The sequence below is a fragment of the Grus americana genome, chromosome 8 (assembly GCF_028858705.1).
Source record: "Grus americana isolate bGruAme1 chromosome 8, bGruAme1.mat, whole genome shotgun sequence".
NCBI lineage: Eukaryota > Metazoa > Chordata > Aves > Gruiformes > Gruidae > Grus > Grus americana.
This window is the reverse complement of record NC_072859.1, coordinates 23,708,178-24,186,723: the sequence shown is the minus strand read 5'-3', so window position 1 is coordinate 24,186,723 and position 478,546 is coordinate 23,708,178. Positions and strand designations below refer to the sequence as shown.

Below are 478,546 nucleotides of genomic sequence, written 5' to 3'. Positions count from 1 at the left end.
TCACAACCCACGGCACAGTAACGGGCTGCAAAGGAAGGTACGTGGGTACAGAGAGGACAGACTCTGCTGCAGGGTGGGGGATCTCCTGGGAAGCAGGGTGAGGGGGAGAATTAAGGAAAAAAGCCAAAAAAAAAAAAAGAGCTGTCCCCACATGCAACTGCTGCTGTGAGCTTGCTCTCTCTCATCTTCTCCTATCTCTCATCCGAGAGCCATGAGCCAGAGGGGCACAGAGGGGATTTCCAAGCAGGTGCATGGCAGTGCTTGAGCCTCTACAGCATCGGCAAAGCCATCTTGACAGCCAGGCCAGCTCTCCAAACTTCAAACCAGACACAGAAATCCTGAGGACCAGCAACACCACTGTGGTGCGGAGTTGAAGGTGGAAAAACTCAAGCCTGAAATTAAGTACATTTCTTTGCAGCGTGATTGCTGAAGGCTGCAGGGGCAGCCATGCTCAGTGTGCAGCAGCTTGCAAATAAGATTAGATGGGCTCGAGTTTTAATTTTTTTATATCCATAGCTTGGGCACAAGAAGGGCTGCCACATGGTCATGCTTGTTTCACCCTGATCCATACACAACCCTTGGTTCACCCCTCTTTCCCAGCTGCATGTGGAGAAGCACTTTGTCTCCTGTCCAACCAGCTCCGGCAGCAAAGAGGAGGCCAGGAGTGATTCCCGTGTGCCAGAGAAGGCAGTGGGGAGGGTGCAGAGGGGCTCAGCCTGAGGACAGGCTTCTTGAACCACTCTTCCAGCTCATGGCTATGTTTTTGTAAAACCAGGCATGACGCAGCCTGCCCTGGCTCCTGGGCATCACACTGCTCTCAAGCGCAGGCAGGCTGCCTGCAGCAGCGCGCGTTGCCAGCCCTGTACCCAGGGAATGCCACGTTTCCAGCCTGGAGTTTTGGTACTTAAATTAATTGCACTGGAACAAGCAAACCCTTGTGCACCTTCAGCCGGTTGGTTGTGGTGATGGAGCCACGTGGCCACCGGTTCCTCTTTTCAGGCTTTTCAACCTGAACCCTATATCTCCACTGCTCCCTGATGCCTGGCGAACTGAAGCCTCTGAACCCGAGTAACACGCCAGCGATCTTTACGCAACCAGCTCTGTTGCTCATGCTGCTCTCTCCCACACGTACGCAAGCGAGTCGGTGCCAACACCCACAGCATAAGCACAGCAGCCCACAGCTCTGCTGGGTCAGTCCCCACTTTAGATTTACAAACCTCCCCCACTTGCGTCGCTCTGATCTCTTCCCCACATGCTCAGGAAATGGCTGCGAGCCAGCGTTGGTCCCACTCCCGCAGCAGCCAAGTCATGCCCTGTTTGAAATTTCATGATGTCATTTGTCATGATTTCAGACCTGAATCATGGCTATGTGTACTTTTCCTGCCAGGCTGGGTCAGAACTGATAGCATGGGTACGAGTGCATTTCTTTGGAACAAGCCATTTCAAATCTTGCGTGATTTGTTATAAAAAGCATAGATTTTGCAACACGGCCTGCGCAGGTTGTACTGCAGGATGGTGGGCCACGCTGCCATGATAAGCAGCTCCCAGGGCACGTCTTGTCTGCAGAGCCACAGGCTGCACTCCCTGTTGAAACACTCTGCTACGCACCGAGGGCCATCAAAACCTCCCAGGGTGCGTGGCCACGTGCCCAGAGTGAAGATGCTCTTTGCAGCATCCCACCGCCTGCTCACCCAAGACCGGGGCAAGCACAATGCTGGGGAAAGAGACCAAGGAGAGGGGAGGCAGCAAGGGCAGGGGGTGAGGAACGGCAGTGGAAGGAAAGGGATGCGCCAGATGACTTGATGGCTTTGCGTGAATCCTGCCAGTCCCCGGGAAGGCGGTGGGAGGAGGTGCCAGAGCTGCCGGTGCTTCACCCATAGGTGCGAGAGCGGCTGCCTGGCTCAGGGTGCTGGGCTAGCAGAGTCCAGCTGAGGCAGCCCTGCCGTGCCCCGGTGCCTGTCCCGCTCCTGGGTGCTGAGACTTACCTGCTCCCTTGGGAAAGGGAAGGAAGGAGAGGGGTGGGATGTAGGTGTAGGAGCTGGGCTTGTGGGTTTGCACACCTCCTTTGTAGGAGGATGGGGCCAAGGTTTTGTTCTCTGCTGGGGGGCACGATATGTTTTGGAGATTCAGCAGTTGTGGCAACCTGTGTATTCCTGCAGCCACTTTGCATAACAAGGAGTTAGCACAACCAGGAGGAAGTGCCTGTGGGTGCTGTGTTTGCTGGAGGCCATGGGCTAACAGGAGCCATTGTTGTCTCAAATATGAAAGGACTTAACATTTAGCCTGTGTATTCATTATTGTTTATTGCTTGAGAATAAGGTAACTAGGGATTTAAGAAAAGGAGGACCATCCTTGGAACCTTCAAATGTATTTAATTAGAATGAGGTGTACTTATCTAAGATGTAGAAAAGGAATCTTGAATGGACGAACACTTGTTAAAGACAAGATGTACATCCTTGAGAGCCAAAAGTCTTCTAATTGGTGTCCTTAGAATTAACTGTCTCATTACAATATGAAAACCACACCTCCAGAGCTAAAAACACCCCCTCCCCAGATAAAGACCCCTGCTCACTGAACATGCGTAGTGAATGTAGAAGGTACTCTGTCCTTAAATCGAGGTGAGCAAAGAGTTAACCAATTGTAGTGTAGCAGGTGTAAATAATGAGCAGAACTAACACCCCGGACTGTATAAATACATGATGTAACTGTAACCTGTGTGCTAGCTTTGTGGAAAACTACCTAGCACCCATCTTTACGCAAATATGGAATAAACAATATGTTGTCTCTATGTATTAGATTGGCTCATTGCACACCAGGGTAACGAACTCGACTTAAAGGGACAACACCTTGAGGAGGCAGCTGCCAGCTACAGGCAGGGGACAGGGACAGCCAACCTTTCCACCAGCAGTGGCAAGAGGGGTCCTAAACAGGGTGTGTGCAGAGTTGCCAGCCACGGAGGGCTCTGCCCCCAGCCCAGCAGCCACGGGGGAAGAGCCAGGCCAGCAGGTCCCTCATTTCCCCACACACCGCAGCTCAGGGGCAGCTGCAGCCCACCCAACTCAGCCTCTGCAGCAAAGCTTCCGCACCCTGCTCCCCCAGGAACCAACTCCCTGTGCCAGAGCAGAGGGAGTATGAACTTGCTGCAACCATCACCTGAACCACTGCTGTCCTGGGGGAGGCTGGCAGGTCCACAGGGCCAGGCAGAGGTGGCAGCTCGGGGCTGGAGCTTTCCAGGGCTCAGCACCCAGTCAAGGGAGGTTTGCATCTGCAGCAGGACTGGTCCTTCCAACGCAGGGACAGGGGAAGTTAACTACAGCGAGGTGCTGGTACCAATGACATCCTCCCTGGCAGACCGGTTCCTGGTGGATGAGATAGATTAGCATCTCTGATTCGCACAGCCACCCAGGAAGGTCCCGCATTCAGAGTCCAGCGCCTACAACCCATCCGGATGGTGCGTGAGCCCCGGTGTGAAGCTGGGCAGAGCAGCCTGCCCCAGCCCAGCTCCCCTGCAACTCAGCCATAGACCCTCACACTGCTGGGAGCGTTGGGCTCTTGTTCCCTCTGCCAACACTTAGGACACAGCTGTGGCTTGGCGCTGCCACCTCCTAGCAGTGATGCGTCACTGCATGTGCCCAGAGCATCAGGCACCCGCTTCATGCCAGGCATGCCCAGCAGTGCTGGGGGACCAGCTGCAGACAAGGCTGGCCTCAGGGGACAGCCTCCTGCCCCAGCCCTCCTGTCCCCCAGCATCTCACCCCAGCATCACCTCTGACTCACCGCTTTCTGTCCTCACCCAGGGCTCTGCCCAAAGGGGAGTTTTTGATCCCTTCCTCCATAATGCTTTCCTGAGCCTCAGGCCCCACAGAAAAGTCCTCAGCTGAAGGGGCTCTCCAGTTCTGCCACAGCAAGGGACCACATGCAAGTGTGATGCTGTGGGACTCAAGCATGAGCAGTGACATCTGCTCAGATACCTCTCTCCTTTTCCTTCACAAGCCAGGAACCACCCTCGAGCTCAACAGCCAGTGAGATCTGGGGGATTCATTAACCTGCTCTCTCAAGAGCAGGGAAGCTATGCAAGTCCAGAGGGAGAAGGATGGAGGTATCCTGCACCAGCAGCTGCTCCCAGCAAGCCCACAACCACAGCACCCGGGTGGTGCTGCCTTTCCTGGGGGGATGGTTGTGGCTTCAACCCCCAGCACACCATGGCCCTGCGCAGCCTTGCCAGAGGCCCACGCTCCTCTCATCACCCCAGGCAGCTGCAGCTGGGAGAAGCATCTCGTGGTCTGGATGCGGAGCGAGCCTGTCATCTCTCCCTCATCGGCATAGCCAGGCCTAAAAATATCCCAGGAGTGGGCCGATGGTGGTTGTGCTACAGTCTCCATTACACAGATGGAAATGGCTGGTCCCTGCCAGAGCACCCGGGGCAGCGCCAGCTCCTCCACCCTGCACCAGCACAGGATTTTGGGATCCTGTACCGTGCCTCGGTAATCCCCGTAGTGGAGGCATGCCAGGGACAGCACTTGGCGCAGAGCATCCCGGCCAGGCGCAGCATCACAGCTGGGGCTGTCCGGGCCAGGGGAGACAGCCAGCTCCACAGGGATCATCCCTCCTGGGTGCACAGGACCAAGCAGGGCAGGGAAAAGGGGAACAGGGGGTTTCACAGCCCACTGCCATGAACCCCTAACAATGATGAAATGGGGTGCTGTTCAGACAGCCAAAACAAGTCAAAAGTGCACCCAGGCAGCCAAACTGACAGCACGGCGAGTGCAAGCACAGCAGGTCAGGGAGCTGGAGGGCAAGGCGGTGGAGCAGCAGCAGCACAAGGCTCAGCCCTCAGCCCACAGGAAAAGCCGGAGAAGCAGAAGAGCATGGCTCAGTTTGCAGCACATCCGGGAAGAGGGCTGGCCTTGTGCCCTGCAACACGCAGGCAAAGGGTAAAGTAGTCAGCTCCTCCCCTCCCTCCCTGTAGCTCCTAAATCCACAGGGCCTGATAGCAAGCAGAGCTGCTGACGCTGAACCTCAGGCAATCATCCACCCGATAAACCTGACTGAGTGGGAAAAGGAGCAGAGATGCTGCTGGAAGAGCCAGGAAGGATGTGCCAGCTCTTGTAGGAATGGCTTACAGGATAAGAGCACAACTCCAGCCCCAAGCAGAGGCTCTGACACAGACTCATGGCTGGAAGACAGAGCCCATGCCTTGCCCTGGAGGTGGTAGCGGGTCAGGGCAGCGGGAGAGCTGCTTCGGGAAGGCAAGCACAGCCCCATCAGAGCTGCCCGACACATGGGGACAGGTTCACCAACCCATGCCCAGGCTGGCCTCCTGCCACCCCAGCATTCCCAGGAGTGCTGCTGCCCAGAAGGAGCCCACGCTCAGGCAGAGCACACCGTGGCAGGGTAAACACCAGCCCCACAGCACTGTCTTTGCAACAGCCAAGAGGCTTCTTCAGGGTCCAGCCCTATGCATGGACTAGGAGCCCAGGATCACGCAGGGGCTGACGATCTCTCACCTGCACTGTCCTTGCACCCCAATCCCACTGGCAGCCGTGTCGTTCCTCTGTAGCCATCTCCTCTCTCTTGCTCCAGAGCTGGTCAGCAAGATACCTGTCCGTGCTCCTCCCAAAGCAACAGCACATGGGGCACAAGGTCTTACCACCCAGCCCAGCATCCCACAGCCCTCTCAACTGCATGAGCTGCTACTCACTCACCTTCAAGATGCATTTCACGTACTTTCAGCCACTAGACCTGAAGCACCCTCTGCATTTGCTGCCACTGTGCATGACTGTGCTGGGGTGCACGGAGCACATCGGCACCCACGTGGGCCCTCTGCCAGCTCGTGAGCAGCTGCAGGGTCTGTGGAAGCAGAGGGCTAAGGGCAGCCCTGCCAGCACACAGACACATCTCCAGGAAGCCCCTCTGGCCTCCAGGGTATCAGCCCCAGGGTCCACTGCAGCCACCACCACCACTGCTGGCTGGGCACTGGGAGACCCACACGTGCACCCAGCCTAGCCCACGGGCAGCATGACTGCTCCCTGCCCTAAGCCACAAGCCCTGCCCCTTCCATTGGGATGTCCCCTGGTGCTGTGTTATCTGAGAGGAACCACCTGCTGCTCCAGTCCGCAGCCAACCCACACCGATTTCATCCCAGCCCAGCTGGTGTCCCCAGGATGTCACAAGCATCCTGACCCCAAACCTGAAGTGCCACCAAACCCTCCCCATCCCATGCTGCACTTCCACCACAGCCCAGGCCAGCATGGTTACCCTCTCCCCAGCACAGCTGAACTCCTGGACTGGTGACCCAGGACAAAGGCCACACTGCCGGGGCAGCACCTCCCAGAGGGCCACGCACCAGGCACAGACCTGTCTCACCTCTTCCTGCAGCTCCCAGAGCCCACACAGAGCCATCCCCAGGGAGCAAAGCCCTGAGCCATCTCACCTGCTTCTTCTAGGGTGGTGGGACAGGTTGTGCTGGGAGACCGGTCAGACCAAAACACTTCTGGGCAGGACCCAGCTGTGGCCAGCCATCCTTCGCTGGGAAGGGGAAAAGTCTCCCCCAGCAGGTACCAGGCACCTCCCCAAAGGGCTGCACAAGGGCTCTTCTGTCCAGCAGCTCCTGGAGAAGGACCGAGGTGCCCCAGCCTGCCTGGAGAAGGGGTGGGAACCAGCTGTGGGAGGCCAGGACAGCTCAGCCCCCAGGGATTGTCCCCGCAGCCTGGCCCTGCACCTCTCGCTGGGAACCATCGCTGCAGCCTCAGCTTGGCCAGCGCAGGACCGGAGGCTGCTTGTTTGCAGAGTGCACAGCTGGGCAAGGGACTGATCCAGGTCCCCCAGGGCTGCCCCCCCAAACTGACAGAGGCTGGGGGACACAGGCAGGATGGAGGGACCCTGGGCATCTGCCTCAGGCAGCGTGGTCCAGGGCAGAGTGCAGGAGCCAGGCTCCTGGGGAAAGACGACTCAGCTCGCTGGTGCCAAAGCGATGCCCCACACAGGTGACAGCCCAGCCCAGAAAAGGCAACGCAGTGGGGCAGGAAAGACCTCGCTACCCTGGGACCCCTTAAGCACAGCTTGTCTGGAGAAGTCCTGAGCTCAGCTGGAGATGGCAAGGAGTGAGAAGCGCTTCCTCAAGCTGGCTCATCAGGTGCTGACGTGCCTGGCTCCCAGCCCGGCAGCTTGGAGCCACGCAGATCCCATGAACGCCGTCTTTCTTCTCCCTGCCGTGCAGCCCTTGGCAGCCCTTCGGCTGCTCCGGCTGGAGAGGGAGAAAAGCCAAGGTCTGTTTTTCTGTCCCTTTCCCCTTGCCAGGCTCTGCACAGCACTGAGAGCCTATGTTGGGGCCTCCCCACTGGGGACAGACCCTCTGCTCCCAGAGAGATCCAAGAGGAACCTTCACCTCCAACCAGTGAGATCGAGCAGGGCTGGCCCCAGCCTCCCTGCAAGGACGGCCGAGGGTCCAAGCAGGACGTCCTGTGTTACCTCCCCACATGCAAGGGAGAGAGGCAGAGTCAGAGCATTTCCAGTCCCCGAAGACACCAGCTGTTAAATGGTGTTTGGAACATCTATCCAGCTGGAAACAGGAAAGCCAGAGAGGACTTGGGACAGACCCTTCCCTGGCTGCCAGCACAACTGCTCTCTTCATCCTGCCCTGGCTCTGCCGGGCCTGCACAAGCAAAATCTGCGTCCCTGCTGCAGAGCCAAGCAGCCTGGGCAGCCGCAGCTCTAACCGGACAGGCTGCTAAGCCCTTCAGTGTAGCTGCTCCTCATCGCCAATTTCCTTGCTCTCAGCAGAACGGTCCTGTATCCTCATCAGCAGCTCACCAGCACCACGCACCACTCCTACGTTCCACAGAACAGGCTGCAAGTAATAGCTCCTCTGCACATGCAACCTGCAGCCAGTCAGCACCCACCACCCACACTAAAGGCACCCAAGACCTACATCCAGTATCCTGGATGCACTTTGTGGTTTTTTTTTTTAATTGCTTGTGGCTATCAGGAATGAAGTTTGAGTTAATCCCTGTTGTGAAGATAGACACAGAAATTAACCCAAAAGGTGTCGAGACACTGTATTCAAGAAAGGCAGCAGCAGCACCTAAGGAAATGAGTGTGTCCAAGCGTTTTAACTAACATCAACTCACATTCACAACCATCTGATCCCCATGTCTGCGGCTTCTCTGGAGGTCCATGGGTATAACACCACCCCACCTCCCTAAATTCAGCAAGACTGTGGACTCAGAAGTAGTTTGCTCTGGTCTATAGCATACTGGTATGTAACGCATCACAGTGCAGTCACAGGTACTGCTTGGACACGAGCCTGGCTGGTACAAATTCTTGAGCTGCAGAGAGGTTTCTCCTACCTCTACATGGAGAACTGCAGCCTGGGTATGAAAACATCTCACCCAGCTGTGAGGAGGCAGCCATCCCTTCAGCCAGCAGTGTGGATAAGATGGAGCATCCCAATTCCTGGGGTGTTGGCTCCTCTTGCAACTTGAGGGGCCTTTGCTGGGTACACCAGGCAGCGACTGACACGGAACTCACTTCCCCAGCCAAGGTGGCAGAGCCCAGACAGCTGGCCTGTTTCATTTCTCTCTTGCATCATGTACCGAAGGCGTTCACAGCCCACTAGAACCATTCATAAAAAGTGAGAACTTTTCTTAAAATGCAGAATTCCAGGCCAAGGACACTTCTTTTCAGGCTCTCCTACCTTCACTCAGTTTTGTCTAGAAATTAACACACATACTATACCATTTTAATCTTCTTCCAGTACCGTCCCACACATTTCCTGTGTCAGGTGCTGTCAGAACACTTTTGACTTCAGCACTGTCACATTACTCATGATGCAGCAAGGAGGCTGTGGCAACATTTCTGCGTGGATCTGTCACAGGTTCCTCAAAAGATAGCAATCAGATCAACGTTTCCCATTCCTCTGTAGACAATTCTAGCGCGGTCAAAGGAAACTCCCGATACGCACTCTCAGCTATGCTCATTACTGGAGCCAAGCAACAACACGCTCACCCCACCTGAAGTGCTGCATTCTTCACTCATCTGAGGGAGAAACCTAGAGCTGCTGAACAGCTCTAACAGCAACGCAAAGAAATGAAAAATGATTATGGGAAAAGAGGAAAAAGGCTTATTTTGACCTTTAGCAATACCTTACGTTGATCATGTTGAACCTAAAATACTGCACACTTTACACTAACCTAAGTGCACAGACTTCAAGGTTTGTGCAATGTCTACAAATTTGTCAGGGAAAAGGAGACATTAACATTTTCCCCAACTACAAAAGCTGGCCCCAGGAATACCTGGCAATTTAGGCTCCAAAGATATGGGCTGAAGTAATAATACAACGAATAAGCAATTTACTCAAGGTCACTCGGGGTATCAGCAACAAAAATCCCTGAGCTAAGGTAGAAGAATCTCCTCTCCCTGACTGCCAGTTCAGCAAGTCTTAACCAGCACTGTGAAATTCAAGAGTCAACACCGAAGTAAAGAACAGAGTTGTCCGACTCTGCAGGCAGGTTAAGATTTTCTGATGACTCCTCTTCTGGCACTGCCACTCTCAGCTACTGAGGGAACCTAAGGCAACTTGGCTCTTACTGCAGATGTCTTGGGTCTGTACTTCAATGAGGAAAGACAAATCTGTGGCTCTGCCCCTGTTCTAATTGAACAGCCATGCTGGACCGAGTCCTTAAATAACAGAACTCCGCTTAGTGTCTCTGAAAGACACATTAAGGAGATGGGTATCAGAAAGGAATAACGCTAATAGAAGAGTTAGAAGCATGATGAGAATTTCCAAGTTATATTTCTTTAGTTCTTAAATTAGTCTACAGATTGTCCATTTTGAAATTAGATTTATTACTTGATCAAATTGAAAACAATATACAGGCTACCAGAGTCTTGATTTCATCCCATGTTTGCATTTAAAAAAAAAAAAAACAACCAAAAAAACAACCAACCAAGCACAACTGCAGACATGTCAGACAACAGGAGCCCAGTTACAGAACGGAAGAACAGAGATGCATGGGAAGCCTTGGGATATGTGGCTATGCTCCTCAAACAGTGCAGAATCAATTCAACCCAGCTCAAAACACTGGGAAGAGAGAGAAGGAGCAAGGAGAATGGGTCCTCCTACTGACGGTACTGTCTCTGGTCATCTGAGGGGTCTGTTGATGGAGAAAAGAGGTCTCCCAGAAGTCCAGCCACAGGCAGAAACACTACTGCAATCAGGTGCTTTACAAAGAATAGAGTCACCTTTTTAAACCTTATAAAAAGTAATCACTGGCTTGCCAAGCTCATCCTGAATCAAGAGCAAGCCACTATTTGTTTATACTAAAAATGCTTTTTATGGGTCCAACCTGAACCAGTCACAGATGGAAGCTTCATGAAAAGTGAAGTGAGGAGGTCAACTGCCTGCAGCATCACATGCAATGGACCTAACGAAGGGCCATCAGAGCTCCCGTGGGGCGTATTGAGCGTGATCTCCTACTGAACACATTCAAGAAGCACCTGCCTAGCTGATATGCTGACAGCACCTTGTCCTCACTGGAATGATGCTGTAACAGGGATAGATACACTTCCAAAAACAAACCACTGGAGAAAATTATTATCATTCAAGATCAAAGTACAGGTAATGGAAAGCATATGTACCTTCGAGACAGCTACTCTGTAAAGAGCTTTTATTGCTGCCTGTTATACTTCAAGCCATAAACCCAATTGTTGTTGCAAAGTCAAATAATACAGACCCTTCAAACATCAGGGTCACCAATTTTAAGTTCACGGGGAGAGGCTAAAATGCAGTTCAATCACTGCTCACATTTGAGCCATGCAGCACAAGAACTGACAGGAAAAATGGGAAGGCCCTTTGTCTCAAGAGTGCAGGATGGCAGCGGTTTCTAACACAGTGCAGCCAACTGACAAGAGCAAATCTGGAGCCCGCAGAAAACGCAGCAAAATAAAGCTCCTCTTCCAGAACAAATACTAGGCACAGGAACTCCTGAAAGTCACTCAATACTGTTAGCGGTGGATGGCAAAACCTGCTGCAGTTGAACAACAGCACTCCAAATCCAGCTGTTTCATACTAGGTCATCATTTTAGAACGAAGCTGTTGAGCCAGGTGTTTTGCAGCACAGGTAGCTCATGGCACCTAAAAGGTGCGTTTAAGTTACATGGCAGTTTGGGAAGAAAGCCTGAACACAGGCACATTTTCTCTGGAGGGAGAATGGCCGATGATACGAAGAGTATGTTTTTCAGTAATGTACAGGTAGTGTTCAGCCTACAAGAAGCTAATACCAAATCTTAAGATACGCTGACAGAACAGAGGCAAGTTTGTTAAAGCCCTGCCAGCTCTTCTCCACGTTTGCTCACAGCACATCACTTCAGAGAGGCTTACGTACAAGCTAAGATGTCAAAGTGCGATTTCATTCCCGTTGCCTAGACCAGAGTAACTGCAGCTACTAGACTTCAGTCTTAGCAGATCCTAGTTTTATCAAGCCAACTATCCCATTCATCAGAAAGCGATTTAATACCCTGAGACCAGGAGTTTTGGACATGCGGAAAAGAAAAAAAAAAAAAAAAACAACCAACCAAACAAACCCAAACAAATAAAAACCCAAAAACACCACCACAAAGGAAAGCCACTATTTCCTTTCAAAATCTGTTTAAGCCTTCCAATACTGATGAATGAGGTATCCCACCACAAAAATGGGACAGAATACCTCTATGCAAAATAGTGCTTGTGCAAATCTTTGCTATTCATATCAGCCTCCTGACCCTATAAAAATGTAGGGCTAAGTAAGATTTTCTTTATAAAAGTTGTAGTTTATTTCTTTTCTGATCAAGAGTTGTATCACTACACAATACTACATTTTATTGCTAATCACAAATCGATGCACTGGGGTTTCAGAAGAGTTTGGTTTATAGCGTTCCTATGTAACAAAAGGGAAAAAAGAGTTACAAATCCAGACTTTGCAGACACATTGCCATGTCCCTATAGAAGCAGGGATGCATTAGGTCTGTTTCACTAGAAAATTCTCTTTAACTGTTCTGGAGAACATGGAACCATAATTTTCTCCAGCAGGAAAAGTCACCCCATCATTCCATGCAAAAAGAAGGTGGCCAATCTGCTCCACATCCTAAAATCCCTTTCCTACAGAATGGGAAAGGAACATGTATTTACACGACTCCTACTGTGGTGTGTTAATGCTTAAATTACTAGGAGCAAGTTGGCACATCTTCCAGGTACACCTACTCCCCAGCTTAACTCAACTTCCTATTGCTGGGGTAGCAAGTTCTCTCCAACACAACTGAGATGTGCCCTACTAATACTCTATAAAAAACGCTGCGGTAACCTTTGCCAGACAGCAACACAGCAGCACTCCTGCTTCAGAAGAGCATTGCACAGCCTTTCAGTAATACATACAGTTCAGTGCATGCTTTATCTGTCTCAGACCCAATATTAGCTGTTGTAAGCAAAAGCCTGCGGCCACATGACAGACAGCGCTGCCACAGAAGACGTACTGCACTGCTTCAGATACCCCTGCCCTGTCATCCCCAATACTGTGATGCTTGGATTTCACGAAGGGAGAGTTAGGACTCTGTCCCTTTGGTTATTATTGCCTTAAAGAGGGCTGGGAGAACCTCAAAAGAAACTCTTTGGGAGCTGAATGTCTGTTGGGAGCTGAATGCTTATTCTTGTTAGAAGGCTGCACTGCGCAGGGCTCCAGACAGATTTCATTGATTCTGAGGCACATACTATTACAGTTAAACTTAGGATTAGAGTAAGTCAAAACAAGTATCAGAACAAAAATATTAAATGGAGGGTTAAATAATTTGTCCTATAGGATTCAATTTCACATTTCACCTGTTCACACAAGCACCTCCTGTCTGCTTGGATCTGAACAGCCTACAGCTCAACCCTCAGAAAGGAGGTGCTGAGAAACAAGAGACTGAAGCTGCTTGTGACAAAAAGATGGATATAAATATAAAAAGAGGTTCAAATTCAAGCACCGGTAATACTGCCTGCTCAAGCCCAGGTGTGGTCACCAGGGAGACTCCCAAAATCAGGAACATTATTCAATTAAAACAATAGACCATACTATTCTGCAGCTGCCAAGATTCCTGGCTACAACTCCCATAAGAGTTTGCCACCTGTCAAAATTGTCTCTAATAGAAAAAGCAAGACTGCTTGACGAGATGAAAGCGGACACCCCCAAGCTGGCTTATTCAGTAAGGACCCAACTTCAGACCAGGAGTCTGCAGGCATCAGCTTCAGCAAATGGGATCTCTTTCACTATCCAACAGCTGCCTTTCAGCTACTGCAGAGCATCAGCTTTTTAGCTTCCTTAAAAAAACAAAACAAAAAAACCCTGGATTCGAAGCATCCAAATATGGCCTGTTGTACTGGAGCATTTAAATCCTTGGGGGAGGTGGGCATCTTCTTCCTCTGCCACAGGCAGCGCTTACTCCATGATGGCCCGGTACAATGCAGGTTCAATGTAATCTTCACGGTAGCGTGAATTGATCACTCTTTGTCTCTTCCTCTCTTGTCTGACCTCCTTCTCTGCGAAGATCTCTGTGAAGCGCATATCTGAAGCTATCGACTAAGAAAAAACCCAGAATTAGTTACCAGAACACAGATCAAATCCCTGCCTCCACATCCTCCTACTGCATGTAGGAAAGAACCAAGCCAGGACACTTGGGAACATTCAGCCTTCTTCAAAAACTGACCAAACACAAGAAGAAAAATATTTAAGAAACTAGATTTAAAAGCGTGGGGATAAGTTTAAGTGAACCATAATCAGAGATCTAAAGAATCACAGGTTTCAAATTCAACTGTTTAGCTAATTTAAGTTCACAATCACTTTCTTAAAGGAATAAACACCCTCATCTGTTCCAACTTTCAAGCAGTCTAGTACATTTTGTGCCTTATGGTATGTTTAAACACCTGGTCACAGGATTCAGCTATGATACATTCTTTCATAAACCTCCAACATCCTGTGTGCTTGCCAACACCATAGCATGCTGTCCATAGTTACGGTTTTTATAGTGGAAGGCATAAAGCAACACAACAGGGAGCCAAAGGGGCTGTGCGATATCCATCCCTGGAGATAATCAAAACTTGACTGGAAAGAGCCCTGAGCAACCCTGCCTGCCTTCAAAGTTACCCCCGCTTTGAACAGGTGACTGGAGCACAGACCTGCAGAGCTCCTTTCCCACCTGAATTATCTTACAATTTTAAAAAATGGCTAGTTCTCTTGAACTACTAAGGGCTTTTCAGAACAAAGGGTAAGTGTAGAACTTGCCCGTTCTTTGCGATGGGAACAGACAACGAAACCTACGAATACAGGGAGGAAAGGGAATTAACAGGCTGTCTCAAACAGCGACTCTATGCTATAAACTCCCATCTCTGCAGAAGAATTAAAGTCTTTCCAGAGAGAGACAGAATTTTGCTTTTGTAGCCTGATCAACTACCCAGATTCACAATGATGGAGGAGAGCATCAGATTGTAATCTGCTGCTGCCATGCACTCAGCTTGCAGGACAAATTAAGTTAAATGAGTTTCTTTAGTAGAAGTTTGCACCCTGTTTACCTACCAGCCTTGACTTCACTCTCTTAGGAAGCTCCTCTTCAAGAGTATACACATCATCCCTTTTCACCATCAGCTGCGAGCCATCCTCAAATTCCACCTAGAAGAAAACCCAAGGTTGTTCTGCCAGAAGTCTCAGAAGTTAGAACCCTCCCACAGCTACCCAGAACTTGCCTCCTCCTCCCCACAGAGGCCTCTCATGAAATAATCTTCTACCACTTGCATTTTAAAAGATACACATGCAGGTATGCACACTGCGACAGACTTTGACCAAAACCTCACCAATCCCAGGACATTAAAAGTAGCCCAGCAAGTTTTGGGATATTCTTGTAACACCTGACAAGACAGTCTGGCTGGTCACTTTAAAGTGGCCTGGACATTCATCCTTTTGGAAGTGTGCAAGGCATGATGCACTCTGACTAAACAGAGAAAAGCAAAACCAAACTTATTTTAAGTAGTTCAGGCTACAGGAACAGAGTCTGCTGAAGAACTGCAGACCAACATTTTTCAGAAGCTGACACTTTGAAGTAGGAGGCCAGATATAAGTAGAGCTGCAAGCAATCACTTTGCTCTTAACTCCACCAACTGTTACCAGCATCTGGCATTGCTGACAACACTGAGTAACTTCCGCTGAAGTGTTTAAACATGAGTCCTCTATAGCTCTGCTGGCTTTAAGAACAGCTCTGTTAACATAATCAGTTTGTTATGAATGATGAATTTTCAGACGACAGTTCTGTACCTGGTACATCTGGATGGCATGTGATGCAACAAACTTGGCTCCATAAACTTGTCCATCCGTCCATCTCACCTGCACAACTTCATCTTCAGCAGGGGGACCTAACTGAAGACAGTCTCGACTCTACAGCATGAAGGAGGAAGGTGGGAGAGACACGGAGAAGGGTATAAGCAGCCTCCTTTTGTGAAGATTCAGCGAACGACTGGGGCGTCCATCCTAGTCACACTGCACACCACCCCAACAATTACTCCATTTTAGGGATGGAGAGGTAGGCTGAGTGACATCCATCTATGTCATCTGTATTTAAATCCCAACAGTGGGCCCAACTTCAAAGTACTTCATGCAGGAATGGTATGCAAGTATCAGCAAATTTTCCTTCAGACCTACCACTGCTAAGCAGCCAAAGAGCTGCTGCACTCCCTGCTACACCTGTTCCTATGTGCCCTCAGTTAAGTGAGTCTCATGTAACACCCCTGAGGCATCTTGCAGCACATCTCAGCCACAATGTGACCTAGGGTTGGAACAATTACCGAATCCCCTGGTGTGTCTGCTCTGCAGCACCAAGAATTGACTCGCACCATGTGCCCTCTACCGGAGCCAGACCCCCACTGCAGAACGTACCACAATGTCTTCTGGATACAGGTTATCACTGAAGGAACCATCATCGAAGTTGACCTCGTAGAAAGTCTCCTTTGCAAGGCTGACCACTTCACATTGATAGAAGCGGCCATTCTTGTGCTTGCTGATGACTATCTGTCCAGGTGACAGATCCTGGAGTGCAGCCTTAGCTCGCTGAGAAGGGAAAAAAAAAATAATCACTTTTTACACAATGACTCAATAAAGAACGTGTTGAGGACCGTAGCTGCGGTGCTGACAGACAAAGCAGCAAAATGAGGTAAGTAACTCTACTCAAGACACCATCAGCTGCATTTTCAGAAAACTTCTGTCTTTGATATTTCAAATGCTTAAAGCCTGATCTATTAGATGCAGCTGTTGTTAATTTGCTTAGTAAATTAAACTCTCATTCTTCAGAGCAATGCAAGGCCTTTACAGTAAATATTGTCTAATAGACTGTTGTGGTTTTGATGGCTAAAAGGGTTACATGGGAGCTTTATAAATTAATCAATCAATCAATCACTTAAACATTAAATTCTATGACCACTCATGCAGCCTGCTAGAGTCCCAGCACTAACTCCTGAATATTAAATATCACAGCATAAAATCCACTGTTATTCCTTATTACAACAGCCACAGGAAGGATGCAATACTCTCAGTCCTTCTGGGCTGCAAACCAAAATACAATGAAGGATCTGACTAAGATCACTCAGAACAGGAGCAAGGTTGAGATCAGAGTCCAAGATCAACACCGTTAGATTATATTGAACATTCTGAAAGAGACAAACTTTTCAGTCACTCCGAGAATCTGCAGTTCAAATCCTGGAAGTCACACACCTACTCACCTCTGCCTGAGACGGAATCTTATGCCTGAAGCAGGTAATGAAGACAACAAATGGCCAGTCATCAGGCTGCATCATGACTCCTGCTGCTTGGGCACAGCTGACGTGAAAGGATGTGGGACATCGACCATGTGAGCACTGCACACAGCAACCTGCAATTCTCTTTCTTCTTTTCTTGCAGAAGATGCATTTCTGTGGACAGGAAACTAAAGGTTATTGGTTGGCACTAGCTTTTACCCCACACAAAGGGCTAGCACTAAGTGCCTGATACTGTGCTATTTACTCTCTGTGAGAGCACTGCTACTTTCTGATTAAAAAGAAGCAAAAGGCTACCAGTTCTAGTTTATGACAAGGCAATAATTCATAAATTTAGAGTAATCCCACAGATGAAACATGTACATTAAATATCTACCAGCTCAACATGCACAAAGCATACCACCCAAGGATGCTAGCAAGAGGAGACCTTGGATTAAATCAGTCTACAATGCTCAGAAGTCAACCAGGCCTTTCAGCACTTGGTTATTAAGTTACACAGAGCAACAAGGTTAGAATAATGGGCAAAGACCAGAGACCAAAAAAAAAACCACCCCAACAAACCAAACCACAGAAGTAACAGTTAAAATTCTATCACTACTATGAGTGACCTAATTACACTTTGGTCAGACCTAACGGGGGTTGTGAGAAAATAATGTTATCTGTAATGCATTAGCACTTGGAAAGCAGTTAAAATCATTTTCGCCTCAACACTGAGCTGTTAGAAGAGTTAAGTACAGTTGCTTTCTTGCTGAAGACATTCACTCATTATACAAATGTCTTGCATATCCTGAAGCATCTCGGTGCTCAACAGCAGTCAATAAAGCAAGTCAAATATTAGGGATTAGAAAAACAAACAAATCAAATATCACCATTACACCACTGCATAAATGTCATTTGCTACATATGTAAAATTGTGCCCCCCTTGCTCGCCCCTCATCTGAATAAGCTTGTATTAGAAAGGTTCAAAAAATGGCAACAGGGACAAATGCCATTTCCCGTACAAAGAAAAGAGCAGATTAAATTCTTCAGTCCAGGGAGAAGATGACTTGGGGTTAGAGGGATAAGCAAAGTCTTCCAGATTCTGAACAGACTGGCGAGACACTTTAAAACCTCACCAGTGAGGCACAGGTGATTCTTACCAGTCTGAAACGCTGCAGGGGGATTTTGCCAACATCTACAGGACTCCGCTCTGCAATGTTCACAAATTTTGCCTCCAGTACAGCTACAGCACACATCACATGAACCCACCTGTCAGGACAGAAGAGGGGAAAAATAAATTAATATGCATTAGGCTGACAGAGGACACTCTGGAGTTTAAGTAAATACAGTTCTGTTGAAGTTTGCCATATAAATCACAATAAATAGTCTCTGAGAACTATCAGTATAATCTTCCTACTGCTAGTAACACCGCACATATGGGGTAAAACCAAGACTTCTTCATACTTCCAATCTACTCCTAACAGGCTTAACAGGAGAGCTATTTAGCATGCCTTGTGCTGGCTGCAATACGTGCATTAAAAGCCCGCCAAATTAGTTTATTCCTTCACAAACCTGTCCAATAGCAACTGCTCAGTCCCTACTGAATTACTTTTGAGACTGTGAACAAGAGGTTGAGGCTCCACATGGCATCCACAAAATTTTGAGGCCAAGTTTCAGTTACTCCATGGTGCTACAAGTCTGTCCCACTGCTATTTTGCATGAAATAACTTCAGATGATCCACCACACTAAAGGACACAAGACAGGCAGTTGTATGCAGTATACTTGCTGCAGAGGTATCCTGAATTTCAATAAATTCAAAAAATTTCAATTTTGCTACTTAAAGCTACAGTTGTCCTTTGTCTCCATCGCCACCACACATTACATGGAGAAATCAAAATCCTCTGTGAGATGGTACTGAGAGATGTTATCTCATCAGGAATCTTATTTTTATGTGGTACGTTATACTTCTGCACATTACACCTCTGCAGTATAAAATGCAAAGCAATTAACAGCTACTGTCAACAGAATGAGTGAGGTATTACCTGAAGGGATGATGACTGCTGCATGTGAAGACAACGAACACACTTTATCATAGCCCCCCAGTAACACAAGGTGTGAAAGGTGTTGTTGGTCACTCCCTTACACCAAACATGGACATTGGCTTTACTAGCTTATGCTCAGCTACTTAAGGGAGAAGCTCAGTTCCCAAGACCAAAAAAGCTGGAACACTCACTTGTCATCATTGGCTCTCTGCAGTGCTCCTCCACGTAATGAACACAAACAGCAGTCCTGGCACAAGGAAGAAAGCATTAGCTGAAGGAGTGAAGTCCAGAGCAGTACACTTATTTCAGGACTTCCTCCTCAAAATGCACGTCCAGAGGAAGAAAATGGTTTCACTGTCAGAAGAGAGCTAACCGCCTTGTACAGATCAGCCCTTTAGCTCTCAAAAGCTGCTGCCCTTAAGGCAACAAATACAGACTCCAAGTCTGCTGAAGGCAAGCAGACCTTCCACCGAAGACTTGTTCAACTCGCTCTTTACAGGTTCCTTTTACAACCACAATACCCTCTATCAATTGAGAATGTGTAAAAGGATCTGGAACAAACACAAACAAATACAATTTGAAAGGTTGACCCGTTCTGCTGATCTAGAGCCTATTTAGCTTTCTAAGGGAATCCCGTCCTTCTTGCCATCTTCACATGTGCACATCTCCCTAGTTACTAACAGAAGTTACTTTCTGGTTTAGAAATAGTAGCTACCATAAATTAAAACAGACAATGAACCTATTCCCACATTCATGCAGAACACCTCTATGACTCAAGTGAGCTCAGCATCTTTGCACTAGGTAAAAGGATTATATCACTATGGCTTAAAAAGTGCCAAAATACAACAGACCGGCTCCTAGGCATTCTCTAAATTGCCTTCTTTTCACAGGAGGGAATAATAAAAAAACCCCCACTATGGAAATTAACTTTGCAGCAAGTTCCCAGATGTACCAGATTCCAGCTGTGAGAATCTTAAGAGAAACTTTACCTCTTCTAAGGCATTTTCTGTACACCTGGAGCACATCCAGTCTTCAGTGGCCTTGTCAGGGGATACACCATAACAACCTAGAACAGACGCATCTCACTTAAACTCAGACCCATTCCCCTAGGGCCCAGAAGCAAAGCAGAAATTGAAATCCATGAGCCTAAGGATGATGCTGTATATTTCAAGTTATCCATGCAGCAAAGTCTCTATTTCAATGGCCAGCACTCACGTATAAACCATTCAGACAAGGGCTGAACTTGGTCTATTTGTACATTAATCAGACTGATAGAGGCTTGCTACAATGTACAGACTTACTACAGACAACGTCAGAGTTTACAGTTAAGTCTAGATGCACTCACTTGCATGAACACAGACATGGCAGTTCTTGCAGGTGATGAGGATGCTGGTTCCATCTTCCTCTAAGTAGGGGGTTGAAAGATTGAGGTCAGTGCTGCAGCCAGTTGTAGTAAAGCACATTTCAGGAATCAGGGGTTTGGTTCGGATCTTCCCATCCACAGCAGCTGGAGTTACTCCGGAGTTTTGACTGTTGCCTCCACACTCTGCCTGTGAGGGATGGACAGGGAATTTAAGTTTTACAAGTAAAACTGTTTCACATCATCTTTTCTCACCCATTATTCCATACATAAATCCAGTTTAAAGAAATTAAGGTGCTGAAAGATTAAGAGTTAGTAGGTTAGGTGAAAATACAGTTAGTTTATAAAATCCTCAGCTGCTGCAGTGAAGGTCTGAACTGCATCCTTCTAATGAGCAACAAGGTACACAAACTGCATCTCTTCTGACAAGAGATGGAATCATCAAGCCCACCTCATGCTCAATAGGCAACACCTCTGCTGCACCCTCCCACCCCTTAATACAGAGGATCATAATACTGCTGTCTAACATTGTACTTTTATCTTACCTCAATATGGGAGGATTATCATCACGCAAATAGATAGTACTGCAATCCTCCCTTTCCCCCCCCCCCCAGTGTAATGCTGAACAAGTCTAATGGGCTTTGAAACAAATTTGTTCCTTGGAAATAAGCAGACTAAAAATGCAGTTTCCCAGTTATAGCTCAGGAGAATTTCAGGCTAATCTTTTGTAATTTATTCATCTAAATCAACGTCACACCAAACAGCAATTACATGTAAAGTTTACAGAGATATGCTTCCATTCAAGTTACTCTTCTTAACAACTAAATAGAAATCAATCTTTCTCTCTGAAGAAACGTTTCAAATCATCTTTTGAACCTCATAGGCCACCACAAAAGTAGCCTGTCTAATCTTTTAAAAATATTATTAGCAGAAATTGCAGTAGCAGAATGAAGCTGCACTGTCGCTCCTACAGTGCATCAAAACATAGGGGGGGAAAAAAATAGTCCAGGTAAGGATCACAGTTGGAAGGGAACTGATGTGTTTTCAACAAGTCTTGTTTATTCAGATTCTGTAAAACTTACTGATTTACACCGAACATTGCATGTCAAACAAAAGACTAAATGATCGAGGCAAATCTATATCAAAGTTGAAGAAAGGACTTTTTTCCAAGCAGCTAGACACTTTTCATATTCACAAAGGAAAAGTGAACATTTGTCTGGCATTTTGTGCCAATTTTTTATTTGAATGGGTAACTGAAGTGAGTTACCAGACTTGCTACAGACTTTCTGAAGTTGGAACAAAGACCCTAACCACAGCTCAAATCTTGGAGGAGTTTCTGCCTCACTGCCTGGTGTAGACTGACATTTGAAAACCTGAAGCTAGAATTTTCTGCTTAATAGCATTTAGAACTAAAGAAGAAGCTAAAGAACTTAAACTGTCCTCAAACTGTTTATATACTGTCAGCACCAGAGAAATCCATGTACTATGCAGCTCTATATAGAATTTCCAATCCTCACAAGAACCTGCTCTCAGAAATAGCAAGATTGAACAGAAACTATCATCTATGGTTTTCATAGAAATTAGGAATTATATACAATATAAACCCTCACAAAAATTTGAGGTCTTTATTTCCAAAACAGTTGTGAACATGTTTCTAGTGCCATCATAATAATACAGTGATCTCAAATGAATCAAAAACGTTTAGCATATGGGAAGGGACAAACTACCTCCAGGTCGAACATGCAATCAGACAACTATTCAAGCTACCTTGGAATTACTTAGCTTAGGTACAACAAAAAAATTCAGCGTGGGACTCCTGCCTAAGCATTTAGTCACCATGTCAGAGGGGTTCTGCAGCCCATCCCAAGCTATGCATTGCTACAGCCACACTTTGTTAAAGCATGTTTTCACATGCCATAGCTTTTGTCAATATGGATATACTCCAAGAAAACAGCTTTCCATTTATGCCATCCACAAACACAACCCTAAAGTTTTTTGAAAAAGTGTAGAAGTGAAGGTGTCAGTCCGGAAAAGAGAAATGGGATTTTTATAGTCAGCTCCAGCAACATTCAAGCTCCATTCCGTGGTCTGAGCAAAAGCTACAGAACACATAAGCTTCTGCTGAACAGCTGAGTGAGCCCCTGGGAACCCACGGGCGGGCCGTCACCAGTGTGGTGAGGTTCGCTGGAACAACTGGTGCTCTCCTGGAACAATTCCTTGGGAAGACTGCAACACCAATACAGCTTTTGTTAACTGGCAACATACAAAACGACATTTTTAAAACCATGCATCCCAGTGGCAAGCTATTCAGTTATCTCTATGACAACATTAACAGACTTGGTCTATGTACCTGGTACGTCTGGAAGAGCATACAAACAGCACAGTAAGGAGACTGCTGAGCCATGGTCCGATTGTATTCCTTTTCAGCCTCAAAATTTGGTGGCCGATTCTGCCACAGCTGGCTAAGTGGCTTGGCCCATGCTTCTGTCTCCTCAGCCTCTTCTTCAGGAGTTAGTTGCTCTGATGCCTCTGCAGTAAGAGATCATTAACTTAGTGATTATGTGTCCTTTTATAGATACTTAGTTTCATTTGCAAGAAGGGGTAAGGCAAGAAGTTATGAATGGAGATGAAAGAAACAGTGCCAGAAATAAAGTTGACAGAAGGGTGATGGGAACCAGTAACTTGGTGTCCTTTTTAAGGGGCTTCTATTAATCAAGCATCCGTGCAGACACAAGATATTGGGTGAGAACAGCACCAGCTCCAAATTACATCAAGACTAAGGCTGTCAGCCAAAGAATCTGGTGTTTTGTTTGGTTTTTTTTTTTTAAAAAATCATGAATATTTACATCAATTACCGGAATGCTCCAAGGCAGAAACAATTATGCAACAGTCTCTGGTACTGGTTTAATTTTCCTTCCAGAGCTGTGACTTTCCAAAGAATGGAACAGGAAAGAAGAGATTCAAGAGAGAAGTTTAATGATGCAAGCACACACACACACACACACACACACACAAAAAAAAAAAAGCACCTTGTCTAGAATGCAGAGGTGTCACTTGCTGACTCCTGTTTATCACCACTTACTTAATGCAATACCCCACACTGCCCACAGAAGCTGAGACCCTCCCTACAGTTTCCCAAAGAGCACAAGGCTTACATACCATCATCACTAGTGCAGTCTTTAACCAAGAGTGGGTGATGGCGCGGGAGCTTGCTCAATGGCTGGCGACGACCCTTGGACTTCTTACTCTCCTTCATTGATCTTATGTACTCCTTTGCTACCTGAACAAGGAGAAGCAATTCAGCAGTCAATTAGCACATGTCCTTTTGACATTATTTTTAAAGGAACTTATTTTTAAAGAAGCCTCCACAAAATGCACGTGCTTATGTGATTTTATTTCTAATCTAACAAACTAACTTCAGCTCTAAACTAGCTGAGTTTTTGAAAGAAAAGCTTGCAGCACTTTTGCTAGGGAAAATGAGATAGAGCTGCACTAGCTCTGTTGACCTGTTAGAATAGAGTCTTTTGACAGGTCCCAGCATAGCTTTTCATGCAAGTCTGTTTATATAAGAATCGTGTAAAAGACAGAAACAAAGAAAGGCAAGTTGAATGGTTCAACGTAGAAAAGCCATAAGATGTCTCATGCATTCTGGAGAAATCCCCAGTTTCTAATTCAACTTAAAAATTCAAAATTTAAAAAATAATAACTAATAATAATAAATATTATTATTAATAATAATAATTTAAAAAGTTTACAGATTTCATTGGCATCTCAAACTAACAGGCTTATTTTAAATTAAGGAAACTTTCCCCCCCTCTCCTTACCACGTGCATTGACGTCTTTCCAGACAGACTGGAAGAAGGAGACTACAACAGTAGTTATTTCCTCCTCCTTATGTAAAAACCAAGTGTCACACTGACAAAACTACTGCTAACCTGACAAGCAAGGCAATAAAGGCAATGATTTTAACAGCCCAGGAAGTCTCTCAGTAGATAAGAACCCTTTTTTTTAATCTGTTTTTCCTCTAAGAGCAGAAGTAAATCTTAGATTAAATGCATCTCACATCTTTTTAAATCTCTTCTTTTCATAACAGAAGCCAGAAGAGAGCGTAACAATCATTATCTCTGATCTCCTATACAGAGTTGGATATAAGACTTCTAAGAAACAGAAAGGCTTTTATTCAAATGGAAATTAACATTCCCAGTTACCATCTGATGGAAAAATTGTTTCAAAATACACCATATGGGGAAAGTGATCTACACCCATTCAAAATTTCACCTTTTCCATGTATGGAGTATGTAGCAGAGACATTAGTATCAGCAACACAATTTCTTTAGTTTAAATATCCATGAGAACTCTTTCTCAGTTTCAGCTTAATTATCAACAGATTTGCACATTTGCTGTTCGAACTTCAAAGACATAATCATTATCAGCCTCTCACTCTCTAAACACAGATTTAAAGAGGGAAACAAAATAATTTGAAAAGACACCACCAGGTAAGATTTTAACTATTACAACCTTCTCTTGGGTTATCTAATAAAACACTCACTGGCAATGTTTAAACACTAGGATTTATATTCTCCCAAAAATTTTTGTTCTACTATTACTTTATTTTTAAAGGGGAAACGCACAGATGTACACGTATATGTGATTTTATATTAAAAAAAATCCCTCGTATTAATGTGCTCGTAATAAAGACTGGATTGAACTAGATTCATTTTAGGTACAAGTAGGTGTCTACAACTATAAAAGGACCTGAGTCAGCCTGTAACACTATCATGTCAAAACCACCAAACTACCTTCTCCCTTAAAGCAGTTAAATTGTTTAAAGAAGCTCTCAAAACAAGCGATCTCCTTGTTTTCTAGAAGAGGGAAGAGTATGAGACTTTCATCTTAATTCTCATTTGTTTAGCAAAACCCACAGGTAGTAAAAAACACATTAACAACTAAGCAACCTGCTATGCAAACAGCAATGGAACAAAAACGTAATCTGCACAGATAGGATGTTTTGTCACAGGAAATCCATGACCATGTAATACAGCCCTTAAGCTTTCAGTACTCTTGCCATTCATACCTCTGCTAGTTCTTGTTCATTCACACTGGCGGTGGCACTGGCTTTCTTTCCTGAAGTCTGTTCGTTGTCAGATCCGCTGGCATCCCCTTTAGCATAGCTATGGACTGTAAGCACCCCAGCTGGCCCAGGAAGAGTTCGTTTTGCCAACAAATCAGTCGATTCAGAGTCTGAAGAACCAGAATACACAGGCGAGCTAGGCTGCATGCTGGAAGTTGTGCCCTGCTTCGAAGTCGTCAAAACTGAAGTGGAATTTGAAGCATGTGAAATGGAGAGATCCAATGCAGCTGCTTCTTGCTCTTCCTCTTCTTCCTCCTCAAGCTTCACTGTTTTCAGTTCTTCAAATCTGGCCGAGTCCACACGATCTAGAAGAAAGGATATACTGACTTTTTCTAAAGCCTGGGCAGCAGAGAGAATACTTGTGCAGCCACCTGCACAAAGCCAAACAGGAAAGCAAACTACTACACACAAAAAAGTGACATTAAGTCATGTAAAGAGCAGATCATCAATTCGAATACCTATAAACTCATGGGTGGCTGAGAGAGAGAGGAAGAAAGAGAATAAAAGCATCTATCTGCTCATTACCTCTTCCAGTACAAGAACTAGGGTATATCAAACAAAACTAGCATACTGTGAGTTCAAAATAAAGAGAGATGATCCTTTATACAGCGTAGCTGAACAGCCCAACTCCTGGCCACACGATGCTGTGGGTAAGAGGTTACAAGCGTTCATGGAAGACTTAATATAAGAAAAATAAAAACCCGCAAACCAATAAAAGATTATTAAATACAAGCTGCAAAGGGCTGGAAAGCAGAATAGTAGAGAGAGGCATCACAAATGTTTGCCTTGTTCTTATATTGTTGCATAGGCCCCTTGCTCCTCCCCTAAGAGCAAGGGTAACTGACCCATGACAAACCACATTAATTTTCCTCCAGCCTAGATCACAAAATTATAAATAAAACATCTATACAGCATACCAAACCCACACTACTAGGAAGCGTGCATGTTTTTACTAAGCAATTTCTATAAACAGGTCACACTACACAACAGGGATACAGAGGACCTTAGACTACTGAGACATCCAATACACTTCTGTATGCAGGCAGGCAAAATAAAAAGAGCAAAAATCAGAAGCTAGAAACACCCACTTCTTAAGCAAGTCTCATGCAATACTACCTGTTCCTTTCAATTCAGCTGAAAGGCAACATCCCCGTGACCTACCTGGTCAGTCAGTCATTGAAGCAACTACAGGATGAACTGCTAGATCTCTGCTCTGCCCCAATGCTTTTTTTTATATAATTCTCTCTAGGGAGTTATCCAAAGATAGGCCACAAAAGCTAACAATTTCAGCTGTAGCTATTTCATTTACTCAAACTAATGGCACAAACATCAGACAAAACTAACTAAAGGGCACAACGTAAAATTGTTCTAGGTGCGCTCTCTGGCCTTGAAAAAAAGTCAAAGGGTAATATCTCAAGTCTCATCACAGGAAATTTCTGAAGTGCTTACCATGGCTCTGACAAACTATTGTCTGCTTTTTTGGCCATGATAACATTCTACTGACTAGCATCATATGAGAGACTGCTCCAGAATCAGCTCTAGCAGCTTCTCTCCCTGAAGAATAATACCCTGTGGCCTTGTACCAGGATAAAGCTTGACACGCAGTTACCTGGAAGCTTGAGCCCTTGTTCACCTTGCTGTGGAAGTTCACTTGCAGGTCCCTCACGAGGCTCTGCCATGTCCGCTTCATACTGTGCGGAGCTCAGCTCCTCCTTGGGAAAGGCCTCGCTCTCACTCACCTCCTGAGGCACTTCCAGGCAGACCCTGTGCCTTTTTGTTCCTATGCGATGCCTGGGGATGCTGCAGAAGACAAATCCGTATGTCAGGTTACCAAACACGTAAGCTTGTTGAATTTGTGCCTGGAGGCACAAAATACAGCCTGGTTTGGATCAGTGTTTTATGAGAGAGCATCTGGCAAGCCAAATAGTTTCCAAATTATTCTGAAGTGTTTTCATTGCCTTTAGGGAAGCAGAGTCAGCCATCCTCAGGGATGACTCCTCAGCATCTGTTAATCATGTATTAGGCAGCTATGTTCTAGTGGGGCATTCTTTACCTTAAAGAACAACAAAAAACCCAAACAAAACCCAAAACAAACAAACAAAACCCAACAAGAAAACCACCACAAAATCCAGCTTTAGGAATAGTAGCTGACACTGGCTGAAAGATCACTGAACTGCAAAATATAAGATGATTAACCTGTCCATCTTCAGCAGCTAGGAACTGCACACTGATGCTGCAGCTTGCAGCACTGATAGTACTGGAATTTGCTAGCAAGTACTGTCCCATGATCCCAACACACCCCCTTTTTCTTCTGGCCTCCGAGCATATGGTGCACATTTCCAATCCAGGCTTTGGACACCTGCCCAAAGTTGAAGAACTACCTTCCAAGCTAGTGCATTTCCTAACTACCACAGACCATCATCAATGTGGATTCAAATAGTAAATACAATTAAGAGTAAACCCTATTTCTAAGAAAACAGACTACTGCCAACGCTGACTGCTGTTGTTCTATCAGAATGGCAAACATTCAATGGCAGCTGGGTCCAATTCCTAATAATCCAACAGAAAAGCAGAGGACTATATAAAGCACTACCTTTTTGTCTCATCCCCGTCCACCTCCTCTTTACATGTCTCTCCTGTTTCCATTTCCTCAGCACACTGTTTCCCATTCTTGACTTTTTGCATGAGATCCCCTTTAAGGAACTCTGCTGCCTCTGGGGTTGGAAGAGCATGGTCAATGACAGTCACGTCCTTCCCGGCTTTCCAAAGCTTGTAACGATCCGGCTGGTACTTCCTCACAAACACATCCATGGAGATCTTCACCATATCCTTCCGACACGAGCACTAAAGTCACAAAAATATTCAAGTAAGGCCACATACTCAAAAATTCTACTCTGCATTCCTATATAACTTGGCTTTCAGGAGCTTAACTGAAGAAAACATTCCCACAGTTACACATAATTGAGCCTCAGAACTCTCAAGACTCTTTCCCAGGAAGTCAAAAGGGCGTATATTAAGTTACTAAAAACTGGGCAGAAAAGCCAGCAAAAACGACGAAACAGAAAACCAGATGTTATCACAATAACTAAGAAAGAAAGCTCACCAGCCTAATTACAGAGCTGCTGGTAGAAGCTGACTGTTTTAAAATGAGGTCACAGACAAACAGTCAGCAAAACCAGAGACTAAAACGAAGAAGTTGGAGCCATACGGACTTTAGGCCTACCCAGCGCAGTAGAGAGTCCCCTCATTTGGACATAGTTACAACTAGTGCTTCAAAGCATTCACTTCAATGTTAACTTTTCAAACATAATCCATGTTCGTAAGGCATCTCTACAGGGGTATAACACTATCCAGTCTAAAGGTTCAGCCAAGATACTTATTTTGATAAGTGACTTAAGTTACCAAAGTCATACTTCTAGGCTAAATGGTCAATAAATAATGGTTAAAATATCAGACAAAATACCGTTGAGTCCTGACCACCAAGCACACCCTTATATCTTTCGAAAGACAACCAGTCCTCTGCTTTTCTTTGAAGCCTCACTTGATCTACGCAAAGCTAAAAAACATGTTATGTGCTATCCATAGTTGAAACAAGAACGTGAAACAGGAGGCTGACTGGAGATTGCTACCATATCGGAAAGCAAGGATCACATCTTAAATGGACAAAGCACTGAATTCACTCCCTCAGAACAAACATTGGGGCCTTAATGAGCAGCAGAGCATTAGGCACTGCGTTCAGGTTATTTGTACGCAATTGGATGGCAACAGACCACTTACCAGTACAGACTGCTTTCCGTACTCAATCCACCGAAGAGTAGCAAAGTTGGTAGATTCGGCACAGTTAAAGCCATGATTAAAGCCAGCATGATAGCTATAAGGAAAGGTTATCATGAACTCTCCAGCCTCCTGTGTCACCTAGAAGACAAATGAGACATCATATTGTTATTCACAACCTACGAGTCTACTTGGCAGGTCTGAATAAAAGGAGGTCCTGGAGCCCTCATGCAGTGTATCTGAAACCCCCAACCACAGATGGTGGTTGGAGTGACTTGCTGCCAACGGATAGACTTGATATTTATCTTCACTGTTCTCCTACTTACGTTAAGTATCTTTCACTGGAAAGCAATGCTCAGTTTTTACTAAAACACAACTGGTCAAAATAGCACAGAAGCGGTTATACATATGCAATACTCTGTGACACACTATCTGAAGGCCATATAGATACTCATCTGTATCAGCTACAGGTTTGGCTGAAGAGCATCTAAGGCCAAGTAAAACTTCTATCCACACATGACTTGGAAATTCACTACTGTTTTCTTTTGCTGTTCATATTCAAGTACAGCTCTCTGTCAGCCTTCCACTGCTGCCCTTCAACATTTCCCCACTGTCTAACAAAGATTCATGACAACAAAATCCTTCAGCCACCCGTGCAGATGTGACAGTACTTCTGAATAAGGACTCAAAAAACTAGATCATCAGTGTGTGCATGGCAGGTTATCACCTGAGAAAGTAAGGACATCTATAAAGTTATTAATGTAATGAAAAAGAATTAATAGGAAACAAGTCATATTTTCTATTGAGGAAGCAGATCACAACAAAATTAGCAGGGAACAAGTCTGGAAAAGAAAAAAAAGGAACAATCTCTCTTCACTGAATACACAGCTAAGCAGTGAAGTTAATCTAACATAGAATGTTGTGTATAGTTTTAAGTTAAAAAAGTTACATATATCACAGAATACAGAGTCTTTGTTTAAATAGTCCCTGACAGATTTTTCTGTCTCAAACTCTTTCAGACCCCAACTGCGGGATAAATGGAGGGGCAGTGAGAAAGGATTGCCTTATACCCTCCCTGTTCCTGTTTTCCTCTCTAAGCATCTGCTATTGGTTGTTGTTGGAGATGAGACAGGGCTGCATGAATCTCCTGACTGAGCTGGTATAGCTGTGATTACTTTTACACACCTTATCAAATGGGATGCCGTATTTCTTTAGAATTGATGGAGAGATGAGGGTCATCTTGTGACGAAGAAACGCTTCACAGCTTTGGGCACTTCCTGGAAAGAAACCTGTTTAAAATAAAGGCAAGGAGAGATGTTACCGTTCTGCTGTGAATTAAATTAATTTTTCAGTAATTTTCCCTAGGCCTACAAGTATGGACCACCTTATCTGAAGTGTGCTAGCTTGCATTACGAAGAAAAAGGAAAACTCCTGGAGATTTCTCTTTAACATATCTCCGTTTGAAAGAGCTTAAGAAAGACCGTACTTAGAAGGATCTTCCCTCAGCTATAATCTTCCAGTTCTAATAATCAGTAGTTAAGGATTTTCTCATTAAAAGTTAGACAGACCACAACTGCATTATTCCTAATACAATATTTCTCTTGTGTGTATACTATAAAAAAACAAACAGAAGTAACATAATCTATATTCTAAAAGGCAAACTATCAGTTCAGTCGTGCCAGCCTGAACGTTGCAGGCATGTTGTACTCTAAAAGTTACTGCAGTCCATCCCACCTTCCACAAAAGGCAAGACATGAATTGCCTGATTACCTTTTGCGAGTCTCTCCAGTCGCTTCCCATGCTCTGGAGGGATAGAGTACCTACAGTCACAACAAGAAGTCTGTTAAGTTCAAGTGACATGACAAAATCTCAAAGTTTGACTGAAAATCATCAACGGGCATCAGGGTATGAATTACTTAAAAAAAAAAAAATCCTCCATCTCTACACTGTCTCTTTCCAAGTTTGATGATATAAAGCTAAAAATCTTTATCAAGGACTTTTAACCGCTCTATCCTAAGAAAAAAAAAAAAAATCAAGAGCCAAAAGCTGACCATCTCCTCCGCTGACTTTTGCTTAAGTAGTCAAGGAACTAAAAAGTATGATGCATTTCATTCACAGATCTGTGCAGGAAAACACGAATTGCAAGAAAGCAAAGAGCACTTCCCAACCTGACTCAGGTCACAGCCATGTAATTGCTAGTATACTCAGTGCAAGGAAGAACACAGAGCAAGAGGGAAAATGGAATCAGTCTCATCTTAGTCTGAGCATCTGAGAAAGGTAAGTCAGATGCAATGTCACATCCTTAACATGTGCACAACTTCCTGTGTGATCTTTAGGGCTACGGTTCTCTCTCTCTGGACACACCTTTTTATAGGCACCACAAAACTCCTGGTTGGTTTGACTACAGTAAATAAAACCACCTGCTTAGTTTGCTTTCGCTCTGGAATAGTGTGCTATATTCTTGATAGAGTTCCTTGTTAAATAAATCAGACTAAGGTATCAGCAAAGTTAACTTCTTCCATATACTACTGTAAAAGAAGAAATGGCCAAATGGTTTATCTGACTGAACTATTCTGTTTCATGTTCCCATGCTGTTGCCACTGCATGGGGTTGTTCACTGGTCACATGGTGCTAGCTATTATTTTTGACTTCAAAGTTGTATTAAAAGGCAGCCAAAAATACTAGTTTCCAACAAAACTGCCATGGAAACAATTGTTGAAGTTGCTGGAGAAATTTATTTGTGAACAGAAGGGAATGATTCACTCTTAAAATGCAACCCATGCTACAGAAAAATTCGGGAGCCTCCCTTAAAAACAATCATGAAAGCTCAGGCACTGGATGAACCACTTGGCAAGATCCACTAGCCTGCTTCTGGATCTATGATAAATAGCTACATTTCAAAGTCTGTTAAAAATTGCCCCTTCCCCTAGTGCCTGCGTGTCAACAGACATATTACCTCTGTACGGTCATTTTAGAGCCTCAGAAAATCATAAGCAAGTTTTCCAAGCTCTAGCCCTATCGCAGCAGAGACCGTCCACCTTATATTGTAACTCTGAAGAACTCTTTACATCAGGACAGCAAATGGACTTTCTAGAAGGTGATCAAACAAATGCTACTGAGGACATGCACTGCTTTGCAGCTCCTTACAGGTTTCTAGTGTTCTTGTCATCAGATGCTACTGCAGTGAAAGATCAGAGGGATGGTAATTCCCTTAGTCAACTCTCTTAATTTCACAACTGTGACTCCAATATTTTATGGTATTGTTTTTCTGCATCTAGAAGCTTCCCTAGAAAAATCTTACCATGACTTGGGTTCCCCAAAATGCAAGTAATTAATACTGTAGAGATCCATGTCCTCGGTATGCCAAGCAAAGGACGTTTTCCACATGCCAAAATATAGGTAAGGAGTATTCACTCCTTCAATGGTTATGCCGCTTTCATTCTCCACGATATCCAGGATCGTGTTCAATCTGCCAATATTCCACGCGTCCACATGCTGCAAAACACAAGCCTCGTGTTAAACAAGTATTACGAAGAACAGAACCGCACAACTAAGACGACAGTTGCAAAAGCTACCAGACACTTGTGAAACAGCACATCAAGACAAATCATCTACTGGCACAGCTCAAACCATTAGCTAATTCACCCAAAACAAAGTTTTGGATGGTGTTAGCTTACATACAGCCATCTTTATGAGAAAAGAAAAAAAGTTATCAGCCAAGATCATGATTAGGAAGGAGAAATAATCATGAAGCTACAGACTTTACAGAGCAGAGAACAATAGTGTGAGCCTGAGCTGATGTGCTATTTAAAAGATGGCAGACTGAACCCTCTTGAACAAAACCACTTTTCTTTCCAAACATCTTTTAAAAGATGAGTAAATCATCACAATTTAGGAGACTAGCAAGCAGAACGCATACCCTTTTCTAATGTTTATCATCCTAACACATAATGGCTACAGAGCTGTCCCACAAAAATACATGCACTAGTGTGTACCAAAGCAGTACGCGTTCACTGATCAACACCTGAACTCTCATACACCTTTCAGGACAAAGCACCATAAAAGCAACACTTATGCAACAGCGGTTTTTGCCTTCTTGAACTAATCTGTAGTGCACTGAGGCACTAACAGAGGTCCCTTAAAACGTTACCTCTATTAGCCTTCCTTAACTATCTGGCTTAAACGGAGAGTATGTTATAAACGTACCGTTTATGGTGTTCCTGCCTACTCCAGAAGCTGGAACTCTGCTAAGTCTATCATTAACTCTTTCTGGAAGAGTCAAATGCTACATTAGTATTTATGGAATGCAATATACAAGGACAACCATTACTTGAAAACCAAAACAGTTTTCTTACCTTGTCATAAAGCGTGCCATTAACATCAGCACCATAGATAGGGGCATTGAATGTAAGGTTCTTCCAGTATTTTCGTTCAAGGTCTTCAAAGTCCGTGTAGCGGGGTGTGCAGTACCTGAACAAACAAAGATACTAAAGACGTCGCAGTCTGATACTTGACAAGTCTAAACCAACGCTCTCTGCCACTGAAAGAACTGAAAGCTATGACAAAAATACCAAATACATGTTATCAGCCAGACCCGTCTCCCAGAACAGCAGTCGGAAAGCCACAGCTCTGTTCCTGTGAGACTTGGGAACAAAGGATCAGGAAGAAAATTAGTTTCTCCATTTCTCAGTTTACTTTCATTTTTGCTTTGTGCACTTCTCTTGGGTCAGAACAATCTCACTTTCTAGTTGTAGTCAAAACCAGAAGTGATACAAAGAACGACTTGAAGAAAACCCAACCAAACCAAACCCAAAGTTTTCCGCCACTGTAAAAGTAACAAACATCTCCAGACTCACCTGCTAGCAAACTGGTGAAGCACACTCAGTTTACCAAAAAAATATCTGCTCCTGATGTCCATTCCCTGCTAACTATATACTGGCCTCTTTGTGCAGCACTGAGGAGTCAAAACTCTAACATCTATTTAACATGTGTGTGCACATGTATATTGCAGACAATTACATATGCAGCATTACAGAGTAATTTTCAGTAAATTATTGTATTTGAGAAACAGAATCCTACGATATCTGACACGTACTGCTCTCGCAAGACAAAATAAGCTTTAGTGGGCAGAGTGCTGGCAATTCCAATGCCATTTCCAAACAGTGATTTCTAGGGCTGTTTTGCTTACTCCTTTTAAAGTGATCTTTTCTCTGTCCTTTTTCATGTCAAGAACATTCTTTTTCTCTACTACTCAGTAAAAATTTTAATGGTCCAGCCAGTGGGGACAAACAGACAAGAGTCCACAGCAGAAATAAAAAGTTCTGCTGGCATTATGTATCCTCTTGCCAAATGACACAAGTGACAAACGTCCCTGTCCCCACAGCCAGTTTTACAGGCACACCTCATCACCCAGGGCGTTACGTGCACGCCTCTGACCAGCACCGGTCTGTGGCGAGGACCTGGCCCCGGGGAAGTCGGGCAACAGGAACTCCCGCGGTAACTATTTGCACGGAGACGCGGGCGCAGACGTACTTGTCGCTGTTGGCGATTCTTCTGAACTCACGGACTGTCATGGCCTTCTTCTGGATGTTGTACTGCGTGAAGAGGCCGGACTGCCCTGTCACCACCTGCTGGATGGGCGCTGGGATGACGAGCTCGTCGATGTCATCGTAGCACCGCCGCGGCTTCCACTCCTTCGGAGGAACTATCTGCAGGAAGCAAAACACACCCGTTAATCGCCGAGCACACCGGCCCGGCCGCTGCCGGGGAAAGCATCAAAGTTGGGGAAGTCGGGCTGAACCCCCCGGCCGGGGCACGCCCGCCCCACCGGCGCGGCGGGGTAAACAAAGGGCGGAGGCGGCCGGGCTCCGCTGGGCGGACGAAGGCCGAGCCCGGTGCGCGGCCTCTGCCCGGGAGGAGGGTGGGGGTGTCGCACCTTGGCCAGCCCGGCGCGGTGGGCGCCCTGCGACTCCACGTAGGCGATGTACCGGCTGAAGTCCCGGAACTGCTCCATGGTGGGGCGGAAGGTCATGATCCGCGCGCTGGGGTTGAGGCTCTCCAGCTCCGAGGCCATGTTGCCGGGGCGGCCCTGCACGGAGGCGGGGGGGGTATGGAGGGGGGGGGCGGGTCACCCCGCGCACCCCTCCCCCACGCCGCCCCGCCCCGCCGCTCCGGGCGGAGCCGCCGCGCGCGCACGCCCCTCCCTCTCCGCCCGCCGGCCAATCTCCGCGGGGTCCGCACCAGCCCTGCCTCCCCATTGGCGAAGGGGGCCTGCCCGTCAGGACCACGGCTCTCTTTCCTCCTCACGGCGGAGAACGCCACCGATTCACGCCCCTCCCCCCCCCCCCCCAGCCGGGGCGAGCCCGTTCCGACGCGGAGGGGTTCGAGTCCCCGCCCGGCGTGCTCACGTCAGCAGGGCGTCCCTCTTCTTCGCCGCTTCAGCCCTCCCCCCGCTCCAACGCCCGGCCGCCGTATCCCTCCGCACCACGCGCCCAATGAGTCCGGCAGGCAGCCGACGCCACCGCGGCCGTTCCCCACCGCCCGAGCCCCGCCCTGCCGCCCCGGCCCGCCCCCTTCCCCTCCACCGCCCGCCCCGCCTCCGCCGCCGCAGCCAATCGCTGCTCGCTTCCGCTTCACAGCCAATAGGAATTCGACGGCCGGCCGGGGAGAGCCAGCGAATCAGGAGGCCGGGAGCGGGGCGGTTGCTAGGCGGACGGGCCGAGGGACGGGCCGGCGGCTGTCGCTAGGGGGCGGTTGCTAGGGAGGCCCAGGCCTACTCGAGGCGCCCGGGGAGGCCGGACCAGGCCGGGGGCAGCCGGGGCCTCCATGGCAGTCGCGGCGGGCGGGCCGGCCCAGCCGTGCCCCGCCCACACCCCGCTTCCTGGTCCCCAGGGACATCCACCAGGGGTGGGTGCAGAGCCTAGGCCCGATGGCAGGCAGCGCGACTGTTAAGTCTCGCAGCGACCCAGGGCAGGCCCGGCCTCCGCGGGGCTCCCCGGTCCTGCCCTCAGGGGAGAGGCCGGGCTGGACCAGCCGAGCGGGGACAGGAGCCTCGCCCGCTCGCGCAGCGGCCGTTCGCTGTCAGATGTGCGAGGCTGCAGCGTGCAGTCCCGGTGCAGGGGCCCTGGGCCCGCCCCGAGCGGCCGGTGAGGGCGGCAGGGCCCGGGGCCGGCAGCACAGGACACCCGGGGGCCTTCACGGCGCTGCGGAGCACGCAGCCGGTGCAGCCGGTCGTGCAGGCACGGTTAGCGCTGTCGGAAGTGCTGGGCATTAATCCTGTATAAATGGGTGCTGCAGTGAGCTAATGGTTTTTGGGCGCTGAGTGGTGACACACAATAGACATGTGCCAACTGAATGTATTAACCGAGCTAATTGCACTCCTACGATTGCTGTCTGTAAGCAAAGCCACACTACAGTTCGATACTACGCAAACTTCCGGCAGCAACGCAACCTGGGGCTGGACCGGCGCCAGGCGCGGCCCACGTGAGGGAGTTTCGCCAGCGCAGGTCGGTCAGATGATAGAAACGTGGAAAAGTCCCCTGTGGCCAGCATATGTCGTCGATAATGTGCCGCCGTTGTGCTGAGGATTGGGAGCTGATGGTATGGCTTTAGCAGCAAATGCTTTCAAGTGCGGACAAGGCTGAATGCTTGACAGAGCCTGCCAAGGGATACTGACTGCCCTTGGCCGGGACTGGCTGCTACTTTCACAGTTCATGTTGTACTAAATGCTTTTTGAATGTGTAACTGCCAATAGGCAACCCTGAGAGTAAGCACAACCCACCAGAAAGAGCTCATAACCATCTTCAGAGACCACCCTCGGTCCCTCATGCCTGTCCTACCTAAACAAAACCCTAATTTCCCTGTATGTTTCTCCCAATATGTGTTTCCAGCAGTGTCATGCTCTGGCATGAAGCAGCCCTGAAAGCCAACCCAATACAGTGAACTTTCCTGTGGTCTGCTGCCTCTCTGACCCACTCAGATGCTGCACTGCCAGGCGTACGGACCAGAACCCCAAGGTGGATTAAAAAAAAAAAAAAAATAAAATCACAGCAGGCACAATGCTCAGGCTCCTACAGCTGGAGGGGAAATTTTACAACTGAAAATGGCAATGTTGCTGAGAGCAGGACTGTGGGGGAAGGAGTTGCCAAGCTACTGTGCAGAGTAAGCTCAGATTTGTTCAGTGGTGCAGCTGTTTCTTTTCCTTATTTAACAACTATTTTGCCCTTGAAAAAAACAAAATTTAAAGTAATAGAAGCCCAAAGGGCAAGTGCTTGGGCAGGATGTTGTTTGGACTAGACGATCTTTAAAGGTCCCTTCCAATCCAAACCATCCTATGATCCTATGATTTAGCATCACTAGGAGGCAAGCCAAGCCTAGGCAGGGTCTATGCAGCTCTCTTGCTACAGGTATCGACGGAATGAATACAAAAAATGAAAACAGAAAGAGCAGAAGAGCACCTCAGTGCCCAGGAATTCACCTTTGACTAGCTGCCATTTAGCTGCTGTCCCACCTGCCAAACTGTGCCCTTTACAGAGCTGCTTATCTGAGGCTGCATTAGGGCTACCTGCTACAATTACGGAATGGAAAATTTTTGCTGGGGGGAAAAAAAAAAGCCAGCAGTAACTGCCCAGCTCCATCCTTTCTGGGCAGGGAAAGCTGAGCACCGCAGCCCAGGCTCGGAGTCCAGGCCCTGGGAAGGGGCAGCGTGGCTCTGCCTGGAGCACGGCACAAGCCACAGCGCTGGCTCTGAGGGCAGACTGGGTTAGCCTCCCTGTCTGTCCACTGTACCTGGTTAATCTTTTTTTTTTTTTTTCTTCCCCTTTTATTTTGTGAGATATGCAGAGATAAATGGAAATAAAGAAACAGGCACTTTTAAACTCCTAGGACTCCATCCCCTTTGGGGTGAGCTGGCTTTAGGGGAGCAGTTTGGGCTTTTTGTGAGGAGGACGAGTAAGTGGGACTTCCCCCCACAGGCAGCAGTTGCCTTTGCTTCACACTTTGGGGGCCTCCTGGCCCCCTGCATGCCAAGCCTTTCTTGGCCCTGCAAGCCCAGCACAAGGCTTTGGCCGCGTGGCTTCACCTCTGCAGTGTAAGTACCTAGACAGTGCCTACCAGCAATAGCCTCGCTGCAGTGGCCCGGGCTTGGTCATGTTATTCCCAGCGTGGTCTGTGCTGAGATGCTTGTTCTCTGTCTCTCCCTTCTCCTGTCTCTACTCAGCCCACAGGTAAGCTCGTTGACCACCTGAAAAGGTCACTGTGCCTTACACATGGCAGAGAAGTGGAGCCAGCAGGAGTGTTTGTTCCCTCATGTTTTCCCTGGGTTGGCTGTAAAGGGTTTGGGCTAAGAACATGGCATCAAACAGGGAGGGAAACCCCAAGTGTTCTTGGACAACGGGAAAGAAGGTACATGTGCATATATACAAGTGTTCTGCCAACTGCCATTTTTTGGTGAAAGCAAATCACTGCGTTTGAAGCAGAGGTTTGTGCTGTGCATGTGGCAGTGCCCGGTCAGTGCTCGGTGAGTGGCACATCCACGTGGCGAAAGCATCATCACCAGCTGTGGTTTACCGGCACAGCCAAAGCATTCTTGCTGCTCGCTGCCTGCTTCCCAGCTGGCTGGCTTCCTAAAGCGCGATGCTTATCATGGTGTCCTTCCTCCCCAAACACACCCGCGTATGAGTAGGTGCATGCATGGCCGCGTAGCCTTGCCATCCTGGGCCCTGGTGGCGGTGCAAAGCAAAGCGTCCCGATGCCAGTGGCGCTGGGACGTGGCATGCATGCACACGCCCGTGCATGCGTGCTGCCTTGCAAGGGTAGGAGCTTGCTTTGCCCTCGGGTTTGCATCCTCGAGTGGGGCTGCCCAACAGCAGAGCCAGGGAAAGGCTCCATCAGCCTCAGGTCATCCCAGGGGTGAAGCACCGGGGTAGGAACCAGCTGGGTGAGGGGGAAACAACATTTTGCACCTGGCACCTGCTCAGGCACCGGTCTGGCCGGGCAGGAAGCACCACGTGTCACAGCTCCAGCAAAGTCAGCAAGGAGTCAGTAAGAAGGCGCCCACAGTCACGTCAGGGAAAAGCTCATTGGTCTGTCTGCCACACGCTTCCACCCATCGTGCACATGCTGGTCAGGGCAGATTTGGCTTCCTCAGGCCCTGGCCTGTGGTGCTGCCCCTTGCACTGGCCCTCCCTTGCACGCTGGTGCTGTTTGCAGGTGCTGCTCTCTCTAGGAGCCGGAACTGACCAGAACTTTGCAGTTCACGTGTAGGCAGGGCTGGGGCTGGCCGGCCCGCACACTGTGGGCACAGCCACATGCCTCAGCAGGGGGTTCACACCTGAATGTTCTCGAGTGCTGCTCTGCAGGAAGGGGCCAGGCGGTGGTTTTACTGCTGGGCACTAAATGCATTCACAACTGCTCAGCACTGCAGAACAGTGTTACTGCAGCATCCCAAGAGGCTGGCAACGTCTCAGCCTCATCCAGGACTGACGTTGCCACCAAACCCACCACCACCAACCCCTCTCTTTCCTGCAAACCCACAAGCAATGTCCAGCCTGGTCCTGCAGCCAGCATGCTGGCCGGCAAGGGGGTGCAGGTAAATGTGCTTCCAGCAAAGCTCAGCATCACCCCAGGGCCGTATCCTGGTACATCCTGGGGTCCTCTGAGGATTAGTAACTGGCAGTAGAGCAGCTCTCAGGCCCTAGCCACCATTGGGACAGCTTATGCAGAGCATGGCCTGGGCAGAAAGCGGCTACTGGCTTCCTCCTGGTGGGAATGATCCATCCTTTGGGAAGTGGAGGGGACCCAGAGAGGGCCATGGCTGCAGAGAGGCTTGGCAGGAGTCATTCCTGCAGGTGCCAAGAACTGAGGGCTCTTGGTGCACCTCGGTACAGCTGCAGGTGGGCAGGAGGTGAGCACACACACAAACAAAGGGGGGTGGCACAGAGGGTCTCCAAGCTCCCTGCTGGCACAGCGTCCCTGCGGGAAATGTGGAGCACTCATGGCTGCGATGTGCCTGTGGGAAAGGACTTCTCTGGCAACAGGCCGGGGAGCATGCCCATCTCCAGGGGACTCTATGGCCTCTGATTATTGCTGAAGAAACAGACAGCAAAGCCAGCTTGTATGAAACCCGATTATTCAAATTTATTAACATCAAGAATTATGCAATGATGCTGTAGATTTTTTTTTTTATTAACAAATAGAAAACAGACTGTATACAACAGTGACCCCTACAGCACTATGCATCCACAAGGTAAAAATGAATGTGTCCTCCAACATTACCAACCCTGGATTGCTGATTTCAACGTAGTTTGGATTCTTAACATTCGGAATACATGTGATAATACAATTAGATACCCTTCCACCACCTTTATTCATAACTCAATGCACTCGAAAGAGGGCTGCTCACTCCCTGTCTTTAGTGCAAGCGTGATATAATAAGGAGTATTAATATATAGTACCATTAAATTAAGTCCAGTAGTCTTGCCACATTGGTTCATTAGAACGTCCTGAAGTAGCGGAAAGTACAATATTCTAGTGACTTTTAACATTTGCAGGATAGCAGAAATTATAGATACACCCAACCTCTGAAGCCATGTGTACTCCCCTCCCCTTCCCTGCAGTACCCTGCTTTCCAAAGAGAGCCTGCCTGGCTCTGCTCTGGGGGTGGCTGGGCTTGTGCTCCTTGCCTTTGTAAATGCTCCGATGCACTTCACTGGTGAGAGGTGACAGAATGGCGCTTGCACGCATAGAACCGTGGGATTAACAAAAAAGGCCGTATCTCACTCTTTCCATCCCCTCCCTGGGGAAGCGTGAGACCCACTCACTTCTCCTGCCCCCTTCCCCGTGAGACACACAAAAAGAGGCTCTGAAGCCCGGAGCCTGGGATTTCGGGTCTCTTACAAACAAGGCGATGACAACTCACGTCATATCGGGATCTGCCAATACACATGGTCACTGGATTGGTTTTAACACGCATCGTAATAGGACTGAACAGTTTCCAGCTGACAAAGGGGACCGCCTCTCCGGTGACCCCACATGCCCTCCCAAACCCAAACCTACTCAGGAAATAATGGGGGGGAGGGAAAGGCTAAAAAAAATAATTGGTAGCTTAGGTCCAGTTCCATGAAATTTCATATTCTACAGAGGATTAAAAAGCAGCCTACGGGGAATGGAGCCGGGCAGGAACCACAAGCCAGCTGCTGCAAATTACCAAGGAAGCTGCACTAAAATGGGCAGAACCAGCAGTGACTGGGCTGAAATAAACACAGGGCAGTAAAAAATATAAAAGCGAAAGGAAATGAAAAAAAAAACCAACAACCAACTCCCAAAGGTTTGGTGGGTCCAGTTCTGCCTGGGCAAAACATTAAGACTTGCAAAAAATAAAAAATAAAGAGAGAGGAGATTATAAAAACCACTAGTAACTATTTTACATGTTTAAAAAAAAGATCCCATTCCACCCACCTAAAGCCTCGCTGTGAAATGCAGTCGCATGAGAGAGGGTGAGAGATGCACATGAGCAGAAATTCAGCCAGAGACTGGAAATGATTTTGGAGTCGGATTCCCTCATTTGGCGCTGGGGCGAAGTTCCTAAATGCCGTGGTCAGAACTGGTTGGCGTGGAGGTCTGCTGCCTGGGCAGCACCTCCGTCTGTACAGAAGGACTGAGGAATGGGCGGCTCTGGCTCAGAGGGACCCATCTCCACTCCTAGGCATCCCCACCGCGACTGGAGGAAAGCACTAGTTACGTTGCATAGTGGTCGAAGCTGCCGAGATACTCCAGTGCCGCTCTATAGCACAGCTGGTACTGGTCCTGCAAGGCAACAAGGGAGGAAGTGTGAGAAGCGGCGACCCAAGGACATCGAGCAGCGGGGTTTAACGTCCGGAGATGCTGGCTCCCCTCCCTTCGCCCACAGATCTCCCACCATCCTGGGGAGGAAGGGTCACTCACCTCTGTCTGCACCATGGCTGGCCGCTGCGTTCGCAAGGTCTTCACCGTCTGGAACATGTCCACCACCCCCTCGTAGCGCATCCTCTCCAGCACGATGCTGAGCGTGATGAACACACCTGTGCGCCCGACCCCAGCGCTGCGCAGAGCAAGAGGTGCCGTTAGAGACCTGCCAGCCCCAGCGAGGCTCCGCAGAACTCCAAGTGGTGCAAGCTCATGGAGCAAGGGGACCTGCACAGTGGGGCCAGGTGAGGCCACAGGGACATTGCCAGACAAAGGCACCCCCCAGCCCCATGGGGCCCACCGATTCTGCCTCACCTCTGGGCCAAGCTGCCGTGGCATCCTGCCCTGCCCTAGGACTCCTCCAAGGGGCTACAAATCAGTACCACCAGGGCACAGGGTTAGTCTAGTCACCTGGCAGAAAGGCTGCCAGTAGCACCCATGGATGTTGTCACCTCTTTGTCCCCTGCCTGCCTCTTGCCAGCAGCATGCAGGAGGGGCACCATGTGCAGGGGAGCTGGCAGCAGCCAGGGTGAGCGAGGTAGGGGACATCTCCGAAGGCAGAGGTGGGCACTGACCTGTCCCCACTCACCTGCAGTGCACCGTGATGGGCCCGTCCTGCCCAAACTGCTCCTTGGTCTTGTGCACCTGCCCAATGAAGTCGATGAAGCCCTCTCCCGTCTTTGGCACTCCCTGCTCAGGCCAGTCTGTGAACTGGAACTGGCGGATGGTCCGTGACTGGCCGTCCTGCGGGGACAGGGGCGTCAGATGTGAACCGTGGGTGAGGAGACAGCAAGAGGGGCTGATCTCGCTCCCCTCAGCACTGATGCTGCTGACTTGCTCTCAGACCCCCTTGCCCAGGCCAGGTGAGAGGGTGCACAGGCCACGGATGAGCCCAGGCAGATTTTGCACTGAGTGTTCAGGGCCTGCCTCTGCTCTCTCACGTTCACCCCAGGGCAGCCGAGCGAAGCAGAACTTTGGGCTCCTGCAAGGTCTGTTGTGTCAGTGCCCTGGTCCTCTTTGGGGTCCAGCTCCACCCCAGCACCACATTTGCTGTCACACAGGGGTCCTGCGCCCAGTCAGATGCTGCACATGGAGACACCAGGCGCAGGGGAGCCCGTGTTAAATGCTTGCCCACGTGCACAGCACAGGCAAGGCAGGGTCTGGTGCTGATAGGGATCAGTGAGCTGCTCACTGGGGCTGACACAGCTGGCAAGGAAGGAACTTGCTGTGAGAGAAGCAGCAGGTGAGGGGCAGCAGCCCCTTCTGTCTGCAGCGCAAGGCAGCACCTTGCTTTCTGGTCCCTCCAGGAGCTGTTGCAGGCACGGGGCAGAGCAGAGGTGGGGCAGAGGCACAGGGGGCAGGGGAGCTGGGGAGCCAGCAGTTGCACTCACCCTGGCATCCGTCACCTTGAACTCCCGGAGGATGTACTGTGGCATGTTGTACTCTGCCATGGGGTCCACCACGAAGTACTGGTACCGGGCAGAGCGCTCCGCAGGCCAGTACTGATGGCATTTCTCCTGTGGATGAGGAGCATGGTAAGACATGAGCACCGACAAGCTGCCACTCCTCCCTCCCACTCCTTGGGAGCATATGTGGCTGTGGGGCCACAGGGTCAGCCATGGGATACGCCAGCAGGAGGCTGGCCCAGAGCGGCTGGTGCTGGGAACAGACTGGGGTGAGCTGAGAGGTTGTGCCCACAGACAGCAGCCACACAGCCCCCTTCTCCCCCGAGCAGGATTCGTACCCGGCCCATCTCGCGCAGCTTTGTCAACATCACCACGATGGTGGAGTTGTGCTCCCAGAGCATCCGCCAGAAATCCTCTGTGGTCTCGGCCAGCGGTCCCTGCGTGGCGATGTAGGCCTTCTGCTGCCTGTGACAAACAGAACAGTGCTCAGACCAGCGCCTGGGAAGTGGGCAGCAGCTGCTCCCGGGGGCTGGTGGGCTGGGAGGGCTGGAGGCAGGGGCTCTGTGCAACTGGGAGCAGGGCTGGCAATGCAGGTGCAGGAGGCAGGTCTCTAGGACCAGCCATGGACTCTGGGGGAGGGATGAGCCTGCCCAGCACGTCTTCCAAGTGCTCCCCATGGATGCAGTGGGCACCAGTGGGTGCAGGATCCAGAAAGGCTGCTAGTCCTTCCTGGGGTGAGCGTCCCAGCCCAGCCTCTTGCGGCTGCTTGTCCCCAGCACCACTGCACTGAGAGCTTTCTCAGCACCCAGGCCCATGTGAATGGGCTGCCAGCACCCATCCGGGCTGAAAGGAGAGGCTTGGGGGATGATCCCAGCAGCACCCCTGGGTTCCTGCACGTTTACTCTCAGCAGCACCCACTGTCCCCCCCGTTGCATGGGAAGACACAGAGCAACTCAATCAGGTCACCTGGATCACGCACACCAGCTAATAACTAGAGCAGTGTGGAAACCACAAATATAATTTTGCCAGCTTCTCTGAAGCTTTCAAATTTGTCCTCTGTGAACCAGAGCATCTCTCAAAATGTCCTGTGTGAAAGCAGAGCTTGATCTGACCCAGCCCAGCACCCCCCACTGAAGAAAGCACCCTCGGTGCTTTGGGCTCTGAGAAGGGCCAGCTCGGGCGTGCTGGTTCTTTGGCTTTGCCGAGCATCCAGTCCGACACACTGGGCACGCCTGCTTCACCACTGCGGGGCGCCGGAGCCCGCAGGATGGGGGGCGGCATCCTCCCATCCAGCATTTCATCTCTCTGCTGGTGCTAAAAATTAATGAACGTGCTGCAGGACAGCTGTAATGTGCAGGATGAAGACAGGGGCTGCTTCAAGGTGGATTTATAAGACATCATAAAAAGCAGGGAGTAGGGGTGCAGAATGAAACAAGAGAGCTAATAAAGATGCAGTATCAGTGATATCTGCAGGACCTTGGGCCAACTGATCTCTTTAGATAATACAGAGAAGATTGCTCGGTTCAAAGGAAAGGACGGGAAGAGATAACAGTGCTCTTCAGGGATGGGGTAGGTAGCACATGAAATGGTACCACCTGCTGTGCTGGCAGCCCTCCCTCCGTAGCGTCACCAAGGGGCAAAACCAGCATCGCTCTTAATCAGCTCTGGAGCCAGGACGCAGTGTCTGCAGCCCGCCTGCCAGACCCCAGGCTGCTGGGGCGGGTGCACCGGCAGGCAGCCGCAGTAATGACATGGCGCTGGCCAGCTTGGAGCCACACAGGCAGGAGGGAGCGGAGGCTGCTCTGTGACAGCTTTTCTCCAGCAACTTCATCCTCCCCCCTTACTCTGTCCCACCCTGAGGGAGCCTGGCTTGCTGCGGCTTTGCTGTGTTGGGATGCTCCCAGGGTTGCTCCCCTTCTGCTCCTTGCCCACTCTTGTCTCCTTGTAGCCCTTCCCTCTGGGAACCCTTTCTGGGCTCAGCTGCTGGAGCAGGGACGGAGGCACAGAGCCGCTGGCCTGGCTGCACCAACATCTGTTCCCTTTGGCAGTGGCTGTTGCTCCCGCGAGGCCACCAGCCCATAAGAAGCATTTGGGCAGAGCCAAGCTGGAGAGGCACCGTGCCACATCCATCGTTGTATCCCCCACTCCTGCGCTGGGTGACCCTACTGCGATGGCGCACAAAGCGATGACAGGAATGATCCTTGTATGTTCATCGTTGGGATTTGGTCTGGATTAGCGTCCGGGGATTGGCTGGGAAGGCGATGTGGCCACTGAGCTGTTTCCCTGCATTCTCTTCTCCTGGCACTTAGCATCTGAGAATGCGATGCCAGCAGTTGGATAGAGAAACTGTAAGTATTATTGCCACACTAGATCTTAATTTGCGCTTTCTAAAAGGTATCCTGGGGAGCAGAACCCAGTGATGGGCTCCCCAGTGTCCAGCCTGAGTGCCCTGCCTGAGGATCCAGACTCCCCCCAAAATCAAGACATGGGACAATGAGCCTTGGGGTCCTGTCTGGATCAGCCATGCAGTGCAAGCACGCTTCTGCCTCTGGGTGCTACAGCTGAGGGGGGGCAGGTTTGCATTAGATGCTGCAGATATACAACACATGCCAAAGGATGCCTACCAGAAGATACTATAAACCTCCACAGAAGCCAGCACAGCCTCCCACCCCAGCCATGTGGGCATCTGTCTACAGCAATACAAGCCAGGCTGGCAGTGCTCACTCACTAGCAGTCTTCACATATTGTAACTATACGCACTGGAGCGTCTGAGAAGATGGAAATAGATTAAATGCAACAAAGTAATCCCCAGCCCACCTCCAGGACCAGTCCTTGGGAAAGAGAAGGCTGCTCTGCCCAGCTTCCCAAGCAGAGCTTCCACGCAGTTCCTAAGGTGGTCCTTACCTGTACCCATCTATGAAGCTGGCGTTGATGTAATCGGAGCCCTCGACACCCCGAATGGGCTGCAGACAGACTCTCGTCAGCTCATATGGCATGATGTTCACGAGGCGGTTCTTGAATTTGTTGCATGGGAGGTTGGCACTGATGAAACGTGAGGTATGTGCTTTAGAGTTGGCCAGCAGCTGAAAGAGGAGGAGACATGTCAGACCCCTGCTGTGGATGCATCAGTCTGGGGGCAAAATGGCAGCAGGCAGGGCAGGCAGGAGTCCCTCTGGGCATGCAGCCACGCTCCCTCCTCTGATCAAGGGACAGCCACTGGGGACTAGGCCTTTCTGGACCACATGAAGGGCTCTGCCACCACGTTACGAGGAGGCTGCACCCAGCTGCTCCATTTCACACTAGATCAGTCTGTTTTTCAGTACTGTGACACTGCACACCTCGGTATGGCTTGGCCTCGCTGCTGGCTTTCGGTGCATGGCTCTAGGCTCTGCATTGACCCATTGGTGCAGCCCCAAAGCCACCCATAGAGGAGTGGAGACCCACAGCAGCTCTCTGACCCACAAAGGGCCAGGCCATGACGCTGTGTACCTCGCTGAACCAGGGACACACGCCTGGTGGTGTCAGGGAAGGAAAGCTTTCCATCTTCCAACAATGTCTTGCTATTTACTTCTCACCCCAGAAGAACCCAAGAAAAATGTGAGAATTGTGACAGTTTTAGGTAAAGAAGATCTATTTTGAGTTACAGTGAGGCATTTTATGGTTCTCTTTGAGCCCTGTAAACTGGAGCCATGGTAAATGTGTTACTTAGATCTGCTGGCAGAGACATTCAAACAGAAGTTCCTCTTATTTTTTTTTCCCCTTTTTCTTTTATTTTTTTTTTCCCCTTCCCCAAAAGACTCTCTCCAGCATCTCCAGAACTACCCTTCTCTCTGTGCGTGGCAGCTGGTCCCTGGCAGAGGCTCCCTGCAGAAGGACAGGGTTGCTCTTTGGGGAGTGATGCAGCCATGTGAGGCCCTCCTGCATCCTGCTCCGCAGGGTTTCCCATGCAGCGGTCACTTACTGTTCTAAAGAGACCCTTGTTGTTCTTAGAACAGAGTTGCTCGAGTCGAGTCTAATTCTGTGGCTGTCTGGAGGGGTTCCTCAGGGCAGGTGTCACCATGAGATACTAATGCAGCATGTTCTACTCTGCCAAGCCCAGGACACCAGCAGCTCTGGTGACCACGGGACGGAGCTGCTCAGCTTTCCCCAGGTTAAGCAGAAAGTCAGTATTTTGCCTCTCCTGCTCCTTTGTCATCTGGAGGGAATCCCCATGGTGAAGCCGTACTGCTGCAGTTCATTTCACAGCCTGCATGGTCTGCTGCGTCCCTGCATGAGCTATATTCCCCTGCACGACTTCACTGGACTAATCCACCTCATCTGAGAATATGGGTGCTTACCAGAGCTCACTTCCATCTCCAAGGCTGTAATAAATATCTGCAGTAGGCATTCACAGATACAGAGAGCAAAACGTGGGCTTGGCTTCTTAAAAACAGTGTGCCTTAAAACACTGCCTTCACCAATTTTAGACACTGAGGCTTGGTGTCGAGGTGGTTAAAAGATAACAGAGCTCAGCATTGAAGAAATGAGACTATAAATGTCTCACATATTTAAATTGGAGCTGTTTCCAGACAAGTTGTTCACAGTAACATCAATTATCACTAACACGATCTGCATCTGATTTCAGATGCAGCTCCCGCCGCACAGTGAACCTAGAGCAGAACGTGCTGCTGAGAACTGCGCATCCATCTGCCTTTTATATCCTCCCCAGAAGCTGCCAATCCAGGGGGGACCGTGGCCGACACAGGCTTTACAATTCAAATGTATTTTAAATCACTGCCTACCTGGTTTAGAAGCACACAAAAGAATAGCTGTCTGTAATGATCCATGGCTCTCCTCTCCCAGCTCCTGGACAAGCAGCTTGGTGGGGCTGTGTGAGCAGAGATAGGGCACCAGGGAAGGGGGGTTCCGGGGCTCTGTCACCTACCTTGAATTCCAGCTCCATTGCAGTAACGCTCTCGCCTGGTGGCACCTGGGTCAGCTTCTGGATGTGAGCAAAGAGGTTGCGTGCAGGCACCTCGGTATTGCCACACGTGGCTGCCTCCAGCAAGGCCTCGTGGATGAAGATGTACTGGTCCTCTGTCTGCACCATGTAGTTGCGCTGAGAGCGCATGCACGTCACGTGGCCATAGATGTCCACGGTCTTCTCATGCTTCATCCGCTCCAGCATGGCGTCAATGACAATGAAGCAACCAGTTCGGCCCACGCCGGCACTGCGGGAACAAAGCAGGTGGCCTGAGATGACACCGTCTCCTATAGACACCACACAAGCTCTACTCTTGCTTAAGAGAGCACCTGGAGCTAGAGCGCACAAAGGGGAGTAAAGGCTGCTCCCACACTGAAGGCTGATGAGCTGAGCCCCAAACAAGAGGTGACAGGAGGAGTGAGGGAGAGAGGCACAGGAGAATGTGGGGGCTACTCAGTCCTTCTGCTGTCCCCCTTTCTTTGATGGAGCGGAAAGGACATGGTGTCACCCTGCTGGTCCCTGCAGTGGCTGGCAGCACCTCCATGGGGGAAGGAGAAATGTGTTTAACAGCCAGGAGAGTGACAGTGTACGTGTGCATGGAGTCAGAAGACCTGAAGTCCAGGCTGGGCCTTGGCATCAGTGAAGCCCATAATTTCAAGCCTGCTTGTCCCCTAACCTGGGTCACTGTTTCCTAACCCATAAAATGAGGACAGCCAGCTCAAGAGGGGAAAGCAGAACGGCGAGGTCACACCTCTCTATGCTGAGCCCTTTGCTCGAGTGGTGGATGCCTCTCCATGTCTGTTAGAAAGGCAGTAGCAATCCCCAAACTGCTCACCCTGAGAACACCCTGAAAACAACAGACATGCTGTTATGACATGTAAACACAGGCAGAGATACGGAGCTAGACATTTCCTCATTTATGGTGCAAGTCAGATCCTTAACAGGGCTTTAATACAGCTTGTTTGTGTGTTAATTATACCCCACTCCTATCTGAAACAGAGCATGAAAGAAGAGCATTAAACACTGCTGGTAAGGCGTATGCTGGAAGAGCAATGATGGAGTGGTTTGTTCAGTAATAGTCCCCACTCGGCTGGTATAGATAAATCTTGCCTGGATAAGATGCTGAGCCTTAGTGGACTAATATTTTGCTTAAAGAGCTGCCTTTCTACCCTGCGAAAGAGTTCTACTGTAAATACTGTGTATGAATGTTTGTAGAGGTCACTGCATGTGTGTCTGTCAATGATGTGCCTCTCAAAGGGACCACGTACTTACGCTGGGCACAGATCTCTTCATTTTTAAATGGTACTTGCAGTTTTGTAAAAGTGTTTTCTGAGGCTCTCCATAGAGCAGTGCTGTTTAATCTGACAGGGCAGCAGCAACACAAATGTCACCACTGCATTACCACTCCTGGTTGCTGACCTGTAGCCAGCTCAAGCACGCAGTGCAGGTTATGGTACCCTGAAACCTTCCCTGCAGGAACAGGAGACCCCACTTTTATCAGGGCGAGCCAAAGCTCCTGCAGCCAAGAAGCACGTTTCCAGGTGCAGCTTCACAAACACGTAGTCCTACCTGCAATGGACAACCATGGGCCCAGCATCCGGTGGGTTACAAGCCTTGACCCGTCGCAGGAAAGCTAAGATCGGGGTTGGGTATTCTGGTACCCCATGATCAGGCCAAGCCATGAACTGGAACTGTCGCAGCTCTCGCTTCTCGCTGGAGCCATTCTGTTGAAGACAAAAAGGAGTTGTTTTGCGTGAGAACTGTCTCATCGTAGGATGGGAACCCACTGATGAGGTAACAAGGTACCCAGGGGCTGGGTAGCAACAGGTGTGTAATGCTGTGTGATCATGCATCTATCGGGCTTTTGCCACTGAAAATTTGGAGGCAAAATACAGGCTTCTTGCAAGGTTTCTGTACACATGGATGCTGTGTGGAAAGCCAACTGATACAGAAAGCAGAGCAGCTCTGTGGGAGTGGAGCAGACCGACAGAAAGGTGAAAGACTCCCTTCTGCACAGCACAGGGTCACTACCCGCATACTCACTGCTCATTCAGGGAAAAACGGGCACTAGGCGTGGAAGGGCCACAGCAGCCAGTTCCCTCCCTGCTCCTCTGCACACAGGTCTCTGTGGGATGGCTGATCAGCCCCGTGCCTGCACAGGCTGCCCTGCTCCTGTCAGGTGTGGCCGAGTGATCTATGCAGCAATGCAGTAGGACTGGCTGGGTGACTGCTGGGGGCCAGGTGCCTTCCTGGGGTGTGAGCCTGTCCCCATGGCACACTGCTGTGCTCCCTGCCAGCACGGCCCCGACTCAGTCACGCACGGAGGCAGCCCGCTGCAAAGCCTGTTTGCATTGCCATGACACGCTGCTGCTAGCACTGCCCCAAGGGATTTTCAAACACTAATGAGGTACGCAGCAGGCAGGAGAGAAGGGCATGCGCACACGTCAGCAAGGCCACTACATTTGCATTATTAGTGACAGGAGCGCTAAAAACTCACTGCTTCCCGTGTTGTCCTTCTAATGGGAGGACAACTGTTACATGTACACTCGCCAGAGGCGAGCACGGCCCCGCTCTGGGGCCCATCACAGGGTCTGTACGCATACAGGAGAGCAGCAGGTGTCCTGGCCAAAATCCAGTGGTGGCCAGATGCACAACCTGCAGCTGGTCTCCCACTGCAGCCCAGCTGTGAGAAACGGCCCATGTGTGGACTAGCCACAGGCTTGGCCAAGCCAGGCATGGTTGGTGGCCTCTACCTGTGGGCTTGGCAGCATCCCACAGCATCGGGCAGCGGTGGAAGTGCCCCACCATGGCACATACCTTGTACAATGCAAAGGTGCGGACAGTGTAGGTTGCCAGCTCAACTGTGTCCAGCAGTGTCACCTGGATCATCCCATAGGTTTCCGTACCCCGGCTCGGCCAGTACTGGTCACACTTTACCTATGGGGAAGAGAGGAGAAAGGGCCAGTGCTTGGCTGCTCACTGGGGCATTCGGGATGAGGAATAGGGCTGTGCCCTCCAAAGGGTAAAGACAGAAAAGAGTCACTGTGGGGGGGTCCCAAACACCCAGATTTCCTTCTCTCCGAGTGTCCCAATCCCCAGCAGAGAGGCAGCACACTCTAGGCTCCTTTTCACAAGATTCACATTCAAAGAGGGGATTTTTTTTGTGCCTGCCATAATTTTTCTTCTCTACCTCCTGTTTGGGAAGATGGGGGTCTTTGGGGCTGTGCTTGCAGCATCCCCCTGCCTGAGCAACGCCTGGATGGAGAGAAGGTTGGCAGCTGTGGGTTGGTGGGAGGAGAGCTGGTGGACCAGGACAGGGGAAGCGGTGGTTTCTCTGGGGAAGGCTTTGCACGAAAGGCAGCCAAGGTGAGGAAGACGCAGCCTGTATCCCCACCAGCTCCCTGCTCTTCCAGCCCAAGGTCCTCAACCCACAGCACTGAGTTGAGACAGGACACAGCTCTGGGTCCATTATAGTGGAGGACACAACAGGTGCTACTTTCCTCCTGTAGCATCCCTAGTCCCCGGGGTATTCCTGCCACCATGAGCCCCAAACAGCAAGCCACTCTGGTGAAAGACAGGACACAGCCCATGCCAGGGCTCCAGCCCGGATGCCATGTCCATGGGGCTGACCCTGCCACCCTTTCTGCATTGCCGCGGGCTGGAGCGTATTGAGCATCTGCGAGACGCCAGCCTGCCCTTCTGGCAGGTGGTGCCTCCCTGGAAATCTACATCTCCCAGGTGTTTCAAGAACTGCTCCGCAGCAAGGCACAGATGCCAGCTCAGACACAAACACAACTTGTTCTCCATCTGCAAGAAGACACAGACTGTGGCCAAACCATCCCTTCAACCCCTTCCTGCAGGCAGCACTGTTGCATCACTAAAACACCACTACTCCCTAGAGACCCCTGCCTGCAGCATCCTTTTCTCTGCCTCCCAACCCCACAGTCAGAACACTCTGAGCTACTGGTCACGGCTCCTGCTGCAAGCCCACTTGGCAGAAAGCCCTAACACATCCCCAGGGCCCCATCCCTCTGCCCCCTTGTCTCCCTGTGCATCCCTCCCTGCTCACCTGATGATGTCCTCCTCCTCCTCCTATTCACATCTCAGCATTTGCAAACTACTCCTCCAGTTTTGTTCTCTCCAGCCCTGAGCTCTGTATTTAATTTGGCGCCCTGAGCATCCCTATTTCATCTGGCACCTGGCTCCCCCGCCCCGCAGAGCCTGGCTGACAGGAGGAAGACTTCATTCCCACCCATGTGCACTGCACCGAAAATGGTTTCCCGCCCTAGGAGAGAGGAGTGAATGGAAGATCATCTGTGCTTGTCAAGGAATAGTAAACTTAATTATTAGCCGAGCGTGTTTACAGGGGAATGTGTGGGAAGGGAAACAACAGGCTTAATTAGAAATCAATGAAGTTCTGCCTTTTAATTGAAGGCACTTTAAGCAGGGTGGGACTTGTAGAGAGCTAAGAGCCCTCATCCTGTACTCTGGCTGCTGGAGTGCGGCAACCTGGGGTCAGAGGGATGGATCTCTCCCCGCTTTTTTTGGCGTCTTCCCTCAGTAAGTCCTGGCACAAGTGCCTCGAGCAAGGCTGCCTGATGGGGTACTGCGGGCACCTGCACACCCAGAGCAGCTCCGCTGCCTCCTGGCCAGGGTCTCTGGCCCTTCAGGCTGCTGTGCTGCCTTGGATCTGTGCTTGCAGCATGGCAGGGCCTGCACAAATCTTAGAATATTTCTCTTCCTTCCTTGGCACAGAGCAGCCCGTTATTTTACACTGACTAGCTGCAGAGCGAACGACTCAAAGGTCACAAACCTTATTTCACAGCTAAACCGATCCCATCCTCACAAGCGGGTGGCAGCTGCATCTCTGGCCACCCGAGTCTGTCTCACCTGGCTTGGGGATGATGTGACCCCTCTCTAAAGGAGGAGAGGGGAGGGCAGAATGGCATCCTGCAAACGCTGGGGACAGCCACTTGCCCTGTTTGCAGGGGAGCAGCACAGCATGGCCTGGGCCTGGGCCCGCACCTTGGGGACAGCGGTCCCCTCCTGCCACCCACGTGCTACGGGGCCGTGTGTGCTTGAGCACAAAACAAACTTCAGAGGAGTTCCCTGTGCAGGATAATAGCAGCGCCTGGGCTGGTAATTGAAAATTATTTATTCATGACCAGATAAGAGTCAGTCACATTTTCTGCCAAATTTACCCATAATGTTTATGCCCCATTTTCAAGCTCTGTAAATTTTATGCTGAAGCCGATGCACTGTGGCACTAAAGCAGATAAGAGATGTTTTCTTCTGGCAGTGCTTGCTTCTGATTAACTTAAGGAGCACAGTAATGTCCTGAACAGCCATTTACTGCAGCTTTGCTGAGTGGTTCCTGTCCCTCCCCTTTGATGCCCTGTGCCCAAGAGCAGCCGGGCACCTCTCCTCAGCTCGAGAGCTGTGCTCTCTTCCCAGCCCTGCTTGCAAGCTCCAGATGGCATCGCTGCCAGCGAGAGGGCTGGAGAAGGACATGGCTGCCAGGCCCCTCTTCCCCAGAGCCCTTAAGCACCGGCCTCTTCGCACCCCTGCCCGGGGACATGAAGTGCCAGGGGAGATCACGCCCCAGGGATGGCTGCTTGGTGCTCCAGGCTGGGACAGAACGAGCCACAGTGCTGCTCTGGGAGACCTCACTCTGCCGGGCTCTTGGGGATAGCCCAGGGTAGGAGAAATCCTGCTTTAATATCTCTCTCGTGCAACACAGCCCGGCTGGGACACGCCACACTTGCAGCTTTGGGAAAGCTAATCTACAATGTGTGTTTCTGAACTGCCACCAAATGATTCTAAAACTGATTGTAAAGCTTTGAAGGCAGCTAAATTGCACAATCCAGCCATTTCTATCCTTTATGTGCCTCTCGCTTTGTGAAAACATGAAAAAGGGAGGATGATTTGGACCATCAAGCCAGCTGAAATTGCAGACCATAAAAGCTGATGCTCTTTAAAGATTTTTTTCCCCCTGCAGCTCAGGAGCCCTTTAAAGCAGTGTCACCCCTACAGGGCTGCAAAGCTGCTGCTGGTCCCGGTCGGCTTATCTACACACAGCACTGCTGAGGGGGACTTGGGGAAATCGCTTGGGAAGGTGGCAGAGCCTGCTCTGTGCTGGGCATCTGCCCACCCCAGGCTCTGCCGCGAGAGAGACGGTCCTGTGCCTGTGCCGAGGCCCCTGGGCAAGGGGACTTTCAAGCAAGGTTGCCCGTGGGTAACAGTGTGACACCATGTGACTGCCTGGAGCAGTGTTGTCCCACAGCAGTGTGAACATCAGCAGGCAGCAATGCTGCAGGGACCCAAGGGGTTGCTTCAGATGAGGTCTGAAGGCTCTGGAGTGAAGTCAACTGTAAAACAGTGACTCATGCTGAAAGCTGGGAGCAATGGGCAGTGACCGGGATCTTCTTTGGTGCCAAAAAGGTGTGCTCCTGAGTGAACTTTAGCCATCACCAAAGGGGCATGAGGAAAGGCAGAGCAGGAAGGTGGCTGAAGGCCATCCTGCCTTGGAAGATGCTGGAGAAGCCAACAAAAAACTCACGAGAAAATCATTTCCTGCAAGTTCATATCCCAGCTCCCCGCCAAGGCCCTCCTGTGAGTGGGTGCCCTGAGGCACCTACAGGGTCCAGCAAACACATCCAGGGAAGCTCTTGCTGTGCAGGGCTGGTTCAACTGGTGGCTGGGCTTCCCTGCTGCCTCCCCTGGCAACCTGCCCCTCCAGCAGTGCCTGAGAAAACTGCTTGTGGCTCATTAGTGCTGAGGACATGCCAAAAAGCCACCAGGGCATGGGCAGGCGGTGTTGGGGAGCAAATGCTGGGGTCTGGGTCCAGTCGGGTCAGCCTAGAGCCCCTGGGCAGCGCGCCTGGTCAGGCAGGCTGCCTGCAGCTTCTGCGAGGGCTCTGGTCACCCCCTGCCCATGACCGGGATTCACAGTGCCTGTCCCGTCACCAAAAGCCTGACCACATGCACTGTGTTTTGGACAGAAACCAACACTGCAGAAGGTAATTGTAGGATGAGATGACAGGGAGCGTGGTCGGGGGAGATAACGCACAGCCCAGCAGCACAGGCATCTCAGGCAAAGACAAGTGCCTTTAGGGTTAAAGGAAACCCGTTATCTTTGAGAAACACGCATCTTGGAGTGCCTTCCCACAACTAAGCAGCCCAGAAGTTGAGAGAGTGAGGACTCTGGGCACAGATTTACTTGGCAACCTAAAAGGGCTTTTCCTTGTACTTCAAATATACGCTCCATCACCTAAATGTGAAGGCACAAACCAGACCCCACATAACCCCCAGCTGCAGAGAGCAGCTGGTCAGCAGTTTCTGATCTTATTTAGCCCAGATGCCCAGCCCTGAGCCGCAGGATGGGTCAGGTTAATTTACCCCGTTGGGGCTGGGGTGGGCGATGGCGGCCATTGGGCAGAGGCAGGGCTGTGCAGTGGGGAGCACAGTGCAAAGCTGGGGTTGGATCTCTAGAGGCAGCTCGTCTCCAAGGAACACTATTTTTCCCTGCAGGCTGTAGGGCATTTGTAGAGCCGGGGAAGCCCATGAACAAAGCCTATTTTTGTACATGCAGGAAAAGCAGATCTGTTTTGCTATGGTGATCGGTTGTTCCAGCTGCTTCCTCCCAGCCAGCGTGGGCTAGGACACCCCTGTGAGCATTTCGGTGCTAAAGCTTTGAAACAGAGGGAGAGCATGTGGGCAAAAGTTTTAACTAAACCCAAACTTGACAGTTTTTGCTTCTCAAGAATAAGCTTATTGGGCTAAAAATAACCAGTGCTTCACAGCTTGAGAATACAGCCCCTTCTCCTGCCGTTGGCATGGCAACACTAAAATATTCCGCAAGCACAAATGCTCACCACTAAAATTTTACTTTTAGGAACAAACTGAAGCATGAGAGGCAGAAGCTGCCTCCTGCTTGGGTAGGCTTTGCCCAACGGGTGTGTCTGGGTACAGGAGTGCTTTGGTCACAGCTTACAAACTCCTGCTTCAGGGGCTGAGTAAGAACCTCTGTCATGAGACACCATAGCATCATCCGCAGCGAGGGCTCCTGCTCCTTCCTCTCCACCTTGCGCCTTCCCCACGGTTTGCAGGCAGATTTGCATTTATTACATCAGAATATCTAATCTTGGCAGTATGAGCCGATCGTTTATACTTGTTGTCATTGGACAAGGCAAAAATTAGTCTTGTTATTGCAATGAGACCCTGTCAGCCATTCTCCTGCATTGCCAGAGATGCCAGAGCCCTGTCAGGCTGCAGGATGCTGCTGATACCACCTACCCACTGCAGCTTCTCAGCTTCTGGGACGCAGCCCCCAGGCTTTCAGGGACTGTCAACACTCCCCATCTCAGAGCTTTCCTTTCTCCCTTTGTCTTGAGTGATATGGGCAGGGAAAGGACGGGTGTGCACGCAGACACGCAGGCAAGGCAGAGGCTAACCAGTAGCACAGTGACAGGAGGTTTTGCCACCCCACAGGGATGAGCTTACAAGGCACTTGCTGCTGGGGTGCCTGCAGCAGTGAGACACACCACTGGACCAGCCTCTCCCTGGATGCCCTTATGCTGAGAAGCGTTCCCATCCCTCTCTCATGCCCTGCCATCAGCTCCAGAAAAAAGAAAGCACACACTGTACCCTGGACTTCTCCTCCAGCCTGGTCATCATGACTATAGTTGCTGTTCTCTGTTCCCACACCATCCTCCAGAAGTCGCTGAGGGTTTCTGGCAGAGGTCCTTGTGTGGCAATGTAGGCGTTCTGCTTCCGATACCCATCAATGTAATTGGCATTGATGTAATCACTGCCTGGGACCCCTGCAGAGAAAGAGGGTGAAGCGTTAATGCAGGGGCAGCCCACGGCCCTATGCCTATCGCTCTGCAGGGCCTCGCAGGCAGGGGAAGAGGCTGGCATGTTCACAAGGCTCTTGACAAGTCTCCTTTACAGGGTGATGCCAGAATCTCTCCTAGGGATCCTGCAAAGGACAGGGATGGTGCCTGAACAAAGAAGAACCCTTTGTAACTCCCACATTAATGCAACAAGCAGGCAGCACCAAAGCAGAGAGACAGCTGCCACCCGCACACAAAGGGAAATTCATAGGCAGGAATATTAAGGAGCTCCATTTGGCCCCAAGCAACTGATTGAAATAATTGTCATAAATTCACCAGCTATTTGTTATGGTCCTACAGCACCTTTTTAAAATGAGGCTGCTTCATTAGCTTGTCTCTGTAAGCAGCAGATGTCAGGCAAGGATGTCCTCCCATCCCTCCTGCAGGGACAAGTACCCCAGAGGAGCCAGAGACCTTCCTCCCGCCACCACTGAAACCCTCCTCAGTGTAATTCCCCCTCTGCTGCCTACTGGCAGAGGCTGCTCCAGCTCCCACTCTGCCTCCACCCCAGTAAGGAAAGGACTTTCTTGTAAAGGCTTTTAAAATGCAAACACACAGTTACTAAAATAAATGTGGCAAAGCAGAGGCCTGGGGCTGTGTTTCCAAACCCTGCTCAGCATGGGCTGCCCAGGCTGCAGGGAGGGAAAGCAGCAGGAATCTCCTCATCTCCCAAGGACAGTGCATCTGCATTTCATTAGAGGAAGGCAATAAAGCTGGAGGTCTCCCCCTCACCCTTTTGTCCTGGGGAATTTTCTACAGGTCCCAGCAGCCTCCAGCAGAAACAAAGTGCTGGCAGCTCTGGGGAAGCAGCAGCAGCTGGAGTGCAGCGCCCGGCTCCCTTGGCATGGGCGGCAGGGACCTGGCAGAGTGCTTCGGAACGGTTCCCAGGAAGACACAGACACTACTTAACAGCAACTGAGTCAGGCTGGAAAGCAGGGATTCCCCCATGTGCTCACCTCACAGCTGTCTAACAGGGTTTGCCCATGATCAGGGATGCCAGGGCTTCACAAAGCTGCTGCTGCTAACAGGCCTTGCTGTGAGGGACCATTGGATCCCCCTCCTTCTCCCCCAGAGGATGAGTGGTGCATTAGCATTAGAAAAGACTCCTCCATCCCAAGAAAAAGGACCTAGTGACTGCAGGGCCGCCTGGAAGCAAAGCCAGGCCCCAGTCTCTTCCCCAAGCAGGGGTGCATTGAATTAGCTGCATCTTCCTCATCCCCCATGAGTGGGCTCCGTTCTGGTGTGCAGAAGTGGGTGCTGATTTATAGACCAGTGGGAATGGGTGAGCCTGGGCTTCGGTACCTGGGCTCCAGCTTCTATGCATGCAAGAAGACTGCAGAGCAGGCACTAAACCCACATATTAGCCTAGCCTCCAGAGATGTGGAGCTGGTTCTTGGAGCTATAGGGGTCAGTGCTATGAACACTAGGGCCCAATGCTTCTCCCATGGAGTGCAGGGATGTGTGGAGTCTGATGTCCCATCCATGGAGTGCAGGGATGTGTGGAGTCTGATGTCCCATCTCTGCTGGCACCAGCAGTCGCAAGCAGCAACCAGATGGGGCACACTGCTCTGAGGTCACTGGGAAAGCAGGGGTGGCTCTGCAGAGCCCTTCCTCTCTTCTTGCCAGCCAGAACACACCTTTGCTCATGCCGACGCTAGACGTGTTTCTTGCTGTTTGCCCCTGCTTGACTAAGAACAGGGAGAGAGATGGTCTCCTGCTACAGCCAGGTTCAGCTGTTTGCTGGGGTGCCCACTCTGAGCTCACTCTTACCATCGATGGAGGTCAGGATGACACGTGAGTGGTCATAGGCGATCACATTTGCATAGCGGTTTTTCGGTTTATTCACTTCCAGGTTGGAGTTCTCCCAGGTGAACTGCTGCCCTGGATCAATGGACTGTGGAGAGAAAGAGACGGAGGGAGTCAGGAGCGGTTACAGCACAGCGGGACGCTGCAGCACACGTGTGTTTCAGTCAGGAAATCAGCATCTCCCCACACACCTCTCCCCAGGCCAGACGCAGCTTCCCTGGGTATCCCTAGCAGCAGTGTCAAGCCAGACCACACCGAAACCCAGTCCCCAGTGGGACCTGCCTCCTGTGACCTGCAGGCAAAGCAGCCCCTCGCTAGGGCAGCCTGCTGCAGATGAGCCTTCACCTCCACTCTCACTGTGCGCTCATCCTTTCCTCTGGAGCAACCCATCAGCACAAATTTGGTCTTATGCCAGGACTCCACAGAGACCTGACTGCGCAGTTCTTGACCTAGTGGTTTTATTAGCTGTTGAACTGCAATCTCCTGAAATATAGCAAGCCCTGGGTGTCTTGTGCCCCAGGAGCTTTGGGTATTAGTGTCCTGCAAGACAGCCTAGGAGCTTTTGCCAAGGAAAAGTCATGAAAATTGATAGGTTACTATCCACTGCTCCAGCTACTTATGCAATGTAAACATCTCTCGTTTGAGTTAATAGAGTGACAAGGAACTATAAACCTGGAGAAGAGACGTGGTTATAAATCTTGGCCAAAGGCCCACATGCTAAGCAACTGCCTGAAAAGGACACGTCCTGATCCCACCTGCGTCCTGGCCGCGCACACCCAATGCCTCTCCCATGAGCCATGTGCTCACGCACGTGGTGCAGGGCTCCTCCGTGGCCAGGCAGCCCCTTCCCAAAGCCGTTCCTGTTGTCTTTGTCCATGCACAAAACAAGGGGGAAAAGGACCATCCCCAAAGCACCCGTCTGAGATGGGATGGCTTCTTTGGCTGAGAGACATGTGAGGCACCTAGATAAGACAGCTGCCTCGTGCAGGGACTTGGTCTGCACATGCAGCCCTGGGCAAGCCCGGGGCAGGCAGCTACAGCAGAAATCAGTCATCCCAGGAAACCCCCTCCCCCCGAAGTTACCAGCACAGTCAAAGAATTCTTAAAATCATGCTCCAGCTCAGGGTTCCTGAAGCTTCACTGGCCCACAGGCAAAAGTATTGAGCAAACAGGCCAGGGGAAGCACCACATGTCATTCTCTCTGCAGGCATCTGCATTCATCGCTTGGCGGAGAGCCATGTCAGAAGGTTTCTCAGGCAGTAAAATGCCCGTTAGTCTGTCAGCTCTAGCTCAGCTGTGAGCAAAAGACTTAGCCAGGAAGCACCACTCCCTCACCGGGCTGACCTGGACAGCCCTCATGGTCCCCCTGCTCAGCCCCATCAACCACTGTTTGTGCACAAGGTGACGCCCATCGCTGTCCCCTACTCCCCTGCGCCGCTGAGCAGGCACTGCCCAAGCAGCCAGCAGCGGGTGCAGGTACCCAGCTCGGGTATGGCCTAAGGGCTTTGCGGCGCACGCAGGGCACGAGCCAGCGCTGTGCCAGGCGGCGGTTGCCCGTCCCCACGTGTGGCCCACGCCACCAGCCCTCCCTGCAGCAGTAGGCTGCCTGCAGGCAGAGGGGCCAGCGCTGACGAAAACGCGCAGGAGGATGTGACATCACAGCGATGCTAATAGGTAGTTTGGGAAATGTAGGATGTAAATAGACATTTCCTACAGAAAACCTGTAATTTTCTATTATCAGTGTAATAAGCAGGCAGCAGCAGTGCTCAGAAGCGCTGCAGCAGGGAGTGGAGACCGCAAGCACCGCTTCTGGCTGGAAACCCGCAGGCCTGGCTGCCACAGTCCCTGCACACTCTGTCTGGGTACAGAGATGTCCCAGTGCGGGTCACGGCTCTCTGGGGCACTTGGTTTTGTTCATGCACCTATATTTTGTTTTCAGGATAGGCTGCTCACTGAATTGGCTCTTTGGATGCTCCCCTCCCTCAGCTGTGTGGCAGGGATGACTGCTGCCCACCTAATGATGGGGCTGAACTGGAGAAGGGCAATAGAAATAAATGATCAAAGGCATGAAAAAGAGGAACAAAATGTGCAAGGACTTTTATGTTTGGAGTAGAGATGAGTGAGAGGGTTTTTGATACCAGTCTAGTCAACTCGGAGCACACTGAAGGAGAAGTACAAAGACAAACTAAGGAGGAACATCCACCAATGCCTATTAAAGACATAAATAACACTTCTTTTTGAAAAAGGTGGCCTTAGTCTGCACAGACAGCCCAGGCAGAGAGCGGGCTAGCTAGCAGTGGAGCTGAGACCAGCCCTGAAGATATGAGTGAGCATTTTCTTGCTGCTGAGGAGCGTCACAAGAAAACATCAGCTCTGCTTGCACCCTGTGAACACTTGCTCAGCGCTAGGCACAGGTGGGTGCTGGAGCAAGTCCCCCCTCTGCAGAGGAGGCAGGGAGAGCTCAGTGCAGTTATTCATGCTCGATCTATGCTGCAAATCACTGCCAAAAGGCTGCAGCGCTGCTCAAGTTGTGGGGTGCAGCGTGCTTTGCACAGCAAGTCTGTGTCCTGCAGCAGTGGTGGAAAGGGTTATTTCCTGGGGGAGACAAGGCTGCCAAGAGCCCCCAGAACCGAGGAGGAGCATCAAGGTGTTGCCATTAGGGTTAATTGCTTTGATGTGCAACGAGGATGTGCAGAAATGGTCTAATCATCATCAGCCTCTTAAGAGGGCAAACAGGTGAGAAAGTCAGAAGTAATACAGCACCTGAGTGCAAAGAGGCTCTAATTAAATACTCCTGCAAATTAGTGACTCATTTAGAAGTAAAATGATTTAATTTAAACTCTGGTGATGAATTAATGTACACCTGTTCCCCCCTTTAAGGCAAACAAATGAGTAAATAAACGGGATGATGATGGGCTGCTTGGAGAGCAGTTGAAGCCCTTACATGGAGTGGTGGTTGGCAGGTCTTGCCCCATCTCCGAATGATGCTCTGCAGCCCCTGACTACGGCAGCATTGCCTTGTCTCCCCACCTTGTTTTACAACTGCCTGGCCCTGGGACTCTGCTCTTGTTCCTTTCTGGGGCTCATGGGAATCACTGCTTCGTCCCAAAACTTGATCAGAGTAACACTTTCAATTCATTTTTCCTAGAAAGCAGAAGGGCTGGGAAATTGGAAGGAAATGAGCCAGGAACAAACTTAAAAGCACCATGACTTTTAGTTTTGCTTTGCTTTAAAGTGACAGGGGAGATGTTGTAAGACAGCAAGTGCAAATTAAGAAAAAGCCCAATTAGTAAAACTCCTCCTTCCCAGCATGGAAGTGTAAGAGGCAATCTCTCCAAAGTAGCTCAGGGATCCCTGCTGCTACTGCCATCAACATAAAGACAGAGCCAGACCATTGAAACGGGATTGGAAAAAGGCTCTTTCCTCGACAGACTTGAGAGCACTTTACAAATGCCTTGAAAACATCCCTGGGTGTCAGTCTGTCTCTCAGATATGGTCCACCTTGGGCTTGCTGCTCCCCTTCCTCTGCAGCTCCAAAATCCCCCCGCAGGCAGAGTCCCTGCTGCTGCCTCCGCTGCTGGTAGGCACGGGCAGCCCTGGCAGGCAGATCTCTGGGGCAGTACGGCAGCTCGGCTGGCCCTGGCTGAGGCAGCCAAGAACTGGGTGGCCACGGCCCTGTGTTGCTCAGCAGCCCAGGCGGCTGCACAAGGGCATGGGGAGGGGAAGGTGCTCGGGCTGCAAGTGCTTCCCGGCCTCCTGTGAAATCAACCACATTAGTGCAGGCATTGACCACTGTCAATCTGCGCTGCGTCTCAAATGAGGACATAATGCGCTCCTGAATCAATCGCTGGCAGTGCTTCAGCCTTATTATTCTTATTACCGGAACGTGAGTGCTGCATTCCTGCCAGGCAACTTCCCGATTAGCCCACTAAACCCACAAGACGCGGCTCCCTGGGTGCTATCCGCACCCCGGGTCCAGCACCTCCTGGGCCCCAGGGACCCAAGCACCTCTTCTGCTGCCTAAGCTGCCTTGCCAGGGGTGCAGGCACGGGAGATGCAACCTCCTTGGTGGCTTTAAGGGAAATGCAAGTGAACACAGGGTTTGGGCAGGCCAGCAGTATTTCTCTCCATACAAAACTGTGCGGAAGGGGCTGCAGCCTCCCCACAGCGCTGGGAAGCAGGAGCATAATCAAATCTCATGCCTAACCTAAAGATTATCAAGGACTAACGTGCCGGGCAGAGGAACACTGCCTGGCTCTCATCACCTCCAGCCTGCTCTGCTCCCAGGGGCTGTTCACTGGAGGGACATGCCGAAGGGACTGGGCATGAGAGGCAATGGCCACAGGTTGCAGTTTGGAAATAAGGAAAAAATTTTCCGCGGGGAACGTGGTGCAGGATCTAGCCCAGAAATGGCAGCGGAAACCAGCTCTGGTTGGAGCCAGTCTGTCTCGTGTTTGCCAACAGCAACAAAGGGGACAGCGGCGCCTGGCTTACTGGATCCCACAGCGAAAGTGCGAGATGCGGTGTGGGTGTGTGCACGCTTGTTTGTACCAGTGCGGGTACCCCCCATCCGAGGGCAGGATCCTGCCCCATGTCCACAGCCTGCAGCATGGGAAGATGGCCCACAGGAGGAGCTCCAACACAGCTGCAGCACCCACCACAGCCCGCAGATAAATAATTAAGGGGCTCAGCCTCCATTCTACTTATTTAATTCCATTAATCCCACACTGTAAATTCACTGTAGCTCTCACTGTACACTAAAAATGAAATACTCTCCTGGTGTGGCCGGGCCAGGAGCTGCTGCCAGACCCCTGCATTCCGCTCCCCCCAGCTCTGCCGCATCCCCGGCAGAGCATGGGGGGGCTGTGCTGCACCCCACGCCAGAGCAGCAGGCAGCAGAGCTAACTGTGCCTGCAGCCGGCTCAGCTCCCAGCAGTCTCCTGTCACACCAGGGGTACCAGCATGTCCAGCTGGGATTGCTCCCTGCCCGTCGGGGGTGAGGGCTAACCCGCAGCTCGGAAACCTGCTATTGCTGCAGCCAGCACACAGCTCACTCCATGCTGACTTCGTTGCACAGGCTACTCAGCCATGTGGGCTGGCAAACTGGTGTAAGCAATAGTATTTGTTCTCTGACCTGCGGGAATGAAGGCCAGATGGCTCGGAGAAATCTCTGCCACCCTCCTTGCTCTATTCCCAGGTGTGTGGGGAGGTGCTGACAGGTCTTGTTTTGTGTCACCTAGGTCTAGGTTACCATGCTATCACTTGCACAACCAAGGCAAGCACCAGACTGATGGCTCTGGGCAGCTGGCCTCAGTGAATAAAGGTGTCATTAAATATTCACTCTCTGCCTGGGGTGCCACTGCTCCTGGAACGTGAGCCATCTATAAACAGTCCTGCACCCCACGGAGATGTGAGGCTGCTAGGCTGCTCTGCAAAAACACTTAAAATGCAACAATTCCAAAGCACAACCAAACAGCAAATGGGCCTTGGGGGTTCATCTGTGATGCCTTTGTCCCCCAGCTCTCCCTGCTCAGCTGTGATATGCCCAGCCTGGCAGCACTATCGTGCCATAGGGACACAGGGTCAGGGCCTCCATCTTTCCAAGTGCTGGGTCACCACTCAGCTCTGCATAGGTGTGGGGCTCACACAGTCCCAGGGTGAGAGCTGGGACTGTATCATCACTTAATGACTGCAATTGCACAGAATTTGGTGAGCTGTGGTTCCTGTGACAAGAAGCTCAAGCTCCCGCAGGGGCTGCACAGCCTGCTCCTCTCCCACCTCCGCTGCTTCCACACCCACTCTGCAGATTCCCTTACTCAGCAGCACATGCCGTGCCCATCCTGCCCTCCAGCCCTCCCACCACAGGCCCAAAGGGAGCTGTTGCTGTGCCAAACCAGGACAAGAGCAGACCCATCGCCACAGCAAACCTGCACAGGCAGCTGCCGTTCTCTGCAAACTCAGTCCAGGATTTTTCTCATTGGCATCTCAAATGGGAAATGACTGTACTGATCCCCATACGCCAACAAAGGGCAACCACTTCTGCTTTGGGGTCTATCCTAATATCAAACACCGTATGAGCCTGTCATGTTCAGTAATTTCTAGCTGATGAGCAGTAAAACACAGCAGAATCCAAGGGAAAAAAAATTACATGCAACAATCAGCTACTTAATAGCTGCTTCAACATGAAAAGTACAACTGATTGGTGCTCTCAACCAGCCATGATATTCTAAAGAAAGAGAAATGAGAAGAGAGAGGCTCGTGAAAACAGCTAAGAGAATTTACTTAATGCTCATTTTTTCTGAAACAGTTCCCACAGCTCAGTATTACGCTGCAGGCTCCAACCGGCGCAGGCCTAGTGCGGGGACGGGAGTGCAGATGCTGGATCCTGCTGAATCCCCACCACACAGCAGAGGCACAGGCTGCCTGCAGCGCAGTGGACAGCTCTGCTTAACATTTCAGCTGGACTTATATCAAAAAGCCCAAGGCACACAGATATGACTGCATACCTTGGCATCACTGGCAGGACATACATGAACACACAGGTAATTGCAAGGGAAGCACATTATTTCTCCAAACATCTCCCAAGTTGCGATGTAATGCTGTAGCTGGTGAAAGCTCAGCTTCTTTCTGGTCCAGAGAGCAGTATGCAGAGGGACAGCAAAGCCCTCCACTTGGCATCCTGAAGCAAAAAGGAGCTCTGCGCCTTCCTCAGATGCACACAGCACACCCTTTGAACTAGCTGGAATTCGTCCCTTACCTTCTCAGCACAGAGATCTGCTTTCCCTTTCCTGGCATATATAATCCTACCTCGTGGGCAAATGTTCTGATCTCATCTCATAAATCAGTGTAGGTATGCTGCAGGAAGGGGAGGCCACAGGCACAGGCAGATAACAATTCAAACAGAAGTGATAACACATGCAAAGGACACTTTCCAAATTTATTCCCTCTTTAATACCAGCGGGGGGTTTATTTACAAGTCCCCTGCAGCTCAAGAGGGTCCTGCATGTAAGCACAGGAAAACATATATCCTGCCACTGCTGATCTCATGGCTGCAAAGGAACTTTCCCCGACTTTTACAAGTTTTCAACCTAATCATCCAGCCTAGAGAGTGGAGAGAAAGGCAAGGCAGTCCTTGTGCAGGTCTGCCCCTTCCCCTCCACATGTGCACCCCCTCGGCAAGTTGTCCTCAGAGGAGGATGGGGATAGAGGGGGTCAGGCTGCGAGAGGCGCAGCGCAGGATGGGGGCAGTTCACCAAACGCCCAGCACCTGCCTCAGTGTGAGCAAAGGCAGCATCGGCAGAGGGTGCAGACAGTACCTATCCAGGGGCTCCACAAGAGATGTGGAGGAGCACGGGAGTGTGATTTGGCAGTGCTGGGGAGTTTGCAGCTCAGGATTGCAGGGCACAGGCAGAGAGCTCCATTCAGGGAGGGGAGCTGGGACTGCTCCAGGGCAGAGGGACATTAGCGGAGTTTCTGGTAGCAGAGGTGCTGAATGGCACAGGCTAAAGCCACCACAGTTCAGCAGTGTGCAGGGGAGACTAGGTTGGGAAGGCAGGAATGAAAATCCAAATGCCTGTTCACCAGCAGCGGAGGATGGCGCAGAAAGCAAAGCTTTGAATGCAGATGGAAGTGAAGGGCCACGGGATGCTGCGGACTCAAAATACCTCAGCCAACCTGCATGGAGGGCAGCCCTCGTGGAGCAAAGCAACAAAGTAAACAGTGACAGCCCAGGCGGGTAGACACGAGCTTCCATTCACTCCTAAGACCATAATCACGGTGGGAGCGTGGTGGGCTGCTGTGCCTTCAGCTGCAAGGCCTTTTCCCTGCACAAGCCATGCTTCAATTGCTCAAGGCGAGTTCCCACCGCTCTGGGGCTGGCAGGGAGAGCTGGCAAGTTCCCAAGCCTGGCTCGGGGCCCGTGCAGGCAATGCCAGTGCGGGGGAGGCACGGCTCAGCTTTCAAGCCCTCTCTGCTGGGGGTCCTGGCCAGCATCGCTCTGCCCCCTCTGCCTGGCATGCTCTCACGCTCACCTCGTACTCCTGGGAGAACTTCAGCCCGTCGTTGGCTTTCAGCCTGTCGATGTTGTCGGCGAGGTCCGTCACGGGGATGGGGGGGTGGTCACGCATGCCTGAGAGCAAGACAAGGAGGGAGGAGGGAGAAGAAACGGTTACGGCACAGCTGAGGAAGGCTCGACAACAGCATGTGCACAGCAAACCCAAAAGGTGGGTGCAAGGCGGACATGTGTGACTATGTGAAGCGCTGGGCGGGATGGATGGGAAGTCAGTGAGATCACACGGCATGCTGCACGCACTCTCAGAGCACACGGTTCGGTGAAACAAAAAAGAAAGGTGATGTGCAGAATGTGCATGACCGGGTGAGCATGCTCGGACAGTACAGCCACTGGGCACACAGAGCAGGCCACGCAGCGGGCAGGGGCTTGGGCAAGCCCCGGCAGGAACGGGTCGAGGAGACGCTGTCAATGCGCTTCCTGGGCTCCCGTGCGGGCTGGAGTTGAACACACTGATTCTCTGGTGCTCTCACCACCAAGGGCTGAGGCTGATCCTCTCGCTTACCCCTAGCAATGGCATTAGCCAACAAGAAACTCGCCCAGACCTGCACCATGGAAAACCTCTGCGGTGTATGTGCACAGCTTTTTGGGTAGGCAGGTGTTGCCCCAGCCTCTGGGGAGCTGCAGAAAGATGGGAAGGGTCCCATGGAAGGATGGCTGCTCCCCTGGTTGGAGATCGCACAGCTTTCCGAGAGCCGAGGAGCAGCTCTGCCCACAGCTGCGTAACTCAAGTGCTTTTCAGTGGTGCTCCAGTGGCAGAGCCAGCTCCAGGGCCCAAAATCCAGCTCCACTGGGCTGGCTTGTGCAAGGCACCATGTGCAGTGATGTGCCCTACAGCAGCTTCTGGGAAGCTGCTGCGAGCTGGGATGCAGCTCAAGCCACGGCAGAAGTCTTGCCCTGTCCAAAGCAGGGATGCACAGTATGGCTCACTCTGGGCACAGGGGAGAGGCCTGGGGATCCCACAAGGGACGGGTACTGTGGGGGTACACACGTGGGATTGGGAGGAGCCCTACTGGGGGCCTGCAATTCAGGACTCAAGCATCACAACCTCTTACTCTGAAGCCGAGATGGTGAACTGGCAGAAACGTGGCTGTGAAACATCTCATCCAAAGCCTGGCTCATCCATATCCTAGGGCTCCTGACTCCATTGGCTGCTCTGTGGGTTTCCCAGAAACCCCACGTGGGTAATAAAGATTATTAATAGGCTGAAGCTGTTGATTCACACCCAGGGAGACAGGCTGGAGCATGGCCAGGAGCTTCTCAATTGCTCAGAAGCCTGAACACTGCCACAGATGGCAGTGATGGGCCGCTGAGGTGATGGAGCAGTCCCCAGGCTGGGTACGTGCATTTTACACAGTGGTGACAAGTCACTAGGTGATAACGTGGAAGTGTTACACCACAGCCGCTGCACAGCAGGGCTCCTCACACCTCTGCCAAAAGCATCTGACATCGCTGTGTATAGGCAAGACCCGATCCAACACACACTCGTCCTTCTATCATTTGACAGCGCAGAGCTATCCATGGTTGGCCTGAGAATACATGGACAGATGGAGGAGAGATCCCTCTTCTGCCTTGTGCTGAGGTCCTCCTGCAAATGGTCCTCTGTTGCCCACTTCACCCATCAGGATCCCCAAGGTGGTTGAGCAGGCCCACAAAGACGATGCTCTAATTTCTGCACAATTTGCTCATTGGTGCCAGAGCCAGAGCTCCAGAGGCTGTAGCTCAGCAGCAGCCTTTGCAGTGCAGGGCTGGTAGAAATGAACAATTGAATGAGGAGAACAGTGTGGGACCAAGGCAGAAGTGTGGGGCTGGAAGAAGAAAGAGGCTGGAACATAGCCACAGTATGTGCTTATCCCAACGTGGTTATGTATGAAGTACAGCAGAGCCATGGACCACAGCAGAGCTGCAGACACTCATCTCTGCTGAGAAATACAAGAGGGTGTCCCCAAAGGGGTCTCACTGGGACTCTGGTGCCAACGCTGCCAAGCAGACCAACTGCACGACAGTTCAGAGAAGATCAGCATCCTTTGGGAATCCGCTCTGCCTAACTCTGGGCACAGGCAACTCAGCCTAGGGAAGCCTGAGGAGAGTGTGTTCAACCATTGGGCTGCGGAGCACCCTTCAATTTGTCCATTAGAGGTTTTTAGCTGGCCGGTCTCTCCAGAATGGCCAAGGTTATCCGTCCCCATGCAGGGCCAGCTGCAGGCCTGGTATACCACTGTGAGGGGCAGGAGGTCTGGGAGCAGGCAAAGGGCTGCCACTGGAGCGTCCTGGTAGCCCAGCACCCAGGGCCTTCCCTTCTGCACGGTGCTGTGGTGAGCTGCTGTAGTGCCGTGCAAACAGTACCCGAGCTTGGCCCCACACATCATGTCAGAAAGTGAAATCACTGCCGTTCTACAGTCTGCTGTGAGTGAGGGTGACCTTCATGACATTGAAACAAAAATTACAGAGACAAGAGAGAAAGGGAAAGAAAAAGCAAAAGGTGTCAAAAGATAAATACAGGAGTTAAAACTAACTTGAGATATTCGGGCAACTGGGGACACTGGCACCTGCAAAGAAAAGAAACGGGGCAAGAACAGAAATCCCATTAGCCTTTAGTCATCATCGCAGAGGTTCAGAAATGGAAAGACAAAGAGATGAAGATGCAAAGGAAAGCACCATCTGCCACAGCACCAGGAGCCTCCCTCCTGCACAGGACCGGCTGCCTGGCTCTGGTGGCTGCTCTGCAGCTGGCCATCACACACCGGGCTTCTGGCTCCAGCCAGCACCATCCCCTGATGCTGACAAACACGTGGAGCTGGAGGTACTGGCAGGGGAGTGAGCACACAGGTCATCTAACGCCAAGAGCTACACTTCTTACTGCACACCGCTGTCCACGGCCCGGCGCCTAAGGGGAGCCAGCAAGGGCAGGTGGATGGCAGGTACAGGGGACATCCATGCTGCTCGGTGGCCAGGAGGACTGCACTCAGCCCCTGCAACCTCTACTCAGTGTCCCTGAGCCTCCAGCTCGCTTGCAGCTCATCAGCAGTGCAACTCAGCCTCATTTCGTGGCGTACTGGGACACTGCCTGGTCCCGGATCCTTTCAGTGACTTGGCACAGTGGTATGTTAGTACAGGGAGGCCAACAATAGGGGAAATAACCCTTGTCTGAAGTAAAAACCACAAAAATGAGAAAGCTTAATATTTAATAACAGCAGCCTAATTAATGATGCATTAAACAAGTTTTCTCTGCCCAGCACACTCCAGCAGGGAGACCAGCTACCGAAGCGTGCAGGGCCGGTGGCCAGCACCTCTTGTCAATGCATCCAACGCAGCACCGCCTCAACCTCGGGTGGGTGACAGGGGCAACAGCATGGGCCCACTGGGCTCAGTGGTTTTCATGCCTCCTCATTAATGAGGACGAGCTCATCAGGAGCTGGAACAGTCATTTCTAGCCGCACAGCACCCGCTTCCGCCCCGCAGAGCCTCACAAGTGATGTGAGGGGGAGGAAGGGAGAAGAACACAGTGCTGTCACCTGGTGGGAGAGCGTTGGCTAGCAGCATCCCAGGGCACCACTGCTGTCTCTAGTGAACTGGGCACTTTGGGTTGTTTTCATCTCTCCAGAGAGCTCTGCAAGGTTTCTGAATGGCCTATCCTTAGGCACAGGTGGGAAGACAAAATTTCCTGGATCCCTCTTCTCTCTGATGGCAGCTCTTGAACCTTTCTACAGCTCTAGCAAGGGATGCTCTCGTTGCAAACACGCCGATCTCTTGCTGGACATGGGAACAGATGCAAGCCTGACCTGTCAAACTCCTTCATGCAATGTAAAGCATGAGCACGCAGCAAAGATGGCTCTTGTGTCCCTGGGCAGTGGAGACATGTCACAGAGGCCTGTCCCCATGCACAGGTGTCCTGGAGTAGCCCTGTTCAACACCTTGTGCCTCCTCAAAGTGGAGTGCTGTTGCTGACTGTGTCTGGCCCCCCACCTAGTGCTGCTCCCAGTGATCTGCCTGTTTGGATGTTCTTCCTCTAGCGCAAGTGCCTCCCTGCTTGCTCCCCACAGCGTTCCTCCCACACTGCAATACCACGCTGCTGTGTTGTGGCCAATTAATGGGTCAGGTCTGCTGGTAACCACCAGGTGGTCGCTCGATCCTACCTGTGAGGTCTGCTATTGGTCCTGTCTGGGACATGCATTACCTACGGATCTCTGACAGCTGCTCTGGCACAGAGGGAGATGTGCTCGTGAAGCCCGCCCCAGGTCTGAGCCAGACCGCTGCGAGCGGCAACAGGAAAGGCTTCTCTTACCCTCCCTCCCAGACACTGCAGGTTTACATCAGGAAATGGTCCCTTCAAAACTCTCCTGTTAGATGAAAGCTCTTAGATGAATGAGCAGCAGGAGGAAAAGGAAAGTAGGTTACAGACTAGGAGGAGCTGCAAGTTAGAAGAGAGCCGTATGTGCCTCATTTATTGCTGAGTTGCTCCCTCCATCACAAATGCCCAAGCACTCCCCCACTTCATCTAGGACTTGAACTCTCTGAAAGGCTCTGAGCAAGTTGGGGTAAGCCTGTCTCTGATCACTACAGTGACAGGTATTGTGCTTTTGGTGCCATCAGAGACATACAGACAAAAAGCAGCAGCACGAGACCTTTCTGCAGTGTGAAGTACAACTGCCTCCATGGGCTGCAAACTAGCTACACCCCACGGCACCACAGGCCAGTGCGGGCATGACGAGATGCTCTGCAGCGAACAGTTGCATGCAGAAAGCAACAGCTGTTACTGAACTATCATCCTCTGCGCTGAGACCACCGTGTCCAGCAGCGCACTTCACAGGGCCGCAGCACTGACCGGGGAGCAATGTAGGCTGCAGGTAGCTCTTCACCCTTAGCTGAGCAGAGCAGGAGAGTCAGCACACCAAAGATCCTGGGACAAAGCTGCTGGGACGCCCTCAACAGTACAAGGGCTCTCTGTACCTCCTGATCCTCCCAGATGCAGCCCCTGTGGCCAGCACTGCACCAGTGGTGCTCAGCGCTAAATCTCAGCCTGAACCAAGCCAGTGCAGCAGCCAGGACCAATGCAGGTGTGTGCACTTGTGAGCTCTCCCAAGTCTACGTGGAGGCTCCTCCCAGCTCAGGACAACCGCAGCGAGCTTCACATAATGTCTGACACACACCACATGCTAGGCTGTCCCTGTCCAGGTTCCCCAGCCTTGCGTGCCTGCAGTGACAGGGCCAGGGAGAAGGATTTGCAGATCAGAGAGCGGACACCTGGATATCCTCAGTCTAAGCCCCCTCTGTGCCATTGTGACTGAGAATGTGCAGAGCTCCTGGGGGGGAGGACTGCAACTCCTTCTCTGGCATGGGGACCTGGCGAAGGGGAACCGGGGGAGGTGGGGCGCAAGGGGGTTAAGTTGCTCCTTACCTGGAGTCTGGTAGTTGAGCCGCCTCATCTCAACCGGGTCAGAGGAGTGGGCCAAGAGTGAGTCCTTCAGGCCGATGGAGTGCTCATCCTTGGAAGAGGGGGAGTGTGCCCTTTTCCTGTGGACAGAGACAAGCAGGTGAGCTCTGGCAAAGACCGGCATAAACCACCCTGGGAAGGAGTCTGGGTCCCTGCAACCCAGATACCCAGCTCCCTTGGGCTCTGAGCAAGTCACATCCTCTTCCATGCCTCCAATTTCCCATCTATGAAACAGGAAGGATCATATTTAACTGATGGCAGAGGTTTGATTAGTGAGGCACTTTGAAATGTGATAGTCTGCATAATATTTATTAGAGAAAAAACAGATAAATGCAAGATGTTGTTTCCTCTTACCCTCTCTAGGAACTATTTCCTGTAGTGGAAGGATATAATAAAATTTTTTTCAAATATCAGAAATATTTAAATATAGAATGCTGTAATATAATAGTATAAAGGCTCTTCAGGGTGTGTTTTATTGGGCCATTAATACATGTCTTGAATGGTTGAAGGCACCCAAGGCGTATATTAATGGAACAATAAAATATACTGTTGTCTCTTCATGCTATATTTATGCCTAGAGCAATGCCACCACCTCAGGCTCTTGCTGGAATTCACAGGCAAAGCAGGGACAGATCCAATCAAAAAGCGGACAAGTGAATATTAAGGAAAATCTAATACTGCAAGAAGGGTTTCTAGCGATTCTCTAAGTCCCACTTGTTGCTCTATATTACAAGTACAGTGGATATACCCATGCAGTAGAGAGGAGTGTTGGGCAGGAGCAGGACAGCAGTACTCTGCTCTGAGCCTGTGCTGACCCTGATGCTTTGCCAACATGCTGACCATGCAGCAATACGCAAAGACTTTGTCTTTTGGCTACAGCCCCAAAATGGATTTTGCCTGATGGTGAACCCCTCTGCTGACCTGATGTTTCTGGAAGAGAGGGAGCTGCATCACTGCTAGTCTGCACAAATGTTAGCACATTTACCATCCTGCAAATTGCAACAGCCAGTCTCTGCTTTCTATCCTCTTGTGAGGCATTTCAAAGCACCCTGAAGGGTTGCCAGGTTCTGCACAGAGGCAGCCGCATCTCTGGATGGTGGCGATCCTGAGCCACACATGATCAGAAATACTCTGTCAGGGTGCTATCACTTCCACGGGGAGCTGTGCATGCTGCGCTGGCACTAGTGAGAAGCAATTAGGGAAAATTCCATGCATAAATCACGAGTGAAACCTGAATTCCCTCTGTGACCCAGACTGTGAGCAAGCTCCATCTGCAGCCCCTGGCTGCATCAAACACTGGAGTTGTTCAATGGGGAGGACCAGCTTGTGAGTCTTAGGCTACTCTGAGTCATCTCAACATCTCAGAAGCCTTCTAGCTGCCTGGACTGAGACAAAAGAGCTGAAGGACTGAGAGCATTGATAGAGAGAAAGGAAAATACATGGCAAACAAATAAAGCAGTGTTTCTCCTATCAGGAGCACAGCAGGATGTGCCATGTGCTACTGTGTGCCAGTCCCTGAGCCCTTGAGCAAAGTGGCCCAGCTTTTCTGGGGAATGGGCACAGCACGTAATTAATGTTTGTCTCTCTCATTAGCCTAGTCAGGACAACTGCTAAACAAACCTCCAGATCCCAAGCTACCCACTGCTACTCAGCTTCACTTCATTCCCATTGTAGGTGTGACACTGTGGATATGCTGCACAGATACCTTTGGGAGAAGATGCCTCCGAAGAGATGCTGGACAGCAAAAAACTGTAGGATAACACAGCATCACTCTGTGTGGTGCTGGAAGGGAATATGCTGCTGCTGCATGGGCTAGGACACAGCAGGGACATGAATGTCAAGTCTGAGCACAGCGGGCTGGTGCTGCTTCCTGGTGCTCCATCCACACCAGACTCTGGGACAAAGCAAGGCTAAGCCAAACTGGGGACAGGTATAGAAATTCCCCCTGGGGCTATCTTCTCTCCTTAAAGACCAGCAAACACTTTGCTTCTTACAATTGCCTGGTATTCCCTCAAAGCTTCCTCATGATAAATTGCAAGAATGCACCTGCATTCTTGACTGAACAGCTCTTAGTCTGAAGTGACTGAGAAAACAAAGAAATACCTATAACTGCTGGTGTTGTCATTTTTTTGATTTTTAATTTAATTGCAAAAACAATCTGGGAAGTCTTTATGTTGGAACTGTTTCCCTAAGAGCTGTGAGAGGCTGACAATTGCTAGAAGGCTGATACCTTTGAGGAAACAAAGTCTTTGTAAACCCCCAGGGCTGGTATGCCCTGCGCTCCCAAAAACAAAGATGCTCCTTACTAGCTTCAGACTTGATTTTTAAAAAGGGAAATAGACTTGAAATTTTAGCAGCAGAAGAAGATAAAATGGATTCCTACCTTTCTTGTTTACTAGATCCAGGGAAAAGCAGAAACAGAAGAAAGGAGATGATCACTGACACAGAAAGGCACTGACTGCACATGCACAGCAGAGCTCCGTTTAATCAGACAACAAAGCCAGCTCCCTTCCCCGAGCTACAGATACATATGTAAATAGAGAGTCCAGGAGGAGCAGAACCTTGGAGCTGAGCTGATACAGAATGACCTACTGTAATTGAACAGGCTACCCGAACACATGCAAATGCAACCTGTGGCTCCTCGGGAGGACTAACAATCATTTCACACTACAGTTACAGCTCTAGCAGGACTGCTCTGCTACGCAAAAGCAGGTGGTTGCTTCAGCAGGGAGCACAAGAGCGTGGATGGTCCTGATCTGGTAGCCTCAAAAAGAGAGTTCCTACTCTGGTTTCAGCCTGTCACATCCATGCCCTGTACTCACCACCAAGACTGTGTTCCCCATTCAAAATTCACAGCAGTGGGGGCACCTGCCAGAAATCAAGCAGGCAATTTCCACAGAAAATCAGTGCTACAGATGTCCCCTAGGCTGCAAATCCAAGCTGTGAGACCAGAGAGCGGTCAAACTGGCTTTAGGGACAAAGCTGCTCTCCTCTGTCCCACTGCTCACACGTTTCCAGAATCCACAGCAGTTCTGTGTCCTGGGGCTGATATTAATTACCTTCTGCATACCCAGCCCTTCTGCTTTCTTTATAAAGCAGCCTTCTGCTGTGCCAGGTGAAGACCTTCCTCCTCCCCATGACCACAAAGGACTGTCTATCAGAGTACCCCATATCTGAAGGCTACAAGGAGGGTCTTGAAGGTGCCACCACCTGTAGTGCTCATGCCATAACTGGATCTCACCTTTTGAAGAGGAGTATAGCAATGACAATGATGATGATTAATATCACAGCCAGGACGGGTCCCATCACCCACAGCATCTCTGGTTCATCCTGCTGCTTTGCTGAAGCCACTTCCATCACGATCTCATCCGAGTAGGGGCTGGCTGCATATCTCTTCTGAACAGCATCGGCAGGAGAGGGAGAGAAAAGGAAATGTCCGTTATGCTAAAGCAACAGCTACATCCCTGAAATGCCGAGGTTTCCCCTTGCCTCTGGCTAGCAGGGAATGGTCATGCTTCTCAAGCCCCAACAGCACACCACGGGATCCTCCCTCCCTTGGCATCAGTGGAGGTCACGCTGTGGAAACAGTCTCTTCCTGGTGTGAAACATTCCCAGTGCCAGCAACCTTCTGGCTAGCAGACCTGGCCTTGAGGTGCCAAACTAGAGCAGCCCAGCTAAGAGCCACTTGCCAGCCCTGGATTCTCTCGGAGCCAAATCACAAGCTTTTGAATCCCAACCAATTGCACAGTGGGGCTGGCTGATGATTCCCAAGTGGTTTATAATACCTGCTGTGCCGATATCAACACATCTCTCCGGGACAGAGCTATATTAGGAAAACCCCTGCTGGGCTAGGCAGTTTTCCTAAAGCAACGAAATGACAGGAACATTTTCTACCTGATGTCTCAGCCCTGATAAACAGACCTTGGAAAGGGGCTCATGCTCACAGGATCCTTTCCAGAGACTTCTGCAGTCTGGCAGCCCAGTGATTTATGACCCAGAGGGACAGCTTTCTAGTCCCACCAGCAAGACAGAATTAGCAGAGACCCAAACCCTTCCTGCAGAAAAATGACACTGCACCTGGCTTGTTCTGCTGCTGTTGCTAAGGCTGATGGAGCTGTGTCGTCCCTCAGCCTTGCTGGGTCAGAAGGGTTAAATGCTGCAAAAAGAAATCCTTTCCCCCTATTACAGAGGGCCAGAGCTGTATCAGTTCAGTGCCTGTGGCTTTCGAGCAGCTCCTGCTGCCCTGCATTAGGGAGCCAGAAACGCTCTGCTCCTGCCACAGAAAGTTTCGGTCACTGAAGAGGTGCCTGTGGATCTATAAATTGCCTGCTTTACGGTCGAAGTTTAAACACGCACTTCATGTCCATGTGCACAGGAGAAGAAAGGGAAAAATCAAGCATGCTGGTGTCACACAAATGCACATCTTGATCTCCTCTCACAGGTGCCCTTGATCCCAGCCGGCCTGGTTTCAAACATGCATGGAGTACAGAAAATGCTCTTATCTGTAACATCCTTCTGGCAGCACGCACAGGTGCAGCATCCTAGCTGCTCTCCTCAGATTTATCAGCGGTCAGAGATACCGCTGGCTGCACTGGGAGCATTGGGGGTGGTTGCTGCTTTGTCTGTGAAACCTTTCAGCCCTGTGAGACCCTGTTTCAACGACCCTGAAATAACTGCTGGCTCCCGGTTCAGCTCTGTTCCCAGAGAAAGTCTGCACAGGATCACCGTAACCCATTGGCCTGTTCCTACGCCTCTTCATCCAATTCAAACAACAGGGCAGGGAGTCAGCAACAGCTCTGAGCATGGCAGAGACAAGAAGATGCTACATCGGTGGTGAGAGGATGGGGCAGAAGGCCTGGGGCTTCCCTTTGTATGGGCAAGTGGCTACTCTGTGAGGAAGGCACAAAGGCTCTGCCTGTGACTACCCAGAAAGGTCAAGCTGCATTAGGTGGGGGGGGAAGGAGCATGCAGCAAGGTAATACGTGTGTCCATCTCCAAAGTTTTGTGCAAGGGGCAAAGATTCATATTTTTGCAGACACACTTTGGAGATTCCTCCTTCCAAGAGAAGACAGAAGCAAAAGAGATCAGAAGGACTGTTATCTCGGCGGCATTTCCAAAGGCAGACTGCGAGGTGCAGGTGCCCCTGCTCTCAGAGATGGCGTTTCAACCACAGTCCCCTCTGCCTTTGAAGAATGGCAATGTTACGCTTGCCTGCTGACACTAGAGACACAGCAAGTGATTTAAGAGGAGCTGAGTGGGGGAGATAGTGCACAGCCTTGGACAGAGTGCCTCATACTTCAAATGAAAATGGGTGCGATGCAGCGGGGGATGCAGAAAGGTGGTCTCTAGGAGCAGAGTGTAGTAACTCTGCTGGCTGGTGGTTCACTGGAGGGCTGTGGCAGATCTATGCGAGGGAGAAGATGATGATAGTCTGGGATCAACTAGTTAACGTCATCTCTTCTTGACAGGGACTGCCAGGATAGCACATCCCGAGGCCTCTGCCTTACCTTGCAGTTAATCTGTGAGTCTCCTTCCCTCACCAGTGGGCACATCTTGCCAACAAGAACATGTGAGCTGGATGAGTAATGAAGAACTTGATCAGCCCTAATGAGCCATTACAAGCAAACAAGGCTGAGGAAGGAAGCCGCAGCTTGGAAGCCGACCAAAGGATTCTGTGCATCTCTATTATTTCCATTATTTACACACTGGCCGCTGCCACCGCCGCCACCACCATTCCTGCCCTCTGTGTTTACAGCTGGACACTGATGCACAGGTCTCGCCGTGCTGCTCCCTGCTTATTGCATCAGCTACTTCCTTCCTCCTCACGTGCCCAGGCCCCGTGTGCTTGGCAGCACAATGCCGACAAAGGCATGGCCCGTTTGCCTCTAGCAAGGAGAGACACAGGAGCAAGAATCCCTTCGCAGCAGGCAAGTGTGCAGCTTTGCCCTGCTGACAACCCACTGCGATGGGAGGCAGGTTTGCTTCTCCAGATGTCACCTGAAAGTAAGATTCTGGCCAGAGAAGAGCCTATGAAGGCAGGTTTGCAGGGGAAGCATCCTGTTCACCGCAGAGCCTCAGCAGCCATTGTGCAGGGTAGGATTTCAAGGGGCTATTTTCCACAGTCACATACTTGAACCAAAACAAAATGAGAACCTACCCCATCCCAACCACGTGTCAAGCTCTGCTCTGGGCACAGCCCGGCAAGCCACAACCGAGCTGGTGTAGAACGCATGTGTTGACACTGCCCTCCACTCTCATCTGTTATGTCAAACATACGTGCCATTTCCCTCCAAAAATACCATCTATCAAGTCAACTCCCATGGCTGCCTCAGCTAGTTGAGACCAGCCATTTCTTCAGAGAAAACTCCATCATCCCAGCTTGCAGTAATTGTTCACCCTGCCTGCACTGAGCCCACCTCAGCTCTGCTAGGAAAAGCTCTGCTCCCCCAGCAGAAAGTCCTTACCGTGTCTCCATCCTCCAGTGAAGCCAGCACAAAGCAGCGATAGCTCAGGTCTTGAGACAGGGGCTTGTTGTAGAAACCTTTGTAGTTCTTCTCGTCGCCCAGGGTGAAGGTCTCAGGCAGCACATCCACTTGAGCAGCAATGTAGGGCTTGAGTCTGTCTGCTTGGCGTCGCTGGCGCCTGCTCTGACTCCCTTGGCTTATGGCCTCCAGCAGCTGGGGACAAACAAGGTGCATCACTATTGCTTCGCCCAGTGTGACACCGCCTCACGCTGTCACCTCACCGGTTGTAGGACTCAGCAGGGTGGAAGGGAAGGGAGGAGAAGATACTGGGTTTGATTTGGACGTGGTGGTACAAAGAAACCAGAGGGATGCCTTATCTGTTTAGGCATTGCTGGGGCACCCGCCTGCAGACCCTCAATGCAAGCACCTCTGCCAGGAACTCAGCTTTGGGAGAGTCCTGAGCCCTGGGATGCTGATGTGGTGAATGTTGGGGCTAAGACTGCCTGGCTGTGCCTGTCATCCCGAGTTAACGCATCCCAGCGGGCTGCGAGGGAACCAGGCAAGGGAATCTGTGGTCCAGATATTGGTATGGGCAGCAGCTCGGGCTCTCTATGGACATTGGACGTGAATTACAGCTGACACTGATGTATAGGGAAAAAGTGACATTTGCTGTGTCTTTCCCTTCTGTCAGTGCCTTGATATTTCACCTGCTGCTGGGTTGCAGGCAGAGCTTTGTGTAAATCACACAGAATGATAACAGATTTCATGGGATGTTCAGAGTAAAAATGGCAAATTTCATAGTCAGCCACAAATTCATGCAAAAGGATATAAACACACAAAAATTCAATTACACTGCTAAGAAAGACTCTCAGATGTTTAAAGATGTTTTTCTAATGAATAAAAACGAGTATCAGGCTTGGAACAGAAATTCTAATTTAAAATGAAGGAGGAGGCATGAAATAAATTTCACACACGAATGTATCAGTGCAGCATTGTCAGGGCAGACAGGGAACATCAGTGGGGCTGGGGACAGTGATGTGCACACAAAGCCATACTGCTGAGCTGAGCTCACTCCCTCTGAGGAAGAAAAGCTGGGTAAGGCACCCCCCACTCTCTCCTCTCAACAGCCTGTCCCTGCCCTCTTATGAATACTCACATTGGAGCAATTTAGGAAAGCTATAGCTTGTCATTGCAATACCACCAAGAAAAAAAAAAAAAAGAAAGAAGAAATGAAGAAATAAAAGGGATGGTGAAATCTCAGTTTCACAGATATCCTTGTAACCGCAGGGGGAAAAGGCAGAAAGATAGTCTGTGGAGTTTGCTCCTCACACACCTCTCTTGTACTTTGGCTGAAATTACACCTAGGCTCTTTGGGGCAGAAAGCACAGCTGTATGTGCATGAAACCATGTCCAGTTGTGATTGAGGTTGCAGGGTGCTACTGCCACCTACATATGGAACACACACCCTAAAAGACTGCACCAAAAGAAATGCTAGGCTTGCAAAGTTCAGATTCGGAAAAATTAGAAAATTAATATTGCCTGTGCAAAATTAATTCAGCTGTCTTACGTATGTGCATTGTGTTACAATCCTTGACTGCACGGTCACATACTATCTTTTCTGTAACTCCTTTGCTTTGTTCAATACACAGGACAGACAGTGCTTAATCAAAGAGCAGCTATTCCATATTTTGTTTTCTTCTTTGCATTATGCAGCCCAAGGCCTTGTTTATTGCTTACTATTCAAATCCAGCTCTGAAGACAAAATTAATAATTTCCTCGCGGGCTTTTCTATGGTGCTGATCACTACAATATTACAAGTGCTTCACAAACATCGACAATCTTATCTTCCAAACACCCATATGAGGTGAGATGAAAGCGATTATCCTAATTTTACAGATGGAGAACAGAGACGCAGGGACATTAATGTAAAAAATGCCCACTAATTTTGAATGTCAAATTGAAAAGACATCAGCTTGTTTCGTTTTTAAGGAAAACTTAATATTTTTTTTATAGCACTGACTATATCCAGTGGAGCTCCAATTGCCTTTCTCTGCAGCTGGGGATGCTTAGACTTTGCAAATGAGGCTCCAGAATCTCAAACTGAGCACTCCAAAAAACCAGGACATACAAGACAGTGGCTGCTAACAAAAACTTTGTTGTAAATCATTTGCCCAGGACTGGGCGAAACAGAGATAGAAACTAGTTCTCTCAATAGCTTTCAACCACCTAAAGCTCAAAACCAAATCATCCTTTCTCATCCTACTCTTCTATTTCTTGTGATATCTTCCAACTTCTGCAATGAAACAGGTGATGGTTCTCCAGCGCACAATTGTGCTTCATGTGCAGAACAGATCCACTCATACACAGCACGAGCTGGGACCCCATGGAAAAGACTGTGGAATCATGTAATTAAAGATTAATGATAAGCAAGGGCTGACTTACAGCTTCTAATGCTGTAATTTCTGAGTGCTTCAAGGTTGCACCTTTGTTCTCTTAATGGACCCTTCTGTGTGTGATTTCTTGGAATTTTTCCTTATTACTTTGGGGGTTGGTGGTGTGTGGGGAAGAAAGAGCCCACAAATTCCTTCTGTGGGGCCCTTCTGACACCTGCACATGTACCACGCTACTGGTGTTGGAGACTCCTGCACAGAATAAGCTGCATCTTGGGGTGAACGGGCTGGTGAATGCTGAAAGTCTTTAACAAGCAAGTGTGACGGGAGCTTTGCAGGGTTTGTTAGATACTTGAGTAAACTCTTTATCCAAACTGCAGGCTTACGTCCTATCCAGAAAAGGAAATGCCTCCTAACAGAACTGTTTATTAAACTGAAAACAATAGATTTCTCTCTTAGCTTGTTTTCAAAATCAGCATGGTTGCTTCAGCTGAAAAAGGCTGCACAGAGTGTACAACCTGAGACAGGATCTGTCCTGGTCACAACTCTGAGACACTCAGGTGTGGTCTCCCGATGGAGCACTTTCTGGGAGGTGTCTCCTTCTTTGCTTGACTCCAGCCTCCTTCCTACATGCTGTCACCAGCCAAGAAAGGCTTAGTGGACACCGCACGTCCCACAGCCGCCCATCTCTGATGTACAGCCTGCACCTATGTTGCTGCACCCGTGCTGTTGCCAGGAGGCCTGGGCAAAACGCGCCGGGCCACCTGGGAGCAACTTCCATTACAGCAGCTGCTACAGACTCCTACCTGGTCCAGCTCCATCTCATCAGGTGTCCGCCACCGAGCAGTCGGGCTGCTGGTGCTCTGATCCGCTGGCACAACCACGATATAGTACCACCTGGGAAGGAAGGAAAGCATAAGCACTGGACCTTAAGTCATCTCTCTGGCAGGTCACTGAATAACACATGCCATATGCCTCCCAAGGATGACCCGCTTCTCTCCGTGGCCTCTAAGCAGCAAAAGGGTTCAGTAAGGAAGAGGCTGGTTTTCCAGCTGCACCGGAAAAGAGAATACTCCAGTTAGCGCTCATTAGGTTAATGAAGATCTACAGACTGTGCTCCAGAGGGTGGTGTAGGAGCTGTGAGAAGGACATTTATATAATCGGATTGTAGCAAGAACCCTGGGGGAATTGTGCTTCAGCACAAGGATACCACAGTAACAAATAAGACTTCCACAAACTCGCTTTTTTAATCTCCTTGAGGCTTTAGGCATTATTTATTTAAAGGATATTATACAGTGTCAGAGAAAGTCCCTCCTGATCCTCAACTGTGTTTTTGCTGGTAGCATCTGGAGTATACCCACCAGGGTGAGGGCAAACTGTCAGAGAATTGTCTTAATTTTATTGCACATAAATATTTGCTCAGAAAGAGCCAGCAGCGTGATCCCATGTTACGGGTGAATACCTGGCTCTGTACCACAGCCAGCTTGGAAATTCACTCCCAGGTTACAAAATCCACAGGTTGGCAGAGGTCTGCCCTGCCCTTTTTTCCATCTCTAGCCTCCCACCCTGCCTTTTCTACCCAGGCACAGCACCTACCTAACCGGCACAGTGGTCTGGACTTTGGGAAGGGTGAGCGTGAATTTTCCTTCCTGTATGTACTTGTTTGTGGCGATGGGTTTGCTTTGCAAGACATCAGGAGCGGTGCGGATTGAGACGAGGTGCTGGAGCCCCCCAGCACTGCTCCCACGATTCATTAGCACAAAAGAATAGTCCGTGTCTGGCTGGAGGTCACTTATGAGTTTCTTCATCGAGTGGCCGTCCACCTCCACACTCTGGCTATTGTACAGAATCTGAAACGGGAAAAGGACACGCTCATGCAGCCGACAGCTGCTGATGAAAACTCACACTCAAAATAGCAGCGCTAGAGACGACAATTTGGCTCTGGGCCCTCCCTCAGGTGGTTCAGCTACTGTGCGCTTCGTAAACAGCCATAAATCTTTAGTTAAAGAAGAGCAACCCCCAGCAGAGGGTTGAGCTGTGTTCCCTGCGCCTTGCAGCGACGGAGCAGAGAGGGTCACCTCAGCAAAGCCCGGGTGGCCGATGCCAGTGGTGAGGCTGGCGGTGCCACACGCGCTGCTTTTCAGCGCCGGTTCGGGGGAGGAATCCAGACGGCCGTGCTTTGCCCTCGTGCGGAGATGAATGGGTCTTTGTTCCTTGTCTCACAAGGCCACAATGCACAAATGCTTTTGGTGTAAAATCCCGTCTGCTTTGAATTGGTGTCACTCCCATGTCTACCAGCTGATGCCTGATCGACTGGTAAATGCAGAGTATTCCCCTCCCAGCAAGGTGACTGGAGGGGGGTTACACGCCTCACCAGTGATCTGACAAATCCTGCACAGGGCTCACAAATTGGTACCCGAAACAGCGGCTCTGCAGGTGTGACACCCTGTTGCCATGACAACAGATGCTGGTGCTGCGCCAGCTGTGGGCAGGAGATCAGCGCTGCTTTTCGCTGCTGTGCTTGCAGCGAGGGGCTGCTAGGCAGCCGTTGGTGGCGCGAGGCAGCCCCCACCCCCCCAGCTTCCCCCCTTGGGCCTGCTGGCCCACAGCTCATGACATTTTCTCAGCTCCCTCTTGCAGATATGTAGGACCTCCATCTCCCCCAGGGCACAGCAGCCATGGCACTGCTGTATCAGCCGCGCCAAACAGCCTGTCTGCCCTGGGAACCTCGATCCCACTCCTGCTGGAGCAACTCCTGCACCCTGAAACCCTGGGTGCTGCCTCTGCAAAGCCGGAAACTCAAACAGTTCCCAGAGACAGAGACAAATGGGGTACAGAGAACCAGAGAGACCAGAGGTTGTGCCCCAGCTGTGATAAACCAGCATCTTTCCTTCCACCGGGCGACCGTCCAGCATGGCAGGGGAGTGCTGAATTCCTGGTAGTGGTGCAGAGACACAGCATTCCAAAAACTGGCAATGGCAGAGCTGCAGCATGTTAAACCATGGCAGCTATTACATGCCACTGGCAAAAACCACAGAGTAAAACGTGCTCTTTCCAACAGCAGCCTTCAGAGAGAGAAGACAGTTTTGTGGAAGAAAAATTACTTGAAGTAAAACAGATTTTTTCACCAGCTGAGCCCACTGTTCGGGCTGAGACAGGCAGCAAGGGAGGACCAAACTTTCCTTCCAAGTCACCTTTTTAGCAGGTGGCAGAAATCTGCAGAATGCTGCCGGCTCGCTGGGACAAGGGCAGCTGATGAGCACTGCTCTAATATTTAGTGCTGGAGCTGGGAGAAGGAGGGAAGCTCTGGAAAGAGATCTGAAGGACAGCGGAGCACAGGGACCAGACTAGGCCTGGAATTTGCAGCTCTGCTTTTGTGTTATCCAAACAGTGATACCCACAGCATGCTAGAAATCCTCGTCAGGTCACTTTGCATGGAGGTTGGGACAGGAATAAGAGCCCCAGCTTTTTTGCTGCTGAGGAAAGACTCCCAACAGGTAACAGAGTAGCAGTGAGGAGCCAGGAATGAAGAAGAGATGCAATGAGTCTTGTTTGTTGACATGCTCCAATCTTCAAGGATGAACTGCAGAAATAAGTACCAAGTACCAAAATAACAGAGGTTTGCAGGGACAAAGCCCCTGCTGGCTGCCCCATGTGCAGGAAAGGCTGTCAAAAGTAGGATGGCTGGAGGGAGTTCTCTGCTCTGACTCCTCATAAGATATTTTCTCCTATGCTTTAATCAATTTCTCCAAAGACAGACACATCAGATGGGTGCTAAAGTGAGTGCAAAAAGCTAAAATGAGGAAATGCTTCTCATAGTTCTGGAGTATCACATACTCAGTTTGCAGGTTTCACCCTGCTCTGCCACAGAATTAGGCACGACAAAGACAGGAGCACCAGACTTCCAAGTCATCCTAGTAGCTTTGCTGTCTGTCCCAGCACCACCCCTTGCAATGATATTGCAATAGCACAGGTCCAGATATTCCCGATGAAAGCAAGTCAGGCCTGTCCTGAGGGAGCAGCAGGACCTCGCTTCATGTGCTCCAACACATACTTGAACAAAATCAAACTTCCATCATTAAGAGCTATGCTGGAAAGATGCAAAGCCCTGAGTTCTGTTGCCTCTCAACTGAGATTTCTCATGATGAAGTCTTCCCTAACAGAGGTATCACCAACAGCTGCTGCGTGTGCTCTAGGGAAGACACTCACCCACCAACTGCCTGCACATGGGGCACCTGCTGGGGACAGAGCTGTTCTTCTGTGGCAGGAGGAGGCGGAAGAGACAGCCAGGCACTTCAATTCAGAGTTTCCCTGATAGCTCTGCATTGGAAAAGGCCAGGACACAGTCCTCGATTCAGTCCTGACACCTGTTGATGATGTTTACTGCCATGCACAGAAATTTGTGTCCAAAGACAGTGAAACTGGCATATGCAATGTTCTCCTGAGGCATTCTCCACCATCCCCCCTTTTCACAGTTGCTGTAGCAGTTCTACGTTCCTTTACCTGCCATAACACATTGTCTTCTCAAATGTTATGCACCATTAGTTAAGACCTCTACACAAACCTTACAATAATGTAAGGGCTCAGAAACAGTCATTCATGTGCAGCTGCAGATGCCCGGGAGCTCAAGCAGGAATGCTATTTAGAGATTGCATCATGGCCCAGTGGTAACTACTTAAGTCAGCAGCAAATTTGGCCCAAGGGCTCTAAGCTGCCAAACATTGCTGACTAGCCCATGGATTGCTGTAAAATGTCATTTGTGCTGCTCTTACTCACAAGAGAAGATTTGCAAGGCTAGGTGGGTCCAAATGTCGCTGCTAAAGGTCTACTGCTTGATTTCAAGGCAGTAAAGAATGTATTGAACTAAAAGATGAAAAGACACGTAGTGTGCAACACTGGAGAAGATAATTGCTTGATAGAGAAGTAGATAGGGTTGCCTTTTTTTGGGGCAGAAATAATTACTAATTTCTGTGGGACGCACTGTGAGAAAGCTCTGCCCAGCATTCTCAGGGGTAATTTCTGAACCTGTATCATAATCATTTTCAAAAGGTGCTGTTTCTTCTCCCCATTTGTAAAATACCTTGTGATGCTGCCTTCTGTCCTGCTCTTAAGTTGAAGAATGCGTCTCAGAAAAGTGCAGTTTCCCCAAGGAGAAGGTTGCATCTATCTTGCACTTTCCATGAAAGCTCCAGAACAGCTTTCTGCAAGCACACTGGAATAGAAAAGGAACAGTGCCTCTGGTCCACCACAACTGCTGGGCAACATTTTACAAGAATTTATCTCCTGGACCAGAAGAAGCTGTGAAAATTCCCCAAAGAGAAGTCAAACCTTCATTATTGATTTGGTAGCAATGAAAATACCTAAGGTCTCAGTTCATCCCCTATAAAAAAAAATAGCACCAGTCCTGCCTGTGCCTCACTATTCAGTCAGAACAATATCTACTTTAATTAAATCTGTTAAAGTAGAATATGACACCCTTTGGGACATAGAATTAGCATGAGACTGTTTATCAAGTGTAGATAATACTAATTGTTCCCATGGAGATTTATCTGCTATGCTAGTTACAGTATTAGGCTTTGGCCTCAGCATCCCATGTTCCTGAATTAGAGGAGAGAGGTGAAACTTGTTTATAAAAATACAGCATCCTGAAGGTTAAGGATTTCTTTCGAGTGGCACAGTCAGTGACCTGGAGCTGACCCTCTTAGCTCCTGGCCTTGACTCGTGTGGGTCTGCAAGTCTGGGAATATTAATAGAAAGAGGACACTATTAGAGAAATATCCTCGTAACACTCTCGTTTGCATGACTGCTCTTCCGTTAGCAAGTGGCTAATGCCATCTGCTCCTGTGTCATCTGAGGGTTAACCCGCAGCAGGGGCAGACCCTGAGTCACCGTCTGTGTAAGCAATGCAGTTAGGAGGCTGAGACAGGCATCAGCATTACGCCGTTGGCTCCCGGCTACCTCCAACCACTCCACCATCCTTACGTGGTAGTAATGCTCCAAAGGTCACACTGTCCCTTTCTAGCACTGCGCTGTCAGACAGAGACGCGGGCTTTGTGCCACAAGAATAAGGCAAGACGAAGCAGACTGGTTCTTCAGCAGAGTGCAAAGTAACAGGGATCTGTGAAGTTCCTTGCGGCCAGATATCTCAACGCTGATCCTAACGCACCCTACATCTGGGAGAGCTTTGAATATCACAAACTCTTCACAAAAGCCTTGTCTGCTTCAGCTAAACTCTGCATGTTAACAAGTGTCTGCTATTGATCATGGTAATTCAGCTTCAGGATTTAGACAAGGAGAGTTAGCAACAAGGAAGGGGAGGTGCTCACACACTTTGATGTGGATGCAGTTCAAGACCATCCCCTCATTCTCCTGGCCATGGTCTGCCCCCCAGCTCATGCAGAACTTGCATTTGCTCTTTTGGCACAGCACAGTGGGGTGCATGTGAAAGGAGGAATGGAAGTCACGCTGCTCCCATCCCTGGCCACCTTTGCAAGGGCAGCAGATAGCCACTGAGACTAGGTGAAAGATTATCCTTGGCGCTGTGACATGTTGGTCTTGTTTCTTAACCGAGAGAAGTTGCACTGAGATATGCAGAAATTTCCACCACACTTTAGTCCTTTACCCATACCAGTGATCCATACTGGAGGACAGACAAGAGCAGGAAGACATTGGGTCATCAGTGCTGTCTGTGGCCTGGTGGATGATACCACATCCAGAACTGTGCTGAAGAAAAGTGAGCAGCAGCCATTCCTGCAGAGTTCCCTCTGCACTGACACATCTTGTGCTGCTCACACCTGTAACATCTTCTGGAAGGGTGATGATGCTTCTCTCCTTCACTCCCAGAGATTACGCATCTGCCCTGATGCTCCGAAGTAACTCATAAAGGCAATCCAGATGTTTGAGACAGGATGTGTTACAGAAGGAGTCATTCTCAGTTTGACTCACTGGCTGGTTTTCAGATCACTTTGTCTTGGTGATCTCTTGCAATTAAATCACATTTATAACTTTTCACACTTCAACTCAGAGTCAAGCATCAGGACAAGCTTGTGTAACCACTGTCACGGAGCTGCAATGGCCAGCCTGACCAGCAGGCCTCAGCTGAGTGATGTCAGGTAACAAGATACTTGAGAAAGCTCATGGAAGAGTGAAGCACTGATTGGGACTGTGTGGACAACCACCGCAACTGCTCATGGGAAAAGTGTCAGTAATTTGGGGTGCCGGACCAGTTTCCATTTCCCTTTGAAAAGGGGTGCTATCGAGGGAGGAGTGGGCACTTAGCAAAAGTTGCTATAGCCAAGATGGGTGTCTAGCTGGATGGTGAGAAGCCAGAAATACGTATTACAATCCCTGAGACATCTCCATTCTCAGACTGCCTCTGTCCAGTGCAAGCCTTCACTACTTGGCCTTTCCTGTTGGCGTGCTTCAGCCAACATTACTCACTCCTGTTTTCTTACCATGAGCCAAATGCTTACTGGATATTCCACAACTGATCAAAACAGAAAGAAATCAACAAAACTACAACACCTTCTGGCCTAAGAGTGAGAGGACGGAAAGCAAGCAGCAGCGTGCTCTACTGTGTGCCATGGTTCATGTGTGGGTGCCCAAAAGCAAGAGTGGCTCCCTAACCTGGGCTTGGAGATCTGAACTCCAGAAGACCCCAGGCCAGTGAGCAAAGTGACCCTGCTTTGCTGGTCTCTTGTCTGATGGCCTGAAAACATCATGTGGCAGGTCAAGATGCTCTTTCCACCGTCCTGCTCACTGCCACAGGTGGAGCTCCCTGTCCTCTCCCTCCCACCCTTACCTTAAAAGGCACTGCAGATTTATACGAGTCAGGCACTTCCCAGCTCAGCAACACAGACGTTTTCATGACGGCATTGACGCGGAAGTTCTTAGCAAACACTGAAATGAAAAACAAGATATTTGAGCACTGTAAGGCCAAGTCAGGAGGGAGCCAGGCAGCAGCTCTACTCCAAGTCTCTCTTTGTCTAACTCAGCAGCAGAGGTCAAAGAGTTCAGCTACAGCAGAGAAGCGAGAGATGAGGAGAAAAGAGCAGCAGCCTTTTACCACGTCTCCAGTCTCCAGTGGAGTTTTGCTTTTTGACTATACTTTCCAGCATCACAGAATGGAAGTTGTAGGCTGAACTGTAGCCTTCCTCTCTCCCCCCTCCACTCACACTCTCTTGGCCCTTTGCCATGATCAAAGAACAGTGGTGCTCAGGTACTGGATCTGCAGATGATCCTACCCAGCTGTCTGCTCCAGTTCAAGCAAGAACCTTTCATGTACAGATAAAACAGCAAAGCGTGCCTGTGGAGCGACAAAGGCAATTAAACTACCATCAACGCCCCTCTCCCCCAAACGCCAACTTTAAGGAAACCTTCGTTGAGCCTCCCCTTGCTGAGGTGGTTTTAGACTAGGGAGCCACACAGTACCTGATCTCATTAGTCAGAGCAAAGGGGAGCGCAGCCTCATGAACCGAAGCAAAGGTCCCTGTCCTGGAGGCAGAGCTTGCTGTTAGGGCTTGTTAGAGAAGCACTTACCTTGCTCAACAGGCATGGTCCGGGACTGGATGCTGGGGCTGAGCGGCCCAACCCCCTTATTGGTGCGGGCCCGCACTTTGATGTCGTAAGTGGTATCGGGCTTCAAATTCATCAAAGTGATACTCGTGTCCTTGGTGATGTTAACCAGGTCCTGCTGGCTATTTATGTCCCTGTATACCACTGTGTAGTTAACGATCTTGCCGTTTCTTTCTGCCAAGACTGGGGGGTCCCATGCAACTTCTGTGGTGGAAGTGGTGAGACCCACCACGCGCAGGTTCTGTGGAAAGCCGCTTGGCACGTCTTCCGCAGTAGTGATCTCCTTCTCAAACTCCTCTCCTGGACCAGCTCTGTTCTTGGCAGACAATTTGAAGAGGTACGTGGCCCCCTTGTGCAGGTTGGTCACAGTGTAGTGATGGTCTCTCTTCCCGAAGTCTATCGTGTTCATCTTTTCCTCATCAAGACGTCTGTACTGCAGCCGGTAACCCAGCAGCTCCCCTACCATCTCCTTGGGTGGGTGCCACTGGATGAGGGCTGTGTTCATGGCTGTCGTGCTAATCATCATGGTGGGCTTCCCCGGGACTGCAACATAAACACACAATGACCATCTATAGCCTGGGAGGAGGGGAAGGAAGAACCGCTTCTGTGCTGCTCGCTCCATGAGGATTGAGGAAAGTGGGAAAGTTCAGACAACAGGGTGAAGAGGACGACAGACAATTCACATGGATAGAGGCAGACCGACCCTAATCCGGTGGCGAGGGAAGCTGGAGCCAGCCAGCTCTTGGCTGCCATTTCCCATGTGCTGCCATCTAAACAGGCAATAAATTCAGCCATATCCAGCCCCCAAATTCATCCCCTTTTACAGGAAAGGTTTAAGGTACCTCAAAGCATCATATTTATCTCAGAGAAGATCTGAATCCTGTCCTCCCAATCAGTGGTCTTCAGACACTCCAGCTAGCGCACAGCACCAGGCCATGCTGGCCCTAGTGCACTGTAGCACAACAGACACAGAAGCCCGAGTCCAGCGCCCTGATCTGTCTGGAGGCAGACAAATTTCATCCTGAAACCTTGCAGTTTTACCATCTGCAGAGGCAGCGAGCAGAGCTGGGCGGGCTGTTTGCCATCAGAATACATTTTGGTTTGGCTGATGAGCAGATTCGTGATGTCAGTGTCGATGTGAGAGGTGAACACAAGCGTTCCACAGGATTTTTGCTTATGCTGCACAAGTCAAGGGGTGTTGCCGTCACTGGTTAGGAACTGATGGCTTTAAATTGATGGTTTAATACCTTGATATCCTTCAGTTAAAAAAAGGATGCGTCTTCACTTCACATCAGCTCAGATTTGTAAACAAATCAACTGATAGGGAAGAATCAAAGGGATGGGGCCATTGATACGAAAATGAAAATGAGATTGCAGCCAAACCTAGTCAAATATCCTTGCACGGTTTTGAAATCTATGAGCCCACAGATGAGCACAAGAGAAAAACGTTTTTGACAGAATTATGCCCCGATTTTGCCATCAGAGGGCGATACCAACACTCCCCTTTGAGGTCAAGCCTGCAGACGCGCCTGTACAAAGGCAGCTCTGGGGGTGGTTTTGTAGGTATTTAAGACATACAATTACATTTCCACTGCCAGTGCCATCCTCCTTGCACTCATAATACAATGTCTAGCAGCAGCTAGTATTAAGGGACACATTATTTTCAAAGCTGATTCCGAATATTAACTTTAAATGTGCATCATAACATGGGAAGACCCACTGTGGTTTACAGTGCAACACCGGGATGTTTAGGAAGGCTTTCCTGTTTATAGGACAGCTGTAGCAATTTGATGAACAGAGCATACATCATGGCGAGGCACAAGGGAGACAGCATTTGAGATTGTGACAGTGGAAACTACCTCTGGAGCTCCCCATATGCAGCGCGGAGGAGATGGCAAGCTGTTCCTTGTTTAAAAGCACCAGGAACAAACGCTCTTAGTTTGCACGAGCTCCATTCCCATAATAACAAGTGGTAAATACTGTTCCTGCGGCTGGTGTGAGGAAGCAGCAAGACTATTGGTTGTAGGACAGGTCTAGTGAGTGGAAATCGAGGACAAGACAATGTCAACTAGTTGGTGCCATTGCCAAAGGCAAGCTTGACCGCATCCGGAGGACAGCACCTGATGAGCTCCTGGGTGCCCCCGCTCCAGGCCGAGGCTCCTGTGTTGCACTAGGCACAGGGTACGAGTCTCTACTGAGACAGCAGAACTGAACTGGCTGGGATCACCAGGACCTAGAAGTTGTGTCCACAGCACTCCTATGGCAGGATTTGTTGTATTCCAGATTTTACCACGGCTCTAGGAGCAGCTGGGCTCAGCTATGTAAGCCTGGGGAGGCAGGAGTAGCGGCTATGTAAGCCCCGGGGAGAGCTGAGAAGCACCTCTGAGAAGCCAGGGGCCATCCCAGGCGGCACGGCAGTCACCGCAGGAAGCAAGAAATGGCACTTGCCTAGGGAACAAGGTGAGGACAGGCCATGACTCCAAAGCCGAGGGAGGGCCTGGACTTTCAGGCTTTCTCTTCCCAGGTCTCTGGACTACGCAGATGAGCTCAGACCCATGAGTTTCATTGCTCTCTCACAGGCCCTGGCAGTGTCTGTCCATCTGTTTGCTGCACTTTGCTCAGATGATCCAGCGGCAAAGCCTGTAATTAAGGGCTGGAGAGTATGTACCTCTGCAGCATCTCCAGCCCTCTCGCCTCCTTCTGTACAGGTACCTTGGCCATACTCCCCATACACCTCTTGGGATGTTTTACCACCACCCCTACAAGGCTGCGGCATCTGCTGCCCACACTCACCTGCCCCTGTGGTGGTGATGACTTTTGGCTTGCTGCGGGCACCATCTCCTTTGGTGGTGTAGGCAGCGACCGTGACGGAGTAGGTGGTTTCCGGCAGCAGGCCTCCAATGACTGTCTCCTGGGAGTGCATCCATGAGGCAGAGAAAGAGGCAAACGAGAAGAGCAAACAGTTGTTACTGGAGTGAGCAAAAGGAGGGCACTGGGGTCGGCGTCTCCAACAGCAACACACCGACACACTCGCTGGCTCACACTCATGCATTGCACTCCAGCACAGACATCTCGCACAGAGACAGCAAACAACAATCGCTGTCACTCCAACACTCACCTGCCTAATTTCAACCCCTGCCTCTAACATTTGGCCTTTCCAGGGACCCACCAGCAACCTGTGTCAGCAGCTGTGCTCTCCCACAGCTTCTGCCAAGAGGGAGATCTGCTGCAGAGATGGTCCTGGGTGAAGCCAGAGCCACCCTGCCGCAGCAAGCCTGAGAGTAAGAGGACTGTGGAGCTGTGAACCAGAGCAAAAGTCAGTTCAGCTAGCTGCGGAAACCTCTTGGGGGCTAATTTGGGGATTTTAAAAGTTGCTTCTTGCAACAGAGCCGCAGGGAGCACAGAGAGGCAACGCAGGGGCGGGGGGCCCCGGGCAGGGAGCACCTGCAGCGCTACAGCACGGTGTTCATCCTCCTTGCCAGGCACAGCGTTGCGGGGATGGGACGAGGTCAGTGCAAGGCGTTGGCAAGACCTGGAGGGAAAACCCTGTGCCGTGGGAGGTCTGGGAGAAGGGCGGACTCGGCAGGGTGCTAGCACCCTTGCAAGTTCTGGCTTCCTCTGGGCAGGAGGAGGGCATGGCTCTGCACTTCAATTTGAGATCAAAGAGGGGAGCACCGCTCCTCCCTCCTGGCCTCCAGCAGCAACGTGACTCGTGCCAAGCCCAGCTGGCCAGGCCTGCAAATGAGCAAGCACAGTGAGCTCAGCCGCTCCCAGCAGCTCTCTGTGAGCTCAGGGCAGGTACCCCTGAACTGTGTTCATCTGTGGGATCTGCTATGAAAGGGACCAGGGCCATTGGCACTAATAACCCATCAGGTGAGGGAACAAGAGACAACCAGGCTGGAGAAGGGGCTGGGAAGCTTTTGGAAAGGAGGCAGAGGCTCTGGGTTGGTTATTTACTCTTTCAGACAAGGAGAAGAGCAGAGACGGAGAGGGTTAACCTCGAGTCGCTGAGGACAGGCAGCACAGGCACTGTTAGATGCTGCTCCAAGGGTCTGATCTCTGCCCAGGGGATCCCTGCCAGCTTCAGGGGTACGAGGGGCGCTGGTGGTTGAGCACAGTCAGTCTCCCATCACTCACACAAACACCCACGCTATTAAACCTGCTGATTTCCAGTCAGTGCTGCTGGTTCAGGTTACCTGCCCAGGCTTACTCATCAAAATCACCGTGTTACCATCGCGGAACCAGCCAGCCCAGAGAAAAATCAACAAGCACCAACAAGAACCCCGCCAAAATCACCGTGTGAACCAGAGTCCAATCCCAACTCCGCCCCTGCAGCAGATCGTGTGTGCGGGTGAGTGGACGCGCAGTCCGATCGGTGCCAATGGACCCGCAGGGGAAGCACTCACACAAAACCTGCAGACTCTGAACATCCCAAGAGAATTCACTCCTCCCAAATCCATGCAAAGAGAAATTCTCACGCAATAGCATGCCACCGGGAGCAAAGCAAGCGAGCTGGGAGGAGGGGAGAGACGAGGGATGGATGAAAGAAGGTCTGATTGCATAATGTAAACACAGTGCTGTCATGACAAAGCCACTCCGAGCGAGAATCCTCCATATAAAGCAGGAGGAGAAATGCATCGTGCCAGGGAAGCTCACAGTAGGGCACGTAATTGAATTGCTGACTCTAAAAAGGTCATTTTCTAGTTTGTTCCTCCAAATTTATATTTCAAAATTATGTGGGAAAAATTGAATTTAACTGTTTAAATGTGATTGTTTTCTTATTACTATCTGTGTTTCAGCCAAAGGTCACGGTTGAGAGTGTAGGTTATTTTTCATGACTACGATCAATGTGGTTTAAAGATTATATATCTAATTTTACCGTGTAACTCGGTAGGCCAACTACTGCAGAAAGTAGGATGCACCTCCTGAGTCGATCACTTGAGCCTGCCTAAAACTGCACTGCAACAAGCTGGAAATACAGATTATAGGAAATGTCAATTGCTTTTCTGCATTTAGTAGCAATCTAAATGCCAATTTTCTCTGGATTTGCTGCTTGTGGAAGGTTTCACAATGTAACTCTCCAGCCTCATTAAGGGAGTGAAAGGGATGTTTTGACAGCACTGTGTCTACAAAATTCACAAATCGATTTACCAAACCCCTCTTTTCCAACCTGGAATACACACAAGTGGTACTTACATGGTCGACGGAGTCCTCAGCTCTCCACTGACGGGGGAGAAAGGAAGGAGGAGAGAAAAATGGAGACACAGAATTTTAAGGGGCAACGTGTAGGAAAGGGATGACGATGACAACAGCAGGGGTTAGCAGGACTGGGTTGGGGGGATTACAACACTTATACACAGAGGGTAACTTGGCACAGGCTGTACCAAGGGAAGAAATGGCACAGAGCAATTTTCTACATGCTGCTAGCCTGAGCAGAAGGTCTGAGATCATTCACACAAACAGGGGCAAAGAGCTTCCTTCTCACATGGATGGAGAGGTCACCACTTCCTAACTTTGCAGTCCTCTCCCCTTCTGGCTTTGTTTGCACTTTTCTGCCTCTTCCACAAGCAGAAGCGAGAGGAAACATTTTGTATCAACAAGGCTCTGGGGCTGACTGCTGCCCCACAAGTCACTCACAACAGCTTTGTGGCCTTATCTCCAGTTTCTGTCCTAGTGATTCTCCAGCCATCATCTCTTGCTGAGAACCAAAGACTTCAACACACAAAACTCAGAGGACACTCTTTGCAGGGGAGCACCAGTGCAACATTCACAGAGCTACTCTTTCCTGTATCATTTGCAAGAAAATGCTCTTGGGATCTCAGAAAACTGAGAGATGCCATCTCTTGTAAACAGTGCCAAAGAGGCTGAGATCTTACCCACAACTCCATACTAAGCTGCTCCTCTCCAATGGCGCTGCGTGGCTTGGAGCAAGGCTCAAAACTGGTGCGTGTACTGAGGAAACAGCTTCTTGCTCCCAATTACACAACACCAAGTGGCAAACACTCATTTGGCAAGAGCAGCCCTGCAGGTAAGACTTCTACACAAACCATTTCCCAGCAAAAGCTCACGTGGATTCCCAGCCATGGTAGCTCAATTAGGGCTCTGAAGAGGGAACACACAGGCTTCTGGTTGGATTTGGGGTTCTAAGGCATCAAAGCTGCATTGGGGTGGTGAGACTTAGCAGACCTTGGCTGCTGCCACGCATGCCCGTAGCAGTGTTCTTTGTGGTTGATGCACCAAAGGAAGGTTTGCAGAGATCACAGTGAGCTCTCTCAGCCAAGGTGATGCATTACATCTCAGGTTACTAAAGCTGCCTGGAGGAAGCACTGGTCGATGGGTTCAAGCACAGAGATGAAAGTGCAAGATAGGCATTATTGCCCCTGACTCACAGTGTGAGCCTTGGCAAGCCTTGCTTCTGAGCCTGAGCTGCCAGCTGTGAAATGGCGCTCAGATACTGACTTCCTCAGCTAACGCTGCTTTAGTGCCTGGGAACCTTCAAGTGCGGCAGAAGTACTAAATGGTATTAAAGCTACAGGTTGCCTTTTATACTCAGGCTATTTGAGGTGGCTTTCACAGGCTGCAGCCTATCACAGTGGCAGAGTACTCTCCTCAGCAGTAAAATACATGGCATACCTTCAAAATATTTGTTATTTTATTCTCTAAATTCAGAAAGAAGCAGCTATTGGAGAAATGTTCCTCTAAGCTTTTATTATAGTTCACTTATTTGATGCCATGAGACTGCTGTAGCATTATACCCCTAAACCATCTTAAAATTTAATTTCAGCGAAGAGGTCAAGCTGTCCCTAAAGACTTCCTATAAATCCAAGGCCCTCGCTAAGTATTATGGTCACTAAAGGCCCTCTTTTCCACACACATCTTGGTGTTATTTCCAGTGTTGCATGCTTAGCTCAACCCAAGTCATTGCTGTTGATGTCCTACCTGCGCCAGCCAGCCCACACCATGGTCAACAGCCACACACTCTGCCCTGCTGATCTAAAACCTGGCAAAAGTCTTGCTACAGGAAGGATACGAGGCCTGGTAGCTCTTTCTCCCAGAAGTATACTTCTGCTCTAACACCATGTCCCTGATGGACGGGGGCCACATGGACAGTAACACCCCAACCTGCCGCCACAAGGCTGCAGGAGCAAAGGTGACACCCCACTGCAATGAACAGCAGAGTAGAGCCGGGCTCAGAGGGCTACTGCAGCTCACACCACAGCAGGGAGTTTATCACCCACTAGGATTTTAGACCAAGTGTTTAATGTTCAAACTCTGTTTGCTCTTAAGTTTCAGTGGACTTTAATCTTGCATCAGATCAGAGTGCAAAGAAACACCTTGAGATCTGTGCTGGAGGAATAACAGTGAAAAGCCAGGTCCACATAAATACCCTGGTATAAATTCAGTTTCATTATGAAAATATCGTCTGCAGATCAAAACGTTTCCTTCCTTAAACTAGCTCAATTGCTTCTTAACTGTTTAAGGTTGGTCAGTAAGACAAATTGATCTGAAAAGCCCAGGAGCTGTCATAAAAAGAACTCAGACAGAGCTGTGTGCATGAGGCAGGGTGGCTCAGGGAAGTGCTAAAGCTAACAGTGTGTATTTATGGCAGCTGCAATGCCTTAACGTTTCATTTTACACTTCAACACTGCACAGCGTAGTCATGTCTCACCAGGGAATGGCTGTTTTCCCTGACCATGGCTCTTGCAAAAGACAGACTCAAGCCCTCCTAAACAGCACCAGCTATGGGAAGTGGATATTGTGGCCTTCCTACAGATCCTTCTCCGCTTCAGTGACCGTGGTGCAACAGTGAAACTCCAGATGTAAACCTGGGTGCTCAGCTTGTGGGATGCGGAGGGGTCTGAGGGCTCCTGAACCTCACCTCTGTTCTTTACTGAAATGCCTCTTGGATGATGCCTTTCAGTTTTGTTCCACTTATGAAGCAGAGTACATCTCACCTCCACGGCAAACTCTTACCTAGACAAGTACACATGCATGAGGAGATGTTCCAAATAGATTTAGATAAAGATCCTTGACTATCACCCAGCAAAAGAGGGAGGCTGTAAATTCCTCTGTGTTATGCCTGGGGTGGGCACTGCCCAGGGAGAATAGGAGTCTCTGCTTCCCCTTTCTCCTTTGATCTCAGTCCAACAGCTTCAGGTGCTTGCTGTTACCTCTTCCTGCTCTTCTGGAGCAAGCTCGGTCTGCATGCTGGATGGAGAAGTGCCGCCTGCAAAGACCACACAATCCTCCTGTGAGCCTGCAGCCCTTCTCATGGGCAGCACATCTCTCCCCTGCCATGACTCTGTTCGCAGAGCAGGAGGAGGCAGTGGCAGGAGTCTCCCCTGCACAAAACCTGACCTCCTTGTACCCAGCCAGCTCCCAGCAGCAGAAGTACTGCAAAGCTCTCTGGGCAGGCTGGATCTGCAGAGGGCTGTAAGCAGCGAGGCTGATGTGCACGCTGCATCCCCAGAGTGATGCAGGCAGCAGGTGCCCCGGCAAATATGCTGCACAGTCGAGGGCAGCAGCAGTTGTTGAGGCCACACTGCAGCATGGGGAGAAAGTCCTGTCTGGGCTGAGGACAAGCAGGCTGGGAGCAGGACACAATGGGTCAACAGCTAGATTCACACAAGGACTTGCTGCCTTGTCTTGGGAAGAGCAAACGAGTCACACTTTCCCGGGAACCCAAAAGGGAAGGCCTGTCCTCCCCTGGACCTGCCGCCTCCTTTGCGCCTGGTGCTCCAGACCGAGCATTGCCGCCTGGCACTGCTCAGCGCTGTACTCTGCAGGGCACGTAGGACTGGGACTTGGGAAGGGATGGAGGGGATCAAACCTACTGCTCCTCTTAGCACGCTGCACCTGCCTAGGGATTGGAGACCAAGGAAAACATGTGGGGCCCTGCCCGCCTCTGAAGAACCTAATGCTTGTGCCCTATGGCCCTGCTATCTCCTACTCCCTCAAGCCAGCAAGGACTTGTATGAGAGTGGTGGAGAGCAGCTGAGACCCTGCACTGGTGCCCCTGCTCCTTTCAAAGGTGCTCTCTTGGTGCTCAGATGCATTGTGCACAAGACCCAGGGCACAGAAATGAATCTTCTACCATTGCCCACCATAGGATCTGGCCGAGCTGTGATGGGCAGTGCCTGTGCAGGAGGTGGTGTGGGTATCCGACCCAGCTCTGCAGCCACACACGCTCTCCCTGGGCGCTCCCTCACAGTGTATGGTCACATTTGCTTGTCCGTCAGTCTGTCAGTAGGAGGTGAGAGCTCAGACTAGAAGGCACAGAGAAGTCTGACGGAGGTAATCAGTCACAGGCGCAGCCACAGAGGGGAGGGAGAGGCCTCAGCTCCATTGCAGGACCTTCCTAACAACTGATTACTCTCCCTATGCAGGAGGCTGTAAAATAAAATGTGATCTCTCCAGGAACAGGGCCCCCACTTCTCTGCTGATGTTTTACTCCTTTCTGCTCAAACAGTTTTGAAAACTCAGAATCTCTATTATCTGCATAGCTAACATCTCTGTTCCCTTTTCTTTTTCCTTTCATCTTCGTTTACTCTCTCTACATTTCTCATCTTCAATCAGGAAAAATCATGAGTCAGCTTTAATACCAGTGTCTTCATACCATCTGCAGGAAGCAGATTATGTGGTACATACCTACTCAAAATCAGCAGACAGCCTGGCTAGGCAGGAGAGCTCTGCCTGCATGTCCAAAGAATTTCTTCTCTGACCTCAGATTTTCAATCAGTTTAATTCTCTCTTTGTGCACTGGTATAAATGTTTATGAATGTTTATGAGTACTGAACTGTGGCTATATTCTGGCCATCTTCATCCTGCGACCTTCAGGGACAGGTGTTCCAGTGAATCTTTTTGTTTCCTTCCATAGAAGATAACTCTTCCAAGACTACTCATTAAAGTTTGATATGGCTGTTTGCAAAGACATGCACTGCTGTACTGAAAGATGGCAGCTCTTACAGGATTCCTCAGCTTCTGGAGCAGATGTATTTCATCACAAGCACAGGTCATGCCTGGCTTCTCACTCTTTTGGGAAATAGAGATTTCTGCCAAGTCAGCGAAACCTCTCCCCTGCGGGGTCATCATTAGTTTATGCCAAGAGTGACATGAATCCTCCAGAGTAGTCACTTCCCCGCAACTATCTTTTGGCCTTCACTTCCATCCAAAAACTACAGCAGATGAGTGCAGCACCATACACACCCGAAAAAAAATAAAATCACAGCAATCCAGAACTTTCCCACACCAAATATGAAAAGACTGGTAAGTGGTCCAACAGGCCAGGAAGCTTCAAGCAACTTGCCTCCTTGATGCACACATTCAAAATAATGCAAAATCCAGCACTCCTTGGAAGGTTTCTGGCTCTGGCATCCTCACTCCTGCACATTAGCATGGGGTTTCTCTCTCTGAAATGTATGAGTAAGGATTGAAAGCAAAACTGGCTGGGCAAGCATAAAATATTTGAAAACACCAACAAGAACAACATTGCCAACTTCGCCCACCTACGCTTGGGACCAACCCATTAACTCCAAACTCCAGCTGAACAACACAGCATCAATTGTTCAAACAACACAGAAGATTATATCCTCCTGGAATAAGTAAAGGGCAGCAAGCAGCTTTTCTAATGATTAAAACAAAGCAACATCTGAAACGTAAACAGACATGTGCCCCAGACAGCACTGCAAGGACCCTCAAAGCATTTTCTCTCTTTAAAGTTTTCCCCTTCCACATTATTACTGAGTTTTATCCTTCAGAATATGAATGGGGAGTAAAGCCGCCTCTGTGCACTCCACTCCCCACTGACAAACGTATAAATGATTCACAGCTGCGTTCAGGAGACAGATCAATTAATCGTTGCAGCTCTCCAGTATTTATATTGGGCATCATTCAAGCAAGCCAGCTCTGAATCGATTACTCGTTGCTTCCAACAGCAGCAGATCCTGTACTTCATTTATACGATTATCTTTGTTGAGAACAGCATGGGTCATCTAGGACGAAGGACCGTTGCTCCAAAGAGGAGTTGTATTTCATCACAGACAGGACACCAAAAACTTCCCTGGACCCTGGGAAAGAGGCAACTGCACATTGCTGGGCTGAGCAGAGTTCATAACCATGTCTGGAGCACTGTGTGGGAACAGGGCCTCAGCTCACGGCCAGTGAGGTATCCAGGAGATCACATAAATAGAATGGGGATTGCAGAGGGCAAAGTCATTTACAGGTGATGGGGGCCTGCACCTCACTCTTCCCCCCACCGCCGCCCCAGCCTTTCCCAGACTCAGTTGACTTCACCTGCAGTTTGGTTTCAAGAGGCAATGCAAGGTCAAGTCCCTGCCTTGCACAAGCAGGAGGGAAGGGAGGCTTTGCTGAGCCAGAGTAGGGCTGCCCTGCCTGGCATGCTGTGCCTACCCAACGGTGCAGAGCCACCCTCCGTGCCCCACAAGCAGGCAAGCACCCTGGTGGACTCTGTCGAGAGAGAAGCTTTGCCCTGAACATAGAAAGCAGCACGAAAGAATCAGACTCAAGGCTTATTTAAAACTCTCCAAAGGTTTATAACCTGACTGGCAAACACAATTTGCTCCAGCTGGAGTCTGCACAGGACGTGGCGGGCAGAGAGAGGTATGTATCGGAGAAGGGGTAAGAAAGGAGCATTGTCCAATACATCATCTTTCCTACAGCAATCCTTTCCCAATTAAACTTTTTACCCATTTGTAAACCACAGTTTAGGGATAAACTGTTCGCCTTGCTCAGGCAGGGCTGAGTCCCACACTCCGGAGCCGCAAGAGGAGGCCAAGAAACACTTGGATCCAGCCAGCCTGGCCCTCTGCGGAGAGGGAAGGTGCCATGCCCGCCAGCCCATGGTCCCCACACTGTACCTGTGCTTCCGACAGCATGACGTCCTTGATCACTGGCTGCCCTCGGGGCTCGTTGTTTTCCAGCTTCACGTATGTAACCTGGTACCCACGGATCTGCCCATGCTGCTTGTTAGAGATGGGCAGCTTCCAGCTCACCCGGATGGCAGTTGAATTCACAGACTCTACCTCCACCTTTCGCGGTGGGGCGCTGGGCACTGTAACACACAGGATGGACAGTTAGCAGGGACCACACAACCGCTGTCAGCTACCTCTTCTTTGTTATCTCCCCTCCACCTCACTGCAAAGATGGCCCTGCTGGCACCAGTTCCCTGTACCTGCCCCGGAGGTCATACTGCAGTTTTCCAGAGCGACCGTATCCCCAACCCTTTCCCAGCATCCAAGCGCTTTTGCTACTCTCAGTAGGAAAGAGCGCGACTGTGATGTGCAGGAGCACCCCTAATAAAAGCCACTGTGCTGGATCAGACCCAAGGTCCATCTATCCCTCTTGTCTCCAGTGGTAGGGGAGCAAGGAAGAACACAAGAATATAGCAGAATATAAAGAATATGGTAACCACCTGCAGCTCAGGGTGCCCTGCGGCAGAGGCAGGGGTTTTGAAGTCGCCTTTGCATCCTGCCTGTCACAACAACTCTGCTCAGATCCCTCTGTGTACATCTAAATGCAGTCCAACAGCCGCAGGTAGCGCAACTGGGCGCCGAACCGGCCTTGCAGGGAGCCCTGGTACCCGTCATCAGCCAGAGCGCACACACGCTCTTCCCCTGTGACAGCAAGAGGTTAATGAGGGGGAAAAGCACCATCCTAAAACAATAACCCAGAGCTCAGAGACAGCAGTCACTGAACTCAGCCAGATAAAGGGGCCCGTGGGGATTGTGACAGCTCTGGGGACTGTATTTCATGCACGGCTAGCTGAATGCTTTTTGATAATAAAATGAAAAATTACACTGCCCAGAAAATATCAATTTTCTTGCAAGGTGAGGCCCGTTTAAAAATGTATTTATACCCTATTTACCATTTGGAAAAATTACCTCTTTATTACTTTTTGCTCCTGCATTGACTGTGACAAAAATGTCAATGCTAAAAAATTAGCTTCTCAGTTGCTCCTGGAGAGCTCCTTCCGGCTGAATCAGCTGGGAGCAGAGGTGTGCTCTCCCTACAGAGGATACCGCTGCCATGCGAGTGCCCAGTACCCAAATGAAGGACTCCATCCTAGCACCTCTACTGCAGGACCCCTTCCACCCTCCACTGTCCGGGAGAATCCAGGGGCCTGGAACCCTGTATGCCCCAATTCTCAACACAGCAAGAAATAATCAGTATTAGATAATTAGGGATGGATAGCTGACAAGCAGACATAATGAGTATTGCTATTTCAACCAACTAGATGGGAAGAAACAGCTACCCAGCAGGTAAGCGCAGTTTTTAAGCCGCAGGGCAATTCATTATTTTCCCCAGATGTCCTTCTTAATTGTAGATAATTAAATAAAACAGAGAAAGGAGGAATGGAGCATGTTAGCACCATGAGGCCAGCTCAAGGTATGGGAACGGAGGGGGCTGTGCTTGAATAGTTACCACCTCCTGGCTGGAGCCGCCTACGCTGTAATCCACAATTTACTTAGTGCAGTGACCTTGCACAAGCCACAGGGCTCTCCTGCCCTAGCAAGACACCTGCCCACACACACACAGTTGGGAGTCCAAGCGAAAAACCACATCCTCCCCGAGAATCAGACAGAAGCTGTGTGTCAAGCTCTGCTGGCAAGAGAAGGCAGGGGACCTCGGCAGGACATGATACGGGGATGTCGTGGGGACACGAAAAGATGTGAATGTGAACAGACGACAGCGTTTCGAGGAACACTCTCCTACCCCATTACAGGAGGTATGTGCTGCGCCTGAGACCCAAACAGGGAAAGTTCAATTTGTTTTCAGATCACAGTTTAGCATTTCTCATTCCTTCATCATGGGTATCTACTGAGCATCAGCATGTCAGAGGGATATGAAATCACTCCTGACAGCTAAGCTGGAATGTCCAACCACGGTGCCCAAAAACTGAGTGGGCTTGTTGCGACATTTCTGGGGTAGCAGCTTCCCCTGGGCTACAACTCTGCTGAATGAGAACTGAAGCAAACAATACAGGCAGCAGGAGATGCACAGATGTGTTTGCCAGCCCAGGAACGCAGTCAGCAAGCATTCCCAGACGCCACTTCCAGAGCCACGGAGACGTGGGGGACAGTGGCAGCCCATTTAGGGAAACTGTAACATGTCTGGTTTCAATTTGCTACGCTGACTGGGCAATGCAGAGATCATCCTTTCTTTGCCTGGATGCTGCACCTCCTTCTTCTCCCATTAAATCTGCAGCTTCTGGGGTCAGCATGAAACCATGGAAGCTCCTACTGTCACCCTGAGCTCTGGCACTTTCAAAGGAAATGGCTTAAGTCATGATGACATAACTGACAGCCCTGCTAATACAAAGCAATTTCTCTTTAAAGCTGTCGTATCCAGTAAAGTGTTCTGTACATGCGATATTCTGACTCTTGAATGGAAGAGCAGATTTATATAAGCTGTGGCTTGCCTGGAAGCTGGGGCAGGAAGCAGCTTTCCTGCGATATCTACAAGTTTCAAATGGATTTATTTTCCCCTCTTTAGTTTGCTGGATTTCAGCTCAACAAGTAAACTTTAAGTCCTGGTCTCACAATGTGAGAGAAGTCTTTAGCTGGGAGATCTCACGTTACCTTCAGTAAAATGGAAGCCACCACCACCAAACACTAGCAAGCCAAAATGACAAAGCAGTGTAATGGCTCCTCACGCACACGGGAAGCACTGCTAACACACACAGGACCCTTGTGGGACCACGCCAGGACATCTGACCCACAGCCTGGAGGCAACCATCGTATCAGAGCGAGGGCCAGCAGAGCAATTCCCCTACCCCACCTGCAGCAGTTGACCCAAAGCACTGCTCCTGACAGCCTCTGGTCCTGCTTAAAAAGCACTCCCAGGCCAATATCCCCACTCCCTTGCCCCCCTTTTCCAGCAACTCAGCTAGGAGACTCCTGGTTACCCCAAGACGGTAGCTGAAGGAGCTGTTCCATAACACCTACCATCCTCATCAGTGCGCACATGCACAGGGATGCTCTCCGGTCCTGGCCCCACATCGGTGTGAGCCCTTACCCACACCTTGTACTCGGTCCATTTCTCCAGGTCCTTGATCTCCCAGCTGGAGTGCTCCCGTCCAATGCCATCCACCACATGCTTGGTGTTGTCATCTCCTTCCACTGCCTGGTACGCAATGGAGTACTGGGTGATGACCCCATTGCGGCTCTGGGCAGGCGGTGGCACCCAACTTACCCGGATGGTAGTGGAGCTGGTGCTTACACACTCGACTTCTTGGGGTGGGGCGGAGGGGGCTGGGGATAAATAAATGAAGTGGGGAAATGAAGGGAAATGAGTGGAAGAACAAACCAAAACGCACAGGGAACTTTTACCCAGCCAACTGAGCACTGAACATACACATGGAAATTCAGCCAGCAGCCTCCTGGACAACCGCCTGCCTTCCTCACAGATCATCAAAGATGGCACTAGGGGCAATTTGTATTTGAAAGCCTGATGAACAGCATGGAGACAGAAGTGCTGTTCTGCATCAGAGAACACCTCTTCCCAAAGCAGTTTTGGACGCTCACTTTACCAAACACAACAAATGGCAGTAAGGGGAGGAGGGAGGTGTGTGAGAGAGAGACTGGTAGGGAGAAGAAAGATGCTTTCAGTGAAGATCTGAAGCAGATGGAAACCAGAAGAGGTAGGAAGCTACAGAAGGCAAGAGTGGCAGAAGGGGAAGCTCACACACCAGATTGTACGAAGGCTTGCAAAAACTCACTCCTAGACAAGTGGAGGAAACAAAAGAGGGTGGGGAAAGCAGGTGACTGAGGTTGGCTGGAGTGCATCCAGGCGGGGTTTGAAATCACGACCATCAGCTGTGAGCTGCACCCTGACCCAGGTGGGAGCCAGGCACCATGTGGAAACAGGAGATAACGTGGTTGTGCTGCTTTGCACGTGTGCCTAATATCTGGGACTGACTGCTTCATGCCTGCCAAGCTGGTTACCTGCCTCATTTGCTTCCTGGCCTATGGAGCTGTACAAGGGAAGGCAGGCAGGTCTTGTCCCCTTCCAGGCAAAAAACCACCTGCAGTTTGCATTAACTTCTGAGCCCCAGCAATGTTAACTGGCCACAGGGGGAACAACGGGATCTGGGCAGCAGACGCTTCTCACTGGGATGAGGAGTGGTCCCCTCCACACAGCATTGCTGGGGAAGAGCAGTGAAACAAATCTGGGGGGTGAAGAGAGGGATTGGGAAAGGAGAGATGACCTGGACAAAGCAGAGGATCTCTAGGACACCAGCCTGGTTCATTCCCTTCTCCAGCCTTGCAGAACTGCTGACCTGTTGCATCAGGGCCCCGGCAGCATGGGAGCCCTCTCATGGCAGCAGCAGCTCCTTCTCATTTGCCCTCGCTGCCCAGGGATGCTGCAGACAGCATACTTGCACAGAAAGCAAGGGTGGAAGCCTGGAGAAGGAAGGGAGCCCACCTGGTGGGGGAAGGCACAAGGGAGATAGGTGCATCCCTGAGTGCTTGCACTGAAGGCAAGAGCCCTAAGCAGAGAGGGCAGGGCACCATCACCAAATAAGTGCAGTTACTCTAAGGCTAGGAAGCTGTTTGGCCAAGCAATAAGGGAATTTAAGGTATCTTGCTTTGCCACAGCAGGTGAGAGGCCGCTTCCATTCTTCACTGCACCCAGAAATGCCTGAAAGAAGACTGGCGCCCTTCCCCTTGCTGCAGTCTTTGAAGCCATCAGTGCACCAGAGCCAGTTGTCCCAGGGCACAAGGACAAGCCTGCCTGCTCGCCACCTGCACAAAGGCGAACACAACCTATGTTACTCCAGATGGCGGCAGGGACCTCAGATAATTAAAGCACCCAACAATTGTGCCTTGGCTTTGCTGGGCACAGGTTGGCAGTGCGAGATCTGAGAAAGCTGGGGACAGCAGGACCTCCTAAATGCCACTGGTGACCTCTGCTTGCTGGGAATAAGGCCCACCTGCTTGCAGAGGCAGTTGCAGGCTGCATGGAACTCTTAGTGCCCATCTCTGGTGCCTGGGCTGGGGTACCTGCAGAGACGAAAGATGGAGGGACAGCGGGCAGTGACAGAGCTGGAAGAGATGTTGCCTGAGCAGAGTCAGGCTGCTGCTACGGGAGCTACAGTGGAGGAAAGAGAAGTCAAAGCAATGCGTGGAAGCAAACAGTTGCCTACGTGAGGGAGGCAGAGCAGGATCGGCCCTGCCATCTGGTATATCGGAAGGAAGCAGTGGTAGAAAATGAATCCTCACGCTCTTTTGGTTAATCAGCAGAGAAGTGGCAGTGAAGAGAGTAGGAAGATACAGCACCAAAGCAACACCAAGAGTGACTCAGGGAGGGCATAAGGTAGACACAGCGCCTGGTGGCATCCCTCAGAGGAGACAGGTGAGACATAAGGAGCCTGGCAAGCCCTTCCTTTGCCGCTATCTGCAAAGTGGCCCTTCAAGGAAGAGACTTGCTCTGTCTTTGGGCCTCCACAGCGTCCCTTGGGATGCAGCGGTGAGCTCTTTCTACAAAGGCAGCTTTGGCTGGCAGTGTGGGCAGGTCAAACGTTGGCTGTTGACTGGGTAAGAGTCATATATGTGATGTACAAGACAAAAACTCAGATTAACACTTAAAGAAAGCAAAATAAAATTTGGTAACATGAGCAGGATCAACTTAAAATGCACAAAGAGTGGAAGTGTCCCTCCTGGGGCCAGCAAAGAGCAGACTGGGTGGCCAGCATGCACCTACACATGCAGCTATACCCACACACACACGCTGCAAACCTCTGCTGCCTCCAGGCTACTCACACTGGCCTCCCCCATCGGCCCACAGCAGCCCTGTGCACCCATCCAGCCTGCCTACTCCTTAAGCTAGGGAAAAGGCAGCCTCAAGACCCACCTTCGTATTTCAATCGAGAACAGCATTTTAATGCTGAGGCCTGATGGGCACAGAGCTGACGCTCCTCTCCTGCATCATACTGCTTGCCTGAGGCACAGCAGACTCCTGGAAAACTCCCCCGTGCCCCTCAGGCCCTCAAAGCAGCATTGCTTGTACTTTTTGCAGGGCACCCAGCAACTAAGCAAGCAGCTTAGCAGGAAAGGCAGCTGTCTTCTCAGGAGATGGTGTCCGAGCTGTGCTGCTGGAAGGGTGCAAAGGGGCACTGCATCCCTCTGGCCTTCCCAGACAAGCATCCCTACCACTCCTGAACTGGGATGCCACAAGAAAAGCCTAGCAGCAGCAATACAGACATCCTTCTCCAGCCCATTAGTGACTCATTAGTGATGATGTGCCTCCTACCTTGCCTTTGACCATTTTGTCAGGGCCAGGAATAGAGCCCGAAGATAGGCTCTTTGGAAAGCATGAGTCTGACTGCTCCTGCACTTTGTGTCCCACCTGAACATGTCAACCTCCAAGACCTGACAGCCTTTCTCAGGGCAACCAGATGGAAGAGTGCAGGAAGGAGACCAGTTTGAAGCTGAGAGCAACACTCTTTCTAGATTAGTAAATTCTAAGGCCACAGAGGACTGATCGTACCATCTAATGTGAGGTGTTGCTAAGTGCAGAACAAAGAATTTCTGCCTGGAAGTTGTGCATTGTACACACAACTTGTGCCAAGCTAAAGCAGAGCTTTCTGAAAGACCTACTTGACCCTGAGACCCCCAGTACCCAAGAATGCACTCTGCTCTGGGACTGTTCAGCCAGTGGTTTGTCACCCTCACTGAATAGCCCAGTAGAAACTGCCAAGGACTTTTCTCATAGAATAGAGTGCCATCAGAAATCTTCTCAACCAGGACCCAGTCACTTCTTAGATAAATCGAAGAACTCTTAGGTCCCTCAATGTAAGGAGGGTTTCACTGGTCAAACTAAGGTATTCCTGTGGCTTTTGGCCAAATCTCTTCCAACCTGTGCACATCTCTCGCTAAACAGATGTCTGAACCAGTCAGCTACTGCTCCACCGGCCAGTGAAGGGACAACCTTAAAAACAGACCGGTATGAGATCCCCTGTGAGCAGACAGCATGTAGTGTAGGTCATGGGAAGATGCCTGCCTTGAAGAGTCCATGAAGCAAAGGTTTCTCTTACTTAGCCTGTTATGAGACTCTGAAGGACTCATTTATGCATGGAGCTGTCTCCGATTAAGTGCGTTCAAGGATAAGAGCATCCACTGATGGAATTAATTTAAGTTGCAGGAGAGTTGCTTCAACCTTTGCCTATCAATGCAAAAGCTATCTGAAATAGGTATACAAATCCCCACACTCAGAATTTGTTCTCAATGTTCAAATATTTATAACTGCATGATCTGAACCTCTCTCCATTTTCATACCTGTCTATCGTTCAGCACTAAGACACCATTAGCTCACTTAACGAGGTGGAGGAATCCCTGTGACTGATATGTTAATGAAGCTGAGTTTTCCTCAAAGAGAAGGTCGTTCCAATAGTGAACAGAGCTGCTCTTCCCTGCCTGAGCTCCCTTTCTAATGGCCATCTCAGGCACTCTGGCTGCTATGCATGCTGGCGCCCTCCCTGCAGGGAAGGCTGGCTGTCTTTGCCAACTGCTCACCCCACATAGCTAGTAAATCCCAGACAGACGGTGCTAACGGAAATGTCTTTTTTCCCCCTTTTAATGCTCTTTGCATAATGGCAAGCCCAAAAATCGTTAGTGAAAACGAGCTTATCGCAGGGCCCTTTGATAGCTCTAATCTGCTTATGCGCAGCACTTTGAGCTGCCAATCAGAGCAATGCGAACTCCTGCTCTGTGATCACACGGGGCAGAGCGAGGATGAAAGTGATATTGCCTGGGTCACCTCATTATCTAGCCTCTCTATTAACTCGGCAGCAGCTTGTTCTGGTTTCCCCTAGTGCTGCAGTCCCAGAAGCAGCAGCCTCACTTGCTCACACAACCCAGGCACACAGCCGCTTTCCCAAACTGACTTCTCCAGCTACCTGACAGCCACATCTGGCCTCAAAAGATGCCTCACCTTGCAATCAAGTGTATGGACCAGGGATGGACTCCTGCGGAAGCAAGGCAGTTGGAATGGGGAGTGAAGGGGTGAAAATCCAATGGTTTTGGAGACAGTCACATTCAGAACCAAACACCCATATGCTGCCTGTCCAGAGAGCTTCTCTGCATGGGAGTGAATTCATAGAGATGCACAAACCTACTCAAATCAATCTCTTCAAAGCAATTTCCCAGCCTGTTTCACTCCTCCATCAGTTTTTATGAATCTACCCTTAGGGACAGACAGCATGTTCAAAAGGACACGAAGAAAGAACTTACCACTTGGGTGCACCCCCTCTGCCAAAGAGCCCTGATCCAAAACCCCAGCTGGCTTTCCCCATTACAACCGTTAGCAAACTGTACGCTGGCACGACCCACAGGGGCAGAGGCACCAAGCTACTCCGTGCCCAGGTGATGGAAACTGGACTGCTTTTGCTTTGTCTTCAGTAGTGCAGAGTGTCAGACACTTACTGGATTGGGCAGTTCTGGCTTCGATTGTGGGGGTGTAGACTCCTACTCCCAGCTCCGAGCGGGCACCCAGACGGAACTTATACAGCGTGTCTGGTTTGAGACCTTCCACAGCATACGAGGAGGTTGGGTCAAACTCCACTTTTTGCTGGCAAATAAAGGGAACCACAATTATTTGGTGTAGTTGGAGAATACAGAAAAGCCGTCGCTCGGCTCCCAGCACCAAGGGAACAGGCAGCCCCATCACCCATTCTGGCCCCACAGAAAGTCACAGCCGTGCTGCCAAACAGGCTGCAGTCCTGCAGGACTCCAAGGCATGGAGCTTCCTGGGTGAAATACAAGGACTCTGGTTGGAAGCAGACCTCTCTGAAAGCCTGGCTACACTGCCTGGTGTCCAGACTGCACTCACTGCCTGACAGCTTTGTGGGAATGCTGGGTCTAGCTATACAGTTCAGACGAGGGGCACAGGACACGAGTTTGTTTCCTCCCAACAGTGTCTGCTTGTGAAACAGAGCAAAGCTCTTGCCCTGGAGTAGTTGTCATCTCTAATGCACCTGAACAGTGCTGGTAAAGGACTTGTTTTGCTCCCACTTCACCTGGAGGGTACTTATTTCTGGCAGCTCTCATGCCGCTATAAACACAGGAGGAGGAGAGAACCAGGGGACACTGTGCTGCTGCGATGGCACAGTCCTCATTGTGCTGCCATGCAGCCAGCACTACATTTGATATATTTAGAGCTGGACTTCGTTTAGGAACCTGACAGTAAACGTGGAAGGGCTTTCTCTAGGCCACCCTCAATCTGCTCCATAAGTGTAACCAGTCCTGGAGCTGCAGTCACATTTTGGAGGCCATTTCAGACCCACCTGGAAGCCCTACTGGCCTGCATGACTGTTTAAAGGCATCAACAGTAAGGATGCCTCAGGGATGGTGTCGTGGTATTCTGGAGCCTTTCCAGTCCCAAACCAGTCACTAGCTACTTTGCTGGGCATCAACAAGCACTGCTGGGGTCACTTACACAGAAGCCAGACAGAGATTGCCATACTCCTATCACACACCCATGAGACAGAAGAAACACGGAGATGAAACAGTCCCTTTGCCACCCCAGCTCAAGCAGACACCCTTCCCAAGCTGCTGAATTGTAATGTCTGGCCCCAAGTGCTGCTGACGCACAGGCAGGATCCTCACCTGAGTGCCATCCTCCCCTTCCCAGTACAGCAGCTCGTATTTGGTAATGCGTTCCTGAGAGGCAGGCAGCCATGTCAAAAGGATGCGGGTATCAGACTCTGCTTCTGCCTGGAAGTCAGCTGGCTGGGCGGGAACTGGGGACCAAACACATGGTTAGTGCCAGGAGGCAGATGCAGCGAAAGGAGCCGTATGCCTTTGCAGAGTCTGTGTTTCACCTTGCAAGGATCCTCTTTCATTCCTTCTGCACCCTCCCTTCTTCCCTCTCCCCTGTACTGTGCTCTTGGAACACCACAGGCAACAAGCAAGCACCTCTGGGACCCAGGCAGGTAACTGTGGGAATTGTGCTTGCTTCCAGCCCCTGGCTGCATTCCAGCTCCTTCCTTACACACGTGTACTCACACCCCAGAAGGCCCCGGCACAGTTGCATAGGTTCATGCCCAGGACCTCATGTCACACTTTTAGCCATCATATCCCAGACAAAACTGGGGGGCGTGTTACTTGTACAGAGATTGATACCAACTCCCCAGGTCAAGCTGACAGCTTAAATCCGATGGCTGTGGGGTGGGGATGCCACTCTGACGTACCCATTTGAGCACCAAGTACAGTTGCGATGCCTGGTGCAGATCAGACATGCAGCTGAGCCGCACATTACTGGGGTGGACACAGAGCTGCAGCGCTTCATTCCATACGTACCCCCTTGCTGTGTTTTGACCTGGATGATGTCCGAGGGGGGCCCGTCACCCACCGAAGTAAAGGCCAGGACGCGGATGCTGTATGTGGTCCCTGTGATGAGGCTCCCCACAGTGGTGAGGTGGCTGTCGTCGGTGTTGTGTTTCTGCCACATGCTCAAAGGCAGATGCGAGTCAGTGGTATAGTAAACGCGGTACCCTCTGATCTGTCCATTTGGCTCCTCTGGCTGCTCCCACTGGACCAGCATGGTGCTGGCGCTCAGCATCCGTGCCTGGACTTTGAGGGGTGGACTTGAAGGAGCTTGTTCTCCTGTCCGGGCCTCGACCAGCTCACTGGGGGGACCCCTGCCAATGTTATTGACCGCGATGACCCGGAACTCATACTCTGAGAAGGGGCTGAGCCCACCTATGCTATAGCGGGTTGTTGCCACACCATCCACCTCCTGGAACTGACCCTCCAAGGATTTGGGCTTGTACTGGATGACGTAATATGAAATGGGGTCAGAGTTGCCTGAATCCCAGGTGAGGGTCACGCTGGTAGCTGTCGTTTCAGTCACTAATGGCTCTGTTGGAGGTTTTGGCAGTGCTGCAATTGGAAGGCAGAGAGGTGTGATTTAAATAATTCAGTCAGCTCAAACCCTGCAATGTGCACGGGGATAAAAATGGAGCTGCCACCTCCCATTAACATTCTTCTTTAAAAGGCAGAAATCATTTCATACTCTAGAACATGCATTTTTATATTACCATATATTGCTTGAAGTGGTTCTTAATGGAAGGATAAACAGAGCAATCATGTTATTAGACGTGCTTGACGCACTTACCAGCAGCAGGCTAAATAAAGGTAATTCAACAGGGATGCAGGAATGTTTCTGTCATGGGGGTTCAGCTGGCAGTGGGAAGGTGCTTGCTGGGCTGGGCTGGCTCCAGAAGCCAGGTGTACAGCTGATTTACAAAGGGATACAGTAAAGCAATCAGAGCACCACAAGTAATCTGGAGCTATGCTCCTGCTTCCAGAGACAGCATCTTAGGCCATAGGGAGTTCATGGACGGTGCTGTTAGATGGGTTGATGGGGGAATGCCTTGTAAGTGTTACAGTGCATGCAGGAGGGATACAGCCAGAGAAATTACCAACTTTCACATCCACTATTTCACTGGGTGGTGTGTCAAACTGCAACCAGACAATAAACTGTTACACAAGAACTCTGTGACACTGACATCTCTGAAGTGTTAATGAGAATGCGACTACTGCAAGCAAACATTTCCAGATTTGCCATTTTACCAAAAGAACAAACAAAGAGAATGAATGTGAGAGAGATTTGCAGAGTACACAAAACCTTTAAGACAATGACTGACTTAAAGTCTACAGTAAGTTTAAACCTGCTATGAACCACTCTAGTTAAAAGTCATTAGTGACTTGTAATGCAGCTATGCTTGACGAGGAACTAGGAAAAGTGCTCAGCCCCAATTAAGATACTCAAGCACTTCAGTCTTTGGCAAAGCCATCGGGTTTCCAGTTTCCACATGGTTCAGCTGAGGAGGGCAGGCTCTTTAGCACAGGAGCGTGCCTGCTCCGAGTGCCAGGGAGGATGCCTCTTCCAGTGCAACATGAATACTGCAACATAAATACTGAGAAAATTTATGAGGGCTGAACTGGTGTGGGATGGAAGGGCATGCAACCCACACCCAGACACCACACCACTACCCATGGAGGACTCAGGGAGGGCAAACACATCCTGCCCAATAGTACGGCCTGAAGCAACACAGTTCCTAGAGCATCCAAGAAATTGGCAGCCTCCCTGAGGCTTTCAAGGACAGATAACACTCATCCACACTTTCCTTTGGAGAGCCGCAAGCTTGACTTTTGCCAGCCCTTGGGTGTGCAGCCTCCGTGTGAGCAAGAAGCAGGTCTGGTACCTTCACTGCACTTACTGCAGTCAGCTCTGTGTCATCTTGCTTCTCCTGTCTGCCCTGCAAATGGTCTACTTTCCAGCAAGCACAGGAGAAGCCGCACTGGGTGAAGGAGTTAGGGACAGAGGCAGTACAACATCCAGAGTGAAGGTGCAGAACTGACAGAGAAACAAGGAGGAAGGCAAAGGGCTAAAGGAGCTGAGCAGACCGCTCCCTGTCCTGGGGGCCTCTGCAGTCCTGGGGTGTCAGCCAAAGAGGGAGTGAAGCAAAGCCGTCTCAGGTACAAAGAGGTAAATACTGGGAACCATCAGTGCAATGGTGCAGTTCCTACCTCCTGCCTCCATGTCCACATCCAAACCACCTCCCCAACATGCCCCTTTTCCACACACTCTTGGGTATGCACTATATAACCAAGGCAAACACTGTGCTCTGTAAGAAAACGGGCTGGAAAAGATACTGACTAGCAGGGACTGTGAGTGAAGGGAGCAATGTGCGGCCAAGGTTAAAAGTATTCTCTGACTAGCACCAGGGAAAAGAGAATCTGCTGTTAATCTCCAGGTCAGAGAGGGCTAACACTCAATTCTGTGATTTGTTCAAGCAGGAACTTGGTACTAAAGGTGGCCATAGTGCAGGAGGGGGCCTGAAAGAACAGATGGACTCAAAAGATGACATATCTGTGGAAATGTGAGCTACAAATCAACTGCAAGGACAGGAGGAAAGGGATAGTGTGATCTGTTCAGCCCCAGATGGGAAAGGCAGGACACATCCTTCAGCCTCCTGCTAGGGAGCTGCCTGGGTGGGCTGCCCTGTAGCCAGTGGTCAGCAATCAGCAATAACGTCCTCTCTGGGGCAAAGCTACCTGTGAAACGGCAGCAGGAAGCATGCCCTAAGGACAGCAACAAAAGAAAAAGAAAGGAAAAGAGACAGAGCAGTTAGGGAAAAAGGAAAATTGACAGAGGAATATGCAACAATTTTAAAATGAATGTGTATAGCTCCTCCCTGCAGGGTGGGGGGATGCTCATTCTGGTGAGGCCCATAGACACTACACTTTGCTGGGATTAACCTTCTTCTCCTGCCCTTACTGTAAGAGGACATCTCTGTGCAAACAGCTCTCTGACTGCAGACATCCACAAACCCCTGCCCCAGGACCTCTGCTGCTGTACTGAGCTGATCCTGCTGATGCATGGAACAAGCCAGAAATTGCTGAGATGAGCACCGACTCAGTGAGGTTCCTTCGTGGCATAACAGGGACCCAGCCTGACACGAGCCTGTCTGCCATCATGACACGTGTAGGGAGAGAGGAAATGACCTTCAAAGCAAATATTATACTGTGAGCAGGAAAAAACAAAGTTGTGCGTTTGGGAACCTCCCTTGCAAGGTGTAAAAGCCACTGCGGTCAGTTGGCTGCACCCAAAAACACTTTGGCAAAGGGCTCTACCATTGAAACTCAAGTAGGAGCACGGCGAGGAATAATTCCTTACCTTTGACAGTGATCTGGGCTGTGGCTTCGATCATGCCGAGGGAGGAGATGGCCACGCAGGTGTAGTTGGCAGACTGCACGATGTTATTCAGCTCCAGGACGTTCCTACCGACGGGCATCTCATCCTCTTTGGTCAGTTCCTCCACACCGGCCATCCACTTCACATAGGGCATTGGAGCACCTACTGCCACGCACGTGAGGTTCACGCTCCCCCCAGGCATCACCTCATGGTTGCTCGGAGGGATAGAGAATCGAGGAGCAACACGCCGCACTGCAACAAGGAGGAGACAGCTAGTAGGGTCACAGAACCAGCAGAGAGCACTCAGTTGCATTGCGGGGGTACATGAGGGGGGTTCAACGTTTTTGCCTGTCTATCCCTCGGGACAGATAAAATGAAGTGCAAAAGCTGTTCACTGCTTTGCCAAATTGCACACACTTTGCTCTCCTTCCTTAGCCACTGGCATCTTATTAGAAGAACTCATTAAGGGATGGCTCAATCCATTCCCTCCAAACATAGCCTTTTGAAATCATATTACTAACATGAAACATTCCTCCATTTAAATTACATCCCTTTAATTAGAGAGCATGCACAAATGCCAGTCACACACTCTCTCTGTGCAGGGCCCACTGAAGCTCTGCAAAACGGAATTACCTGCTCAATTTATTAGCTCTAGAGTAAAGCAACTCGTCCCCTAAACCTCGCAGGGTTTGGGCAGGAGCAGCAGAAGGGTTTCTTTCTGAATTAGCACACGTGTGCTGCTAAATAAAATATAATTCCTTTCAAAATGTAACTCAGGTTCTACCTTGGCTCGGAAAAAATAGTCACCAGAGCTGCATGACATTGTCAGGGCCTGAACAGATCACCTTGCTGGGCAGGAGAGAACTAATCCTGACAGATGTGAGATCATATTCATTTTGACAGAAGAGAGCTGGGCTGGCAGAACCCTTCCCACCTTTGTGGCAGCACTTCGGGAGATGTATTCCTCCTTATTTCATTGCACAGCTTCTCTTCATATCAATCCCTTGCTGGGTATTTCATTCAAGACTTATTTGTAAGCAACTCTCAGCTACAATAAAGCTCTAAAGCTGCCTGCCATATGCATTCCCGTCAGGAAAATGACACTGAGAAACGAGGCCCCTTCTTCAGGGTTAGTGTTATGGGCCTATTTAAGCAAGGGTAGAGAAACAACTGTGCTCAGTAAATCTTTGTCTCCTCTGGGCAAGCTCATTTTAGTCTGTAGTTAAAAAGGGAAACTGCTTGAACATGTCTCGCCCAGCAGCCCTGCTCTCCTCTAGCCTCCTCCACTGGAAAGGCAGCCCCAGAGCATCGGCTAGGTTCCCAACTGACCAGCTTCCGAGGACCCTCTCCCTGCCGATTACACTCCTCCATCAGTGCATCGGGCTGGCGGAGCAGCAAACAGCCACAGCGCTGGGGGAAGGTGGAAATCGAGCAGGAGCCTGAGCGGTGCCAGCTCACAACACGCCGCAGGCACGGCCCCGGCCCCATGGGTGCTGAAGGTCCGGGGGGACACGGCTCTGCTGGCTTGGCTCCTGCCAGCTTGGCTCCTGCCACCATAGCGTCTGCGCAGACGATGAGGCTGCTGACAGCCTGGCGAGCCGCAGAGGTGTCAGCTCTGCTTGCCAAACTGACTCTCCCCAAATGAAATTTCACTAGTGCTCTCTTTGATGATTCATCCCCAAACCAACAGGCTTGCAGAAATAGACTGAACACGGAAGCCCCCACGCTAGCATGTACAACAGAGCTGAGACTTCGTGATAAATTAGACAATACTGTCAACATTGTGTGTGTACTACACATCGTCTCGGTGACAAAACAGGGCTAATTAGCTCCTTACCAGCCAGGGGGAAGGATAACTTGCTTTGCTTTTTTTTTTCTTTTGAATGTCTAAATCCAAAGTCTTGCTGGTTGTTTCTTTTAATCAATTATTAAATCTCCAATCAATAGCTACATGAATGATCGCCAGTGAGGTGTTACCTGACTGATGGGGCAGCGCTCCCCAAACGAGACAGAACTGAAAGTGTACTCAAGTGCTACGCAGTCATGAAAATACAGAGTTAACCTGATGGACATGGCAATGGTTTAACATGATGGCGTGTATTTCCAATCAAAGCATCCCAGCACCATTCGTTAAGTCAGGTTTCATTTTCCAATGAGCATGGCGTCGAATTATTTCAGGTAGGCTGTTCAAATTCCATCCCCATCCAAGGACCAAACCCACCCACCCACACTGTACTAAAATAAAAAAAGAGCAAACTTTGAGGATAAAGCCATAGATGTGCACAGATCACTCACGCACATGCACCAGGCAAACAGGCTGGCAGGCACTGGAGGTCACTACAGAGTCGGAGAGAAAGCGGTGTGAGGGCAGGACAGGGAGAGGGAAGGTGCACAGGAACTCACCTACAGGGACAGGGGAAAACAAGAGACTGGAGGATAAGAGGCCATGCAGGAAGGTCAGAGCCCAGCATGCACAAACAGATTTTGACTCCCAGCCCTGTGAGACCAGAGGCAGCAGAGCCCACTGCAGACCCCCCCTGCATCCCGTACTGTGACCCCGTGTCAAGCACTGCTTTCAGGGTGCTCCTGGGGCCATGCTGAGCCCCATCAGTGCCATGTCCCCCCTGTTGTGTCCTGCAGAGGCAGCACCTGTGGGCACTGCAGCCCGCCCTCCCCAGGGAAGCCAGATGCCAACCGCCCCTTGCTCCCCTCTGGACAGCACAGGGCAGATGCACTTCAAAGGGGCTCAGGGCTCTCTCAACAGTGCTTTGCAGGGTGAAGGGAAGGGCTGAGCCCCTCCAGAAGTGGCTCTACCCTGTCCTACCCACAGAGAAGCAGCAGAGGTGGCTACTGCATCCATGTGCCTAGAGAAGGGATGACTGGCAAGGAAAACTCTCCTGTGGATCAAAACGTACAAGAGGGTGGGCAGGCTGCAGCGTTGCTGACCTCAACACGGGCCATGCCCCCTGCACGCTGCAGCCTGCGGCATGCCAGGAAGCTGTGCAGGGTCTCAAGTCTCAAGCCTGGCAACAGATGATCGGTCAAACAGGCCTCTGTGGTGTATCTGTGCAACCCAGAACAGTTGAGCCGGCCTCCCCTCGTTAGCACACTGGCAGAGCTGCTAAGATGGGTTTGTTGCTCCGCACCAGAGAGCAGTGGTGCCCAAGGCACCGCAGCTGCTAAAAATGGATGCCACGTGTAGGGGTCAGCTCTCAACACGGGAGGCGGGAGGGGGTCAGGGCAATGCCTTCGGTGAGAGATCTGGCCCAGACGATACTCTGGCAGGAGCACGTGCAAAGGAAGGGACAGGCTCCATCAGCCTCCCATCCTCTTGGGGGATAATTGGCAGCTTCTCGTCACAGTCAGTATGGAGGGAGAAGGGGAGATGCTGTCAGTCAGCATTAGTGAGAGCTGGCAGAGCTCTCACAGCAGCTTGCAGAGCACCATCAACACATTCCTCAGGCTCAAGCCAGCGATTTAAGTCGCTTGCTTCTCTAGCATAGGAGTCTGGTAATAATTTAAATCAGTACAACTCTTCAAAAAGCAGCATTCATAGAATTTCTGTCCAATTTACAAGTCAAATCACATGGGCTAGCACAGCCCATGATGCTACCTTAAGTGCTCCAAAAAATTTTGTTGTTCTTCATTTATTGCAGCAATGAAATTTCCCTTTTTATTATGATTTTCTTGACAAGAATTTGCAAATTTTTTTTTAAATCTTCTTTTTGGATAAGTATCAGAGAAGGTGGTTAGGAGGTTTTGCAAGAACAGCACAAGGAAAATTGCTGTGAATATTAAAATGATTTCAATGGACAATAGTATAATTCAGAGGTTTAGTTAAACCAGCAGACTGTCAAAAATGAGATTCATTGTCATTCATCCCAAGAACAGGCATCGTAAGGGCTCTGTGCTGCTCCACTATTCAGCATGCCTCCCTGTAGAGAGTGTTCCCTGGGAAGTGAAGTGAAACCCCAGACGGTGAGCAGTGCAGCACAACCTGAGCTGGTGCCCTGGATCCCACAGGACAGGGAGAAAGGACAGCGTGGAGACTGGTTCCCCACTCACTGGGGGGACCATGGGGAGGAAGGAGGGGAGCAAGCAACGCAACAGCCACAAAGGTTGAGATTGAGAAATGTTAATAATTCAGCATGCATTAACATGCACATTCCTTGCCTTGAGAGCAAAGAGCATGAATCGATTGCCTGGCTCCTTTCACCACAGGAGTGGCTGTTTCCTAACGTCTCAGGTTCCCTCTGAGGGTGACGTTACCCCCTTGGAGAACCAGGGACCCTCCCCTCCCTGCTGCTGTCTCCAAGAGTTGTAAGCTCTGAGCAAGGGCACGAGTGCTCAGGGCTCGCAGGCCGGTGCTGTCAGCCCCTCTTTCATGTGCTGAGACACTGCTGGCACACAGCAAGGATCTGCTGGAAACACAACAGTGCCAGGAGGACTGCCCATACTTCTAAAACTGTGTGGTGCTGCTAGGGAAGGGGACACCAAATTGCTTTTCCCTGCTGGCTGTCTTGGCCACAGCACAGCTGACCAAACGACAATGCTAACACCCCTCCCTCAAGTTTGCAGAGATGCAGGGACCTCTATTTGCCTGCTTTTGGGTTTCCTTGGCATCTGCTTAACTCTGGGCTCCATCCTCCCCATCCCAACACCCCCATCGTAGGCTCACTGGGCGCTGCCCCACGGCGATGGAGAGCTGTGCCCGTGATCTGCACACTTCTCTGCTCCTCTCTGAGGCAATCCCAGCTGCTCTGCTCCTGCACTACTGTCCTGACATGCTCTCCCCTTTGCTCTTCCTCTGCACAAAGGAAGAGCAGTCTGAAGTCCCCTCCGCTCTGAAGGAGGACCAGTGCTGCCTGTGCTGTGCTGCTCCTCCCCAGCCCCCAGCACATCAAAGGCAAATTTGGAGGGCTGTGCTCTAATCTCCCAACTAAGATGAGTAGCAGAGAGTGAAGCAGAGGCACCTCTTTGAGAAGGTGAGGCTGCCCAATTTCACTACTACAGCCAGGCAAGCTGGAGGATCTGCAGTGCCCGGGGTGTGCTCATGCCCTTGCCACACTGCTACCCTGCCCCAAACTCCTGCTTTTCTCAGGAACCACCTGCTCAGAGTCTGGAAGGAGTGAATTTAGGAGATATGCTCAAACATGATCATCGGTCTGCATGGTTTACTCATCTGTAGACACCTTTCATCTCTCCCTAGTGCTATCATTTTAAGAAAGGACTTCAAATGGAAAGGCAGTTGCTGGAGTCTCACAATCTATTGACAGAATCAACAGCAGGAGAGGAAAAATTGGAACCAGAAAAAATGCATTTACAGTCTAATCTTGTGCTCAAACAATGCTGTACTATTTATGCTCCCAATGCATCCTTGAGTGCTGACATTTTATAGACAATTTCCAAAACAGGGCCTTGCCATTTTTGGATTATATTTCAGCTATAACTTTTAGGTCTAATTATTTGCGCTGACAACCACATATAAAAGAGGATATATCATTACAGTGGTGCAGCACTGGAGACACATCAGCATTCAGCATACTGACATACTAATAGCAAAGTAAGGGAGAGCAAGATTGTGGAGCTATGCAATTTGCATTCACTCTCTGAAATTTCTCTGATGAAAATAACACAACATTAAGGAGGGGAATAAGCAAAAAGATCCACTGTATCAAGATAAAATAACTCGTTAATAAATAACCTTGTAGCAGTCACAGAGCAATAATTAAATGCATGGGTGAGCAGTACACAGTTTTAAGTAAAGCTGGAAAAATGTAAGATGTAATTATCAGTGCCAAACAAATTATAAGCACGGCAAATCCCAATGGAATATTTAGAAACTAATTTCTGGCTTCACATTAAATATTTGTGTACGTGGGTATTTTTGGTGGGGTGGGAAGGAGGGGTCGACACAAAGAATGAGAAATTATCCGCTCCTGCTGGCTTATATCCATTCTCGGCTGCCTCCCCTCAGCTAAACCATGCGGCTAAAACGTTTAAGTGCCCTGTCAAAGGTTTATTCTCCAGAGGTGCCTGAGCCATCACAGCGGTGCTCCAAATTCACTGAAATCTGGGAGGCTTTGGGCCTTGGCTTTAATTTCTTCTCTTTTCTTCCTTGTTCTCATTTTTCATTATTGTCTTGGGCTCAGGTAATTTTATCCTCTACGAAATCTATTTTTAGAGGGTAAACAACAAGGGCCCCGTGCCTCAGTACAATTGAAACGAGAGCACGTTCCAGGGAGAGAAATGGGAGCGAAGTCAGTGTACTGGAACAACTGCTATGACAACTTGTTAAAACTTGTTCCAGTGATGATTATAAGATCAACTCATGCAGCTGTCTGATGGCGTGTGTGAGAGGAGCCAGGGTCTCTTCCCCGTGCCACCCAGGAGTAGCGTCGGGTTGGAGAGCCGCTGCAAGCATCGCTCTCCTCCAACGTGTGCAGAGGGATGGACCCCCACAGTACCTGTTCGGTGAAGGAGTCATCTCCGGAAACTAGCTCAGGACTTCTGCCAAAAACACCAGCTTTACTCAGCATGAAATCATGAATGCCTCAAGCTAGGTCTGGAGCTAGATTTAATTTAAAAGCTGGAGTTGCCTTTCACTGTTGTCCTTTATTCACCCCTGGCTCTCTGAGGGCAGCAGGACAGATCAGGGCAAAGCACAAATCAGGTTTTGCTGAGTGGCTATGAGCTCCTGCGCACGTCGCCACGGGCCTCCCTGAGCCACCCTAGGTAAGGCTGGGGCCACTGCCAGAGCCCCCTGCTCTCCCGCCAGCAAGAGAAAGCCCCAGCCCCAGCGAAGACAGGAGAGGCAGACCTGCTCATGCAAAGGGCCCTTGTCCGAGCACGGAGAATTGGCCACCCCCAGAGCGGAGACTGCTGAGGAGCAGGAGGCTGCCTCAGCGCAAGGGTCTTGCATCTCCCAGCCAGCTGCCCCTGCTGCCCTGTGGCAAGGGAGGGCAGCATGCTGGGTTCTTCTCCAGCTGCGATCAAAAGTAAGCTGTTTGCCTCCAGAGAAAATTAAAACTTTTAAAGCCACAGGAGGAATTGAGGAACCCGCTCTCCCTAGCAGCTCGCGAGGGGACTGGAGATCATTCTGATCTCTGCTTCCAAAGACTGCTCTTGATCTCTGGCCAGAAAGCAGCAGCAGTTTAGAGGTATTACACCGGCATCTAGCACAGGTAATGGGTTAGAGAAGGACCCCACATACAGGAGCATGCACTTCTTCCCACCCTACCTTTGAACAAAACTGCCCTGGCTGGTATTTGCATGCAAAATATATTCTGTGCATTTTAAATCTCAAGCAACAAAGGCATGCAAGCAAAGTATCAATGCCATCACCAGAGTCACAGCAAACAGTAAGCAGATTTCATCAGGCACACTGTGGCCGTGCCTGGAAGGGAGCCAGAGTCTGTAGGGCCCCCTCCCCTTTTGGGGATGGCTCTCCTCTCCCTACTGGAAAAGTCCCATCTGACGTGGCGTACTGTAGATGGATAAGAAGTGAAAAGGACCAACCTTCTCGCTGATCTGAGAGATGAAAGTTTGTTTTGTTTGATGGCAGAGTGCGATGAAGATGAGGAGGGAATAAAAAAAGACAAGGAAAAACACAGAGAGTAAAAACAGGCCAAGCTTCATCTGTCCGCACACCACTGAAACGACAAGACAAGACTACAGAGGTCAGCCATGACTTCCCACCGTGCACACACACCACTCCATGTCATGGACAAGAGTGCGCTGCACTCGCACCGCTCTGGCCCGGAGGAGGGCTGGCCCCTCTGCCTCCCTGACCCGCTCACTGCTCGTCAAGGCAGGGCAGAGGGGACTACACGTCCCACAGATACTCACATGGAGGGTGCTTCAAGGGCAGCCCGGCGCTGGGCCAGATGCTGGAAGCACAGACACATTTACATGTGCAAAACACTCACACACACGCACAGAGCAAGGGACTCCAGCCATCACACAGACTGATGCGCTCCCACACACTCACTCCAGCTATAAAGATGATGGCAAAGGCACTTTAAACCCATTGACCACGCACTGGGAAGAGCATATATGTAGATCCGAATTTTATCAAGTATGAAAGAAATGTTCCAAGTGGTGAATGGAAAATCTTCTACCATGAAGAGCTGCTTCCCCTCTCCAAACAAAGAGCTAATTGCAGCAGAGAGGTATTAGGCAAGTGACAGACATGCGCAGTCTCAGCTGGGCTCAGTTTCGGGAGAGCCTTATTGGTACACTGTGCTGCGATTGAGAGATGGACAAGAAATCAGAAGGACAAAAACACCCAGAGAGAATTGAGCAGGTCCCAGTTTTTGTTCCTGCGGGAGAGACAGTAGAAGGTTAGTTGCATTTTCCTTACAGACAAAGGAGATCTTATTTCTCTAGCAGGAGTGACCTCACTCCAGCTACAGATCTGTGGCATATCAGCTGTAATCGAACCCTCGCTGAGAGAATACAGAAGTGGATTGATAGTTAAAGACTGCTTATGAGTCACATTTTTGATGGGGAAAGGAGAAGGTGGGGGGAGGAATTTGCTTTCCAGCAGAAACACTGCAAATTAGAGAACAGCATGTGGCATTATACAGTGCAACAGTACAGTCAGCCATTTCCAGTGATTAGAGGACAGGATTTTAACCAACACTGACATGGTACAGATCAGGCAACAAACTGCCAATAACAGCTACAACAGTGGCTTACGAAGTGTAATGGAGCTTGCAGGAGAACAGCAAAACAGTTGTTTACGTTTCCTCAATTGATCTGATACCAGGGGACCAGAACCAGCCAACTCAGAGCTTAACTGGCCCGTAGGTGAGGGCCACATCCAGCGAGGACCCCCACAAAGACATCCTCAAAGCAAACAGTCCCAGCTTGAAGTCCAGGTTTCCTCTGGCTTGCTTCAGACACCAGATTTACCTCTTGGTCCACAAAACATTAACATAAGGCTCATTTAATCCTGTGAGACCCTGTGATGGGAGGGAACCTCTTTATTGCTGCTCCCAAGTCACCACTTTATTTCCTAATCTAATGGAGCGTATCACATCTGCATGGCCACAGCAGACAGCGAGGGGCTTCTGCCTTCTGCTCAGCTCTTCCCAACAGGAAGGATTTGTTTCCTGCCCTTGCCCAGGAAGGACAGCGTTTCTGGCAAACCAAGCGTACCTGTGAACAGCCGCATTTCTGGAAAGCAGCACTAACATCGCAATAGGGCAACACAAACTCCAAGTGCTGCAAGCGCAGACCAACCTGCTGCACCCCTTGGGACCGTGCGACTGAACAGCAAGAGGCCGGTGTAAGACTGGGGGATGATGCTGAAACAGCTATGGGAACACCCATCCCTGCTGCAGAAGCACAGCAGCTGCAAAGCCTCCCCCTGCCCGTTGGAAGGGCTGACGGACCCCAGCCATACCAAGGGGACTTGCTGTGGTGCGACATGGCCTGCCCAGGGGCAAGGTGAGGGGTGCTGCTGCAGCTGGGGGATGGCCAGGAGCTTTGTTTTGGGATCATGCTGCATCAGTGTACATGGACGGGAGTAGGCTCCGGCAGTGGCTTTCCCCACGTGTTGACACTTCAGATTAGAGTTAGAAAGGTGAGGAGACACATGTGAAACACACTAATTCAAACAGATTACTTTCTGGTCTGTCAAACAGGAACAAGTTTTGGGCCTGCTATTTGTCACTAATTGCTGGATTATCTCTTAATCTCTTATAATATTAGTGGCTTATGGGGAATAAAAACCAGTAGCAGGCTATTTTGGAACAGCTGTAAGGCAAGAGGGAACACCTGGGCAGAAAGTTCTCTCTCCTTTCCCTTTACTTGCTGCTTAAACAGCTGCTGCTTTATCTGAGATACACCTGATAGATGGTAAATTGAAAGTTTCATCTCCTTACAGATCCCATTCACATTCTCTCTTATCTCCAGTTCTCTATCCATGTCACTCCTAAGCTAAAAAGCAGGTTTTACCAACAGGTTTTCTGCTTTTTCACAAACCAAATGACTATGAGCAGTAACAGCAAATAACATCTGCCCCATACGTAGGGACAGAAGACTTAAGGCTGGGGCTACCCAGAGTATCCCCTGTGCAGAATACCATGGCTCACTAGGCACGCCACCGTGTTCCCATGAACCTGAGCTGCCTGGCAGCTAACTTGAACATGCCAGTCTATGTGCGAGACAAAGCAAGTCAAGTCACAGCAGAAATGCTGCCAGATAGCAAACTCCAGAAGGCAAAAACGGGGCTCCTTTTGAGATCCAAGTTGAAACAGCAAAGAAGCAAAGAGCGAGGCTGCATCAGAGATGCATCTGCCAGGCCTGACTGTCAGATGGCTACAGCTCTCTGTAGGCAGAAATTCCCATGCCGATTGCATTTGGCTTTTACCCTGCCACAGACATACTTGTCTTATGCAGCAGCAGCAACACTAACCACAGCAGCTTGTTGCAGAAAGAGTGAGTTTGGGCTTATGGGAGGCTCTGCTTTTGTGTATTCTTGGGCATTGGCTCCCTGAAACAAGGCAGGGGGCTGTGGCCAGGATACAAATGCACAGGTCTGAGAGTTTAGATCACTAGCTGAAACAAAGGAACACATTTCTAAAGCTTTTCAGAGCGGGAAGCTAATACTGTCCTAAAAGCAACAAGAAAGTTCATTATCCCAATTGGCTCTGCAATTCTGCTGGGAACTGCCAGCATCTGTCCTGAGCTGAAAACCCTCTGGTGCTATGCAAGGCATTAATATAATGGCAAATCCAGACACTTCGGAATCCAAAAGACACAGAGGGTAACAAAAACCCAGAGGGGGATGAACCTTTTCCTGCTTATCTCCAAAAGCACATCTTGTGTCTCAAGGACTCCATATAAATCAAATTTCATCCTTTACAGCTTTTAGAGGTATAGAGGAACAAAAGGACAGATTGTATTTTTTACGCCAGATTACATGAGAATAAGACAACCTCCCATTATATGCGCTGAACAATGTTCTCATGCCACAGTGATGAGTATATTCCATCCTAGAGAGACAGACAGGATGCTCAGGGTACCCAACCGTCCTTTCCCATTCATAATGCACACACATGCATGCATGAATTCAATTAAGAGCAGAAAATCTCAGAGAACCAGAGATGGATTTCCTAACCCTTTGTGCAAGTGGATATGGAAGGGGAGGGAACGGACATTTAGTCGGCACAGATACGCAGGCCTAATTGTTCCACAGACGTCTATGCAGGTCATGTGGGAAGGAGGGGGAAATGGGTTTCCAAGTCCATTTCTGTGTTGCATTATCATGCACTGAGCCACCAGCCACTCTCCTTCTATTTTCCATAAAGGCCATTTTACAAATAATCGGACTTGAGCCTTGCGTTGCATTTTTAACCATCGAAGGACTTTGCAAGGAGTAAAACTGTTAAGCTTATTTAGTTGAGTTCTACAAAGCACACTGAAATCTTTAGATGAAATGTGCTAGCAGAAGGACAAAGAAAAATTATTATTAAACCGTGATCATTATAATCATTACAGCATAGCAAAATGCTCAGAGAAACACTGACAGTGAACACACTTCACCCCAGGAGAAAACATGACAAAAATATTCATAGTAGTATATGGGGAAGATAAAACTTGGCAGAAGCCTCTATATGCCTCTCCATCTCTGAAGCCAGCCAGCTCCAGTACAAGGATACACGGTCGGAACAGCAGGAGCCACGGTGCTGACTGAGCAGCAAATGTCTGCTGGTGCCGAGTGCTGTGCAGCTCTGGCCACGCCGCTGGCTGCGTTCACCCCGAGTCTGCTTACAACTAGCCGAGGTGCACCTGCCCAAACTACAGCTGCTCTGACTCTGGCTTGTAGCAGTGGCTTCAGCATGCAGCAGCACCCAGGGGCAGAGGTAATGAAGTTAAAAATACTGAAATCCCATAAAAAGGAGTGCACTTTCTTCATCAAAGGGTCATTGCACTCTGTTGCATTGCTCTACTGCAGCATTATCTTGAGGTCAGGGCCGCACAGAGTGTACACAAGGAGATCATAGCCCTTCAGACTCGCAGCCCTCCTCCATCATGTACCAGCTGCTGAGGGGTAGTTACTCTGTGGCCTCTATCACAGCCTGGTTTTGCTTCTTCTGATGGTCCAGGGCAGACGTCTGTCCGAAGCAGCAGTCTGGGTCATCCAGTCTGATTCAACTGCCTGTTTGTGTTTCATATCATCCAGACACCTCCCTCACAAGTCCCTCAGGTCTCCGCTTTCTGTGATGGCTGCCAGGCCCTCGGGCACCGGCAGTGCCCCTCTCTGGTCAAGTAATGTCACCCCCACCAACCCTCACGAGAGGCAGGTTTAACGGAGCACATTGCCAGAAGTGTGCATACAGCTGGGTTGTAAACAAACGTATTCCCTGTTATTTAGCCATTTTTGAGACATCCCCAGTTTTGGTCGCTGACTGTTTGACCACTGGCCTCAGCTTTAACTCTTCTGGCAATACCCTCAAGCTTTGACTGCTGTTGCTATTTTAGCTGTTTTAATATTACATAAGCAGAAAATGTCCTTTTTAAAGGCTTCAAGTTTTGTTGCTCCAGGCCCATGTCAGTCATTCAGGATTATTATTATTTACACAAGGTCCCCACTGCAGTAAGCATCATATAGCCGCAAGTAGCCATTTCAGCGAGCTCCCTCCGTGTCTGAGCCTAAGCTACCGCCAAGTCCCCAAGTGTAAAACCCTGCAGAAGCCAGAGAATCACTGCGAGGGACAGAGCCACAGTCCTAATTTCATTTTGGGTGATAGCTCCTTAGTGAAACTTGGCAAATAAAACTTCAGACTCCAAGCATGTTTCCCTGCTGCCAAATGAAATACTAGCCTGGCCTTTCAAAAAGCAGACCAAGAAAGCACAGATTTTTGCAGTAATATCATTTCTATTTATCGCAGTCTGATTTACTAGTTTGCAATTTGGGGACAGAGGGGACAATTCAGTTTTAAATGGTCTTTTTTTAAAAGCAGCTGTGCAGCTGCTTCTCTATAGTACGTGTAGCATTTTGGGCCAGGGAACTTGCTGCACTTGCCCCGTTGGACTGTGCCTTGAAGGCCTGAAAAGCAGCACTTAAGAAGTGAAAACTGGGCAGCAGATTTCTCATTTGATGGGAAGCATGCAGCCGAGGCTCCAATAAGTACTAACCGAATAGCATCTGCATTGCTCACCACTGTAAGCAGCACTGGGGAACACACCTAGGGAACTCCATAGTGTATTAATAAGGATATTCTTATACACAGTCTTCCTGCTCATCTGCTTCAGTGAAGTAGGAAAAAATAATGCCATGTGTAGAGAAAGAGCAGGGCAGAAAAAACCTTTAAGGCAGGGAAAGAGTCAAACAACAGTGCCTCTATTGAGGGGAGCACCACACAGGCCACCACTTTCACGGGCATTTCATTGGACAAGACTTTTGGCTGAAAATGCTCCTCTTTGTGTAGACATCCCTGAAGCTGTAGGCAAATGAAGAGTAAAATGTGTTCATAAAAAACCCAATAGCGTAGGTGAATCAGTGCAATTACACTATACTCCCAGTGAGCATGACGAAATGACACCACCTTTTTTTTTCCACACTAGGTCCAATCTGCCTTCTACTCTTAAATCAATTTCTTGTGTGTCTTGAATCAACTTCTTGGATTTTTGCTGCTAAATTAGACAGTAAGCTCTCTGGATTAGAGGAATCACATCTTCCATACGTTTCTATTCCCTGCCCTTCTCCCTGCAGCACCAAGTCCCAAATCTAATCATTGTTACGATGTACCGTAGTACATGTAACCATGCACCACAAATGGATAAGTGTTCCTTCGTGGTGGTAACGACAACATCCAGACCAGCACTGGCAAGCATGCTGGTGCTGAAAGGGCAGGACAGGAATATGCCACTGTGCCACATTTGAAGTCCCTGCTAGGCCCCAGATAGCCACCTTGCCCTGGCATGCTCCCCGCTCTTGCTTTCACTCTGTTCTTGCTCCTCTAATGGTCTGGACGTTTTCTGCAACCCTCCATGCATGGAGAGCTGAGGAGCAGCAGTGGGAGGCAGTCAGCTCCCAGCGCTGGTCCCCAGCCCCATCCTGGGTCTGCAGCAGCAGCCAGATAGACCTGTCAGTCCGCAAGCAGAAGGCTTACAAGGGTTGCTTTCCAGCACACTTAGCAAGATGAAAATAATAGCTTCAAGGAAAAGGCATCCTTTTTCCTTTACAAATCCCTGGTGTGGAAATGTTTTAACTTTTAATGAAGTCCATCTGTGCAGAAGTGCTGGCTCTAACAGATTCACAGAGACAAGACACTGGCATAGCCTGCTCCTTCCTCCTCCTGCTCTTTCATTGATACAGGAAGCCCTGAGCAGTGCCTGGATACTCCTCAGCACCCAATATCTTGCTTTCTTACCATGGAAGTCTGATAAAGATGCTAATGAGCCTGTGCCTTCTAACACAGCACACTCACAAAGGATTACCTAGGAGGCTAGGAAAGGGGAGGACATGATCAAAAACATAAACCCCAAGAGTTAAGAGACAAACAAACATTTGAACTATTGAAAATACGATAGGCTGTAAATGAGAGCAGGCACAAGCAGCCCTGAGACCTACACAGGGTGGAATTAGTACTGCTGCTCAGCCAGGCTTTCTGAGAAAGTGGCCAACTTCTTGGGTATTCAACACAATGAGGTCAATCATTATGAAACCACCATGCAGTGGTGGTGCAGCCAACACAATTAATTTCCACTGTAATTTAGCATTAATTAATGTCTTCTCTAGTAAAGATGCAAGCACTTTCTGAAGACCCTACTGGAAGTCGCTGATCTGTCTAATGACAACACTGTAGGACTATCACAAGAAGTAAAAACTTCTTTTATTCTGCATCCCAGACCTGACAAAGTAAGATTTTTCATTTTTTTCCTTGCTTGTTAAAGAAATAAAATATTGTCCTGGGTTTGACTAACTTTTTAAAGTCATTAACTAATATAGTAACAATATGTTGGGGTTTTTTTGTAGAACATTTGCTATCAGAAGCTGTAAGCACGAATACCATCTAGGACCTAGTATGCACAGTGAATTTAATCTGATAATAATTTATGGGGTATCCTGTCTTAAATATACAGCAGGGCTTTATCAGGATCACACAGGTTGGAGACTGACATTGTAAAGATTATGTGCAATAAAAAAGGCTTGTTCCAAAAATTTGTGTGTAAGAAAATGACAGTGAACAGCAAAGCATATGTCTACGAACATGCTTCCTTCAGTGAACATCAGGATCCTCTCACGTGTGCAGACCATCCACGACCCATATCTAGCCCAAACAGGACAGATGAACCTTGCTGAGCAGCAAGCTAAATGTAAAATTCAGTACACTCCTCAGTCCTACAGGATTCACTTGCTAAATAAAGAGTGTTTGTTAGTAAGAAATCGGAAAGTTGTTAAGAGATTTTTCAACCTCCTGAAGCTCCTGTGCCTTTTTTCAGCCACACCTCTATAGAAAACAGAACATTGAGAATCTGAGCATGTCACAGGAAGCAAAAGCACCCCAAATACTGCAGCAAAATGGTTGGGTATCCACACACACCTATGCAACAACAGCCAATCTGGTAACTAGGATCCTTTCCCTCAGAGTGCAAATTGACAATCTGAGATGAGTTTTAGTACAGCTTGCCTGAAAAATGAACTTGCAAGAATACAGGGAGTTTAAAATCATCCATAATTACATTGTGACAGTGATATGAGTGATTCCACTGCATAGATACAGCTTCAAATTCTGAATACGCTTAATTGGATACTTCAGTCTTCCAAAGACTTATAATCCAAATCACGCTGCAAAATAAGAAAGCGGTCCCCCAGAATAAGCAAAGAAAACAATGCCAGAAGGCACCCCTAGAAGCAAACACACAACATGCGAAGACTTAATCATTCTCGAGTCCTCTTTCCATACTAACCAATGCATATGCAGCTTTAAGATTGTATTTTCTTTCTTCAAAACAGAGGAAGGAAGAAATGAAGATGAGATTTTATTATTAGACAGTTGATTTACTATGTGGAAATAAAATCTGGTTCTAACTTCCTAACAAACAATGGGTTGCACCAGCACAAGAATCTTTCTCTTCTTGGGAAAATCCGTAACTACATTTCCCAGGGGTTCCTGACCAGTGGCTCTGGTGATACAGAGTTTCATATGAAGCAGCACATTTTTTCTTGCTGAAATGAACAGAAAGTGCACAGGGAATTTCACCCTTGCTTCTCTCCAAGCTAACTCAAACATCTTTAATGTAGAGAAAGAAAACTGGCAGGAGACTGTCCTAATGTAACACCTAGTTCTTCTGGTATGTTGAAAACAGTTTTAAATCAGCAACATAGCATAACCATTAGAAAAATCACTTTACATGAATTGCGGCTAATTTCCAGCAGGTTCCCAGTGTGAGCCTTTAATACCCAGAAGCTCAATCATTGATGCATATAAGATGGATTAGGACAACTCCAAAAAGCTGTTCAGTTTTTAAAGATACACATTCCAAAGCAGAGGCCTGAATATTGGCTCACCTATAGCTGAGTACCTCTGGCTCATCAGAGCATGACCAGTTTTACGCTACTCCACCAAAGGTTAGTTTATACTAAGAGGATTAAGCACCCCTCAATCCCAATTAAAATAACCATGACACAAAGTTAAGGAGTTCAAGGGAGAAAGGAATTCCAATTCCGCCCATATTTCAGCATTTTACATAACACCATATAAACAGCAAAAACAGAATTCCAGAAATGTGAGTCAAACCCAATGCAGATCAAAGATATCCTGGAACTTAACTTCTTGTTTTTTGAGCAAATGGCCAAACCACACAATCCACAGAGTGTGATCAGGGCACTGAGACAGGGAACACACTCCTTCACTGAAAGCCATGGAGCCTTTTGGGCAGGAAGAGAGTGACCTCCTTGGGTGGAAGCTGCTCTTACCTCGAACGTAAAGGTTGGCTGGGGCAGAGTAGCGGGTTCCCGCGCTGTTGGTTGCAACACATTCGTATTTGCCTTGGTCTGACTCCTCACTGTTCTCTATTTGCAGGGCTCCTGTACACAAACAAGATGACACAGACAATTCAGGTTATAGCAACTCTGGTAATCAAACAGCCAGCCTCAGAAAAGGAAGGCCGTGCCCCACGCTTTTAAAGTATCTTCCTGGACCCACAGGGTACCAGCATGCAGCCAAAAGGTACCCAGTCTGCTGTTAGAAGCTTGTGAAATTGATTATTGTTATTTTTTTAATGCACAGGGAACCAGTTACTGATGTATTTCTAACTGCCCCAACCACTTATATTCATTGCTTCAATAAAGGAAAAAACCATACACATACACACATATTAATTACACCTTCATATAGGACTCCTGTCTAATAAAAGGACCTTTAATAAGCCTTTAATCAAAACAGCCAAGCGCAAAGCACACTAACTGTAGCTGTTTGTTTCTTATCTGATGCACACAAAGCCTAACAAACACTCAACAAATTGCGGTCTTCCTGCAGAAACTGGCAGAGTCCCATCTCTCCCACCTCACCACCCCTCCTTCCAACAGACACCCCTTTTAAGAAAACACTTTGCCTTTTGTTAGCTTTCTCCACGTCAGTGACCTCCTTGCTCTTTCTGATTTCATTATATGTGACATAAAAAGATTAGAGACTCAGTCTGAGACGTCAAAGATATAGACCAGTGCAATACACCCATTTCGCCGTGCGGCGCTGGCATGCAAACCACCCTCCCTTTGTCCCAGCAGTGCCAGTGTTCGGTCAGGAATAGTTGCTTAGCCCAGACTGCAAGTCCCTTGGGACACGATCTGATCCCATCCCCAAAGTGGCAGATGCACGAAGGGCGCATCCAAATAATTGCAATAATTGTCAGAGTGCACAGAGTAGCAATTTACATGGGGAGCCTGTAGAATACCCGTGACGTGGAAGTGAGTGCTGGTCTAAGGTGGTTTTCCCTCATCTGCTCAGCCTATTCCACTGGTGTCCAGCACCGCTCGGCCCAGGATGCTGGTCTTTCATCCAACTTCTTGCCTAGCACAGATGACTGCAAAACTGGTCACATCTAAACTCCCCAAAACAGGCTCCATATGCAGACACAGAGAAAGAAAGAAGCAGGATGCATATGACAGCAAGCTGGCACTGCAGGAGCGAACGGCCGTTGGCCAGACACTGAAGCAACTGGTGCTCAGCCTGCTTCCCCCAGGCAATGTGGGAATAATTTCTAAAGTGCCTCCAAGTGCTCAGATTCTGCCTGTTAGGATTGCCTGTAAGAAGGGAAATCTGCTCACGAACCATATACTGAACTAAAAGAAAACATTAACCCCTTTGCTTGTAAGGATTTGAACTCATTTCTGACTGCCACGGTTCAAAATGACCACTGAGAGCAGCACTGAGAATAGCTGGTGAAATTGCCTTCTCCCTTCTTGCTGGTTCAATCTGCAGAGGTCAAACTCAGTTTTTCATATCATCAGAACAGAAGAAAAACTAATGTGAATCAACCACTGCCACCTACATTATTTAGAAGGATAAATTGAGACTGTAGCATAAGTCTATATGTCATGGGGAAAAATGAACTTCCCTGGGTTCTGCCATATAATAAAAATGATGTACAGAGCCCTCCCTATTGTTGCATTAGTGCTAGAAATGAGGCTTCAGCTAGACAGAGAAAGCTTGTTTGCAGAAGTCTTTCCATCTACTAACAAAAGGACCTGCCAGCTTTCCCTAGCCACGGCGGTCTCCGGACACCCACAGGCCAAAGCCTACAGAGCGCTGCTGCGTAATTCAGGGAGAACATTGAATTTCTACATGCTGTCTGGGAAAAACATCTTCAAGCAGACAGCAGCATGACAGGCAGTGGAGCAGGACGAAGCTTCCCAGCATTGACAAGACACAGAGAATCAGAGAATCTAGAAATGGAAAAGACCTATTACGTTATCTTGTGCATCCTCTGGGGGCCAGGGCAGGATTGCTCCCTGTTGTAAATGTACTTGTGTTCTGTCCAATCCCATTTTAAATGTGCCGAGTGATAGGTCTTTCACCACTTCCTCAAGGAATCGATGCCACAGCCTGGTTATGCTCTCTGTCAGGAAGATTTTCCTGGAACTCACCATATATTATCCCCTTCTTAATTTCTACTCGTGACTCTGTGGGTACCATGTGCTGCAGAGTTCATTCTGAGTGCCTGCATCAGGTTTGGCTGGGAAAAGCTGTTTGCTGTAAAACTTGCCCAAACTTTAAGAAAAAAAAAACAAACAAAAATGAATGGATGTCATCACCCTGAGGAAGACCCTAACTCTGATTTAGCCTGTAGCCCTCATCAGCTGGCTGGGCTGAAAGCTGAGCCAGCTTCAGGTGACAGGCAGCGGTATCTGCCTAGAAAAAAGTAAGACCCCTAGATAATTCTGCCACGAACACATGCCTTTTTATATGCCCCTTTCAGCCATTTCATACCTATCACTGGTATTTATACCCTTTATACTTGCGATCACCATGCCTCTTAAATGTCGGTTAGTCAAACTATTTTTTATCTCTAGGGACCTCAACATCAGTGCTGGAGAGAGAAAACATAAGAGGATGAAGAAAACAAAGGCAGAGGGGAGTTTCAGATTACACGCTGTAATTGCCTGTCAGTTCTGCAGCCAGCACAGACTGATTTCTAGAATCATACTACGAACATGTAAACTGTGTCAGCAACTGCTCAGGGACACTGGACAAGGGATTCTGGTTTTGTCTGGGTTGGCATGACTATTCAAACTGTGGCATGTCAGGAGCGAAAGAGAACCCAGAAAGCAGAAGGAAGTTAACATAAACCTCTCAACTGAACCGGAAAGAAATCAGTTACTGCAATAAATCATCATTAGACAAACATACAGATCCCGCAGTATAGCTGACAGCTAGCAGAAAGTGGAAGGATCATAGTAAACTGATGGCAGTCAGTGGGACTACAGGGGTTTTCCTGAAGGACAACCTACAACTATGTGATGGATACGGAAAAGCATAGGGTATCTCAGGGTACAGAGGTTTATGAATAATGTTAAGAAGCTCAGACATTGCTGGGATCCGATAGCTGGAGACATATATGCATCTGATCCTTGGGAAAAACTCCCTAAGTGTAAAATGCTCCAGGCCCTAGTTCAGTCATCCCAGAGAAAGACAACAGCTTCATCTCTTGGAGGGTTCAAGTCTAAGCTGGACAGGACACAAGCAGCTACAGGAAAGGAAGAATCGAGTCCTGAGTAGCTCCTTTCCCTCAAGTTCATGGAAGCTGCATCCAAAGACCCTCAAAAGCGCAGTGAATTCTTTGTTTTGACAAGTGCAAAGGACCTGATTTCTATTCCTAGCCGTGTCAACATCTCATCTTATAATCTTCTGCACCTCTGCAAACCAAGGCTAGGGAGGCTGATTTACTCTTATTCATTACTTTGGGATTTATGTTGTGCAAGTTGCTGAGTAAGGTCTTGTTCACACAGGATGTTACTGCAGACTTCTCATACGGACTCCTTGAGCGCTCTCATCCCAGGTGCCTTGTTCTTGTTTGCATGGCCGAGTCCTGCTGTGCAATCAGATAGCACAGCTTCAGTGGATGCACGAGGACCATCTACCATCGGGACATGCACATGTGTACAGAGAGGAGCAGTGAACAGCTTGTTTGGGAGTTCGTGGGGCTCTGCAGTGGTGCGTGTGCATCAGAGCGAAACCCCTCCCTGCTGAGCACCACTCGACCTCCGCTGCCTCCTAAGCACCCTGAACCAGAGCGGGGCTCCAGCAGAAGAGGGGCAACCACACTGTGATGTCATGTCAATCTCGCTTGTGGCTCAGATCTGTTCCCGAAAACACATCTGAGCTTATCAGAGAGCTGACAGCTCCTGAGAAAAACCCCTGGCAGCTCTCCAGCACCCAGGAGAATGGTGACAAGGGAGAGCTTTGTGGGGCTGAGGGCAGAAGACGGCCCTGCTGACTGACAAGCATCCCTTATAGGTTCTTTACTCCGTGCTGGTATCTCCTTGACGGTCCCTTCCCTCCTCTCCCAGCTTTTTCTTTTGCTCTTTAAACTCGGGCACAGACAGCAGTCCCGTTAGCAGCTCTCCAAGATACTTATCTATTCAAATACACTTGTGCTCAGGCAGAAACATTAGCTGCAGTGACAGTGGTTAAAAGAAGCATTTAAAAAGTGCACTGCACAGAGCATGGGGAAGGCAGACCCTGATAAGGGCCGCTTCTTGGCAGCACTGGGCGCTGTTATGCCACGGAGGGCTTGTCACTCTCTCCTCTAGGTGACAAAATAAATGTAAAATGCTCCAAGCTGCCATAAAAATTGATCTCTCTGAAATCCTGCTCCGTAGCTCGTTGGGTGCTTGTGCTCTCTTCTCCCAGAGAGCACCGCCCAGAGCTCAACACAACAGCTCTTGGGACGACACTCTTCCGTATCTATTCAGGTCAGAGTTCCATCCCCAGCAGTGGGAGCAGCTCCATTTCTCTAGCAGGGCATTCACACTCTCAGCCCCCCGGTTCAGAGTGGGGGGACTGACCATTTGCCCTGCTTATAAAATTAGATATGGAATGAAATGCTTCCATAAGTACCCAGGAGTCAGGGGAACCAGGCTGCAGTCACAGCACTCATCTAAGGAAAGGACTTGCAGTGCAGATGTTAATGAACCCAGCTACCTGAGCAGGGCCCCTACTCTCAGGGAAGAGGTAAATTTTGCCCACCCTGCACACTAGAGCATGGCTACCCCAAACCCCTCCCTTCTCTTTCCCCCGCCTCCCACGAGCTTCCTCCACAGAAACACCGCCTGACTTTTCCTGAAACAGTATTCTTAGCCATCCCTTCAGCCCGTGCTCAGGTGTGGGTCCTGATCCCCTTTCTGCTAAAAATTCCCTCCCAGAGAAGAAGAATCCTCCTAATAAAATCCAGGGAGCTGTGGAGCAGGGCCAGAGGCAAGTCCAGACCAAACAAGGACCCATAAATGTGAATATGATGGAGAAAGAGACACTATGAAGCCCTGACAATGAGGGAGTTGGACTTTGACACCCTGGCTGCTGCCCGACATAACCAACACTTGCCGTGGGAGCTGTAAAAAACTGAAAGACACCAAAACCACACGAGAGTCACTAATAATGAAAATAAGCATCTCCAATATTCACTATTTTCTGTAATTTATAACAGCAGCATCTCCCAGCTGTTACAGAGGATTGCACCTAGCCTCCACCAGCCATCAGCACTGCCAATTATGCAAACCAAGATAACTACAAATATATTTTCATTGTTAGTGTTCATTATGGTCATTATGCCTGAGAGGCCACTGATTGGCATGCAAGGGGTCTGCTCTGGACGGCAGCGCTGCTGAGAAATCACTCTGCTGTGCACCAGAGAGAGCTGCTGATAGCACCTGACTGCCGCCACTGAGCTAGACTCGGGCAGAGAGGGAGCAGAGGAGACCCAACGTGCTTGGCAGCACAAGGTCTCCTCCTAGACAGCGGAGTTTCAGGATGCTCTGATCTCTCATCAGCAGGTACAGGAAATCTCAGGGGACTCTGCGTCAGAAGCAAAACGACAGCATTGTCAAATGCACAGTAATGCTTCTGTGTGCTCCTGAAGGGACACGACTCAATCTGAATCCCGACAGTAAGAAACATGGCATTACAAGCATTTCCAGGCACTACCCCACCCAACCTCCTCCCGACACTGTCTGCTCCTGCAAGCACGTCTTCTCATTTTAAAATTGTTCTCCTTTTGCTTTTTTTTTGTGAATAAAAAAGCTCAAGAAACAGGAAAAAAATCCTTCCGTATACAAAGTGCAATCAAATGTACAAACACATGCTCAAAAAGAGACAGCAAAATTCTTTTAGCTTCCTCTAATCTCTTTGGATAGCTTTACGCTCCAGCTCACAGGATAGCGTTGAAATACTGGAGCTATATTTAAACCAGTTTGCTTGGGACTGGAAAAGGTTTAGCTGCAGCTATACAGAAGTTGGTGCGGGTGTTTACCTGGCTTCTCAGAGAGACAGCTTCTGACACCCAAGTGAGCTGATCTAAAGTTAATTCAGACAGACCTCTGCTACGCTGACGTCTGCAGGGAAGAAATACTCTTATGTATAGGAACCTCAGATATTTCCTGTGGTGACAGAAAAGTAACAAATAAATCTGACTGGAGAGGGAAAATGCCTGGGATGATATTTCTTTACCTCCTCATGTGCATCCAATCTAATGCCTGTTCAGTCCAGCACCCACCAGAAACACAACAGTGCTCCGCTCTCTCTTACAGCCTGGGGCAGGAAAACACAGCCACGTTTCACAAAAGGTTGTGCGAGTTCCATTCCAGAGAAATGCTGGAAATTAACATCTTATATTCCACTTTGAAAATAAGAATAGGGCAGAACTTGCTAAAACATGGATTTGCTGATACTATCTGTGGGTCACCTTAAGAAGCTAGCTGATGCCTAATCTGGTGGGCATCAGCCAGCTCCATGTCTTTCTGATGAACAGAGGCATTTCAAGATTAAATTACTATCTGGGGCAGTCCCGGAGGGGTAAAGAGTGAACCTACAAACTGAGATTCTGAATTATAGATGGAAGCTCCTCCCATTTCAGGGAAGCCAGAGATGTCTTGGACAGAAAGGATCAAATATGTGGGGGTAAGGTCAAACAAAGTGTTTAGTGAGAAAAATCTCCTCCTCTTTGGAGGGGTGCATGGTAGAATTTCTCAAGTTGTCGTCTCACTAACCACATGCTGCTCCCTGTGAGTGGGTTCTCCGCTGCTCCAGCACAAAGGCTTTGGGTAACACTCGAACCTCCTGAGTACTCCAGACACGCAACTCCTAGCGACAGTCACAGCAGCAATTACATCAACCCAAAACCTCCCCTTCCTCCCCCAAACATTATTACCAAAAGGGTTCGTTAAGAGTCATTAGTTCACCCTTCCTTTCAGACCAAATGAATGGATTCCAAAGCATCAAACTTACCTTAATGAGGAACAAGAGTGCAGCTGGGTATAGAACATGGCAGAACAGTCACTTCTACATGGACACAACCTCACCATCATAAAAGCACTTTCATCTAATCTGTCGTTATCTTTAGAAATTCAGTGACCTCCGTTTTAAATAAAAGGCATTAGGCTGACATAAATCCTCTGGGAGAAGCCAGAGAGCAGCACGTGGCTTCTGTTTGCTCTCACAGAAATGTCATTTTTGACATTCAAACAGGACACATATATTTTAAATAATGTCAAGAACATTCTTAAAATACCTCATCAGGACTCAAACGGGGGTGGGGAGGGGGGTGCAGGGAACTTATGTTTTATGAGATGGATGGTTCTTTTCACAGAGATGCGTTCCGTTCCCAAGCAGGACGTATGGAGCATCCACACGGTTCTGGTGCTGAGTCACTAATGTCATCAGACAGGGCGGGCACGCAGCGAGTGTGCAGGGAGGCCCCGGGATGGCTGCGTGCTCGGCATGCACGGCTGGGAGCTCAGAGCGCTCGGCTAGTTAGCATTCAATCTGTCATTTCATTTTAGGATTTGCAGTAGAAATAGGAGATGAAGAAATAGTTTAAGGAGCTTGTAACATCACAGCTGTCAATCTCCAGCGTTCCAAAGGGAGGAATGACAGATATATAAGCCCATTCATATCAAAATAAGGTTTGCAGTCTTTTTCCCTGACCCGGATTTGCTACAGAGGCAACTTAATGCAAATACGCATCAAATGGCAATTCACATTTACTCTAAAATCACTTAACAGGAGCTGAAAACATTAACCCCAGCAACAGAACCAGTTCCAAAGAGTCAGATTATTAACTTCCAGCAGTGATTCAGGGAAAAGGGGGAGGAAAGGGGAGAAGGGGGAAAACTGAACGAATGAGGTCATGTTGATTTGTAGGTGGTAGTCATTCTGTCGAGAAATCCAGGGGTCAGTCAACAGGGGTAACCAAAATCACAAGAGAATTCAGAAGGGCCACGTAACCCTGATTAACACGCTAATGTTAATCTAAAGGGACAGCTTTGAGTGTTTAGGCTAGAAAAGACAACACTCCAATTGGAAAGTCATTACTGGTGCATACAGGCTGTGAAAACTAGCTAGGGACTGCACACACTGGGCTGTCAAAGCAGGGGTGGGCTTAATTAATGAAGGCTTAAAGCAGCCAGATGTGCTTCTGATTCATCTATTCAAAACAGATCTTTGTGCTGCAAAGAAACATCAGCATGTCCAGCTCAGAAAGGGGGGGGTCTGGGGCAGCGGTTCTCCGCTCTGCCACCACAGTAGAGGGTTAGCACATTTGAAAGGCAAACATGAGGAACACAAACAAAGGTGCTCCTTATCCCAGAGCCAGGTTTGCTCAAACTTTCAAGAATTTATCTCCTTCTGAATAGAGTTTTATGCCTGTCAGCAGCAGCAGAGAAGAATTTGACTGTTCTCTTGTGAAAATGTTACCTCCTTACACCAAAGCAATCCATCTAAAACCCCCTAGACACAAAACCTCAGAGGCCACAACTGCGCGAGAAGTTCAGAGACTTGCAGGAGCTGCAGGAGATGTCAACCTTCCCATGGTGGAGGCCAGGGACCATTTTCCAGTTTGCAAACTTTCCGTTGAATAACCCCCTTTCAACAGTGCAAAATCGCAATGGATGAGTCTACAAGAAATCACGCTAAAAACCAACCAAAATAAACACACTAGTGGGAGAGTGCAGATGAGCAAGAGCGCTGGCAGAGTTAGGGCCGAGAGTAAAAGCTGAAGATGAGAAACACCGGTGGCGAAGGGACAAGGCAGACAGGAGATGGAGTGACGTGACAACTGGAGGCACATTTCAGCATTCTTACCTCTGATCGGTGTACCACCTGGTGAGGTAATTTGAATGCAAATAAGATTAGAGAGAAGCATTAGTACAAAGAGGAAAGGAAGAAAACTGTAACTAAAAAGCAGAAAGTTTTTTTAAAGCTAGAATTTGTATTAGCGCGACAGGAATAAACAAAAAGAAACTGATGTGCAATAAAAGTCAGAGTGACACTCTCAGGAGGTTAGTAAAGCTCATCGCTTCCAGGAGTGCAGCATCCAGCCCTGCATCTTGCCATTAAAGCCACCACCCTCCTGAACGGGGGCCGAACTAAGCTGCTGAGGTGGTGGTGCTGGCTGACCTCACCACTTGCATTCACCCACACCACTGTTCAAGCAGTTGAGATGGAGGACACGTTGGGAAGATGGTGCGGTGCCCCTTCATTCCTCATACAGAACAAGGAGGGGGTGTCCTGGGGGCCGTGTGAGCGTGAGTGTGCTGGGCAGGAGGGGTGGAAAGCGCATGGTTGCGGGCACTAGGTGCAGTTTTGCTTTGAGGTTAGAATGACCAGTGGGACAAAATCTGCTCACTTAAAGAAATTAAACTAAGGGGAGAGGGTAACAAATCAGTTTTGAGCCATTCTCTGCATTTGCATAACCCCTGCATCAGGTTCCTTCTGGCAAAGAAATTGGTGTCATGCAGAATCAACTTTACATACAGAAATATTTTGAAACAAAGTAGTTTCTGGTAATGTAACAATGGCACACTAGCCAGACCTCTGTCGTTCCTGCCTAATTTGGTTGTTAGCTGGAGAAAGGAATCCCTACCCTCTTTATAAGGCACTGGAGATAATTTTACATGCTATAATGAGGAGTATCTTATAAGGAGGGCTTCTCTGGGAGTGAGGTTAAGTTATCCTGTTGCAACAATCTATAAAGGTTTGTTTTATGAGGTCAATGTGTTTAGCAAGTGGAGGATCCACTGGTCAGTGTCTTGAGTTCAGCGCACAATCAATAACAAAGCATGATCGGAGGGGAGATGCTCCAGCTGGGCAAATTGGCAGGGAACCTTTCTAATCCCCACTTTTGTCCCCTTGGTCTTATTTTGCACATATGAAGGCTGTTAGTATAAGGGAGAGATTCATGCAGATCGTATCTGTAGGCAGTTCATGGTATGTGTTGGTTTTATGCAGATTTGTAGGATCTGAATACCAAGCACTTACCAAAGAAAACTGAGGAGTTTAAACAGACAGAAAAACAGGGTTAAACAGGACACAGTGTGTCAAATCATGTTCAGTGTATTGATTAATAAATACCAGTATGCATACAAGAGTGTCGTGTATCTCAGATTTACAGCTCATTCCATTATCCACAACAATGATCACCCAATGGGAAAGAAAGACAGAAAAGAATTTCTGTAAATACAAAGAAGGCATATTTTAAGCATGTTTAACTTGCCTCTTAAAAAGTAATTACAATATTTGTACTTATTCTTTTCCTTTCCTAACTACCCTTTCCTTTAGGCAGAGTCCTTTCTCCAAGCAGGAGCAGCAATTCAAACTACTCATTTTAGCATTTTCCTCTGCCAAGATGACATTACCCCATTCTAACTTTATGTCTGGTTATATTTTCTGATGCTTTCTATCCACAGATGACTGAAGCATCAGGAAAGATCTTGCAGTGACTGAAGTTGTAGGCAATCTCTCTCTCGCAATAATAAATCTGCTGCTTATTTATCTGTCTTAGTAACTACCGCTACCCTTGACAGAACAGTTATACCCAGAGATACTTGCATGGAATAGCACAGCCATGGAAAACAGGGTTATTTTTCTTTGCCTGTTTGGAAAGTTTGCCAAGTGATATTTTTGTTCTGTTTGGTCTAAGGCCTTCCCCCTCCCATCCGCCCCATTCCCCGTCCCTTTCCACATTCTCAGAGTTAAGAAAAGCATCACCACAGCGTGTCACTTCCCATGGGAATGGTGCAATGACTTTGAGCACAAGCCCAAGGGGCAGAAAACAGGACTTCCTTCTCTCTCATCTGGCTGAAACAGGGTTTGTTGTTCTGCCCTAGAACTGAAAAGATTTGCAGCAAATCTTTAAATCTACTCCCTGTAGAGGCTAAACCCTTTCTCTAATATGCAATTGTCTACACAGAGCTCTAAAAGCAAGTGCATACTTGAAGCAGATTCCCTAAAATGTGTGACCAGCTCATTTTTTCCTGCATTAAATCCCAATCCTCCTGGCCTCCAAATGTAAGCCAACCCTTGTGGGAGCAGCACAGAGGCTTGCTGCATTTAGTACAGTGTTTGTTCTGGGTCTCTCTCACCTTTGCAAAGTTAAGGCATTCACTCTTCACTCAGAGGACACCATTATGGAGAGTGCACAAGGCTTTTCTGTTGGACCCCATATTTCCTTATCCAGAAGGACTAAAAGTTCCCATTCGCCCTTCACATCATACGGCAATGCATCGCTGGCTGTTGTCCTTTCAGGGTGTCCCTCAAAGGGGCTCAATCACAACACAAAGACCACAGATATGAGAGTCCATCAAGTGATAGAGGTGCCATCACTCAAATGGTCACTGAGGCCAACTTGTGCCCTGTGATCACTGGGACACTTTATGGAAAGGGCACCCCAAGATCAAACTTCAAAACCAGTTTGTTGTGTTGGAAAGGTGTGAAACGCTCGTAAGGAAGGAGAGTTTATTTCCCCTTCACGATAACAGAAACTGAATAACACCTGCACATTCACTTCAGTCAGGAATGAATGCTGACCTTGACCGTGACATCCCCTGTGTATTGGAAGTGCACAGCCAAGCACCCAAAGCAAGGCAAAACATGGGATGATACACTGGAAAACCCCATGGGATTATTTGCATCAGTATTTCCCAGTGTGGAGGAGAGGCTCTGTTGGAGAAGGGACTTCACTCTGCTGACACAAGCTCACCCCAGACTTATTAACACACCACTTCCTTGTAGGAACCTAAACCACCAAAAAATCACTCCAAAGCAACATCAAACAGGGAAACCAAAGCTCTTGCTGGCAACACCTGGGCACTAGGGCAGCGCAACACTGAATCCCAGAGAAGTCTGACAGTGCTTTTGGCTACTTCCCAACGTAGTTTTAGGGGAAACTATTTTCAGAAGTGAAAGTACTACAGAAAAGACTGGCTATTTGCCACCAGCTGCAACAGGGAGTGTGTATGGATCCCATCACTGCTGTGTGCACCTCACACAGCAAGACCCAGATGTGCAGTACAGGTTCTTCCAGGACATAAAACTTGAGCTGTCAACTGGCTGGCCATGACAGTGCTTCAACTCTCATCTAGTCAGTCCTTCCTGAGAGAGCATCCATCCTTGGATGTGTTTCCTGATCCTTTTGGATAATACTCCCCAATCCCCATTCTTTGGGGCTGTCCTTACACACCTTGTCCCATGTTGATGCCCATCTGATGTCTGGACTCAAAGCTGTTTCTTGCCAGGAGCTGAATGTCTTCTGCTGGGTACTGACTGCTGGCTGTTACCAGTGAAGTGGGATATGGTCACCGCCATTTCACTGGGACCGGCACCACCTCTTCTTGCAAGTTTGTCCTGTGTATGCTGGGTATTCCTTTTGTTTCCAAATAAGTAGTGCTGCTACCTATAGGATCAAGACTAAAATGAAAATGCTTGCTGGTATCTCAGAGAGCATAAACGCAGTGAGATGATCTGGTGTGCTGGCTCCCACTGCTTCTTTGTTAGAGGCACCTACGCTTTTCCAGAGAGTGACTGAAGTCACCTGCAGTGCCCTCTCTGATACTTTATTTGCAGTTAATTGCCTGAAAGCCACACTAGGGTCTAGGACACGGTTCCACAACTCAGTTAATTGATGATGATTAAAAGAGAATGATACTTGTTGTAAGACCAAGTTCTTTACTAGATGAAAGATGACAATGCTCCCTGAATTTCTGGAGTTCCCTTACATGGCAAAAATATCTGTATGTTAACATTCAGAATAGTTAGTTATTCTAATTTGACATTTTGTTTGTAAGTTTTCTGAAGAGCAAGGTGGAAAAGCAATTCTTCATCTATGAAACTCACTGGTAGAGTTCAAGAACTTTGAGAGTACGAATACCATCAGAGTTGCTTTGAAGTCTTCAGGAGCTTGTGATCCAAGAGTCTTTACAGAAGATCTGTGAAGCTTCAGTACAATCTGACCTATATTAAGAGAGTTTCCGCCACATCATTAACTAATTTTAAAACACGGTTAGAGGTGTAGCACTGGCCCTTGCTGCCAGAACTCATATGTACATCACCTGCCATACTACAATGTCCAGACAGTTTTCAAATCAGTTCAGCCAAACAGGTTCTAAATGAGTTAGCATGCTGGGGAGGTTTCCCAGCCCAGAGCTGGCCTTAGATCCTGTGTCAATGACTGAGAGGCAATGACTGAAGCTATGCGCCCTGGAGGAGAACAGGGAGTTGTCCTGAGTCATTGCACTTGCAGAAAAGCAGCCTCTCCACAAGAGGTGGGAAGCATTAGCAAGATGAGCAAGGGAGAATTTTGCTACAACCAGCATGAGTCAGAGACCTTGCTTTTGCCTTGATCTGTGATAATGGAGATGAAAACCTACATTTATTTGTGTTCTCATCTTGAGAGCAATTAGCCCAACACGTACTGGCAAAACTACCCAAGAGCTGGACTTAAAAAAAAAAAAGGAATTAAGCATTACTTGAGAGGAAAGATCTATGTATTTGGGAGAAAGGGGAAAAAAAGCCCTCTAAATGTAAAGAGTTATGCTGTCAGAAGGTTTAATGAGAAAAATGCATATACACACATAGAGATGTAATTAGTAAATGAGGGATGGTAGGATACAGGGCCGATTTATAAACTGTGTATTTGCTCCTGACAAAGACACCAGTCCTCTGGGGTTAAAATAGCCTAAGATGATGGCTTGGTTGTCGTAAACCACAAACTCTCTAGTACCTTGACAGAAGATGAACAGACCTCTAGAAATTGATGTTCAGAGCCCCCTCAGGCACATGATCTGACTGCATGCAAGTTCAAAGGCCTGCCTGAAGCCCCCAGAGCACTGCCAGCCCACATAACTGTGAGTGTCAGAAGAGAGCACCTTTCCCAAGCATGCTGCTGCTTTACCTCTAGCTATTTATTCCACGCTAGGACCCTGAAGAAATGAAATCATCCCTCAACCCCCTCTCTAAGTCAGACTCCAAAGCTGCTTTGACCTTTATCACCTATATTTAGTACATCTGAATAATAATATATTATGTTCTCATTGAAGGTCGGACACTCTATATATGCAATATTGGGCTCACACCGTGCTGTAACTATTTTAACTATATTACATCTGTCTAGCTTTTATTGGGTTTTAATTAAATGAAATTAAATGAGCGTATATTTAGATTGAGATAGTATAAACTGACATTCATGCAGATATGCCAGGCTGGCTGTAAGATATGATCTTAATGGAGCAGAGACTTTGCAAACTATTAAACTCTCCCATATAATGAGGTATCTATTTAAATACTCTTTTCTTTGAAAAACAACTCTGCCCCACTACAGTGTAGTGCTGGAGAGCTCAATTAGCACCTTGCAGAACGGATCAGAGACTGCCCAGCCCATCATGTTGCTCACACAGGGTGACTGTGGTCAGGTAAGTAGGACTCAGGCACTTGAAAGTGTAGGCCCTACTTTATATCAACCACAAATATAGGGTGAAGCCACAAATGTGAGCACGAGTTAAATCTCTGGCCCAAAGAAGATGTAAACTTCTTGCTCCCCACTCCTTCCAGGATGGAGCAGAGCCTTGGTGAATCTTGGCATTGTATCACCAGGTCCCTGAAAATAAACCTTCACTCATATTTGCAAGTTTCTTGCATTGAACTGTGGAAACCTCCCTTACTACATTAGAGAGCTAATCAATTTCTTTCGCGAGTCTGAGGATGTGTGCTGCTCATTGATTTCTAAAAGGTTCCCTTGACACCTCCCTTGGTAATTACTGTGTCTTCAGCAAGCAGCTAGCTCTAGAGTTTGAATCCCAGGTGAAATATTCAATTGAGATGTTGCTCAAGAACAGCAAATAGGAAGCAGAACTTGGACACACTGACAGGGTTTACTAGTTTGTTTTTAAACTTTCTATCTCGCTAAACTTGTGAAGCAGCTGGTAGAGAGGCAGCCAAGTGCCTGCGAAAAGGAGGCTGGAGAACGCACAGCAAGTGCATCAGGAGCTGCCTTGCTGCTCATTTATGGTAATTTCTGATGCTGATTTAGTCAGCTATGAAGTGAAACACATCCATGTGCACTTTCCTGTTACTGCTTCCTAAAGCTTCTCAGAATAATTAACAAGTGTGATATTTTCTTTCAGCACAAACAGATCAAGATTAAACCATGTTGTGGGGGAGATAAGCTAAAGGTCACCGGGAAATTTCATAAGCTATAAATGCATTAGTATAATTAGCGCTCACTGGTACATCAAGGTGGGATCAGGAGTGTCAGGCTGGGTTCTATTTTTGATGAGAGTGATGTCTCATTACCCACTCCCCCAAGTGCAAGCCTACTTCTTATCATCCAAGCATCATCAGATTTATGGAGAGGGCTCCTGCTATAAGGAAATGTGTCAAGATGTTCACCTTGCTAGGAGGAAGATGGTGTTGCTCTGGCAGCAGCACTCATAACAAATGGCTTTTGAGTGCCCAGAGATACATCGTGGCCAGGCAAGGCAGTCTGCCTCTTTTTTTAAGCGTGAGACCTTTCTAGACCAAAGTTGTTCCCACTCTGTTCCTTTCTGTACTTCCTGTAGGGTACTGTGGGCTTTTTTTCCTCCGACGAAAGCTGCTGTGTAGTGGTCCTGTGCATTGTTCAATAGCCACTGCAATTCACACTGGGGAGCTGCACTTCATCAGTGAATAAAGCAATGTTTTATTTTCCCTAATTCTCTAATGGTCCTTACAGTCCTAGGAGACCGAACAGTGCAGCAGAAAAACAAGAGTTCCTTGCTAAAATGAGTGCATTCTCAGCCACCCACAAGAACTAACCGTCTGTATTTCAAAAGCTAGTGTTTGGCTTATCAAACAAAAAGATCAGAAATAAATGGTATATTTCAAAACTGTGTCCACCTTCCTTTGAAATCCATAGGATCGCTGCTGCTTGGATTTCTCTTTATTCTTGTGGTGTCACATAGCAAGAATGATAAAGACCTCAACAGAAAGCAGAGCACTGTCTTGCAGAGTCCATGTAAGGAATGAAATAGTACGTGACCACTGATTGTAAAATCTGAACCAGTATCTCATTGTCCTGATTTGCACTGTGCTCCTATTAAAAATATCTGAGACCTGTTGAGTTGGTAGTGAAATGTCTGAGCCTACCAAGGATTTGGGGCAATGTCAAGACGGTCTACCGAAGAAGGAATCCAGGTGATGTTCCAAAAGGCATGTCCGCTCTAATGTCTCCTTTTAACAAGCCACGATATCCTGCCAGAGAGGATCAGCTCCAAAAACTGTTTTTATGTTGTAAAAGAAACAAGCTCAAATCAAACTGACATTTGCGTTTAGAATTGCATTTCAGGGAAAAAATAATAGCAGCAAGTACAGAGAAAAGGGAGGAAGAGTGAGAAGGCAGGGAAGGCTTACTTGCTCTGCTACCTTACCCGAGCGGAGCTGCTTGATTCGCCCATTGCTAGTCGCAGTGTCAACAGGCAGGAAGTCCTTGAACCAGGAGATTTCAGGATCAGGGTTTCCGCTGGCGGCACAGAGCATTGTGGCTGTGCGGGCCTTTTCCACCACCTTCAGCTGCGGGCCCATGTCAATGGTTGGGAAGCCAGCTGGGAGGTGGTCTTCTGCAAGAGGGAAAAAATACACAAGGTTAAAGAGAAACATTCCGGAGTAGCCATGGGATATGGTTGTAGTGACAGCAGTGCCATGGTACAGCATCTGTGCCTCTGCTGGAAAACAGCAGCCTGACTTCCCTACTGAGAAGGTTTTCAAACCCTTAAAGCACATTAGGCTCTATAATGAGCATTCATTACACCAATAGAAGCTTCCACTAAATTTAACTCTGTTTAAATCAATTGCCTTGGGAAACGTCCATAATTTTCATTGATACGTAAGCTCCATCTATTGTTGTTAATAATTCAGTAAAAGCAGGTATTTGCCTTTTTGTGGGAGGGCTGAGTTGAAGATAACAGACAAACACAAAGCCAAATAGTTTGAGGCATCTTGAAAAACAACAGCTAAACAATAAAACCTCTTAGAATGGTCCAGAGAGGCCCATTTTCTCTTTTTTTGACTAGGAACATTCTGTCACACTGGTAGGATAGACTGTAAATCTCTTCCTCATGCCCCCAAATCTGATTCAGAAGGCTTTTAGAAAATAATGAATGTAAAGCTAATGAGCACACTCTGCTCATGAGCCGCCTCACCAGACTGTGCTGTGGCAAGTTCCTGGTGCATTTTCTGGGCTGCAGAGAGCAACAGAGGTATGTGAGAAATGGCCAGTGCACATTCTGGCATGTCTTACTGAAAGACTATAAAATGAGGCACCCCCATAACTGCTAAAACCATTCATGCAGCAGGTATGAAAACAGTTAACTGGGTTTGCTGCTGTGGAGCACGCTCAGGTAGGCTGGGTGGAATACACTAGGCAGCCTTCACTGATAAGCCAAGGCATGCTCCAACGTCGTCATTCAATAGCAGCTGCAGAACAGAGCTCATTTACTCATTCTGTGGCAAGATGTACTGTACTCTGCTAAGCCTGAACTGCAATCAAAAGGACATACTTTCTCAGAAAAAAAGAACTTGAAGAACATTAAGAAGCTTTTAAAGTACCAGAAACTCAATTATTTTCAGCATGTTTCTTTCTTCCCTGTTTTAAGGAAACTTAAGAAAACCTCCTCCTTTGGCAAATCCAATTCTGCAAGGCTCCCAGCTCACTGCAGTGTTTAAACAAATAAGACCTCAGCATCTTCTCAAGTCCCAAAGGAGTCTAAACTTGCTGCAATTTGAGTTTTCCTGCTGTCGTCACATATCTGGAACCGTACCCCTCACTCTGACAAGGAAGGTACTAGCAATAGGCCACCTCAGGTGGTTCCTTCTACCTGTATTGCCACTCCTGCAGCACACACAGCCTGTGGTGGCGAATCTTACATATCTGTCCCTAAGATCTCAGGAGAATTCCCAAGGCCTTTAACTTGTTTGCAAATCAAGACTCTGTAGCACAAGGCAACATCTGCTATAAACAAAACAATGCCCTGGAATATTGTTTTTCTGTTTAGATGAGAGTGGCTATGAAGCATCCAAGGTTTTCTAAAGGAAAAAAAAAACGGTTCCTGGTGCTTGTTAAAAGCACAAACCATATTTTGTCTTCCAGACCATCCTCCCTAGAAACCTCTCTCATCATAAGCAAACATAAATGGAATTATTTTTTTTTTAAATGAAAGGTACCATGAAAACTAGTTCTTTTTAATTTGCTCTCCATTGATTTTCAAAGACAAAAGGTACATAGAGCTTAACTGGAATGACACCAGAGCTAGCATTCAATAACAAGCAACAGAAGCACTCAATACTGAGCAACCACAATGCATACTCCTACATGGCTGAAAAGAAACAAAAGAAGGGTACACACAGAAGTACAGCATGGTATACACTGAAAAGCAAAGGAAGATACATAGGAAAAGCAGTAAACAATGACATTCCCTTGGATTGAGGCCAAGTTTGCCTAAAGTGCAGCACCTTGCTATTTACAGTATTGAAAGCAGATGTTTACTCTGGGGAGGCTGAAACCCTGAAGTGATCTAATCTAATCACCATGATTACCATTGACAATCCTTTCTGGTTTGTTCAAGATTTTACAAAGAATGCACTGAGCTAAGTATCACCCAGTTAACTTCATCCAAAGTCTGTGTGGAGGCTTAGCACATAGCTAAAAGCAAATCTGAAACCAACGTTTGTGCAAGAAATCTCTTCCCATCTGCAATGTTCCTTTGCCCACAGAAACAACAGAGATCAGAAAATCCTTCACGGTGTCTGATCTGCAGGTACACAACCAGCCTGCTGCACTGGAGATGCCTGTTCAATCAAAATTAGCAGTTTGTGATGAGCCACAGACCAGCAGAAATTATATGATCTAACCTTGACTTCACCAGGTACAACAGAGAGATGCTGATTACAAAGACCCGGCAGCAAAGCTACCTCTGCCATACTAGAAAGCTTAGATCAAGCCTTTTCTGGACTCCAAAGAGATGTACACTGCTGCTCCCATACTCTGCACCCTCTGCAAGCCCAAGCCATTACGGAGCCCAGATGGCAATGCTGGGCACTCATCACCTGGACAGAGGGTGACCACCAGGTGACCACCAGGCGATGACCCTCAGCCCCCAGACCCTGTGCTGAGCTGGACACAGACAGGCACAGGCAGGCATGCAAGGCTCATGCGACGCACAGTCTTTTCCCTCTTAAATGCACACAAGCCCCAACACTACAGCAACACATGACAGTAGTAGAGAACCAGTGTATCCTGTGCAGTCAGAGCCACAGCAGACTCCCTGGGCTAGCACTGGTACAGCCCAGCTCCCATGCGTGCCTGGAGATTGAAACCTGTCTATCTTCTGTGGCCACACCACCACCAAAACTCAAGCAAGCTGTGCTGGCATGTCTGCATCTACAAAAATGCACAGGCAGCAAGGATTTGTTTGATCCCTTGTCAATCAAACATAGAGGCAACTCTGGCCTTTAAGAGTAGCAGCGTGCTTCCAGGAGGCTGCAGTCCCAGGTCGCATCACTGTGTGACAAGACACCAGGGGAAATCTGACAGCTGGTCTCTGACAGCTCCTCAGACACCCAGAGGCTGGGGTTCTCCTGCTATTACTTCTGGGGTAGTTCCAGGGGACCTGCACCGGGCCAAGGTCACAGTGTCTGGAGCTCAAGTAGAAGGATCACCTCCTCCAGAGGTGATCTAAGGACTTCAGGTGCCTGTGCCATCATGAAATGGGGGACCTCAACTACTCCAGGTCTCCCCCATAATGGGTGGCTCTGGCAGCCCCCTGAACTCTCCTAGAGAAGAGTGGCTGTGGAGAAAACCTGAGCTGGTCACACCACAGAGCACAGCCTGGCACAGGCCCACACCTGCCCTGACAGCAATGCTCCTGCAGAGATAATGGGGCTTCGTTCCAGCCTGGCTTGGTGTTGCTGACTTCACTGGGACAGTGAGGGATGTCTCTGTGTTCAAACACTACAGGCGACGATAGGAGTTCAGAGCTGTTCTTACCTTGCCTTCCCCTCTGGCAAAAGTCTAATCTAGGTCTAATTATGAGGTTCAGTCATGCCTTGGCTCCTTTCAGCCCTCGCTAGCTGTACTAACTTGTCCGCACACGGAGCTCATCAGTAATAGCTATCCTCCTATTCATGCCAATACGTGGATACCCTTATTCTAGAAAGTGAGTTTGTCAGCACTTGGTTTTAATCAAGGATAGCTAGTGTGCTTTTAATACACATTAAACCAGGCTATGAATCTGCTTTCAAGTGCAGACTATCTAAACCAGTTTTTCTTTCTGGGTTTCAGATACTTTCAGAAGGGGTGTACCTCAGGTAAGCATTAGGTTAGAGCTAGCAAAATCTAGGCACAAGCAGGATTTCTTCAGGTACTGCAAGCTCTAATTCCCTCCATGGACTGTAGTAGCAGAAGCAGGAATGAGAGAGAAAAGCAGAAAGAGAAGAGAGAAGCAGGAAGAAAGGAGAGGGAAACAGCAAGAGAGAAAAAACCGAGTGGGTTTTGCAATTACAAACAGAAACTTGGAAAATCCATGACCAGGCTGAGGTCTTGCTAGCAGCAGTCACCAAGGAGCCAGGAATGTCCCTCTGGCTTCTAGCATGACAGCATGTGCAAAGGATATCTCATGCTCACTTGACAGCTCCCTTTGCTAATCTCCTTTCTGAGGTGACAGAAATCTAACCCTCCTTCCCTTACAGCTCTTTTGTGCCACGCATTTCCCATCTTTAAGGGAAAAGCTAAGTTAAGAAACATATCCCGCAGTCCCAAACCAGAGCCGAGACCTCCTTTAGAGCAGCTGCAATTACGCAGCTCATTCACTAGCTCCCCAGAAACCTGCCTTTCTTGAGGATGCTGCCATGAGACACATACCCCTTGGGGTGTCCTTATTTTCTGCATCACTCCAAATACCAAGTGATGATAAGGGACACGGAGGCAATTGCAATTTATGTCTTATGAGAAGCACAGATCAGCCCCAGCATGGAACGGTATGTGGATAACAGCTGCTTACAGAAAAGGCCTGCAGAGGAGTCCGTGGTGAGCACAGCTGTTGATGGCTGAATCCTATGGGATTATGCCCAGGATTTTGCTCAAAACTTGTAATCTCACACAGAACAGAAAAGCTGGAGAGGTTGGATATCGGGTTCCTACTAGCACAAACCCCGTACAGCACTCACTGGTCTTGCAGCCACACAACTGTGTTTTGGGGGGAGTCACACCATGACTTGGCACCTGTAAAACCTTCCCCCTACCACTGTGAACTTCCTCTGTGTCAACATAGGAAATGATATTTTAGAAATGACAGTGTGAACTGTAAACACATTTATGGGAGTTATTTGTTATATTCCTCTTCCTATAAAAGCCAGGCCCACTTAGTATCATGAGTCCAATTGATCAGACTGCTGAGGGAGAGAAAAAAAAAAGATACCCAATATAATTTGGAAATAGCAAAAAGTAGCTTTTCTATATGTTACAGCTATAGCTGTGAGGTTAAATCTCTTACAATCTATCAAAAGGGTGTCCTCAACTCATTTCAAGTGAGATATTGGGCCTTATCCCCACACAGGGCTGGAAACAGCTTATCTGGGCCACTGGCCTGCATCAGCTGAGGAACTTCCAGCCCAACATCAATTTTAGGGGCTTGGTAGGGATGATTAAAACACAAAGCTGCTTTGTTTTCAGTTCTGCCAGCTATCTGAAGCCGCTCAGGAGTGTGCGCTGCTAGGGACAAACCAGGAAATGGATTGAGGGCAGAGATCTGTCTGATAAATGCATCTGACTGTCGTCAGCATTGCACAGGACAGGACACACGTACCAAACGCTATTTCACATTCCCTACCCATTCGGTGGGGCAGGCTGGGATCTCACCCAGTTCAAGTCACCAGGGCTGAACCCATCCCAGCAAGAGGTAGCTTTTTGATGCAATATAACATAGGATGTTGCAAGGGTAACCCTTGTCTACTGACAGACCCATACTTGATGGATCAATGGAATTGCTTTACAAATTTTACAAGCTTCCAAATCTCCCTTTCAGACACCGAAACACATTAGTAAATGCAAAATTATCAGTGCAAGGAAGATAGCCTGGGTAGTCGGCAATATTAACCAATGAAAGATGCAAGCCGGTAAGATCGTAAGCACACCAAAATCCAGGACATCTGTTTGCTGAATAAACAGCCCTAATTCCTTCAGCACAGGTTACACATCGCGGCTATTCAATTACTGCAAGACAATCAAAAGCAGTCGAGCAATCCAGCGGCCCAGAAGAACGGCATCATTTTACATGATAAGAAAACCCTGACACTGCTCTGTTCAGGTTCAACTGAAGCTGCACAAAGAGCGTTTTATCAGCCATTTTGAGGTGATGCTCTCTTCCTGCATCCTCCTTCTTACAAAAGCCCCCTAAGAGGTGCACCAAAAATATTATCCAAATTCGTGGTCTCCAAAGGCTGCCTAGGGTTGGGCTACCGCCCATGCGGGGAGTGGTGGGAGAAGGAGCACGTTTGTGTGTGCTTGCTGCTGGAGCCAAGTCTCATGCAGGTTAATGAATGCCCCCTCGACTTTGGCACTGCCTTGTAATCGCCTAAGGAAAAGGTGGGGCAGTGAAACCAACCTGTTTCAAAGGCAGCTAAGTCTTAATTACTGGGTTAGTAAGTATAAAACAGTTTCAGGCAGGCAGAAAATACAAACAGTCATCTATTGATGACAAGGCTTTTAATGACAAACTGCTGGTTTTGTATGACATCACGCCAACGTGACATGCTGAAGCCGCCTGCCGAAAATGGGGAGAAGGGCGCAGATGAATGGGTGGGTGTGGAAATGAGCTCCAGAAGGACTTCTCGGTGTCACCATGTAACCACATGAATTACTGCACAAGAGCTTACAGTAAACAAAGTATTCGCTATCTCTTAGAAAGATCACAGCAGCAGCAGCAGCAAAACAGTTCACAAAAGAAAGAATCTGAGTCAGTTCAAAACAAAGAAAAGCACTGTAAGGAAAATTCAAAGAAATACGAGACTAGACACGGCAGAAAAGAATAAACTCTCAGGCACATTCCCACCCTGGGGGCTCATGGCATGGGAACTCATGGGACCTGCTCATTCTACACATTATGAGTCCATAAAACACCCGATAGAGACAGGGCTACCCTTCAAGTGCCAGAAGAGTGCTGCTAACATTGTCATTTCATAGCTGGACAGCAATTATCTCCATTTACAAGCCACCAATACCTTCTCGGTAGCACGGCTGGCCATTCCCAAGCACCTGTTTATCTCAGAGGGGAGCAGGACAGCTTTGCAGAGAGGTGGGTGCTCCCAGGAGCAAGACATGGCAGCGCCTCCCAACTGGCTCCGACGCGGATTCAGCCCGTGCTCCTGCCAAGTCCCAGCTCTGCTTCTCCCCATGCTCCCATGTGTGTGGTAGTAAGGTAATGCACGGTCGCTGCAGCAACATGTTCCCTCCCCAGGGCTGAGCATCCTGTGTTTGCTGTGCTCTGGCCCCCAGTGCTCCCTCCCACCCAGGGCGCAATCTTGGTTCTCTGGGCCTGAGGGGGCACTGCATCCCAATGGGATGAAACAAATTGTTTCTCCCAGCCCTTGGAGATGCTGTTGCCATCGAAACAACCTTCCTTGGTGCCTCTCGACCTGCCACAAGGAACTGGCCAGGACAAAAGCTGCTGCCACAGATGCAGGGCCAGCCCTCCTTTAGGCAGTATGTCCTTCCCTTTGAGAAGCACTGTAGCAAGCCACTACCAAAGCCCTCCAGGATATACCAGTTACAGCGACACATCAGCCATGGCTACCTCTAAGCTTCTCACGGGGTAGCTAATCCACTGTAGATTCAGGCTGGGACACAGAAAAGAGCCAAGGCTCTAGAGGCACTGATGGAGGCAACAGCTGTCACTCTCCAGCATGGCTGTACCCTAAGCACAGCCCAAGGGAAGGTGTGAGAAAGGTCCCTCTGGGGAGAAAGTGCACTTCCACTACCGTGGCCTTGCACTCCTCTGATCCAGGGTCCTCATAAACGTTGCAAGATGTGCTGAGATGACCGAGTCTAGCCCCAGCTTCAATTGCAAACAAGCAATTCCTCTCTCTCCTTCACAGATAACAGCTTGTGACCTCTGCTTGACAGAGGGCAACACAAAGATGATTAACAGCTGCTGAAGCTGACTCAGAGCAGACCAGAAGTAAGTATTTAGTCACAAACTCGAGCAAATTAAAGGTTTGCACCTACAACCCACTGTTTCAGTTCTTAGTTTAGGGATCTTCCTAAGTAATAACAACTTCTGCTCAGTATGTGTCAGCTGTGGAGTCTGCTGTCAGCTAGGAGACCTCAACCCATCCTGGAAGAAAACAATTATTTACATCTTTATCGGATTAGATTGCAACAGTCAGAGATGGCATTTACAAAATCCCTACTACCACATCATCCTTCAGTCACCCTGTCTACCTCTTCTTGCTTTCCATCCTGGCTTCCTCACAATGACAGTCACGTTTGCAGTCTTGGTCCTAAACTCAAGCTTTTCCAAGACTTACGCCCACTATGTCTAAAAGAGCTAAAAAACTTGAGAAAGAAGATTATAGCAGAAGCTTATGTGGTCAGGCTAAGGAAGCTCTGTGCCATAGGGTAGAGCCTCTCCACACTGATAACAGTCTCGTAGAGTGGTGCGAAGTGTGACGCAAAGCCCCTTAAGAGGTGAGGACCACCCTAGACCTTCTGCTCCAAATCCAAGCCCATTATTTTGCCATGAATGTAGAGCAATATCCACAGACAACTCAAAGCCAAAGACACATCAAAACAAGCATTTTCCTGAGAGACCAGAGAAACTAGTTGTTCATATTAATGAAATACTAAAAAGGGCTTAGACTGTATGGTACTGAAGTCATTTAAGGGTTCAGAGTGTAGCACAGGAGAAACTACAGCCAGAAATGTCAATATTGTAGGTGAGGAAGAGCTTATACACAAGTAAAACAGATCATATCTGCAAGATTCCCTGCCTGAGCAAGCGTCCCATTTTTAACCCGTTTGGTGAGAAGAAAAAAAGGGTTTTTTATTTCCTCCCCAAAAATTACAGCACAATTTCAAGTAGGTAAAAATAGAGTTTTGTGGGTCATATCCAACAGCTGATAAATAAGCCTAGACTCTTTCAACAACTATTACTTACAAAAAACCTCACCAGCTGGAAGTATGCATTGAAAAAACTCACAAAAGTTCTTTAAACACAATGAATTCAGAAAGGTTTTTCAGCCAGCTATTAAGGCTCCATAGTAAAGGAACAGTAAAAGACGACCATGCTGTGCTTACAGGCAGGACTGTGCCATTTGTTGGTACCAACTGTTGAATGTAACTGCCTGTAGAACTGTTTTCAAATCATTGTTACTTTTTAATATTTTATACTGAGAAATACAACATAACTATTGCCACTGCACGTTTCCTCGTGACAGAATATATAAACACACTCCCACTAAAACATACCCAAAACTTCAATCTTTTCAGAGAAAAGCATGCAAATAGCTCTTACTTGTATTTTAAGTCATTTAATAATCCTTTCCATTTTCCATACTACTTCACCTGCACTGATGTGATCTGCTATTAGCATAGAGATTTTCATTTTATGATGTGCAATCAATAACGCATTTCTATATGCCATTAAATACAACACGTGGTTAAATTAATGGAGCATCTGACTTTTGATCCATTTATGTTTGGTTGCAGTTCAGTGCAGGAAAAAATGCACGAGAACTGAGTTAATCTGACAGCAGAGCTCTCCCACGCTTTCTAACATCAAGTTTCAGATTAAAGTGAAGTATTCCTGCTGCCACTCAGCTGGAATACTAAATCTGTTCATTTCCACTTCACAGGCCAGAATGCAAGATTTTCGGTCACTTAAACTCCTACTGAAAGGGCTAGACCGTGCTAAAATCTGATTTCTATTTAGCTCCTGCAGCCTGTCTGCACCATTGCCAAACCAGTGGCTTCTCCTCTGGGGGAACATCACAGCCTGTCAAAGCAACAGTGGCCAGCAAGTCTCAAGCAAAAACTTTAAGATTAGGGATAGGAAAAAGTTGTATGTTTTGACAAAATACTCTGCTGAAAAAGTCTTCTTTTCTAGGAATTGTTCCAATGTGGGAAAGAAAAAGCACTGCCTTTCCTTGCATCTAAGCTACTGAAAAAAGAAGGTATTCAAAAAACATGGAAGAGCAATGACTGTTGACTTTTTAAGGATAATAACTGTGATATTACTTGAGAGAGAAAAAGAACTCTCTCTTGTCTTTCACCTTCCCCAAAAGCCCCAAACAAAAACTCTTGAGAACATTCTAAATATTATGGAAATATTAGCTTGGAAATTGAAATTTAAGATTGTACTGGGGAGGAGCTAGAGAATCATTAGAGAAAGCACAAATATGCTCCAGTTCTGTGTTCACAAACTGCCAGTGCTTCAAAAGGAAAACAAAGAATCCCCCCCTGGAAGAACACCCTCCCAAAACACCTCTTTGCTCTCTGATCTCAAAGACTAAACGGAAACTGGAAGGCAACCTCCAATATCGCCAAGCCATGGGATGGAGTGGCTCTGTGATGCCGTGAGAGTTTGAATCCCAAAGCTAGCAATCAAGGCGTGTGGGTGTGGGAAAGGAGGACAAACACAATTCTTACAAAAACAAGGCTCCTCTGCAGCAAACAAGCTGAATAGCACCAGTCCGGGTCCTCAACAGCCTGCTCTGCTCTCTACCTCCCATACTGCCTCTTCCCTCACCCTATGCCTTTTCTCCAGCACTATCCTTTCCTGTCAATAAATTCTCATGCATGTGGCTGCATCTGCCATTTCCTTAATTGTAGCAACCGGTGTTTTGAGCAAATGCTCAGAAATTATATCAAAAATATTTTTAACGAGTTAGCAAGACACATACATAGAATCAGTCCCAGTAAAGGCCAATACAGTAAAACACAAATTAAGTTTATAGTCCAAGGCATTATATCTTTATAGTATTCAAAAAGAAATTAACCTTTAAGAAAATATTCACATATTGACATCAAGTACCTCTGTGACTCTGTGACAGTTTCTCATGTACCTTTTCTCAGAGAAATTCTATTTTCAAATGAAACAATAAATGTAAAGTTTCAATGCACTTGTTCTATTGCAGCCAGCTCAGGCATAGAGGGTCAGCAGGCATGGAAATCACTTGAGAATTGTAAGAATGGTTTTAATTTAATCTGAACTCCAGACAGATCAGTGATATGGCAAATTACTGCTTTCCATTCATAAGTTTTAAAATACTCTATCACAAAAACCATCATGAGATACTGGGTAACTAGCGTTATTTACTTGGTGGGGAAGTGACTTTTTATAAAGGGGAGAAACACAGCAAGACTTGACCAGAGTCAGGGACAGAAATATTCTCTTACTATGAGCTTTATGTATTATACTAAGCCATCACTTTCTAGAAGATCCATTTATTGCACTGGCTCCAACATCACTTTAGATGGAGACTCTGGTTACCTTAACAGTCTTTCAGAGACCATATGAAGTAGAAAAGCCCCCAGTGAAAGACCCATAGCAAGCCAATGGAGATATGCAAACACAAATAAGACATTGTTGCCAGACAAGTGATGGTTTTTAATGCTAGGATGATGTAATTGATCAGAGTTTAACAGAGGACATACTCTTCTTTTTACAGATAGCAAGTGTTGCAGAGGCTCAATATCCTATTTACTGCTTTGCCACAACACCCATCTTTTCAGAAAGATGTGCAATAAAAGGAGTGGCTGACAATTTCAGCCAAGGCTTTAAACAAATCCCCAGTGCAGGCCCTCATGAATTAAAGAGCACGCAACAGATAAATGGAAAGCTGGCAGTGAAACCACATCAAGGCCAAGTGGATAAAAAAAAATGGCACCTCTTGGCTCCTGTGGTACTCATCTTAATATAAACCAAATGCAGGAGATCAGCTGAAATTCCTTTGCTGTTCAAGAAAAATGCATTCCCTAACATTAGACTTATTTGCTGTTAGTCAAAGGTTCATTTTATCGAATGACCACTACGGAAATTGTGAGTTTCTCCACCCCTCTTCCCTGGCACGCGAGGAGGGCTGCAGAGCTCAGTGGCATGGCACTCCTCCTTCCCAGATGGAAGGTTGTGTTTTCCTGAAATAGGGTCCCTACCTCTCCCCCCCAAAAATTAGATCTTCCAGATACAGACCAAGAAAGCTAAACAGACACCTGGATCTGGCAAGCTTCGGCTTCACTATGCTGCAAAATTAACTTAAAGAAAACTTTAAAAGGATTTTTCCCCTCTTGAAAATGGAGAATAATTGGCCTTGAAGCTTTAAAGACAATCTGCAACTTCTCCCACTGCAATGTAATTCCAGGTTTCTTTAGGAAGATCCCTGCACTAGCTCCACACACTAGTGGTTAGGAGGAGCGGTCTCCACAGTAGCTGTTGAGGTTTCCTTATTTCTGTTTCAAATGGGAAATCACAGAAAAGGGGGGGAGGAAGATAGTCACTGTGGACTTCCCAAGACCTTCTCATGCAATAAAGTCAAGGTTCAGGATAAACAGAATTGAGAACAGCTACGAGGGGACATCATGCTCTTGCCCTGTGTGAGTTTTGTTTCATTCCTGACTGACTGGCAGGCAGCATTCGACAGACAGGGGCTAAAGCACCATGAGGTTGCAGGTATCGGAAAACAATTACAGGGGAACTGAGTGCATGAATTGGTTTGTCTTCCTCGCTCTTTTTTGCTCTGAACCATCCTTCCTTCTGCCCCCCACACATACAGACGGCTACACGTGTTACCACCAGCCCTGTTTTGGTGTTTCGATGCAAGATACACATGGCTTGGCTTGCAAGAGGAGGTTGTTCCTACAGGGCTCTCAAGGCCCACCTTTCCCTAAAACCCTCAGATGTTTACACAGAGAGCTTTACAACCAGGGTGATGTTACTGTGTTCTCCATTTCCTGGTGCGTGAAAAGTAGCCAGCCCTGCTGCGGGATGCGGCACCTCCACCCTGCTCTGTCAGTACGTGCAGGGGTGGCTGGCTGGCTGTGGCCAAGCAGTCCCGCATACTTTCCCACGTTGTCAGCACGGAAGCGTTGCATTTCCAGTCTCGTGGTCACAGTATGCGCTTTCACTGCTGCTGCCAACTCAGGAAACCACTGCCGCCTCTTTCTTTAACCCAGCTCAGGTTAAACCAGATTTTCTGGTATAGATAACAATTGCACTACTTACATTTCATACACCTAAAGGGAAGACACCCTGGCTTTGCTGGATGCCTCAGAAGGAAGCTCAAATACTAAAAAGCATGTAAAAGTCACAGCGGCCTCTGACCTGCTCCAGCACAGTCCAGGTGATTTTGCCTGCACAGACTGCCCGAGCAGCTGACACGCACTGAGCTGCTCACTGCAAGGTGTCAGAAACAATAAAGCAATACCATGGTTTGATTTACTGCCAGGCAAACACCGGCTGGCAGCGACCACACACAGAGAGGTCAGGCAGCACTGTCCTTTATTAGCATGTCAACGATTGCTGCGCTAACATGCTCACAGCTTAGACTCCCGAAGTTGGAAATGCGAACATGCTTGGGTATAACTAATTGGAAACAGGCCCTGAATTCCTAATAACCAAAGTTATAGTCCCTGGGATTTATGCCAAATTAAAGACAATTAATTTTCCTCTCTTGATTATTACACACCTTAATAGCTCTGTCCTTGAGTCAGTTCCATCCTTAATGTGCAGAGCCCTTTAGCTCAGTCTCTAAATTTTGATGTGCATGAAGAACGGTTAATAAGAAAGTTCTGAATCAAATCCGAGCTACCGTATCAAAATCTCTCATGTTCTACAACAGTGAAAAAAACAATTGGATTCAAAGTCTACTTTAGATCCTAGCTTATAAAGGCATTTGCTGCATAGCCTCTGCACTCTAGTCTTTAGAGGCCTTAAACAATTCCACGTTTCCCTTTAAGATGTTCTTTTAAAATATCACATAGCAGTATATACAGATAATCAGGACTGTTTTCATTAAATGATTTCAGTGAAGTTCACTGGCTTTATTTGATATACAAAAGACTATTTAACCTTCTCCCAAGATACTCTACTGATGTAATTACAAGCAAGAGATGAGGCACGGCTCTCCCAGCTGCGACCACTAACAGGAAAGAAAACTTTCTGCTAAGCAGAGGCTGCCTAAGTCTTTCCTAGGGGATGTAAGAGGCAGGTATCTCCTTGCAGATAAGAATACTGTGAATCTTCATTTCCTCAGCTCAGTACACCATGTACAGGCCACTGGTATTGGGACTATTCAGCTAGAGGAGAAGTTGAGAGGGAGTGTGTGTTTAAGGTAAAATAACTGCTGGCACTCCTGTCAGAGGCATCCCTCATGCACAAAGTAACCAAGACCACATGGTCCTTTTCAGAATGTCAACAGCAAACCCTGCAGCAGGGCTTACTCCATGGAGGCCCTGAAGACATAGCTGTGATTTTCAGAGCTGATGAAGGCTCAGAGTACATGCTCGCCTGGGAAGCAAGAGGACACACTTGCCAAGGACAGAAGTGGAATTGGCTGAACCTCAGTGGCTCACTTTGCTGACCTGATAACCAACACAAAATGCCAGACGGAGACACCCTGCACAATGAGTCTCTGATATCGGAGATGATCACGGGGGTCTCAGGCTCCTTGGGAAAATATCTTCTTTCCTTCCAGAGAGGGGTTTTTAGACCCATGATCTGCCTGAGGGAAGACAAAGTAGGTCCCTATCCTGTCTGTGAAAACCAACATAGTCCCAGTCTTCTCCAGACGGCGCTCAGTCTCCTCTTGACTGGCCTCGTGTCTCAGCAGCTGGAGGAAGATCTTAGGGGTTTCTCTAGGAGACAGAAATGGCAGGAAAACCACAGCCCAATGCAATCTGAGCTGCCTGCTCCCGAGGCTTGCACACCGCAGACGAGGTTCTCCGGCAGACAGTCAGCTGTTGGGATTTTCACCACGTCTCCTCCACAGCAGACCTGAGGCAGATCTCTGCAGAGCCCATACAGAGGAAATCATTCCCTGTGACAAAGCAGGAGAGGAATGTCCCAAACAAAGCCATGAATGTTGCCATGTGAGCTGAAAATCCAAGTTTCATACTGTCTGTTGAGTCCTTGATCTAAGGCTAATATGGCTCTCCAAAGCATTTCACTCCCTAGGTTTCTTCTCCTCTCTTTCTGCTGAAGCCTGGTCAGGACATACATTTGGTTTGCACCTGCCTAAAGATTCATCCTAAAAGAATTAAAATACTGGAAAAAGTTGGGGAGAGGAAATCTCTAAGGTAATGCGAGCCAGGGAGAGCATGAAAGCCTCCCCTCAGCTTGTGGCTCATGAACAACCCTGGCCTGCTACAGAACAGCAAATAAACAAAGGTTCACCTTCCCACACATGCAGGCAGCAAGCAAAACAGCAAAATAAATGAGGCAAGTGAAAATACAATTTTTATTTGGTACCATGAGACAACATTACACTGGATAGTCTATATATTTTTTCAGAGAGAACAGAAAGCCCTTGGATTAAAACACCTGAGAAACCCTGGTTTGGGAAACAGGGCCCTGCCAGCTTGGGAAGCTGGGCTGCCACATGCACAAGCTCTGAGTGCAGACCTTGACACACTGAGAACAAAGGCAAAAGGTTGATTCTTCCCAGCAAACCACTTGCAACAGAATAAACAGCATCATCTTACATTTACACTGAGAATAGAAATTAAATTAGCAAGTAGATTTTGATCATGAAATGACCTTTAAAAATCATTGAGAGAAGAAAACATTAGCCACCGTTATTTGCTCTGATACAGATCCCTCCTGAAGGCAGCTTTGTGTGCAAAATATTACTGCCAATTTTATTTCACATTTTCAAACTGCTTTTAAGAATTTAAGGTGACTCTTATTTTCTCATTTTTTCATAGACAAGCTTTGCTGTCTTCTTTCTTCATATAAGCACAAATTGGGAAAAGTACTGTAGCTGAACTTAAAAGAACTGGACAATTTTATGACGTTTAATAACATTTGTAGCTATAAAGGCTAAAAACACTAAGGGTAATGAAATCCCATGCTCTGGCGCTTAAGGTATTCTCTTCCTCTTGTCCCACATGCTGAACTGTGGAAACAGTTCATGTCAGTATGGGAAGGAGAAAGCCTGTTTTCCTTGGAGACACCCAGAGGGGCTGGATACGGCTGGAGGTCAGAGCGACAGCCAGTCAGGCTCAAGCAAACTGCTATGCCCTGCAATCTCTTCTCGCTCAACTGTATTTATGACCGCCATCAACATACTAACAATTGCAGCATCCGTTGCACAAATCTTTATGAGTTTTCCAAGTGAAAGTGGGCTTTTCTTTCTTCCTGGCTTAAGTAGGGTTATGGAAAGATTACCAAAAATTACACCTGGTTTATGGCTTCAGCAACCACATTTTCCTTCAGTGCTCTCATCGTACCTTGCTGCTTCCTTACTTACATGAAACTACAGCGATTATGCAGAATTCATGTCTGCCTTGTGACAAGCTCTTTTAAAAGTCAATACCATTTAGAATCTGCTTTGACCTTGCATTTTGAGAGACATAATACCATGTACGACTCCATCCTGCACACAAACTCCCTTATTCAAGCATCAAGAAAGACAAGGGTTTTGACTGCTAATACTTTCTCTTTGCATATGATGCTGGATTTGCCTAAAGCTCAAATTAGGCCAGGCTTGCATTTTCAAAATTTGGTAACCTCTTATCGTAGCCACCTTTATTTATTTATTTATTTAAAAAAACCCCAAGCATTGATACAGCTTAATCATTGAACTGTAGATCATGAACCATCTGTTAAAATTATCTCTAAGCCATTTCACCCTTGCAAAGGTTTCAGACATTGGACAGCCCTTGGTCACTTATTCTTTTGCCTTTCACATCTGATATTCTAATTAGCTAAGCCTGAACAATCTACCATGTCATAAGGGATGCCACAGAAAACAAAGTGGCAGTCGGGTTGTACCAGATGATCCAGTAGTCCTTTATGATGCTCAGAACATCACAGCACAGAAGATCTGAAATTCCAGTAGTTTTTCCACTTCCCATACACCCAGTTTCAATTCTCTGTTGGCTGCACTTTTGTTCCACTGCCTAAATGCACCTAGCCCAAACCTCTTCACTCCATTGGCCCTATGTCTCTCTCCACAATCCAGTTTTGTTGGGAATGGTGGCCTGGTCCACCTTTGCCAGCTTGTTCCTCAGGAACACACTCTTGCTTTCTGAAAGTCTCCTGCTCTGAAGGACAGCGTTTCATCTGGCTTTGTCCCTTTTCAGACTGGTCTTTCTAGAGTCTTTATCCACTTATGTGACACCAGCTACATCAAATACCAGCAGCATGTAACTGAAAAAAGCATAAAAAATATTGTCCAGTCCCAACCATCTGCCTGTAAAACTCAGTATTCCTACAACTGGCTGTCTCGTTACTGTTTGTATCTTAGTCAACAAAAGAAGACTGAAATTTCATATATCATTACTACCTCAACTGGCAGGAAACACAAAGTTCCCACATCTGTGCACAGGAGGCAGGGAGCAGCCCACAGGGATGTGGGAGTCTCCTTCCCTTGAGCCGCTCAACTGGCCCCACGGCTACAGGGATGGAGAGCTGCCCTGTCCCTGCCTGCCAGTTTCAGGAGGGAATGGAGCCCTTTGGTGTAGCATAGGAGAACACAATTTTTTATAGCACCTGGAACTAAGCAGAGGTGTAAAGAAAAGTAGAAGCAGGCAGAGAGAAATTAATTGCATTTGAGGGCTTGGGGACATCCTGGGAGCAGAGAGTGCCCTCCATTGCTCACGGGGGACATGCATGTCCCTGTGCATCTCCCAGCTGTGAAAAAATTTGCTCTTCCTAGTGCGGAGCAGAGAGATGGTGAACGCTACTTTGAGTGTTTCGAGCAGGTTGCAACAGGCTGGTGCTCTGGTGAGACAGGTTTGTCAAGCACTGCCTGACCTGCCTTTGCTGACAGCTACCCACAGGCTGATCTGCTGAACAGGAGGAGGTGCAGAGGTCTGGGCAAGTGAGCTGGTCCCCCGCATGCCCGGGGGCTGAGGAGATCAAGCAAGCAAAGCACACGGGCTGCAGCGCATCACGACCAGGGGACTGCCAGCACTGTCTTGCCTGGGTTTGGATTAGGATTGAACTAAGTGAGCTGATCAGTTGAATGAAGAGCACAATTTGTCAAGCTGACCGTCCCCCTTGCCGTGGTATGGACATGCCAGAACCTCTCTTTGCAAGGAGTGTGCTGCAATCCCGTCTGCTGCCGCTTTATGAAGAGCTTTTCATAAACTTGCCCATTTGCAAGCTGCATGCAGCACAAGGCATCGCTGCAAACTCATAATTAAATTCATTACTCCATACAATTTTAAGCCATTCTTCAAATAATTACAGTAATTTGATAAGCAGAAATCACATAAACCTGCTGCAGTTTTATCTCTCCCATTTGCTGTCTGAAGGAAAATGTGTGAGTAATTAGTCAGATGATAACAGTCTGGGTTATGCAAGCAAAACAAAATTAATATGATCCCTACTAAAAAAGAAAATTTAAAATAAAATGAAACCAATGACACCTTAGGCAGCATGGGGTGGGAGCGAGGGAAACGGCAGCAGCCAAAGGGAGTGAAAAGAAGGCGACGCTGCGCTGGCCACGCTCCCCACGCCTGCTGCGGAGGCAGAATGCTCCCGGGAGCAGCCGACCTGCAGCTATTGCTCCTCTCTCCCAGGAAAGTCACGTCGGGTAACCTTGGTAACTCCGAGGCCCGGTGAAGGCAGGGGAGGCGGGAGGCGAAAGCTTCCTGCAATATTCACGGGACCATGACAGAACATTCATTAGCGCTCTAATGTCAGGAGGAATCAGCAGCCCGGGCGGCCGCGCCGCCCCACTCTGCTTCTCACCTTGTTTATGAGGTTCCTGACCTTTCCTGCTACGAAGCGGGCAAGTCAGCAAACTGCAGCTTGCGGTGCGCTGAGGCACGGGGAGGAAATAGCAATGAAAAATTCACACTGCCGGCTTCTCCGGTGAGCTCAAACTCAGGAATTGAGAACTGGGGAATGAACAACATGCACTGTCTCTTGCAGGCCCTGGCTGTCCTTTGGGCTCACCTGCCTCCCAGGCTGCCGAGGTGCCTCCAAGAAAATGCAAATCCCCCACAGGCATGAACACTGCAAATGCCAGGGGACCCACCACGATGCGGTGGGACAAGGACTGTGTCAGCACCCCGCTTTGCAGAAGGGGCAAATGGAGATAAAGAGGTCGGACTGCAGACTGTGAACATGTCGTGATCAGCACAGATCCCAACTCCCTGAGTGCCTCGAGTCCCGTTCCGTCCACACGACCACAAATTCGGAGCTGGAGCTGGCAGGAGTCCTCTCTGCACAGCCACACAATCTCTGAACCCTACTGAAAAACATTAGGTGACTGAAGAGTTAATAAACCCAAAAAGGCCAGGGATGAGTTTTGCTAGAGATAAGGAAACATGGAGTATGCTAGGCTGAAATAGAAATGTGGCCCGGCCACAAGATCAATAAAGAGGAGAAGGCCAGAGCTGTGGTTACTCTGGTGCTTGGATTAAGAGCTTCATCGGGTTTCTGCAATCAGAGCTGATGATCCCACCAAAGGAACAAAGGGAAGGCTCCAGGCCCTCATTTCACAGAGGAGTGAACGAAGAGTCATCAATTTTCTGAAAGTGACTTTATGCCTCGTTAAGACCCATCTAAATTATATACAAGATGACTTCCAAGTAATGAAAAAATGAATCTGCAGACAGTCCTTTTCTTTTTTCTTTTTTCATTTTCTTTCCTTAAGGATGTGTCTCCAACCAGCCTGAAACCAAACACTTGTTTTGGGGAGAAAAATTCCCATCGCTACAGGGAGATATTTCAAAATTAGCACTTCAGTTTTAACTGCAGCTGCACCTTTCACGCTCCTCTTCTTCCCCTGGAGCTTGGAGCACCCTGGCCAAGAAAAGCGATTCAAGTCCTAAGCACCACACATAATAAGCAATTTATGAACTCAAGCAAGATTAGCTTTAAATACCACACTTTCCAGAGGAATCAATCTCAATGTGGCAGCTCCACAGATATTTGCTTTTTTAAAAAAAAAGATCTTAAAATGAAAGAAATTTCACATCCTTAATTTGGAAATAAAAAGAGAGTGCTGAGTAAGCAAGTTCAATGCAACATAAAAGGGGGAGGAACAATACACTGGGACAAAACCCCACAGATTCTTTTAGTGTGTATTTTACCAGCTGCTAAAATCAGAGTCAATTATGAGGGCATGAAAGAAAATCACAGAGGCTGCACCTCCTTCCACCACACAGCCACAGCCTGTGACCCTCGACGAGGTGCTGGGGCTGACCCGATGGCTGCCCACGTGCTGGTGTGGCTCTGCTGCTGCCCTCCATCCCCAGAGCCACATGCCGTGCTGGGGACAGGCATCATCACTTCATTGTGAAGCTGATTCAAAACTGGGGCATGTCACCAGGAAGGATGATGGATTCACTGCTGCTTGGGATCTTTCAGAGGAGATGAAAAAAATTATAAAAAGCCTTCCTCCAATCTACTGGAGAAGCTGCATCACTGATGCATGTGTGTAGAAAAGGGAGTTTGGGCTCATGGCCTTGAGGGTGCTGCCTGGTTTGGGAAGCCAAACTGCTGAGCCCCGGCACCCGCCTCACCGAGCGGGCCAGAGGCAGGAGTGTAAGCCTGGGTTACCCCCAGCACACATGTAACAGCTGCAACAGGACAACTTCTAATCAATTGCCATAGCCCGGGGCTTCAGACAACTGTCTGCTTTGCTCAGGTAGGAATTTTATTTGCAGTGTGTCCATGGTGTTGCTTCCTTCCCAGCTTTCCTTGAAGCAGCAGAGAGCAGTTATAGGTATACCATGGGCTGGAGAGAGCAATGGTTGAGGGTTGCACCAGGAATGATCCCACGAAATCTGCACAAAGCTAGGGGATCGGAAATACTAATGGACCTCTGGAGAGAGAAAGCAGACAAGGACCGTGGGAGAGGGAGCAAGGGCTGCTTCCCCACCCGAGCAGCCCAGTGCAGCTTGCAGGGATGGCACGAGCCCTTTTGCAAACACGCCCCTTGCTTTGTGGGTGCTTTGTCATGAGTGGCTCCCCTGAGGCTCCCACTCTTCAGCCATGCCTGGGGCGGGTTTCCTGTGCAATGAGATGCCCGGGTGTATCGCAGGAATATCTGGTGACTGCCCAAGATGTGAGGACATTAGGACAGATAACCTAATCTCCCTTCTGATCTCACACTACAGATACCTCAGGATTCTGCTGACACAGCAAAACTGGGAGCAAACTCTGCTATTTCAGCTGTGGGTTTCCACTAGGGTCTGTAATCAATAAGAACAAATCAGGCAGCAGGAAACCACCACTGCCATTTTTGCTGCTTTAACCAGATCTGATCGTGTCTCCCTGCCAGAAAACAGTTAAAAGCCCCAGCTCGGGTGACAGCAGCGAGTCCCCGGTAGCCCTGGGACAGTGCCATGCCACCATGCTGCTGCAGCCTCGCAAGGTGCTGGCCCTGCCGCCGTGGCTGCCACTGGGCTGGCAGGGCAGCTGGCAGAGCGCTGCGAGCCTGCGGTGCTCCAGACATTTGTCACAATTATTGGGGATTTATGAGGACAGGGATCCTGTCAGTTGTCTGTAATTTCACTCTGAATGATACCCCCTCTCTGTAGGTGGTAGTCTATGAATTAAGCCACCCTGGAGGGAGAAAGGGAGATGTCCCCACTGAATGCCTCTTTGACAGACATGTCACCTAAACAAGCTCTTCTGCCCAGCTCCCCAACACCTGCTGGGGCCCTGGAGTAAGTCAGTGTCCACAACACTCAGCCCAGCAGCACGTCTCACAGCGCTGTGAGGGGATGGCTGCTGGGCACCAAAGACGGACCCCAGCCTTCTGCAAGCTGGCACATGCCCTGTCTTGGCTACGCTGGAGACGTGCATGGGTACTAAAACCAGAGAGCGCAGGAATCTGCATTAGCTGATTGTCTTCATACAGGATTGGCAGCTGCAACTACTATAAGCAGTTGTCCGTACAAATCTCTGAGCCAGCAAAAGCAACACCCCCAAAAGCATAGCACAAAACACTTTAAAAGAGGAGGGATACCAGGTGGTAACAGAAACATTTAATCGAGATGCTACCTGCAGCTGTCCCACACATACACATCCAAAACCCACACTGCCCTGCTTCAATTTGCCTAATACCGGTTTTGCACTACGGTAACACAGCAAGCACTTTGCTCCCTTTGCTAATTATGAAGACTTGGCTCTTGGAATGAGACCTGATTGCAGGCAATGATTTTTGCTAATGTAATAGCTCATCTTTTCCATACCTGAAACTCTGGAAGAAGCAAATACTCCAGGGGGGAATACATAATGTAGTAGGAGGCATGCCATGCACCTCTTTCTATGAAACTATAATCCTAAGGCTTCACAGCTCACACAGTTCCACTTATTGTACTACAGAGGCACTTTTCACACTAGCAGAAATGTTGTAGAATTCATTTCATAATCATCAAAAATCTTTTTAAATAGGTTTTTTTAACAGTTGCACTAGATTTTCTAACATTTTTGTTGTACAGCATCATGGTAATTCTTTTTGTGGGGCTATGTAGTGAAGAAAAGAACGGTACCATTATTGATGTTGTTTAGATCATTAAATTTCTATCTTTTAAAGCAACCGATTCTTGCTAATTAATGCTTAACTTTTCATAGATAATTACATGAATTCTTATACCCGTTATTTCATGTGTGTTTTCAACAGTCCTGAGTTTCAAGAGGACATCAGTATCACCACAACCTCCCGCGGGATACTCATTTGGGGACATTAATTTTGAATGTCCTACAGCACCTACAGCAAAACCAAATTCCACAAATCGCATTTCAGTGGTATGTATCTACCCAGGGAGACTGGCCAGTGACTGCATATTTATAACTGTAATTAACTGCCCTGTTTTCAAGAACCACCTTGTACAGGGTACTGACTAAGGAGAAATTTTGAAGGGAATCTGAAGTCAAATAAATATGTATTTTGGAGATAGTGAGAGAAGGTTGTACGCTCTCACAGCCTTCCTAGAAAACTGTATCTCAAAGCATTCTGGCTGAATTCTCCATTTAGTAATCTGTATTTGAGTACTTCTTAGAGATTGGCTGACTATATTTAAAAATATTCATGACAACCATTTTTCTGAAGCTGAAGGAGCTCCAGAGCATCCCTGGCAGTCAGAGCTTATAAACTGCAGCAGGGACACAGAGAAAGCTTGCAGAGTTCATAGGGCGGGAGAGGGAAAGCTGCTATGCCAAGGCAGCACACGCAGCTTATTAAACACTGTAGGTCCAAAGAGAGTGGGCAGGACTGCCAGTCCTGAGTAATGCACAGCTCCATACGAACAGGATTTTAGTACGTGCTACTGCCTAGCGCAGCTTCCACCCATCAGTGTTGGGCATCTACATCAAAGCTGCTGCCTACTCCCCATGCAGCACATCTTCAAATGCCCAGGGAAAACTACTGCCCACTATGTGTGCTCATAAAGAAGCTCAGGCTGTGGTTACAGTAGATATTTGCAAGTGTTATGAGGTGCTCTATATAAAAAAATGTCAGTCAAGCGCCCGTTGTCTTTACAGACAGCTTTTCTTTTTCAAATTTCGCTTGAGCTGCATATGGCTCTTTACAGAGCCATTCTTTCCTAAGCATCCGGTCTGTGACAACCATAGTCCAGATTTTAACATTTCAAACAATTCAACCACCACAGAAATTTCTGCTAATGAGGAAATGTGCCAGTGTACTGTATCATTTTGCAAGGAAGCAGGAGGGAGAGGAGAAAAGAAGGTCTAGGCAAGGCAGCGATTGAAGGAAGAACTCATAAGGACGGGCAGGCTGGGCCAGGTGGGCTCCTGCAGGCTTTAAGCCCAGAAGAGTCTCAAAAATGCTATTCAGCTCAGAAGGTGGAAATGGTCATAGCTGCCACTTTGCTCCACAGGCTCTTTAGAATGGGACTGGGCTGGATGGGAGAATTTACTGGACCGGTTTGGTAAATCTCTCTGGAGAGAAAGAGCCTAACTAGGCACAAAGCTCAAGTAACACAGCAGCCACACCATCCCAATGACTGCACACAGATAAGCTATGGGATGCAGCGATGCCAGGAACCAGGCAGGAGGTCTTAATACAAATGCAACCATCCCTACCCCCCTCAACAATCATCCACATCATATATGAATACCAGAAAGCATTAAGCCAGTAAGGAAATGTAGACAGAGGCAAAAAGTAATAGGGTCCCCACCACTAGTTTGTTTTGTTTTGCTTTTAACCTTGGGGAAAAAGGGCAAAGACTTATGGTCAGGCAACTTTACAAAGATAGATAGTATAAGGAAGAAAGGAATTTCATTTGTTTCATCTAAACCCCCCTGGGCAGAGCTAGCATTAGACTTAAGTGAAGTATGCCACATGCCTCAATGGGAAAAAAGCAGATGGCGATGATAAGAGGACGAATATTTCTCCTTCCCATCTCCAAGTGCTTCATTTATTCCTAACTAGCTGTTTCCTGCTCAGTGCAGCAGATACTGTTCTTTGCTGAGCACGGCCAATCCTGAATGCTGTGCCAATTCAGATTCTGGGACCACTGCGGTCTGGGTCTTGGTTCCACCAAGTGTGAAAGACCCTAACATCTTTCTGCGTTTTCTAGCTATAGCTACCAGTTATAGGAGACCTACAATAACTTAATGAAAATAGCTTGCTAATGAATAATGAGCATAGGAAAAAGGGTGAACTTTGTGTGTTCTTACCTAAAAATAGAACAGAGACATGATTAGTTATGAGCCATTTCCAGAGGAAAAAGGGAGATACCAAAATCCACATGAGACAATTGTGGTTACTGACACGTCAAACGAGGCAGTGTCAAATAACCTGAGAACAACTCTGCTGGCACAGGCCAAGCTTAGTCCACAGCAGTGCTCCTAGAGACCACCCAACTCAGGTGAGAAGAAGTCCTTCTGCTAATGGAGTATGACTGGCAGCAGGAGCTGATGAACAAAGTTATGTTGCTTGCACCATCTGTTACCTGTCAGCTTTTCCACAGAGTTTGTTCTTGGGTAGTGTGTAACTGGCCAAGCTGGAGGATGGATGCTTTAGTTTAGTCAAACCTTTAGTTTATGCCAGATGTGCTGGCAGCTCTGTGCTACATTTTCTTTTTCTCCTAACTGACAGTTGAGGAAACCTGACAGCATCTTCTATCAGCTGCTGTGTTGCAGCTACATCCTTTCCCGCTCTCAGGGCTGCCAATTTCTCTCCAGTAACCTTGAGATTAATTTTCTGAGAAGTTGATGACATGCAAGCCCTGCATCCATGTACTCCATCCATCCCTGCTCTTGTTTCCTGAAAGAGCTGTTTTCAGTTCTGCACTGTGTCAATGGGCTGAGAATCAGGGTTTGCTGTTAGAGGTCAATCACTAGCAGACCACAGTCTCAAAACTCAGCCCTTCCCTTTACGTTGACTCTACTGGAAAGTCCCAAACCAGCACTGCACAAAAAAGCTCAGCCTTGGTTTCTGAGTCTGTTTTTACAGTGACCTCCCAGGACCACCACTGAGCCAGTTCCATGGCTGGCTCTCACCTGAAAGAGAAACATCCACTTTGGATGTGCTGGTAGGACTCATGGCACGTTGATCCAGCAGCGTGAGTTTTAGTACAGCTACCATCTGTCTGAGACCGTAGAGCAGGGAATTTCCTGTAAAGGAACTTAAGTTGCCATCTGATGCAGAGATGAAATTGCAAGGCAGAAGGACCTAGTTAACCTTGTGATGGAAGCCATGTGCCTGCAAAGATGGAGAGGAAGATTTGCTGCTAATTCATATGATTGCTTTCTGGGTTTTTCTCCATGCCACCCCATCGGACATTACTTGCTGATAAGCACAAATTTCATTTCATTCACACTTCAAAATAACCCGAGTGAAAATCAGCTCTCCGCTGTTTTCAAGGAAAAGATCTAACCAGAACCACAAAGCTGAGTTAATCCAGAAATTACCTGCTATATTTCCAGGTAAAAATTATAAGACCAGAAAGAGCATTTGATCACCTCGCCTGACCCACGGTATCAGACAAATTCCATGCAGCAGTCCTTCACACTCACCTTGTGCTCTGTTTCCACCTACACTAGGCTGAAAGGTCTTGCAGAAAGGTGTCCAGCATCAGATAACATCAAGAGAGAGAAGCCAACACTTCCAGTGGCAAATCAGCCCCACTGTTGGAGATCTGAGCCTTATTTCTGCTTGAATTTCTCTGGTTTCAGCTTCCAGTTATTGATTCTTGTTCTGGCTCTGTCTGATGGATTAAACAGTCATTCTTTGCAGCCAGCGTCTTCTCTCACTTTAAGTACTCATACTCCACAAACATTTCACCTCTTGCTCTTCTTTCTGGTAAGTGCAGCACACAGAGCTTCAAGTCTTTTGCTGCATGGAATATTTTTCCATTTGTAGATTACTTCTTGTGGCCTTTTACGTACCCCCTATTGTAGTTAGGGCCTGCATTCCTTGTTGTCGGAAAAAATATAGGCATGTAAATCCTTTGTTACTGTACTGCACTTGTCCTCAGGGTAACTTTGGGCAGAGCAACAAAAGACAAGAACCACCTCTCAAAAAAAAATCTGTATTCCTAGGAAGAATGGCTGACCTCTCTCCCTCCCTCTCTCTCTCTCATTTGTACTTCCTTCCTTCCTTCCCAGCAACAACTTAGTTCTTCTGTCCCTGTCTTCTACAGCTCCTACACTTACTTGACATGCACTTCACATATAAATGAAGCTCACTCAAAGGCTGGGATAGAGAGCAGTCCACATAGGAAAAAATCAATTATAAATCTAGGTCTATTTCTGACAGTTCGGTCTTTCACAGAAAATGTTTAGTGAGGGTATTTTTATGAAATATAATAAATGTAATTCTTACTACAGCAATTTTGGTTTGTATATTATCAGTCCTGGCAAGATTTCAGGAGTTGCTAGCCATGGTCATGGTGCCAGCTCTTTGTCCTTGAGGTAAGGAATGGCTTGTTCTCGCTTTTCATTCTAAGAGCATAATGTGACATTTGTATAAGCAGCATGAGAGGGGATCAGTGTTTATCATTAGTGCCCATTAGACCTCTGCAACTCCTGCGATGACTCAGGTGAGAGGACAGTCTGCCTGTCACCCAGGCTGGAAACCAACAAAGCACCCATGCAAGAAACCCTCCTGGGATGCCAAGTGCAGTTGTGAGGTCACACAGCTTGAGGCACACTGGACCATGCTGGTGAGAGGGGACATCCAAGCAAATGGCATGTTTGAAACACCTGCTTTACCTGCAGCGTGTCACACTGCTGGAAACCAGCTGCAGCCTCTGAAGATATTAATCTTGTTCTGAAATCTACTCCCTGTGGAACAGGATGCACCCCAAGAACTCACCCCATGTGACAGTAACACAGTGCACATGGGGGAAGGAGGGATCATGCTAAAATAGCAGGCTTTGTATTTGTGTTTACAGGCTTTGGAGAGAGATGGGAAGAGCACTCTAGGTGTGCAGGTCTAGGGACAACAGGCAAGCTGTGTGCCTGAGGCAGTACAGCTGAAGGCAAGATCTCCACCAGGGAACAAGGCAAAGGCTGATGGTACTGGCACAGCCAAAGAACTAAGAAAGTAAAAGGAACAAACTCCCTGAGAGGAGAAGCTGTGTGAGACCTCTGAGTGCAAGGCCCAACAGAGCAAACTGGATGAGAAAAGTGAAAGACAACCAGAGCAGGATCTGAAGAGGCACCAATGACCTCCTGACAGCAGGGGAACAAGCCTCTGCTCCGGTGATATCTTGATTATAATGGTAACTTTGACCACGACAGACTGAGACACTTTCACACGCATTTAGCATCTGAAGGAAACACTGATTGCAGAAAGACTTAAACCGTCCATCCCCTCTCCAACTTCTTCTGTTGAAAAGTAGCCCTGGGTTCAACAGAGACAACAGTGGAGCCAACATGCAAAGAGAAGGGAGGAAAACTTTGAGCAGAGATCTAGCAATCAGGATTATCATGACAATTTTAGCCAGTATTTAGTAAATGGAAAGTTAATTATTGCTACTCCCCCCCTTCCTTTCACCATGGCTCACCCAGCTGTTTATAAATTGATAACCATAGAAATGAGCGTGAGCAGAGCCTGGATAGTTGGTATTCACGCAATATCAAAGGAACACATTTGCATTCTTTGCCAGAAGAATCAATTTACCTTGATTGATGATTGAACTTCAATAAGTTCTTTAATATTTTGGTCATTAACCGTGATGCCGTAACAGTGTCACCAGAGTGCTATTGTATTTCACACCATGGCTCTTATTAGCTGCACTATGTAACAAGCCTGAACTTCTAATTGAGCCCTTTTAAATATTGATAATCAACATATTTCAAAGATGATCCTTCGAAATAAAGCTCGGCCTGCCCAGAACGCTTTATGAAGGCAGTGATTCCTGTCACTGGAGAGGCTGGGCAGTTCTGGTAGATGGCACAGGGTGCTGCTCAAAGCAGCAAAGGCCTCCCCTTCTTCTCACTGTTTGTTTTGCCATCAGTTCACTTTTTCCTTCCCAATAACACTGAAACATTGCTTCCAACTACAAACTCTTCTCCTGCTTCAAAATGACCTGCAGTAATTTCATTTTCCCTCTTAGTAACATTTCAAAATGAGATCAGCAGTAATACTTCTCTTTATGCATTGGGCTAAATGTAGGCAGATCTAAACCAACCTTCCCGATGATAGATATATGACTAAAGTCAAAGAGCTAGAGGCACTTAAAGTGCTATAAAAGGAAATAAAAGAAAAAAAAGACATTGTTGGTATTTTGCAGTTGAAAAATAATTGAAGAAAATCAAGAAATAGTAGTTAATGCAAGCAGCAAAAAGAAGCTTCAGGGCACCGAGTAGGTGGTCTTCAGTTACAACCGCAACCATAGCATTGCACTCCTGTCCTTGCTTTTATTCTCCTAAGCAGTGACACATGGACTATTTACTGCCAGGAGAAAGCGTCAAGCTGTTCCTGCTACAGACATGAACACCAGCAATGCAAAATTGGTCCCTGCGCAACAACTCCCATTTGTACCAAAACAGCATACCCCAAGCCTATCAAAGTTGAACCCCTGGCCTAAAGAGATGGCAGATAGCTCAGGTACGCATCTGCTGAACTGAGTTAACTCACAAGCAAGGTAAATTAGCCCATGCTTATCTCCATGCGATCAAAACAAGATCCTTTTTGAGAGCTAACGTGAGCACCTGTATACTGAATCGCATCTTGTGGTGTAGGTGTATCCTCAGCTTTACAAGGATATGGGCAGCTTGCTTCCAGTCACACATGAGCATGGCAAGAATATGAAAGACCAAGGGAGAAGCTGATAACATTTCAATACTGTGTGCAGAGGTGACACGATTAATGAAACGGAGATAGCAGTGCATCTATTAAAACGAGGGCACAGTGGGAACCTGCACTCTCTTCCTGCTGCACCAATTGTCTGTTGAGTGGCTGGTAAGAATTAAAATTGTGCTGTCAACAGCCTAAGTCTCGCATGATTACACACCTTTAAAGCCAATCAGGAAGAAAATAAATTCAGATGCGTGTGGCAGGACTTGAATAGGGAAGGTACTACAACAAGCCTCCATTACCTCCTAAGAGCTGGGCAAATACTAATCACTACAAAATCTCTTGACAAAACTAGTGGCACAGTTCAGCCTTTCCAGACACACAGAAATACAGAACATGTGTGGAAGGATCATGGGATCTTCCCATTCGTGCTAGACAGCATACCAAAGCATGCCTCACTTCTGCACTGGCACTATCACACAGATGATGCACCGTCCACAGCTGAAATCCACCGAATGTGGACCAAGGACCTTTCCTGGCCTCATGACCTGCTCCTGAGGCTGCTCTCACGGGAGGGGGTACCCTCTGTAGTGCAGCTGACTTCCTCAGTCCTGGCAGCCTGCGAAGAGTAGTCAATGCCAATTACTATGAGCAAAAAAAAGAAATTTCTGTTTTATCTAAATGTTCTTTTCCCCCTCTGGAACAGTTCTAATTCCTCCCTTATCCAAACCTGCAAGAGGTGGTTAGAATTTTTTTTGTAAATTTGTTGTTTGTCTTTGGTATTCTCTGATGAGAAAGTACAGATGCAAAGGAATTCTTACCTTTGCATCTTTTGTTTTTGCATCTCTGCATATTAACAGAATATTCAATGAACTCATTTAACACTTCCCAGTGATCTACAAATAATCCTTTGTGTTTTTGAAATGTGGCTATAGGCAGAAAAAATGACTGCATCATTTTTTTAATGTAACTGTTCTGTTCCTTGTGTGTGATCAGTCATGTCTGCTCACTACATTAACAAAAATGAAGCTAAACATCTTCTTATCCTATTGTTTTGCAAAATACATGTAGCTCTAGGAGAGGAAGCTGGCATCTATTCTGGCTCATACATCATTAATAGAATTATATGCAAAATTTTGAATTACTGTATCGCTGAACTAATATCCCAGTTTTACTCCCTGTTTTCCGCTGAGCCTGTAGTGGTGGTAGCAGAGAGACCATCACCAGCGAATTCTCATTCTGGAGTCAAAAGACTTTCTTCTTCACTATCTGGAGTAAAAGATGGAAATAACAAAACACACACACACATCTCCTTCCAAATAAGATGAGCTCTGTAGAAATACAGCAGTAAAAAAGCAAGCTTTTCTAAATAGTCGGCATGTATGTTCGAGCAAAATGCTTTAAACAGAGACAATGGATTTAGGGAGATGCACTCCGAATCCAGACACATCTCCAAGCACGCTGACGTGACAGTTTCTCTGAAGCAGCTTCCTATCGAGGTGTTCACACACTGAGGCAGCTGCCAGGGGTGACAGCAAGATGGTTCTTGATTCAGCTTATTTTGCCTGAGCCTATGGGTGACTTCGACCATGTTTTCTCCCAGGTGCTGCTGCATTAACTGTATGAGGAATGCACCAGGCACTGAAGCTGACAGAGACTTATAGCCCTGAAACAGAGATAGTTACAGCTGCACATACATGCTTCCTTTCTTATTAAGGAAGAAAAAAGTGCTGCTATTTACCCTGTTAAGATGTCTAAAGCAATCTCTCAGTCAGCCTCAAATAGGCAGCATGCCTCTACTGTGTCCTGCCTGGCCCTCTGAGCTGCAGCATACCCAAGCAGCCCATGGGCTCCCTTCCCCCAGGGAGTGCATCCTGCCATTGGGCTAGGAGTTAACTTGGAAAGGTCACCGCCGAGTCCCATCTCTTATTTTCCTGTGAAACCCTTTGGACTACCTCCCCCTCTTGTGTCAAGTTCTCCTGCAGCTGATCACTGGAGCAAATGAGCCTTTCAGTGCTAGGAGGAGGCTCAGCATCACATGCAAAACCACAGGAGGAGATGAACTCTGCAGGGCTGTGGTCTAACTACACAGGGAGGGCAGTCCAACTTGAACAGACCATCCCGGTGAGGTAGATTAGCCTCAGTAAGCAAGACAAGACAAAACTTGAGGAGAAGAAGATGCAGTGCCAAGAAGTGAGTTTTTAGATGTGCTAACAGCAGCAACTTGTTGCCAAACAGAACTGTGATTTATCCAGCAAGTCTGCTTTCACACAGGCAGACTCAACTATCTAGACAGACTTTGGCTGAGGATATGGGAAAAAAAAAAAAGACCCTTTGGCTCCAGCATGAGTACGAGCAGACACATGTGCGCGCATGTGTGTGTGGCAGTGAGAAAACAGTCATACTCACAGTGAAGATTTTATCCCTGATTTCTTCAGCTGTAAACCACCACCACTTATTTTCTCCTTTGGTTACATCAAACTTGGCATTTTAAAAGCTTGAGGGTTTTTTGTTGGGTTTGTTTTTGGTTTTTTTCTTCTTTAAACTGAGTGCTGTTTTGAATTTGTTTTAAGATGAATGTTGCTTTCATTCCCATCACTGGTTCCGAGCCTGCATTTCTGAGCCTTTGCTGCATTTTCACTACGTTTAGCACTTACTAGGCAATTATGACTGAGTCAGGTAGAATGACGGCATTTTTACAGTTCAAGCACACAGTTCTGTATTTCAGGGAGCTGATTTTTAAACTACTTAAATGTTAATAGCATCCACCTAATTGTACAGATCAGAATGTCACCAGCTAATCCTTGTGCTTTCCAGCTGATTTCTGTCAGCTGCTCTTTTGCTTTAGTTATCAATGTCAGGATATATTTTTGATCACAATTATTAAGGTGAGATCAGAAATACTTTTATTTGTATTCCTAGGTGCTTGCATCTTTCTGGTTTTAAACCTCACCAGCCCATCATTTGTTACACAAGCAGAATCTCAAAGCACTGTTAAAGCATCACAGGGTGGAATTCGTTTTTACTGCAATCCTCCATTTTCAAAACAACCAGTACATGATTGCTACCATTCTCAGGGGAAACCAGCTTAAATATGTGTCCATATTCCCCCTGCATTTCAACTCAAAACATTTTATAGCATCCAAAATATTGGTGTGTGAAAGAATGGAGGAATGTCCATTTGGGATCACAGGAAATAAACCACCTTCCTCTGCCTCCTCCCAGGTTCTCCTTTACGTTTGTTAAAATGGAATTTAGACTGAAAAAAAAAACCGCTCAGACAGTTTCAAGGCAACCATAGCTCTATTACACCACTTTTGCTGTACAAGAAACTATTTCAGCAGAAGGGTACGAGGAGATCCTTACAAGCCAAAGTATACTGCTGTAATGGGAAATGATGAGGGGAAAATGGTTTCAAAGAAAATCTATTACTATTCCCTTGTGATGGCCAAATAAAAGAGCAAATGCTATTGCCATTGAGTCACAAGGAAAGTGAAATTAAAGAGACTTCTGTTAATGTGCAGATTTTGACATGCAGCTCCCCAAAAGGAAGGGGTACAGAAATAGTAACTGTCATACAGTCATTTATTAATAGCTAAATTCGTTATACATCTGCTCTGTGTAGACAGACTCTCCCACCAACTCAGCCAGCCTGGTCTGTGGGAACAGGGAGGGCAGCGTGGTTCCACTATGAAACAAGCAGTTTAAAAAAAACAACAAAAAACCAAACAAAGCTGGTATGCAAAAGTAGAAAGGCATGACAGAAACAACACAGGACCAAAACCAGAAAAAGCAGCACAGAAGAATCAAGAAAGTAGAAAATCCAGAATGACTTAATGCTGCCATGAAAGTTCTAAGAAATAAGGAGAGAGCAGAAGTAAATAACAGAAAAGTAGGTCTGATAAATAAGGGAGAATGGAGCACCGTTTAGGATTCAAGTGCTTGAGCTGCTCAGCACTTTTCCAAAAAAGTACAGGAAAGAAAACTCAGCTTTTAGTTTTAATGCCCACGTGTTATGGGAATTAGCTAACAAATTTACTATATCAATTGCCATTATTTTAAAGTCTGTAGAGAGCTAAGCCATCCGAGAATCAGAAAAGCAGCAGAACCTACTGCAAGAAGAGGCAAAAAGGGTGATCCGGGAATCGCTGCCCTGTAATGCCAAAATCGTAACGGAACAAATGCAAGTGACAAACCTGCCTATGTTGAAGCACCAGCAGGAACCCAGGACTCACCAGGGATGCAAAAACAGCAGGTAAGAAGAAATAAACCCAAGGTTTTCCTGCTGGCTGGATTACAGAGTCAACAGAAAAGTGTGCTATGACACTTCATAAAAGCCCATCCCCAAAACTGAAGCTGACTGGGATTAAATCCTGGTGGAGATGTCTGAAAACTTACTAAATGTCCATAACTAAAGGGTATGGATAAATGATAACATGCTACCCCTGAGACTGGTGTTAGGGACAGATCTTATTTAACATTTTAATTAATCTAGGAATAGGGAAATCATTGCTAGTCACATGGGGAAAACCCAAGTGGCAGGTTATAATTAACCACTAACCCACCCACAGACTGATGGGAGGAGGAAGCATCCAGAGTCTTCTATCCTGGTAACCTACACATCACTTACATTGTCCTTAAGATTATAAAATGCTTCAGAATATATCATATTTTTCACCCTGCTTGTTCTGACCACGGCTCTGACTTCTACTGTCAAAATATACTGCAATGAGAAATGAAACAGCTTATATATTTCACTTTGTGTCTTTAGCTGGCACGTAGCATTGATACAAGCTCTTAAAGAATTCACTGAATTGGTCAAACGTTAGGATGCAGCAACATTTGTATCTTGAATTTGCAAAGATGCAGGGCTTCTTTTTTTGATGAAAAGCACCTGTAAAGTGCGGGGTTATTGTGCTCCCTTTTGCCACTTCTTGGATAAATGTCATCATTTTTAATGCTACCAATCTTCTTCTATAGCCTGTGGGGGAGATTTTCTAAGGCGAAAAAATGGCTTGTAGGTGCTTAATTCCCATTAAAAGCTACTGGGGAGATAAGTACCAAACTGCTACTGGAGCCTTCAGGAAAGAAGTCTTCCTCTAAACCATTGTTACCCACCCTTTCAACACCTGAAATATTATTAAAACAAGAGATGTTTGAATCTGCAGTCAAATTGCTTTGTGGCCCGAGAAGTAGCATTTTGACATCCCTATGCAAGTATGCAGAATGAAGTGTGACAAGATGCACTCTAATTCTGCTTTTAAAAAGATCTCTATTTTAGGCAATGTAACATGAGAAGGTGGATGTGTCATCTATCTGACTCAGCAGAAGAGTCTCATTTAAAAACTCCACGGCAAGTCTTGACTGGTATTAATGAATACTTGCATTCGGTTTAAAGGTGAAATATTGTGTACTTAAAATTCAAGAGCACAGAGGCCATCAAAGAATAAAAGAGCTCTGGCCAAGAGATCTACCATTGCCAATATTATTCCTTCTTTCTGTGCTGCTGGTCGCCACTCTTGTGTTGACGTTTCCAAGGGACCCCCTGCTCTGGATGCACAGGCTCTGCTCTTCTTTTGACGGCTTCAATAGAAGTTATTAGCCCTCATTCCCCATCTGCGGGGAAGATGATCTTTGTCAGGGCATTTTACAAGCGACTGGCGCTGGGGACCAGATATAAAAAACTGGTGGAAAATACACAAAAAGGACAGGTCATATGGTCTGGTGAACTGTCTCTGCACCCCAGGAAACCCTCACCACTACCTTCAAGTTTCTCCTGTGGTACTATTCATCAACAAATCTCAATGGTTTTACAAAGAGGGTATACCACCATCCCCTTTGACAGACAGACTTGGAGCCCTGTGAAAGAAAGTAATTTTGTACAGTCACCCAAGAGATCTCTTGGGGAGCCACAAATACCCTTAATGGTTTCTGGGGACCCAACCTGAGCCTTGGGAAGAAACAAACAGCATTTTGTGTCTCTAGCTCTCTGCTGGGAAGAGGGCCGCTGTGATGGCAACTCCTATGATGCAAAAGGCAGCACTTGCTGGAGCAATACTGAGGTAACAAATTCATTTCAGAGAGCTAATGCATTGAGATTCGCTGGTAACTTTTAATCAGTAGCAAGTTAAGACAAATTGGAAGCCATGACCTACAAAGAAAGGCTCTGCAAATCCCCCTGCCAGCCTCCCGCAATGGCTGCTCCCCTGGTACACAGCCTTGATAAACGGATCCTTTTGCAAGGTCTAACTCATTTAATCATCCCCTCTGCTTGCATTAACCACTTCTGCAAGGGTGTATTTCCTGTGCACGTTGCTTGAGTTAGGCCAAAAACCCGGTCTTGTTTTCAAATCGACATTCACAATGAACGTCACTAGTCTAAGACTTCTATTCTTCCGAGACCTTTTCAGTTATAAGCACTGTGAATAATTCTTTCCTTTTTCTCCCTGCCTGCTATAGGGCTTCCTCCTTAAAGCACAAAACATTTTTCCTTGCTGAATTCTCCCCACGCATTTCCTCCGTACACAGTGAAACAGCCCGACACGATGGGCTGTGTTGAGGCGCACAATGACCAGTCTCCCTTTGAGCAAGAAGCCTCTGTTCTCAGCAGAAGGGCCAAACCCCAGGTAATCTATTCACTCCCTACCTGGCAAGGGAAGCAGCAAAAGAATAATTCACTGCACTTCTAACTGAAAAGCTGTCACAGAAGTACAGAACTCAGCCTTGAGCCTTCAACAATGAACTTTAATTTGAAAATGGCACCAAGTTTTGACCTAGAGTGAACAGCTTCCCTTGACGAGGCAGACAATTAGAAGAGGAAGGAGCAACCTCCGAGCCTTCGAGTTGCAACCAGCCCGAGCTGCTCCCCAGTGGTGGCAAAGACTAAGCCGAGGCATTCCCCTCCCTGGGATGTCCAGCTCTGGGGCAGTCACAGGGCACAGCCCAGTGAGGGTGACAGCTTTTGGGTGGCCTGAAAGGCACGGCTAGGATGACTGTGCACAGCGGTCCTGGGCAGACAGGAGCCTGTTTGCCAGGATGCCTTGCAAGAGCACCGCTGGCACAGCTGCGGTGCTGCTTTGTGCCTACACTTGCTGTGCTCCCCTTTGATTACAAATACCCGTGATTTTGGCAGCATGTCTTCTAACCCTAACGGCCTTTCCTGAATGTAATTTTCAAATGTTTACGTTTCCTTCTTTTCCCCACAGTAATTTTTGGTGCTTTGAACATTTCAGGGATTCAGCTACATAAATAGATACCCTAATCTTGTAACAACATACTAGATTACATAATTGCGATTAGGATGGGTAATTACACAGTGCCCATGTGAGACAGACAGCTTCGACACTCCACATCACAACTGTGTCAAAATATTTTATTTACAGAATATCAGAAGTAGTAACTCCACAGGCTACACTGTATTTTACTGTAAAACATTTTTTTTTTATATGGCTATACAAAAATAATAATTAGGAAAGTCCTTCAAGTGCTTGTATTCTATTTTGTTAAGAAAAAACACACTGTTGGGGTCCTCCCTACTACAGAACATTTCAGCAGCAAGCTAGTTTTCACAGCCCTGTTAAAAGTGCTCTTGTTTATTATAGAAATGTTACTAGACTATTATAATGCTTTCCTGAAGTAAAGCTCACAGATGAAGTAAAAAAAAAAATTAGCCATGGTAGATATTTTTGTCAAGGTATTTAGCTCTCATTTTGATCTGCTGATGACCTTTTAATTGAGTGAATCACAACTACATCCTAATGCCAGCGCTTATTCAACAGCTATGAAAACAACCTAGAATTGCATGCAAATTTTATTTTTGTTTTCCCTCATGATCTCAAATTTATCCTACTTAGTGCTCCATCATAGAAATGTCAAAAATCACAAAGACCCCCTGTAAGACAGTGAAGAGTGCAGAAAAAGCTCTCCAGAATTTGGTGGGGGCAGGAGATGCACAAATTACATTAGGTGTTTTTTAAACAGCCTGCCTTGCAAGGAAGGAGATAAGCTTAAATAACACTATGAACAGGAGTTACCCTGCCTGCTGACATGAGCTTTGCAAAGACTTGACTCAGGAAGCCTATGTAAGGGTTTAGGCACCGCAGCCCAGTATCATAAATGTCACATTACACTGCTCTGCGGAAAAAAATGGAGCAACTGCTTGCTGACCCCAACTGATCCGACATGGGCTTAATTGTATATTTACTTCACATACAAAATAGCCTGGATTAGTATTTTCCATGCAGCTAACCTGGAACTTTGTCAAATAATGATGGAGCTGCATGAATACTGAAATGATGATCCTCTAATCACTGTCACACTCAGTGCATCACATGAATTTTTGAATCGACCGTGACAAACACACAATAGAGGTTCTCACACTGAACTGCTACTTATGTTAAAATACATTTTTCAGAGCTTTTACAAAGTTTAATTGCACAGGATGAAACATGACACCTAGGCATTTGATTTATTACTAAGCATGGCTCTATATTAGTGAGACTGCAGAGCGTACAGTGTTGTGGAATTATTTTTACTCTGTCATGACAGATGGACCCAGGCAGCGTTTGGTAAAGACCGCGTGCAAGTGTGCAGACACATGCTGCAGGTGGGATCCTCTCTGCTGCCTCCTCCAAGCCAAGCTGTTATACTTGAAAACAGCACATTTCAGATGACGAAGAAATCATCACCATCTACGTTTTCGAAATGGCAACATAGATTTCAATCTTCTCCATATGAAAAAAGTCCATCCTGACTAGAAAGCAATGTAAGCCTTCCAAATTTGAGGGGATCTACAGCACAATAATCCTTGGGCATTGATTATAATCCTGCCGTATGACAGGTGTACATAGCTCGTGCTGCAGTGGTGTACACAACTACTCTGTGGAGGTAGCAGTAGCTGTAGCAAGGTGACAGGCTGCGATCTCAGCTTTCTAACCTATACCTATGTTTTGGTTGGGTTTCCTCTCACCCCATACAGCTGGGTACCCCATTTTGTGCTTTCCTCTCTACCACCCAGGACAGCACCACATGGTGCTTCCACTTCTGGAAGATGCACACATTGAAAAAGGTAAGTCTGCGCAAGCCGGACAACAGGATGCAGGATGTCACAGCACCTGAACGACAAAGCGAGCAGCTGGTAATGGCAGCCCCCATGCTGCTGGCTGCAATCAGACAGGAGTGAGAGATTCCTCCTGTGCCTCTGAAATGCAGGTTTTCCACTTAGAAACCAGCTAACAAACTACTGTGTTGGGACTTGGAGTAATGAGAAAGTTGTCCTTGCCCCAGCACCACCCGAGCCTTGCAAGGACCAACTAACACCCCCCTAGTCTCCTCTAAGGAATGGCATGTGGGATCATTAAAGGAAACTCCATGACATTGGCACAGCAGGCAGTGTTCATTGCAGCTTTACCTGTGCTGTCCATTGCCCTCCCCCTGCAAGAACTTCATATTTCATTTTACCCTAACCTGTGCACAGCAGGGCTGCATTGGTTCCCCTTGCATCAACTCACAGCATGTCCAACCTCTGTGACCAGCTGGATGTCCAGATTAGGATCCCAGCTTCCCTAGCGACAGTAGCGTGCAAGGCAAGTGGGGTTTTGTTCCATACCAAGGCAGGACTGTGCACCAATTTCCACTTCATACCTATGAGGTTGCCATGCTCATAGCTCAGTTGAAATGCCAGAGTAGCACCCTGTCTGCAAGGGCCCTAAGGAAGAGCCTGGATGTGGCCACGCTGGCACAGGTCTCCAGAGGGCTCCTGTTCCAAGAGGACACTCGAGCACAGACCACCCTGCCTTCTGCTAAGCAAAGGTGGTATTTGGCAGCTGCATTTCTGAATGTCAACCAATTTCTGTCTGTCCTACTTATTTCACCCTTGTGAAAAATCTTCCATAACATGCTCTGCCATGCTCTTGGATGTATTGGTCACAGAGTCCCTCCAACTGGGACAAACCTTGAGTCACCATTTCACGTAAGCTTTCAGATAATGAAGATTTCTTCAGCACAGCCTGTATAGGATAATTTTGAAACTGTTATTCCATGATTTATGAGAACTGTGGTTAATACTTGAGAAAATGCTTTTAAAGCTGAATTCTCACATAACACTTTAACGTATTGTTGACAGCCAGCAATACCCTCTCTCCCCATTTGTTTTCTGAGCTGACACTAAACCTTCCTACAAAGCTAATTAAATCAACAGGAAAGGCATCTGACAATGTCCAACAGGCTTAGAAACGGTCTTAATCAAGGCCTTTGGCACCAAGTTCACATTCTTCTGAGGAGAAACTTTATATTAAATCTCCTTGAAATCAAGTGCTTTGGACTGGCCCCTTTCCAGTAGCTCAAGATATCACTGCCCAAACTTAAGGAGTGCTTTGTTCCAGCTGGAAGCAAGCTTAAAGCTAGATGAAATGGAGGTGGGAGTAAATCTCTGTATTTCAACCAAACAAAATGACATCCACTCTATCCTCTACTTTTAACAGAGGCCAGAAAAGGGCATCAACTCAACAGGATCAGAATCAATCGCTCTATCGGCAAAACTACCGTTAGCTGAGATAGTTCAGCCTTGTATTCAGCAGTGTTTTACTGTTTCAGTGTATTCTTGTCTGACTAGAAAAAGCTGCAGCCCCCCAGCAACACGTTTCTGGGCTACACTGACAGAGGGGCACTGGCTTTCTGCCTAGAAGCAAAGGTGCAAGCTCCACCAAGAGCCAGGAAAAATCACTGAAACGAATGCCCATGGTAATCTCTGGAGCTCAAGTAATCTCTCAAGCTCTCAAGCCAATTCAGATGCTTACTGCTCTTTGTTTAAATGTTGAGTTCTTTATGGTTTGGCTTTGTGCACGTTTTATAAAAACGTTGACAAATTCAAAAACATTGTAACATTTCAAGGCTGATTCACTGATAAAATGCTCATTCATGGGACTCTAAGAGGGGACTGGATGTCATGTTCCCTTTCAAAAATACAGCTGAAGTGAGTATTCTGTAAAGATTCAAAGCAGATCTCAGATACAAAGAGCAACAGAAGATAGGCAGTGCATAAGAGGACACTGAACAGGTCATAGAGTCTTACAATAAATATTACTGAAAGTCAAACTGAGGTTTGATTCATAACATCTCTAAGGACATTTATCATTATTACCAGCAGATTACGTGCCTTGTTTTAGGGGAAGCTGACTAAAGATAGCTGTTAAAACTATTCCTAATAGCTGATTACACATTTTTACTGATACTTCAGCTTTAATTCTGATCAACTTTTGTTGATTTATAAACACTGTTGCCTACGTTAAAGCCTGTAATCAACCACGTTATGCGCTAGATAATGAATACACTCCCTAACTTCAGGTAATACACAGAAACTCCATTAGACAACAGCTGAATGAAGAGAGCTCGCTCTCTCTATATATCTGTCTTCCAAGTGCTCTGATGTGACATTCCTACAGTATTTCTAAGAATGAGGCTCCCTGCCAATCACTCTGAATACAAGCACAAGTCCTCGTTCCTCCCCTGAGATACAGTCTGCTCTGCTTGCAGATGCTCCACAGGTGGACAAAAGAGGGCTATTGGAAAGCCTCGGAGAACAGCTTCCAAGTTCTCTGCACGAATAGGTGCTGGGGCAGAGCCATACATACACAACACTAGGATGAATCAGAAAAAGCTACAGAAATGCAGCACAAAACCCTCTTCCACCTCAGTTTACCTTAATTTAAAAAACAGAACAGAATGAAAACAAAGTAATTGGATGGACAGATAAGAAAAGGCAATGCACGTCCTCAAACCTCACTCGGAACGCTCAGAAGTGAGCCAATAGTAACAATTACATATAAAACTAAAACCCTCCACATTTCATCCTCCTCTGAGGTTTTCCAGGACATCCCTAGTCTATTAGTTCATCTTTCCAGCAGTCATTCTCATTTTGTGCCATGTACAAGGCCAAGCACATTACCAGTGCGTAACAAGCTATAATAATGATTGACGATTGCATATGGACAAGGCAAAGTTGAGATTAAGAGCCACATTAAAACAGCATCAGAATTTCAGAAAACTTTATCAGATAAGAGCTCAGGAGTAAGAATGGTAGAGAAGAGTAGCTACAGAAACCACCCAGGAAACCCTTGTTGAAAGGGTCAGCATCTATTAAAGACAAACAGGGATATACGCCAAGAGAGTTAATCAAAAATGGATAAGAACAAGCACTGTATATCCTCCTGAATCTCTCCTGCAATCAGGTTAGATGCAAATTTGTACAAGCATAATGCATACCGAAAGCCTCAAACCACTGTTCCAAGCAAAACACTGTTTAGTCTTAAAATATTGTTTCTATTTTAGGTAACTACTTCTCAGAGGTTACACTCTTCTCTGTTCAGACTTCTGCATTAAGAAACAATGAAATGACAGAGTTCCTAGTGCTTCTGCCGCTCTATGGCGTACATGCTGCATGCAACGCACCTGCGACTCACTCAGCAGAATTCCCTCAGAAGGAAGAGAGAACCCATTTGAACTTGACTACTTGGGTTTTTATACTATAGCTTTCTGGCTGTTCGGGATGATATTAAAAGGTGACCCTTTTGGTCAAGGACTTTTTTTGAAAGCTACAAAGCAGCAAGTCTTACTACACATAATTACAGGTCTTCTTACGTTAACAATTATTTGATACAAACTGAATTCCTAAAGATGAAAATCTGTTTCGGAGATGTTTTCTCCTTCAGTGAGCTTCATGCAGGTAAGAACAAGTACTGACGATAACTCTGGACGTAGGATTTTAGTGTCTGTAGAAAGTACACACCTTGCAAAAGATCAGAGCTCCACTCTGTTGAGTTCTGTGTGCATGAAGGGATGACAGCCCCTTCTTCAAAAGATGTTAAGGTCCCACAATTCAACAATTTTCTCTTTTCTGTCCTCCCTTCCACTCCTCCAGTGTTTAACATAAGAAGAGTTGTTTAAATCATAGCAGCATTGTCAGAAAGTCAAAGAGTTAAAGGTTTCATCATACCATTTATGGACTGCCAGATGCTACAAGCTTGTTATATCCAACTTTGATTAGCTGTAAAATGAATCTACAGACATATTACTGCTGTTTGCCCAGATTGCTTTTCCTTTTTTGGGTTCAGGATTTGTATCTGTCATTCAGCTGAAGTAGCAGCCAAGATCACTGGCACAGCACTCTCTTCATCCCTGGCCATTTAGTTTCCGATAACTGTGCTGTAAACACACTACAATAGCGCAAGATCCCTATTGACTGACAGCCACCATTAGGGGCATATATATATCCCATACATCTTCTGCAATAACATCCCCAGGCACTCCCTGCAGAAGAGACATACAACGTAGCAGGGAAGGCAGAGGGTCTGCAGAAATCTCCAACTTCTCCCTGCATCACAACAGGGCCAGACTCCCTTCAAAGCATTTCTTTACAACATTCTGCCTTGCTGTGACTCAGCTTCACCATGATGAAGGCTGAGCGACCCATCTCCCCCAGCTCTCCTTTTTCTCCTTTCAGTTTCCTTGGCTGTTGCCAGTATTACTGCCGACCCTGTTGCCCAGCCTGAGGCCCCCCTTCCTTGCCCCTCCAGGCTGCTATGCATTTCCCATCCTATATTATATTAAAATCCCTCCATCTTTCTCTCACCTTCACGCTGTGAAGTTACTGCACTGTTTGTCTCCTGATTAGTACAGGAGCTCCCCACTTGCTCTTTGAGCTTCTAAGTCCACCCAGGAAACCAGCAACTAATCATCTTCCTTACCTACTGCTCAGCTGATGCCACATGAGCTCTGCTCCAGCTCCTTCTCACAGGAACCACTCCACCATCTTCTGCTTTTTCCACCCTCACATCTTTAAGATTTCCATACTTTCCTGCAAAGCTCTGCCTAAGGCTGTCTCCTGCATATTTCTGCATGCTGGTCTTGCTGAACCTCCTTGAATTGGAACCCGTGCCATTGCTTTTTCCCCCCAGTTTGTTCAATATACCAGCCAAGGAATACAAAGAAAAGCTGTGTACCCAGATACACAGAAAGAGATTTTAAGTTCTTGACAGAACATGAGATCATCAGTCTGACACCTTGTTTCATCACGGACTGTAAAGCAGAACTGTCTTGCTATTCACAAAGAAAATGTATGTTTTAAACGATCTCTGAGAATATCACCCAGGTGTCATTGAAGTCACCTGAAGATGGAGAATTTGTCACTTCCAGTGGTGGATTGTTCCAACAGTTGTCCCCCTTCTCTCCTAAAAACCTGTGGCTTGCTTCCATTTGAATTCACCACAATTTAAAGTTGCCAGCTAATAAGCCCTTCTAATATGTTTTTTCACTTGATTAAGAAGCCCTTAAAAAGTCTTTCTTCTCCCTATGAAATGATTTATATACCATAATCAAATTCCTCCCCATCTTCATGTTAATAAGGAAAGCAAATTGATCTCATCCAGTCTACCATTATATCACATTTTTCTCAACCCCAGATTACGTTTGCATTTCTCTTATCTTCAATTTAATGCCCCTCTTGAAACACAAGTGAAGTGGATGCTCTTTTGCTCTTACCAGCATCAAAGTGGGGGACTTTCCCTTACTGTATGTTTCCCGTCTAGGTCCAAGGACCACCATAGTCCATTCCACCCGGCTGAAAGGCTGGGCAAGTCACAAGAAACCCCCAGCTGCCTGTGCCACATCAAAAAGGGCTGGTTCTGTATAAGGAAAAGCTGGATTACCCTGCCCAAAGACTGTGCAACCTTGTGCATGGCTCTGGAAAAACTCTTAGTTTATATAGTTGTGTAAAAACCTCACCCTCTGCACCAATCACCTTCTTACATTTGTCATCCACGAATATTAATTTCCCATCTCTCTGATGGAGGTGTTGACTAGCACTAGAGCCTGCGCCAGTCCCTGCTAAGTCCTGCTGGAAACACCCCTGTTTGATGACTGTCCAACAAGAACTGCTTTTGAGTTCTGGTTTGACACCCTACCGTCAGCACTGTGGATTTCAATCAGATGCATTAAGTCAAACGCCTTACAAAAGTTAGTATATCACTACTACACAATTATCTTTATTAATTAAACTTGCAATGTCAAACGATGGAAGCATTTTCCATAAAACCACACTAACTGGGATTGGCTTAGTAAGACCCTAAGTCTTTACTGACAAAATCCTGTCACAATTTATAAAATAATTTTTTTAACATAAATAGCAGGCTTAATTAATTGGGTCAACCACTTTTTTAAAATATTAGCAAGACAGTAGAGTATCTAGGAGTTCCCTGGTATTTCAAGTTTTATTAAACAGAAGCATCCAATTTTTAGAGGTTATGATTTAAAAATGCACAGCCTTTGCATGTGACGTCTAGCATCCTTAATTTTAAGAAACCAGCACACACCAACATTTTCACAAAACACAAAACCAGGTCATCTTGTACCTCTATCAACAGCAACCGAAACAGTGACTGAACATGTTGCAGGCTTTTTCTGCATCACCACTTTGTACTGCAGTGGGCCTTTCCCATCAGGGGACTCGGTGGTATTGCAGGCAGGCTATTCCAGCCTCACGATTACTGTGAGTGATATGAAAAAGGTGAAGTCGTGGGTGAAAAAACACAACAAAGGCAGCTTTAAGGAGACAGGAGGCGGCAATGACAGACAGACAAAAGCACCAAGATGCAAGCATGAAAGCCTTGAAGGGAAGGATAAGGAGTGTAAGCTTGCTAGGCAAAGTCAGTAACGTATGAAATTCAGGAACTGGCATACAGTGACAACTGGCTCAGCATGCTGGAAAAAGATGTTGTTATCAATACTCTGTGCGTGAGCTAACACACGCACATACTTTTCCCAATCCATTTGGGCTTGGCAATTTCTATCTTCTTCACTTCTGCACTTTCCAGAAGTTTGCCATGCTGCCATGCCAACAAAGTGTGCAGAAAGCATCACTCGGCAGTGCTTTGCACAATAAGCTCTCCTGGCCTGGGGGCTATCAAGACTTCCTTGGCTCCTCAAACGAAGTAAACTATCATAGCAGTATCACTTTAGCTCTGCAGAAGTGCATCACTTGAACATTCTGATGATATCATCAGCAAGCTACTCTGCCACCATTCCACATTCACCTGCCTTGACATCTGCACCCCATCATACGAGCAGACAGGAAAATGTAGTCATGGGGAAAAACCCCCAAACAAACACTGAATCATAGACTGAAGAGCCAAGAGCTGTAGAACTTAACAAAAGGTTTGCTTCTGTGTTAGTATTTGGTTTATTTCTTCATGTTCTTGTTGCCTGCCACAAGTCACTCCAAAGCCAAGGCAACTCAAGCCCAGCAGTGCCACTGCACAGTCATCACAAGCTCATCTCATCCTAAACAGGGTACACTTCCCAACTCCTGTTGTCACTTCTCCTGCAACACTCTTAAAAGATATTTTTCCTTTAAGCATCCAAGATCCAATTATTAATTGTTTTAATGCAGGTTATCCCTTGAACCGCAGGCAGAGCTTTATAATGAACAGCACACACAGGGAAAGCTGTTCTTCCTGGCAACACAAAGGGGTTGCAATTGCGTAGCTTTTCACCAACAATCTTGTGCTTTTTGCTAACCTCCGAGTGTGAGGGAGAACCTCTGTCATCTTTGTTTTCAGGACAGGATTAGTGCTCTGGTCCAGTTTTCGGCGGTTTGGTGTCTGTCAGATTTGAGAGTATGGGCTATTGACATGTAAATCTCCTAGGATATTTGAAAGAAAATTATCATTCTTTAGCTTTTAAATAGGAACTTCTATCCCCTGAGAGCTGCTATTCCTCATGGAGTTAAGCATGCAGAGACGAGCTGCCTTCCCTTCTGCCTTCATAACATATTTCTGACAGGTGATGATAATGCTCCCTTCTGAATCACTAAAATATAATGTTCTCAAGGTACAGGGGTTCCCAAGTTCTCTAGGACGCAAGTGCACATAGACCATATCATGAATTCACAGAGGGAGATGACAGGACAACACTAGAGTCTCTTAGGACTCTCTGTCAGCAGAAGCACTGCTGTAGCACAGCTCCTCATGTCCAGCTCCTGCTGAAGGGTAAGTGCTTTGAGGCACAAGCAGAAGCCAGGAGATAGGAAGGGAAAGACAGGACAAGTTCGTCTTCCTTGCGTGTGTTTGGTGTTACATAGCTAAGTGCAGGAGTGGGTATGTGTGAGGTCTCAAACATGAGCAGGCACAGACCTGGAGAAGATGGACCAATGGCCTGATCTGACACAGCAGCTGAGAACAGAGAGTAATGAGAGCAGCATGGTCCTACAGTGAGCAGCCAAGGGAGAGGAGCAGCTGCTACAGCTCTTCTCAGGAAAGGCCGAGGAGCAGAAGCCTTTGTGAACACCATTCTACCCTCACTCTGTGCACTGCTCCTTCAAAGGGTGAGTTTTGATGAAATAGGATATTAAGACCAGGCTAAAAATGTTCCTGTATAAAACTATATGATCTGTAATACACAGATCACATAGCTGCTGACCAGGGGCATAAGCCCCAGGCCTTCAGTTACCTCCTCCATGCATGAGTGTGGTTAATCATTGTTGCAAAATGTTGGGGTTTTTTTTAACTACAAGCTTAATATAATCAGCAAAATAGGATCACTTTGCTTTGCCCTACTTCAGCCAAACACACACATACAATGTCAACATACTCACACACTTACCAAACAATTTGTCTTGCGTGGGACCACATTTGTTGCAGGGAGGGATCATAGCCCAACCTGGCCTGCTAGCACATCCATGCACTACTGAAAAGCCCTTGCAAACTCTCTCGCTGTGCGCAGCATGGAAATGTGATCATGCAGCACATTGCTCATTGACTTTCCAGTGCCAACTTCACAGACAAACTTCTGTGAGCATCACCGTTAATTCCACATAAGTCAATGGGGTAAAAATTGCTGAGGGAACAGCACCACCAGTCCTTGCAGAGAAATCTTAACTGATACAGAGCAACGCACGTACCTGAACCCCCAGTCTGGCACCCCAAAAGTATCAGTGAAGCTGATCCTTCACCTGGAACACTTCCTTTGCAAGCAAAGGAACTGCTCACTGAGCAACCCACAACAGAGTTCCAGCAGTTTGTGAGCCTGGGCTCCACAGCAAGGGAGTTGGTCTGGTTACTGCAATGAAACAACAAGGTTTTCTGCCTTCGGGCCTGAGTTCTGACAGTGTCCCTTCATGGACCTCAAATAAAGCAACATTCCCATTGCATTAGCGGTAGAACACAGTGACATCCACCTCACAGCTGTTACACGGGTACAACATATGTACTATTCTGTCAACGTGCTAGGAATCTCCAGGGGGGAAAAAAGCATATAAGCTATCTATGCAGCCAATCTCTAACCCATCCTCCTAGTTCATTTGGGCAGTTGTGGCACATCATAAAGCCATGGAGGATGTTGCTAATACAGCAGAAGTCCAGGCAGAAGCTCAGGGCTTACCTCCTCCCATGGGTAACTTATATTCTCCAAAAGAAGATGGTGAACATGAGCCTAAAAATTCCTTTACCTTCCCTCTTTTTTATTTTTTTAAATCTAAACACATGGCTACTCCAAAGAATTACCCCAGGCTGAGTACCCTTTCTCTTTGAGAGGTAGCAAGTATGTTGTAGGATGGCACAGCTATTCCACAGCCTGAGCTAATGCATCCCATAATACCAATGCCAAATTCACAAAAAGGCACTTTCTGTCAGCACTACCATGTTGGGGTATCTCATGGCTTTCTGCACCAGAAAAGCTGCTGTTTCTTAGTGGGGATGCAAGCAGACCAGAGCAAAACATGAAACTCACAATCACTCAATTCATATAATTAAAAATTAAACAGCAGACAGGAAAGCAGGCGCATCTCCTCCATGTGCCTGTGTGTGTATTCTGTTTTCAATAGAAACATCTGGTCCCTGACCAAGATATTTCATTCAACAAAATATGTTGGGTAAAAGTCGCTGCTAAACTATCTGGGTGCCTTGAAAAGCTCTAAAGACCTGCCAAGGAAGAGTTGGGGTGACTGATGCATGCATGGCACCCTGATCTCCCCAACAGCCCTGGATTATTGATATCCTCTGCAGAAATACTGGCTGGAGAGAGCTGTTCTGGCAGTTATGTGCCTTTAATGCATCTTTGTATTTAAAGGATGAAACCCTGTAAGGCAGGCACATAAAGTAGAAGTATGGAAGAGCAATAGCACAGAAGAATCATTGCTATTTACTTTTTTTTTCCCTTTTAAACAAAGTCAGGCTTCAGCTGATCGTTTTGTTTACAGTAGAAGTAACAGAAAAGAGTTTTACTCCTTACAGCCCATTAAACCTGTTTTTCTCCTACTCCCATTCTCCTCCCCCTCTTCAAGCCTTTAACAAGCCACAGGAATACAAATCAGAAAAAAACCCCCAAAATCTCTCTGCTGATGAACTGCTGAGAAAAGGTTTCAACACGGCTGGTATTAGCAGTGCAAATTTCCAACCTATTTATATCATGGATAATTGGTGACTTAGAAATATTTGCATTGCTAATTTCCCTCCATTAAGAACAAACCCTGGGTCCCAATAATACTGCTTAATAGTTGCTTTTAAGTTACTGCCCCTTCCCTTTTTTTTTTTAAGAGGAGTTTTTCCCCTCTCCACACTTAAGTGAGTTCCTAAACAAAGAGTTCATTCTTTCCTTGCTCCCATTACTACCAAGTTCGCTGTTCTAACAACAAACTTGACTTTCACCAACCTCAGTAGAAAACAGAAGACACAGAGGGTGGCTAGGAAGAATGGTAATTAAAAATCTGTTACTCTGTGTCTGACTATTTCCTTATTATGAATTTAAAAAATAAAAAAACCCCAACCCAGCACACTTTTCCAACACAGACAGCACCTTACAAAGCTGAGTTCTTGTGTTAGGCGCTTCAATTTTAAAACTGACGCCCTAGAAATACCTCAGAAAGATTTGAACAGAATGGTTAAACCATGCTTTCATTTCCATGAACAAGGGCCAGTATAACTCTTTAACTGGAGCTCCCCGAGGCAGGAATCCTCCTACAGACTGCCACTTGTGGGTGATGGTCCTGCACCTAGAGGGCTCTAGGAGCTGATTAGGAGGCTGATGCGGTGGGAGTTTGGAGTCTTACAGAAAGGCAATCAGCCCAAGTGCCCCCAGGGAGGGGGAGAGCATGGACCAGAGTGCCTCTGACTTCAACCAGCAGCTCTGTTTCACATAAAGGGATGCTGTCAGGTCCCTTTAGAATCACTTTAAAATAGATGAGGCAGATTTGAGGGCTAAAAAGAAACTTTTCTTACGGTCCACTGGATCTGCATGCAAAGCTCATTGAAAACATTTGAGATGCATACCAAATTAACTGTACTGCGCAACCAGAATTAATTGTGTCCTTGACAGCATGGCAGCCGATAACATTTGTTATCCCGTGAAGTCACTCAACCCACAAACAAATCCCTTCACTGCCATTTATGCACTGTGCTCCCATAAAGCATCCAGAACAGGTACCTACACCTACTAATAACCCTGTCACCGCTGTCACATTACAGGGGAATGTGAGCTATCGTGATATGGTGACATTTAGCTGATCTCTGGTGCTGCAAATTCAGCTGACCAATACCACATTTCAGGAATGAGTTTTGCATCGGTGAAAAGAGTTACAGACTGAGTAAGACGGCAACCCAGCAAGCACCGGCTGTGCTGATTTACTGGTGCTGGCGACTGTATTGTACGGTATTGTAACTACGCTGTGACAGCCAACTCTCACGCCATCGTGGTGGAAATAAAGGCTGCTGCCCCCCACCGAAGCACAGAACAGCGGAGATGTAACACTTCAGAGCAGCGGCAATTCAGTTCTTTGTGAAAAACAGAGGCCTTTTCAAAGGAGGCACCTGGAGGCTGTACAGTGCACCCGTATTAACGGCTAATCATCACTAGTACAAAAGGGGAACAGACTCTTGCAACTCAGCCAGCCAGCAGCATAATCCAGAGCTCAGAGAGATAGGTGGCAAACATCTAACAGTAATGCCAAAATCCAGAAGACTGTGAATCCTTTGAGAAAATCAAGAGGAATCCATGCAGGTAACTCCTGCTGAGCTGGAGATTGTAGGATGACTGTCAGCCGAAAACCAAAATCTAGCTAAAGTCTCAAAGCCTGCAAGAAGAAACCAGTATGAGAGGAAGAATGCAGATTTTTTTTGTGTGTGTGTGTGTAACTGCCATTACCACAATGTTCCCTGCCACATTTATGGAAATATTGTAATCTCCTGAGGAAATCAGTTCTCTCTACAGATCCTCTAAGCCCTGAAATCATATCTTTTCTCTGCTACAGTCAATAGCAGGCGCCATGAAGCATCTGCATTCTCAAGAGATTAATGTGTTTTTCTGGTTTAGTACTCTGATAAAACCTTAACAGTGTAAGAAAATAACATTAAGATATATTATCATTTGAATTCGAAGTCCCCTGAACTCAGAAACTACCTTGCTAAAAAGTGATTCCCATGACCTTTTAGGCCTGCACTGATGTCACACTTTTCTAAATAGAAAAAGCGACCTCATAACTGGAAAGACACAATTTCCAAAAACATCACACCAGAAAACATCACCTTTGCCTGCAAACCACACCACCTAACCAGTAGAGGTAGTAGGGCTGGTGGTAGTATAGCTGCACTGCTCCTGGTGCCACAGGTACTAAGCAGAAGGATCCACTGAGGAGAGGCACCTCCGTGGGGAAAGGGAAACCTATCAGGAGCAAGACACCATGATAGCATGATGACACTGTTCATGATACTTGAGTTGGCTCCTCTCTCTCTCTGTGCTGTCCCAGAAGAGCTGCTGTTTCTTCCAGTGAGGCCCCATGAGTAGTACTGGGGGAAGCAGAGACCATGAACACCAGCCCCTTAAATTGATTATAGATGGCTTTGTTAGTAATAGAAAACATATAGCTGAGCCCTTCTAAGTGATATAGTGCCAAATACATAGAAGACTTTGTCTTGATAAAGTCAGACATCTTGAGTACATAATAAATATGATACTCACCCTCTGTCTAATGTAGGTTATGTGAAGCTGCTAAGACTGCAATTTTTAGGCTATCACTGTCCTTAAATTATTAAGCAATATAGCATTAGAAAGCTAGACTGAAGGCTATGCATTGCAGTTTTGTTTTCTCTCTTTTTTTTTTTTAAAAAATGTGTGCCTGAATAGAAAATGTGACTTTGGAGAAGGTATTGCAGTGCTAGCATGCACCAGGAGGATGCTTGGAGACTGACACTGTGTCAGGTGTCACAGTTGCTTACATTTATATCTTCCTTCCTTTTTAGTGCTTGTGTGGTGAAGAAAAGCACTTACTAACCTACGCTGTAAGAAAGCAGAAATTCTCTGTCTCGGCAATATATTGTATTAACTGTTTACACATGTTTTAGCTGGTTTGAAGCCAGCTTGGTAAACACGTCAGGTTATTTTAAAGTCAACTAAAAATAGGTTTGTACTTTGGCTCTAGCTTATTTAAAGCCTGAACTAGAGATCTCTGTGATATCAATATCTTTCTTATGGGAATAAAGAAAACAATATCTAAGAATGCCTCAGCACGCCCTATGTCACCTCCTCATTTTATTCAGTAGCCCCAGGAGCTAGCAGGTGTAGTTTGAATGCATTTCTGTCAAGAGACATATGCAAATCCAGAAGTTGATAGTGCGTGTGTGCAGGAGGGAAGTCCACTCCTTGATCTATCTGCTCGTCTCCCTGTCCTCTCAATGCAAAGGGCTCTGGAAGAAGTTTCATTTGAATGTATCCCATTCATAATCTCAAGTACTCCTGGGGTACCCCATTCCTCCTGGAAGACACAGTCTGCAATTGAGTAATGCTCCTTTTCAGCAAGGAATACCTGTCTACAGAAGAACTTTCCCAATAGTGATAGTAAATTCATTCAGAGCAACTTCACCTTCCAGGAGATGTGGCTGTCTTTCCCATATACATCAACCTACCAGGCAGAGACTGTAAAACTCAGGTGCTTAATCCATACCAAGCCTCTTAATTTTTTGCCTAATGAAAACATAGTATCAGCTGCTTTTAAGGGAGCAAATGACTCATATTGCTACCACCTGTATATTATTCATCCTCCAAGACAAAGAGATCTAGAGCAACCTAGTTAAGTCTGTTCACAGAGAGACAGCATTAATCTGGAAATTACCTCACTCTCCAAAGAAAAAAAATAAGGCAAAGCTGAAGCAAAAGGAAATGTGGGGGTGATGAAGATTTCTTCTGTGCAGTAATGGGATGCTTGTCTCAAAAGCCTGTTATGGACATGATATTTTATATGCATTTTGAGACAGGGAAATGCTGTAGGACAACCTGTCACTACTGCAGAAAGAGGGTACCTTCATTTTTCCTTTTATTGTTTTTACCATGTTTGGAATTCCAAGTAATCTTTGCTAGACAGTGTATTTTAAAACCTAATTTAACCATGAAAGGCAGAATCATGGTTGCTTTGTGTGGGGGTGGCCAGGCCTGGAATGGGGCTTTCATAGTAGCTGGCTTTTTAATGCCAGGAGCTGTCTGCCGCTTTTCTCTGGGGTCATTCTGAGCCACCAGTAACTGAGGGAGACTGCACACACTCAGCCTTTCAGACCGTCAGCTCCTATGACCCCTACTTTCAATCATGCTTTAGGGGCTAGCTGAGAAATTTTACCATTTCTCATGCTGGCTTCTGTTTATAGGCAGCAGTAAGTGCACACTCATCTGACACGCAGTCAGAAATGACCTAGAAATCCTCTGGGAACGAAAGGGGAAAATTCTAGAGATTTTGCAACACTTACTTCGGGAACAGCTGTCTGCAGAGATGTCCCTGATGAAGTACACAGTACCCTTAGCCAAAGACTGGCAATAACCAGGCTCCTTGTTTTCAAGGGGCTTCTCCATCAAATCATGAAGATCCCCATGAGTCCTCTTCCCACTACAGACATATACCACAAAGATAAAATAAACAGTGGTGCCTGCATTTGTGTGCGCACGTGCGCATGTATATACTACCCATGCAAGCCGCTTCTGACAAAGGAAAAACTGGATAGAAAGCAAAACATCAAAACAGACAAGGGGAGAAAAAAGAAAAGGGATCTTTCCCACCCACAGCTCTGGCAGCTCCGCTTCCCTGCAGGCCACAGAGGGAAGGAAGTGTGTATTCTGAGAGCTGAGTGGTGTGCAAAGCCCTCCAGGCACGGGTTTATCTGAGCTTCTCCTAAACGTTACTAAATAAGCCTATTACTTTCTGAAATCTGGCAAGCGAGGGAACAAGGCCCAGGAGTATGACCTGAGACAGGACGTACTATTTCAAGTGCATTTACATGCAGTACTGACTTCTCCGTTGACTGCCCAAAGGTCATCTGACAAACAGTGGCGAGTTTTTTTACACCATGTCAATTTTTGATCCAATAGCACTTGCATACCAGATGGCTTAAAAATATGTATTCACTGCCACTGTTTCTGCTCTGTTCAGTGGTGCCTGCCAATGTCTCGAGTTTATGATGTCTGTAGCAAATGTTTTAGTGTTGACATCTTCTGCAATTTGAGCGAAGATAAATTGCATTAAACACTAAAACATTACTTACAGATGGAAAATAGACTGACTTCACAGACATTTGCAAGCAGGGCATCTCCAGTTACCCAGTGGCAGAGGCTGCAGCAGACAGAACTCAGTTTAATAAGGAAAAATCAATTGGCATTAACTGGGGGGGGGGGAGCCACCTTTACCTTCATTCCTGCTTTGAGGAGTGCTGCTCTACCAACACAGGGTGCTAGAGAGAGCCTGCTCTCTTTGCGTACACACATAAAGCTACACAGGAGCTGTACTGTATTGTGTCAGAATATGCAGCTTTAACATATTCCACATCAGAGTGATACTGGAAAACACCCTCCTGCTCATCCCTGCATTTGTGAGCAAACATATTTAAGAAAAATACTGATAATTTTCTCCTGCCCCAGTTTTAAGCCCAGCTATTTAGTCTGGAGCACAGAATGAGAACTCTGTGTCCTGTTCCCTCCACTGCATTCCCTACTCCCCTTCCCTGTTCCCTTTGGTACAGAGGTTCACAATACAAATGTAATTGCTCTAATTTTTTCCACATCCTTTTGGGAGAGAGAATATTTCTTCTTTTAAAGGGTATTAGTAACCCTCTGGCAATTCCATTTATCTCTTCAGCACAGTGAACCTGAAAGTATCAGCCCGCACTTGTTCTTCCTTTCACCCACTGCCACCACAGAGCCCACAGAGCATCTCCGGAGAGGATGGGAGCTTCACGCGTGTGCTACACATACATGCTGTCACAGCATGGAGATGAGGCCAACTCACAACAACAGATGACAGTTTCATAAATATTGAAGGGCAGCTACTCTGTAATAATGTGGAGTTAACACGCATATTTTATTTATAGAACAGACAGCAAGAGATGTGCTTGTTTATTTGCCAAAGCTAAAAGATTTTGGATATTCCTGGTGCAGCTGAGCAAGGAAGGGTTAAAGCCAGGGTTTCCAATGTAAAACAAACAAGGCTTAAGCCCCAGTGTTTCTCCAAGGCCTCCCTCCTTCCTTGCCCTCTGCAGAGGCTATAAATAGATAGCAGAAGAATAAAGGACAGGTGGGACCAAAGTAGCCAGGTCCCTTCTATTTTCCCTAGGGAAGAAAAAAACAAAACAAAACAAAAATTTCATTCAATTATTTCAGATTATGAAGAAATTAACAATCCATGAAAAATCAAGAAATGCTACTCCTAATTACAATATGCGGCCTTCTGATTTATCATCATACTGAATATTTGTCTTTGAATTCTCCTTTCCTTCCTTTGCATCATATTCAGCCATATTCCCAAAGCAATGTACATTTACTGAATTTTGCAGTCAGGTTTCCTATAGCCTACAGACTGCGTGTAAGGGAGAGGTGTGCACAGACAAGGGACTGCAGGTGGACAGCAACATCTTTCCTATGCTCTTTGTTAATTCTGTAAAAAAACCCCACCACCCTACCCCTAAATAAATCTGAAGTTTAAGAAAAACACATTTTGCCCATCACCCCAAAGCTGAAGACTCTTTACCCCAGAATCCTGTGGAGCAACACATGTAAAAGCAAAAGATTCAAATGGGAATGCTTCATCTATAATCCTGTATGTGTCAAGGTAATCAGTCCTGACTTATCTTCCCAAGCTAGTTGTTACAGCATCACCAATTAGCAGAAAAGTTTAAGAAATTAGGTATTATTTGTTTATATTTGAACACAAGGTAATTCAAAAGGGACCCAACAACTCTTGCCTGCCACCTGAAACCTCTCAAAGCGCAAGCTGCTCTTAATAGCTGGTGAAGATATCGCAGGCGCCAATACCACCTTTTCCAACTAAACTGCAGGGCGGACTGGCTCCATCTCTCTGAAATCAGAGTATGCCTACCTGCAGCTTCCTCAGAGTGGGAAGCATGAGAAAAAGATACCAAGGAATAATGTGCAGTTGTTAAAGCTCAGGCTTCAGACAGTGCACCTGGGGATACACCCTACAATGAATATTAGGGAAAAATTCCTAATTAGTACCAAATACAACCATGGCGAGGGTCAGAGTTTCTGGAAGATTTTTACCTACTGAATTCAAAAAGTGATTTGAAACAGAGGATGAGTGGGGGTCATCCTTTTTCTTATACTCTTACACAAGCACCCTGCAGATTGTTTTCCCTAAGCAGCATCAGGCCAGCTGGCTCAGGCCTTTCAGCTTAGCCAGAAGGTCTGTCTTTGTGGTTTGCAGGCATGCCTTCCTTGGGAGGGAAAAACAAAATGCTCCAGGCAGCCAGCACCTGCACAAGCACTCTTCACCTGCAGCCCTGGAAATATAAAGAGCTGACTTGCACCTCACACATATGAAGAATGCTTAAATCCTAACTTACTGCACTCTTTTCCTAAAAAATTTTGGGGAAAAAACCACAAAACCAAACCATTCTTACGCTCTCAGGCTTCCTTTCTTTAGTATTTGTCTCCTTAACCCAGTCACCTCTCGAGATCTCTATTTAGAGTCTGCACGGATAGAGCAGGCATGAGCACTAAATTGCAAAAAGGCAAATGATTCATTAAGCATCCATAGGGGAACTCGCATCACCCCTTCCTGGCAGATGTCTGTGCTCTAGGACACTGCACGCACCACACGGTTTGCAGTAGTTCTTGTCACAGACCAACTGAAGCTGGTCCTGGTTTGAGCAGGGGGCTGGGCTAGGCGACCTCTAAAGGTCCCTTCTAACCTGCTTCCCCAGGCCCTGGTTCTGTGACAACAAGGCAGTAATCAGGAGAGCAGACCTGACACCTTCCTCCCAGGAAAGGATCTCTGTATGGCAGAAGTAGTCCTCTTACGGGATCCAGCTGCCATCCACAGGCTGTCCTGTTAGAGCAGAGAACCCTCATCACACAGAGGCACCAAGAGCCTGGTTAACCTTCTACTGCAAAGGCTTATCTTGACTCTCCCAGCTGAGCTTGCATCAGGTTTTCATTGTCCAGTCTCTCTGGAACTAAAGGACAGGTTAAACACTATTTGGCTTATGTGAAGCATGAATATTGTTAACATAATGCTTTTATATTCCTTCAATAACAACTTGTTTAACTGCAGAGGGGGCTATATAAAATGAAGGCCACAGAAGCATTTCTCCATAAATGTGTCAATTTTATAAGCACTCCAATTTATAAGAGTTCATTTTTGTTCAGCCGCATCATATTCCACCAATGACATCTTTCAAAGACAAAGATCAAACCAATGAGCATGAACTTGAGTCTTCCACCTGTGGGGCAAGTGTGCACACACGCATTCCCCACGTGCACTGCTCTCCCTGCATGCTGGCAGGAAGCCTAGCCACAGCATGCACATTTTGCATTTCAATCTCTTATCCACATATTAGAAGCAGACAGGAAAAGCAATGGGCACCCATGCAAACACCCAGACAGGCGTTACTGCCATAGGCCTGTTCAGGATGAGATGTGCATATGGCTCTGCACATCTCATTTTGTTCAGAGGCCCTGAGAGGGAGTGAGCCAACATCCTAGATAAGCAGGGCAACATGAAAAAGAAGAGAGGGTATTACTATTTTTAAGGTAATATAAATTCCAGTTCCTTCCTCCAGTTCCTTTTTACCATGGTTGTCATGTTTTTCCCACAGGCCGCTGACAGAAAGAATGCAACAGACTCTCACAATATAAAGCCCTGAAGGGATGTAGAGAGCAGAAAGCACACCTGGTCCCATCTACCCAATGACACAAAAATTCAGGGAGGCCTGGAAAAGGTGGGATTCCTGTTTCTCACAGGTGACACTCCCACCTTCTCCCTCTCCTCCCCAGAAGATCTCCTACCTACGTGCCCTGGAGCTCTAAACTTACAAACTGCCTCTTCAAGACAGCAGGGAGAATGCTGCAGAAGCCAAAATCCCCTGAAAACAGAGGTGGGTACCGGTCTGCCCAGCAAATGACACTGTGTACTAGTATCCAGTACTCAGCTGGGGATAGCAGGTGCCTTTAATTCAAATAACGCTTCTGTCTGGTTGTGGCAGGCTTCTCCTCTGCTTTTGTTTCCAGTCCAGGAACAATTTCCTGTAGGTCTGGCATTTGCTGCTCCCAGCCTTGTTTTAAGGAAAAGCAGGTGCCGGTCTTGCCAAAAGTGCCTGCGAGATGGGAGTGATGTGACTGTGCATCACAACTCACAGTACTGCCAGGCTTGGACAGGATTGAGAGGACTGTAAGAGGGACAATATCCAGAGCAAGCAGCAGCATCTCCACCTCACCCACGGAGCACAATGGGTACTGAAAGAAAGGCCAACTGAGTGACCAAAATAAGGAGAGATTGTTGTGCCAAGTGCCTGCTTTGTCTGATTATCAGAGTTCAGCAACAGAACTGTTGCTGTGTCTATAATCAAATGGAAAGCCACTTTCTTGGGCCAGGGACAGAGGAAAACAAGCACACAGAAAGCTGAGAAGAGTCTCAACTTTGTTCCTCCTACGTTCCTGCAGCTTCTGCTTGTGAAAGACACCTCAAGCAGTTTTGATTTCTGGAAATTCTTTCCCCCCCATATATATTTAGGAAGTTTTGAGAATCTGCAGGATGCAGAACCGTGCAGTTACAAAGGAAGTGGAGCAGAGAAAGGAGGTTGGTGTGAGATGCTTGAGGGAGAACAGAAAGATTATGAGACACAACAAGTAGTAAAGAGACCAGCTTCAAAGCATCACTTTCATATGACGTGAAAGTCATCCCAGGAGATAGCACAGGAATAACACAACCCTAGCTCTTATAACATTTAGATCTCGAAAGGATAGGATTTTAAAAAAATAAGTTATCAAGATGTTAAACACCTTTACACAGATTTTTCTGGCATGTACATCAGAGAGACTGGCAGTTTGGGATCTTGTCCAGAAGGCACCTCACTGTGCCAGGAGTGCAAGCACAGCCTTCCCAGTCTCCAAGATCTCTAGTGAGTGCTGTCTGTTTGCACAAGCAACTGCTCCCTGGGTAGAGCACGGCTACTTGAGAGAGCTGGGGTTGTTCAGCCTGGAGAAGAGAAGGCTCTGGGGAGACCTTTTTGCAGCTTTCCAGTACCTAAAGGGGGTCTATAAGAAATATGGGGACAAACATTTTAGCAGGGCCTGTTGCGATAGGATAAGGGGTAATTGTTTTAAACTAAAAAAGGGTAGATTTAGACTACATATAAGGAAGAATTTTTTTTTTTTCAACAAAGGTGGTGAAACATTAGAACAGGTTGCCCAGAGAGGTGGTAGATGCCCCATCCCTGGAAACATTCAAGGTCAGGTTGGACGAGGCTCTGAGCAACCTGATCTAGTTGAAGATGTCCCTGCTTATTGCAGCGGTGTTGGACTAGATGAGCTTTAAAGGTCCCTTCCAATCCCAAACTATTCTATGATTCTACCTCACTATGTAGCCATGAACTTTTGCCTTATAACAGCACCAGAAACTTTGCTACAGGTCCATGAAGAGTCTGCTCCAAAGGTGTGAGTGTGTGTGTGTCCTATGTCACTGAGACCTCTTTCTTAACTCTGTCTTAGGAAGCCGTATGAGGCCAATTTAACTGCATTGCTAATACAATAGGTGAGTATTTTTCTTTGCAAATTACAGTCTCTCAACTTGCTGCTAGCCAGTAATAACCAGCCCTAACTTGTCTGTTCTTATTGTCTCACCGGGAAAACAGAACATTTAGCAAGAATCTTCACTTCCATTTACAGGTAGAAAACCCAGGTACAAAGAGATTAAGGAACACAAAAGCAGGGAAGTGGAGGCAGAATAGTAAAATGTACTGGAAAACCTCTCTTCTGTCCTTTGCCATCTTAATGCCTGGAGTTAATACCACAGCCTTAAACACCTGCAGTTCCTTCTGATAAATAGTATTTCCTACCTCTTGGTCTTCGATCAAAAATATAAACACAAATAGAAGAGGTTGTAGACTTCTGTATAATGATGTTTTAAACTCAAACTTCAGATAAACACTCCCCAAAACAGTAGTAAGTGTATTTCTCTCGCTTAGAGCCCTTAATATCCTCACCACTAACACAATGAAAAAAGCTAAAACTACTCATTTCATTACCTACTGCTCTCCAGATTAATCTCCATTCTGTGCTGCACAATGACAGGGTCACCATGGGGTTTCCATGCCACTGGGGCTGTGTAAGGAAGTACGCGGCCTGTACAAATAAAAGCAGGGGAATTCTTTATTCTCACTCTTCCTAACCTGGGGTTTAATTCCCTTTCTTTTGTAGAATGAAAACCAGTCTTTTCTCAGAACATAAATGATCAGTGCCAACTTTCCCAAAGGAAAAATACTACAACTGTGTACAGCTTCTGCCAGAGTTAAAAATCTTTCTTAGAAGGATCTTGGCTTAAAAGTAAGCTCCGAGTGCTCTAAAATAGTCGCAGATAGTCTAAAAACGAGCAGGTGCCTCATGAAATGAAGATTAAGATTTAGAATCCAAATCTGGTGCCCTTCAGGCAAAGGATTCCCAAGGCAGAAGCTCCTAAAGCGGCTTTTGTTAAGGTTTCATAAAAGTACTGGGAGATTGTCAAAGACTAGGGAATGCGATTGCAGCTCTTATTACGCCTCAAACAGCACCTGTTACTCTGAGTTTATCCCATCTATTTCGTGAACCTACCACTCCTTCAGGCAAACACTTAGGAAGAAGCCAACACCCCTTCACTCATGGGGTATTTATTCAGAACCGTGAACAGGGAAATCAGGCTGGCTCTGGGTACAGAACAGCTAAGCAGCTTGGGGCAGCACAGGAGCACGGCTTTCCTCTGTGGGGTCCTGCCAGAGCTGGGCAGCAGTCAGCCATGCATCCTCAAGTGCCAAAGGGATTGCACCACACAGGCATATGCCAGAGATGGTCCTCTCCTTGGCCTCTTCCCACCTGAACGGGGTGACACACATGTCCATGATGAGAACAAGCCCACTTCCCTCTACCTGCATGCTGGTCAAGGCAGAATTTGAGCATAAACAAACAAGCAGAGTTCAGCACAGCCACATTTGCCCCTCTCCCACATCTGTGTGCACACCATTCCCATCCAAATGAGGATCCCTCATGGTCCTACCACCTCCTGCTCCAGGGATTTGGGGATGAGAGTACGGTTCATCTCCCCTGGGGTGCTGAATCCCCCAGAATCCCTATTCTTCAGGGAAAGACAGACTTCCCTGCCCCATAGCGTGGGCTGAGTCCCTCCCTCCTGCCTCCCACAGAAATGGAGGGGAGCAAACCCAACCTCCATTCCTGCTATGGGAAGTATGAAATACAGCTGCACACGAGTGTCCTCCAGGCTGGGCCCATGAAAGGCACACAGCACTGGGGCTTCTGGGCAACTCTTCCTCCCCCTGCTCTCCAAAAGCTCAGCACTTAACAGACCGAGAAGGGCAGTGAGCTACCCAAAAGACACCAACGTGGAATAGAGGGAATAGACATGTCATTTTTTCCTCTCCTCCTTGAAATTTATTGTAGCTAGAACTGAATAAAACAACTGAGTTTCGGGAATACAGATAGTATCTGTGATTTCTCGCTGTCTCTGTCAACAACTTTCAGACATTTGAAAGCACAGCCATAATCCCCCTTTCACTGCAGCAGAGAATATGAGAGTGAAACACGCAACAGCCTTCATTTTTACTCAGAGATCAAACCGTTCCCTCCCAAACCCTCCCTAACCCACAGAGCAATGCTGCACGAAGCCTCAAGAGCTCACTGAGCCCATGAGTCCTGTTCCAAGGAACTGATGACACTTTCTGGGAACAGCTTTCTGTGTAAAATGCCAGGCCGATCAGTGATAAAGCTGCATTAATATATAGTTAACAGACTGGCTGGTGGACACTGGGTCCTTTCCAGAATATCTAGTTCAGAGCGACTCAAGCTTGCAAATGAACAAAAAGTTAATAAACTTAGGCAGACAACTTTACTTCTGCCCTCATTAAGTATCTTAATAAGATACTCATAAGTTTCTTAAATAAACACACATTCTTGTGTCAGCCTTTAGGTAGCAATCAAAAGAAGGGGATGGGCAAGCAGTACCGCCATGGCAAGGGCAGTTTCTGGAGAAAAGACTACACGCCTGCACGCACGTTCTCCCATCCTTCCTCCCAAGGAGGGAAGGCTTACAACAACCCCACTCATCACAGAGAAACTGCCTCCAAGGGAAAATAAAATCATGTCAACTGAGACCTGTTCAAGTACACAGCTACTGTGAAAAGACTGTCCTGACCTGGCCCCTGGTAAAAATATTCCATCTGCTCAGGCTCTCACCTATTATAGAAGGAAGTCATGGATGTTTTCACTTCAATATCTCTATACTTATCACCATTGGGAGAGAAGGGACAGAGGACTCAACAACATCTCAAGTGTGAGGTAGCTATATTTTGATTTTCCAGGACAGCAGCAAAGTGGCTGAAATAGGCACATCTCCATAGGCAATCAGTGACCCAATGATCATCATGCCTTTTGAATATGTTGTGGCATTTACAGCTGTGTAGAGGTTAAAATCAGAGGCTGTCAGCTTCTGTAGACTGTAAAGAAAATATGATATAAAACACTTCCATAGGCTTCCTTTCAGAAATAGAAGAACTCTCATTCCTAGGTCCCTCTTATTTATTTTCACTGTCAAACCAAGCACATGCTGAGAAGCAAGAATTGCCCCAATCTCTTGCTAGATAACCCAGGGGAGTTTGCTCTCATCACCCACAAACTCTTCCACACGATCCCTGCTATTCACGCACTGAAAACAACTAACAGGAAGCTTCATCTGAGAATTCTTGGCTTTTTCACTCCTGCAAAAAAAGCTAGTATGAAGCAAACTAGTTCATCACCTTTTCCCTACAGTATATAAATATTCAACACCCACTGACAGCCCTGGATAACGTGAAAACCAGTCACATTTTCAGTGCAAGCATCTGTTCTTCCCTACAGTAAATCTGCTTTTTTTATATTATCTAGACTTTCCCTTCAACCATTTGAAAAACAGATACTGGTGTTCCTGAAGCAGACCAGAAACTGAAGGCCTGGATCCTTCTCTCATTACATTTGCTGGAACACCACATGGTTTTTTTCTTGCCTTTTCTGTAAATAAGTAAGCAATATCAAGATTTTTCAAGTATGTATGTTTCAGTATCAAAGTCAGAGGCGAGTCTCCAGGGTGTGGTGGAGGGGTGTTTGGGCTATAGCCCTTCATTTCAGCCCTCCATTCCAAAACCAGTTTCAGTGATGAATGGATCTGAAATACCTGTGCAAGCTGGCCTCTCTTCTGTACATCTACTAAGTACTGAACAAAACCACAAACTAAAGTCACAGCCCAAATACTGGTATTCCTGGCAAAAGAACAGCCAGCATGGAGTGGAGTTCATTACATCATTTCATTGCATCACGATTGTGGCCCAAGGACAGCTAAGGAGTTACCACCAGCATCCCAAGACTGCCTAAAAGAATAAATACTGGAGCATGTCTTTTTGGAAAATAAATAAATAAATAAATAGACAAACAAACAAATAAATAAATCCCAGAATGCCATGCACCTATTATTACAAATATTTTATTTCCTTCTTCATTAATATATGCAAAGCAATCAGATTAGAGCCACAGGAGGTAATGAAAAACCAACGAAGAGATAAGGGTCTTTTTGTGTGGTTGTGCTATGCATGTTTAGTTCCTAGTTTAAAAGGAGACCTTGAGTCTACTTTTGCGGTGCTTGGGGTAAATGTCAACTATAAAATTTTCAAGGCAGGGAGAACCGCCATCTTGCAGAAGGAATATTGTGATCCCTTAAATAAAGCAGAACCCTGACATGATGAGCCTCATTGTCAGGCTAAAGGTGAGGCCAGAAGAATCCTACAGAGAAAGGAGAGGATAAAGACTGAAAATGAAGGTCAACGTATTTGGCAACAGTCTTGCTATGACCAGGCAGCTCAAAAGATGCAAGGAAAGCTAAGTTTGTGGGGGTGGAGGAGGATCTTCTTTGATGAAGGGCTTCTCATTCATTTCTTCCATATGTGTTATCTAGCCTAATAAAAACGTTATCTCTTCCTACAGACCTTGTGTCTGAACAGCCTCTCTGTGCAAGGGAGCTACGTCCTTAACACAGCGCATGATGCTGTAACCAGGTCTGTAAGAAAGAAAACCATAGGACACAGCCCTGGGCTGCACAGAGACACTGGCGAGGAGTGAGCAGACCGCACTACCTCCACCTTTGATACTCGTCCAGGAAAGATACCGATAACACTGAATCTGTCTGGAGCTGTAGGAATGGTTTAAGCATGGAGAAACATAACATTTTAGAGAGAGGTTCCGGGGTCTCAATCTGTTCACCTTATCAAAGAGAAGACTGAAAGGTAACTGGATCAAAGTAACTAAATGCCATCACAGAAATAGAAATTTGATAAAGAGTCTAGAGAATCTTAATAGACAAAAGGAGAAGGCTGAAAGGCAGAGCTTTTAACAGAGAGGTTAATTAACAACTGAAACAATATACCATGAACTGCAGAGGACTGCACATTGCTGACAATTGTCAAGTTAAGATGGGATGCTTTTCTAAAACATCTTTTCAAGTTCAAACAGGAATTAATCCAGAGAAAGCCTGTATGAGAGATCACAGCTTTCTGATTTTTATAATCTCTAAATGCAGCAGAGCAGCAGTACTGGATTTCAGGAAAGCAAAGCTAAGTCAGTTCAGAAAGGAGCACAGGAATAGCTCACTAATATCAACTGGAATATTTGCATGAGCAGGACTCCACTCACATTGAGCAACATGCAACCAAGGGGCTTAATAAAAGTGACAAGCATAGAAAATAAGACTGAAGGAACCTACTACCTAATAAAATTAAGGTAAAGTAGGTTGATATTTAGGAAAAAATCTGACATGTCTGAAGCAAGTCATCGCTAATGGAGCTTTTATATAGACCAAGTGTAACAGGAGGGAATAAAGAGGTTGTAGCGTATTAGTTTTGTTCTGAGGTAAAAAACAAAGCTCACTGTGCTGACTGGCTCCTGCTGCAGGCCCTGATAGGAGAGACTGAATCCAGGTGGAGAGCCTGTACAGTATGGGATCATTGCTTTGGAGACTGATACTGTGATGCACATTATTTATTTTAAATAGTCTTTATTTAGCACTGTGACAGTTTCCCAGTTTGATTTATGAATCAATGGATCTGAAAAATGTTGAGTACTCAGATTTATGCATAGGAAAAGTTTAGGCTGATCCTGAAAGAAAATTCCAGGCACTGGGCTCTGTTTGCTTTGAAACCTGCCAGAAAAGCTGCTTACCAAGCATCCCCTAGGGAACAGTCTGGACTCCAGAGACAAAGAGCCTAGGAGACCCACGATTGTAGGTATTCCCCACTCTCCCACGTACCAGATGTTTGGCAAAACGGCATTTCCTTCTGGGTCCTCAAATGGTTCTGAAAGCAACTCTGGCTTTTTCAGTTATCTGGAAGTTGATTTGTTGCTTTAAAAGAAGCACCTGCCCCATAAGTCTCTTTTTTACTGTGCTGCAAACATATGCAAGATGTTTATGATAGCAAACAGCAGGAGCGTTGAGGAGTCTCACCAGCCCTAATTAAAGCAGGCTCATCCTACAATTTTACCCATGTAGAACTGAGCTTGCTTATTTAAGTGCACAGGCTTAGCTTGCAAATACCAAAATACAGGTGTCAGTATACGACAATCGTAAGCTGCTGAGAAGGGAGTTTTCTGCTAATCCTTTTGAGCAGATGTGTTGCAGCAGATCAAAGAACACACGCTCCTACGGGTTGGACTAGCACACATCCTGGGGACACGGCAGGGAAATGCTCATCGCTTCCCTTAACAGGGACAACACCATTAGGATGAGCACTGTGATGGCACTCTCAGTCTCTATCCCACCAGTCAGCAAATCCATGCTAATCGCCTTGTTACAGGCACTATCCTAGTGCCCCAGAACACAGCCAGTGCCCCACGAGACTCCTCTCTTTTTCAAGGGAGCAGAAGCTACCATGACTGTTATGAAAGATGCTCCTGTGGGATGCAGTGCAAAGGAGGGAGAGAAATTCAGTCAGGCAATGGACAAACCCTCCCTTGCTACTTGGTGCTGGGAAGGGAGCAACGACGTCTCTTCACATAAGCCCCAAAGGTGCATGGATGAGACAGCTCTGCAGGGACATGGCAGGGATTATAAACACAATTTCACTTTGTTGCTACAGGTGAACAAACATCTCTCTGGTAGGAGTCCAGCTGCACTGCAGTCTACAACCCAAGCCTGCGGCATGCCGACTGCTTCAGCCAATGGCTGTGTTGTCAGCACAAATAATTACCAAAGATAGACCACCAAGCAAAAAAGCCTTTCAAATGAACCACTCACTTCTTGTGTTTCCCAGAAAAAAATGCTCCAACAGTGAGATCTCCAAGCCATACCAAAGGCATCTTCAGGACAGGGGCTCCTTCTGAAACCCAAATGCAAAGACAGAGAGCTCAGGGTAACGAATCTCTGTCCCATACAAAATAAGAAACAAGAAGCAACAAAGGTGAGTGCTAATACCAGCCTGTGCCTCATCTGTCCTTTCCTTTCTCAATCACTGAAATAAATACTCTGCAGCGCCTCAAAGATTTGAGCATTCTCTTGAATTTTACAGATGGGGATGGTGTTTGACAGAGCAATCTTCCTCTGTATTAGCACAGTAGTTTAAATTGAATTTTAAACAAACTCTCTCTGGAGTCTCCTGAAGGTTCACAGGATGGCAGGGGAAGACTTCCAAAGATATGGCCAGTTGTCTCAAATTTTGCCTTTAAAATTCTGTAATGGACAAATCAAATATTTGCGGGAACAACGACGACTGTGTCCTGACTTCTTGGCTTTCTAGAAAGGACAGAGTCTGCAACTAAAGCTACACATCCTCCTTTCATTCCACACTAAAATCAAGGCCCAGATGAAAGTGTTAGCTGTGAAGAAATACAGAAAGGACAATGTTTGTGTATTCCAGTTCAGCTTTTTCAGGTTCATGTGTAGTTCAATGACTGCCTGAGCTGAAATATTCAGTTTTCCAGGGACTTCTCCATCTACTGCAAACACATTGCATGGGGTTTTTTTCTCTTCCACAGCCAATATGACCTCTGCTATTTAAGGCCCTCTAAATCCTTCTTAAGCCAACAGCCTCTCTCAGTAGATTGCCAATCTTTAACATTTTCCCAACAATGTTTAGACCCAACAATCTTTTTTTATTACCCCTTGAGAGTTACTGCCGGGAGAGTTTAAGGAATGTAAGCAAATGAGACACAGTGTGTGGCAGTCAAAATGACAGATGAATGACATTTGGGAAGGTCTGACAGTTAGGTGGAGATATATGTAAACATCCATACTCCCGCTCACTGACCTCAGACAGCACAAGGGGCTTGCCAGTGCTGGACAGACAGGCTGCCTTGGCTGTACTAACCAGCTGTGGGAACACAATACTTGCTCGACAGGGTAGCAAAACTTCTGCGAGATGATATAAATCTCCAGAAAGCTATGACACTCATCCTTGGAGAAAAGGTAAGAGTTAGTACAAGCGTTGTTTTGCTCTAAGCAAGCATTTCTGCACAGATGTGCTACTCCAGAGCGACAGCCGTGCTGTTAGACCCCTTACCAGCAGCTTGCACAGGGTTTTACAGAGTTAAACATGAAGCATTCCTCCTCCTCCGGGTGCTTGCAGCCCAAAGCCAGCACACAGATCATGCAGAGAAATTAAAAAAAGAATTTGGGGAAAGGAGGGGTGTGAGATAATGTATCATTTTATATGGCCAGTTAAGCATCAGCGTTCTGCTATCAGTACAGCACAAGAGGGGACGGGAAGGAACAGCGCACTCGGGAATAAGGACCAAGTGATGAATGCACGAAGCCCATTTCCAAGGCAGTGAAGCTGCAAGCAAGGAGTCAGTACACGGCAAGAATGTGGCTGAAAGAACAACATGGAGAGAAAAAAAAAAAGCCAGAGGACTTACAGAAAACTCACAATGGCAGTAAAACATCCAGTATTATACAGAAGAGACAGAGATTGTTGGGGGAGGGCGTTTGGCAGGCACAGAGATAAGTGAGGATGGGCCAGTGTCACACTACTGTTGCACACGTGAAACCAATCCTTGTGGTAGCAAAGAATAAATCTCCTGTTTTGCAGAAAGATGGCATGCATGGGCAATGAATGTTGCTGATGGTTCCTCTAGTCTTGGGACAGCATATCCTGAAGGACCTCACTTCCTGCAAGAAATGGCAGTAAGATCTGCAAGCTGCTATTAGGGTTCTGTCAAATTAACGAGTCTTAAGGGTACGGAGTTCTTCTCATGAATACAATAAACTGCTGCTATACTGATGTAAGTTCTTTCCAGTTCAAATATTGATAGAGGAGTTATGATCTACACTTGCATGACAATTTATGTCCAGTCTGGAGTCATCCCTTGTTTTATAGACATAAGGCTAACAGGTTGGTTAGAGGTCAAAAATGAAGAAACAATTTTCATCATTCTTGATTATCTTTGAGAGATCCTGAAACAAATGGAAGCTGCTCAGCCATTCAGCCAGTGTTACATATTTCACTCTGACAAGGCTCTGGCATCATGAGCAGAGGGAAACCTGAGCAAGAGTATTTCCTCCCATTAAACCTTCTTTATTATTAAATCTTTCAGTCATCAGCCATGCATTTCTTTGGTGAGTTGTGTGTGGGGGGTTTTAAGCAAAATACAAAGTTTAAGGTACTTCCTTTTTACGTACTCAGATCAGAGTCTTGTGACATGTTCTGGTTTTAATTAACAAAGCTGCCAGATGCTGTGGATCACTGACTGTAAGACAAAACTAATACCTCTTCAGCCAGGCACTGCTAGTACATAGCTCCATATATCCCCAGGTATTTGCCAGTGGAATGAAAGCTGGTTCCAGCTATCTGGCTCAAAATTAACTGACAGCATCAGCGCAGATGCAATTCAGGACCAGCTCCGTATCTCAAGTCAATAGTAACTGTTTACTGGATTGCCTGATTTGCAAGGTAGCCCACCCTGAGCTACTGCCTCATGTCACATCAGACATTTAAATAATAAATGGTAGCTCTGTTTTATTCAGTGAGGCACAGTTGAGGCTTTGCTAAATTTAACCATCCAATTAACCTAGCAACATTCATGATTTGAGAGTTTTCAGAGTTCACTACTTTTGAGGAGGAAAGCTCAGTTACACCAATTAACATTCTCTCTCTAAACTGCACAAGCAGCTACTTCCCAGGTCTTTCTGTGGTTTGAGAGGCAATGAGAACAACTGGGAGTCTAGCAGCGTCTTTTTAAGATTCCCATATGAAGACGACATTCTTCCAGGTAATGCCAACCCCCTGGCTTGCTCTGGGCTCACATAAAAATAGACATACTCTGCTGCTTTACCAGTGGTGAGAAACTGTTGCTGGCAAAAAATAAAACAAAACAATTTTCAAAGACAAGTTAATTTTGTACAAAATTAACTATGATGCCCAAACCTTTTCATTAGCTGCTGCACACAAAACAGTCACCATTTCTTTTTAACCTTAGGCTAAAACAAAACACACATATCTCCTGCTGGCACGATTGCACACATTTCTTCTGCAAGCTCAGTGCAAGAGACAGTATGCCCAGAGATGGGCAATGGAAATTCTTCAGGTCACTTCAACCCAACATATATACACGTCTACAGTATCTGAGCAGCAATCACAGTGAATCCTGTTACATCCAGCTGGCTTTCCCTCTCTATCACACACAAAGCTGTCTTTATAGAAAGAGCTAGCTTGTAGCATCTCTCCTTCAGTTTATGCAGATCACACTGCAGAGCACAAGAGTGCTCTGAATATTAAGCTACTGCATCTAACTTTTTAAAAAATAAATATATATGCTGAAGAGGAAAAACAGGGGAGACTTGGCAGATGCTATCTGGCTATTTTATTCCAAACCTCTGGTGTATCCTCACATGTCTTTGCAAGTAGGACAAGAACAAGGCACCTGCCCCGAAGCAGTGGGGTCTGAGCAGTTGCTTCTCAGCCAACACAGCTGCTACAAATTCAGAGCTTTTGCCTTCCAATTACCTGCCCCCAAGAACAAAAATACAAAGTGTATCATACCCTTGAGGCAGCACAGGGAATACAACTTTCCCAAACCCTGCTCTAAAATTCTGGGAATTTGTAATGGGTTTTAAAGCACTCATCCCTGGATTTCACAAGGATGGATTCTTTCCTGGACCTCTTCAGTTTAATCTCCTTAAGCCTGGAAGTTAAATCTTCATCTAGAGTGAAAATATTTTACCACTATAATCTAGTTACGAATATTTACACAATTTGCCCGAAATTCTCTCATTACAGCTGCCATTCTCAATTATTCACAGGTAGCGGTACATGCAGTTTCCGTGGAAACCTGCAGCTCATGACCAACTGATGCGCAGCCAATTGCCGGCGATGGGCACTCGAGCAGAACTGGTCAGCTGCGTAATTATGCTGATATTTGACCATCTTGAACATACATGTAGCAAAGGACTAGTGTACATTTCGGTGTCTAAATTTCAAACTTCTTAACTATTCCAGGAAGCAACCAAGACCCTGTATCTCCCAAAGCATAATAAACTTGATGAGGAGGCTGTAACTTTTATGACACATCGCATTTTCAACATTTCACTATCATTTTCTTTATTTACCATTGAAAGTAAATGTCGGATTACACCACCATAAAGCTGGTCATAAGTGATTCACTCCATTATGCCTCAGGACCTTCCCTACTTTTAACTAGGGAATCTGTGCCAGTAATTTGCTTGAAAATGTGCTGCCTTTTTTTTCCCCCTCTTTCTTTCCTTCCAGTAGTAGCTATTTTATTAAAAAAGTGAGTATTCACATGATAAAACTCCTTGTTCCTTAAGCTTCTTTCAGCATTTAACACTCTGAATGTTATGGAGCATCAGAAGCAGGTATCTTAAAAAGATGTGAGAAGCTCCTTGGAAATGCTGTTTGGGTTATACTAATGCAGAAGAGAATAGGAGTATATCCTTGTCAGGCAGAGCTGTGAAGACACGCAATATTAAATTGCTGAAGCCTGGCCATACAGCAAGGGCTGCCCAGCTATTATCCTGTGCTCTCTAAGACAACAGACTGCACTATTTTTCTGTTTGAAAGACTCACACTTCTCCCTGATATATAACGTTCTTCTGAGGTGCTGACTCTCTCCAGGCATCAGCAATGCTTCATCACCTACACATCATATTTTCACACAAGCTCCTTCACATTTTTTCCCCATGCAGTGCCCCAGGCTAGGGCAGAGGCTCTTCCATAGCGCATTCAGCAAGACACAGGCCTCCAAATCCTTCTTTTCCAATCTGGTCTTCTCAGGAGTCAAGCAACGATTATGCTGTAACCAATGATAGTCCTCGTGATCACTTTGTCTCTGTGTTACCTTGTGCCATAGATACAGGTTTGTCTGTATCCACCTACTGTCCTGTCTCCTACCTAGACTTTCAGACCCCTGAGGCAGAGCTCACTGTAGCACAGCATGTGCCTGCACGGCACGTTGTTTCATGGGGTTTTCTACGAGGCTCCACAATCAGAGCCTTCATTACTCTAATGATGCAGTTAATGGCCCACAAGGTTGCTGTGCCCTCCCTGCGAGCTGAACCTTCCTCCTCTGCTGCCATCCAGGAAACCAACTCAAATTTCACCACAAGTAAGACATCACAAGACTTACTTTTTTTATCCAGGACTTTTCCACTTAGCATAGTCTCAGGATTGGAGTAACAGATTATGTTTCTGGTGTAAAAACACTATTGAGTTAATCCCACATGAAGAAGAGCCACCTCGGGTACAGTTACAGAAGTAGCATCACGCAATCACAGCTAGATACTAGAGCAAGGAGCACTGCTCTGACTGGTGGAAATACTCAGCACTAAGAAATAAAACTCTAACTAAAGGCAACATTAAAAATGTTTGTTGCACCTGCTTTGTTCAGAATTTAGAGTCTGCCAAATGTAATTTCCAAACTATTCAGTTTGGAAAATCCTCAGAGCTCATAGAGGGAACCCTCTACACATTACTTAATAAAGCTAGACCAGTAAGGCATTTGCAAAATATCTTTATGAAAATCAACAGCTCTGTTGGGGGCACAGCAAGTGGAATGTCTACCCTGCACTGCTGCTCAGAGGACCTGACATGATAACATACAAACACATCCTGAAAAATGGCACTATGCTCCACTTCCCTGAAAACCATCAGCAGATCATAGGCAGACTTCTTTTATAAAAATATTGTGGTATATGAATAAACAAAAGGCTGCTATGGATTCTATTGTTGAAGTAGAAGGTCGTCATCTAAGATAGCTGACCAGTGGACTGAAGATAAGCACCATCAACCTAAGGAGCTGTACTTGTAGTTCAAACAAACTTTGGACTTCTGCATATTTGCTCCCTTAAATGGTACCCAGTGGAAAGGCAGTAGCATTTCAATTAGAAACAACGTTCACCTCCCCTTCCTGCACGGGACTGAAAAATAGCCTGGGAGACATGCTGGTGATGGGGAGAAACAGCAACAAGACTTCCTATGGTTTAGCCATAACTCTACTGAAAATTCTATTTAACTACAAAGCCTCAACTCTAAAGATCACAGTCTTTAATGACTATCTGTCAGGAGTGTCTTGAAGACAGAATGGTCTACTACAAGAAATGCCAAAATAACTTTAAAAATCCTGAAAGGGTCACGCTAACAGTAGTGCTACAGAGTCATTGTTAACTGCGTAACTATGGAGTCTGGGCAATTTCTGATGGTGAATCTTGTGCCTGCACCACTCTACCTGCTCTTCCATAGTAGCTGTAAATTAGCAATTAATGTCACAAGGAGATCAAGTTCAAACTTTGTTATTTGGCAGTGAGGTCCAGTTACCATGAAATCCAGCACTTCGTGTCTCAATAAACTGAAAAGTACATAAAGTAATGAATCACTAGGTTATATTCCAATTCTGCAGATTCATTTTTCAGCCACAGAAAAACAACACTTGCCAGGCTTAGAATAGCAGCACAGATCTAAAGGACAACAGTGCTGCAATTTTTTTAAAAAATGTATACCATAAAAGAACAGGTTAAGTGATAAGAGAAGGCATTTCAATTCTATGCTTCAATGAATATTAGTGACACAGTTGTTAGGAAGGTAGAGAAGATGAGCTGTCAAGTTTTGTGACTTAACTTATGTTTCAGGCAGTTTCGTTAAACACACCGATTTTTTTTTTATAGACACCTTTTATGTATTTGCCATTGGTCAGATGAAGAGACCATATGGCAGCACAGGACTAGACAGGACACCCCTGAAGTCTCTTGCCTTTCTGTATATAAAAGAGCAACAAAAGATCAAAAGGACCAGCTCTGTCTGGCTCAGCTCCACTCACTTCTCAATTTACTCCAGCATTGGTTATGACTTGCATAACTGACAAATAACATCTCGCTTCTGTTAGGACTAAACGTTCTAAGAAAAAAATGGGAAGCTGGCTTCAATCAAGTCTCAGTGGGTTCCTATCACTTACTGTCCTTCATTTGCACCAAGTAGCTCAAAATCTTGAACTGGGGAGCCTGAATATGAGGGCAGGTCCACTGATCCAGGGCTGAATTTTAGCGAGGTGCCATTGTAGCGAGTGGAAAATTGCCTTGGTGCTCAGCAGCTTTTCAGATTTCCCTTTGCTGGGCAAAAGCTCTTAGTCAAGTCTGGACATGAGGGCTGTGCATGCTCCTGCTGCCAAAATCAATGTAAGGAAGACCTGGGTGCAGCCTTCCACAGTTGCACAAAAAGGCCTTGGAGCTTTTCCCCTCATCATAGGTATTGAGGCAAGCTGCAAAGCACATCCCGCTTCAGGCCTGCTTCACAAACATGAAAGATCTTAGAAGGATTATAAATAACGAAGACAGGCTATTGCTACAAACTGCACAGAATTAAAGAGGCAACATCCAAAAGATTATATATGAATACAAAAGAGTACAAAGTAATCTGAACACAAGGATTTTGAAAAAACCCACCTTCTGAGTCACTGAGGCCAGTTCCCTCCTAGTGCACATCACAGCCTCCCCCCTGAAGTTTCATTTTTATCTAGTTTGACCCTGTGCACTGACTCACCTGGACAAACAGAGATTCTAGAGTTTTCCAGATGTGTTCTTGTTTGCCACAGGAACAAGCAAAAACATATGCTCGACCCACAAGACAGGAGACAGTCCTGGAAGACGGCAACTCAAGGGACTCACAATACTCATATAATACTGTGACAGAGAAGGCAAAGCAACTCCAGGGTGCTGCCCAGCCCTGTTTCTACTGGGTGAGGATGCATGATTTTGCTGTTGCAAACAACATGTGTTAGATCACAACTAAATAGACCAGCACTTTTTAGTAGGGAAGACACAAACAAGAATGGGTGCAATAAAGAGCTATTAAATCTAGGGTCCCTTCTAACACAAAGACTACATCAAAGGGCATCAAATGATATTAGAAATTAACAGGTATTTTTTCACAGACCACATAGTTAAGCTGGGAAATGTCTTGCTATGGGATATTATGCACACTAGAAGTTAAAGTTCAAAGAATAACTAGATTCTTCTTTCATTAGTTTGACTAGAACCACTATCTCTAGCTCAAAAATGCCAGAGGTACACACCAGTAGAGGCTAGAGAAGCATGTATTTGGAGGAATCATTGCTATAAGCATGCTTTGTCCTTACACCCTTCCCTGGCATCCAGCACTGGCTCCTGGAAAAGACAGTGGGATAGACTGACCTTCAGTTTGAATCATTGCTGCTGTTTCTTAAGGCAGTAAAATACAGTGTGACTTGCAATGCATGCATTTCCAGAAGAGCATGAAAATAGCATGGAGAATTTCAAGATGAGCTACAAAAGTAAGCCAGAAGCTAGAAAACTGGCCATACAACAGGGGCTTATGAAGCTCAAGCTATTCAGCATATTGAGAATTTACAGAAGCTTACATGAAAGAAGGGATCTCAGAGAGACAGGGAAGAAAAGAGCATTTACAGTCTCAGAAAGAACCAAATGGCTTGGATTAAAGTTGAGATTATACAGTTTCAACCCTTGAATTAAATATTAATCATTGGAATAAACTGACCAGTTAGTGCTGAACTCACAGTGGCTTTGCACTTTTTTCGATTACATAGTATTTAATTTCTTAAAGACATCTTTTAACATAGCTTTCAAAAATATCTGTATGGCTGAAACAAAGAAGATCCAAGTGAGAGGTGCTAGACATGGACCCTCTTACCACTGAGCCTATGGTCAAATTGGAAATGGATACAGAGCCAGGTACGTTGGCTGGTACATGCTTGAACTGATGCAGCCTGCTCTCCCTGGGTACTCCCTGAAAGGCCTGAAGCAAGAGGAGTCTTATGGGTTTGTCTGCACTAGAACATGGTATTAGAGACAGATCGTAAACACAAGGAAATGCGTTAACTGCACAACATGGACATAACCTTACCGTGATTTAATAGCAGGCATAGCTTGCCTCATCAATGCAAAGCCATGCCCCATCAGACAGACAACTCATCAGATACATATTTTGATCAAATACAAGTCTCTAGTAAGGACCAGTCTGAATAGAGGTTTGAATTAGCAGAAGAGGCTAGAGATAGGTTTAACAAGTTGTTTTACAGTGTGCTGCCACACATTGTTGAATTGCTGGTGCCAATCAGCCTGTAAGTCAATACACTGAAAGTTTTTGAGGTCTTCTGGGACCTGCTAGGACGAGATGCTTTAGATAAACTGAGCTGCTAGCAGTAAGCTAGGAGCCAAGTCAACGGCATCTCAGTGAAACTTCAAAAATTAAAATTCAGACTCCTGAGCAAGTCAGGAAAACAGTAAATCCTGCTTTTGAGCCTGACATGTTCCTCATGACTCAGTGCAGGAAATAACCCCATTTGCTGTAAGCAAACACCAGGAGAAAGCACGTGACATTGAAAAAGGTGGCAGCCTGCAGAAAGAGACAGACATCACAACGCGCATTTTGCAAGGCCAAGGTTGCTGGGAAAATCACATCCAGCTATCTGAAATATGGATAAAAGTAACAAAATAAGTACAAGGAGAACCAAAAGACTTTCCCTCTGCCAACCACAACAAATGTCTCAGTAACACAAAATGTCAGTTGGCACTTGAAGCACAGCGGATGGCCAGACAGAAAGCGCATTTTTAAATCATTAACACATTGGGAACACACAGATGTGCAGTACAACTACATCTGTGCATTGTAATTTCTACAGTAGTCACAACTTAATGAATCATCAATTGTGACAAGATCAATGAACCGAACTGAACAACAAACTAAAGCTAGTAAATTCATGCCCGGGGCAAGAGCTAAGGGTTTATTTTATTTTTTTTTTTAGCACTTCTTTCATTTTTAGTGTCTAATTACTAAAAACATGGATCCTCCAGAATCCTTCCCCCCCCCCCCTTCTGAAAGTCCTACTGCAAAAGATAAAGATTTTATTCGTGTTTGCTAAATTCAAGTATAGATACTACTTATCTGATCAGCAATTTCTTCCTCAGGACTATGAGCACATGGTAGGCAGAAGTTTTAATGTTAGGACATGTGCTACATGCCAATCAGGTGGACTCTGATTAAGCCTACCACCTCTAGGCAAAACAACTGCTATTTTTTCCATGAGGCCACAATATTCCTGCAGGCAAAGCGTCAGCTAAGGCTCTTTGCGATGCTACTTTTTGAAGGTACAAATTCACATCCAAATCAAGCAACCAAATCATTTATCTGCAAAGAACGCACATTGAGTTTCCCCCTGGCCTCAACCCATTCAACAACCTCAATGCTGGGTTTGTTGATGACACGTCTACATGCATAATCTAGCTAGGTTTCATGTCAGTGATATTCTTACAGAAAAAATAAAGCTGTCCTAACTAACTTCCTGGCAGGAGGCAGAAGACAACACCTAATCTTCTTACAGAGAATGGTCCATGCAAGGAGGAACACTCCCCGCTGACCTCTTTGCTCTGCCAGGTGAGCCATTTTGATCTCTAGCGTATGTAGGCTTTCAGTGGATTGCTACTTGCCAGGGCTTCAGCCTGGGCTCTTGTCTCCCTTCCTGACAGGCTCCAATGGACAGCAAGCTCTCTGCTTTGCCTGGCTTTTTTGTGGCACGTTAGGCATGGAACTCTATCTGGAAGGCACTTCCTCAAATTGCAGTGCTGCTGGCATGCACTGCTCTTCCCTGCTGGGATGAAGTGAAGGAGATGCAGGCTCACTTCAAAAGGCGTATTCCATTCCTCCTCCTGACCTCCTTTGTCTGCCCTTCTTTATACCGGATATCCTGTCAGCTTGGACTATGCATTCCCCAATTCATTACCTTCCCCTGCCACAGCTTTTGTTAATACCACCCTGTGGGCAGTTCCTGCATTTTTCATCAATATGTTTATGATTTCTGTTCTCTCTCCAAGGACTTTCTCCTCACTGGGACGTACTGTGGCATTGTCTAAATCAAAGAGATATAGAAAAATAAATTTCAATAGTGCCTTGCTTATAATAAAAGTACCATTTTGGAGCTGTAATACCAAAAAGAAAGACTTTGAGTTTTTAAGGTCTCCAACAGGTTAATGTTTCCAGTGCCTTTCCAGTGGTCCCAAAGTAGCTAAGAGGTCATAATGCCAGTTCTGTTGCATGTAGTGCTTTGTGCAGCTAGTTTTATTTAAAGCATTCTGCATCCTGTGCTGACAGGCACTCTTATCGCAAGGAAATTCCTCCCAGTCCCAGCTTGGAACAGCAACACAACAGTGAACATTTGTACACTACAGCTGGATAAAGTTATAGCTCTGATTGCTATTTAAACATCTCCACTCAACTCATACACCAAGAACTTGGAAAGGTTTCATCTAAGCTGGACCCTTGTGATAAAAGGATTGAAGGAACAGAGCACAGGATTAGCACGACAGATGAATACATTGTAGTGTTCTCCCATGGCATCATCCAACCTGCCTCATCAAGGCACTAGATGATCTTGAAAAGACAGATCTTATTATACCTCACACCCGCTGGTTTTCCTTAGGATAAAGGATTTGAAAGAGCTATTCTGGAGCTTTGTGCAGAAAGAATCTGAGCAGGTGAAAGTGCCAGAAGGAGTCACTACTTTATTATCCAACTGAAACATCCACAAGAATAAACAGCTGTTAGAAAACTCTATGGGGAAGGTGTTGTTTTACTACTACAAGATTAATACTTTCATAAAGATTCTCTGGGCTTCTAAGACAGCAAGTGGAATGTATGTATTTTAGATCATCTTTATACCAAACATTTTAGTCACTAACAGCTCAAATAACAAATTAACAATGAACGGTCACAATAATTACTTCCTTGCATCCAAAATTAGGGCCAATTATTCCTTTTGCTCATTATCTGGGCACTGCATTTTAATAAGCATCACAAACATAGAGCCTTCCTGACACCAGACTGTATAAAAACAAAACAAGATCAACAAGAGATCTGTAAGGACAACTAGATGTGGGACTTGTGAATAGGCATGACGCACAGAAACCGGCTGTCAGAATGATCAATACTACAGGTCTTTAATGCAAAGCCAGCTTTGTTTTGTACAGTCAACATCTCAGACCAAGACCAAAAGGTGGCTCATCGGTAGCAATTATGTGATTTTCCTTTTTCTGCAGGAGAGGAAGTTAAAGTACTTTGAAATGTTCTTTTCCACAGGTACAGTAGGTGACACATGAAGTATATGATTTCCTACATGGACATCCTCTCTTCTGGACAGCTGCTGTGGCTACAGATTTATTAGCATACATTGATATTCCAGTTTCATGGTTTTTTGGCTTTCATTTTAAAATAGTGATTTCTCCAAGAATGATTTAATTGGGGCTGTGATTGATTTTTTTAGTGAGAGCAAGAAGATAAGGCACAGAACATAAGCCCAAGATGACCGTATAGAAACTTTCTTGCATGCAGAGATTTATGCTTTTGTAGCTGTAAGCACTGCATTCCCTATGGTCGTGGTTATCACATTCTGTTCTCTCCATGCTCTATTTTCCATTTAAGAACTTACTCTCCAGTTCTATTAAGTGGATATATTCTCCCACTTCTGCAGAAGAAGTTATAGAAGATCACTGTGGTGCTATATCTTCTTAAGTGCCTGTGTAAGTCGTGGCATACCAGTAAATGACAACAGGTCACTAAGCTTTGAGCAAAGAGTCTCTCAGTTATGAGCAGATACAGAAGATAATTTTACCAAAGTAGTTAAGGACTCAGAAAGGCTTTTCAGGACATCTTGCTCTTGCCCTTCATTTTTTCCTTGGAACCATAGCAGATAATCCATATGGCATTATCAAGCAGTGTTTCCCATTAATTTCCAATAGTTCCAACAATGAGCTACTAACTCTTTCAGAAGGCTATTCCACAACCTAACAGACTTCAAAGACTCTACAAATACATACCAGCAACTAACTTTATTAGTCAGCAGGAGATATCAGCAGGACTGACATACAAGCTACAGCGAGCACATCTGTGAATAACAGGTTGCTACAGACTCTCTCAGAACGAGGCATCTTGAAAGAGATCCAGCAATAAGAAAGGTCTTTTGAAACATCTGATGATAAAGATCTATTATTTTAGCTTCTGATGGTCACCAGTAGATGTTAAATCTGACAAGAAATGGGATTTTTGATTCTTACAAGGTTTACAATTACAGTTACTCAAGTTATTTAAAGGAACTAACTGTTTGCCTGTTCCAGATGAATTAAATACATTTCCATTAAAGTTCCTTTTACAATAAGAAACCCATTAAAAGTTATAATTGTGGGGTTTCATATGTGTGGTTTTTTCTTCTCTGAAAGACTTCTAGATCCACATATACACAATTCATTAATAAAAGTATTTTCTTATGGCTGCCAGACCTCTAAACTCAATTTATTATCTGAAAGTCACCGGGTCCAGCCTCAGCCTAGTTATTACCAGATAAACATTTTAAGAGCCAAATCAGGACTCGCTGACACCTAATCAACTCCACTCTCTTGTTCACTTTTTTTTTTATTAGTAGTGCAACAATGATCTCTATCAACAAGTTCCTCAAATATCAGTTTTGAAATGACTAGATGCATTAACAACCTCTGCACAAAAGGCGGGTTTTAAATTGACAGTGTTGTAGAGATGCTGTAAAGAGGACAGTCAAAAAAATCAAGCAAGAGCTGCCAAATCACCTTAAGTGACAGGGATAATAGCAACAAACATAAGAAATACTAAGAATTTTTGCTATAAGCCTGGCACATACTGCTTGGAAACAAGAGGAAACAAGACAAATACAGGTGCATTAGTGAAACAGAGAGAAGCTATGCTAGCCAGTGACCAACTGAATGAAAAAAGCAACTATGATCCCAGCATACATCTGACAGTGTATCTCCAAAATCCATGGATCCCTCAGTACTTTTGAAAAGAAACTTGCAACATTCCTTGTGTGGACACCTTTAGTTGGGCATTCAAAAAAAAAAGTACTTGAAATCAAACAGGAAGAGGTGCAGAAGAGGACCACTAAGACCAGGAAAATTGAAAAGATTGGCAGATAGTCTATGAAATGATGTGGGGATTTTACTGCCAGGAGAGGCTAACTTGGCCATTTTCTGATACCAATTAGAACATTGGCTAGCACGTATCTCAACCTAAATACTTACATTTTCCCAGCAAACGTATTTACTCCAATCTGTTACATTACACCTATGTTATTCTTGCCTTTTCTTCCTTTGTAGTATCTAGTCCAAAAAGCTTATGGGACATCTCCCCCTTGGCAGCATTCACTTTGTTGGTCCACTCTCTTTAGTCTAGGCCTGAGTCAAGGTTTCCACCTTCATTTACTGTCTACCAACACCATGAGAATCCCATCCCTGCCTAAGCTTTCAGATGTTGTTGTGGCCACAGGGGTCAGGGCACGTGGGAATGCCAGCCTTTCTGCAGTGATGTGAAAGGCTGCGCTGGTGGTTGCTGCCTCCCAGCTGGGACCGATGATCTGTTCCAACGGAGAGTCAAAACAGATTAGTTTAAACCACAGATGATTTAATCTAACCTGTCTGATTTCAAACTGGAACAGAGACACAGAAACAGTCATCTGGCCATCCCTAGTCTCAGCTGGGAGACGGTAACCCACAGGGACACCTCCCCAACAAGACAGGAATCTGCCTGTGTGAGCGTATCTCTGTCAGAGAGTTAAACTAATCTGTTTGTGCCTCATTTACCTATTGGAATAGGCCGCACGTTTTGATAGCAGAGCAGCAGTAGAACAGCCTGACATACTTTCCATGACAATCTCTCAGGAAGCTGTAAGATAGCATAGAGTGAAAAGCAACCTGTGTCTACACCCTGAGCCCAGGAAAAGAGAGAAAATAATGCCCAGGGCTCAATTATCAATTTTCATAACAGACAGAAGTTACCAGTTGGTTGCCATGAGGCTCTGAAGGAGCATCCATGTTTTTGAATTACCTTCACAAGGGACTTGAGAAATGGAGTAAGTAGAAAGGAGACAACTGTTATTGGCAACAAAAAGCCTTGGCTGAACATGATTTCCAGTACCAAAGTCAGCGCTTATAAACTGCTGAATAAACTTGGAATAAATCAATTGTGTGAGACAAGAAGCTCTGAGAAGTCTTTTTACAGGATATAACTGCACACCTACAACTTCAAGTTAGCTAGTATTTGGCAATATGAACCCTGCATTAGAGCTTTTGTAGAATTCTGTAGAATATACTTCCTTCTCGTTTGTTTGACACTTAAAGCTCACTTGTTTTTAACTGGGAAGTCCTTCCCGAATTGCAGGTGCTGCTTTTGGGTGTTGCAGTATCATTGATGCCATTAGCTTGCTGGTAGGAATGTGACAACATCCCATCCTGTTACAGATGTAATCTCACAGGACCTTATTTGAGAGGCAATATGCAGAAACAGCCATTTGCTGTAAAAGAAAAACGTTCTCAAGATTAAGAGGTCAATACCTTTTCAGACACAAGGTTTTATGGGAGTGCACAGCTCCAAAGGGTTCAGCTTGGCATTAACTATGTGATATTTCATATAAAACTTTTCAAAGGTTTTATTTCTTGCTTCATAAACTTGTGGAATGAACCTGGGTGTTAACCTTAGTGCATGGTAGTCTTCTGATGGAACTTGCTATCATGGATACATTATATGGTTATGTGCCATTAGTTAATCATTTGAACAGAGATAAGAAATGGAAATTACGGCATTTGGGTCTGATACATTCTAAAGATCTGCTGACTCTCCTGTTTGGAGGAGAGACCAACAACACTTAAAACTTTTCTTCAGCTGAGAAAATTATTTCTTTGTCTCTCGCTCACAGCCAAGAAGGTCTTTCTTGTTAAATTTACCAAAAAGAAACTGTAAGAGACTAACGTTCTTACTGAATCCAATCTTTGAAAGTAAATAAATAAAATGAAGAGAACCAGGAGTTTCACACCTGGATTGAGATGATAGGTGCTCTATATACACCATAAATTAAATAGCTGAAACAGTTCTTCAGATACTGTGACAGTCTAGGTATTGACAGCATGGGACATAATGGTGATAAAAGTAAAACAGTCTGTAAATTTTCTTAGTCTAATTGAAACAGATCACCAATTCTGCTCAGTCTTCTTTGTGTAATGGGACGAAGAGGCCATCTCTTTCCCCTTGAACTTTTAGGATTCTTCTAGTCACTGTTCAGTACTTGAGAAATGACTAGAGTTCTTAGCAAGGACGACAAGGATCCTAAATTGACTTAGCAGACCAATACTATGCAATCTGCTGTCGAGCAGCACAATACACTCTTTCATTGTGAACAGTGTTTATACCTTAATAGCATAAGTCCACGTGAGCTGGGATTTACGTTCTTCTAGGTGACAGCCTGAACTTCTCAATGAGGCCATCATGAGTAATTGGCTTAATGTTTCCCTTTTTAACAAGCATGGGACATGCCATGATCTAACACAAAGCAAACATGTTTGGGCTTCTTCACGTCTTTGTGCATCACTGTATTTCAGGATATGTCCCTAAGCAGTGAAGCAGGTGGAGGCTCACTGTGCTGCAGCTCTTGGAAATGTAGTAGTTAGAGGTCCATTAACTGCCTGCCTCACAAAGAAAGAATTATTTGGATTGCCTGTGTAGATAGAGAGCAAAGAACAGGAGTAGGATCTCTGCCATCACAGCAGTCTTTCTTCCCAGGGAGAGACCAAATGAAGTTGGAACAGTTAATGAACATGAACCGTGTAGAGGAAAGACCTGTCCTCCTCTGACCAGAGACATGAAGAGAATACTACCAATCCCAGGAGCAGCAGGGTATGGGGAGCCTTAATTCATTTACACAATCAGAATGAGCGCATCCAAATGGATTCAATTTCCCTTCTGTAATTGTTTCAATTTTACAACACATTGCTAGAAATTCTTCTTGGCAAAAAGATGCAAAAGCAATGAAGACAAACATGAGCCCAAGTACAATGATCCGCCTGATCCTTTTGTAACTAACCAAACATAAACAAGGATTAAACATAGCTAACTTCTGTTTACTATTCCAATGACAAAATCACTTTTAGAAGAGTGTTTACAAAAGGGGCATATTGTTTCAGGCCTTCTGAGATCTAGCTCTCTACAGAAATCATTTGCAACAGTCAAATGTTTATCATTTACAGCATTTCAAACAGGGTAACCCCAGGAACTGGAATGCAGCTGGCAGATGGTAAAAGAAATTAAGCTCGTGACATGGTTCAGTAAACAGCAAGTTATGATAAGGTGGAGGTGCTTCCCACCCCGGGACAACTGCTGCACTCGGGAACTTCCTAGGGCTCCAGTGAAACACACCAAAACTTCCCCGACTTCTGACAGTGCAAAACCAGCCAGGAAAACAACTTGCCAGCTTACCTTGAGACTGAAAGCCAGTGTGCAAGCTACCCTTTCCCAGCTCTTCTGTCTGTCCTCTTTACCAGGAGCTGCTCTCCTGTGGAGCCTGGCAGCGCTCTCCAGGCACATAACTACACACCACATGATTAGGAGTCTGGGATAGGGGCACAGGGGATTTGTATAGATCTGTGCTGGAAATGGAAATTGGAGATGGTATTTTCATTTTCATTTAACCTACTTAAAAACAAAGGGAAATGAAATTGAATATATTCAGTGTCACTTGGATATGACTGCATGCTCTGGGTTACAGAAAAGTGAAAAAAACCTGCTTGCAGAGCATTAAAGGACCAGTTACAATTAAATAGTTTCCCAATTCTGGAAATCAAAACCTGTAACCAAATGTCCAAGTTGGAAAGTCCTGGGGGAAGGGACTGATAATATACTTTGTATTTGAGCCTCCTTCCTTTTCCAAAGAATCAATATGCTCCTCCCTGCCCCTTGAAGATTTTTTTATTTTTGCACTGCTTTTCCCTATCTTCCTGTTGGGTGGAGACTGCTAGAAACCACAGACTGAAGTTACACTTCGGTGTACAAACACTGTTATCATCACGTTTCCTAATGCAGCCGCAATGCTGAACACACAAGTCTTGTGGAAGGACACCGTGTAGACACTCCTGCAATCAGCCTGCTGCCACATTCTTCCACGCTGGCATCCTTCCTACTCACAGTTCATATAATCTTCCTATTTAAAAAGCTCTGTAATTCTCAACATTACCACTGAATAATATATTTATTAATTTGTTAGTGCCACTAACTGTCCCCGAGGCTTTTCTTGGGAATGTGTGTCAGCTTATTGATTCTAGCCCTCCCCTCCCTGCACTGCTTTCCTCCTCTGCCAGGCAGGCAGGAACGTACTTCTGTGCTGCTTCAGGTCATAATTGGAAAAAAGACAGAAATGTTCAATATGACTCATACATAATTCAGCTTATCAGCTACCCAGGAGAAATGAGAAGAGAAGGTATATGCACGTCTATTTCTCCTACTATCAACAGGAGAAATAATTTCCAGTTACACTAAGTATACGTAGTTTGGTCACAACCGGATTTGCAGTTAGAAGGGAAAAATGAGAGACATGGGAGCAGAGAATGAAAGGGTAGTAGGGAACCGAACTGTTAAAAGAGATTCACTTATGTGAGATTTCCCGATTCCTCCAGGAGACTAGACTCATGCTTCTCTCTTAATATTCAGAACGGAATAAGTTGGCAATTAGAAAGGATTACCTGCCTCTGATCTGTAAAACATCGCAGAAATCTAAATAAAATAAAGCTCCAGATTAGTTAGCTACAAAGACATCTAATAACAGCCTGCTAAACCCTGACTGTGACTTCTGGATTTAATGTTAAGGCCTATGTTCTAAAGAGCAAATTGTGAAGAAGCATTAAAACTTATTGTTATAAAGGATTTTTAATGTAAAAATCAATATGTGCTGCGTATTTAGCAGCATGTAACCATGAGGACGTCTATGATAGAGCTTTGTCATGCACCAGGGACTACTGCATTAGTCAAATTCTTGAAAGGAAGTGCAGAATCTCTGCATCATTCAAACTGCCACCTGAGAGCAATTACCGAAATTATTTTAACCCCAGAAGCAGAGGGAAAATCCAATCCTAGTTGATAGTCTTGAGAGTATCAAGGGTTCCACATGAAATGTGTCATTTTCAAATACCTCTACAAAATTCTTGTTAGGAAAGCGATGGCATAACAGAGAGGTGGGGCACTTACCACTATTTTTTGGAGGCCATTGAGACTAAACACAATCACAAACAGGGCACTGAATTGCAATATCCACTTTGCCAACATGTAAGCAAACAAAGGGATATTAACAATAAAAAAAAATTTTCACACTCCCAAAATAATCTAAAGCAGGTAAAACAGAACAATAAGATATCATGACTGAAAAAAATACAGACCTGTCCATAGAACATCTCGGAAAAAAGAAATATAAACCATTTTTTAAAAATACGGATACATCACAACAGAAGTCGTCGTCTTTGTCAGTTAAGCCAACATAAGAGGCACAAGTAGCTCTTCATCCTCTGTAATCAAGGTCACAACTCTATATGCATAAGCACATACAAACTGTTATACAGCAAATGTTTCTTAATTTTGCCCATTATCAGAGTGCCTAGCAAGGGGTCGATACTCTTCAATTAGAGAGGAAAACAGCCCCTCAGCCTGTGGATCATTTTTGACCTTATGGGATCATGTTGAACTAGCGTTACTCCCAATTAAAGGAAGTTTCCAAACAAAAAAGCAGGTCCTGTGCCTGACTGGTAGTGACTTTTGCTTCTGTGGCTCTTTGTGTGCACGCGTGTCTTTTCCTGTCTCTGGTGTTTCCTAACATTCCCTATTTATGTGGTGGTCTGCAAGTTTTAGCTCATCAGGAAATCAGCGGGAGCACCACGGAGCTGAGAAATGTTGTTGTGCTCCTTTATGCAATGCATGTCTCTGTAGGCCTTTGAACATTTAACACAGAGCAAATAAATTATTAGTGCGTGTGTGCATGTGCATACATATCGAAGATACATAAAGGCAACTGCAACCAAAGGAAACAGGAATGTGTTTGGAACAGTTGGGTATTCGAGTATGTAGTATCACAAAAATCCAGTTGCAAGAACCATTTAAATGCAGATCTGCACATAAACTGCTGAAAGAGCTCCACTGAGCTTTATGCACTCACATATGCGGCTGCAAAGACAAGAAGTAACAAAAAAGATCTGCTTTTTTCCCCAATAATTTTCAAGTCTATAGCACCTGTTATCCTATTCTTAATAATACTACTACTGAAGAGCAAGCTGATCCTTTAAGATGCCCCACCTCCAGAAACAAGATACACAATCACATCAAGTATTGAATGATTTCTATGATTCCCATCACCACAGTGTCTGAGCACATTACAGTTGTTTACTGTATTCTTTGTCACAGAGCAGAGAGGAAAATATGATTACCTCTATGCTATAAATGGGGATGGGAGAACAAGGGACATCAGGTAACTTGTCATGTACAGCTGGCACACTCACTATTGGGATAACCAGTCTCCTCTGGTTCAAAACCATACAACAATAAATGCTTTCCAGTCTAGTTTTTTCATTACTATCCAATTCATATTGGATGGTATATTCAATACATCCATATACACCAAGCAATTTGCCTAATCCTTTTCCTGCTTGTCTTAGTAAATGCAAGTAAAAAAAAAATCCATTCAGCCAAATGCCCTGGATTTGTAACATCTCAGTACATTTACAAAATCCTATATATGTAAACAAATATTACAACACATCGATGTGCTGAAAAAACCCGTATTTCCTTAAAAAGACAGTAATGCTGACAATCTAATATAAAAACATCATCAACTGATCACAAGCCTTTTATATCTAATACACTGTTCTTCCACAATACATGCCATTTAGAAGAAACAACATAGCAAGCAAAATAAAACCTGCTCATACAGTCTTTAATGGGAGAAACAGAATAACAAGTTCTGACTACAGTGAAGAGTAAACCCAGCTAAATTCCACATCAAACTCAAAATCTGAAGAATAACCTGAAAATCTATTCAAGAACTGTGCCAATTTAATCCAGAAGGTGCAGCAACATAGATTAAGTTTCTGGCTGTCAGATACAATTCTTAGATACCCTGAAGACTGGTATTATATCAAAGCAGACATGAGAAAAGTATACAAACGTCTCTTTAGCGAGCTCTCCAAGTTAGAAATGACACACCTCAGACAATAAAACTGGAATACTTTAAAGAAAGTTCAGAATCTGCAATCCTTTCATGATTATCTGAAAAATACTAACTTCTGTGACTAAGAGAAATTACAGCAAACGATACAGGATGAAAACAGCTTTTCCAAACCAAGCTAGAATATAACAATGTCATTTAAAACCACCACACCAACATGTAGCTGCCAAAGCCATGCCTTCTGCCACCTAAGGCATGAAAAAACTTCCCACTTACCTTCTAACACTGTTAATTTGGCACTCGTGTTTATCTCCCCAACACTATTGGTTGCTGTGCACTCATAGATAGCTTCATCTCGATGAACACGCAGGGGCTGTATCCGCAGAACTGATCCTGATCCATCATCAAACTCAATAACCTTTAGCAATGAAAAGAAAGCACTTTACTGATATCTTCCGCAACAAAACCAAAAAGTCAAAACAATCCAATGGTTAAAAACCAAAGGCCAAAACAAGCCCTGTAGCTATAAAGTACCATGCAATTAGTCAAGCATTCCAAGTCCAGAAATGCAAAAACTTCAGAGTCAAGAACATATTTGCCCTCTGAGGAGGCCAGAACAAATGAAGATCCAACGAGGTTCTTTATGAATCAATTAAGGTTGACAAATTATCAACCTGGTAATAAAGATGTGGATCTGATGATTTAAAACATCTGAGCCATATTTGCACTAATGGTTTTACTAATCACACTGATAGCAATTTAGTGCCAACTTTCACCTTGATGGAAGAGCAGAATGATATACTCCTGTGGGATTACCATGAAAATAGTAACAAAACTAGAATAAAACCTTGAGCACCTACAGTGCATGCTAACTCCAGCAGAAAGTGAGGAGTTTTAATGTCCTTCAGCATTGGGTACTTTGCAACTCTGGCATAATCAACAATGATGTAATTACGATCCCTTCCCCAGCATAATAAATTAAGTCCTTAATAAATCATTGCCTTTCCATCCATCCTGCTAAGCTGTAACATGCATTACTCTAACTTCTACATGGAAGAAAGAGGTATTTGTTAGTTTGCAGCTGGATCAGTATAAGCTATTCCTTAATGGCAACGCTGTGAAGGCACAGCCTCAGGCCACTGTTAATGCCAAACTCATCCTTCTCCTATTACTGAGCACAGCAAAAGTTGGAAATATTAACTCTACTGCAGATGGTGACAGCATGAGGGAAAGGCACAAGCCCCCCTCCTGTCACTTGGGAACTGCAGAGGAGACAAAAAGACTACGCTATACTTGGTTCCAGGCGCATGTAATTCAGTTTAGGACCTATAGTACCCCCATGCAAACCCTTTACCGTATTTTCAAGAGCCCTGTTTAGGAGTGCTTCTCACAGCATAAAGACCAAATGAGGGAAAACAGGAAGGAGCAAAATAACATGCACCACAGGACTCTGCAGTGACAGAAGAATAGAAAGAAACCAAAAGGTAACCAGGACCACCAAAAATCCTTTATTCCTCATGCTGGAAGGAATAGGCCTTCTGTTCTAAGTAATAAAAACAGCTTGCAAAAAAACCTAATTTGGGATCAAGTAGCAGCAGACAGGATAGAGAAATGTGACCATCACTGTAGTACATTTTAAGGCATTATTTTTTTCTTTTGAATACCCAGTTTTAAATTACACATGAAAACTGTGACAAAATGCTAAACTTTCTATAACCTTTACACAAGATAGGGCTACTGCCAAATTTTACAACAGGACAGAGTCAGATGCAGAGATTAATTCACTTCAGTGATAAGGACTAAAATCTAAGAGATGAAACAGCAGAAAAGCTCTTTTGGCCTTACTATCCTTTGAACAAACACTATGTGAGAGGAAGAGAGCTACAGCTACTAAGGACCTGACAGACACTGACCAGAAATGCTGTTCATTTGCTAACGATGGGTAACTCTTTTGTGTAGTAACTCAGCATGTGTACATCAGATTTGTTTATTCATTTTTTCATTTACACTGAATTCCAATTTTCCTCCAAATAAAGATTAGCTTAGTAATGAGCTAAAATTAATAGCTATACAGCAAAAAAAAAAAAAAAAAAAGATATTATTCACTATCTCCTAACACAATAAAAATGCCACAACTATGTATCAAATCTGATGTGAATAAAGGTATGAAATTGCTCGTACAAATGCATATAACATGGCATAGCCCTCTGGTCAGCCACAATAAGCACCAAATTCACTACGAAGGTTATATCTACTTACAAATTAGAATGTTTAAATGGTTACTATACAACAAAACTTAACCTTTATTAGGGAAAAATAACAATGTAAAACAAGATTAAAATTGATTACTTTGATCAAGGTTTTCTGCTCACATACAAAATCATGATTAAAATTGGTGACTTGAATCAATCCATTCTGGGCAAAGTCATCTTGTGCTCCAGTCAGAAAAGCAAAAACATCAAAGACGGGATTAGAGAAAGGCAGCAGAATGGTAGAAAGGTCACATTTCCAAGGGCAGTTTTAGAGAAAAGAGCCCAACTCCGAAAAGAGAAAGTGGAGAAAAAGGTGGAGAAAGTCAGTGAAAAGGCTATTTAAGAATACTATTTAAAATACAAACCAAATTGGACCCTTTTTCAAAAGCATTTCTGATACCTGCTTTTCCCTATTCCTTTCTCTCAGACTTTAGTTCACAGGGCAGTCAATTCACCCTTCAGGATGATTTCGCCATTCCCCTTCCAAAGGCATTTGTGGGAGCGGTGGCAGTAGCCATCACTTAGAAAGCCTTCCTATAGCATTTTGGCATCCCGCTTTTGTATATCATTGGGGATGGCACACCAAGGAGGTGCCTTATCAATTTTTACAATGAAAACAGAAAATTACTGCCAGATCCAACTCTTATCTGCCATCCAATTCAGTGTAAGCCCCAGTCTCCCATCTGAAGAACGATGCCTTATGTGTGTGCTTCCAGCATCATGCTCAAAGGACAACGCCTGCTCTACAGATTGCATTGCTGCAGGGAAGGATTTTACTCTAGAGCTCTAGACTCTGTATTGTAGTGATACAGAGATACCCGGGTTGCAGTGATGATTATTATGTAATTAAGACCTGCAAGCATTAGACTGATTACTCAATTTTTAAAAAAATTTTTTTTTTTTTTTGTAATTACCTCAAACCGCTGAGAACTGACTTTCTTCCCCTTCTTCATCCATGTGATACGAGGTTTGGGCTCTCCTGTTGCCTGACACACAAAAGAGGCCACTCCTCCAGAAATCCCAATCTGATCTTCAGGAGCTTTCATAAACGTTGGCTTGCCTGGAAAAATAACCAAATCACCCCCATGAGGACACAACATCAGATAAGCAAGGAATGTGTCATGTTAATCTAAATTATAAGATAATTGGTGCTCTTACTACAAATCCAGGTTGAACGGCCTCAGCCACACAAATTCAGTGCAGACTGCAACATGATAAGCACAGTTTCTGCTTCAGTACCTTTTTTTCCTGAAATGAATAAAGTCCATCTGGCTTGCCAGTAAATGAGGGCAATAGAGGGCTCCCCTGGTCCCCTGGGCATTCATTCAGGTATATGACAATTTGGAACCATTTTTATGGTTTATTTTTTTCATAAATGGATTTTTGCAGATTTATAACATGGTCATAGCACTAAAAATTACAGAACAGCTGACACACCAAAACTACAAAATGTACCATACGTTGACATTAGTTTTCCTGAAAGCTGTTAAGACACACGTCAGAATTAACAGATACAGTTTTAAGTACACAAATAAAAACGTTTAATTTTGTTTTAGATGTGGATTGACATAGAAATCCTACAGTCTATAAGCATCTGGAAGCCTGCACAGGCTGGCCTATGCTTGGTAAGAAAATAATCACTAAAAATGAAAGTCAGCAAAGAAACCAAAGTGACATTCAGGCCTGAAAGACTCAGCAAAAATGAAAAAAAAAAAAAGTCACGTAACATTTTAATAATCAATAAAAGAAGTTCCATGAAAATACAGTTGTGTCATCTGGATTTACGTGACAAACTTGGATGGATAAAACTAGGCATCCAGGTTGAACATTTATATTCTTCTTCTGTACACAAGAGAATTTTGCAATACGTATTCAAAAGGTCATTTTGAAACACTGCTTTTTCCAAGTGAAAAGTGTCTGATGATCCTGTATCCCTATAAAGCACTAAAACATTTAACTCCACAGAGGGAGAACAGAGTCCACCCATGATGTCATTCAGCACACAGGCTGCACGAAGGCCACGTTTCAAATACATAAACCACCTCAAAGATTAACCTGACCCATAAATGGGGCAGAGAAAGCTGCTGGGATGTGAAAATGAGTGAGAGGAGAAACCTGTTCAATCCCAAGACACTGAACTAACATCCCCAGTGGAGCTGATGGTGGTTCCGCATCTTCACATTCTGGATGTGTCTGCAAGTATGTGCTTGAGGGAGAGGGGAACCAGAGCCTCTGTGGAGCAGATTCAGGCCTCTAACCTGGCAGAAAACCAATTTTTTTATTCTTTTCCAAGCAGGGTAGGGAGCACAGTGGCTCAGGGCAGGATCAGATGGGGCTGGGGGGGGGGGCGGCAATGGAAGATGGCACCTCCCCCTCAGCAGCTGCATGCTGGCACCTGCCACCTGAAGCTGCGGAGTGCAACTTCACCCTTAAACAGTAATCTGTGAAGACTTTGCTAAAACTGCAGGACTCTCCTTAATCCCAGTTTCACCTTCTGGTTTAGCCCACACTAACTACTTACGCAGACACCCACAGTCCCTACAGCGTGGCACGAGGTGACTCAGCATGCACAGCAGCTCGACCAAGTGACGTACTCCACTTGCTGCTTCTGACAAAGCCCAGAGGCCAGGCTCTGCCCTACTCCAATGTGTGGGGACCAGACCAGGGAGACTGCTGAGGGCCCAGGATGCATCTTGCTCCACACACACACCATCGTCACTGTCTGTATGGGGTGTAGGTGTGAAGGTGGTGGCAGGAGGGAGATGCGGGGGGGTCTCTGTGAGGAGACATCAGGGCTGCCCCATCCACAGCGAGTTCCACAATGACGCCACAGCAGGGCACAGTCAAGCTCACCACAGAGGCACCGCCACAACAACAGGTTTAAGAAGGGGCAAAACACCTCACAGCTGTGAGGTAAAAAGTGTGAGGAACAGCCCTGTGAGCACTCACGTCAGAGGGGGAGAAGGAGCTCTGAGTGCTGGAGAAGAGACTCCCCTGCAGCCTGTGACAATGCCACAGTGGAGCAGGTATGGCCCTGCAACCCTCAGCTGGGTGGGCATCTGCAGCCGGCCGAGGTCAACTCACCGCAGCTTCAGAGTGAAGGACAAGGTCAGACCAGTTGGTACCACGTGGAGAAGCAACCGCCGGCTGAGGACACGCTTAGCAGAGAGGGGCTGGTGGCATGCCACTCCCGAGGCAGCAGGACAGCAGATCCCTTCAAAACTTGCACCATCAGATGCTCAACACAGACTGTGGTTGTGTGTGAGGGAGCCCACCAACCACCTACACAGACCACAGGCACCAGGGGACACACTAACCCTGAACCCAGGTGATCTGCAGGTCACAGATGAGACAGTGAGCTGCAGGTGAGACCTCTCTGATTGCTGCTTGCTTGGCTTTATTTCCAAAAGGCCTTTGCAGATGGTGGATCCACGTGCTCTGTCCTTGACAAGCTTCTGTGAAGGAATATCACCGATGTGACCACAGAAATTCACCACACAGGTGTACTGAATTTTGCCATCCTTGGTGAAGGGAGTGCCGGGACTGCACAAAGAAAATAGCTCAAAACTCAAAAAATGTCTTTTAAGACATGCGCACAATGGCTGCTGTCTGCAGTCTTTGGCACATTGTCCTGACATGAGCAACAAGCAATTATTAATTGTGCTTGCTTAACTGATGCTGATTTCACATATTTACTCATCTATAATCATGTCTATTTCTACTTAGTTTGTATTTACATATATCTGTGTTTATTCACCTCTCATCTATCCTAGTGAAATGTTAATTTACTGTTCAGGCTGGTAGTGATTGCAGTGTGATTGACTGTTTTGCTATGCAGTGTGCTGAGCTGATGTCTTGTATTGCATTTCAGCAGTTGATTTGTTCTTTTGATTTTCTGTTATTTACTCTATGATCTTAGTAAAATAGTGTAAATTTTTCAAATGACAAATACAACAGAATTAAAAAAACTTCTGTCCTTGAAAAATACAATGCAATTATATCTCTGACTGTACACCTACTCCCCAGCTCGTACACTGAGGACTTACTTTACTTTTGTACATTTTAAAAAAATCAATACTATTAAAAACCAGAACAAAAGGAAACTGAATGTTCACTAGCAGTAAAACCTAAAAAACCTGCTGCCTTGTTCGGCTTGAATTTACATTGCTGTAATGAATCTTTTTCTTCTGCACATTTAATTGAGCAACACTGATTTTTGGAAAACATCTAAATCCACTGAGACTGGTGACAGAAGTATACCTGTATATAAAACAAATTCTTACACAGTCTGGGAAAGGGTATTACTATAAAGCCATTTTAAACATTTGTATGCCCTAAAGTTTTGAAATGGAAGGAAAGTACCAATTAAGCAAACCTAAAATCCCTGAGTCCTGGCCCCAGGACAAGAGAGTCGGGCATGGGCATACATATTTTTATACTGATTGGTAACTGTTACAGCAAATCCCAAAACTTATCTCAGTGAGAGCTAACAGAAGTGCAACAGATCATCCATTAAAATCTTTATGTCTGTGGAAAATGCAAATTAAGTGGACTAGACTACCTCCTCCCCTCCAAACACCACCTCTGTAACCCTACTGGAGGAAGCTGCTGTGGAACACACAGAATCACAGAATGGTTTGGGTTGGAACAGACCTTAAAGATCACTAGTTCCAACCCCCTTGCCATGGGCAGGGACACCCTCCACTAGACCAGGGTGCCCAAAGCCCCATCCAACCTGGCTTTGAACATCACTAGTTACCTCCAAAGTGCAGCAGTAACAACCACTAGGGACAGGGCCAGGTGATGGTCCAAGGAGTCTTTTTTTAACCTGTTTTGAGTATTTGCACTCTTAGGGTAGCCCTAGAAACGCAACCAGAAAAAAATAAGGATGCACTGAAAATACAGTATTTAACCTGTAGCCTCATCCTTCTCTTTTTCCCCCTCAAATTCAAAATGACCAGAGTCTCCACAGAAGACTATGCACATGCCAAGCTTGAAGTTAACTGTTTGTTGTTCAAACAATCTACAAATAAATACAAGAAACTGAAATGTTTTTCACAGTGAAATCATGTCTTTTCCCTGATCACATAAGAAGCTGGAAAAGTTGAAGATTTTTTTTATTGAAAGTCTAAAAAAAAGAGAGATCAGATTCCAGACAGCTCTCTGAAATATCAGCCTGGGAGAGAGCCTCTCAAACAAGTCTTGGATGACAGCAGGGAGAGGTGCTGGATGGCTGGGTGCCCATCACACCCACCTTCGCTTACTCCACCGTGTGGAGTAACAACTCCAGACCAGTGTATTTGTCATGTGGTAATTCCAAGTCCAAACAACTCCAGCCTCCCTCTCCCTCGCCTCTCTGCTCAGTGTCAGATCCCTGGAGCACGTTCAGTCCTCATCCTCTAAACTAATTCTTGTTTCTCATTTCATAACCAAGTTCCCACTACACCGGGAGTAGAAATTACTGCTGTCATCATTTCTATTCACTCAAAAGCTTCAGGCAGGAGAACGGGAAAACTTTCACCTTCTTGGCTGAAATTTTCCCTGTTTGGTCTTTGCTCAAAACTAAATTATTCTAGAGAGCTTATGGGAACAACACAGTTCTGAGGAGGAGGACCGTGAAAAACAGAGTATTTTCTTACAAGAGAAAGAAAGAGGCTTCATCTTTTTTGGCTGGGGGCTGAAAAATAACAACTTGCTCAGACATGCTCTCCATTGATAAACTTTTTTTTTTTTTTAAACATTTCAGAAGAAAATGTTCCTCATGGTGTGGAAGAGATGCTAGCAGAGATTCAGGCATGCATGTGTCTACTTCTCTATGCTGGAAAACAGCAGCAATCTCATGCAGAGTCCTGGGCTGAGCTAGGGTGTGTGATGCTTTCAAAAGAAATGCTCCCTTGAATTACATTTTAAGAGGTGCACAAGAACACAGGTACAGAAAGCCAGAGAAGTACAAGCAGACAAGTTAGGCATGCACTCATCAGTAAGGCCGCTGTCTGCCCTCCCCAGCAAAAGCAAACACGATGGGTTTGGGAGGGGAACCTGAAGCCTCAAAGGCAGAATCTCTCTGGTCTACTGGAGAGTCACTGACACAGCCTTCCTGCAGGGCAACTTGGAGTGAGACACAGCCAACCATGAAGATGCATTTCTCTCACCCATATTTTATATATGAAATCACTGTTGTTCTCTGCTATTCTAGACAATTTGCTTGTTGTGGAACAATTGTTATAAATCAGAAAACCATCTCAGCAGCTATTTCAAAATTTGCCCTACCAAACATTTGTAGCAGCACAGTAACATTTCAGTTCTCTTTATCAGGTTTTCCTTTCTTCACCAGAGCAGTTCAGAGTCGCTTTATCACGTGTTGTTTTTAGGCTGTGCAGCTTCTCAGTGAACCCAAAGGACCCTCCTAGGGAGAAAAATCTCTTTTGCCAGATTTCCTTCAAGGCTGAGGCACAGAGGTGTAACCTCCCTCTAACTTGGCAAGGTGTCTTTTATGTGAACCATGGCCTCTGAGAAGTAACGTATGATCTGCATTACCTGACTTGAATGCCAGCCAGAGCCTTGAAAAATGATGCTGGGTCATGTATATTTAGCACAGACCCTTGTATTTTGCTACATATTAAGCATACATCAGTCACATAAAAGATGCTTCCTTGTAATTTTTTAAGAGCCAAGAAATTTCAAGTGGCTGAAACATAATATATGCCAACATAAATATGCTTCATATACCCAAATATTAACTTGTTTTATTTCAAAGACCCATCATTAAATGGTTTCTTAAAATAAATGGGAAAATTAAATTGAATCCTGATGCTTTTTCAGTATTTAGCACCCACATCAAATATACTTCATCCAAAAATTTTAATTCAGAAACTGGCAATCATACCTCCTGTTCTTGTGGATGCTATTTTTCCAAAGAGTTGCACACAGGTTTGAGAAAAATGAAATATTAAACACGTCTGCAATTAAGCGTTCTATGAACTCTCACCTGCTGTGAGAGATTTTGAAGAAAAATATCTCTGTTCTCATGCTACAAGCGTCCACTGTTCTAAATAGAAGGGCAGCCAAAAATAAGACCGGCGTTGTAGGAGAGGGGAGCTTGTATTTTTATCTGAAAGCTTTTATGACTTGGGCTAAATTAAGATTGAAAGTAGTCTCCTTTGTGAAGGAAAAAATTACAGTTGTGATATGAGATGAACTAGATAAGCACGTACAATAGGCATACATAGGTAACCTTATTTAGGTGCCTGGGCTAAATGAATTAAAGGAAGTTATTGACCCAAGCAGGAAAAGATCATAATGGGAATAGTTCTTGAGTCTGGAAATTGTGAAATTCAGATTTAAATCCCTGCCTTTAACCTTCTCTGTCACATATGCCAAGGCACAACTGTGCCTCAGCTTCCACTGTAGAACCTGCCTGCTGTTCTCCCATGGCTGCTGTCAGGACAAATACATGAAAAATGATGATGTGGCTCAGTTGTTATAACACTGGGAAGAAACCAAGAATGACACAGACTTTCTCATGTTCATGACTGACTTTGAAGTGGAAATAAAGTGGTCTAGAAGACGGAGGTGGCCCATTCTTATATATATACAGCCAGGGCATTTCTCTTTCTCTGTTTCCTTTATGATCCTGGATGATTGATATCTGTGCACGGATGGATGCCTGCTGGAAGGATACTCTGGTGAAACCTACTTTATGATTTCTCTCCTAAGCATCTGCTGCAGGGCAGGAGGCAAGCCAGTGGGCTCTCCGACTATCCTTATGTTTAATATCCTTATGTTTTCCTTTTAATATACCCACCATCATTTAAATGTGGTTCCTGTCCCTCTGTGACCATTAGGAATATTGTTTGGCAAAATACAATTTTTCAAACTTGCAGTTTTTAATTCTTGTGTAATTTACAAGTAGAAAGAGCCTGTTTGAGCCCTGTAATAACATTTCTTTAACAACAGCTTACTAAAGCATCAGTGGGTCTCAGCGATCACAATGATAATTCATTCTTTATTTCTCCTATTTCCATTTTATTTCACTAAGATGACAACACATTGTAAAGGAAACTTTTGTCCTTTATTGCTTAGTGCAAGGTAGTTATTAAATAAATGCAAATATATATAGTGGTATGTTGCATGCTCAGATACACACACAATTTTCTTTTTATCCAGTGAACGGATCATAACCCTTTCTCCCATCCACTTTAAAAAACACTTAACTGCATCCCAATCACAGAAAATGGCATTCCAAATTCACCATATTCCTCAAATCATTCTGAATTGGAGGTTACCTAATGTTACCTGCACATCCTCCTCTCTTGTTTTATCATCTTACTGTTACTAGGTTTTAATGCTTAAGAGATTCCCAACAGCTAGGACAAATGATTCAGCTATTTCAATCCGATTTTAGCGGTTGAGTTTTCCAGCTTCAAGCGTTGTCGTCCCTGATAATCAAATTTACAAACATTATCTCAAAGCAAGTTGCATTTCTCCCCACCTTCATCTCCTGACTTCCATAAAGTTACTCATAGATACCTTTTGAGTTCACACAAAATGAAACCAAATAAAGTGAATGATTAATATACAAATCTCTAAGAAGCAGATCTTTTAACATGTTCAATGACATGTAACTTTCAGTAGAAAAATTACATTATAAAAATAATAAAACCAGTCATCCAGGAGAGGCTGTGATTGTCCCTACACCCTAGCAGGAGATAGGATGAGCTAAGATGCAAGGTACTCATTTCAGCAGGCGAGACCCACTGTGCTTTGTTTATATGCAGAAAGTTTAATTGAGGAGAATGCAAGGGTACATGTTAGGTCAAATGTATAAATTTATCAGTATTTATAATGACTTAAGCTCAGAAACTCATAATTTTCGATTCCTGCTGCTTCACCATCTCAGCAAGTGGGTGCTGCCCACAATTTCTAAAGGCTCTTTCCTTACCATAAACCCAGTGTAAAGGTGAAGCCTTGGATGGGACTGAGGTGTCTGCAGACACAGGTGGGAATCTTCACACCTAGACTGGCATTTTCAAGCCCTCTTTTCCCTTTTCCTAATACAGGATTTATACTTATTAAATCTGATATAAAACATTAAATACTATTTAAGTCAAACTGAATATTTTAAAATTTCTTCTTAAAGTAATATCCTAAAACCTCATGTGTTCTGTGTACTTCTGGTCAGTTATATGTAAGCCAACACTGCACCAGTAGAAACTGGGTGTCCACTGTTAAATGCTGATGTTTGGAGAAACCTGCTTATTCCACAAAAATACGGGTTAAAAGCCGTTAGTTCACTCAAGCAGTAGGGCCACAATTACTGGATATTAATAAACTACAGCAACAGCCTGTCATCATAGTATTGCACTTCAGTAAATTTCTAATTCTGTCTCTTTATGAATCATGGAAATTATTGAAAGAGTTTAAACGCCTAAAATTAACTGACACGATACTGAAACAGAATTGTCTCCGGCAACCATTGCACAAGGATGCTGTGCAAGTCACTCAGCAGCGCTCGACATTTTGGGTGCTGATTTATTTGTGGAGTGTTTCAGGCAGGCAACTTAGACCTTGACGCATCGGGGAGGTGGCTTCTCTTCATATCATATCCACAGGGTGCCTACAGATTTTGCACACTGGGTGGCAAATTTTCTCCATTATTTTTCAAGGCTCTTGTAATTGCAATGTCTTTCTCAAAGTGCCTGGTTGGCTATCAGTGTGAGCTGCGTTACATCTTAGTAAGAAAATCCCTAACTGGGGCTAATCCCTGTGCTGTGATTGACTCTTGTCCATGGGTTTTTAAAAGTTCTTTGTGTGCCAGAAAGGGGGGAAAAAATAAATCAACCTCTCTACTATGACACCATTCTTACAATTGCTTCCCATAACTGAAATAACACAAAACAACTAGAAAAAGAAAAATACGCCAAGAAGCACAAAGCAGTCCTGCATACGACTGAAGAATACTGATTAAAAACAAAGCAGAAAAACAGCCCAGAAAAACATGTCTCTAGAACCTGAGGTCATCTTCATTTCCCCTCCTCTGCTTTTACGTTTCCCTAGAGCACCCGCAGCCTGTGTGTGCAGCTTACCACATATTTTGGGGAAAAGCCAGACCCCTATATATGGGTTTAGCTTTTGATTCTAACTCACCAGCATTTATACCAAGTATTATAGAGTAGAAGAATAAGGGAGAGCAGAGAAGCACTGCTCTAACTGCAGACCTTCCCACAGCCTCACAGAATGGTTTTCTGCTTCGCTTTAATTTAAAATTGAAACCTGAAGTCAAATTTCCACCTGGTAATAGCTTAAAGGCACTTCCAATTAACTTGGTAATATACACTTTCTGAGTTAATAAATTTTTCAGCCTCTATGTTTAATACAATTAAACATTTGGGCCTTTGGCCTTAGACCTTATTTAGCTTGAGAAAGGATTGCAAGGAGACTGCCTCCAATTATCACCATTTACACAACAGTCACTTAAGGGCTTTCAAATGCCTACGTACAGAACGTTAATTTAATCATACACAAAATTCAGTACCCGAATTCAGGTCTCTGCTCTCTTGCACAGAACACACACAATGGACAAGAGAATAATAACGCCAGAGCTACTGGGCTCTGAAATCCGTCATCACAACACTGCCCGAGGCAGTACGTAACAGCTGTGCCTGCTCCTAGGAACGAACTTTTCCTTCCAAATCTGCATTTTGTTAACTGCAAATTTCTTCAAAACTTCAAAGTTGGTAAAGTGTCTTGCATAGTATAAAGAACCCATAAGATATGCAGGACCAGGAAACAAAGACAGAACTGAAATCTTGTGCTTGAAAAAACATGAAAATTAATTTTGCCAGCATGCCTACCACATTAAACACCATATTCTTTTACACAAAAGGATTAAAAGGTTTTAATCCCTCTTTGCAAGCAGCTAGTTCTTGATTCAGCAGTTCAAAAGGCTTTGCCAAGCTCAGGTTTTTCCTCTGCTTTTAAGAATTAAAAGTGAGTGTAAACCTTATTTTGTAAACAGAGAGCATAGTACAATGATTTTAATAGAACTGGGAGCCAGAGTAAGCGACCTCTTCAGAATATCTGTTACTAAAGCAAAGGCATCCCAGGCTCTCAGGAAGGGACCTGCATTTCATTTTAATGCCACTGTACACTGTTCTGTTCTCCTCCTAGTAATGAACCACATTTCTGCCTCATCTACCTGGTGAGGAGGAAAACTTGCTGCTTAATGATAATGAGTACACTCTGGCATTTCTGTTACACCAGTGATTTTTTTTTTTCCTATTTGTATCAACTGTTTTATCATGCAGCATCTGTAGTACAGTCTGCAGAAAACCAAGAGATGTAATTTCACCATTTAAATGATTACCAGAGTGTAAAAAATTTCAGCAGGTAGCTAGGCACCTGAGCAATATACTGTGAAGTGTAAAGAAAAAAAAAGAAAAATGAAAAAAAGTTACTAGTTTTTGCTCAATCTGACTTGAAATTCTCCAAGAAACAGGAATATTTCCCCATTAAGTCTTCCTCCAAGTCAGACTTCCTTGATAAGCCTGGATGGAGAGGTTCAACACTTCTGGGAGACATAAAGCAGCATTTTTTACCCGTAACGATGTATTTTAGCAATGGCTAAATGAAGGCACAGAGTCACACACAGCTCAAAAGCCATTTGAGCTGAGTTTCGATGCCAGGGCTACCACTTCTGCCTGGCAGCAGGACTGCGCTGGCAGAGGGCTGCTGAGCAATTCTGATCCTCCACAGCAGAAAGAGAGGAACCAAAAGGGAGTGCCGAGGCCATGCTGCACAGTGCCCAGCTGCACGCTGACCTTGATGTGATCTGCGGTGGAGCCGGGGAAGCTCCAGGAGCCGCTGTCTCCTGACCACGACCTGCCCCCAAGTTTCCCCAAAATGGCTCTGTATGCATGTGGAAAACATCTGACTCCATCCAACACGAATATTGGGTGTCCGAACCCCACAGTACAGAGAATGATTGACACATGCCAGGGGTGTGCAGTTTTACAGTCGCTGCAATCCAGCCCTGCTCCATGCATAAAGCAGGGCAAGTGCTTCATCCCAGGAGGTGCCCAGTCCCCTCCTCCACCCAGGGCTTTCTGGTTCAGCAAGGGCTGACTTTTAGAAAGGCATCGAAATTAATCACCTTCATGGTTGCTGCATTCTTGATTTAATTTTTCTAGCATCCATTCCTTGCTGTGTTATGAATTTAAGAGATAAAATGAAAAGCTCTTTTCACTTTAATAACTTTTCTCTGTGTAGATGATCAGGTCAGCCTCTAACTGTTTCCAAATCGAACTCCTTAAATCTCCAGCTACCAGGCATGGTTCCAGATTTGATTTTTTGTGGCCTTTTACTCGCACAAACTTTTACCTGATTTCACCTGATTACACATAGAATTGCAAGAAATGCAGGAAGCTGAGGTCCATGTGGAGAAGTTACTGTTCGCCACGCTGTGAAAAGTTGCTGTGGCCACCAGCTCTGTCCTGAAGCCCAGAACATAAAGCACTGGGACCACGAGGTGCTTAATTTGAATTTCCAGAGCTGGCCTGGGACTTGTGTGCAGGCTGGAGTATGCACTGAATAGGAAAGGCTGCGCACAGGACCTGCAGGACTGGGGAGCCAGCCCCGCGGGTGCTTTATGCACAGGGGCCACTGGAAACCCAGCATCCTAGTTACTCTATGCACTGCGTGGCAGTGTGCAGCTCTGAAGGGACCAAATATGTCTAAAGGAAATATTTCTTCTGTGTCACGAATTGTTTCTTTCTTCAGCACCTCTTACAATATCTGTCTCTCTGTGAAAAGGGAAAACCAGTTAACATCACCACTGCAGTAGGTATCTGGGCAAAGCAGCACATATATCCCACCAAGGAGGTGGTATTTGAGAGAGTGTATTTTATCCTCTCAGTCAGAAACACTGCCTGCTACCCAGAAACAAAATTTCCTTGTTAAAAGCACCAAAAGGATAACCCACATTGGTTTAGGAGGACACGTTCCTCGCTCACTGCAAGGAACCTGCTGCAGGTCACGGACCTTACTGCAACATCAACTCCTGCAGTACCTGGGACACGAGCAGACCAAAATCCAACAGAAAGTAGCGGCAGGGAGTTACAGCACACAACCAAAACCAAAGGGCATGCCTGACATGGGCTTTTCAGGCCAGGTACCGGTCAGCCGCTGCCTTCCCTTACTGCTCAGATCACACTCGGATTCACGAGCCACACAGGCTGGCATAGCGCCTAAGGAGTAATGTTTACCGGGGTGGCATTAAGCAGGAGCTCAGTGCAAAGACTAGGAATGTCTATGAACAATGAAAAGCATCCAGTAGCTCCTGTAATTTTTCTTTTTGTATTCTCATGCATCTTAACTCAAATATGTTTATATTTTAGCCATGACCTGCTCACAAATACTTCTGGATTGTTCCTCAACCCAGACCTCCAGCACCTTCTTCCACATTTCTCCTCATGTCAGCAGCAAGTCCCGATGTATTGCAAGATTCACACAATCGCAGAGGGTAGCAAGGAACTGAGAGTAGCTGTTCCACTGTCGACTCCTTGCCGTACATGCACCAGAGATAAGCCCATCAGGAGGAGAACCCAGAACTGGTAATGCCAGCCCTCACACTGACTTTTGCAGCCTGGAAAGATGTTTATCCCCAAATCTGAGACTCGCAAATCACAGATGGCGGATGGCTGCAGGTGCCATGAGACAGCTGTAAGCAAGCATGCCGTACTTAGTGTTTGCCTGCATCGCTTATTTTCATTCTCACTGCAAGACAAAATTATCACATTCTACAAGCTTAAGGGACATGCACCATACACACAGACGTCAAACCTGCAAGGTTCAGCCTGCTTTTAAGTTCTTTGTGGAGACTACACAGGATATACTTATAATGGAAAACAGATTTGTCTGAGTGCTGTGTCTAAGTCTCCCTCACCCATCCCCAGTCTGTTGACCAAGTCCCAAGGTTCCTGACTTCACAGTCGATCTGCTGAACTAAAATCCATACCAGCAAAGAGAATAACAAGCTACTTCAGTGCGAGCTAACTGTACTTCTCGGCTTTTACATGCATGAGAAAGACGGCACTGTTTCTACCTTGGGGATCTGACATCCCAGTATATTTTGTGAAGGACGTACATCAGGGTAAAACACAAATCTGTACGTGAATCCACAGCTTGAAAGAACAGCAGCCTTCCTTAGCTACTGCAAGTCAGCACGTCACTAAATCCTAACACAGCCTAGAAAGAACAGGAAGATGAGACAAAAGAGCCTGTCCAATTATGCCTGCCTCAAGTGAATTTTATTAGTCTCTCAGCTCTGTTAATGGTGAGGAATGCATACCTGTAGATAGGCAAATGGATCTTCCTTAAGAATTACCCATGCAAGAATAATCCCCTGCCTATCACCAATCTTTGATTTTCATGTTGTGTTTTAAAGACTGACTTGAAGGTGGGTGCCTGCCAACTCCGCTTGTGTTCTCCAAGAATAAATGTTTATCAAAGGGGGGTTCCCCATTTGCTGAGTTGGAATTAGTTACAGCAACAGGGTATCAAACAGGTTGCTGCCTGTCACCGGCATCAAAGAGGAATTTGAAACAGAAACATGAAGCAGCAGCAACCGAGCACTGGAGCCTGTCAGAGCAAGCATGACACGGGACAGCCAAAACGTACGTGCAGAGAGGGCAGGAAGGGGCTCTCCGAGGTGAGTCCTGTCCCTCAGCTCGCAAGGGCTACGCTGCACAACCGCTTCTGTAAATGGATCACACATCATCTTAAAATAGGTTTGAATTTCAGCCACGCTCCTCTTACTGGAAAACTGTTCTAAAATGACGGTTATGGAAACAACAGTAGGAAAACAGATCAGGGGTTTAAAAGTTATTTGTTGTCAGTTATACCCACTTGTTTGTATGCTAACAGGATCCTTCATCTGAAAAGGGTTCTGTTCCACCTCTGTCCCTTTTCTCTCTTTCCCCCAATGTATACCTCAGATCATTTTTACCCCCTTCTTAATAACAGTAAAATGTTTTCTGTCTTATATACCCCCTGTGAGACTTCACAGGCTAAAGATTTCCTTTTAAATTAAAAAAAAAAAAAGAAGAAAAAAAGAAAGAGATATTGCATGTTAATTCTTATGAGGTTTCTTTGAATTCTGCTTCATACTCTTATATGCTTTTCTGGTAGAATCCATAATACTTTATCACCATCTTCTTATTGAAAACCCAGAAAAAGCATAATTTAAACTGAACCAAGAAACCGTTCAGTCTTAGTTTAATCTGTAAGATCACATCTACCACGGCCTCACAACATACCATTTCCAAGTTTCAAGAAAACTTGCAGTTCTGTTGATCACATGCAGAAAGTGTTTGTTAACGAGGTTGCGTAGAAAGTGCACTTGCACTTTCAAATGCAAGTGTACGTCCAGATCTCCACTTTAACCATGATTATGGGGTGAACAAAATTTTATTTGTAACTAGGCAGAAGCCTCAAAGCCATGTTTATTGTGCAAATTAGGAACTATGCTGCACAATCATACAAAACATGTAATTCAGCTGTTGTTGTATAATATAACCTCAGATAATTAAAAGTGAGCTAAAGGTAGAAAAGCAGAAGATGAACTGTAAACTGGGAGAACTAGCCCACCAGCACAACAGCAGCTGCCCACATTCTCAGTGCTTAGACCATAAAACCGAGGCTGACAACACGATTTGCAAAATGCTGAAACCACCCAACAGCACCAGTCATAATCTTAGATGCACATTTCCTTCAGCCAAGCATTTTCTCACTATTACTGGTGATAAAGCTGGCATATGAATTAAAGGTTTGAGAAAGGATGATGACAGTACGGAAATTAATCACACATTAATTTAAAACTTCCAACTGTCTTGGCATTGTGAAGCCATCACACTGCCACATCCTGGAGAGGAGTGACACACCAGTCCACCACCATAAGGAAATACAGCCTCCTGTTCCAGGTGACTGTGTCTTAAAAGCTATTAAACGTTTTCATTGAGATGCATCAAATCACATTTCAGAGGTCAGTGTTTAAGATCCCAGGTATTAGAAAGCCCCATTCAAAGAATTATAAATTCAGCAGTGGCACTGCAGCAGACAGGGATTTATCTTTCAGACTGCTGTGATCGTTATTAATAATATTACCAGCCACTTTTGTTTTGCTAATTTGGTGCTTCACCTATGAATAAATGAACTTCATGAAATAAATTACATAGAACAATATTAGTGTTGTTCTTACTGTATTAACAGGCATCCATGTATGTAATTCATCCACAGCGGTTTCTGAGTATATCCACGCTGCACATAATACCATTAGACACTGATGGGCTGGCTGGCAACCAAGCACACACTTTATGGACTCCTGTCGTGGTTTAGCCCCAGCCGGCAGCCGAGCACCATGCAGCCACCCACTCACTCCCCCCCCCCCCCCCCGCCCTCAGTGGGATGGGGAGGAGAATGGGAAGGAAAAGGCAAGACCTGGTGGGTTGGTATAAGGACAGTTTACTGGGATAGCAAAGGGAGAAGGGAAGACAAAACAGAACAAAACAAAACGGTACTTAACAGAGTATACGAAACTGGTAATACACAATGCAGTTTCTCACCCAAGGACCATACAACTCAGACATGTCCCAAAACCGGACTGTCCCCAAGCCACGCGTCCTGGAGCTGCTACCCCCCTCCCCGGCTAGCCCCCCTTTTATGCTGAGCATGATGTCATATGGTATGGAATACCCTCTTTGGCTAGTTTGGGTCACCTGTCCTGTCTATGTCCCCTCCCAACTCCTTGTGCACCCCCAGCCATGCCACTGGCAAGGCGGTGTGAGAAGCAGAAAAGGCCTTGGCTCTGTGTAAGCACTGCTCAGCAACAGGTCCACATAACAAAAACATCTCTATATTATCAACGCTGTTTCCAGCACAAATCCAAAACATAGCCCCATACTAGCTACTGTGAAGAAAATGAACCCTCTCAGCTGAAACCAGGACAACTCCCTTCTGGGTGGCAGCGCAGCTGAACTGGCTAGGAAAGCCAGCGCAGAAGGACAGCGGTTCTCTAACACAGACCTCGGAACTCCAGAAAAACTCCAGAGATGCCTTTCTGACTCTTATCTCCTTCTGGGATGCAGGGATGTGGGGTCTTTTTTTCTTTCTTGGAATAATGATTCTTTAACAGATCAGTCAGAACACGGATTGCTAAAATTAAAATAGCTTAAATTAAATGCAGGACTCTGTCACACGTTGTCAAATGTGCTACAGAAAGGAAGGAGGACAGAAACAACTTCATTGCTGCTCCAGTGTGAGTTTGCAGTTGCACAGGAAGGAGAAGCCTGAATTTAAGAGTTGAGAGGCAGGATTAAGGAGTAATATATATATTTTTAGACCCTTTCTCACTTGCAATTCTTTGCTCATCATTTTATTGAGCAAACAGATCTCAGCTGCTTGGGACATCTGCTCTGTAATTCCTTTTTCAGAATTCTGAAGTTTCCTTAAAATCCAGGTTTGTTGCCATCTTGGCATGATTTAAAGAGACTGACTGCATCTAAATGACTCAGAAGTACTGCAAATCCTCTTTCTTTTTTTTTTTCTTTTTGCATTGAGAAGCCCATTCCATTTATGAAAGAAACAAGGAAAACACTGCATTAGGACTTTTAAAAGGGCCATTATCTGCAGGAAGCTGTAGCAAAGCAGCAATAGTGTCACTCACTTCCTAGAACTTGCTTTTTCTATCCTTCTATTAACTTTCAATATAAAATCAGAGAAAATTGTATTAACTTCTTTACCAGTATATTCTAAGTAAATACTCAATGCTTACAATAGGATTTTCAAGTTCTTTAGGAATTTAAGAGGAGATAACAAGTGGTTTTGTTTCCATGGTCTTTCATTAAGCATTGGTGACAAACAGCCAAGACCATGCAGCTGAGATAACTGCTCTCTGAAAGGACGAGAATCCACTGCTCCAAAGGCAGCGCAGTTCTTCCCACCTACCACCGAGTGTCCGGAATGTGCTCTGCTTACCAGATGTGACACACTGAACCCTGATTTCCAGTGGCACAGGCCAGGCTGAAAGCCTGAGCAAACCTTGCAACAAGCTTGATTGTATCTCCTCTGAGCTAAACAAGTAACAGCTTGCTGAAAATATTCTTGTCCTATTTATTTGAGAACAGTGAGGGTTTTCAGATGTCTTCCGACTAATACACCTGCAAAGGATGGAAAAAGGCAATACAAATGAAAGCTGGAGTGGACATAGCTGTCTTCATGGAGCCTGGCACCACTTCTGCAACAAAACAGGTAAGGAAAGGAGGGAAAAGGAAACAATTTTCTTCAACTGTTTATGGAAAAGAGTCCATTGAATCACAAAAGCCTAGTCAGGAAGGGACCTCAAGAGGTCTCCAGTCCAACCTCCTGCTTGAAGCGGGACCCTCACCAACACTAGATCATTTGAGCAGTCGTGCTGTCTAGCTGAGTATCAGGAAGCTCCAAGGATGGAGAACCGACCACCTTGCTGAGCAGCCTGCTCCCGTGATGCTCTACCCTCCAAGAGGAAAAGCTGTTCCTAACACCATCTGATCCTCTATTTCAATTATTAATAGTGAACTTTAACACAGTTTCTTCTATCTCTGAATCTCATCTCTGCTAAACGTCTTTATCTATTATGACAGCTATTGAGCAACAGGATGACTAAAGATGGCAGATACTAGGACTGTATGCATGCATCGCAGCCCATGTTTAAATAAACAAAAACACTATTTTCAAACATGGCTAATCACCACATCAATAGACTTATTAATGGGATTCCAGGACATGGTTGAATGCATGTTGCAGCAGCAGGGACTGGCTTCAACAAACACAGAGCTCCATTCCAACCGTATGTCTCAAAGATAAAAGAAAAATTGGAGTGCAATCAAATGCAGTGGATTAAATAACAAAAGAAATTAAACAAATGGACAGCGTTTCATTGTATACATTCTGTGCACACACACACCCTTCCGCAGTTTTGAGCACATCAAGAGTTTATGAATCATAGAATAATTTAGGTTGGAAGGGACTTTTGGAGGTCACGCTTTCCAAACACCCACTTAAAGTACAGCCAACTTCAAAGTTGGGTCCAACTCCGAAGCTGGCTCAGATTGCCTGGGTCCCCGTCCACTCAAGCTTTGAGTATTTTCAAGGATGGACATCCAATCCCACAACCACCCTGGAGGTCTGCTACAATGTTAGACCATCTTCATGGCAGGGAAATTAGTTACTTCTTTTTAAACCATTATATTTTATCACTGTTCTCCATGTTCTAGCTTACGTCTGTTGGCTCTCATCCTCCAACCTGCCAGAAGATCCTGACTACTCCTGCTCTACACCCTCCCATTGAGCAGTTGAAGACAGCAGCAAGGTCCCCCTTTATGCCATCTCATCCTACGGCCGAAGAAACCCAGGTCCCCCAGCCCCTCCTGGCACAGCCGGTGCTCCAGAGCCCCCTCACCAGCTCAGTACCCATGTATTGCGTGCCTGTACACCAGTCCATAATGCTGCAAATCCTTTCCTCGCTGCCTCATCAGAAAAGGGTACTCTTTGCTACCTGCCTTAAACAGGAGGAGCTACATTTAGGAGTTAGTCTCCCTCTCCTGTCTTTCGGTTCATGGCTCTGTGTTCATAAGCACCTACAAGCTATCTGCTGTAAGCATAAAGTATGACCATTGTTAATGAAAGATGACTTCTTACAATACCTCCAAGACCATATGAACTGTGCAGGGTATCAACTGGCAAATTTATCTCCCTTACACAGAAATATTACTTGACTAGCAGCCACAGCCCTTCCAAATTAACTTCACTTACAATTATTTCAAATGTTTTCACATCTTGCAGCACTAGCATAGGGAAAGGCAAGCCCCTGAACACTGTTATTCCCAGGTACCTGGAGCTTGTCATATTCCTCACACCCGTGGCTAGACAGCCCATCTTCAATTAATTTTTTAATCAGACTTCCAACTATTTACTTCCCCCCCTCCGTTGGTTGCGAGAGACAAACAGTTCTTCTGCTGTGCTTACTGATGCTTAGGAAGCGCACCACGAAATCTGGAGGTATCGTTATCATTTCTGAATCATCGTATGCCGGCACTCTAGAAAGAAAAGCAGTTCAATGGAGCTCCTGCTACACAGGACTGCTACGCACACTACTAACATTAAAACACTTTCAAAGACACTTCCCACTTCGTTTCAACACATCACCTCTGTTTACATTCAGTTATTATGTCAGTCTACGCACCAAATGAATCCCAGTTGCAGCTTCCACTAAGTAATTAAGTAACTGAGCATTTTAGAGCCACAAACAAAAGATGTTGCCTTTTTTGGATATTCTAACACAGCCCTTTGTCACTGCAAAAAGAGAGCTTGACATCTGAGATATAAAATGCTCAAAAGAAGGCTGTATCAGTTAATCAAAAGAGAGTGATGACTGCAACAAACTTTATTGGTTCTGACATGGCAAAATGAGAGCAGGAGACCACTATCCCAGACTGGCGATTCCATTAACTCTTTGCATTACCATATTTCTATTTATTTTTGACTGTTCACAGACTATCAATAGCCATGCGGTGAATAACAAGAGCAGCAGCAGCACGTAGAGCCGACTGTTATCAAGCCTTGGTTTTCAGGAAACCACCGTTAGCAACTCCCCAGTCCACTGCACGCGACCGTGAAGGAAGGAAAAGAGCAGGCTCTGCTGCCAGCAGCAAATCACAGCAGACAAGGTTTTTTTCTCTAATCCCAGAATTACTTTAACTTTGTCCATGAGAAACTAAACTATTTAGACTCTGGCATTATCACAAGAACTTAATGCCATGGGAAATATATATTTTATATTTATTTTATATAAACAGATCTTTCTTCTTGATTCCTCAAGTGCTCTTTCACTTTCCATCGTATCGAGCTCTTAGAGACATTCGTAATTCCCACTTACACACAGGTTCAAGAGCTAATTCATGGACACCGAGGAGTAAACTTTCAAAACCACATTTGTTACCATCAGATCTCTTGGTCTCAACAAAGCAGGTGAGCAATGCGCAGCAGTTACTGGTTTCTCACTCTTTACGTACAAGGCATGCAAAATGCTTGTTCTTGCCAGTTTGTCAAGCAGTAGTGCTGCTGGCCTCCACCTCAGTATGGGAGAGAGTTTAGAGAAGCGTCTAGAGGACAACGCACTGACACAAGTGTTAAAACAGCACCAACAAAAATGGATCTTACCTGAAAACATGCGACATGACAACAAAACCAAAACATCTCTCCATTTTTTCTCCCTGCCTACAGAGAAACTGCATTTAATGGTCAGGGCTCTAAATTTCTCCCTGGAGAGGCTGAACTATTACTGCTTAGCAATTTGATAAAGCTCCTTTGATTATACTTTGCATAGCATAAGGGGAAAGCTTAGCCCTTTGTGTAACATGGAGCACCAGGAATAACAAAACCTTTATGGAGGTTTGTGTACAAGTTAGCAGATAATGATTAGACTGACAAGGACTCAAGTCTGAGAACCAATGAGAGAACTTGTCAATGTGTAACTATCAACCGCTCTCACAACTCTGATTTTCTCCCGAGAGTTCTGAGATCCCCAAATGGTAACAAGAAGCAGAATTAATGAAATATATCATTTGCTGGAAGGGTCCTCCTTGATTAGCCATCCATCAGGCTGTACAGACATGGGTATTTGCTGTCCTCTCACAACGGCTAACTACTTGCTCCTTGGAAGATGGAAGGAGCTCTGCAGAGACAGCAGAATTGCCCATCTGCAATCTCTAGGTAATAACCCTCACGCTGGAGAAGGACATATGTATCTTGCTTGCCTGGATCCCTAAGACAACCTGCTTTTTGTGGTGCAAGTGAAGGGGTTATTAAATCTTTCACATGGAGAGAAATGTTACTGAGACTAGCAGAGCATCTAAGGTTTAGCCTCTTTGAAGCTGAGCCTGGGAGCTCAGACTGAGAACCAGCTGGCTGGAGAAGGAGCTGACGAATGTGTTCAGGCTGGGTAAATCCTTTTACTCCAGTGCTTAAGCACCTAGGACATGGCACAAAAAAAAAGGCCTTTCACTTGCTGCATCCTCCTGGAGGAGGAATGAGCAACTGTGAAGAAATATACCCTCGCAAAAGAAAAATATTAACTGTAGAAGCAGCGTAATAGCTTCACTGGAGCTGGGAGGCAGGGAAATGAGGGAGCCTGTTCCTAGCAATACTCCTTCGGCCATGGCAATTCAACCCCTGCACTGAGGAAACTTCTACCCTGACAAGTCACTCCATCTAGTTTTAAGGTCAGCCACTGGAGACAGAAAGCCTACCCACAGTACGCAGCTAAATACACTAACTAACAGCCATCAGCTGAAGAGCACGGAGCAGCAAGGCAGCAGGTTCTGCAGGTGGGAGGGATGAGGAGAAGACAGGCTGGGTCCACTGTTCCTCCTGCATCTCCAGGGAGGAGAGAGCAGGCGATGTACTGAGTGCAGTCGCAACCCCAGACAGGTAACACAGTCATGGTTTATTACCTGTCTATACAGAGAAGTGAACAACAGCTCATGGTGCAACAACCAAGGCACGTTAGTTGTATAATCCTTTGAATTATTTCCTGTCAAGTCAGTGGTTATCTTCCCATATTTTTCCTGTGTTTTTAATGGAATTCAGTGTCCCCAACAGTAAATTGCATCATGTTGGACTGCAAGCATACACACTGTTTTAAGGAAAAATGCTAGGAACTGGTCACAAACACTGCTTAGTATTGGAAAATTTGGCTACTCTGAGAAAGTAAATGAGCAGAACAAAAAAAAAATCATAGAATGTCCTGAGTTGGAAGGGACCCATAAGGATCATCGACTCCAACTCCTTGCCACCCAACAACAACTTCAGCTATGTAGGAAACGGCTCACGTGAACAGTGGGTGAAACTACCGGAGGGGAGACTTTCATGAAGAGTCTAAGCAGTCAGGAAAGGATGGATGAGAATGCAGGAAAACAAGGTGACAACAATGATGAAATGAAGTTTATCTTGCTTAGATAAAGGAAAGAAGGAGCAGTGGCAACAGGGAAGGAGAGATCATGAGAACAGTCTTCAAGGATCTGGAAGGAAACTGCAATATGAAAAGAAACATTTTTTTGACGTGTCATGCGAATGGACAAGAATTCATAGTCACAAAACTGCTGAAAGGGAGTTTAAGGCTAGGATGTTTGGGGTAAACTCCTATACCGTACTCCCAATGGTATAAATGTACTGACAGTTAAACACTGGAACAGGAAATGGTGGGCTCTTCTCTCACCAGAAGTTTTTAAGAACATGCTAGACAAACATCTGTTGTGAACAGCTTAGAGCAATCCTGTCTTGAGTAGAGAAGGAGGGACAAAATTCCCTTCTGCCACAATTTGCTACAAGTAGAAATATTCTACCCCTTTTCAAAGTTCAAGAACCCTATTTTTATTTCAAATTTTGCAGAAAAGTTTAGTCATGGCCACAGCTGTAACCTCTGGGCTGCAACGTACCTGCAAGAGGACAGCTACAGAGGAGCAAACTAAGGCTCCTGCAGCTACAGCACTACCAGGTACTCCCGCGTCCCTTGGCTCCATGGAGATGCAAATACTTGGCACTGACTAATGATGCCCTCATACTACCAAGTATTCTTTTAACGTAGACACATTTTACCTGCTCCAGAAGATGACAGAGCCGCAGCTCGGAGCCAGGTGAGCCTGCAGAGTCCTCCAAGCTGCCCGGGCTGCCCCCCGTGCTCAGCAATGCCCCTTGCAAAGGGCAGTCCCGCACCGAGCACGTGGGCACATCTGCGGGCAGCCTGCCTCCCGCTGTACGCTTAAACAGGCTGCAGCCACAGCCTCCCCAGATTTGTACTAGATTATAGGAGCAGTTTATGAATTCGTAGCACTGTATCAGACTACTAAATCTATAAACTGTGCAGGTAAAACTCCTGAGCAGCATAAGAGATTATTGGACTGGAGGGAAAAAATGTCTAATGCAAGAAATCGCATTAAGGCTTCCCTGTATTTTAAAAATATGCATTTTAAACAGTAATATTCTGGACTACTCATTTACTGATTATCTTAATTCTAAAGTATCTATAATTTTAACTTAAAACCAGCAACAGCTTAACCTTTTCAGGTCTAGTAACAGGATTTTCCACAAGCTTAATCACCACTGTTGTTTTTTAATACTCGTGTTCAACAGAGGAGCTACTGAAAAGGAAAAAAGTCTTGCTTTCAAGACATTTACAATCAAATTTTGGCACAAACAGATTTTGTTTAGGTATATGATACGTGTCTGAAAGACATTCACAGCACTGCAGGTCTCAAACTTTGTTGTTGTTGTCTGGTTGATTCGTTGGTTAGACAATCATGGAAAGCTTTATGAAAGAAGTAAATTTCTGAACAGCAGCTTTCTTAACTAATCTGTTTTAAACCAGATAGCAGCAAAAAAATAAAAACCTCAACTCTCCTAGCGATTCTGTCTGTCTGAACCCCAGCAGCTTTTTCTTCCTACCCAATCAAGGCGTGCTACACAAAACGATGCTGGCCTCTACCACTGCTGCTCTGTGTGGCACTTGTGAAGCCCTGGAAGACTGCTGCAGAGGAAAGAAAAACCATTTGATTAAGTCTTCTTAATCATAGCAGTGGCCACCAACATGTGAAGAACTCTGTCTGTAGGAATTAACGCTGCCCATGTTATTGCTTGTTCTCAAGGCTGCTACCGCATAATCTCAGGATCGTTTTGGATTTGCCCTGAACTTGGGTACTTTGACCTGGATGAAGCAAGGGCAGGTTCCCATGACAGTGAGCAACAAAGGCTTGTCATCTGCAGCTCCCTCCCACCCGTGCCTCAGGGCTCCCCTCTCACAATCCTCCACCAAAGGCACAGCAGCATCTGTTTTTTGTGATTTTGTTAGAGTAGCCATTTTCTCTGAGCAATATTTTCATTTTAGAACAGCAAAAAGACCAACACTGTAGTACCCCGAAGTTCTGACCTGAAACTAGAGCTTATTATTCAATCAGGAAAAGAGGGTGAGCATGAGGATAGCAGGTTCTCCAAGACGGAACTAAATCAGAATTGTAACAAAATAGGGTTGGGGTTTTTTCCCATGTAAGAATCCATGGTAACAAACCCGCATAAATGGTCAGTGAAGGCAGATGAAAGTCAGGGTTGTCTAATTTAAGGTAATGCATTTTGTAGGGAATAATTTGAACCAATCGTACATTTTCTGGATTCTAAATTAACTGTAACCACTCGGGAAGGCACTGGACATAACTACCTAAGTAGATGTTTTCAGTGAGCTGCTCAATGCAGGCACAGTCATAAAAGGAAACTAAACATTAGGAAGTGCATAGAAATGGATATGGAACAATACAAAAATATACTATTGTAAAACGGCAAGAGAATTTCTAAGGCAAAATAATCTAATACCTGCATCAGCTGTGACTTTGCCCTTGGACAACAGGGCTGACAAAACTCTAGAGAACTGTCTCCGAGACAGACTGAGCTGGGCGCTCCTATTTCATACTTGCAAGAGAAACAGAAGTTCAACTGAATGTAAAAATGATAGATTCAAAACAGCAAGTCTTTTGTTTTAATAGCCACACAACAGATAATTAACCTCTAGTCAGCGAGGTGCCCTGGAGCAGCAGCAGTAGACTTGGAGAATCCCCGTACAGGACAACAGCTTAGGGCAGAAACGGCATTAATCAATGACCTCACTGTACTCTATACTATAATAAATGCATATTAATATTCATAGATTTTTAGGACTGAATGGTCCACTCTATCATCCAGTCTGACCTCCCTTCTGACATAGGACAAGTTTCAGCCAGCTCCTCCAGCCTCTGGTCCTTGTTAGGCTTTTCTCTGCTAGGTCAGAAGAGGCTGCTTTATACGAACTAGATCTCCGTTGTAATACAGAGACTGTAAGGAGGGTGTGATGCAAATTTTGGCTCAGCAAGATCTGGTAATAAAGTATTGAGCTGAGATCTGAGTGCCAGGAATGAAATAAACCCTACAGTTACGTCAAGTAATCCCAGAGGCAGGAAATGGAAAACCCCCCTGGAGCGCCCGCAGTGGGTCAGGAAATCACGTTCTCAGTCCCTCTCCAGACACCGTTGTTTCAGGCTGTCGCTGCACTTTTCATGAGGCCACCCACAAATGAAGTGTGGGGCTCTCGTGATGCAGGTCAGCAATATTTTTATGTTACAGATGATGGAATCACACCACTCTCCACTAGCTAATGCTTTTGGAATGGCAGCATGTTCAAGTCGTGACACATTTTTAATCAAATTTGGATAAAAAAAACACCCAGGAAACAAACAAAACCTTTTTTTTTAAAAAAAAAAAATATTCTCACCTCTTTGACACTGAAAGAAGAAAAGGAGGATTTGTATTCCTAATTTTAACAGGGTTCAGCTTTGGGTGACCCCTTCCTGGAAAAGGTTAATTCTCATGAACTGCATAGCTTAAATACGGCTCAATACAAGCATTAAGATCCACCCAAAAGGGATCCTTTCATAAAATAAGAATCTAAAACTTAGTAATTTATTTTTTAAAAGTATCTGGTTTCCAACCATTTCTATCTCAGTATGGGTTTTATAGAAACGAAGAGTAACAACTCCTACTCTGATGCATTTTCCACCCCTCTAGTGAACTCTGGGGAAGGAGGGAAGAGAGAGGGGGGCTCATTTCCACATCACACCCCAGAGCTGCGGAGAATCTGCGCCTGCTCCACCACCTCTACCCCGCACCCAGCAGCACTGCGGATCCCACACTGGGACATCCACCACTTTTACACCTCTTAGTCAAGAACAAAAGCAGCCGTGTTTTCATTTGTCAAAGCAAATTTCCTGCTAAAGCAGCAGAAACTGCATCCTTGGATGTTAATGACAGCTGACAAATAAATAGAGAAAACCAGTATAGTGCTTTGGAATGCTAGTTCTTCTCTGGTGCCTGATCGACAGGTCTGCCTGCCATTCCCTGAGCCAAAGCAGGGAAAACCCCGCTGGACTCACACAGGACAGAAGTTCAGTAAAACCACTCGGTGACTACGATACACAACCAACGATATTGCACTGCTGCACTTGTTTCCCTTAACAATAGTCTTGACAATGAAAAAACCAAGTTTCAACAAGTGCAGGAAAAATCTGCCTGGACCAGATCAAGTCTGATCTCTGAAGTGGCAACTGAGTCCTGCTCATCAGGGCCCGCCACGCAGGGAAAGAAAGCCTTCTCCTCTTCACTCTGCTGCCTCTGAAATGCTGAACGTTCTCTCCAGCTCATTAAACAGTGTTGTAAGGAAAGGGCTCCACCACGTACTGCCAGTTCAGGAATATATTACCAGTATTGGAATCCATTTTAATAAACAACAACCATCTGCCCCCAGAATTACAGATGGTTAGAAATGCAGTTCAAGTTAAAGGGCAACCACTCAGGTCAGAGATCCGCGGCGTGCAGGAGATCAGTCTTGGCACTGTGGAGGAATAAAGGAGCAAACACTGGCAACACCAAACAGCGGGGTTCCTACAGAAGCTGCAGGCTGGACCTAGCTGAAGTATTTTTAAACAAATACATATAGGATATGTGTATCATGAAGTGGAGCTTGTGCCTTATGTGGAGAGATCCTGAGCATGAAATTTGTGTCCTCCTTCACAAGATCTCACTGGGCTTGCTGATTTTTCTCCTACTGCTGTTGTGCAATGAAGGAGTTCATCAATATGGGAAAGAAAAGCTTCAGTCCTGGAGGCAGCATAAGCAGAAACCCTTGACAGCATTAGGAAGTCTATAAATCCCATACTTTCCTAGCCAGAGCCTTCCATTACTTTTTTCCTGTTACATTTGTTATAGTAAAAAATGTTGAGGTTTAATCTCTGAGTGTTCACTTCTCTGTTTAAGCTCCATGCAGCCCCTCCTAAAGCTGCAAGGGAAGAAGAAAAAAAAAAAAAGGATCCTTGCATCTGTGACAGATGCTGGGTGGTTTCTTCAATGCTGGCAGGAGTCAGCACAGAGAGGCAGGATGCTGCTGCTGCTCCAACAGATCCAGCGTGACTCTGTACCCGGGACCCATGGGACTAGAGCCTAGCACTTGCGCAGGGACCCTCATTCCTCCTCAGAAAACACCAAGGCTTTAGGAAAAGACTAGCGACAGTCAGCTTAGGTTCCTGAGCAAGACCCTCACACAACTGAATAAAACTAACAAACCCCAAGACGCCATGGAAGCCCACATACTATTTAAATTATGTCCACCAACAAGAAAGCTGGCATCACTTTAAGGGGAAAAGACATAAGGTAGAGTCCATTCAATAGCAACACTCCTAAAGCCAGCAATCCACGGTGCATTCTACCTATGCATTATCATGGATTACCAACAGCTTGGTGAGCTTTCTCCAGCCTTGGACAAGTCTGCAGCAAACAGGGGCTCTGTTAAGAGAGATTATGTACACAGAATAGAGATGTCTTCATCTGCCTATGCTACTCCGGTGGCTAGGAGGCACGTAACCATGTTCTACCAGGAAGCTTTGTTTGCTTGTTCAAAGGGGCGACAAATGTGTCCTGGTTTACACAGAGGGAAGTAGTAGTTAGTAGAAGATGTATTCAGCAAGACTGTCCAATAAAAACCCTTTACCAGTACAAACAGGGCTTTTGCAACTGGGCTCTGGTAGCCAAACCTTTAAAAACAAAACAAAACAAAAACCGCAAGAGTTTCAATCTCTGTAGAGCTCTTGACTATATTAATAGCATGAAACACTTCTTCAAAAAAGAAAAATCAAGGATATTTTATACAGAAGGAATAATACTCTATGTCCGCGAATCGCATGTGCTGGATGTGCTTTAGAAGTATATTCTGCCACACTGATTCCTTTTACAGCCACTAAATAATTTCTTTCAGGCTGAGATGTGCTGTGCTCAGTTTCAGCACATGGCACATTACAAATAGGTCATAAATACGTCACCCCCCCCAATTTCTGCAATTGTAGAGTAGATTTTGTAGCCCCTCCCCATCAAACACACTTTACAGTTGAACTCCATCACAACCCACCAGCAGACTTGTCCCAGTCCTACTCTCTGCAACATCTTTACAGCCATGTTCTGCAATGCACACAGCCCACACCGGGGCTCTCCAGGCTGGAGAAGTCACGGTGACGGGTCCAACTGCCACTTCCACCAAACAGACAAAGCCATCGGCTGCTGGAAATCAAACAGCCTCTGTCTCACAAGCGAGCAACAGTAATTTGGGTTGAAGAACCTGCAGTAGAAAACCTGAAAACACGGACCAAAGACAGATGCTCTGGAAAGGACAAAATTTAAAGCCAGTCATCCAAACTAATTCCTTTCAACGGACTTTATCTTCACGTATGCACTTGTTGCACAAAGCCGTAACAGAAGTTGCCAGAACAAGCCTACGCTGGACTCCAGTGCAGGACCAGGGAGGTGCAGCTGCCACTTCGGAGTGACCTCCACCACCTCCCAAAGCACAGCCCCCCTGCAGAAACCACAGAGACCAGTAAAGCTGACACCCCGGGGCTCAGAAGGGAATCAGATATTTAGCAAGATTACGCTATCTGCTAATCTGATTAGCCCCAGAGACTGCAGATAAACATAACAAAGAACAGCCGGACACCAGCTGTAAAACCCATCCAGTCAAGCAAATAACACAGCTGCCCAGAAAAGCTCAGCATCTGGGACCTGTCGCACGCAATGCTTTTAGGGAAATGACAGACTTGCTGCTCTCACGTTAGACATGGGAAAATGTGTTAATCTGTTTACCTTAAATGGATTTAACCTCAATCTGAACAAGAGAGGACTGACACAGATGTGTACGGCCAAGACACTCCGGCAGCAAAGCACAGTGAACGGGGAGGCGGCAATCTCGACACCATTTACACAGGCTTGAAGGATCAGACACAACACAAGTCAAACGAGAAACATTAAAAGATTAAACAAGCACATTTATAATTGGGTGTAATGTCGATTGTCTTCCCCCCCTGAAATGATAATCAGCTCCCCCATCTAACCATTGCAGCCACCCGAGCTTTTGGCTGATGCTGACAGTCTCGGCAGCCAGCCCCTTCCCAGCACAGGGAACGTGCACAGGGCTGGGGGTGGATGTAGGGAGGGGGGATTTAAAAAGAAAAAAAAATAATTCTATATATCAGAATTAGCAGAGAACCTACCATGCCTTCCTAAGAGGCAGTGGGCTGCTGAAAGGTGACAAAAAGCTACCCGACTTACTTGCCATACACCAGCTGCTACTTTTGCAAGCGCAATGGGGAAGTCGAGAGCATTATTTAATGTGTCCACTTGACATTTTTAAACACAAGAAAAACAAGAGAAACTTGCTGAGGACTGCATTCATCACCGCCTGCCAATTACAGAAACAAAACTGATCAGTCAGTCAGGACACAAGTGGCACCCTGAGTCGGCAGACCACCTCCGCAGAAGCACAAGTGCGTGCTCTTTGAAGCGTCCCTTCAGACCAACAGGCGTTATGGATATATAGAAGCAGGTCTAGAGCTCTCCAGTGACTCTGTGGTAAAGTGCTGCCCTCCCCTTCCTAATTAGCAAACACTCTGCAGCAACCTCAACCTTCCCCACAGCTCTCACTTGAACTTTTGACTATCGCATCAGATATTTTTGTTTTCTTCCAAATTTGCTCCAAGATTCTCCAAGGCTGAATTCTTACAAACACTCGTCTATGCTGAGAGAATCAGCTCATCTCCCTCTGCTCAACAGAAAAGAGGAAAACCTTTATTTCAGGGTGACTCAAATGAGAGCAGAACTAAACTGGGCCAGCTGACTCCACCAGCATTGGAGACAAGGTCAGCCCAATGGTATCACCATGAAACCTGGCACCAGCAGCCAGGAGAAGGCACAAGATCACCGAAGACAAGGATGCCCAAGGGGGCACCAGGAGCTCAACACTCAGCCCATTATTTCACAGTGTTTTTGGGATGCAGGACAAGAAACAACAGTGTTTGAGGCCATCTCGGAAATGTGGATATCCCGACAGTGTTGGAGGCTAACTCTGGAAAGCGGCTATCACTCGAACGCAGACCGAGGAGGAGTTGGGGTCTAGCAGAGTTCAGAACGACAGGGAGACCCAAAGGGAAAAAGATAAAACAGTTCTAAAGAAATTGTCTAAAATATGCATTTTCTATTTTTATGGCAAACATGACTAGTTACTAGTATTCAAATGCAATTATGTAGAGGCCGTTCTATAAATAATGCAAAGCCCAGAAAGGAGAGATCAACACTCATTTACAGCATACTGCATGCTGTACTGAATAATGTTATATAACAGCTTTTGCCATCCCCATAAAAAAGAAATATGGTCGAAAAGATGAGAAAGAAGAACGATCTCCCCCATTCTCCCTGCAAAAAGGAAGATGACAGCTAAACCCTGGTAAAATTTAAGGCAGTTCTATTCTGTACTACTTTTGTAGACAGAAAGCGTCTTTTCTGCATTTCCAACTCACCGGCTACTTTCACACACGCGTTTCCAGAAGCTGCAAACAAGGTTATCAGGGAAACACACCACCCTCACCCTGCTCTCAGCAATGTGCTCTGAGTGGATGCCATACAGAACCTCACAGCATCAAAGTTATTTCCCAAATTCGTTCAGCAAAGTGCTCTAGTCCATCGCACAAAGGATTGAATAATTAAAGTTGGAAGGGAAATGCGCAGGTCAGCTACTCTAATAACCTCCTACTCAGAGAAACACTAAATTTAAAGTAGCGTTTAAAGTTTAAAGCAGGTAGCTAAGGACCTTGTCCTGATGAGTTCTGAGCATCTGCACAAACGAAGATCCTCAAACCTCTCTTGCCCCCGTTCCACCTGGGCACCACTCTCACCATCAAAAAGTTTCACTGTATCACCCCGGTTGCAACTTGTGATTTTTGACTCTTGTTTTTCAGTGCGCACCTCTAGGAGGAGAAGCATTTCCATTTTCCCCAAAAGACTTTTACTTCTTGATTGCAACTACTGAATTCTAAAACAGTTCTTTGATTTAATTTTTTTTAAAATTTATTCATCTAATATCCTTACAGCAACAATACCTTCCCACACATCCTCTCTGCACAATCAGATTTATGCCATTTACATTGAAAACTAAGGTCTTTTTTCCCTACTTATAGCTCAGTTAGCTTTGTTATAATGCAGTTTATAAAATTACATTTAATGGAGAAGGGAGCAGGGAATTTGTTTATTTCTGAACTGTGATGGCTAATGGATGGGGTGGGAATAATGACAGGATATATATTATGTTATGGTTGAACAATACAAGGAGAGAATGCAGGACCTGATCATTTTTATCCTTTATTAAATGGTCTATTGAGCTGCTTTTTCTCCCTATCAGCTTTTAAAACAGAAAAAGCATAGCAAAAAATAACATATTACTTCGAATCGCAAGATTAGTCTTAATTAAAGCAAAAATTACTCATCTGTTTCTTAAAATTCATTAGCAATAGCTGAAAACATACAAAAAATAAGCAAATCAGCATAAGGAGACTAACTGTAACTAGCCGTGGTAACTACCTTCCTCCATAAACACCGAGGCATTTTAATTCCCATGTCTGGAAGGACAAATAAAGTCTGCGGCACACTAAGCATCCTTGCCAAGTCCTTCCTCCTCCCAGCGAGCCAAAAGCAGAGTGGGAAGCAGAATCCAAACCTCCCTGCACGCCCGGCTGGAGCGGTGTCACCAGAGCTACATCTGCTTTTAGAGGCTCATCGTGGCTTTTCCAAGAAGAAAATGGGTCCGTACGAAGCGGGACCACGTCAACTGCCATTCCTGGTTTTCACTTATGTTCTTAAAGGAAGAAAAGAGCTACTGATGGTTTTGCTCATGTTTGAGACAAGAGGTAATATGCCATGGCACATCCCTGGAGCCCTGCCTGGGGAAAGCGGGAAGGGTATCCCACCACGCAGCCCCCCGCAAGAGGAATCCCAATCAAAGCGGAGCAGATCCTGAGACTGACGGGTTGAACCAGCATCTTCTGTTTGGAAAAAAAAAAATCACCGATGTGTAAAAATCCACAGGAAACAGTAAGTTTTGTAGATTGAGACCCAACCTACACGGCATGCAAACTGTCTCCAGTGTAAAGCAACACATGACTGAAACAGGGAGATAAGGAAGGAAAGGGAGGGAAAACGGATTAAGGCCCCTGGCCTAATGTTTGAATATTTTCACTTCCTGTAGGGAAAATGACTGATATTGGTCAGCATTAACTGATAACGGGCCAGCTATTATGGGTTTATGGAGGTTTCAAGAGAACTTTGATCCAGATCACATATCCCATTAACAGAGACAGTAAATTACTCTCACTTCCCATGACACGATGCACAGAAATACAACTCACGTGTATAAATGAGACCGAGCTCTTTCATGAGTAAGAGTGCTAAAACATACAAGTTTGCGTGCAACAACTAGAGAAGAGCAAAAATGAGTACCACTGAAAGAACATGCATTTAGCTTTGCAGAAACCACCAAAAGGGAGAGTTTCTTCCCTAAGAAGCCCCCCTATACTCGTTTCATCTATTTCTGCAAAGTATGCCCACATGGCAACTGAAAAAACGTCTGTGGCATTTGATTTCAAAAGTTTGTATACTTAAAGAAAAGTTTTCCCAAAAAAGGGCTTAGATAGAAGTCCTTTTCTGTGGTTTAAGCAGGAACACCACTAGTCAAAGTAAAAACAGGGAGCTGGCTGATGGGCAAAGCGCTGGCACTTTGAAGCACTGCAGAGGTCACATCGTGGCAGGGAAATCTTGCTCCATAGCTTTGATGTAGAGCAGCTCACAGAAATATCTTTGTTATTTCACTGAAGCGCATTGCTGCTGAAGCCTCTTTCTTATCCAGTGTTAAATAAGCTGTTATTGTTCTTTAATATTAAAAAAAGAAAAGATTAGTTTCTCCGTCAGCATTTCAGAGGAACGTGCAACAGGCAATGTGGCAGGTCCTATGGGGGTCTAAACAGAGTTCACATTCATTAGTACATCAGTGACTTCCAAACAAAAACCACAGTCAAATACAGCATAAATTCAGCTTGAACTCATGCCCGCCACAGCACTAGCACAAAGCCGGGTAAGAAACCCAGCATTCAGAAATCAGGTAATGAGGTGGAGGTGCAGAAGCTCACCTTTCCACTCCACCTCCTCTTGCTTTTGACTTAAAAAGGCTTTCTCTTTATAATGTAAATGATGTAATTTATACCTGCAGAAACACACAGTGGAGTGGGGTTTTTTTACATGTCTCTCCAGTGAAGGTTAAGTATGGGAGAGAAAGTCTTGGTTTGGTTTTAAAATGCTGTGGAGATCCCCATAAAACAATTTCTGAAGAAAGCCACAGCAGTGGTTTGAATATCCTGAATGCTGAGAATTGAGAAGGAAGAACATCCGCACGCATTTTTATGGTCCACTCAAACCTTAAGTGCTTTCAAACATACAGCAGCTACAACACTGCTTTAGATTTAAAAGACACAAGTCTATAAACAGCCCACATCATGATCTTCTCAATTTATCTAAAATTTCCTCCACTTACATTTACCTCATCCAGTTCCAGCAACAAATCCTTCATTTCACCAGTTTCCTCCACTCTTCCAGGAGACTAAGAGTAGTCAAAGAGCTAAAACCCGAGCACAATCTGGAATAACTACTTAAAATGAATGAATTTTCTCTACCCCCAAGTGCCTGCCAGTACAGAGCCCTCAAACACCACCTGCCCAAACCAGCCAGATTCCCCACCACCACCCCCCTTAAACCCTTCTGGCTCATTCATAAGTTTGTTCCTTTTCACTGAACTCCTACAGCTGCAAATGCGCTTCTCTAATGCGATGCCCAAAACAAGAACATGAGAATTTTCTTGAAAAATGGAGGAAGTTGGTGCGGGAACTCGACCAGCACCAGCTGCCCATCAGCATTCAGGGCGTGCAGCTGCTCTCGGTGGCATCCCTGGAATTCAGCTTGGCTGGGGAAAAAACAACTGCCACTGCTTTTTTCTGAAATTTCACCTAACCACTGTAACATGCCTGTGTAGTTCTGCCCAAATTCTTACGTGTGTTTTAAACACTTCAGTGAAACAGTTAAAGCTCAACGTTTATTTTGCAGGAGTGCCCCTGTTTGCACCGCTCCCTTTGTTGCCATCTGTCAGGCTTCCTCATCGAAGCTTCTTACAGGGAAAACATCAGTAAGGGCAAAACAGCAGGAATTTAGGCAGCCAGCCACTCCCTCCTCCTGCCCTTAAAAGGTTTGTGCCTGCATCATTTTAACAGGGATCTCTTTTTGCTCCAACACAGACACTGAGCACAGCATCAGCTACATCCAGATGGTGCCAGTACTTCAATACTCCATTTTATGGTTTTTTCCCCCCCTCTAACCAGTGCAAGGCCTCTTCATTTTCCACTTCCTTCTAATCACCCACCCAGATATCCCATGGCTGAGGCAAGAACATGCAATACAGAGCCACGAGCCCAGCTGTTAAAGCAGAACGCCCCAAATCCTATGGGATTGCAACCACCACCCTATCCCCGTGCAGGCACACAAACATTAACAGACTCGCAAACTCCCCTGGCTGCTCATACATGTGCTCAGCAGAAAATAAAGGAATTATGAGTGTGTGTTATCCCAAGTTTCTCCTCCGATTCAGTATCAGGAAGGGCCCCTGCCTCCCACTCCACGTTTCCGAGCCAGTCCCGCAGACAAGCCTCACACATCATTTCAGCACAGTCCACCACAGCTCTCATGGGACATTTTCCTTTTTTTTTTTAAAGGATGGAAAGACTTTATGAGTAGATGAGTAGGACTGCCTGCATTACATGTTTTCTGAAGTGCTAAGCACTTCACTTGAGTTATGAATCATCAACAGCGACAGCAGCAGAAACATCTTGTCATAAGCAATGAAGAAACTTCAAATTAAGTATCCCACCAAATAATTCACAGAGACTGCCGATCCAGTCAGGAGGACTTGCTTACAAAAATCATTTATAATTTAAAAATGATTGCTGGGACAAAGTACAACTCCCCAAAGAACTTAAAAAAAAAATGTTAAATCACAAGAAGCAAAAGGGAAAGAAGGAGGTGAACACAGGAGACCAGCGTGTCTCCAGCATCTCTTGGAACTCAAAAATGCAAACATTTCTTGCATACCTGTAAGGTGATCCATCTGCAAACATGTTGAGAAAAGGTATTTAAATTTCCCCAGGCAAATACACCTTTTCCCTCCTATTCACCCTTTTTGCAGCTTGAAAACTCGATACTCACAACCTAGTCTCAAGCTCTCCATATTTTTTATCAAGTCAAGTCATTGCTCTTCCGAGGGATTTGTAATACATGCCTTGGTATTAACAGTCACATGATGGCACACACTGGAAACAATCTGGAACTTTTTGTAATCTGAAAAGTTATATGGTTTTGTTCCTTTAGTAAATGCTCTCATTATGTAACTGGAGCAGCATCATCTTCTGCATTTAGGTTACATTTTACCATTTTCCTTTAAAATTTACTCCCTCTACAGATTTTCTCCCCTTTCACAATTACAGGCATCCCCATGCCTTCTGGAATTGAAACCTCTGGGACACCAAAAACTGCTCCAACCATGAGACTTTTCCCTCCCAGAGTCCCACGTCCCATTTATTACACTCCTTCCAGCTTCTTCAGCAAGAAAAACTGGCAATTCACACCACCAGAGCCCTTCCCCGCACACAGACCTTTCATTCCCAACGCCCTTCTGCCTCATGCACCAAATAAGTTATTATACACAAAAAGGAGCTGTTATCGCATACTTAGAGTTCTCCAATCACTCAAAAAACACAATTAAGCTTAAAATGTGTTGGTTTCCTTGATTTCACTGTAGCCAGCTTATACACATACCCAGGCTACATATTCTACATCATTAAAAATAACTTTCTATACTCACAATATCTGGCTGCCTCTAGCTATAATCCAAAACAGAAGTCGATCATGCTGACTATTTCAGACCCAATAAAAGTATTCCTCTAGTTTATGAGCCCTTTCACCTGCTTTCAAACCTCCCCACAAGGAATGGATGTCTCAGCACTGCTGGGTCTGACCCCTTCATCTCTTTGGGAAAAAATGCCCACCCATGTATGGTCCTGGAACTTGAGTCCTTGTAAAAATGTTGTGCTTGGGAGAAATTTTATTTGTTACTACCCAAAAAAAAGCAATTTCTTTTTCTAGTAACATGTCCGGGTGCAGCAGGTGCTAAAAGGCAGTAGAATAAGTGATTTTAGGCACGTGTGTATGCGTGCAGACTGACCTTCCGGTACACAGCCTAACGAAGATCAGAAATCATCAAGCACCCTGCTACAAATAACTTAAAACCTGGCATGTCCGCTTAGTAAAATGTTTAAGTGACTTCAAAGACCTCTATCAATACAGAAAAGAGCTGCATTAAAATTCTGAGCCTTCGAATCTATTAAGCATTTCCAAACACAGGAGGACGAGTACCAGGATTTGTTCGGCCGCCCTCACCGCGCTGCTCTCAGGAAAAGGGAGTTAGCTCCATCGGTCGGCACGCAGCCGGCACAGGTCCCTTCGATCAGCTCAGTGATTTAACAGTCAGTAAATCTACACCGTATTTTTTTATCACGTTTGTAAAAACACTGTTTCCACTTGGTGAAAACCAACACGTTGCACCTCTGAGGGGCACCGGCACCGAACGGATCTGATCAGGTTTTCCCCAACACGTGCCACTGCACTTTGGTCCTGGAGATGGGAGAGGGACAGCACAGGTCCCACGACGCACCGGCAGTGGTACGGATATCCCGCATGAGCTTCGTCTTCTGCACCGTGGCCACGAACCGACCACAGAGGTGAGAGCCCGGTCCCTGGCACCTGTGGTCCCGGCCGGAGGCACTGGCGGTGCACGGCGTGGTTCGGCAAGGGCCATCCTGGATGGCGGAGCTCGGTGGAGGGGAGCAGCGAATGCACACGCAGGCTGGTAAATGGGCTTCATTAATCAGGCTCCAACTGCTCCACTTCACTAGACGGGAGCTCTTTATAGACACTGCCTCATTTATTTATTTTTTAAATGCCTAGATTAGTTTAGTGTGAAGCTGTTGAGAGATATAATTTGTCTGAGCAGATGATCTATAGATCATTGAATGAGCGCTAACCAGGCTCTCGCAGCCCACAGAAGAAACCTACCGTGCGCTCTCCCACAGCTGCAGGCAGGAGAGATGAACATTTTTTCCTAAAATTTAGCCAAATGCATGCCATCCCTGGCAGCCCGGAGGTCAAAGAGTTGGCACCTCTTATAACGTGCTCAGCCCTGACTGCGGGCAGAGCGGCAGCTCCTGCTTATGAAGAACGGGGCTCTCAAATCAGAGGGAAATCAGCAAGCGATAACTAACCTGGTATTTGGTTGGGTATAGGCATTTCTATTACAAACAGCCTTTTCTGCTCACATCTGTGAATATATGCATATTTAAAAAATAAATTATCTTTCATTCAGATTAGTTACTAGAATATCTCTTTCTTCGCCGAAACAGATTTGTTCCTATGGTTGTATCTACTGCTATTCTGGGACTTGGTATTGTCTTCCCACTATTGCTGCAGAAAATGTTCAGCAGCTAATTGCACAGTCAAGTCCTTTCACATAATTTTCACTTTGACAAGAGTAATTAAAAAAGCTAAACGGCTCGAGAACCAATTGATTAGGTCTGCAAGCAGAGCTCTGTTTGGGCGATCCTGAGATGCACGTGTACAGAACAGCAAGCTTTTACAAAACACAATTATGAACGTGTTCCTGAATGTTTATGATTGAGCGTCAGCTTCTTGCAAAATCTCTTTTTTTGCCCAATTCCTATCATATGTTATCTTAATATATGTGCTGCACATATACCACGTTTGCAAAATTCAGGAAAATTAACCTTATAGGACAAGTTAAAGAATATTTTCCTTCTATCTCCCATATTCACAGCGTCTCCAAACAGTCTAAGTTTGCAAATGGACTCCCAACACCGCCCATCGTAGGAATGGAACTACACGAGCCTATTTTGTCACTAATTTTGAAAGACAACGAATAACGACAACTTCTGAATTTTTGCCATTTTGTATACCTGCACCACAGTAAAGACGTTTCAAAGAGTAACCCTGTCTGTAGACGCACTCTCTGTGATACGGTGCTGAATCATCCGTTTGCTCACCTTAAAATTGCTCCGAGTCCTCCATAACAGGACTTCTAATATCATTACATTTCAAACTACATAATTGAAGTTATAAAGTAAAGGGCTCCAAAATTACTACAGATGTACCAAAATAATGAGCTTATGAACAGTAATGAAATAGAAACTCTTGGAAGCCTGAGGTTACACACAAACTTAGAGATGCTCACTATAATTTTTTTAATAAAGATAATAATTCTACTGTAAAAAGCGAAGTTGAAAGGGTTTTCTTTAAACCGCTTCCTCCTCCATAAGTTTTGGTCAGTTACTGACTATGCATCTGAAAAATTGTGATGAAACCTCCAAGGTTTAAAGCTAATGGGAACTTGGAGCAACAATAAATGAGAAACTCCCTCCATGCATAAAGGAGATGGGTCAAACACCAGACACCTCCTACTGCCACCTCACCAGCAAGAAGATGCTGCTGCTCTTCAAAGCCAACAGCTTTGGCCTCTGTAGGAATATGAGGCATTAGACGCAGACTAGAGGACACGCTCATGGCAGAGGTCACCAACACACATGAATAAATCTTCGAATAAAACCACAGTAACATCTGAAAGAGAGCTGGGCGTACGCAAGCCTGTCTGCAGCGTGGTTTCAAACAAAACCAGGAAATTTAGTGCCAGCAGCTTGGACTTGGGTCCCGCTCTCTGCAGCGGCATCCCACACCGTTGCTCCGGGCAGAACAGTAGCCCAGGGCCCCAAAACCAGTTTCTTTGGTACAGGAAGCCAAAGGTTGCCCTAACATACCTGCGCAAGTTAATTGCCAAATCTTTCGAGGAAAGTCGAAGACGTAAAGAGAACTGTGTCTTTATATAAATAGCTATGCTGAAAGAAGCCATAGGAAGGTTTCACACATTTGCAAATGTGATAATTTAGATGACAAATGTAACAAATTAAACCCAACTTGTTAGCTAATAGAATATTTAATTATGTACTATGAACGATCACTTAAAGATTTGGGAATTTAACCAATTATTTTCAGAAGGCGTGAAACGTTCCTAAGCACGAGATTTTTTTTCATGTCTCAGCGCTGTCCCCCTGCACCTCCTTCCACCTTACCTTGTTTATAGCTCTATTCAGTAATAGTTTTTACTTGTTTCCTTGATGTCTTAATTTCCTGCAATAATACATCTGCCATGAATAATTAAGCAACGCATTTGCTGCTCACTGAAAGCTGAACAAGTGCTATAAATCAGTTCTGGGACCCTCTGCCAGCACAGACACAATCAGTGATCTGCTAATGTTGGCATTTCTTTTTGCAGGTGAGAGAAACGGAGCACAGAAACACCCGAGGAGCCGCTCAGCAGCACCGGGCTCCCTCACCCTGGTGCTGGCAGTTCGGAGAGCGCTTGTCTGCTGCTTCTCCTAAGCAGCAGGGCTCCAAAACCTGTTCTAGCAATTCCCTGGTGAGGGACAGAAAACTTAAAATGTACTATATTCTTCGTATTTACTCATTTCTTACTTTCTCACGTTCCTGGGTTGTTCCCTCTGATTTCCCTGCTCCACAGGCAGGAGGAGGAGGAGAGAAGATAGCCCGAGTGTGCATCATTCCCTTCTCAGCACCAAAATGATGAGCTGCCGTGGGTCCTTCACTGTGTTTCCACCCCTTTTCTCCTGCTGCCTGTGGTTCTACACACGATACAGGCTACAGGACGGCAGCAAAGCGCTGAAGGATCATCTGTAGTCAGGCCCATCACACCCTCTGAAGGTTTATCTTGCTGATTCACATTCGCCCTCAGACAGCTGGGCATGCTGCATTTCTCACTTTTTTTGTATATGAAGACTGATGGAAGATAAGAACGAACTACAAACACAGCAGCGATAACACTTTCCTACAACACTTCCACTCACATGCATATCAGGGAGAGGAACAATAAAACAACTTTCCATTACCAGAACAGCATCACCTTTTAATTGGAACGAGGTTTACAGTGCAATTGTTTTAAAGAAAGCTCAGCTGCAGAGCGCATGAGCCTCTCCAGCTTGGCAGAGCAGGTACGTTAGAAAACTAATCAAGCCCAGGTATCCAGCCAGGTCTAGGAAACGTGAGGGTGGTCATTACAATTCCACATGTCTTAATTTGAGAATCTCCCGGATTCACTAGAAGGTGCAAAGCCTCAGAAATTTTTTTTTAAAAGCTCAAAACGTAGAACAGTTCATCATTACATTTCCCTACAAAATACCCTCATGCAGAAACAAACCATGTAATGTTCCTGGGTTTAATTCTGTTGACAAAAGATTGTACATATTTTTAAAACGTAACGCTTAGCAGCTGTGCTGCCAGTCTGCAGAGTTTGCATATATAGCTGTGATATTACCATACTCTATTATTCATAGCAGGCAACAGACTTCATCCTTGGTCTTGTGAAAAATAATAGCAGTTTGAAGCCAAAGTCTGACTGCAAAAAACATCCCAGCCTAATGGCCAGAGTTTCCAGAATTCAGGAACTCATGTAACGACCTGCATCTTGATTTAAATCAATTCATTAAAAAGACAAATTTCCTCTGATGTGTTTATGAGAAAGCTGTCCAAGAAGTACATGGTTCTTATATGAAACCCAGGAAAGGAAAAGCTTAGGTGGGCAAATAGCTTTTTCTATCCAAAACCAATATGCAACGAATTAACCATAATCTTATTACATGAAGCAATGAGACACTCCTGTCTCATACAGTCTTAGGACTCCACTAACCAGACAGAAGTTCATGGGCTGATGCATAGTTATTCACAGGAAGAATAACTACTGGAAGGAGAAGGAAAAACCCCTGAACACCTTCCTTTCCACTACCATCGCCATTAACGGCATTCTACACAAACACACATTTTTAATACATTTTCCCTTTGATACACACAAATAGGTATTGACAGATTTTAGTCAGAAGGTCTTACAAGACCTACAGCATCCTTTGCAATTGTCGCACAAAGCATTTTTTACTGCCAGAAGCCGTTCCAATGCACCCCTGGTCAGCGTTGCTCTAGACAGCAAGCAGCATCGCTCTCCTGGAGCGGTCCGACAGGCAGACCCTCCAACCTGCTCCGCTGCGGCACGCACTGTGTTGTACAGTCTGGCACAACCACACCAGCTTCATTAGCGGAATTTGACAATCAGTGCAGAACAGCAGATACATTTGGTGCTATGACACAAACAGGCTTTTGTGCATCATGGAAGCAACCACCGCACATGCACCAGAACTCCCCGCCCTGGTCCAGCAGCTGCCTGGCCAGCAAAGCTCCTGCAACCAAACCTCTACATATACATATAGCATGATAAAGTCTCAGGGCAGACAACGACCTACAGTTAAATACATATCACGTACAGAGAGGAAAAAAAAATCCAAACCCAGAACTATTTGTTACAATGCACAGGGCTGAATTCACTGTATGGCTTCAAAAGATGAACCACGCATCGTAACAGGCAGCTGAAAGACCTTTAGTCAGTGCACAGATGTGGGCAAAAAGATAGCAAACCTATGAGGGTTCATGAGGAAACTACATATAGAGGATGTTTTTAAGTCTCATTTTGTTAGTGGCATAGTCTCCCCCATATTGTCCTCATCAGCTCCTTTTGAAGAGAGCCAGAAAGTCAGAGAAGGGCACTGAGGGGGACTGAGGGCCTGGAAAATGCTGTCAAAGTCAGATGGAAGAGAGTGATTGTTACTTGAGAGGAGGATGAAAAAAAAGACAGGATAAAAATCAGAGTATCAGGCAACCTAGAGAAGACAGACTGGCAGCCTGTACCTTTCTGGTTCATAAAGGAAGACAAAGAAACATTCCATTTAAGAAATAACACTGGCAATTCAAAACCTAGATGAGGGAACACTTTCTGTTCATACATGAGATTCCAGAAATTCCTCCAGAAATTCAATTCAGTGCTCAACAACCCTTCATGTCAGCAAGCATTGCTCAGTGCCTGACCTGAACTTCCCAGCTGCAGTTTAAGCACATTATTTCTTCTCCTAGCAGTGGGTGGGGAGGACTGACTTCTCCTCAATTAGTCCTTCCACTCTGGCAGTGGGATGCTCAAGATGAGATGTCATTTCACTGGAGGCCTTATCAACGTGAGTAGAGTAGAAAGACCATCTAATGTATCTTCAAGATGGTACTCCTCATTTCTGCATATCACTGTGATGTTTGTCCCTCTCAAAACAGCATGGCACTGTTGACTCCTGTATGGTTTCTGATCCGTTAGCACTGCAAAACCTTTTCTGTACACCAGATGTCTAGGCAGTTGTCTCTCATTCTGTATTTATATAGCTGATTACTCCTATTTTCAAACATCTATCCACATTTCTCCTTATTGACATGCATCCTTTCAGACAGTTTCTCCAATTTGTACAGATCATTTTGAATTCTAATGGTGTCCTCCAACATGCTTGCAGCTCTTCCCAGCTTGTTGTTGCCTGCAAATTTAATAAGCATGTTCTCTATTCTATCAGAGAGATCATTACTGCAAATGCTGAATGCTACCAAACTGCCAAATACCCACCCTACGAGCAGATGTTTCACAGGAAAAAGTCTCATGAGGGAGCACTGAAAGCTTTACTAAAGATAAATGACATCTACTGCTACTCCATTCACAAAGCCTGTTATCCTGTCATTAAAGGAAATTAGATTGATCTGACCTTGACAAATCTACATTGGGCATTATTCCTCTGCCCAAATATATGTGGATACAACAATATTTAGAGTTGTCGCAATCGATAATGCTTTATAGAAGCAATAATAAAAGTCCAGCTTCTTACAATGTCTAATTTTACATTGGAAATGGGAACTAATTTGGGTAGGATGAGAAAAGGGAAGAGTAAGGGATCTTTCTTTTTGCACTTCCCTAAAACATGTAGCATTTGTTGGCTATCATTGGAGGCTTATGTTGGGGTAATTCTGGGATAAACAGACCTTGAGTTTGACACAGTCCAGCAATGATTCTAACACAAAATAATTCATGGTCTCTTCTGCAATTTGACATAAACCTGGAAAACACCATGTGATATACTGCATCTTACTCTTTATATGTTAATTGGAGTTTCTTTAATTCCTCAAAATTACACAGGAAACTGTTCTCATACAACATACTACAGATTAAAGACAATGCCAGAAATTTTAGCTAAATTTGCCTCAGAAAAAAATGCTTTATCTGCAACAGAAGGCTGCGTGTCTAATTGAAAAGACGTTGAGCAGTGCATAGATGCTGACTGAACAATACATATTCCCAGGGATTCTGCCTTAATGTGTAAAAAAAACCCCAAAATCATACTCTGCTCCTAGAATAAAGGCCCACAACTCTGCAGCCATAGGAAGAGAGGCATATCTTAGCATTTGAGGGAAAAAAAACCCCAAACTTAGGGAGTTAAATCTGTTAAATGTTTCATGGATTTACTAAGGCAGAATCAAGGTTCAACAGGCATCGTCAAGAAAGACAAGTCCAAACCCTTGTGGCCTACAGTACAATCACAGAGCAACTTCAACAAAGAAAACTCTCTATTTGCACAATTGCCTCAAGAAATAGACAAACGCACTAGAACACAAACTCCACGGTGTCGATGTGAATTAATTCTCTCTGCCTACGTTACAGGCTATGCGCTGCAGGATCTGGAGGACTCTCTGCTGTGCACCTCTGGGTCTTCGAAAGGCTGAGATGAGAGCAGCTCTGGCTACATTCACAGAATGAATATACAGGCAAATTAGTTACACACAAGCTCAAACAGCATCCTTTACTCACATGCACTTAATGATTTAGCATGAAATCCCCTTTACATTATTCAGCAGCTTATTTTTCTATGGGTCACTCCCTTCCACAAATCAAGTTCCATTTTGTCTTGACTGCTGAAGCACATCTGCAGTAATGTCAAATGTTTTCACAGACATTTTAGACTTGAGACCTACGAACACCATCGCAGTTTGTTTTACAGGGTGCAAAAGTATTTTTCTACTCTCTTTGTTTTTAAGAGCATCCAAAGACAATTTTTGCAGAAAAATCCAAAACACAAATGCCCAACTCATAAAATACAGCCTCCCGACTTGAACTTTGGCTGAAGACCAAGCAGGACACATTTCAGCCATGAAACAAACTCGTAAAAAGCTGAAAACAACAGGTTGTAACTAAAGAACTTTGTGTAACCCCTGATAAACTGTGTGTAATGGAGCATAAAGTATGTTGGAAGTCTATATACAGCATGTATAAATGACAAGTCAACAGCCAGGACCATTACCTGTTAGACCAAACAGGAGCAAAGGGAGCCTTTCCAGCTCTTGGACTACCCTCACCATCCTCCTGAGAGCTATACTAAACTCTTTGTAGTCAGCATGCCAAGAGCGAGAACACCGTGCCAGGACAAGGCATCCCAGTCCTTTACATGGGAATAGGAAAGTATTTTCTCTGTTTCCTTCTTCAAGTTTTACTGATGCGCCCTGCTAGCATACCCATTTATTAAATGCCCTATAGATCAAATGTGGTGAATGCACGAGATAAGTTCACTTCTCCACAGGTTTTCTTGCATCCTGAAACTACTGAAAGCAAACTTCTGTTTGGTGCTAAATAGGATTAAAATACATAGTCATCATATCAGTATTTTAACTGTTTTCAGCATTTCACAATTTCTCAATATTTTTCACCTCTCATCATTCAGTTCTTCCCATGAATCTTCCTTAATGTAAATTATATACTATGTAAGTACAATATACCTACAGCCTTCCTTCCAAGCTGTGGTTTTTTCAAATACAAAGATTTTAATCCTTTCTGAAACCAATGCATGGCAACTCTCACATTTATCTCAAAAGGGAGAACTTCAGTTTCAAGTTTGAGAACCAAACTCTGCATTACATACGGCCCCACAAAAAAAGCCAGGGCTTGGCCACACGCTCATGTCTCCCACCCGCACAAGCCACCAACTGGGTTTGACAATCGGGTGAAAACGAACAGTCCGACCTGCCAGGCACGTTTGTGCTAATACCAAGACTCAAAATGGTTATTACAAACGGAGTTTTTCAGGGGCAAAAGACTTACATCAGTAAAGCTGTTGAATATTTCCTGGCCTCTTTAAAACCCCTTTTTCAAAACAATATTTAACAAAAGTAACACAACAGCAGTTGCACTAACAGTTGAAGTGAATTTGGCTAAAAATAAATCCAAAGAAAACATGTAGGTGTTCTGCACTCTGATATTTAAGTACAGAGGCTCAAGAGTCATCGTCTTCTCCTTCCCACGTGGCAATTAACTTGCAAGGGCTTTTATCACTCAACTTTGAGGTGAGCCAAAGTCATCACATGTAGACGGAGTTTATAATAATAAAAAAAAAGACAAGAAAAACAGCAAAAGAAGAAAGAATTCCCTGAGTGAAATCTTCCTTTTAAATGTGCAGTAGTAACCAGTGCCAACAGTGGACTGATTATGGTCCTTTCTATGAGACCATGACTACTTCCAGAAAACCCAGTATTGGCTTAAGTAGAATAACCATACGTAGCAAAGACAAACCAAGTCCAAACCTCTTCTTGACATGCTGACTTTATCCAGAGCACCAACTCAAAACGATCACCTGTGGTGCCACGAACCTCTGTTGGAAAATAGTGGTGTCTCCATTTGCTTTAGGTTTTCATCAGGTACCATCTACATTTCTCAATTCAATTCTACAAAATACATTCCTGGAAGTTATATTGTTAATTACTGGGGGGAAAAAAATGGAAATAATGAGTAATACATGCAATAAAGAGCCATCTGAAAAGCACAGCAGGACTGCAAGTTCATTCCAGCCTATACTACATGAAATGGAATATATTCTGTAATTATTTCTTTTTAGTACCATGTGAGTGCCCCTTAGCGTGAAGGCTTAATGTTATGATGCATCAGAGAAAGCCCAAACGTAACTGACATTCAAGGCAAGGTCTAGCATTGCGGGCTACAATTCATATACAAATGTAAAGCCATTGTCCACTATAAAAGGTGCTTTGGTTTAATTCAGTAATCATATGTCAGTAAAGCGTGCAAGGCAAAAGACCTTTCTATGACTTAAAACTTTCAGTAAGCACCCTATGGTGTTTTCACACCAACAAAGTGAATGAGATCTGTCTCTGGCATAGACAAAGCACCGATTCTCACAAGAGGCGCAATACGGCATTCATTAGAAGTACACCACTGCTTTTCAGCTACCGATACGTAAAGATAGATATCTTACCAGAGAAAAAGCATCCATGAACAGATGCTTTTTTTTTTTCCTTTTTAAACCAAACATGTTCACCATCAAAAAAGATTGACTAACATTTTGAGCAAACAAATTTCATACTCTTGGTTGTTTACAAAAATGAGCTTGATCATCTTATATTACAGTATCATTCTGAAGCACCAATATAACGAACAGATAATCAAGGAAACAAAAGAAGAGCATCCATATTACCACTTCATTGCTTTTTACAACTGCTCAGCTAAAACACTGAAAGATCCAGCAGACCACATACTTTTCCCCCATCTGACGTAAGTACTACTAGTAGCAAGCAGCAGCATGGCAAACCATATTATTTTATCAGTTTCCTGGCACTCCTTTCCATCTGCAAAGAATGTTACCATCACTACTATAGGATATTTTAAATGTCTCCTTAAAATACTCACAGCAGCCTCTGCAAATAGTCACAACTAATTAACATCTGGGAATAAACGCAACTAACTTGCGAGTAGATTTGGAAAGTAAAGGATAAGCTTTACCAAGATTGGTACTCAGCTAATAGCAGCAAGGGAAGATTACCTGTACAGAATTACTCGGATGACTGGATGAGCTGGGATCCAAGAAAATGCATTTTAATGCTTAAGGGCAGATATTCACAAGGAAAAACCCAAGTCACACTAATGAAATAGGAGTTCGCATCCTGGGAATCAGATGCCCAGAAAGGGATTCAAAGGTGATTGTGGAGGACCGTGTTCCCAGCTCAAGGCTATGGGTAAAAGTGCTGACGTGCCATCGTACTGTGGCAAGATGTGGCCACTTCTCTTCTTGGCCCTGGTCCTTTGACTTTAAAAAGAAACCTATTGAAAAGTCTGGAAAATCAGAGAAGAACTCTATAGAAATTATCTCTGATCAGAAAAATCAAGACCAACCTATTTTTCTGCAACAAAAAGGACAAACTTTCAGTTTGTCTAACTCCTACTAACTTGCTTCTCAGGGAGATTGCATTAAACAGCAGGAGTCTCCAGCCTAGCCAACACAGGTTACAACATGCAGTGTCTGAACCCAAAACCTACATAAACGAAGCTTAAAATAAATACAGATTTGTAGAAGTAATGATTACTTGCCATTTTTAGAGATCACATAGGAGACAGGTAAATTCTGTAGCATTTAGTCTTCAAATTGTGATTTGATAGCCTCCTAAAAGCTACGTGCTAGCTCATCCACAGCTGTTAAAAGTAGATGCAGAAATTACTAGCTGAAATTATACAGCCTGTGCTATGCAGGTCAGAGTAGACGACTATACCGTTCTGATTTCTGGCCTTAAAAATCTATGAATCTACACTGAAGATAAAATTTTAAGCAGGTAGTTTCACTGTTTTTCTATATCACCAAGCCAATAAGCACGCTCTGTCTCAAAGATCGTGTATTAAATATATCAGCCCCTCAACATTTGCCGCTGTGCCGAATAATTTACATGGACACTTAAACACAGGAACTCCCTTGTGAAGGCAAGGGAGACGCTCTGGCTACATGGCTGAGTCTGAATGATGCGAACAGCAGTGAGACTGCTTAGCCCTGCAGAGCAGCAGAAAGTGGGTTAAACAAGGAGCTGTGGTGTAGAGGCAAAAGCCAGAGCCTACGCTGTGGTCTTCATGCAAACCACTGGCCCCAGGATGTCCCTGATGACTGACGACACGCTCAGAGCTGCCCGAGAGCAAAACCCAGGGCGAGCCTGTCTGAAGCTACCTACACCACCTCTCCGGGCTCAGGAGCCACCACTTGCTGAAGGATAGAAGACGACACCAGGAAGGGATCACGATCACTATATATTTATGCTGTTCATACATCCTCCATAGGTCTTTGTACTGACCATTGCTGGATAAGGGATTCGGAGCTAGGGAGACCTTTGACCTAGCAGCTGATGTTGACTGATGAGCGAGGTTGCCTTTATGAATAAATAAAAAAGACAAATGACAATGCTGTGACCTGTTGTAGGTAGCTACCTAAACAAATTCACATGACTCCTGCAAGTGCTGGAGCTAAAAGGGGCATGGCTATAAATGCAGAAAAAAATATGCGTTATCTACTCTCAACGTGGTGTTTGTTCTCACAGCATTCCTCCTACCTTGATATCTGCAACGCTCAGTTGCAAGCAGGCAACATTTTTAGAGATATATATATATGATGAATAAGGACACCAAAAATAAAGCTGCACAATAACTGTGGTTAATATTTCAACCTGTCCCTTAATGATGCAACCCCAATGCCTCAGGTACAGGGCTTTTCCAAAACGATATTTTACATGTTCTTTTCACTGATGGAATTTGTCAAGCTAGTCAAGCTGGAATTGCAGAAAATTAGTATTTACCTGTGCTACAATACCTGGATCCGATCGTACCAATTACATATAATCACTACGTGCAGTGTTTGGGGACAGGCATGCAAACAAAGAACCCAGCAAGCAGAAATAGATACAAGGCAGCAGCGGAGAAGCCTCAGGTCCAGCTTTTGGGATGGGACCCACTGCCCAGCTCCACAAAGCAGCTGTTTTCCAGGGCACAACAGCAAGTCCGTCCCGCAGGGTGGCCCAGAGCAGCTACATTTGGAGCTGAGCTGTTGTTGAGGCATCACTCAGGTTATAAAGCAATGAAGGCAGAGCTGAATCAGGGAGGCAGAGCCGAATCAGGGTGTCAAAATCTGCCACATTACTCCTAGGTCCCAGGAACACAAAACAGTAACTGCAGAGCTGGGGCACGCAAGGGGAACCGAATGCCGTAGCAAATGCTCCAGTGCTATTCTGTCCAAATAAAACCTCTGGACGACATTTCAGGTGCAATGCAAAATCCCTGGCGAAACAGAGCTCACCTGGAGCCACGGGTCTAGAAATGGCATCAGTACTCTTCCATTTCTCAACCTTCACCAGTACCAACATCTTGTCTTCCTATTTTCTTTTTTAATGTCTCCTCAATCCAATTAACATCCAAGAAACATGGTTGATGAAAAAAATAAATCTGTACGACACGCATACCTTTCAGATATAAAGCGACTATCTCTCACAACGGGCAGGGCAGCCTTGAGACGCTTCAGACTTAGGGTCCTTGCTGGTGGGAGCCAGAGCTGGTGGGAGCCAGAGACCTGCCTTCCCCAGCCCCAGCTCACTGCTGCAAGCTTCCCCCACCCCCTCAAACAAAAGCCCAGTGCTCTATCTTTAGAAATCAAAAGGTGCGAATTGTTTGTTTTCCACCTATCACTTCACAGGTAGTTGGCCTAATACTGCCTCAGTTCTTTCCTTCTACAAGGTCACTTTTGAAGTGGTTTTCTTCCTTAAGCTCTTTGAAATTCTGTGTAAGACAAACCAAGACATATTTCGGTTAGGAAATACTTTGGATGGGTCACCTAGACTTTTCCTTTGCCTAACAGAAGCTGTGCCCAGGACTTCAAAAACAAAGCCTAATTTTTAAAAAACCAAGTCAACAACAAAACACATTGCTGATGATTTCTGATGACAGTATTGATTTTTTCCTGTTTTCTCTGCATTTTGTTTTGAGAGGGAATTTTTTTTTGTTGCCTTTTATTTTATTAGAGTAAATGACATATTTCCAAAAGCTGGAAAAGAGCATCTTTTAGCTGACAATTGAACTGAACATTAAATGAAATCTGCAAAGCCATTTTTCCCATGCACAATCAAAAGCTGACAGACAGGGAAGCACAGAGTGCATTAAAAAAACCCACAAGCAAGCTGAGGGAGAAAGTGTAAAACAGCCAGCCTGAATCAGCTCCGAGCTGCTCTAATGGAATTAGGGTCACCCTGACAGAAACACAGTCAGATCACAGAGAAAATTTAATAATTTCTTACTGCAGTCTGTAAAAGCCGGGGAGGATTTGAAAGTGCTTTCTGCCAAATTAGCACTTCTGTATCCACCGTTCACACGCACGTGCCCCTTCCCACTCACCTTCTCCTCCCAGCACCCCACCAGAGCAGCCGGGAAACCACTGCTCCCTTCCTGCTGGCACGGAGGCACCCAGCGAACCCCTCTTTTTCTGACATACTGCCACACGTTTAACCTTTGGACGCCCCTTCAATTCCTCGGCGCTGACATTATTCACAGCTCCTGTGAACTCAATTCCAGGAGAGGCATCACGGCGCGCACCCGGCGCTAATTCTGCTAGGCGATACATATTCAATCTGTTTTATCTCAGGCGTTAACATCTAGCTATCTGCCAGCTGCCTAATTGTCAGGAAGCTACGGCAGTGACGCTGAAATGTGTTGCGACAACAGCAGCTCCGAAGCGCAGGCGGGGAAGGTAGGGAAGCCCCGGCTGTGGTGCTCCCCGAGCACCCGGCCACGAGCCAGCCTGCTGCCAGGGCTGCAGCACAGCCCACCCCCAGCCCTCCTTCCCTGCCCTCAATCCTCACTGCTCCTATAAAAAGGTGATTTTGGGGACTGACTTCAGGAAATCCAGGGATAACCCTGCTCCGATTATCAGGTTGCTTTTAATTGGGGAAATGTAGGAACGCTTTGCAGATACGGAGCCTACCCATCCCTCCACTGCCTCCAAGCAGCGCTGCAACGGGGAAAAAAGAAGAATCACAGTGAAATCCCAGGAACAGCCATATTACATCAGGAATCCATGTAAATAAACAGTCTTTGACTGGAGCCAACAGGATGCTTAAGGGACAAAAAAACCTGAAGAGGGTGCATATGTGGTGCTCCTTTCACAGCGTCCCTCTCTAGCTTTTACAGTAAGCTCCAGTGTGCATAGATTGTCATACCTTCCCCTTGCCCTTCACTGCTGTCCTGAACCAGGACTCCCCAATGCCATATTCACTACCCGATCTTGCCCGTCTGCACCACTGATGACAGGACATGAAATATGCAGGGTTTGGGGGTGGCTTTCCCCCCCGCGGAGGTGCAGAGCAGGCCCTTTCACACAGCTCCCTGCCACTGAGAGCTGGTGACAAGATTCAGTGGGGTAAGATAATAGAAAAGCTGTAAGTTGCTAAAATACACAGAGCAACACTTTCCATCCTGGGAAACCCTCAGTTAATCCATGGTGGCTGTGGTGGTTAAAAGGTCGCTGTCCTCCAGATCTGCCTTTCCAGATTAGGAAAAAGGAATTCAGAGTCAGTCTGCGCCAGAGAAGGCGGGGTACATACAGATATGCTTGCTTCTCAACACAGAAGCATTCCACATCTCAAACACCAATATTTGGATCTGGGCTTGTGAAATGGAGCCAATTTTGTTAAATTTAAGCATGTGGAAGTATTCTGCAAAATTAGCAAACCATGTCTGCTACAAGTTATCCTCAGGCCAAGAACTGTCCTAGGACATCTCAAGCTCCACCTGCTTCTGTGTACCTGATGGAGTGATGCTTCTCTCCTTCACAGGGGCCAGGATAAAGGAATTTTTATACACCTCAGAACATTAAACGCATACTTCTCTGGGCCAGACTCCAAAATGGGCTACAATGTGTAGACATAAAGTGATCTGGATAAGCATCTTCCAGCATCACCAGCTGCCAGGGAAGAAAGCTGAGGAAGGAAAACAGCTGCTGCCCCCAGTTTAACTGGGCAGCTCAGACTCATACAGACTACACACTAATGTGCTGCCTATGCAAGTCACCCCTAGTGATGCCAAAAATAGTGAATTTGTATCTTTCTTCACATTCCCCCTTCGCTCTTCTCTCCAGCTTCTCTAAATTTATTCCTTCCCATTCAGTCAAGGGCATTTAGGACCCCCAGTCTTTTTTCTCCACTCAGCCAGGCTCCTACCACCACGTACCAAGATCTCCTTCAACTTTCACAAAATTACATCTTAATTATAAACCTGGTGACTAAAGCTGGAGTGAGAAGCAGATGGTTGGTGGCAGCTCAGGAGGTGCATCACGGTCACCTCTCTGCTCCGACTCACGTGTCCCAGGAGCCCTAGGTGCTTTCACAGACACACAACTGCCAGAGTCTGCAACGAATGTGCAAACATTTGGAAACTGAAAAACTGGTTACTGGTAAAAAAAAAAAAAGGGGGAAGACGGCTGCACAAATACTTGGGGATGGCCTAGCAAATACAGACGAGTTATGAGAACCAACACTATGCAAAGAACCCACAAGGTTTCCTGCATTCTGCATAACTCATGTGATGGGAAATCCCTACTTCAAGGTATTTTCAGTAGTCCACCATCAGGCACGTTTCTCTCCTCTTGTCTGTCCACGAAGGCATTTTGGGCACAGCTTTCATCCTGGCCTGGATGGGGCTAATCAAAGCCAGTCACAGCAGCACCGTAAGACTATCAGGATAACAGGCATGGACACACAGCTTAAAGCACAGCCACGAGGAAACATTCAACTCCAATTCTGCTGAAATACAGGTGTAGGAGAGCTACACCAGAAGGTAGAAATTCACACCCTTTCCCCAACAGCTCTCAGTCACCCGCTGACTCAGGAGGGATGTCTCAGTACTACACAAATTACGAGAGCTGGTAAAAGAACAAGGAAGATAAAGTAACAGGGATTACTACGACCCCAATACTTCTCTCTTCCTCCGCCCCCAATTTTCTTTACTCTTCTGTACACGTTAGAAATCAAATTGTCAGGTTTTGATCTTGCAGCTACTACAGAAGCTCTTCCAGCGCTTGAATAAATTTTGTCAGTCTTTTTAGTTCTATCTGTGCCCCTGCGCACACATACTGTCTATCTGCACTGTGCACGCTGGAAAATACAGAGATTGCAGGGAGAGGGGTGGGGTTTTCCCTTAGTCCTCAGTGTTTCCAATACAAACCAAGAAAGTTTAATATTTATTGGAAGAACTTTTGCAATGTATTCAAGCTTTCTGAAACTGAACATTACTTACTGTCCGCTCCTGCTAAAGGCAGCATCAAGCAGCAGAGGATGGCTGCTGGCACAGTGAGTACTGGGACGCAGAAGTTAGGCACCATATTCCAAAGCAGAGCAAGTCCTCTTCAGTCTGGGGCAAGTGGTCAGTACATCCAGCGTTACAGACACCGACTTACTCCTGCAAACCAAGAGAGGAAGAAAAGGAAAATGATCAAATATGACACACAGATTAACAATATGCCAATATACCAAACTACATTGTAAAGATACAGCCACAGATACTTCTAAAGTGAAATTTAACTATCTTTCCTGCTTGAGCAGTAGAGCTCCACATTGATATCCTCAATCCAGTAAGCTGTTTTCAGGGGTCATGAAACAAACGCATGCCCATCTCCAAGTTTATCTTAATGTCCAGTCTCTATCATGGCCTACTAATACGTCCTTTAGTTGTTCTTATTGACAACAAATGGTTCTGACGTTGCATGTTGCAATACAAGAAGTAGTCTTAAGCTCGTGTAACTTTTCCTCATCCATCTGCCCAAGAGAGACATGCTTGATTGCATATGTAGGGTGGTTTGTGGTCAACTACATGTTAAGCATAGCTTGGCCCATCCAGCTGGGCTGGTGTACACCAGACAGGTCTTGACAGGTCCAAGCAGGAGAAACAGAAGCTGAACTGAATCAGCTGTCAGTTCACAGAGCTACCAGAGTCCCAGCAGAAGGTTAACAAAAGTGTCTATAAAGAGAAGCTTTACTCAAAGCAAACACCTAAGCTTCAGCCTCCCAAAAATGGAGAGAAGGACTGTCTAAAAGGATTGAGGATTGGATATTCCTTCTCCAAAACAAAGCAAATTATCTTGGAAATTTGCTTAACCTGAGCATCTGCTTGAATACGGAAATACAGAAAATTCCTTGAAACCCCCCCAAAAAGGCAGGTATTTAGAAAGAAAGCAATGTCTGTGTATCTGCCTTCTTTATCTTTTCATGAGAACATACTCATTTTACTTTCACCTGGAAGTCCAAGGTCTGCCTGTTAAGACACATTTTTAAAGGCACTAGCAAGCCCCATTCCCTCAAAGTTGACAACGCTCAGCAGGGACAGGGGCTTACTCTTTCAGTGCTGGGCATCTCAATGCAAGCAATTCAAAAGTTCACGAGATTCTCCTTCACTAAGCTGCAAGAGTTATCGAAAGTCGGCAATACAGCATTAAAATGAAAAAAATTTCATGCTGGCAGATGCCAGCCTGAGATTGAGCAGCCTGCAGAGGGCAAAGAGGAAATAACTTGAGACCGGAAAGTTTCCCGACTTCACCAGTGCCCCAGTGAAATGAGGTATTCAGTGGTGTACATGTAAGAAAGATTCTGCATCCCATGAGTATCTTTGGAGCAAAGCATCTGCAAGTGCGCAGGCTGTACGTGGCATAACCCACCGCTCTATTCGTGTTAGCAGAGATTTCAAAAACATCTTCAAGACTGCTCTAACAAAGGCATTTTCACATTTTGCTGGGGTTTTGGAAGAGGAAGTGTATTACTCTTTTTTGAGAGCCACAAAGCTTTTGATAGAGGTAACACATGTTACAAACATGTTTACATCTGACAAAACCACAGTGTTCAAAGAATGCCAGCAATAACAGTGCTCAGGGAAATCCACCAGAAATCTCAAGAGAATCTACCTAGGCAAATATTTACATCGCATCGCACTAACAAACAGCAGATCATGATTCTTCTCCATTCTGTTACTGTATTTGCACAGTAAATCTTTTCACACGTTATAATATCACACAATACAGAGAAATTTTTATTTATGCAATGTCTTCTACAGCCAAGACATCTGAAAGTACTTTACAAAATAATCTAGTTCTAACCTAGATGCAGAGAGAATACTGATCATCTCATCCTGCTTTTATTATCTCAATGAGAAAGCATAAATCCAAGTAAGCTCAGCAGCAAGATTCTGAATACTGCAAGAGGCTCTTCGTACCAGCCACACACTCAGTTCTCTTTGTTGCTCTCCAACCTCCATACCCTCATTCATCTCTCGCCAAAAAATTACTAAAAGCACCATTAACGTGTCTTACACCGCAGAGACATATACGGATAGTTGTATCTTTATAGGTGCATAAGCTCTCTTCCAACAGGAAACTCTGTTCAATCCCCAAACCATTTGCGCGGTGTTAGCCAGCTCTCCAGATATGGCCCACACAGGAATAGGAAGAAGTGCCTGGATTAAGAGTGAAGATTCTGTCTCTAAATTCTGCGTGTACAGTGCTAATTTGCGCAGCCCGGAGAAGTGAACCTACTGAAGCACACTGAAGCAGCATTATAACTGGCTCCACAGCAGCCAGAATCTTAAGAGGCTGCTCTTCTTGGGGGTGGGGGGACACACACACCATCAAGGGTTGAAATTACTGTGTCAAAACTAATGATGTGTGTCAAACTCTCTTAGATTAGGACAGAGAACAAGTTTTACAGGTGGTGCTGAAAACATCTTAGGTATGTATCAGACCAGATTGGGGATGAATAGCTTTCAGAGAGCTTTTCCTCTTTCATTCACTTCCATTAACAACAAAAGAGCCTGATCTAATGGTGTATCTTGAGTGCAGATTGCTCGGCAGTCATGTGAATGGCACCTCCACAGCCCTCATTCAGGACTAACTCTCAGGAACACAAAAACCTCAGCTAAGGAATAGGTCTGTCTCTCCATTTCTCTCTTCTTTCAGCAAATGTGATCAAGCTTCTCTCCAGTTTCAAGCTTGACAGATTTATAACTTTCCTCTCAAGCCCATGAGATACATACAACGCGCATCATGCAAAACTGATGAATTGTCAGTAACCCTACCAGATGCTTTATAGACTTGATCTTTTTGCAGCTGTTTAGTGCTCTATAATAATTTACCATCTGGTAGAAAAGCTAGCTTTTCTAACGCAAGACTGCTGTCTGTCCCTCCAAAGTTAATAGAGCACCTTTGGCCCTTAACAGGATCAAACTTCACCGCTTCCTCTTTCCATTGTTGCTCTGCCTATGGAAAAGTTGTCTGCATTCAATATTTAAAGCCCTTTAAATTGGAATGTTTTAAAATTTTATAAATCTCAGTAGCTGTCATTCTCTTTTGAAATTGAAAATACGAAAAAGCCTCTCCCAGTGGTTCGGCTCTCCCATTTTTAGAAGCGAGGTACTCTTCCCCCAACAAGACAGCCCAATATTCAAAGCAAGGTGACAGGGTGTTAGCTGAAGCTCAGTTAACCCTTAGAAGGCCAGTGTTACTCTGACAGCTGTGAACAGCTGTCTTGAGCCAACACTAAAGGCTTCCCTTCCTGGGGCTGAAAAGCAGCCCAAGACAGAAAGTAGCTATAAACCAAATAATTTTGGTAGATTTTGGTAATGAGCTAAACAGGTACAGAGTCGGTATTGGTTTGGTAAAATCAAGTCCAACAGCAACCAACCAACTAATGCTCTTAAGACTCTTAGTGTGTCTTTTGCCACAACCACCTCGTTCGTGCCTCTTCACGCTACTCCCTCTTGCATCTGGAATTACCTCCCGTGCACCAGAAGACCTCAAGTGCCTTCATTTGAAGGCCTCCCTTTATCTCACTGCTTTGGCTAGCATCTCACAACTAACATTGCATTTGGGAGCCCAGACTCTGTAGAAGAAGGTTTTTCAAACACACACATACGTTCTCATTGCTACTTCTGCATCTGGTCCTGGCAATATTATAAACTCTAGACCACGTAACCCAAAATAAGGCTGAGGCTAAGCACTCCAGATGGCTTTGTAAAAACAGCTTTGAGTTTAGCAAGCTAAACTCCTGCCTCTGCTGCAAACTCAATGTTAGAACTACTGAGTGCTAGTTTGGCAGAAAACTAGAAAGCAGGAAAGCACAACAAAAAAATAGCAAACTTCATTTAAATATAGCTGATTTTGCCGTGGGGCAGGTGGATGGAAAAGAGGTGGTCTTGAGAACATTTTTGAAATCTACATGGTTTGATTCTTTCAGACAAGCAGAAAAAGCTGGACTCATTTAAAACAGAGCCAAGAATACCAACAGCTCATATGGTACTAGGAAATTCTGGCAATGAGTGTGTCCCACAGGAGACAGCAAAGAGATTAGAAAAAGCAGTCAACTTTAAAGAGTCAAGAGGAATTTCAAATCAGCACTGAATAGCTCATGTTCTCTATGAACTCTTCCGGAAGCTAAACTGAACTGAAGCAAGTGTCACGTGGGTCACTAGCCGTGAACAGCATGGTGAAGAAAAGCATCCCCAAAGCAAGCCAGCCTGTTCCAAACCAGGGACAAAAATATTGCACTAAAACCACTTCTTAAGTTTAAGCTACTTTGCAACCAAAGTATCTAACAAGTCAGCACAAAAATGTTCCCTCCAGGAACCCCTGTACATCCACGGAACTGCCAAGTGCAGTTGTGTGTGTGACTACTGACACTGCATTTGCTGTGAAACCCAGTTAAGAGACTCTCTAGAAACTTAGAGGATAGGAAGGTAAGCCCTGTGCACGAGCAATGTCCTTATCTGACCTGGAGACATAACAGTGTCTTTTCATAAAGGAACCTGAAACAATTCTGTTTGCTTTTCAAGGTGGAAACTTCTTACACGTTCTCAGCGTGAGCCCAAGGACGTAGGTCAGAAGATACCAACTGGAACAACATCCAGGCGATAGTGAAGAAGGGGCTAAAACTGCATCAGCTTCTCCCAACTCTGCTGCATGTGCGACACAAAGAAACCCAATTTTCCTTCTGGATACCTACCCACAACTTTGTTTTACACAAATACCCTGAAGGGGAACCAGTGCTCTAGAGGGACCCGATCACCCCAATACTTGGGGGTGTCACTCAATTAATGGTAATCAAGAACTGACCGAGTAAGGAGGGAGCACATGCCACACAAAGCAACGAGGCAGCTATTTCTTCTATTAAAAATGAGAACAATAATTGGCTACAGCTCAACTGCTTCGTTCTGTATGTAACGCCTCATCTGTGTGCTGAAGAAGGAAGAGGAAAACCATGAGGCACCATATAATTCAAGATCATCATATTGCACACATTAAAAAGTTGTAGAAGCACAGTTACACACAAGTTAATGACTTTTGAATGTTTCACTTCACTACATTAGTATTCCTTTAGCATAGATTTCTTTGTGCTTTTCTGTGAGAAATATAATATAGAGACTCGGGGAGTACAGCAATATGGCCAAAAAAGACAACATGAGTCTCATTCCGCTCCAAACTCCCACATGCAGGGAACATATTAGAGAGATTCAGTGGGGAGATATATGAAGACGGCAACGCTCACATAGATTTAGGGAGGAACTTCATAGGAACTTGCAATACAGTAAAATGGCCAAAAGCTAAAGTGGTTGCCACATGAGCAAAGGTATCACCTCCAGGACCCACGTGTGAGCAGACCTAGAGCATCAGTTTGAAGACTCTCAAACCATCTGGACAGAAGGGATGAGAAAGCAATTCAAGAACCGGGAAGGATAAAAATCTCTGTCAAGTTGCAAGCGCTAGACAGACTGGCTAAGCAAGATGGGGATTTGATAACCATCTGTAAGTACATGAAGGATACAAACACCAAGAAAGGAGTGGAGGAGTATAATTAGCCACAGGCATATAACTGTGAGTAATGGAATGAGACAGAGCAAAAGAAAGTGTATGTTGAATATTCTCAGTAAACTCTCCAAAAAAGAAAAGAAAAAAAGAGGAGAGAACAGACCTAGCAGGAAAGTATTTCATCATCTGTTTGGATGGAAATTAAAAACAAGGTGGGGAAAAAAAAAACCACAAAAAAAGAACACTCCAAAATATTCCATAATCTAGAGAAAAATAAAGGACAGAGGCAGATTGGTATGGGGAAATATCTACAACAGCAAGAACGGTTCAGAAGTACTTCAAAAAGATTCTCCTTATTTTGGCAAAGCATTAAAAAAACCAAGTGTGAAGAATTTAGCAAGCTGGCCCCACTACAAAACTTTGTGATCCTGAACACACAATCACAACTTGACTCAAGAAGAGGAGCAGAGGGAAAGAGAAGCGTTTAAGCAGGATGCAAGCACAGCCTGGATACTCCTGTCTGCCTTACTGCCTACATTTGCTTCTCAAGATATTAATTTCTGAAAGTGTCATTGCCTGCAGACAATCCTAGATAAAAAGGAGGATTTTTTCGACTGGAACAAGGATTATGAAGGGCCCCGTTAAATAACTACAGCGATAAGTCAAAACGTCCACTTAAAATATAGATCAGCCTTGAGCCTCACAAGCCCAGTCATCACTCACACTGAGCACTAAATACAGATCGCTGTAGATCACCCTATCCAAGTGTAAAGGCTCTTAATGCCTGCTGTAAAGTCTCCTTAAAAGAAGTAAACTATCGCATAGCATCCTTTAAATGAAGGTCTTATTACACGTACAGAATAGGCCCAGCAGTGCAACCAGAAGCATGGATTAAAGGGCACTAGAGAGTCCTACAAGATACGCTGATAGCTAAGGAATAGCTGAAAGTTTCACTAATGTGGAGGAACATACTCATGTGTCAGCCACTTCCACAAAGCAAGAATTCCTCCTCTTTTTCTACAAATTACTACACACGTGACAATATATTTTTAATACAAATGACCATGCCATTACAGGCTTGCGGTCAGCACAATGGAAAATGGGGTAAAGATTAAAATCACAAGGTACCCAAGTCCTCTCCTCTAAACCCCAACTCCTTGGCATCAAGTTCCACACATCCAGGATGTAGAACAGAATGTTTTAAACTAAGGAGAGGGAGAGCTGAGAAACACAGTCCTTCTGGGCTTGCTGCTTACAACACACCACAGCTGACTGCTATTTACTGTACAGCTGTGGTACGGTTATTTCTGCATCTGGCTCCAGCAACGCCAAACCTGCAGGTTCTGCATCTCTCAGACTGACAGAACTGGCAAAGCAAAGCAGATATAAGATCCAGCGAGCACAAAAACTAATTTTAACCAAAACAGCAAGAATGCAAATGAACAATGAGATCAGGGATAATCTGTCCTTCCTTCCCTTCAAGGTTTTTTGCATGGTGTCTACTGGCTTGAGATCAAACTAAATCCTGAATCAGTCCTAAATCAAACTAAATCAGTTTCTTATTTCTAAGAACCCCTTCGCTTTATCCACATGTCTACTCAGCTTCATTAGCAGCCTCAGTGTAGAGATTTTTCAGAGACCTCCTGGACGTAAGCCCATTCTCTGGCAGCTTTCCGGGCATTTCAAGCAACCACTAGAACAGTTTTCCTTTGCAGAACCCACAATGTCAGGCCCAATGAGAACATGATCTTTCAGGTATTTTGTTATTTTCTCAATAATTTTTGCTCCAACCAAAGTACAAGGTATATAAAGAACTTCCTTCTGAAAAAGTCGCTCTTTTTAATGAAAAATCCCTTACTTTTGCTGGAAGTTCAGTTCTGTTTTACATAACAGCATACTATTGGGGTCTGCTCACTTAATGCTTTTCAGACTAATAGCTTATTCCAAAGCTGCTTTTGCCAAGACCTCAATTTCTGAAATTTCCTTATCTTTTATAAAGACTGGGCACAATACTAGTACTAAGTTTTCCACAACATTTTTAGCAGTTAAAAACCGATGCAAAGAAATAATTTCCCTTTTTAGCAGTACCCTCTTCCTTAATTGCTGTCTTTAACCTCCAATCATCCAGTAAACCCAATTTTCACACAAGACAATGGCACTGATTTGCCTAAATTATTTATCTTCTATGTAAAGTCATTAGTTCTCCAAAGCCCACCTTGGAGCTTTCAATTTTCCTTTTATACTCATTATACTTTATACACTCTACTACTAATACCTGGGAGTTGGGTTTTCAAATTTTCATCTCGAATAGCTTCTCAAACCTGCCATCCAGCTAGCATGAATTATTCCCAGCCGTGCTAATTTAACTGCTTTTCCCAGCCTTCTTTCTTATGTTCCGCTATTGGTTTCAAACCACATCAAGGAACCATTTCACTGTTGGTTCCCCCTCCCGCTTCTTTTCTACTCTTACTTTCTCCCATTTTAATTTTAGGGATGCTTTGAGTAACTTGTTCACTTTCAAGTTGTCTTTCTGAAGTTTAGCATCATTCTCAATATTTAGATTTCTTCTTGGCCCCTCTGAGCTCAATGGCCGTACTCACACACTATGTGCAACATAGTCATGGCCACTCATGAAGATGTATGTCAGGATCCTACAAACAACTTCAGTCTTGCCGAGTCACGCAACAGCAGCTTGACAAATACACAAGTGATTAAATAATGCTGAGCGACTACTTGCGTCCAGAGCTATTTTAAGTCGGGCTCTGGAAAGCATGCATGTGCTGGCGACAAAACCTCCACCCACCGTCTCCCAGCTGCTGTCACATGCGGTGATGGAGTAAAAAGGACTTACTGCTTTGCTCCTGCTAACACAGACAGTAATTCTTCTCCACAGGTCCACCAAGCACCCATCAAGTGACAAGTTCACAAGCGCATCTTGGCTGCTGCCCTTTCCAGACGTGGTCTCCACCCATCCAGGGGCAGCACCACTATGTCAGACCGGACCCCAGCCAGCTCAAAGACCATGCAGGAGAAGACATCAGCAGGCTGCCACAGGGCTGGTTCTTCCTAATGCCATCATTTAGCAGACAACTTATGCCCTACTGGAGGGTTTATATATCCAATTAAACTTTCTGTAATTCTCATCTTCTGAAACTATGAACATTTTCAATGCTAGATTTTGGAATTATTCTCTCCTAAAGGGTTTTGAAGTTAATTATATCATAGTTGTTATTACTGTCTCAACCACAGATACTGCTTGAACCCCATTATTGTGTGTGTTACTGAGGGCTAAAATAAGAATAGCTGCTGCTTTGGTGTGCTCTGGAGCTAGCTTTTCCTACAAACTGCTGCTTCTCTAACCTTTGCCCAAACATTATGTATGCTCAGTTTATATGCAGGTAGTTAACATAGCCCGGTAGGGTAAATGGGCTTATTACATTTATTAAACTGAATTCTCTCCATGCAGAACGCCCCCAGCATCCTGCAGTCCTCTGGCTCTGAAGGCATTTGGCTGTTACCATGGAAGACAGCACCCAGAAATTCCCTTCGCAACTAATAAGCAGGAACTATGAAAGCACAAGTTTCATGCAATTGCCTTCTGTATGAAAAATGAAAACTGTTTCTATAACCTATAAAGAAACCAAGATGCAATCAAGCTTATTATAATAAGATGCTAAATTTACGATTATTCGGGGGTTTTTTTCCTTCTACTAAGGTCCCCTTGCTTTGCTTTGGCAAAAGAAAACACCCTCTGAGGTAGCATATACTACATAGTACCCAAGCCATATTAAAGGAATGTAAATAAAACCCAAGCCCTAGGTGTAATATGCTTATTGCAGATGAAGAAACTAAAGGTCTGTAAATTAAGAAATCCTGAATTAATGGTGGCAAAGTCAATCTTAACTCTGATTCAGTCCAAAAATACAATTTTTCCTCCTTCAGTAGCACTTCAGGCTAAAAATTAAATTCAGATTTCTTGCATCATGTTCTGTACAGTAAGGCACACAAAACATCTAGACATCAGATTTTGTCTCACTCAGATCTGAGACTGTATGTTCAAAACAGTTTGATGGAAGAAAATCAATTAATATATTTTACAAGTCGTCTTTGTTTGGCAGATCAAAGCAGTAGTTTCCTAGTTACTCTCTGGCTAGAGGGACCAAGATAACAGCTGCATCAAGGCTGCAGCAAATCCAACACTTTCTGGCCAGACCAGCCATCTTCCGTCTTTCACACCACAACGTAAAGCCCGGGACTCCACAAACAGGCCCAAATTTGCTTCCGCGCTCACATTTTCATGCACGCATTCTGCAAGTAAACCCACATGTGTGGAGCACACATAGCAGCACACACAGCAGCACACACAAATGCTGAAAACTTAGAGGTACCGGTCAGCAAAGCTCCACGTGGCTGCGGATCCGTGCTGCCTGCCACCTTCCTTATCAAGGATGCGCAACCTCATCTGCTTCAGATTAGAAAGATGAGAAAAGGTGGGAGGCTAAAAATATTCTGCACATTTTAATGAACCTCTAACAACTGACTCTCCCAACCTCAGAAAGAAATTCAAAACACACGGCAAAAGCAAACAACATTATCTCTCAGGTAAGTTGGGCACATCACCACCCCTGCACAATTCTCGCTGCTCCTTGCACGTTGTGTGATCCTGTACCTCCCACGGACGCCCATCCACCATGAAATCCATGCTAAACGTACACAGGTTTTTGCTTTCGATATCCAGCAGTTTTTTGGTTACTAGAAAAGGCATGCTTTGCTAGCCAAGGGTATTGAGTGCATGGCAGCTATGTAGCTACTTGCAATGTTTTTGGCATTTCTACACTCGAGAGGCAGCAGGAGAGATCAGTTCTTACATTCAGCATGGCACAGACACACAGACCTGGGATATTCTTCACCCTTCAGCATAATTCTCCTCCATGACATTCTATGACTCTAAACTTCAAGTTTGGCAATTCAACCTTAACTAAGGTATCCAAAAGAAAACAAACAAAACCCACCAGCATAATGTTTCTGCTTCCACAAGAAGGTAGCTTTTGTTTTTCATCATTCAATCTTAAAAATTCCTTCTTCCCCAGACTGTGAGAATGTTTCCTCTGTATTACAGGCAGATCTCAACTTCTATACATTGTCTTTACCAGGGGAATGGTCCCATGCTAGGGTCTGAGCCAAAATAAGTCTGAATGCTAGTAAAAGATCAACCTAAAAAAAAATAATTATGTACCTTACACAAACCTGCCCTTTTGTAATGGAGACTTCTGCCAATAGCAGATGGAAAGACCTTTGAAAAACAAGACATCCCATATGCTGTCTGCAGCAACTTTGCAGCCTTACTATTGAAATCATCCGCTCCTTCCTTCCAGGCCACCACCTTTACATGACCTTGAGTAAAACATAAAGGGGATATACATAATGTGCAGCTTCTTGGGATACCATTCAGTAAAACCTAAGGAAAGAAAATTACTGCTAGCTGCTTTTTCAATCCATTCGTACATTAGTGTGCTGAAATGCATACTTGGAGCCATTGAAATCAGATTCAATGTACGTTTTACAGTACTTAGGAGGAAAGCTATTTTAATTTTGTTAGTTGCCAGAACGTAAAATCCTGAAGGCAAAAAGCTTTCAGCAGAAAAGCAGAACAGATCTTAAAGGGAAAGACATTACCTAGCTTGATGGAAAACAAAGGAAAGCTTAAAGCAGGACCTAGTTAAGTACAGCTCCAAGGAAAGGAAACAGCTCCTGTTCCTCCACATGGCCGATGCTGGCGTGGGGCTAACAACACGAGATGCGGCACCTTGTTCATCAAATCCAAACATATCAAATTAACAGCAGCGCAGAGCAACTCCTCAGCTGCCAATAAACAACGGCTCTGAGGCCCTTAGCGACGTATGAGGAACATGCTCCAAGTTTTAAGCATTTACTTTTGGATATGCAATGACACCAGATGTCCAAGCTTTTTCTTACCTGCAGACCAATGCATCAAAGTGGTTTTGATGACGTTCCCTCTGAAAGCTTGTTTGTTCAGAGACTACAGCTCTATGTCCATCACTTCTAGATGTATGCCCAGTCCATTAAAGTGGACCTGAGCCAGGCGTGAGCAGAGGGGCAGTTTTACCAAATTAGCTAGAGCACGCATCACCATGTTTGTGCCAGTTCTGTTTCAGTCTGGCTATGGGAAGGCAGGACAAAGTTATCCCCTCAAAATGTTTTGAATCAACTTGAATCACCGGACTGCGCTTGCACTAGTACAGCACTCTGCATCGCATTAACTAAGGTAGTCCTGGTGTGGTAACACATGACCCAGAAAATAATGGATTTTCTAAGGCCCAAGGCATCTGCTGCCACTTGCTTAAGAGCCTTTCTCAATGCAAGGCACCCTGCATTTCACAGTGGCAATAAGCAAACCCCAAAGGGTTTCAGCTGTACCTTGCTCTCAGAGACACCTTCTCTTTTCATACCCCAGGCCAGTAACCAGAGCCCTGACTTCCCTTCCTTCTCTACTGAACAGACCCAATGCTGGAACTTGTGTCCCTGGTTGCTTGACCTTCAGCCGGTGCATGGATTCTGCATCACTCCAACCTTCCCCAGCAACACCATGCAAAGGACACAGTTGTTTTTACTGGTGCATTCTTTATGAGAGATCTCTGCTTTGGTTTTATCCTTGTGGGTTTTAATAATTATGCACATACACAGAGAGCTTGCAATCAGTGTATTTTGAATTAAATTTTAACCAATTTATGAAGTATTAAAAACCACAAAAATTTTTATAACATTTTAATTGTAGTATTATAGAACTCATCTGGTAACACCTAATTATAATTCTAAATGAGCAGCAATTAACAAGCTATTTTATGGTGCCTAAGTCCAAAACAAACAAGGTCAGGACAGCCCTACAGAAGGAGCTGCTAGTGTGCGCCCTGCAGAAGGGAGGCCAGTCTATCTTTGGGATGCACTCATTCCCCGATTTCTGCATCAGTGCAATTACATTTTCGAAACCGTAGGGAATATCACCCATCAAGTACAGGACTTGCTGTACCGCTGGATCCTTGTCAGGTAATGGGCAGCTCTGCTCTTGTCATAGCATAAGCATCATCTGTATAAGCTCATTTGAAGTGACATGTGCCAACATCACATCACTGGCAGGGAAGGTAGGAGCAGCTCCAGCAAAAGCAAATGCTCCCACTCATCAGGTAGCAAAGACCCCAAAACGGGATGGGTTGAGTACAGAGCAATGAAGGAGTCTCTCTCCTTCACACAGAAGCCATAAAACTCCCTGCAGTAAAGGCAGCCCACCTACTGTTTGAAAAAAATGAGTTCATCTCAGCATGGGGAACACTACAAATTTACCCAACACCTACGAGCAGGAGGAAGGCTGATACTGTGGATAGAGCCACACATTTCAGGTCAGAAATTCCAGGACATTTTCCACTGACCTGGATGCTGTCCCAGAAATTTCTTGGAAGAACCTTGCTCCCTCACCCCTTGGCTAGTAAGTGAAGTCCTTCTACCTGTCAAGCATCCACAGAGCATTTCAAAAGTAGCTACAGCAGAGAAGCACCCCACCAGCAGCATTTTAGGGGTCAACTGGCAAAAGGTTCAAAGCCCAGAGGCTTTGCTTCAGAATGCATTACCCTTTGCTGACAGGTTGGGCTTAAATTTTATTTTTATATTTTATCCTTTCAAAAGAAAAGTTCTTTGGAGTCAAAATGTGAGGGGAAAAAAATTCAGCCTAAATCGTATGCAACATACAAGGTAATTTTCTCTTCTCAGAGGGAAGAGAAGGGTTCTGGAAAGGATTTTGTGACACACTCGTGTATCTGTCATCTTTACCACTTTCTCCCCGTCTTCTAGTGAAAATTAATCTCAAACCTCTCCTAAGAAGAACACGGACCATTCCCACCTGTAGGAGAGGAGGCAACTGAATGGGAACTTGCCTGATTCAGCTGGTATCCTCTCTGCCTGCAGGAGCAATGCATGAGATATTTTGAACTAACATTAAAGACATGACAACATTTGGAAAAATATCAATGATCAGCTTTTTAAGCGGAACAACAAAGTACCCAGGGCACTGTCAGGGCTAAATCAGCAATCCAACTCTGGGAGATGCTGGCAATAGAAAATGTGTTTTATGCATGCAGGTGGTTTATGAGAAACAATTTGTTTACAGCCCTTTTAAAAAGAATACATGAAGGAGTTTGAATAGCTATTCCTCACGAAGCACTACTGTCCCTAATAAAGCATATTCTGTCCTCCAAGCTCACAGAGATAATTCCTGATAGATTAACCTTCTGTGTCACACCGAGGGCACCAGCAGTAAAGGGCTGCTTAAGGTGCTGCAGATTTCCCACCACTCTGTCACTCTCCTGTCCCACCCACAGAAGCACTAGAGCCTCGCACCAGCTGGGCCACAGTAGCGTAGATGTCTGTGCAAAAGTGTTCTGGGCTTGCTCTTCTGCTGAGACTTACAGGCTTCAGAAAACTTTGCAGTGCAACCAACCCACCTTCATCCAAACTGGAGCGTTCTGTGCTGCAACCTGGCATCTCCTAAGGAAGTCAGCACTGTCTGGTGGAATTTTTACAAATGCAAGATAAGGCATGCATCCTCCTTGACAGTGGTTGCCAAAAAACAGTGAAGACTCATATTGCTAGCACGATGCAAACTGATCATCTGTGGAGAATGGAAACCCGTCCTGAGCAACGGCAACAGTAAAGCTCCACAAGGGCTGAAATGGCCAGTCGGGACTTAACAAGATACAAACATCCCTCTGCACATTTCTCCACCAGCAAACATGGAAAACTATGTTCCTCGATCACATGGCAACGATTCTGGATACGCTGCAGTTTCTTTTACTTATTAGTTCACCACTGATCACCAGAAGTTTGACCAACGCTTGCCCCATGCTTGTCCTGGCAGCCTTCCCCCAGAGGGGCACCCATGGGGGTGTTGTGTTCCAAGTCCTGTTTTGGCTTTATGCTGCATGAACAGCTGCAAGACCAATCCTGGCTCTGTAACATGGCTGGGAGGAAGGTAACCTTTCAAGAGCCTAGCAAACACCATTACCCAACCTGCAAGCACCCGTCCTGTGACCTCCTCGAGAGCCTTTGCTGCCAAGCAGCATCAGCACTGCGAAAGGAGCCAGCAGGATTTTCTTTCTTCACTGTGTGGATAGGAAAGGAAAAGCTGATCAAAACCCTGCCTGAAGTGAGGATGCACCAGGAAAGCCAACCGAAAGTACTGGCACAGCAGACTCAGTCAGCAACTGTCGTTACGTTCAAGACTGAATAACTACTGACAGCCAGTTGTATGAACCAGGCAAAGCTGATTATTTCTTTTCAAACAGACCAACTGCCCTGGGAAAGCCCACTATCCCCAAACCCTTTTCCATCAACTGTCCAAGAGTGTTTCTTACAAGTTACTGGAGGCACAAAAGCTGCAGACACTTGGCTCTCTCTTTGAAAGCGTTCTACTTGAATTTATCACACTACATGCAAGTCAAACTTTATTTAGCCGAACGAGAATCCTATAAGCCCCCCTTTCCTCACCAGAGAGTGGGAACAAGCAGAACAGCTAGTGCCTTCTTGCTTTACTGAATTCATTATACTAAACCAAAAGCAATGTCATCTTAACTTGAAAGGACTTTTAAAAGAGCTTGAAGCAATTCTGCTGCTGCAGCATTTTTGTATTTTGGATTATCTACAAGCCTTCTTAACCCCTCCGAGTTTGTAAATGCACATACCCGTATCCTCCTAAGCTTTCCAAGCAGTCAACAATCTCTGAAATGCTAGCAAGCTGAGAGTTAAGGTGTACGCTATGTACAACTACTGTAATTTGAGCTCTTCTACAAGTTAAAGCTCCTCTGCAACTTAAAGAAGTCCAAGTTTTAGGTATTTTTGTCCACAAGAAAGGACCTGCAGAATTTGGTAAATTATCTCAGACATTCCTCACATCTCATGTGTGATTTCCCTGATTAACATCCTGGGCTCACGGGGGCAATGAAAAGGTCAAAATCCGACTACAGGAGACAGTGCTAAAATATTATTAAATGTTACCTTTAAAACATTTCCAATTAGTATTATTATAGAAAGATTTCTATCTCAAGGGATTTTGTAAATTCATTATTATCATCACAGACTTTTTAAGCTATTTTTCAAACAGGATTTTTTAGCTTTTTTTTTTGCCAATAGACAGTATAAGAAGCTAGGGAAAAAACCTTAGTAGCAACTTTCTTGAAATGAAATATCAAAAAAAACCCCTGCCACCAATAACTAGTTCTGTTTGATGTAGTTTGTCATTTCTCTGGACAGCTGAAAGCCTTAGGCAAATATGCAGGGAAAAACAGCAAACCATCTCATCCGTCTTTTGTTTATTAAACCCCGAGTTTATTCAAGTGGCTTTGAATCCTGAACTACACAAAGTCTTCTGAACCGTTCCACACTCAGCAATTGATACTAGGGGGCAAAGAAAATCAAGAACGTCCTTTAAGTTTATTAACTTCTGGAGAAAGCATCAGATAACTAACCCTTTCATCTCAACTCATGCAGCTGAAGAACGGTGAGAAACGACAGTGGCCAGAACCAGACCAGCTCCAGCCTGGTGCTACCAGAAGATCTTCTCAGGTGCTTGATACAACCCCTGCTGAAAGCATCTGTACTGCTCGTGTCCCAGAAGCCTTTAATGGCCCTGTACAGGCCAGGCTCTCTTACCCTACCTGTGGGGGACGCTGTTTTCAAAACGATCAAAGAACCCATTTAAAATGCACTTTCAAGCTTTCTTCTGACTCTGCCGTGTTTTCAGAGGAATGGGTGCATCTTGGGGATGGCCGTACGCGTGCTGTAGATGAAAGGATGCCAAGCTATCTCAGACAAATAGTATCTAGGGGAGATAGAGGGAGTCACAAGATCAAACTGCAAACGCTCCCTGCTCAACATTATTTTGAAAAGGGCTGTGTATACCTTGCCCATTCACAAAAAAGGGGAGAAGCCATTTTTATATATAAAAAAAATTTATCAAAAGAGTGCCCTAGAGGCCACTGTATCATGCATTTTCATACTAAATTCAATAAAAATACACACTTGTTATTTAAACAGCTGCAGCACCAAGGGGTCTTGCTGCAGCATTTAAGACCTTGTTGAGAGCATGCTCTGCCCTAATCCAGGCAATGAGCATATTCAGACAGCCGACGTGCAATTTGACTGGCAGCAGGTCTAGCCCAAGAGGTCCTGTACATCACTGCCTATGTCTGCATTTCCCCTGCCTTTGCTATCTCTCCTCACACATTTCCCTCTGTTCAAGTGCGTTTCAAGACAGTTGAGAGGATGTCATTTGTAATCTCAATTCAGCACAACATGAGGTAGCCAAGACGGTTAAGAAAGGAGCCTAACTCTTCCAAGTTATTTTATTGCACCTTTGCAAGAAGAATTCATTTCTGTTCCAGCAGTGCCTACAGTGGTGTGTCCAGTCCAAACACGTAACAAGAGAAACAGATGCATTCAAGACAGGCTCACGCTTCGCATGCCGCGTGTCGGAGAAGCTGTGTGCCCGTGCGGAGGCACGTACTACAGCTGGCTGCATCCCCTAACTGACCCATTAGTATTTGGTCAATGACAACAAAGTACAGCCTTTCCTCCCCTTAAGTAAGCACTAATCTATTACAACTCTACAAGCAAGGGTAATTAATCAAAACTCTCTCATAGCACATAAAATGAAAATGGCTCTAAGATGTGCCTGTACACATCAATTAATTATTAAAGGAACATTAGCTGAAGCTTTTCACCTGCCATTTAAAAGTTAGGGATAAAATGACACGACACGCATACAACTAGTGCAGGACAGTCTACACCTGCATTCACCCATTCACCCACCGCAGACACCCCAGTTGTGTCAGTACCTGCTCTGCTTCTGCAGACTGGTTCCAGTACACCCCAACAGCGACCAGAACCTGCCTGCTAGGGATGCTCGGTACGTACAGCTGCGAAATCAGCGTGGGGAGCCAGCAGGTAGCCCCTCCAAACAGCAATTGCAACAAGCATTTGCACATGTTTGCCTGACATTTCCACTTTTGTTTCAAAATAAAGTCCTCAAGCAACAAGGCAAGGGCTCAGCAAACAGTAGTGCAAGCGTTCCTAGAAACCACCAACCGTGTTGTTTTCAGCTGTGTTCACACTGCTGTAATCAATGGAAGCACTTAGCAGTGATGAGTACATACCGGCAAGAAAAAACACGCTATCCTTTATGTCATGGCTGTATCTTCTTCCAGACCAACCAATGAATCAAGATCACTGACTGCACTAGGAGGTGAAGCACTGAGAGGGCTGGTGCTTAATTAAGCTGAAGTAAATATACCCCGGGCTCAGGAGCAGACTAAAATCACCTCTGTAGCACATAAGCCAAGAACAGACAACAGCACAGCAGCTTCAGACTCTCTCATATTTCTACAACTTATGACCCGAGCTTTATTCTAATTGCACAAATTGAAGAATGATTAGCAGTTGTGTGGACATTAAATGCCCTGTTGATGTAACCAAAACAGATCTGCTTTATTCAGAATGATTACTTAAGGCCATAGCTGTGAAACTAGAATGAATCAAAACAAAAACATACATTAAAAACACAAAACACCACCTCAGAAACAAGGGGGGTGGCAATATAGCCTTAGTAATAATTTAAAAGCCACACATTTTAACATCAGGCTTTCTAGAAAAGGACAGGCAGGCGCCTTTCTCCTGAAACACCATAAACCACTACAGTGTGCTTCTCATCCTTTACAGTCTCTAAAAGGAACTTTTATACCTATGAATACTAAAAAAAATTAACCCCACTTATGTTTTACATCAGGTTTCTATGTAAGAATCCATATCCAATTTTACAATAAATTTATATTTTTGCTGAAAAGCGTTATGCACAACTCAAGTTCAGCAGAAATACAGGGTCAAGTCAGAGACCAGTTTCCATGAGCCGGGGGAGGCAAGCGCAACCCTGACAGACCGCAGCTACCTGTGCTGCAACAACTTTACAGGCAGAACGCTCCTTAATAAACTCCCAAACAGGCACCGGTGCTCCTGGTGGTGTTTGCAAAGTAAGTATTAAGCTGCAACTTTAAACGTTTTTGCCTCCCCTCCCATCTTTCACAGATGCTCATCTTCACAGCTTATCTCCCAGCTGAACAGTAAGAAATGGGGACCCCAGGCTGGCTGCCAGCCAGCCAGCCTTTTTGGGCTTCTTTTTTAATACCATTGCCTATGAATACATTAAATTTACTTGGCCTCCAGTCACCTCATTAACCCTGGCAGCAAAGCGCCTAACGTAAATACAATTTACAACACTCATTTGATAAGAAAGCCGTACATTTTTCCTTAGCGCATCATCTATAAGGCAAATCTTGAGAGGTAGGTCTCTAGCTGTTAAACAGCTATTTCCCTCTCCCCACAGAGGAAGAAATTGTGGTTTTCTGACAGCAATATATGATGTTACTGTCATTACAGCTGTTTCAGAACAGCTTTAAACTACACTCATGTTTCAGAACTACCTGTCAGAGCCCTTGTTCAAAACTTTAATCTCTCAATATATTGTTTCAGGGGAAGCTTTTAGTTTCAACTGTCCAAGTCATCAAGTACACAAAAGAAAATGCTTACTTAAAGGTGGATGATACAATCCTACTCCCTGCGTTCAAAATACAATTCACAATCTCCTTCCCTGGGGCCTTCCCAGATGACCAGATTTTGTGCGTGCTATGAGACAGCCCCACAGGGTTGAAAAACCCCAGAAAAGGTTCACTAAAGGCAGGGGCTGGCCAGTGCAAGAGGTCTTGCTAGACATCCTCCTCACTGTGATCTGCAGCCACCAGTCTCAGCTGCTGTGCCTCTCCAGATTTTACTGAGAAAGCACATCTGCCTTCTTTTATCTGACTCCGATACAGACCTGCTATGAGTTTCTTTCCAAAGGATGTTTATACATGATGCACACACATCATATTCACACATTACTTCTGCATATTTTACATTTGCATTCATATATTTCCATATAAATGATACCATGCACATATTTTATAGTCGACGGATTGTAATTTTCATTCAAACAGCTCCACCGCCATCACCATTGTGCTTTGTTTTTACGTCAGAGGCAGCAGAGCAAAGGGGCTGTGTTCTCAGCCAGGCAGGTCCGGAGCTCCAACCCTGCCTCCGAGCACAGGGACTCCTGTGTCATTGCCAAGTGCCTTCACTCCTGCACCGTACACCCCCCAACTATAAAAGCAGTGATAGCAGTCATCTGCCTCCCTGACACTATTTTGTGAGAATATTTTTTTTTAAAGAAAAAACCCCACAAAACCAAAACAACAACACTATGAAACTGTGAAGAGTAAATACAGCTATCTTGAAAACATCAGAAGCTTACACCAGTTACCAGGCTTCTATAAAAAAAAACCAAAAAAGTCTACCCTGAAAACATTTTCTGGATTAATTTTATTCTTCAGTTTCTTCAAATTCCACTAAACTTTGAGTCTCAGCCCAACAATTTATATCACCACTTTGGAGAGAAGCTGCAAACCATTTGAATTCCAGTTTTTCCACCTTAAGAAAAGCCTAAAAATATACGGGTTATCTCTTATAACCCTGTAACAACAGAGGTTCGGCTCTGGCAGAAGAACAATGAGATAAGAAATCAAAACGGTCACCTATCTGCTGATGGTGCATAAACACTGTATTTATTAGCACTTTCACATACTGATTTTAGACTAACCTCTTTCACACAGTAGCAATATTGGAAATGCCCATTTCAAAAATGCTGTCATCCAAGTGTCACAAAACAAAAGAGAACAAATGATACTCCTGTGAGAGATTTACTGCCCCACATCTCCTCTGGCACATGAGGAGAATAATCCAGCTCTCGTGATTCATCTCACCCTTCAAAGCCAAGGCAGGCTCCGGGACGGAGCGAGGACGGGACCTGCATCAGGAGGTCCAGCCAAGACTCTCCATCTCCCTGCAGCGGTTCCTCCATTTTGCAGAAGAGGATCCGGTCAGCACTCATCTTCCTAATTACACACCAACAATTAGCTAGAATCTCGGTGGGCTGTGCATGTCACCTGTTAACAGGGCTCCGTGAAAAAGGGCTAAAGCTAGACGTGGCAGATGGAGCTATATATCCTGCCCATCTCTAGAGAGCAGATTTGTAATGCAAAACACTGAATTCAAGATGCGACCCATGGATACAAGGAAGCAATCAGAACCAAACTGATTAAACAAGACCCAGGTCTCAGCACGGTGCGCGGAATACTAAGCAGAAACAAAGATACCTCGGAGAAGGAAACAAACTGCACGCCGAGCCAGGCACCAGCCAGATCTTCACTGCATCGTGTGACTGCCTCTTCAGAAAATTCTTCTAACGACTCACCAACGCCAGAGACATCCGCATCCCAATCACTCTGTCTATCTCAGATAGAGATGAAAACCTCGGGTTGCAGAGTTGCCTGTTTTATAACGGGGACGCCTGGGGCAGTGATGCCATGATCCACACAGCCAAATGCAACTCTGCTTGCTGCCAAGCCCTCCAATTCAGATTTACAGTATCCCAGGTCAGAAGACAAGCTGGATTATTAGCCCAGCCTCTCTCACAACCCCAACTTTTCCGCATTTCATCCAGTTACCATGACCCTCAGCCCAACACCTGTTTAACTAAAGCACACCTGGATTCACTATGGGAGGAATCCAGACTGATGCCCGGGACAGACATCAGGACACAGTGGGACACACTACTTCTCCTCCCTCCCACACGACCCTGAGAGACGTGTGCCTTGCTTCCAGCTCGAGTCCTGCTGGCTCCAGCACCCAGTCTCACGCCTTCTTGCTCTGCTTCTCGCTGCTATATTAAAGAGCATTTTTAAATCCTTGCATTGGGAACCGTGCTTTCCCTTATCAACACTGATCTGGCTTCACAGACCTCCCACTCATTTTGCTTCATCGGCTAATGGAAGAGGAGAAGAATTAAATCGCTCTCTGAGCTCCTGCAGCCGACCTCTTACGAATCCTCCACTGACACACACACACTTCTCAGCTACACCCTTGCTCAAATAGCCATCAGGAAAACTGTAATTTAGACTTTTAACAGCTCCTCCAGTGAAACACAAAAAACCAACCACCCTTAAAGCTGGTTTTGTTCCACTTTCACTCAGCAAAACGCTTACCCCTCAGACCGCTGGAACCGGCCTCGTACATTATTTTACTGTCTTACACCTCCCTGCTAAATGGATGATGTCACGTAGCCTTACAAGAATAAACATATTCTGACACGTACTGAAAAATGAACAAACTAAGCTATAAGCAAAGACAGTTTACATAACGCTTTGTAGACATCTTTACACTGCCTGGGCCCCACAGCCAATTTTTTTATCCAGGGCTTAGAGAAAAGAAAAACTTTGGAATGCCAGCACAGTGCTCGCCCACTGACTTACCAAAGCACTTACTGCCAAGCCGCTGCACAGTCTGCATGCCTCAGTGACCGAGTGCTTTTGGAAAATTCCTGTTACATGCACGCACACACAAAAGAGCAATCTAATAATCAGAATATTTAGAGACACATTATTCAGAGACACTCCTGTGGCCTCTAGGAGCACACTTCTTGATCTAGGTGAAATGATTTTAGATGTAAACGGATGCTGTAGCATCCTTTCTCCTCGCCTCCCCCTCTTCCCCTGCCAATTTCTTCAGGTTTGGGGGTTTTCATTTTTTATTTATTGCCTTTCTCGAAGCTTGACAGAAAGTTTCTGTTACTCCACCAGATTTTATCCCTTTCTGTTTGGCAAATGTTGATTCTCCCCCATCCTCCCACACGTCTCACATGGAATTGCTACAGCCTCTTCCGTGTAACAAAAAAATTGTGTACCTTTATCCTACTACAAAATCTGCTGTTTCAACAGCATCAGCACTGCCTGGACATTAGAGTTCAGTGTCTAACTGAACCGAAGAAACTGCATCCCACTGTCCCCCTCGAGCGCAAGGGGCCGCGGAGCCCACCTCCACACGCTGTGCTAGTGCCGAGAGCGCGGCAGAGCCCCAGGTCTGAGGGCAGGGAGCGATGGCCACAGCCCCCCGTGCTCTCCTGCAAAGCGTGCTGGCGCTCCTGCACTGCATGCAGAATTTGCAGCTGATGTGATTGCATTGATCTTACATTGGCTTATAATAATGTAGGCCTAAAATATCTAACAGTCTTCCCTTGCATTTAATGAACAGGAAAACCAATGACAACTTTACTAATGACTCGCAAACACTAGTGCACGACCTCTGTTTTCAGGGGGATGGAGTGATACTGTGAAGATGATGGGCAATGGTGGTGATACCCTTGATCCACAGCCTCCTCCAAAGTGAGACTTCATGCCTTTGTACCAGGCACCATCTCAACCCTCCAACCTAAACAAGACAGGATTTTTTAAAATTTTTGTTGTTGTTGTTGTTCTTAAGACATGCCTTAATACTGAACATACTGCTCCACTTCTGCATTCCTGAGCTCCACTGTCTGGAAGCAAGAGTCAGGACTAGTACTTTGCAATGCACGTTCAGATCTTTGGATGGGAGATGGTAAGTAAAAAGCAAAGTAACATTACAGAGTACAGGAGGATATCTCTCATATAAACAACTTAATAAAATCACCTTTTAATGATAAATCTCACCATCAGAAGCATCAAGCACAGCACGACTGCTGAGGGAGCGGGGAGTTGGTGAAGATAAGGTGTTTTTTCTTTGTGGAAATTTTTAATAAAAATGTAGCTAAGAGACTGAGTTTACTTTTGCTAGGAAATCTTCAGAATAAAATGATCTCTATTTCTGTATGCAGGTGCTTTTCATGTGTACGAGTCTAGTCATTTGAGGTTCAGCATAGATCTGCTCTAAAAGTTAAAAAAGCATGCCCCCTACTTCCCTTCCTCTTCAAGAGTAGTAGGGTACAATCAACCAGCTTCCATTTAATATAAACAAGTATGATTTCAGTATTATTTATCACTCCAATTTTAATACTGAAATGAAAACTACTCCTCAAACTAAAAGGTTTAAAAATCTAACTACCTCCCATTATCTTCCACTCCTCTAGAAGAAATTAAAGTTGATGTCCTCCAAGAGATTTAATGCACAACAACAGACTCTTCACAGTCCATCTCAAAACACTAAAGCACTGTTCCTGAAATGACCAGTTGTGTCCTCGGATAACACGGACAATAAGATTCAGACCCAGCCACCAGTGAATGCATTTTCTGGAAAAAGTAACTGTAAGACTTCAAGTTGAAAATTTTTGTCAATCACAACTCTTCACTGCAGAGCCAGTATATCCAGCTGTTTTGAGGTTATCCTCATTTAAACTTGAAATATTTTGAAGAAAAATCTAGAGCTCATCCATAAAGCTTAAAGTGATAACATCACTGGCACGTCACTGAGAACACAACTGAGAGCCAACTGCCCGATACCTACAAAGCAGAAAAAAAAAAAAATCAAGGATATTTTTTTTTAAGACCTGACTTCATAGTCCCAAAACTTCTAAGTAAAATAGGTCAGTACTAGTATTCACACCTTTGAGAGTGTAATCATGTGCTTTAAGATAGTAGAAAACTTTAAATTTTTACTTCAATCCTTTCAAAACCGTAGCAGGTTCTTTTAAAAGATGTAGAGGACTCTTGCACATCAACAGGGATCACTGCTCCCCAGGGTACATAGTCCAAGTTTTCGCAGTAGTCTCCAGCGTAATATAATACATTTGTCTCTTGTAACCGAGGCTGTAATTTGCTAAGCACACCTTTCAGCAACAGTGATGGCTTAAGCAGTCACAGTGCTCAAGTCCAGTCACCTCCCTGGCTGCGTCAATACAGTTCTGTGCAGTGGATTGGATCAGGGAACCAATCTAAGTTAAAAGTGAACAAGAAGGGGGAAGAGACCACAATTCTCTTTAACCTGAAGCAGACTCCTGATTTATTGCCCTCCTGCTAGTGACAAAGCAGGTTTGGAGTGAAGAGGAGGAGATGGGCAGAGACTGGTGAAGCCCAGACCATCTCTGGAGGAAACGTTCTAACTACACATGACTGTCCAATTACTGCATACTGTAAAGTACTTACTAACCTCTCAAAAAAATATTTCAAGGCAGTATTTTGATTTTCTTTTGCAAACTGATCTCTCATCCAGGGTCTCTGGTTATATTTCAATAACATCAGAAAAAAATTCTTAAAACTTAGGTCCTCTGCAGAAAACAAGCTCTAAGGAAAGCACCTGCACCCTTCCACAGCCAGAACAGTGCTCCTCCCTCAGCATCAAAATTTCCCGGAGGTTAAAGCCTTTGCCAGCCCTTCAGAAGGAGAATCTTTGGGTAAGCGTTGTGTTTCAGCACAGCACTCAGGACTTTCTACTCCTCTTTCAGATCAGAGTCACTGCCACCTCATCTTTTATGAGAGATTTACTGAATAAGGGGACTGAGGATTTCAGGATTTACAACTCACCTGGACCAAGTAAGTTCCTTCAAGCAGCACAGCTACATCTGATAAAGATCTATTAATGAGGATAGCCCCTCTTTGAAAAGATGCCTTTGAGGATTTGTCTCCTTTCTCAGCCAGATCAAAGACTGTGTCTCTGCCCCATCGTTTGACCTGGGAATCACAGCTGATGTCAATGCAGAGGCAAGATAGGACCTGTAATTCCCTAACAATTGCGGAAAACAATGGAGAACAGCCCATGGAGAGTGGATTATATTTGTGAAACTTCTTTAAACATTTTCCCATTTATTCTGGGAAAAGGTTCAGAGCAAAGTATTCATCAGCAAACTCTGATGAGAACAATATGAGGTGGCATGTGCTTTGCATCCAACCCTTAGATGAATACCTGCTGTCCAGGAAACATCAAGAAATAAGGCTGTAGTCTACCAAAATACTTAGTTTTATAAAGCTTTAATTGAATGTTGCAAAGTCACCATAATTAGGGCCCCCATCTCTGAGTGCCTACAAATTACTGGCTGACATGCCAAAAAAATGATGCAACTGCAGAAAAAGGATATTTGGTAAAATAAGTAACACGGAGAATATTTACTTTCTCTCTTCCTTTACCAAGTGATTAAATAGAGGGATCACAGGCTCAGATTTCAGCAACAGATGTTTCATTCTGAAGGCTTAGTCCTTCCTGGCCAAAAACTTTGACATTTTGCTAGATTGTCCTATTCATCAAAATAAGAATATGTGTCCCAGGTAACTTTTGTTTCGAAATAATGAGATTGTAATCTGACTTGCAACATACTTGTTATTCCTATATCACCAACGAGTATGGTCTTTATTATTAACTTCTGAAATCCTCTTTATACAATCTGGTTCTTCAGCACCGTGTGATTTGCGCTCACAGCAGCACCTCTTAAAACGCTATTCCCAGTTCAAAACTGTCGCAATGTATTTAAAAACTATACAAGGAAAAGAAAACAAGCTGCACTGTACAGCTTTCCTGCAGTATATAATTGACTTAGTAATTTCCATAAACCCCAGTGAGAAGTTACCAGTTTGTCAATCTATTCTCTTCCACGCACCAGATTTTGGGAAAATGAATTGAAATGGCTGATTTACTAATTCTGCCCTAGGTAGTACTTCAGTAGCAGATGCCATCTAGCCCAAGAGAATAGTCTCATTTAAAGGAGCAAAATGCAACTACAAAGCTAGTCTAAATTTAGTACAGATCAACCACCAAGGAAGAAACATTAATAAGGGCATGGGAAAGGTCTGTGTCACCAGTACAGATGTGATCCAAACATCTCATCTACAACAACATGAGGTGCTACTAGGCGTAACAAAATATTGAAATATGAATATACACAGGACCTACTATATCATAGTATGATTGCTGGAAACTCCATTGAGGTCATAAATATAGTGATTGCTAACCAGAAGTTCAACAAAGGGTTAGATATTCTCCCAGCAGGAGAAAATGCTCTTACCAACTACCTGTGGGATTATGAAAACAGAATACTTAAGTATCTGCTGCTATTAGTGATACTGTATTGCCTGCCAGATCCACGAGAATTTTCTCTTTGAACGCATGCTTGGAGTGCTTTTTCTGTTATCAAGGGAGTATAAACGCTAACCTTTGGGGAGGACAAACAAAGCAATGTATCCAGCGTGAAGAACAGACACACTCATTAGCCCACAAGGAGCATTAGTAACTTGTGGTATCAGCACGTTACAGGAGAGACAGTCATGACATCATTACAGTTGTCACTTGTGAGCACGAGTGGCGCGGACAGGCATGTCTGAACACAGAGACATCACCGACCCAAGGACCTCACCAACCACACAAAGTGGAGCGGAGGAGATTAAGCACCATGGGAAGCTAAGGAAGAATCCTGCAAACACCACTGCTGAAAGCATTCAAAGAGAAAATTCTGCCCAATCATCACATGTGATTCTTTTCCTTGAAACTACACATTTTTCTTCTGTTTGCACGCTCAAATTTGGCAAATTTTCTTCCTTTAGCTGTGAAGGAGCTGCTATATCCAAGTGTTTATGGAATTTACCATTTTTCTCATTCTTTCACCCCTGCCATGTAACTGGCATAAAGCTCCATCATTCTAAAAATACTCTATATAACCTTGTTGGGTTCACACGAAGACTTTCAGGACCATCAATAAGGCCAAGAAGCACAAGATGCATCCACTAAACCCAGAATTACAGATTGCATCTTAGGTTTCTAGAAAACAAAGGTTTGTGTGATTAACACATAACTATTTCTAAAATTAAATAATTGCAGAGAAACAGTGCTGCTTAGTGAAACTCAACTCCACACTACCAAAAATTAGAGGTAATTATAACGTATATGTAAAGGGCACAGCATTCTGAGTGTTAAATCACCTTTAATTATGTTTTCTGGATTTGTAACACTGACATTTGAATTCCTAACATTACACTGATATACCACGCTAAATCCAATACGCCAACAACTCTATTCTGAATCACCTTGAAGGCTTGCAAAACAGAGCTGTGTTTGAACACATTTATCTTTTTCCTTACACTCTTTCAGCTATTCAGCAAGACCACAATGTATACTTCTGGAGTCATAATTGGTCACCAAAGCAACAGCTTGGATGCCAAAAAGCAGGATTTCAACTCGACCGCGCAGGGCGGCGGGGAGAGAAAGGTGACCACAATGCCTCCATTGTAGCCTTGATCCTGCGACTCAGCCCCACGGCGAACTACAAGTCATTCATGCGCTGAATCCAAAATGAGTAACTGGGAAAGCGACTGAAAGTGAGACTTGTTTTCTTTTAACTTCTGTTCCTCGTACTAATGGCCTTTAAAAGGCTCTGGGCATTAATCTTAGACAGTAACAAGAGAGATGAGAAAGATCCCTGGCTAGATTTTCATGTCTCCATGTGGGCTGAAAAAATATAATTAGAAAATAATAATAATTTCCTCTCTAATCAATTCTCTAAGTTGTCACTTTTCTATTTATTACCAACCCTTAGCAAGGGAGATTGCACCACAGTTAGTGTACAGCACTGACAGCAGATCTCAAGTTCCTTCCTCACAAGGAAAAACTAGATATTTACACACCAGAGGCCTTTCCTCATGTCGTCAGCTAACCATGGCTGTACAGATGGTGGAAAAATACCCACTCCTTACAATTTTATTCCTTAACCTCTTACAAAGAGCTTAGGTGTCTTTCCAGCTGATAGTCTGCTATCAGATGACAGAGAGGGGGTATTTCTTTTCAGGTCTTTTCCCCCTATTTACTGATGCCTTTTTCCTCCCATACTCCAAAGCAGCTGTTTATCAGGGTTCACAATCCAGCTAAAAGAGGTTAAATTAAGAAATTCCCCTTCCTTGCCTCCTCTGTTTAAAAGGTGTTACATTACTCCCTTCACAGTTTGTGGTTCAAACACTGCAGCTGCTAAATAAATACATATTTATACACATACACACATTATTAGAAATACTTAGGTTAATTCAACTGTGACAAAGAAATGCTGTCCCAACTAGACCGCGGGTCGCCAGGGTTCAGCTGTTGCAGAGCCAGCACAGCACTGCTCTTGAAGGATTTCAGAAGTGAATTGCCTACAGTTTTTCCTCTCTGAGATTTCTACAGCTGGATATGTGGTGAAAGCACGTGGCCTTACCAGCAGAGCAAGACAAAAAGCAAAGCCTATTTAATAACTCCGTAACAAGTCTGCAAATGTCTTGGCATGCATGCACTGTAGGCAAGAGGCAGGCCAGGATTTCTTAGGTTTTTCTTTGGGATCACCTGAAAAAGATGAGAGTTTTACCTACACAGATAACAAGCCATTACCTCACTTGTATGAGTAATACTTAATAAATGATTTTATTTGACCTCATTATAGCTGCATCGGAGAAAAGCATCACAACATCAGTAAATAACAAAACAGTTAACACCAGCACTCCCCGAAATGCTTCATCTGTATTAATCCCTAAATACCTCACAGTCTGCAAATGGGATGGTTTTATTGTTTTTAAATACACAGAGGCACGTATTCCTTAATTATACTTTAAACCAAGAATAAAGGTCACGTATATGCTCTTAGCGAGAGGCAACCATCCAGTCACTGTATGTTCTGTAAACAACTCCCATCACTTCGACAATTACCAGTAGACCTTTAGACTTATGCATCTCTTGGCCCTTTTCATATTGGAAAAACATCATTAAAACAGATTAAAACTGCTATTCCAGTCAGACTGCTTATCTAATGCTTGAAGAAAATGTGTACCTGCAACTCTCTCCTTCAAAACAAATGATAAAATCAACTGTTACTTCAGACTCAATGTTGGAAGAAAATATTCTCTCTAATCAGAGACTACTAAATCTACTCTCTCTTCTATTAAAACTATTTATTTGCATAATCACAAAACTGCTTGAAAGAAACATTTTTAGGATGGATAAACACAGCAGTCGTATATGTTCAGATACGCTGAATTAGATGAAATAACTTTAATAAGAAAAAATGTACATGAAGTACAGTTTTACAATTAACATCTGCTTTATCTCTCTTTCTGTAAGATAACATTTAAGCTATACGAATGTATCAGAGCCCTTTATCTCACAATGCCATTTTCCCCTGGAGCGTTCATGTCTCACTTCAATAAAATATCAGCACACAAGGGCCTGAAAGCGGCTCTACCTGCAGCAGAGACAACTCCCAGACTATCAATTCGTAAAAGCATCGAAAAAGCAGCAAGAACAATATTGACAGATGGGCTCTCCCACACTTCCTCTGCAAAAGCCGCTGCTCTGGCACCACCTTCCCCACAAATTAGTCTTTCGGGAGTTGATGGATAATGATCCATTTCGGTCTTCCAGATCTCGAAAGAGTGGGAACAGGGTACTTCAGGTTTTAGGGGAATTTTTTTGTTCTTTAGCAAATTAAATTTGACTCATACTTTCAGGAAAGGATAAACTTAGCCACCAGTGCAAGTCACTTCTTTCTGTAGAACTTCAGTAACATTTGGGGTTTTTACTCAAGGTCTTTGATGGCCAGAGCTGTTTCCAGAACTCTGAAGCTCCAACCCATGGGCAATGCGCATCCACAACCAGTGCCTGGGGTGTTGGCTGCTGAAGTGTTGGCAAGTCTGGGGATGGCAGCATCACCAAGCCTACGCTTTTTGTTTTAAATTACCTTAATCTCATTTGCACTCCCTCTTTCTATCAGAAGTAATGGACAATACCTTTGGGTCTTCTTGCAAAGAAGAGGCCCTGCTTTAGTGGTACAAAATCAAGGACAAAAGTGAAACAATAAAATACCAACTCGGTTCAACAGGACATCGACCGTCCTACTTCCACTTCCCAGGAGGAAGCCAGGGATGTACTCGGGGAACAGAGCAATCCACTCCCACCTTATCTATGGGCTGTGGTTTTAACCTTGAGCCTGCATTTAAATTGAGGGCTCGTATGAAACAGCAACGGGCACTCCCGACCTCAGGTCCTCAGTGTTCTCGACAGCAGAAGGTGCATCAGGTCTGTTGTCATTACCAGGTATGTTTAATTACTGCCATTACCAGCAGCCAGGGAAGGCTGCAAGGCACCTACTCTTCAAAGAGAAAAGGCAGCACAGGGCAGCACAGATCGTTTCAGCAACTGTAAATACTTCGCCATCTGCAGAGTCATTGGAATTAAACAACAATTTTGAAAGTGCTCATTTATTTCCCCCTCACCACACCAAGCACCCAGGCACCTACGCTGACCATATCACCATGGTATCCTCAGCATCTCCATACCTGTGGTCTGACGGATGGGCCACGCAAAGTCAATACAAAGAAATCTAAGCAGAGAGGCACGCTCATGGGTGGAGCACACGGGACATCTATACATAAAAACAAACAATACATCAACCAACTGTTATTTTTATCCATATGTAAACAGTAGCACACAGAGAAAGTAAATCTCCTGCCCTGCTTCTGCTGTAAAACTACAAGAGAATTATTTAGTATTGCAAAGGAAAATAAATTCCTGAAGAACTCAGAAAATCCAAGCCCCACACAAAAGGTGGGCTGAAGCAAATCAGAGCGTAAGACACCCAGCCGGGCAAAGGGCTCCTGTGGATACGATGATTTCCAATCAGTTAGGCCACTGTGTAATGGACATAGCTGCCAACATCTGCTCTGATGCCAGGAAGCAGCAGAGGGTTTGGAATCGGTACTGGACCTCTAGGCAATGCTAGAGATTGCATTGAAAATGTATATTGCTTTCCAAAAATGTATACGGCTTTCCAAAAAAGTGTATAGTATGGCACCTGGACCAATGAATTCAGCTGGAAAAAGTTAAGTCAATTCAGCATTTTGGAAAAACCCCACTTAAGTTTTTGTCCTGGTGGAAGTTCTCACCCAGCCCCTATGGCAAGCAGGCAGCTCTGCCAGGAGCTGCTCTGCTGGGCCAGGAGACACAGTAAGACCCTGCCCTCTCCCATGCTTGGAGGCAGCAGGAGGCAGGGAAAGAAGGTACCACCTGCCACAGCAGCTCCAGGGACATCCAGAGGTGCAAGAGCTCCTGGACCATCCAGGGGAGCCATGCTCCTGCCACCAAAAATAAGCCCATGTGTTCAAAAACTGAGATTCAGAGACTCTCTCCTGTTTCTGAACAGGTATCCTGGGTTTCTCTCTTCACTGAACTTGCTTCATGACTTGCTCTGATCAGATTCAGCTTTTCAAAGGACCATGAAAACTCCCGACTTCAAACAAAAAAGTTTAACAGATCTTCTGTGCTTCAAAGTAGGTGGTTAAGCTACAAAGAGTTATTAATTCTCCACAGTCGCTGGCCATTGCCATTCCTGTAACAGCGTGATACCCATCTAACACGTACAGTCACCTGTGTACGTTAAATTAATCCACAGGTCCCTGTGCCCCTGGATGAAGGGCCAACTTTAACCCTACGCTGCTGCTACAGTGACAAGAAAAAGCTTGGAAAGAACCTGCTTCTCCACCTGAAAGCACCCATAATTAGGAAGTGATGGATATCACTAGTAAAAGTGAGTGATGTTTTTCAGGAGCTCTCTCATCTGTAACTGCACTGTTTTCAGATAAAATAACCTTTTCTGTCAGGCAGTGTCAGGAATGTCTACAGCCAATCAGTCACTCTGATATCCAGCAAAAAATATGACATTCTTGTCATAACATCTGTAGTGTACATTTTATCAGCCCTTCTTCGTGTACCTCATCAGTAAGGGTCTCCAACTCCAGCAACGCTGACAATTTGTGTTCCTGAGATCATAGAATCACAGAATGGTAAGGGTTGGAAGGGACCTCTGGAGATCATCTAGTCCAACCTCCCTGCTAAAGCAGGATCACCTAGAGGAATAAACACATAAATTGAAACTTCCAAAAAACCTCAACCCCCTTGTATTGTGAAACAGAACTTCATTTGAACAAAATACCTTTTACAACATCATAAAATGGTATTTGCTATCTAGAGTTAATGACTATCAAGCAAAACTCAGGAGAAAGCCCCGCTCACCACTCCTGCCTGCTGGCCGGCAAAGCAGAACCACCACTAGAAACAGCTTGGAAGAAAGTCAACAAGATAAGCGGGATTATTTCAAACTTGGACACCATAAAATTTCACACTGTAGTAACTTCATTTACAAGACTTTAACAAACATTAAACCAGGAGAACAAATATCTAACACAATTAACCGAGATTACACATATGGTCTAAAGTCTCTGTGCCACTGTGCAAGTGCCAGGAGAGACTGTCCCAACAGGCAGGATGGGGCAGCTCCGTAACTACGTGTCCCTGTAGACTGTCATGGCTATCATGGGAAATAACCCCTCGACCGCCGCACCTCTGAACAAGGTGGCCTTGTCAGCTTAATGGCATCAGTTCAAAACCAAAACAAAGAAAAAAAGACCCATTAGCATGATTGAGGAAATGGGGACAGATGAGCAAGACAGACCATTAGTCTTTGGAAATGCTTTATGTGGTCACCTGTCAAGCAGCCTGGCTATGTTTTTAAGTGATTAAATCAGACCTCAACAGAAATGTTAGTGTCACTTTCTCAATATTCTAACCCAGAAAAATAATTGCATGGAATTGTTGCTAAGGTTCATGCACCAGACCACCACTCCGAACAGCAACACACTCTGCTTCTAGAAGTTACCTTACAAAATTTGATGGAGCTTAAGAGAGAGTTAACATTTCATTACTTAAGAGCCATTCTCGATCTTTAAACACAGCCAATGTATATTAATATTTAACCACTGCATGTTAGAGGTTGTGTATCACTATTATAGGCTCATAGCTATTACTTTTGCAAAGAAGAAATAGATGCTGAAGTCAATGATCACATGTTTTCTATTTATTGTGATGGAAAATAATCAGCTTCTCTGATTAGGTACATGTTTATTATATTACAAGGCAGCAATCTCCTCTGAGCACTCAATCCAATCCACGTGCTTGATATAAAGGTTTCTTAAAGGCTATGAAGTTAAACACCTGTATCCTAGAAAACACACTTGTGCTTCTAACAAAAGAAAATGCTGAAGCATTGAAGAAATTTAAACAGTTGATTATAGTGTTTCCTCTTGAATCCTGATTGAGAAAACAAACGTTTTTGTTATTAAGAGACACTACTCAAAGGGAAGCAATCTCAGTAATACCTGGCCCTTCCGAACTGATGATTAAAATTACCTGGAGGAGCAGAGCCACTGACCTGACACCTATCATTCACAAATTTCATCCTCTACAGACAAGGAGGATGGAAGTGGTTTACTGAACCTCAGAATAAGGCAGGCAGGAGGGGACTTCTGCAGGTCACTAGCACAAACCTTGCTCAAAGCAGGACTAACTTTGAAGTCAGACCATGTTGTCCACAGCCTGGCTCAGTTGACTAAGTACCTCCAAAGATGGAAGTGCCACAAACTCTGTGGATCCTTGTTCCAGTGCTCTTCCACTCTAAAGTTGAGCTTTGAGAACTCCCCTTGCTGCATCTTGTGAACTTTACCTCTTTTCCCTTCCCTGTGCTCCCCCTGGAAGAGCTGGACACTGCTGTCACCCCAGCCACCCACTTGGGGTGGGTCAGACCCTCCCTCACCTGAGCTCGGGAAGCACGGCTCCCTTGGCCCCTGCTCGCACATCTCCTGCTCCAGCCCCCAACCAGACATGCAGTCCTCTGCCGGATTCACTCCATTATTTCGGCAACTTTCTTGACTTGTCAATGCTTTTCTCATACTTGTGATCACCAGTGGGATTTGAATTACAGCTTTGCCATAAACTGGGAGGACCTCTTGTCCATCCCTTGGTTGAGACAGCAACCAATCACTCGGTCTCCTCATCCACAGGCTGACTGGACCCAGCTCCAACAACCTCCACATCTCATCTGTTCTCCAGACCCCAGCCACATCTGGGGATGCCCTCAGCCACCCCACGCTGAGCAGCACTGACCACGGCAGAACCATTACCTTTAATTACAGTCCTCTTAAAACACTCCAGATGGAGGTTGTCCTCTCTGCAACTGTTAGCTTGTGCATAGGTGGTGATCCAGCACGTCCCAAAGCAGTCTTCCACGGCTGCGCAGCCTAGGCACATCCTCAACATTTTGTATTTCCTCATCTCAGCTCATTAAGTTATACACTGCAGATTTCCAAACATTTTTTCAATCTACTGTAGCCATTTAATTCTGAACGATGCTTCACAATGCGTGAGCCCCTCTCAGTTTGGGCTTACTTGCAGGTTTAGTAAGTATTCCCTTGTTCACATCAGTAAAGAGAACAGCAAATAAAGCTCAGCCCAAGACAAACAGGGGTGTATTCACACAACTCCTCGTGCCACCCCCCTTCTTCCCCTGATTTTCACAGCAAGTTATAGGTAACTATTCTTCACGCACAGTCTTTAAACAGTTAGTTGTTTACCATGTAATTAAATACATATATTTCCCTATTCCACAGGAATGTCACAAGAGGTTATGTCAAAAGTTACTGAAGTAAAGGTAATATCACAGGTACTGCTCCCCCAGATCTCATCATCTTCTTATCCTCCAGATTCCTAGAAACTGATTAAAAATTTTGTTCCAATTCTCTAAGCATTACAGTCAGACTAACTAGTCTGTAATTCCCTGGATCTCCCTTTTTCAAAGGCAGGTACTGCATTTGCCCTTTTCAGTCCTCCAGGACCTCTCCTGCTCTTCACAATTTCTAAAAGATAATTGTAAATGGTTCAAAGGTTGCTTGGCTAGTTGCTGATGTACCCTAGGGCAAATTTCATCAGGGTCTGACTATTTGAATACACCTATCTTATCTGCTTTTTCTAATCTATCCTTTTCCTACTCTGCACTTTACTCCTATCACCTTGTTTAAATTATTTTTAATTAATGTGAAGACACACTCAAGCAATACAATAACTACATGAAATCCATTTAGTATTTTATCTTTCAGCTATAACGTTAGCAAAAAAACCCCAGACTATTCATTTACCATGACTCTGGCTTTTTGGAGATGCAGAACAAAAAAATAAAATAAAAAAAAGCAAGATTAAAGACTGTATATGGCTTAGACCAACCCTCAGCTGAGATGTCTGAAGGGAAAACATTAAGAAATGTCAATAAACTCCTTGTCTGCAAAGAAAAATTTAAAGCTAAATCTAACTACATTTTAGAAGGGACACTTTCAGTGACTAAACCAGCCTGGTTTGGTTTGAAACATTAAAAAAAGCCAACACTTCCCCAGCAGATAAAACATTTGATAATCAAATGCATTATTTCCTGTATCATTGCCTCAGTTATCTAGCACGGATCATTGCCAGGGGTAAGGTACCGAATTAGACTGACCACTGGTCCAAACCAGCACAGCAAGTCCCACTTCCCTGTGAACACAGACAGGTATCTTGAAGCACATTACGATTTTAATGCACCCACCTGTTCTAGCTATAATTTACCTTTCATCAACTGGAAATTACCATCCTCATAGCTGAGACACGGCAACTTATTACAGGAGCGGAGCTAGTTTACTTCTATGCAAAGCAAAACAGACAGCCTTAGATCATCCTCTGTGATTTCTATTTTGTTTTTCAGCAAAATGAACCAGACACAGTTGTGTGCTGCTACCACATCTCAGCTGAAGCACAGCAACTTCTTAAACTGCTCTATTTCCATCCTCAAAGATACATCAGTCTCTGCTCTGTGATCCCCTAGGCAGAAGATGCAACATTAATGGAGATTCTGGCTGTCATTCTCAAAAGCAGTTAGTGATCTGAATGCCTCAACTTCTAGTGTACCCAACCTGAAATACTTTAAAAGGTCCAATTTTCAGGAAATCATGAACACTCAGAAACTGCTGGGTGGTGGTTTTCCCCCCTCCCGCCACTGTTTAAATCCAGAATCCATTTTACCTGATGTTTCTACCTAGAAAATCCTTTTGCAAGACTAAAGCCCTAGTACTAGCCCAAAAGAAGGGAAAAAAAGAAATCATTTCCTTTTGCTAGCTGTGATGAAAATGCAAAAAATCCATACGTTCTTCCAGTCACACAAAATACAGCACTCTTGAATATGGAACCGTGAGTATTTTCTTCCAGAGTGGTACAGGGAAAACCTTCTCTCACAAAATACTATCATCAGCTTACAGTGAAACCTGCTTTACTGGACATAATAATAAAGCTTGATTTCCAACACTGCCAGGCCAAAAACCCACCCAAAAAATTTCCAAACCACATATGCTCGTACTTTTTCTTACTACAAATGCAACCATCAGTAATCCCTGTCTTGCTGCCTGACTCCCCTGAAAAACAGATCATAATTAGCAGAATCCTTGGAAATTATCCTTGAGCTAATGATGAAGAGAAAGAAGATATGAATAGAGAGAAAAGCCAGATCAGTGAAATACTGGTAGTCTTCTCTGCTGCTGTTCCTTACTTTGCTAATGGCAAAATTCAGACTATTTTAGTCAGAGGAGTTCAGTATCACGCAACTGTTCAATCACAGCTCGGCAAACATTATTTCCAGCCCCCTTAGAAATCCAGAGTTTTGCCTGGGAATACGACAGGACGCGTATCCACGTGGTGTGGTGCTCTGCCCCCCAGGAGCGGCACAGCCCCGGTGCTCCTGCAGAAGGCAACCCCGGGAGCCGGCACAGCCGGCGCGGGCACCAGGAACCCCGGCGCAGTCATAACTGTGTGGTTTTTAATCCACCATCCCGCTGGGCTCTACTTCAAACCAGGAGTCTAACCAATACTGGCTGGTTTCAGCCAAGCCTATGGTGATAGCAGATAGAACGAAACCGAGTTAATTAGAGTTAAATGAATCCTCAAAGGAGATCTCAATACCAAAACTCCTTATGCACATTAACTTATGTAGCATGTATTTTTAATGAGTTCAGCACTTGTCTTGGGTTTAAAACACACACACACGGCGTGGCAGCTATTCAAACCCATTGCGCCAGAGTGTGAGCAAGTGTTGCCAGTTATGGTGATTCTACCTTTCTTGCACAACCCTCAAAGAGCTGAATTAATTAAATAGGTAAAGTGACAAAACAAAAGCCACCTACCAATATGCTGATTATATAATAGAAAAGGAAATGAAAAAGACCAGAGGGCTAATGCTCATGTTCAATTCTGCAAATATGGCTAAACCTTGTAACATCTCCAGCTTCTGCTGATACTGGTTTTCATAAATACACTTTTGAAAACATATATCCCTGTAGACAGCTAATGCATACACCTTCAAAGCAGAAATGAATTTTACTAGTCCAAATTTGGAGCTTTAAACTTCACCCTTCCCTCTCCACACGCATTCTCCATCACCCACCATGTGAAACCAGGGAAATGGCGAGCAGTCATGCCCTTTGGGCACCAATATAATAAAGATCTCCACTCATTTGTAAGATAAAAGGACCTGTAAAGACTCTTAAGTCCAAAAAAAACCATATACAGCCATACATAGAGAATGCTGAGCTATGCCAATGAATTCAGCCGATGCCCTTTCGAGGCTGTCATTTAAATACAGCCAGAAAATACTGCTCACCGTATCAGAGTGAAAAGTAACAGATAACTCGCTGTTCTACATTAAGTATTAATATGTTCCAGCCAGTGTGGCATTAACACACAATCAAATCACTTCGAATCACACAACTTCGTGCCAACCTGTTGTAGAAACACATAAGCTATATTACAGAAAACATCCCTTTAAATTAGAACATGGTATCACAACACATTTTCCAAAATGCAAATCAATTAAAAAATAAGAATATTTAAAGAATTAGAAGAGGACAGTGGGACCTGATGACAACTGTTTTATAAAGTCAGAATGAAGAAAACTAATCGTGTAGAAGCCTCAGTTTTAACTGTGATTGCAGTCTCCAGCTTCAGTGGTAACGCTGCATGTACAAAAATCCCCCAAACAACAATCAGATATATAACATTTCCCCAGCAATAGCCAGTTCAAATGAAAAATACTGAGTTTAGGCTTTTTAATATTTTCAAGCAGTCATCACTGTAATAAAATTATTATTAATTAAAAGAGGCATGACCAGCAGGTTGAGGGAGGTGATTCTCCCCCTCTCCTCTGCTCTCGTGAGACCCCACCTGGAGTACTGCATCCTGCTCTGGGGTCCTCGGTGCAAGACAGACATTGAACTGTTGGAGCGAGTCCAGAGGAGGCCACAAAGATGATCAGAGGGCTGGAGCACCTCTCCTATGAGGACAAGCTGAGAGAGTTGGGGTTGTTCAGCCTGGAGAAGAGAAGGCTCCGGGGAGACCTTACAGCAGCCTTCCAGTACCTGAAGGGGCCTACAGAAAAGCTGGAGAGGGACTGTTTACAAGGGCATGGAGTGAGAGGACAAGGGGTAATGGCTTTAAGCTGAAAGAAGGTAGATTTAGGTTAGACATTAGGAAGAAATAATTTCTTGTGAGGGTGGTGAGGCACTGGCACAGGTTGCCCAGAGAAGTTCTGGATGTCCCATCCCTGGAAGTGTTCAAGGCCAGGTTGGATGGGGCTTTGGGCAACCTGGTCTAGTGGAGGGTGTCCCTGCCCATGGCAGGGGGGTTGGAACTAGATGATCTTTAAGGTCCCTTCCAACCCAAACCATTCTATGGTTCTATGATTAACTTCAGGACTGTAACATTCAAATGGAAACTTTATGTATTTTAATATATCCTTGAAAGAGCACCCCATAACACAATTTTAGTTTAAATGAATGTCAAAAGACTGCTTCAGGATGGACCACAGTCTTTAAACTCCTGAAAACTAATCTGTATTCTGCTAATCTAGGTTAGAGTTTATCTTCAGGGGTTCTCCTGTAACATTATTCCTTGATGCTTTAGATTCAGCCTGACATGATTGAAAAGCCTTTACTTTTCTCTCTTCCCCCATTCATCTGAATAGCAAACTACACTTTTTTTCCCAGGTCCTCCTGCCCCCCCCCCATCACATGGACTTTATCAACAAAATTATTTTAAAAGAAAACCTTACAGATAAACTATGACCTAGATCAGGGAGATTGTGCCCTATTTATGTTCAAAAGAACTGATTTACTTTAAAAGATGTTATTGCATGCCACTCAAACCATACTTTCAGCCACATTTTGCATGGACTGAGTCTGTCATCTTTTATTTCCTAAAAGCTGAGTTTACATTAAGAATGATAGAAGAACTTCTCAGGGTCAGCTGAAAGTATATATAACTGCACATACCAGAAAAGAAGTGCTATAAAACTGAGAAGCCCTCAAGGGCCACCGTTTTGCTGAGGAGCAGCATGACCAAGCTGCTCCTGTAATGTTGCCACTGCTCTTGGTTCAGTTTTGTCACCCCGTAGCATCCTCCCAGGAGGGTGGCTGTCTCCAACCTAGGATTGCTCTAAGATGCTTCCCAACACAGTATAAAACTATATGCAAATGATGAATTAAGAAATGAAAGTCCTAGAGATGACAGAGACTCTTCTGTACTTCAGATACTGTCTTGGGTTTGCATCTCACCAAGTTAACCCATCACTGAGATGCGTGTAGCCCTGCTGCCTGTGCCAGCCTGGCTTCGTGCTGATGACTCCATGGCCGGGTGAACCTGCAAGGGGTGGAGGAGCTGGTGGAGAACAGGGGATCTGACCTGTCTGTACCTCCAAGTACCCAGCACTCCCTCATCTCCACTCTCCTGCAGGAGAGGGGGATGCAGTCTTCAAACTCCGCCCTTCAGTGGGCACAGCAGCCCAGAGCCTTTCTGCTCACACTCCCACGTGCATCCAAACGCAATCTTGCCAACCCTGGGCTCACCTATGAGGAAAAGCAAGCATGCAATATGCCGTGCCAAGACGTTTTTCCCTACCCTGCTGTTTCTGTGAAACACAAGGTTTCTGAAACCGGCCCTCCCATTTGTGCCATCTTTGCCTAACCCCTCAGATGGCACATCCCACCACCCAAGCATCATCTCCTACTGCACCTGCCATTGCCCGACCCAACGTCATCCACGCCTGGCAGGATCTATTCCAAAAGGCTTTGAGCCCAAAAGCTCTTGCTGTCATCTAGCTTTGCTAGCAGGCTTTTCTCCACCTCCCAGGACCACGCCAGCAGTACTTCCAAACACACATACGCAAAGACAAACCTACTCCAAGTGCTTCGATCGCCACTTAAGCGACAAGACCAGTTCCTGGGCTTAGAGAAATCTTGTTTATTTCAAGCATCAGCATCTTAGCTAATGAGTTTTTGCTTCTCGTCCGCACTCCACAAATACTGGGCTGAGTAATGCATAGCCTAATTGACTGTTAAGGTCACTGGCCAGCTCTTTAATCTTATTTAGTATACTTTGAGACAGTTCATGAGTCATTAGGGCTTCATTCTCGGGGACACAAAGACACGTAATATACATTAATAAAGAGCATAAATGTAATCCAATGTGTGTATTTTACAGATTGCTGAATTAGAAAGATGGTGTTAAATATTTCTTTGCAATGTTATCATTTTAATAATGTTGCTTATTTTAATATACAATAAAAATATTTAATTGTGAGAGCCTGCTGGTGTCTTTGTAATTTGCAATGTTGCCATAGCTCTAAGAAAATTCCTTAAGTAGTAAAAGTCACGCTTAAAATACCAACTTGAAGGGAAAGAAGGGCTCAAGGGAGACCTATCTTAAAAATTCCTTACTTGAAGGGAAAACAGACGACATTTTTCAAGCTGTTATTCATGATATTTATGATGTAAATTGTAATTCAGCACGCACACATGTGTCAGGAACTTTGCAATACTTTTGCAAGGGATCAGCATCACTAATCAGGCACTGAAATCCAATTTCTGGGAGAATCTGGGAGCTCAAAGCTGAACAGTTTAGCTGGCTTGGAAAGACCTTTTAAAAATAAAGTTAAACAGTAATTATACATAAATGTGCTTGAGAAACTTTACACCTGTCTTGACATGAATCAGATCTTTGCATGGATCATGACATTCTTGGCATTGCTTTAGGTGATTGGGATGGCATTAGCTTAGGCAGGGTAAGAATTCATCAGCCACAAGCCTAGACAGGTAGGATAAAGGAGTTACTGACTCAAAAAAGCATGACAGCTTATCTGTTGAAAGTCTAAACATGTTAATTATTTAACATAAACAGATCTGCTGATATTTTTAGAAAGGCATTTCAACTCATAAGTAACAATGTTAAAAAAAGGACACCAGTAACCCTAATCATATTTTCCACAGGCCCACCCAGCCCCTTGCAGATTTTTTCTGCTAAAAGTTAGACCCGGGGGGGGGGTGGGGGGGTGGGGGGTGTGGGGAGTGGGGGGTGGGGTGGGGGTGAAGAAGAAGAAAAGAGGCAAAGACAGGTAGCTACCTTTAGGGATTAGGACAATAGAGAAGTTGCTGGCAATCAGCATTTGACTGCTGGCTATGCTACAGACTCCGCCCGCAACCTTTATCTCCCTGTGCCTCAGTTCCCAGTCTGTAAAGCAAAGGTGATAAGGTTTCCCTACCTCACAGGAACATTCTCAGAATAAATCCATAAATGCCTGGGAGACACTGAGACACCACTGTGACAGAGGCCATAAAAATACCTAGGAAAAAAAACAAACATAAAAATAAGTGTAATAAATGACTGTAACAGCAGAGACATTCACAGACTAAATGTAAAGCAAAGGTTAAAGCTTCGCTTAACAACATATATTTCCCATCCTGGGGAAGAAGTGGTTCAGTTCAGCACATATTCCCATTGGGACACTCTCAAAACCATGACAGCAAGGGACAGTTTCCCCTCTACTACTCGGACACAAGACCGTCATGATAATCCACCACCATATACAGATGCAGATGGGAAAGGTGTTTCCTTTACAGATCACAAGCTCGAGCTCTCCATTACAAGCACCACATCAAAGAACCCCGACCACAGTGACAGACCCCAACATACTGACAGTGCTCTTCCTCAGTCTCTGTATCCAGTAACTACTGCAGAACTGAGTTCCCCCAATAGTTAAAAAACTTCTAATTTTCAGCCTAACATTTATTCCTGAATAGCTTTTATCCATTAGTTTTCATGCCAACATTGATCCAGCAGCTTAAATAGCTTTTCCCTATTCCTGAAGTTTATTTCCCTAACGATAAAAATTAATTACGCCACCTCCCTGCCAGGGCTCATTTTACCGCCCAAACCAAGCAAGTTCATGGAGTTTGCTCTCAGGAGACTCCCCATCCTTGAGATTACCGACATCTTCTGTTACCCCACTTCACCATCTTCTGCCCAGCACCATCCTTGCAGCTCATTGTCACCTTGCGACTGCACAAAGTAAAAATGTGTTTCTCCAGTATTTCCAATTGCTAACACCCTCCATCCTACCAAGCTCAGAGCAAAAATTTATTTCCCCTAATGCCTCCTAAGGTCATGACCCTGCATGCTATCAGCATGGAGATACATCCCACTTCCACTGCTCCAGGTCTCAAGCTCTTTCTGAAAGACATCCCGACCCTTCACCGCCCTGACCATGCCTCCCACCTGTCCTACCCACAGTGCTCTGAGCCCTCAGGGTCCACACCACGGTGTCAGGGACATTACAGGGAACGTGCACAGTCTCCCCAAAAACACACCTCCTATCTTCAGGATCAACTTGGCTCAGCAACCGACGGCTGGAGCTCGATTTCACCATTAAGTGTTCTTTAACGTGAGCCAAATGACTACAGCCCTCAGAAGGATAAGTGATTCAAAATTATGCAAATGTGTAGAATGTGTTATTTAGTCTTTATCATTTACAAAGTACTCATTTCATAAACAGTTTCAATACTCTTTCAGAGAGTGTGACAGTGCCCTGAAATTTGGGTCCCTGACAGTTGCCGCATCATGCACTGACTGCATCACTGATGGGGCAGGGGAGGAACGCCACTGGTGCACTCCAGCTCCGAGGTGGGACACAGGGCTCAGACAACCTGCCCACCCACTGCCCCACGCACTTACGGATACCTCCACCTACCCTCTCACCACGCACTGCCTGGAAACCCTCTCTCATCCCCTCACAGCCTGAGCTGACCGGGACAACAAAAATCCCCTCACTTTTTTTTTCTTTCTGGGGAGAGAGGGCAGTTCCCTTCCTCCTGACACGGTGAATGGAACCGGCTCGTGAGCTGGTCGGACAAGCGCTGGAGCTGGCAGGAGGGGAACGGCAAGCTCACCCCTTCTGCTGGCAGCCTGCTGCCAGATCAGACTGGGACATATTGGAAACCTCAGCCCAGGGAACTAGAATTCAGTCACCTTTCCAAGGACTCGGATCCATTTAAAACTGTGCTCTAATAACCTTGACAAACAAATATATTATGCAATTTTATGTTATGCAGCGTTGACTTCAATGACTCTGTAGCAGTGCTTACTCTACTATATTTACTTCTGGCACACACCGGCAGCGTTCCCTGCAGTCATACAGAGCGTGTTCCTGTTTTCAACCTGGAGGTCTTACCCTGCCAATATCTATGCACAATGCTCCTCAATATGCTTTTCATAATTTTGACCATGTTGTCCCTCTTTCTTCTGTCCCTGCAAGCTCCCTTGTAATACGACATGTCGTAAGTTATTTTCCCCTCTCATACAGGATCCCAATTTCCTACCCCAGCATCTCTCCCTCAGTGTCAGGTCACCAGCTCCCACCTTCAGCTGTCCCACACTGTCAGTCTCCATCCCTCAGGTCAGAACTTTAGAGAAGCACCCAGGCACCTCCTGCTTTGAGGAAAGCCCTCTTTTAGGCATGCACACATCCACCTTGATGCTCATGACAAAGGCTAACATACTACATAAATAGAAGATAAGATTATACAAACCTGTTTTCTCTCTTCCCCTACAACTAACCCGATGACCATTTCGGTACTGGCTCTTTTCACTCTCTTAATCAGCTAGTCTGTTGCAAGAATGGCAATCACATCTGAGTGGAACCCATCCAGCAGTAAGTGCTTTGTTAAATCCCAGGACACCTTGTATACAGAGAAGGATACTTAAGCTACTTAAATGACAACCCTTTATTAAATGCATAAAAATGCTTGAAATTTCTGTAAGCCAACAATTTAAATCAATATCCTCCCTTAAACCAGTCTTTGCTGCTAATTGTTACATCACTTTTTCTGCATTTCTTTTGAATTTATTCTTTGGAAACCTATGGAATTTCCTATAGTTCTAACACACATAGCTGCAGTTGTCCACGGTACACGTACATGTATTTCAGTAAAAACTCCTTTCTGCCAAAAGTCTAAGTAGATTTTGCATTTGTGTAGTAGGGGCAGTTCAAGTCAACTATGCTCAGCTACACCACAGTGGCACTACTGCTAGGAAAGGAAGGAGAAACGTGCCACAAAACCAAAACAAAACGCACTTCCCATCTGAGATGGGCTGGACCAGGCTCCCTTCAGAGGCCATTAAAGCCTCCGAAAAATGGAAATATGGAAATAATAAGACAGAGTGAGAGAGCAAAGAATTTTAAGATGAGGTTTGAAAATACTCTCAGTCATACCAAGCACTGTTTAATATGCAATTTAAGACCCCTAGAAACCCCTGCCACAACAGGACCTGTGCACAGTGATCGCTTACGCTCTGAATTTCTTTGCATCTGTTTGTCTAACATGTATATTTAAAATTTTACACTGATTCAGTTTTAGATGTCATAGCCAACTTTATAGAACAGATGTTCTGCTTATACAAGGAGAGGGCATATAAACATTAGGCATTTGCTGTTGAGGATTAAACATTAACAAAAAAATTTAATCAGCAGTGACGAAAGTGGTAATGGCACTGGAGATAACCTCCTCCGTGAAGCACGCTGCAGTCTCCATCATGCTAATTTAGGTTGTTCAAAGCCTAAAGTGACTCAAGAGAGACCATACCAATAGCATCTCAGCACACTAAATTTCACACAGCTTCCCCCCTTCCTCAAGTTAAACTCGAGGCTGGCAGGAGTAGCGGAGAGGCTGCCGAGAGCCTCCCCATCACGCACAGCGGCGCAACGCTGCACGTCGCCCTGCAGCACCCTGGAGCAAGAGCTCGGCACCTACAGCTGCACCTGGAAACCTCTGCAAGCAAAAGCACGAGCACTACCGCCACGGTTTTTGCTAGTTGCTGTGTGTCAAGCCCAGAGGAATATTTTCAGAAACTCAAGGCTGCTTTTTCAATCTATGTGACAGTATTTACTGAACAGACAATACCAGTAGCCATGAGCATTTCATGCAGCACTGACAACAGCAAGGAATTCCTCGTTTCTTGGTAAGCTCCCATGCTGGCTGACACAGCAAGAGGTGCTGCGAGAGGCCAAGAAAAGCCGCAACTTATCACAAGAAAATGGCAAATTGTGAAAAACCTGTATCGCAAGGTTAGCTGCCTAGGCACAGCTTTAATAGAGCTCCATAAATACCTCAGTCTAACACTGACAGAGGTTAAAAACCTATTATCTTTCCCAAATGACAGTGTGAACATATGTTCAATCGAACACCCCGCCCCACCAAGCTACAAAGTAGACACTGCTCTTTCTGTTCCACAAACACAAACCACAGGGAGCATTTTAAATGAAAGCATTACGAAGATTACATTAGGCAAGTTTGATCTACTGTAAAACACTCACACACAACATTAAGAGGGAGAACAACCTTTAACACCTGCTTTCTCTTCAAACATAGCATTATCTCTGCGTATGGCTTGGCTATTAATGGGATGAAATCTCAAGCTAAATTGCATGGCTTACTCCACCAGCAAAGAATACTTTAAATGTTTGGGACCTAGTGGCCCACTAATACCAAACCGGTGAGAATATTCTTCTAAAAGTGTATACTCCGCTGAGCAGCTCTGTGCAGCGGAGAAGGTTTTCACCTCGGTGTGAAATGTTGTGACACACGAGGAGACGCGGCAGCTGGAAAAGGCCTGCGCGATCCAAGCGGTGTTGAAAGTCATCATCATAAATATTCACACGCAGACTGATTTGTTTTCTTACCAATAGCGCATTGTTATTCACAAATATTAATTAGTTTCTAAATACCACCTGTTACTCAGCCCTGCCCTCCGCTGCGTGCCATGAGGCTCCCCGGCAGCAGAGGCTTGCAGCCCCACCGCGCTGCTTGGAGATTTAATGATGTCTCAACTTCCACAGCTCGCTCAGCTACTGGGAGGGAGGCAGGGAATAATTACTTACTTATGTCTTTCTCTGCCGACCTCTCTGGAGGATGAAAAGAGCAGCTTTAATGGCCTCTGAAGGGAGCTTGGTCCAGCCCGTCTCAGATGGGAAGGATGACAGCTGCACTGGTAGGTTTTTGGATTGGAGAATGGTTTTAAAGATCCGAACTTCAAAGATCTCAACGAGGGGAGAGTTCAAGCTCAAACACTCTCCCTACTGGAGGGAGGAAAGCTTCTAATGCAACCACTCGCGTTTCCAGCCATCGCTCACACTTTAGACAGAGCTGAGGCACCAGGAATTGCCTGTCACATCCTACAGTATAAATAAATCTCTGTCTGCCAGGAGGAAAGCTGTTACAAACCTAAGCAATTTTATTTGGATTTCTTTAGATCACTTCCTCAAAGGATCTTTTTGAAGGCAAGAGATACGGGTGTAGGCAGACAATCAATGTCAGGTACGCAGGAGTGAGTCCTCCTCCCCACTAGCAACGGCAAACATGTTCCCTCCTCCTCCTAATTATATGCATCACCCATAACATGAGAAAGTTGGGCAGAGCACTGATAAAATGCTCGAGCTGGTAGCACACTTAAGGTTGAAGAAGTGACACAGATGAATAAGTACTGTCTTGGTCTCTCTACAAACCCTGGATGCAAGATGCCTCAGACCTCTGAAACATGCTCATCCTGCTCGTTGTCAAGCACAGACAACTAGGGAGGATAAGCTTATTTTGGTGAATTCAAATACAAGTGGAAAAAGGTATGGGACTAACTCCTTGAGTCAGGGTTCACACCTAGACCCACTGGAAGAGACAAACCCGAAGCATCCTCCTCACAGATGCCAACTGAAAGACTCAGGCTCCAAAACCCAGCATTTGACATCTCCATCGTCTTAGGAAGCAGCGCTGCCTTTTCAGTGCAGATGCAGCATGAAGGTTGTTATCCCACAGCTGACAGACTTGGTACCAAGGCACGGACATCACTCTGTACGCCTCCCGGGGAGGAGACACAGTCTATTCAATACAACTTTCTACAACATCAGATTTTTCTTACCAGGTACACAGCATGATTTCACTGGTACAGTCCAATCTGAATACTACGTAAAAGGTTTTTTTAAGATCTTATGCATCATACCATCAGCTCTACAGAACAATTTAACCTTGTCCTTGCTAAATATGGAACAGGGGAGTTGCAGCCAGTGCTTGCTACCCTAAAACTACTAGGAAAAAAATTCTGCAATGGTCCCTGCAGACAGCAATAACCCAGGATTATTCAGGATTTTCTGAGAGTTTGTTTAACCTCATGTTCAAGCTCCTAAGCCTGTAAAATTCACAAGTGGGAGGACAAGAAGCACCCAAGAATTTCTACAGTCATTTTCCCAGTAACTGACAAACATGGTGCTGAATTTCTTAGGGACTTGAATGGCTAAAGCTGAAGTTAAGCTTCACTAGAACTATATTTAGTTCTGCACAAATACAAATTAGGAAACACTTTCTTCCCAGTTACTAATGCAGTGTGACAGGAAACAATAATTTGCTCAGTGTCTAATGTTACCTTTGGTGAAGATCTGCCTTGCAGAAATTGTATATTGTATAATAAAGAACTAAGCTGATACTCTGCAAATCAGTGAGAAAACTCATTTAAGAAGATGAAGAAACATTTCATTTGCACATGTCTGAGCTACACTGGTCTTAGCTATGCAGATAGAGTTACTGTTGAGGCATCTTTTGCTTTGATTGTAAAGTACAAAGTGAGTTTGTTTTCCAAATCGTACATTAATTTATTCAAGAACTCCATGGATATCTAAAGAATATCATGGCTTCTCCAAAGTGTAAAACGGAGCTGGGCAGAAAGAACAATTAAAAAAAATAAAAAATAAATCCATCTTTCACGATTTCAAGTGCCAGTTTATCTCTATGGAAAATGCAATTCTGGGTCACAAGGGAGCTCTCAGCTCAGCAATCACTTCAGACTTCAATGTCTACAAAACACAAAAGACAACAAAATGCATGATTCAAATGAAGGGCTAGTTAGACCCGTGGAGAACCAAGCCACGATTGTACAGAGGAATCCCACGTGCTTCAGAAGTGTTCAAAAGGGCTGCACTCGAAAAATCCTAGGCATGTGGTGGAGAAGAAACCCTGCGCCTGCCTACTGCAGCAAGAATGCCAACCGACAGGCTTGGTGTTTCCAAGCCGTCTAACACAGCATCCCTACACACTGAGGAAGTTAGAAAGCATACAACACCACAGCAGAAACAACATGCCCTTTCTTTTGGCACCGCCGGGCAAATATTTGCAAGGCCCTTTACCATACTGAGTCACATGAGTACTTCTAGAGCTGGAGGAGTTGGCATTTCGTGCTTGGCTGAAGTGATTAAGACCCCGTATAACCAGGGAGATGCACTAAGTATCTGCATCCTGACATGCTGGTGACCATTCCAGTTGCAGATCCCTTTGAGATAGAAGGCAGATGAGCACTTGGCACTATCTGAAAAACCAGCAACACCCAAGACTATTTCAGCCAAAGCAGGACTACTAAAATAAACACACATCTTTGCCTAATCTTCCACAGCTTGCTTTGGGAAGGAAAAAAAAAAAGGAAAGAAGCTGAAAAATGTTTGGTTTCTTGGTAGTGTTTTGTAAAATATTATCTCTTATTTTGGCAGTAGGTTCTTGGGAGCAGGTAGAACATCAAAAATTGAGTTCTGGGAACAAACCAAACAAACCTCCCACCATAAGCCAAAGCATTTCTTAAGACAGTCCAATTCTGAACAATCTCTCTCACCTACAGCACCAAGCACGACTAATTTTGATGAACAAGTTACAAGGATTTCCAAGGAGAAATGACACCTTCACTACTCCCGCTTGTATGAAATCTAGGAACGCTTTATATGCTTTATCTTCTTTGAGGATCCTGCGGCAAGGGGAAAAACTCATGTCCCAAATGCCTATAAGGTCAAGTGCATCAAAAGTTCTCATACAAGTTCACCAGCAGCCAGAGCTGCAAACTGAAGATGCCTGTTTAACTGTGTCCTTGCACCCAACTGGGATATTCATTAGGCATAATAGTTTGCCTTGGGGAACTCAAGGTTTGACCAGGAATTTTACTTCTGATGCCCATAACATCCCTGCCTGTGTTTTACTTCCTACATTTTTACTGTAACAAGGTAACTCCTACAGTGCTTTCTGTATTGATCAGCAAAAGCAGTGCTGAAGTCAAAGAACGTTATCTTGTCTACATGGCTGGAGGGAGGGGGACTACATTTTTTTTTTCCAGATATATGTGACACGCTACCATTTTATCCAAGCACAGCGAACATCTCACCCCCATCCCCAGTACTGCCAAAGGAGCAGGAACAATTGCAAATCTGCATCGCAGGGGTAGAGATGCACGTTAATAGGCAGCCCACAGTTCTTGCTGAGTACCGAAGGGAAGCAACTACGTCACCTTGTTCTGAGATGTCCCAGATTAAAGGCTTTTCTCTATTTCAGCGGTACTGACACAGCCAGACCAGTGGGTCAATACAGGCACGAGCTTGATAAAACAAGATGTGGCTGAAGCTCTTCATGCACCTGATGCAATATCAATGTATCTTCTCCCTGCTCTTGTGTTATTCCTGTACACAAAGCACCACAGCAATGCTCTGGGTGACTGAACTTTGCTGGAGAGACCAGACTGAACTTTCAGCAGTCGAAGCACACGTAGGCCACATTCACCTTCTAGTTGCTTAGAAGCTTTTATTAAGTTATTACGTGACTCCCATCCTTTGCTTTTCTCTCAAAGGAGAGGATGCAAAGCAAAACAAGATGAACAATTTTCCTGGAACAGACTAACTTTCACTAGAAATCTTTCCCACCTTCTCCCACTCCTCCCAAAGACTCATACTCTTACCCTCTTTATCACAGTGCTAAAATAATCAGGAGTAAAAGTAGGAACCGTCTTTCTGATACGAGTTACCACGTAGCACCTTCTCTCCCCCCTCAAAGAGTACGGACCTTTTAAAAAAAATGCACAATGTGAATGGAGTCTCCAAGAACTTAACAGAGGTTTAAGGAACGAGGAGACAAGGATGACAGGCATACAAATTACCATTAGCTACTGAGTAATCAAAGGGATAAAGACACATGTTTCAGGAATTAAGCGGAGCTAATTATTAGGAATTAGGATTAGAGTTACTCTTTTTAAGAAGAAACTAACTACTACACATCAGCCTACTGTGTCTCTTCTTGCACGTACAGTATCTGGCACTGTGGATGGGATGCTTGAGCGATGGCTCTCGTCTCATCCAGAGCATCTGTTCCTCAAGAGCCACCCCAACCTTTGAGTCTGCCAAGCACAAAGCAGAAGGAATATTTCATTCTATACACAAGATCTCAAAATCCCAGCTTTCTGCATTGTATAAGCCATGGTAACGCCATTGTCCAAGAAAAACCTGTGCTGGTACTTAACCAGAACTTGGAAGAGGAGCAGAACGCAGTTACTGCTGCTTTGTTCAGGATGAGCTAGAAAGGAGCACTCCCCAAGCACTGCCCAGTGGCTCCCCACCTCCTCTTATGCAAGATTTTAACTCCACATCAAGCAGACTCTTGTACAGAAGTGACTTGAAGGAAATCTAGACGACTTTGAAGTTTCCTAGAAAAAGAGAAGACCACACTTCTGTCAACACCAGAAGAGCAGAACACCTTTAGTACTGGGTACAAAAGCAAATCCGAGATAATAAAATGTTACAAAACTAATGCGAAAACATACAATAGAAAGGTTTGTTTCTTTTTAATCCATTGCAATTCATTGCATCACACTATCACAACAGGATAATCTTCAAGTAGCTAGCGTTAACATCTTGCTACAGCATAAATCCAAGAAAAGCAATAAAAAGCATGAAGGAAAATTTCAGAGGAACTATTAGACCAAGTTCACATTAGTGTTGCCTGAAACGTGTCCTCCATTACACCGAAAAGCTGATGTTTATCTGTCTCTCTGCAAGGCTTTTGACACAAAGCCCAAAGACCCATAAGAATGCATTAACATTGGAGAATTAGCAGCAACATCCAAACCGGTAAACAATTACCGCCAGCAAACCCTCATCCTAAGTATAATCAAGCTTTCTTAACACCTCTACAAAAATACTACTTTTTTCTTTCCCTCTCCCTTAAAAGGGTGAGAAAATTAGAAATAAAATAGCATCAATCTGCATGAACCTAAAAGATTTTCCTTTCAGCAGCAGCAACGCTACTGTCCCAAACAAGAGCTGGAATTGCAATAATCATTCAGACTGGAATATCCAGTCCCTGCCAACTGACTAAAGGTGAGCTGCAGCTTAAAAATAAAATACACGTGTCTGAAGTGGAAATAGATGAACACTGTATCACACACCCATTAGTACAGAATGCATTATAAATTATATGCATTATAAATGCATATTAAATGTGGATGGATATACTCACAAAATCTAGGCAAGCATATTTTTAAAGGAAGAAACAGCTTTCCCCACTCCCATACCAGAATTATCATGAGTTATAATCCCCAGTGAGTGATCTGCTATAACAGAAAGTATTAAAATAAAGAGCACTTTAAAAAGTTATTTACAATACAAACACTTTATTTTTTGCTTAGTAAAATAAGCCAAAAATCTGGTCTCATAGCTGCCTCTATTTCAATTTTATATATGTGAATAAAGCACAAAAAACCAGAATATATTGATAATAGTAAAATAAATGCATTGCACATCCATTTTGCTCTACAACTCCACCTTTATACCATCATGCATTGAAATATTTGTGTTGTCTTCTGAAGCTCACAGAAAATTGAGCATGGCACCAAATGTAGCCACCAAACTACAACACAGTCTTCCACATTAATGATAAAGTCTGTATCAGTACTACATATTTAGAAGTATATTAACAGTACCAAATAGTACAATTACCACAATGACCAACTTTGGATAGTCAGAGTTCTTACTTCTTGCAATCACAAATACAAGATACTGTGATTTCTTGTAATCCCATATAGAGCTTAGACAAGTGACACTGAATAAAAGAAACTCTCAGATAAATGAACTTCTCTTTTCACACTGTTAAGGTTTTTTCCTTGAGAAGAAAATACATGTTTACTTTTAACATATATTTAAATAATGTCTTCAAATACTTAATAAAAATTAGGTTTATGTTTCTAAAGCATTACAACATATTTTATACATTTACAAATATGCATAACATTAAAATGAATTTATATATCAGAAGTATTTAAATGTAATACACATTTAAAAAAAAACCCTAGATTTGTTTCCCCTGCCTTCAAGAGAGGCAAATCACCAGGCTAAACAACTGAAAGTAATGCACTAAACCAACTCTAAATAGTGATTGACCTTTCAGCTGATGCAGAAATAGCTTTTTTCCTAATTTCAGTTTATTCAGTTAATTCAATTCAATGACTTGATTTGCTCAAAATAAGAAATCAATTAAGAAATAACATAGCATGAAGATTTGTCTTCATTTTCCAATCCAGAAATAAACATTAAGTGCAAGAGGATGAGATCTACCATTTACAAAATCCTCCAGGGCCAAGACCATTTTCCAGTCACTATCCAGAGTTAATACCGTAACTATTTTAAACCTTGAAAGCACTCCCTTACCAATTCAAAAAGCAAAATGCAATAAGTTTGCTTTTGATTTGTGTATTGAGCATATTTAAGAAAAAACCATAGTTAACAATGTAATATTGTTTCGTGCATTTTAACTGAATTCAAATTTGGATATCAATATAACTATATACTCAGCACTCAATCTATGTTAAACAAATATTTTACTACCAAGAAAATGAGCATGAAGTATCTGAATGCTTATTTGGCATAGTTAGACAACTATAACGTATGCTTATAACGTTGACAAAAGGTGTTACCTTACTGTAAAAGCTGTACTTAGCAGCAAATCAAGGCAATCTAATAATTACTTAACTACTAATAATTAACCACTCCTTTGAGAAATGTAACAAAGTAAGATCAAAGTGACTGATTTACATCAAAGTTTCTGCTTGATTTACATCATTATTTAAATCATGTTTCAGAGAATGAGCTATTTATTACGAAGTAGCAAAAAAAGAGTGGAAAGATTTAATGAACTCTGACAATGATCTCTATTTTTAGCCTCATCCAAAATTCACCATGGATTTGGCACAAAAATTCCTGAAGGTCTTTGAGCTACCCTATCAGTTTTGCAGCTGAGAGTCTTTAATTTCAGAATATTCAGATGGGGTAAAACTCAAGAATGAGTTATTTTACAGTTACTTGGGAGCTGGAAAGGCTGGGATACTTGGATAGATTTCAGCGTAGCCCAGCCATGCTAGGATCATGTTCCTGCCGGTGAATGAAGCCTCCCAAGTACCTCCTACTCATCCCTGCACCAACAAGTAGCATCTCAAAGTGCCTCAGAGCCCGCGGTGGGATTAAGCAAAACATCCCAGAGCTCCGACACAATCTTTTACTGATGAGGGGAGTAAGGAGGGAGGACAACCTCTTATCTCAGTCATGGTATTTTTCCTTTATTACAAGAATTAAAGAATTATGAGAACCGTACAAAGTTAATGCAGACAAATGATTTTTTTTTTTATCTCACTAGTATTTTAATTAAAACCTTTTGTCATGTCTGCTAAGCAAGTTCAAAGTGTTGCAATGCAGTAGCAATGGGAACGCAGAAGTCTTGTTATGCTTGGGGAAAAAAATGTTTTCAACTTTTACCAAATCAGCGAGTGTAATTACTACAGGAATAAATCAAATTTATAGCAGGCAAGCACAAGGCATAATCATTTTTTGTGCGGCCATAAATGAGTTTATTTTTGTTGCAATGTGATAAAGTTTAACATTTTCTGCATGTCAGACAGACTATTTTGATAATATTCCTTACATTTCCTCCTTATTAACAAGATGAAAAATTTGCTATTAAGATATGCAAGTCATCTCAATACATCTTGTTACTGGATAAGCTTCAACAAAATCTTAAAACGCTTTTTTCTAACCACATTAACACAATAAACGCATAGACAAAATTCTTGCTCTGGTATTAGACAATGTTCTGTTCTTGCGAAATATCAAGAGATGGAATTCAAACTACAGCAAATCAGTTGGTCTTTTTTAAATTCTGTTCAGAATGCTGCAACAGGGGAGACAAAAGCAGTTTTAATTTTCATGATTTCCAAAGATTTTTTTTTTAATTTAACTGAACGTGAGGAAAAAATGTTGCCTTTTTTTTTTTATCATGCCAAAGACTACCTCTGCTATTTAGAAGTACTTTCACATCTCCACTTTCCCCACTAACCTTTTGTGAAGAACAATTTCTGATTGCAAGGCTGTTTTTCATTTGCCTACCTCTATTCATTAAAATAAAAAAGGGGGGGGGGGGGGAGAATGTAAAATGGCAGATTTGAGAGACTGTTAAATAACTTGAATAGCGTACATACATAAAACTGACTACGGTTCTACAAAACCTAAAAGTAATGTTATCTAAACATGGGATTGCTTCAGTATACAATGGCATGGCTAACGGCGGAACAGCTCAAGCGCACGTTGGCATCAAACCACAATAGCACGTCGGGAACACAAATGATTTCTTCTTTGCCTTACTGTCAGTTTTGAAGAGTAAATATGTACGTGCACATGCACACCTATGCATTTGAGCACATATACAAAGGCTGCCAATAGTCAAATAAACCTGACAGCTCATACCTGAAAAAAGCATTTTCATAAGAGCACAGAGCTCAAATCAGCAGAATGGTTTGGACCAAGTTAGCCAAGGATTCTCCATTTACAAATTTCAATTTCATCTTGGCATGGTCTGGGAAATTACCATGGAAAGATACAGCAGAAAATACTGCAGGTAGACTGTCACCTCCGTGCCAGGAGAGATGGCTGAGCGATGCCACTGCAACGGGAAGGATGGCTCCAAAAATGTTTCTGCAAGACCGCAGCGGAAAGACCTTTATCAGCTAGCAACTATAAATTTATTTTCTGCAAAGGAACCTTCTGGCATAATGTGCAGAGAAGGGACATAAAACGCAATCTGTCTGCCAATGGAACTAAAAAGTGAATGCGAAGGCGGGAGAGGCAGCATATTTTGTTGAAATATGTAGATATGCCACTTAGATCTCAATGCGTGCCACTGTCTGACACCAAAGGGTGAAATGTTCTGATCTCTGCTGACAATATTTATACTGAGAAAACCTCCAATATTTCATTCAAAGTTCCCAAAACGCCCATCATCCTCTCTCCAGAAGCAAGAGGGTTGGTTGCGAGCCCTCTGCAAGGCTGGCGAACAGGCAACAGAGCCTGTGGATCATCTTGCCAGCATCGCTTGTTCCATCTTAGCAGCACTCACCTATCTACTTCCAGAAGACAACTAAGGACCGTGGAAACTAAACTCGTTTTGTTTTGTACAACAAAAAGAAAAAATAAAATCCTTCCACAAGAAGGACCCCTGCAGCCTGCACCACCAGGAGGGCAGGAGGTTGCCGTCCCCTACACAGCTGGCCAAGGCACGTGAAGACCACGACTCCGCAGCGGGGGGTAGGATGCTTTCGCTTGCAAACAGATTAAGCGATCAAATGATTCAGAATCAATTTTACAGATTTGGCTTTTTCCTTTCTTCCCACCTCTGTTTGATAATTTGTGTATCCTGTAATATTAAATAAAAGCCATGCAGAACAGCAACCATGTCTTTTATGAATAGTTTTTTAAAAAGTAACAAAATAACCATCACCCTCTAATCTAATAAAGCTATTAAACAAAACCAATAATATTCCATCAAATAGGCATGCAGAACTCTTAACGCAAGTTAAACAGACCCATATACAGAAAAAAAATTAGGACTTGTGTTAATACAACTCAATTTTCAGCAAGGAAATACTAAGATATAATTAGCTAAATATTTTTAAAATACAAATATGAAGATTAAGTAATGCCAAAAGGATCTAAAGGGCAATGGATCTAAAGATACACTTTTAAATATTTAAGCTAGTTTTTGTCCTGAGGGCACAGGACCTAAAGGGCAATGGATCTAAAGATACACTTTTAAATATTTAAGCCAGCTTTCCCCCTGAATTTTTATCATCCTATTAACATAAGTTTATATATTTTGTATAATAAGTTTGTACATTACAATGTTTTTTCAATTGTTTAATCTTCCTATTTCTATTTTTTAAAACATCCAGCAATTGCTCAAGCCTCTGGGTGTATTTATTTTAATTAAATACAACAAAACCAAATGAAAAGCTTATGCATTGTTTGAAAGAGGAGACCACTCAGAATTTTCCTCCATGTGTTGCAACAGCGATCTGTCGGATACATCCCCAGAGTAACCCCGACAAAGACAATGGCTGTGCCAACAGCAATTTGTCTGCATTGTGAAGGGAAACGTTTAACAAAAAAAGAGTAATTTAATATTTGTATTGTGTTTGCACAAAGAAGCACTGATCAGAGCGAATACTGAATGCATGGGGTAGCACCTTCCACCCTGTGCCCGTACGAGGGCACGCTCTCACACCCCAGATGCAACGGGGGACAGACACGGTCTGGGACAGACTGATGCTCCAGCCGTATCGTCCCACCTTTACCTCTCCATAATCAATTAAAAGCATCTGCTTTTATTCCATGGAAAACAGATGTTGACATGTTTTGGCAAGAGACCTGTCCCCCCCCATGAAAACCCAAGCAAGAACACGCACCAGGCAGCCTCACCCACGTGCTCAGTCCTCACTCCAGCGGGTTGCCAAAGCATCACTTCGCTCTTCAACAACAACTGCCGACGCGCTGGTGTATGAGCCTTAATTCCACGCTGCGTTCAGCGGCTTCCCAGGTTTTTACTTTTTGTAAAGGTACACTCAAATCTGTGGTCACACCAACTTACTCTCGTGGGGGCCAGTCTCTATGTTCACCTGAAAGCAGGTAACGCCAGGCTCTGCCTTCCCCTTCACCCGCTGCTATTTACTCCCACAATCAGAACAGTGCCGTTCAGAACACAGAAGGTAAACAGAAAGGCTTAAAAGGCTTCCTCCCAGTATCTAGCCAGAAAAATATCTTCTCAATATTTATGCCTTTTCACTGCAACCAATTTCTTCTGTAACAAAAGGCTGCTTTTGAGGTAAACTCCTTACACTGCATTAGGGCAACAGGCTCCAACAGCACTTTAGATGTCGTTAGAAGAGGTTTTCTAAAATCCTGCATAAACACACAGGAACCGCACGTGCAAGGAAGAAAACAGGATCTCTGTGGTCTTTCAGTCCACCACTCTAATGGTGTACAAATCCAGTGTAGACAAAGGCAGACAACACTCAAAACGTGCTACTGCTTCAGAATGCTTTTTCATAATATTAATAATTACCAACAAAGCACAATGGTATTTGACAAAGATTTTTTTTTTTTATTTAAATACACTTACACTGATGAGAAATCTTTCAAACTCGCTATTTTATCTAAAAGGTAAATGCAGGTTCGAAATCAATTGCAAGGCAGAATTTTAGGGAGGCTATTTTTGTTCACATACATGGATCCAGTTACTGAACACAAGGAAAGTTTAACAACAAGAGTAGCAAGTAAACAATTTCACATCACACAAATTGCCCTGTACTTTTAGGAGCTAACCTGGAAGTAGTCTACTTCAGCAGAGACTGTAGACTACTTCAAAACTACTTGTCTTCCAAGTCTGAAAAAGACCGAGGGACAAGCGGTACCTCTCTCAAATGCAGGCAACCCAAGTGGCACCACTGAAAATCACAGAATTCTCCCCCCACCCCTCAGACAACTTTAAAGTCACATTTGCTTTAACTCTTATTTCTTCTATGCTAACAGAGAACCTTTCTGGGTATTACGTTTCAGCATCAATTTAACATCTTTATATTAGTTGCACCTAATTTTCAGACTTCCACTCATCAATTGCAGAAATCTGGAGAAATAATTTCCCAGAGCGAATTACTTATTAAAAAGCAAACATACCAACGGAAGAGCCCAAACCAGGCCCCGTGCGAGGCCAAAGCAATACTCTCAGCCCTGTGATCTCTCCCAGTAGATTTTGTCAGATCACTTCAAACTAGTTGTGAACACTGCTGGTAATTTTTTTTGATAGCCAACAAAGGGGCAATTACAGAGTAGCACCAAGACACAGCTCACATTTTGGGAGGATTTCACCCGGAAACATGCTGCTGATATTCACATTTAAGATCTCCCAGGGCCCTATTACTTCTTTCTTTTCCAATAATATCCAGGATTGCTCTGGTGTTTGAAACAAAAGCAAGCCTTAACAATCCACAGTTTCCCAAAATTTGCTTCCTTTTAATTGCAACAATACAGAAATTCATGCTAAACTAGTCAGCTATCTTCCTGGTTAATTTTACAGATGTATTCACACTCTGTGTGAATCACATTTAGAAAATTATATATATTATATATAAACATGGTATGACATTCCATCAAGTTATATTTTATTATGTAATCCCATCCTTTAAAAGACCTGAAGATAGTTTATACAGCCATTTGGAAATTTAATTCTGGGATAGATGTCTAAAAGGTGTCAGAGAAACAACCCTGATCATCCAAGGAGCTTCCCAGGGTAATTCCCCACTACCCCACACCTCAGTATTTTGGCTCCCAGGCTCCTGGCAGGCGCCGGGAGTGCTGTGGGGACAGGATGGGCTCCTGCCTGGGCATTGCGAACAAAGTGACTTCTCTGAAAATCAGCAATCTGCCCCAGCTATCCCTCCTCCCCACACTTCATTTTGGAGCAATTTGCCCTAACATACGAGCCGCACTCAGATATTACACCTTTATTACCTTGTTTCATGGCTGCCCATTATCATCCAACCTGCTTTTGTCCATTCCCAGACTTTGAGAAGAAGGAAGAGGTATTAAAAAAAAAGTCTTGAAAAACTCCAGTCAGGTGGACAGAAAATGCAAACTATTAACCCAACAAATTATGTCCAGGTGCACCTGACTCCCCAGATGGTGCACATCAGGGCCAGAGAGGACCACCTGCATTAGGTATCACGCACAGGTTCCCCAAATTAACCTCAGGTAGAAAGCTGACCTTCAAAACAATCAACCCCCACCTCCAAAAGCCCCTCAGTTCTCAAAGTTTCCAGTCATGCTAGAAAACAAAAAATAAAGAACCACCAAAAAAACCCACAGCTCAATTTTATCCTCTGAAAAACAGCCAGCAGGCAAAGGAGACATCTGTCCAAGTCCTCACCCAAAAAAACCCTATCCCTGCCATCAGGTATGAATGAAGCTCCACCACAGCCAGGAACCAGCAGCAGGACTCGCTGCCACTCCGTCAGGTTTATTTGACAACAACCCTACCTTCTCCCCCAGTATTAAAACTCAGCAACTTATCTCCAAACCAATTAGTCTCACCATAAAGACACACTTAGTGTTGCAAGAACAAATTGCATTTTAGTAGCACTGTCCATTTTACAGAACTTTAAATTAAAGTTCACATAAAAAATCTGCTTTAGATGTCCCTTAATCGGTCTCCTGTTTATGAGTTCATACAACCCTACCCAACATAAAAATGTGTCAAACACAGTAATTTCTTCAGTAGCATTCAGCACACCAAATGCTTCCCATGCAAATCGAGTGATGACCCACCTCCTCCCATAGGAAAGCCAACAGAATGCTTTTATGCTGCTTTTTCCCCCCCACAACAGTTCAGTTAACCCTAACCCCCTATTTCTCTTCCATTTCCAGTCAGATGGCTTCCTCAGCTAAAAAATTTAATTCCTGATAAGACAACCTTTCAACCAACAGAAAATGGACTTTTGACTAAGGGCAACCGGCTGCACCAGCGGAGATTGTTCAATTCGGTTTAGATTTTTTTTCATTGTACTCATAATCACCATGACATCAGTGGACGCAGAAATGAATTAAAGTGCAAAAAACCCTGATGCATCTCGATTCTACAGGTGCTCGCCAGCAGGCTCAGCCTGGCATCCCCACCGCTCACAGAGAGGAGGCAGAGGAGCTGCAGCTGCACGGAGAGGCTCCCACATAACACGTATTCATCACAAAGGTAGCTTACCGTCCTATTAACGTGGCTTATAGACAGCTGTAAATTTTCAGCATTACACCACTTTATGATGTTACATAATGCATCATATGTTGCACAGATAGTTTATTGTACATTTTTCCACTTTGAAGACTTTCATGGATCCTATACAAATTGCACACAGCTGCATATTACTGGTAGTTGACAAGTTATTAAAAATTACATTATCTGATCATCCGAGAAACAGAATGCAATAGTGCTGCTGAATACTACGCTTTAACATGTGCATAAAAAGGAATGCTGTGGCCCAATTTTTAAAAGCTTACCCTTATGAAGAAATTTATTTTTTAAAATAAAGATCTACTGCTTTTACAGCATCTGTATTTGCACTATTGCATATTCTGCATATAAAAATCACACTGTGAAGAGCTGTACTACAGTGCAAAACTACCACTGGAAATATTGGAATTATCCGGCTTTCCTACAACTAAAATCCCCAAATAAATGTTGTATTAGCATACCTGTTTGTGCTTCATTTTCTGATAACAGAGCTTGGTTAAGACTCGAGAAGCAGATAAATCACAGAGCAAGCACTAAAACTCAGGCCAATCAGCTCCCAACTTGTTTGAACTCGACCGTATATTGCTAAGCTCGAACAGAATGTAAACTGCTACCCTGTAACAGTTTAGATCATATGTTAAAAATCTTTCAAGCATAGTTATTTGTATTTTAATATTGCCTGAAGGTCCTAAACTAAGATCATACCCCATGATCCTGGATTCTCCACCATACAGTTCCTGTCTTGAAGTTATGATGTAATATAGACAAGATGCAACAAAGAAATACAACAAGCAATCAAGGAAGAGAAGAGTGAGAAGTCACCAACTTAAAGGTACAGTTAGTTAGTTCTCTAACTACTAAAAATCCCTCTAGGCAGGGAGCAAATAAAGATAAATAGTAGTAGTTACCACAGGAGCCCTTTTAAGGAGCAAATACTTAGGTGGTTCTGTGCTTTCCAACCTGAACCTTAACTAGTACTACGTAATATCATTTATAGTCTTAAACATCATCAATTTGTGGCAGAGAAATAATAAGCCACCTACATTCTTGCCATTTTCTAGAACAACTGAAAAGGGATTGTTTCGAGTGACCAAGGAGCAAGAACTCATATAACCCCCTGAAGTCCTCGGTTTGTTCAGCTATTCCCATACTGCCAAAAAACAAAGGTCCTTTGTTAAAGACAGGTAAGGTCCACCTAACCACTCGTTTTCACTGCATTTTCAACAAGAACTACATTCACCAAGGTTTCTAGTTGCCTTAACTAAAGGCCATTTGCCTCTTTACTGAAGCAACCTAAGGAACCACAGTTTCTATGAACACCCTTGCCCACTCACCTTATTCCTCCTTTGCAGATTTAATTTGCAATACTCACTTGTTTCTCATCACCACCAATCATTTTGTAAGGCTAGTTAGAGATTCTTCCGCATTAGGAGAACACTGGGACAAGAGGTCTTCCACTTTGGATACCACCTCAATAAAACTTAAGTAATAAATACTGGATTTCATATATTCAGTGCAGTAAGACATTCGGCAATGTAACTTGTAACAAAAGCATGTAACTGGATCCCAATAAATAAACAAACAAACCGAATCACCAGTTCAAGTCATTTTCCACGACCACATTCATCTTCCTGAAAGCCACGCTTCACTGTGACTGATTTGTTCTTCCCGTGTAAAACAGATTCTGTTTAAGGGCTAGCAATGGCATTTGCCACATGTCACGACGGGGAATGGAGGGAACCAAAACCCATAAATCCAAGCTGAAAGCTTGTCCAAGGCTGATGCTGCAGCATAGAACTTCTGTCTCCAGGACGAGTAAGGTCACCACCAAATGAAAACCACCACCAGTGACAACACACCTTGACATTGCAACATCACAGGTGGAGACACAAAAAAACCCCCCACAATTTACTAAATAACCATCAAGACCTGCGGCTGTAAAGACTATGCACTGATTACAATCTCCGTCTTGGTATTTTTTTATTACTGAATGCTCATCCTCCAAAAAACCATCATTTGTAATGCACTGAACCCGAGTTTCTGAGCAAAATATATGTAATGTGGAACCCAGCCAAATACTACTGATTACACCACTGTCTCGAAAGCCTGCTGGCAAGGTATGCGTTGCTTCAAAATAATCCTAAATTATGGAGTCTTCCTTCTTTATGAAAATAAAATAACCTGTTATCTCTCACTCATCTGAAGTTACCGAATATTTACCTCCCTGGTCAAGGAAAAAGCAGACCTTTTCTTGAGGTCCTTTATTCCCACTGAGTGGCCACAAATATGAATATGCATAGCCGTACAAAAGGCTATAAAAATAGAAAGAAAGATAACATACAAAAAAACATTACTATCAATATTTGAATAATGAAGCAGCTTTATCTTAATCAGTATATCAATTTATTCACATGGGGTGACAAGAATATATTAAAGCTATTCTGAAGTTGGGCCATTAAATTGCTTAGACAACCTGTTAACCAGTGCTGTTGGCAATTAGGAACGTATTTTCACTGGAGGCTTTCTGTAGAGCCATGCTTCAAAGGTTCAATCTGCAGTATATTAACTTACCAAGAAACACCCTGAGAACTGCTCCTCTGTCATGTAAGCTCATTGCTTCCAACTAATTAAACCTACAGTTCATATTCTCAAGAACTCAATGTCCTTCTGCTAGTTTAGCATTTACACAGCCACGAGAAAAATAACTTTAAGCCGCCAAGCTACGCTAATCAACACTAAGTTGACTATGAATGTCCTCTATCCCAAAGTAATTTTGTTTACTTTTAGCACATTTGAACTAAAGTGTTTTTATTTTAGTCTTCTGCAGCATGCCTGATTTTGTGCACGTACTCATGTATGCACATGTACATGCACGAAAGGCGAATTACTCAGCTACTTTTCTGTTGAGGGAAAACTTGGCATTTCTCTAGCACAAAGCTGTAAAATCTAGCTGGAATGCAGATCCTAATTACCAGAGAAAAACTTGTTGAAAGAAGGGATCCACACTTCGCTGCAAATAGAGTTGTTCCACAAAGACTGGGGGAACAAGCAACGAGCTCAAAAGAAATGGAAAAAAGGACTGATGGGTAAAGAATAAGCAGCCTAAGAACAAGATGATAATGGCTGAAGTTTCAGTTCCTTTTGCATTAAGGGAATTGAGTAAAAAAGTTCTCAGTCCCTGTGAGCAAAACTGGAGGAAAATAGGGCTGTTGAATGCATGGATAAATTATCCAAAACTATTTGGATAGCTCGCCTCAGTCTTCAGTGAGGGCAATCGCGGTGAGCAGGGTGGGATGAAGGCAGGATGCTGAAGGCAGGATGCTGAAGGCAGTCGGGGTGGACACGGGAACTACTGCAACCAAAGAGGAAGCCCAGCTCTACGATTCTCAACTCACTGCGGCTCAGGCCTTTCAAAACATTCATATGGGGTGCGATTACTGCAGGTCTGATAGCAAATACATCAAGCTAGACTGGTACCAGGGGATCATGGAATAGCAAATGCAAATGTCTGTTTAAAAAAGGGGAAAAACTAATTTTGTTATCTAAACGTTGGCTGATTTGATCTCAGGGGTAATGAAATGTTTTAAAACATTTCAAAAGACAGATAATTAGAGACCTGAAGAGAAAAAAAAAAACCAGGATAAGACAACTTGGGTTAACCAGCAATAATTCATGCCACATTTTCCCAGTATATTTTGCAAATAAAACACAAGATTTCTCTAAACATAATGCGGTAGGTATCATTTATCTGGCTATCAGAAAACAACACTGTGATGTTATGGAGCAAGTAACCAATTTAGTGGGAGAAAATAAAAAACAACATGAGAATCCTCAGATAAATAAGGAAAGGGGCTAAAGTCAAAAGGTCAAATGCAAACAAGAAAAATGAGGCTGTAGTAGTTACTAATAGATTATTTTTTTCCCAAGGGTTTATCCTGAGATATATATATATATATTCTAATTATATATATGTGTGTATGTATATATATAAATAAAAGTGACTTGAAGACAAAAGGAAAACACTAATCAAGTTTGCTGCATGTCAGTGTAGAGGATGATATCTGTCATACACTAAGAACAGGGTAATTTTAAGGACAGGTAACAAATATAGACCCAATTACTTAGTACCACATACAAAATTGTGCACTCGAGAAGAAAACAAAAAGAATTTCTGGTACAATCAGGTAGAAAATGATTAAGGAAGAAAAAAATTTGTGTGTTAGATGGAGGATAGGTAAGTGACATAGCTCTGAGAAAAGTCTCAGAGAAGCATTTTCACTGCTCGCTTTACGCCAGGCTCAGTACAGCTCAGTACAGTCCCTCATATTCACAAAATATTCCTTCAAAAAAGACCCTGCAGACAAACAATTCCAAAACAAGTTTAGGCTAGAAACCGGAATTTTTTTTAATATTAATTCTTTGCCCATTCACAAAGCAATAGCCACAAAAAAAAAAACCACTCAACACAAAACACCTTTTGCTTTACAGCAAAAAAAAAAAAGTGGACCTTTGGTGTTACACAGTGTCTTCTGAAAACCTGAAAGGTCAGCAGTATTTTCTTAATTCACTAAAACTCTTTGTCAAAATGTTTCTCTTCAGCTAAAATCTAGCTCCCAAAGTAGATCTCACCAAGATTTTTCAATCTGAGCTTTACTGCAGGCACTCTGATAACATGGGAAGACGAGGACATGAAGAATGACGCGTTTTACTTCATGGCTAAATTATTTTGGTTTTAATTTAGAAACAAATTTTTAAGTCCAATGGAGAGACTTCTCTTAGATCAACCTAACGCCAGAGGCAAACGCTCCAGCAGGTAACTGATCTGAGAACTAACCATCACAGTCACATTGCCTTACTCAGACTGCTTTAACAACTCCTAGATAACGCAACCAAATACCCCCTCACAGAAGAAAACTCACATGCCAACAGCTGGGAACCACCAGGGCAGCCCGGCTGGCATCTTTAGCACATCTGGATTCCTGACAATTTGTTGCTTTTGATTTTTTTTGCTTCTAATAGTAAGACAATAAACCCAACAGCATCCCTCTAGTAAAACAAGAGTTATTTAGCCCCTAACTCCTGAAGGGAATTAAAATGGATTTAAAAGATTTATAAAGGACTAAAATCTAGTTTGTACAGTCACACTTAAGCTAGAGGAGAGAAGATGGCCTGATGCACGTGTACAAACCCTGCTGCAGTGGCCAAAGCCACACCTGGCAAGCCACTAATGTGCCCCACACTTAAAAATCAAGGAAAAGGCACATGAGCAGTAAAATAGTAGAGTCACTGGGAATAGGCTCCTGACCCCTCAAAACAAGCAATCCTACATTCTAAAGAAATGAGAGCTGGTTAAAATTATCCTGTGCTGCATATCTGTTACTGTTGGCAATCATATCATTATATTTTTATTGGGTTGGGGTTTTTTGAGGCAGGAAAAAAATTGAATTTTTCTTGCAGCAAATTCTAGAAATGAAGTGCTCACTTTGTAAACATCACTTTATTAATTATAAACTATGTCAGTAGACACACACTATACATAGATATATATATATAAAAATTACTTCCACTTCTCTTTTCCTAATTGTAAGTAGTGCAAGTTCTCCTCCCTTTCAGAAATAACCCTACTTGAAGTTCCACTGATGAAAAGGAAAAGCAAGCCCTTTAAATTGAGCTATTAAATCTTCTGTATCTCAATCTGAGATGAGCAAAAGATGCATATAATTATCCTCTGTCCAAAAACGATGCATTTCCAGCACAAAGTTAGTAAAGTCCTTACACTGCACATAAACAAAACAATGTATAATCTACATTAATTGCTACTTAATGAGCAACATATTCCCCGAACATTTTTTTAATCCAGTAACCATCCCAGGCAGAGCCAGCCCTATGAAGAACAGGAAAGGTAGAGTCAGGAGGCAGAAAACGGAGTAAAAAACCCGCACAACCGGAGTTGACACAGACCGCTCAAGGTAAGGTTGCTTCATACACAGACTTGCACACGTTCAGTCCCCAAAGCCTTCTATAAGCTGCAGACACCATGATGAAACACTTTTCATTTTGTAAACACGCTACTGCTTTCCTGGAGTTTTTCTTGTAACAAAAGCAAATATACGCTGCCAGAAATACTAAGTAAGAACGGTCCTGAAGGAGCTGGCAAATTCCATCACAAACCTCAAATGAAAGTGCTGCTGAATGGTAATAAACACTCCAGTGTTTGCGGTCCCTCTTCCACACGCCAGTACAGAGGTAACAATATGCATAACATCCCTGCTAGGAACGTGAACAGCACACGCATCCGAAGGAACTGCTATGTGGCCAAAGCGCTGATCATCAAAAGCAAAATTTCAACTATAACAGGAAGCAAGGGAGAGAAGTCAGGACAGCAGATGTCTAAAATACAGCATTAAATAGACAGCTATTGCCAGAACATCAGAACAGGTTTTGGACAAGCGGCTCAAACCCATTTTCCCTTCCTCACATCAAGAAAATGGGTAACCTCGGGAATCTGGATTCCTGATCTCGAGCATATCATCTGTGTCTCTTCTCTGCAGCCTCTGAACATTTTTAGTTTCAACATGATGAAGGTGGCAGAAACAAAGAATAATTTAAACAAGCTGAATGTTCATTATCTTGTCATAATGCACAAGACTCACAGGTTCTGAAAGGCTTCTATTCTTTCCTTTAAATATTTTTATTCAAATAACCTCAAACGCTGTAGAACCTGAAGTTACACTACAATACCCAGAGGGGAACCCATATGTTCTCTTTTCCACCCTTAAGAAGAAAATAGGTATTTATATATCCGCATGCCACAGAAGTACAGCCCACTGTGCCTTTCCATAACGCTGCTGTATTAACTGAGTTATTGCCAGCGTCAACCAGCCAAAAGTATCTGGTGGCCACACCAGATCCGAAAGCCCAGCTAAGCCCCCTGCTCTGGTAGTGGCCTATGGCAGGTATTTTGAGAAGTGTGAAAACAGTAGTAGTATCAAAAAAAAAAATTAAAAAAATCCCTCTGTTAATAGTTTTTAAAAACTGTCAATTAGGGATTTTCCCTGTTGCAGGTGATATGTAAAACTTGGGATTTAATAGGCACTAAACATCCTCCTTTAGTTCACTCCGCTTGAACATTTGACCACTCCGCAATGAGTTTTAAAGTATTCCTGCTGGCAGATCCCTGGTCTGGGAACCCCACTGGCAGTGCAGGAGTCACGAAATTACAAGAAATCATAAGCAAAGGTTTTTCTTACCCCCTTTCCCATATTCCTCTTAACTGCAGAGAGCCTGTTGCGCACCTGTGACCAGTCAAGCAGCGGCTCTACCTGGGAGTTTTGATACCTGAAGATCTTTCAGTGAGGAACCTTCTTGTAACCTTCCTGGAAAGCTGTGCCTGCCGTGCCAGCCAGCTCGCCTACACCCACGTATTCGCAAGCTCCTTCAAACAACTTTCCTCTCTGAGAGCTAATATTGACTCTTCCCTATGTTTTCATTAAGTCTATTCTTTATTTCAGTTTCTATCAATATGCCCTGTACATTTACTGTCTGCTGCTCCTTGCAACACTCACCAAGCTCTGAAAGGAAAAAAAGGGGGGGGGGGGGGGAATCCTGGCATCACATTTGTAATCTTCTATTCTTCAGCATCAAGGCTGACTTAAGGAATAGGTTACACACCAGAGTCAGTGGCTCATCAAGTTCACATTCAAATGTTTTTAGCAATCTTGATTTAATACCATCTGGTCCTGATGATTTGTTACAGTTCCTTTCACCAACTAATTATAAATCCTATTCCACTGACACTTCAATTTGAGACAGTTCCTCAGAAAAGTCTTCTGGAAGAAAAAGGCTCCAAAGTGCACAACTCACCCTACAATCCTCTCGCACGCAAAGAAATAGTTTAGTTTTTACATTTGCATTCCTATCTTTCTCAAATGCTCCTTTTACATCTGGAAGCCAATCTATTTGGAAGAAGTTTTATTAGTGGCTTTTACTTACAGTCATTAATAAGCTGATCTTCAATCTCAGAAACAGACTTCCCTATTTCATTCTTACATTCAACTTTCCAGAATTCATGCCCTTTTCTAGTTTCCATGGTTTATGACAGCTTCCTCTTTGAGAAGTGTCTTTTTACTTCTAGTAATCTTCTTTGGCTTGACAATAACCAAATTTTTTATTGGTTGCATAAGCCTGCTCTTCACCACTGTCTTTAAGCAGTTACCGTGTATCCTGCGGCCACTTTAAACTTCCAGCTGTTTCTTTTACAAAGGAAAAAAGAACAGAGAAGAAATTCTTATCGTCATAATTTTCCTGTCATTCTCATTACAGAAGTCGAATGTGACAGTGATGGGAGGTTATTGCTCTAAAATCGAGTACAAGACAGCCGCTGTCGCAGTGGCTTTACTCTACTTCCACCTCGAACCCACTGCACCAAGACGTGACTCTCTTCTCAGGGACTCTCCACCGAGCTGCTCCACAAAACAGTCATTTACAACATTTCATGCATAATCCCTGCATAAAACTTGTCTTGACACAAAGGCAGCCCTCGTAAGGGTAACAGAGGTTCAGTTTTTTGTTCTTAGAAGCTTTGTAATCTTTTACCTGCATACAGTAACTGCTATCGATGAGACAAAGTAATTGTAGTCATTCAGCTGAAAACAATCACTATTAGATATATCCAGAAAAAAATTCAATTTCCATCTACTACACCTGGAGAGGTCAGATGGCCCTACAAATATTACGCAAATATTTTGTGTTGATTAACCCCAAGTACCACCTTTAGTTTCACCCAAAACACTTCCACAGAGGACAAGGGTGAACAATCGGTCCAGAGTGTTGAGATTATTAGTATGGAAACACCACCAAAACCTCCAGCTGAGATCAGGTTACTCCAGCCCACGGTGAGGGGGAAAAAAAAAAAAAAAATACTTCGCAAACAGACAGGAATATTACCCAATTCATACATTTCAGTTGTAAAAAACCTACAAATAATACTGAGATTTGTGGTTGCATTGTCCCAAAGACGGGCTGCATGAGAATTACATGATCAGCGCTCTATTCTTTCACTTATTTTTGCCTAAGAGCAAACCATAAAGCTATAATAATAAAAAAATGAAAAATTGCTACTTCCAGAAAATGGTTTTTTTTTGTGACTTTACTTGAATTTTCTTGGCAGTGCTAGAAGATTTTAAAAAGTCCCAGAACTTAGAGGCAGAAGAAACCTGTAAGGTTACCCTGTCCCCAGATTGCTCCCACCGTGTATTTCCTAATAGGCTGTCCAATATGACTGCTTACTGCCAAGTTACAAAGCCCTGTACAAAAGTTAGACTACAAATAAAATGAGCACAGTTTCTGTAAAATGCTTCCTCAACTTACTAGAAATCTTTGCAAGTTTTAAAAAAGCAGGGAAGAAAAACCAAACCGGTCACTAACTTCAGCAAAGTATCATGAGGAAATGAAGAAATTTATCATAAGGCTACCTCACCAGGGAGAGCAGGAAGGGATGAGATAAACTTCCATTGTGGACTGGAATATGATTACAAAATAAAAAAGCAAAGCTGAATCAGTTTCTAGTAATAGCTTAATTCTTGGAAGGTTGTTATTGAAAAGCAAGATTCATCAATAAGCCTTGCTATAAAATCATGGAAAAGTAGGCAAGAAGCAAGCTAGTAAAATAACTAATATGATTTGTATGGTCAGTAGAGATTGTTTTAAATATCGCACTGTTTTTAGTAGAAGCAATTTTTTGAAACTGCTTTTGAAGAACAGCTTTTGAACATGGCTAATACTCACTGGAAAATTAGGGTGGTTTTTTTCCCCCAAATTACTCAGGCAGAGAAAACACATCTCTATTCTAGAAGCATACCAAAAGCTGAATAATTAATGAACACAACTGTGCACGGGCGTCAGGCAAGACAACAGCAAGAGTACAAGAAACCATGTGAATGACCTGAAATCCAGAGATGCGAATCAATCACTAAGTTTGACCGTAACACAGCAGTTGCAGAACACAAGATACGGCTCGTAGGAGAAACCAGGATCTCTCACTTGTTAAGTCTAGAGGCAGTGGGCACAAAGGCTTTTCTTCACTTCCAGAGATGTGAGGGTAAGAGTCTGAGCATTTAAAAAAAAAAAAAGGAAGCAAGATTAGGAATTAGAATTACCTGCTACATCGCTTCTTAAGCAAGAAGTTACTAGTCCAGTACTAGAGACGAGTGCCAGGACTCTGGGTCCCTGTGCTGCTTTGACCACTCTTTTCCAGGAATTACAGGTAACGGGCACTGCCAAAGCTAACTCTCCTTTGAACTGCAGCCCAAACTATTCTACCTCAAACTAACTCACCCGTGTTTGCCCTGATAGCATGACTCCCCTTGAATCCAGGTTCAGCTTACAGCACTCTTTCCAGCACCTGACATACAGTGGTGACCCGACTCCAGTACAGCAGCCACAACACTATCCCAGACTCATGCTTCTCAAACCAGCATGAGCTTAGGGAAGGTCCACACCACCACCCAGCACGTGCATCATCCCAGGCTTTGCGCAGAGCCGTCAGTATGACACACCAGTCTCCTGTAAGCTACGTGAGCAGGGTGGGTTGGCAGAGGAGAAAAGGACATTTGCCAGGTGGGACCTTTGAGGGAGGCATTTGTGCATCACAGGAATATGTAAGAAAGCTCAAGATGGCGAATTCCAAACCTCCCAAAGAAAAAGCATCTCCGTTGCACTGCTTAACTGTAAAGAGGGTTTTGGGAGACAAAGACCCTAGCAAAAAAAAAAAAAAAAAAAAAAAAGCAGGAGATTCGATTACCATCTGACCCAGCGCAGAGTGGATTTGTCACACCACGGGCACAGGAACAGCAGCAAAGCAACACTTCGAACAGCCCTCACCCATCTAAGAGGCAATATGAAACCGGAGAGAAGTCTAGCTTACAGTAAAACCATTCTCTGTTTCTGTTTAATATATTTCCTGTTTGAGATGTTTTGAAAATACTAGAGGAAATTATTTACAGCACCATTGATATGTTAGCCAACTGCTTATACACTTCCATTGACAGTCTTCCAGCAGAGACATCGCAAACTGTCCAGAGTCGCTGCTACAAGTACAATATATCAAAATTAATCTGGCACCTGTGTAAAATTTGGCAGTCATACCCAATAAACCGTTTCGACCATGATGTAGCAGTGACTGACAACTCGAACGGAGTGAGCTGGGCACAAAGCTCCTCTCCACGCCTCATTACAGCGTCGCACCAGTCAATATACGCAGCACTACCCACTATTGCAACTGGGGCCATTACTCGTTACAGTAGTCTACTGAGAAACCAAACGCCCTCCGGAATCTCAAAGAGCACAATTTGCCTGTGAAACACCAGCAGAAAATGTCAAGTTACTAGGAAAGTCCCTAGAAGAAAACAGCAGGAAGGCTGCAAGCATCACCAATGGGTTGTACCTTATGCAGCAACTGGGGACTAAACATATAGAGGAGAGCAACTCGGACAATTTAAATTCAAAGAACAAGCGCACATCCTTAACCAAAGCAACACTGTGTAACCACGAAACATCACACAGACATTTTATGTTCTTAACGTTGTCGTGTTTCTCAATGCTTTGCCTTGCCAGCAATGATCATCAAAAACCTGAGCGCCAGTGGAGAACAAGTCCTGCACCTCGTGCCCCTCCATGGGCATTCTGCAGTCACAAAAATGTGTCCTATCTGGATAATTCATTTGTTCTTCATTTGTATTGGACGGCATTTAACGAGGTAGTGCATAATCATTTGAAGGCATGCAAATCATTTTTATTTTGTGTATTACCTAGGAAATTAAGTGCTGCCTTCTCCTTTATCTTGTTAGCACAAGTCATTACATCTTTTTCATATGCCAAGATAAATTTAACACATATTCATTGGTTTCTAAGCAAAAAGAAACTGTAGGCATCAAATTACACCTAAAATGCATTTAATTCCCTCTGCTCTTTTAATTGTATGTAAAGAGCCTGATTCTACCCTGGTATAAACTTCAGCTTCCCCAAGCTTACTACTAAAATGTTATTTTTCTGTCAATATCATCCACTTCCTATTTTATTTTTTTGAAAAAGCTAACTACCTTTAAAAGATGCTACCTTCTTTTACTGACATACTATTATCAAATTATAGCTCTATCTCTGTTAGTAAAACCCTACACAACCACTGAATACAAAACGGGTTTCCTGGCCCAAACCACCTTTTCCTTTCTGATGCACCAAGGTCTCTCCTGTTGCAATTTTAATGAAGCTCCTGCTCCCGTGTTCGTACTTTGTGGGCACACGTCCATCACCGCTCCCCACGGGGAGGGCAGGCAAAGCATTAATCCTTGCTGCTGAGCCAGCAGAGGGAGCACAGAACATATTTAGACCAAGATTTATAATTGATTCTTAAAAAAAAGAAAATAAAATAAAGAAGTTGGACAGAGTCATTAAAATTGCTTGGATTTTAAGCAACATCTTCAATCAGACGCAGAAAAGCGGGGAGTTAAGTATGGGGTTAAATCCCAACAACAATAGCTCTTTTAGCACCATAAAGTAGCAATGAAACCTTACATAATAACATATTTTCAATTATTAAATGAGCAAAATATGTTTTTGTTTTGGAGCCACGTTGAACAGCCACAAGGGTATTCACTTTAAGCACTCAGCAGAGTAATGAATTGATCAGCTGCGAACACTGGCAGAGGAACAGCAGCTGCCTGCAAGCACCACCTCTTCCAAGCGGCTCCGCTATCTGTCAAGGTCTCGACTTCTGCTAAGGGTCCAGCGGACATCCGCCCCGAAAATAGATCCTGGCAAACCTGTCTAAAAAAGGCTACCCAGGCCTCCACCAGAATAGGAAAAGAAATCACATCTTGCTTTGAGATTTATTTAAGGAAAACAGTGTGTAAAGAAGGCAGGCAGTCTCCATTTTTGCTTTTCCAATAAAAGCAAAAAGAAAAAAAGCACCATCCAAGGTTTGGGTACTCATTACTGCATATATCTGATATGTTCTGTGATGACCATTTTAGATCCAAGGTTACTTACTTTGTCTTTCAATAACACAGTATTTCTTTTCACAAAAATGAACGTAATGAGAAAAAATACATATAAAACATGCAAATTAAGAAATTCAGAGATGTAACAGTATGCTGTGGGTTGGTACAAAGAATGAAGCCTCAATTTACTTGACTTAGTCTAGAACATTAGAATATTTTTCCTATTAACTCCACCATCAACATTTTCCTAATGAGCGTGCCCAGACAGAATAACATTTGCTATTGAAGTGTGTGTCAGAGCAGCGAGAACAATCCAAGAGGCAAAGGAAGGAAAAAGACTCAGAACTGCAAAATGACCGGGAATATTTTGGTATGCAAGAGCCTGATACCCAAATTATGGAAACAAAGGTTAAGACCCTCCCATAGGATGCCTCTACTAACAGCCACCGGCCACAGAGCCTTCAGGGAGCATCAGAGACAATGCAAATGAGTCGGCAATTAAGGTTCACAAGGTCACTTTCACTTTGAGCGCCTTTCCCTTGCGTTCATTATTACGATCTCATACTGCTGAAGCGAAGGGCGGACTCTGACACGGGTGATAGCGGCCGAACACATCCCTTTCTCACAACTCCCATCGCAGGGGCAGGCACTGCCCAAGACCCAGAGCTGCACCAGCTCATCTTGCACCATCGCACGTCCAAGCACAAGCTCCTCTGCTTTGCACTGCTCCCAACACATCCCTATGGGTGTCTCCCACACTTTTTTTTTTTCCCACCTTTTAATTGAATGAGACAGATCCATTGGTGACCAAGAAGGGTAGGTCATCTCAAAACTCATAGCACAGCACACTCCGCACAAATTTAAAAAAAAAAGTATTTCTGAGCATAGGTGAAGCTGTTCCATAAACTATATAAAAAGCCGGGAACCCTTGGCAGGAGACACTAGGGCTGAACTCAAGTTTTGGGTTTCTTTTTAAACTACATTTTATATATACTTTTTAAATGGTCATGTTAGTATCTGATGCAGGCGTCTCCTCTTGTCTCAGCCCAAGATCATGGAGGGAAGAGAATGGATTTCCTTGTTTTCAACTCCTTGCAGACATAGTGATTTAAGAGCTTTTCTCTCTCTGCTGGCTGAAGACTGGAAAATTGCAATTTTTCAGGAGAAAAGTCCTCACTCTTCTGGTTGCTGTATCTGGAGGGAACAAGGAGGTCTCCGTGGCCTGCCCAGGGCTCCTTAGCACGTGCCAGGATGGGGGTACCGCTGTGGTGCTGCTGCTGTTCTTAAGCATTTCCAAAAGCAAAGCACAGCTGGAAGGCTGCTGCCTGCTCCGGCAGCCAGGGAGGTGGCTCACCTGCAGCCACCCAGCGTCCCGCTGGGACGTCTCACACAGCACCGGGCACACGCTGCGATTCCCCGTACCACCCAAGTTTGGTTTTGTTTTTTTTTTTTTCTTCAGTACCTAACAACTGTCAGAATTAACAAATACTGGTGACTCTGCAGCCCCATGCACAGCTCAGCCGCCTCACCCAGTGTGACACCGGGGACATTCTCTCTCAAAACAGAGCATCATCATCATCATCAGTCAGCACGCTCAAAACCATCCCTCCGTCACAGCTATCCTAAGGTACTTTTGCATTCACCTGAAATAACAAACAGCAGCAACTTTTCTCCTTAAATAGCTCATTCTATTGGCACAGCATTTAGACACATCTGTGAACACTAGCTAAACATCCACGTTTCCTATATCCATCAATAGTTCTCCAGAGTACCAGCACAGTAAGGCATTTTGTATAATCCATTCCCCACAGTTACGCCTTTTAGTGACGCATTTTTCCTAATGGCTATTGCCAGAGGCTTTAAAACACCGGAAAACGGTGGACAGCCTTGCCTGGGGTCTCTGAACAGTGTGAAGGCTGTGTGCGTATGTAAATCACAGATTTCAGATGTCACTGCTTTAAAAAGAACAGTGCCTCTGATCAAATTAGGTCTGATTCTGGACACCCCAGAGACCTAGAAGAAGAAGTACTACTTCACCTCCACGTCGAAAGCTTTTGCAGCATCTATCAACGCAGGAGTAAACAATGAAATAAATCTGTGATGTTCCACACCTAAAGAAAATGTGCCTTTGCATTTCTGACTTTGTCAAACACATTTAGATTAGATGTGCCTGTCTCTCAGAGTAGAACTTAAACTCCAAAACGAATAAACAAGTACGCTATTTTTCACACAATGCTAAGTCTATCTTAAAACATAGCAGAAACAAGCCGATCGTAAAATGGGGGGGGTTGCCCCCCTCTGCCTGCACGCACACTGCGTACATGTTACAGGCACTTGCTGAAGGTGTCATTCCTTCACGCACTTAACAGCTCCTGTGATCTACTTTGCTGTGAAAAATTCTAAACTGTGCTCAAGTCTCTTTCATCCCACAGAAGACTGTTAAATACAGTTTCCACCACAAGGCACCTGATGGGTTTCCACATCTCTACAGTGCTCGATTACATGGAAAAAAGGAAAATGGTTAGACATAAGGAAATTAAACTTAAGGATACCAAAACACAGACTCTATTGCAGCCTTCCATCTCGCTACATTACCTCCACCACATTTGTCAGCCAGCCTGAAGATGCTGAAGCTCAGGCTCTCCCAGGCACCACAAAAAGCTTGTCTACGTGCTCCAGTGCTTCTTACTATCATTCTGAGTTTGTGGAAAGTTCAAATGGATGTAACTTTACATCAAAAAAAAAAAAATTAATTTTTCTGGTAAATACTTCAATATTTCTTCACTTTTCTGCATTAAGTTTAAATGAAAAGCCTCCAGAAATCATGCAACCACTCAGTAAGAGGCAGGGTCATAGCAACACTAAGGAATGACTTACTAGCAGTGACAAAAACACAAACCTCCCAAAACGTAGCTTCATGGACAGCCCAGCATGCTATCAGACCTCAGTGGTCAAGGCAACAGAATTTAAAAACACTCCAAAAGATGTTTTTCTCCAGTGAGGTAAGAGATCATATGTTAAAAATTTTATAAGTGTGCTAGTAGACTCATCACAGCCAGAGATATTTGGATTGATATAAAAGCTGCATAATTAATTTCCACCATCAATTTTGTTCTGCGATGATCTCACATCTAATGATGTAAGCACTATCCTTTTTGACTGATGGTCTATGAGCTGATGATGCATCGTCACCTGCTGTCCTACTGTTTGGCCACACGGTACATGTTTCAAGCTAAATGGAAAAGAGTCTCTTTTTAAATGGCAAGAGGCTTGAACTCAGAAACTGGCCAGTGTAACCAAAATTATCCATAAATCCATACCATCCATTAACCTCAGACCCCTCTGTGTACCACCCTTCACAGGCAGGCTCTGCTACACGCATCTCTGCACGTATGGACCGATGCAAGAAACCAGCTCTCTGTGGCTCTGCTCTTGCACAGAAGGAGTTTAGTTGTGTCTGAAAATCATGGCCATTAGAGCCCTGTGCAGGGGCAGCTCTCCCTCCTCGGCACTGGCAAGTTTTTCTTTCCTAATATCTCTCTGTAATTAAATCTCTAATGAATTTCTTGCATGAGCCTTGCGCAGCTGTAAGCTGCCCCCAAACACAGCCTTAACCTTCCTCCCCTCCCCATCCAGGTGCTCCCAGCCAAAGCCGAACAATTGGTATCAAAAGGTTGGCCAAGATTTCTGCCAAACACTCGCCATTAGGAAAAACACCACAACCTTCTCTGTAACTACAGGGCAAACCACCTCACAGAAGATCAGGTCACAACATTCAGCAGAGGAGCAGTGTCCAGGAAGGCTGATGGACTTAAGGGGAGAGCAGACTCTGCAAGAGAAGGATACGTCATTGAGATTCACGTTTCGCATCTCCTTATTGTGGAACGGGACAGAGTTCTCTTTTGGAGAGCACTCTTCCTCCTGCCCCCCTCTTCCACACAGGGAAAGGCTACGGCAGAAACCCCTTCTCCCAAGGTGTGACGCAAGCTGAACAAAACGCGATGACAAGACGGGGCTGCCCAGCTGCAGTCCTCTCTCCAGCCTGCGAGGCATGTCGCACCAGCACAGCGTTTCCTTCTGGATAAGAAGCTACACATCTTCAAATTATTGATTTGACTTTTAAGGCTGATAGCAAATGCAGGTTTAGAGCTCAGCATACTGAGTTTTATGAGGCTTAATGTTACAGCATGCAGCGAATTAACCAGGGGGCTGGGTCAGCTCGAGGAGAACTGAAGAGAAATTACACTTCTACAAACTGTGTTTCTTCAAAGCTTACAGAAGTCAAAAGGCGTGTGAAGATGAGAAATCGGTATTTGAGCCGTCAAACTGGCAGTGCAGTCTCAGAGACTAGAGCAGATCCCTCCTCGCAAAGCACACAAGAATTTCAGCTCAATTCTAGCCCAAGACAATGAAATCCAGCACACGCTCTGCGATGCAAATTTCTTTCCCTCCCAACCATAAGCCTCGAAAACCATCCCCAGTGCCATCCTGGTTTATATAACGTACACCTGTTCTACAAGCAAATGGAGGATTATCTTCACTATCTCAACTCTGCACTGAATTTTATTGAGTAATGTTTTTAAAAGATCCTGCTAGCGGGCTGACGTTCATTTAAACAGTGTAAACTGCATCTGACACGTTGGCGTTGGTGTGCAAAGCAGCTCGAGCGAAAATCCACCACTGCCCAGAGCTGCATTACATGGAGGCTGGGGTCTCATACATCTTCATAACCGTACAGGTGACAACAGGATAGCAGGATTCGCTGGGCAACGCAGAGGTGAGCTGAAGATACTATCAGCTGAGGATAATTCTCCCAGTTTCCTCATGCACAAAGCTCCAAGAAAGAAAAAAGGAAAATGTGATTGAAAACAGATATCTAGCAAGGAATCAGTTTATTTTGTATTGTGGAAACAACAGCACATCTTATGTCCTTTAGCGGTGGCAGCAGTAGCACTTTAGCAGAAGCAGCTCTTTCTACCATCAACAAGCATTCATCCAAACTGGTAATTGAAACTGTGCCTGTGTAAACTTCATTATTCCATTCCATGCCAGAGGTTCCTTCTTAGATACATATTAAAATCTTATAAATCAGCTTTTTTGACTGAACTGTTTACCAACTGTTTTCCTTACTATCAGTCAACACCTACATACATGCAAAATAAAGGTACAGGAAGAGTGCAGACAAATATTTGATGTGAACAGATTGGCCTCACTTTGCTCAGCTCACAGTATACCTAGCAAACAGCTAGAACATACAGAACTCAAAAGAATAATTAATCCCCAAATACCAGATTAACAACGCTTCCTCAGATCAACGCTTTTATTTTAGCACCTGACAAGTTTATAACTAAATTTAGCTCCTTTTCACATCAAATTCTTTGTAGATACCACCTACAACATCACCTAGGGAAAAGAGTGCTACTTGGACAACCTCAGAAGACCGATGCCATGAGCTACATTTCCTTGGTTTCACCTACAGAGAATAGTTTGGGTATGCAAAGTAACATCAGTAGTTCCTGAAACTCCTGTGTGCGCCCTGGCTAAAAAGCTTTAAAGTATGTGCTACATCATTAAGGCAAGTCTTGGTTCAGAGAGTTAAAAACATTTTTGCTCTACCCTGAACATCACAGTGCAACTGCAGAAGAGGAAAGCATAGGTCAATTAGCCTGTACATCAACGCCTGTCCTACTACAGCTCAGCATCCCTCAAGGGATGGCAAATCTGCACAGCTTCACCATGGATGAGGGGTTATGCAAGTCAGATGAGATGAGTAAAGGTATACTGCCAGCTTAGCCAACATATGCAAGCAATCAATATATGAAATTACAAGGCAAGGTTCCAATTACATTGCATACACTACCAAAGATTTTTATCTCCATAGCAGCAAGCTCTGGTATTTGTGGGTGACCGTAAGTTAGCCATCAGGTATCTACTTTCCCCAAGCAGCTATCTGGAAACTGCTGACGGACAAAATCCAAACCACCACTGCAAAGGGGGAGTTTCTTGCATAGCAGCTGCCAGAGTAAGTTGCAGGGTAAATCCCAGCTCTTGAGGATTTTCTGCAGTGGAAATGCAACATCTTATGGGGACAACCAAAGATGCTCTTGCTAAACACCATAAACTCTCATCTTCATTTCAGCATAGGAGACCTACAGTACCAGAGCACTGCAGGTGTAATCAGTCAGCAACCCAGTTGTTTTAACTGTAGGAAGAAATGAAAGTAAGGCTGGGAGTGGAATTACACTAAGAAAACAAAATAACTAGCTTCACAGCAACCTTTTACACAATGGTATTTTGAATTAAGAAAGGTCCTTTAAATGTACTTAAAAGAATGCAAGTTTCTTCATACGGAAGTAGACGAACACATCCACATGCTGTGACTTTATCAAAATGTCATCATTATGAATCTCAGCAATGACTAACAACCAAGTAAAATTCAAGAAACAATAACTACTAAATTTACATTTACACATAAGCTCCATGCAACTGAGACAGATAATAGCTAGCAAAGGAAGCCGGCAAGAGGTTTTTTCTACCCATTTCTTCCATCTGTGGGCAGTCCTTTTGCAATATAAGTCATAGATCATCATCTGTGCGTAGCAAGGACGCAGAGAATGAAATACTCAGCTGGAGGTAAAACAGTAAAGATAGCAGAACAGATGTCTAAGCCCTCTCCCAAAATACCCCAATTAAAAAAAAATAATAATAAAATCCTTTCTCAGGGTGGGTTTTTCATTTAGACAAAGGACATGCTCTCCAGACACCACTGCTAGCTCAGTCTTTCTAAATGACTGCACAAACAGCTCCACTGCTGAAATAAGGAGTATCAAATGCATTTTCTTCTATCAGGTAATTTGTTCTGCTAAGACATTTTCAGGAAAAACTTCCTTTAAATAATAAAAAAAAAATTGTCTTCTCAACAATCAAACTACAATGAACTGCTTGCTAGAAAGCATATCCTCTTAAATTTATCTTACATATTATTTAATATACCATTTTGAAGGAAAAGAGCTTAGAGTCATAAACAGAGTGCTTACCTGATTCACTAAAAGTTGACAAATTCTAGTACCTGCATATAATTTCTTATATGCAGTATTAATACCATGTCTTGATTAAAGGGCAGAACAAGGAAGACATCTTCAGCAAATATCCTGATATTATTTTAACATTAATATCTAATCAGAAAGTTTATATCCATAAATAACCATATACATATACAGCACATTATCTAATACATTTGTTTTGAAATATATTGAGGATAAACCATTGCTCAAGATAATGATGCAAAGTGTTGACTTCAAGTGTGCATTATTTACAAGAACAAGCACCAGCTTCAGAATTTCAAGCTCAGCTTTCACTAGATACAATCTAAATTGCATTAAAAGCATATATATTGTGCTAAGAAATAAAACAATTCCTCAGGAACATTCTTTTTAACCTGCTTTTTTATATATCTATAAAATACATTCATGTAAAAATGTATATTCTGCTGATGAGATAGTAAAAATAAATAAATCCAGACTGCATTTGAATGAATTTTCAGTATGAAGTACATAAAATTATGCTGCCTCTATAGCTTAGAGGAAGAAGGAAAAAAATATAACACCACTGAATTAGGTATAGCACAGAATTTATTTTTTCCTAAACAGAAGTGGATTTCACATTAAACCACTTTTTCTCTATTCTGCAATGCTGTCTGGCAACTCTAATCTGGTATGAAGTTTTTTGCAAAAAAGCCTGGTTTTTCCTTAAAAAAAAGTTTTACAGGAAGGAATGCTGTTAACCCACCAGTCATCCTAGTCAAGGATACATTATTAACCAAAAAAGTACAAATAGCAGCATAAGGTTCAAACCTCCAGATCGCATGAACTCATCATCCCTTTACCTGCTTTAAATCAAACTGTAATCCAAACTAATTAAAAACTAAACCCAGGGCTGAGAAGAGAGCTTTCGTTTTGAGAAGCTTCATTAACCTCTTCTCTTCCGTCAACTTTTCACAACACAAAATGACTCCTGTGCAACTGAAAGCCCCTTGCACTCGCATACAGTCAGGCAATGCAGCCTTAATGAGAAAGTGATTTTCTCACAGTAGAAGGTTGCGGGCACACATCACACCATTACCCACATCCCCAGAAGTCATGGGCCAATGGACTCCTCAGCTGTGACCTCAAACTCTAGTGACCCACGTTTTCCAAGGAAATGCGGAAATATATGATCCAGACGTCTTTGTATCTTGCAGGAACTATTGAACGTGCATCAGCTTCACGGGAAGACCAGCTGTACCCGGAGCATCGGTATGATGCATCACACCAGCAGGCTGCAGCGCCCGCCGTCGCCAGGCTCACCTGCCATCGCCCAGCTGTTTTGGAGGAGCAATGAAACCACCCCAACGATGGGTCCGGAGCGAGCCTCTGCTCCCACGCACGTATGTACTTCTCATCCAGTTCCTCCCTCCTCTTACCAGCATCCCCATCAACCTATGGCTCACGTGAAGTCAGAACAATCTTCTTCTACGGGTACTCACAAAATTGCTTTACAAATGGCTAAAATGAGTTTAGAATAATTCCATTACTGTAATACCACAGATATCACAACAGTATGTGTGGGGCTTCACAACCCTAAGAAATAGCAAAAATAAAAATTAAGCTTTTACGAAAACATTCCTAAGCTCAAGGTACTTTTACAATCAGAAGTTCGTTCTCCTCTTCTAAACAATATTTACACAGATACAAAAAGCCATCTCAAACACAGGGCATGTATCCTATAGCGTAAATCTGTATTCTGGTCTCATGCAGCAAGTAAATCAGCATTCAAATAGCTATGTTGGCAATAGCATATGAAAATTAACTACTTCCTAGGTATCTGTTATACTTTGCAGTCTGAATGTCAATAAAGAATTTGGATTCATTCAAAGCCAACAGACGATCCAGGCTGGTTGGACACAACAACAAGTTAAATAAGTTTGGGCTTTTTCCCTTCCTGGAAAAAGCCAGAAACCTATGGCTTAGAATTTGAAGTATTAGATAATTCTCAGTTACTGCAAGTTTAAAAAGGTTTTACTTTGAGATGAGAATTAACTAGCTTAATGATCTCCTGCAATGCTCAGATTTATTTCAGCTAAGTAAGAATTACCCTTCTCTACTGGCCACTGCTATCATGGTTCAACAGCCAGTCCCAAGCTGCTATTAAACTATTTATTTGGAGAGACTAACACTAATGGGATGAAATTTAAAATATTAATATATACAAGGCCCACTTCCAAAAAGGTGAAAGCACCAAGTTCTCAGTGCAGAGTCTCGCTAGCTCAGCAAGCCCAGGGAGCACAGCGAGAACTATAGCAACAGCTCTCTTCACCCTTGCTCAGCTCCTTATACTTCCTTACACTGTAGGATCAGTCAGTCCCAGCACCCAGTGCAACAGTAGCTTAACCAGAACACCACAATTCCTTTATTTAGCTGAAATAAATCTGAGCATTGCAGGAGATCATTAAGCCAGAGACCTATGGTTTAGAACAGCCATGCTGCAAGTTTCTTGTGTTTAAGAAGTTTTCTTCATGGAACGTCTTGAAAAATTAGTCATTCATCCTGAAAGGACAATTGATCAAGAAATGACCAGAAGGATCCCAAAAGTTTGAGGATTTGGGGTTATGAAATTCATAGTTTCTTCAAGAAAGAGTTGATAAAACACAGACTAGGTCTGCAAGCAAAAAACCCCCAAACCCTCTCCTCTTCAGCAATGCCTTGCCTGAAAAAACTGTTAAGAACAAAATACCGCAAGAGTGTAATCCTGCACATCGCATGCTGTGTAGGAGTCGTAGGAGATGCCCATCCTTTCCCTCCCCCAAGATGACTAACTCAGCAAACGTTTCACTGGGATATTTGGAAAGCAAAGTGCGTTACGACAGTCTTAAATTTATCCACGTCACAGAATCATGGGAAAACATGGGATTAATCCACTGGCTGGGAGGCACAACTGTCTGGATCGCTCCTTCAGCCAGTGACCTGCCTGCCTCTGCTTTGGCAGCCTGCTCCGGATCTCTGGAAACATGGGTGCAGCTCACACAACAACTGAACTAACCCAATGCACCACTGTCCCATTTCTCACCTCTGATTGCACCGGTCCCTCTTTTATTCCAGCACTGACAACACTCTTCTTTAGCTGGGGCAAAGAGCTAAAAGCTCCTCTAATTTATGTTGCCAGCCCTAAACCGGGATATCTGCTAATTAGGCACTGGGAGCAACTCACCACCCCCACCACGCCAAGAACACAGCACAAGAGAAGCAGGGGCTGGCAGCAAGAGCAAGACCGAGACCTCCCCCAGCATCAGCATCTATAGCTTTTACCTTGCCTTGGCTATACCATTGAAAACGAACAGATCAAAGCAATGGGGTGGGACAGTCAAGGGCTGAGTCACAAACGCCACTGGAAAGACACGGGAAAGGGGGGGAATCCTTTTATAAGCCTTTCAACTTCAGGAAGTCCAAAGCATGCTGTGACAAAAATGGTAACTACAAATTTTAAGGTGAAAACCTGCTAAAACCACTGCGTCTTTGATCTACTAAGTCCCTTCAAGAATTGCATCAACTGCTAATTACCTCCTGTAAACATGTTTTCTATGTTCTCTCTGCAAATTGTCTTACTTCAACTATTAATTTTTGGCTTTTCCTGTAGCTTTCTTCTTCCCTTTTTCCTAAATTGATATCTTTCTCTTATTTAAGTATTTCTAAGCAACAGCAATGTCACCTTTTCACCTTCTCTTCAATAACCAGTTTGTGCTTTAAATCATTCACTGAAGTGTCTCCCAAACTTGAATCACTCTTGAAGATTTTATTAAAAACACTCACTACTGAACATTTTTAGAAACATGAATATTAAAATAGGACACAAATATTCCTACAGCAACCACATCACTACCAAATGCAAAGACAGCATCACCTTAGTATGTTCAGACAGTATTTTCTCCAACTATAAAACTCAAGAACTTTTTAGGTCTTTTAACCACTGAATCAGTGACAAATGCCATAAAGAAATCAGATACAGTAAGTTGCATCCTCTTAGACTAACAGGAGATACAATTCAAAGGGGGGTAAAAGTGGCAAAGAACAGTGACATGTAAAACAACATGAAAAACTTCAGATTCATGTGTCTGAGGGGTAAGTCCCAATTAAACAAAGATCTTCAGGAAAAATTTCCAGCTCTCCGCTTTTGCTTTTATCACCCTAGCACATTCCACTCTAATCAGCCTTTTTGCTCCTCCTTATACCCAAAATAAACCAAAAGGAAAGTCAAAGTAATAACATCAAATAAAACGTATGAGGTTTTTTTGCTGCCTCCACTACAAGTAAACACCAGAGATGCCATTTATGAAAGTATAAAGCAACCCAAGGATGGTAAAGGAAAAACATAAAATATGCATTTACGCATAAATATTTTACATGGGTGAGATAAGGCCTTTATAGGCAAACTGGGGGCGTTTTCAGGCACAATTTATTACATTTCATGCAACTTCCAGAAGATTTTCTATTTCATATAAATCCCTGAAGTACCATCTTTATGAATGTAAGCAAAACACGTCCCTTCATGCCCATTTTATTTGCCTTAAATTCTGGTTTTGGACACTTTCAAGTCAAAATCAATGTTACACTTAATGTACTCTACAAAAACAAACAGATCTTTCTTCATGACTGCTAATAGTAACTTTTATAAACTTTAAAATACAGTGTCTGGTTTAATGAAGTCCTAGTGATTGATTTTTGTAATTGAAGCTGACACGGCTCAAGGAGGACTCCACTGCTGGAGGTTTCAGCAGAGATCCTGCCCCTTCTGCTGCACTGGAGCAGGCCAGTACGAGCTTTCTCCATAAGTTACACAAAATGGGAATACCCGTGTTTCCTAAAAGCTCTTCCTCCGAGAGGACTGCCACTGCAACACCAGTCATTAATTCCCCCTTGATGGTGTTCCAGATTTGTAGAAAGCTCCTCTTTAGGATCTTGGGTCCACAGTGAATCAGTGACTAAGCAGAACTAAGCCAACAACCAGGCTTTTCCACCACCATAAAACCTCCCCTTTCCTCTCTTTGCTGCTCTTGCCTCGGGTTCTTTGACAGAAGCTGAGCGGTTCAGCCTCCCACCACCGAGCTCTCAGCACGATGCCAGTCGGTAACAACGCAACAAGGGTGATGGGCACCTGTCCCGTTCCAGTGGCAGCAAACATCCTTCCAGCAGCAAAGAGCAGCGTGCCCGGCATTGCAAATTTGTACTACGAACATTTACAAATCTGCCAGAGGAACGGGATACTGGGTCACAAAGCAGGTCACCTGAAAACTCAGCGTTATGCAAAACATGAACTGCATGCCTCTAAAAGTCATCCAAATTACTTTATTTTTACATAGGAACAATGCCTCTGGGGAGAAAAAAAAAAATCGCCTTGTTAAAATAATGCATGCTACTTAAAAACCATTTAATCCGTTTTAGGTCCACTAAAGTAAGCTACAGTCTTCCTCTTACTACAACATAACTGTGGGCCACAAGCACCACATTGCAGGAAAATCTTTATTTTATTTACAGTATCCAAAGGGCAAATATCCAACTACAACATACTGAGCATCCCACCTGGAATTTTCAAGTGTCTCTGAAACCTACATGTGTTTCACTAGCTTTGTTTTACAGCACGGGCTGAGCCGAGAAGGGATCACCAAGCTGCAGCAGCACTGGCGGGCATGTGCTTTGTGTCTGGCTGCAGGCACAAGGACTATCTGCAGTAACTGGCCACGTAGGCAGGACTTGGATATTTATACAGCTGCATCATGGAAAAGTTTGAGCTGAGACAGGCCACGCAAAGGAGAGAACGCTCAAGTTGTGTCGACACATCCGTTCACACCACGGCAAACACCACGCATGGCCCCGCGCTGCCGCAAAGCAGAGACGGCTGCTCCTGCGAGGTGCCCACCAGCACAGTCGGCAGCAGCCACGCACTGCCGTCCTGCCGTCCAGCAGCTCCCGAACATGCATCCCAGAGCTGGCACTGGCACCACCTGATGGGATGGTGTGGGGTTTGTTTGTTCAACAGAGGACAGGTTGTCTGTCTTTTTTTTGCTAAAGCCTCATTCATCCATCCCCACGCAGAGCAAGGTTAATGATGATTAATAAGATCCTTTCCAAAATGGTTGTGCCAGCCACAAAGCAGGAAAACATCAGCACAGCAGGGAAACATCACTTAGCTACATTAATGGTGGGATCTTACCAAAAACTCTTCCCCAGATGTGCAGCTACAGAAGGATTTTGGTAAAACACCACTGCCGCCTTCTGAGGACTGACTGCAGGGAGCACAGAGGCATTCAGGACCCCCTTTACTCCTCCTACCTCACCCAGGGTAGACCTTTGATGGGCACGCTCCTTCAACAGCTCAGCTATTCACCGAGTCCAGCAGCGACGATGCAGACTCCTCCGGAGGACAGGTGGGAAAGCTGCTTTGAATGAGTTCTGACAATGCTAACATACTTCCTTACACATTAAAACATCTAAAGAATAAACAAAAAACCCCACTCTTACTTCAAGCATTCTTTAGTAGTGCTGTTCCACACAGGTTGGGAAATCCTCTTGTACTATATCAAAGACATGTCATATCTCCTACTATTTGCATCGCCTAATGTCCATACAGGTTTTATCTTTATATAATGAATTGCAATTGAAAATGACTAATTTTTCAGCAGCGCAGATATTTTAAGATATTGACAGGCAACGCTTCCTTTGCAAGCAAGGAAGTTTTATATTAGCAAGTGTCAATACTGTTTCAAGCTCTTCTGTGATAGTCAAAACTGACCCCGAAAATGTGCATCCTAACCCAGCTCGCTAAACTCCATGTAACATGGTGAAATCCACAGCTGTTTATAGCTGCAGCATTATGCATCTGACAGTTTTATTTGTGTAACAGTTTATGCTTTCATTATGTTCTGTCACTTGCTACATGGAATTTGTGTTTAAGAGGATTCCACTGTATCATATCTAAGAGGTTTACAACAAAATCCAAATAGCTGAACTCACGGATACACCGCATCACTAGATTTAAGGGTTCACAATAACTTCTTGTAGCCATTTCACAACATTAGCCATCTTTTTGTGAGTCGATTCATCCACAAACAATACACAATGCTACAGAAAAATTACTTTCAGGATTGATTAAATGAAAAATCAATACATAGTATTATTACACCTGCATTCCCATCATTCAATCATGTATAAAAAACATAAGAAACAATCAGTTTTCACAAGTTTATTCTCAACTCAAAAAAGAGTACAGAAGCACATTTCCTTCCAAGTCTACTGGTTAATTAACTGTGCCAGGAGCTGAACTACAGCTCCCAGTAAAAGCACATGAACAACTGGCAACTGAGAGGCCAAGAAGTTGGAGTAAACGAGAATCCCGATACAGACAGGATCTCCTGCACACATCACCAATGGGTTTTATTGTTGGTTTTTTGGGTTTGTTTTGTTTTTTTTCAAAGGGAAGGGGGGGCACAGAACAGGGAAAGTAGGCTAAACATGGAACATGTCAAAGGCAGTAAGGCCAACAGGCTATGACAAGCCTTATCTACGATAGCAAACCTACATTTGCCTCCCTATGGCCAGAGAGTCCTTTTTACCACTGTGCATAGATCCTCCTCATGAGGCTTCTACCTCTCACCCAGCAGCCGGGACAAGCCACCATCCTCAGCAGTACACAGAGTGGTTACATTCCATCACCTTTGCTCAGCCATCCTCATTGCAAATATTCCTTCCTTGGGAAAGGGTATTTATGGCCCCCAACTTATTTTTCTTTTTGCTCCAACTGACCTTATCATTCATTCTGCTGCTAAACAGCTTTCCACCAGAAGTTCCCCACTCATGCAGGCACCTGCATGCTGGTGGTAATTAAATCACCTCTGAACCTTCTTGGAAATAAGCCACCAACAGTGAGTACAGAAGCTCAGGCAAGGCGGGCTCTATAGACCTCATATCATACCGTACCTTTTTTAAAAACCTTTCAGATTTTCAACACATTTTCTAAGAACAAGTATCAGAAATGCACAGCATTAAAAGAATGTACTCTTACATCAGCTCCTTTCCAGGTAACACCCTCACCTCCTTCCGCCTGCAGCATCACTCTATCTTACAGCGCACGCTGTAGATAGGCAATCACGGCCGTCAAGTAGGAGACGCAGGCTCAGCCGACGGCTCGCCATACGCCCTGCTCCAGGGGAGTAACTGCTCTGTGTCACACCGCTCCCCAGGCTGTAATCATGCTCCGCTCTCTGCAAATCCACTTGACAGAAAGCTTCTCTACTACAGATGATTTCAGTAATGAGTTATTTCAGCTGGTGTAACTGTGGTCTGTGGTGGAAAAGTCAAGCCAAGCTATGTCACAGCTTGTATTAATTTCCACTAATGAGAATCCCAACAGTTACAATAAATGGATCCATCCACAAACTGAGAAATTAAATGTTTGGAATCAGTACCGTGAAAACAATCTTCAAACCATCAAGGAAAGAAAGTCTGTAATCCACAAAGTAAAGACTGTCCTCCAGCAGAGACATGTTCTGCACAAGAATAGGGAAACACGTCAGCGACACTACTGGCATCAAAACAGTAGAGAACTAGTGGAAACTGAAGTTTTAAAAGATTCATCTTGTGCACTGCAGAGACAAGGAAAGCTTTTCTATTGAACTAATAAGGACCAGTCAGTCTCTACATTGAGGGAATCCTACCATAAAATAGATGCTAGACATTATATTCTGGGCTTAACAACAGTTAACCCAGGGATCTACCTGAGGGGAAGGAGAGATAGCAACTCATGTTTCCAGCCACTAAATCTTTTATTTTACCATCACCTATGCAGCTCCTCACTGGCTTCAGCTGGGACACACAGCACTGGCACATGTTTCCCGCTGCTCAGTGGTCAGGATGGCTGCTGGGGAGTTTGGTGTGAAAGCCAGAGTCCTGGATCACACAAGCTGTGTGAATGCCACCCTCGCAAAAGTACCCATCTATTTTACAGCTTCGCCTTCTCCACTCCCTCGTCCACCATCTCACCACGTGGGAGGTCCAGCTGAACTGGGAGCCTACACCTAGAAGTCGCAGCAGATTATGAAACACAACAGCATTCGCCATTCCAGCTGCAAGGTGCAAAACTGCTAGGATTGAGGATGCTAACGAGAACCGGGAGGAACCAAAGTTCACCCATGATTTGTTGCCTGCTCAAGTGTGACCATAACATGAAACCCTCACACATCAGAAGGCTGACCTCATTATGCACTGTGTTGGACTAAATGGGTATGAGGTTCAAGGTAACTTAAGTAAAACCCATTCCACAGAGGTGGGGGATGTAGGCTAAATATAGAGTACAGATAAACTGTTGAGTTTTTTATTGCATCACTGTGCAAGGACTAAATAGTTTCAGTATGCTAGCTAGCACTCATGATCTTCATTAGTGCACTTCTATCCGCTTTAACTGATGGAAGTTGCATTACAAAACAAAATACTTCTAGAAAAGGTGTGGATCTGTAAAAGTCAACCACTTAAGTGTTATTAAGTATTCATAAGGCAAGATGCAGTGGATGAGACTGTTCATGTACTCTAAATGTGCAATGTGTACGGTAATTGGGATTTGGCACACTAAAAATAAGGTTCCAAGCAAATTTTTGCCCTTTTGAAAAGTCCTTCCTCACTACTTCCACAGAAACTGCATGTATTTAAGTCTTACGATGCAGAAAAGAGCAAAAAAAGCTCTTCACAGCTGAATTTTCAGAGCAGTATATCTGATCTAACCCTGATGTCAAAGGCTCAAGCTTTCCAAAGCACATTCTATTCAGACTGAAGCTTTCCAGTATTACTTTTATTTCTTTAATTTGCTCTATTTCGTTAAATTTAAGCAAAGTTAGATTTGATAATTTAGGAAACAAAAGCTCAGAGTGAAGACTGAAAAAGTCTTTAACAATTTTGTCCCGGTTCTTTCTTCACATGTGGGTAGGAATCTCGATGACAAGCTTACCTGTATTAGCAATGCTGATTTAGCTGTCAGTAGCCTCATATTTCTTCCTCCTGCATACTTTTTGTAGCATAATCATCTAAAGAGCCTCTTAAATATTCACCTATTGATCTGCTCCACTTATTTATTTCATTAACGACATACTATCACTTTTTCATTTTTACAAGTAAATAGACATCTGGCATTTTAAAACGCCAGTCCCACATTTCCTGGAGAACACAGCCTAATTCAGGAGTTTTGCTGAGCCCTTTTAGAGTGTTTCTTTTGCATTCAACAATTACAGGTTCCTTATATCAATCCCAAAACTGGGTCATCTAAAAGCACTTATGAAGCATTTAGCAAGCACTAGCAAGCAGAATTACATCCAACCCATGCTGTTTCATGAGTAATTGAAGCAGCCAGGTAGCTTCAATATATAACATTTCATCAGACTGTTGTTGAAAAGACGATAATACTCATTTTTCCCTCAGCAGCCATGTCATTTCTTCCCCTTTACTTCATCTTCATAAATCCACTAGAGTCTAAATGCAGAAGAGTGGATTTAATCAGATAGCCAGCGATGCGCAATTAACTTGTTTTTCTCTGTGTCACTTCATGATTTAGTGACATGATGCTATGAGTGGCAGAAGTAGAAAAGAGAAAGGAGGACGAAGCTGGGGGGGGGCGGGGGGGGGAGAGTTGTTTTGTTTTAAATAAAGACAAAAAAATTCTCACCTCAGCAATAAATAGAGCCCCTGAAGTTCCAGTTTCTAAAACTGTTTTCACAGCAATTCTTCCTACAATACAAATCACTACCAAGGTGTTACACAGACTTGTTTATGGCACTTCCAAAAACTGATACAAATGAACATGAGAAACACATTCAATAACCCCTTCTATCGCAGTTACGCTGTGGAACAGCTGATCTCTTCATGCTCCTCACTGAAACTTTCGCTGTCATTAGACATCAGCCCAAGTTGGGCATCTCCTCCAGTAATGCCAAGACTTCTACAGCTTATCCTCTTCTTCAAAACACTTCTACTCTGTTTCAACAAAGATTTTAGTTCAAATTTTAGATTTGGATTTATAGATCCTCAATTAAAAAGGTAGAAAGCAGATACTTGCAAGATTTAGGAGAGGTGACATTTGCCTCTTGCAAAATTCTGCTTAATACAACATGATGGCAGTTACTGCCATCAACAGAAATCTGGGAGTTATCATGCACCTTTTCTTGACATTTGAGAGTCACCTGGTGGCTGACGATAAAATGCTGATTTATGATCTGTAGTCTCTTATTTATTGGAGGGCAAAACTCCCCTTAGGCAGACACTGAGCATAGCATACTTGTAATTTTCTGTAGTCTCTTGAGAAAGCATATTCTAGAAGCTGCAAAGGCAAATCTGCGTAAGCTTGGCACTCTCACATGCAATTTTCATTTAAACTAAGATTATAAAAGAGAATAAAATGCCATTTTAAAAGCTTGCTGTTTTCTCTAACAAAATGGATGCCACTTTATTACAGAAACTACAGCTTCTCTGTGGTTTGAAGAAGAAAACTAAGCACAAGTGCCTGTTGATTCTCACATCACTTCTGGTGCCCTACTGAGAAAACTGAGTTATTGATAAAACAGGATTTAGAGCAAGATTTGCACCACTGGAAAATTTTACTATGCTTCTGAACAAACAATTGCCTTCTCATTGTAATAAAATGCTTTCAGGTGTGAATGCTTAAAAGGATACTGTGAAACAAGTTGTATAATTGTGAAGTATTTCCAGAAGAAAAAAAAAAAAAACACACACCCAAAAATTAAATCCTCTCTTTGGAAACTGAACATACAGAGTGAAATTCTCCATGGTAGTGATTTTGCAATTCAGTAATAAGGACCATCTAAATCTACAGAAAAATCCTTTTCTTCTGGAAGAAAAATAGTCTGCTACTTGTAAAAGTTATTGATTCGACGCAGCCTACCTAAACTACACAATTACAGTAAAATGCCTCTTAAACAGAGATAGAAGAATGCAAGTGGCCTTTGTCAACTTTAAGCCAACTCAGATGGCAAAGCTCAGTTGAATTCTTCAAGCATTGCCATTTCTTAGGTCAGTGCTGTGACCAGACTGAGCTCCACTCTCCGTGCCATGTCAGAGCTTATTATTAAGTGCAAGTTATTCCTTAGTAAGTGATGGCTACACTGTAATATTAAACCTCCCAAAGAATCAACTTAGGGATTTTTTTTTTTTTTTTAATCATGCAATGACTAATTTCAGTTTCCCCTGTTTTAATCAATCTGTTTTGATGTGGTCTGCACACTGACATACAGCTAAGGTCCAGGTTGAGATTGTTACTTTTAAGTTTTTGCCTCTCAAAGTAGCTTCTCCAATACTCACCACAACACTGCCCCAGCACATCTGTATAGGCTTCAAGAAGCACGTGGCTACACAAAACACAGAGCACGCACCAGCTCAGTCCTTGCAGGAGGCTGGCAATGCAGCTGCAGAAGATCCTGGCCACATCCCATGTGCCTGTGACCCCCTTTCTCCCACTGACACATCCACCTGACTGCACACTTGATCTTAGGTAACAAACTGAATTGCCTTGTGATCCAGCAGATCTTTCCCCCACCTCTCAGAGACCCCAATGGACACCAGGAACGAAGATGCCTCCCTATTACCTCTGTCCCCCAGGTCTCCAGCTTCTTCAGGTGGACCCACGAGCAGGGCAGAGGGGAAGACAACCTGAGCTGAACACAGGTGGGAGGGCAGACAATGCTGATAGATCACAAGAACAAAAGAAGACAGGATGCAGATAACAGCAGGAAAGAATGGGGGAAAAAATGTGGTGAGGGGCAAGTGACTAAAAACTCTAAAAACGAATTCATGATTGATGAATCTCAATACCCCTCAGCTGCTCAGCAAACAGCTGAGAACCACATTGGCAGGAATGGGACATGATTTACTATCACCTGATATTCCAATTAGAAAGTTAACATTATGAAATACCAGGAGAACACATCTTATTTGGATTACAAACTCACTAAGAGACCTTAAAATGCAGCTGTAATAAATTGCAAAATACCAGGAAGAGCAATGTTTCTGTTTATCAAAGAGTCAGCAAAAGGTGACTTGGTTACAATATCCAAACAGCAAGACGTACGAGTGGACGATGTAGAGGAAAAAACTTTAGGCAGAAACCACAATTAGATGCTGAAGCTAGTCCAGCTGAAAGTGGAAAAAACAAGGTTTGCCTTTCTAATGCTCTCAGTGGTAGATTAACTAACAGAACAGGTATTTCCTTCTCTCTACACCTTCACCTCGAGGTAGATGTCTTTTAGGAAATTGTGTATTAACAAAATCAGAGATAATGCCTTGGACTAAATGAAAGATATTGGTTTGCAATATACAGAAAAATCAGAAAAGACAAGTAACACCATCCCACCTTAAAGCACATGGTTAAAACATAGGAACCTACTACTGCTATTAGTTACTCTTTGTTCACCATGAACTGTGAACTGCTGTGATTCAACCCTGATGACAATCTGCAAGTATAGTTACTTGTTGTGGAACTATTACTTTTCCTCCAAACTTACTTTCTCTGTATATCAAGAACTACAGAGCATTATTCCTTATATTACATGCAAAAGCTATTCAAAACAGGAAAAATTCAAAGGCAAACATTAAAAAAAAAAAAAAGAGTACCTTCCAAAATTAGAATAGTCCAGCTTCTGGATATGTTTCCTGACTTAAATGCACTTATAGGTATCATTTCTTTTGCAAAAACATGCCACAGTCAGTGAATAGAACAGATGATACTTGTGCTTAAATTCTCAGTGCTTGAACTGAATGTTTGAATTTTCAACCCTGATGTTCTTTTACCATAGCTGGTTTACAAAATTTGCAGCATGGCACTACATCCTCTGGGGAAAAAGAAAGGTAAAGCAAATTAAGCTACAATTCTCTAAGCTAACTAGGAGCCTGAAATCAATAATAAACCCGTTACTTGACAAAGATGATTAAATGATGCTCTGCAAATTACTAGTAGCATTCCTCTTCCGAATCCAATGTGGCGACAGCAGCATGGTATGACAATGCTGACAGATGTCAAATGCTTTACGTTAAAAAAAAACATTGGTATTCACAGTGTGGCCTTCAGGTCTTGTTAAGATAATTCACTTTTAACTGATAGCAAGAAAAGTACACTTCTGTTGGCCTCCTTTCGTACTAGGCTTTTTTGAAGGAGGATAAGGCAGGATAGGTAGAACAATCTTTTTTAAGAAAGCACAAAGAAACAAATATAATTTATACCTAAAAGGTTGCTTTCCAAAGAATTATTTGTAGAAAAATTTAAAATAGCATTGTCTATGAAATAAAAGTAGTATGTACTCTCTAATATTAGACTCTGGGTTTATATCTAAAATTATGGCTGGGACAGATTCTTTCATGAGCCCACATGTCTAAAACAATGTGTCTCATCACATCGTGTCTCTTCCCTGCATCAAGTTTGCCAGAACAGTCAAAATCCACGGCATCACCTATGTTGCACACAAAAGAAAACACAGCTCCTTGCTACCACCTGGTAACACAAGGTATTTCACACACACACACACAAAACACCACACAACAGAAAAGAAAATAAAAAGATGTTAAATTAGATATATAGGGTGGCTCTACTAACATGTGCACACCTGCAAGCTATCTTCAAAAGCAAGGTCCCAAATCTGTCTGGATAGGAAAAACATGGAAAAAACCTACAGTAATTATTCCTTTTACTGTATCATTGAACAACTGGCAGACCCATATTAATTCCCAGTCAGAACTTGTTTCTGTGTGACTGCAAGATTTTTTTTTTCTCATAAGCCTGTCCAGTTACATTTTAAACTTCTCTAAACTGTGGGCAACAAAGACAACCTGCAGCAATGCTACACACAGGATGAAGTATTTCATCTTAAACCTGATGGTGACCTTCAGTCCTCACATAAGGAAGAGAAAACAAGTGTCCCCACACTTTACCCTTCTCCTCTCTGTTAGGACTTTGTCAAGTTTAACACGGATCTCCCTTGCCTCCAGGTTCGTGTCTGCTGAAGATCAGGGAAGACAGCTGGTCACCCTTGCTGCGTTTCTCTGAAATTTAAGTTCTTTCCTAGGTGGAAGACTAAAATCTGACCATCGTTCAGGGCGCAAGACACACCACAGACCAAGACAACAATGCAATTATGCCTTCTTTTTATCTTCTGTTTGTCTCACAGCAATTTGTATTTTTTTTTTGCTTTTTTGATTACTGCTGACCACACCGACGATCAGTGGACTATTGTGCAAAGACACTGAAGGCTTATCACTTTCATCATATAAAACTGGGTCTGGCAAAACAGAGAAGAATCCACTTGAGAAATTATTTTAAAAGGAGTCCTTGATGAATACAGTCTTGCTCTCAATAGATACAATCTTGGTGAGATAATTATGTCTAAATTACACTTAAAAAGCAGCTTAAACCCTACTGGACAAAAGTTCTTGGCAGACTGAGTTGAGAGCAATGCAAAAACATTTTTAAAGGTAGTTGGTGCTACTAAATCAAACATAAAAGTGGAATGCTGTGAGGTAAATGCTTTGAGTCAATGCAATGAGCAGCCTACTCCTTGTTGGGCTTTGAGGATGGAACAGCGCTAAACGCCGCCTAGGCATGGGCAGTCTCCTTGATCAATGGAGATAAAGGTCTGCCCAGACTAGTAATACCAGATGCAGAACACAGGATGAGAAGAAAGCTGTGTCCACATTTTGAAAATTTATTTTGAAAAGTTAGTGCTGACACCTTGCCACATACCTTCAAATTTCTAGAGAGTGAAGTCTGAAAGTGCTTTCCCCACACACACACACACAGTACAATTCTCAGTTTTCTTAGATTTACAAAAAAATAATGAAGTCTTGCTTACAAATGTATTTCATCTTTTTCCACATGTGAATGATTTTGGAAAGACCAGAGACTAAGGCATCCTCCAGCACAGAGCTCAGCGAAGCAGCTGCGACACTATTACTCACTGTCCTGCCCATGGTGAAAACAATGCCACAGCTATGCCTCGGTGGGCGACAGAGGAGTTCATTCTTCAAGGGTTATTCAATTCTTTGTGTCTTGGCTGAGTCTGCAAACTCAGAAAGCAGGAGACAAGTTAATGTTCACCAGGACAGCTGAAACCTAACGTTGATAGGTGCCCTGTTTAAGAACTGGACCAAGGGCTCCTCAAATTTGTCTCTCAACCCACACCATGGCCATTTAAAGAGAGAAGAAAACAGGAGAGCAGGGTAGGAGCTGAGCAGAGAGAGTGCTTCTCCAAGTGCCAGCAATTCCTGACTCATGGATCGCTCCACAGAAATCTAAGGGTTTTTCTTCCCTAGTCATCCTGTCCTCATAACCAGATTTTTTTCATTAAAAAATATGCCAAGTTCAGACATTTTGCTGCTCCAATCCAAAACTCTTACCCAAGTAATGTTCCCAGGTCCTAATCTCTTCTCCCCTCACGGTTTTTCCTTTTATTGTGCACCCATCACTGGATTTCTCAGAAACTGCAGACTCCCTGTTTAATGTCTCCTTTACAATGAAAATGAAGAAATAATTTATTCCCATTCCCTATTTATAAGCCACCCAGAAGCAAGGTCAAAGCAGCTCCCCAGACATCTGCTCATGCTGAATGTGGTGCAAACACAGCAGCAATGCTGCCTGATAAACCACAGCACTGGTCTTCTAAAGCTCCCTCACTCCAGTCACCCCAACCCCAGAAAGACAGAAGAGGTCTCAAAATAGCTTTTGCTTACTAGCACAGTGACACTTACGTATATGGATTTCACACAACGTACTGCAAAACACAAACTCTCTAGTTTGGAAGGGACATAGGAAAAAGCTAAGACACCAAACACAAGACGCAGAGCTCTTAAACATCTCCTTCTTGCTTGGGGAAGCAGAGAGAAGCTGCCACTTCCCCATGGAGCACCCAGACCTACCAAACCACTTAAACCTGCGGCTGAGAGATCATGGAGGCATACAGGGTGGTGAGTGAAAACTAGTTAGTTGTACCACTTAAGAGCCACAACTGATGCCCAAGCTCAGTTCTTTCTTTCTTAAGTTATGAAGTGGCAACTGGGGAAATATTTTTAGCCTCTTGTGTAAAAGTGAGTCCATGAATGGTCCACTCTGTGCTCACCACAGGTACAAGTGCCATGCTGGAGCACAGCTTTCCTCATCCTCTTGCACCATATGGGTAAACCTGCACAATCCCCTCCCTCCTTGGTGGCTATGCTCTCTTTCATAGACCAAAACACAACTAACCCTGCAGTTCCCTCTCATCTCTTTTCCTCTTCTCAAGCTTTTGGGAGATCAGAAGTGACATTGCTCAAGTAGCTCCATCTAAGAGGATATCTTCCGTAATACCTGTGAGTTCTCATCTTGTCTGTAATCAGGACAGGATGGGAGAAGGAGAGGGGTTCTTCTGAATTTCACCCCTTCCAGACAGTTCAAGCAGAGGGAAGTGCAACTCTCAGCTGCACAGAAACTGGCACATCCCAAGCATTTGTCCCTGCTGACCAAAGGTGCTTGGGCTTTTGATACGAGAGCAAATACCACAGCTACATACCAGACAATGCAACAGAATGACCAGATTACTTTCAGGTTTGAGAGACCTAATTTTCTTATCTTTCCTCAGTCAGACACGAAGGGCTATTGTTTCCTCCATCTGTTCTTTACTTTCAGCAAGCAAAGGCTGAAGGACTGCAAAAGCCGTATGTTGAGGAAGATGATATAAAAAGGCTAAGCTCATCGCTAATCACCAGTTAAGAAGAACTGAGATACAAGTGCCTAGACTTGTTATACTGTCATTTCTCTTTGCAGTCTACTTAGTAGGTACGTCCTGATTTATCAGCAGTCTGTTTAGACTGTCTTGTGTGCTCCAGTGTTCATCTAATAAGTAGCCATCCAAGCCACATTCTGCCAATTCTCACAATTTGCTTATGTCGCCCACTCTTCTTACATCGGCAGCTGCTAAATCCTCAGTGTCAACTCAACTGAAAATTACAAACTCCTTCTGGATAGCACTGCAGGTCACTAATAATTATTCTTTGACTGTAAGAGCAGTCTTATAAAGGAGGAATTGAAAATAATTCGATGTTTTGTCATTCAAGTTTATTCTCACATTTCTGCGGTAACCCTTCTTCAATTTACTTAAAGTATACGGTAATTTTTAACTACAGGTTTGGACAACAAAAAAGCAGGATGAATCATTCTGGATATTTAAAGCCTACAATCAGACAGCTTGAGTCGTCTTGTATTTTGCTACAGTTCTCAAGCCAGAGTTTTATTTTCTACTTATCAGCAGGAACACTTTTACAGGGAGCACTAATTCATTTAAACATGCAAAACACTTGAAGATTTGGGAATTTCTTATATTCTACAATGCTTTAAAGGTCCTTGTTCTTCCCTCTACATTGATTTTTGCTTTCTTTGTAACTGCATACCCAGAATTAGAGGGCATTAGATCTAAACTGGGAAGATAACACATGTTATAAATATATCATGTAAAAATAAAACTGGGCAGATGCATAGGAAACACCCTGCAGCATGTATTACCCTTGTTTTCCTCATCACCGCATGGGCAACACATGTCTACTGGTACACTACTTCAGAAGCCAGGACCGCTCTCAGGGATAAACACAGGCCATACTGCTGGAGAGAAAACAGGAGGCCACAAAGATGATCAGAGGGCTGGAGCACCTCTCCGACAAAGACAGCCTGAGAGAGTTGGGGTTGTTCAGCCTGGAGAAGAGAAGGCTCCGGGGAGACCTTAGAGCAGCCTTCCAGTACCCGAAGGGGCCTACAGAAAAGCTGGAGAGGGACTGTTTACAAGGGCATGGAGTGAGAGGACAAGGGGTAATGGCTTTAAGCTGAAGGAAGGTAGATTTAGGTTAGATACTAGGAAGAAATAATTTCTTGCGAGGGTTGTGAGGCACTGGCACAGGTTGCCCAGAGAAGCTGTGGATGTCCCATCCCTGGAAGTGTTCAAGGCCAGGTTAGATGGGGTTTGGGCAACCTGGTCTAGTGGAGGGTGTCCCTGCCCATGGCAGGAGGGGTGGAACTAGATGATCTTTAAGGTCCCTTCCAACCCAAACCACTCTATAATTCTACGACGCTCTGGGCAAGTTAACTCTTTCACTTTAGCCACCCTCCAGTAAGTCACCAGCCGAGTTGTATGTTGCAGTAATACTGAAAGTAATTTTTAATTTGTACTGCCTATCTCACAAGATGACACAGCTACAAAATATTCTGTTTGTATAAACAGCCTTAGATCAAGCAAAGCTTGCTGGAGAGTTGTCTCAGGTTGGATAAATCCATGATCGCAATCCATGTTTCCTGCTGTTTGTTGTTTTCTTTTTTTTAAGCATAGCTTTGAAATTATTACAGGAGCAGCAATTTACACGCACACACATAACACTCTAGACTTCCGTTAACACTCAAGTTGTTGCTTTGTTATGCTCCACAAAATAAGCTTCTCAAAGAATTCAAGAAATTACTATACACACAGAAACAACAGCAATCATGTAAGAGTCACGTAAAAGCAGAATTTCAACCATGTCATCCAGTGGTCCAGTCTACAGCTACATACCTTAAAAAAAGTACACAACTCCCACAGCCTGTCAGAACAATTCATGTTGATATAACAACACTGTCATATGTCAACACACTGGCTTTTTAGATAGCAATGATGAACAGCCTGCATCGATTCAAGCGATATAACATCGAACTACACATCTCCAGCTTGTGAGTTCTACATCAAAATCTATCTCAAATATGAAATCCCAAACGTAGGGATTAATGATACATCCCAAAGGATTCCCAAAGTGCTGCTCCTGACCTTTACAACCATGTTAGTGGATTCCCCTTTACTCCTCCCTTATAGAACAGCTGAAATTTCTCTTGTCCTCCTTTTCTCCTTTTCTGGTGATAATCCCCTCTGAATGCAGTATTTAACACCTACCTGGTAGGTGAGAGGTGCTACAATGCAAGAAGATTAGCACAGTGAGGTGCTTTCATAGAGAAGCAAAGTCACCATCAGCCAAGTACAACAGCAACGGCTCTGCCTAGGCTTACCAAAGCTCTTACTACCCATGTGTGCACCTGCACCTTTCACACATGCATAAACATTTATGTTAAGGACTTGTGGGGGGATATCTATCTTCCCACAAAGGCAACAGATATATGCTTGGGCAAACAGATTGCCACAGGATGGCCCACCTCCTGGGCAGCCTGACATCCTCAGGGTAAGGATGCTGAATTCTCAATAGCAGCATCACATGAACCTTTTCAAGTCCTGCTGCTTTCACACCAGCAAATGCATGCCTGACAAGACAGTTAAGAGTTTAGAGAGAACTAAGGGCATATAAAAACCCCATCTGAGATGGTAAGTCATGAAGTGGGAAGTAAGAGCCAAGATTAGACAGAGCATCAACCAAACAGCAGGTATCTGAATCTGCAAGGGCAAGACTAGCAAGAATCAACTAGGCAACTATAGACAGAAATACTAAAGCATTTTCCCTGAACTTCACTCTAACCCAGAATAAGTCTTACCCTGTAGTTACTTATCACCCCGACACAGACTGTCTCATGGCCCCAAGGATTTTATAGAGGTTCTACCTAAGAAAGAGGGATGCAAAGAGCAATGGAGTGGAACAGGATCAAACAATCTTCTCTTCCACGCCAACTTTTTTGAACACATAAGTAGTCAGCTAAGCCTGCTTGTTATTCAGTTTAACAGTCATTATCTGATTCTCTGTTATCGGTCACAACACTTATGAGACTATACCTACATTTCTTGCCACACTCTAGATATCTTCTCAAATCTCATCTCCCAGCAACCGTAACCCATGTGATATACCCTGTTGGTTGAGCAAGTCTTTCCTCTGAAAGAGTCAAACACAGGATGAAAGACAAGGAGAGACTGTGCTTTCTTTCACTAAGACTTGGCAGAGGCGGATAGCAAAAAAACATCCTCTGAAGTTCAATACAGCTCTGACCTTACTGATTTCTAAACCAATGCCAACAGAGTACCTGTTGAAACAGACACACTCATTTAATATGGAAAAAAACCCCAGGAGATCATGATTTTAACCTTTCCAATCCAGACCGCCCTTCCCTATCGCTTTGGATGGGTTTTTTCACTTTTGTGTCAGAAGACCTCAGAGCCCATAATGTTTTACTCTTCAATGATCATGTGTTCCCCTGATTATCTCCTATTGACTAAATTAAACCAGAGTACCCGCACTGTGAAAAGCACTGTTACCAGAGCACCTCAACTCCCCAAAATTTGTCTTTTACACTCTTCTTCTGTGTACCTAAGGCCTTCCATGAATAGAAAATTACAGCATGAGATACCTAACCACTTGGACTTTCAGCTTCTCCCAAGTATCAAACTGGCTTCACTGCACTCCTTAAAATGTAATGTCAGCATGAAAAAATATTACACAGGAGAAGCCGTACTCTATTACATTGGAAACTTTTGCTTTCAATTATGCTAACTACCACAGTGAAAACATGCAATTAGTAACACATCCTATAGATATTGTTAAGCAATGTGTGGCAGTGAAAAGAGAATTCAATTACAGAGTAGCCCACAGCACTGAAGACTGCAGGAAAAGTCTGTACCTCCACCTCAGCAACCTATAAGGTCACTGGACAGGCTTTTGCTGCAAAAAAACGTGGTGGAAAACAACTGGAACCACTCCTCCAGCGGACATGCTATTCCACAGCGAGAGACGGTTTTACAGACTCCACTTTGCAAGCACACTAATTATCCCAAAATAGGGATGGTTACCACAAGGAGCTATTCCAGAACACTCTCCTTGGTCAACATAGACAAGTCTTAACCCAGCTTCAGCCTCAAAACTGAAAGGAAAACCCAGGAAAAAGAACTTGCCTAGGGAGCAGAGGTAGCTTATTCCTTAAAGAAAGTCAGACTACTTTCCAAAAAAAAAAAAAAAGTTTCCAGCAATCCATGTAAAATCTTCAGCTGTGTTTGGGCATTACACAAAAACCATCATGGAAAGCTTTCAAAATGTAATTCTAATTCCACGCTTGAGACTGTAAACCTCCCAGATTTACCAGAGACACCAGCATCGTGCCAAGCACTGCCCGAGAAACACGGCACCTTCCAAGCAGAACATCAGCAAAGCAAAAGCCATTTCTACTTCCACATAAGCTGCCACTGATCCTGGTGCATAGACACCCTTGGAAATATTTTTTGCAGTATTTCGTAAGGACAAAGAGCTGTGTAATATCTTCTAGTCATAATATTTTACATTATACAAGGGCTCCTCAAACTGGCCTTTTTTCCTGTATTATAAGGGTGCTCTCATGAGCTGCTTAAGTGATCAAACAAGCACTAAAGACTGCAAGCAAACAGACCACAGCATGAACAAGCAATGCCCACTTCAGAACAGAGAAGCAAGACATTCACTTATCCCAGATGAATTATGAATTACTTTACACTTACAGAATACTTCCTTAAAATTTTTTCACATTAAAATACATCACATCAGTTTTATTCTCCCCATTACACAGACAGCTGGAGACTCCAGTAAGACATTTCAGGTCAATTGCTATGGCAGTTGACATCACCAAAATCAGTGTCCAATCCACAGTCACTGACATACAGTGCTGCTCTCATGTTGCGCACAAGATGGGCATAGGGGCTGCCTTTGCCTGGCAGAAGGACCATGCTGGCACACTGTAACCCTAAATGCCAAGGAAGCCAAGCCTGCAGCAGCAAGGGGCAGCAAGCCAGCGGGGCCCGTGCTGTTGACATCCTTGCTTTGCTCTAGGAAACATCAGACACTCGACCACAGGAGTGATGGGACCCTGTGGAACTACTCCTCTTGCATTTCTGTCCCTGAGTTCCATGAGTCTTACAGCTCTTTCACCAGAGACAGATTTGAGGTGTCACTCATAGGGTCCAAGAAACCGGGAAGTGCTAATTTATGAGGTACTAATCTGTGTTTTATCTGCCTGTCTTTGGACATCCAAATATCTCATTACTCTCCCTTTCTCATTTCCATTTTCTTCCTGCTGCCACAGTGATGGTCTCAGGCTGCACCCCAACAAGAGCTGTGCGAGGGATGATGGTACCCCCCCACGGCCCACCCCAAGACCCCTCTGTGAGGGGTGCTCCTTTAACTCATGTACCAATGGATGTACTTGTGAGTATCCCCCACGTCAGTTCAGATTGACACAACACTCAAATTACCAGATCTGCCAGCAAAACTAAAGGCAAGAGAAAACTGCTGAAAGAAAGGGAAGAAGTTTTGGGTTAAGCTGTTTTTGTTTGTGGTTGGACTCTTTTTGTTTGTGTTGGGGTTTTTTTGTTTGTTTTGTTTTAAACAGACATTTAATACACCTGATCAACCAACCATGCAGAGAGGAGGTTCTCCTGCTCCATGTAGTTGTTTCTAGACACATTTAGGAGAGGACCTACGATACTGAAACCAACCAAGATCAGTGCAGATCAATGATGTCCCCATTTTAAGTCAAATCTTTTCTAAATAAGGCAAACTAAATACAATATGGATGTATCCACACCAGCAAATTGTATTAGAGTCATTAACAAGAAACAAACTAACATACCTATTACCAAGTAGAGATTTATTTAGGAGACCTTGGTTTCATTTACAGCTCCACTGAAAAACTCAATGTCAAGTTATTTAAGCCACCAGATTCCCTGTTTCCATGTACAGCAAGTGGGGCTTTTACTGTCCTACTTCCACAGGAATTTACTAAGGATAAAAATATATCAATAACGGCAAATCTGTTATAACAGCCTGTATTGCTGCTGTATCCAAGTACCTGGGTGGACACCTGGACAGACAAGGACTTGTGCAACATCTTCACATAAAAGCAACGACTGCACATCTTTTAAGGTAATCAGAAGGGGCTGTTTCAGGGCTGCAAAATTCCACCCAGAAATAAGACAAGCCTTTTGGCTACATTAAACAACCAGTCAGAAAGACAGGAAATAATTCCCTAACAAACAGCAACATTACCTCAAATTTTAGGAGACCTCGCTAGCCCACCAAAGTATCAAGGGGCAGAGAAACAGCTGGGAAGTCTCCTCCGTTTTCAGAAAAATTTAAGTGTTGAGTTGCAGTAGGATTTCACTACAGCAACTACAAAATACAGACTTTTCTTCCTTGCAACATTTGATGTCATCCAATGCAAAATGGAGTCCCTTAGTGTTTGTTAAGGGTTTGCTGACCTGACAGCCGAGAAGCACCAGAGAGGCACCACACCTCCCAGGCTGTGGACGCACCGTCTGCCAAACGCTAGTAAGAACTGGTAAGCCTCCGCTCCAGTTGCTTGCGGCCACTGATCCCCCGAGACCGTCTGACCATTTGTTGGACCAACCGGTCCAGCAGACAGGACGAAGGACCAAGAGCAAGAAACCCCACCTTCTGTTTCTCCAACTTCAGTAATAAGGACCTTCCTGCTCACACAATAGTTCTTTATTAAAGCCACGAGTGGGCAGTTTTCTGTAATGAGTGCCATTTCAAAGAGGATATGCTAACCAGAAACAAGACGCTCTTGTTCCAGAGAAAGAATTTCTGCACATTTAATTAATCAGAAACGACTACTGTGCTTACACCCTACCTTAATCTGCATTCACTTCAAGCATAAACAAGACCCAGCTTTCCAAATTAGCACAGGCAAACATGGCAAGCATCTCTGGACATCAGTTTCTTGAAAATACTTGCCCAGCTCGCCACAGGGATGTTATGAGTCTAAACTAGTCTGTAATATGCACCTAGATCTTTCGATAAAAGATGTTTCAGAAGTTATATTAAAAATATTAACCAGCAACTTTAATAACCATCCAGACCATCTCAAATCTTCCTAAAGGATCTTCCTTTCCATTGTGAATTTTAACTATGTACATTTCTTGCTTATTCTTTTACTTGGTAATTTTCAAAGCTAAAGAAATTAGAGACTACCATGATGTCCTTATTTTTTACATACACAGCACCACACACAGAGCACATACTGTAGCACGCTCAAATGTGTTAATGACATCAAAATCTCTGACACCCACCAGTAATAAATGACCAAGACCATAAGTTCTGAAACAGCAAGGTGTACCAACAACATGAATTACAGCAATCATGACTACAGGTTTTTTCAGTATATAATTCAAATTACTTTGTTCTATACATACTTATCTTAGTTTTATTAAAAAAAAAAAATCAAAGAAAAAAGAAATCAAAGAAAATAATGTCATGTTTGTACAAGACCTCTCTCTTTTCTTGCCAACATAATTTCTATTGCTATCAGTTGCAAGTGGATTAACAGTTATTATATACTCACTTTTCTTACCATTGCTGTCTGAGGGCCATGCCTGTTGTAAATAATCACCAGCCAGAGCCCTTGTATTTTATCTTTAATCATGCATATTACCCTTTTTATAAAATATTATTTGCTTAAACACTGAAGTATTTCAAGTTTGTTCCCTTTTGTGAGAAACCAAATTAAGTGAAATCTTGGCGGAGGAAAGGGACCTTTAATAAACATCTGATTTGCTGCTGGATGGTGTTTCAGATTATATTTAAAATACATCATGTTTATGACACCTCCCTGCACAGTTGCTGGTATAAAGCCCAGCGAGAGAGTGACTATGGCAACAGCAATAGGATATTTATATATCTATGTATGTGTGTGCTTACAGATATACCCATACACACTCATATGCACGCACACAACCTTGAACTGGTTAAGATGATCCTCAAGAATTTCTTTGCTCTCATTTTCACAGGAACAGGTAGCCATTTCTAAACGAAAGGGCTGAGGTGGCAGCAGCAAGTTTTGTATGATGAAAATCTTCCAAGAGAAGCCTAGAAAACCTATCAACATTTACAGTGTGTACACAAACACATGCTCACTTCAGAATGCTTTAGCTATAACCAAAAAGAAACCCAAATGTCTGCAGGCACAGATTCAGTTTCACCATCAAAATAAGCAGTACTTCATTTTCACAATTTTTTTTTTTTAAATGGGTCTTTTTAATCCACAGTCCTAGAGCCTCACTGGAGCACACACACTATTTTAGAAGAGATCCAGTCCCTTCTCTCCTTCACCGATAGTCCCATTCCTCCTCCTCTTCAAATATGAAATGTGGAAAAGTTCCTTTAGTCTGCAAATTAAATAGCTACAAACTGAGCTCAAATTGTTATTTCTGGTATTAATTTCTGTCTCCTGACAGATCCCGATAGGTGATGCAGGAAATTCGAGGTAACAAAGGCTTCTGTTTGCAGCAATAAAGGAATCTCAGCTGGGGGGGGGGGGAAGGATCAGAATAAAAGGCTAATATATGAAGCCTGTGTACACTACAGAGTATCTGTGTTGAGTCCAGCAAGCAAAAAGTCTAGCAGATTCAAAGCAGTATTAAGAAGTGTTAATCCTTTTACCTCTGAGCTATTCATGAGCAATATGCAAAGCTGTTCTTATGGCGTCGCGTTTGCAATGCTCTAGTTATGCTTGCATCAGCATTTCCATTGTGAACCCTGCTTTCAGAGATTTTTTACTTTGCCAAGTTTTAGTCTGGAACAATTTTACTACAAGCCTGTGAGATTTTAGTCCAGGATTAGGATTTAAGTCTGGTGAAGAAACATTTGGACAAAATCTGCTCGGTTGTTTTATTTATTAGAGTGCAAAGTTAATCCTCCCGAGTTACTGGACTGGAAAATACTCAAAAATATAATTTTTTTTCCAGCTTAGAAAAAGAAAACAGAATATTTACTCTCCCCAAGAATTCCTTGTCCCCAAATCTCTACAATCACAGAACAGATGAAGGTTATAGACCACGAAACTAAGGTACACTTGAAACATGCCTTCCTTTGTCAGGCATTTTCTTTTACAGATGCAACACGGGGGCCAGGAAGGGGAGGAGGGAAGAAGAATTTCACTGTGGGTTGCAGGTGAAAGGTGCACACTTAAACTACAAGCTGCACATTGACAAGTACAAGACAAACCCACAGCATTTCAAACTCCAGAAATTGTGCCGCATTCCTAGGCAATGTAAGTCATAAGTGTTAAATATCACCACATAACTTATCAGGAATAAGCTGGTCATTCACAGCATTAGTGGACACATGTTCTAACAGGCTGTGCTACAAAAAATCATACAAAAATCTACATAGGAAGCATTTTAAGAGATGAGCTCTCTAGACCAGACAGAAAATGTTTGCTATGTCCATACCATTTTCCTAAAGCCACCTATGCTGCCCCTCGGTTCTTGAACACTCTGATTTGCTGACCTGGTTGCAGGAGCTCAGTGTCACTCAGCTTTCAAGTCTCACATTCAGTAACATGTGTGTCAGCTGCATGTCAGTGCATGCGATAGCTGCATGTCTAACACCCAGCAGTGGCACGCAACCACCACGAGTTTTGCAGGCACTCGGCAGCATGCACGGCCGCAGCCACTGGCCATGTTGGCCGCAGTGCTGGTTCTTCATCAACATTTCTGCATCTGCTCCACGATCACTACTGCACCACTCAGCCAGCTGAAGCTTCAGTTTCTGCACAATTTGACAATACGGACTGATGACTGCAAGAAAGCCCTCTGCGATGCAGCTAAACAACAGCTGTAGTTCAGGGAAAAGCTCTGGTTAATTACAACCAAGGCAAAATTTCCAAATAATGTCCTTTTGTGAGCTTTCCGGATAGCATCCACTTCACAACCCCCCCAGTAAACATAAGGGAATCAACACTTGGAGCTTCTGTCCGAAATATCTACATGGCATGGTTCTGCATACACTACATGCACCTACATTCAAGCAGAGCACTAAATGTTTGTGGGTAAAGTTTCTTCTATACCGAAGTTTCCCTTACCAACTAGGCTCCATTAAGTTTTCTGCCAAGCCTAAACCACCCCTTCTACCCAGGCTTTGTATCAGCATATAGGCTGCCTGTTGTAAACTGGCTAAATAGTTTCAAGAGGTAAATTCTCACCATAAGACTGCTGAAATGCAAAGATTATCTAAGAAGCAAATGATGGAGAACACATTTTCAGTGACGATAAACCACAAAACATAATCCTAATTTCAGGTATTACATCAGATCCATTCTTCACCTTTTGACCAGACTTCCATACCAAACATCTACCAAAAAAATTACCAACCAACACTTTATACCATTTACCTCAACAGTATATATACGAGTGGGTTTTAAAAAAGTTGACAAACAGAACGGAATTCCCCCCCATGATTTAAATCACCAGTTTTAATCTGTGTCTGCTTTTGTGCTTTCCAGCTATTTTCCTAAAGAAATGCTGTTTCTTATTGATTGCTTCATACCAATGAGCATTAATTTGCTTCTAAACCTACACTTTACACTTTAAAAAAGTAGTTCTACAGTTAAAGTATCCACATAAATTGTACTACCTGTTTGTGTGTATGTACATGCATGTATGTGTACAAGCACACATACTTTTCGTTTTTAGTTTTAGATCTGACCCCAAGCATAATTTCCCTTTTTGTTTACTAACCAGTTTTTCTTTTGACTTGTTCCAGTTGAATTTGGATGGAAACTGAGCTCAAAAGTATGCAACTGCAACTCTTAAAACATTTAAGTCTTTCAAAGTGTTCACGTGAAATGGAAAAGGTTTATCTGAACATATTTTCGTATTTTAAATCCATCAGGTTTAAACCGAAGATCTACCTACCATACGTCAAAACAGTCTCATCATCTTTCAAGAAATTTTTATTCATATACAGTAGAAAATGAATTTTCCATCTTGTACAAGAAAAACAAATCTTTCAGTTGCTTAACAGTGTATGAATGAGGCCACGAATGGAATTTGCTAAATAAACCAGGGCAATACTGTTTTGTCTGCAGATGTAGAGTGAGCTACAGCTGATTTAACATTTCTACTAACTCTAAATCTAGGTGGTAAACAAACACCTTCCCCAGTTCAACAATTTGATTTTTTTTATTATTAAGTACTGGAAGCAAAAATACAGTGCGTGGAAAAAAATAGTTTAATATTAAATTTTCGGGTCTTAAAGCAAGGCATAATTTTCCATGCAGTTAAAGTAATCTGAGGTCCATTTAATTTAACTGAAAAACTCCATTTTTTCCTAATTTAACAAAAACTTGCTAATTTTCACCGACTCTTGAAGGAGCAGAGTTCAGCTTCCAAGCTTCCCCAGGGCACAGCAGGTCGGTGCCACTGCAACTTGTGCATCCTCTGCAGGAGAGGCAATACAGCCTTCGCCTACTTGTCACAACCCTTTCTTTTGTCAATTCTATGTTTTCATAACTGGGTTGTGATTTTTCTTAAAGAAAAGAGAAAAAAAAATGCCAGAAGAGGGTAACTATTCTCACGGTCGTTTTTATTGTGTGAGGTCAGCCAGAAAGACTATGAGAGCTATCCTTCAGGCCAGGGAAACAAAAAGTTTTGAACTTTCAGGTACAAAGCTCTGCACTTGAAACTTCACATGAGAAATCACACAGCAAGAAAATTTTGAACCTTTATTTTCATTTTGACACAGAAGCGGAAATCACCATCTAACGTACTTCTAGTCTTGAAACAGGTAGCCACAAAGACAGGGAAAAAAATTGCTTCCAAAAACATAGCTCCAAAGAAGTGTGACTGTTAACAACCAAGCCCATGATGTGGTTTGAAGAATGGCTGAAGGACTAAAATAGTTAACTACATACCAACAAATACGTTCAGCACATTGCCACAGGGATTAGAATTTTGTCTGGCTGTATTAAGTATTTTATTTAATATGACGATGGGAATAAACCTTGCAATTACATTTTCTGAGAGAGTCTACAAAATGGAAAGCTACCATCAGAGACTATGAGATTATATATTATGGCAGGAAAGAAAGAAAGAAAAAGAAAAACAGAAGTAGTTTCAACCTGGAAATACAGAAGCAGAAAGAAATAATCCAACACATGTATCCAATAAGAAGTAGTAACCCAGAAAGCAGCAGAACTAAGAGAGATGATACAAACGTGAATTGCGATGAAATCTATTATGAATAAGAGACACTAAGGCACTTAACTATCAAATGAAATCTGAGCTACAAAAGACAAAGGCTAAAGCAGTTTTACCCAACTACAGAGAAAAAAATTGTATACTCAGAAGAAGTTTGGTATGTTTAAGGAAAGAATTTAAGACAGAAACTGGGTGGACATGAATAATAGGGAGAAGAAAGGAAGAAGAGTACTGATGCTCATCACAGGCCCGCAGGATTTGGTGGGGGGGACGACAAAACATTCCCGGACCAAACACCCGCATGCTCAGAGCACAGACACCACGCTCAGGAGGGCTTCAGCTCAATTGGCTTCTTGTTGATTAACACACATTGAAAAAATTAGGCAGCAACAGCCCACAAAGCATGGCACTTAGACCTATGAGAGATGTCCCAACAAGGGAAACTGTCGTGAATTAGCTTCCTACCAACAACTTACCAGTGATGCAAGAAAATAAAAGTTTTGGTGCCAAGTAATTATATGGATTTGGCACACAGGTGAACTGGGAAAAAACATTCAAGACATCCATCAGTGTCCTGGAGTTTCATTTCAGGAACAAAAGTTGTGTGGCATTAGAAGCAGAATAAGGTCAGGTGGAAGAAAGGATTAAGAGTGTGGAACAACCTCATGAGATCTACAAAATAACCCAGGAGTTTAGTAAGTCCAGGTCTTCTCAAAGGCAAGGTTGTGAGAACCAAGATGCGATCAATGTGGGCTCCAGGGAGACTATGCCAAGATCGGCATCTCAATAAGCCACTGTACTGCAGAAGAGGAGGAGGAGGAGGAGGAGGAGGAGACCCTATCAAGAATTACACAGCCAGTTACAGCCTGCAGGGAAAGATAAGCACAGCATAAAAGCCAAACGAGCTAATGCTTTGTGGCCATTACAAGGATAGGCTGGACCATTAATAAATGATGAAGGAGGAGGAATTAAAAACTCAAGTAGCTTGCTACGCTGACCACCTCTTAAAATATAAAAGGGAAAATAAAGGAAAGCCTGAACAATTAGAATATAATTATGAACTTATAAAACATTTTTATACATATACACACACACACATATCTACCCTTGCACAGATACTTAGCTGCGACAAGTATGAACAGCACCACAAAACCTCAAAATTTCAGACACCTACAGTGAGAAACATATGCACTCAAACACAGAGAAATCAAAATTATGACAGACAGCTATTCTCAGCAAGCACTCCTGGCAATACCCACTCCTGCAGTTCTGTGCTTTTATCTGTATTACCTCAGTAAAGTACCAATTGATAGCCATTACAAATGGGCATTAATAATTGCAAGTAAAAGCCTTAGGAAATGTAGACATACATATCAGAACCACTCCATAATATCATTTATTCCAAGGAGCTGAGCCAGTGAAGACAAACTAGCAAACAAGCTTAGTAGATATAGCCACCAATTCCTTTATGACATGGAATATCTATAGATGAAAGACATATTTAGACCTCAACTTCACAGAAAACACATGGAAATTGTTATCATACAAGCAAGCAAATTTTACTTCTCCTAAAAGAACAGTTTTATTAAGATAGGAGAAAACAGCCCCTAAGACTCCTGGAAGATGATTATCTTCTTTCAGCAAAAATGAGAAATGGGGTTTATAAAGTATGCGCAAAATCTGTCACAGCCCATCACTTTTTTAGAGAATTGTAGTTTGTTGATAGTAAGTGCACAGTACATAAAATACACTTGGACGTCAGTAAACCATTTGACTGTATCAAATGATACCATTTCAAAATAATTTATGAAACCAGTTTTGACGTGGACTGAACACTGTACAAAAAACATAAACAAAAGAAAATGAAAATCATATACCGAAACTTTGAAAGTATCTCTCAAGGATGCAGGAAGTTTTCTTATATATTCTCTTACTTAAAAATTTTAGTTCATGATGCAGAACAGGAGTAAAACGTGTGTTCTTGAAATCTGTGGATGATACTAAATTTAGAAGTTGCAAGCCCTAGTGAGGACAGAGAAAGTTGAGAAGCAGGCAATTAAAAATAAGGTTCTCCTTGGGAAAGTGCAGCGAAGACATCCAACAGGAAAATAATCTGAAAGAAATATTCAGTGGGAGTGACAAACTGAGGAGCCAACAAATTCTTACAAGGTTTGCAGTGTGATCTGGTAGCAAGAAAGATTAATGAAACCTTGGCTGCACATGCAAAAAAAAAGGCCACATCAAGCAAGAGAGAAGCAACAGCTAAACATGCCCACTTTGGGCAGCAAGCAATATAGAAATAAAAAATAATCACAGAAGTCTGCAGTATTAAAATGGATGCAAATACCACTGGAAAGAAACAGGTCTTACTCAGACTAGTATGTAGTAGTAGGTGGACATGCTTAAAGAGAAAGAAAAATAGGGATAAGTGTCTGAAAGCTTCCTTGTAACAACCTCTCTACAGCCCCAATATTACAACCAGACCCACGAGAGAGACTTAAATGACCATTTAAGAAGAGTTCACTCACACAAATGAGATTAGTAGTGGAAAGCTGAAGACGTGCTGAAGGGTCTCCCGCAGGAAATACCACGGGCTTGTTCTGCAAACACCTTTGCATGGACCTGGCAAGGCAGGAATATAAATAGTGCAAAGCAACTCTACACCAGGGCGAAACAATGAGTCTGGATAGCTCAAGTTGATTGAAGGTCACGAATTGCTCAGCAAATGATTAGGTAAATATTTATTTTCTTCCAAGCACAATTTTCATAACAGAAATGTATTGAGGAAGAGGAAGGTAAACCTCCTCTTGTTTGTAGAACACACGAGCAGTAAACAAAGAAAAGAAATACCATACTTGCGGTGTTAAAAATTGTGAGAGGGGTTTTTTTTCAGATTTTTTTAATTAACTGTTGTATCTTAATGTAACATGTATTTCTAGCTTTCTTTAACAAAAGCAAAGAAACACAACACTAGTGGTACTGCACCTCCCGGCGGGTGGCTGGCTTTGAAGTTCACTCATCACTGGGACAGAGAGGCTGAAAAACCAAGCAGGCACGAAACCTCCTCCTCCTGCAGTGTCAAGGATCTGTCCTCTCCATGCAAAATCCACATTCTTCCTTGCACAGCTCAAACACTGATACATAAACATGAATGCCAAAGAATTGCTCAAAACAGAATACTATCCTCGCTTTTAGTATCGGGCACGTCACAACATTTTGTCTACCTAGGTGTAAACTTTATAAGGCAAGAGCTCTGGTTTTCTTCCGTTGCTGTAGCATACCAAGTTCGGTCAAGTTTTTTTAAGGAAAAATGTAGACGATAACTGAAAGTCAAACTATCCGAGCTGCTGCGTCTGCTCTGTTTTCCCATTCCTTTCTGCAGTGCTTGACTAGCCAGCCCGCGTACAGCCAGCCTGTCTTCCCACAGTACGGATCATTTCATGAGCATGCATAATTCAGAGAACAACACTGCAAGCATATTTAGATACTGAGATTTTAGAACTTGGTAACACCAGAACTTTTAAATAACTTTGCCAAGTGGTGTTTATTGAACACTTCTATTGCAACACAACAGAAGTTGTGCCCTCAGTTTGGCACAAACGGTGCCGCAATCCAGTGATCTCGTGGCTGGTGATTTTCTCAAATACAAGATGGTTTTCCGGTTACTGCTGCACAAGAGGGACGTACACAAGGGTTGCAACTTTGCCAGAAATATTCCAGTTTCCACTGAGAATTAGCTTAGACATTAGTTCTAAATATATTATTTTGAACTGTGAATTAAACCAAAGATTTTAAAGACATATGTATTTTCTCCTACCGACATACCAATTTAAAGACCAGTTTGCTGCCTGCAATCACAAAAATCAGGAATTTTTTTTTCTTTTTATATTTTCATCCAAACTTTTTAATAATAGCTGCAGGTAAGGTAAATCTGTACAACTCCATTTTGTCATTTGTGGACCAACGACACTAACTATCTGACACATGGGTTTTCAAGATGGCCATAGCAAGGTATTAACCACACATATTTAACTTCTCGGTTTTCTCCTGTCATTTCTGCTCAATCATCACTTGCTCCAACAGTTTTTGAGGGGGCAACTGCAGCTTCAGTTCTGCCTGGCACATTGAGTTTTCGCCATCACATTTCCCAAGGTTAAACCTCAAGGTTTAAAAACAGTTTTTCCCTCTGAGGTGACCTTCGGCAATCGCCCCAGTTCTGAGAAATGAATGAAGTGTTCCCAAAACAAAGCAGATTTTAGTAGTAAATTGTAGCTAAAAAGAACTTAGGTGACCTGCTTTAGAGACAGAGACTGCTAAAAATACTGCTGGCTGGGCAAGACTTTTGGGCAGACTTTTGGTATCATGGTAATTGGGTAATTCCTCCCGGATTAACAATATAAAAGATTTTTGCTTACCATTTAAAACATTTTCTTTTAATGGTATAAAACTAGCAAGTAAGGGTACAGAGACATTTTAATGCAGTAATTAACACAGGATATAGGATTGATTTTAAGGGACCTGACCCAACGTCCACACAAGTCAAAGGGAATCTCTGCACCAACTCAGTGGAAATCACACCAGATACCAATAATCATCTAAATATTAAAATCCATTACAGTTACACCTGCAGATAAAAAGCCTGTCAAATAGTCGACACAATCTGCCAGTTTCCCACAGGAAGGCTTAATCCCATGACTAATTTTTACTTGTATAGCACTCTATGAAGTGCACTTCGCTGATCTTGCAGAGATGCAGAAGATGCTCAGCCTCAGAAGGTTCTACAAGCAAGGCAGGATCAGCCTTGAAGCCCACCCAGCCACCACCCACCTGTTCCAGAGACACTGAGGGGCTTGGGGAAAGATGCAAGAACCTCCAACAGAGACAATACTGTCTACTTCAGTTTAAACTTCATCCTAGTCTTTTAACAGTTTGGGATTGCTCAAAAAAAAAAAAAAAGTGAAGTACAGCACTCTTTCTTCTTTAAATGTTTTCACAAATCCCAATATAAGTATCTAACCCTCTTTAAACTTTAAAAACTGGCCTCCCATACAAATGCCTGCTAAGGTCTTCCTGCACACACCATAAAAAGGAGTTTCTTTTCACCCATCTCAAACTGACTGATTTCAAAGTGTTTCAAATTTCCTTTCTATCTCAACACAAGAACAGTCTCCTGACCTATATTCCCTAAATAATTTATTACATTCTAGACTTCTTATGCCCCTTCTGATTTGCCTTTTTTTGATGCGAAACAGTTCAGCTTCATGTGAAATCTTCCCAGCCACAGACTATTATTGTCCACCTTTCCTAGCATCTCTTAATTCCTTATGTAAAGGTCCCAAATAAAATTCAAATAATATTTTAGTATTTACTTACAGACTATTACTGGAGCTTGAGATCTGAAGAACTTCTGTTTCAACAGAAGCATTTTGACCAATTTGGAGGTATAGCAAATTATATTTTTATTACTTTAAAAATTAGTAACATTGATTGAATTACCCTGAGTCAGTCTTCTATATTGATAAGATCAGAAAGTTACCCAGGGAGCAGTTTCAGACAGATTAAACTGCTCCACGTGGCTTAAGACATTGCTTATATTGTTGCTTGCAACATGTATTTGCAAGCATTTCAAGTACTATAAATATTTTGCATCATGCTGTGAATGAGTCAAATGCTGTTTTCCAGACTAAAATAAAGAAATATACAGTGTTTCACTTCCCGAAGCAGTCTTTGCAGCAAATCATTAGCAGCTACAAATAGCCTTTGGAATGAGCAATACAGGTGGAAAGGGGCAGCTGTGAAACCCTGTGTGCAAGCGCTGCGGCGGCAACTCCACAGATCAGGGAAAGGAACATACCTGATGGAGAACCTGTGAGCCAGAACATAACTACCAACACAAGATACCAGACACGTAGCCCACAATTATGCTCACAAGCTGGGCAACCACAAAGCACTCCGGAGGAGAGAGCAGAGACCTCCTTAGATGTACCAGTGCTGATTCTGCACACACATGCACAAAGGCACAGTGTAAGGGGCTGGAGTACACCTTCCAACCCTGGTCCCCCCAGAAAGGCACAGTGTAAGGGGCTGGAGTACACCTTCCAACCCTGGTCCCCCCAGAAAGGCACAGTGTAAGGGGCTGGAGTACACCTTCCAACCCTGGTCCCCCCAGAAAGGCACAGTGTAAGGGGCTGGAGTACACCTTCCAACCCTGGTCCCCCCAGCAAGCCCAGGACAACAAATGATCACACATGGTCTGCACATCTTCAGGGACTCCACTCACAGGCAAGTAGTCTCTGTTCCCACCTTTAAGCAGAAGTCAAAACAGTCATTTGAACTGCAGGTGTCTGCAAGCAGTGTGACATGCACACACAACTCCAAGGGTCCCAGAAGTCGTGTATTTCAGGGGAATAGAGATTCAGCACAGCCCTGCTGAGCGCAGCCTCGTACCAAGGCACTCTGCCAGCAGCTCTGTGTCCAGGATGGGGCAAGGGGCAAGCAGAGCTCTCACCAGCTACTCTTCAGCATCATGAGAAACACCCCTGCACCAAACACGGGCAGAGAATGTCCTCCCAACCACATCACTTGGGTTGCTGCTTCCCAACACAGCCCCTAAGCAGGTGCTGTTGTCCACTGTGAGAGCTGCCGCGTATTGCTGCTCTGGAGCTCTATGCCACCAGGACAACCAACCCTGAGGTTCACCCACAGGGTCTGGCTGCCCACCCAAGCAAAGCCCTCCTGATGTCTTGGGTACACCAGGAAGCTTCTGTTCTGAAGCACAAGGTACACAAAGGAAAACAGGTTCATCGGTCTGTTCCAACCTGGTCTTGAGGAGAGAGAGGCTTAGGACAAGTCCTAATCTGGAGAGAAGGCTGACTCTCCTCCAGGTGCAGACCTCTCCCAGGCTCCCAGCTAAGGAGTTTTCTGCTTGAGGCCACAATCTCCATGGGGTAACCCTGAGCACAACACTTCACAGAGATACAGCATGACCAAAGCCAAGTCGACCAGCACGAACAGAGGAACACCTTTAACCGTATCCAGTGGGACCTGAGGACCACGAGGCAAGCACAGACCCACCCACAGAGCCCTGGCAGGCTGATAACCACCGCCGGGCAAACTGTCACCAAGCTCAAGGAAATGCCAGTTTCTTCCATGCACCCCAGGGACTGCGGACCATTAAACACGTTTGGAAAACGTCCAAAATACCACAGTGATCATGAAAGAACAAAGATCTCATCAGAAATCTGTTCAAATCTGCCCTCAATAAAATGCAGGTAAAGGTTTGGATTTGTTATTTCTGGCAGTGCACCAAGGAGTAAAATAAAGAAGGCTACCGGGCAACATGGAAGAAATGACTGTATTGCAAGTCACTCATCACAAACCAGTTCCCCAGATGAAGAAATGAGCCAGTGCAAATCCCAGGTAAAAATCAAGTTGAGAACCCATGACTGATGCCTAAGCACGCCCTGACTCCAGGCCACATCCCCTGCAAAAAGTAACTCCTGATAGGGCGGTTGTGGGAGAAGTTCAAGGAGCTAAACAGTTGTCAAAGTCACAGTACGACCCGCTCCCCTAAATGAATAGTTTAAATTTTGCAAAGCTTTTGTGACTATGACCAATATAATTTTAAAAAAATGTGCATCAAGAGAATTTTATTTGCCACCACTCAACAAATTTCCATTTATGTAGCCTGCTTTACCTATCCACAATCCTAACACATACCAGCCAACAGCTAAACCAAATGTGCTCTTTTTCTACAGTCATCTTCTATCATCAGTCCTGCCTATATTCATACTGACATTTTCAAAATCCGTCATAAAAGTTACAAATGTTTCTCACATAATAGAACACTTTCCTCCATAAACTACACAGTAATAGAATTAAGCTTTAAAGAAGAAATAAGATTAGGATTTGAAACAACATTTTAGTAAAGACTTTAAAAGCTAGGACACCAGAAAAAGAAGTTGAGGAAAATAAGTGAATTATTTAATAGCATCACTCCAGAAGGAGCTTTACTGCGTAACTGTACTGAATAGAGGAGCTATTAATGATCTTCAGCTAGTTAGACACACTGAATTAGCACTGGTTTAAAAATTAATTGTAAAGCTTTCTGGGAAAAAAAAACAAAACAACAAATTCTAAATTTGTGAGAATCTAATACACTACAGTAGTGTTGAAAAGTAGGCCATAGATATGCTTATTTACACAGCCTTGCAAAAGCAGGGAAATTTTCTAGTCCTGTAGGAAGTGCTACTGACCTGCCTGTACTAAAATGATAATGGAAAAAAGTCTACATGACATTTCGCTGGCCTGTCCACAAAAGAAAAATTATTTTGACATGTAGCACTAGACAGAAGCAGTAGAGCAAATCTCTTTCGAAATAGGTAAGGTAGAAAGATCTACCTAGAAAGATGAAGATATTTGCAGAATAGTTGGAAGTCATTAATTTTGTATTATATTTTTAAAAAGTAAACACATTTTTTCCATCAATCTTGACTGTTAGTTCTCTTAGAAGAATTCAAACACAAATTGTTATCCTCCACCGTTATTGCTCATAGATGTCTAAGACGTTCACAAGGTAACTCCCTTCAACTAAAAGCAGATCTCTCTTAATTTTGTATAGCGGCCTTTTTTTGCTTCTTATCCAATAAAAATAGAAAGCCCTGAAGATCACAGCTTCTCACAGCCTTGTGGGGGTCTGATGGCGAAAGGAGGCGGCCTAAGGCACGATTCATCTGTTTTTTAAACAAACAGGCACATTTGCAAACATTGCTCTTTTGCACACACTAATAACGTGTTAAGACCTTGATCAGCATTTTGTACACAAAAGCTCTCATTCTAACAGAACAGAAAACAATTCACTTTCACAGAAGCAGTTGGCTTTCGCTACTTGCCGGGCAAGCACCATCTCCACACTATCACCCGCAGAAGCCAAGGAAGAAACTGCTCCCGCTCTAATTCCCATCACCTTCCCTTTCTCAAGTCCTTTTTGAGAAACACTTCCTAACCCTCCTCTCAATGCCAAAGTTGGTAAATAACTTCTGCCCACCTGCACATGTAGGTGCCCTCTTCACTCCAGAGCACCCCAAGACTACCAGGGCAGGTAACGACACCGATTAGGTGTTTCTGCTGGCAAGGAGAGTCACAGTCTCTACCACGCTGTGGGAGGTAGCTCCACACTTACATCAGCAGCGATCTGGTTTTGCAAGGGAGGTTACCACGGCTGCAAAAGGGACTGCTCGTGCCTGTTTGGGCACTGCTGCCATTTACCCCATGCTGGCATCAAACCCTCGAGCGCCATTTGCAATCTACTTAAGCTCACTAAAAAACTGTGAAGACTGCACAGAATTTGACAGTTTTGTATTATTGAGCTGGAGCCTTCCGCAAGTTGCTTTAACAATCACCAAAGTCACTGTAAGCAAGGGAAAAGGGGTGGGCTGTGCCCTGGGACATCTGAGTTACCTCATGGCTTGCCAGTGGTGAACAGGAGAATGCCTGGCTCCCTTCTCTCAGGCCATGCAGTCCCATCCCCTTGGGCATTCGCTGTACCTGCGAACTGCGTTAATCCACTAACTAGCAGAAAGTTTTCCAGCTGTTCCCTTCACCTCCCTAAAGTTATTTTTCTGCTGCTTCAGTGAAATGGCCCAACACCAAAGTAGCATAAGGTAAGCCACAGCAACCGGGAACTGGAATGGGAAAGCAGCAACTCCCCCTTGTTGCTTTCACCTTTTGCCAGCTGCAGTTTATCTATTCATTGCTCTTGCTCAAAAATAAGTTCCTCGGAAAAGGCTTCACTGCAGAGGGCTTGCCCTATGTTAAGCAAACTGGGGACACAAAGTTCACAGAGTTCATGGCAAAGCAGAGGACACAAACGTAAAAATGGATGTGCTGGGTCACAGCACAGGTCCTGCCAGCCTAATACCCCGTCTCCAACACAGCCTGTAAGCACAAGGCTAGAGAAAAGCACTTCCACCAAGCACCTTTGTAGCCTTCAATACTTTCACTTAGGATTCCTTAGACTGGCTGATTTGTCCACTGAGTAGTCCCCAGAAGACCTCTTTCGGGAGTTCCACAGCCTTACTGACCCTGTGTGAAGAACCACTTCCTCCTCTCAGGGCCTGAACCTGACTCCTCCAAAGTTTAGTTGACTTTCCCTTGCTCTTACACTGGGAGATGAAATAGCTAAATCCTCTTCAAGCTACTCATGATTTCAGACCTCTGTCACATCCTTTTTCAACCACCCCCTTCCCAGTCATTTGTCACGTGGAAGCCATTCCAGATCTCTAACGACTCATGTTGCGTTTCTCCACGCTTCTAGCTGCTCTATATTCTTCCTGAGATGAAAGGAAGGGGAGATGAAACAGTATCTAACATATGGACAAACCATGGATTTAGACATGGCATAATAATGCTCTGTATCTTATTCTTTACTTTCATAGCATTTCATAAGATTTGATATGCTTTCTTTGATCATTACTAAGCACAGAGCTGATGGTTTGATGGAACTACTGTCAGTCTCAAGATCCCACCCTGAATGCTGACAGTTAACCTGGAGTCCATCACTTTGTACAAAAAGTTCAGACAGTTTCCTGCTACCAATGCAAATCATCTCACATTTATCTACACCAAATGCAGACATCACACACGTTACCCTTTTAAGCAGTACCAGGGACCTAGAAAACATGTCACATTCTTTGAGTTAAAATCTGCAAGTTACGTGGATCACTGAAAACAAGCCAGCAATAATAAGAAATCCTGTACGTGGGACAAAAAAGTTGCTGAAGCACTCAACTGCAGAGAGCGTGTAGGATAGAGCAGTCCTACGAAGGGGGCTGCACACATAACAAGGAGTTCCTTTGGGCTTTGATCTTTTAGCTATTTGAAACCACACAAAAGTTGAATGGAAGAGGTACAAGATCCCAAAGGAATCAGATTCCCCACTTCTCTGCGGCAAGCTTCTAAAGTTCCCTTTTTATGACCACCTTCACCAAAATAAATAAATCGCTTCTAAGTAAAAAAAAAAAAAAAAAAAATGTAAACCAAGGCATTTCCACTCAATTCCTTTCATGTCTTTCCACCGCCTCGTCTAGAGTCACATGCTCAGTCCTGACCTTTCCAGATTCTCCTCTCTGCCTCACCACACTTATTCAGACTATCAAATTCATTTAGTGAAACCATCCTATCCTTTCACACTTGACTCTTTTCACAGACAAGCAGTTCATTTTCATGCAGACCCACTTTTAACTTCAAAAGGTTGCTTTGTATCTCAGCTTCTGATGTCCCTTGTTTAAAACACTTTCAAATACGGATCTGAAAAGCGTTGTAGCTGGGAACTCTCGGCATCTTCTCCGTCCCTCCTCAAAAAAAAAAAAAAAATATCCACTGTTAAACAAAGTGAGAGGCCACACGTCCACCCAGGATTTCTGTAGCTTGTCAGCAGCTCTCATAGCCAGCCCGTGCACATCCAAGGTCACGGCCAGTGCTCAGAAAACTGAGCCCGCGGCTGCCAGGCTGGATCAGTCTCCTAGAGCTACCTTCACAGTGACGCTTGCCTTTACCTCAAAACTCCTCTGAAGTCATTCATTTCCACTTAACCCACACTGGTTACAGCAAGACAACCCTCCTGAGAAGGTCTCACAGCGCCAGAAGGCAGCGTGACAACCTGACGAACACCCAGCATCATCCCCTCCAGCAGCTCCGCACCCCAACCAACGCAACAGTGCAAACCCCTCTGCCACGCCATTAACGGAGAAGCCACCCTGCAAACACATTCGCTCCTCACAAAAGACAGCACTGCAAAACCAAGCGGTGCAAGTTATTCCACACCGAGCCAAACTACCTTGTTTTCCTTTCTGATGGCTCAGACAACTGCATTTCCCCAGGCAGCACAGAGCAACACCGCGCTGCCCTCCTTTACCAGCAGCACCCAACACCCACAGCACAGCCGATACCGAGCGATGAACCCTCTGGTCCATAAAAAGCACTTTTTACCAATTCAGAGATGCTGTAGCTATCATGCAAAAACAATTTAATTAATTAACAAGATTATATGCAAACACATAAAGCAATTAGGTGAAAAGATACAGCAGAAAGTCTGCCAAACTTACACCTTTTAAGCACACCTAGAAACTACGTTTGTGTCACAGCAAACTACCATAAAAACTAATGTAATGGCTCTATTAATCAAAACATTTTTCACTTTGAGACCACAAATACAGGAGAATACTTGTTCATAGCTCAGTTCAGAATCAAAGTTTAAGAACCGTTTTTGATTTAAAATATTTATAACTCAGTAATTTCGGGTGAGAAAACCATACTGAAAAAGAGTTGTACATTACACTAAATTTCTCATTAATATTCCTCCGAAACATTTGAGTGTCCAAAAACTGACTTTTAAGTCAATTATACACAATTTGGACACTCCAAAGTCAGGAATTCAGAGCTGAATCCCGTCTAGTCACTCACAAAACCTGTATGATGAAAACACATTATAATCATGCTCTTTTCTTGCCAGAATAGACAAAAAGCTACTATCAGCATTTTTAAAACCACATTTGAATCCCAAGAGTGTTTGGGGTTTTTTTGTACTAGCTTTTTCTCCCATAAAACTTATTAACCATACTTCTACTAGAACAGCTTCAGCAATGCATCCCGAAATGCACCAAGTTAAAATTGTAGCAGCCATTTCCTCCTTAATTTCCTCAGATTTTGGTGAGGACAGGAATTTTACCTAGTCATGATATAGAGAGTTACCACAGATCTTCAGAAAAAGGGCAAGACTGCTTCAGCATAAACACCTGCTCCCCTCCTCTTGAATCTAAATTAAAATACAACAACTGAAAGCATCACTGGTTTTACATAAATTTTGCTTTCTTCCAGTAGACACTGCATCAAAACCACAGCAGTTAAAAAGTTACAAAGTCAAAACAATTTTCCAGCTGGCGGCAACATCCATTGAAAAACAAGACCGGTGCAAAATAAAACCATGTCTTTTGTATTAAAATACTGGTCAAGCTGCTGACAAGGAGACAAATGAGCTTTTAAACCATTAGTGTACACTCATATAAAATTAATAACGATTCTATAGAAAGAAATTTGGATAACCGTGATATGCCTCTTCCAGTGCAATACTTCATTTTGATTTTTTGAGAAGTTATTAAAATTGGACCATCACGGCTTGCTGGAATTTCACTTATTCATTATTGCAATGTGCAGTTAATGCAGGAGATGAGATTAGGTTTTGACAAGTCTTTTACACTTCTCAGGGCAGCATTGCTATTTCTGCTTAGGTTAGTAACTTTATCTACCAGCTAACCTTTATGGTGTTGACAATCCACAATTAACAATTTTCTCCCCTGCCTCCAACCCCCTCCCCTCTGCAGCGGATGCTGCCGCAGCGACTCACATCCCCAGCTCCTCCCGGGACCCCGGTTCAGCAACACCCCCAAATGCAGCCGCCGTGCCCCCCACGCACGGCTCCCTTTCGGGATCGCACAAGACTTGGCAGGAGCGGCAAAAGGGAGTAAACTCCAAATGGAGGAGGCCATCACCTAACGAAACATGACTAACGGGACTGCTGACTGTCCAAATATTTAACTGCTCTCGAATGTTGCGGGTCAGGTGGGTTAATCAAATAAACTTGCATATCCAGAGGGGATTGCCTGTTGTTTGTGTTTTCTTTAAGTCCTTACCTGACTCTGAAAAACTACAAAGCTCTGAGCAACCATGAATACTTGCATACAAAACCCAACAAAGCAGACATCAACAGTTTTCCATCATGAGCTGCAAACATGGGAAAGTTCTTCCAAAAGAAATACTTTTGCTGAATAACATGACAACTCTCTTCAGCACACAAAGGCAGCACGCGCTGATGGGAATTGACAACACCTACACCAGGTACCTGGAAATACAACCCATGTCATAGCACACAACCACACCGTAAGTGGGAATCTAACACACATTGTCTCTCGCAGACTTAACCATTAAAAATTACCAGAATAAGAAAACACCAATACGGATGGACAAAACAGATGGAAAGTATTTTCAGTGTACAACAATGGAAATGAAAATAAATCTAGGATTAAAATATAGCTTAGTTTCACTGATTTCTAATAGCATTTGTCTCCATTCAACAAGAATTTATGCACCATTTCAACCTGATAAGAATTTAATTCTAGGTAATAAAGCTTTACAAATTGAATTCAAAGGAAAAAAAAACAGCATTTCCCAATTATTTCCAGAGCTCCACAACTACTGATTTCAACTAAAGGAACAGGGAAAGCTGCCACTACAAAAGCAGAGCAGACATACGACCCCTGGATACAGTGGCACTAGCAGACAGCTATAATAAAAATCAATATTAATTTCGCACACTTCTGTTTTGAAAATAAAGCAATGAAATTCCCTCGTTCCCACCTGCCAAAGGGACACAACTCAGACCGACTTCGTCAGAGAATTTCTAAAGTCTTTCTACAGGCATGTAATGGATTCCAAGACTGAACACGCACTGAATGTTCAGTGAACCAAATAATTTTTAATAGATTCCTCAGGGGAATTTATTTTATATTTTTAAATCACTCCAAGACCTTGGAATGACAACCTGATTCAGAGGAAAAGAAAGGCTAATGTTCCTGGGGTGGGGTATTGTGTTTCTTTCAGGGTTTTTCTGAAAGAGGAACAGTTGTGACCCACTACAATTTCTTGCTGTGTATTTCAGAAATGTCTTCATTTCTACAAACCTCAAACTTATAAAATCACTTTTGAAAACATACACTGAACAATGTTAAAGATCCTCCTTGCAGAAGTAATACATCGGCAACTACAGAAAGTTGATCTAACAAAAATTTGGGAGGAATTAAAAATCGGAACGAGACAGCTCACCTCCTTCAGCTCTGGGTGCAGAAAGGTAGGCACAGACAGCGTTAACAAAACCATCAGGCCCAGATTTGAAACCCAAAAGTAGCAGAAATTAGACCAGTTTGTAGATTTCGGATTAGCCTCCCTTTCCCCCACCAAACCAATGCCCACCTCATTAGCAAGGCCCCTACGATGCAACAGCAGATTCAGCACGAGAAGCAACTGTCCCTTTGAAGAGGAAATTTTTCCAGTTGTATGATTAATCACACAGGAAAACAAGACGAGGAGCCTCAAGCGCTGCCGTCGTTAGCGTGATTTCAGCAGGCTTAGGCAGAGTGCGATGGAGGAAAAGCCTCAGACAATGAGCCCTTTCATACACCAGAAACAAAACCTACCGTTAATCACACCAGCGATTCAGTTTCTTCCACTAATTCCTAATCAGACATCAACAAATAAAGCGAAACACTTATTCTTGTTTTAATTCTGTGAAATAAACACAAGTGAATGGAAGTGCTCAGCCCACACTGTAAAAACGCCATCACCCCTCTGCCTTCTGATGAACGGGGAGCTGCGAGATGCGTGAAGGGTTGGGAAGGGAGCTCTTCCATAAAATCCGTCCACGGAGAAGTCCAGAGCAGAAGATTTAGAGGAGTGCTGCATTAACAAGCGAGAGAAACTTCAAAGCCAAGAGACGAACTCAGTCAAAACCCTTCTCCATACAAAAGAGACCTTGAACCACAGTCATTAGAAAAAACATCTGGTGCGCTGCTTTGATTTTCAACATTAGTCATTGGACAGAAACAAAATATCTTTTTTTTTTTTCCCCAAAGCAGCAAATAATTGCAAATCCACTTCTACATATAACCTATCATTTATCACCTCATCAGTGACTGCTTGAGTCTGATGGAATTAAACACTCAAGTCAGGCAGTTTTTGTTAAAAGCAATAATTACATTGTTACTAGAATATACAAATAGGTAATAAAAAACAAAACCAAATCTGCCTAGCAATATTTTTTATGCACTCACAGAAATATTACCAGACTAGAAGCAAGCAACATTATAATAATTAAAAAAAAAAAATCCACTTCCACCAAAGTATAGCTACTTCTAATTTAAAACTTCACCCACAGGCAAAAATACATAAATGATTAGCATTATAGTGTTTATTTTAATTACACTGTGCAACAAGGCTCCAAGAGGCTGTTAACTCACTTCAGATACGAAGAAAGCCAGTATCTGAGAGCTCATCCCTACGCAGTTGTGTCAGACCATCCTATCACCTAAATGCCAAACCCAATACGTCTGCGTTTTTTGTAACATCCAAAACCAACATACAATAGAGGTATCTGAAAAAACAAACAAACAAACAAAAAACCCAAACCACCCAGGAGGTCAGGAGATCCTTCACCTGTTCCTTGTAGACAATGTTTAAGAGCATCAAAAAATCACTGGTCCTCAAAGCACAACTCTTCGAAGTTTAAGAAGGAAAAAAAACCCTCTCTAATTCAAACTTACATTTACAAATGCTTTCCAGTAGCATAACTGATATGCAAGGTATTCTTTAACACCATACAATTCATGGTGCCTGTCCTGAACACCTAATGATCTAAACAAACAAAATACAATTCATTATTTCTAGTGTATTAAAGCTGGTTTTTGTCACTGCAGTCAAGTTGCTGATCCCAGTAATTCCACGCAAGTACTTTTAAGACAAAGGTTTGCCCATCTATCTAGATGGTTTTGGCCAATGAAGAAGCCTTTGATCACTCTTTAGTAAAATACTTTTCTTAGAAGATGCCCAGCTTCCTGACACCGGGACGGGGGAATCACTAGAAGAACACGACAGCCTGCTGCCACGTAACCCTTCAGAACTCTCCCTTTTTATAATTGCACTTACTCCTTCCACAGACATAAGCAAGAGATTGGCACTGAGGTATTAGAGCAGCACACTTTATTATGTTGTTTACAAAGAAGAAGCTTCAGGTAAGAAACATAGTAGGGAGCCGAGCACAATTATCAGAGGCAGCAGCTTGCTCCTACAGAGCTGCCGGAGTTTTCTCACCGAGGCACACGTGTTACACTTCTGTGCGTTTCTCCCGCACACAGGTGAGAGCTGCCCCTTGCCATCATTCACGGCCTCAGCTGCAGACCCAGACAGCCAGGAAGGTCAGCAGCAAAGAGAGAAAAACAAAGTGTGATGCTCGCTGGCAGGAGGTAGGCATCTCTGTGCAAAGGACAGTACCTGCCCACTCAAACGCAGGGGCAGTGAGAGCCCACACTCACTTCAGTCTCATCCCAAATCCAGCTCTGAATAACAGCAGCTAAAATCATGGCTATGATACAGGCTTCCACGAGCTCTCCCTGTCTTGACCTGTCTGGGTGAAGAAGTAGGATCTGGTACTACAGACCTGTGCTAAAACGGACGCCCTGCCACGGGACAGACTTCGAGAAATTAGGCTAATAGAAAGGCTATTCTAAAATGCCTTTTTTTGAGTCAAAAGACCCCAAACAGGTACTCTATCATAACACTACGCCAAAGTATAAAGTGTAGTTTTACAGGCTCCAAAGATGTAGCAGAATCCAGAGAAAATTCAAACCAACAAGAGCAGCACCTCTGCTAGCAACAGTCTTCAATCTCACAAGTACATTGAAGGTGACAAACTTTCCTTCAAAAGTTTGTAATTCTCCCTTCGTGCCAAGAGGCAGAATTAAAGCAGTACCTCTACAATCTGCCAAAATACTTGTCTCCCTAGCTGTGATTCTTCAAGTTTGCACTTATTAATTGGAAGCTACCCATGAATAAGGCTATACTGAGGAGACAGTCGATATCTAAAAATGCACATTCAAAAATGCATGCTTCCTCCTCAGGTTAAATAGTAAAAATTGTACTTGTAAACGTCTATGTACTAATGCAGAGATTAGAATACATAAGACTGTAAAGGAATTTTGGCAGTGCCCAAGTACAGTCTCAACAAAACCAATGAGAATATATATTACAAAATTATTTCCACGCCTTCTAGTTCATAGGTTTAAGAGACTCATTTTCATTGTTTATGGTAATTATGTTTTATATTTCACTGAACTTTGACATGGAAAATGTATTATTGGATTTTGTGTGCATCTTCTAGTCAATTTGCATAAACTTGCAAATTCTGTATTACAAGTAGTTAAAATACAACGGACAGTACATTCATAAATTACAGGTTTTTCCTTAAGAGAATTATTATTGATTCTGCAACAACTAAACCTTTGATCAAATTTGGCGAAACAAATGTTACTTAAGATATAAACAAACATAACTCCATTGTATTTGAAGAAAACAGTAGTTTATAAAAAGGCAACATCACCAGCCAAAAACACAGTCACTTTTTCCTTCTTTTCCCCCATCTTATGTCTTCCAAGTACATAACACCTCAACATCATCTTAATATATTGTGTCCAAAAGGATCCTTTTTACCTCTTCTATGGTTCTGCTTCAAGGTAAAAGATGAGAAGCACAACATCTGCCAGGTTAAAAAAAAAAATTTTGAAATACATACCCTAAAATCCAAACACTAGACTAGCCTTTTTTATACTTCTCAGATCTAATTGGCTTTCCCAATTAACAATCCTATCAAAATACATAGAATCATTTAGGTTGGAAAAGACCTTCAAGATCGTCAAGTCCGACCATTAACCTAACACTGCCAGGTCCACCACTAAACCATGTCCCTGAGCACCACATCTACACATCTTTTAAACACCTCCAAGGATGGTGACTCCACCACTTCCCTGGGCAGCCTGTTCCACTGCTTGACAACCCTTTCTGTGAAGACATTTTTCCTAATATCCAACCTAAACCTCCCCTGGTGCAACTTGAGGTCGTTTCCTCTTGTCCTGTCACTTGTTATTTGGGAGAAGAGACTGACATCCACCTTGCTGCAAGCTCCCTTCAGGTAGTTGTAGAGAGCAAGGTGGTCTCCCCTCAGCCTCCTGTTCTCCAGGCTAAACAACCCCAGTTCCCTCAGCCGCTCCTCATCAGACTTGTGCTCCAGACCCTTCACCAGCTTTCTTGCTCTTTGTTGGTGCAGAAAATCTAACCTGCTGATATAACAATTACCAAAACTCCTCCAGAAAAAAGAGCCACACAATCATCCTGTTCCATCCCTACTCACAAAACCCTCTAGAAAAATAACGGCTTTTCCAAAACACTGTAAGACTTAATTTTGTGAGGAAGTTTAACTGAAGAATCAAGTACCATCCCATGAATAGCTTCCCGCTCCTGAAGAGAGAAGAGAAATTACAAAGGACAAGTGCCCGGCTGCCTTCAGCAGCGAGGATGACACACAAGAGAAGAATCCATACACTGGAGGGATAAAAAAGCAACCGCACTATGCGGATCTCATAAAATAGAACAGATGTGATCCTCTGAATACACACATGCAATTCAGTGTCAAACACTACACTTGCAGGAAGGAAAAAAAAATAACAAGGAAGAGAGGCCTATGAAGCCAATAGATAATTCGTTGCCACGGTCAAGCACACGCATGTTTTGTTTGGTTTCAAGCAATGACGGGATTTCCAGCACTGATTTTCAAAGAGCAATGCCACATGCCCAGCCTTCACATTTTTTTCCCTCTGTTCAATTTCATCTGACAACTCCGAACTATAAACTTCTTGTGCCAACCTAAATAATTCCTCTCTTTCTCAGTAAGGCTGGAAGAAAGTACTTACCCACTTGCCAGCTGCAGCTGAAATTTTGTGCCAAGAAATAAATGTCTTTTGGGCAGGTTGTAAACTGGAAGCTTCTATGCCTGCTGAAGGACAAGAATAAGAGTGGACTACCCTATCGCTTCCCAGATTAATGGTATTGCTGTATTTCATCTACACAGTGGATTGCACTTAATGAAAGCACCCAAACAGAGCTACTTCCTCCGAGTACCAAGCCCAGGTATTAGGAGATGCTTTTCACGTACATTGCTCCCGTCCTCTGCTCCAAAAATCCTAACTTATTTCTGTATTTTTGATCTTTAGGAACATTCTCAGATAAGAGAGTCCTTGAATTGAAGGAGCAAGACCTGTTTCATCCTTTTTTTTTTTTCCAGTAAGGCACAGGTGTATATACACTGTGTGCATGCTGACATTAAACAGCAAGTGCTCCAGCTTCCCTTCCTCAGCCTCTTTTCACAGCCCGAGGAGGCTTTGACCTTCCTAGAGAGTAAAAACACTCGCAGGCACTGGTCACTACAGCTCTCCTGACCACCACAAGGCAAAGACCAATGATGTGCACGACATCTTCCCCACAGCCCAGAAAGACAATTAACAGAGAGCAGAAGGGATAGGGTTTGTGGCAAAATAGATTACAATCAAATTAGAAATTAAAAGAAGAGGTTGTGAAGGGTTTAAAGTCTTCCACCTAGGGCTGAGCGGATATCAGGTTCCTTAGCTTTGCAGGCTAGGCTTCCCCACGGGTGTTTCGTCAGGCACCCTGGCATCCACAGACATACAGGCGAGACACACAACGTACCAGCACAAGACCTTGATACCTCCACTCCACCATCTTCCCTACCCTCCCCTTCCCTGTCCTCCTGCCAGCTTGCACAGGCTTCCCAGCTACAGGATGTTACTGTCTGTTTACACATCCTGGGTTTTTTGCAGGGGGCTCTCCAAAGCTCTATGAAGCTTCTCATAATAAATCACTATCACAAAGTCAAAGGCACAAATAAAACCTGTGTTGTTGTAGTGAAAAGCGGTCTTTTCCTCTTTAACCTACAATCATGGGCACCTTTCCCATGCTGAACATCATCCCGTTTGCATTTTGGCAGTGACCTGAATTTTATACTCACACAAATATTGCCAAAATTCTGAAATGCCAGTTAGAAACTCAACTAATACAAATTTGTAAAGATGACTACATATACTGCTAAAAAAACAAATACCCTCTCCTACAGAAAAAAGAAACAGAACGAATGTTAGTAAATGCACACAAACAAATCACGATGACGTACATTAAAAGAAACAAATGTCTCAAGGCATGCATCAGTACCATGAACTTGGTTTTTAATATACAGAGTAGTTACATCTCTATCATCTTCACAAATAGAGCCAAGCAGTGCTTGTTCCCTTTGCTCATTAAAGCTCTACAACTGGTGCCTCCTGTATGCCCACATGTACCATTTCATTAAGCTCACTTGACATTAGATGAAGAAAGAGTACAAGAAAATTGCATATTCCCTGCCTAAAGTAAACTTGTCATTTAAACCTTGTGTATAGATAGAATTTGATATAGCACTGGCACAGTGAGTCATTCGTCAGTTTTAGAGTTTGCACGACAGTATTCTTACATATGTTTTGCAATACTTTCCAGTTAGCTACCACCCCATGTAATTATAAGTTTTTACTGGAAAGGAAGCATGCATTTTGGATTTGAACACTGCACTAAGATCTGTAGAAACAAAGCTTACTTCTATGGTCAGATATTGAGCAAAAGTAAATCTATGTAAGGAGCCTTCACAAACTGTATGAAAGGTGAAAGTCAAGACATTGCTTTTAAAAGAGAGTAACAATGATGGTATCACAAATACTTCTCAATCAATTCTTCCAAACATAAACATAAGCGACTCACATGTCAGATTTCTTCAAAAGCTGTTTCTTAGCTACATAAGTTAAAAATGCATTTATTCAAAACACTATATAAAACATCCAGTAGTTACTACGAGTGCTTTACTTGAAAATAATAGGTGATTTTACATCCTTCTATACTGGGGTGAGATAACACATTACAAATTTTCCCTACTGTCTTACCTTCACCTTTTATTTTTAAGTTGCAAAACAGGCATGAGTAATTTAACTCTCAGCCCTGGCTTCTAAAAGGCACTGAAAAAACCACTGAAACAGAAAGGTTTGTCCTGGTTAACACTACCAACAAGATCAGCTCAGACTCTCGCCTGCTGGCATTCAGCTCACTCCAGTGCTTTATGGGGAACTTTGCAATTCTTCAAATGGTGCAAGTCCCAGCTTTAATTTGCACACAGCCACATGTTCACTGCTCGGGTAAACCTCTTTAGTCAGTTTTTTAAAGCTGGTTATTATTATTATTCTTTTCTACTACTAAATTCACGTCAAATGGATCTACTGAAATCTAGATCTCCTGCTATCTGATAAAAAGCTGGAGAGAAGCACCCTTTGCACAATTAAAGTTAGCTGGTTAAGACTCAAGAACAGGCAGCAACAACTGTGGGTTTTTTCCTCCCAATTGCATATACTATGACCTACAAGAAACATTTTCTGCTTAAAAGTAATACTTAAATGGCGATCTATGGCTCATCGTTATCACAAGAATTGCACTTACTTGACAGTCTGCTATTAGCCAACTCCATTATCGCTATTTGCAGTTTTTAAATGTACAGATTCAGAAGTAACTGTACAAAGCCTCCATTACAAGTGGATTTATGGAAAGCCACAGCAATAATCATCCTCATTAAGCATATCTTCCCACAGCCCTGCATTATGTGGACACAAAGAGGAAAACATTTCTTCTCCGTTACCCACAAGCTTAGATCTTTCTCCTTATAATCACAAGCTTTGACTGTCTTCTCTGCTTTTGCCAATGACAGTTATCTCAGGTTCCCAAGAGCAGGACTTAGTTTAAAAAAAAAAAAAAATAATACCTGCACACCTCTCAACCCACAACCAAATGCAGACACAATGTAGGATGGCGTCTACTTTGATTTTCCAGAAACTGACATTTTCACTGGCAACGTGCATGAGAACAAAATGTTGTCTGTGGCTTCCACTATTTTGCAAACAGCCCCAACCAGTATTTATCCAAGACATTTATGGACACATACATGCAAAGAAAAGGGCAGATGGCAATATTTGTAACTAAGCTGAATTATAAAAATCTCTTGAGCTGAAGTGATGCATTAACTCTTTGGCCATAAGCTGTTTTAACCCCTTCACACGTGTGGTCGTGCTGCATCCTATTTCGACAACCAGGACGCATGCCAGTGACGTAGGCTAAGAAACTTGCACGTTAAGATGGTCGGTTAAAGGCAGAACCTGAGAGCTTAAATAATTCCACACTGTCGCCCACCACACATTCAGATCACAAACCGGCCGTTTTGCCACGCGGATTTTACTTCTCACTTTCAAAGTTCAGACTGCTGATCGTGCGCTTCAACGTATGGATATCTATTACTCCTACGTCCTCAGCCCCACAGCGAACCACCATGGCAGAAATAATAAAATCAGGATTAAAGTACACTCGCTCCCTCCATAAAACCGTTCTCGTGAGCCACGCATTTCCTGCATTATCTTAAGGAGTGCAATGGACTTTATTTAAAAAGCTGTTTTTAAAGCCACACTGGCAGGCTTGGAACAATCACCCAGTAACCAGACAGAGAGATAAGTCATTTGCAGCACAGGACCCCAGTAATCTCAAATTAAATTTGTCATTTCTCTAACATTTACCTTGAAAAATGAACAAAGGTAGTTATACAAGCAGCATAAGGAAACTCTATTTGCTCGCCGTCCCTGCTCAAGTTAGCTGCCTTCAGAGATCTCTAACCCAGCAAATATTCAACGTAACTTACGTCTGAAGCTTTGATTATCCAGTTATCTTCAGACTAAATCACTTTTTATAGCTCAATTCTACACTTGACAAGAGAACATTTTATTTGATACCGACAATACAGCTTCATTTGGTTACATCTGAAATAAATACAAAACTCCAAAACGCTTTAAAACAGCTGCCCCAGTCAGTCTCCTGGAAACAGAGCACATCTTTTCCACACAAGAGGTCTGCGGGAACAGATCTTTGTTTAACAGAGCGGAAATACTTTCTTTCATTAAATTTAATTTACGCCAGGTATTTGAACTGCTTGAAGTTGGGTCTTAAAACAGTTTCTGGGTGCCGAAACCACCGGAAAAGCAAACACACCCGTTTGCAGCATTCGCCTTCAGCTTCAACTCCCGCTCGCCGCAGGCTGCCTGCGCCCACCCCAGCGCCCCTCCACGCGAGCCCGGCACTCCCGGGTGTCCCGCGGGGGAGAACCGCCCGCCCCTCCGGGCACCCCCCGGGGCTCCCGACCAGGCAGGCCGCCCAACAGGTTGCGGAGGCGGCTGCGGGACAGGAGCTGGCCCCGGGGAGGCTGAAGCCGCGATCCCCCGGGAGGACGGGCAGGGGAGAAGAGGGTGAACTCCGCCCCCCCCCGGCCCCGGTACTGGGAGCCCGCACCCCGCGCTCAGCGGCGGAGCTCCCCGCCCGCTCCCGCCGGGGACCCTTTGTTCTCGCCACCCAAGACGCCGCCGCCCGGCGGCCCCGCGCTCTCCCAGGCGGCGGCTCGCCCCACCGGGGGGGGAGTGAAGGCGCGATCTGCCGCCCCCCGCCGCCCGGCCCGCGCCCCGCTGCAGCGCCCTCCCTCCTCCCGGCGCGGAACGGCCAGCACCAGCCGCGGGGAAACGCTTCGGGCCGTTGCCGATCGCCTCGCGCCTCCCCGCGCGGCGGAGGCACCGCGCCCGGGACGCCCCGCGGCGCTGCGCCCCGTGGGACACGGTACCCACCCCACCCTCCCAATCCACCGAGGGAGCACCGCCCGCCGGGGCTGCCCCGAGCGCCGCAGCCCGCCGGGAAGGTCACGCCGCGGCGGCGAGCCCCGCGCCCCCGGCACCGCGGCGCGGCGCCGGCAGGTGCCTGGCTGCTCCCCGCCGACCCGAGGAGGCCCCGCGGGACGCAGCCGGTGGCCACCGGCCACCGCGTGGCGGCCCCGGCGGGTGGGGGGGGGGGGGCCGGTACCGCACGACGGCCCCCGCGGAGCACGCGGGGCGGCGGCGGGGCCGAGGCGGGCGTAGGGGCCGGCGCTCGGGGGCGACGATCCGCGGGGCTCAACAGGCGGCGGAGTTTGGCGGCTCCCCGGGAGACGGTTCCGCAGCGCCGGGAGCGGGGCTGAGGGGGAAAAGCACCGCGGCCGAGCCACTTACCGAGGCTCCGGGGCTCCGCCGCCCGCATGCTGCCTCCGGACGCCGCGCGAGAACCCGCTCCTTTCCCTCCGACCGCCCAGCGGCTCCGCTCCCTCAGCTTCAGCCGCCGCCGCCGCCGCCGCGCGGGACCGCGCTCCGCGCGCGCCTCCGCCGCCAGCCCGCCCCCGCCGGGGCCGCGCGCCGCTCCCGCCCCGCCGCCAGCCAGCCCGCCCCGCCGCCGCCGCCGCGCCGCCACCTGCCGCCCGCGGGCTCACCTGGGCTGGGCTGGGCCCCCGCTGCCGCGCTCGGCCCCGCGGGGAAGCACGGCGCTGCTCCCGGCCGAACCCTCCCGCTCCACCGCAGCCTCCGCTCCGCTGCGCTGCCGCCCGCCCCTGCCCGCCGAGTCGGCCCGCAGCCGGCGGGCAGGGCCCGCCCCGGCCAGGTGTGGGCGGGGGCGGGCGGAGGGGGGGGGCGGCCTGGCGGGGCGGGGGAGGGCGCGGCCCGGGGCGGGCGCTCGCGCGGCGCCGCCGGAAGGACCCGGCCTGGCAGCCGGGGGGCCCCGCGCCGCCCCCGCCGCCCCCGCCGCCCTCCCCCGCCGGCGCGGGAGCGGCCGCCCGAGGGCCCGCGGGAGAGGGCCGGGGCCCCGCCGTGCCTCGGAGGGACGTCCCTTTGCCCGCGCCCCGGTCCCTCCGCTCGTAAACCCGGGTCGCTGTGCCGGTTGGGTGTCGGTGAGAGCCGAGGTGGCCCGGGGGCCGCCGGCGGGAGGTGGAACCGGTAGGTGCAAGGAGCGTCCGTCGGCAGGCGGACCGAAGCCCTCCCCACCCCCCCCGCGGGGGTCTCCCCGTCTGTGGCAGCGGCGGGTGAGCGCCACGCTGAGACCTGTTGCGATTTATGATGGGTTTGAGTGTTGCGGCTGCTCGGAGTTGTTTCAGCCCATGCAATCAGTGAGCGCGCTGCTGCTTCAGCTGCTTAATTACTCCAGTGCTTTCTTCTTCCCCGTCCAGCGCCCTGACTTAAGAAATACCCAAACTGAAGACGATTTTCTGCGGCCTCTTTAGATGGCGGAGGGGTTAAGGTAGTCAACTGCACGGGTTGTGTTGGTGCTCTTTGGCTCGTTGCCCAACCCTTCCTAGGCGCTGGGTTTGCGTCAGTGCGGGCAGCACCACGGTGCTTGGCGGTTTCGCCCTGCTGCCGGTCTCCTTTGCGCTGTGCTGGGGTAACTCTGGCATTTCCCATGGCATGTCAATATTTTTCCCCTCAGTCGTCTCCAGGATTTCTCCTCGTGCACGGTAACTGTGTTCCTTTGAGGATCTTTTGCCGTTGTCTTCCAATCTCCATTCAGCCAGGGTGGTGGTAAGGGTCAAATAGTTTGCAGAAGTTCTTCCCCTGCCCCAGCGTGGTTGCTTCAAGCACTCCGAGGAGCACTGGGCTTCACATTCCTGAATTCGATGCCTGTTTGCTCGTGCGTCACTCGCCTCTGCCCTAAACTGAGCACCTGAAGCCAGTCTTACACCCCTGCCACACAGCGGGAAGCTCTGGCACTGAAAGCCTTTAGTTATGGGGATTTTTTTGCCTTCCTACTCGGTATCCAAATTTTGCTGCAAAACAGCCCTTCTGTGCATTACACAGCGAGGCCACGGAGCTTAGAGTAAGTGGTGCTGGCCAAGTGCCACGCAGCACTGCCAAAGTGCCCATGGGCTCCGCTCTCCGTGTTAAAATTTGGATCTGCTTCAGGATGCTCCAGAGCGCAAGACCACGGGGAAGCCGGGAGATCCCTACTCCAGAGCAGGGATTCGCGGAGCCGCCAGAGCTGCTCCCCCGGCCCGCACAGCAGCCATGGTGGCAAGTTTAAGGTCAACCTGACCCCTGTTCATTCTCTGTGGAAGCGACAGGTTTTTGAAGTTTGCTTGAAAAATGGAAGATTTGTGGCTTACTGCTCCTTTGCTAATCTTGTCAGATGCTTAAGAACTTTTGAGTGGAGACACTGAAATGTTGGGCCAATCCACGGGACAGATTTTTAAGATATTTTTAGACACCTAAAGGTGCGGGTTCCTAAACACCTTCACAAATCTGGATTCGTGTGACTGACACAGAGCTGCTTCATAAACTTTTGATGCCCTGGAGCTTCTAGTCGAGACTTGCAGGTAAATGATTGTCCCATAAGCGTAAGCCATTAATCATCTGAATCACGGAACAAAAGAGTTTTCACATACAGCTACCACCCAAAGCTCTGTATTACTCCCCTGTGCACTCCATGCCTTCATGACGTAAAAACTTGGAAGACTATGAATAGTGTGAGTCCAATAGGCGCTGGTGCTTTGTGCTTCGATGAATACGAGGCGGCCAGTTTGTCACCTGAGGACTCTGCAGTCACGGGGCACCGCTCCTCAAAGCAAAGGCATCCACTTCAGCAGTTTGCAGGATACACTGGCACGTTGTCACCAGAGCTGTATTCTGGAAGGAAGCGTACAAGAGTCCTAAAGTCCTGAGATTGATCCGCCACTTTATATATAGCACCCTGTTGTGTCATCTCGGTAGCTCTCATGGCTCCAGCCTGCCCAGCCGTTTCTGTAGTAAGCTTTTTGGAAAGCAAAGTCACGGTGTGTATTTGCAGTACCTGGTCTGGAGGTCACTGCTCCTGGTAGCTCTTCCTTCCCTTTGATCCAGCTCTTCAGAGCAAATGTACACACCCGTAGTCTTGTGATGTGTGCCACTTGATAGGCAGCTAACGTATAGATATTGTGGGATGGGTTTTGCTTGCCTTTAACAGAATAAATTGGTATAAAATCAAAAGACCAGGATTCTGAATTTTTTAAGACTTGTCAGAACAACTTCCCTTCTCATTTCAGGTGTTGCTAAACTTGCTAAATACTCTGGATTTAATCTGTAAGCTGCAGAGCGTGTCGGAAGCTCATCCTTTCTCCAACTGTTTTTTGTTTTTTTCTTTGAGGGAATATTCTTGCTGATGACTTTTTCTCACCTGATTTTGTAGTAATTGTAAATTGTATTGTCAGGTCTCCTGGTCTGATTCACAAGTGCCTAGTGCAATGCTCAACTTGGTGCTCATGTAAGATAATACATCTCCATCTGTAGATCTGCTTGACAGCACAGCTTGAGGACCATATGGCCGTGACTCTGACTGCCCACCATTTTTTCAATATTACCCCCAAGACTTTTTCATTTCCTTTGTAAGACAGGATTATTAGAATACTCTTGTTTTGCTCCAAATAATAAAAAAAACAATCTGTGTTGGCCATTTCTGTTCTTCTCCAATTGAAAGAACTGCAGCCTTGGAGAGACAACCCTGATGCTGTCTTGTCCGCAGCACTAGGTTGTCTGGACTGGGGAATCTTTAAGCCGAGGATAACAACTTGCCTTTAAATTTGCTTTACTACAGCTTGTACTTGATTGAAGAAATAAAAGTTGGTGGTTTAATAAAAGTGCAGTCACAATGCTAAAGTGGTATTCGCTTCTGTTTCCTGGCCAAGGCCCACACGTTTTCTGTTCCTCAGGTACCTTTCTGTAAAGTGAGTACAAGTGTCCTTCCCTTTCTGCATTGTTCATCTCAGCTGCCTGACCAGATTTGGTCAGGATACGTGCTCTTTCTCACTGCAGCTTTGCATAGTGCTTAGCACAGCAAAGTTCCCCTCTTGATTGATGCCTTAGAGGTCCTACAAAGTACATAAACATGAGTAATAATTCTCATAGTTCATTTACCTCCTTTCTCCTCATACTAAACTAGAAAGGTAAGTTCACTGGGGGGAAAAAAAACAACAACAAACAAAGCTGACAATTTGTTCCTGGTGTGTAAATATATTTTGGGCATTATTAAATGGGAAAAGTTTTCTGCTCCTGACTGAATAAAATGTGACAGAGGAAGGCCCTGGCAATGCTGCTCACGGAGACTGAAATTGAAATGACCTCCTGCTTCTGCTAAGGGCCAAAATCTGGCGTACTAATGGCAACCGTCCCATAGAAGACTCTTCCTGAAACCCAATGGCTTGTTCAGAAAAGCAGACTTACAGATGAGCAATTATCCTTTGCAGCATGGGTTCCATGTCTTCAAGCCCCCGAGATATCAGCTTACTGTCCTTTCCTAACCCTAAATGAGTGGCGATGGAAAGACTAAAATACATCATGTACGCGTAAGCTAAAGAAAACGATACACAACATACGGTGAGCTTGCCGCTGGAGTGGTCTCTGCTCCCCTCTGTGTTTCTGCTGGAGTTTGCCCCTCCTGTGTTTCTTTCCAGTCTTGTCTCTGAGAATCCATGTTTTTCTGGCTTTCATTGCGATGACATCTGTGCTCACCCAGTCCAAGGGTTGCTCTGGTGGTCTTCAGCTCCGATCCTTCATGCTTTGGCAGACCACAGGCTTCCAGGCTGCACAATACAGGCTGTCAAAGAGATGGAGAGGAGCACTAATCACACTAGTATTTGAGCACTTCCTAAGCTAATATATTTATCCTCACAGGATTTCTGTGAGGTAGGAAATTACTACTGTCCCCCTTTTAGAGATGAAAACCAGATGCACGCAAAAGCTAATTGACTTAGCTAATGTCGCACAGGAGCCGGTGGCAGAGCAGTGAAATGAGATCAGCCGCCGGCCCCAGTGTCGTGCTGGAGGACAGGTTGGCTCAAGCGGTTTTGAAAGCCCAGTCAGTGCCCACGGGCTTTTATAGCCCTGTGGAAATGCAAAGCACGAGCTTTCAGAACATGGCAACCTGGGGCGGAAAATTCAAAGCACAAGCTTTCAGATCGTGGCAGCCTAGGAAGGAAGGGAAAGATTTGCACTCAGATCCAAGTCAGGCAGCGGCAGCAATACCAGCCTGGGCCAGGTTTGTAAAGTGACTGGGCTTTTGGACTTGCTCTGGGGAAGAAGCTTCCCCCCCCCCCCCCCCCGACAACTGTTGAGAAGGGATTCCTAATATTGGATCGAAGCTCTCGGCTGATTTCAGCCTTGTCAGAAAATTCATCTGGGGGCTGAGAGCTTCCCTCCTCGCTTTCACACCAGTAAAAGCAGGAGCTTCTGGAAACAAAATTTCAGCCGAATCCTTCTTTTTTTTTTTATATTAATTTTTAGTCCTGTTTCCTTTTATATTCAGTTTTCAGAACATGTTGAAAGCATTTTAAAAGAAGCCATGAAACAGTTAAGAAAATACCAGAGACTCTGTTCAGAGACCTTAAAAGCAATTCTGTTTTAACACTTCAGGTTTTGTTGTAAGTAAGAGATGAGGAATGCAACTAACACAGCTCACGTCTACAAGAGTGGGCTTTGATTAAATGCTTGTCCTTATAAGCATTGAGACAGGAAAGGGAGTGGCATTGCCTTATCTTTGCAGCAAATTTATAGACCTTGTTAGCGAGGTTGAACTTTTATGCCGACTAAACTTCTCCACGCCCTCTTTCTGCAATAAAAATCCACCTCAAATTTTCAGCTCACCACCAGTAGCAGATGAGGTAATGCCAAATCTTTCTCATTAAAGCAAGGCAAGTATCCCAAAATACTCTTCCCCGGCACCAAAAATGATTCTGCTCAAATGGCTACTCCGCCGTCGAACTCCGCCTCTTACCAACTTTTAATATTTTGTAGGATTGCAAAGCTAGTGCTTTTCTTTGACAATATCATCGACTTCAGTTCTGATTGCAGGATGAATTCTGCCCTCGGTTCTGCGCGCAGCAGCACCCTCTGACAACAGCCACCTAAGATAAAAAGGTAATTCAGAGAGCAGAGACAGGGAGCGTAACTGGGAGAAGGAGCACCCTCACCGCGGCTCTGCTGCAACAGACGACAGGCAAACATGACAAATATATTGGATTGACATTTATATCCCCAAAGGAGCTGACACGATTGCTGTTTACCAAATTTGCTTCTTAACTTAGAAGATCGGATCTGAAATCAAGGTGCAATAAATGGGGAGTCCCATATTCTTACCTCAGTGTTTTAGAGCTGTAGCCCTGAAAAGGTGATGGGAATAGAGTATTCCTCCCTCATCGCCTCATCTCAGCAGCCTTTTGTGTGCGAACGGCAAGAGTGGCCTCAGAAGGGTAGCAGCAGCCCTCGGGCACAGCATGGTTACTATAGCTCCGCAGCTGAGGTCTGCAAAGAAATCACGCAGAAGAATTTGGGCACTCCGGTCTTCTACAGTAAGGGCACAGAGGAGGGGTTTGGGGCCTGCCCAGCTTCGTATGGGAAAGCTGGGATCTCCTGGTTGAAGTATTGCAGGCGCCAGAGCTGGCCTGGGGTGCAACAGGCAGCCGTGAACTTGGCAGAAGCGGAATCGCGTGGCTGAATTGTACTTATTCCTCTTACAGCCAACAGTGAATTTCTCAGTGTGAAGCTCAGCATCCCAACTCTGCGCAGAGACCAGGTTGCAGCGGCCGGTCCGTGTGAACGGCACGGGAATGCCAGGGTACCAGGGCATGTTGCGGTGATGTAAAGTGTGACCGCGGCGTGACGAGCACCAGCGGTGGTAGGTACGAGCCTGGAGCAGCGGTCCTCCTCTGGCCTGCCGCACTAATCCTCACAGCGCTCGCAGGGCAGGATTTGCACCCAGGAAGAGGCCAGAATGAAGGATATATGACGCTTAATCTCACAAGCTCGAAAAGGACTTAAATGCTTCCCAGAATTTTGCTACCCTATTGCGGGACATGCAAGTATTATAAAAGTAAACTGAAACAATCCCCTAATGATACTTTTTCCCTTTAATTTATTCCTTCTACCACTCCAAAAAAAAAAAAAAAAAGAACCCGGCAGGGACCAGCTGTCTTGACAGGTTATTTAAAACTGCTTTTGTAAAAATAGATTTGTATTTTATAGCTTAATATTTTAGAGGCTGGTGACTGGTTAAACTTCTTTCAACACCAGCACCTCTTGCTTTGGGCTCCAGCCTTCAAATAAGTCACCGGTTGTCATGATTTACTGTGTATACTATGGGACAAGTGCAAGATTTTGACAAGAAAAGATATTTGGGTGTTATTTGAGGAGACATGGGGAAAGTCACTTAACTCAGTGTTTATATAGAATGGCTTTCTTGTTTCAGAGGTCACCTCTGTTGGAATAACAGGTGCCGGCTTCCAGACATCAACTGCAAGGGCTGTTTCGTGCATCAGGGAGGTGATAGCTTTTCCTATTAAAGATGGTCCGTATTTCTGGGAATGAATTTTGTTTAAATTAACTAACCTTTCCATCAGGATTCTAGCAGAAAGGTGCAGCCTGTCAGCATAAGAATTGCTTTTGTGGTGATTGCTTTTCTAAGCACTGTTCCCATTAAGGTGTTCAGAGCAATGGATGTGGAAATCTGTTCCTGAAAAATGTGTCCCAACTTTGAAGACGACTGTCTGCAAGTTTAAGTAAGAGCAATAAAGTGGGTGAGGAACAAGCTATAAACACGGTAGAGACTTTGTTAAAATTTGGGAATAAAGAGTTTCTGCAGTGCTGTTCAAAGTGTGGGAGGGTTGGCTCCAATAGTCACTCTGCAAATATTACAGAGTGGCATTTGGGTTTGTTTTTAAAAGCACCTTGAGATGGCATTTCTCCAAAACTGAAGGGTTAGCGTGTTCAGCAAATGAAATGGGCTGGCTGGGCATTTCTGATTGTCTCTTGCCTGAACTGTGGCCCCTACGGAAAGCTGCAAGGCTTCCTCCTCAGCCCTCCTCTAAACCAAGCCTTGCTTGCCTTTCCCCTTCTCCTGACCCTCATCCCAGCAGCTCTCCATGCTTGTCTGCCTTTCTTCTCTCGCCACCCCTGTTCCCTCCTGCACACGCATGCACACACATGCACACACGCATGCACACACACAAAGCCCCCAAAGCACTCCCCCGCTGAGCACTTGCAGGGCTGAGTCGCCGCCCTGGGGACGTGCCACCCTCTCCAGATCTCCAAGCTCTCCTTGCTCAGACTGCATCCAAGTCAAACTTCAAAACAGAGGTACTGAACTCACCCACACTTTTATTTCTCTACCCCTGCAAGTCTTTAGGACGTCACTTGCCAAACTTTCTTTAGATAGGTTCTTGGCCTGGGCTCACGGCTCTAGTATCTGAGCACCTTTCAGTCATGCGTGAAGTGATGTGACTCATGTCAGGCTCGGGTGATTTGTTCTCTCTCCCCATTCTCTCCCAAGAAGGAGGGCTGTGCCTGCCGTGCTGGAGTCTTTGTTTTGTTTGGGTAAAGTTTCAGTTTGTGAGATTTTCCTGTGACCTAGAGGCTGGGGTTGTCACCCACAATCTTCATTCTTTCATCCCTTCAATGTGCTCTGTGGATACGTTGAAGATTTTCACAATTTTTATGTTATCTCTGCGCTACATTCCTCTGATACCAAGAATGTTTTGCCTTGCCATATTTAATGACTAAAACCATCCAGCAGTATTCTGTCTTCTGTTTCAGGGTGCAAGTCAGCCTTTAACTATCAGAGGTCAAGCTGAGAATGTGCTGAGAACAGAGCAGTTCGCATGTGTCCCATCAGTTTTTACACCTTCCTCTGCATCAGTCGCTGCTGGTCATGGCAGGACGTGGAGCTACACGAACGCCTGAGCTGGGCTGGGCTGAACAGTTCTGTTTCTGTTTCTCAAAAATCTTTGTTGATGCTGTTCATGGTACCCCCTCAAAATTCACAAAACCAGGAATATTACAGTCCTTTTTTTTCCCCCTGCTTTTCATTCCCTGGGATATTAGCAGAAAGCTAGTTTCCTGAAGGTGTTTTTTTTCCTCTCATTTATACTTTATATTTTTAATTACTGTAAGAACTCCACTTTAGAAAAGACATTGAAAGAAAATAGTGTGATCATCAGATTCATATTTGGTTTAAATGATGGACTCAGTTTCTGCTCTCCCTATCCTCCAGCTGGTTCTGAGTGGAAAAGAAAAGGAAAAACTGAGTTCAGGAGGAGAGGTGTAATAAACCAGGTGATTTTTAAAAAGCAAGTAAAGAGCCCTAAATTCTAAAACAATTTATCTTGGCAACCAAGAAATAAAACCGCTACTCAAAATCTCACTCTCATAAGATACAAAATGATCTGTAAAAAAGTTGTACAAATAAGTTCCCTTGGGCATTCCTGTGGCACACTGTAGCATCATATACTGTCTTAGGAATTGATTTAAAGCAATTGAAACTGATAAAAATGAAACTGCAAAGAAGGGGAGACCAGCCAGCTTCAGCTGCTGTGGTCGGGTATGGATTTGCTGCAGGGAGCCGAGAGGAAGATGAGCCCGTTCTCTTCCATCTCTTCCTCCCACCCGCTGCCACCTTCCCCAGCATCCAGGGCAGATCAGAGTGCCACTGAAACAAGCCTTTCCCCATCTTCCTGATGAGGGGGATCTCCGTGCATAGCCAGGCACACTCAGTATTTTAAGACCTGACCTTCACTTACGGTTGGATCCAGAAGGAGAGCTGGTGCTGCCACCAAAAGAAGCATCCACGTCATCTTATTCCTGCCTGATTCCACATTTTCCATTGCATTAACAGAAGTGGCTGCACTGTGAATCAGATCAGGGGACAGTTCTGGACTAAAACTCATCTGAAAAAAAAAAAAAAAGCAAGTTTTAATCTCAATGCATTTTGCCTTGCAACCTTGCGTATGCTGGCACCAGCACAAGGTGCAGGTGTGCGAGGGCCGGGCTGAAGAGCCGTGGCGGTGGGAAGGCAGGGCTGCTTTCCACGGCAGGGCTCCTTTACGCTTTTACTGTTGGACAACTGACATTTCTTTCTGCAGCAGCGATAGTTTATGCTGGCCTAAATGATATGTAAAATTACAGCCTAATGTAAAGGGTATTGCTTGGTGCCTACTTTGAATTTAAAAGGTTTCCCTAGGTTAAAACATATATCAATACTTCCAGCCGTAGGACCGAAGGCGCTGCATGCTTTGATTGCTACGTTCTGCGCTGGCCGTGTAAAGCAGCTGTAAATTCAGGTAGCTGCTTTGCATCACCATGGGGCACAGCGCAGCCAGCACTGGTGTGAATTGGGGATATACTTCATCCTTTTATATGTGGCATCGGAGAGACAAAAGGAGAGAGAACCTCTGTGCCGGAGAGCGATTCATCTCCACCCTCCGGTTTTCCCACCTCTGAGCAGGGAGGCAGCCCCTCACGGTAGCAACAGTTGCAATCCCCCCATCTCAGCCCTGGCAGCAAACACCCTCTTCTCCTCCTGTTTCCTATGCGAGCCCCTGTCCCAATTCCCCTGCAGGATGCAGAGCCTGAGCCTCCCCCTCTGCAGCAGGCTGGAGGCACTGACAGGTGCTGGAGGGGAACAGGAGGGAGAAGGGAGCTACTTGAAGGTGAGCACGGAGGCTCTAAGGAAAAAGGGGACACCTACAGCGCTTGGGAGAGGTTGGGCTGTATGAAAGTCCCTTGCCCAAGGGACATGAGCTGAGGATGGAGAAGGAAACAGGAGAAGGTCACAGGGATACAGAAGTTGGCAGCTCTGCCCCCAGAAACCTCCCTCCAGGTGGTTGCATTACGCTTCCAGCCTGCTGCTCGTAGTGTCCCCCCCATCCCGCCGCCCTGTCCAGCCTCCCCCTCCAGTGTGGAGCTTCCCTAAGTCCAGCTGCCCTCTCCCAGCCATCCTCCATCCCACCCGCAAGCCTGCTCCAACTGCTGGCAACGCTGCTGTGCCTTCGCCAGGCTCTGGCTTTGGGTGATCTATCATGTCCCTTTGGAAACTGTTTAACTCTATTGCTGTTTAAAATGTGCATCTTAATTTCTAGTCCGAATTTGTCCAGTTTCATCTTTATTAGCTTTTATTATGCCGCTCTAATCTGCTAGAGAGCCCTTTAATATTGAAAGGCTGGAGACAGCCAGAATCCTCGCAAGAGCTGGGTTCTTGTTCCAGGAACTGCAGCATATGCTCCTTGCAGAAAAGCTTTCCATGTTTTCAGTGTTCCTTCTATAAAAACATCCAAATGCGAGTTTATATCTGAATACCGCTTTTTCCTGAGGGGCAGAGTCGTGCTGCTGAAACTTGAGTGTCTGCCTAGAACTTTCTCCAGGTGCAGGGATTTTAGCAGAGGTTCCTGTATTGTCCAAACTAGGCAAAGAGGGGTTGGAGCTCAAACCTCAGCTCTGAAGCCAGGAGGTAGATGCCCAGGCTGGGAGTAGATGTCTAGAAACGTCAGTTTGTTAGCGAGGAGTTCAGACGATGCCGCAGAGCGTGTGGGCAGTGCTGCGGTGTGTCCCCACGCCGTCCCTTCCCGCGTGTGCCCGCGGGACACTGCCAGGCAAGGAGGGCTTTGAGGAAAGGCTTGCCATGGAGGTGATGTCCCTCAGAGTCTTCTTGGGGTGCCTCCTCACCCAACTCATTACTCACATCTTATTTACGTTTCCCTAGTGCACGACCAGACGTGCTGTGAGACTCTGTATGAAAATGCTATAAAGTAAGGAAGAGTTTTTACTGCATTGACTTAAAGACTGCATCAGTCTTTCAAATGGCGTTTAGTATTGCCGCTTTGACTCTATAGATACAGCTTTGTCACGCTGCCATCATAAACTTCGACTTACAGCTTTGACCACGAGGCTGCGCTTGTCAATGACAGCCCAGCCGAGCAGGATGGAACCCTTTCCCGGGCTGAAGATACATAACCCCATAGAAAATAATTTGTATGTGGAAAAAACACACATTAGTGGGATTTGTTGTTTGTATAACCCGAGAACGGTTTTAATTAAACAATAAATCTAAGAAGCAATTAGGCAAAAAGGGGTTGAGGCAGAATTGGTATTTTGAGAGAAAGCTGAGATATTGCAGTTTAAAAATCAGCCGGGCTGCGTGTTCAGCAAATATCTGCTACAGCACCTGTGGAAAAGCCACAGTGTGGTGTTGCATAAATAGATGCCTATCAGGCGAGAAGCTCCATGGGTAGATATGTAATTATACAACTTTAAAAAAAAAGCATAATATTTATACTGCAGCCTGGATTTGCTTCAATCATGTGCATAATACATTTATTTGAAAACATCCTAATTATGTGTTTACCTGACAGAAGGAGCCATTACAATCACCCTGGCACGTAAACCCATTTTATAAATCTGCCTGCTTTTGCCTTTACCCAAGAGACCTACACCAACTGCACATTTATGATTATTTATATGAATCTGTGAAATATATAAAGAATAGTATTCTTAAAGGATATCATCAAAACATTCTGGACTTCTTTTTCTCTTCATTCTAGATTGCTGGGTTTTTTTCTTAGAGCTTTTCCAAGCAGGGATGTTGCATTTTATATGTAGGGGAAGAAAATGCATTCTTAACACTCTGGAAATAATAACAAACTCCTTGAAAGATTTAAATTAGTTTGTTCCCTGAGTTAAATGTCCCATCTGCTTCCCTTCCCTCCCCAAGCCTCTTCTCGCCACCCCCCGGTGCGCATGCACATGGGTTTGTTTGGTGGTTTGGTGGGGTTGGTTGGGTTTTTTTTTGGAGTTGCTTCCGAATTCCAGCAAATGCACAGCTATTTCAGCCTGCTGGGGTTGTTCCTTGAAAATCAGGTGCAGGGTTGATGCTGAGCGTTGAGCACGGGCATCGTCCCTCGTAGCCTGGGCAAGGGCCAGGCTGCACCCGCTGCCTTCGCACACACGCACTGCCTTCGCACACACGCGCTGCCTTTGCACACACGCGCTGCCTTCGCACACACGCGCTGCCTTCGCACACACGCGCTGCTGGGGGTTTGCTCCGGGGGAGCCCGACCGTGCAGCTGGTGTAACGGGGGTGTAACAGGGTTGCCTGTGGCTGCTGGGGTTAGAGAAACACTGGGGGGGTGTTGTGTGTTTGGTTTAAACTAAGAGCATTGGAGCATTTGGGAGGAAGGCAAACAAATATTAAGAATCCTAACAAGTTTGCAAACAGTCGTAAGGGGGAAGGGAAGTGAGTCTGGGGCTTGGCGACCTTGACAATGTCTTTCTAAATAATGCCGGTTGTCTCATGTACTCCCAAAGCTAAAGGAAATTCTAATTTAAGGCTGACTCCGTCCTATACTCACAGGGTTCGCTCTCGGTCTCTGTCTCTCTCTCCCTCTCTCTTTTTTTTCCCTTTTCAGAGAGAATACAGTCATATTAAAGAATGGCCTGGCAGCCTTAACTGCACATCATCTTCTCCCTCATTAGAAACTAAATAGAACATGTAAATATTTTCAAACATGATGTTTTGTTGAATCTTTTTCTGTAATTCATTCTAATCATTAGCTTGCATTTTAGACATTTATAATGAAAATGTATTCATTTACATTTACCCTTCCTTTTGGGAAATATCTTATTTTAAAATTACAAAAAAAAACCAAACAAAAGGACAGACATGCTTCTCCTTGCTGGTTGCATGTCCTGCCAGCCTGATTACACAATCTGTTATAATTACGCTGAGCTCTGCAGACCTTCGGGGAGCCGTGTTATACAGTAGAATGACTGCTAATTGCTAGGGGTAAAACCTTGGGCCCGTCGAAGTCAATAGCAAAATTTCTACTAATTTCATAGAGAGTATTTCTGAGACCATCTTCAGAATGATAAACATCAATATTATTTAATGTACTAACTTAACTGAAAGAAAACCCAAATCTATCATTAATATTCTACAGAGGCTAATAAACTCAATTTCTTGAACACTTAAGTTACCTGAAATTTTAAAATCTTTAGGTCATCAGTATTAAGGAAAACAGAACTTCTGCATTTAAACTGACTGAGCTATTTCCTTCTAATACAATTTGTTATGCCTCTGCAAAATTTATGATGGAAAGCTGTACGACATGTCTGTGGGGTTTTTTTATGCCCAGGCAAAATGCAAAATGGCAGGATGGATTTGCTGAAAGGCTTAAACATGTCATCTGAGCTAGGATTCGCGATCCAGCAGAATTTGGGTAAGCAATTACGAGCAACTTAAAGGGGGTGACTGAGATGTAAGGTGTATTTCAGCCATAATAGCCATCTTCTCTTGCTGTAGTACGAAGGGTGGCACCGCACGTTGTCGGGGATGTTGGGGATGGGTGGCTGGTGCTCAGCTCCCACCTCCCCAGAGAGCCGCGGTCCATCTCCACCTCCTCCAGCATCTCCTAACCGTGGCCATCTGCCTCTATCCCACCGCTCAGCTCCTGTGTGGACACACTTTGATGTGTGCAGTATCCCTTCTGCATGGCCTCCCTACGACTACACTCACCCTTCTTCAAAACAATTTCCAGAACTAAATGATGAATTTACTAAACTTTTTTTTTTTTTAATAAGGTAGGGAGAATTTGAGAGAGGAATTGAAAATCAGAGCCATGGTCAGAAGTGGGAGAAAGCTCTCACCAGTACTGACTCATTTGCATCCTTTCTTCCATTTCATATTTATTTCAAATTATCATTTCAGTTTGAGCTGAGCAGTATTTTTCATTGCCGGAAGATAATCACAAGCCAAACAAATTTAAGAATCAGCATAGAAGAACCTGAAATCCTGACTAATCTTCATCATTTTTTAAAAGGAGAATCAGTCAGGATGAAACTAGAAAGCTATGCCTAACACAATTAATTTTTAAAACCTTTTTTTTGATAAGTGTATTTGGAATGAAAACAATCCTAACAGTAATATTGGTCTATTACTAGAAATGATGAAATTGTTAAAGCACAATTTTTTATAAATCATCATCCTCTGTCTTCAGAGGAAAAGATAGATGACATTGTCATCTTAAATTATGGTGAGACATAATTAACTCTCGTTGATCATGAAAGGCAATGCATAGCACCATTTTAAAGGCAATAGCTTAGATAATTTGCATCTGAGAATTATGTAGGAGCCAGCCAGGAAGCTGTCCAGATGATTACCATTGGTTTTCAAGAAGTTTTGGGACTAAGAAAAGTTCAGGGATCTGTTAAAAAACTAATATTGTTCGAATATTGAAGAAGATACATAGTTGTAGGCCCTTCATCTTGACAACTAACCACAGAAAAAGAATGAAATGACTGATACAGCACGTTGGCGAAGAATTAAAACCGGCAAATCTAACTCATCCCCATTGAATTTATGGAAAATACTGAGCTAATTTGATATATTTTTGAACAGCTGACAAGTTCAATTTAAAAAAGTAATAGTCTATTAATACCATCTACAGCTAGACTTCTAATTGCCTAATACCAAACATTCTCCTTAATAAATTAGAAACATGCAAGCAAACATGCTAAAGATTAAAGGAATCGGAGGGTGGCTCCTCGACAGTTTTGACGTGGGTTTGGCAGTGTAATGGTAAATGAGGAATGCTCACAGGAGGAGATGTGACTGAAGAGCCCGAAGCCATCAGTTCCTGGCCATGCACATTTTGAAAGTTTTAGCACTGAAGAAAAAAGAAAATATAAATTGTTAATCATTAGTTTGTCGATGGCACAAAAATTGTGGAAATACTGGAATGCGGAAAGCCCTGATACTAGATGAAAGAAGACAGTCTGCACCAAAGGCTTGTCTTGGCAAAGCGCCTTTTTCACAGTATGCTCTAAAATAGCATTTGCATTCTCCATCAAAGGCTAAGAATATACTAGAAACCATAAGCTTACACTTAATACTTTTTATAATATATATGCAGAATGTTATACAGTTTATAGAAACCTAAGAACTTGTATTCAGTTGCTCGGGCCAGGGAGGAATTAGCTAGAGCTGCAACACATCGGCACTTTTTTTGGCTTTAGAAAGAAAATTTGCAACCGCAGGATTATGTTTCATAGCCACAAATGTGCCTACCCTTCATGAACTTGTCTAATCCCATTCTAAGCCCGTGTATACTCAGTATCTTGTGGCAATGAATTCCACAATTTTATATATATGTATTTATATATATCTATATATATATATCATGCGGAAAAGTGCTTCCTTTTGTTGGTTTTACACCTGTGACCCATTTCAGCTGGGAGCTTGCCAGTTCCTGTGCAGTGAGAAAGAGTGAGCAGTTTATCTTGGATCACTTTCTCTGTACCATTTTTTATTTTATAGACTTCTACGGTGTCTCCTCAGCTCTGTCTTTTACGGGATGCATAATCCTAGTCTTTCCTTGCACAGGTGTTGTTCCATGACTCGCAGGCCCCAAGAAGGTTACGAGGATCGCACCGAAAGTCTGTGGAGACCGAAGAGAAGACAACAGCAGGTGCCTTTGTGGTCTGTTCTCCCTCATCCCACCGGTCACAACTCAGGCTTTTCCTAAACTAGAAAAGGTGAGACTTTTTTTTGAGTTTACAGACTAAGATAAAATTTTCTTTAATTAATCAGTTGCTTCTTGAACACTGTGATCCTTCATCATGCTCAGCATCCTCTGGCAGCAAAGTTCCTCAACTCGTTTGCTACTCCTCTGTAGGGGTATCTCCTCTGGTTGGTGTTGAACCTCTGGTTGCTTTGCTCCTGCCCCCAACCTCTTGTACTGAAAGAGGCATTGGACAGTAAATCCCCGTTCAGCTTTTCCCGACTGTTCAGGATTTTATAAACATCCAGCACTGTTGTGTCAGTCCAGGTTAGGAGTCCTCATCTGTTCGGCCATCCCCGTATCCCTGTGTACTCGGGGTTTTGAACTGCCCTCGTACTCAGCTCCTCTCTTTTCCAGCTCTGCTCTCTGCTTTTCCAGATGGGGACCCAGATCTGCACCCAGCACCCACCATGCATGGGTTTTATACTGACCTGGTGCTGTTTGGCGCTTTGGTCTGTATTATTTCCCCAATTATTCTACTTGTTTTTCTGATCTCTGCTGAACACTGGGATGACATTTCCAGACTTTCCTCTGTGATAACCTCGAATCTTTTCTCTATGTGGTAACAGTCAACTCACAGACCAACACATGTACTTGAAATCAGATTTGTGTATTCTCATTACAGCGCTTTGCAGATATCTACATTGATTTTAATGACATTTTATTGTCCAGTCATTCTGAATTGTAAGATCCTTCTAATCTCTTCACGGTAAGTTCTTGCCTTTTAACCTTGAATAACTACTGTCAACAAATTTTGTCACTTCAATGTTCAACCTCTTTCTTTTCCAAATGTCTGGTGACTATGCTGACAGTGTAGGCTTCCATACCTCTTCCAATACGTTGACATGATCTTGATGTAGGGAGGGAAGGAAGATGAAGAAAAAGGAAGGAATCAGTACTGAGTGCAGTATTCAAGACATGACTGTAAGGGGGATTTAGAGAGCAACAGTGATTTAATCTGTTCTGTTCTCCACTTTTTCCTGAGTAATTCCTAACCTTGGATTTACTTTTTAGACTGGTGCTGAGGGGTGAGGTGGTGTTTTCAGGGAGCCTTCTGCAGTGACTCCACAACCCCTTTCATAGCACTAGCAGCTCATTTAGGGCCCAGGGTTTTATATGTAGAGTTAAGGTTACTTTTTTCCCCTCATGTATTATTTTGCAGCTACACTGAATTTCATTTTTAAACTCACTGACTCAATATTATGAGATCACGCTCCACTCTTTGCAGTCAGCTTTAGTTGTGTTTAGCTTCATTTCAGTAACCTGAATAATCTCGTATCATCTTCAGACTGTATCATCTCACTATTCACCCTCTGCTTCCAGACTCCTTCAAAGATGTCTCGAGAAACCTGTGTGCCCGTGACAGAGCGAGGGAACCCAGCAAATGGTGTTTGCCAGCCTGCCGAGGGTAAGTGGGTGGTGAAGGAGGAAAGCGAGCGCTCGTGTTGCCAGTTTCCTGCTTTGGGGAAGAAGGTCCCTCCAACTGGCATGAACCATCACGCTGCCTGCCAGGAGCAGTGGCTGTTACCCCACAGCTTCTCTTCCAGGCGTCGCAGGTGATGAACAGCAAAGAGTCGTTTGCTAAGCAATCCAGACTGCAGCGTTTAACACAGGAGCAGGCAAACAATATCTCTTTCAGTATGAGTAATAGTAAACTCATTTATCTAAAACCAAAGAAGGATGGCTACAAATAGGGAATGAGGACTTTGGAAAGAGTGAGTCTGAGAAGGACTCGTGGGTCTTGGAGGGGAATCACTTGCAGATGAGCTGCCAGCATGGTTCAGGGCCAAAAGAGCTGGTGAAACTCTGGGGTGTAGAGTACCCAAGTGCTGGCCAGGAGATCCCATTGCCTCTGTGTTTGGCTGTGGTGTGGCCTCTTTATTATTATATATTATAATATGTATATAGCTAAATTATATAAAGCTTAATTTATTAATACATATTACATAAAACTTTATTGTTTCCTGTGATCTAATTATTTCTTTTGATCAAATTTCATAGCTGCTGGATGATGGGCTCGCCTAAATCTCAGCTATTGTCATAGCTGAGAAGTTAATTGAGACTGGTGAAATGGGAGAAATGGCATGCCAGCAGGGTGAATGACAACCAACAGTAAACTACAGCCTGCTGATTGTATGGAGTTTCCAGCAGGTTGCTACAGTCCTAATACTTAGGCAGAGTATTAATTAACTTCTATAGTAATGATCTGCAATGGAGTATTAATAGCACACTGTGTGCACGCAGCTCATCCCAAAGCTGGGCATGTTGTACGCACTCACGAAGAAAGATAAGTAATACAAAAGGGTCGTAAACCTCAGCGATATGGGCAGGAGCTACTGCAGTAAGTGAGCTACACCCTGGAAAGACACAAGTATTTTGTGGGGAGTCGTTCAGACCATGGGGATATGGAGTTCTGTGTTTCATTCATCCCTGTTCAGTGTTCCAGAGACAAATATGTTCTGCCTGGTCAAGAAATCACATTTTTAAGGTAAATCTCTGCAAGGTCAGGGTTCCTGCTGGAGGGCTCTGAGCCTTGCAAGGAGGTGTGAGTTGGGCACCTGGATATCTCAGGAGTCCCCCTTGGTACCTTTCTACATAGTTGAGCACCAACATTTAAAAACCTATTGTATGAACTTGTTGTGTTGGTACGGTGTCACTTTTCAGGGTCATGGCCAAATGAGGAGAAACCTGAGCTGTGAGTCTGTGAAGTCTATGGAGCCCAACATGGGAGGCTGTTTGGTTTGGATGATTTGAGAGGATATAAGCAGAAACTCTGGGCTGAAATCAAATGGAAGAAACTTAAATTAATAATAACAAAATGTTCCCCACAGTGATATTACTATAATGAGGGACGTGTCCCCAAACACCAATGGTGGAAAGGAAAGCATGCCTTTGGGAGCACCTTGTAGGGAATCGTGTTCACCGGGGAAGAGTTGGGTTGGTCACCAAAGAGCTTTAAATTGAGCCTGTGACCATGAGCTCTTGCCAGCACCTGCCCAGGTGTCCCCTGAGGTCAACCTAGGGTTGTCTCAGGCTCCAACCGAAAATCCTCCATGGGGTGGTTTTGCAGATGTTACCTTCTGAAATGCCTCTTCACCACTGTGTGGCAGCACTGGATACTGGATTTGTCCTCAGCTACGTCCTAACCAGAATATGCTCTGGATTTATGGAAGAGGTAGTAGGACCCAAGCCTCCAATGAGCTGCTCTGCCATGGCATGGGGGACAGGTGGCAATGCCTGGTAGGTCTTGCTGGAGTCTCCCTCCTGCCTTCTGCCCCAGATGGAGTGCGGCGGTACCCTGTGTGGCCAGCACCCACCCTGGCAGCTCCCGGAGGAGAGGCTGCTCTGCAGATGAGACACTAACCCAACCTGCATGTCCCAGTGTGACCATGGAGCCCTGTGCCACTGCTGCCTTGGGATGGGACAGGAGACAGTCCTTGCTCCAGGGCCACCAGCAGAGCGTCTTACCACAGCAAACGCACAAAGCCTCCAGCTCACAGCGTGTCTCTGCTCTGCTGGGTGTTATTTTGTTGGTGAGCCAGAGCTTCGAACTTCTTTCCGACTTTTATCTGCCAGCAATTAGCAGTGTGTGAGGAGCAGGCTTGTGGGCTGATCCTTGGCACCGTCCGCTTGCTGTATCGCTCCAGCCTCGTGTGCCACAGGGAGCCAAGTGCCCTGCCCGGGGATGCTCACTGCTGAGAGCGTCTTACATCCAGCCTCGGCTTTTCCTCCTTAACTTCAGGCTCCTTGTCCTGCCATCTTCTGAGACTGTGAATTAATTCCCTTCCTTCATTTATATTGTTACCTTGAAGGTATTTATAGAGCAAGACTGTATCCCCTCTGACTCTTCACACTGCTAATTTATAAAACGTTGGTTCCTTCAGTCTTTCTTACTATGTGCTTTAATCCTGGCATTGTTCCTAGTACTTACCTGTTACCTATATTTCTCAAAATGGAGGGACATTTTTCACATTTTAAATGCGGAACAACTTGCATTCAGACAAGTGGACACACACTTCACCATGCTGCCGGCACCTCTGCTGCTCGGGTCCATTTCCCCACAGGGATGCAGGAGAGAAGAGCCCGGTGCAAGAGCGGTCCGTCCCCGGGGCTGGTGCACAGCTGGCACTCGCTCAGACGCGGTTGGGACAAAAGAATGGGTGAGGGACCACGCCGGCAACGTTGCTGGCTTTGATGAGGGGTGACGCCGGAGCAGACACTCGCACGGCAGCTGCTGTACAGCGCTCTTCCCAGCCTTCCATGCTGAATGGCATCAGCTCTGTTCAGGGCTGTTAAACTGCGAGATTATATGGTATTAGCTTGGCTCTCACCCATTAGCCTTGATCTCACTGCTTTCCAAATATCCGAGCTATTCCTCTTTCCAAGGTTCCAGACTGCTGTTTGTCAGTGCTGGGTCTTGTCTTGTTGCATTCAGTGCATGGCTGTAATGTTCCCAGGCAGATTTGGATGCATCCCAGGCTGTGCTCAGTGCCCACTGGTGATGCTGATATGAACAGTGTTACCTCATTCTCTGTTTAATGAAACTTTAAATGCAAGTGTCGGTCCTGTCTCCTGTGGTAACGTCACTAAAATTGTTCCCAATTTTGAAGTTTCATTTTTATGGTTACTATCTGAGTCTGTGACTCATCAACCAATTTCTAGCCCACACCAAATTCTTTAAATCTATAGAGTTTTCATTCAGTTTTTAAGAAAACTTAGTTATAGCACTACAAGAACAACTGGCCACGCAGGAGATGGAGAAGCAGGCTGCATAATGAGGACGATCTGTTCAAAAAGGGAAGAAAATTAGTTGTAACACATAGGGACGGAGCGTGTCAGAGGCAGTGCAGTCCCACCTCCACACCTGCTGAATGTCCCTCTGGGTTGCAGAGAGTGTGCGGTTGGGTGCCTTGCAGCAGCTGATTGCAAAGCAGCTCCGATTACCACAGAGGTCCCAAACCCACAAGCTGCTTGTAAAGCTCAAGGTGCATCCCACATCGGCTTCCTCATTAACACATTTCCGTGTGCTCAGCTCGCAAGCTCTCTGTGATTCATCCCTGGCGTGAGCTGTGTACAGGGAGGAGCTGGGCAAAGGGGAGTTTCCCCATCTTCAGGAAACCTCATACCACTGATTCCCCCAGCTTTTGCTCCCCGAATCACACCAGCTCTCTCACATCTTAGTCCTTTTCCAAAACAAGAAAGAGCTGGGGAGGAGGGCAACGCATCTGCTTCCCAGCGAGGGGGAGAAATGCACGGCAGCTCAGCGGGTTGTCCGAGAATGGAGGTTATTGAAATTCTTATTTTCCAGGGAGTGCACTTACAACGGCTCTGGTTATTTGAGGTGCTGAAGTTTGGAAATAAGATGTAGAGTTAGCTTCCCCCTGCTCCCCACTGAGACCCACTTTCCTTTGGATTTTGGAAAAAAAGGCTCCATGTGCAAAAGCAAAGGTGGAGTGGAAACGTACCTGCTCCTGACGAACGGGAAGGACTGAAACAGGGCTGTGTGTGCAGGCAAGCAACGAGGACTGCAGGCAGGCTGCCTTGCTTCCGGGCTCCCCATGGTTTTGTGGAGCCTTGGGCAGAGGCTGTAGGCTGGGTAAGGCTGTAACAAGGAGAAGCAGGAAAGAAAGAGATGGAGGGATGAGAAAAAAAGTCCAGTTTGAAACCCTCCTGCCATAGAACTGTGGGCAGGTGGGCAGCAGATTCCTGTCCTGTCTTCTCAACCTTTTTTTTTTTTAATGGGATGCACATTTGCCCTTTCCCGGGGCCCAGATAACTCCTGCGATGAAGGGAAGATTATTTTTCAAGATTGTCTTCAGAGATTTCTTTTAAAATTCTCGGGCGCACTGTGTCTGGACCTGCAGATTTACAATATGTAGGTTGAGTTTTGTCAGATACTCTTTTACCATCTCTGTGTTTATCCTTTGCTCTTGGCCTCTCCAGCTGCTCTCTCATAAATCCTCTGCTTCCTGCAGAAGAATCTCCAATTTCTTCATTATCATTACTGAAGGTAAGTGAGAGCAGTTCTCTCCAACCCAAGCCGCCCTGGAGTCAGCCCAACTCAGCCTTCAGTTGCTGGAGGACTCGGATTTATTCCCTAATTCCTCTGCCCTTCTGTTCTTGTTTTTGAATACAAAATCTTAATGCACAAACACCACAGTGTGACTAGAGCAAATCTATCCACATGGAGGATGTTTAAAATACACAGTTCGAGCATATACTGTTACAGGTATACATTGTTTTGGCACTTGCTCGCCTTCACGTGGATCTGGCGTGCTCGTATTTTTGCGAGATTAAATGAGTAGGTCATGGCTCTGCCCACGTACATGGACTGTTTTTTACTTCTTGTTTTCTAACTCTCTCCTGTAATTTTGATGCTGGTTTTTTATGCTTTCCTAGTTATGCATTTCTCGTCTGCCATTTTATACCCGCGGATTGTCTTTGAATCGCTACGCTCACCACCCAGCTGCTCACACTGCAATTCTCCCTGCACGATGTCCTCCCGGCATTCACTGCCCACGGGTGACAGAACCATCCATCAGCTGCTTACAACTAAGTGGGGACAGGACAAAGGACCTGGCACCGACCCACTGGCTCTGTCTAGCGAGCGGATTGATGAAGGTGCAGCAGCACCTCCAGGGAGGACCTGGAAAACAGGTGAGTCATTGCCTAGCGCTCGCGATGTCCCCCTGCCTTGGGGCAGGCGTGGGGCTCGCCACCTCTGTTTGCTACCACTCCCCACCCAAATGATGGTGAAAACTCTCGATGGCTTCGCTGTTCTACAGGAGCACTTGCATGTCACTAGGAAAGGATATTCAACCTGGATCTCAATGGGCAGAGTTCAATGTTACTAACTACTGATGTTACTAACTATTGCCTGTTGACCACCACGGGTGTGATTCTGTGAGATGCTGAGCAGTGGGACATAAACACGGCAGAGCATCTGATGCATCCATGCATCCAACATAAGTATGTCCGGACTCCAAAGCTGTTTAAGACACTTGTATATGTGTTTTGCTGTGGGAAGGACTTGACTTGGTGCTTAGCACCTCCTGAAGCTGAGCCTTTTAAGTGAACCCCTATGTGTGGCATGCTTACTTATGGCGCTTGGTAGCCCAAAGTTAGATGCTGACAACAGCAGTTGTATTTTACTGTGGTTATAGAGACCAAAGGGAACAGACCAGTCTGAGTATCCCACACTCCCGCAGAAGTGGAGCAGGGCTCTTCCCCCGGGACGCTCGGCAGTGCCGTCTCTCTTGGATTTAAGCAATTGCAGGGTTTCCTAAGGAATTAATAGTCTGCAGCCTATTTTAATCCTTTTTGCTGCGGTGGAACTGGCGGGACAGGGCTTGTGCAAGACAGGCTCTGCAAAGCCTCCTCCTTCTGTGCCAGACCTTTGGTGGTTTTGTATTTCTCTGTGCTTAGCGCTGCTAGCGCAGGCTGACATCCCAGGTAGCAGGTTTTTGGGGGGCCTGGACCCTGCCACGGAACTCGCTGCCCCCCTTTCATCCAGACCCGTAGGGAAACGTAGGGCACGCCGCATCTGTCCGGCGGGCGCAAGAGAAAGACCCCACAAAGGCTCAACAATAATCTGCTCCAGCGCCAAACGCCTGCCTGGCTTTCGCAAGACAAGCCCACGGATGGCTCACCGAGGGTTTGCTGCCTGCTGCCTTCAGGCAGGGCCTGCAAAGAGCAGGCAGGCGTCGGGCAGCAATCCCGGGGCATGCTTAAAGGGTCTCCGTCACCATGGCTTTAGCCTTTCCAGCGCTTGCTTCTCTGCCTGCCTTAACGCCAGGCAATTTCAGATTGCAGCACTTCTCTCCTGAGGAAATGCTGGCCATAGATTTAGGAATAGATATTGCCAAATAGTATATTGTTTTCATAAATCTCCGTAGATCCGCTTTATATCCTGGAGGCTAGACATTCTAATTATTGCTTCTATTTTATCTAAATTGGCAACAAAGCCATCGTAGCTCAGCTCAGAGCCAGTACAGGTAATTCTGCTAGACCAAATTTTGACCTTTTAAAGTTCATTCTGAAGTGTCTTCTCTGCTCTCTGCAGTTCTTGCCCGGCTCTTCGGTTCTGCTTTTTTAGAGCCATCGCCCAATTTAAAATAGCAGTCACCATGGCTTCAATACATTGTACCTTAAAGATGTAGGCAATTACTGTGTGAAATATCTCAGGAGCAGGACTAATATCAAAGGGCGTTCTCATACCCTTATAACATCCAAATAGCATATTAAAGATCTTGTTAAAGTTAGATTTAAGCTTGTCTCTTCACAGTTTATTTGCTGAAGCAAATGCCCTTCATTTCACAGTAATTTTTTTCCCTTTTGCTGGGAACCTGCCTGTCATATGGCGGTTTCACAGAACAGTGTTCATGTGTTGCAGCTGCATTTAAATAATGTAAACCAAAGCATCTCTCTCCTTAAGCTGGCTTTTCAATGACAGATACAGAATTAGCTCCATCTGAAATTCCTTATCCTTTCAATAACTCCCAGATTTTCTATATTATGTTACATTTTTGCTTTACCCCTTAAAAGTGGGATTTTTTTTTTGTCTGTTGTGGAGAGATCATTGAAGTAACTGATCTTTGGAGTTGAATGTGGTATTCCCTTTCCAGACAGCCTCCGCCCAACCAGATATCTGAGAATCCTCCTGGGTTAAGCCTATTATAGCAAATGGTTCTCCTACTTCACAGCTGAATCTTTTTTTTTTTTTTTAATGTAAATGACATTCTATGCACCAACCTTTAAACTAAAGTGGGACTTGACTGTCACAAAGAGTGTGGAGTGGCATGGGGTGAATATCTCCCTCTATGTCATCCTGTGGCATTTACAGCAAAAGCATTTCTAGTTTCACAATTAGGAGAGGTTCTCAAGTGGTGCATCTGGATAGAATTGTTGGGAATGTATTACCTGGTGCTTGTTTAAAGGCAAACAGTGTTGTGTATTTTTCTTTTTTATATCCTAAATAATAAGTGATCTTTGTTAGAGGCTCCTGATTAATTCCCTCAACTATTGTACCCTGTATTGCTTTCAAATGGTGATTTCTGAAGCGGTTTGTGCCATTCCCCAGTCCCAGGTGAGGTGTCTGCTGCCTCCCCTGCAGGAGGCTTGGGCTCTGCAGCCCCTCGCCCCTGCACCCGTCACCCCCTGCCCATTGCCCCCTGCCCATCACCCCTTGCCCATCACCCCCTGCCCATCACCCCCTGCTCATCACCCCCCGCTCATCACCCCCTGCCCATCGCCCCCTGCCCATCGCCCCCTGCCCATCACTCCCTGCCCATCACCCCCCGCTCATCACCCCCCGCTCATCACCCCCTGCCCATTACCCCTTGCCCATCACCCCCTGCCCATCACCCCCCGCTCATCACCCCCTGCCCATCACCCCCTGCCCATCGCCCCCTGCCCATCACCCCTGCCCATCACCCCATGCCCACACCCACAGCTTAGGGCAGAGCTGGCTCAGGGCAGCACTTAAACATATTTACTAGTTCTGGCCAATTTATTTTTTTTTGAGGGGGAGAGAAATAAGTTTATGTCCCACAAAGTTTCAGGGAAGGGCATTAAAAGATGATGCAACTGCCTCCTCAGAAGCTGGAAGGCAAATAACACCCAGTATGTGATATTTTGGGTGCATGGAGGCATGAGTTTTAGTGCTTGGCAATATTGCCAACTTCTGGTGGCTGCACACCCATTTCTCTTTTTTTGCCCTGGAAAGTTTCACCGCTCACATGAGCGTATTTGCCCCTCTGCAAGGGTTTGCTCCGCTGGCATTCACTGCACATGCAGTCTTGTCTCTGCCCTCTGTGCCAGAAGGCACCCTGGCACAACTCTGCCACTACCAGCGAGAATTATTTTCTGCTTCGTTTGTGGCATATTTGACTAAATATGAAATGATTTTCACCTTGCGTTTCCAACAAAACTTAGCAAACTGGGACTTCCTGCCTGTCAGAAAATGTCTTATTCCTCCTTTCTTTTCTTCCTCTTTAGTTTTGTGTTTTGGAAACGATGCAGCATAAATAGCCGCTTATTCTGCGGGGAGGGAATTAGAGCCCGGCTGGCGCCTGCCAGCCTTTTCATCCCCCCATCTTTAGGCGAGAGCTGCGTACAGCCCAGCAGCCGACCCGCTGCCCAGGCTGAATTTCACCCCAAAAGCCTCTGGCTGAGGTTCAGGTTATGGCAGTTTCTCACAGCCCTCTGCAACTCATTTACTTAATGATCTTCTCCATACAAGCCTGTCTGTTATTAATGAGTCACTAAGTTTTCAACAATCCTATGTTTGAGCTTTAAGGTTTAAGCCCGTCACATGTGCATCCGCTGGTCTGCATTGCAATTAATTATGAATAAAAAAGAGCTTTTCTTCTAAACATGGGTAGAGCCTCCCATGCACCCTGTGATTGGCACCAACGCTCCGTCCTGGTGTAAAAGGGCTCCACGGCCGCAATGGTGGCAGCTGCCTTTGCTGTCATCTCCAGGATTTTGTAATTCCCCCTCTCCGACATGCCTGCTTGAGGGGCTGGCAGTCCGGCGCTCGTCCCCATGGTTCCCCCCACCATGGTGCCTCCGTGGAGTTCCCCACCGGTATTTCAGTCACATACCATCCCACCAGGCCTCTGCAATGCCAGCTAAATCACAACCGTCTTCATGCATGAGAACCTCTTATTCCTCCTGCCTATTCCCTTGGTTTCTAGCCTCAACGCAGAGACAGCTCTGACATATTTTGCTTATTCCCTCTCTAATTCTCCCTCTAAGTTGCCTATTCTCATCACAGACTGTGCAGACTCAGAAACCCTCAGACAGAGCCCTAACATGGTGAAACACCTCGGACCCTCCTCTTGTGAGGGCTGCCTGGTGCAGGGGCTCTGCAGGAGATTTCTCTAGCAAAGGAGATGAGCTAATTTCACGAAGCGATGCTGCTGTGGCCCTGCCGGGGCTCTAGCTGTTGCCCAAAGAGAGACAAATGGAAAAGCAACTTCATGAAAAATCTCAATCTTGTTTCTGTTTTGCTTGGTTCCAATGAAAGCTTTTTCTTAATTTGTTTCGGTTTCCAAAATCTGAGTCTCTCTGTACACCCTCCCCCGTTTTTGTCCATCCACATTCTCTCCACCTGCTTCTTCATGGGTTTTCCTTTCCCTCCCCTCTTTTGCTTCTTTGAAAAAAAAAAAAAAATCCAAACCCAAACTCCTGTTTTTCTTAATCTGCCATTCCAGATCACCAGAATTAGTGATTCTTTTTTTCCTCTTGTCACTTTTCCAAAGTTGAGGAAGTTTGGCCCTGTTCCAGCTAGAAAGGGAAAAGTCATAAGGCAATGCCCACCCACCATCCTTCTGCTCCACTCCAGAGCAGGAACAACTAACGGGAAGAGATGGGAGAAGAGGCAGGGGAAATAACACACCAAACTTCCAAACTTTTTGATTTCAACAAAATAGATATATTTTCTTATTTAAAAAAAAAAAAGCCCAAAACATTGGTTTTCATCCACAGCATTTTTTTTCACCAAATGAGTTGCTTGCACCTTCTAGAGAGGAGCAGGGTGCTTGGAGAGGTGGTTGGGTAGGGGCACGTGCAAGCTGTGCTGCTACAGGCTTAGGGCTCAGCTTAGGATAAGGAGGGTACCTGGTGTTGGGCAACGCTGCTGTGTTTCCCCAGCACTGTCAGGATGTAGCCTGGAGGACATGGAGCAGAGCCACCGGCAAGGGCTCAGCATCCCAGACCACCTCTGCAGGGTGTGACCCAGTGCACTGAGGAGCTGCCTGGCCCTGCTGACCTGGACTCTCCATCCTGGGAAAAGAGGGAGAGAAGGAAACAAAATCAGTCCTGGGCCACCTCCTGTCCCTTGTGGCATGCAGGCCATGAACATCTCGAGGCCATCACAGGCAGTCCTGGTGTCCCCAGGGCAGCTGAAGCACCCCTGGGTGCAGAAGAAGTTGTGCGTAACAGGGCTACGGAGCCTCCCCAGAATCTGGATTTACCTATCTCACATACAGGAATTTGTCGCGAAATTGGTCAATCTGCTGCCTTCTAGTCAGCTCTTCCAGCATCTCCTGCCCTCCTGCTAGGATCTTGTATCTTCTTTCCAGGCTGAATTTTTCTAACTTCTACTTCAGCCTTCAGATCTTGTTGCTCTTTTGTGAGACAGAGACTGCTGAACTGTCAGAAACTCTTCACGCCGAGGTCAGGGCATCTCTCAGTCTTTTCTCTCCAGCAAGCTGAGCAGTTTGTACACTTCCAGTCTCGTACCAGAGCTTGTTTTCTGATGCTTGGATGGTACATATGGCTTTCCTTTGCAGAACTTTCATGTCCTTTTTTGTTCTGGACCCAACTTGGAAATATCATCCCTAGTAATCATTTCAACAGTAACGTGAACAGAAGCGAGATTGCTCCCCTAATTTTGTTTGATACTCTCCCATTACATATTCAAGGAAGGTGTTAGCTGCTTTCACCATGCTGTTGAAATGGGAGCTCATGGCGAGGCAGTTACCTGCAATCATTCCTGAGCCGCCTTCTGAGCCACATCTTTCCAAGCCCTGTCCTGGAGACAAAGGCTGCAGTCTTTTTTCCCAGATGCCTTCCCTTGCATGCAACTGTATTAAAATGTATTTAGTTGAATTATGGCCATTTCACCAGGCGATTTAGAAGACACTAGAATAGCAACCTGGCCTGCTTGTTATTAACATCCCTACCAGTCACTGCATCACTTGCAGACCTCACCATCACAGCTTTTTTATGATAGGTTGATCACTGGATAAAAACATACATAGTGTTGTAACAGGAATAGATTCCCTGAGGGACCCTGCTAAGGACACCTCTGTCCTCTGAAGTCTCCTCAGTAACCACTGCACGGTGAGATCTCTCTGAGACAGATTTTAGTCCGTCTAGTGTGTGCCCTGATAATTCCTTCTACAGCGTGGGTTTTTTAATCCAAATGTCATGTAGTAATAAGCAAAATTCTTTGAGGAAATCCAAGTTTGCTATATTGGTACGCTTGCCTTTATAAACCAGAACTGTAAGTCCATCCAAAAAAAGACCCCACAAAACACCAGAAACAGACTGGTTGATGTGCAGGTCTCTGGGCTGTGCCTTTAAATTTTTCTAAGCACTGCAACTACACTGACATATCTCCAATCTTTTGGAATTTGCCCATTTTTCTAAGATCTGTTAAACTGTAGCATTGGCTTGAGCTTGTTCCTTCTAGACTCTTGAGCATCAGCTGTCCGGATGATCTGCAAATGCTGAATTCGAGGAGATCATGCCTCACATCCCCCATTGTTACAGATGGCAGGATTTATATTCCATCCACAGTATCATCTGGAGATGAATATATCCTCCTGCTTCATTCCAAATACAGAACAGAAATATCTACTAAACATTTCTGCCTTTCTGCACCAGTCACCATCTGGCAAGAGCAGGGAAGAAGCAGCGCTGAGTGCCAAGCTCGAGCGGTCCCGCAGGGAGGCTCGTGCCGTCCATGCGCCTCACGCACACGGGTGTGCCGGGTGGCCTTGGGGCACCCCACATGCCATCGCCCAGGGCTCTCCCCATGCCTACCCCCACACTGACCAGCACCTTTCCCTGCTGTGCCTTTGCCATGGGCAGGGAATGGGCAGACCCCCGGGCCGTGCTCCCCTGGCCCCCAGCCCCAAGGGCAAGCCAGCAGCCAGGCACCAGTGCAAATTCTCCATTTAACCCTGGGCCAAAGACACCATTACCATGTAAATCACTGTGTGAGGGAGGCTGGAGGGCAGAGAATGGGGAGCAGCCTTGATGGAGGAGGCTGAGATAAGGGGGATCTTACTGAAATTCAGAAATCTTTTTTCTTTTCCTCCAGTCACTTAAAAGAGCAGATGAAGCTAAACTGAGGCTTGCATGAGACCTGTTGGGGAAAATACTGCAAAACACCCAAGCAGTGCTTTGAATGTGTTTCTTGGAGTGGGAGTCACATCTTGCGCCTGTCCAAGTCACTCCCTTGCTCAAGTCCTTACCATGGCCTTGTGTGGCTTCCCGGTGCCCTCACACCAGCGGGGCTCACCCATGCTTTCCCGGCTGCCTCAAGTCCCTCCCGGCTGTAGCATCAAGGGACCTGTAGCATCGAGGGACCCCTGACCTGCAAACCACATGTGCAGGGAGTCCTGGAGCCCTGGGGCTGGTGTGAGTGAGATCCCAGTGAAAGGATTCCAAACCATTCCCTTGATCCCTTTTTTTTTTTTTTTTAACATCAGTGTTCTTTATTTACTCCTTATTGCATATGGTAAAGCCAGGAGGAGAGAAGGAGAAGAGAAAAAAGGCACAAAGTCTGCAGGGGAGAAAAGAGAGGCGTTATTGTGAACGAGTGTTTGTCCCTGGCTGGTGGCACAGCTCCTCCGTGGGATGCGGGATTCCCTGCTCCGAGGGCTGCCTCGCTGCTGTGCCGCAGGCAGCGGGGGCTGCTGCGGGAAAGGCCGTGCTCCAGCGGGAGATTCGCTTCTGGCAGCACTCACTGCACAGAGCGACAGTGCCGGGTTAGCTTGGCTGGGTCCCCCTCGGCAGCATCACGGACCCCATTAATAATTAACTGGGTGCAGAGACAAGCATCATGTGTGTAATGGGATCGCAGACATCTGACACTCCTAATGGCCTCCTCGTTCGGCCTCCTGCAGCAGGGCTGGTGGCTGATACTGCCACCGCTCCTGAAGGTCATCTCCATGGTCCCATCCCCTCCCGTGGGCTGTGCCTGAGCCCCGATGTCCACACACCTCACCTCACGTCCTGCCTCCGGGCAGAGGGCTCTGCACAGGGTCTCAGCTTTGCCCCTGGAATGGCTCTTGGGGTGAGCCACCTTCTCTGCAGCTGCCCCACTCCCAGGGTCACCCCCAGCATCACGAAGCAGCAGCTTGAGCAAAGGCTGGGGCTGCGCTGGGGCTCGAGCATGCAGCCCCGTTCCCCCCCCCACCAGACAGAAACCTCTGCAGTGATGTCAGCACCGGCTCTGGCCCTTAGAAAAGGGTGCTGAGGCACCAAACTTCAGGGGGTCCCTCTGAAGAGATCACCCTGCAGCGACAGGGCACCAAAGTCCCTGGAAGATGAAGGGAAAGGTTCAGGTAGGGGATTAGCAGGTGGGATTAAAGGCTCAGCAGCTCTTGAGATGGATCCGATCACGCTCTACAGCAGCCCACTGCAGCTCCGTGCAATGAGGACTTGCTCCTTGTCTGGTTTAATTACAGCTCATAGCAATTGCTTGCTTGCTGTCTGCGCTCACCTTTCCCCAGAGTCACAGCCAGGGTGCCCCGTGTGTCCCCAAGGGCAGCTTGACCATCACCATGTCCAGGGCTGGCACCCAAGGTGAGGGCATGGAGGCTGGAAGCAGAGCTGCTACCAAAAATTCATTTGGAAATGCAGAGAAACGCCGCTCATCCATCAAACTTCAGTGATCAGTGAACAGAATTAATTTTAAACACTGTTTAATTTTAAAGAGCCGGAGTCTGCCACCATCAGCAACTCCCAGGCGAGTGCAAGCGCACCTTTTCCGAAGCCAGCCCTGAGAGCTGGCGGTGCCACCGTGCTGTCCCCCACGCCTCCATGCCCCCCAACCCCCCCAGAATCAGTGTTGGCAGCCAGCGAACCGATGCCCGATGTGCCCAGCGATGTTTGACACCTGTTTCTTTGGCACCTTGTGAACGTTCCCAAATGGTGGTGGTGGGTGCCAAGGGGAGGCTTGCGCCTCTGCCGAACCCCCGAGCATCGGCAGTGCAGGGTGGGGGAGCTTTTCGCTGTGCTCTGACTTTCACAGTCAGGAAAACTCTCACATTTCCAAAAATAAGTAGTGGGAGGATGGAGGGGGCTCTGCCCAACAGTGCCCATCTCCTGACAAATACGGGCAGCCCTGGGGAAAGGGCTGCTCCAAAGCCGACTCCACTGGTGGACACGTGGAAGAGTGTGATGGGAAAGCAGCCGAACGGGGCTGGGTGAAGTGGTGAGTGCTGCCGGGGCTGTCTGCTCTTGCAGACTCTGTGAATACACAGAAAAAGGGCAAAAACGGGGCAGGTGGGGAGCGATCCCCTTCTGCTCCCACCAGACCCAGCAGCCTGGAGCTCCGCAGTTTAATTGTATGTCATAAGAAAATATTTTCTTGATTGACCTGCCAAACCATCGAATTCAGGTGCTATCCTTGTTTTGAGAGACACAGTGAATACTAATGAAGACTCCCAGGCTACTGAATTTCTTCTCAACCAAAAACTTGGCCACAGCTCATCACCCTGCCTGGATGGTGCTTGGTCCCTCACTGAGCTGGGGCAGCCGCCAGCTACACTGCTCAGGCTGTGGCTCTGCTGCACTGGCACGCGCTGCCGGAGTAGTTTCTCATTTTTTTCCATCATCTGTCCATCCCTCTCCTTGTTGCCTTTTTGGGCCGCTCTGGCACTGCAGAGAGGAGCCCACAGGGACATCGAGGTCTCTTATCCAAACGGCAATTGAAAGCCCTGTGTTGTGTGTGAACGCTGGGGTTATTTTTCTGCTGCGTGTGACATTTTGCTTCATCTGACTGCATTTCACCCACCACCATCACCAGTTTCCCAGCCCGGCTGTGGCCCTCAGGGACCACGCTGGCTCTGCACACCGTGGGGGGCTCCAGGGGATGCCGAGTGCAGAGGGGATGTGGAGGGGATGCAGACAAGCAGGGCGGGCGCTCCCACCACGCGGGGTTGCCATATCAACAGTTTCTCCGACAGAGCCCCTCACTGCGGATGCAGTGTTTTGGGATGCTGTGATGCAAGCCCTCTTGGTTTGCACCGAGCCCCTCGTACTGCCATGGCCCTGTGTCCCCTCGGGTGCCCTCCCCTCTCTGCCTCCCCGGGACTCTGCCAGGCAATGTCCCCAGGTGCTTCTCCCGGTGACGCCGGTTCACAGCCTGCTGCCGGCACGGCATGGCAGATCCTGCTACACAACAGCACCGGGTGGTGATCACAAGGCAGCGGTGTGAGCGGCTGTAGCCGGTGCCGAGGGGGACAGGTGGGACACCGAGCCGGCAGCTGGGCAAGGGAGGGAGCAGCGGGGACCAGTGGCTGCTCCCAAAGCCCTGCAGCACCGGCTCCCCTGTGGTGGCAGCATGGCTGTCCCCCCCCAGCCCACAAAAGGCAGAAGGGAGCCGATGGAAGCTGCATTTATTTCAGAGCAGGAAGGAGAGTTTTATCCTCTGACACTAGCCGAAGCAGCAGGCACTGCCATACCGGGGTGACCTGCAAACCCCCGAGCTTCTTCCAAGGCCTCTCCCACCCCAGCGTGGCTGTGCTCCGGCTGCTAAAATCGTTGAGAAACACCAAAATCAGTCAGAAATGCCCCTTGACCGCTGGCAGGATTGCATGGTGGAGACTTTTGATCTGGTAAAACTGGTCTGAGCAGGAGGCTGAGGCTGCCAGAGCAGGGGGGGATCACCACCACCCTCTGGTCAGGGTCCTGGCGGGATGGGGTGACAAAGTGGGGTGCCCCAGGAGGCTCCCGGGGAGCTGGGTGGGGGCAGAAGGGAAGGAGGCAAACACACATGTGGGGTGAATGAAAATGGGGGGCTGCAGCACAGTGAGAGGGGCGGCATCATCCCTGCAGATCAGGGCAGGAGGGCCCCACAGTTGATGTGGGAGGTGGAGGGGGAGGAATTTGCTCTGGAGGCACTTGCTACCTCAGATAGCTGGGATGCCAGAGCCGGGAGGGTGTTTACATTCCCGCCCTTATCTGCGCACAGGCACCCCTGGGGCCCCTTTCCCGCTGAACAGGTTCTCTGTGGCAAGGGGGGGTGTGGTGTGGGGGTGTGGGTGCGGGGAGCTGGGTGCCAGTGCTGGCCCTGTACCCTGCACCCTTCTCAGTGACCCAGGTTGCCTGCGGGGATGGGGACGTGGGATGGGGCAGCTATGGGCCAAAGCCCAATTGACCTTGTGTCTGTGGGGGGTGGACGAGCTGGGCGCTCCCCAGAGCACACCGTACCTCTCCTCCTGTGTCCGCACCTCTCCATCTGGGATCTGGGGGCTCTTGAGTCACCCATCATGGTCTTGCTTCTTTGGATTTTCATGGCAGGGTATAAATCCCCCTTTGCTTCTTGCACCTAGGACACACGTGCAAAAGGGTCCCATGGAGGAGCGGGGGGACCGTGGCATCCCCGTCATGCTGTGCGCAGATGGAGCTGTGCCTTGAGCCTGGGGGCTTGTGGCTCTGCTCCAGAGGTGGGCACGGGCAGCACCTCTGGATGCTGAGCCTCTCCCACCCTGGGCACCAGCAGAGCAGGGGATGACTACAGGGATGGGACCAGACTGCAGGGCAGCGTGGCACAGCCAGCCTGTCTGCTCACTAAGCTGAGCCTTGACCATCTCCCCAGGAAACTACTAGTCCTGGGAGCATGTCCTGTTTGCAGCCCAGGACCTGGGAGAAGTCGGCTGCTGCTGCCTGTGACTGGGGCATCCCCCAAGTACTGGCACGGCTGGGCTGGCAAGGCAGCGTGCGCCGGGCTGTCCTGGTTCAGCCCAGCCGGCAGCTGAGCACCACGGGGCTGCTCGCTCACCCCTCTTCCCTGGTGGGATGGGCAGGAGAATTGGAAGAAACAGGTAAAACTTGTGGGTTGGGATAAGGACAGTTTACTGGGACAGCAAAGGGAGAGGGAAATAACACCACCAATACTTATGACAGAATATACAAAGTGGGTGATACACAATGAAATTTGCTCACCCCGGAGCCAGCTGCCCAGCCTGTCTCCGAGCAGTGGTCCCTCCTCCCCAGCCACTCCCCTTTATATGCTGAGCATGGTATGGTATGGAATACCCCTTTGGCTATTTTGGGTCACCTGTCCTGGCTGTGTCCCCTCCCAGCTTCTTGTGAAAATTAACTCTATCCCAGCTGAAAACCAGGACACGGACCCACACAGGATCCACGCAGGAGCTGCGTGACCTCACACTTGGCTCCCTGGGGCCCACGCCGTGCCACTACGTGCTGTGACCACCCACCCCCCACAGCCCTGCAGCCCACAGGCCCCCCCCAGGCTCCCACCAGAGGAGCAGCTGTGGGACCGTGGCTGTGCGTGGGGCAGCCGGGGCAGGGCTGGGGCCATTCCTGCGGCCGGGCTCCGGTGCTGGGGGAAGCAGCCAGCCGTGTGGTAATCATGGCCATCTCTCATCTCGGCTGGTAATTGCATGTTAGCGGGAGGGAGGGAGCCATGGCTGTGCCCGCACAGCTCTTGCCGGAGCTAATGACAGCAAAGCGGCCAACTGGGTTGGGCAGCGCTGCCAGGTGAAGGAGGGAACTTCCCCGACGTGTGGAGTTGGAGGCAGCCGCGGGAGCAACAGAAGCTCCTGGAGCCCAGAGAAGAACAAAGGCTCACCGGGCCGTGCCGTGCAGCACCGTGTGCCATAGCCCTGAGAAACACGTGAGCGTGGTGCTGGCTCTGCACGCTCCCGCCTGCATCCGTGCGTGGGCTGCCCGTGAGCTCCCTGCCCCGGCGCTGCCTGCAGTGGCCCCCCAGGAGTGCCACCGCCAGGAGACCTCTGCCTGCAAGCACCGCTTTGCCCGTCGGTGGCCCTGTACAAGAGCTGTGCACCAAGGCACCATGTGAGGACATGACGCACCATGGCCAGTGTGGGAGAGCCCATCCGTACCCCAAAGACGTTGGTCATGGCACTGGGGCTTTGCCACGACCTGCCTGCAAGCGCAGTCGGGGCTTGCCGTGCCCACGGCACTCCTGCTGGCACTGCCACCGTAGGAGCAGGGGTGTCACCCACCCAGTGGGGCGATGCCCTGCACAGGATCCCTTGCGGGGGGGGACACAGAGCCCAGCAGGGCTGGCACTGCCCCAAACCACATCCCGGCTGGGATAACCGTGGCGGCACCGCGTGGGCTGAGAAGCAGGGATGTGGAGGGTGGCCTGCCCAGCAGCCCAGCAGCCCTGCCCCGGCTCCCCACCTCTGCGGCCCCCATTGCCCTCCTCACACCCCACCTGCGGGCTGTGTCCCCCCGGGCTCATACCTCGTTAGCCAAGAAATGCCGTGGCGGTTTGTCGAGGCCCGAGGCTGGGCTAGCCCGTGAGCAGCCCCTGAGGGATGCTTGCCGCAGCGTGGCCCCACGGCTCTGCCATGACCTGCACGCCAGCACCACGCCGGCCGTGTCTGACAGCCTCTCCGACCCTGATATACCTCCAACATCATGTCTCTCAAAGTGCTGCTCCTTCTCCCCAGATGCCCCATAAATATGTTAAGTGACGCAGGGTCGCAGCGGAGCCTACAAGCCCCCGCTGCTGCCCTGCGCTGGGATGACAACTGCCCATTTATTCCTCCTCTGCTTTCCCTCTCTCAGTGAGCCTTTGATCTGTGGCAATACTTTGCCTCTCGCTCCACGACAACTTAATTTCTATAGTAACCTCCTGTGCTGGATCTCGTCGAAAGGCCTTTTGAAAATCTGAATAAACTATGTCGAGTGGTTTTTTTCTTCTACCCACTCTTTACTGAAGTATTAGAAGAACTCTAATGTAACAAATGAGGCTGGATGCTCCTGTGCGGAAGCTGTGCTGGCTCAAGCCGAGCATGCTGCAATCTTCCAGCCACTCAGGTTTTGATAACCGACCACCAATTTGCCAAACATGAAGGGTTTTTCTTCATGATGCTCCCAAGGCACTGGCAGAGCCACCTCTGCCATAGCGGTCCCTTGGGGACAACCTGGGGACGTGTTTCAGGAGAGCCCTGATCCCACCCTGGGCCAGCAGCGAGGAGGAGTGCAGCAAACCGCTCCAGCTCGTTACAAAATTTTAATTAATCTACAAAAATTTCCTATCTGCAAATAATTCAGACCTTATGAAATTCCAATAAAACCATTTATCACAGCTGGCAATTTGATCCTGCCAGCAGAGCTCTTGGACGCTCGGGGAGTAATTGATAGCCTAATATAATTTTAAATTAGGGTTTGTCTTATTAATTTCAGCCCTCTGAAAACACCTCTTTGTTTGGACTAAACCCCACTTCTCCTGCTACCCTGCAGACAGCGAGCATGTGCCCAGGGGGCTGCCCGAAAGCACTGGCCCTGCCTGGTCCTGCCGCTTTGCCTGCAGCAGGGCTGGGGGCCCCCAAGCATCCTCCGTGCAGGGCTGTGACGCTGGTGACAGGCTGCATGTCCCTTGGGAGCAGGGGTGGCTCCCAAGCCGGGGAGCTGCGGAGGGGCAGCAGAGCCAAGAGTAGTATGTACCCGTGGGGGGGCTGAGTGTGACCCCCACGCCCCAGCCCACCACTTTTGCAGTTAAATACGCCTTCCGAGTAATTTACACTTACGCATCCGTCACCTTTTGGGAACGTGGGATCCCTCTCCCCCTGCTGAGTAACATCCCTGCGTGTCGCTAAACAGCTATTACACCCTGCTGCGGGGCGGCTGCGTTTCGGAGGTGGGAGAAGGAAAATGATCCCTGTACTTACATGGTCTTAACTCCGTAACACACTCCAAAGCTTGCAAAAGATGCCGAGCAACTGAATGCATAATGACAGCCGAGATGTGACAGGCTCGCCATCCCTCTGCTACAGCACTCACCAGTAATCCCAGCAACAACGGGAGCAGTGAGTGGTGCAGCCCACGGTGGGGGTGAGTCACAGGGAGCCCACGGGCACCCCATCACCGCACGGGGCCCCCAGCCCTGGCCAGGGCTGCCACCACAGAGCCCCAAGCTGGGGAAGGGGATGGAGATGATGTGCCAGGGGCCTGGGAAGGGTTGGGGACAGCAGGGCCAGCGGGTCACGAGGAGCCGGTACAGACAGAGAGGCCGGCGAGATGTAAGGCGAGAGCGCGTTTGATGTGGTTCATTAGTTAATGGGCACGCCGGGCTTTGAAAGTGCAAAGCACTAAGGAAGTGCAAAGGATTGCATGTTTTAAATTATTTATTCAGGTTTTGTTTTCTCTCTTTTTCTAACTAGACACTGTGAGGAGCAGCCGTGCGTGGCTGACTGGGAGCAGCACGGCTGCGCTCCAGCCCGGCAGGGGCTGAGTGCCCCTGCATGGCAGGAGGGAAACAAATGCGGGGCAGGGTTTCATCTGCCGCTGCCCGGCCCTGGGATTAGCACAGGGGAGCCAGGCCTGCGAGGCAGGGGGCCATGCATGGGTCAGCGTGGCTGGCACATGCTCATCCCCAGCCAGGCATCACAGGGGACTGTGTGGGGCCGCTACCACGAAAGGGCAGCTCTGGGGACCCTAGGGCATTGTAAAGGGGTTCCCATAAACAACCCCTTCCCTGGCCTCTGCTCTCGCCCTGGGAGCATGGCAGAGTGCAGCTGCTTAAGCCCTTTCTTGGGGACCATCAGGGGACCAAGCCAAAGGCGTAATTGAGCTGGGGAACTATTACCATATTAAAAATCTGGACATGACCCCGTAACACGATTTGCAATTTGTCCCAGGCAGGCAGGCAGGCAGGCAGGCAGGCTGCAGTGCACTAGTGTACTTTCCCCATTAGGGGCTGCGTGCTGTTAGCAATCACATTAGTGGGGTCGGGATTTAGCAGCAGGAAATCAAAGTGGTCCCTGCAGACCCCGGCCCATCACCAAGCGAACCAGGCAGCCAAGGAGCGTGGAAGGGTTGCTCATCCCCGCACGCTCCCTGGTCACAACTGGACTGGGCTGTGCTGGGGTCCCCCTTGCTCCCACTGGCACTGGGAGATAGAGGGTCCTCCGGCCCGGTCACCTGGTAGCTGAGCCTCCCCGGATGTCACCTGAACATGGTTTGCTCTGCTGCGGACTGTGCCAGAGCTGTGCCGGAGCAGCCCCCGGGTCCTGGGAGCCTCCCTCGCTGCCATGCTGCCCTCATTCGCTATTTTATTCTTGGGCTCTATTGGTTAAACAGATTTTAATCTACACAGTCTGGAGCTATTGATACCATGCCGTGCTAATTTGTTAGCCGGCTGTCAAGTAGACGAAGTGAAATGCCAAATATTAAATGAAATGTATTGTGTGAAAGGGGCCGGCGCTGAGGTCCTTGTTGCCTGTGCAGCATCCCGCTACTGCGTGGGGCTCAGGGCAATTTATACATCTCACCCGCTTGCACCAGCTGCATCTCACGGGCCTGGGCATTGGCATGTGGCACAGGACCCCCATGACCCCATAGATTTGGGGGGGAACTGGGTGTTGTCCCACTCTGCGCAGGAGCTGGGATGTCTGCCCGGACTTAGTCCCTGGTCTCTCTCCCCTCTGTCCCTGGTAGGGAGGATTGCACTGCTGCACCCCAGCACCCATGACCCCGCTCCCCGCTGCTCACTGGGTGCCCTCTCTGCCCCCCCAGCGCATAGCCTGGGGGGCACTGCCAGCTCTCAAGGGCCGACAGAGGATGTTCTGTGCTGGGGCGGCTGTGTGAGTTGGGGGGGGGGGGGGCACCAGCTCCTCGAGCACTGTGCCTGGGAGATTATTTATTTGGTGAGTTATGACTTTGTTTTCCCTTGTGTAAATATCTGGGAAGCGCAGCTAATGTTCTGTGCACAGCCGAGGCAATTACAGCCCTCAGCGCAGCCCCGCCACCCCCCCGGCCCCCTCATGCAAATCAGCCCCAGCCTTCCGTCCCCTCGTGCCCCGTGCAGAGGGAGAAACTGGCATTAAACCACCACCGTGAAACACGGCCAGCGCTGCCCGCAGCCTTCGGCCACCCCGCTCCGGCCCCGTGGGGCTGGAGGTGCTCATCAGCCAGCTGTGCTGGGGTCACCCTTCCAGCTGTGCTCTGGGTCACCCTTCCAGCTGTGCCAGAGTCACCTTTCCAGCTGAGCCGGGGTCACCTTCCAGCTGTGCCAGGGGCTGCAGCTGTGCAGAGGTGATTTCCCAGCTGTGCCTGGGGGTGCCTCTCCAGCTGTGCAGGGGTGGGAAGGGGCTCCAGCTGTGCAGGGCTGTCTCTTCCAGCTGTGCAAGGTGAGCTCAAGCTGCCCCCAAAAATGCAAGGGAAGAGCCCCACAGCCCCACACAGAGGGGGTACAGCCCCAGAGCGCTCTCCTGCAGACAGGAGCGGGGCCGCTGCTCCTGTCCGAGAGCTGCTCGTTGGTGCTAACGAGGGCGGGTGCACCCAGTTTGGCCCAGCACGCGCCAGGGCTGTGGAGCCTGGGCGGCGGCGGTGTCTTCCGGGCCCCGGCCCCTCGACGATAGGCAGCCCCGAATCAGCTTCATTAAGAGCCATTGATCTGTTTCCTGCTTAATATATTTTTCATTTCCAAATGTTTTTTTCCAGGCTCCACAGCATTTGCAGCTTGTACCAATTAAGGCAGCAGCACAGAATGAGCGCTGCAGCCCATTAATTAAACTTATAGGGGGAGATTAAGTGCCCACTCCATTCTCCCTGGCAGCTCTCTCCAAGCAACAGGCATGCTGGGGACGGGAGCAAGGCTGAGCACTCCCGTGCTGGTCACCTGCCCTCCCTCCCTCCCCGCCGTGCTCGGCACCAGCCCCTGACCCGTGGGTGCTCACCCTGGGCACGGTGCAGGCTGTGGCATCACCTGCATAGGGGGAGCGGGGGGTGCCAGGGTGCCATGCGCCAGGGGTCAGGGTGGGTTCCTCCCGGCTCTGCTCAGAGCGGGGATGTTGAGCTTGATCTCTGCGTGTCGGTGCGTCCATTCTGGGGAAGGGCAAAGGGCACACGGGGATGCCGCCTTGCCCCATGCCTACTGGGGACAGGGATCAGCGGGTGCAGGCTCCGTGCTGGCTCATGCTGGTGGAGGAGCTGCAGCACCCACTGTGTTGTCATGCTCCCAAGTGGCTTCTCCCCCTGCCATGGGGCAAGGGGACCTGGGCGAGGGGATCCCCAGCTACCTGCACTGCCTCTGCCTCTATCCTGCTCTCGCAGAGCAGCTGTCAGGGACCAGCTGTGGGTTTGCTCAGGTGGAGCTTGGGCTCCTGGCAGCCCCTTGCATCATCATCAGCAGTGGGTGCCCACACTGTGCTGGTGCCCTCCAGGAGAAACGCACTGATGGGCGACCCTGGCTCTGGGCACGTCACCGTGGAGCAGCTGATGCTTGTGCTGCCACACGCCGTTGCCATGGAAATAATCACACTGTCACATGCTGACATCCTCCCACCCAGAGCACCTGGGTACCGGATGGCCCCGCTGGCACCTGCTTTGGGGCTGGCAATGCCAGCGGGCAGGTGACCTGCAACCCTGCAGCAGGAGGGGATGCGGCAGAAGCTGCGCGGGTGCAGGAGGGGCAGGTCCCTGGGTCTAGGTAACCCACCCCATTGCCGAGGTGTCTTGCTGATAAGTTCTTGAGCCACTAATTTGTACAAATGATGGAAAAATGGAGCCATGCCCAAAACCTGGAGGCTGGCCTGAACCACGTGCTCGAGGCAGAGCCACTTTCCCCTGGCCCAGGATGGCAAAGAAATAGGAACAGTGCAAAAAGCAAAGACCAGGTGGGGACGTGCTGAGCTCAGCAAACCAGACGGTTCACCTGGGGTCATATCAAAGAGCCATGAGGGGAACTGCTGTGTGTCCCACATCAGCCCTGTACAGCAGACCTGCTGCCTCTTTGGGCAGGAGCAGAGCCTGGCAGGTATGGGCAGCAGCACCGACACAGCACCACTGATTTCTCTCCAGCGTTTCACTTATTGCCACATGACATTTTGATTAAAAACTTGTTTTATGAGGAATTAAGAGGGCACAGTAGATGGATTAAAACCCGCTCATGGACAGATTTCCTAAACGGTCTTGTTAATGGGGAAGCATCAGGGAAGGGCTGTGCCAAGGAGAGGCCCTGGGGACCAAACCAATTTACTGTTTGCACCAACAGGCAGCGTGAGGATGCAAAAACTTCGCTGGTGTGAGGAAGACTTGTGAAATAATAACGAGGAAGAAGTTGGTTTGCTGCAGCATCACAGCCTGAGGTGCCAGGGCGAGCGCAGCAGAGCCAGGCGCAATGCAAGGGGTGACACCGGGGAGGTGTTTAGGTGGAGGTTTAAGGAGAAATGGGCTGTCCTCCTTCCTAAACCACATTTGAACACAGGTCAGTGGACAGGGCACGTTAATCTCTGAGTTTTCTATTTGTTCAGGTTTTTTGCCTTCCTGTGAGCAGTTGCTCTCAGAGGCAGGAGAGGATGGCCCTGGGGGAAAATAGCCCCCATTCCCGCTTTCGGATGCCCAGTCTGGCCATGGGGTGGATGCTGCCCTCTGCTCACCTAACACTGCTGCGAATGCAGGGCAAAGGCAGGCTGCGCTGGCCTGGCAGGGGTTAAGCGGGGGGGGGTGAGCTGGTGGTGGGCCTGGAGGGGGCAGAGGAAAGGAGAAAATCCAGCCTTGTGAGCCCCCCCTGCACGGGGGCTGCGGGGATCCGCAGTAGGGGCTTCAGGCTGGGGTGAAGCAGGAGGAGGGCAGGGTGCTGCCTGCCCAGCCCCTGTGGGCTCAGCCCTCTGTCCTGCGTGGGGCACCCACCAGCTGAGTTCCCAGCAGCGAGGCTGGAAATGCCTCACGTGGCTGGACTGGGGGGTGCTGGGGCAGCACCAGCCTCCCCTGCTTACACCAGCACTGGCACCAGCACCGGTACCAGCACGGTGGCAGCCACTGCATGACTCGGTGTGTCCCTGCCTCGTTGCTTTTAATTTAGCAGTTGCTAGAGAAACTAAAAGTTGCAGTTTGGGGAGCATCTGCATTTTAATTAGTAATTACCAGCAGTGCTGCTCCAGCCCAGCTGTTGCCCGCAGGGTCCCTGCTGCTGCTCGGGGCTGCCCGCGCTGGGGCAGTGTCGGGGTCGTGGCACTGCACCTGCCTCATGCCAGGTGTCCCTGGCAGGTGCCAAGGGTGGCCCTGGTGTGGGTGCTGCTGTGGTGCCCTGGCTGGGGTGCTGCTTGGTGCCCTCTGAGCCCCTGCTCTCAGCAGCCAGAGATGCCCTCGCCCTGCCTGCCCTGCCCTCCCCATGCTGGCAGGCGAACAGCGGGTTTAGCACTGATGGCCCCCAGCAGCCGAGGGTGACTTGTTGAGCAGGACCCCATGTGAATGCACGGCGGGGGATGGTCCCCAGTGTCCCAGCTGCAGCCCCGAGGGAGAGGAGCAGCACTGTGACATCTGTGGCCGCAGCTGGTTTGGTTTGTGCCACAGCAGCTCCCTCCCTTCCACCCCCCTGGCAGCACCCCCTGCTAATGTCTGCACCAATCCCCGCTCCTCCACCTGATTAATTCCTCATGGGGCTCCGTAAATGCTCTGTGATGCCTGGAGCGGGGAGACCCGCGTGTCCCCCCTGCCTGGGAAGCAGCTCACTCGGGAGAGAGCCTGAGGGAGAGTCCTCAGGCGCTGCAATGACCTTCCCTTGCTCCCCTCTGGGGTGATGCCTGCCATCCCCACGCCCACCCTCTACCCCACAACAGGTTCCCTCATGCAATTCCTGCTGTGTCTTGCCCCACGGCTCGGGAACCCACAAGGTGGGTGCAGGGGCCGAGGGCAGGACATCCCCCGCAGAACCCTGCTCCTGGCTGCTCCCATCCCCTCCGCAGCTCACTGGGCCAGTGGTTCATTTTAACAAGGCTTTTAGGCTTAAGTGCTGCGTGGCGTGACTGGGAGAAATTGATATTTTGAGAATGAGCTAGCGAGGGGCCATGAATAATTCACGCTGGGGCGGTTCTGTTCCCATAAACAGGCTGCTAAAAAAACCAAACCCAGCGCTTAACAAGGAAACCAATTCCCATCCTGCAAAGCCCCAGACCCTGGCTCAGCCTCCGCTCAATCGTTCATCTCCAGAAAGGGGTTCCCACACGGCGGCAGCAGCGAGGGGAGCCGGCCCCTGTGCCCTTTCTGGAGCATCCCGGGGCAGTACCTGCTGGGATGGGCAGCACAGCCCAGGGACCTCTGCTGGGGTCACTGGTGGCCGTGGCACCGAGGCCGTGCCGGGAGTCAGCAGCATGTCACCAGCTCCATTAGGCCCTGTTTGACCTCTTTATTTCGTTAGGCCCCTCGTTAAGGGCTATGCTGTGGGGTGGAGGGCAGCATGCACACATTGCTGTGGCAATGGGGACAAGTGGGTGAAGCCTGTCTCCCCGCGGGGGGGGCTCTGGGGACAGGGAAGGGACACCTCCATCCCCAGGGCAGGCAGCAGGGGACATGACCTGGCTGGGGGCGCAGGGCAAGGGGCTGCTTGCTCCAAGGAAGTCCCCATGGAGACCTGCGTCCCCCAGGAGTTGGAGGGGATGGGCTTGCTCTGAGCACACTGTGAGGATGAGCACCCAGGAGGGCATAAAGCTGCTAGTCTGGAGCATAGCATTGGCACAGGGATGATGGGTTTGCACTGGCCATGAAGACATTTAGACTGGAAATTAGAAGCAGGTTCCTCACTGCCAGAGCAGCCAGCCCTGGCGCAGCCCCAGGACAGGACTGCCCAGGGTAGGAGCCCAGGCCAGGCTGGAGGTGGAGCCAAACCACATGTGGGGATGGATGGGTGCCGGTGGGATCCCAGCTCTGTGTGCCCTTCCTCCTGGGTGCACCCACCCTGTGCTAGTGAGGCTCTGGTATCCATCCAGCAAGACCCTTGTCCTCATCTGCACTGCGGCTGAGGGACCTCCCATGCAACCCTGGAACATCCCCTGCCTGCCCTGGTGCCGCTGTGGGGAGGATGGGACCCCCTTTCCACCTGGGGACAGGACAGGGTCACCTGTTGCTCCCATCCCTTGCATGGGGCTGTCGGGAAGTGCCTCCACAGTCCTGCTCCCAGCGCCGAGCTGGCAGCCCGCGCGTGCTGGAGCCGCTGCGCGGTGACAGCAGCGTCTGTTTGCTGCCACCGAGGATCTCTCTCTCTCCGGCTGCTCATTACTGGATGCCTTCCAAGTGACGGGGCTGGATGACACTAATCTGGCTGGTTTCACAGCAAGAGCCCGCATCGGCAAAGGGCTCGGTGGCTGCCCCACCACAGCTCTGCCAGGGAACGGGGCCACCAGGGCTGGAGGCTGCCCAGGTTTGCACAGAGATCCCGGAGCATCGCGGCAAGGAGGGACCTGGGGAGGCGAACATGGGACCAGAGCCGAGCTGGCACGACCACAACCACCAGCACCAAAAGCCACCTGGAACGAGCTCAGGAAGATAGCTCCCCTGCTCCCCAGCCTGCAGGAGAGGTGGGCACTGTGTAGCCCAGCCACCCCCTGTCCCTGGGCTGGCATGGCAGCTGTACAAGGTCACCCTGATGTTGCTGCCCCTCTCAGAAGTGCTGGTCCTGTCTCCCATCCAGCTGAGACCCACAGGGGCCAGGATACTGATGGCTTGAGGAGGATGATGGTGTGAGATAGGGGAGCTGGAGCCAGCACCAAGGCGTGAGGATGCCCAGCGAGGGATGAGAGGGACAGTGTGGGCATCTGCCCCTCTGCGAGCACCCGCAGCTGTGGCTGCAACCAGAGCTTTGCAGCCCCTCTGCCGGCCCAGCCTGGCTGGCAGGAGCCTGGCAGGGACTCAGCCTCCCCCAGGCTGGACAAGCAATGAGCGGGCAGAGAAAGACCCTGGCCCTCCAGCAACACCCTGCACCCTGGGGACGAGAACCTCCAAAAGGGTTGAGGGCCAGGACAAGAGCGTGGGGGGGGGTGGCATGGCACCCTGTCCCCAGGGAGTGGGGTGGGAGCCTCGTGCCGGCGCCTCGGCACAGAGCCGTGTGGCGATTAGCGAGGAAGAGCCCTGCAGCCCTGCTGCTGCGCAGGGAGAATTAGCGGTAATAAGTCATGATCATCCCCTGATGACGAGCACTTAATGTGTGCCGGTTCTGCTATCAAAGTGCCTCTTAAACCCCAATCGCCCTGTCAATAGTGATGGCAGTGGCTGATGGATCCCCGGCCGCCCGGCCGCCCGGCCAGGTCGCTCCCGGCATGCCACAGGCGGGAGCATCGATTTCCCACAACTGCGAAGAGGCAAATATTTGAAAAGTGATAAATAAGGGGAGCCGCTGGCTCGGCTGTGCACGTCAGCACCCGGGATTAAGGCAACGAGGTGAGACTGCCCAATTAAATCCCAATGAAAATGGCCGCAAATTCAATTTTTCCCCTCGCCCATATCCATCCTGAGGGCCGGGGGGGCTGATAACACGGGGTTCATCGATTGGCACTGCCGGGAAGAAATCTCTCTGAATTCAATTAGTTGGGAAAACACAGCGGGTGGTGCAGGGAGCGGGGCCGTGGCCGTGTGCCCTGGTCATGCCCCATGGGATGAGGCACCCAGTACCTGCTGTGAGTGACCGCAGGGCTGCCAGGCACGGTGGTGATGGCGCCCATGGGTGCCCACACTGCCCTGGAGAGATGGGGGAGAAATGCCATGCATTGGTGTTCCTCTTGGTTTGCAATCTTTGAGGTCACTTCAGGTCTGGGACCGCACCAGCATCTGCAGGACATGGCGGCAGCTGTGCCAGGGAATTGAACATCCTGCTTCATCCCGGGCAGTGATGGCGACTGACAGGGAACAGCTTGTGTGAAACTTCCCGTGTCCCCGAGCGGTGCCTGGCCTGCACTGACCTGCACGAAGCAGGGCTGGCCCCGGCGGGGATGAGGCTGCAGGTGCTCAGCAGGTCCCAACAGGGTGGGAAGCCAGGACACCCGCCGGTGATGGGGTCTGCGGCTCCTCCCCAGCCCTTTCCTCCCGGGCTCCAGCGCAGAGGGATGACCCTGCCTGGATGAACAGCCATTACGTCTCATTGCCTTGGAAACCGAGCAGCAGCTCTGAGAAGCCTCTCCACCTCCTCCTTCTCCTCCTCCTCCTAGCTGAACCCCATGGGAAGGGGCCAGGGGATTTGGGGGTTTGGGGCTGCCCAGGCTGCACTGCCGGGTGCAGGCATGGGGGCTGCCTGCCTGTGCCAGCTGCCTGCTGCCTTGCTCGGTTCCTCCTCCCTGGGTACAAGGAGAAGTACGTTAAAGCACATGATGCTCAAATTAGCATGAACGATGGGGGAGGTCCCGCTCCGTCCCCACATCAGGGGCACAGGGGTGGGGGGAAGGAGTGGATTCCAGCTGGTCCCTGCAGCAGCAGAGAAAAGGGTTGTGGTGATGGGCGAGGAAAAGCCTCCTCAGTCTCAGAGCAGGGCCAGAGGCCTCACTGGGCTGCGGATGGAGTTGCTGGGGCCATGGAGAGTAAGCACGAGCATCCCTGGGGGGGTGACACTGTCCTCACAGCTCCCCACCCTCCACACCTTCCCTGGGGCGGCAGCCTGGGCTCCCCCCGTGCACCAGTGAGGCCAGGAGTGCCAAGGCCAGGAGTGGGAGGCTGAGGGTGGTGGGATGGGGACTGTTGGGACAGAGGGACCCAAGGCAAGAGAGTCTCCCCAAACCGCCAGCACACCCCCCCTCTGCGGCACAACAAAACCCCTGTATGAGGCACTGCCATCAGCTGGCAGCGGGCACCTGGGGCCAGGCAGCAACCCCTATTCTGCTCTGCTAAGGTACCGGGGGCCGTTGCGAGGGCTGGGATGGAGCCGTCACCCTGGTAGGACAGGGTTGGGAAGCGCTGGGGCAGATGTGGGCTGCTCTGCCCCCTGGGAAGGTGCTTTTGCCAGCTGCGGGCACAGCTGGGACCAGCTGCTGCGCTGCCTTGTGCGCAACCTCGGCTGCCACCAGGCCGAGCTGGGGCTGCGCGCCCGAGCGTGACGGCTCAGCGCAGCGGTGCGGGCGAGAGAGCATCCTCCTCCCGGGGCAGCCCGGGCCGCCCTGCAGGCCGCTGTCCCCGCTGGCTCCGGAGCTGGCACGGGGAGGGCCGTGCCCTGCTGCTGGCCCTTCCTTGCGTGACATCCGCGCGCTGTGGGGTGCAGGAGCACAGCCTGCTGGCTGCCGGCTGCACAGCCGAGCCCCTGCCTGCAGCCCGCCTTCCTCTGGGAGCGTGGCCCCACGCAGAGCATCCCCCTGGCCTCACGCAGGGCTTCTCCGCAGTCCCCAGAAGAGCATCCCCATGGTCCCACACAGGGCATCCCCACGCAGGGCATCCCTACAGCCCAACCTGCCTGCTGCAGGCTCACTCTGTGCGGGGGACAGAGCGGCTGTGCTGCCTGACCCCAGCCCCACCACGAGGCCAGAGCATCCCTGGCAGAGGGGGATACCACCCCCACCACCACCACCACCCCAAGACCGTGGGTGAAGGGCTGGGGGGCACCAGCTGGCTCAGAGGACAGGACCCCCCTCGTGGTGAGGGTGGCAGTGGCGCCGTGCTGAGATAGCAGCAGGGCTGGTGACACACAGCTGGTGTTTACTCACAGCGGTGGCACCCCGCAGGCAGCACGTGCAAGCACGGGGCCACCATCGCCGGGGCCACGGGAGAGAGTGGGGTCAAGGCAGGTCTGCCTCCTGCTGCCATTTGCCTCCTTGCCCTCCATCGATGCAGCACCAAGTTGCCTGGTAACCCTCCTCCTCTTCCTTCCTCCTCCTCCTCCTCCCAGCAGCCAGGGATGAATGTCTTATAAGGCTGAACTGGGCTGCAGATGGACGGACAGTGTTTCTGGGCAGTCCTTCAGCCCCAGCCCTGGTGCAGACTTGCCCAGCACAGGGCTGAGGGGTCATGCCCTGGAGCACTGGGGGGCAGGTAGAGGGGGCCCAGGCAGTGGCCGAGGGGTGTCCCTGATGCCTGGCCCCACACACACGCTCCTGCTGAGCCCGCATGAGCAGGCAGAGCCCCCCCTAGCTGGGCGTCCTCCCCCTGGGCTCCCCCCTCCTGCCTGCACCATCCCAGAGTGGCTCCACACCCCAAAGCTCCTGGGACCTGGGTTAAGACTTGATATTCTGCCCGCTCCCCTACACACATTGGCAATTAGATCATAATTGTAATATTTGCATATTCATAACAGCTGAAATTAATCGCATTTGCATAATGGTAATGAAAGGGACTTCATTAATTACCGCTTTTTTCTGGGGATTTTGCATATAAATGGATTCCATTAGGCAGGTTGAGCTGTGGTGGGTGCAGGGCTGGGACGCTGCAAGGACCGGGCACTGCTGTGAGGACCGGTGGCTCTGCTGCCACCCTGCCTGTCCTGCCCTGCCCCGCTCCGCTGTGCCCTGCAGATGGGCTCAGCCATGGCATGGGGGCTTGGCCGGTGGCTTCCTGCCTGTGCCCAGAGCCGCTGGTTTCCCCTTGCCCTGCTGACCCCACACCTGCCCCAGGCATCCCACCACAAACGTGGGAGTGTGGGTTGGAGCAAGGATGGGCACCGGGGCTGCTGCGGTGCTGGGTTTGTCTCGCTCAGGGTGTCAGCGAGGCCATGGGGGGCACAGAGGGTCCCTCCTGCAGGCACTGCAGGGACAACATGCTGCTCCGTGCATGCAGCAAGGGTGACTGCTGCCACCAGCACCCGTGCCTGGGGTCCCCCCATGTACTGGGGAGCTGGGCTGGCTGCTCGCAGCAGCCAGGGAACCCTCCTCCTGCTCTGGGGTGATGCTAAAGGCAGCGATGCCTGGGGAGGGCTGGGCAGCGGGGCCAGCCGGTGCAAGCAGGTGGCCTCCCGCTGCGTCACTGCTGGCCCCTTCCCAGGGGATGCGCCAGCTCCAAGCCCCACAGCGTGGCCCCAGCCTGCCCTGCGCCTGGCCTGGCATGGCTCCCTCCTGGCAGGGATGGAGAGGGGGGCAAAGGAGCAGGCAGGTCGGAGCAGGGCTTTGCTGGCAGAGCCACGGCCTCTCACGTGCCAGAGCCACGCAGGAGCGATGCCCCGGCCCAGGGAGCTGCTGTGACCACATGCAGCACCCCCGGGGTGGCTTCGGCCACAGCGTGAGCCCACTCAGGGCTGGCAGTCACCTGGCACTGTCCCGTTGTCCCTGTCCCATCACTCTGCCGCTCCTCCGGGGCAGCTCACAGCACCTGGGGACCTCTGCCTGGTGTCTGTCACCGTTCCCGGGCCACCAAATTGCTGCCTGGAAAAGCCCCAGATGTCCCAGCTGTGAGGGGAGGTGAAAGAGTAAGCGAGAGCTGCCATAGCCCAGGGAAATGGGGAAGCTGCGAGCAGAGAGTGTGAGTTGGCAATCGGCAAGCGCAGGTGAGAAAAGTCTCAGTGCAGCTCTTGGAGGGTGGCAGAGTCACAGGAGGTACTGACTGAAGCAAACGGAGAGTAAACCAACTCCAAGCAACAGCCTGGTCTGGAGACAGGAGAAAGACAAGGAAGCTGCAGCTTCAGTGTCCTTCTGTCTGTCCCCAGAGGGTGAACACCACCTCTGCTTCCCAGCCCGCCTGTGTGCACGGCCAGTTGAGCCCCGTGCGTGCCGGTGGCAACAGCAGCTGAAATAATAAACTCGTGTCAGGTTTGGGGGAATTGGCTC

General features: G+C 45.7%; 2 protein-coding genes across 23 annotated transcripts; both read right to left on the bottom strand.

Annotated features, from left to right (window-relative positions):
• Positions 1–9,829: 9,829 nt before the first annotated feature.
• Positions 9,830–35,644, bottom strand: KDM4A (lysine demethylase 4A). The gene is made up of 22 exons (XM_054833425.1): positions 35,499–35,644; positions 35,027–35,179; positions 34,624–34,799; positions 33,447–33,561; positions 32,393–32,586; positions 30,862–30,911; positions 30,277–30,380; positions 29,095–29,232; positions 27,911–28,161; positions 26,927–27,117; positions 25,261–25,622; positions 23,346–23,466; positions 22,537–22,715; positions 20,172–20,376; positions 19,816–19,892; positions 19,018–19,073; positions 17,944–18,052; positions 16,772–16,960; positions 15,933–16,103; positions 15,315–15,434; positions 14,583–14,675; positions 9,830–13,589 (listed from the first exon to the last, which is right to left on the bottom strand). The coding sequence occupies exons 2-22, from the start codon at positions 35,162–35,164 to the stop codon at positions 13,449–13,451; spliced, it is 3,180 nt and encodes a 1,059-aa protein (XP_054689400.1). The 5' UTR covers positions 35,165–35,179; positions 35,499–35,644; the 3' UTR covers positions 9,830–13,448.
• A 4,610-nt stretch (positions 35,645–40,254) lies between these two features.
• On the bottom strand, positions 40,255–428,593 carry PTPRF (protein tyrosine phosphatase receptor type F). 22 transcript variants are annotated; one of them, XM_054833255.1, is made up of 38 exons: positions 428,200–428,355; positions 334,645–334,725; positions 324,920–325,054; positions 323,489–323,574; positions 292,703–292,864; positions 239,412–239,557; positions 236,522–236,663; positions 149,161–149,349; positions 141,566–141,583; positions 132,688–132,798; positions 115,734–116,003; positions 112,349–112,930; positions 111,656–111,789; positions 110,474–110,618; positions 104,996–105,301; positions 101,909–102,102; positions 95,229–95,255; positions 92,826–92,943; positions 89,997–90,575; positions 89,260–89,357; positions 83,055–83,308; positions 82,265–82,355; positions 79,069–79,281; positions 75,846–76,000; positions 72,569–72,684; positions 69,687–69,719; positions 67,133–67,230; positions 59,067–59,190; positions 57,049–57,224; positions 51,220–51,339; positions 49,972–50,126; positions 48,364–48,649; positions 46,344–46,522; positions 43,778–43,904; positions 43,425–43,550; positions 42,623–42,777; positions 42,034–42,169; positions 40,255–41,895 (listed from the first exon to the last, which is right to left on the bottom strand). In XM_054833255.1, exons 5-38 carry the CDS (start codon positions 292,785–292,787, stop codon positions 41,827–41,829), a joined length of 5,757 nt encoding a protein of 1,918 aa, XP_054689230.1. In that variant the 5' UTR covers positions 292,788–292,864; positions 323,489–323,574; positions 324,920–325,054; positions 334,645–334,725; positions 428,200–428,355; the 3' UTR covers positions 40,255–41,826. The 22 variants fall into 22 exon arrangements, with proteins under 22 accessions (XP_054689230.1, XP_054689231.1, XP_054689226.1 ...); XM_054833256.1 differs by lacking the exons at positions 323,489–323,574; positions 324,920–325,054; positions 428,200–428,355 and adding an exon at positions 428,454–428,588; XM_054833251.1 differs by lacking the exons at positions 323,489–323,574; positions 324,920–325,054.
• Positions 428,594–478,546: the final 49,953 nt, after the last annotated feature.

What these genes read in the sequence shown, in the direction of transcription:
- KDM4A (XM_054833425.1), bottom strand. Translation starts at nt 35,164, where the DNA reads ATGGCCTCGGAGCTGGAGAGCCTCAACCCCAGCGCGCGGATCATGACC. An exon ending in TTTGGGGAACCCAAGTCATG is followed by an intron (nt 30,912 to 32,392) that starts GTAAGATTTTTC and finishes TTGTGACTGTAG; the next exon opens with GTACTCTATCCCTCCAGAGC. An exon ending in ACGGAAAGCAGTCTGTACTG is followed by an intron (nt 28,162 to 29,094) that starts GTAAGTGGTCTG and finishes TTGTGACTTTAG; the next exon opens with TGCTCGTGTCGGAAGGATAT.
- PTPRF (XM_054833252.1), bottom strand. Translation starts at nt 292,787, where the DNA reads ATGGTGCCTAACTTCTGCGTCCCAGTACTCACTGTGCCAGCAGCCATC. An exon ending in CAATGGAGCTGGAATTCAAG is followed by an intron (nt 46,523 to 48,363) that starts GTAGGTGACAGA and finishes CTCCTCTTTCAG; the next exon opens with CTGCTGGCCAACTCTAAAGC. An exon ending in CCCATCACGGTGCACTGCAG is followed by an intron (nt 42,170 to 42,622) that starts GTGAGTGGGGAC and finishes TGCTCTGCGCAG; the next exon opens with CGCTGGGGTCGGGCGCACAG.